At 45.2% G+C, this 567,899-nt stretch overlaps 31 protein-coding genes and 2 long non-coding RNA genes across 84 annotated transcripts in view; 17 read left to right on the top strand and 16 right to left on the bottom strand.

Moving 5' to 3' along the window:
• LOC114870515 (neurexin-1a-like) overlaps positions 1-144,022 on the top strand; it is a 180,176-nt gene extending 36,154 nt beyond the window's left edge. For 7 of the 31 annotated variants that reach the window (XM_055502307.1, XM_029175258.3, XM_029175248.3 and 4 more), the window contains 18 exons: positions 20,754-21,055; positions 23,205-23,228; positions 24,316-24,477; positions 27,034-27,475; positions 32,316-32,699; positions 38,223-38,426; positions 40,334-40,360; positions 44,817-44,939; positions 45,176-45,557; positions 46,767-46,957; positions 47,822-47,995; positions 50,949-51,068; positions 79,831-80,012; positions 109,116-109,287; positions 114,559-114,648; positions 116,028-116,347; positions 133,091-133,178; positions 142,381-144,022. In XM_055502307.1, the coding sequence (XP_055358282.1) occupies positions 20,754-21,055; positions 23,205-23,228; positions 24,316-24,477; positions 27,034-27,475; positions 32,316-32,699; positions 38,223-38,426; positions 40,334-40,360; positions 44,817-44,939; positions 45,176-45,557; positions 46,767-46,957; positions 47,822-47,995; positions 50,949-51,068; positions 79,831-80,012; positions 109,116-109,287; positions 114,559-114,648; positions 116,028-116,347; positions 133,091-133,178; positions 142,381-142,685 (3,692 nt within the window). In that variant the 3' untranslated portion in view covers positions 142,686-144,022. Of the gene's footprint in view, positions 1-14,296; positions 14,435-20,753; positions 21,056-23,204; positions 23,229-24,315; positions 24,478-27,033; positions 27,476-32,315; positions 32,700-38,222; positions 38,427-40,333; positions 40,361-44,816; positions 44,940-45,175; positions 45,558-46,766; positions 46,958-47,821; positions 47,996-50,948; positions 51,069-64,077; positions 65,152-79,830; positions 80,013-109,115; positions 109,288-114,558; positions 114,649-116,027; positions 116,348-133,090; positions 133,179-142,380 lie in introns of those variants that run through there. The other 24 variants (XM_029175255.3, XM_055502301.1, XM_029175252.3 and 21 more) reach the window with 15 other exon arrangements.
• On the bottom strand, positions 6,867-14,891 carry LOC129603005 (uncharacterized). The gene is made up of 3 exons (XR_008692529.1): positions 14,750-14,891; positions 13,898-13,984; positions 6,867-7,412 (listed from the first exon to the last, which is right to left on the bottom strand). It is a non-coding gene; the product is annotated as an uncharacterized LOC129603005 (long non-coding RNA).
• Positions 144,023-209,627: 65,605 nt separating the features above from the next.
• Positions 209,628-216,733, top strand: LOC114870537 (lutropin-choriogonadotropic hormone receptor-like). Its single transcript, XM_029175338.3, has 11 exons — positions 209,628-210,213; positions 210,434-210,505; positions 211,981-212,055; positions 212,247-212,321; positions 212,565-212,639; positions 212,756-212,833; positions 212,969-213,037; positions 213,417-213,491; positions 214,374-214,562; positions 214,665-214,718; positions 214,863-216,733. The coding sequence occupies exons 1-11, from the start codon at positions 210,041-210,043 to the stop codon at positions 216,010-216,012; spliced, it is 2,085 nt and encodes a 694-aa protein (XP_029031171.1). The 5' UTR covers positions 209,628-210,040; the 3' UTR covers positions 216,013-216,733.
• Positions 216,644-219,982, bottom strand: gtf2a1l (general transcription factor IIA, 1-like). The gene is made up of 9 exons (XM_029175372.3): positions 219,741-219,982; positions 219,468-219,569; positions 219,202-219,322; positions 219,023-219,072; positions 218,857-218,950; positions 218,242-218,780; positions 217,753-217,989; positions 217,517-217,606; positions 216,644-217,439 (listed from the first exon to the last, which is right to left on the bottom strand). Exons 1-9 carry the CDS (start codon positions 219,762-219,764, stop codon positions 217,332-217,334), a joined length of 1,365 nt encoding a protein of 454 aa, XP_029031205.1. The 5' UTR covers positions 219,765-219,982; the 3' UTR covers positions 216,644-217,331.
• Positions 219,983-220,643: 661 nt separating this feature from the next.
• LOC114870536 (stonin-1) lies at positions 220,644-227,290 on the bottom strand. The gene is made up of 4 exons (XM_029175337.3): positions 227,097-227,290; positions 222,011-223,912; positions 221,725-221,927; positions 220,644-221,637 (listed from the first exon to the last, which is right to left on the bottom strand). Exons 2-4 carry the CDS (start codon positions 223,845-223,847, stop codon positions 221,572-221,574), a joined length of 2,106 nt encoding a protein of 701 aa, XP_029031170.1. The 5' UTR covers positions 223,848-223,912; positions 227,097-227,290; the 3' UTR covers positions 220,644-221,571.
• Positions 227,291-228,057: 767 nt separating this feature from the next.
• ppp1r21 (protein phosphatase 1, regulatory subunit 21) lies at positions 228,058-237,755 on the bottom strand. Its single transcript, XM_029175333.3, has 22 exons — positions 237,058-237,755; positions 236,295-236,363; positions 235,997-236,143; positions 235,702-235,803; positions 235,458-235,622; positions 235,283-235,341; positions 234,938-235,032; positions 234,623-234,675; positions 234,382-234,531; positions 234,161-234,262; positions 233,996-234,084; positions 233,783-233,919; positions 233,600-233,692; positions 233,356-233,483; positions 232,622-232,771; positions 232,370-232,462; positions 231,573-231,827; positions 231,221-231,256; positions 230,991-231,107; positions 230,242-230,340; positions 230,033-230,161; positions 228,058-229,510 (listed from the first exon to the last, which is right to left on the bottom strand). The coding sequence occupies exons 1-22, from the start codon at positions 237,115-237,117 to the stop codon at positions 229,481-229,483; spliced, it is 2,358 nt and encodes a 785-aa protein (XP_029031166.1). The 5' UTR covers positions 237,118-237,755; the 3' UTR covers positions 228,058-229,480.
• Positions 237,756-239,433: 1,678 nt separating this feature from the next.
• Positions 239,434-255,037, bottom strand: foxn2a (forkhead box N2a). 4 transcript variants are annotated; one of them, XM_029175370.3, is made up of 6 exons: positions 254,837-255,037; positions 246,094-246,671; positions 244,368-244,492; positions 244,198-244,247; positions 243,486-243,554; positions 239,434-243,013 (listed from the first exon to the last, which is right to left on the bottom strand). In XM_029175370.3, the coding sequence occupies exons 2-6, from the start codon at positions 246,655-246,657 to the stop codon at positions 242,589-242,591; spliced, it is 1,233 nt and encodes a 410-aa protein (XP_029031203.1). In that variant the 5' UTR covers positions 246,658-246,671; positions 254,837-255,037; the 3' UTR covers positions 239,434-242,588. The 4 variants fall into 4 exon arrangements, with proteins under 4 accessions (XP_029031203.1, XP_029031204.1, XP_029031201.1 ...); XM_029175371.3 differs by lacking the exon at positions 254,837-255,037 and adding an exon at positions 254,453-254,778; XM_029175368.3 differs by lacking the exon at positions 254,837-255,037 and adding an exon at positions 246,782-249,708.
• Positions 255,038-263,374: 8,337 nt separating this feature from the next.
• On the top strand, positions 263,375-272,649 carry fbxo11a (F-box protein 11a). 2 transcript variants are annotated; one of them, XM_029175314.3, is made up of 22 exons: positions 263,375-263,758; positions 265,355-265,479; positions 265,606-265,687; positions 266,208-266,349; positions 266,605-266,734; positions 267,113-267,196; positions 267,281-267,413; positions 267,499-267,605; positions 267,731-267,842; positions 267,942-268,048; positions 268,247-268,384; positions 268,538-268,755; positions 268,854-269,034; positions 269,137-269,259; positions 269,371-269,456; positions 269,622-269,698; positions 269,786-269,929; positions 270,039-270,149; positions 270,273-270,380; positions 270,472-270,580; positions 270,665-270,763; positions 271,046-272,649. In XM_029175314.3, the coding sequence occupies exons 1-22, from the start codon at positions 263,665-263,667 to the stop codon at positions 271,173-271,175; spliced, it is 2,640 nt and encodes an 879-aa protein (XP_029031147.1). In that variant the 5' UTR covers positions 263,375-263,664; the 3' UTR covers positions 271,176-272,649. The 2 variants fall into 2 exon arrangements, with proteins under 2 accessions (XP_029031147.1, XP_029031146.1); XM_029175313.3 differs by having other exon boundaries at positions 263,376-263,758; positions 266,205-266,349.
• Positions 271,389-278,653, bottom strand: msh6 (mutS homolog 6 (E. coli)). The gene is made up of 10 exons (XM_029175276.3): positions 278,264-278,653; positions 277,865-278,067; positions 277,602-277,774; positions 274,843-277,411; positions 274,112-274,395; positions 273,883-274,000; positions 273,696-273,785; positions 273,433-273,587; positions 272,912-273,111; positions 271,389-272,803 (listed from the first exon to the last, which is right to left on the bottom strand). The coding sequence occupies exons 1-10, from the start codon at positions 278,524-278,526 to the stop codon at positions 272,722-272,724; spliced, it is 4,137 nt and encodes a 1,378-aa protein (XP_029031109.1). The 5' UTR covers positions 278,527-278,653; the 3' UTR covers positions 271,389-272,721.
• Positions 278,654-285,463: 6,810 nt separating this feature from the next.
• On the bottom strand, positions 285,464-301,314 carry kcnk12 (potassium channel, subfamily K, member 12). The gene is made up of 2 exons (XM_029175392.3): positions 300,186-301,314; positions 285,464-289,957 (listed from the first exon to the last, which is right to left on the bottom strand). Exons 1-2 carry the CDS (start codon positions 300,523-300,525, stop codon positions 289,065-289,067), a joined length of 1,233 nt encoding a protein of 410 aa, XP_029031225.1. The 5' UTR covers positions 300,526-301,314; the 3' UTR covers positions 285,464-289,064.
• Positions 301,315-310,648: 9,334 nt separating this feature from the next.
• Positions 310,649-328,612, top strand: golga4 (golgin A4). 3 transcript variants are annotated; one of them, XM_029175215.3, is made up of 25 exons: positions 310,649-310,863; positions 311,419-311,496; positions 312,444-312,545; positions 314,198-314,266; positions 314,368-314,697; positions 314,843-314,890; positions 315,020-315,076; positions 315,162-315,260; positions 315,490-315,640; positions 315,735-315,925; positions 317,090-317,173; positions 317,535-317,682; positions 317,770-317,948; positions 318,368-318,463; positions 318,556-318,711; positions 318,984-322,735; positions 322,847-322,968; positions 323,291-323,421; positions 324,206-324,292; positions 325,276-325,302; positions 325,406-325,474; positions 325,816-325,891; positions 327,010-327,107; positions 327,840-327,926; positions 328,000-328,612. In XM_029175215.3, the coding sequence occupies exons 1-25, from the start codon at positions 310,789-310,791 to the stop codon at positions 328,012-328,014; spliced, it is 6,327 nt and encodes a 2,108-aa protein (XP_029031048.1). In that variant the 5' UTR covers positions 310,649-310,788; the 3' UTR covers positions 328,015-328,612. The 3 variants fall into 3 exon arrangements, with proteins under 3 accessions (XP_029031048.1, XP_029031045.1, XP_029031049.1); XM_029175212.3 differs by having other exon boundaries at positions 318,365-318,463; XM_029175216.3 differs by lacking the exon at positions 312,444-312,545 and having other exon boundaries at positions 310,650-310,863; positions 318,365-318,463.
• A 759-nt stretch (positions 328,613-329,371) lies between these two features.
• itga9 (integrin, alpha 9) lies at positions 329,372-361,922 on the top strand. Its single transcript, XM_029175304.3, has 28 exons — positions 329,372-329,802; positions 330,078-330,205; positions 330,900-331,006; positions 332,122-332,245; positions 332,825-332,892; positions 334,163-334,292; positions 334,365-334,450; positions 334,534-334,596; positions 334,803-334,940; positions 335,266-335,371; positions 335,889-335,983; positions 336,150-336,240; positions 336,438-336,483; positions 336,566-336,720; positions 337,920-338,080; positions 348,895-349,047; positions 349,492-349,568; positions 349,913-350,060; positions 352,723-352,809; positions 352,981-353,060; positions 353,184-353,267; positions 353,602-353,710; positions 353,815-353,922; positions 355,096-355,221; positions 355,312-355,431; positions 355,502-355,597; positions 357,832-357,951; positions 359,874-361,922. Exons 1-28 carry the CDS (start codon positions 329,615-329,617, stop codon positions 359,970-359,972), a joined length of 3,093 nt encoding a protein of 1,030 aa, XP_029031137.1. The 5' UTR covers positions 329,372-329,614; the 3' UTR covers positions 359,973-361,922.
• Positions 361,923-361,994: 72 nt separating this feature from the next.
• On the top strand, positions 361,995-367,772 carry LOC114870559 (uncharacterized). The gene is made up of 6 exons (XM_029175377.3): positions 361,995-362,584; positions 362,672-366,591; positions 366,674-366,853; positions 366,954-367,126; positions 367,211-367,328; positions 367,432-367,772. The coding sequence occupies exons 2-6, from the start codon at positions 363,343-363,345 to the stop codon at positions 367,627-367,629; spliced, it is 3,918 nt and encodes a 1,305-aa protein (XP_029031210.2). The 5' UTR covers positions 361,995-362,584; positions 362,672-363,342; the 3' UTR covers positions 367,630-367,772.
• Positions 367,773-367,778: 6 nt separating this feature from the next.
• On the bottom strand, positions 367,779-375,299 carry LOC114870522 (zinc finger CCCH domain-containing protein 6). Of its 2 annotated transcripts, none has more exons than XM_029175303.3 (12): positions 375,010-375,299; positions 372,991-373,222; positions 372,764-372,886; positions 372,443-372,683; positions 372,174-372,310; positions 371,930-372,055; positions 371,723-371,837; positions 371,489-371,598; positions 371,168-371,391; positions 370,694-371,088; positions 370,416-370,604; positions 367,779-370,329 (listed from the first exon to the last, which is right to left on the bottom strand). In XM_029175303.3, the coding sequence occupies exons 1-12, from the start codon at positions 375,057-375,059 to the stop codon at positions 368,876-368,878; spliced, it is 3,396 nt and encodes a 1,131-aa protein (XP_029031136.1). In that variant the 5' UTR covers positions 375,060-375,299; the 3' UTR covers positions 367,779-368,875. The 2 variants fall into 2 exon arrangements, with proteins under 2 accessions (XP_029031136.1, XP_029031134.1); XM_029175301.3 differs by having other exon boundaries at positions 374,808-375,298.
• Positions 375,300-375,450: 151 nt separating this feature from the next.
• LOC114870558 (fibulin-7) lies at positions 375,451-383,417 on the top strand. The gene is made up of 8 exons (XM_029175376.3): positions 375,451-376,302; positions 377,278-377,440; positions 378,657-378,833; positions 379,884-380,009; positions 380,081-380,218; positions 380,751-380,888; positions 381,303-381,441; positions 382,388-383,417. Exons 1-8 carry the CDS (start codon positions 376,225-376,227, stop codon positions 382,758-382,760), a joined length of 1,332 nt encoding a protein of 443 aa, XP_029031209.1. The 5' UTR covers positions 375,451-376,224; the 3' UTR covers positions 382,761-383,417.
• A 1,261-nt stretch (positions 383,418-384,678) lies between these two features.
• tmem87b (transmembrane protein 87B) lies at positions 384,679-391,808 on the bottom strand. The gene is made up of 19 exons (XM_029175343.3): positions 391,588-391,808; positions 390,851-390,911; positions 390,658-390,749; positions 390,433-390,567; positions 390,306-390,359; positions 390,060-390,222; positions 389,908-389,969; positions 389,537-389,720; positions 389,345-389,444; positions 389,161-389,254; positions 388,547-388,618; positions 387,813-387,921; positions 387,613-387,671; positions 387,433-387,536; positions 387,282-387,355; positions 387,128-387,198; positions 386,860-386,912; positions 386,728-386,758; positions 384,679-386,433 (listed from the first exon to the last, which is right to left on the bottom strand). The coding sequence occupies exons 1-19, from the start codon at positions 391,750-391,752 to the stop codon at positions 386,392-386,394; spliced, it is 1,725 nt and encodes a 574-aa protein (XP_029031176.1). The 5' UTR covers positions 391,753-391,808; the 3' UTR covers positions 384,679-386,391.
• Positions 391,809-391,988: 180 nt separating this feature from the next.
• Positions 391,989-401,248, bottom strand: mertka (c-mer proto-oncogene tyrosine kinase a). Its single transcript, XM_029175309.3, has 19 exons — positions 400,940-401,248; positions 399,860-400,166; positions 399,686-399,786; positions 399,443-399,613; positions 397,481-397,567; positions 397,281-397,396; positions 397,015-397,204; positions 396,539-396,684; positions 395,334-395,469; positions 394,919-395,069; positions 394,431-394,516; positions 394,246-394,341; positions 394,054-394,134; positions 393,887-393,979; positions 393,684-393,802; positions 393,481-393,590; positions 393,241-393,400; positions 393,034-393,170; positions 391,989-392,939 (listed from the first exon to the last, which is right to left on the bottom strand). Exons 1-19 carry the CDS (start codon positions 401,016-401,018, stop codon positions 392,477-392,479), a joined length of 2,829 nt encoding a protein of 942 aa, XP_029031142.1. The 5' UTR covers positions 401,019-401,248; the 3' UTR covers positions 391,989-392,476.
• Positions 401,249-401,448: 200 nt separating this feature from the next.
• lhcgr (luteinizing hormone/choriogonadotropin receptor) lies at positions 401,449-407,581 on the bottom strand. Its single transcript, XM_029175335.3, has 11 exons — positions 405,943-407,581; positions 405,140-405,211; positions 404,775-404,849; positions 404,627-404,701; positions 404,417-404,491; positions 404,261-404,338; positions 404,113-404,181; positions 403,945-404,019; positions 403,663-403,848; positions 403,509-403,577; positions 401,449-403,412 (listed from the first exon to the last, which is right to left on the bottom strand). Exons 1-11 carry the CDS (start codon positions 406,209-406,211, stop codon positions 402,212-402,214), a joined length of 2,244 nt encoding a protein of 747 aa, XP_029031168.1. The 5' UTR covers positions 406,212-407,581; the 3' UTR covers positions 401,449-402,211.
• A 164-nt stretch (positions 407,582-407,745) lies between these two features.
• sft2d1 (SFT2 domain containing 1) lies at positions 407,746-415,917 on the top strand. The gene is made up of 8 exons (XM_029175420.3): positions 407,746-407,961; positions 408,695-408,781; positions 409,526-409,608; positions 411,406-411,487; positions 411,730-411,765; positions 411,846-411,904; positions 413,443-413,472; positions 415,510-415,917. Exons 1-8 carry the CDS (start codon positions 407,896-407,898, stop codon positions 415,547-415,549), a joined length of 483 nt encoding a protein of 160 aa, XP_029031253.1. The 5' UTR covers positions 407,746-407,895; the 3' UTR covers positions 415,550-415,917.
• A 1,235-nt stretch (positions 415,918-417,152) lies between these two features.
• Positions 417,153-419,133, top strand: prr18 (proline rich 18). Its single transcript, XM_029175416.3, has one exon. It carries the CDS (start codon positions 417,710-417,712, stop codon positions 418,466-418,468), a length of 759 nt encoding a protein of 252 aa, XP_029031249.1. The 5' UTR covers positions 417,153-417,709; the 3' UTR covers positions 418,469-419,133.
• Positions 419,134-419,251: 118 nt separating this feature from the next.
• Positions 419,252-426,734, top strand: si:ch211-130h14.4 (uncharacterized). Of its 2 annotated transcripts, XM_055502340.1 has the most exons (14): positions 419,252-419,867; positions 421,229-421,299; positions 421,499-421,606; positions 421,813-421,968; positions 422,861-422,941; positions 423,023-423,161; positions 423,265-423,343; positions 424,664-424,751; positions 425,486-425,557; positions 425,635-425,738; positions 425,864-426,017; positions 426,163-426,302; positions 426,394-426,496; positions 426,578-426,734. In XM_055502340.1, the coding sequence occupies exons 3-14, from the start codon at positions 421,532-421,534 to the stop codon at positions 426,617-426,619; spliced, it is 1,233 nt and encodes a 410-aa protein (XP_055358315.1). In that variant the 5' UTR covers positions 419,252-419,867; positions 421,229-421,299; positions 421,499-421,531; the 3' UTR covers positions 426,620-426,734. The 2 variants fall into 2 exon arrangements, with proteins under 2 accessions (XP_055358315.1, XP_029031217.1); XM_029175384.3 differs by having other exon boundaries at positions 426,394-426,734.
• A 153-nt stretch (positions 426,735-426,887) lies between these two features.
• tbxtb (T-box transcription factor Tb) lies at positions 426,888-430,109 on the top strand. Its single transcript, XM_029175382.3, has 8 exons — positions 426,888-427,485; positions 427,576-427,840; positions 427,916-428,050; positions 428,242-428,303; positions 428,409-428,470; positions 428,570-428,746; positions 429,057-429,189; positions 429,509-430,109. The coding sequence occupies exons 1-8, from the start codon at positions 427,286-427,288 to the stop codon at positions 429,774-429,776; spliced, it is 1,302 nt and encodes a 433-aa protein (XP_029031215.1). The 5' UTR covers positions 426,888-427,285; the 3' UTR covers positions 429,777-430,109.
• On the bottom strand, positions 428,301-430,241 carry LOC121202758 (uncharacterized). The gene is made up of 2 exons (XR_005898649.2): positions 430,105-430,241; positions 428,301-429,852 (listed from the first exon to the last, which is right to left on the bottom strand). It is a non-coding gene; the product is annotated as an uncharacterized LOC121202758 (long non-coding RNA).
• Positions 430,242-432,309: 2,068 nt separating this feature from the next.
• On the top strand, positions 432,310-467,811 carry pde10a (phosphodiesterase 10A). Of its 5 annotated transcripts, none has more exons than XM_029175319.3 (23): positions 432,310-432,451; positions 432,571-432,747; positions 451,205-451,336; positions 456,089-456,117; positions 457,191-457,311; positions 457,799-457,848; positions 457,958-458,098; positions 458,203-458,352; positions 458,644-458,694; positions 459,108-459,166; positions 459,383-459,434; positions 459,989-460,131; positions 460,445-460,537; positions 460,662-460,848; positions 461,570-461,712; positions 461,939-462,022; positions 462,098-462,248; positions 462,337-462,492; positions 462,790-462,962; positions 463,053-463,164; positions 463,371-463,451; positions 463,663-463,751; positions 465,156-467,811. In XM_029175319.3, the coding sequence occupies exons 2-23, from the start codon at positions 432,675-432,677 to the stop codon at positions 465,253-465,255; spliced, it is 2,370 nt and encodes a 789-aa protein (XP_029031152.1). In that variant the 5' UTR covers positions 432,310-432,451; positions 432,571-432,674; the 3' UTR covers positions 465,256-467,811. The 5 variants fall into 5 exon arrangements, with proteins under 5 accessions (XP_029031152.1, XP_029031151.1, XP_029031149.1 ...); XM_029175318.2 differs by having other exon boundaries at positions 432,326-432,473; XM_029175316.3 differs by having other exon boundaries at positions 432,355-432,747.
• Positions 467,812-468,109: 298 nt separating this feature from the next.
• On the top strand, positions 468,110-471,263 carry LOC114870561 (uncharacterized protein C6orf118-like). 4 transcript variants are annotated; one of them, XM_055502338.1, is made up of 10 exons: positions 468,114-468,292; positions 468,567-469,183; positions 469,370-469,492; positions 469,851-469,910; positions 470,012-470,136; positions 470,239-470,300; positions 470,432-470,634; positions 470,746-470,799; positions 470,894-470,955; positions 471,041-471,180. In XM_055502338.1, exons 2-10 carry the CDS (start codon positions 468,569-468,571, stop codon positions 471,069-471,071), a joined length of 1,335 nt encoding a protein of 444 aa, XP_055358313.1. In that variant the 5' UTR covers positions 468,114-468,292; positions 468,567-468,568; the 3' UTR covers positions 471,072-471,180. The 4 variants fall into 4 exon arrangements, with proteins under 4 accessions (XP_055358314.1, XP_055358313.1, XP_029031214.1 ...); XM_029175381.3 differs by having other exon boundaries at positions 468,115-468,292; positions 470,459-470,634; XM_029175379.3 differs by having other exon boundaries at positions 468,120-468,292; positions 470,456-470,634; positions 471,041-471,263.
• Positions 471,264-472,149: 886 nt separating this feature from the next.
• On the top strand, positions 472,150-477,119 carry pla2g12b (phospholipase A2, group XIIB). 3 transcript variants are annotated; one of them, XM_029175414.3, is made up of 4 exons: positions 472,150-472,597; positions 472,894-472,970; positions 476,213-476,378; positions 476,466-477,119. In XM_029175414.3, exons 1-4 carry the CDS (start codon positions 472,159-472,161, stop codon positions 476,582-476,584), a joined length of 801 nt encoding a protein of 266 aa, XP_029031247.1. In that variant the 5' UTR covers positions 472,150-472,158; the 3' UTR covers positions 476,585-477,119. The 3 variants fall into 3 exon arrangements, with proteins under 3 accessions (XP_029031247.1, XP_055358322.1, XP_055358323.1); XM_055502347.1 differs by having other exon boundaries at positions 472,894-472,982; XM_055502348.1 differs by having other exon boundaries at positions 472,154-472,597; positions 472,894-472,982; positions 476,213-476,371.
• Positions 477,120-477,266: 147 nt separating this feature from the next.
• oit3 (oncoprotein induced transcript 3) lies at positions 477,267-481,901 on the bottom strand. Its single transcript, XM_029175351.3, has 9 exons — positions 481,792-481,901; positions 480,397-480,771; positions 480,216-480,326; positions 479,446-479,568; positions 479,218-479,340; positions 478,899-479,059; positions 478,413-478,825; positions 477,921-478,020; positions 477,267-477,778 (listed from the first exon to the last, which is right to left on the bottom strand). The coding sequence occupies exons 1-9, from the start codon at positions 481,847-481,849 to the stop codon at positions 477,632-477,634; spliced, it is 1,611 nt and encodes a 536-aa protein (XP_029031184.1). The 5' UTR covers positions 481,850-481,901; the 3' UTR covers positions 477,267-477,631.
• Positions 481,902-484,875: 2,974 nt separating this feature from the next.
• On the bottom strand, positions 484,876-522,268 carry mcu (mitochondrial calcium uniporter). 3 transcript variants are annotated; one of them, XM_029175401.3, is made up of 9 exons: positions 522,082-522,268; positions 503,823-503,933; positions 489,082-489,145; positions 487,651-487,821; positions 487,216-487,320; positions 486,963-487,123; positions 486,567-486,770; positions 486,104-486,220; positions 484,876-485,941 (listed from the first exon to the last, which is right to left on the bottom strand). In XM_029175401.3, exons 1-9 carry the CDS (start codon positions 522,196-522,198, stop codon positions 485,861-485,863), a joined length of 1,131 nt encoding a protein of 376 aa, XP_029031234.1. In that variant the 5' UTR covers positions 522,199-522,268; the 3' UTR covers positions 484,876-485,860. The 3 variants fall into 3 exon arrangements, with proteins under 3 accessions (XP_029031234.1, XP_029031233.1, XP_029031231.1); XM_029175400.3 differs by having other exon boundaries at positions 503,823-503,936; positions 522,082-522,267; XM_029175398.3 differs by lacking the exon at positions 522,082-522,268 and adding an exon at positions 506,244-506,694.
• A 3,756-nt stretch (positions 522,269-526,024) lies between these two features.
• On the top strand, positions 526,025-544,302 carry micu1 (mitochondrial calcium uptake 1). The gene is made up of 12 exons (XM_029175361.3): positions 526,025-526,184; positions 528,238-528,402; positions 529,290-529,485; positions 530,764-530,926; positions 531,746-531,789; positions 539,114-539,228; positions 539,903-539,985; positions 540,170-540,370; positions 540,557-540,694; positions 541,889-541,997; positions 543,231-543,320; positions 543,511-544,302. The coding sequence occupies exons 2-12, from the start codon at positions 528,239-528,241 to the stop codon at positions 543,672-543,674; spliced, it is 1,467 nt and encodes a 488-aa protein (XP_029031194.1). The 5' UTR covers positions 526,025-526,184; position 528,238; the 3' UTR covers positions 543,675-544,302.
• Positions 544,303-546,385: 2,083 nt separating this feature from the next.
• nolc1 (nucleolar and coiled-body phosphoprotein 1) lies at positions 546,386-552,473 on the bottom strand. Of its 2 annotated transcripts, none has more exons than XM_029175297.3 (13): positions 552,222-552,473; positions 551,864-551,919; positions 551,366-551,517; positions 551,193-551,287; positions 550,996-551,104; positions 550,778-550,911; positions 550,537-550,651; positions 550,319-550,387; positions 550,168-550,242; positions 547,898-550,081; positions 547,594-547,721; positions 547,429-547,512; positions 546,386-547,327 (listed from the first exon to the last, which is right to left on the bottom strand). In XM_029175297.3, exons 1-13 carry the CDS (start codon positions 552,330-552,332, stop codon positions 547,169-547,171), a joined length of 3,471 nt encoding a protein of 1,156 aa, XP_029031130.1. In that variant the 5' UTR covers positions 552,333-552,473; the 3' UTR covers positions 546,386-547,168. The 2 variants fall into 2 exon arrangements, with proteins under 2 accessions (XP_029031130.1, XP_029031131.1); XM_029175298.3 differs by having other exon boundaries at positions 550,787-550,911; positions 552,222-552,429.
• A 227-nt stretch (positions 552,474-552,700) lies between these two features.
• Positions 552,701-553,973, top strand: mrps6 (mitochondrial ribosomal protein S6). The gene is made up of 2 exons (XM_029175423.3): positions 552,701-553,048; positions 553,858-553,973. The coding sequence occupies exon 1, from the start codon at positions 552,701-552,703 to the stop codon at positions 553,040-553,042; it is 342 nt and encodes a 113-aa protein (XP_029031256.1). The 3' UTR covers positions 553,043-553,048; positions 553,858-553,973.
• An 824-nt stretch (positions 553,974-554,797) lies between these two features.
• psap (prosaposin) lies at positions 554,798-562,328 on the top strand. Its single transcript, XM_029175350.3, has 14 exons — positions 554,798-554,958; positions 557,433-557,566; positions 557,694-557,768; positions 557,883-558,008; positions 558,452-558,652; positions 558,745-558,888; positions 558,987-559,043; positions 560,226-560,399; positions 560,508-560,600; positions 560,686-560,869; positions 560,962-561,125; positions 561,209-561,289; positions 561,427-561,534; positions 561,635-562,328. Exons 1-14 carry the CDS (start codon positions 554,925-554,927, stop codon positions 561,668-561,670), a joined length of 1,611 nt encoding a protein of 536 aa, XP_029031183.1. The 5' UTR covers positions 554,798-554,924; the 3' UTR covers positions 561,671-562,328.
• A 320-nt stretch (positions 562,329-562,648) lies between these two features.
• On the bottom strand, positions 562,649-566,623 carry slc29a3 (solute carrier family 29 member 3). 2 transcript variants are annotated; one of them, XM_029175365.3, is made up of 7 exons: positions 566,496-566,623; positions 565,777-565,839; positions 565,284-565,695; positions 564,732-564,814; positions 564,328-564,554; positions 563,883-564,045; positions 562,649-563,621 (listed from the first exon to the last, which is right to left on the bottom strand). In XM_029175365.3, the coding sequence occupies exons 3-7, from the start codon at positions 565,596-565,598 to the stop codon at positions 563,003-563,005; spliced, it is 1,407 nt and encodes a 468-aa protein (XP_029031198.1). In that variant the 5' UTR covers positions 565,599-565,695; positions 565,777-565,839; positions 566,496-566,623; the 3' UTR covers positions 562,649-563,002. The 2 variants fall into 2 exon arrangements, with proteins under 2 accessions (XP_029031198.1, XP_029031199.1); XM_029175366.3 differs by having other exon boundaries at positions 566,438-566,525.
• Between the last annotated feature and the right edge of the window lie 1,276 nt (positions 566,624-567,899).

Genomic DNA, 567,899 nt, shown 5'->3' with positions numbered 1-567,899 from the left:
CTGTATCAGACCTCCACAGTTACTGTAGAATCATCCCAAGGCATGCAGGCTGGGTAGTGAGTCGATGATACTAAACACTGTATGGAGGCAGGAAACCCCATGTTGCGTTTTAGGCCCCACAAACTCGCCTTGCAAGTAAATACACTGGTGACTGAACTCTGGTGGAGAGCAAAGCCAAGGGGCTGCACAAGATCCGAGGCCGAGGCAGCGCAATGGAGACGTGGTGGAGTGGCAGCAGGAGCGGGAGAAAATGAAGCACTCAACAGAAAAACAACAGGCAGGCTGACTCACAGGAGGCTAAAAAGGATGGATTTAGAGGCTTCAGGACAACTAAGTGAACAATAGATTCCCTTACAGTGTGCGGTGCTCGTGTTCATAGACAGCATCGTGCCCAAACCGCAGAAACACAAAAGCACTGCAGCAAAAACCCTCGCCTGCTGCTGATGTAACCGTGGCCAAGGCCGGAGCCTGCACGGGAGGACACCGTGGGGCACGGACAGCCTGCGAATGGCTTCACTCATACATCCATGGACGTTTGCCTAACACTAATTCAACGGGGACACGCAGGGTCACAACGCCCTGGAAATGCTTGACGCAATTTGGCAGGTTTACATTTCATGCTAAAATGTTAGGACCTGAGATTTGCTGCACGGAGGATCCTGGCTGGAAGCAGCTTTCCGTGGCGCCGGACAACCCGAACGGGTGCAGGAAAAGAGTTGAGTTGAGTTGAGAGAATCGCCCGCCCCAAACAAACAGGGCCAAAGTGATAGCTGGGTCAGCGGATGCTGATTGACATGGTGAGACTGTCAAGGTAGATTCCATTCAATCATCACTGAAGTCATATGTCGTGAGCTTTCAGTGTGATGCAGGGTAATAAAGCACATACAGTACTTACATTTTAATGAAAGATGTGAAGCGTTATTAATCATAAGATTAATAACACGGAGAAAGCTAGATTAAAAGTTACATCTACAAAAAATGTTTTATTATAAAATAAGAGCACAACTTCAAATTAAAAGCGACAAAATCATAACAGGAAAATAATATATAGGTAAAATTGTTTAATTTAATACTCCAAATCATCAGGTTAGCTCTGAGTGCAGGAGTAATGTTTGGAGCTATGCTGTTAATCAGGTGGTGACCCTCTCAATGCTGTATTTTAAAACTACGCAGGCATCCTAACCATTTGAATCACCTTGTCATCGATCCATGATGACCACCCACGACCGTGTAGCACGTGAAGGTGACACGCGCCGCGGAGGAGAGCAGCAGGTGTGTGCAGGCACAATATCCTCAGGAGACGGATGTGAGAGACGGCAACTCCCAAATCTCTGCATTATTCATGTTTAACGTATTCAATAATTTAATTAGCACGCGCCACAAAAAATACAGTTTTGTTAAAACACTGTTTAAGTTGCGATTTGTTTTCATACACTTGTCAGAGAATAGTACATAGTGGAACGGATCAAATGCAGGCGCTGAGAATGACTCCACTCACGTAGGTGTGTGTTTTATTTTTATCACAGCACAACTTAGCTCCTCTTGTAGCGCACTTGTAGTGCCACTCTCTCATCTTGACAGACAGACGGCGGCGGCGGCGGCATGTGATGTGATCATGAGCCGTTCCCTCCAGAGTCTGTTTGCTCCGCTCTGGAAACGGAGTCACGCTGAGCAAACAGCGCCGCGCGGCCTGACGGAGACAAAGCGCAGGCGTCGTCGCGAGGCGGCTGAATAAGTAATGCGCTGACCAGGGAGGACGTCAGACGCCTGATGTCTGGAGACTGAGCTCCCTCTGAGTCCTAGAGCGCTTTCACATTCTGTTGGACTTTCCGATTGATTTGCTCTGAAAGATTCTCGAAACAGAGACAAAAACATATTTGAAGTAAACTCAAACTAATGGGACTTTATTATATTGCTGGATTGAATCATATCACACTGCTTGGCTCATAGATTTTATACTGTACTAGAGGCTCTAAATAATTGAGTCCATAGTGAAATCTGTCATATGAGAGAGGAATTTTCCTCACTCTCATCCTGGCTTCAAGTCATCTCCGATGAAGATCAACTTCGTTTCCAGCAGCACTTTGACTGTAGATGTGTTTTAAGTGAAAGGTCCAGTTCATAAATCCAGAGAGTGTCAAATTTCCACCTGACTTATCCTGAAAATTATTATAAAGATGACTTTACTTGTAAGTCTTCCCAAACGTGGGAAAGGTGCGTTTAAATACTGTAAATTTACAAACAGAATCTCTTTGGATTAGAATTGTATTTAATGATTTATGATAGAATTTAAATAATTCAGCCACAAAGGATCAAACCACAGCAAACTCTCAGAATAAGACGCTCAGCGGTCGCATGCACGTCTTTGTAAAGGAGCGATCTGAGCTGCGTGGCTCCAGTCGTCAGACTCGTCTGAGCTTCTGGCCACGTGCCAGCCGGCTCTTCACGCGCTCTGCTCCATCAACACCATGGCAACGTGGCGTTCGCCGACAAAGCCGACCTTGACGGACACAACGGCAATAACCGTTCCGTTACAAAGGGACGAACCCGCGGGACCTCCGCGCGTTCTCCTCTTCAGGTGTCACTTTAGCGGCGCGCCTCCCTCCGCCCGCCGGCGTAATGAGTCACGTGGTACGGCACTAGTCGGCGGGGCCCTGTCTCCGCTCAGCTGCCCGAGGAGCCCCGTCAGATTGATGTACCGGCCACCTAGAGACTGCTTCACGGTGTGATTAGAGCAGCCAAGCATCCAGCCCGGCCTCGGCACAGGATGGATGCGCTCTCTCTCTCTCTCTCTCTCTCTCTCTTTCACTCTCTCTCTCTCTCTCGCTCTCTCTTTCACTCTCTCTCTCGCTCTCTCTCTCTCTCTCTCTCTTTCACTCTCGCTCTCGCTCTCTCTCTCTCTCTCTCTCTTTCTCTCGCTCTCTCTCTCTCTCTCTCTCTCTCTCTCTCTCTCTCTCTCTCTCTCTCTCTCTCTCTCTCTCTCTCTCTCTACTTCGCTCGCACGCGAATGGGCGCGAGCCTAAATAGCAAAGGTGATGCAGCAGTCACACGAGCTTTGTCACAGGGCGCCATCATGTTGGTGCCTCCAGCTACGTCTCCTGATGTTAAGCCCCTCATTAAACTCAAGCCCATTCCCCTTGAACGCAGCACGCTTCCAGACATATATATTTTTTAATTAGTTTGTTTAGCCTTCATTGTGACTCAAAGATGGAACTGCCCTCCTCTAGCACTTGGCTATCGCTGGTGTTTTACTTAACTCTGCAGGGGCCGGGACTCTGGCGGGATTTCAAGTGACAGGCGTAATTACAAAGGTGACTCAGAGATGCGGGCAGTCGGAAACAGATCCAAAATGGAGTCCGGGAAAGTCCAAACAGGAAGTGGGCAAAATATTAACGATTTGACCATTTAATCATGTTTGGAGCCAGAAAACAAGGCTTGAGATCTCAACGGCTTTGCCAGTGCATTAGCTTAATTATACACTTAATTAATAAGGATGCGCAGCACTTGCTCCCTGGTATTTGTCTCTGCCTCCTGAAGCCGCTTCTCTTCAGTGTGATGACACACGTATTTGTGGGCTTTGTCTGCTTCTGGCTAACTTTCCCTGACAGCGCCCCATCAGTCAGCCGTGTCAGCGGGGGGTGGGGGTGGGGGGGTACAGTACGTGTGTTTAGGGTCATCAAGTCAAAAGCTGGATGTGAATGCCATCAGTTGTACTGATGGATGCTGATGTTTAATACAAAGCGCTGATCAACAGACCAGATATCGTTAACGTTCCTCACGAAGCATTTTGTGAAAATGTTTTATTGCATGTTACGACTGTGGAACTGGCGAGTTGCACCAAATGCAGAGCAGTCGTCGTAGATGTAGAATCTGAAATATTAGACGCTTGTCAACAAGTTGCATCAGAGAAAAAACTCCGCCGGGCGCACTTTAGGCTGATATTGCAGAGAGAGAGAGAGAGAGAAGTTGCATATTCTGCAATGCTGATTCACAGACATCCTAGAGGCAAAAACAACCCCCCTCAAACTGCAAAGTCACACTGACCGGCCGTGTCCTGCCAAGACTTCCTGCTCCATTAGCAGTTCCCATAAAAAGCATGGCGTCTAAACATCTGGCGTTACTCGTTCTTCTCCCTCGGATGTAACAGAAGACTGACTTCACAACAATAACTCAGTGAGTAAGTGTTGTTTTAATCACTGGGTCCATTAATTAGACTCCAGCGGCAGAAGACTGCACGCGCGTGGGCTCACGCGCAGCGACGCCAGTGGACAGCGCGTCCTCGGCGTCGATCACAGCCGGTGAGTTATTGTTGCCGATCAGCTGTTTGCAATCGAAGCGACAGCGTGAACGCACCGCGTTGGAGGGTGCTGCGGGTGAGCGGGCGCCCCGCCCCCTCCTCCTCCCCCCTCCCGTCTCCTCCTGCCAGCGGCGCGCTGAGACGGCACATTCTCCCCGCAGACCGAGGGATTGAAAGGATACAAAGTGCAAATCAGCTCCCTATCTCAGCTGGCGAGGGTTCATCTGTCTGTCCATCACGCTCGTCTACAAGCGATATCCATAAGCCCCCGACCGCTCTTTTATTCATTGCAGCCATTTTGTCTCACAAGGTCTCTGCTGAGGCTCAGCCAGTGTGCTGACACACGCACACACACAGGCGCGCGCCTCCTAAGCTCCGGTGTGAGATTGCATCTCAGCCGTGGCGTTTTATGAAATTATTGAACGTGCCGAGGAAGTGATGCGATGCAGACTGATGATATGAGGGAAAACTGGGAAATAAATGCCAAAAAGGAATCTCCCGGAGCCTCGCCAGTGTTAAGGCGCTCCCCATCATTATTCAGCGCCGAGGAAAAACAGCGTGCCAATTTAAAAGCTGTGTTTATGGACTTCTATCAAATTTATGGCTTCATTTACTATCTGCTATTGAGGTCTGTGACAAGCTATGAGGGAATATGAGCAGATGCTGGGCTCTGAGGGAGCTGCTCTCCCTCCGCATCAGCAAACGGGCTATAAAACCCAACACCAACATACAACAAAATAAATTAAATTCTAGACATTGGATCGACTACAGTACATATTTATCTTTTCTCAGTGTTTTTTTTAGCAGACCTGCCCTCATAAATTATGGAGGCGTTGCAGTTTTCGGCCGCATTTACTGTATAAACGCGCCGGTTGTATTTCACTCTGATGAGGTGTCACCATGTGTGATGTAGTGCGATGAGATAGCCACTGGTCGCAAGGTGTGGCACATTGTTTTACAGTTCAATTTCACCCCGTCAGCAGCCCTCCGGTGGCGCGGCTGTTTGTTTGAGCCGCCAGAAGGATCCTCAGGCCCTCGTCTAGAAATCCCCGGCTTCGTCTGATGATGTCAGCACGTGCCGCGGTGGCGTGGCGGCCGTTTGCCGCCACGCTTGCCTTCGCCGGTGCTGTTCTGTATTTCAGCTGTAGGTCAGCCCCGCTCTGTTTCAGCCCTCTGCTGACAATGAGCTGTGTTCTGCAGGGCTGCCGCACCGGTCTGCATGCAAAGCTGGGCAGGGATGAATGGATGGATGGATGGATGGAGCTGAGGCCATGGCTGACACTGGTGACCTTGGGGCTTCTGGCAAAGCATGGATGGAGGGATATAGATATCCATCATACTTTCACTAGCCCCTGTGGAGCATTTCCATTTATATTACACTGACTAATAAGTGCTGACTTTTAAGCACTTTTGTCATGAGACGGAGCTGGGCCTCATTTTCACTATTTGGAATTATTCTCTTCTTCCTTTTGCCTTCACAATAGTCATAGAGCCTCTGCTGTGATGAAGTTTCTCCCCCCGGCTCGAAACCACAGCGCTTTTTAAAATTTTTTTTTTTTTTATTGAGAAGAGTTTGGGCACCCACTACCTTGTACGATTGCAATTCTCCGTCAACAACATTAATCTGCGGCGTAATTGGCCACCACTGCCACAGCAGCCTGTGTTTTATGAGCAGCCGCGCACAATGGCAAGATTGACTCGCTAAAGCTGCACTTTCAGTGGTGTAATCTAATGACACGGCTGTGTAAATAAGCAGTGGGGGAGATTCACAGATAGCTACACGCAGCAAAGGCCATTACTACACAGCACTGTCGCTCTTATGTAAACCAGTGGCGTTGCTATTATGGAACCAGTCCAATTTCTAATTTTGTATTACAGCCCTTTTAAACGGGTTGTTCCATTTTTAGGTGGGATGCAAGACGAGGCCGCGCCGAGCAGTCAGCGAAGGCCTGCTTTGATTCAGACGTCTGAATGTTTCATGTTTTCACCTGGCAGCGCACGGTTGGAGCATTTTTAAAAGAGTAACAAACCTTGTTTCTGCGGATCGTAATTGTCGGGTTGCGCGCCTGATCTCCACAAGTGTGTGCTGAAATATGGCACAAATGTGTTAGATGTGCATCCGGGGGTGGGGGGGGGGGGGTGGGGGGGGGGGGGGGGGGGGGGGTAAAATATTTATGTCCCTCGCGTCGCTTGTTTGCTGTCGGCGAAGGCATTTCCATTCTTGCAGGAGATGAGCGGCTGAACTGGCCGAGGCTTGAACCACGTATTTCAATTAACCACGGCTGGAAATGCTTACAAAGCTCAGGGAAGGCAGGGCAGTTCATGTACAGTACAGCAAGCAAGGCTCTGTGGATCAATTATCGCTATTGTAATCCTCCCTCTCCTTCATCGTCTATCTGAGGCCATTAGCAGGGGCTCTGTGTCGGCCGAGCGCTCAAGCGGACCTGCAGCCGTTAATTGGACGGGCATGGACTTCAGCCGGTGGCCGATTCACGGGGGCACGTCAGTAGATGCCTCCGAAACCTCCCCTCAAGTTGGCAACAATATGTTGCAGAGTCACTCCGTTTGTGGTGGAATGAATCAAGATAATGGGGAAGTGTAGATCCAGGCTGTCAGCTCTGTGGCCATATTTATGGCTTAAGAGCCATTAGACATTGGTTTGGTGTCAGTCCGTTCTGACAGACTGCCACCCTGGGGTCGCGGGAGAGGGACAGCCTCAGCTTCCAAACCGGGAAAAAAAAAAGCCCTGCAAGGAGACGGCAATGAGAGCAGAGCTCCTACAAATGACTCCCAGCCTCCAGCTGCGTATTATTTTAATCTCGGTAAGCGTTGCGGTAGATGAGGGCGGCGGTCCGCGGGCCCGGTGGCTGCGGGTGCGGGTCGCTGGGATGTGAAGCCTCGGCGCCGGCCCATCGTGCCCCTCTGTGATTACTGCTGTTTGCCTCCGGTTCCTGGAGAGAGACAGTCAACACTTTCACTGTTTGTCATTGTCTGTAAAAAAAAAAAAAAAAAAAAAATAGCTACCTCCTTTCCAGCGTGCACTCATCCACACTGTTGAATTGGCTCAAGTTCAATTTCAGTGCAGAAAGTTTCCTTCCAGCATCCGGTCTAAACACTGGAAATTGCAAAGAGGAGAAGTTCAGTTTGGAGGGTTATAATACACCACAACCAGACGAGACGTGACACGTTCAAACACCCTGGCATCCATCGGCTCCGGCACAGCCGATATATATGAAACGCCGCTCGCAAATGTGATTATGTACAGTTTGTGCTTTATTCTGGAGCCTCCTGTGGTGGGAACGCGGCGCGGCTAATGCGCCTTCGGATGCACAGCTTTATTGACAGCTCCAGCCAGTAAATAACTAACTGCATCGATCGCTCACCGTTGTATCTCATCCATCTCTGACACGGGTTTATTGAGAAGGGATCAATGCGCTTTTCAACATGCATCGCTCACGCGCTTTTAACTATTAAACCGTTCAGTCACTCCAACAAAACAACACATTTATCTCCACGCCGAGTGGAGCCTCCTATTTCTCCTATACGTGAGTGCGCTGTGTAAATTCTCCCAGCGTGACGCGACCCCGGCCTCTCCTCCCTCGGCCCGGCTTGAGGTCCGCAGACCCGCCGGACTGGAAGTGGGCCGAGCGGGGCTAAACTCCGCTCCTCCGCCGGGCCACAGATCGGGCTTCTCGCATGACAACGCGAAGGAGAGCGCTCCTGTGAGTAAACAATGCAGACGACGGGCGGCGGAGATAAGAATCACCTCCGTCTTCGAGTACAGCGAGCGGTGAAGTGTCAGGGGGGCGCTAGGTATTAGCTGGCAGGAATCCTCCAGCAGCAGAACCCTCCGTTTGATCCCCGTGGCTCAGCTCCATCTGGCTTCATGCTGACCGTGTTAGTGGACAACTGCCACTGCCTCCTGGCAACAGAACACTGGCGCCTGTGTGATGGTGGAGGATGTCTTGTGTTTTGGTGAATAACCTGTCTTATTAAACTGTGTGTGTGTGTGTGTGTGTGTGTGTGTGTGTGTGTGTGTGTGTGTGTGTGTGTGTGTGTGTGTGTGTGTGTGTGTGTGTGTGTGTGTAGCCAGATCAGTGTGCCAGCAGTGAATTAGCTGCATGTACTGTACAGTCACACGGCAGATTAGGACTATTATTCAACAGCCAAAGCGGCGCGTGCATTCGAGTCAGTGTGTTATACAGATCCACCCGGCGCTTAACAGGCTGATCAGACGTAACCCTTTAAATGAATTCACACAGTTCCTCGACTGCGAGCGTTATTATCCTGCAGGGTAGCGATGAGCAGCATGAGCTTGCTGTACTGTATGAAGGGGACGTTTTAGAAACTGATTATCATTCAGTCAGTCACACAGGAATAAGCCTGCTAACGCTCCCCTACTCTGGCCGTTTGACACACAGCAACTGCTGTACAACACTTTCAAAACTGGCTTTAATAAGCAGTCTGGGCCGAAGACTAAACTCTTCATCTGATCCTTGTTAAGGAAGAAGTATCTTTCCCCGTCGCCTTGAATCCCCAGCATCCTCTGTTTGTCTTTGCGAGCCTCATCTCGCCGAAACATCAGCATAACTCGCACAGCTGCCATTTGTGTGAAGTTGTTAAACGGTCTCCTCGTCCGGCGGCACATTACGAATGGTGACGTGCCGCGCTGATGGCCTTAATGAGCAGCGCAGAGCGCTCCCAGACATCCCATAATGACATTTGCCCAAGGCGGAACAGAGCGGCGAGGCTTGGCTGAACATGGAGACATATGGCGGAAGCAGCCGTGATTTCCATGGCAGGTGGCTGGATGCTGCGGATCCTGCAGGTAAAAGGCGCCGTCGCCCCGGGAGACGGCGCCGTGCACAGAACCCGCCTTCACCCAGGACGTTCATCAGCGTGTGGTGTGGGTCAATGACGTGGCGTCACGGTGCCGCATGAACCCGACGGGGAACCCACACCGGACACTCGTGGGCTCGAGTCGCCTCAGTTATAAAACGGAGCTAACGTGATTAACAGACTCGGCCCAATGTCCCTTTTTGTCTCCTATGCAGTTCTTAAATAAGCATAGCGCAGCACGCAGCGCTGGGACCCTTGTTAGGTCTGTTCCACTGGTCTCTGGAGGACATCAGAGGAACAGAAAAGTCAACCCCGCTCCTTTAATTAAATCCTACATTTCTAGGCTTTCATTGTGGCAAACTGTAGACACTGCTTTCCTTCCACACACACACACACACACACACGCACGCACACACACACACACAAACACACACACACGCACTCACACGCACGTGTACATGTTACAGGATGTGTATTTTGCAGGCAGTACACATGTCAGCTGTTGCACATTTATTTGTTTCTGCAGAAAGAAGTGGAATCGGGCCGCGTACGTACTGAGTCTCTGCTGTTTTTAACTGCTGCAATGAGGAAATCCCATTATGTCCAGAGTTTCTTCCAAGATAACGCTGCAGACGAGCAAACAGAAACTACAAATTCAGAGTGGAAACAGTAACCAAAGATTAATAAAAAAACAGTTCATGATGATTGTTTTTGCAAAAGAGGAAGAGACACAGTACATTGTACATGTGGACAAATATGTTAAAAGCAGAGATCCTTAGAAACAAACAGACTGGATGCTAGAGTTCCATCCGCTTGAGCCCAGGGGACAGAACAGATCGGCCTCCACAACATCATATCAGTGTTGGATGAGTCACTCTGACGGATGCGAACCCCCACTGATCAATGCCTGAGACTGACAGCATTGACAACGGCCACAGAAAAGAGCGGCACCACAGTCGATGCCCCTCGCGGCGCCGCCGAGCAGCGCCGGCGGCTCCTGCTGATCATATGCGTTTATTCCTGCGGCGCGGCCGACGCCGGCCACGATGCCGTTCTACTTGTCACCGCCTTGAAAGCGTCGCGGGCAAAATGCGGGATCATCCTTTTTTTTTCTGTCCGTCGCTCTCTGCTCGTTTTTTTTTTCCTGCTCCCGATAGAGGCCGATCTTTATCAAGCTCCCGTAGCCTTGACTCCTGTCACCATCACCGGCCGCGCTCCCCTTCATCACTCAGGCCCGCTGACAGCGGAGTGGCAGCTGGACAGCCCATTATGAAATGACCTTGGTCTGGTGTCAGCCAAGGCCGCGCTGCTGCTGCTGCTGAAACAGTAGCAACACAAAGTGAGTAATTTTCACTCTGTGGGTCAGCATCTCTGTCGCGGGACAATCCACCCCCGTGGATGGAGGCGGGGAGTCACACCCGGTCGCCACGGTGACGGAGAGGGAAGCAGGGCCACGGGAGACGGGCCTCGGCGAGGACAGCGCCATCGATGTGATTAGAGCGATGGACTGCTCTGATTAAACACACTGCAAAACTGAGGAATGGATTAACAATAGCGCGAGCGCCCCGTGCTTCACATTCCCTTGCAGGGCCATTTAATGAGTCTATATATTTATTCTTCCTTTACCCGGCTGGATTTAATTAGAGCCTCCAGAGCGCTGTTTGTTTTCGAAGCGGAGCCGTAAAGCGGTGAGTCCCCGTCACCTGTTAGGAGCGAGCGCCGCCGCCTCGCCGGTGTTCTTATGGAGGAACGCGTGGCCCCTCCATGCGAGGAAGGGTCTGCAGGGCCCCCCCCCCAAAAAAAAGTGAGACACAAGCAAGCTGCGCTCACCAAACACCCAACTGCAGGGCTCTTTGTTCCAGTTTCATGGTCTGAGTAGGTTCGGATTCAGACTCAGGGTACATTTATCTCAACTTCACCTCACTGCACCCGAAAGCAGCGGTCCTGACAGACCACCCACTTCACCAGTGTCGCAGCATGAAAGGCATGAACGAGCAATCTGATGTCATCGTGTTGACTTTGGAACTCCAAGAACAAGCGTGTACACGTGTGCCACGAGAAGACCCTGGGAAGTCGCTGCCACCGAGACGTCGAAGGAACCCGCTTTTCAAGTCCCGTCAGTGATGTTTGTTTCAGATTCCGGGTTCAGAACTCAAAAAATTCCTTTCTCCCGAACAAAGTTAAAGACAACTTTGGCTGAAAGCGGCATTTCTTCGGCGCCGGCGTCGTGACAGCTGTAATTCGGTCCAAACGGGATCTGCGCCGGGGCCGATCACGCTCTCGTCCCGTGGGATACGAAGGTTACGACAAGGATGGCGACGGCTCTCCCAATGAGACGCTGTATTTATTCTCGGGCAGGTCATAAAACGCAGCAGTAAGTGTATCTGCCACAGCTGATTAAGTAGTTGCACTTTTATGGCGGTCTGAGTGCAGCTGACACACAATGTAGCACAAAACCTCTGGCAGAACAAAGTCCTTTGACATTTTCTCCTCTGTGTCGATGGCGCAGAACGGCAGATACAGAAATGAGTATTTACATTCTGGCCCTCGCTTAAAATTAAATTCTTTCAAGTCACATAAAATACTAAATAAATGTACACATGCGCACACCTTTTATGGGTTTATTAGCATAAATGCCCACTCAAGTCTTTAACTGAGAGATTAATTAAACGAGTAGTTAGTCGGAATATGCAAATGTGAGATAATAGCGGTCTAATTCCGCACTTGTGCCGTAAACAGTCGGTCCAAGGACGCGCTGAACCCGTGTAGCTTAATTCTTAAGCTGATGTGTGCGTCGTCTGGGCAGAGGGGGGTAAACACGAGGGAGGGGGTCTCTCTCATGAAGGATTCATGCTGCGCCGGACGGGGAGCCGGTCCCGGCGCCGAGAGCCGCGAGGACGACTGCGGCCCCGGCGCAGGCGTCGCGCGCCGGAGCGCCATAATTAGCGCATGAATTATTTCCGCGCAGCGACACGCCTCGGTGCCTCCCGGCTCCGCTCTCGTCTCGTCTGAGGCATGTCTCCCGGTGTATGGCCCAAATTAGACATGCGCCGAATGCCCCGTCCCGCTTACAGGCGGTCAGTCCGTCAGACAGACAGACACCGCTGCCCGTGCACCGGTAATCACACGTGGACGGTAACCCCTGGCGCGCGCTCGCAGCGTGAAGCTCGGGTCGGCGCTGTCAACCTTGACAGCGGCACATCCGAAGCGAGCAGCCTGTTAACATGCATAGCAGAGATTTATTAGCACTAGACGGGAAGACTAAGCAAATATTACCATTGGTGCATCTGATAAATTAGCGCTAATGGGCTTATTCCATTTCCTACAGTTATTAAATACGTTAATAGTCTTCTTTAGCCGCGTGCGCGGCATTGTTATACGCTGATTTCAGCGCCCACGCTCATTTGATGAGGATATTGATCCCCACACCTCTGGAAGCCTTACGTTATTATCCTCTGGATTTAGTCTGTAGGAATGGATCGGGCTTTGCAGATTAGTATTCAGAACGTTCCACTCCCTCTTCACTGTAATGCTGTTGTGATTCTGTAATGGGCCGAGCGCAGCCGAGAGCCTTGCAGCTGGAAGTGTGCTGTTAACTAGGTCTACTCGCCCGCTGTTTATTTGCCTGTGTCCCTGGCTGCTCACGCGCATCTACCGCTCGGTTTGGAGTTGGGCTTTTATTTGGATGTTGAGCTACTCTTGTGCAGTGTGGGTACACGAGTTCTAGCCTCTCCTCGCCCTGCGCATCGCATCCTATTGAGAGTTTCAGTGTCTTGTCTCTTTTCATCCACCCTCAAGGTTTTTCTGTGGACTTTTCTTGTTGGAGTGGACCAAAACATCTTGTTTAACGGCCTATAGCTGCCAACTACAAATGAAACTATAAATGCCTGTCTTTTTTTATCCCACATACATACTGGCTGTTGGGTTTCTCTCTGTATGTGAGAGGACCTCTTCCATTTTCCTCGCAATCACCATGCGGACGCTCTGTAACGCTCACCTTCCAGCGTTTGTGTGTGTTTTCGTCTTCCAGCTGTGGATGAGGTGGTTTTGTGTTGCCGTGGGAGCTGATCCCACAGGAGGTTCGCCCGCACGTCTGATTGAGACCCTGCCAATTAGAGGGAGTGATCCGGCAGACGCACGCTGAAATGACTCCTCCAGTCGTTTTTAGCGCCTTTATGTTTTATTGCATTTTTATTAGCTGCTTTGCTCCAGCTGCAATAACCGTCTAACCCCGAATCATTATTTGGATTTTTGATAATTATAATTACAATCATGTTTCCTTTTGAAAGCATCACATCATCACAGGAGAGAGGTTGATAGGGTTTCAATAGCTGTTTTTTCCTCTGACCTTCATTTTAAATTCATTGCCATCATTCGCTGTAAACATCTCTGTTTCCTGAAACAGTCGACAAAACTAGACTAATATTTATGAGCAACTATTCAATAATATTTCTAAATGACACATTTGTGTTCCTTCACAGAGCAGAGAGGGAAGAAGGCGCTGCATTTAGGACATGAAAACATTTATCTGTATTACCTCCTACCTACCATAACTGCCTACACTATAGGTCATGCAGATAAATGTCACTGTTATAGAAACATAAACATCATCATTGCTATCCTGTTAACTTCCTGTACAGTTATATTGTCGTATTATTGAACGATATATTTTTATGTTGTCCAAAGCTAATGCAGAACATATTGACAGAGAGAACTGAGGCCCACTGAGCAATAAGAAAATCATTTAACGAGCCATCTTACTGTGGTATTACTGCATCTGGCCGGGAGACGTCTTTGCCTTCTTGCACTCGCTGTGGTGATCCTGTCCCTGTGATGCTTTGGGCTTGACTGAGCAATGGGAGATGACATGTATAACAAGAGATAAGCTGACAAGACCAAACATAGGCTATTATGAAATGACACTGTCAAAATACACTGATTTGAGATGTAGGAACTTTGATAAGTATAGAATGTAATACTAATATAGCTCCCTATAACACAAGAAAAACATGCCTATTTATTTTTTTATGTATTTATTACATGAAATAAAAGTAAAACAAAGAAACTAAATAATTTAGAACAACAATACATTTTTTATTCATGGTTTAAAGCCAATGTAGTTTTCAAGGTGGAACCAAGTGGCGGTTCTCCACCACCAGGGGGAGACACTTTCCGGTTGCAAAAGCGACTGTTAGTTGCAGTTTGTTGCAGGACGGCAAAACTTCTCGTTAACCTTGTTAGTTGTATTTTTTATCCTCCGCCGGTGACTGCGAACTTGTCAGGTATCTCTTAATCTCTGTAAGTCCGAAACCATGTTTCTCTCCGTGTTTATCTACAGTACCAGTGCATGTCTGCAATTAGCTAACGTTGCTACATTTACTTCTTTGCGTATTGACACATTGCTAGTTGGTTTGGAGGATATGTAATAATAGAAATGAACGGTTTAAGACCTGTATTGAATTTTCTAAATACCAAAAGCTGTGTTTCTAATGTGTGACAGCTGAATATTTGTCGTTTTAAACTGTCGAGTAAAGCTAGCAGGTGTAGTGGCCTGTTAACTGCAATGCTAACTGTCAAGCCAACGAACTAAAGCTATTAGCCGAACACACCCACCTCCGATGACTTGAGTGCCTCCAACCCTAACGACAAGCTGAATGATGAAGCCAATTATGAGTACATTTACTACGAACTAAGTGTTTCTGCAGACTGACGGGGGGGGGGTTCTTCTCTCAGAGCTCAGCGAGGCTCCTTTCACACTGTGAATCTAAATGACACTGTACGTTACGCCGGCGCAGCGTGTAGCCTGACGGAGCTCACAGGCATCCACACGCATCGAACCCCTCCGCCTCCTGATGCCCGCGTGCGCTCAGCTGAGCATCGTTTACGCGGCCCTGTCAGAACAACGGCGGTCCGCTCCGAGGGCTTTATTTCCTATCGCACGTGTTCAAAACCTGCAAAAAGCGGGTTGCGAGCAAAGGCAATCAGTGAGACGAGAGCCCAGCTCACAATCAGAGTGCGGAGACGCTCTCCTCTCACTCCTACACTTTGCCCCGAGGCGTTCTAATGGTTTGATGATCACGTAATAAAATATGTTCTCAAAGAATGCAGTACTTCACACACACACACACGCACGCACGCACGCACGCGCACGCACGCACACACACACACACGTCTCTCTGTCATAACATAAGAGGCTTAGCGGGTTTCATGACGCCAACTTTCTATCACTTTAATTGGCTGCCAGACACTAACTTCTGTATCATGTTAATAGGCTGCCAGTCAAACAAGGCACCAGCGAGTGAATGGGAGGAGGGTGAAATCCACTGTCAGTCACCGAGCGGCGCCACAGATGATTAAGCGACTTTGGTTTCCATTTATTTATGGTCCGGAGTTATTTATGGAGCACCTGGTCTTAAAAGAGATCCACAGGTGCTACTTTGAAAGTGCATCTCGCTTTTTCTGCCCGTCGAGCGCCGTAAACTCCCTCTGAACCAAGGAGAAGTGAGCCCAGCACAACGCGGCCTCTTTGCCGCAGCTTGTTATGGGTATTTCTAGTGGCGCTTGGAAGGTGGGCGTGCGTGAGCCGCGTGACAGGGGAACGGCGATGTCGAGCCGGGCGCCGCGGTCGCGGTTCACGCCGGGGGCTGTCACGGAGAAGACAACGCCGCTGAAGACGAGCAACGTAATTACAGTCTGTTTTAGCAATGCCTGCGAGGCGCCCCAGTCCAGCCTCTTAAAATAGCCACAGGTTCTGCTTCTTGTGCGTCATCGACGCCTGGGCCTGCGCCGACACCCGACTACAGTATGTTTATATGTGAGCTGATAAATATTGATGCATCCCTGTCATTTTTCATCGTGACTTTTCTTTTTTTCCGGCTCGCCCTGACCTTTTGTTACAGTCGTTACGTTCGTCGGGTCAAATAAATCCCAGTTGGAACATCGGCGGGCAAAAATCGAAGCCCCTCCAGGTTCTTAAAGGTGATTTTCCTCGCGAACTGCCGAGTCCGTCGCGTTCCGGCTTGATGCTGACAGGCGCATGCTAATTCATGGAGAAGCTGCGGCGTAGCAGAAGCCAGATTAGTGTCAGGGCGTCTTCATGACGAGGACGAGGAGCCTCCTGGACGCCCGGTCACACGCTGCTGTTGCTGCTGCTGCTGTTCTACGTGCGACGGGCTTCTGCCGGAACCCGCTCAGTTCTCCGTCGTACAGGAAACGAGGCTCTACCTGCTCGGCTCCTGTTAAGTGACACTAAAAGGCTCCTTTTAGACTGTTATGCTGCGTCTCCTGTTTTTGTGGCGAGGTAGGCAGAGCCCACATGCAGCCTCATACTACTTTGATTCTTTGTGACACTAATTTAATTTGAGTGGCGAATAATTGTATTACCTCCATCAATATGGGCAGTTTGTTCTGCACCACAGCCGTGAATACAGTGTGACTATAGAGAATACTCCTCACTGGCACTAACCCATGCTATTGATTAACGCTTGTTTATGTGACGGAGAGGACGTCCCCATATTCACAAGCTCAGATATGCTTCATATACAGTAGTGCTCATTGATCACAAGCTGTTTAAAAGACATTCTTCTACCAGTACCAGTAAAAGTTAAACCAGGTTTAAACTGGTTGGTTGTAAAGAAGCAGATATCCTGTTTTCGTTTGAAAATGGAGTTTGAATGAGTCAGAACAACAGACTGTGACAAGTTTTTTACCTGTGTCTATTTCTGGCCTTTCCCTCAGAGCTACACCTTCACTCACTCCGTGTCTTTTTCTGTCCTTTGAAAAAAAAGGAGGTGGCTCTTCTCCATGTTCTCATTCAGTGTCATGACTCAAGGGCATTGAGGTGCTGGTAGCTCGCTGTAGTTTGATTTACTCCACACACTAGGATCGCCTGTAGAGACGAGTGGAACACGTCTAAATACCTAGTAGAACACAATGACAACTAGTCGTCTTATTTAAGATCAAGCAGCTTTTTTTTTCCAGAGAAAATGACACATTTGACACTTTGGTGGCTAAATATGACGTCTGCAGGTTTACTGTCTGAAATAAGTGTACACAGACTTATACTGCTCAGGACTTGTTGCTATGGCCATCCGTTTAAGGCTTACGCAATGGATCCACAAAATACTCAGGACTCTTTGCATATATATATATATATATATATATATATATATATATATATATATATATATATATATATATATATATAGTTGTCTGTCCAATGATGGGAATTCAGGTGGAAAATATTATCCCTTTAAGCAAATGTAAAGGGGATAATCGTCAAAAATGTCTGGCTTTGCTTTAAGAACGTGTTCAGTTCTTCGTGGGTGGGCTGTGGCCGCGTTGGGAGTCAGCTTTAATATAAGGTGTGCGCTGGTAGAGGGGGCTGCCAGTCACTGTCACATGTAATTTGAGTAAAAAAAAAATAAATATGTCATAGTGTCATTTTAGCAACGGCAACATTTCATGTGACATTAAAGCCGAGGCATTAGGATGCAGGTTTTAGCAGTTATATATTAATTTTCTTATACAGTATATATTTCGTGCTTACATCCTCACTTTCTGCCACTGCCTCACAAGTAACAAGCTTATGCTGAATATACACCACAGATTAAATACAGAACACCTTGGGTTTAGAGTATTCACACGCTTCTACACCCTGCATGCACTCATAGGCAGTAGACTGTCCTACAAGGCTACTGCAGTTAATTTATCTTTAGAATTTAAGCTCGGTATTATTAGGCCTATTAGCCACTGACTGATCCACTGTGTTTCTTTGCTACAGCAGCTACTTCCTAACTCTGTTTCTGGAGATGGCTGCATGTGACGTGTCCTCGTGAAGGGAAAATAGTGAGAGGAGAAGGGTGAAGAAACCACCACTGCTCTTGCTGTCACTTGTCTGTCTATAGGCTATTTACTGATGTAGAGTAGCATACTACGCCCCCCCTACACACACACCCCTGCTGGGGCCCGGAGGTTATAGGCATTATTAGCAGTTCGATGCACAGTCACACACACAGGTATATTCTCCATCGCCTTTTTGTACTGCCCTCGTTGCCTTACTGGCTGGAGTGACTCAACAGTGGCCACTCCCAGAACAGAATTCCGCTGATAAAAAATACATGAGCTGAAAATAAGGTACAGTAGTAGAGAGTAAAAGCCAGGAGGTTTTTCCAAATGAAATACTTGCCTGTCTACGGTTGATGCATAACTTTTAGCCGTCACATTCGGACTTCACACCTGCTGCATCTGGAAGTAGTCGTAGGCTGGTATTAAGACTGAACTGCTGTAGATTATTAAAGTAGGCACGTAAAGCATGCATACTGTACAGTACCATCTTCTTCTATTGTTCATATAAGATCTTGGTTTAGAAAAAGTCAGGGTTACAGATTTGTAAATACTGCTTAAAAATGTTACGAGCGTTGCATGTTTGGTGGCCGAGAGCACTCTAATTAGAGCTATGCTTTCAAAAACAATGGTAGAGACTATGCAAACTAATGAGCTACGCCGGGTGTGTGCTTCCACAGCATCGCCGTAGAGGGAAGTTTTCGTACAGGGTGTTATTATCCAGATATGGAAAGGCTGCTGAAAGGAGCCAGCTGTGTGCTTGTGAGGTGGCCAGATGGAGGCTTCAGTGTTTGCCTGGTCTGGCACTTGACTAGGTTGAGAGCTTCGTGGTAAATATCTTAAGGCTCGACAAGATGCGTTTGCAGAGTTGGCATCAGGGTAGAAATGCATCTTGTGTCTTTATCATGGTAGCGGGACGCATAGTTACTTTTCTATTCGTATAATGAATAGGTAAAACTCTAATCCATGTTTTAAATGACAGATGCTTGGTTGAACTTGTGTACCGCAGCAGAGCGCTGCAGATGCTTCAATTGTTCTGGTTCATTTAAACCTACATATGTTTACACAGGGAGAACCACACTGCCAGTGTTCGAATATAAAATATTCTCAAAGGAGAAACTGCCTCTGGGCTGAGCCCCAAGTGTTGTAAATTCTGAACAATGCCCCTGCTATACACACACAATTCATTCTCCATTGGTTAGGGGAATTAACTGTACAGGGATATGGGTGTGAGGAGAGAGAGAGATGAGAATGACCTCAGACTATTGGCTCTATTTGTTATGTGGTCATGAAGCTTGTGAGGCAGGGATGGGTGGCTTTAGTGCAGAGGGTAGAGGTCTCTCATTTTCACAGATAGGGGGCTCAGACATGGTGGGAATGACCAAAGAGTGGTAAGATCCAGTCAACTTCAATTATGGCCCCATGTCCTTTTCTCAGAGGTGTACTATAGTGCCTTTAAGGGGAAATCAATGAGGTGACAAACTGTTGTGGACAGCAGCCCCGTCTATTTGTTACATCGTCGTAGCCAGAGCTTGATGTTATTCGCAGTGGGCGTGTGTCTGGCACATATATATGAATGTTCATGTCTCTCTATTTATAATATTTGAATGCTGTGGTCTGTTTATCTTTTATGTTTTGCCCGTGGCTTTAATGGCTATGTTATAGGGAAAGGTGTCTCAGTCAGTGTTTAGCCTGGTGTGGGGCTTCAGGTTTCAGCACAGGTTTCTTCCTCGTCCCTCCATTGCCTGCCATAATCCATAGTCACACACTTTAGAGTAATTGCAGTCTAAACTGCCTGCAAATAAAGGTATGTCAGCCCTGTGATACACTGACGACCTGTTCAGTGTCCCCATGTCTTTCCCAGTGACATCAGCTACAGCCTACAGGAAAGCTGTTCAGATAATAAATGAACGCTAACTGTGTGTAGTCTTTCTTAGTTTGTAGGTTTTGTGTTGTTTGCTGTTGCTCAATGGTCACGTTGTTGGGCTGTGATTGTAGTTTGTTGAGAATTTTAAATTACCTGCTGACAGGAATTTGTGTCACAATAGGCACAAAGTGTTTTCTTCATGTACAATAGTAATAATCGTGTGCTTTCATATCCTATTAAATTTATAGTCTTCCTATTTAAAATGATTGTGTGTGAATATGGTGCTGGATCAAATGAAGTTATTCTATTACCAGTCACACCATGTTCGGTTAGCTTCAATGTTTGATTATAAAAGAAATAGGACTGAAATGAAATATGAGAGTGTGTGTGTGTGTGCGCGTGCATGCGTGCGTGCGTGTGTTTTTGTGTGTCTGTGGTCTCCCTGTCTGGAAGACAGATATGCAACAACTTGAGATAAGAGAAAGAATATGAAGTAAGTAGAAGTAGAAAATTAAACAAAGGAAATGCACAGTACTAATTCATGTCAAGATTTGGTACATGTTCAACATATACAAGGTGGAACTTTACCTGACGTGAGGTAAATGAGGTGAAGTCCAAAAATAGTCTACTAGTTTGTGTAATTGTTCATCTGATGTATCAGAAATGAATGCAGCTCTCAACACCTGTGTTCTCCAGTTGAAGCAGGTAATAACTGGTCATCGGAAGCACCTACATTATTGTAAACTTCCGTCCGTTACTGTAGGTTCATATCTGCACTTTCAGTGTGTTTAGTCTCAATCCAGCATTTTTGAGACAATCTTTCTCATTTTTCCTGACAGCTTCCCAGCAGGCACCCGAGAGGCTGTGATATTAATGCAACACATTTCTCTTTCTTTGTCTCCTCAGGAAAAGAAGAGTATGTCGCAACCTTCAAAGGATCTGAGTTCTTCTGCTACGACTTGTCCTTGAACCCAATTCAAAGCAGCAGTGATGAAATCACATTGTCATTCAAAACCCTTCAGAGGAATGGACTGATGCTGCACACGGGCAAATCAGCTGATTACGTCAACCTGGCGCTGAAAAACGGGGCTGTCTCACTCGTCATTAATTTGGGGTCTGGAGCCTTTGAAGCTCTTGTGGAGCCAGTCAATGGGAAATTTAATGACAATGATTGGCATGATGTCAAAGTAACAAGGAATCTACGTCAGGTAACAGTACAGTGGGTGAAGCAGAGCCTTAGTAAATTAATCAAAACAAATGCACTTAAATCATTTCCATCATACAATATATTCCTTTGTTTCCAGACATCATAATTGGATTGCTAAATTTAATCATGGCGGCTTATGGTGGAGATAAAACATTACCACAAGTGAACAGGGACATCTAGACATGAATCAAAATTATTAAGGAGGAAAGAAAACAACATTCAAATGATTCATGCTCCAACAACAACTTAATTTTAGTTGAATGTCTGCTTATTAGCATGTGTGGACATTGTAAATATATTATTTACAAACCCTAAAGAGCAACTACACTTTTTTACTAGGTGAAATTAGTCTTAAAGCCCCCTGAGCACAGTCCAGAGGCTTTAACTGCACATTCAGGTTGTGAAAGCCTCTCACTCTGCTCAGAGGATTTCAGCACAAACAGCTGGCTGTTCATGGCAATTCATCCCCATTCCTGCTAAAAGCTACTGTATGTGCATAGCAGGGTCCTGACATCTGCTTACTGTACATTTACAGTACGCAAAGTGTTATGGCTCACACATCCCAGGGAGTTCTTTACACCAAGAGGGATTTACTCCAAGGCCTGAGTGGTCACAGGTTCAGGACTGTGCTAATGATATGGCATCTGGGATCTCACTCTCTATAGGTTTCAAAATGAAGAAAACCCCATCTGTCAAATATTTCTTGTATTATACAGTAACACCGTGGAAACAGGCCATCAAATTGGGTTACAGATGATTGATTGTGGTAAAGGGTCTAAATGGTCATTTTGTGAACACAGAAAAAATTCAAAAAATAAATAAATAAAAATCAATTTACAGAAACACATATAAATAAAGTAAAAGTATTTAAAACTACATAATACATCATTTCAAATACTTCGACATTTAGACAGAAATAGTGAAATCTACTGTAGATTTACTGTAAAACCAAGCCCAGGGAGAGGACTGAGGGGGAGATTTTGCTCACTTTGTTCTAGTTCCAAGAGTCTCTTAAGTAACAGCTCTCTCGACTTCTTGCAGTCTTAGAGCAACCCCTGTACTGGTTGCCATAAGTGGTACCGACACGCTGATCTTTGGCATCATTCTAAGAAATTCTACTGCTGTGGCAAATGCAATCATTCCTAAATCAAGACAGCTGGTGCCCTCCTCAATGTTGCTGACGGCAGCAGTTGGTCTAGAGGCTGCTTTCCAGCCAGTAAAGCAGGGGCTTTTGGACCCGAGGACCTGTAGTTTATAAACCGACACAAGATACAAGGCAGCGCCATACAAACATCTCTAGATTTGTTCTGACTCACTTGATGGAAACTGTTTGTCTTCACCTCAGCACTAAAGCCACTCTTGTGCCATAAGATAAATTAATTATTGGCCCATGGATTTAAAGAGCCTGAACGTTCACGGCTTCCAAATTTCCAAGGTTACCAAGCATACTGAGTGCATGCTCTGTGGGGGAATCCAAGTTGCCATCCTCCTCATTTTGTGTCAGGGTCTCCTTTGCTTTGTCTCATTGCAGTAAAGTGATCCTAAAGTTCATCAATAAGACCAAACGGAGGTACAGTATACAGTGTATGGGCGCCGGAAAGTGTGATACACTGGATTGGTCTCAAGCCTAAAACCAACAACACAAATGGCAACTCCAATAGGAGAAACAAAGCTCTTTAGAATGGCCTTGAACTAGGGACTTTGTGAAACAGGGTCAACTGATGTGCTTTAGGCATTCCTTCTAATAAACCATCAAATGTCTATCAACCATAATCTTTTGTCAGGACTTGGGAAAGGGAGTTTTTGTTGCTGCTCAGCGGTCTGGTCACATACAGTAGATTACATGGTGCAAAAATGCCATGAGGAACTTAGGAAGTCGCTGGTTGAGCTCTGACACCTCTCGGGGCACATTCTTGTTATTTCCTTGGTCTGCTTTTTTCTTGTTAAACTTATTTTGCCCTTTTTCCTCCGTTACTAACATGCTTTGGAAACTAACTAACATCATTCATGGAATGTGTCATTCTACTAACCAGTATGGTTTTTGCCGTTTAACGATGTACTAACAGTATTGACCATCATATATTATTTGAGTAACAATCGTTATTCTGTTCACAGTTTTTAATTTCCTTTCTCCCCCCTTTTCCACAAAGCACTCAGGCATTGGACACGCTATGGTAAACAAACTACATTGTTCGGTAGATATCATTCTAATTGTTTCTTAGTTTGGGTTTGCCGTGTGTTTCTTTTCTTTCTTTTTTACTGTAGACGTCATTTACAAAAAAAGGGAAATTGCGGTTGGTACTCTTCTGCTTACTTTTCGAGTCCTTTTTTAATTTCTCGGTTTATTCATTGGTTTCACCCTCTTTATTTCACTTGTTTCCTGTCCAATTCTGTTTGATTCACCTTTTTCAGGAGCATCATTTCCAGCCTTTTGCATCAAGCTGTGGTTAAAAACGAGGACCCGCTCCTGTCTGGCTGGCCTGATGCTCTTTGGCTCAGCCAGTTGTATCCCCATTCACTTTGCATGGCATGCACTTTGCCTATGTGTTGCAAATGTCCAACTCTCCATTCGTCTACTTAAGTGACAGTTGAGTTGTGTTTGTCATCGGTGCTTCTCTGGTGCTTTCTTATTTCCCTGTGTGGTTTTGCAGTGTCCATGAGCTTTTGCATGCATCCAACACTATGGCAGGTGTCACAGTACAGATTCTGTGTCCCGGTCAACAATATGGGCATTGTCCTCTTTTTGTAAGCTTGTAAGCAAAAAGACAAGACAAATGCGTGCACGCTTTTCCTCAGTCATTGTCCTATACTAAAAAGGTGATTGTGTTTTTCCTAGCATGTGCTCCCTCTCTAACCTAGTGGCACGTTCTGATTTCTTCTTTAGAACTGCTGGACTTACTAATATGGAATTACGAGTTAAACTAACCTAGATAACATTTTACTAACACCATTTTTGTGTCTGCTGAAGTACTTTTAAGTTGCAGTAGGGGCAATACTAACACTAACAGTATGGGCACTTTACTAACTCTCAAACTAGAATAGCATTCCTTTGAAGGTTTGCAGTCTTCCTACTAATCAAACTGGACAAAATAATACCAAAAACAAGAAAAAAGACAATGGAAACAGACATGAAAATGGGTTGCAGAAAAAAGCCATATGGAAGTCTGTTATTGAAGACGAGAAGGAAAGGCAATAACACGATGCTATGTACTGTAGGCTGTTTGAGTAGAGCATCTCCTTTCCCTGTGCTTTGTTGTCTAGGTAACAATATCAGTGGATGGGATTCTGACCACCACAGGATATACACAAGAAGACTACACCATGCTAGGTTCTGATGACTTTTTCTATGTTGGAGGGAGTCCTAGCACAGCTGACCTGCCTGGCTCTCCAGTTAGTAACAACTTCATGGGCTGCCTTAAGGAGGTAAACACCATTTCTGCGTGCAGGCCCTGCTTCCCACACGCTCACCCTACTGTATTTTTTCTTTACACTTTGCCGATGACTGTTTTTCCTCACATGTCATGCAAACATGCTTTTTCTACTGTATCCCCTTCAGTGCACCTGCATACAAGACACACTGTATACTGTACATATATCACACACACAGTAAGCACATTGTCTGATATACTGTACTATTCATCCACATATGTATAGCTTTGTCTTGCAGCACAGTTACTGTAAGTGATTTGCAAGAGCTGTCAGTCGACTGATACATTTAAAGCACTGTTTGCGGCTGTTGTGTTAGGCCATTGTCAACGGTAGAGCATCTGTTTAAATACAGCATCTTTAGCCAGCTTGTTGCAGTATCTTGTGTAGATTTCAGTCTTAGCCTGCCTGTTGGTTCTGATGGCAAAAACAAACGGTGGTGCAGTAATGGCTCAGTTGTCACAGCCCTAGCTTGATGACAAATTAGTGCAGTACTACTAGTGCAGCACAAGTCGTAGCTCAGACCAAAGCTCCTTTGACTGTGAAAGGTGCCCTTTGTCTTGACTGTAAAGAATTGATTTGGGTTTCTTGGTTGTACCGTTACACCTGCTCAGGTCTTTCTGATAGTCTGGTAGTCTGATAGTACTGTTATTTCTATAAAGCCTTTAAAGCAACTTTGAAAATGTACTGCATGTTTACTAAGGAAAAGATGGAAATGTGACAATTAAAGCCTGTCATTGCCTTTTTTCCAATTTTTATTTCAGACAAATGCAGCCTGTCACAGTTGGTCAGAAAGCATTTGCAAGATACAGTACTTCGCATGAGCTAGAGATCGTAGATCGTACTCAGTGATAAACATAATGCTCCATGAAAATGCAATCCCATTGGAAGTGTCCTCGTTTTTTAGGTGAACACTTAGCGAGACAGACAATAGGAGGGATGTGCTGGATTTTGTGATATTTTTCACTTATATACAGATTCACCATCAAGACACTGCTATGTACACTGATATGCATGTTGCAACCTTAATAAGGCTATCCGTCACTTAATAAGCATAATAATAATAATCTTCCAATCAGCAGTGCTGGAGCAGTGTGGAGACATTATTGAAACTGCTTGTGCCCCTGGAGCTTGCCCTTGTGTTACTTTCTCTTTTATCTGTCTGCCTGGCACCATATTGACTGATTGATTCAACTCTGTGCTGAAGATTTTTTTCATAACTTTCATTAATGACTTAATTGAGCACATTATTTTACACTTTATGTATACACACTGTTTAAACTGACATTCTGACTTTGACCAACATGTTAATTATTTTGTTATATGGGAATTATATGGGCACTAGACTGAGGGCTCCCTGCTATACCAGCTGCACTTACACTACATATTCTTCCATTATGGAGATTGGATAATGACGAGGTTATGGCCGTCTCTGATTTTCACAGGAGTGTTGCCAATTACAGTAGCACTCCTGCTTGACTACAGTTACATGCATTGCTGCCAACAACAGTTCAGGCTTTTGTGGTGTTTTTCTATAGTGTATAAAACTGATTTAAAAACACATTAAGCATTTAGAAAAAAAGCATAGCCATGCTGTTAGCTAGTAAGACAGACAAATGAATGTTAAAATGTCCATGACCATCTGGTCATATTAATCACTGGATGGTAGCACAGCACATATTCTAATGAATTTAAACCATGGCTAATATGTAAGATGATGTTACTGTCTGTCACTTACTGTAGCACCTTACTGTAGCTCTGCAGCACTTGGCACCTCAAAGGTCACATCACTAATGCACCTATTTAGTTATGCCAAGTGCCTCCTGCTGTACAGAGTGAGAGTATTCACTAGAATTAAAACGGTTTTCTGCATACACACATGTACTGTAGTAAAGAATGTGGATTCGAAACTCCTTTTTATGCATATAAGGTGGCAATTGAATTTATTACTCGCCAGATAATTTCACATACAGTGTGTTCTCAAGGAGCTGTCTGATAACATCCTTCAATGCAGCCTTTATCAGTATTACCTTTTATATTCAGACAATGGAGCTAAAGGTCAGAGACGTCTCAGCTATTTATCCCTCACGCAGGCAGAGTGCACTGTGCATGTGTTGTGAAGGCTTCAAATGGGGAGCAACGAAAGCAGCGTGATGTGAGTGACATTTGGCGTCATGTAAACACATTTCCTCACGCATAGGTGCAGCGTGACAAAGATGTCCGAGGGCTGAGCTGTGTGAACTCTGCGTATGACGCACTGTCCTGAGGGGGGACATTTCACATGTACAACTGCTGTTTTTCATATTCAGCTCATTAATTTTTGAGAGCAGGAACGCATGAAAACAAGACTTGCAGGCACGCATAGCTGGGTGTGAGCACGCTGGCATAGTTAAAACCTAAAACCTAACCTATTTGAGAAGACTCCCCATATTACCTATACAACTTTATCCACTGGTTTATTAACATATATAATATGAAATAGATAAATATAATGGATTAAAATGCTCGATATACAAGTGTTGAATTGACTTCCTTTCTCTACTCTCAATTTAGGTTGTGTACAAAAACAACGATGTAAGACTTGAGCTGTCCAGGTTGGCAAGAGAAGGCGATCCCAAGATGAAAATCCATGGCACCGTGGCCTTTAAGTGCGAGAATGTGGCCACACTGGACCCCATCACATTTGAAACGCCAGAGTCTTTTATCATCCTCAACAAGTGGAATGCTAAGAAGACCGGCTCCATCTCCTTTGACTTCCGCACCACAGAGCCCAACGGCCTTCTCCTCTTCAGCCACGGCAAGCCCAAGCAGCTGCCGAAGGATTCCAAAAGCCCGCAGACTTTTAAGGTGGATTTCTTTGCCATCGAGATGCTGGATGGACACCTCTACCTGCTGCTGGATATGGGCTCGGGAACGACAAAGACAAAGGCAGTTAATAAGAAGGTCAATGACGGGGATTGGTACCATGTGGACTTCCAACGAGACGGCAGATCAGGTAACTGTAAACATCTTGTACTGTTTGACAGCACATACTGTACTTCACATATCATGTTGCCTCAACCTCTACATACCTAAAGTCAATATTTGTTGTATGTGCTGCAGAAGGGTGAAGTAGTCTGTTGATACAGCATAGCCTTCAGTATATACTGTACCTGGACTAGAAGCTTTACTGTGCACCATATACAGTATATGAATTATTAACGTCAATAAAAAACTACTACAATAAAATTTTCAGTAAAGGGAGGAATCTGTTATGATACTAAATCAAAGTGACCTTTAAAATGCCTGATCTAATCATTTCTAACCATTTACAATATTCTAAAATGCTTTGATGGTAGTAACCTATCTTCTGATGGTGCTACAGTGCCCCAGTGTCATACATTGTGATTCCAGACATATATTTGCTACAAAATAACTGCGACCCCTCACCCCTGGTGTCCTGTACGCCTGGAGCTGCTCTGCCCTGGTCCCTGTTGATTTGCTTATCTAAGCAGCAATTTGTTAGTGTGTGCTCAGAGCCAAGGCCTTGCAATGTCATGCTGCAAATTAGATATACTCCTTGACCATGTTTTCCACTCTACCTCAAGAGGTGGAAATTAGATTAAATGTTTCATTACCCCCAAAGCACCCAAGACTTTTAGTCTAAATTGGGATATGTGCATGGTCAAAATAAGGGTAGAGCCAGTTTACATGTTGTTATTTCTCTTTTTTATACTCTGGTTCATATTGATGAATGCTGTTATATTAGAAATATTCAGCACTGAGTGGATTCATAATGTAATCATACAAAAACTCTTGTGTCTCATAACTTCCCATCATTCACTTGTAAAGTAGACACACACTAAGACATACTTACTGAACATCTTTTTTGTTAGTCGAGCTCTCTCCACTCGCTGTTCTCTCTGTCTACCCTGCCTAAGTTTCCATGGAAACAGGAGGTGGTCTCTCCCTAGACTGAGACAGTTGCTGCACAGCGCTGTCCTGAGCTCTGCACTAATGACATTTCAGAATAACTTTTCTTCGTCTCTTCAAGTCTGTTCCATCAACACCAACAGACTGAAGTGTAAAAGGGACATAAATTGTATGCAACACTAGGTAACAACAACAAAAGCGCTAGACAGAGTGTACTCCGAAGCAGTGTTTAAAGTTTTTAAGTTTTTCTCAGTTTCAGTAAATTCTACAAATCTTTCCACATTTAAACTCTTGCGTGTCAGGATTTCCATTAATGTAAACAGGCACTATTGTTTGTGTGCTTGTGTGATGTGTGCACTGCACCTTAATCTAAATGAAAGCTTTAGAATATTTGCAGTTCTTTTGTACTTAGCAGTCCTCATGTGATTTTTATTCCCAGAGCATAAATATATTTTTAGTGGTGCACTAAACTGGAGATTTTCACACGGGTATTTCAAAACTGTTTAAATTAGCTTTTCTAAATGTGCAGTTTCAAATGCATTTTTACATGAATTACATAATTTCTGAAAGCTACTAAAACAATTTGAAATCATATTTAAGTACAAATGTTTTTCGTAAAGGGGCTGATAACATTAGGTCAGATCATTATAATTGTTTAAATGACCACACATAACATTTGTTACACACTGCTATCATAAACCATATATGCAAATGTGTTCAAATTAGGGGATTTTTAAGCACAAGACAAACTCGGTAGTTTCTTTTTCTGAGAGCGTGGCTCATGAAACATATGGTGCGGTTGCTTTTCTGCCTGTGTGGCAGATGTTTTATTAATACACACCACCAAGCACATCACTCAGAACAAAAGTATAACGCAACAGCCAGACATAATTATCTGCAGCCGGGTTCTTCAACACTTCCTGCAGCCACGACAATGGCGGGTAATGATTTTTGCCCTATTTAGTTTAGCCAGCGCTTCCTGCAGGAAGCGAGCCTGTAAATGGACTCTTACTCTAAGACGGCGTCTTTCAACCTCAATGCATTAGAGACGCTGAGAGACGCTGCTTTTAAGTGAGGGATCTGGGCTGGAAGTGCCATCGGCCTCTGGTTGGAGTCAGACGCGCGCTGTGCACCGTCGCGCCTCCACTTCACATCTGGGAACACACAGCACCACTTTGACTTTCAGACATGCATATTGTGCACATACTGTGTGTATGTGTGGAAGTTGATGCAAGCAGAGGTCTCAACATACACACACATATGGGCACATATACAACCCACTTCCTCACAGCCCACTCACAAGCTTCTCTCTCTACAGAGAATCCAATCACATAGAGAGATTTGGCTATATCGCCATAACTGGATTGTAGTAATCCCCTGTCTAACATGTTTTGGGGATGTGTGAGTGGGGTTAGGGGGACATCTTGCCAAGCTGAGCCTGGCTGCTGATGCAGAAAGTGTGTGAGAGATCTGAGCTGTCATTTGGACCCCTGCCTTCAGGTTTGATGATGGAGTACCACTTATGGGCTTCAGAGAAAGTGAGAGAGACAGAAATATGGTCAGATTGTGTTGAGTGTCCTGGAGTGTTGACCTTCATTTATTGCTTCATTTCATCATTTTGATCAACTCTCCTATACTGCACTTTCTGTACTTGCTTCTTAGGATGCAATTCGCTGCTGTGTTCTCTCATCTGTTTTCTTATCAGTCATCATATATCCCTCCCTCATCTCCTTTCCAGACATCTTTATCTCCATGTTCCAATCTTGTTCTGTATCCATCTCCTCCTCTTTTATGCTCTGTAGCATTTGCACAGACACGTCCCCTTCCCCTTTTGGCTGTGAATAATGTTCCAAACATAGTCAGTCCTGCACTGTGTGTTATGTTTCGCGTGCTGCAAGTCTGGTGATGGCACATGTCCCCATGGGATTGTATAGTGCCTTCTGACTTAACATAGCTTGACTGTGTTTACACACTTTTTTACAGGACTGTGACAAGTGAGCAGAACACTCTCAGCAGATGCCTGAGAGATGCTGACATTCTTCTGTTGTCTCCCACTTACATCAATTTAGACAGACATGCTTACTGTATACTTAAAGGCATCCTTGTTTGCTGTTTATGACTTTAATAAGACTGAAGCATTGATTCCACTAGATGTGGTGGAGCCTTAAGGCTCCTTACAGAATTTAATATTATTTTGCTCTACAGTTCCTGCCTTGGTGAATTTCTGTGCATTTGCACATAACCGGACTGTAGATGTATCACGCTGATCATTCGTCAGCCAGGCACCTGCTCTACTCAGAGAAAAGTTTCCTCGCTAATGAGTTTGATGTAGTGAGCTCGTTAGCTATAACCTGAAGGGAGCTGTTCTGGCTGCGTGACGGGTGGCCCTTGCCAAGTGTGCAAAGCTTGGAAGTCACAGCAGCTGGGGCTGGATAGAGCCGGGGCAGTGGGTGGCGGTAGGAAAGTGCTGGAACAGATGCCTGGGGCCAAGACCCTGAGAAAAGAGCTGGAACATGTTAGTGGGACCAGGTTAATCATTGTGCACAAGGTCCTTAGCTGTCTTTTTCAAGTGCTTTTTCCAAGAAGGCTGATTCACCTTGGTAATAAAGAACATGTACTATATAAATACGATTATTACTACAGTATGCACATAATTTATTTCAATATTTTGCTAGTGTGGCAATGTCCATAGGTTTAGTACAAAACAATTGTATTTTTTAATTGTGTTTCTTAAACAGGTACTGTATTTATTACATGGCGTAATTAATTGTGATATGTACATTGGTGCATGCTAATGGTAGCTGTAATGAGATGTGAAAGGCCCCATTTAATGTCTAATGTGTCTCTAAAATGTACCAGGCAGCTCTGTTGAAAATTCATGTGTGGCTTAAGGCTTGTTTCCCAACATAAACACTTTGACTGAAAAAGAGGCTTCAAAGCTGTGCTCTCTCTCCACATGCAACTTACAACTCTGCCATTTAGCTCAGTCAATCAGCTAATAGGTCCTTCATATCTGCCATGGCATGCATCTGCCACTCAATATGCAAATGATGACTTTATGGCAGTTTTTTTTTTGAACAGCCCTAGCCCACTATTTTCCTGCAGATTCGGAGCAGCATGGTGTATAGATTACTGGACGGGCATGTGGGCATTGGAGGCAGCCGCCATTAATTAAAGATCTACAATGACTCCTGCACTGAGAGTAACAGATCCATATACAAATTAATCACCCGGTCTGAGTCCTGCAGTGAGGCCTTCGTTTTCCTCAGCTTTACAGTCCAGTCATGTCTGCTGTTGTTTACCGTGCTCTAGATCCAGAATTAAACCTGAATGAGAGTGATAAATCATGGTGGGGAAACACACAAACTCTCATTGCAGGTTTATGTGTTGGAGAGGCAAAAAGAAGGCGAGACAGCCTGAAAAAAACAGCCTGCAGTCCGTTAATCAAGTTCAGAAGGATGGCTTCAATGTTTGTTTTTTTTCTGTGGTTGGCTCAAATGATAGAGGGGGCAATGACTTCCCTTTTCTTTTCTTTCCTTTTTTATGACCACTATTATATAGCTAAAGAAGATTTATTATGGGAAATACAAGGAAAGTGGAGAAGATACTCTCAGGATTCCTAGATTAGGCTACTAATAGACTAGCTGTCCTGTGATTAATGTGTCTTATCAACACTAATCAGTCATTCCAAATGAAGAAAATCCTGACCCTGTCCAGATGGAAAACACTAATTAAGCTAATTTCTTCATCAAACCATCTCTAAGTGGTTCATCCCTGCATGTTTGTGTTTCTGCAGGGCAGATTGTCTCTTTTGGCATTTACAGTTATTATGAATAGGTGTTATAATCTCTCCATCTGGTGACTCACCTCATAGTAGTTCAGAAGAGAAAAGATAAACTTTTCCTACTGTGTCTTATTTTTAGGTACCATTTCTATCAACACGTTCCGCACTGCCTACACAGCCCCTGGCGAAAGTGAGATTCTGGACTTGGATGACAATCTGTACCTCGGGGGTCTGCCAGAGAACAAAATGGGTCTGGTGTTCCCCGCTGAGGTGTGGACAGCACTGCTCAACTACGGCTATGTCGGCTGCATCCGGGACCTCTTCATTGACGGGCAGAGCAAGGATGTCCGGCGCCTCGCAGAGGTCCAGAAGGCTGCTGGGGTCAAGCCATCTTGCTCGAAGGAACCTCCAAAGCAGTGTTTGAGCAACCCCTGCCAAAACAGTGGCATCTGTAGAGAGGGCTGGAACCGCTACGTGTGCGACTGCTCCGGGACTGGATACCTGGGACGCTCCTGTGAACGTGGTAGGATTTCAGGCTACAGTGATTTTGTCAACTCCAGGCTGTTTGGCGGCACGTTTTCTGTATGGCCTGGATTCAGATGTGTCTCTGTGAAGTGTTGATGGCGCTGCACAGTGACACTCATTATGTATTGTCTGTTGAGCTTGACATAAAATCATAGGACCGTAGGCGGGCAGCAGTTCATATCAAAGAAACCCCAAAAACAGCACGATGTAGTTCTCTAATCACAACCTCTCACTAAAACAGCTACATTATTATGTATCTCCACTGATGGCTCCTGCCTCACTAGACTAAAAGTGCTTCAGGTAATGAAGCCCGTGTGCGTGTGAGGATGGAGAGTCAGAAAGATGCAGACAGAATGAGCCAGGGTGTTGACTGGCAGGCTGTGCTGAGTGGCAGGTTAGTGATGCACCACTGAGACGCTGCTGGTCACGTTCTCCTTGCACACAAGTCTGTAAATTGGCTGTCTTCTGCTAAGCATTTGGCTCATCAAACCACTCGCCCATGAACAGACCTGGTACAGAATACTTATTGCTCTCACCTCCAGATAAGAGAAATAGGACAAGTATAGTATAGTTCAGTTAAGACATTCGTAGTATTACCTTGCGAAGCAACAGCATAGTGTGAGTTTATAATGGAAATGAACCCAAAATAGGTCTTGACAATTGCATACATTATTTACAGTATATCTTTATACTGTATATTTTATGGGCTTTTGAGACGTATTGCAAGCTTTGGGCTTTAATGTTGCTGCAATATGGCTGCGGTTTCATCATGAAACCTTAACTGGGGTATATCAGCAAATGAGCAAAAGAATTTGTTAGCATATGCATAATCAAGGCAAATGTCAAAAAGAGCTCGGGCATGTGACACTGTTATCACAGCATGATGCATCTGCACAAGAGCGACTGCCTGAACAGGTTCTTTCACTGGGGAAAGAAACTAAAGGGAATGGAATGTAACACATCCCACACAGTTACATGTGTCAGCTCAGCGTGTGGTTCTGCTTCTCCTCTGCGCTAAAGTCATCCACCTCATGAAATAGTCTTGCCTAAACACTGAATCGTGTTGATTGGGGCGTGGAGTACAGTATGTCTGGCTGGAGTCTTAATGTCATGCATGCTGCTTAAAACCAGGTGATGCCTGAGAGCACCTGGATGCCGTGGAACTGTGTTCCCTGTCAGTGTTCAGATACAGAAATTTAGGTGAAGCTAATACAAAAAGTTGCTTTAATAATAAGCCAACAAAAGGTGCCTCTTCTGATCGGGGCTTGATTCTGCAACGCTCTGATTCACCACACGTGCACTTTCATTCCAGCTAATCAGTTGACAGGAATTAGGGCATAGTACATGAGGGAGGAGGAACGGGCATGGGCTGCAGATTGTTTCACCTCAGGAAGATAATTACTTATCCAGAGAGCGTTCTCAAATCCAAAAATCCGAACGGCGGCTCCAATCAGCCTCACTGTAAAGTACTGGATGCTGCAAATGTCTCCATCTCCATGATCCCCGCACTCTCAGTGTTTTCGCATCTCAGCTACCCCTGTCCGGCTCGTGCCCTTGTGTATGAGACTGGCACCACCAAGAGTGCGAGTGGGAGCAGTGGCGTGGAGGATGGGCCCTGGCGCGCTGCCAGCTGTTTTGATGGCTCCAGATTGCTTGTGCGCTGGTAGGATGAAGCAGGCACCAGCAGGCCGAGAAGCTGTCAAAAGAATTAGCCCGGCTCTCACTTATCCATGCATGGTGTACCACCCGGTGGCAAAATACAGCTACTGCATATGGCGGAGGAGGAGGAGGAGGACGACAATGAGTGCAAGGAACAGGAGGTGGAGCTTCGGGAGAGAACCGTAGAGATATTCGGCCTATTTTGAGAGATTTTAATTAAGCAGACAAAGCAATTTTCCCCCCTCGCATCCCAAATGTCTTCCCCTTATTGTTCCTCCAGTTGCTAATTAGCCCAAATATTAGTCTTGCGGCGTGAGGCTAAGGCAGCGTCCCAGATGGTGAAGTAGGTGTGCTGCAACACGGGCACGTAATCCCTAATGAGATCTGACATGCTGTATCCCCACACTGACAGCACCTGCATTATTTCACTTGGACAGTGGCTGCTCTGGATGGTGGATGTTTACCTGCACATACCTGCGATGAATACAAATGGCTCCTGAACGTCCATAAAAAATCATAGATACATCCACCACAGGCTCCACCACGTGCTGGACACATTTACAGCTTGTTGACGTGTGCTTAGGAGGGATTTTATGAACTTACAGTCTTTATTTGTAAGCCTATACTGTAGTTCTCCCTACATCATGAACATCATGAAGGCATATACATATATAATCCAGTATCCACAGTACTTAGGTGGACGATAATCCATAGACCACAGCAATGGAATATATAAATTCATTATGTAAATTGACCACATTTATTGCTTTTCAGAGCATAAAGCCATTTGCCATTGGGCCGAAGCAAAAGCCAAGAGGTGCATAATGTTATTGCATAATTGTAAAATGCCCTTAAAGGAGAATATGTCTGTGTTTAAGCATTAAAACATGTTTTAGCCATGCCCTTTAACAGCGCACTGTGTTAGTCACCATTCACACACACTTGAATATACTGTAGTTATGAATTAGAGAGAGCTGGTTGTCTCATGCCCTTAAGCCATGTGCAGAAAATTGTTTCTAAGCATGTGAATACAGCCGATAGAAGCAAATGTTAAATGTGTATTTGGACGGGAGGGAAATCATCCCATTTGCTTACAAAATCCAGAGGAAACCACAGAGTAAATCTTTCACTCTTTGTCGAAGATGTTTAAGCTGCGCAGGACGTCTGATGACTGGCTTCCACAGCTTCTGATAATAGTTTTCTAAAGGCCTGACTGAAGACTGAAGATTAACTTGTAAATCATTAAACTAAGTGGTAATTCTGCTTTAATAGCCTCAATGGGCTGAAAAACGTAATTTGCGCCTACTAAATCCTTTACCACCTTGGCTGTCGCTCGTGTCCCTGACAGCACCAGCTGAAGTTGCACATTCCGCCGCTCTAAATGGACTAACTGATCCAGTTTTCGTCTTTGCTCTCATTTTGAATTCCCCACTGGAGCTGCCGTGTGGTCACAGAGCAGCAGATGTGAAGTTGGCGCAAACAGAGAAAACTGTCTTTGCATCTGCTTAGGGAGGACATTGTTTTCATATCATGAGGTCTGGTGTATTTAGAAAATCCCAGACTCATGTTTTCTGTTCATTTACATTGAAGATATATTTTTTTAAACTCGCATGGGATTGTACCTGGCACCCTGATGCTGTGGGACATGGCAATCTGGTGAGACGCAGCTGACAGCTCCCCCTTCCCCCTGAGCGCCTCCTCCTTGACGGGGAACACAGGAAGACTGTGTTCCTGCCTGCAACCGCTGCTAGTCCCTCTTGTTAGTAGCACAGGCTGATTTGTTTCGTCTGTGATGGCGGCCCCTCCCCGTTCAACAATCACTCCTTGTTTTGGCGTGAAAATCCGAAAACAACGTTGTTTTGTGCTTTACAAGACAGTAAATGAATGCTTGGTTTAGTTCGGTATGCTCCATCTCCCCCCTGACAGCGTCCTGTTGGGTTGGCGCAGACAGATGCTCCAGCTTCAGTCCTCTCAATTTATTTTGATATTAAACACAGAAGTGCCATTAAACTGACTTGGCTTCCAGGATTGGATTTTTGACAGGTGTTCACTTTGCATTAGGTAATGATTCCCTCACTTGTCATTCACCATTTTTTATATCTATATGGACCTTTTGGGTATGGCATCTCAGAAGGCTTCATTTTTTTAAATTCCAGCAGAGGTGACATCTTGGATGAAACGCAGTATTTACTGCAGTTGTGATTACATTTGTCCAGCTATTTGCAAACGTCAATTCTGTTTATGTGACAAAATGTACTTTTAAAAGGTGTTTCAAAGTGCATGTAATGCAAATGCTTTTTTTTATATTCACATTCAAAGCACCTCACCAGTACAGTTAGATCTTTAATTTCCTTTAAACGGTGCTGTATCACAATGATTTCTTCACAGCTCAACTTTCCGGAAATACAATAACCCAATGCAACTCTCTGTTCATTCACATACACTATAAAATATACTGTAGTAATGATGCATGCTCCAAGTAAGCCAAATGTTTTCTGCGCCTACAGTAAAACAATTCTCTCATTGGGTCTAATTACAAGCGCATCTAACAGTGAAACACATTTTCAAGTTTTAGGAGCTGGAACATTCGTTGTATTTTTCCTGGGATCTGCAGCTCTTTGCTTTAGCTGCCTGGCAGGAAGCAGACAGTTTAGCAGTGAGAACTCGTTTGTCACATGCCCCTGTCATCTGCAGCATACCCCAGGAGGGCGTGGAGAAATTGGATTTGGGTGAGGAATGTGACGGAGTCATCCCAGGGGATGGATGTGACATTGGCTCTGTGTCACGAGGAAGTGGTGATGAGGTGGCGCGTGTACATTGGTACCCTATCACCCCCCACCCCTCTCCATCTTCCATCCATCCAGCTTGTCTTCTATCTGTATCAGCACTGCAGCTGCAGTAATGGCTTTGTTATTAGGTTAGGGTTTAGTTACACTACCGGAAACGCTGTTACAACCTGCCAGGGTTAAACAATCTCCCCAGCATTTCTCCAGGCAGCTGCCTAATGCTTTGAGTAAATGCAGTCACCCTGAGCAGGAGCTCAATATTCAAGGTCCACAGACTGTTACAATTTTGTCGCAGATTGTGTTTTTTCCTCAGTCAATACCAATTTGTCTTTTTCTAGTTTGCCGCTATTACATAGCAAATATAAAAGGCGTTTTGTGGGTTGTTCTATGTTAGTTGACAGACTTACCTCTATTTCCTTTTCAGTAGCACTTTGGCAGTCTGCCAGGATTTATTCAAGACTCCCAACATGTACATAGCCCTTGTTTTCTGTGATGGGGTCCACTTTTCCGCCTTAATTGGCACATAGAACACAGGACCCAGACTTTAGGGAACTGTCAGCTCCAGTACATGGGGCTGCATGATCACAGTGCTTTGACAGTGCCAGTGTGCTCTGTGAGGTGATTGCGTATTGTATTGTACAGTAATTGTTGCATTCATCGACAGACAGAATGAGTTTGGTTGTCAGTGAGCTGTCGTCCCTAACGATCCTGCAAACTACTGTACATGTAGTATCTGAGCGGCACTGCGACGCTCCTGGAGGACTGTGGTTATACCTGTGTTTGTCAGCTTCATGGTTAGTCATGCCTGTGTGAATGGGCTGGGTAATGGATGACAAATCAGTGCTACAGTAGTACTACAGCAGTAGGATGAGAATGCACATAATTGGCTCTCTTACCACAGTGACCTCCACCTCACTGCAATTTAAACCTTTTCATTGTCATGTTAGTTGTCTCTTCATTGGAAAAGTCAACACTGCAACTACAACACTGGACTGGATGTTATTTTTGCACAGCTGACAGGCCAAGCCATCGGTTGACTTCAAAACTCATTGTTTCTTTCCTCCGTGTCTCTGCAGAGGCGACCATCCTCAGCTACGATGGCAGCAAGTTTATGAAGGTCCAGCTGCCGGTGGTGATGCACACGGAGGCCGAGGACGTGTCCCTGCGCTTCCGCTCGCAGCGAGCCTATGGCATCCTAATAGCCACCACATCCCGGGACTCTGCTGACTCCCTGCGTCTGGAGCTGGAGAGCGGGCGCGTCCGCCTGACTGTCAACTTAGGTAATGCCTCAGTCATACGCTGACTGCAGGTGCAAAGACACGTGATGATGAAACTAAAAGAAGCTTGATGACACTTTGTCACATTGTCACACATACAGTACCCGTCTGTCTGTCTCTCTCCTCCTCTCTCGCTTTCCTTTAAACACCCACACACATACAAACACACTACGTTTTCTTGCTTTTATAGTACATATTGCGAATAGAAAGAGATGGTGTGAAAACTTTCAATGACAAGAGTCTGCGGCTCTCCGCTCACTGCCAGTAGAGCACACAGTTGCTGTTGCCCAGTAGGAAATGCTCGCTGCCCACTTCATTAACAGCCATACGTGAGTCTGCTGTCACATACTGTAGACAAGGATTAGTGTACAAGACTTCTTGTTTTAGAATGAGGTGTTACTAAACATAATGCACCCTTAGTTGCTCATGCACACGTGTCTCGGTTCACCTGCGCACCTTGATTTTTCTCGGAGGAGTGCATGTTTAGAGATGAATCAGTAGATCTGTCACAAATTAGCACAGACACAGACATCTGCCCTCTGCAGCCTGCCTACAGTGAAAACAGAATGAATGGCTCTGTATGTGAGGAAGAGTGTGCCCATGTGCTTATTTGCTCAGGAAAGAATCCAATGATGCCTGTGAAAAGTTTGATAGCTCTCAAACAGAGCAGTGCTGCACAAATGATAGCCATCTATTTCTCCTTTCCACTGGCTAAACAGAAATGGGCTCCCTAAGCGGGGCGGCTTAGTCGTGCATACAAAGCAGACAGTCTGTGTTTGTCGACGGCCGCAAGAAAGCATGCATCCCGCCACGGAAGACAACAGCGCCACACGTTGATCGGGCTGACAAGTCAAATCCAACGTCCTTCTGTGAAAAGAACAGGCCATGTTTTGTTTCCTTTGGAATTATCTTTTACCGCGTTTTAGCCTTTGAGTTCGCCATCAGTCCTGAGAGCCTGTCTTGCTTGTCTCCCCTACAAAAAGCAGAGCATTTCCTGTAAGGGCAGGCTAGTGCTGGTCTCTGGCTGTTTGCGACCACTTTTCTGCTGTGGTTGACAACACATGACAGGCAGGGCCAAATAGGAAGGAGAAGAGGGGGTGTTGAACTGGGTCACCTTTCTCAGACGAGGCATGAGCTCAGCCTTAGTACACGGAGAGGTTAAAAAAGGAATAGTGGCTGTGGATAAGGCAGAGCTGTGCACTTATTGGTAGGATCAAGACAAGCATTGTAACTCTAATACCACTTTTTAATAAGTAAATATACATATACAGCATATTTAATATGCATTATTCAAAACCACTCATGGAAGTCTCACAGCTCAGTTTAAATAATGTGAAACAACTACAGTATTTACTACAAAAGCACATACAGTAAGGTGCATATAATTGAACATGGACAGTACATACTGTAAGTAAATGCAATTAAAAAGTTGTAATCACTGCTACTCTTGCTTCCTACACTAGCATAGTACAAAGATATAGTAAGTTTTTGTGCTGCACATGTGTTGCACTTTAGAAAAGTTGAAATATGAAAACACACAAATGTAGTGAATAAAGTGACAGACCGATGAGATAAAGAGAAACAGAGGTGGAGACCTTCCGTCTGGCCCTGTCTGACCCTGACCAGGATCTGATGCGCTCATAATGTACAGAAACAAGTAAGCCTGCAGCTACTGTGGTAATATCTAGATTTTAGTTTCGCTGTATAGAAAATTGAAAAAAACACAAATAGTGTCATACCACTAAATATTCGTTTTGATCATTTTCTATATAAACATATGGGTGAGCGCATCAGAGGATGGACAGTGTCCGTGTGTGTGTCCCCAGAGAGGTGGACTGTATGTTTTAATGGTGTCTGCAGCTGTAACGTTGAAAGATGAATTTATCTCTCATCTATTCTTCCCCATCTAGATTGTATCAAGATTAACTGTTCATCCAGTAAGTTACTGTTCACCTTTCTTCTTCTTCTTCTCTGATTCTTATTGTTTCTGGAGAAATCATGTGTTGCTACTTAGCCATGTTTGCAATTTCTTTCTTTGCAGCCTTGACATTCAAATATCCTTAAGCTAGAGCAACGAGAATTCAATCAGTGCACTGAAATAATGATATTGAGATGATATTCAAGTATAATTCTTGTTGAGTATATTGTCTGGCCAGAGGAATGAGTAGCGCAGAGGAAATGGAGGGAGGCTCTTTTTAACAACTGACGTTTGTGATTCTACATTGAGTTGTTTCTAATTAACGAACCTTTTTACTCTTCATATTAAGCGCATGCTCTGGAAGTGCAGCGGGCGATATTTTAGACATGCTTGGTTTGCCTGTCTCCACCTCACATTTTTTGTTTCCTTTCTACTTCAGTATTTCACACCAGCACTAAATTGATGAGGCCATTGAAGACACAGAGGAAATACAGAGTGTGATTTTATTATTCTCATTAACCTGCCTCGTAGAGCAGAAAGAAAGGGATGAAGAGGGAGGGAAAGAGAATAGATCTTGTTGTGGTATCTGCTGTGTATGTGTGTGTGTGTGTTTCAACAAAGAGGTTACATTGCAACATTTTGGGAGGTAAATATCCCCAACATTTTTTATTCTGCCACAGCGATGAATTAATAATTACTTTTCTGGAGTCATCTTCCTGACAGGCACCGTCTCAGTGTCTGTAAATACCAGCCGAAATGAGACAGTTTAAGCTCCACAATAAAGGGCCAGTGTCACACACACTGGCTTTAAGGAACAGACTGTTCTCTCTGTAAACCCAGGCGTTGGATCTCCTTGTGTGTGAAGTGTTACTGTATTGAAGGTCACAGCATGATGAGAAAAGCGGAGACTTGTACAAGAAAACGCCTCCACACAGAATCACACGATGTGACCTCCAGACATGCTTCTGTGAGCCAGCCCCTCTTTACACCTTTCTAAATGCTAAATAGCATTGTTCATGCATCTTGGATTGCATCCCTTGTTTGTCTATGCAAATAGAGAGCTCTATGCTCTAATTCCCCCTTTCAATTCCTAAAAAAGGTCATTTTTGGTTTATGAGCAAACTGTGAAAGCTTGAACTGTTAAGAAATGGACAGCTTATAAGCAAGCAACTACTGCTGTGGGAATAAAGCAGCATTAGGTTATTTGGATTTAAGTCACTGCTTGCATGGTAAACATATAATAAACACTACAAATAGGAAATTAATATTCACCTGTGCAGAATAAATAGTTTTATAGTGATAAAGAATATGTCTTTCTCTAATAAATCCAGACCTAATTAGGTCATAACAAAATGTTTAATTGAAGTTCTTTAATTGAAGCCAGTGCGTTTCAGTTCTAGCGTTTAATACTTCTTTTTTAGGTTATAATTTTTCTCCTTGTTATTTTTGTCCCCTTTTTTTTCCTGTGTTAATTAATGTGTTTTGTCAGGCGCCGCGGCTCCGGTCAGCGCAGTGGATGAAGAATTTCAGCACTGACTCAAAGAACACATCACTGTCAATTAAGGACCTAGGCTCCCTGGGGCTGCCCGGAGCTGTCTGAAGAAAACACTGCCACTTCGACTTAAACACTGTTAACAGGCTCTGAGTGACAACAACACTAAAAATAATAACTAAAAATATCTTGTGACAGATTGGCTCTTTTTGTCTGCCGCGATTATTCTCTATTCATTCATTAGCGTGAGCTGCATTATAATCTCAGTTTGGATGCAGTGATGAGAGGCTTCATGAATATCCTACCTCTGACCTTCTTGGGCCGTTTTTCTGCCATAATTGATCTTTTCCACACATTAATCGCTCATTTTTGACTTATTTAGTGTGAAAGAGCTGCAGGAGCTCCTTGACATGGCTATTACACCTGCCTCGAAATGGGAGGATGATTGAAGGGGACGGCACTGTGATTTATTCTGTGATTCTGAGCTAGATGTTTATCAGTCATATTCAAGTATACATTTATGTAGTAGTGTTACCGAGGAATCTGGCCTTTGTACTTTAGTTTTAGACATTTTTTAACAAAAACATTTTGTAGTTTTAAACAAATGTTTTGTGGAGGGATTAATTGATTGATTAACTACGATATATGTTTGTGTATATACATAAATGAAAGAGGCTATATGGTAGTAATACTGAAGTATTGTCATTGTTTATGGATACAATTATTAATTCTTTCGCATACAAGCTGCTGTGCTCAGTTGCCTGTGTAGCAGTCATTCAATTAAAAGAAGGATATAAACATTGAACATCTCCTAGTCTTACAACATCGCTGATTGACTTTCTTGTAAAGCCAGCGAGTAGTAGTAGTTAGTAGTAGTAGTAGTTAAACCAATGCGATTATGCAGTTTTTGCTAATAAATAAATGTTCGGTATTGACCAGTATGTTAGTTTGGCAAAAAAATGATCATGGAACAATGCAGCTGATTAGTGTTGATTGTCATTGTTTTAGCACGATTTAACCTGTGCTTGCTAAAACAATATTCACAGCAGCTTTCACTTAGCAAGGCAGTGATTGGACATGCGGGTGGCTTGGTGTGGTAGCGCTCCCTGGCATGTGCGCCCGTCTCGATGTCTGTGTTGACTGAGATCCAGCTGTCGTGGCCTGCTGCTTGGTCAGCGACTGTCTCATTTTTCCTCCACCTGGGTGAGTCACAGCGTCAGGATAGGCAGCACCAGTATCTGGCCTGTCATCTAGCCAGCCAGAGCTGATTGACTGGATAATCACATCTTCTCTTGGTGCCCTGTGCCACACTTCTCTACTGTTCCCTTGGGCCCAAAGTCAACGAGGCAGGGCGAGATCACTCTAGATCCATCACTGCAGATAGATCACCGCCAGTGAGGGCACTAAAGATGGCTGGACGCAGCAGACAGTGGACTGGGGGATTTTAATATGTGGCCAGCAGCTGTCAGTTTGGACCAAAGACTGCATTAGTGGCATAAAACCAGGCTCTATGGCAGTGGATGTTTTGCAGGGATGTGCTGTTTAATACAATTGACCTCTTTCCCCCCCCTCTTTCCTTTCTTTCCTCCTTGGAGAATAACAAGGACAGGATGATGGAAGGCAAAGATCAAGCATGCTTTCAAGTCCAGCTCCATCCCATTATTTCATATCTCACCTCTTTAATCCCTCTCCAGTCGTCTGGTTTCAATCCTGCCCTGGTGTTTAGTGCTTACAAAGCAGAACTGTGCTTCTGAGATTGAGTGTGTCCCAGTACTTTGCCACCCTAAGATTTGCATACACACTGCATGGGTACTCTAGATTGTAGAGAAAGAGGTAATGCGCAGCCATAAATGGGCTCCCACCCCAATACTCCCCACTGTGGGGAAGGTATCCGGAGCCTGGGGATTTTAATACCGTCACAGTGGTGAATCCTCATTGGCCTGTTTGGTTATATGTGCGCAGCAGGAGAACGTCAGAGCTGTGTAGCAATTCAAAGAGGCTCGAAGACAGAGGCTGCATGAAAAAATAATGTGTTGCCCCAATTGGACCAGTGTTGGAATTTTAAATGCAAATTTGCATCGTGGAAATTATCTTTTCTGATACCTTCTGCTACAGATCTGCACATGTTTGATTACTCCTACTTAAGGTTCTTAGCACAGTGAGCTACCTGCTCTTCGTGCAATATTAATATTGTGGTTACAGGAGTTGATAAAGGGAAGATTAAGAGGTTTGATATCATTTTAGTTTTTTTCACTCCCACATTTTAAAAGCTGCTGATTAAAATCACATTCTGTATTTCCTGTCTGCTGTTTGACTCTATGTCTGGGGACAGGAGACTAAGCATGGCCCTGGGCTGTGGCTCTCGGTTCCCCCAAGCTCGCCGCTTCCCTTTATATTGCTTTTCCATTTTATTTCGTGAGGTGGACATGAGAGAAATCAAATGCTGGCTTGCACTGTCTTAGGTAAACAAGATGGAGAGTGATGCTGAGTTAAGTGCCTTGTCCTTGGCTGTTGCTAGTTATCTGCTGCCACCATGTGGTGTGATGGCAGTGGGAGCATTCTCAGCAGACACCAGTAGCTACTGGAGCTACTGTATGAGGATGGATGTAACTGTGCCTTGTTAGCTTGCCTAACAAACGCCTCTCAGACACTACACATTTAAAACCAAGCATGTATTGATAGTAATAATGGAACTGGTGATTACTGCCTCCCTCCTCTTGGCTGGACATAAATGGTGCTTTATAATATTTCATATATCTAATGGTGCGATCGGTACATCGAGTGCAAGTCAAAATGATGTGTTCTCATGGTCCATTAACTATGTTTACCTTAATGTCTTCTGCCTCTGTCAAACTACTTAACTTGTTCACTCTGCCGTCCCTTCGATCCTCCCCCTCTTTGATTCTGTCCCTTAGCCTCTCTGTTATGTGTGTGTGTTTGGAAGTGTGCGTGTGTGTTAACCGTTGTTTGGACTGTCCTGCAGGCAAAGGCCCAGAGACTATTTTTGCGGGTCAGAATCTGAACGATAATGAGTGGCACACAGTACGTGTATACAGGAGGGGCAAGAGTTTGAAACTGACTGTGGACGATCTGACGCCTGTGGAAGGTACGTCTCATCCTCTGCTGCTCTTTAGAAAATGTGATTTAATTATGCGTCATAATTTATTTAAAAGGTTTGTTATTTTAATATTTGTCATTATAGTACTTACTTAAAAAAAAACTAAATATTTAAATTGAATGATTTTACTAGTGTTATATTTGGTGTAGACCACTTCATCTCATGTACAATAACAAAGTAGAGATTTGTTGCGTAACCTATCGTCCTCTTTCTCCGGGTCAAAGGTCAAATGGCAGGTGACCACACCCAGCTGGAGTTCAATAACATCGAGACAGGCATCGTGACGGAGAAGCGCTTCCTGTCCATGGTGCCGTCCAACTTCATTGGCCACCTCCAGAGCCTCTCCTTCAACGGCCTGCCCTACATCGACCTCTGTAAAAACGGCGACATCGACTACTGCGAGCTCAACGCCATGATTGGCTTCAAGAACATCATCGCCGACCCAATCACCTTCAAGTCGCGCACTAGCTACGTGACGCTCACCACTCTGCAGGCCTACTACTTCATGCACCTTTTCTTTCAGTTCAAGACCACCTCCCCCGACGGCCTCATCCTCTTTAACAGCGGGGATGGAAATGACTTCATTGTGGTGGAACTGGTCAAAGGGTAAGCGAACCCTGTCTTGTGTCACTTGTGGATCCACAGATCTGCCCACACGGACCTCACATGCATTTTTGACGTGTTTCTTGGTAGATCTGTCTCTGTATTTGCTGCAGCAGTCATTGCTGTGCACGCTCAAGTGTACAACTCCACTCCTTGTTGTGAGAAGTCTGACACACATGTTTGTTACTGTTTCCCAGAGTGTAGATGAAGTTTGATTTGGTGTAGGCAGCACTTGTGTTGTTGTTTGGCCGTTGCAGCTGTCAGTGCTCATGCTGCACATACTACTCAGCTCTTGACAAGTGGATCTGGCCGCCACTAGATGATACGACCACCAAATATAGAAAGCAGAGAAGCTTTAAACTGTGTTGAATCAGTTTTAAACTGCTGTAGCAAGGTGTTTATTTTTGTGAAAGTGTCCGTATAAATGGATTATGAATTCAATAATGCTGCTCTTCACATGCTGCTACTCCACATGACAGCCTCCAAACACAATATAATGCTTTTGACTTTTTTATGCCGCTACTGTGGGAACTTAAATTCTTTTCTTATCACCCCTCTGCCAAAATATTTACTGAAAGAGCTGTCGGCTATTGCTGTTCTTTTTAATCTTTGTGAAGGCACAACTCAATGAAAGGGAATGTGGCGCAGGGGACATTACTTAGTGCTGAAATGAAGCTATAGAATGACCTTCTTTTAACTAATGCCTGGAGTTAAGTCATTATTCAGTGCGCTAAACATTAAAGGCATACATTTTAATTCAAAGGAGCATAGAAATCACAAATTGCCTTTAAACCAAAGAATTTAGGGCCAATTTGTTCAGCACAGCCCACAACCTTTTGTTCACTGCGCAACCTGCCAATTATTTAGCTCCTTTTTCGCACAGCTGCATTTTGAGATACACTCGTATCTGCACATTTGAAGACGCAGCCAGGAAACATGCGCGTTCTTGCTCTAGTTTCCAAAGGTTAATTATACTTTTCTACTTAATTGGTTATTAATCGTGGTGGTTGTTTTTCGGGTTTGTTTGGCACTTTGTGGTGTATTCAAGGTTTGTAACAAGATCTGTCGATAAATATGTAATTACTCCATAAATATACAAGTATAGGTGTCTATTTTTGGATTATAGCAAATCTTGTGTCTTTTATAAGTCTTTCATCTTTTTCTGCCCAACGCTTCATGTTTTCATGCTGTTTGTGCAATATCTGTTTCCAGCTACCTGCACTATGTGTCTGACCTGGGGAATGGAGCCCATTTGATCAAAGGCAACTCCAACAGACCCCTGAACGACAACCATTGGCACAGTGTCATAATCTCCCGGGACACCAACAACCTCCACACTGTCAAGATTGATACCAAAATCACCACGCAGACAACCACCGGAGCCAAGAACCTGGACCTTAAGGGTACGTGGGCGAGAATTTATATATACAGCCTATCTCTTTCCGATTTCATTAAATTGGGTCATCGGTGGCCTAAAGGTGAGAGAGGCAGGTTTGTGACTGAAACCCTGTGGGGGTGTACTGTATGGAGGAAGCAGTGCTTGGCGCTTACTCATTACCACCGCTGACGTACCCCTGAGCAAGAGCTCAACTCCCATCTGTTCCTTAGCCAACACTAATGGTGTGCATGTGGAGAGGAGAGTTCTCAGAGAAGACCGTTGGTGATTCGCAGACCAGCCCTGAATAAAAAGGAATTTAGAGAACTCTCAGTTAACAGGATATAAACCTTTGTAAACACAAGGACGTTGGCATAATTAATACTTTGTTGTAACTGTAATTACTGTGATAGTACATTTTAATGCCAGGACAAAGTGGCACAGAAATGTCTTGCACATAAAAGGCAGTTTATTGACACACTGCCATTAGAGAAGACTGTAATTCAATACTATTTCACATTTGTTGAGTGAGACTAACCTCCTGCACTCTTTCATGTTCTTGTTCAGCATTTTTTTTCAAACAGGTGTTCAGTAATTAGGTCAAACAAAAGCATTCTGTTCTTAGTTTTAATGCCTGTGATGAGATGAGCTCAGTGCCGTGTTTGATTTTCACCAGGGGTTCGAAAGCTTCTTCTCTGTCTCAACTGGACTTAGTTCTTAAAGATCTTCCACCTTTCGGAACAACTGCATCTGTTCAACCTCAAGGACAAAAAGCCATTGCAAACCCAGTTGCCACAGAGAAGCACCTTCGAGATGAACATAACCTGGACGAGTGAGAATCTGAACAGGCGACCACTAGGGGGCAGTGTTGTCATTTCTTATTTCTTCCCAGGTAACCTTTACATTGGCGGGGTGACGAAGGAGATGTTCAAGGAGCTGCCCAAACTTGTGCACGCCAGGGAGGGGTTTCAAGGTTGTCTGGCATCAGTGGACCTGAATGGGCGGCTCCCAGACTTGATGTCAGAGGCTCTGGACTGTGTGGGTCAGATAGAGAGAGGGTGTGAAGGTGAGTTGTCTTTCAGTCCACTGGGAAAAGATGAACTAGTCGCCTGCAAAAGTTCTTCATTCCTCCTGCAGCTTTGCTTGGTTGGAATCAGAGTTTTTACTTTAGACGTGATGGCCGTATTGTTTCTGGTTTCCCTTCATGCTTATGAAACACATGCGGGTACTGCAGCTCCCTGCAGTGGTCAGAGCTCGGTCTGCCTGTTCTCACACATCCAGTACGAAGCACCCGCGGCCCCACGCTGCCAACCTGTGGCGTATCATTTAACATCCATAAAGTGTGTTAGTATTCTGTTTGAATGCATCAAGCTCTGACATTCCTCCACAGGCAATCATTTCTATTTCACTTGGCTATAATCTGATTATGCTCTGTGCCATATTTGTACTGCCAGTGTTATTTCCCATTTTATCCCCATTCTGTTCTGCTCCATGCATGCTTGCTGGATCTGAGAGTTTGCCAGAAGCAATCCTTTTGAATTATTTATGAAGTCTTTGTTGCATGCATGAATATCATTTGCCCAGTCTAATGTGTGCGCCACATCCAGAGACAATATTTGATTTATTTTACAACGTCACTCACTTAGTTTAATTTCACAATTCATCCACTCTTTTTCTATTGAGTACGCAACTTCTGATCTTTCCATGAGTCTACATTACAAATGTAATCAAATCGAGCGTCCTGTGCGAGTCTGTCAGACTTGCTGCTTTCGTTTTGCGCCACACAGAATCAATGGCCTCTCACAAAGCTAAATTGCCTCCGTAATAACGTATTTATTGGATTGCAGTGATAGAGTCAGAAGGTAGCGCACACTTTAGTTGAACAAAGCAGGCACCAAATTTACAATATGCATGAGAGAATATATGCTGTTTTCAATCGGACAAAGCGTCACCACTTCTCATAATAACTTAATAAACGCATAAACGCACTCCCATTCACTTGGAATTTTGAGAGTAGTTGCTGTTACAGCGTGGCTCAACACGGTTTTCCCTTCTGGCTCTTTCTGAGGACAAACATCCTCCTCTATCCTTGTTCTGTCAGTCCTGCTTCAACAGTCTGTGTTTCTCTTACACCGTCTCTGACGTCTTGGTGCTTTACTAACGGCTGGTATACTTTGCCTTTTCCTTTTTTATTATTTTGCTGACAAAAGTTGCATTGATGAAAGCTGACTTGCAAGGTAGATTGCTCTGTCTGTTTAATACAGAGTCTGATGTCCCTTCCCTCTTTGCGTCTGCGGTGTCTCTGACCCCCCCCTTCTAAACCTCCACACTCTCCACATCTCCCTGAACAAGACCTACTTCCACTCCCTTCCCATTCAAAATGTGCTTTAATCCCATAGGAATACAAGCACTATTTCCATCTTGTATCAAAGTCTATGGGGCTCACAGTTTAGTTTGCGTTCACTTTTTGTATAGGACATAACTTTGGTTTTTCCTGAGGTTATGTTTATTTATACAGTAGATGTAATAGGTCATTTTTGCATGATTTAAAGTATCTCAATACATTAGTGTGCTCCTGCATGAATATCTTAACAATTGTTTAGGGGGGGTAACAGGTCCCTTTTGTTGTAGGTCTAATATTTATTGCCATTTTCTGGTATAGCCTCTGGCATTATGGCCTTGTTGGCATTATTGTCTTTGTGAATTTATTTAGGAGTTGTATTTAATAGCAGGATCAGCTCTATGCTTTAAAATACAGTAGTTAGTATCATTGAATACATGATTACATGATTACATCATATTTTTTCAGTTTGAAATACATACACTAAAAGACGACTAATATTAACCAGACATATTTATTTTCATAACGCTACATATTAGTTGTCGTAGTTGAGTCATAAAGCATGTCAAGCTAAATTACACCCCATTATGTATGTGACACGTTAATCCCCTTTAACGTGAAGATTTTGAGAATGATGGGATCATCAGTACTCATCAGTCATGCACTTAGATGCAAATAAAATATTTTTATTTATTTGTAATTATGGTGTAAAACGTCTCTTTTCCTTGTGGCGAATTGTGCTGTGTGTTCACAGCTCTTTGCTTTGTCCATTTTCAGCTTTGAGTGGGCTACAGCAGATGCTTAAACTACTAACCAGTTACCATAGTTACACTGAGGCTGAGCAGCAGCTACTCTGACGACATTTTCTTCAGAAAATAACCATTCTGTTTATGATTAAGGTTAAGGTTGTAGAAAAATTTGTTTATGTGTGTTTCTATTTTCCAACACCAAAAACATTTAAATGTACAGTATATCATAGCCAGAGGCTAATGGAACACCCAGCTGACATCATGGTTAATTGATGGGAGTGATAGATGTACAAGCGTAATGAATAAACACACAGACTGTAAACACACCTGTGCTGTAAATGCTGTTACCTTGCTATTTAAAGCACATGCATGGCTCAAGCAGCTATTGATTAGGAACTGAGCATCACTGTCCTCTGACCCCATTTAGAGCTGGTAATAACATGGCTGGTCTAAGTGCAAGATAAGCTAAAGACACAAACCATTTCCACACAAGTCTGGGACAGTTTAAAGAACTGGACTACACTGTAGACAAAGTTTTAAAAATATAAGCTACAGCAAAAAAATCTAAATACACACTACTGTAAAGGACTAGGTTTAAATGTTTAGTTTAGTGTTAGGTTTAGTGTCAGACTTTCTTTTTTTGTGAATGTCAAATTATTGTCTGAGGTTTAAAAATATATATATTTCACTTTCTCTAAATACCTCAGATGCTCTTTGTGTTGATGTATGGATTGTTGTGTCTTAAAAATAAAATGCAATTTAATCCTATTTTCAGAAAGACAATTAGATGAATTACTATATGTTTAATAGAAATGTTTGTTCTGTGTGTCCATCTGTTCGCAGAGGCCTATTGTCTATATGTTGTGCGTGACATGCACGTTGTCTTACATAACTCTGCTCACCACGTTGCTGCTTCTGTCTGCATGCAGGCCCCAGCACTACTTGCCAGGAGGACTCTTGTGCCAACCAGGGTGTGTGTCTCCAGCAGTGGGAGGGCTTTAGCTGTGACTGCAGCATGACGACGTTCGGGGGACCACTCTGTAATGACGGTAGGATTCCAATTCCAAATCATTTTGTAGACCATCACATACAGCAGTAAGCACACATTTGGTTTGTGTCCTTTATTTCAAATTTCGGCAGATGGCACAAAATGGCACCCCTCACCTCCTCTCACTGCATTAGAGACTCAACAGCATTTCTTTTCCAGATTGTTACTGTTTCCTGTATGTTTTGTAAACTAACGAGCATCCGCTACAGTATTTCTAGTACTGTATGTTATAACCTTTGTGTGGTAAAGCAACCTGTGTCGAGATTAAGTTCAGTTTTCCGGCCTTTATTTTAGTAGCTCTTCTTTAAATGTTTCTTATGACTAAGGACGACTCAGTTGTCGCAGCTTTGCGGTATGGAGCCCTTTGCACTGGTGACATCTGGCTGGCAGTTCGGTCAACGCTCATTAAATATTTGACAGTTGTGCCACTAGAGGGGGCAACAAACATTGTGTTCTGCTAAATAAAACATCCATAGAAGGAAAAAATATATATGCACTTAATGCATTTTGGCCTTAATGTGTCCTTTATTCAGGACTGCGTTGCGTGACGTCATTACAGTTTTGAAATTTAAAATTCCTATAAAGCGACAAGATGCAGTTTAAAAGTTAGTGTGGTATTAATCCCAACCAATTAGCAGTTTGGTATGAAGGACTGTGTGGTCATTTACAGGGTGTTTGGCTTTGCAGAGAGCCAGGGTAATGTCTGCTGTACCTTTCAGAAAATGGCCTCCTGTTTTATGCAAAACGTGCACAAGGGATTTTGTTTGGTCATTATTTTCTTCTGCAGCAGTTCACACAGTAAGGGGTGAATGGGCAAAGTGCTGAACTGCATTAAGGAGAAGGCTGTTCCCTTCGGGCAGTCTGGAGATGACACAAAAGCATGGGGTAGAGAGCAACATAAATGTTAATGCATTCCCTGTCACTCCTACCACACCGATAAGACCCTATCTTTTGTTATTAACTGTAAGAGTTAATAGATTCCCATGCAACCGTCTCCCCTGAACGTGTCTGCAGCCTATGATAACACTAAAAGGATTCTTGTGTCCATGCGATGTAAACCTGAGAGCAGCTGGTCCCGATCCGAACCCTCCCCTGCTCCTTTTCACTCCACGCCTGCATTGCGAGAGGAGTAGGGCTCCTGCCAGAGGTGTCGAGGGAGATCTTCGAGGACAAACTTCTCGTGAACCTTCCTCGGGTATTGAACAGAGAGGAAATGCACTTAGGGACTTATTTTTTCTTTCGTCCTGTCATACATATTCAAACCGAGCAGGCACAAAGTGTTCATTTACGGCAGTGGGAGCAGAACATCTCAAAGGACATGTATGCATATATTAGATGGGAGCCCAAGTGCTCTACCTGCTGAGTCTAGTTATTGTAGCTAGTCTCATTATTTCTGCTGACCTGACAAAACAATGGGACAGATCAATATGCCGTCCTGTGGGATGTAATATATAACCACAAAAGCAAACCTTCCAAGAAATCCCTTTCATTACGGATGAACTGCACTAGTCCTTAGAATACTGATGCAAGAAAGACTCACTTCGCCAAGGAAAATCTATGAGCAGGAAAAATGAGGCTGGAGATGGTTGGGTTTTATCTGTGTTGATGGATTGTCATGGGGATAGAGGAGGAGGGAGCGCCAAAAGGAGGCGAGAAGCGTCTTTGAGAAAAATATCACTTTTTACCAGATATATTTACATAAACTGAAATGCAGGCAATTTACGGCGGAGCGATCGGTCTCTGGGAAAGCACCTTACACAGGGAGCCAGCTGCATTTCCACAGATTTCTCTGGTGGGAAGTCTCCGCACTTCTCACAAGGACAAAAACTCCACAAACCATAAGGGTGCTAATAATTTAAACTGATTGAACAATGACAGGATCCATTTGAACTCAGCCTGTAAAGTAGTTTTAAACAAATACTTCTCAATATGGTCAATAACATGAATTATTATTTAATAGTTAGTAATTATGTTATAGCATTAAAGCAATCAGATATAGATTTTGTCAAATATTTAAGTTCATTTATGCACAAATGCATAAGGACATGTTGTATTATTATTACTACACCATCCTGAATGCTAAGAGAAGCTGCAATGCTTATGGCCAAACACATGCATTTGCTGCCACAGTCAGTAGTCAGTGAATGGTACAGTACGTATGTGTATGTACACGATGCGTTTGTCCACATCTGCTGTGCACCGACTTTTCTTTTCAAGATCAATCCGTTATTCCTTGGCTCTGTGCTATGCTACAAGTATTTCAACTTTTCAGAACAGCGCTGCACCTTTCACTTCAGAAAGCCTGGCAAGATGATGACACATATATATATAAAACCAATCTTCAGATCTTCTCTTCATCTTTAGATGCTGTGCTGTATCTACAAGACCAACTGTCCTCACTGGCCACCTGCAGTCAGTGTAATTAGGGAGACGTGTAAGCTGTGTTGGCCAGGATGGGAACTTCACTTTCATCTTAGAATACGATGCATTTCACTTCTCCATTAGTGTCTTTCATTCAGTCCCCGGCTTTGTGTGTGTGAGTGGGTTAAACTCCAGTCTTGACCTCCTGGGGGAGTTTCCCTGCAGTGGTCAAGAGTCTGAGGGTAATGTACAGAGACAACCAGAATAGTGTTTGCTGTTGAGATAAAGTGGGCTGTGTGGCCACAGCGAGGTGTGTGCATGGCCTTCACGCAATCTCTGCCTCGCCTGGTTGCTCCTTCACCCAGTCTTATAGCGAAAGCTATTAGTGCCATGTCAATATTGTACCAGCGGTGGAGGCTGCGGATGCGTCTGAGCTCTATTGTCTCTGCCCAGAGGGGCAAAGACAAGCCCCTCTCACTTGATTGCTGATGTGTTTGAGTCAGTGCTCATCCTTGTCCTCCTACACCTTGACATCCAAAGGCCCCGACCTCTGTAATCTGTAGTAGACGCGGCTCAGGTTTCTCCTCCACGCAGAAAACCTCATCTTCATGTCTATAGACAGATGCATAACATAGATGGACCCTCATACTCAGACTTCTGTTGCATCACACAAAAAGTAAGAGTCCAAATAAATATTTGAAAAGCGACTAGAAGCTCAGAATGTAAGAATGTAAGACATTTCATGAAATGAAAGCACACAGTCCTCTGACTGGTGGATTTCACAAGTTCTGTATTGTAAGTAGTGATGTTTTATCTCCAGTTTAACTACATGTTTGCAGTCCAATTACTCAAGAATAGCACACATTCATACCAACAGTGCCTGCCCCAGTTTAGGTTGTTGTAAATCTTCTAGCATGTTCCTGGAATCTTTCTTTAAAAATGGGGCACCGGTGTTTTAATGTGGTAGTGACTTCAGATTTACTACTGAACCCACCCACACACACACACACACACACACACACACACACACACACACACACACACACACACACACATACACAAAGGCCGGCAGGAATTAGCTCAGACAATTTTGTCCTATTCGTCTGCTGTGGCATGCAAGGGTTAGCCCACTTAGTTTGGTTTGGATCAATACAAAAGGACACCCGGTCCAGTAGTGAGGTCAGGGGGATATGCACCACTGGAGTAAACAGCCTGCTGTCACATGGAAGTAATGTTCTCTTTGCTCTGGATGTAGCCCTGCTTTAATGCAGTTCAGCGAAACAAATCCATGGCTCTGAAAATGTTTGGGCTTCAGTGTGTATTGAACGCTTGGCCTAGCTTTGAACAGCCATTGGGCCCCAAGATATGGGCGAAGCAGTCTTAAGTGCTGCTGTGTATTCAGTTCAGTAGCCTTTCCACTGGATGTGGACACATACTTACAGGATTTATAGCACGTTTAATGTAAGGTGTAATTTATCTGTCTGGAGTAACATGACAGTTTTCCTCCCAGTGCGTCCCATACTGGTACCACTACAGTATTCCCCAACTGCTGCACACTTTATTTTTAGTGGGCTGCACTCAAATAATTACATCCACAGAGGCAAGTCATGGGCTTGGAGCTGAAAACCAGGAGGAACTGAGAGGAGGTTTCAGTCATGTTACCGGGTTTTACCCTGATATGAAGAACCCAACCAGCCTCCGTTTTCATCTATATGCATCACAATCTCTTGTACCACTAAGCAAAAGAAACGTTGGAAAACAGCCATTTATTTGAAGTTATGCTATGGCTAGATCCACTTTCACGCTTCTCGGTATTTGTCGGTGCCTGAAGCTGTACAGGACCATGTGGATATGCCCTTATTTCTGCACAGACCCCTCACTCTGTAGTTTGCTCAGTCTGTTTCTTAGGATTTCACTACAGAGCGACTTAGGGGAGCTCCATTGCTTTAGTCTCGTTTTGCTCCACTTTAGTTTCTTATTCTTTATCTTTTCTTCACCTTCCCCTTTATCTTAATATAACTGGCTACTCTCTGACCTAATTATTTTCAATAGTTTCATCCAGTGGTGATTGAGTGTCTAGTTTTAAATGGGTTTCTGTGCCAGGATAAAGTAGCCATATGTGGATAAAGACTGTTGGCATGGAAACCAGGTCTCCGGTTTTCTCTGCCATGGATGCTGTAGCATGTATAGCTTTACTGAGGCAGTGCGATCTCTGAGGAAGTGGTGTAGCATTACTAACGTTCATTAGCTGGGCTGTAACATACTGAATCCCAAAGGATGTGACATATGCACACATAAAAGGCATTTATCATACTGTAGCAGGTTATGTGCTGTGACACCAGGGATCTGGTGTATTCTCAGCAACACACATCCAGTTTGTGTGTTCTCATATAGTATATGAATATTGTAAATTTTATATATATTGTGTGTGTTTTTTAAACAATATTTTTGCCATTGAACACCGTGTAGTCGGATCAGAGCGTGGCGTGAGCACTGTACCCGCTGTCATTTCTGCACACAAAAACTCATTGTGTTGCATTGCAGGACTTAATCTTTGAGGTGTTTTTTATTAATTGTTAGCCCAGAGGGGCGTGTTGACTGAAAACAAGAAGCTGTTGTTTCTCCACAACACGATACTAATTAAAGTGTTGACTCCAAGACAGAGTATCTGTTCAACTACCCCGCTGGGCGATACACTGACACCGTAAATATTCCCCTCTCTCATAAACTTAGGCTTTTCAACATGACACCCAGGAGAAGTGTGGCGAGAATATAAAACACTTTTTTTTCAGGGATGTTAGCTTGTACATAACTATTACAAACTTTTAATTTCTTTTGCTGTCATATTGCGAAGGATTCTGCAGAAATACAGAATATTAGTTCACTGATGTTCAAATTAAACTGCGGCTGGAAACAGTAATCAAAAAGTAGGATAGGGTATTTCCAAATGACAGGAACACAGTGATCATGGGTTATTGTGTTGTTATTGAAAATACCCTTTACTCAGCGCAACTGTGCATGTGCTGTTTGTGGCGACCCCTTTATGGAGGAATGACAGTAATGAAGTCATTAATGGAAGTAATCTAAGATTCAAGATGGCACCGGTGTCGCATTGCTTTGTGGTGGTGCAATTTGCACTTATTATTTTCCGTTCTGCGCTTGCACCCGACACCAAGACCAATTCTAATACCTTCAAAATACCAACATATGTAAATGCAGACACAAGGATTCAGCACAGATTGGTTCAGGAATGCACTGTAACAAATTTAAATGTATTACTACGAATGCAAAGAGTTGTACCTTATGATACACAGACACTAAGTACGAGTACAGTTTCACAATTGAGAACCAAATAACATGTATAACGTATAGAGAAATAAAAAGTGCTACAGTGTTTTTATATTATTCTGTAGAGTGAGCTTCTGTGGGGTGGGGGGGGGGGGGTGCACCATGAAGCTACTGTAAGTAATAAGGCAGTGTTACTGGTGTGAGGTGTTCCCATGATTCCTGTGGTTTTGTCATCACTGTGTCAGGAATGACTATAAAACAATTATACGTACACATACAAATATACTACAATTATACTATAAAAAACACTTGGAAAATCTAGGAAATGCACACTGTAGTGGTCTCCTACCACATGCTGCTCCTGGAAGCCTCTGTTTGTCCATGTAAGCATATATTCTTTCAGTCTGGGTGTACTTAAACACCTGAGGCTGATCTTTTTGGCAGGACAGCCTCTATGGTGCTAATTTGTTTTAAACCTCGCCAGCACTAGAGAAACTGGAAAAAAAACGCCCTCACATATAAACAATTTGGCCCAAAGCAGCCTAAGGACACAAGCAATGTCATGGTGTCTAGGTCTTTGATAAGCCTTCTACAGCATGTGGACTTGGTATGTTAGTGTGTATCTCATTACTTTAATTACAGCCTTTAGCAAGACAGCAATTTTCCGTCGCGCGTTTCCAGTAGCTGTACCACTGGCTCCAATAACCTCTTAGTTCAAAATTAAACGTTTCTGTCGCTAAATGTTTTTTCATCTGTTTTCATCTATTAACTATGGGCAATATGCTCTTACGCGTATGCTGTGTGTGTGTGCTCTACAGCCACACAAGCATCTACCTCATAGTAGAATGCCATCTCAAAGCAAATACACAAGCCTCTGTTTCAAGAGGACAGGCTCCATGGCAAACAAACAGCTGCTTAGTATGTCTGAGTGTAGCTCTCAGCTCCAAGTAATATTAATAACACGCACAGAGGGTTTAAGCAATGCAAACACTCGCTTCCTCCATCGTGTGGAGGTCAGCAAAGCTTACAGTATCTGTCTGAATTGCCCTTGAACTCAACCAACTTCTAAAGTAGTTATGCACAAAACACTGCCTATATGTGTGGCACTACCTAAATCCTCTCTTATCTGCAGGCAGCCGGGGTGGAGAGCACACGCACATCACTCACTGCCTGTGCCAAAGTCAGTCCCAGCAACAGAGCTGTCCCCACTGAGCCATTCATACGCTGCTCTGCAGGTGTGGCATTGTAGACGAGGCGTTTGACGCCATACCGGCAACTTCTAACCACATCACTCAATGCTAACTCACTGTATTCAAGAGATGTCTTAGCAAAGTGTTACACAATATGGGCTTATTGTGCAGTATATAGTTCATAATTGTACAAAAATATTATGATTTTAATATTTGCATTATACCTTGATTCCAAATCAGGAGACAAGGAACTAGTTTGTTCTTTGCAGATGTTCCATTTGGCAGCACACATGCTACAGTGGTGGGCTCCAGATGCCACACATCTGCCTGGTGCTGTAGCTACTGTACCTGTGCTTTCCCCACAGAGCTCTCCACCCTGTGACTTAATGAAACAGTCACACTAGTTCCGTGCTCTCCATATCCTAGATGCTGGTGGCAACCGATTTTCTTCAGTTTTCTTCGAGAGACCTTTTGAACTAGTGTTCAAAGAGACAATCCTAAGCTCAGCTGAAGCGGGCTTTCATTGTGCCTTTATTTGGTTTAACCAGGCAGCTTCAATTGATGAAAAAACTAGCCCTGAAGTGCAGGAGACTGACCCTACTCAGATTAGGTGTTAGCAGCAGATTGTCCATGTCTGTCAGACATGCTCTGTATTGTTTAAAACCCAAGTTGAAAAAAACTTCTGTGTGTTCCGTCCTATTGAAAGCATGTCTCAGGTTATTGGCTACGGTACTGAGCAGCCTCACCTCTTTACCTTACTCCTGCTCTGCTATATTCTTTCATGATAGTACAAGGGTTTTAACCTAGGTGCAAGGGTGGTTCCCCCTCTCCAATGACACCCATCTTTAACTGCCTATTACACTACTACAGTTAATGCATTGTGTGCCATTTCGATATGAAGGTGCATTTCATTCATATGATTTCTTAAGTATTACGTATAAAAAGCAGTGATGTTGAGAAAAGATAACATATAACTTCACTGTAGTTAAACAGGGTTTAAGATTCACAGAGTGGCCTCCTTTAATATGAAAGGAATGTTTCATAACATTGTAGCTGCAGGTTGAATGATCCAAGATAGTAGAATTTCACTTCCTTTGTTTTCTAGCTATATTCCAACAGGAATGAACATTCAGATAAGGGACAAGGCTTGTGAATACTTTCATATATAGACAAAAAAAAACAACAACTTTTTTTGGTCGTCCCAGTTTGCGGAAGTGAGACACTGTCCGCCCTTGACTAGTTCAGGATGACATGCTTAGAGAAGAGAACTGATCTACTCAGGACGGATTTCAGGAGAGACAGACAGACAGACACAGTGCCCCGGTGGCCCACTGCATCTTGGGAACTGTCAGAGGAGATAGAGAGAAAGCCTCCGGAAAGCTGCCGACCTGTGACCCCTATCTCTCTCACTGACAGTTAGGATTTGGTTTATGCATTTGCAGACCCATCATCTTTACACATATACACACTTACCCACTGATACACATGTAAATCTGGATGCTCACGCACACCCTTTATCTACACTTACAGTACGTACAATGGTTTTCTTTGGGCGCAGTATTACTGAACTTGTGCTTTTGATCGTAGCATGCCTTTAAACGGTTTTATAGAAATGAAAAGCACGTTTGTGGCATCATTTATGCATTAGGAGGAAAAAGAAATGTCACTTCATCACATCAGCCAAATTGCAAGGCATCCCTTGCCAACAGAATGCAGTGAGTGAAAGGAGTGAAAGCTGTCTGTTGGCTATACAAGCGTCTCAGCCTGTAATGGGAAAACATGCTGCATATTTCCCATATAGTGCATGTAATTAAGAGCTCTGATTATGTGCGAGGTGGTATCTGCTCTGTGCATAGGTGGTATACTTCATACTCTATGTGTTTATGCTAAAGAAGAGCAAGCTGTATCATTATTTGACTATACAGTAGCTGTGTCACCGGGCTTTTATTGTGATAAATTGTGATGCAGAGAAATTCCAGCATTATGATGAATATCTTACATCCACCTATGTGCGGCGCCGTATTGTGCCTCTGCCCAAAACCAGCGTAGCGAACGGAAAGTGCTGCAATATGTAAATACGAAAAAAACCTAAGCAAACAACTTTGGAGATTAGCGGTATCAAAGGACTGTTTTTAAATGAGCTCTTTTTAAAACTTCATTCAGCAGCTCCATTAAATTAATTATAATGTCCAGGTCATTTGAGACAAAATTAGAGTAAGGATGAATGAGAATTAATGTGGAGGGTTTGTTTCTTTGTTTTTCTCCAAGTGAAAAGCTGTTCCATTACAGCACCATGCAGCACCATTTGCTGATTTGATTTTACAACACTAAATGTGCATTATTTCCTATTAGTGGGTTGTTTTATCAGCTTCACTGGTGTTATTTATGTGCTTTTCACAGCTTGCATAATGAACAGTCTCTGCAGAGCGGATCGCTATACGGCGCGTGAGGGTGGCTGCGTTTGATGGAAACCATGATTTGATGTTGGTGGGGCTTACATGCATGCATGCTCTATTTATTTCATGTAATAATCGTTGACTGTGTGAAGCGGCGTAGTCATGAACGACAGGCTAATCATTTAATGATGAGCATTGCTGCGGTGGCCATTTAAATGTTTTAGCTACATTGCTCTGCAGCTGGAGAACCAGCCAGAAGTACTAAGGTGGGGGTGAATTAGAAACAGGCACTTAGAGGCTGTTTGATCTGTGGAGGTCGGACCTAACTTAGTAATCAGTCAGACGTATCGACTCTCTGGCCTCCCCTGCGTTTAGAGACTGTACTGCTTGTGTGTTTGTATTGAGTGTTAACTCCCTGCATCTGTCGGTTCTTATCATGTCATTGCTCCGGATGACTAAGACAGGGCTGCGTTTCTATTTCTGTACACTTGCACACATTAGCATCAGTGCATTTTGTGCTCCTCTATCTTACGCTGTATTGTTTGCAAAGCATGTTTGGGTGAGTAATAACGGATTTGATATTCGCAGTATTTTCTCAGTTGCATGGAGCGCCCGGGTTGTATACTTCACGTCAGTGGGTGGGGTGAACATTAGAGCACACGGGACGGATACTGCTTGTTCCTTTGACTGCTTCAGACTGGGACTCTAAGCAAGTACACTATTATATTTGATAAACACTTTCTCTTGTTTAGCAGCTAATATTGTTTCATGCGAACAAGTGAATCTCTCCATCGTGGGATCAACAGGTCTAGTCCCTCACATATTTAACAATTTTCCTAAATTATTTCCTAAATATTAGGTGACACCTAAGCGTCTGCCATTGATCAAGTCAACAGCTTCATCTAAAACCATAAATGACACCTGCTTACAGGACTACATGTATGTGCAGGAGCCCATTTGTGCACCCTTCATGATGCTTCTGATTGTGTAAAATAAACACATCATTGTAGCAGCTATAGTGCAATAAAGTCCATCCTGGCCTTTGAGGAGGAGAGACATTGCTGTCAAATTGATTTTAAGTGCCTGCCCCTCTCCAAGGGTCTCTCCCTGTGTGATGAAGTGCTGCCTGATGGTGCTTTAACTGATTTGAAGGCATTACTACAGTCGGGTCAGGTACTCTTAGATCACCCATCTGCTGCTCTCCATCACTTTTCCTCCAGTCCTCCAAAAATCATCTAATCAGTTCAATGCACTGTGGTCTTAAGTGAGTAACCAAGACTATTTGAGTCCTTTTTTACTCTCTCACTCTCCAAGGGACTATTACACCCAAGACCAGTTTCTCCTTCTGTTGCTGATCACTTGGAGGGAAAGTGTTCCCCACTATCCAGCAGAGTTCTTGTCTTTTTTCCCTTTTGCTTTTCACTTCTTGGTCCGTGGTTGTGCCTTGTGGGTATTTACCTTAAAAGGAAACAATGAAACACAGAGAAATGTAGATCCAAAAGGGAAAATGTGCTCAAAGCGTTGCGTGCATCAGAGAATGAGACACAGTCCTTTGGGCTATAAATGGAAACAAAGACAAGCTGTTTTTGGCTCTCTGTCAAGGAGACGTCTCACTAACGGGGAAAAGATCCAGAGCACAATAGAATATTGAAGGAAAAAAAAACTCTTTAATGGTATAAGTTTAGCTGTGGAAGAGGATTTTCTCATTTTGTAGCCGACGCGCTACAATCATCTGATAAAAGTGAAATGAGATCTGTAACAGCTCAAATGAGTTTATGCTGTGGTCCCAGGTGTGTTGTGTAGAAGGAATTCAGTCGTGGATGCTCTGCCTACAGCCTGCCCCCCTCTTGTACATCACTTAGCCAAGAAAAATGTGGGTACACAAGGAAACGGTCATCGTCATCAATAAGAACAATAAGATGTTGACAATATTCTGTTGTTTAACGTTTATGTGTTTTGAGGAAAATATTAGAGACCTCGAAGGTCCGACATCTTCTGTGCATTTCACAGTTCTGCCACTTGGGGGCACAAATGAACAAGCAACTAATGATAGGGCTGATAAAGGTATCTCCTCACTGCTGATGTCATTAAGTTCAGGTGCTGCATACCAACACGGCGTTTCCTCCACGCGCTCGGCACAAACGTCGCACCTTGCTTCACCCCGCCAATAAACTTTTCCAGGATCTCATTTTGTTTCTTTGCAAATGTTGCCGCTGAGGACATAGTAAGTCAGGTTGTCCTTGGCTAACAGCCCTGATAGATTGCCTTATTAGGTGTAATTATGCAGATTGCACTGCTGATAATTATAAAAGTGTAAACACATTCAGCAGGAACATTCCTTTTCACCATTGCAAATGAGAACGGAGAGGTGGTTTCGTGCTGCTGACTCCGTAGCACCAGGTGGCTGCACTGACTTATGCTGTAGAGGGAGGGAACGGTACAGTTACTATACCTGCGCAACATCTGTTTGTATGTGTCAGTCACGTTTTACTACCACAGAGGGTTGGATGCCACGTGCAGTACAGTATCTGCCGCACTTCAGACAGTAGATGGCTTTGCTGTTTGTTTTACCCACATTTATATTCACATTAACAGTAAAATGTGCTTTAATGAGTTTGTCCTTGGTCGGGGGATTTGGTGAAATGTCCATCATTAATGTTTGCATAATTGGTTCTTGCTTTCCTCAAGGCTCCTCACAGTATTTATGTGAAAACTCAAGTGAAACAGAAAATGGAGGAGGATGCATTATCTTCTGTGTCACGCCGGCTAAGTTGGCTTTCTTTGACCATGAAATGCCTGTGTATTCCCTGTAAACCGTAAAGATCAGCTCAGCGGCGCTTAGAGGGTTTTTTTTTTTCCTCCTCCGGCTTAGAACGCCGCGTTCGGGAGGGGAGGATGGTGAGCGGCCAGTGTGCAAACAGAAACGGGCGCGCTGCAGCTGAGCCCCGCGCTCTGCAGCCCTGAACTCTCAGCACCGAGCACACTTCCCAGCTGCACTGGACTGTGTTTATCAGCAGGGCTTTCATGTCCACATGTCCCCCGCATTCCCCTAACCCCGGCTGCACACCGCGTCTGCCATCGGCGCTCCCGCCCCTGTGAGAAACGGTCTTTTATTGGCAGGCGAGGCGGACTTGCCCGCATCCCGCACCCTCTCTCCGCGGACAGCGCTCCACTGTCGGCGCCGGCACCGCGCTGGCTCTGTTTACGCGCGCGAGGGCGCAGTGATGTGTGTGCGTTCGTACGCGCAGGCGAGGGAGGGAAAGAGTTGCCCCGGAGTATGTGAACTGCAGCATCAGTCTTCTGAAATCGTTCTAGCCACAGACTGAGTCCAGAAGGTTGGGATCCTATAGAATGGTTTCCCTGGGGGGACGGGGAGGCTCGGACCGGGGTGGAGCGCCGCTCATTTAACAGAGAGAGAAAAATACGAGGAACCTGAGGAGATGAGGTGATAAAAGTAGAAACAGACGCGACTCCAGCCTGTCCTCCTTTTTTTTTTTGCTCATGATCACACAGGAGAGCGGGAAGAAAAGGGCTGAACGGGGAGAGTGAGAGGGGGATTGTGAAATGAATAACGGCTGTGGGACATAGCTTCAGTTCCTGCTATTCTGCCTAAATAGGCTCTTCCTCTGCATTGCACTCAGGCTCCAGTGATTCGCTCTGTGAATGCTGGCCATTTGCATAGCCACTCTCCCTCCCGCTTCCTGGCTGGCTGCTGAGGCTCCCCCCTCCCTCCCTCCCTCCGCCTCCCTCTCCTCCTCCTCTCCCCTCTTCCTCTTGCGCACATCTTCTGGAACGGCGCTGCCGACGCTGCTCGTGTGCGAGCGTGTGTTCCCGCGACGGGCTGCTCTCCCTGGTGCCGCCGCCGCCGCCGCCGCTGCTCGCTCTCACCGAGGGCGCCGATCTCTGGATGGGGAAGGGGCGCGCTACTTGGCACAACTTGCAGGTGCGCCCGCGCCGCCCCCCGCGCGCTGCCGCAGCCGTCCGACAGACGCGCGAGAGACGGGGATTTCACTATGGTCTCGTTCCCCTGGACGTCCTCTGAGACCACTCGCGGAGCAAAAGGAGCGAAAGTCCGAACGTCGGAGCCGCTTTTCTGAAAGAATCACTTTGCATAAGTGCTCTCACCTTCCTTCCTAACTTGGCTGGCGTTTGCGGGCGATTAATTGATTTTTTTTTCTTCTTTGTTATTTGGAATATTAACATTCTCTGTTGAGAAGATGCTTTTAATTTTGTGAGGGCTTAAGAGAAGAACAAAGAGAAAAGGGGAACTGGAGCAAGCTGGGAATTCTTCATCGCCATCTGAGGTCACCCTAATGTTCTGAGTGAATGTTTGATTGTTTTTGTAGGATGATTTATGATACGTCATTACCTCCTTGGGTGCTACGGATTTCCTAACTCAGTGAAGAACAGCAGAGTTTTTTTTTCTTCTTCCCAACGACATTTTGTGTGGTGTCCCTCTTGATTTTTTTTTCTTTCCTGCCTCTGTGGATCTCTTCCTCTATTCCTGGGTATAGAGCGGTCTGTCAAGGTGAAAAGCATGGGGCTGTAGAGCTCACTGAAGTTACGCCTTGATCTGAAGCCTCATCTGGCCACTCAGGGAAAATGTTTGGAGGCTGGAGGACACGGTTTGCTCCCCTGCGGCCTGTGGTGGAGCCCTTAAACCAGAATCCAGCTTCACTCACCCACCTGGCCTTGTGGATCACTGCCCTGGCCCTGGGCTTTGTGGCAGGGTCAGAACCAGGTGCTGTGGAGGGTCTCCACCACATTCACCTCTCCCACGGAAACAAGCGTCACCATATTGTGCCTATTGCTATCCACAGATCACCCGCATCCCTAAGAGCAGGGCACAGTAAGTATTTTCTTATCGCCCCAGAGGTAGATTGTGTGCGTCCACTGGTTTTTGGAGCGGTTGGTTTTAGATTACGTCATAGGTGCGAACTTTTGTTTTCTCCGTTCTTAAATTGGTTTGTTTTCTGCAGATTCCACATTGAAAATAGTTCATGATAATGTTCCCATTGTAATAAAAATCTGCTTCCCAGGACACACGGTTAAACTCAGCAAGTGTAGCTTAGCTTCATCCCCTTTTTTTCAGCCTCAGCAAAGTGCCCTCTGTCTCCATGTCTGAGATTAGTCATATCCCATATCTGCAGATGTTCCACTGTGTCCAGATTAGACAGGATTAGAACGGCGTGACGCTCCGTGTTGCTCCTGGGTGTTTGGAGGAGACAAAGATGTGTTGCCTCCAGCTCCGCAGGGCGTCGAGCTGCTCCTGGCCCCTGCCCAGCATGGAGGGTAGAGGAGGCCTTTTTATCCCGTGTAGCAAGGAGGTTCATGACACAGGCATTAGGAGCAAGGGAAGAAGAGAAAGGAGGGAAAACCTCAAAAAAGGATCACTTATCTAGCTTTTAATTGTTTAATGGGGGGGGATTTTACCTGAAGTTTTGAATTATGTTGATGCTTATGAGTCCGTTTGATGCTTCATTGGACCAAAAGTATAGATTTTCTTACTAGTCGTCCCATTGCCCAGCCTTTTTGGAGTGACGTAATCTCTACTGGTGAAACAGTAGAGATTACGAGAAACAAACCCACCACTGTATGGAGAAATATTCGTGGATGCTTAATACGGATATGCTGATTAATAATTATATGAAGCTGTGATGAAACCAGGGCTGGGCCTTAACACAGAGCTGGACACAGAAGCAGCACAAACATGGCTGGAACATGGATCACTGAGCATGAGTTAGAGCTGCGCAAACATAGATTCCTCAGCTCCTCGGTGATGATGAGGAAGATGGGAGGTCCGGCAGCCGACCGAGACAACAAGAGAGGCAATTAGGCCACTCTGCTGCGACCTGTCTGGAGTGGGCAACACTCAGCTGCCTCCTGCTCTCCCCGAGGACCCAGAGGGCATGTGATGCTTTCAGGCGCATTCCATGACTTTATATCACACGGTTATTATAACAGCTGCTCCGTGCTCGTATTATGAGGAAGACGGAAGAAAGAGAGCGAGAGCCGGGAGAAAAAGCTGTCTCAGTAACGTGATTAAATTTTTGGTTGATCAGCACACTGAGGGTGCATAAATGCAAAATGGGAGACATGCTGTTCAACATGGTACCTGGCTCCGGGACAAAGACTGCTGTGGTAAAGCCCCACTGCCGTTGTCTTAGCTGTACAGCGATCGGTTTAATTTTCACGGGACTTGTTCCTTACATTGGGCATCTGTTCACAGCAGCAATTAAACGTGAACAGCTTAATTCTTTGGCCCTATTTTTGAATGCATGTGCCAAAATACTGCAGGCTTAACTAAGTATTTTTTAAAATTCTACTATTACTTGTACAATCATATTGGCCATACTTACGTAACTGTGCCTACTTTTTACTACCGCTGCCACAGTGCATTTAACATTGTCCCAAGTCATTAAAGCAAACACAAATAATACATACAGTAGTTGACAGTTATTCCTGTGTGTGAATTGTCTTCACTTCAGTTTCATGCACTCATTCATTTAGAATGTAGCTCAATAAAGTCACTCTGGCTGCTCTGCCCTGTTATCAAATGTTCAGATATTCAAAATTCATGTAGGTCGTTTCACAGGAAAATGCCTTATTCTCTTACACACAGTATATATACAGTATATATACTGTGTGTATGTATATATATATATATATATATATATATATATATATATATATGTGTGTGTGTGTGTGTGTGTGTGTGTGTCTATATATGTACATACAGTATATCTGCATACTGTAAGGGAGAACATCCTGTGGTGAACTTGTAGATGTCATTGATTTATGTGGAAAGAAGAAGAAAATTACCATGGTCAAGATGTATGAAATTGAGTTGGAGTGTGATGCATTGTTTGTTTAGGGCTAGCAGTAATGAGGTTCAGACAGTATCAACTCTGACTTGCAGACATACCATTCATCATGAACACACTCCCAGAGGTGATTCCTATTCCTTGAGATGGATACAATGCTCAATAGTGTATGCTAGGTAACAAGGTTATCATGTTTCCTTCTCTACCTGCTGTTCCTGTTTATGATGACAAGATCTAAGCAGTAGTGACGCTGCTTTCAATGATTATTACCTTCAGTTATTCATGGCTAAGTGGATTCTCTGCAGATCATCTTCTACATTCTACTGGCAGGAAATTGTGATGTATAATGATTCGAGCCAAATGTTCCCTACCTTCCACGTTCTCACTTGCTCTCATCTACAGTGCTATGTGTGTGGTGTGCTACCCTCTTAATATCATGGCACATATGTTCAGCGGAGGGGACGGCAACCTACAGATCCACGGTGATGATATACTTAACACGTCTGAGGGAAGACGTCCCCCAACACCTGCTCCATCAACCGCACAGTCAAACGGCTTTTGGATTTCAAAGCTCTGCGCTTTGATCAAAGTCAGTGGAGCAATTTAAGTGATTATAATCAATTTTAAGGCTCTCCACCTTCAAAACTAATGGTTGAATGAATTACAGGCAGCGCTCGCCTGTGCTGGCACCGGTGCAGTGGGCAGAGGAACGCGAGGGGTGAAAAGACAGGGATGAAATCAAAAGATAGAAACGGAATGAAAAAGCAGTGGAGACGGAGAAAGCTCAGGAAAAAAAAGCAAATGACAGAGAGAGAGAGAGCGAAAGCGGATGAGCTGTGATGTTCCCTTGCTGCCAGTGTGTTGTGGGCTTGTATAATATAATTACTCCCATGTTTCTGAGCTGATGTCATTCTGCGATAGTGTGAGGGTGACAGTATCGCTGCCTCCGTGAGGCAGCGGAGATGATAGCTGGCCCGATAAGCATCTGAGTACATGTTCCTCTGCTCTAGAGGGAGCACAGGCAGTTATTGACCCACGGATGAGAGAGTGAAGACTGCGGTCGTTTCATTCTCTCCTCTATTGGACGTGTGAGAACATAAGCGCCCTCTTTTTGTGTGTCCTTAACCTTCTTGCATCTCATGCTTACTCTCCCCTCGTCGTCCCTCCACGCCTGTGCGGGTGCTGCATTTCTTCCAAGCCACTCGTCCTATAGCCCCACCATCCACCCCCCACCCCGCTTTCATGTTTTTCTACTGAGCCCATCCAAGCAGACAGAGTGGGCAGCCTTTTTGCGCCGGCAGTGGTCTGTGTGGTTACGGTGGTGACCAGGCAATGGTTGACATGAAGGGAAATGAGACCTGACTGTGCGTGCGGTGGGCAGTAAGAGGTCAGCTGAGTAATGTGTCCGGTTTCGGATTAGAGACTTGGAAGACAGAGAGGGAGAGAAAGAAAAAGAACCCCCTCCTTTGACTCTAGGGGATTTCTGTGGCCCTCACATGCATAGGTCCTGGATGAGTTTGAGTCAGGGAGCTCTTTACCCATAAGGCATTCAGTGAATCATCATCAACAACATTGTCTTTCCTCCCATGTCTAACTATATTTTTCAACCTGTCTGTGTACAAACATGTCTGTCTTTCTTTTATAAAGGTATTTAATGCATATGCTTCAAAAACATTTATTCACTAAATTGAAAATACACATAGAGTTATAGTCATTGTTACGGTGTTTGAGCCACTGCAAAGTTTTTACATGACAGAAGTGGCTACACAGAAGGCAGGGAACACGAAGTAATGCAGCGCAGACTGCAGGTGGAGTCGTTACAGATACTGTATTAATGAAAGAGCTTGATAGTTCTCTGCAGTCCATTCTCATTGACTCTATAAACGTCTCTCCATTTCTCATAGGAGCGGCACCGAAAAAGGGAAATAAATAAATAAATTCATATAAATAAAGTGAAGATCAAAAATGCAAAAGCCCACATTTTATCTAATCTGAATTGAGTTCAGTCACCCTGGAGAAGCCTCATTCTCTGTCATCATAATGAGGCAGCAGCAGCTATCTGTGAGCCAGCCAAGCCTGTACACACACGCACACACACACACACACGCACACACAATGAACAACACACTCCGAAATCATCCTTCATCTCTTTGATCACTTTAAGCCACAAATACACCTTAGGAGTGTGAATATACTGTAGGTAGCTGACATGCAGCTGACATATGGGGAAGACTGCACAGTGGAGTATAGTGTTGGCTATCATTTAAAATATCTGCTTTTAAGACACAAACATGTAATCTACACTTCAGATCTGTAGTAGTTTCACCAGAACAGTAGCATGTCCCCTAGTGAGGCACTAATTGGTTCTAGGAAAGGTCAAAGGAGAAAAAATAGAAGACGGAGACGGTGAAATCTTTGGGCCTTTGCAGTCAGATAACCCCGACCACAGGGGAGGCCAGGCAGAATGGGTTTCTGTGGCAGTTCACTTGCACAAGATGAAAATGTATGATTGCCATTGATCATCCAATCGATTATGAGTCTCTGCTTAAATTTCACACAGTTGTTTTGGGAGATAAAAAAAAGTGCTCCGTTCTCCAAGTATTGTACTGTATGTGGGCGGTTTGACTGACAGCAGCATAATTGTTCTGGGCCCAAATCGTTACCTCGCTACCTTAATATCATGTATGTTGACTTGGTGATAGCCTCAAATAAATAATCGAATGTTTAAAAAATGAAAAGGCACCCTGTGTTACAATAGACAGCCTCAATAAGAACCGACCATGTCATAACTATTCTTTTTGCGCAATTTACAATTGTTCACCTGCAGCAGAGTGGCAACAGAAAGAAAGCTGCCCCCTAATCCACTGTAATAGGATTGTGTGGGATTTCACCTTCCTCATTGCTCCTTCCATGCCTGCTGGCAAGGGCTGATAAAAACACGCCCGCCTAACACCTAAGTGCAAGCTAATATTAGCATATATTTTGCAACATAGAGTAGAAATTACAACGGAAAAAAAAAAAACAAAACCACAAAAAAAAAAAGAAAAAAAAAATAAAAAAAAAAAAAACAAAAAAAAAAAAAAACACAAAAAAAAAAAAAAAAAAAAAAAACCCCCCCCCCACCCCCACCCCCCCCCCCCCCCCCCCCCCCCCCCCCCCCCCCCCCCCCCCCCCCCCCCCCCCCCCCCCCGTTATATATTTATTTTGTTGGTAGATTCGTGGCATCGGGATGCGATAGAGGACGGCATTGCTCTCCTCTGGTGCTCCTACATAGCCCGTTGATAAGGGGGAGGCAGAGCCGTATATAAATCACAAAGGCTGCGGTTCTGCTCCACGACAGAAAAACCCAATCCCTGCAGCTTATCACATGCAGAGTTTATTTCTGGCGATGCTATTTTTCTCTCGATATTGTATCACTTCCATAAGATATGCAGCTAATTAAATAATATCTCACCACTTAGCAGAGGCTTACTTACAAAGTGAGGCTACTCGGCATTAGGCAGAGCAGATGTTTAATCCTGCTATTAAAGCACAGGCGCGCTCGTCTTCCACTGGTTACAGCTTATAAACAGTGACAACTAAACAGTGTCATGAAGGGAAATCATCTAACATGAACACTGTGTGTGCGTGTGTGTGTCTGTGTGTGTGTACATATATGTACCGTATGCATATATAGTACCAGATTTTGAGATTTTGGAGTGTTGTTGATGCTCCACTTTCAGAACTGCCTGCTACAGAAACGTGTTGACTTGAGCTAAACAGAGGGACAGTACAGAGATGGTTTAACATGATATTTCCTCATACTCTCAGTATGAAGACGTGAATTCATTATACAGTTCAGTGAGAGGCCTCCTCCCACAAGCCCAGTGCAACTATGTCAAAGTAGCACAGACTTCTATACTACTTGCTTTTATGAATATGGATAATGCTCCCCTTTCCGACCCCAAAGCCACTTCTTTGCGAAAGCTGCATTTGTGGTGATGGCGGTTGGACTGGTGACGGGCAGACGGGCAGAGTTGTCTCTGGTTTTAGATCAGAGCTTTGGCTCTGGTCTGTTTTTTGCCTCACTTCCACTGTGTAATTATCCCCCACACTTGTCTTTTTCAGTAATTAGAACTGCAGTCATACTCCACATCTGTTGGCTCCCTAATAGAGAAGACAGCCGCTTCTAGAGACCATTTGGAGTCTGTTCGGTACATGCTACCACACAAACACACTGAAACTAAATAATGAACTAATGTCTGATGGCGCATAATCAGTCAAACAAGCTTTTAACTGGGAATAAAAAAGCCCAGAATTGACTGATGCTTGATTTTCTTTAAGTCTAACTTGGATTTGTGTGTTTCCTGGCACAGAAATTAAACACTGGATGCAGAAAAATCTAATCAACAAATTGCCGGCCAACAAAATGGCTGACCTGAGCTAAGAGAAAGCGAGCATTGTGTCTCAGGAGCAAATGAGGCAAGTGATGATGAGAGAGTGAATTAGAAGCTGTCAATACTGTGAGACACCTCTATCAGAGCCAAGGCTGTTGGCTGGGGAGGCAGATATGCAGCTGGTCGGGGTAACAAAGGGCCCGTTTGGTGTATTGCGCCATCAAGACACTGGGTCTTGTCAGCTCTGCCTAGATGGGCCATTCTGCTCCACAAGACAGGGGCTCATGTATCACTTAGGGCTTAGGGGAAGTGAGCATCGAATGGGAGGGGGGCAGAAAGCTCTGAGTGACACTGGTCCACTGAGCTTTCATGGTATAATGTTACCAGCCCAGGGGACTTTACTTCGGCCATGAATTGATGGCCCCCTGCTGTGAGGAGTAGGGATGGTTGATATGGCTGCACCGGAGTCCCCATCGTGATGACGCTGAAGCTTTGTGTGTCGATAAAATATGGGGCACGTCAACAGAACGGTGCAGAATTAGACGTGTCTATTTACAGATTTGGCTGAACTCAAAGCTTCTAAGTACAGTAACAATATGATGTAGGCAGTTCATCACTAAACTGCCTTGAAGGCTTTCATCCTCGCTGAACGCTTAGAGGAAGTGGAATCTGATCCAACGGTTCCTTGAGGCCTCTGCGTCATAAATTATGACGAACTGTAGTTGGATTGGTGGCTAAATCTGTATGATGTTGGAGTCACGGAATATGACACCAGTCTGCAACCAATTCAATTCTTTGACAGCAGTTTATTAACAAAAGGAGCTAATTGTTTTGACAGGATATTGTTTGTTGAGGATTTAAGACCTCAGTTTAATTCACGCTGCTTTATTTTTAGCGTTGGCATTGGCCACATACTCCACTGTACAGTACGACATTTGGGTTTTATATGAAAGAAAACATCTTTTAAATATAAACTTTGATGCATTTTGCCGCGGTCTGGTCTCTGTCTTATCTAAATGAAAGCCTTCTCTAATCAGATCTTTTTCTATTGCAAATCTTTATCTGTTTCTCTCCTCCACCCTTTTTCCTCTTTGATGTGGTCATTTTGTACATTTTGTACTTTGCCTTGAGGTCTGACTTAAGTGCTCAGTGTTTTTCTCCCTCTCCCTGAGTTTATTAGGTTTTGTTGCTTCTATGATTTGGAGCTGGCATCCAATACCCTCTAAAAAAGGATGACCAATCATGGGGGCAAGCAGCAATGCCCCACTTTTAGTCTCCACTTAATTTAATTACATCAAATTAGCAAAGCAGGAAGAGAGGGGAAGTGGGAGAGGATTAATCCTCTGCAGCTTACGAAGGCAGGTTGGACACTGTTAGCTGCACTATGCAGAAACGCTGCTTTGGGATTGTCTTCATTAGAAGGAGCTTAGGGCTCATAGGTCACTGGATATTGTTAAAACAATCCTGTGGAAATGGGCTAATTAGAATTTTTGCTTAGTCTAGCTTAAAGACTAAGAGTGATGGTAAAGAACTTCAACAGTCAGGCATTTTTCTAGTAACTTTGTTTTGCAATTTACGTTTGTTGTAATAAAAATTCTAATTTCTAAAAAATATATATTTTATTAAATTCAGTATAATAAATACAAAATACTACTTTACTGTATCATTTGAAACTTAGAGAATTAAAGAAGCGCTTGCTGTATAACTGCACATTACAGTATATTGCAACCCTGAACTGCAGATAGAAGTGAATACTCTATCTGGCAGCTGGTGAAGATTAAGTTTCCGGGCAATGAACTGTAAAAGTTTATATTGACTGTGCTATATATATGCCAATATTCCCAGACTTATTAAGCCAACACAAAGTTAGCAGGTAGTCTGCGTTGATGTAGCACCTCTGTCCACTCTGCTTTCTGCTGACTGCGAGGAGAATAGCTCAGCTTCAGTCCACTGATAAAGACTGAAGGGGGGATTTATCACTTAAAAAGGAGAGGACTGTGGAAGAAAGCAAAGCAGAATGTGGCAGAGTGTGCACTATACAGTATTTTATGCTGGGAGCTGCTTCCATGCAGCAGTTCGATGCTGGCTGGTGAAGCAGCTCTGTTTCCCCTCCAGACTTATACAATAAACGCCGCGGGTTCACGCTGTAGCAATATCGAAATTATGTGTAAAATGGATAAGACGCTCACACAGCAATTCTATATGTTTATCCTTTTGAGGGAATTCTTTCTGAATAGTTGCAATAAAAGTTTGATTTGTTGCCGTTTCAGTTGTGTGTTTATCAGGATTGTTCCAGCTTTTCTTCGCGTGGATTCTTTCTGGTGCCTGCAGGTCCTATTTGAACTGTCTGTCCCATTATAAGGGAGGCAGTTGTTGCTGAGAGAGGATTAAGACAAGTCAACAATCCATAGTCTTTTTCAGTCTCTCAAAGGGCTGCTCACACACCACTGAAGCTGGAGAATGGCTTTTTCCAGGAGCAAAGCTTGAGAGTGAGGTTTAAATTGTTGAAAGGACCTTACTATACCGCAATGGAACAATGGACAGATATAGAAACAGAGATTGGATGGGAGCGAGCAGTGGCCACAGGGATCTGGCTACATCCACTATACCTCGCTTTCCAGCCTTTGTTGTCCGGCTGATTTTCTTCATCTGTACCCACGGGACAGGCGACCGGAGGCGGTGCTTAGATTTGCAGACTCCAAACAACTGGAGGAACAACTGCAGTCAACTAATTTCTTTAGAGCAGCTGTTGTGCGCTGTACTTAATTATTGTAGTATACAGCAACCGTCAAGCAAAGGAAAAAGGAAATTATCATCATGTCACCTTCAAAAATGACACCCGGCAGGAGTCCTTGGATTTTAGCATTAAAATTGCCATGGTTCATTTTTAATGTCAGAAAATTTGCAGTTAATTCCAGCATTATGCTTATTCATACCAGTGTTTTAGATGCTACATAACCTGATATTTGTAGAATATTTTCACAATGTGAAGCCCTCTAAAACATTAAAAGACCCACCATAAAAATGAAAATGGCAACTTGACACAGATTTATGCTAAAAGTGTATTTTATTGTTGCACACAAAGGTTAAACAAATGCTATAGTACTCCGTCATGACTGGAATTAAGCACAAGTTACATCTAGCATTTCTGCCTTTGGGCAAAAGCACCGTGATTAACTCACTTAGAAATAACAATCTGTGACATTTCTATTTAAATAATTTACATAATTTCCATCTTCAGTTGACTTCTGCTGAATCTAGAAGTCTTTTACTTGCTTTTCTAAACGCTGAGCTCTATTTTTGCAAACGAGTGGACCCAGCACAAAAACCCACGGCACAAGGTGTGTTCACCGCCGGCAATAAGGACGGACACATCCTCAGTATATGTGTTTTTTATCCCCAGTCGAAGCTGTGCAACGTGACAGCTCCAATATACAGTGGAAAGGCAGCACAGCACCCCAGAGCAAATCGCCCTTGTGCAAAAGGTGCAGAATTGCCACAAGGAAGTATATAGCACTTTAAATTTAATTAGCTCGCCGTAGATAACATATTAGGCTACTGTGCAGCCCTAATGCCGCTGGCTTCATTGCCAAATTAAAGAACAGTTCAGTGACATTATGTGAAGAGTCGTACAGAACAAGCAGCCAAATAAAAGCTGCGGTGGGAAAGGTACTTTTACCGGCCTGCGTCTCAATTATTGTGCTGCCACATGTGGATGTGCAGTACTAGAGTAAAAAATAAGCCTTTTTTCTTCCTCAGGAAATTGCATCAAGTCTAATTGGCCCATATATCCTCAATAGACCTTAAGTGAGTTAATAAGCAGGGCGCATACATGCACACAGGAGGCGCTTCACCACCCTTGACATGTACTTACAAGGTGGACGTGACACGTAAGAATCTAGTGATGCTTTTACCATATCTCCTCCACTACTGAAGTTCACAGCATGCCACTAAAAGGCCAAACGTGCACAGACAGGTAAATCCCTGACAGGAACAGCAGCTCTGCCAACACATTCACACATCCACATAAGAATAATAGTAGGAATGAACCTATGGCTTTAGGGTTAGACAAGAAATAGATACCGCTATGAGAAACAAACATCAATGTGGGAGGAACTGGACATCTACTGTATGTGTTCTCCTTCAATTCTTGTTTCTTATTTTGAATTAAAGAGTGTGATGTACCATTTAATTATTCAGTGGTTCCGTGAACTGTTCCCCCTTCTCAACCTTCGCTGCAATTCACAGCTTTGTAATCGGTGCCAAGTTCAAACATGCAGCTGCAAAGGCATTTAATTAGCTCGGAGTTTGAGCCGTTTGCTCATAACCTCACATTTTATTTACCACCTCATCTCCTCCACTACTAGACCATTTAATTGTCCCAAAACGTAAAATATAGCAGGAGGAAACGTAGGTCCAGGTGGAAGAGAGAATTGATCACAACACTCAATTTTCCCTCATGGCACAAAATCTTCAGGAGCATTGATCGGGGAGATAGCTCCTTCACCAGATACCGATAGTGTTTGCTTGTATAGTGGTGTCCACATAAATTGTGGTAGTGATTTCTCTGGAAACTGCAACGCTAATCCAATAGACATCATTAAGCAGCTTTTAAATGCTCCCCTATCCACAGATCAAAGATGAACCCACATGGCGTAAACAGAAATATAGTTTTAGTCTTTTTGAAATATTTGGAAAAGTAGCATTTTATTAAAATGGCATAAAGTTGTTAACTGTTGTCACAGTGTATATATATACAGTATATAAACATAGATTAGAGAAACATTTTCTTTCATTGACTTTCCACTCAAGTGTTTAATGGAAATGATCCAAATTCTAAACCAAGCTATTGTCTATTTTTGCACACGAGTCTTTACAGGAATCCTTGGCAGCAAATAGAGAAGGAAAAAAAACGCAAGTGCTGCTGCTGACAGAAATCAGATCCATAATGTCATCTCTCCTTTTCATATTTCCATCACAACTATGTAATTATGATTGGATTCCTCCCCAGTTTCTCGGCAGAGGTGGTAATATGAGGCTCGTAATGATGGCCGTGTTGGAGGTCAGAGGAAAGACAGTCTGGGGGCCTGACCTTAGCCGAGCAGCATAGTCAAACATAGTGCCTGCTTGGAAATTTTAATGACCTCACAATCACAAAAAGCCAATACATTGTCCCTCGCCTGTTGATGTGACCCTGTACAGTCTATTAACATACACGCCAATGCACTCAACACAACACAATCGGACGGCGACATTAGGAAGTCGGCGCTGAGCTGCCTCTCGCGCGCGGGATACGGTTGCTATCCCACTGTCTCCTATCCCACACACCTCTTTGGCCAAATGCAGGCAAACTCCTGGCGCTACAATTTTAATGAAAGCAGACTGTTTGATCTGCCTATGTTTATCTTCTTTGATGTTAACTGACACAGCCGAAAGCGGCCAGCTCTCGGTGTAGTCCAACACGAGTACAGATTCATTTATCATTCCTTAACAGGGGCAGCTCGTGGTTGGGAAGTTCATGCGGTGGGTCTGATGAGGTGGGACATGTAAAAACCCTACGCTAAACTTGTTGGCTTTTTGGTTTGACCTCTCACAGTAAATGTACAGTAGCAGATCAAAATGCAAGAGAGTCTGATTTGCATGTGTTCTCGGGGTTGTCTCGTGTAGTGCTACATATGTAAAACACCTCGTATCCCACACTCCCGTCCTCGTACCTGCTGTAGATCTTGTCCCTTCGTATGGTTTTTATTAGACACTGGGTGAACGGGGAATAAACTGAAACTCTTGTCAAATTAAAGAGACAACAAACAGCCAAGTATTTCCAGGACACTACTGTATCTAATGACTACAACAGATCCATATCAGGGCCCAGTGTCCCAGGAGAGCGCACAGATAACAAATATGGAGCCAGCACTTAATTACTCCCACCACTGGAGTTACACAGGCACGTGTGCGCTGATTTCATGCCACTGCACAACTGTGTAGGTGTGCATTAGCCATGTTCCTCAATGCATCTTAATCCTCAACGGTCCCTCAAGGACTTCCTTCCACTTCCAGTACATTTCAAACAAACGGCGCACACAAGGACAAACTTACAGTACTTTCTTTACACTCTCTGAATCTGTATTGGAATATGTATTTGTTTTGCATTTCACATACAGTAGTAGTGACCTTTGATGCCTTGACATGATAGTCTTGCTTTTTTCATCCATTTAGTTCAAGGGTGTCACCAGACAGATCTTTTTTTCCTGAAGGTCACCAACAGTAAATAAGCTGTCATCAGGATAAAGTAGGTTTCAAATCATATGAATAGACAGAAAGGGGGGGAAATGGACGCTCAGGGGCCCAGCGAGTTCCAACGCTGACATGGTTTAAAAGGGCTTAATTATAATAAGCCGGAGCATGGAGCAAGTGTTTGGTGGCTTGAGGCGAAACTCTGAGACAGTGACAACAGTCCAGAGCGAGCAGCATGAATTGGAGATCGCTCTGTGCAGGGGCGAACATCAGATATGCATTAGGGGAACAAGACTGGTTTTCAGCAGTAGCCGGCAGACCTCATGAAAAAGAAATGATGCCTGCCCCGCCAAAATATTACGCGTAATGTCTTTTCCTTTGTAGAAGCCATCAAGCTTCATAAGGCTTTATCCATTAGGAGAACTAGAAGGCTTACAGTGTTATTTCATTATGTTTTACAAATGCAAGTTATGCTTTATGAAAACAATAAATCCCATTGATCTGTATGCCGTGACACCATTTGTTAATCACATTATTGTTAATTAATGAAGCAATTCTTTTCAGCTAATGGGTGACGCTGCGTATTGACTCAAATGAGGGAGTGAAATTGGAAAAAGGAACTTGAGAGTTGAATGATGCACTTTAATCACTGCATCGAGAAGGAAAAAGCCAGAGAGAAGAAGCCAGAAATGTATAAACAACCGTACATTTTATCGATAGTTTTGTATCCTCGTGAACTGGTTTACAAGAAAATATTGAAATTACAGTCAAAATGATTTATAATCTATTGTTCAGACGGAGGCTGCAATTCCCTGCCCGCATGCATATTAATACTCTGTCTTTCTTTCTGTCCTCTGCACACGCTCCATTTCCCTCTCTCACTCGCACACACAACCATGTAAATCCATAACACACCAGCGCAGCTTCTTGTCTAATTTTTCACGAAGATAGCTGTTTTTATGCTAATCTGACAGCTGCATTCATTTCCGAGCTTCCTCACTGGCATTTATTTCCCAATCACATACTTATCCAATCACAATTACACATACATGTGCGCACGCACACACACACACACACACACACACACACACACACACACACACACACGCACACACACACAAACACACACACACACGGACACACTTTCTTTTGCAATCACACGTTTCTGTCTTGAACCAAAAATGAATTGAAACACTACCTTAATTAAGGTTTCTAATTGGTAAGAAATAGGCACTTGTTTGACTGAGACAAGTCTGGCAGCTCTGACAAAGCGGAGGGCTGCAGAGTTGACGAGCGTCAAAACCTGAGGCTTCACAAATAAACATACTTCACCTGCCAAGAGGCTTCATTAGCCGAGTAGGACTTATATGCAGCCGTCAGCTTGAGTGGGTCACTGACCCAGCGCTGCGTAGTTCATTCTCACTGAATAGCTAGGTAATTAGACCCAATCTTCCATCCACCAGGTCACGTCCAAACCTTTCATACAGCTGCTAAAGGCAACGTGTTAATGTAGTAGACAGTAAATAGCTGGTTTGGAGGTCAGAGGAAGGGCATAATTGGACCAGTCAGTCAATAAGACTCGTAGTTACTGTATGGCTGCCTTTGAGGCTGCTAATGAAGCCAGAGAGAGTTGGGGAGGTAGCCGTAAGCCCTGCTGGTTACCTGGACACCAGGGGCATGGACACATTCTTCCTAGTGTTTAGTTGCATCGCTTGCCTCTGGAGGTGAAGTAGGCAGCAGCAGTAAAGCTGAGTGACTGTGGGCCATGATGAGGACAGCGGCGCTGGTACCTGCCTCCCTCGTCCTCCGCTAAATTTTTCTCTACTCACTTGACACGATTGCGTTTAAACCCTTAACTGGGGCTGAGAACTGCTCGAGAGTGATATGTTGCTCGGAGCTCCTCAAAGGCGTTACTCAGCACAATAAAACACTCCAGCCTGAGAGTGCTCTCCGCACAAATGACATCAGCTGGCTTTGCTGTGTTAATAACGTTTGTGTTGACAGTCAGCAGTTCGCACCTGATACATGGCCTTGAGGGGCAAGGCGCTGTTAACATCGACCGTTTGTTCTTCTCTCCGCTTTATTTCTCTCTAGCGGGAACTACGTACATATTTGGGCGCGACGGTGGACTGATCACATACACGTGGCCGCCCAACGACCGTCCAAGCACGCGGGCGGACCGGCTGGCCATCGGCTTCAGCACACACCTAAAGGATGCTGTCTTGGTGAGGGTGGACAGCACCATTGGTCTTGGAGACTTCTTGAAGCTCCACATCGTAAGTCACCTGATTTTCTCTTTACTTTCAACTGCAGTCGACAGCCTGCATGTTCAGGGCTAAAACATTTGCTTCTTACTGATGTGATGTAAGTGAGGGAAATTTATATTCTATTGGTCCCATTTATATTTGTATGATTACTTTCTGTCAGAGAAGGACGGCGTCATGGTTTGGTTTATTTTATTGCCATGTCCATGTTAATGAGGTGTGTGGGAAGAAGAAGCCCATGTCGCCCGGCTCCTCTGTCTGTGCGCTACAGCCGCTGTGTGTGTAGCAGGAAGTGAGGGAAATGGTGCGGTAATAAAGGTTGGTTCCATACAGTGCATCTCTGACCTGGACATAATTCTCCTGGCTAGCACATGACCTTCCCCTCGCCTACTGAGAACACTGATGCTGGCCAGCAGCATACAGGCACATTACACACACACACACACACACACACACACACACACACACACACACACACACACACACACACACACACACACACACACACACACTCAACCTCAGCTGCCCACTCACCAAGATTCACACAGACGGTAAGCATGCAGCAACATATTAGGTGTGTCCTGAGGACGTACAGCAGCTACAGTATGATTTTGGTTACATGAGATATTGCTGTATTTGCTCTGCATGGAGCAGCTTTCTCATCAAGCCTCAGGGCCATATGATTTTTAGCCCCTAGTTTTATGCCAGATTGCTAAATGCCTGTACACACAAGATGCTGAAAAGAACATAAGAAGGAACTAGGAAATAAAAAGTGCAAAAGGACAGGTGTGCTCACTCAGATGTGCAAATGCATCACCTCGTGTTGTGCAGCGCTCTGGGCCCGATTCCACCTGCAGAAAACACCTGAGCAGGGATGAGACGGTAAACGCTCCTCTACGTGCTTGTTTCATGGGATGAGTGATGAAAAATGTCTTTCCCCGCAATTTGCATAGACAGGGCTCCTTTTTAAATTAAATGGCACAACAGGGCTTTGCTAGGTAGCTCATCCCAGCGCTGCGCTGAATTAATATACATACAAATTTGCTCACTTGCTTGTATATCACGCACACTTGTTACCTTGTTTCTGAACAATTCAAACCCTTTTGCAATTCATTTAAATTCAGGCCCTTGTGGCAGGAGGTGATTTCCTCTCCTGCACTCCAGCTGTAGCATTTGAACGTTGACATGTGGACTACATATTACATCATTTATTTTCTTTATTATGAAAAATGTGAAGGAGAACAGGTCATGTGGAGAACCATCTCAGCCTATAGTATGTGCTGGGTGTTATGTTCACCATGTGCAAGATATGTAGGATATAGACTGTAAGATATTAGAGCCTAGATGGAGAAATTAGTCTTGCATGGTCTAACCAGGTGGCCAGATCATGCAGCTTACAGCGGATGCATGAGCAACCTTGTTGATGAAATGTGTAACCTTCCACTGGCAATTTCCAGGGAGAAAATGTTGACAAGGTGCGTTCTTACAGCGGGGCAGCGGGTTGTGAGAACCCCCTCTCCCCTCACACCAGCAGTCACTCTAAATGCTCATTCCTACTCATTACTTCTGCACATTAATCTGCAAGCGTTTGTCAGTTCATGAATTTTATAAGAAAACAGGAACAAATTAAAATTATTTGGACACAAAGTGTCATTTATTGTTACAGTTTATCATCACAAGAGGCTTTTTAGACTTGGATATATACAATAGAAGCCCTTTAGATATTTCAGGCCTTTGTATTCTCAAAAATTACAAGAGACATGTTTTTACACACCTACAGTACACAGTGAAAACTAATGCAAGAATAGCAATGTTCAACTATTCAGCACCGGTAAAAACCCCATCAGGTTGAATTAGAGCCTGAGTTATTCGCACTGTAATTTGACAATATCAACTCTCACACACACTGTAACTGGCTTTCCTAAAACATTTTATTGGGGACAAGTTAGTTTCTCTCACTTTGACTAGTTTTTCTTTTTTTGATCGAATAATTATATTTAATATATTTGCCCGAATGCTGATTTCCATTACTGAGAGTATAAAAAACTTTCTGCAGCTGTGCTTTACTAACAGTTGTGTATTTAAACGATGAGGCCCAGTGGTGTTCCCCTTATTCGTCTCAGCTACCTCTTCTATTGGAGGAAATGTCTTAGAAGGAGTGTATCTTCAGCTGTATGAGATGGGATTAGACCAGATTTCAGTATTTACCCCCCCTCCTTCTCCATCCTCTACATCCCTCAACCCCCTAATCTCCTGCTCCCATTTCATGATGACAGGAAACCCAGCGGGGCTTGAAGGACGCCATCTCAGCTCACACTCTCAAGAGGGAATTTTCGGAGTAATATGTGGAGACTATGATTTAAATGCACCTCAAAGGAATTGCGATCCTTCGCCCGCCTTCTCTTTCTATTGCAGATAAAGACAATGACTGTGAAGCCAGCAAACCGTCAAATGTATGACAATCACTTTCCCCAGGCTCATTAGTGTAGTGCACATTAACTGGGGCTAGACTCAGAGTAATGTTCCTGCTATTTCTCCAATTAATAGGATTCTCAGCAAGACTTCTAACATATTCTAAGGTGAGGCATAGTTAGCAAGTGTTTGAGCAAGTATCCCTGTACTTCTGTGCATTATACTGTGGTTTCTATCTGCTGTAACTACAGTATGAGTTGAGTTTTAGAGCAATGTATGATGAGAAAACATAGAACAACACAGATTACTTTGTAGAGTTCAATTTTATTTTTATCCTGTTAAAGTACTTCATCCCCTGCAAAGAGAGTGTCAGTCATTCTTGTGCACAAACTGGAGTGGATGTCTGTTATTGGAAATCCATCTGTACATTTTTAGGAAGCCATTTACTCAGTGTAATGGAAGGTTGCAGTTGTTGTCTTCTCTTTTTGTCGCCAATGAGCAGCAGTGACAGTGACTATCAGAGGCCCTTCTCAGTCTCAGGCAGGACCCTCCAGGGGCCCACTGAGCTTGTTTTGTGCTCTCACTCAATCTCTTTGTGGGGGTTGGGGACCATTGCAGGCACTTTCTTCTTTTGCTTCTTCTAATTGTATGTGTCTCTTTATAAAAACAAGCAGCAAAGGCACTAGGACAGTGACAGAAGTTAATGTATTCCACAGAGCAGAGAGGATGGTGAAATAACGACTTTGGTGGAACAGTGCTCCCCTCGGTGCTCCGTAGCTGACTACCAGAAAGAAGGTTCCTCTACTAATAGAGCACACCTTTAATTGCAGTTTCACCTTATTCTTTCTGATTCTAGAGGCCTCACTTTCTGAATGGCCCTTTCCAGGTAATGGCACATTTTCCGTGTTTGTGTAGGTCGGCCTTCTTCTGGAGTGCTGTTTATGCAGAGCTGCGTGCTTCATTAGGTGAATACTGTACAAACCGCTTTATGCTGCAGGTGAGATTGTTACCTTGGAGAGATGCTGCAGGTCTCATGAGAGCAGCATTGTCACGCTATCCCCAACACTCCTATTAAAACACCTGTCTGGGGAAGAGATCTTATTCTCATCCACTACTTTTGTTAAGGTCTCACACCCAGTAATTACCTCCTATACCGGCTCTGCGCGCACACACACACATCGCGTCTGAATGCGATACCCACAGGGATCACAGGTACACAGCTTTGCTGCGTTGCAGCCTCGTCAAGGCACGTCAATCAGTTATTAGCCCCTGAAGCAATTGTCAGATTCTATGTTATACTTTTAAAACAGTGTGTTCCTGTCTAATATAAATAGAAAGGTAATGCAACAAAACAACTGCGCTGATGCTAACCTGTGTGTGGGCGCAGGTTAAGTGCTCGAGTCCATTTCCAGTGAAACATTTAGAAATGATTTTTATTTGTTGGGTTTTACGGCTGCGTTTGCACATTTGTCACCTCACAGTTTGGAAAGCCGTTTCTCTCCGTTACTTTATCAGCTGTTGCTATGGTGACAATCCCAGTATAGGACTGGGATGGTGTTGTTTGAGCTAAGGTGATACTGTATGTATCTTAAAGAGGGAGGGAACTAAAGAAAACATTTTAATGCTAATTTTAAACTGCAATATCACACCTCTGCTGAAATGGCTCAAAACCCAGCTTGTGTATCTGAAACGCTAACAGACCAGGGTAGCTTTAAATTCAGCTATTCACTTTAAATACCGCATGTACTGTAAGTCCAGACACAAAAAGTCGGGCCAAACTATTTCGATATTAAAGGAGTGTGTCCAAACACAGATTTGTTCCCTGCGACATTATTCATCATTCAACTGTCACGCTCGGCTGAACAAAGGCTCAGAGTAAACACATCCATCTCACAAGTGATTTGACTTTGCTTGGTTTCCGCTGACACGAGTCACTCTTACTCCTGCACTCTCCCCAGCTGCCTGGGACAATATCTAAAAACAACAGGAGCTGCTGAACCCTCTCCACTTTCATCAAAGCGGTCTTAGAGCGACGGAGCGTGTCATTTGAGGATCATCAGTAAAATGCTGGCATGGGAAGTTGAAGTGTATTTTTGTTGTTTGGATACGTTGCGTTTCCTATTTTCCATCGTTCTCGCCGCTCTCTGCTCTTTGTTAAGGAATCAGTTCTTCTGAAAAAGAAAGGAGGCTCATAACCACATTTGTGTAGGCGGTGTATATCACCAAAGCTCCCCACTCTGGCCATCGCCGCCACATTGAAATTTACAACCAGATGCCGTTCTGCTCCTCTCCTGCTTCCTCCCCATTTCACTGAGTGTCAGTAAAACCAGAACTGCCATTCACCAGTCAGTATGTTTGGCAGTTTGCGGTGCAGTGTGTGGCAAAGCTAGGCTAATGGTGCCGTAATGCTGCGTTAATGGCTGTCCATGATGAGGAGACAGCAGTGGAAGGAATGGATGGGGGGGTTTCATTGACCTCATTTAGTCCCTCAGTGTTGTTCCAGTCACACAAACATGAACAGGCGGAACACAGCAATGAGACTAGGTAACACTCTAATACTATAACATATATTCCCATGCTTCTTGTATGGTTAAGATCCCCAATTTGAGCTGTAATTGTTTAAGTGCTGATGAGCAGTGGGAATAGTATGGTAATGGCACCGGTAAATTTAGCATTGATTTTATGTCAGCTGTGACTGATTGCAGCAAAAGCATGTATGCGAGTGCGAATGGCCCCCTATCTCTTTTAGTGGCAGACGGGGCAGCCACTCGGCTCAGATGATGCACCTGACCTCAAAGAATCAAATCTCATCATCTCCATATTGAGAAGGGACAGCGCTAGAATCACCATTACTCATCTTTCAATTCCAATCATTTCTCAATTTGTTCAAGCTCTTTGCCACTGCGAAGCCAAGTGGTCCATGAAGAGGAATGAGTGTGTCCTCGTGTTGCTGTGTGTGTGTGTGTGTGTGTGTGTGTGTGTGTGTGTGTGTGTGTGTGTGTGTGTGTGTGTGTGTGTGTGTGTGTGTGTGTGTGTGTGTGTGTGGACGAGTGCAAGCAAGCGAGAGAGGACAGGGAGATATGTGTGTGCGTGTATTTGAGGGGACAGGACAATAATGTGTCTCCACTTTTATTAGTGTAACAAATCACAGTGAGTACAGCTTGTCATTCCCAAAGCTGTACATCAATAAGTTATAGGCTTACCTCATACAAAGCAATATTGCCGTGGCTAACATGAGCTAAATTGGATTTCATCATCAATGTAACACTGTCAAGCGTGTTTGCTTTTTTCTTCCCGGTTACGAGGTTAAGAACAGCGACATCCTATTTGTTATTATAGTTCAAAGGATGCATTCAGTCTGAGCCCAGCTCCCTGACATGTCCCTGCAAAGCGTTCAGCCCAGTTTAATCAATCTGCCATTCTCATCTTGGTCGTGTTTGCTCAGGGACTGTCACATTGTGACATGTACTGTATGCAGACGAGTCTCAGACTGCAGCGCACTGCAGAGTCACTCTAGTTGTTGACTTTTGACACAGCTGCCCCCGGCCGCAGGGCGGGTTAAAAATAGGCTGTCTTCACATGACTGTGAAGCACAGCGTCTGCCCACTCACACATATGGCCCACATTTTTACCATCTCCCAAACATCAGCGCTACCCTATACTTTGTGTTCTAATATGACTCCTGTGAACCCACGGTAGAGTTGACAACTAATGGAGGGATTTTAAAATGTGTTTTGTCTTGCTTTTATGTTTGCGGCTTAATTATCTACCAGAGTGGGCAGCAAAAATAGTCACATTAGCAAATCAGTTCCAATGGCAGCATGGATTGGCTTCAAGAAATTTTGAAGAGGGGAACATTGTACGACTTAGCCCCATCTGTGCCTGTTTCTGTGTTTCTCAGTTAATCTGCCAGGACTCTGGATCTCAGTTACTGTAACAAGGTCCAAAAATGGGTTTCTTTATTAAGGCAGGGAGAATTAAACGCATTAGCCGGACGACACTGTGCTAGCACTTAGCACAGCCTCCTCATGTATGACACCTGTCTGTCACTGTTTACCAAGGTCAATTTGGACCAGGCCAAGTCTGAAATGACAAACATATACCATAGACACAGACGTGTTTTCCAGGGTGCTTCACAGCTAATTATTCATAATTGTTGTTGGTGCCCTGTTGTTTGTTTGGGGCTGCATGAAATATTAAACAGACGGCCTCGCCTTGTTCTGGTCAACTTAATTACCTTTTTCACTGCTGCACCGCTCTCATCTGCAGCCCCTTGTGTTTCCCATCCAAGCCTGTTTAAACATAATACACATGCAGGCATGCTGTTTTTAATTATGCGCTACTGCGGCTACATCCTGACGCATGGCGCGGTGGGCGGAGCGGTGCGCGCCGCCGGTGGTTCAGTCCAGTTAACTTTAGCGAGGGCGTGTGCCGGGAACAAGAACGTCATGCTATATTGTTACAGTTTGCTTTCACCAGTAAACCGCACAACCTCATGAAACATTAAGAGTAAATGAGGAGCAGGAAGCTACAGATTGGGAGGAAAGACATATCGGATAGGCGCACGGAAATCAACCCAACTGAAACCAATCTTGACGCGGGTTTAGGTCGAGGGGAACTGTATCCGCTTTTAAGATGTCTCGGGCTTCTGAGAGAGTAACCACATTGTCAGCAGAAACACTTATCCTCCTCTTGTCCCCTGTTTATGAATAATGGATGTGTGACCCTGCATATATCCTCTATAACTAGCCATAACTGCTCAGGTCTGACACAGTGACTTGAACTATACTTACACACTCAGTAAAAGCAGATGATGCTGAAGTTAAATGCTGCAGGACGTGTGGGGCCCCTTCATTTCTAGGGCAGACTGCTTGACCACTGTCTTTTCTGTCAGCTACAGTATAGAGATAGAGAGTTGCATTGCAGCCAAGCACTCGAACGCAGCCTCTAGTCATTGATAGCTTATTCCACATAGTCATCAAAGGAAGGAAAAATATGTGTGCTGTCCGTGTGCGAGGGTGAAAACACTCCTCTCTGCTACAGTGCGAGCTGTTCAGTGAAGGCCAGCAGCCCTGCTTGTGCAAAGGTGAAGCAGTGCATGTGGACTCGTACAGGGACGGACAGACACATGCTGCTCCTTTGTCCTCCTCCGTCCCTCAGGTAAACACGGGAGGTGAAAGCAGCACCCCTGGCTCCGTGGCCTTATTCTGCTTGGTTTATTAGCCATGCACCCGCCTTCATCTCAGGAGAGAAGAAAGATGTTTCAGGCAGAAGGTTGGGTTTTGTTTATGTTGCAGTAAATGTTCCACCATGGAAGCGGTATTAAACTTTATGGCTTGTTCTGTGGGTCTTCTAAGTAGTTGGTATGAGTGATGGGTTGGTTTGCTTTTCCCAGAAGGGCGACGCAAACACCTTGACAACAGTAATTAAAAGTGCATGTGAGGCCTAATTTATTTTCTTGTCTTTGTCTCCTCCCTTCACTTGACCTAATAAATCAGTTATGCTTGAAGTATCTGCTGCTTCTTAACTCTTTAATACACCAGTGCATTTTGCAAAATAGCCTTGCGTCTGACAAGGAGCCGCTATAAAAGATGGAGAAAATTGTTGTGGGAATTCTGTGTCTCTGCTGGATCCAGGCTGAGTTTAACACTCGTAGTCAAAGTTTCAATCTGCCTTCAAGACCGAAGCATTATAACGTCTGATAAGCAATAGAGTTGAACCATCCACAGTGCAAACCTTATTGAAAAAAAGGTAATTGTATAATAATAAAAGCCACAATAAAACATACAGTAAGTCCTTAATATAGTTAGAAGCACAAAGTCCACTAAACATTGTCAGGCTGATTCACAGAACCAGCTTCGTATTTTCACTTTCTCTCTTTCTTTCCATGCCGTTTCTGAAGCAATTACAGGACAGAGAGCTGCTGTTATTTATATGAAAATGTAACAGCTATTGAGCGCCGCTGCCCCCCACCGCTCTTCTTTGGTCAATAGCGGCACAAATCAATGGGCAGTCAGTCAGGCAGTCTCTCTATGCATGTGTTTGTTTTTTAATCCATAAACTCACAAACTTTGGTCGTCAGAGCCATTATTATGGTATTTCCAAGCTGGAAGTAATTGTATAATCATTACCACTTCATGAAATCTTAATAGGTGCTGTAGATCAGAGACAAAGCAAATAGCAGGGGCCAGACAGTTGTGACTTCATCAGTGGTGAAACAAATGACAGAATAAAAGTTTCAGTGTCTGTGCAAAACTAACTTCCTATTGCATTCGATTTTACATGTTTAGTTTTATTAAATAGTGCAAACTGTTTGTTACAGAATGCAGCATACGTAAATATTGTAAAATTCAATAAAAACTCAACAAACAAAAGACAGACCATAAGTCACACAAACACACAGGTAAACATAAACATGTAGTTGCAGTGGAGGTGCAATGTGACAGAATCTAGCTATTTCTTAGTCCCACTAGAGACTCCCTACTCGCCCTGGGGGAGAGGCAAGGGCGGAGGTGGGAGGAGAGGAGCAGGAGTGAGCAAGACGCCCACAAGCCCTTGTATTGTTTGACCACAAAGAGCCACGGAGGCCATATCTCACGGCCATCTCCCCGATAAGGTCTGCTGCCACAAACAAAACTACGTGGCAAAAAGGGGGGCGTAAGCGAGCAACACGACAAAGAGCAGCAAGGCTACAACGGACAATGTTTTGGCCTTTTATTACCTTTCTCTCTACAAGATGACTGATAAAGCCCAAAGACAATGAAGGAGGGAAAGGCAGGAGATAAGTTTTAGGAAGGTGAAAGGAAAAACTGAACAGATAAAGAGCAAGGGCTTTGTACGGGCCGAAAAATTTGATTAAAAGAGAAGCCTGATGGTGGCACGGGGGGAATGAGGGGGATAAGATGAAATGAGGGAGGTGGCAGGATTATGTGTAGGACACAGACACACACACACGAGCAGACGTTCACCTCCATCTTACTCGCATAGCCTGATGTTATGTTTTCTGTGTGTTGGGGAAAGGAGCTGACATGATGTCAGGTACAGACTTGTGTTCGCCGCCTCTGTGACCTTTGGTGGTGTCTGCAGGGTCCACATTCAGATTTACACCAGCGCGCCTGCATAAGTTAGTGCCCTGCATCCTGTACTGTATGTATGTATGTATGTGAGGTGTTGGGCAGGAATAGATGCAGGTCTCTGGAGAGATTAGGCTTCAGTTTCTCACCACCTTAAATTAGTATTTGGTTCAGATCTCCAGAAGAGCGCTGAGTCAGGAACAGACTGAGATCAGATCAGAACTCAACATACGTACGACCAGAAGCGCATTGGCCCAACGCCTATGACACATTGTTGGGCCCTTGTGAGTACACACAAGCGATACGGGAGGACTTCACTTTACTAGACTTTACAGTTCGTTTTCTACACTGATAATGGGTTCTTTTCAGGTTTTAGACAGACCCAGACTGGTTCTAGGACAGTGAAGTGATGTGCAGGACTGCCTGCATGCACAGGGTTATGGCTTGAGCTATATTTGGCCGTGAAGGACAGATCCCACGACGTTGTGCACATGCATGTGCGGTGTGTAGGTGTGGCCTCGTGTGCGTGTCCTTGAGTGTGAATTCAAGTTCGATAAACTCATCACCTTATAAAGTCCTTATAAAGAAAGCTGACATTTACGGCAAAGGTCAAGGAGTTGGGCCTGATGAGATCAGGGTGGAGGAAGGGTGGAGGAATGAGAAGAGAAAAGGGTGATGAATTTACAGCAAGAAATGTAGGTAGGAAAAGTAACAGGATAAAAACATTAAGAGTTAATGTGCGATATTAGACTTTACATGCAGTACAGGTGGAATGCAGATCACTTAAAGCCGTGATTTATGATGCATACAAACAGGGGCTGATTGGGCCAATGTGGGCAGACATTCTGATAATGTAGATCTAATTAAAACTCCCCGAGTGGGACTGGAGCGTATGTCTCCGCCGACCCACACACCACGGTCGCAGCCGTGTCCTCATTAGCACCAACAATGTCACCGGGCCTGGCTAACACAGTCTTAAAATGTAATAGAGAGCAAACAGTCCTTGCTCTGCATGCACGCTGCTACTGAAACTAGTCTGGTTCCCAAAATTACAACCCCACTGCTAATACGTGCTGCATCTAGTGATGAAGTTAATGAAGACTGTGACGCGGAGGGGGGAGGCATCAGGCGTTCTTGTTTGAAGGAACCCCAGCTCTGTGCATTGGGACTGAATGTGTTGCCAGATTGGCAGCAGAACCTTATGGGCCTCTCATACCTTTGATGAAGCACTGAAACTGGTGAGGACGAGTTGACAGGCAAACTCCCTTTGGCTACGTTCTGTCTTTCTCTTCTGTGTCTGTGTTGTCTGACTTTGTCAGATCTATGAATCCTTGTGTTTGTGTGTGTGAATGAGGGAGAGACACTAAAAGAGGAGCGCGCGTGTGTGTGTGTGTGTGTGTGTGTGTGTGTGTGTGTGTGTGTGTGTGTGTGTGTGTGTGTGTGTGTGTGTGTGTGTGTGTGTGTGTGTGTGTGTGTTCTGGGTGAGCAGTCATCTGATGAACTGCCTCGCCACGACTGAGGCTTGTGCGCATCTCAGCCAGTGGGAGCCCAGTGTTGTTGTTGTGTTGGTTAACAATGCGCTCCCCCCCAGCACCACAACTCACAGCGCAGCCGTAAGAGGTTGGCAGACCCTAATGGAAACGTCATCTTCCAGATAAAAGATGGCCCCGCTTTGATGAGAGAGCGAGTTATGGGAGGCGTATAATAAAAGAACCATTTCCAATCGGTTTCGAGGCCAATTTAAGAGCCCTCGATGAAGACGGACGCTGTCATAGACGAACTGAGGAGCTGACGGTTACTCATGGCGGGTCTCTGTTTGTTAGGCAGAGGGACCCTCCACACAGCTGCTCTGAATGGGACAGGCTGTACAGTAAGTCACACCCAAAGCCTGATGCTGGGAATCAAATGCCCGGCTATGTGATGCTGTGAATGTTTTCCCAGTGAAGCTGTGCTCGCAGGAGATGATGCACCAAATACTGTAAACTGTGAATTAGTCACCGACTTAACCATCATAACATCACAAGGATACATTGATAACAACCAAAGTGCCTTTTGATGACTCAACAAACAGGATATTATTGGTGTAGCTGCTTTTGGAAAGTTGTTGGGAAGATTTTACGATGAGCTACAGTAAATGAGCTACTGTAAAATCAATCGCTCTACCACAGATCAGGATAATGAGTTTCTGTGATCTACTGTAGTTCTGAAAAGCTGGTGAAATCTAGTAAAACCAATAACTGACCTTGTGCATGTGGTGACCCACTCAATAATTTAGTTTACTGTAAATGCAGTACACATAGTTACAGTCCTCACATTAAAACAAACACAACATTAGGAAAAAACCTTGCTCTACAAGACAAATACAGAAAACAGACCCCAATTCAGACTGCAGGCAATAGGAAAGCAAGTCAAAATATTGTGTCACGTTTCCATTGTGTAACAAGGGTGACATGAGTATGGGCTGTACAGCCAAGCATAATGCCTACTTACCATGTGCCCAATATAATCATATATATTAATATCAGCAATAAAGCGGCAACAGGGGAGCGATCTGTGTAATACGCAAGCTTGTTTCTAAATCTATTTTTTATATTGCGCTGCTCACATACAGTGCTGTCCCTCTGCCTGCACTCAGTGAAGGTGTGCATGTCTATGTATTTGCATATTTATTGCTTGAGGCCTTTGCATAAGTGATAGTCCCTCAAGTGTGCAAGATGGGCAGGAAGTGCTTGCAGACGCGCTGCATTCAGCAGCGGCTGTGAACTGAGTTTGAAACTTTTTTTTTTTTTCCCCACCACCAAAACAGCTGCACGCGCTGTCAGAGCCGCCGTGTTAATCTGACAGGATTAAAATACGTTCCCTCGGTGGCTCGTTGGCACGTCCTTTGTGGAAACGTAAAATGTGTATCATGTTTTGCTTCACTCAGGTAAATTCAAAGGGTTTAACACTCATCCATTGTGTTCGGCAGGAGCTGCACTCAGGTGGTGGCTCAGTCTTGCAGTGAATTGTGAAATTGTCAGTCGCTGCATGCACTCCCATTCTTTCAATTTGTCTGGATTCTCCAAACGTCCCAGAGACGACGTTCGCCGCCGCAGCGTTGAAAACAGAATTGGCAGTAGCTTCCTTTTCATCTTGTTTTCCCGGCGTTATTCCGCACATTCGTGGGATCCGTTTGATAGTCACATTACCTGTCAAGCAGAATGAGGAGTTTGTCAGAGTGAGAGAGGCAGAACACGGGGGCAAGACTTGACGCTGTTAACAGGCGCAGCGACGCCGTCGTCAGTGCTCGTCTTGTGGTTCACTGTCGGAGCAGACGACACAGCGCTGCAACAAAGCAGCCGCTTCCTCCATCTCTGCATCCGCTGCAGCCGCTCATCTCTCTTTAGGACGATTAGCAGATTAATCCGGCCGCCTTGTCTGTTCTTAGATGCACTCCGCTGATGGTGCTTTTCCACAGGAGAGGCTGGTGGGTGGGGGGGGTGGCAGCCATTAGAACATGGTGCCACTTTGATCCGCCGGGTGGATTTACAAAATTGCACTTCTAGCGCCTCGTCGAAGGGTAAAGGAGTGGAAAAGTGAGAGCAAACGGAGGAAGCCGTTTGGTGATGTCTTTTTTTTTTTTACTGTCAGTTTTAATGTAAAACGTGACTTCAGTGGTTCTTGTGTTGTGAGCGTTTGATGTCACGGCTGGTGGGAAAAGTCTGTTTTTCTGTACTTCCTGCCGTCGTTGTTCGTGTGTGTCCTTCATCTTTTTTATGAATTTTTAAGCAGCTCCCTCTGTCAGGCACAAATAAGATAACTGACTCCTACCTGCCCTCCAGATTGTCAGCGTAATGGCTGCAACGCAATATATCTCCTCTAACTGCCACCCCATCGCACACACCTTGCTCTGTCAGCTCAGCTTAATTAGCTATAGCGATAACGACCTGTAGTGAATTATTGTTTTTAATTATACCATTTTACCGCCTCTACAAATAAGATCTGTGTTTATGAGCTGAATAAGGGGCAGACAGCTAGGAATCACTTACCATCACTTCTCCCCTTCAAGCCGAAGCCAGGGTGACTCAACGTACAGCAAATGAAGTGAGAAAGCGATTACATCACATTAGAGAGTGTCCTGGTAGGAAAATCTGAGCATGTGCAGGTTTTCACAAGTGGGGCATAATTCCTTATCAGCCCCCAGTTAACCCTAATTCTAACCTTAGCTCCCAATCAAAGGCCTCCGTTTAACAAGGCCTTTAAAGGGATGCAGTTCAGTGCTGCCATTACATCATGATGATGTCACATTACATATTTAGGTTGTATAGTGTCAAAGTGTCAAATCAGTGACGGAATGAAAGGTACGATGAGGAATCTGTTACTACTATCAAACATCAGGGTGCAAAAGAAGCCTCGTATGTGCCTCGTTCCCAACCCTGTAAGTGCCTCGGCTTAAACACAGTACTCAACAATTTTCAATGCGCCAAATGAAGGTAATTGTGCCTCATTCCCACTCAGAAGATGAGCCTTGTCTCAGTACAATGCAGCGAATTGGAAATCTTTCACATGTACTTTGCGATTTGAATCGGCATCCTTGAAGCCCACATTTCCACGGTGAAAACACATCATTCCCTAATAGCTTCTGGCAAAACAGCCCATTGCTTTGACTAGCATTGAAAAACAATTCCTAGCTGCATGGCAAATATTGTGGGAGTCATTCAACCAAATGCAATATCACAGAGGAAGGCAGCGCTGGAAGTATTTACAGTTTTTGAAGAATTGATGTAGTAGGATATTGGAACACAAACAGTTTTGGCTGCGCGTGTGGTGTCTGAGTGTGTTGGCACCAGTATCTAGGTGGGTGGGAGGGGCCGGATCGGGCCCACCACAAATTATCGCAAATGAGAGTGTAGCAGCTGAAAGCCAGTGTGTTTAGCCCACGGAGGCAAACCCTCGCCCCCTTGGTGAGCTCGCAGTGCGCTTTGTGTTTCCCCGCGTCCGCAACAGCTGGATGAAATGTCTGATGCTCCATTGCCAAATGTCACAAGTGGTCGATCCTTCTGGGGAAATAAATTGGCTCTCTGTTAAGCAGCAAGTAGTCGACAGGAGCCGCGGCATATGGTGAGAATCGGACAACTGAAGACGACACTTTCTCCTCTACTTTAGCTTTTCTCATTATGATCTGGACAGCTCCTTGATGATGAATGTGCCTTTGTGTAGAATTCTTTTTGGGAATAAGACAGCTGTGGGCAACTCATGAATCTGTAATGAGAAGCAGAGCTTAATCCTTTGTATACTTTGCTCTCCTCAGGTACTCCTTAATGTCTTTCCCCCGATACTTGATAGGAGGCGAAATGTTTGTTTTAATGGAGCTTTTTTTTTTGGGCCATTATATCTGTGCTTGACCATGTTAAGTAATGCTTCCAATACACATGAACATATAGTAAATATTCTTATTTGTATTATTGACACTTTCCCGCACACTAATAGAGTTGGGCTTGTTTTTTAATTGCCTGTATATCATCATTACGCCCGCCTGCGTTTATAATTTATTCGCGATAAGGCTGCATCGCAATTTGGCCAAACGAATACGCACAAACATGCAATAATGCATAAAACCATTTTCATGCAAAACCATAAACCTCCCAGCATGAATAATTCACTAACAGCGTTGGGCATGTTTTGTGTACGGGCCAGTGCCAGATTGTACACATTTGTTAGTCAGGCTGAACACGCCAGATAACGCACTAACATGCTCCTGATGAATATATATATATATATTTTTTTTTTTGCTGTTCTATATCTTTGGTCTCTTGGTATCTTTTGGTACAGCTGAACACTGCCTAGACCTCATTCGCTCATTTGACAGTCACACTGTGCCATCCATGGCACTACACCAATCCCAAGCGTGGCAGATGCATCACGCATTTAACAACACATCTCCCTTTTCCCCATATCACCTCTTCTGTCACATACCGAGGGTTTCCAATTGTCCTATTATAGGGTCGCAATGCCGAATAATTCAGCCATAGCTAAAAACAGTATAAACATCGCCAGTGCACTCATTCAATGCAGTAAACATTACGCAGCTGGTGTGTCTGTTTTCTTCTCCAGACATCAAAGGAAAACCCTCTCTGGGTTTTTTTTTTCCACTGCAATTTCCCTGAAGTTCTGTCTTTTCATGATACAATATAGGTAAAGCTTTTCCATCAAAGCTTTTCACGCCGAGATGACTCTTGTGCCGCCACCTTCCTCGTGAGACTGTGGTTGGATCTTTTCCACTTCTGCTTTTCTCTTAGCCGATGGTTCGGTCACAGTTAGTAAGCTCTACTAAAGTCATCACAGCAGTTCACAGGGGTCCTGCCACACTACCTCCCTGTTGGGTTCAAGGGCGTGTGTCTCTTTCTTGCAGTGTGGAAGGACAAGGCTGTGAAAGTCTGGGATAGACGTAACCTAGGGAAAGGCTAAGGACAATACACTGCGCACACATGGGCACCTAATACTATAAAACAGCACATCTACGGTCTAGTTTAGACCTATAAAGGGGTACCTCTACATTCACAGTGTGCTGATTCTTTCCAGTTTGCATGAAATAAAGTTTAGTGTCCCTGTAGCTGTTTCCCGTGCTCTGCATATTTTGTGCCGGAGGCCAGCTGGGACTGAGACAGTGCTGAGGCTGAGGCAAGGCACAGCTGGGGAACAACATCTACCCCATAGACCTGCCTTGATAAAAAACAAAATCAGTTTACGCAGCCCAGCCTAGTGTTAAATATGTATACATGTTTACAACAGCAGTATGCGCATGTATACGTGCTCACCAGCATCAACTGGCAAAGTGGGGTGCTGTAGGGATGGAAAAGGAGAGAAAAAGACTGATGGCGCGGGCAGAGACGTATGCTTGGCTGGAGAAGTTAATAAAATTGAAGCTGTGTTATGATGAATAAGGAAAGGGCCATAAAACAGAATGTATGTAGTGAATCTCCCTGGCGAGCGCTGCTGAGCAGCCTGGTGAGCGCACCCGGGGGAAGGCTTTTTAATCTGCAGCCCTACTCAACACTGCACTGCACAGGGAAATGGGCCCACATTCTGTTTGAGCCTCAGTAAGACAGAGATATGGAAACCGTGAGCTGGACGTAGACAGACAGGAAAGAGCAAAGCCACGGTAAAGTAATAAAAAAAAACACAGAGGTTCAAAAAACAAAAAAAGTAGCTTCACTGAGAGGAGTTTTCTGCTGTGTAAAGTCATCATTCAACTATTATCTTACCTGAGGTTGACTGGATGAGTCTCAACACAGGACTGATTAAAAGGACATACACAGTGGGGCTGTCTTTGAACTGCATCCAGGAGCCGTCACTGCAGGGGGTCCCAGTGTGTATTAAACAATACTCTACAAGCAGCTCTTGTCATAATGAAAGTCTCCGCTAAACTTGAAGATTACGGGACACTTAGGTGAAGAAGTGACTTCTTGTGCACAGTCACATCAAATCAGTGGCTGGTTCCAAACAAAGAATTGTCTGTAAAACTCTTTCCAAGTGTTTATGTATGTCTTGCACATACATCATTGTTCAGTGTCTTATTTCTCGTCAGACAGATATATTTCTCAGTAAGTCCGAGTAGTTTCCTGTTCCTGGCTTGGCCGCGGTGGCTGTTAATTTTTTGCCTCGGCTCCTTTCAGAGGAGCCTGTTACTTTGCCTCTGACCTCTGACCTCCGGCCTCCAACCTCTGGCCGTCCTTCAGCGCCGCACATCAACGACAGCCTATTCTGGCTCAACCACTGGTGCCTACGCAAAAAGGCCCGCTTCCTGTAGGAGGGAACGCCTGTGACAGGTGAGGCCTCCGTGACAGTGTGATGTTCATCACTAAAACAACACGTGTAGCCGGGGACCAGATGTCTGTGTGGTTTGTGCTGGGGGAGGTGTGGGGATGATTGCGATCGCTATCTATGTCTAAAGGCGGCGTAATCTGTCCAGCCATTGCACGATCTGTGGCCGGTTCGCTTTGGACCAGCTCCTTCTCTATACCTTGAATTTCTTTCCTCTTTAGCTCCCATTTAAGCCCACCGACTCTATTCTTTACCTTCTCCCTCCTCTGCGATCGAGTTTTCATCTTCCTAGCGTGCCTTTGATCCTTTTACTCTTTTACTCTCTAATACACTCCCCCCGTTCGCTCCAGCCTCTCTTTTCAGCTCTATCGTCCGCTTCTCCTCCTTTCCATCAGCAGCCACTACCTGTGAGCCAGGCGCTGGGACTGGAGATTAATGATGGTCGAGAAGCTTTGGCAGTGTCTGACTTTCTATTATAAAAACTAAACCGGGCTAAGGCTGTATTTTCTGTTTTTGTTTGTCGGTTTTTTCTATGGCGGCTGAAATTGCTCGCCTATCATTGTGCAGGACTGTGTGTATCGTACAAACACAAAAAGAAATGCCCCCTATTATAAACCTAATAAAAACTAGCAAAATGTTATCCAATGAATCCTGCTCCTGCCACATAAACTATGGAATTAACACGCTTTCAGGTTGGTAATAGGCATGCAGTCAGAGGGTCCTGGGATGCTTGTAATATTACAGTATAATGGTCTCATAAAATATTCTGTTGACTTGCAATATGTTAAATAAAAGATCCAGCGTTTCTGACCTTGAACCACGCTAGAAATTCACGGCAAGCGTCTCTCAACTGTTGCTGATTCAATTTTGGCCATTATTTGTGGAGCGCAATTCCCCCAGTTTAATGAAAGTGTAATAATAAATGGCACAAAAGGTTTTCTAAATGTCCACAGTGCAGAACTTTGTAGTGCAGATATAATAGGACAGAAAATAATTTAGAAATGCATTATTCTTTTTTTAAAGGGCACAGAAAATAAATGTTGTTTTTCTGTCTTGCGTCAAAAAATAATTATTGTGACTGTAAGGTTTCATACAGTGTCTGAATGGAGAGACTGGACGTGGAAGAAAATGTATTAATATTAATAATTAGAACTTGTTTGTGTGCATAGTTATCAAAGACCACAGCCATTCCCACACTCTTGCTCCAAAGTTGCACAGGTCACAGGAATTATAAATTATGGAAGAGAGAGCAGAAGGGTGACATCAAGAGGATGTAAGAGAAGCAAATTTCCCACTACATGAGTATGTGCATGTTACACCTATTAATGTTAAAAGTCTGTCTTCATTACAGAGGCGTCTCTGTCCCATAAGAGACAACCACCACTTGCAAAGTTGGTGTAGGTGGTTGTTTCGGCATCCGAAGTGTGCATCACATGTCTTTCCCTCTCTGTTTTTGAAGTCCCTGATACCTTCAAGGTAAAGGGGACTGACAGGGAAAGGATAAGAGACACGGAAAATGAGATTGAAAATGGGAGAGGGAAATTGAGTAGGAGTCAAAAGCAGGAGAAAGCAAAGCGAGGAGTGGAAAAAATAGGACACAGTAAAAATCGAAACAAAGTGATAAAGCAAAGCATGGGGAGAAGAGTAAGAGCCTCGGGCAGAGAGGCACCAGCCCAAGTATCATAGTCAATTAACATCCAAGCCCAGCACTAATTTTCAGTCTATTTCAGACCATTAATTATGTGCACCATCAGTTCCAGCTCACTTGGCCTGACACAAGTCTTCATCACATTGCCGTGGCCCCTACGGATCATGTTGTACCAGAGAAATAGCTGCAGTTTACATATTCATGATGAAATGGAGATGAAAATTGTATGGATCAAGGTTTTCCTCTCATGACTCTGACTCGAAACAAGAAGCAATGATTTTGCATGCTCCGAGGGAACTCCTGAGCTTAAAACGTTTCATTTAGCAAGTGTTTATATTTAGAGTAAAGCTCAGCATACAGTACGTAGACCCTCATTACTATCAACCTCGCTGTCTGTTATTCTGAAGGTGAAAGAGGCCTGGCTGCTAGTCATTAGCTACATGTCTGGGTGGTGCAGAGTGTTTCTGCCGATGCAGTATGTTCCTTATCTCTGACCTGGGAAGAGGGCTAGCCGCTGGAGTCTAACTGTGAGGAGAGGGAACAAAAAGCAAACAAAATGAGCAGCGCTCGCCCAAGCGTGCTGGCCCGCTAAGACGGAGCTGGGAATCTGGGTCACAATTTCAGCAAATCAATTACAGCATGAAAAAAATATATATTTAGCCCAACAAAGCCACAGGCGAGGTGACTTTGTCTCATTAGAAGGTGCTAAAGAAGCTCTAAAACAAACAACTGCTCCCAGATGATACTTTTGTCTCATCAGGTTCCTGTTGATGCCACCCAGGAGCCCACCCTAGTCAAACTGCCCTATTATAGTCAACATACAGTAATTGTTTATCACATATGAGAACAATTAATACATGAATACCTGCTTTTAGACGGCTGTTCTGTTGGTAGATGTCAGGTGACCAGCAGGTGAAATGAGCAGCAGCATCTCAGGGGAGCGAGGAGGAGCCGCATCATAGTTCATCTTGGCCCCGACTAAACTTACACGCGCTACATTCTGTAGCACCTGGATGTATAGTGGGAGGCCTGCGTCAAGTCCCAGTGAACCTGGATGAAAGTGGCTGGTCAGCTCCTCAGAGATGACAAACATCCAAGTATGTGTCACCCGGTGTGTTCTTGTCATCGCCATCCAGAGGGGCTGTCAGCACTGTCAGCGTGTCCATTGGCAGACTGTCGCCCCACACCATTTATCCCAGAGCAGGTGTTCGTACCGCAGTAAATGACAAGTGAGTATAATTGGACGAAATCTTTGAGTTGAGTGGGCCGGATGAGGCCGCGTTTGATTCTTGAATTAACATACAGTTGTGGTGTCCTCATCGTTGATTCAGATGATTGAGATCAATTGAAATCAAAGCTGATGATTGCGACGGCGCCGTGTTAATTCGGGGGGGAGGGAAAGCGCGGCTGCTGCCATTTGATGACAATACATGTGGGCTCAGGAATGGCTGGGTCGGCTGTAATGACAGCTCGTGGCTCGACTTGTCACCCTGCTCTGTGGCCCTAACAGGCATTTTCCTCAGCAGCGTAATGTCAGCCTGCCATGGGACACATGAGAGCGGTGAATTTTAAGTCCTCGCCGTGTTCGCAGGGGAAGCTGCCATGCGCTGATGGCCGCTCGTTCGGCTTGTGAAAGGCGAGCAGGAAGCGTCCCAACCCCAGCCTGCTTTCAGTCTCGAGGCGCTGTGTTGCGTTTCATTCCCTACAGTAGCTTTACCGCACAGTTAGGATTCTGTGTTGCAGCCGCGTGATTACAGTCTAGCCCAGCAGATAAATTAGTGGCTATAACTGCTTCTTAAAAAGTATTGAGCTAAAATCTGGTGGTGATTGGCCCAACTGCAGCAGGTGATTAACTTACGGTGGAGCAGCTTTGCAGGCACTTAGCAGTGAGGCCCTTGCTGTCTTTACTAATCAGGCGGCAGTATACGCTGCAGCCCCGCTAAAAAAAATGGACGCCATTACAGAAAGACAACAAAATAACACACCTCCCAATGCGTTCCCTAATCCTCCGGGTTACAGCGGGGCTAACGATCGTCTATACTATATATCAAGGCATCCATCAGCGCACAGATACTCAGCTCCGCTCAGAAATAGCTGCTGGACCCAGGGATAAAGAGAATGATCCTCCATCTCTTCAGGGTGTTCTGTGTAAGCACCGGGCTCCCTTGTGTTTTGAAAAGATATGGCTGGGAGCAGACAGGACTGTCTGAGGCGAACAAGGCACAAACAGCAATTCAGTAAGCGTCCCATTTGCTGCACAAATCACAAATTTTCACAGTTATCCATCATGGTGATTTTAATGGGTTTTTTTTCCCAGATTATGGGAAAAGAAAGTGTTTTTTTTTCCCAGTGTGAAGTGGGACGACGCTACCCTGTGCATTTGGCATCTGCTGCCTAATGATTTTTGTTGTATTACAATCCATGGGTTTCTCCCTCGGTTGCTGTTATTTTTCCATTAAAGATACACTACATGTTTCTTCTTTTGCTAGGAATTTGTTTGACATCTATTGACAATGTCACCTTCAGCCGCGTGCTGCGAGGGATAATCAGCTACAGGAAGGCGGAGAAGCTCGATTCTCTGTCACAAATAAAGCATTTTGCTGTCGACTGCCCAACATCCTCTAAAGCCCTCCATCTTCCTGGCGTGGTGGAAAATGGGGCTCGCTACAATAAAGAGGGGAATTACTTTTTTTTTTTTTAATATTGTGAGTGTAACCATGGTTTCCCGTTATCTGTGAAATCTAGGACGAGGTTCATTCTTCTGAGATTTAAATAAAGCACGGTCCTTGTCATAGCTTAACACCCCTTGTTCCCAGAATTTGAATGTATTCCTCTTCTGAGAACTTGCTTCAGTGTGGGAACAGGAAAATCAGCCAGAGCTATGTTAACATTAAAAGACCCAGAAGTCAGCGGACATGAATAAGTGAGAGGGCGCTGAGAGACTTTTTTTTTTGTCTGTGGAGCTGGAATCAAAGAGAAACGTGGGTGGGTGAGAGGAAAGAAATGGCCTGATATTGCATGGGGCTGATGGGGACTAATGCTGAAAAAAAGTCATCCATGAAATTGCGTGTTGCATCCCTTAAAACCTCTTGATTGATGGTGGCAATTTTAAAGCTTGGCAGTTTCTCAGATACGTAGTTGCTCGAAGTATTAGAAACAAGTACTGTGGCGTTCTCTTAAAGTAAAAATACTCCCTGAAACAAAAGCTAACGGCCATTGGCATTATAAGTTAACAGGGCCGTTTTACTGTCACAGTGGGTTGGCTCAGTTTAACGACGCCGAGGCAGACGATTTAAGCAAACGCTAATCTGATGCTGCTGCCCTTTAAGTTTGACTTTGGAAATTCCATATTGGGTACGAAGCTATTAGCAGTTATTCTTCATCCTCAGCCGACATCAGTTTGCTGGGACAGATTAACTGCGTGTTGTTTTGTGACTGCGTGGCTGTTTGACAATTGCTCTAACTCAGACTCTTTCTTCATCTTATCACTATGGCAACAAGCTCAGAAACCTCTAACCTCCAGTTTAATCATCTGGCTTGTAGTGGATTATGGTTTACAGACAGCTTGCCCGATGAAGAGCAAATTATTGTGCATATTTGTGCAGCAAAGCAAACAGACCCTTTTCAAGTCCAGCAAACCAATATTGAACGACAGTGTAGAAAAGCAGATTTAATTCCTTATAAAATATAAATGGAAAACATGATTAGTGTTTGAATAATAGAGGAATCTATAAACACAATGTAAAGGCTCCTGTTTCTATAAATTATTTTTTATATTCTCTACTTTTAAATTCAGTCCATAAGTTGTCAGCCCTGTTACAAATGTATTCTTCCCAGAGCAGGAGGCTGTAGCATCATTTTACAGTGTAGAGGTAAAGGCAGGAGTGTCTCGTTACAGAGTTAATGTATCGGGTAATGCTGGTGTTGGGCGACACACGCTGCTCTAAATTCAGCAGGCCAGTCGTGTTATTTTGAAGAGCCTATAGCGGAGGATGGAGCCACAGCACAGTATGGAAGCAGCAGTGTGGCTTCACGGGTCACAGTGCTTTTAGCACTTTATGGTGTTTTTATTCAGCAGAACTGTGATTTACAAACTATTTATATTAGAGTGAGGTGTTTTTTATTAGACTCTGTGTCTGAGTAAAACATTTCATCTGTGATAACTGAAAGCTGTGATGTGATGCATTTTATTATTTTAAGTGTTTCTTCCTACAGTATGAAGCTTTTCACACTAAACACAGTGTGAGCCACACTGTGCTTCCTGCTCACTACTACTGTATGCATTGTTGAAGCTGTGATTTAGACAATTTCCTCTGTACTATTTTAAATAGTTTAAATTGTATTAAGCATTAGGCTTGCATATAAAGCAGCGTATGTAATGGGCCTGAAATTGCTTTATAGTGAAAGCCCTGCAGCTACAAAAGGTCTGATCAAAGTAAAGTGCAAAGAAAGGAAGAAAGCTGTTGTTGTACAGTCGTAGACAAACAGCACATGGAGGCGTTTGATTAGCTTGGAATCCATAAAGCTTTAAACCCATAGTTGTACATTTTTTCTGCATTTGACGGCCGTCACATCACCTGCAGATCCACACCAAGCAAAGAGTGTGTTCTGTCTGCGGCAGCTGTAAACACTAATGGACTAATGGAGCATAGTGTAGTTAACCCCCAGTCTAATGTAAACTTTATCAGCTACAGCCACAGATTCAGTGGCTCCATTTTTCTCCTTTATGCCACGAATATATTTAAATGTTTAAATGGCTCAGTAAATAAAACAATAGTCATTTGCTGAACATTATATGATCTTCATGCACATATATTGCATAAATCTATTGTGACATCCGGGATGATCCATGCGCCGGGTTATTAATTTATTTCTTTATCACTCACTAAAATAATTGCGCAATTGAAAACACACTGCAGCCATGTAATGGGAATGTGATGTAATTTAGCTGAACTGCGGTGAATTTGCATTTCTGTGTTACCGAGGGGAAATGTGTGTGACACCTTTTACAAGATTAGCAAAGCAACCTGTCACATAATTACACGAAGGGTTCGTATGGTGAGAAATCATAGTGGAACGTATCTCAGTAGAACAAGAAGGGATTGCATATTTATGAGGGAGGATCTCATTATTACAAGAAATGTGGCTCAGTGAAAATAGACTAAACAATAACAGCTTGTGTAATGCTGAATACAACTTATATAGAGTAACACGTGATGGTGATTCTGCTGAACACCAGCAGGTTGGCACATTTATTAGAGTCAATATTTCTGTTTGCTTCTGATCTTCTCTGTCCTGCAGCATGTGCTTCCTGCCTTCAGGCATATGCCCCCAGCTCTTACTGAGCTGACCACTGTTTGTTTCCACTGTAGTGCTACTAAGGTGATTGCACTGTTCCCATTCTCCCCCAAATGCACGCTGGATTTTATTTGATCCTATTTATCCAGAAAGTCATGCTCCGCAAAGTGCACAGAGGCATGGAGCCGGGCTGTGAGTGCGCTTCAGGGGGGACTCGGGGAGTCCTGGCCGGGGGAGGACGGAGACGAAGGTCGCCTCACCCCCACTGCGCCCCGGCCGTCACCAGTGGAAAGACAGAAGAATCACCCGAAACGCCAATTGATTTCTCTGAGCGAGAGAACGAAGTTTTAGATGTCATTTGACCTACACTGATGGAATGTGTCACCGACGGGCCAAAGACGGAGCAGGAGACAGAGGCACACAGCGAGTGTCATTTCAGAGAAGACACGCAGTGCCTTTTTGAAAAGAGCCATCTAACTCCCATTAGGCAGACGTTTGTAACGAAGACAGTGCACTTTTATTGTGTAAAATCAGTGTATTCTTAATGCATCACAGGAAGATGATGCCTACTGTACACGTCTTCATGTCTCTGGTTCCTGCGTCATCCTCTCCCTCGCGCCTTCTGACTGCTCCGGCTGGCTTGATGATTTATTAACTTGAGGTATTTGATGAAGCTCTGCCACAGAAAACCACTTGATAGAGTCTCCTAGCAATAGAAACAATTTCGAGCCAACTTCACAGATAATTAGGCACTTTAGCTGGTGGACTTGATTTCGAAATACGCTGAGCTCTCAGCAAACCCACTTATACAGTACCTCAGCGCGTGGAAGAGCTCCAAGGCGTTGGTGAAATTAGTGGGAAAGGAAACCTTTGTTGAACCAATGTGTTTCATGTTTTTGGACATATTTTCAAAGTGGAGTAATAGGCAGCTTCGAATTCTTGGATATTTAAACGAAGACGCTCTTAGGTAGCGCAAAGATGCGACCACCATTTTCGAAGGTATAGAATTCTGCAAACAAGCTTGTGTGGTCTAAGAGGGCGATCGCTTCATGATATGCTGAGTAAGACATTGACACCAAACCTTGTATAGACTCACTGCATCGCAAGACATTGATTTATCACTGTTATTAAACCTGCTATAAACACACAGTATGTGTACAGTACTGTAAGGCTCTACTACATGTTCATACAGTACTTCATTCTGTATGTACTGTATAAAAATATAGTTAATGAAGTTTGCACTACTGTGTCTGGAATGAAATTGAATACACAGGCTTCGCTGGCTTCAGACCCACAGAGACAATATTCTGTAAGTTTGTCACACTCCATAACATCATTAAATCGTTTTGAATATTAGGGAGTTAATGTATCATGTGGTGCTTCTATCAGGCTGAAATTTCATTTTCCGCAGCACCATATTTGTGCGTTCATAATGCCCCCAGGTTCGTCATAAATTGACTGCACTCTAAATGTGTGAGGCAGTTCATTTACACGTGCCCATGTCTGTGCACACGGAGCCCGCGCGCGTATAATCGTGCAGGTATAGATGATTTGCAACGTAACGCAGCGCGGTGTACAGGCACCAGTACGGAGGAGAAATCCATTTTCTGTCTCCTAATTATTCCATTACGTCTGTAATTTCATTAACCAAGCTTTGCTAAAAAAAGGGCAGAAGCAAGAAGACTGTCGGAGGTAATTAAAAGATAAGGTGAGCAGTGCAGCCTGCTTTGCCCCAGCTACATTAAGACGTTTAGCTTTTACAGCCAAGGAATATTATCTGCTAAACACGCTCCCATAGAGAAACAGGCCACAGACGCCGAAGGGATGACGAAGGTGCTGTCCCACCTGCCAGCCGACCCCTCACTGTCATGTGCACTGGAGGGAGATGTGTGGCAGTCCCGTGGCGTCGGACCGCTGAGATATGAAATGTGACGGGTGCACAATGGTTGTCGACACGAATGAGTCATAAACAGGCGAAACATTAGGACAGCGCAGGCCGGGGTGTTCATTTCATTCCGAGGCTGGATGGGAGGCCCCGCGCCGTCTCAGATAGCGCTTCCCACACCGTGCGTCTGCGGGACGAGGGAATCGGCTCGCTCCAGCAACGCGTGGATCATTACGGGTGGATTGAGCTCGTTTTGACCCTCTGGCAGATTATGAACAACACGTCACGTTTTCACATTTATTTAGAAGCTGGTTCTTGGGAACATTGAGCTTTATCCTCAACCTAAGCCGCTGAGAGAATTCTACTCAATGACTTGAAGCATTTAACACATATTCGTTTAGACGTGCTTTTGTTGATGTCATTGCAAGAAAAAGAACTGCTCCTCAGTTCCACCCATAATTTCAGGTCTGCAGAGGCTGTTTCAGCTTTATAGCCAGTAAAACAAGAACCTCTGTGGCTCTGTAATGAGTGCAGATGGGGGAGTTTTAACGAGAAAGTGACACCCAGAGCGCTGCTGCAGCGGCTCCACCCTGCAGCTGCAAGGATGAGAGAACATAAAAAAAAGAGCAGGTTTTAGGGAGAATGGTGGATCAACTTCATCAGTTAATTAAACTCTATTGCAGCTTGATGAGCAATTAATCAAGGCAGCGTGCAAAGTGTCAGTCGAGGCTGAGCGTACAGTATGTTCCCAGGGGGGGCAGCCCCAGCGGGGAGCACAACTTATCAAGTGAGCAGCCTCTAAAACTGTACGCGGTGTAAATGGCCGGGTTTATGCAAGCAGCTATCAATCACTCGCCGGCATAAGCCCCCCACCCTATTAGAGCTCCAGGATTAGGCCCCTCTCAGGGCTGAGCCAAGCGAGGAAGCGCCAGTTAGAATATTAGGACGCGCTGGGATGTATTGGAATATTATTGGAATTAGAATAGCATTGGCGTTTGAAGCAGACACAAGCAATAACGCTAATCGCTTCAATTTATGGAACATGATGTCAAAATAAGAGTTTCAGCTACCTTCAAGATTTAGAATGTTGTTGTTTTGCCTGTTTTTGTCTGGTTCCTCAGCCCTGTGAAGTTGGCTGTTTTATGCTATGGAAAGTCAAGTTGGCAGTTTGTGACTAAATGCTGTAAATTTATTAACGAGACCATAGGGAACATTAAAAGTCAATTGAAGGAGGCTATTAAAAGCAGGATTTTAATTGGGTTGGTCCCTCCACTCAACCTTTTTTTTTTTTTTCCTGGTTTCTTTTTTCTTCCAAGAGCAATGGTACTAAAAAGTTCAATTAATGTGCGCTGCAGTCCTTGAACCAAACTTCCCTTTTGGATTAGCAAATTTCAGTCGCTTGTAAAATTTTTGACTTTATATTCAAGCACTTTCAACGTAGGAAGCGTGCGAGGAAGCGGCATTGGCGTGGGGGTGGGGGGTGGTTTGGGGCCCTGACGACGGCAGATGCTCGCGCCGCCTTTGGCTGCGCTCAGTGAGAAGCTGCTGCCTCTGTGACTCCTGCTGAAGGGCTTCAAGAGGGGCAAATCTCTCAAAGTGACACAGCTTACAACTAAGACAAGGTCTTACCACAACAGCAGCATCTACAGATCATCCCCTCATCCCGAAACCCGACGTGAGCTGCGTGTGCCGCGGCCGCGTGCCTTCTCGCTTTTTGTTGATTGGAGCCTCGGCCCACAAGCGTTGAGTAAATTGTATTAGTACTGTAGCTTTAATGCATCAGATTGCATAATGTGTTTAAATTATATTACAAAGCATACGGTTGTCCTAGTTTTAGTAATGTGGTGTGACACATTACAAATGGTTTTAATTGCTCTTTAGCTTCTGGCTCTTGAGACGTGCTCAACTCATTCTACACTTTAAGGGCACGGGGCTCCGTGCGCGCGTTTGGTTGGAGGCTGGAAAAAGAAGGGCTTTGTGCACATGCTGGAGTTGGAGCAGCGGAGAAAGAGATGGCGGTGCAGCGTGCTATTGGCTGTGCTGACTGGATAATGACATGCAGGCTGCGGCGCCGCCGCCATAGATTGAGCCTTCAAAAAGCAGATGCTCCTTTCACCGCAGCTCATAAGCAAAGAAACATACGCGCCGGTCTTAGCTGGATTAAGCAGCGGGACGCGGGAACTTCGATCGCCTTGTGTAAGCGAAGCTTATTAGCGTAGGTGCCCATCGCTCGTGGGCTCAGCTGGGCTCACGCTTCCTTTGAGACGCTGACCGCGTCTTTATCTAATGATGGCAGCGTTCATCGAGAGCGCTCTGAATCAGTGGCATCTTCTTAACAAGCTTTGAAGCTACAGTTCATACCCAGGGTGTGTCTGCAGTGATTTTGTTGGAGAGGCAAACAAAAACTCTTTGCACTTGAAGGCACTTCTTGCTTTGCATATACCTAAAACCATCAGTGATCAGAAGTGTTCCTCAAGGAGAACATATGCTTCCCTATATGTCACTCCAGGGGGTGACAGATGTAAACACCATATGACCGCAGCGCATGAAGGAATAAGCTCATGCTTTCTTGTTTGTCGCTTGATTGCACAGAGTGGAGAAATGCACAATGCAGTGGTTGTTTAGACCCAAATCACATTAGACTTGGCAGCGCTTTGTTTTTTTCCGTAATAGCAAGTGAGATTGTCACTGTGCTCTGTTGAGAGTCAGGTGGATGTCACTGCTAACCTTGGCCACGAGGGTTGCATGTCTTCAATGGGCTCCAGGCCAAAAGCTACGGCCATATGGTACTTTTCATTCAGATGGCATGCTGCTAAAAAGCCTCATCCAGCTAATGCAGAGTAAAAGCTGTCTACAAATTGAATGTGTAATTCAATTATTATATTGTGGCAATGCCATGAAGCCGCTAATTAACTTACAGTATATACTGTAGCAATTAGTAAATATTCACTTATCGTGACTAAAACATTTCTTTGTGTGTGTTCTTCTCTTTTCAGGAAAAGGGAAATGTTGCTGTGGTGTTTAATGTGGGCACAGACGACATTAACATTGAGGAGACCTCAAAATTTGTAAATGACGGGAAGTACCATATAGTGAAGTTTACGAGGAGTGGGGGTAATGCCACTCTGCAGGTGGATGACCTGCCAGTCATTGAGCGCTACCCCACAGGTGAGTCGCCCACTCTGTCTTCAAGCACAGCTTCTACAGCTCAAAGGAGAGAAAATGAGCCCGAACTGAAAAAGCTACTGTTTGTTAGGATGGTTTTACGTTGACCTGGCATGTGCTTAATTACTTTTCATTTAATCACGGTTTCTTTTTCCAGCAGCTGTTAAGAATAATACCAGCGTTGTTGAGCTTTTTTCTCATCTCTGATGTTTATCACTTTACATTAATCAATGCTGTTTAACAACCAGGGTGCATATATAGTGTATATGTAAATAAGTTGCACCTCAGAGCTCCCGGAGTCTAAAATACAAACTTAATAAAGAGCAGCCACCCACACTGTTGACACGTCTGCATTGAATTCCACATACACATAAATAATCCACCTACAGTTTATGTTCACAGTGCATGAAATCAATAGACTACTAATAAATGACCATTTTTATTGTGGCAAGTAATTCTGTGCCAGTTCAATATTTATTTCTCTGTCAATGTAGTTGATTGATTGAATTAAGGCGACAGGGAGGACACACCTGTAAGAGCACAATCAACTTAAATAAGAAGCTGGATTCATTTGTTGTTCACAGAGTTAAATAGCAGGTGATCTGCTATGTGGCTAACCTCAACTGTGTTAATCATGTTTACAGTAAACACCACTGTCACTGATGACAATTAAGCTGTTCTAATTTTCTGTCATTTAGAAACATGGCAGCAGAAGATTAATTTAACATAATCAGTGGTTAATAAAGTATAAGGTAGGCAACAAATAATAACATGATATACAGTATATACAGTACACTTATTCACCACTTTACTGGGTACCTATGCAGACTGTAACTCAATACATTTCTACTTTTCCAAAGTTATGACTCAGCTTTTTAACTTGAAGCTGTCAGACAGGTGATAATTCCACTGCATGTTTATTACTGAGGTGACGTTGGGTGCTGGAGTCTGGAGACAAAATATAAAGTCGCCCGCTTTTGGAAATGGAAAAGAGCTCAGCAACGCTGATACCCGTCTGTAGGATGTCGAGATGTTCAAAGTACGATGGCCTTAAAAACAAGTTGTAATTGCTGAGACTGTTAACACCCTTACGTCCTTAACGGCTTTGACAAAAGCTCCAGGGCATTAGAGGAATATGACAAACACCACATTCGCTGCAGGAGCAACGCTTGCATTCTCCCACCAAGTAAATTGGTATTACTTCTAAGTGTTTGTTAGACTGTGAGCTGGGGACGGAGGCAAACAGGAGGCTAATTCAACCTGTCTGTCTCCTTTTGCATAATGTTTGGTGACCTTTTTAGCAGTGACCAGCGTATTCGTCCAAATGAAAGAGGGCTTTAGTGACTGGGACTCAGTCCTCACTGCCTGCCTCAGGTGGAGGGGGAAGGCTAATGGCTTTTGACATGTTGTGGACATGGCAGAATGCACAGCAGGGTTAAATGCCTGGATACTACCGTCTAAATCTTCAAACAGCAAACACCCTCAGTCCACAAAACACTTATTCAACATGCAGCTGCTCACAAACCGGATGACGTTGGTGAAATGCAGCTCACGTCATGCACCATTATACTGCAGGTGCAAAGTCCAGATGAAAATAAGAAAATAATTAATTAATAAAACACCTCGTGATGAAACCATAATTTTAATATTGGTTGTTAACTATTTGTAAGTGGGGGCAAAATGTGCATATTTGAATATTTCATGGTCCACATCTTGAGAAACCTGTAATAAATAAATAATACAGGACTGATTTTCTGGATTGATCAAGTGCCGCGTTGTAAATGCTGCAGGGTAAAAGTCACCAATCTTGCTGCTACCAATCATGCGTCAGTGACAATGCCAAGTCCATCTACCTTATTAGGCTCGTTGCAGACTAATTACATCTAATCACAATTACGGCGCAGTTCCTCCCCTCACCCTCAGCACACAAAACCATTATTCTCCCAGCTCGCCTGTGGTTTGATTAGTATCCATGTATGCCTCTAACACACTCCTAATAGCAGCCCTCAGCCACTGTTAGGCCACTCACAGATCAACAGTGATTATAATAAGAGTAGACAGCACAGATAAAAATGATGGCTGCAGAGTGAGAAGGACAGAGGAGGAGGAGATTAAAAGGGAGGGAGCGATCGTTCTCAAAGCAAGAAAATAATTGCTTCACCAGGGCCTATATTGCTGCCCTCGTAATCTCATTAAAAAGTCTTGTACAGCATACTTACGGGCCATTAAAAGTCTTTAGCACAATTATTAGAATCTAAAATGCAAAACACACACGCGGACACATAACTACCCTTCTATTTGTTATCATTCCTTTTGCTTTCATTTATTCCCGCCCGGCTTTTATTCCACGCCTCACACAAAAGGCTCAGCAGCAACACTATATATATGTATATAAATATATAAAAAAAGGAAAATCCAGCCCTTCTCCAGAGTCTTGGCCATGGAAGTAATACCATCACAATGGCACTGCCAGGCCCGCGGGGTGCAGTGCAGTATCCTATCGGAGCACCCAATGAACACGCACTGCACACAAAGATAATGGAGAAGTACCCGGCCTTATTCTCGCTGCTATCAGAGCGCTGCACTTAAGGAGCTCTCTGCCTCGGCCCTGCTTCTCTTGTCCTTTTTACCTATACGTGTCCAGCCCTGCTCCCCGCAACGACCTCTCTCACCCCCTGTCCTGTTGTTTCCACCTTGTGGTGTGAGGGCTGATTTGTGGGATACAAAAGGAGGGATGGTTGGCTTTATCCATCAAAGCGCCATTTTCACTGCCCCGGTTTGTGCTGTGCTCTAACTATGAGCCCATTCATCCTATTGTGCAGGCAGTCATCACGGGGCATCCCAGATGGAGCAAAAGACAGAGACCAATAATAAAAATAATAGCAATATTTGTGTAGGTTCCTCTTTTGTTCTTTCTCCCCGGCCCCGTGAGCATTTGCATATTTGTTTTTTTAATGTGGCGATTGTCCCAGGGCTTGTAATGAGATAAAGCTCCCAACTTATCTGACCACTTTATTAACCAAAAAGGAAAAGGAGTGAGCGAGGGCAGAGCGGGTCGGGTGGGACGGCGCAGCTGAATAGCTGCTGTCTGGCGGAGGAGATAAGCCGGGCTGTCCCATACCGAACCAAATCACCACTCAGCAGCAGTAACAGGCTCTGCTCGCGGGCAGGATGAATGGGCTCTGCTGCTGCATTGAAGCCCAGGGGATAGCATTGTTTAACACTCCAGTGTCCCACAGTGGGGATCAATACACGATCAGGCCTTGATTATATCCACACTTAATTAACCTGGGTCTGAGGATAGACTGAGGGTGCCACCGGGTGCAGAGCCAAACTGATGAAATGTTACTGTCTTCAAATAAGGAGCACGTTTTTGCACCAAAGCAGAAGATTTTGGCACGGAATGATGTGTGTGTGTGTTACTTTATAGAATTATAACAAGCTATAAATGCAATCTATAGGACATATAAACATTTACAGTACAACAGTTGGCAATCATTAATGGCATTACTACAGTTCATGAACAAGAAGCAACTGTAGTAAGTTTGCTTTAGTCTGAACTGAAGTGTCCTCAACGTCCTCCCAGCAGCTGTGGTCTAACTGTTCTCCAGAGCCCGGTTTGATGCTGACCTCTCCTCAGATGAAGTGCCACAGTAGCTGGAAACAGAGAGGTGACATAGCTAACACCCCATGACTGACAAATGGAGGTGGCAGGTATTAACAGAGCCTATGAATGCTGCATGACAGCAGAATTAATGGATTATTCATTGGTTTAACACGTACAGAAAAGACGAAAACCTGTGTTAGGAATGCGTAGCATTCAAATGTAGCACTGAGCAAGTGCTAGTATCAGTTTTAGGTACAGTTGGAAAACTTGTAATTAAAAATGGAGGTACACTAAAATCCCTAATATCTACAGTAAGTGCCACGTCAGCTGATGGCACTGCCCACTAAATAATGCCCGAACATTCAGAGGAAATAATGAACTCTCCTTATCTGTTTGGCTTTGTAGCGCTTCAGAATGTAATTTAGCGTCAATGTTGGAGAGAAGTTCCTCCGTAAAAACTCCTTCTGAGGCCAAATTCCATCAGCCATAGACGAGCTGCAAACCCTTTTCTGTTTAGCTCATCCCCTGCAGCCATTCAAGCCGATGCGATTAAACATTGTCTTTTTATGCGTCTCCCTACCTCTAAGACCTTTCATCAAACCAAGTGTGCATCTTTTACAAGGTTACCTCGCTTCCCTCATGTCTCTGCAATCTTTCAGAAGCCATTTTCTACCAAATCATTGTTAGCTACCGGATCTTTTATCTGCCAGAACTGAATTAATATAGTTGATGGGACAAACATTGTCAATCTGCCAGAAGAATAGAGCTGACTGAATTCAATCTCAGCAGACAATACCAGGGGAAAAGCACTCGGAGACAGTGCCACTTTGCTGAAAGTCTTCTGTTCTGAAGAGGTTATTGGCCCTGACAAAAGGGTGATGCAGAGTTTGCCCTCATTAATGCCAAAGTACCCCTCCAATCTCAGAGTGGAATTTCTCCAGAGTTGCTCTTTTTACTTTGTGCCATGTATTTGGCTTATTTTTCAATACTGTTGGAAAACTCCTCCTTCTATTCAGTACAACTTGTGGTATTTCCTTCTTTTTGGCCCGCAGCTTTTGTCAAAGCCATTGGTTCAAGACCCAACACTGTTTGTGCCTTCTCTGACGCTGTGTCTCTCCTAGGTGCTCTGAATGTATACTGTGTTAATTGTTGTACTGCAATTAGCATACTGTTTCTTGTCAATTAGGTTGTTTATAAATGGGGTGGGCTTTTGTAATATGTTAAAGTCAAATTGTTTTATCATTTAAACCATAAAAGGTGGATTCAACAATAAATATAAATGGTGTTCTTTTTTGATAATGTATATAACTAGATTAAAAGACAGGTAAAAAGATGCAGTGGGTAAAGACTAATGGGATGAAGCACAGTATTTGGGTAAAGGTGTTGTAATGGCTAAACTTGTGATTTGGGTTGTTTATAACATAGCGCTATTAACCTAGATGAAATATGTCAGTGATGGCTGAGTTAGTAATTAATATAGGTCTAATTTGTTGGCTAAAATAAAATAAAATGAGTGACGTTGGTTCAAATAACTGTTTTTTTAAATCTATAAATCGTTTTAAATATAAAAACCTTGTTCAGTTGTATAGCTCCAGCCATTAAGTATGAACATTTAACCTTTGACCCTACAGATTGTAACCAATGAAATGTCTCTTTAAACTTTAAAGGCAACAATGATAACGAACGCCTGGCGATTGCTAGACAGCGAATCCCATACCGACTTGGTCGAGTAGTTGACGAATGGCTACTCGACAAAGGTAAAATCATTGATTAAAATTTTAAATAAAATAATTTGATCATAACCAAGTTGTAGCAATATTTTTGTAAACAATAAACCTAAAAATAAATGTTCAGTAAACCTTTAAAAACAAAATGATTTGAATGGTTAAATTTAGTTTGTAGTATTTTATACTTTTCACAATAATGCATTTATTTTATAGATGTTTTAATACCTGTTTATTGTCAACTTAAGGTTAAAGGGACTGTAAATATGATTTTAAATCCACTTACTGTCATAATATCATTATTGTAAAAATGTCTATAAATTACTTTAGTATTTGTTTGTAAACATTAAAATGATAAATTTAAACGTTCTAGTTTAGTCAGTCATTAGTTGCTAAGTGTGATTGAAGACACTTAAGTTCAGTACCTAGTGCCATTTGATCTATTTTGAATAAACTGCTAGCGATGATAAATAGAAAGAAACATGAATTGGCATCAGAATTTTAAGTCCCTTTAACAGACATTGTAAATATTTATAGGGCAGTAGATAAAGAAGCTGTAATATAAAATCAACTGAGTGCATGCTTTGTTTTCTTTGTATAGATTAATTAATTAACTAATTCATCTTTGACGTATTTGACACATAAGCTCTATCATTTGTTTTTTGTTCCTTGTTTTTTTTTTGTGCATTATAAGAGTGCTTTCATGAAATGTCTTTCGTTTTGTTTTTCATGTGCCTAACCATGTTCGTTCTGTGGTTGCTTTTGCTAAAAGGATGAATAGTTTGAAATATTCTAGTCTGTCCTGCTTCCTGTGAGATTGCCCACAAGTAAAGACGTCACAGCCTTTAATGATTTAAGTCATTTTTTTATGCTTGCTGTGTTTCAGATTTTAAGGACAAATGTCACATAACTTAAGCAAAGCATAATTAAATGCACCTCTTAACTTATTAATGCTAAAAATCTTTGATGCACTTTCATACTGTATACTTTTTATTTTCTCAGACAATTCAATGCGAGCAGACTATAATTTTTTTGTTGTTTTAGGGTCACATCATCTTTAAAGTGTACTTTAACCTAATACAGCCTCACAGCACTGCTGCTTCTGATCTACTGTAGGAACTTTTTCTGTCATGTTAGATTTTACTGCCCTTTTAGCAAAGCTACATTGATTTTCTTGAATCCTGTATTTTTTAATTTTCTTTTGTTTAGATTCGTTTTACTTTTCATAGGCATCTCATCTTTATAACCACAATAAATTACCAGGGTTTACCTCTGCAACCCGTAATTTATTGGTCTCATTAGCCACTGGGCAAATAATCTGTCTTTCTGTCTTTATTTTTTTCCTGTTCTATACAAACAGCTGAGTCCACAGTTCAACGTTCTTCTATATATTTAACATTGTTTTCCCACAGGGCGACAGCTTACAATCTTCAACAGCCAGACCACCATACAGATTGGGGGCTGGGAGCGGGACCGGAGCCGATCCTTTCAGGGGCAGCTTTCGGGCCTCTACTATAATGGCTTGAAGGTGTTCAACATGGCTGCCGAGGGCGACCCCAACATAAGAATCCAGGGCAGCGTGCGGCTTGTGGGGGAGTCGCCCTCCTCCATCACGCCGCAGTCCAGCACCACCGCCAACCGCTCCGAGACGTCCACCTCTATCCTGGAAATTACCACCACCACGGCGTCCAGCAGGCGAGTCAAGCAGACGACGCCGCGCGAGCCTCAGCAGGTAAAATGCTTTCTGGGTCATTCTTTTGTTAGTGGCCTGGAGTCTTGTCTCTCCTCGAGTCGTGAAGTGAATCCTGGCATTGGGCGATATTAAGCTAAGCACATCTTATCACAATATAATTTATCATGTGAGGTGGAATCTGTCGCTCGCTTTGTCCCGTCTCGTCATCCATCTCCACGTCATTGGTCTCACCTGACGGGGCGTCGGTGCAGCGCTGCGCCGTGACGGGCGGCGCTGCAGGTGCACCGGCAAGCGTTTCCCTCGCGCTATCAGATGTGGCACCATGTGGTGCGTGTGATAACCATCGTGGAGGTCCTCCATCAGCTTTATCTTTCCTGCATGAGCGCTGCTGCATCTGGAGGAGCATATTACTTCTCAAATGTCACAATGTGTGACTATACAATGCAACACAAAACGTGCGTCGCGTCCAATAAAATGGTGAGAGGACGGTTCTTCGCACAGGCTCTGCTGAGAATGGAAAACACTTCCTGTTCAAAATGTGACAATGCAGCAGCAGCTAAATATTTGAATTAATATTTAATTACAAGTCTTTGTGTCTTAGTATGACTGACGTTTGTTTATTTCAGACTTCATTCATGTGTGTTGGTTCTCTTACGTGTAGCTCACTAAAACTAGTTTCAGAACAGATAAAATGACATTATGTGTCAAATGCTTTCTTACAGTAGAGCTTCTTGGCCTATAGGACATGTTTAACCTGGATAAAGTACTGTAAGTGAGTCAGACACTCCAATGAAATTGAGTAAGACTGAGCTCATTTTCGTAATAAGCACTTGACATTATGAAGCTCCTAATTCAAGTGAGCTACTGTATCACGATGCTGTTGACTGGATGCAGAAACTAGAAAGATACTGAGAACTATGCAGAAAGAACACGTGCAAAAGTTTATTCTCCATCAGATTTTGAACCATTTTTCATGAATGAAGTCATTAATGCAAACACAGGATCTTAAATTAAGCAGAGACACAGACCAAAATGACCCTTTAATCAGAGCTTAATCAGCTTCAACAAATATAGTTTAAAATCATTCTGGATTTAACTCATTTTCAGTTAATTGGATTGGGATAAAGGAAGATTGTACCATCTCCATGACGGTGTTGCTATAATTACACATTGTAATAATGTATAGTATACACACAATAAGAATAAATTTGACAAAATGTATAGAGAACAGCGGAATCTGAGCATGTTCTAATTTTATTCCAGTGACATTAGGATGAAAACATTTTCTTGCCTTCTTGTGATTTGTGTGGTTTTCATTGAAGTTGAAAGCGAAACACCTTCAGTGTTGATTCTACAACGCAACATCAGTTCTTAAAATGCTCAATGCATTTACATTTGCTAAAGAAATGACTGTAAACTAACTTTCATCCCAAAACACTGGCCGTGCCTTTCTTTCCTCCTCCCCCTGCTGTACGGAGGCCTCCAGAACGGTTGCTATACGAGTCTGCAGGTGCTGACAAATAATACAATAAAAAAATATTGATCCAGTGGAATGGTTTTCTCTCAGACTCAGCATGGTTCTTGAACCGTTGCAGAAGCATGTAATGCAAGCGAGACATCAGACAATAGACTATAATTATATCGCAACTCCATGCAGTGTTATAAATTGCCAATAAGGAACCAAGAGATTGGCAGAAAGGAACAAGCTTGATACGATTGATGGCCAACTTCTTCAGGGCTTTTCATCTGTGGAGCAATAAAGTGATATAAATGTCCCTGACAGTTTAGCAACGCACTGTATTACCAAGAGATGCTACACCCTGGACACCAATATCCACTGATTGATTTGTTTAGTCTTTTTTATTGCTAGTGGGATTTCTTTGATTTTTGACATTAAGCCGTCATGCTTATCAGATTCTGCTTGAATACTTTAATCAATGTCCATTTACCTTGTAGCGATAGCACGCTCAGCTATTATTCAAGCAGCTACAGTAAGATGAAAATTGGGAGTCCAACGTCCACATGTATCAGGTAGATGCCATGAAAGTTAGTGGTGAAATGAATTCAGAACTTTTTACTTCACCTTGTAAATTGAAGTAGGGAAAAGGCTGAATAGTGAAAGCAAACTGTGCCGGTTAAGGTGATGCTGTAGCTGCTGCAGTCGCACAGAACAGATGTAATCGGGTTAAAGAGTTGCTTTGCACCGTAGTGGGAGAGATGAATGAGGTGTGCATAAAATGTGTGCCGTGGGAAATGTCAGCGCGTTGGGCTGATTCGACGCGACGACCTTCTCGCGGACGGCTCCTGTGCCGGGTTGGTCTTGTTTCAGGACACTACACTTAGAAAGACATTGTGTCCAGGCTCTGTGAAAAAAGACGGTGCGTTCACTGTCCTTCCCCGTGACACGTCAGCATTTTAATCATTCTCCAGCTGTTCCAGCGACCCTCTGGTGGTGAATGCAATCCGCTGAATGCTTTTATGTCCTGCCCACCTTACATTACGGTGACACACACACTTTAGGTACCGATGGCCTCAGTGGAAATGGTTAGAGCAGTATCAGGCTCCCACTTTTAAAAGCTCTGTGAAGGTGGCAAAGCGTAGATCATAGGAATTTGGATTTCAAATAAAAAATATTAAATGTCTGAGGCCTTATAATAACTATCTTACAATGACGGATGATGACTAAAGTATTTCTGTGTTTAAACCAAACACATGCATTTGATTTAGCCGCTTAAGATGTTGTATTTTCAAATGAAGATATGTGGAGAGAAATAAACACAGCCGTGTCGCACACATGGTCAGAATGAAAATAAAGCATAATGAGACTTTCAGTGACACTAGCTGTGTGGCTCACTGGTCTGCTTGTCTGCCACAGGGTATTGTCAGTGCTAATCATCATTAGTGTAACAAGTGTGAAGGGTCTGAGGGGACTTCCCAGGTATCCAACACAAAAGCCAATAAATGCCCCAATGAGCTTTTATTTGTGTTGAACAGTAGAGGCAGCTCCGATGCTCCTTTTATTTTCATCATTTATTGAGTTTCTCCACTTGGCTCTTACATGTTCTTTGTTCTGTGCCTCCCATCCTAAGCAGAGGGACTGGCTTACTGTATGCTGTATACTGGCCTGTCATCTCCAAATGAAGTGTCTGAATGCATAAACACTAGACTAGCTAATGTCCACAGATGCCAAGCGCTGCTCAGCCCCATTTATTTATAGTATAGAGGAAATAGTGCTACCCCCTGTGCACACAGAGGATTTAATGGCTGCCCAACGTGCCCGTGGCAAGGCACTTGAGGGTTGTAGCGACCTTGTTCTTGTTTATCTGTTTCTTTGTTTTTCAGTGAAACATTGTACTGTAATCAGCTAAATTGTGGGATAATTGCATTTTTGAAGAGATCAAGCTACGGAAGCGCCGCTTACATCGTCGACTTTTACTGGTGTTTGACAGCAACAGCTGCCTGCGTGCAGGTGGGAGATATCATCATAATGTTTGCATTAACAACTGAATACATCACACAATAACATCTTTTTCGCAAAGCCCAGAGAAAACGCAGCAAAATTGTCAAGCTCTAGAAAGATTGTGTTTACACAAGACCAGATGATGCTTAATCAAAACCGCCGAAGGATAAGAGATATTACCCCGCATGCCTGTGAACCTGCAAACCAAAAAGAGGAAAGGCAGCTTCCCAGAGGAGCCCCTGGAGCTCTTGACAGTGATGGATACTCACCTGCACCGCTCTGCATTATCAAGCCTGGCCAGCACACGCGCACTGTATAAATCTCGTGAACGGTCAGAGCGGGACGTCCGCCGCCGGTCGGCACGAGCATCCTTTAAAGCTGCTCGTGCCTCCAGCGTGAGGAGGAAACGCAACGGGACCAGGGGGCGGGAGCGCTGCTGATGGAGCAGTCGCGTGTGAACTCCAGGGTCAGCGGTTGGACTCCTGGGCTCCTCTGGCCTCACGTCCATGTGTCCCTGGACGCTGAAATATTATAGTAGCGCTGTCATGTGCTGTCAGGCAGCTGTCCAGCCACAATTTCCCCAAGGGGATCAATAAAGTATGTCATTATTGTTGTTATAATTATGTTGTGCAGGAAGGTGAGCCCAGGTTTGAAATCTGATACTTTAAGCTTCATGCTACTATCTTATCGTAAATGTATCTGAGTCATGTATTATATGTTTCAGCTAATTTCTACTTGCCCTGTTTTTTCCACTTCATTTCACCATTTTTTTAATCAATATTTTATGGTTTGTTTATCGTGGAAATTCAAGGCATGTAAATTACAGCTCGGACCCAGGGAGAGTGAATGACCCCCTGTGTCACATCCTCGCTGCCAAACAGCCAACTGCCCTCACTATTCCAGAATTAGCCCTGGGTGCGGTGGGCGTAATGGGCGTTCAGGGGAAGTGGGGGACATTCAAAACACATTGTGTGAGCCACTTTACCTGCTCTCGCATCACGCGGGTCAGTTCCAGCTGAACTGGTTGGTGGTGGCTCCGTTTGGCTTGCTCTTTGTGACTAAGGGCCAGGAGGCGACTTATATACATGCGATTCCCAGGAATAATCACAGATTTGACGCGCTGCTGTACGCTGAGTGCATTGTTTGTGTCCCTCCTAACCTCCGTGGTGAAAACCTTCTGCAACTGCAGTACAGTAAGTACCCAGTAACTGCTCTATCTGCATCTTCTCTCCTTTTACAAGCATCCATGGGCTTATTGCATCTTTACTACTGTACCTTGAGGCATTGTTGTGATTGTCTTAATACTGGTAGGGATTATTGTTTTACAAGCGAAGTAAGTCTGCACATCCCGGCTTTAATACTAATCTGGCCTTGCATCGATATTCAAGCCTAAAATTCTATTGGAAAGTGTACACATGTGAGTGAAGATGCTTTTAATTGTACTACATGATCTGATGCTTAGCCATAAACGTACAGTAAGGGTGATTTATTAATCATTTACTTTGACATACATCCATTATTTTAAAAATTAATGAATGCAACTATTTCAATTATTTCTATAGACCATTTCTTCAGTACAGTACAGATGCCTCGTCGGAGATGAATGAAAAAAATCATATGCACAGTATGACATCATTACAGATGTGCTGTAATGCTGCAGAACCAGACCAATAGGACTAATCTTACTCTCAAAGTAGACAGACCCTAACTGGTCAGTGTTACTTTATTTTAATTGTCTCCATTTTCATCGGTCTAATAATGGTCAGTTGTCTCACATTATCCACTTTACTAAGTAGCAGATTGCTCACAGTGCAGAGTGGTGTTTTTGATTGACAGACATATACTCAGTTACGTTAAAGACCCTTTTTTTTAAATAATTGAAAAAAAACTGTTAATATTAATGTTACAGTGCATTTCCCATTAGTGTAATTTGTTTTTGCACTTACACAATGATGCTCACTGGCCACAGGTGAACTCACTTGACAAATCCTTTGGAACTTGCTAATATCAGTTCATTTTGTATCTTTCTTGTCTTTTCCTAAAACTACTTCTTTCACATCCTCCTTTGTGGATTCTACAGATCAAGGAGGAATATTTGAGTTGGGTTTTGTTTGATTGGTGATGCAACTTTTCCAGTCTATTTTAGAGTGCTGCTTTTGAGTTGGAGACTTTTGGGAGCACCTGGCTTTGGTTTCGTCACGCAGTCCGATGAAGCTGACTCTGCTTAAACAGGCACAGCGTGACAGTCTGCCGCGGACAACATGCTTTGTGAGTTTCAGCAACAGATTGATGAACGGAAGAAGTCCCACTTATTCTTTTTAAGCTTTCAGCTTTTACTCTGGGGCTCGTTTTTGCCTCATTGAGCATTCAGTCTTAGCTCGGCACCCACTTCTAGGGAAAGTAGCCACAGCACTAAATCATCTCCGTTTATAGACAGTAGGTCTGAGGAGTGATGAATATTTAAACTCTGTTAGATTACTCTGTAACCCTTGTCTGCTTTATGTAAATCAGCTATTCTTGATCATAGGGCTGGGAGAGTTTCTCACCAAAACACGGTTCACATCCACAGACACTTCTCCAGACCTCATATTTACTGTAGGTGCCAAAGCAGCTTTAATCAAACCCCCCGGTCTTGTTTTATTGATTGTACTCTAGCTTGGCTTCAAACGTGGGTCTCTTTGCTACTGAACATAGCTGAATGAGCCCAGACTGTGCATCAAGGTTAAACACAGTCATAGAATGCATTTTGCACGCAGTCATCTTTAATCTCTATGTAATATGTTTACATTTTTGTTTTGCTTTTGCAGAATCTAATTATTAGAGCTAATGTTGTCTAAGTGGAGCCGCAGTCCATGTAGAAAGGGAATTGCTTGTGTGAAGAAATTATGTTATTTTTTCTGTCTAGTCTCCTTTTTCTATTAGTGTTAACCAAAGTACAGCTGTTTTATCCATTTTTTTCTAAATCACATCCTATTGTAAGATGAAACCCTGACACTGATTCTTTTCACACCATCTAAAAACAGCAACGTGACACATGTGAAACGCGCAATGTTCCACATTAACAGGGACACAGATTAATCAGCAAGTGTTCAGTCATGTTGAGTGAGTCCTGTTTGATGCAGGATATTGAACCCAGGCCCCGCATGGACTCCTGCAGTATTTAGTATGAGTGTCTGTGCCCTGTGAGGTTGTGATGCTTTCAATTATTCACTGAAAGAAAACATCCCCGGGATAAGATTTCCCCTGCAATGCAGATGTGTGGGGTTGACCATCATTTGCTACCGAGACAGAAAAAAGGAGCGATTGCTATCAAACGTCTCGCTTCACTGAGACTATTGATTTTTTTGTTTGTTTTTCATATTCATTGTCCGTATTTCCGGACGCGTCTCTGTTTCTACTGACGCCAGAGAAACAGAAGCGACAGCAGACGATGCTACGGCCTCGCGTGCTCCACGCTGCTCGGAGTCAGGACACGTGGATGTGCGCCTTCGCTGTGCACCTGCTGACTCTCCAACCTTGCCCTTAAAGCGAGGCGGGCTGTTGGTAGTGGTCCCGGGCCGCGCTCCCCCAGGCCCGATCATGTGCGTGCGTCCGCCCCCTGCATACAGATGGCAGAGGGAGGTGCTGCTGGAAACCTGCGGTGGCCCCAGGCCCACGACATTCACTCCCAGCAACAGAACATATCCATCATTTCAGCCTCACTAGGGGCCATTATGGAAACTGCCCTTCAACGCCGTTAAAGGCCTGTTCTTAATGTGACCTGCTGCTACCTTCCAGCACGGCAGAGGTGTGGACAGACTGACTGTGGGTCAGTGGCTGTCCGTGTGGTTTGCATATTTTTACATTTGACAGCGGAGACGGGCTCCTCTGCGGCTGGGGGACGATGAGCCAGCGGAGGCTTGCGACGTTCTGCTTTTACAGCTCCTCGACGCTCATCAACGCCGCTGCCATTATTAAGGCGACAAAGCAGCTTTGTCTTTGCAGGTTTCACGCTGCTGGCAGCGTTACAGAGGGGTACAGATTGTCCCGCTAAGTCTGTTTGGATGACGAGAATGAAACCTACGCAGTGTGAATGTTGTCTCTGTTCTTTTATAAAGTGTTGGTTCGTGCGCGGAGGTGAAACTGACACCGACAGCTTTACAGCATGTTTTATAGACCATATTGTTGTCTCTCAGGACATTTGCTGTTGTGATTTGTAGAAACAGAAAATAGTCCCGGGCCAACTGTTGAGCATGAGATAGAGTTTCTCCTGCAGGGCAGCGCTCCCACCTGCAGCCTTCAGCGATCAGCTGCTCTACGCAGTGCGTGGCATTAATGAATGGCTGCTTTTCCACCGTCATGTTGAGCAATTCCTATTTTAAAGCTACCTTCCTCAAACACAAGCAGAAACCCCAACGCACAGCGCATACTGTTTGCAGTGCCGGGTGCTGTGTCTTGTTTTGGTAACTATACTGTAGTGAGACAAATTATAGTTCCCAAGACGGAATATTTATCCAGATAAAACCCATAATGCTTTTCTTCAGTTGTAGAAAGACTAAGGAGAGCTTTAGATTAGGATCCTAATGTAGCTCAAAATGGCTGATTCTGTTCAGAGGGCAGCCATCTTGACCTGATGAAAGCTGGAACTATAGAGTTTACTGTATGTTAGCAGGAGAGCAAGATGTACAGTAATGTAATCAGCAGGTATATTGAATTAGAATAAAACTAATTTATGTATAGAAATGAAATAATGGCGTTCACATTCCAGCAAACAAAACCTGTTAGCAGACACGAGAGGGGGTAATGGAGAAATGGTCTTAGGAAGAAGACATAACTCAATTTTCAAGCCAGAAATTCTTAATAAATTGAATAAATTATTCAACAAATAGTTGATATTTTGGGAAACATAATTCTTTGTCAATATACAAACAAAATTAAAACAATTACTTGTTTTTTTTAACTTGATGACTTGCGTGATGACTGGAAGGGAGAGGGAATAAGAGGTCATTGGTAACGTCTCTGTCTGGGCTGTAGGTTGTTGTTGCTGCTGTTGGTTTAGGTTTAAATATATGATAAAGGGAGCTATGATCCCTTTTCTACCCGGTTGTTGCCTTTTTAATTTCTAAACTGTTCCACAAGTACGACACCATTAGCAGCCAGATGTAAATTGCTACAGTACCAATAACTTAAAGAGAGGTTAAGTACAACAGTGGTCTGGCACTACAGCGCTGCCTCGGGGGCAGATTAGCGATCAAAAATCAATGTTTTGCCTCAGTGACTTCATAAACTCAGCCCAATTACTTCTTAGGCTTATTTTTCACGTTTTCTCCTCTGAACGTGATGTCTGTTTCCTCCACCGCGCCGAGCTGCGTTGCTCATTAGTTTGTAGCGGTGACACTCAGCCCTTTGTGAATGACACCTGCAAACCTGGAGGACAGGAATCTGATTATGGCGGCGCTCTGTGGGAGCTACAGGCGACCTGGTCTCCTGTTGTAGGGCAAAGCCGCTGTTCCTCTCTCCTCATGTCATGTTTTTTGCAAACGTTACACACGGGAATTAGGTCTGAGTGCATTCATCTCAGTAGTGATGGCATCTATATTAGGATGACAAATGTGTTCCTGTCACCTGATGAGGGACTGGGACAGCATGTCAAAACGCCGGCATAGTCAGAAAGACAGTGATTTGTGGCCATGCTGCATATCTCTTCCTCTCGTGTGCTCTCGTTCCTCAAAAAACACAAAGTCACATGCTTTGTCATCTATTTTTAGATTATAGGGAGAGAAGAACAGCGAACTGAAGAATTACACCTTGGATTGATCCAGACTATTTCCCCCAAATAACAAAAAAGTGTTTGTTAGCATTTAGATAGAAAGCGCCGCGATTACGAGCCGTTCTCTGGTAATTGTTATTCCTCCCTCACTGCCTGGCTTATCCTTAGTGTATGATATTCCTCCTGGGCAGTTCCCTGCTCTCAGGCCAGATTACTACCAGAGCGCGATACAGGCACGCACAGAGCTCCAGATTCGATTTCAGATAACCAAAATATCGGGGCATACAGAGGGGAAAATGCTTCAGTGTCGACAGATTTCATTTATCTGAGCGGTGTGAAAGCCAGGAGGAGGGGGAGGGACATGGTCGACCATGTAATATACTGTCTGTGAAGCTGTGTTTATGCACAGGCGAGAGAGGGGGAGAAATGAGAGAACAAGAGAGGGGGAGCGTAGGAGGTAGACGGAGGCAGATAGCGTCTTATGAATATCATATTAAGATTTTATCATTTGGAGCATGTAGCTAACAGAAGGCATCCAGCCTTCCACTGTGTACTCGCTGGAAGCTGTATGCTCTGTGCCAAGCGCACTGTGAGGTGACTACAGGCACTTGTCCATATTGTGTACGCATTATTTATGTGTCCTCAGTAATAAATACCAGGCCTAAATCGGGAATCGAAACAGCGAATGACCGTGCTGTACGCAGTGCAGAGCGTCCCGGGTTGCGCTCGTGTGAGGACGCATTAGGCAGCAGTCGTACATGGCGCTCGCTCCGAGTCGGGGGCCGACGCAGCGCCGGCGTGACGCAGGCGTGACGCAGGCGCCCACCGGGACTTCGCGACCACTTCCCTGATTCCTCTGGTGTCTGAGCCGCGTCGCGCGCCGGCGCCGGGCGTTGAATTTGCATTAAGGCCACGCGGATGCCTGTTCCTGGAAAATGAGTTGAACGCGGTCCTGAGGGGGACGTGAGGAACATGTACAAAGTAAGTTCAGCGGTGCCTTGAAGCAGCCACATTAAAGGGGGTTGGTGCACGGCGGTGTTGTCGGGGCCCCGAGAGGGAGCGTGTCTAACGAGGGCGCCGGCGTGTGTACTCTCGGAAGCAGCTTTGTAATTACCTCATATTCACTTCTTCTTGTACACTTCACCTTTTAACACTCCCACATTAGAACGCACCTGTCTCTTTTCGAGTCGCACGCCTGAGAGCGGCCTTTTGTTCTACGCCGCTGAGGCCTTTCGTGGCCCGTGCACTGAGCCAGCGATTGACCTGCCGCCGCTCGCTCGCCTCCCGGTCGTGGCATTTTTGTCAACTGTGAGGCTGCCGCTTCCACCGTGTGTTTATGTCCTTCGCTCTGCTTTCACGGTGACAGAGTCATCAACGTGCTCTCACGTTACCAGCAACCTTTACACACATCAGTAATAATGGAAGCCACTGCTTCCTTTGCAGACAACTGATGCTGTTCAGATTTAATCAAAGCGACTACTGATGCGTGACTGAGAACCGTCAAAGTAGTTTCTGTATTTCCAGCTAATAAGTGTATTTTAGTCGTGATGTTAATTGAAATACATGGTTTGGGGTATAGTACATTTGTGGGTGTACCAGGTGGGTAAGGCTGCCTCCCAGCGCCTTGTTAGATGATTCAGGGTGCAATAACCTAAGCCTCGAGGAAGATGTATGGCGAGATAGGAACATGTGAGGTCCAGAGGAGAAGATGAAGAGCCTCGAACCATTCTTTTTTTAATGACACTCTGATACTGAGCCTGAGGTCCAGTTGCAGCAACAGCTGCCTCATTTTAAATAAAGCAGAGTCTTTCCCCCCAAAGAGATGGTGCGTTGTAACTCCACCATCCACAGCATGCACAAGCAGTCAAGACAGACTTGACCACAAGCACTGGGAGCTAATAACCTTTGAAAAACGTCTTTTTGCATCAATTATCTCGTGTTTCTTGTTTTTCTTTTCCAAATTCTATGTTCGTATCCTGCTGCTTAATAGGATTAAGCTTTAAACTGGCCTGAGTGCTTTCTGTCCTGCAGCTGCTAATTACAGGCATGTACTGTATTTTAGATGCAACCCTTATTGCATATATTCAGAACATTTCGGGCCCAGCTACATTGTACGCTCAGTTCATTTCAAAGTTGACAACAAACGGTCTTTTCCTGAGAAACATAACAAAGCACCAGGTGGTGTTTGCTGCTAACGTGCATATATTCTTGGTTTGTTTGTTGACTGACGTTTTTGGCAGCGCCCGTTTTGTTGCTTCGTTGATCCAATCGCTGCGATCGGCAAAATCTGATGTAAATCCTCTTCCGTCACAATGACAGCCGAGGATTCCTCCATTTTCCTCCCCGGCCGGTCGATCTCCATTGTTCATCACTTGTCGCTGCAGTCACAGTGGCAATCTAACAAATGACTATGCCGCCGTATGACAGAGCTTCTCTTTAATTGTTAAAAAGCCCAGCTAATCGAGACGTTGTGATATGTATTTTGAAAATGATAAGCGCGTTACGCGTTCAGCGAATCCATCAGCGTTCGCTGCGCAGCCGAGGCGCGATAGTGATAATGCCATTCTATTGTCTTTCAGCCTTGAAGTCTGTATCTGTGTGAGTCTGCGATGTTGACAGCTCGGCAGACCGGCAGTAGGAAGAGTGTGGGCGAAGGCCAGGCAATACACTGAGCTAAACTCACAGTCTTACAGGCCCACACGCCTTCATTATTCAGTTGGACTCTATTGAGCATCTGGGACTAAATTATTCATCAACATCGACCTAGTTCCAGGGTGCTAAGTTAGATACTTGGATGGCATCCGGCGTTCTGATAAGAGCTGCTGCTGCAGTGCGATAGCCACCGAGGGTGAGTATGCTCGGATCACAGAGCGGACCAGCCACCACTTCATTGTTACGGGCTCTAGTTTTGTATCTCAGATCTTCTAGGTGCGGAGCTTAGTGTAGGAGTCAGGAGGCATTCTTCATCCTGTGTCTAACCACCAGCCATTTCCGTCCCGGGCGCCACCACCTCCCTCCCATCTCACTCACTGACACACTAATGATGTATTGCTGGAAGAGTGAGACTTAGGACAACAAACTTCTTCCAATTAGTCTGTGCAGACTGCAACTCTGGTCAGATCTGGACAGTAGCAGACCACTATCAGTGTAAATCAGTGCCAGCATGAGAAATAATGGCACATGGGCTGAGCAGCAACATATATAGGATAGTGATCCCTCTGCTTTTAGGAGCGTTTGGAGCTTTGGCTTAAAGAGCTGGTGCCAATTACAGACAAGGCATAAATACCATTTTTAGCAATCAGACTGACATAAAATGGTTTCTTTTCAGTGATCTGTTGCTATATTGCATGTAGTTCTATTCTGAGACAATGTGGATACAAAGATGGAAAGTGGCATTGGATGAAAAACCCTGTTGAAGATTTGATCATTCTGATTGTATTCTATGTTTCCTGGATGTGGCTATCTGGACTTTCTAAGGGATACTTATATATTAAAAATTAGAAAACATGGGAATAATAGATTATCTTTCATATATGTCCATCTATCCAATTTAAACAAATTGAATGTGTAAATGATGAAAACACGGCCCTTTCTGTTCCAGATACTGTATTGAGTCACTAAAAGATGGTCTTTGGTTGTAATGAAGATAATCATGTGTATAAACTGGAGCTTTTTCAAATAGTCTCAGGTGGACACAGTTTCACACCTGCCATCTGGTCATTCTTTGTCTGGTCTGAAAATAGAGAGACTCGGTGGGGAGCAGTTATTCAGCAGGGTGTGGGCAACAAATGAACTGTGTGCCTGTATTCAAATCGGCAGTGGACATGAAGAATGGCATGCAGTGCAGCATCTGCAGGTTTGCCTGCGGTTGAGCGAAGTGGAAGCTGTTTTATATGTGTAAACCATTCTGTCTTTGATTTTTCAATCAGCCCAGAATTCACTGGTTGATAATAGCGAGGCAGTTTTGGCATTCGGGAAAAAGCGGTGGGATTTATACAAGATCGTAATGAGCAGCAGATTACGGACGCTGAATAAAAATATCAGTTTGTATTATTGTCACAGATCTGCAGTCTAAAAAAAGAGCTTTGCAAAACAAGAGCTTATATTAAACAAAATACTGGGCTTACTAGAGAAGGAGAAAACAGCAGTGTCCTCGGTGGAATACATTACCAGGACAGCAGAGGCATGCTTCAGATAAACCCTTCAGATGCCTTCAGTGTCCTCCTGACTTTCAGCTCGTCTCCAAAGAGACGCGTTGTGTGCCAGAGAGCATTCATCAAATTAGACCGGCGAGAAAACAATGTGAGAGCCCGCGGTTCTCCGTGGAGACATGCCGACAGGTTATCACAGTGGAGGTGTCGCCTGCTCTCAAGCACTGGGGCAGCGGCGCACAGCATGCTTCCCGGTGGAGCAGCTCCTCGTGAACCCTCGCTCCCTCCTGCCTGCACAGGCCAGGATTTAGTGAGCAACATATGCAAGGTGGGGGTGTGTACATGTAGTCCATGATGGAAAACTCACCCGGTGTACGCTGTACTAGAAGACACAGTGGACACTCTGCGTCAGCCCTTTGTGTTTGAAGGTTTGAGGCGGCCTGGATTTCAGTGAGCGTGTGCAGGCGATGGCTGGGGTTGAATAGGAACAACTGATTAAGAACCAGTATTAATCCTCTGACACATGTCAAGTTAAGCAACAGGGTGTCTTTGGCTGAGTCAGGCTGGAACGTCCTGGATCCCGTCCTCCTCAATGGTTCCATCAGTGTAAAAGTGAAAGTCAGTCAATAGCTCCACTTTCACATTCAGTCGGCACAATGCGTATTTGAAGACACCGTGCTTAGAAACTATGCACATTTTTACCATTTTCCTATTTCTCTCTCCGCAGCGTATATTATTTTGTGTTTCGTACTCGTATGTAACTGTCTCGGCGGGTTTCTCTGTACATCTCCTAAGAGTGAGCAGTCTGCTGCTCTGAGCCAAGGCAGATAAATGAGCTGCGCTGTAGGTTCACCATGGCTTCAGCGTTTTACCGCTAGATTAATGATGCTTTGCAAGCCTGCAGCCTTTGCTCTTAGCATTTAAGGAGTACCTTCATAAAATGAACTACAGGTACATCTTGTTTATACGCTATCTATTGGAGCGTCTTTCCTGTGGGCATGATGTTCTCCGCATCGGTAAATCAAGCTCTGCGGAGCTAATGAGCCGCCCTAAAACATACAGTGCTTCTGGAAAACTTTGGAAAAACGGGCCGTTTTGATGAGGAAACTTAATTTTTAGTCTTAAAATCACTATTATTATAATTATTTAGGACATCCCCTGTATTACAGGTCTTACAGATCTAAATGTTCTTTTCTGGCCTCCCGACCAAGCTACCTGTCAGTTTTCATCACAGGGGCTAAATTGCATTATAAGCCCGTCACATCGCCCACATTGAATTGTCACGGCTGAAAAAGAAGCCCAGCGTCGGACGAGGACACCATGAATTCGTAATGTTATTGAATTTCAACCAGGTCATGACCACATCAAAACGTTGACCTACACCGTAATCCTGGATGGCAGGCAGATGCCCAGGAACATGCGAATTGATTTTAGTGTTGATTCAGAGGCTTACGCCCACCACAAACACAGGATTCATTTAAATGTATAACATAGGGTTGATATTTTGATAGGATCAATGAAGGATTGGATTTATCAGCCAGACCAAGCTACAGTTACACACATCTACAAACAGCCTTTGTCCTTTGAGTGTAAAATGAGAGTGATATTATTTTATGTTGTTTTGAAAGTGCGTATTATGGTCACTTAAAGGAGGGACAATCACAGTCAGGTCAGTTCCTTACAAGGCATGTACTAATATGATAACTTTTTAACTTTGACGTAATAAGGTTGAAATATTTCCTCCTAACAAAACAAAAACAGATGAGCTTAATAGTAATGACATTTGGTTTGTTTTCTTTTATTCATATTAATTATGAGATTCCACTAGAGCTGAAGGCCCGACCTGAATGAGACAGAAGCATAAATATGAACGGGCATACACCTCCACTCAGGTTATTCCATGGGGAGTTAACCTACATCTGCTACACCCACAGCACATTGCTTCCTCCTCTCTGCTTGCAAATAAATCTGAAGGACAGAGTTGAAGGGAGAGCTGAGATGTGAGGGAGAGAGAGAGAGAGAGTGAGAGCGCTGGGGTGGAGGCAGGGAGAGCGAGTATTGATTCCTTGATTCCCGTACCTCTGCCAGTGAGTGCAGAGTGTCAAGATCTCCCGCCAGGAAAAACAAATCACAAGGTTGAAGTGATGGATGTGGCACTCCAGGATCCGGCGGTTTTGCCATCTGGATGGCCGACACTGTATATCAGCCTCATGCGCAGCAAATTAAATTTACATTTGGACGGCTTCCCCCGGCCTCACCCAGCACAGATGCACCAAAAACAGCCCTCCACCACAACTTCCTTAATGGCTTTGATCTATCATTTCCAGGTCTATTATGTAAAGATGATGTCGGCCCATTTTCAGAATGCTGAAATGATGTTACAGTCGCAATAAAATCGCATTATATGCAGCCAAATGGATGTCGTGTAAAATGACATCACCTTTAATTTCTTTAAGAAAGAGTCAATACTAATTCAACCTTCAGAAAAAAATGTTTGTGCAGCCAAACATCATTGAAATAACACAAATTGAATAAAAGCTAAAGTCCATCTAATCCAACTTAATGCATTTCTAACCCGTTTTACTTTTTAAATTATGTTCATTTTGTGCCTGAAATGCAGGGAGATGAAATCTATAAGGTCAATAAGTATTGTATAAGCATCAGAGAATTTAAAAATATTAGCACAAAGAGGACAAGTGGAGGTTCAAGGCCAAATGTGGAGTCGCAGGTTATTCTGCTTAGCAGCGCTCCATAACTGGAAACGCAAGACGTCGCCATGCTTAAATGAAACGACCTTTAACGCAGAGATGATCAAATGGCCTGAAGCCGAGGCAGAAAAGAACACCGCAATATAATGTTTTACAGTGTACTTTTTTTTTTGTCTTTTGTTTGCCCTTTCCCATTTTCCGAGAGGAGAAAATGTAACGCACGTGGCGGGTGAGGAAGTGCGCCGCATACTGTGCAAAATGGATTTGTGTGTGAGTGGATGCGGCAGCGGAATAATGAAGCATCTCTTCATACAGTTGTGTTTACTCTGGATTCTCATTTTGTAAATCACATGAAGGAACGTTCATTATCCGCCCTGCCCTTTGTTTTCCTCTTCCATGGGCCGTTTTCCCCTAAATGTCAGAGGTGCCTCGCGACGGTTTCCTAACCGTCCCTTGAAGGTCTCCGCAGAGCCACACATTGCCGCGCAAATCGAGCATGCGAGTTGACAATCGCGCTGTGAACTTCAGCCCGAGCGGCTCCTCGGCTCTGACGCCGTTGCCTGGAAAGCAGCGCGTTGACAGATGAATCCAGCAGCCGACAGCGTAGCTGTCTGCTCCTCAACACGGGCCCCTGGAGGCGCCATCAGGGCGTTTCTGGGGGCGTTTGACTCCACGTGGCCGAGTATTTCACGCCACTCTCTTCCTTCTTTCTAGACGACCGACGACTTCCAGGTGGCGTCGGCCGAGTGCCCGAGCGACGACGAGGACATCGATTCCTGTGAGCCGAGCTCAGGTGGGTTAGGTTAGTCATCTCTTTTTATTCTACTTCTCTCTGGGTGTGTCCGTGTGTCTCTGTGTGCCACAGTCCCCCACTCGCCATGCAGCGCTAGATTCAGCCGAGCAGCCAGGAGTTTTAGTTACGGAGCCGCTCCTCTTCTACCACCGAGTGGAAGCTGTCTATTACAGTACATCTGTCTGGGAAGCTTCTATTTTGCCTCAGAGCACTAGTCCTAAGATTTCATGTGCAGGAATACAAGAATAATGCATGCAGTAAAACCAAAAAAGCCATTTTGTATATATAACGATATATAGTTCAGCTATAGCTATAATATAAAGTTTCCAGGCTGTGTGTACAGTAGTTACTCCCAAAGCTCTCTGAGGATTGTGTGCATGATAAATTCTCCTTTAGTTGTTTCATTTTGTTTGTGTCAAAGCAGATGCTTCTGTTTTCTCATTGTGCATCCACTCGTCTTCATCAGCTTCATCGTGGCATGTGTTAATGCGCAAACAGGGGAGTTCTTGGGAAGACGCGAAATGCTCAGTTGCAATTATCAGACCCGCACACAACGTGGGGGGGGGGGGGTCCCAGAGAGGTGGGTGTGAAGGCTGGGGCTGACACACCTGTGTTGTTAATTACGTTCTGCAGCGGGCGGCGGGAGCTGCTCGTCTGGTGGTGGCTCCTCAGGCACTGTTGTTCTTTTGAGATGCATTTAACATCCCTCCGGGTTCAAAGATTCCAGAGCGCATCCGGTGTCTCTCTTAGCTATAATAGCTACTCATTGAAGAGCCCTGATTATTAAAAGGCAGATGTTTATTTTCATCTCAAACAGTTGAAAATTAGTCTCCGTCTCCAGATCCTTTGTTTCCTGCGATGCAACCAAACCTTTCACCCCCCCCACATAGAAAGCAATTAAGTCTAACCCCAGCGCTGGACTATGAATAGAAGGATTTCTAAATGCACTGTGAAGTGATGAGAAGCGCAGAGAACAATTAAGTCCAGACCCAGGGCCCCCACTCCATCCAGACGTGCTATTGATCAGTATGTGGTCATAAAGCCTAAATGAATGTCTGCCCCTCAGCAAAGACCATCAACTTCCTAGTCTGTCTCCCTTCCTGTCCGTCTGGCCTCCCACCCCCATCATTAGCTTCTGCCACGCTTACTACTGTACCTTCCTATAATTCACATGCTGCACATCAGAGCCATATTCCCAACAGGCAGTAGGTTCTCTCAATACACACCTGCCACCTCTGTCTAATATCCCATAGCAGAGATTGACCTGCATACTGATTCGTACTAGCAGCTTGCATTATGATAGTTCTTCACAAGGACGCCTGCCAAAACATCCATCGTGAACTGTGTGATGCTCACAGATGCGCAATCCCCGAGCGGAGTATCCCTCTCCTTGTGCGAGCGCTGACGGGGATTTGACACCGGAGCTCCGGGCTCCCGGGTTGGCAGCTGTCTAACACCATATCCTGATTAATATCTACATTCACACCAATTCACACGCCCCGCCAAGCATTGAACACATCTCATAAAGCACTGGATCCACCGTCGCTGATACGCGGCCACTTTCTCATATTGCAGCTCAGCCCCGTCCTTTCACTGACACCAATAATGCATCATTCTTTATGCAACACCTTGACAGTCTGCTCTGTCTGCCAACTCGAAAGCAGAGGCCAGACGAACACCCATTCAACAGCTCGCTCTATCTTGGAGCCTTGCGGTTCCTTCGCAGCACTTGTAAACAGTGGGATAATGTTGGTGCATAAGTGATCCCAAGAGGTAAGCTTTGAATCAGACTATTATGGGAACTATCTATGGCCCAAGGTCAGCTCTAGATCATCCTGTGTGCAGTATCACCGGAGTCTGCTCCCACGGCAGCCGCTATCAGCTGTTGAGTCGCATCAATCGGGTAAACTTACTTATTGCCATTCTTCATTTCTCTCACCTCCGGAAACCATGGAAAGCCGCGGTACCAGCGGAGCTTATCGCCCGGCAGGGCTCAGATTAGATCACACTGCAGCAAATTGAATCCTCCCCCTGGTTGAGGAAATCACGGAGGAATACACAGGCCCATGATGCTGCAACACATCTGATCTGTAATATGAAGCTGGCCCAAGGAGCGCACGCGCGGTGAGCAGAGCTCTGACAGCCCATGATTGCAAGCGCACATTAATGCCTATTGTGAAAATTGTCGTACGCTGCACAATGCGCAAAGCAGTTGAGCCTCCGTGTGTTCCCAGCTTTTATGCAGAAAAGCAGCAAAAGTTGAGCTCAGGTCTTTGGTAATGACCCAACGCGCCTTTAAGGGCAATTCTCACAGAAATACTATATAATTTGTTGACATTTAGCTCAAAAGTGGCTGCATTCGCCGTAGAAAAACACAAAATATGATTGTTCATTTAAAGGCCAGTATGAAGTGTTGGCCAATCACCTGAGGAAAATATAGACGTGGCCTCAGCAGTGTGGAAATAGCCCGGTGAACAGCACATCAGTGCAGATTGTCAAGTGCCACGCTTGGTTTTTATGGCAAAAAAGTTAATAGAACACGTCGCTGCCGAGCTGCATGAGGTCAGAAGAAACGGGAAGCCGACTGTACCTGCCTGATTGTTTTCATTGTCCACATGCACTTGACGGTGGCCCATGGTCATACAGTAGGCTGCATTGGCTGAGGTCCTCTGTGTGTTATGGATTCCTATTCAAAGTCATTCTTATATAAATAAATGTGAAACCTTCCTAATCTAAAACATTATTTACTACTTAGATTTTGACAGTTGATGTTTTTAGATCTTTTTTCTTCATTTATAGATCTAAATAATTAATCGGGCTCTGTGCTGCGCCATCAAATGTGTAGATCAGACTCATTCTGCCTCTGTTTGATGAATACAGGGCTTTTTTATCCCAAAGCCTCCAAAGATTTGGCTCAACGGTCACATTGTCATCAGACTTCTCTCTGTTACCTCCTTTTATGAATCATTAGGGTTTTATATTCATTTGCAAGTGTAAAGTACAGAATGAGGACCCACACTGTGCCGTTTCATTTATTTTTTTCAGATTTCCCCATCATTAACTGACTAGAGTACAGTATCTGTAAACTTGTTGAGATTTTTGGTAAAACCTCCTTCTACAATTCATAATTCATCCCTTAGTGCCTTTATTCTGAGTTCCAGCAGACATTTACTGTAGACTCATAGGCAGGTTAAGGTTAATCATCCTCTTGCCTGTAGTCCCTCATCCTATTCCACCCCCCAGCATTCAGCAGTGATATTAGCAAACATTAATATGTTTGACATTTGTTTTAATAGACTTAATTTGTGGGTGGGGATTCAATACATAAAGTAAACCAATAAATCAAAAGGCAAATGAATATCCTCCTCAACGCAGTGGCCATGGCTGGAACTCACCCGGCCAGGAGGAGACGAACGGCAGGAAATGATCGCTTTAAAAGTAGCTGTGGGATTAATGAAACATTAATAGCACTGTGTTGGCTTAAGAGGTCACTGCCCACAGTTAATAGGTTATTCAATCATACCCAGCTGGAAGCCTGCGTGTCCGCCATTTACTGAACACAGTGGCATGTAGCACTTGCAGAGATGACTAAACAAATGGATGTCCACTGAAAGTACTTAAATGCACCACATCAAACAAGAGCGTTCACCAATCACATATTGCTCTATTTGCAAAAACAATATTTATTATTGTACACTTTGCCAATTTATGCAGACAGACTGAGGGAATTTTGCCATTTTTGTTTCTCTGCAGCCTTTGAGTGAGGATTATGCCGTCCAAGTCTTCTTTCTACAGCCTATTTTAAATGAAGTGTACTCTGAGTGAAAACAGGATTTCACACTCACTGTCAGTCTTTCTTTTTACTGATCCCACCATATTTATATTTTCAATTATTTTTATTTTTCTGCCACACATCTTTTGGGAGTTCTGACATTGATGCTAACACAATGTGTCTGTTCCTAAGTCTAAGTAGGGCATGAAGGACTTTTCTTTACCCAAGAGACAGGAGAAGCTCAGCCAATGGTCAGTTATGACAGTGGTGACAATGAGTTTTGGATTTGGAATCGTAGCTTCCAATTTACAATAAGGTTAAAAATTAACACTTCAAACTAGAAACAGTGTCAATATATGTTCCTGTGTATATGTCACATTTCACAATGTGTAGATCTGAAGAACATGTGACACGACTCCTTTTAAGACCTTAACTCTACAGGTGAAACCCGGACGTGTGACGTCATAGCAGCATCAGCTCAACCCTCCTCTTTCATCCCGCCTTTTTGAGCACAACCTCTCTGGTCAAAGCCTTTTACAGCTCCACTGCTTCACCGGACGAACGTCCTTTAATAATTTTCAGTTGGACCTCGTTTCATGCTCGCCCAGCTCTCTCTTCATCATCCACCATCAGCATGGGCAGAGCCACCTCCGACTCTCACACACATGCTGTCATTTGGCCCACTGCCACCATGTCACAAGTACAGGACGGCTTGCATCACTTCTCGAGGACACTCAGATAATTAAAGAGGGAAGAGGGATTTAATAAGTGTTGTGGCTCTGCTGCGGTTGATACAGTGACCTGTCTGCAGACTGATCCCCGGCTATATGACGCCTGTGACAGCTTGTGATTATAGCTGGATATGTGAAGTAAGACCGCGATATAACACTAATCTGGCTGCATAACAGCAGTGTGTCAGCGAGCCTGCTGCTCTGAAGTCATTCTCCAGCCACACCTACATGAGTTCACGAGGCCTGTCAATACCTCACATTATACCAAAAACAATCCATATCTCTGCCCGATACACACATTCAGCATTTATTTTCAAAAAACATTGTCAGAGTGCTCTACACAACTCTTTCGACCCATTATCGCCCCGAGTTAATGAAAGGTCACCTCGGTCTGTCCATTCAATATATTCTAAGTAGTCCTGGTTGCTTCATTACCGCTCAACGAGCCTCGTGCACCTGCAGTAACCCCCCCGGCTGCACTCTGGGTGCTTTGCTTCATCCGTGGCCCCTGCGCCGCCCGCTCACCCTGTTACAAATTACCAAACAAATGAACCTTCACGCCACCGACAAATGAGGAAAAATAGGCTTTGAAGAGGACCATTTATTCAAATCCCGCCCGACAGTGTGGACGCTCTGATCCCATTCCTCTCCTTGAGAGCACGTGGCAAAGAGGAAGTCAGGCAAAGAGAAGGGGAATCAAATCGGGCACTTCACAGGCTTTTAAATGACGAGTTGCATTGCATTAATATCTCCAAAAGGCGAGCACATGTAGCGGTACTGATGAATCCAGGTGGAAATATGGGGAGAGATGCTATCAAATAAACCCTGCAGAAACCAGAACATTGCAGGCAAAATGATGCCGACGTTGATGTCATTGCACTCTTCAGTGCCTCTCTCTGTGGTGAATGAACCTTCCCTGCCAGGCTTCATTTTCATCAGGAAGATTTATAGATCGCGGTCACATGAAAGATCATTTGCTCTCCTTTGCTTACAGTTTTCCTCGTGCATCTCGTCACCGGGAATCTCAGCACTGTGGCTAAACGCCTGAAACCTTAAATGTTGTCCTTGTGAATAAAACAGCCAGGACTTTATGATGGTCTGGATGTGATATTGTAATTTAAGTCTCGCTCTGGGATGAAACCAGAGGGTAAAGTTATTCTGGCAGCTTTTACACAAGTGCGATCTTTCAAAAGTTAACCCCCCTGAGTTTACCGCTATCCTTTCCTAAGTGCACCCCTGCTATGCTGCCATGACGCTAGGTGCTACTTTAAGGTCATTTTCCCTATGTCTAATTTTACCCTTGGGTACGCTCGAGTAGAGCGTATAAGAGCAGCCATCGCGTTAAACACTTGTTTCAGCCACCATTTCTTTTACAGTTCATGTGCCTTCATTCTGAGATGATGGAGTGCTAATGAACAGACAGGCAAATGCCTTTTGACTGAGTTCGTATCGGCCTCGTGTCTGCCACATTACCTGGCTTGAGCCCTACTGTACGTGTGGGGCCCTCGGCCTGATGGGTAACAAATAACAAATAAAGTCCATCAAGGGTTGCAGAAAATCTCGTGGAACTGCAAAAGCTCCTCACCTCCCCCCAGGTGGCTGTTCAATAGACACGTCTGAGGTTAAACCAACGTAGGAGCGTCAATCAACATCAGGCCTCTTGCTCTGTGTCAGCACTGTGCTAAATGCACTGTTAAATTATGAAGCGCTGGTCACTACTCAGCTTTCTTTAAGACATCAAATTGGATCTGGTGGTCGATTTAGGGCTCCCACTGACAAAGTCTCAGTGTGAACACTGTCTGTGGGGAGCCAATCAACAGATCCAGGCAAGAGGAAATAACAAAGCCCAGAGCAGGAGGTGTTGGATCACAGAAGGAAGAGCAGTGTGTTATCACATGACTCACCCCTGATGGAAGAGCGAGGCCGCCTGTCTCCCGAGCGCCTCCGACTCTGTCACCTCTCTGCAGGAACCAGCCCGGGTCTCGTACACAACCCTCAAGTGCCACATCGAGGGCTCTCCCCTCCATCAACCTGCTATGTTATCTACACTTTCGACTTTTTGACCCTGAACAAAGGATAGATAACAAATATGAAAGTAACTCAGCGCTAATGCCCGCGCGCCGGCTCGTGGTGGGAAGAGCCGTGTCAACCAGTGGTTCTTGCCCGGAAGGCGAGAGCATTCTTCACACCTGTCTGCAAGGATAAGTGGGCTTGTCACAAGCAGAGCTAATCTGTTGCAACGCTCAGTCACACTCAATCCCCCAGTGGTGCTCTCCGCTTGTCCTTGAATGTCTGCTGGCATTGGAAGCAAACTTGGGCCACTGATCAGTCCGACCGCGGCGGGAAACACGTCAATGAACGGCTGCTGCATCTCCTCTCCCGGCAGACAGCGACAGCCAGCTTCCGCCCTTTACAGTTTACACGTTTGCGTGCCCTTTAGTCCGGCATGAGCGAGATCCACCTAAAACACTCGCACGCGCCATCTGTGTGGGTCATTAGCTAACATTACGCCATTCAAAGTGATGTTTATCCGAACATCAAGCTGTCACTCCAAAAGAGAAATGAATGCAATCATAAAAAAAGTGCTTTATCCTCAAAGCCATCAACACCGAAAGGGACGCAGGAGAGTGAAACAGTGAGGAGAGCCATCAGAGACATAAGGAGCGCTGTATTAAATTGGACGCCATTCAAAAATGAAGTGGGCATGTCGATGTGCAATCACACCCTTATTCAGGGGTAGAAATGATCCCCAAAGGTGTAGCTCGCTGTCAGCGGTACCGCTTACACACTGGCTCGCCTCGGACTGGTAACAGCTTTTACTGTGAAGCAGATGTGAAATATAGACCAAGAGCAGTTTATTGTGCATCATACTCATCATGGTGGACAATTTTAAATGATGAATTTAAAAAGAAATCTCACACAACTGTCTTTTGTGGCTATTCAACATTGAAATATAAGATAAGATGCAACCTTTATATACAGTGAAGAAGAACCATCTCTGCACTGAAGCTTCCTTCTTGTTCTATATTAGAGCAATGTTTTCACGTAACGCTGCTTTAATCAAGGCTGAAGAACATGATGATGTTCTAACACCTAAAGATCATGACTAAGATAAAGAATTGAGAAAGGTGGGGCAGTAAAATGGGACATTTGTGTGCGAAGCATTGAATTCAAATATAACAATATAATGAAATATAGTGTTGACAGGTATCATTGTACAAACCAATCGCTACGATAACCTGCTTCTAAATATTTGTGTTCTCCAAACACTGCTGTACTGTACATTCTGATGCTAAAAGTCGTTCCTTTCATGTAGGAATGAACAACCACAAGAGCAAACTGCAATTCGTTGGAAATAAAGGCGGAAAAAGCTCAAACCTCAGAGGGTGCGAGGCCGTACAGTAGCGGAGGTCATTCACAGGCGGCAGAAGTAGTTCACACTCTTCATACAGTCACACACAGGCCAGTGTGCGAATTGCTTGTGTAGCGTCGCTCCAGCATTGTGTGTCCGATCTGCAGCCAGAGATCACTGAAACCCTTTAACCGACTGTACTGTAACTGTCCAGTGGCAGCGTTCACCTCCACAGCTGTTTTCAGTCAGTCTGTCCAGAGCAAATGCAAAATCAAAGCGCAGCGTCTTCACATCAACACAACCGAATCATCTGAACGCAGCCGCAAATGCCTCAAAAAAACCCCGAAAAATTATATATATATTTTTTTCTACCCCAAACTAGAGCAACTGAAGTGCTTTCATTTCCAGTGTTAGTGTTGAGTATTTGGATTTCACAAATGCAACAAAGAGGGCTTATCCAGAAATGATGACGGCTACAAAAACACAGAGATGTGCCAGGAGGACTGAATAATATCAGGGGGTTGACGTGTTTTCAGAGGAGGCTCCATTGAATGGCAGCGTTTCAGAACAGAAGTGGGGACAAGCCTTTGGCAGAATCTGCTGAGTCAATTGAAGAATTGTTTCTTAGTGAAAGATTTAGTTTCAAAGAGAATCCGCGATACAGGCACGTTGCCGGGAAATGGAACGAATCGAGGAGAATCCTGCGTCCGTTCGTGGCTGTGGCGTAAAACTGAGAGCGTTTAACTGTATGAATCATTAATAGCGTCAAATCTCAGGCCGCATCTGAGGCCCTCGCGCGCCAACAATGACAGTTCAGTTAATGCCTTCAGAATAATGTTCCGCAAGAATTAGAGATCTGACTAGACAGTAGCAGCGCACGGGAAAGTGACGCACGCTCGAGGCACCGTCTGCAAACAGACCCAGCTGTTTTTAAAGGACTAATACAGCAGATATTTCATTTCTTCCGGGTGATGCTCGGATGTATCATTTATTACATTTCTACAATAACTGTGTGTCTTCTGACCATGAAAGCGTGAGAAATAGTTTCCAGTCATGGTGTATTTGTGTTCCGTTTAAGTGTGACAGCTGTTTTTGAAGTTGTAAAAGCTTTAAGCCATAGAGTCAACTCCTGCCTGAATGCATTAGTTTTAGGCAGGACGCCGCTTCATCCCTACACCGTTTATTGTGTTGTGTGAATGTTGTCCAGTCATTGAAAGTGCATGCAACGTAACTACTCCCCAGCCAGTGTGATGACTCAGCAGCCCTGAGGCATCAGGCCCATATTATCACCAACTACCATGGGTCTGAAGACGCAGAGGCGCATTTGTAGTGAATCTGTCTCTGTTTCCTCCACAGCCAATCCCACCGGAGCCGGGCCCAAGGGCTACCCGGGCCCGTCGGAGGTGTTCCGGGAGTCCAGCAGCACGACGGGGATGGTGGTCGGCATCGTGGCGGCGGCGGCGCTGTGCATCCTCATCCTGCTCTACGCCATGTACAAGTACCGCAACCGGGACGAGGGCTCGTATCACGTGGACGAGAGCCGCAACTACATCAGCAACACGGCGCAGTCCAACGGCACCGTGGTCAAAGAGAAGCCCGTGAACACGGCGAAGACCTCCGGCAAGAACAAGAAGAACAAGGACAAGGAGTACTACGTGTGATTGTCAAAGCTCGGTCTGACCCAGACCTGCGTGAACATTTACCAGAAAGACAAATCAGGACCTCAACATGTACAGTATAAATACAAAAACGAACATTAGTCATTTTTTCCTATAAGACAATGAATATGAAAATGAAAAAAATAACTTTCTTAAGCACTGGAGACATATGGAAATATACAGTCCAGGGAGGAACTGATGGGAAAATGGCAACCTGATAAAAAAATGAACCCAATACATATCTAACATGTCAACCAAACAACATTAACCTTTCTGTGACGTGTTTCCTCGGCTGACGCTGTGATCCGACGTTTCTGGTAAACAGAAGAGCACAGGTGCACTTTGCAAAGGGGAGATTCGGCAACAGACCTGATGTTTTTCATTTACATTGCCTGTGTTTGTGTTGTCGAGACTTCTTTTTTTTTCTAGAGAAAAATGACACAGCGAAATAAATAATTACAAATACGCCAAACGTTTAATGGAAAGTGAGGAGAGCAGGCGATGGTGAGGACCCAATCAGAGAAAAACTGTGGACTCGGCCAAAGTACGTGCTGGTGGTGGACACAGACTAACACCTGGCCTCGATGCAAAGACCAGACTGAAATCAGAGGAGAAGTGCGTCGGATGTGCCGGTCCAGACGTGGAGGCCTTCACGCTCACACAGCGTGGGCTGAAGGGGAGGGGGCGCCCCCACCGAGCTGGGGAGCGACTGGGAGCCATGCACGAAACTATCTTAATACAGTACATATGTTTATATACAGTACAACCACATCTATATGTGCTTTCTGGACTGTGACAAAGTGGTGTTTTATAGCCTGTTGTATAGATGATGCAAACTATAACTGCTCCTCAGCCATTTTGGAATAAAACTCGGAAAAAAAAAGGACAAAAAGAAAACATAAGTGTTAATAAGTGTTGCTAGACATAGAAGATTTTATGAAGAAACCTGCTTTCTTTTCAGTTGGATAATAATTTGACTCCCTCCCTGTTTTTACATGTGTTCATATATAGTTTTTATACAAGCGTCAACCTAACATTGCTGATCGGTGGCGAGTAGCAGCTCTCTGCAGGATACTGGTAGAATCACTGCCTTCCTCCTCCACCCTGACGTGCACGAGAGCGCGGTCGAGTCCAGCGACAGAGTGACGGTTGAGACTGATGGACTCGGTCGTCCAGTGCGTTTGGGCCGATGCAACATCTGGGGGGAAATAGCTGGAATAAGTCTCCATTACAACTGTTGTGTGTTTGTTCTGTCATTCTGTCGGTCAGTTCTGCTTTCCAGAGACCTGTACTTGGAATGAGTATGAGGAAAATGAACTATAAATGATGATTATAAATTCTCTTGGTTTGCTCCTCTTTTGTTTTTTCTGGACTGTTTTATTTTCAACTGCATCTCTTTATGCATAAAAAAATCTATTAAAAAAACTAGTTTTGAAAAATCTAATGAATAAAATATTACCTAAGTGAACTTAAACCAGTCTATGGACAAAATGTATTAGCGACCGACGTGTAGGAGACCTTCTTGGTGGTTCTACATCACCTGGATGCTCCTCACCTGTTGATGATGCGATGTAGTCACCGTCTATGACCTGGACGCGACTCGTTCCTCAGCTGGAGTTCTGGGCGTGTGCTAGCGGCTGCTAATGTTGTCTTAATGCTCAACAGTTGAGTCTGCCTCAAATATTCATCTTCTGCCGTATCGCATTAATTCACACCCATGTCTTCATGTCTCCCAACATAATTCAAATCACTATATTTACCGACTACAGTACAGAATTAACATAATGTGTTGTCTGAGTATGAATTAAAGTCACAGTCTATCGACCCCGGCATGAATAGTGTGACTGAAGATCAGACGCTGCACAGTACTTAACACTGAAGCATCACTCGACTCACGTCTCTGAATGAGAAAGTGACTGTAGCAGAACATTAGCAGAGTGCTACTTGTTAAATCTGTAGCTCCACTGAAGCTGTACTGTCCAGTCCCACGGATGAGGTTGTTCAGTGACGCCTGAACGCCACGGCAGCAACAGATGGTTCCTCGGGCGTAATGCGTTGCTTCGTTCGGCTGAATCCCGCTCAAGGACGCTTCCTGTAAGAAGGTCGCTTGTCTCTAATGCAATATCACTAATTAGACGGCCAGAGTGAAACGGTGCGGAGGTGTGGGCGTGATGTTATAAGTGCAGAGCTGAGAGCCCGGTTTGAAGTCCCTGAATGGTGCATGTTACCACCTGGATGTGCATTAATCGCATTTGATTTCGAGGAACTCAGTCAAATGTTGCGAAATCCTGATTAGCGCGTGAGGATATGAAAGAATATCACCGTAAAAACACCCAGATACACGCAACAGATACCTTCCATGCAAAATAATCAGATTGTGTGATATGACACAATCCAGACATTATTATTCTCTCTCTTTCTCTCTCTCTCTCTCTCTCTCTCTCTCTCTCTCTCTCTCTCTCTCTCTCTCTCTCTCTCTCTCTCATGTAGTCTCTCTTGTTTCCAGGTCTTTGTGTGGATCTTTGGCACCTGCAGGCAGGTTATTGTGCATCTTGACTCCCTGTTGTGAAGCTCCATGAGGCAAACCTGTAAAGGAATCCGTGTAGGAGGACTTTTTTTACCAGCACGCCCGTTGCTGAAGGAGCCTGACGGGGAAGTAAACGGACACGTCCTGCAGACTGAGCGAGCGCATTTAACCCGCTGCAAGTCATTCGCACCTTCCTGTCACATGAGCTCGCGCTCAGTTGAAGTGAATAAAGTGTGAATTGTTGATCCCACTTGGGAGAAGGAGGCCGGACAGCGGGCTAAGTAGCTGATAAGTGATGCTGCAGAGAGAGCACCGTCTCCTCCCCTGCATCCAGACACGTCCAGGTTTCACATCTACTGTACATATACTGTGTCATCCATCTGTTCTGCTGGCTGCAGACACTATGGCTGTGTCTTCATGCACTTCCTGGATTTTTGCAGGATGTTGACCTCCACATGCACACGCAGCCTCTCTCCCCAGGGAGCATTCAGGGGTCTCCTTTCTCCTTGCTCCATGAAGTGCTGGTGTGCAGGACGACCCACGGTGCAGCTGTTGTTCTGTGTGAGGTGTTCAGGCAAGGTTGGTGAGGGCAAACACCCCATCCATCCTGCTTTCTCACCACCATACGTTATAATGTTTGTAACTGTGACGACACCTCCCTCTGATCTATGTTAACACTTGATTATCTCTGTGCGCTGTGGTAGTCCTCGCTATTGTTTGGCTTAAAGGTGACAGCGCACATAGCTGGAGCGTCTTCCTTTAGCCAACATGAGGATGGTGATACGCTCTGCTGAACGCTTGTCTTGCCAGGAGGTGATTTAGCAGTGGAAGAGGCTGCTGAGACTTTTGACAGCCCCTCTCCTTCCTCATCCTCTGTTTTGTTGTACCTTCTCCATGTAGCCGTGTTAAGATCCCCTGGTGCACTTTCCCCATGGGTCCAGTGGGAATTGTTGAACTATCCTAGTGTAGTGGTCAGTCCTCGACTTTAGGGGGTCCGTGATATTCTGCATTTTACAGCAGCTTTCTGCTGCTAAATTAATAATTCCCAGGCAATGGCTGGGTTGAATCCAGGATTTCAGCCTCTCACATTGTTTAGGTAACCAGAGGCCTGGTCATGGCAGTGTTCCATCTATTTGTTCCTGATTGAAATATCAACAATGTAGGATTATTGTGACATTTGGCAGAGACCAAGTAACCAAGTGTCAATCACAGGTCAGTTCTATTTTTGTTTTGGATTAATCACCACACATGAAATATTAACCACCTGTTAAACATCATTATGTTAATCTGGATTAAAATGCTGATAGCTACGTTTTCATAGAGAGAATCACAAAATCCTGAGAGCTTTCAGCACCACGGACAGCGCCAGCAAGCACGAAGCAGCATATAATGGAGTAAACAGTTTCTCCCTTAAATTGAATAAAAGTGGCGACTGCAGGCGAGAAAGAATATTATGTTCTGTGTGCGGGTGCTGAACCACCTGTAAACATTGTCAGCAGATTGAATTTATACCCGTTTCAGAGCAAACAGGCCGAGCCGCTCAGTGCAGCCAGGTTGCCTTCGTGCTGACCGGTAGCTTCCTCTGTGATTTAAGGCAGAGGGGATGCCTAATGTATGTGCTATGGGTTTGATGCACCCCCAGCCGTCAGTGGGTAGAAATGAAAGGAGCTGGATTTGTGGCAGTCGTCAGGCTGACGGATGGTGCAAACTGAAAATGAAGGGAAATCTGACAATGAAAACATTGTTGTACTTTAAATACTTTTTAAACCTCACAGCCAAAATGAACGCGAGCGACGCACTACTGTCATAGCATATTTCACGATGTGATGCATTTTCACCCCCATGTGTTTTGGTAACATCATTGCCGGTGTGGTTTCAGTATTAGATAATGCACCCAGCCCGTCGTCGCGTTGGATCGGATTATAAATCCTTAATGATACGATTTTAATGCTGCTTTCCGTAATTTGCTCTCAGTGGGTCGATTTTGCACTTTTGTTCTTTTCCAGTAGCCAGCAACTCAGCGAAGCCTTCGCTCTCCTGGGCTGCGTTGCATATGCTGTGCGGAAAAAACTCATGGAAGGGAATAATGAAATAACAATAACAAGCTCACAGCTTTATTTCAGCGTCGCGTCGTCGATGCCAATAGACCAAAAACTCACAGGGTGGGGAGGTATTTTTAGCATCATGCTTATCCTTCCCTCTCATCCTTCCTCCCCTGCATCTCTCACTCTCACACACAATGTCTTTGTGCCCGTCTTTTGCATTCATCTTGTGCCGTAACCCCTCTCTCACTCCAGCCTTTTGCTTCTATCTCAGCTGGATATACCAGACGTCCCTTTAATTTGACACACTAGTGTAATTCGCCTTCTCTATAATCATCTATTTTCCTATTTTCATGCCCTTTCTCCGAACTTGAGACGCCGTCTTGTGGATTCTGTCTCGCAGCGGTCCACCCGGCTGCATCAGCTTCCATTTCATTTATTCAGTGTTTGTTTAGACGCCCCATGCTGCTCCGCCATGAATCAACGTCACCTAATAGGAGCTAACTCCCAGTGACCAGGTTAAAAGGAGCCGAAGCTGCGATTCGATATTAATGTTCTGAATCAAATGAGGATGAGTCGCAGTTCATGCAGCAAAAGTGTTTAGCTTTGGAGCGAGCATTCGTCTTACAGTCTAAAAACTGTGTGCATCTGTACAATCCATTTACTGAGACTGTCAAATCACCAAACAGCTTCTAGATGCCTGTAATGCTTAGACTGAAACTGTGTTGCACCTAATTAGTAAATCTTTTTAGTTATGAAACATGGGAGGAGGCTTTTAACCCTTTTCTTTCATGGCGTGGTGCGTTTGTTGCAGCTTAAAACCTGTATTGTCAAGAAGATGGAGGTGATTTGCTGTTGTGCCTCAGCCTCAGCATCCGCCAATAAAAGCCATGTAATTTATAAAAGTCATGTCCGTGAGTGACCTCGGGGAAATTCGCTTGGATGTCTGATCTGAAGGAAAGCACGGTGTAAGCCACAAAACTGGGCTCCCACGGGCAAACGCTGATATAAAACGCAACACAACAGCGTCAGGAGCGTTAACAGCAGATTGAACGCTGACTATGACTTATCTGCCATTGTTTATCACACGTCATGAGCCGCCTGAGATGATTACAGCTGTGGCCACGCAGCTCCTCCAATTTGTATATCAGAGTCAGGTTTTCCATAGAACATAGCGCCTCTGACACATTTAACCGCGGTGCAAATGAACAAGTGGAGCTCCGTGAGTCAGAGCTCTGGCAGCTCCGGCGCCGCCTCCGTGCTGTCAGCAGGGAACCCCAAAGTGGACGGGTTGAGGTTGGAGCTCCGGGCCAAAGGCAGCAGTTGAGAGCCCGCCCTCAGGAGAGGGAGTCAACATGGCAAGGGCACCAAACCCATTCAGGATGCATGGGTGCCATTTGTCATGGTTGACAGCTGCACCTCTCAGTGCCATTTGGGTTTATTACCGGTACATTTCTCCACACATAATGATGTTTTCCTTAGCGCCCGTCCTGCGAGACCGGCTTCAGTGAAAAACTGCAGTAGAAACATCAAGGTGACAGTTTTTCCCTCTTTCCTCTTTTATATGAAGTTGGCCTCATATGACTTCGAAGGGCGCGGGCTAGAAACAAAACAGAGGAAGTCGAGTTCCTCGCCTCGGCTGCAACTTTGACAAAATACACTAGCTGCGGATTTAGGCCGTATCAGCGTCCTTGCAGCAGGGACTTAATACCTGCATTCAGGCCTCCCGCTTATTTAGGGGATCAAATCCTTTTAGGAAGCTGTGCAACAGCACCTGGGCTTCCCCAAGTAGATACGCTCAGAAAGCAAGCGTTTGATTTAGCCTCACTGTGAATAAATGATTTGAAAAACAAAAGCCTCTTAAACCTCAATTTATATCATCAAACACCACAATCAAGTGTTGTAATGGCTGTGGTCACATACCGATACCTGCGCTCTGTACATCGTTCAGCTGCAGGCTGTGTGTCTGGACTATCCTTAGTTTTAACAGCATCTAATATGACACATATAATAAACTTTTTGCAGGGGGAGCGAGAGCCACAGCAGCCACAGACGAGGCCATTACCTACAGAGGAGCGAGCTTGGTTCCAGGGGAGAACAGGTCATCAGTAACAGCGGCACAAAACCCGAGCTACACGACAGTTTTACAGTTTTAATATACTTGAGTGGCATTTTCCCATGAAACCCGTTTTTCATTACACTCTTATTTCTCCGCGTTCTGTCGTGTTTGTTTCCCCGTGGCTCAATGAAAATCATTTAAAAGCACAGTCGCCCCATTAATTTTAACTTCCCTTCGAAATACGCTTAAGCACCACGTGCTATCATCGACACGGCTAAATATACAACGCACCTTTCATAAGAGGCAGAAAATCCGGGCCAGCATCAATCATTAATAGCCGCCTGAAGCTATTCTAATGGGCGGCTGCCAAAAGCAGTGAGCGGGCGTGAAGATGATGCTGAAGGCAAACAGACATATTGTAAAGCCAGACTGAAGTCCTCCTGTGGTCACTGGCTTTAAAAACCTGCGTAGATAAATATTCTGGTAGTAATTTAGTATTTTGAATTATGTATAGACATGTCTGCATGAAAAATAACTCTGCTGGACCCATGCATTTAATTGTATCATGCTAGAGTAACCGTTTTTTAATTGAGCAGTCATGAGTGTTTTTCAGACTTTTAATGTGTCAGGATGAAATAAGTTGAAGAGATTAAAGCGTTATCTTGAATGAGTTACTATAAATAAAGCACAAAGCTCAGTCAAAAGTCAAAAGTTCCCACAGACACCAGTTAGGTCTTCCTTCCCTTCTAAATAGGGGCTGATTTAAAAAATATTTCTGATAATTTTGAAATTTTTAGAGCGGCTGAAAGATAAAGAGGATCACAGGTCACAATGCAAATAGACTCATTCTGCATATCTGTTGTTTTATCTGAAGCGCATATGCACTTTATCTGTGTCAGCCAACTCTTAATCATAGCCTCAGAGGAAAGCTCTCGTTAGTGCAAGTCACATTCTCTTTGCCTGTGAGCCGGAGACGATCATTATCTTTGTTGTTGTGACGGTGACGACGATGATGATGATGATGAAGATGACTGATTGACTCGTGCCAGCGGGCACAATCTTTTGTTCTCCGAATTAAACATGCTCTTTCAAATGAAATTTATTTTCTGCTCGTGGGATGATCGTAATGCTGAAATCAATATTTAATATCCCGGGATCAATGCCGCGTTTGTGTTTTTGCATGGGTCCTGTCAGTTTACCGGAGAAGTAACGCGCAGCAGCCAAAGATTAAATAACGCTTGAAAGTGAAAGCGTTGCACCTGTGTCTCCTTTCATTGTCTCGACTTCTTCGTAGCCTTTGATTCGCCTTTATAAACGGTCTTTGCGGAGTGAAATAACACTAGACCTGTTCTCCTTTTAATGCACCCACTTGATGAGTTGATTAGTTGACCACTGACTAAGCCCATAGCTTAGCAACCGTAACCAGGCACAGCAGGCCTTCCTGCACATTCCCTCCATAAAGTAGGCCTCCGATAAGAGAGACTTCTGCCTCCAGACGCTGGATGCTCGATATCTTTTTTTTTTTATTCTCAACTTTATAAAACCACAAACACAAGCCTAAAGTGTGACTGATTAAACTGTGCGCTTATCTGCTTTATTGTAAGTCTCTGGGAAGGCTGCGATTATGCTCCCTATGCTATAGGCGAGTTTAGAGGAGTTGTTAGAATATGGATGAGATTAGATATGAATCCATACTCAGACGCAAATAAAGACATCCACCGACACACACACACACACACACACACACACACACACACACACACACACACACACACACACAAACACACACACACACACACACACACACACACACACACACACACACACACACACACACACACACACACACACACACACACACACATTAATGAACCTGCACTGAAGTAATAGTCTGTGCCTGTATCTAGAGTGGACTTAAACAAAGTAAAAGCTCAGACGATAACCTCAGCATGTGCTTTATATTAAGACATGGTTGTCTCACCGTATTTACGATGGAGGCTGGTGAACGAACCAGGCATTTACATACGTCACACAACATGTTGACTACATGTCACATATCGTACCGTGCAGACGCTCGTGCACCGTGCGCACGCATTCATGCACGCGAAGCCAGGAACAAAGAGACAGCTGCAGCCTGACAGCTAATTATGCCAGAAGACTATATATTTACATAGCAGCATGTAGGAGCAGCGCAGCCTCGTCATCGTGTAATGCTAATGGACTGTTTTATGCTGAAGTTTGCCTGCTAGCTAATTAGCTGGCTCTGTGACTATTTGGCTCTGTTTTTATCTTGACTCATTAGGTACGGTTATGCATACAGTATGCAGAATAGTAATTATGTGGTTGCACCTTGTCACATCCTGCCTGGTGACTGGGCGTCTGCGTCTCACCGGGAGGAGCAGCATCCCTGATTGCAGCGGCTGCAGGGACAGTTTATAGTGTATTTATTTATTATTGCCTCTGCCCGGCGACCTGTTGGACCTAGAGTTGTAGCACTTGTTCCAACTGGCTTCACCTCTGCAGTCTGCATGTTCTCATTAAAAGCCCGGGTTGTTACAATCGCCCATTGTCAGAAGCTTTCTGTATTTTTATTATCTATGTGAAGATGTATTGGTTAATATCATTGTAAATGATAAACTATAGGGGAGGGGACGATCTGTAACACACAAGTTCAAAAGCTAAGCCCTCGCGTCCTGTGACTTTAATTGTCCAAGGACAGGGTCTCAATTTATTATTTATCCAGAAAAAGAAGCGCAATCTGGCAGCGGTTGCCTTCATAATTGAGCCATCGCGGCTCAAAAACACACTGGCGAGGCCTCTTCCTCTCCGCGCATTAATGGGATGCTCGGCTGCGCTCGGCTCTGTTTTTTAAAGTAAGCGGCGACACGCTGTCAACATTGCACTGAGTCACCGTAATTATAGCAAGGTCTACCCTTGTATTTCTGAGCGGGTTGTTCTTGTTCACAAGAGCATCCTCATGTGACTGCAGTCATCTCTGCCTCCGTCAGCCGCGCAACATGTACACAACCACAGCCTGGCATACAAATCAGCCAACGCTACACTCACCTTCAAATCAGTAGTCGAGTGAGAAAAAAACACCAAGATTCCCAGACTATTGATTTCCAGCCCAGATACTGTACCTGCGTTTTTCGGGAGATGTGGCTCGAACAGCAGGGAGAATATGAGTAATTTGAAACAAAATTTGATTTGTTCCAAGAGTGCCAGACAAAATGATGATAATATCAGCCAAATTGGGCGCATAATTATTTTCATCACAATCACATCAAATGGAACCTACTTGAAGCACACGGGAGTAAACGCCGTGATCAAATTATTTTTTTTTCGTGAGTGCAAATTAGTTGAGAAGTGTGAAGGATGCGCTGACAGTTGTTTATTGGACTCTGAACCGAGCAGTGGCTCGGGGTTCAACGCAGACGGCGTGTGGGACGAGCGGCCGTCCCCGGTGATGTTTCCCACAACAGGCATCGGTTCAGCGGCGTGAGGCTCCGCGGGGGCCGAACCTGACGCTCCATATGGCGCTGCAGAGGAAAAGTGGCTGACTCAGGCTTGTGCACATCCTCTGCACGTGAATGCGACCAACCTGACATCACACACATCAACCCGCACATTCCCCTTTTTTTTGTCTCTTTCGTCCATTTTTCTCAATTCATCAAAGCAACGCGAATCCTACAACTGTGTGAGACAGGAAGAAGCTGCGTTCGGCAGCGTTAGTCACTATGTTCACCTTCTGTGTGCAGTAGAGCTCATTCTAAATACTCTCAGCTTGATCGGGCTGCAGACGGTGTCGGTCGTGGAGTCTCTTATTGGAGGTCCGTCTGGAGCAACGTGAAGAATTCCTACAGCGGGAATGTTTTCAGACTATAAAGAACATCTGGAGACACGTGCTCCACAGCCGCGCTGCTCGCTGACATTAGCATCCTTTTCAAGGTGTGCATAGACCTCGGCAGGGAGCGGAGTTGTAACATCAAGCACAGGTAAGTAGTAGCAACAACGCCGCTCCGAAGGCGTCTAAGAGGAAACGGGGGGAGCGGAGAAGCTAAACATATGGCAGACAGCTGGTTCAAAACACAGTCGAGCCGGGAAGGCGGATTTTTTTTGTTCTGGATTTCCAGCGTCTGCACCTGCGGTGGCTTTATGGATGCCGGCTACATTAGCCTCAGGCTAGAAGCTGTTTCATTGTCGACAGCTCATCAGGATGAGTGACAAGTGTGGGGGTGGGAACTTGACCAGCGGAGGAGGAGGAGGGCAAAACTAACAATACATTTTCTACCTCAAAGTGAAAACTTGCATATTGTGGCTATAACTTGGAACCGGCTGTCACTGGAAAAAAAAAAAAACAAAAAACCTCTCCTGCCTGATGGAGCTTCAAAATAGGTGACAGGCCGCAGCCAGTACTCGGCTTCTGCTCCGGTGTTCTCATGCACAGACACTGGTTTTAGAGACACTAACAGACGCATTTGCTTCCGTCAATAGCTTTTATTACTATTTTTAACAATCAGCCTCAGTGTGAGTCTGTCTGTTTTCTGAGCAGATGGAGCCTAAAGATCATCAGCGACCTCGCCTTCATCAACGCACACGTTTAAAGAACGCTCTTTCTGCTCTGGAACGCGTTCTGCTCCATTAAAAGTCAAAAGCAGGGTCTGGACATCACTATGATGTCACTATGAGTGAGTTTTTCTGTGCAGCTCACTGTTGTGCGTCGCTGCCGAGGGCCCTTTTTTTAGAGTCACACGGCGAAGGGAAACCCCGGCTTTTCCCCCTTCGCAACACGACGCGACGCGACTGAAAGCGGAGCCTCGCCCTCGGACGTTCCTGGATCAACGAGGTGCCTCCGATCTCGACCCTCAGATGTGGATAAGTGCGAAGGAGCGGCGGCAAATTGCCTCCCGTGTGCAGCACTAACTTGTTTATAGCTGCTGGGCCTTTTGGAGGCCGCGTGGGGACGCGACAGCAATATTCGCGCGCCGGTGTGTGCGTGCATTTATTTGCCGCGAGGGCGGGGCATCGGGGTCACTGTGCAATTTAGTGAGATACCAAGTGGAGCCGGCGGTAAAAAAAAAAAAACAGCAGGGAGAAAACAATATGAAGGCAGGGAGTGCCGCCTCAGCGCTTTTCCGTTGTTGTTTTATTTTTGTCCAAACAGGAACGCAGAGGATTTCAACAATGCTGACAACTGTTTGGTTGACGGAGTCACTGGAGAAAACTGTAAAAGAAGAGGAAGCGGCGCCACATCTTATCACGGCAGCCCTGACACTTTTACAATATGGAGGAGTCCAGATTGTAATGGAGTGCTGTGTTTGCAGAGAGGACACCGGCTTATTGCTTCTCATCATGGTGGCGCATTGCTGAGCAATTAAAAAGCCATCAACTGACTCCCAACTAATTACCTACAGTGTCATCTAACCTTGTTGCTGATATTAAATAAAGTACTTGTCTGTAAAACGAGGTGAACAGAGCAAAAGCTCACTCGTAATACGCGTTCTGCCCCGAATCGCACGCCGATACAAATGAACGCTCAGGCGACGCCGCGGGAGCAGCGGGTTCCTCTCCCCCCCATTCCTCACTGTAACGAAAGGTAATAAAACTCACCGGGTCCGACCGGATGAACGTCACGGGATTAAAGTTGAGTTTGCGCCAGTTGTGTACAGTAGCATGTCGGCATAGAAGCAATCATCTCTGGAAATAATGTGGCGCAATTAGGCGAGAAAGCACCTTTTTTAATTGTTAACATTATTATTATTATCCAAACCTAATGTATACACCAGCCTCATCCCTGGAGTCCTGAAACTCATAATCAGCCATTTTCCTCTGGATGATTTTGATGTTTTAACTGAGAAAAGGCTGTAAAATCTCCCCTGGGTGGAACTGTGTTCAGCAAGTGAGTGAAAGGAAGAAGACACTATATACGATGAGCAGAGAGGAGCACTGGCTGGAGGTGAGGTAGGAAGGTTCATCCGTTCACCCGGCTTCTGAAACAAAGCTGAGCTTCGCCACCACTGAGCGCCGGACGCACGGCATCCTCGCCGTCCGTTTCCCCGTGAGCGCGACTTCAAAGATGGCCGGCGGCACGCCGCGTTTGCTGCACATGCCTCCGCATCGCAGGTGTCTGTCACCGGTCCAATTTTTATGTTAAACTACACCTGCTGCCGTGTGGGAGGCAGGGAGCTTGGTGTCCTATTTTTTTTCTTTCTTTTCACTTTTAAAGGCCAAAGACAGAAAAAAACATCAAAATACCCTGCGTGAGGAAGTGATTAATCAGAGTTTAGGCCCATTTTTAACCCGAGGAATCCTTTATCAAGGATGTGAACTACTGTACGCTAATGTCGCACCATATTAGCCTAAATGCCTTTGATAGGGATAATTATCTCCTGGGTCAATGTGGATGAGCCCAGTTACAGTATACACAATGCCCAGCCTTGTTCTCACGCCAGTATGACTGTGTTTCATCGGGTCCTGTACCACCTACTAACATCAGCGCCTTTCAAAGGCCCTGTGCTCTTATCTGTGGCACAGTGCTGACGGAGCAGCCCGGCTCCTCGCTGCTGTTGGGCAGTAGAATCAGTTCCACTGAATAATGAAGTAGACTGTGTACCCAGTGTTCTAATTAAAACCCACGGTCATTCATCTGTCTAATTGATACAGTGCCTCGCAGTGTAATTCTGTCCCAAATGGACCATTTTAGTCCGTGTTCTCTGCGTTACGAGCCTCCGCTGAGCGGAACGGCTCCACGCCAAACACGCCTCATCTGGAGCATCACGTCCCCTCATGCACGCTCACTTATGCACCTTCTCTCATGAAAACAAACACCACGGCCCACGCGGAAGCGGGTCAGTATGGAAAACGGTCAAGTACTGGTCCCAAATGCAAGCGTGACCATAGAAGTAGGAGGCAAACAATGATTTGATCATTGGATTTGATGGTATGTTACTGTATCTATCTGATATTAGAATGAACAGTGTGTCTAAGTGTCCTCCCATCATTCTGGTAGAGTGCCCAGTCCCGGTCCTCCAGAGCTACTGCCCTGCTGGTTTTCCAACTCTCTCCTAATTACCTTGATCAGGTGTGTCAATTAGCTGGTGATGGACTGAACACACCTGAGCTACTGTAGGTACAAATAATCAGTATCAGCTCTCGAGGACTCTGCACCCCTGTGGCAGAGTACTACACTTCTTTCATCACATACTGTACTATGACACTTTTCAGGTACAATAATGTTAATGTAGTTTGACTCGATGCAATAGATCAGTCATGTCACAAGAGTTGGTCAGAACTGTCTAAGTAACTAACTGGTCCTGTAGCTCAAAGGTTAGAGTGTTGAGTTCTGCATTTAGAATTGGAGGTTTGATTTCCACTTTTGGCTGCTAATCATAACCTAATCAAATCTGAAGTAGTTATATTAACATGGATGACATCATACACTCTACTTTATACTGTATTAGTCTTTCTTTGCTTAGTTCCCAGTGATGAAGTTGGTTCATTGGCAACGGACAACAAACACAAAGTACCATAAAGTAAAGTCGTGGGTTCGAGTCCCACTGAATGTATGTCTGAAATGTGTGTGTGTGTTTGGGAAGTAAAACAAAACAAAGCTCAAAATTCAATAAGCAAACAAAACACAAAAACACAAAACTAAACTAAATTGTGTAATTTCCACAAACTTGCGTCATTGTGGATTCTCCCGATCATCAGCTTAAAGGTAAGAATCAAGTAAATGAAGCTAGCTTACATGTAGCTTGAAAAAGCTGTTATTAACAAATGCTAAAATATATATTTATTGCAGACTTCATACTATGCTTTGACAGTTTTTTCATCACATACTACAATATGTCATGTTTTTGTCGTATACATTGACAATTTTTTTAACCACATACTACAACATAATAAAGAGATGTTCTGGTCGGTTTATTACTCCACTGTCTGTTCTTGCGTGTTACTAGTGGTTTGATTCATGATACTGCACCAGGTTTAACGAGTTATTTTTATAGAAATTACTGTGATCATAAACATTAGTCTTACATAAACCCGGGTTACAGTGGTAAGTAGCTGCTAGACAGAAATACAGATTTGTATTCCTCACGCACAGAAGCAGGCCTTTTGTACACAGCATGCTTTACAGGAAGAAATGCTGTTCAGCCCAGAGAAAGGAGAGTAGTGACACATTTTCAGCACCGGTGACAAGCCTGGTGCTTCCCCGGAGGAGGCATATACCTAAAATATCCCCCAAATATATTACAACGCATTAAGTAGAAATGCTTGGTGAATACAGACAAACAGTATACGCAGAAAGTATAGGCATTAGTTTAATAATGCAGAACCTGGAGATAAGGGGATTATGTAGAAGGCGCTGACACCTTAACGGCTGTTTCATATCTATGCTGCAATCAATGACTGAGGATTATTGGGATGATATGTTTGTCATGCTCAGGTTTGGCTTTTTACGTTTAACAAGGAATTTTTCAAATGGAAAGTAAGACGTCTTTGCTCTTGCTGTAAGTAAAGTCAGAGGAAAAAGCTCAAATAATAAAGCTCATATGTCTTTGCTCTAATAAGAGAACACAGTGAACAACTTAAAATAACTTTGTATTCCTCTGGGGGAAGCTGAAATGTGTGATAATGTACTAATGATGAATAATTGTGTCACAGTAGGGTGTTTTTTTTCTGTTGTCTGAAAAATGGCGTTCAAACAATAATCGGAAATAAAATAGGCCGACGCAGCTGAAGGACTGAAGGCGGTGGGTGAAGGCATCACTGCAGATGACCTTCTCTACGAGGCCAACGCCGTGGATCACTGCCTTGATTTGCAGCAAACAAACGTCTGCTTTTGAGGCTTGAGGTCTGTCGCTTGTTCATTTGAGGCAACAATAAGAAATGCCAGACTTTATGCAGAATACTAAAGTCAAGCAGTGGCACCTGTTAGCCATTAAGTACCTGTTCATGGCAAACCTTACGGCCCCTGAAGGACTTACTTACAGCTATTCGTTCACCAGATTAAAATCTGCCGTGCACTTATAGCGGAGGGTCGGCAGTAAATAAGAGGTAACAGCTAAATAAGCGCGCGACTTTCTTAACCTGCCTGCGTTGTGTCACGGCACACAGCACTTGTTCCACATTTAAAATGATATAATTAGATACAAGAAGTGCAAGAAAGCCATTACCTGTCTGAGGCGGCGCTGCCTCTTAAGGCTGGGAAACCATTGCAGTCGTCTGAAATGGCATCAGAGAGATTTAACTTGCGTCCCTAAAGGGCCCCGTGCGTCTGTTTAATCTGAGCCGTGGAAAAAAAAACAATGGCCGTGGTTCCTGTGCTATTACACTAGTAAGATTCAACTTTAAAGCAAAGGATAAATCCCGACCTTAGTATCTGAGCCTAGATGTCATACAGTGTGTAATTCAAATGTTTAATCTCCTAACATCTCAGCAGTGAAGTAATACTCCTCCGGTCCACAAACACTCATATAACCACAGAAGCTTTTCTCATACAGAACATATAATACACATTAAAACAAGCAAGGGGTGAGTTGTAATGCCACATTGTTTTTCCCTCTATATCTTTAAACATGGCTTTAAAATAACAACTATTACTCATTTTATAAAACTGATTAAAAAGCTAAAACGTGTCTTGAAACGCGCGTCGCCTGAATGCACCGCCGCGGTTGGCTTGTTTACAGCCTATGCGGGTTCTCTCCTGCACTGTAATCCCGCTGGAATGCAAGACACCGCTCATTGTGCTGTAAATCTGAAAAAGTGCTGACGCGTCCTGTCGCCCGCATTAACGGAGAGCAGCGCGTGGTCATGGTCAGTTTACTCAGCAGCCGTGTTCAATCAATGAATTGACTCTGTGGGAATAGAGTTAAAATAATCATAGAAATAGCGAATGCATCAAGCTTATAATGATAAAGATTAAGCCATAATACGTCTAATCAGAGTTGGCATTCACTGTATGTTGATCTATTGTTCAGGTGTTGGGAAAGATCTCCTGAGATCCTCATATACAGTAGTAAAACATTAACATGCAAACACGTGAAGAAGCACATTCAGCGTGTTAAAAAACACATCTGTCAGTCATCTCAGGCTCTGAGGCATGACATCTCCCAGTGAGCGGCCTATGTTAAATTCCACTGTACAAATACTCGGATGTGTTCAATTACCCATGATGCACATCTCATCTCTTTCATTTTTTAAATGTCACTTTATTATAAGCAATGCTCATGTTGATCTGTGCTCATAAATCACTTGTAGCCAGAGGTGGCCTGGAAGCTAACACGCTGCTTTGGGGTTAGGTAGGAGCTCATCCATAATATCCCAGGATGCAGAGTGGGGAGTTGTGGGCACGGGATGTTGCTTCTGTTAAAATGGCCCGCGCTGCAGGGGGCACGTGTTTACTGACAGCCCCACAGAGGCTGCGAACAATCACCTGCTACCGCGCGTTCCTTTAGGGGCTGTGCTGATACATTAATGCATGGAGCTTCAGCTCATTATTCACTGACTCAGGGGAAAAACGGTTGGGATGGGGGCCACTGCATGGGCAAACGGGGACCGGATCACCTTTGAGCATAGCAGGTGATATGAAGCCAAAGGGAACCGGGCCCATGGAGACGGTGCTGGGTCTTTGTGTCGAGCAAAGCAGATAACGTGTATAAATTTAGCTTAAAATGTTCCGATTGGTTTATAATGAAAGTTTAATGAGCGGACTTTGTTCACCAGTGAGGGAGAATAAAGAAAACGGCCTTCTATGAATTCACAGCAAATACGATGCCAATAAATAAATGATTATAAATCTAAAAAGACATGAATCAAATGCAGTTCAGCACCTTGGAGACATTTGGAGACGATCCTTGGAACGTGTCAATAGTTAGTCTCTCTTGAAATGGAAAAAATGTTATTGACCGATGCTCAGACGTGTCGATCCATACTAATCAAAGAGTAATTAAATATTGTAAATACACTAAAACTCACCTCAGGCTGATTATTAGTTATCCACGTTCATCAAGCTGTTCCTGCTCAGTCGCTTCTACATTTCCAGCTCTCTGCTTGTTTGCAGCCCCTCTGCATACAGCGTGTTGACACGTCTGAAGCTCCTCTCACAAACTCAGAGACATCATCGCTGTCAGAAACTCCTGATATCTCTGACTTGGAAGTGCAAGTTCGAGGCTGACATGAACCGAATCTAATGATTTTTCTACTCGGCTGCTTGAAATTATAGTTTTAGAGATATGATCTGATGCGATGTGACATGAATGCAGCCTTATGGTGAAACCTATGTGTTGTTAGTGGTACCAGGGGAGCGCTGGTCACCGGCCAGCGTTCCCATCACTGCACATGCCTCTGCACTCAGGCTTACTAAACTAATATCTTTAATTTTCTCCATAATTCTTAAGAAATTGCTTGAAGTGCTCACGGTGCTGAGCATTTGAAACCCCCCTCCTGAGTCGACTGAGCGGTGGAGCGATTGAGCGCCGCATCCCCTTGTGTGTCCTGGAAAAATGTCTTTGTTTGCAACATCAAAGTGAAAACTATGTAAAATAAGATTAAAGAGTGAGGGAGACGAAGCAGAAGGAAACACAGGCTGGATGAATATAACATCCATATCCTCTGACTTCAGCTTCATTGACATTATATGAGCGGAGCGAGGACTTCAAAGGGAGGCGATCGATGGGACAGAATCCAGGGTATTATGTTGACTCTTGCAGCTGGCATCAACAAATTAAAGGAAGAGGCGATCGATGGGACAGAATCCAGGGTATTATGTTGACTCTTGCAGCTGGCATCAACAAATTAAAGGAAGAGGTGAATGATGCTTTCATCCCTTCTCCTCGTACCTACAGAATACACAGCGTTTCATATAGTTCATATATAGCATCACTCTTGCATACTTTTATCCTGCATCTAAGGGGTCGTGTAATGTTGGCATCTAATGAGTCACTAGAACTGTAGACTGTTCTTGTTTTTCACCAAGGTGAACTGAACCCTGAGCGCGATGTGCAAACGGTGGATTTCACTCCTTGTGGTAGAGCTTAAAATATTCATAACTCATACACAGCGCTTTCAGCTCCGCGAGGGGAGCGCACGGTAGCGGCGACGCGCCTCCTGAAAAAGGCCCGCGTGCGAAGCGGGAAAGCGGCGCCACGTTCCGAAATGATGTTTATAAATCACAGCGGCAGGTTGGCAGAGAATTCCATGAATGGATTGAGCATCAGTCCACGAGCAAACACGGCCTTCGCACACGAAGAAGCTCATGTTTGATCAAGTCATGAGAAGAGTTCAGTGGGATAAAATGTTTCTGTGGTTTGGAAATGTTGTGTTTGCACTAATATTAAGGATGTTGCAAATAAAAGTTGTCCTGCTTCACGCAACGTTTGGGACCACACGTCTGCTGGCCACGAACACGTACAAACTCTTCAGCTTCAAGTGGAAAAGCCAGAAGAGTCAGAAACGGGATCGTGTTGCAAAGGTGAATATTTTAAGGCATCGCATGAAGATAATTCCTTTTATCTGTCTCGCCGTTTCACGCATGAAACGACGTGAGCTACGAGTCAAAGTCGTCGCGACGGCATCAAAGTCTGGGCTAATGGTTAAACTCGGCACAGAGTGCATTTCCCTGCTGAGCTATTCTGCACTTTCATCTTTGTTTTGTGTGGCTGTTCCTGTCTTTAATAGTCTGAGTCCTCTGGAATCATAAGTGCCTTTAAGGGCTCTTTGAGTCTCCTGCATGAATACCATAGGCCAGGTGTGCTGTTTAAGGTACTTAAGCAATTAGATTTGCGAAGAGAGCACATATTTGACTTTAAAAATACGTATAATTAGCCCTTTGCAAGGCTGGCTGTTTAGATATGCGATGGTTTTACTAATGAATGTCACCACTAGAGAACCACTGAGCGAGTATAACTAAAAGCCTCCAGCAGTCTGTTCACCCGCTTATTAATAACCATGATCAGGGTTTTGGGCTCAATGTGGTCGTCCTTTGTTCTGCAAAAACCACGGTATCCTAAAAAGTGCATTGAACACGTCTCTGGGCTCATGATTACAAGGTTCGTTCTGAAGTCGAAGCGTTTGTTCCTGAGCTGTTTTTTATTTTTTGTATTTATCATTTCATAGTTTGTGAGACATGTCAAAGCATCACTGAGAAACGACAGAATAAGGATGTGGAAAACACAAAAATACTATTCTGTCTATTGATATTTTTCAAAAAATGTTGCTGGTGTAAAGCTGGTTACATTACAAAAGCTTAGTGCTATCAGTCAGTCAACCATGTTTTCAGTATATGCTGCAGAAAATAAGACAATGTAGCTGATCAATACTACCCCCCACCTCCACCCCAGCAATTAAATGCATTTGCCCCGAGGGTTCCAGTGGGTTGTCCTGATCCAGCACCGGTGCTTTGTCTCTGAGTGAACATGGACACACACGCTGCCCACAGATCTGCCCTCTACAGCACTGGCATCATGCTTCTCAATGCACGGACAGTGTGGATGAAAACCAAGGGAGGAAGACTTTTAATGCCTCTCCAACAAGAACGCTGCATGTGCACTTATTGTGCTGTGCTCTAATCCACTTCCACAGCTCATTGTTGAAAGGCTCATAAGCAGACGGGCTTTGGATCAGTGCGGAGAAAACGGTGCAATGTTTAAAAATGTAAACTCGCCTGCAAAGAAAAAAAACACACATCAGGTCCAAGCAATCAGCTTAGTCTATTTTTGAAGCACTATCATAAAAGGTAGAAGGTTAAATGTGACTGTGTATTGAAGTTAGGAGACTCATTTGAAAATGGACCCAAAGAACATGACGCATCAAAGCTGTTTCAGATGTGAGTCTGAACCAGGAAGCAGCTGAAATCACATCTTTAATCTACATCTACACGTTCGGTATCACACTTGCTAAACGGGTCACGTCGTTTTTTCTCCCCTGCTCAATCGGTTCCAAAAGAAATGTGATCCAATATGAGAAAATGCTATTTAATGAAGCGTCTCCGTGCGCGGCCCACAAGACCGGGATGCAGATGACTGTAATGAAAAAGCTGCTCAGAGACGAACGTCACCAAAATGCAGATGATGGCTTAAAAGCTGTTAAAAGTGAGTTTAATTCATCACGCTCTATTACAGCGTGTACAAGCTTTCATGATCAAGGCAATGACCCGTTTTCCCAAACAACCACACAGCATGTGGTTGGAGCACGCTGCGGGAGTGGGAATGTATTGGTCTTGATTCACGGAGCAGTGCAGAAGCGTCTGCAGCCTGCTCTGCTGTAATAACACCTAATCTCCAACCTGATCCGTCTCTGAGTAATTGAAGATTTCGCTCACTTCTCACATTTACAATTCTTTGGGTATTAAATCTAAATGGGATGCGCATGGTTTTGACTGATGGGACAGTTTAAGGGCCTGATCGCTACACCCCCCCCGTCTCCCCTGTTCTTTGTTTTCACGCTGCTCCTAGCGGAGGTTTCCCCTTTTCGAGTGTCGTGTCAAGCGCAGCCCTTTGAAAACTCCGTGGCTTCTGTTAAAGAGCCGAGTTTCAACGTTCTGCCTCGCGGCTTTTAAACTGGTGGGTTTTAGTCAGATCCAAACCTTGTGTGCCGTCGCGTCTTGGCGGAGACTCTTCAAAGGCATTTCCTCGTGCCATTGTCTCCAGGTTCATTTCTCTGCTCCTTTTAGATAATGACTCCATGTCTTCTTCCGCCACAGACTCTTTTACACAGACTCCGTGAATTCAGACGCCGGATCAACATCCGCTCTGTGTCCAGGATGACAAGTAACTTTAGACGCCACAGGCGGAACACAAAGCGCCTGTGCCAAGATCCTCGTCCTTTAAATGATTCAGTTTGCCAGTCGCTTAGATTCACCTGCCACATATTGAATTCATATCGAGCTGGGGAAAAAAAACAAGAATATACTGAGCACGTGTGGAATGTGGGGCTGCTTTTTTATGTATCGTATACTGTCAAAGAGGAGAGTGGGAAATGGATTATAAAGTGATGAAAGCGCTTGGAAAAACAAGCCAGGCTCCGTCTGGATGGGCAGGAATACAGTATATTAACACGGATCGCACCACCAGTGTCCTTTAAAGCCGCCCATTGAAGTCGGCGCATCATAATGCGCCTGACACGTGGCTCAGATCGCTCTTCTTTCATGTTTGGTGGAGTTAATATTGATGCCGTACTCTGGGAGGGTCTTTTCCCACCGGCCGGTCGTTTGTGTTTGCAACGCTGTCATCATCCGCCCGCGTCTAAAAAGGCAACTCGTACAGTAGAGGCATTAAAAACCCACAACAGCGCTGGTGCTTTATGGAGCCTGTCACTTCTGATGTTCTGCCCTTTTGTCATTACGCACTCTGAAAGTCAACGCTTCCACTTCGCATGCGGCTTTAGGACTCCTCAGAGTGACATCGCAGCAGACGTGCGCCTCCACGTTGATGGCAGAATCTGATTCAAATCCCCCTTATTGAGGCGCTTAGGATGTGTTATAGCGCTCGTCTCGCGGCGGGTCGAATCACCGCAAAACGGTTGCCAGAACTTCTGGCTTCGCTCGTCTGACGAGGTTCTTGAACGAAGCACGGCGCGCGTCCGGGCAGCGGTCCAGGTCTAGAAGGAGGCTGAGCCATCGGCGGCGGAGGTGCTCCAGGTGGCTGCGCAATAAGGTTCCTGCACAATTGATTTGCCGTTTTCACCAGGAGCCTCGTCAGAATCGCTGGTGTATTGGTAAAATGACTCAGGTCGCTGGCAGCAGGGCAGGGTATTAGAGCCCAGCAGTACCCACAAGTACACGGAGTCAAGGTGGTGTAAGGGTGTAAGTCATTTCCAGGAGACAAGCCAGAGCCGTGTATGTGTATTTATGTCATATGAGTCATTCTGATTGGTTCAGGATCATTTGCATAATACAAAGCCCACAGGTTTATTTAATGGAGAAGGAAAGCAATATATAACGAAGCTGAATGAGTCACACGGAAAAATGTAAGATTACCGCTTAAATAAATACAGTATGTACTTTTATTCTGATCTCGAGTAGGTGCCTTAGAGTTCACACGGACACGAGTCTGTTTGAGAAAAGCCAGCATTCAGAAACAAAGACACTTCGATCCTAAAATGTCTGTGTGCCACACGTCTGGGTTGAACAGCTGCTGAACTGCACTCGTGTCAAAGCGGTGCTGGTGTTTAGCAGCGGAGGGTGTGAGGACGACAAGCTCGCCTCCAGACATAGACAGAGCAGCCTCTTCCACTCCTTCACACTCCTACTTTATCAGGATTATAACCAAATACTCTCTTGCTGTAATGAATTTTTCTTCTTTTCTTTTTTTTAACCGTGGGAGACAGATGGCCTGGAATCACAGCCCCCCCCTTGAATGGCCTTGTGAGATTAAGAAGATTTTTTTTTTACTCTGCATTAAGAAAGCCTTGCATGTCTGTAATGGGTGAATTCAATTTCCTTGAATCAAAGTCACAGGCACAGCTTTACTGTATTTTCTTTGATGAGCGTAAAATAAAGGACAATCTGTTTTCCCGTTGCCATAGCAACTGATTGACGTATTGAAGCCAATGATTTGCCATGAATTTTTTCCATTGGATTCCGTGCTTGTTTTACACCTTTGACCTGCAGCGTCTTGATCGTCACACGAGGCCAAGGTGGATCAGTCCATGAACGTCAGTCTTTATCCAGCTATTGATCACGCTATAGATCAGTGCCAACGACCAAAAATAAAATATATAGAGCCAAGGACTGCTAAAGCATATCTGTGGACACCAGAGGGACTAGATCACTCCCTGCACCTAAGGACTTTATGATATGGAACAAATTGAATTGTCTGGAACGCTGTAAAACAAAGTGGATTGTTCGTAAATATTCAGCATCGAGCCTCTGCGACTGGAATGCGCTCAATCCAGCAGCACATGCTCAGTATTACTGAATGAAGTGAATATGTGTGAGCGCAGGGACAGGGAGAGAACAGGGATGAAGTCGTGTCACAAAATGAAATTGCTACGTTCAGGAACTTGTTCCCCGACCAACCGGGACTCGGCGTTGCCTGGTTACCCAGATGCTGCATAAAAAGTTTGGAGGGAGCAGGCGCTGTTGTAAATTGCCTCACAGTCTTTGGTGACTCGACAGCTGATCTCTCTTCCTTTGACAGCTTCCAAGTGCTGGGCATCACTTTTTCTTCTTTTGTTATTTCACTTTGGAGCCGAGACTGTTTGACTGCATCGAGTGTCTGTACATCTGTTTCACTGTGACTTTGCTATTTAACGTTATGAGATGCTATTTAATCTTTTGTATTCGTTATACATTCAGCAGCGTGGGCTCCTACATTTCATATCAAATCGTATCAAACTATGAAGTAATCAGCTGGTATTGGAACGTGTGGTGTTTACTTCCCTCTGATGACATGCCGGTGGGGTGAGAGTCACTGCTGCTCGTCATCCGTCAGACCTCGTCACTCAGACACTCAGACGTGAGCTCTGTGCCGTGTGCAGACTCTCTGTGGATGAAGTTTCTGTAGGTGTTACTCATCAGACATATTGATGCTCCTGTTTACTCATTACAAACAAGCAGCTGCTTCGCCTGTGCAATATGTTATTTCAAGTGCTCCTTAGGAATTTCTTTGTGTTTTATTTTTTTACCCCGAGGAAGCTGTTTAATCAAGTAAAAGCTTTCATTAATATCTGAATGCTTTATCAGTCTGTATAAAAGAATACATGGTGTTGGATGCTGAAAATCACGACTTAGCATTTAGAGAGCTTATGGGACTTCATAGTGCTAAACATGCTGCGTTGGTTCAAGGATTACTGCTCTGACTATATAGACTTTATATTAGAGCATCATGTTGAAATGTGAAAACATGAGCTCTTAGCACTTTGTGTCAAAAACAGTTCTTTGGTTCAGATTCGAATAATTGAATCCATGGCGAAGGTTTTACCTCGTCTCTTGAAAAGTTCTTCTTGACTGTCATTGTAAAAAAAAACATCATGGCAGCGGCAGCGCAATATACTTATTATTGGATGTCACTGTATATAAGAAAATCACGTTGTTTTTTTTTGGGCAACTGGTTTCTTTGATGCAGCTGTTCAAGACAGGAAGTCAAGTACGAAGATGAGCATTTTTCATCATCAGATTACCAAGCAAAAACAAGGCAAGCGGCTGCTGCCTATATGTGGATTCAAAGGAAAATGTTGTGTTGACAGTGACTTTAAAGAAGAATCACAAACCACGTATTTGAACGGTTTCATCAGTACCCTTAAAAGTGTCTCATGCATAAACTGGCTGACATTCAAAGTAATCCTGTTAACCCCCTTTTAAAGGAATCAGACGTTTAGATAAATCACACGGCAGTTTAACACTTAGATGTGACCCGTTCTACCGCTGTAGCTAGCTTGTCGCGGAATAAAGCCGAGTGTGCATATTTATACTTAAAAAGGCTTCGATTCATGTTTTTGTGTTTGTATTTTGTGAACAGTTTAGAACTATTACTGCTGATGAAACATAAAAATGTTACACAACAAAATTAGCCCCTGCAGCTACGACTACACAAACAATCAATACACACTGATACTCGGCCGAAACTATACTTTATTCATTTCCAATCTTATTTATTGAGCAGTTGAGGAGAGGCCCCTCCCTCGGAGTGCAGCTTCTTCTCACAGGCGTCGTCTGCATGTGGAGGATCAACTGCAAACTTCTCTGGCCTTGTCGCCGCTCTTACAGACCGGCAGCGAGTTAAGCCTTTCAGTGTCACAGATGAGTTGCTGCCTAAGAGTGGGAGGAAGCTGACACCGTCCAGACTGTGAGGAGATGATGCGTCGTCGCTGTCAGATCTAGCTTAAATGATTCCGTCGGTGATCTTTCGCTTGCGGAACACATTGTTGTCATTTTCTGCAGCCCTGTGTTTCTCATTCATCTAATTGACCGACTTCCACTCATCATCGAAACGGCCAAGTTTTTAAAATAGCTAAAGAAAAGAGGAAAAGTATAAATAGACTCGACAAAGCTCTTGAAAACTATCCCATAAAGAAACAGCTAATTTAATTGGCAACTAAATCCTCTGAAGGTCACTTTAGACTTGAGACTAATTACATTTTCTGGTGATTGGGGACATTACAGAGCGCAGACGTTTCTTGAGGAGCTGCAAATTTGAATTCTTCTGGTCATTTATGGCAAAATATGACAAAAAACACACACCTGCAAAGTGTGTTTCAGTTTCTCCACTACCGCCTCTGTCACGGTTCTCCATGTTAATGACAATGGAACTGTTCTAAATGAATACAATGCTATAACACCTGTATAATTATATAGAATGCAAGTCACCAGAGTGGCGATAAGTGCAGCCTCTGTGAAGTTTATAATGGTCAGTTTGTGTTGGCTGTCAAATGGGGGGAGCTACACAGGTGTTCATGTCACCGTCCACCCACAGAAAATGGAAACGTCTTCATTATGTCGCCAGGATGATGAGACGTATGCATAACATCACTACAGACAGGAAATGGATTCTTAATAGAAGTAAACTTGGGATTTATGTTATTAGCTTCAGCAGCTCAGTGGGGGTTTTCATTAACCACATGATGATACTGTTTTGCCTCCTCATGCTGGAAACGGTGGATGCAGCTAGCTTATTGTCTCATGGTGTTTATATCGAGGTGGCATTTATGAGTCAAATTAATATTGCCACTTAGTGCTCATCATTTATAATAAGCAATACAATCAAGCAATTACAATCATAATAGTTTGTGCTGATTTCCAATTTGCCCAGAGAGAAATTCTTTTTGAGCTTTTATAAACCTCAATTCTGATTAATTGATTACTGTAGGTAACAAAAATATATGAGCCCAAGTCTGGTGTTTAGTTTGTTTTTTTGAATATTCTATCTTATCGTGTCAAACAGTAGAAAAAACTGACTATGTTGTACTGTAAGCCCCCCCACTTCAAACACTGTGTTCCCCATCTGGTAACATCCCTGTGAGGAGCGCAGGGGAATAACTATAACCAAGGAATGTATTTTTGTAAACACGCCGCTTTATCTGGCTGTCATCACGTTAGGTGCGTCTCCGCCGCGTCTTATCATAAATAGATTCAAACATCTCTCCTCATTCTAGAGTTGCTCATCAGCTGATGTTTATCACCAGAGTGTTTTCGCCAAAGGCAGCGTTCCACACATAACACGATTACTTAACTTCCCGTTTCCTTATTCTCCTATTCCAATAATATTTGTTTGTGAAGAACTGTAACAAAAAGTCTGCGTGATGTCAGGAAAAGGCAGCGGCTGAAAAGAAATAATTTGATTATTGGTGCTCCATAATGTTTGACATTACGTTATGATGACACATATTAAATGTGTGAGTAATATATAAATGTGACTGTAAATCCCAAAAGATGCTGTTTTTTGCTCAAAAGCTTACACAATAATTTGTGCCCTCACTAAAGATGGTTTTACATCCTACAAGGAAAAAATATGTCTGGCAATTTCATTTTTGCAAAACACCTACACCCACATTTTCCCAACTCAGGAAGTGTTACATCATTTTTGCTGCACATGCTGTATGTCATCGCAAGAGACACTCAGACTGCAATGAGGCTACTAAAATACGTGGACCAGCATGTCACATAACCAGGCACACGTGGTGAAACAATGAGCCCTGGGGGCAAAGGGACGTAAAAAAAATCCCACAACCTCCATCCAGATGCTCATATAGCAGCATAAAATGCAGCTGATGAGCCGGAAGGTGCGGCAGACTGATAGCGCCTGGACCGGAGAACATGAGCCGGCCTCTGGCTGAAGTAGTAATGATAAAGGATGGATGAGAAAAGTGACACATCGAGACGCACAAAGCCACAAAGCAGGCAGGGGTTGGTACAAAGACCTACAACATGAAACGCTTATGACTATAATCACATCCACATTTGTCTTGTGTCTGAACTTACTAAGGCTCTTTGTGTTGACTGTGGCTATGACAGCAGTTGTACTGTCGGGAAAACAACATTGTCTCGTTTTAGTCTATGTGGTTCCTTTTTTTACCCCATTTGTGGGAGATTGAGAGCATTTTGCACCTTTTTGCCTATTACATTTAAGCTCAGATTGTTTTGGGTTGAAACGGGCATCTGGTCGCCTGGGTCTGTGTCCTGTAAACACCATTAAGGGTTTAGAAAATACACATTTAATATGTGTAAAATAGGAAAGAGTCATGATCATGGCAGGAAAGAACGCTCCCGTCTTCCAAAAGAGACTGGAGAATTCACTTCTGCTGAAAGACAGCAGCCTCCCTGGGAGCAGAGACACTGGGACTGATGGAACAGTGAGGGGCGGTGTCAGGCCCACAGAGACCTAAAAAAACACTATACACTGCAACAAATAACACTCTGTGTGGTTTTTCTCCAATTCCTGCTTGGCTCCAAACAACACGCATCACAGAGTGTATTTGTGTGAGGGTGCTGCTTGATTCTCCTTTTAGACCTTGCCGCGTTGCCGAACCCTTTGTTTGTTGGCCGGTTTCATGATTCAGAGAAGGTCCAAGAGGGGAAGCGAGACGCGGAGCTCCACTCGGCTCGGCTGCAGATGCAGAAAACTTTCCCGGCCTCATTTGCATTTCAAGCTGCCAACCGACAGATATCTTGACCGCGGAATCAGTAGCTTAAGCAAACACATACACAAATATACGAGCAGCTCTATGACCTCGTGTCAGAGAGTAAAGTCCCCCTTCAAGTGGTGAAATGTTTTATTGGACAGACACAAGTAGCACAAGGAGGAGTATCAATATTTCATTAAATGTGCCCAGGAGTTTAACAAATAAGTGGAGTGCGCTTGTTACTGATGCTGTACAGTGTGAACGAGCATCTTCATGATTATCCTTTGGAGGAGCCGTGTTGCAGTGTGTGTCCATCTGTGGAGAAACAGGCAGGAAACGAATAGACTCAAGTGTTCCTTCGCTCGTCGGCTGTAAATGGTTCTCCGGACCATTAGGGGAGGTTTCATTTTTACCGCCGTGGGGTTTTGCACAAGACCTAGATACGCTTAATGATATACCCACACTGCACTCACGCTGTGAGTTTTAAAGCCGTCTCCGGCGAGAAAATTGGGGTTTTAGTTATTACTCATGTCCTCCCTCGCTCACATCCTCCCCGGCCAGAGCGGCGGGCGCCGCCATGCAATGGAGCATGACTCCTGACAGGGCAACGGGGGGGGGGGGGTGAGGGGCGGCCTCCGGGTCGAAGGAGGGCGCCGGTGGAGGAGAGCCACTATTTAATCCGCTGGAATTGGGTTAATGTTCTAGGAGGTGTCTCCTGCACAACGCGTGTGCACTGATATGCTAAATGGGCACAGAGCCTCTTTTTTGGTAGCCGGGAATGGAGGCGACGGACACAGCGACAGCCGTGAGACTGACTTTGGTTCAGGAGAGATCATATAACGGCATCAAAACCACTTGACATCCCGGCTAATGCTGGAAACACGGGCTCTTTGGTCGGCAACAACTGATTTCCCCATCAAATATCGCCGTTTTGGCCAATTTAGCCGCTCTACAGTAGCTCGCTGTGGCTTAGGCCCCGCTGACTGGTTGGAGCTTCCTGCAGACCTGTTCTAATAATCTAATTACAAGCCGCATACGCATGAGATCGGCTGCACTTGGATGAAACGACGCCCGCAGAGGCGAGCGGAAGCCGTTCAGTATGTTCTGGCAGAGCGTGAGGCCCATGCCTGGTACACGGGTGAGTGTTTGTGATGTCAGTGGACACGTTCTGCTGGTAGAGGTGAAGAGAAAAGCAAACATATGCAGCTGCTACAGCAATTGTTTAATATTAAGAGCTATAAAACACTGTTACCATGATGTTACAGTCAACATGTCACTGGATTTTATTCTGAAATTAAATGTTCTTCTTAATCATTTGAAAGTAAAATTAGGCAAATTAGGATGCACATAATAACCCTCACAGCAGAGAAGTCAAGTTTGTATCCCAACGTTTTCTAATTGAGCAAACATTTAGGTTAATGTATGAATAATAATGAAGCTATTCTGTGCAGCTCGGCTTTTTAAGATTTAAAAAGTTTTGACGGGGGTTAATATTCAGCAGCAGAAAACTCCAACTTTTAAAACACTTGTTCTGCCATTACTCTGTAATTTCTCCTGATTGATAGTTTGGAAGCGTGTCATTGACTGGTCATTGGAGGGTTGACAATTGCGGGCGACGCGGACCGCGGTGGGTCATGCTGGGGGGACTGTAATCAAATTCTCTCAACGAGCCAAATGGAAGCGTGATTAGAGAAAACGGTCAGACGGAATAAAAATATACTGGAGAACGGGCATTTTGTCTGCTTACATATGTATGTGTAAATATGTATTATGCATTCAACAGGGTCCCTACAGCGCAGCTCAGAGTAACTCCACATACTGTACTAGACGTGCTACGCTCTGCGCATATGAATGTTTGATTGTTGACAGAGGAACGACTCATCTTTCCACGACTTCATTAACTCTCAGCACAAAGAGGCGCAGATAAAGTGTTTTTTCTGATAAATCTATTTGTGAAAAGCGCCCTTGATGTGAATTACAGTAGATAACGCTAACGCTGTAAATAAGATAAGCTGCTGTAATTCAGGGTTTAGTTTATAACTGTTGTCTCTTTCCCCGAGCAAAACAAATGCGACTCATGTAGAATGTGAGCAGCCACTCACCAATCACAGCAAATGATGAGTTTCTATCTGAAAAGCAAAGGAAATCACATTGTCTTTAACTCTTTTGCCCCACATCTTGTCTGTCTCTGGGTCAGTTTCATTGTTGTTTAGTCAAACATAACTTCTTTTTTGAATAATTCAGCAGCATCCATGTGAGCTCTTCTTGCACCAAGCCTTGGTCCTGCTCAGTCGGTTCAGTGTCGGCGAGTCCAAGGCACCACTGTAAAAGGCTATTGCCTTTATGAGTGCTCTCTGAACCCCTACGATACAAAGAAGCCCCTTCACTGAGTGTCACCGTGGGAAACATGGAAAGTACAAAAAAAAGGCAAACTGTACGAGGAGAAGAGGTTCACACAAAACTACAGCACTCGTCATAATAATGTAGAGGAACACAGTGCACAGCAGCAAATGGGGATTGAACTCAGCAGTGTTCAGATTAAATGAAGGAAAAATGTAATTAGATGGTTGACCTTGGTGGAAAACAAGTTTGTGTTTACACAACTTTAAACTTTCAAGCACAGAAAAGCACTGTAGCATCAACCCACTATAGGTTATAAAGCGGCGCATGCGACTTAAAGCGATGAACATTCGCCACGCAGAACTTCACGTGTGATAAACATTCGCCAGTGAACTGTGAAAATCTGAGGAAGAAAGTGTATAAGCTGTTCTAAAAATGACTTGGCAGTGAACCGACTGTATGACTGAAGAATAAAAAATAGATGAAGCTTAAACCTTCAGCAAACTGTAACAAGCGCACATGAACTGCATTGAGCCGCTACATTTATTCCCTTCGCTAATTTATTTCCTAATTTATTCTCTTTGTCTTCTTTACTGAGCGAACACGTCTTTGATGCACCGTTGTGGATTAATGTCCAGTCTAAGAGTTGTAAATTTCTAATTTCTCCTAGTGGTGAAATCTGAAACAGCATCTAATCCGCTGTACTGAACGACCTGTCAATCATAATCAGTAACTGCATTAAAAAATTGTCATCTAAACTTCAAAATCCGGATTCATGGGGCTTCGAAGGAAGCAGCGTGTGCAGCTCTGCAGACGATCCCTGACTTTATAATCGCGCGTTCCTCAAATAACAAAGCATTTGATTTCAAGGAGCAGATAAATGAAGAACACATTTTTTTATTTCGATCTCTCTGTATCGTACCTTTGTCTCTTTGTGCTCTTGTCTGTTTGCTCTGTCTTTCTGCTCTCACAATATCTCCCCGACCCCCCGCTGTGATGATAACAACCTCCACAAAATACCCTGTAGAAAACACACCGTCCTTGATCCAAGATTGCAGCACCTCTCTGTTCAAAGCCGTCGCTTCCTTTCTGGGAGACTTGGACACTAAACAAGAGCGAGAGATTACAGGCCGCTTTATTGATTCATTGACACAGCTTAGTCGCTCCAACCTTGGATTTGTCTGAACCTGAAAGCGGAGCCTTGCAACACATGAAGCCACAGTATGGGACGAGTGTGCCCGATGCTAAAATCTCTGCTTCACAGAGTCATATTCACATTCAGGCACTCGGGAAAACGCACTCAGCTCATCATGAGTAGCTTAACTTGTTTTCATGCAAATCAACCTTTCGCTGAATATTTAATTATTTAAACAAAAATGAGTTTTTTGAAAGAAATTCTCTACAACCAGGGTTTTTCATCCGTAATCAGCTACAGAAGGCGCTGGAAGCTAAACATACTGCTCCTGTGCATCAGACTGTATATGGCGGTTGCTGGCACTTTTGTTGCAGTGACAGAGATCAAATTTAAATAAGTTGATAATAATGTGCGTCTCTGTCATCCTCACTGTCACGAATGCACAGCGGGGGCTCCACCGACTCTATTTTGACTTTGGCAGCGGCGCTTAGTTTAATCTCTCTCTCCGAGTTTTCCCATTTCCATTTTTTCCTGCGCACGCTGTGCCTTTTTTTTATCCATTTGATATCGCTGCTGTTTGTTTTCACAGGGTGGGGTGGGTTGTAGGTGCACAGCGACGGCGGCGCGTCCCCCGCTGCCCTCTTCACCCCGCGGAGCATGCAGCACATTCCTTGTGTGTAAATGATCAGGAAGCGCGAAGTCAGTGTTTCGCAGCGAGGTTCGTCATTACTGTCACTAGAGAAGGAGCAAACCACACCTGTCTGACCGACCGAGTCAAACCCGCTAGCTGTCAGCCACCACCGCTAACCACCAGGCCTCCACATATTGTGTAGATGTTGCCTGTAAACTTTCTGACAAACCTGACACATCTCACCCAGGTAAGAGGCTTTGACAACTTAAAGACTCAGCACACGGGAGAGACCGTCGAACCTTCTCATCCTTGACAGATGGAAAACGTGTTGATTTGTTTTTCCTCCTTGAAGAGCGCCAGGATGAGAGCGACGCTGGGGCTCCGTGGATGCATCAAGCATTTTTTTGGGAAAAGAGGAAAAAGAATGACGTCACACACTGTTTTTATTTTCGCCAGCCTCCAGACGCTTCCGCCTCCTTGACGTTACCACTCTTATTAACAGGTGTTTTCTTGGATTACTCGGTGGATTATTTCATGTAAAGAACAGGCTGCATGTAAACATCCTCTGTTGTGTCTTTTATCTCTCTGAGGCCCGATGCATTAAAAGAGCCCAGGTTGAAGTTTGGAGGAGGCGAAAGCGTAATGACGCGTGAACGCTTCATGCTCGCGTAACGCTGTACAGTGTTATTTATCCACTGTCACTCCCGGTGGAGCAAGATATCAGCGGGGACAATAATAGCGACGCAATTCCACTGTGTCAATTCCGTTTGACAGTAAATAAATGACTAGTCGGCTCTTCTCCCGTTTCAAGCAGACATCAGTCATTCTCCATCGCTGAATAGAAGCTAAGCTGTCGGTGCAGTGATCATCAACCAGGTTTCCAAACAAAGCAGTGTTGAACGTGTGTGCATGTGTTTCTAGGTGGTGCATTGTAATAGGATGGATATTTCAGGGATTTGTATCATTTAGCATTCCTGCCCAAATTGGAGAAACTTAAGACGACAGTGACGTGACTGTCAGGCGCCGTCAAGCAGAAAATATCCCGGCTCCATCCCTCAGGAGACTGAAACTCATCCTCGCTTGATGTAAAATAATGTCTTGCAAATTACCACAACTTTCAAGCCGAAACCTGATTAAGAGGCATTTTCCAGTGATGAACGATTAAATGACTGAAATCATGTGAAAATATCAACAGATCAAAGGGAAAGCTTTAGTTTGATGAAAGCTAAAACTGTCAGTTGTGGATGAGCCAATGGAGAAGGAAGAGAGTGAAACTCTTGCCCCCCGAAACATGGGAGAAAATAAAAAAACTCCAGCTAAAAAAATATTTCTGCAAGGGCAAGTATCAGATATTTTTAGAAGTCAGAAGCTTCTGAACGACATCATTAAAGAGAAAAAACGACTGATTGTAAAATTAGATTAAAACCAATAATACGGACGTATTTTGATTCCCATCACCAACAATGGCTTTTTTTACAACTAATGTGTAACAGTCCAGCCAGTTCACGCAGCAGAGGGAACCAAAGTTAAAGCAATACAGTATTTCATTATCAGTTTAAATATTAATCAAACAAGTGAAAAAATCAGTCACTAAAATGCACTTGTATTATGTTTCTTTGTTTAGGATTGAATCCAGGTATTTGGTCAAGAACGGGACAAACAAGAGTTTCCAGTTCACCCTAAAAACAAATGTAAGTGAGCTCAATCTATTCAGTAGTTGATGTGCATCATTACAATCAGTCAGTCTAATAAAAGCATAATGTTTGCGTGTCAGAAATGTATTTTCTCTTCCCAGACGCTACAGATTCATCTCAAAACCCCACCGGGCGTCGTCCTCCAGCGATCCTGAGGTGAAACTTCCCTTTTTAGTCAACAGATAAAATCACGAAATAGAATAATTACTAAACAGCAGGCTTTATATAGAGAGCCATATTGATACACAGTGAGAGGTACTGTAATAAATATCTGTCCTGTAGACGGCTGCCTCCATCGTCATAGAAACAAAGCTGTTGCAGAGGCCCAGAGGAGACATTAGCCTGTAGAAGGAGGAACATCTGTATCTGTTATGAAGCCTATGCGCTGATTCAACCATTTTACTAATCTGCTTACAGAAGCACAAAAAACCCCTAACTGTGGAGTCCTGCCGGACATTAACAAGAGAGCACGCTGTGTCATTTGATCATCCCAGCGCTCTCAGACAGTGAAGCCGCTGCCCCTCGGGACGGCGGCATTCATTTAGACGCCGTACCTTGTGAGAGCTCGCTAATGAAATCCCGTTATGCTTGTGTTTGCTCATCACAAGCCTCCGGCCGTAACTGTGGTCGAACAGGAAGGAGAGCGAGGGCCGCTGGTAATTGCGGCCGGAGATCAACTCAGCCGGAACAGCTGGAGCCCGCTTCCAACAGGCGGCGCCGAGGTCGAGCTCTGAAGGACGCACCACAAAAACGGGCCACTTGAGGAAAACAGCGGAGATTCCGGGGGTTTTTTCGTCCGATGTTCCCCGTCCTTCCTCACTCCGTACACGTGTCCCTTAACATCTCTGTTGCTGGAGCTGTGTTGTAACAGGTTTATGTAGCTCCAGGTGAACAACTGTAATCAGTTTTATGCCAGCGCCTGTGATGGAAGATATGTGGCTCAGGACTGAGTCGGAGCGTGCTTTACAGTGCTGGGCCGGGCAGTGCTTAGACCTGGGAGCCATAAGTCTGCCTCCAGCTGACAGATAAAGTGAGCGGGTGGTAAATAATAAGGGGCAGTGGAGGACCTTGGAGGCGGCCCCTGAACTCATTTAATGTCCCCTCTTCTGAATCTGAATTGGACTGTAATCCACAGCTGCTTTTTCAGATCACGAAAATGTGTGGCCGAGCGCTGTGCCGCCGTGCCGCTGTGCCAGGCACCAGTGGCAAAGCGAGAAACCAGATACTCCATCACAGATTCTGATTCACTGCAAAGACTCTCTGCGCCATCAAATATTTATGGAATGTGGCTTTTTTTTTTCAATAACTACAAAAACGTCTCTGTCATCAATCTTTGTCATTTATTAGGCCAGTGTTCACTTTCACTTAGGAGAAATGATGAGCCGGGGCGTATAGATTTCTATCTAAAAATCAGTAGGTAAGTAGAAATCAATATGTTTCCGACTGCGTCGAGCAGGAGGAGTGAGTGGCACCAGCCAGACGTTCAGACGAGACGGAAACATTGTGCAGAAATAATCTGTCTCCTTCTGTTTATGTGCAGCCGGTCCCTTCGCTTCAGCAAAGTCACTCATTTCAGTTCCCTCCACTGGGCTCATGTTGGACAAGGCTATTCATTTAGTTTGCTGGAAATATTATAAAAGTGGAATCGCTGCAGACTCTGTACTCTCCTATCGTCCCAGCTGCTGCTTAAATACTAGAACTAATAATTAAATCTGCGCATAATTTCAGTAACCGGTAGTTTTCTGCTCCGTCCTCCTGAGTCAGTCCCTGTGTTCCCATACGAGCATCACTTCATGCACTAAGCAAAAAGTTAAGCCTAGAGCTCAACTGACTCCATTCATCAGCAGCATGAAACAGCTGAGATTAATAAATCACACGTTGACTTCAAAAATGCATTTATTAAATGTTTGTGGACTGACACAAATCTAATTTCGGAGGTTTGGCCCAGGAAGCAGAGTGAAAGTCCACTAATGTGAGGCATCAGTTCAGTAACATGAGGCTGACTCCCCATGCACTTGGAAAAAAAGTCCTCAGGGCTGACGTCACTAAACTCTATGTAACGTGCACTAGTTCAGTCAGTAGCGAACACTTAGTTGAGACGTGCACATTTATGACCAAATCATTTACAAGTAAAGTAATTATTTAATTCCACTATAAGGACCACGACTACCTTAAGCAGAGCATAAGAACAATGAGTGATTTCAGATATTAAGGCTTAAAGTCGCTCTGTTTTTAATCATCAACCGTCTTTTTACCAGGTTGGGAGTCAATTAAAAAATGTGTTCAATATAATGGATTTACTCAGGATTCACCTTGTAACTGAACAAGGCGAACAGATGTTGGGAATATTTTGTATTCACCTCACCTCTGAATTCAAATGAGGGTAAATGGCCAAGGAACAAGCTAACTTATGCAACAGCCGCCGCTGCAAAGTAATGACATGGATTCATGCGCACATTTAACCCCGCCGATATGAAAACCCGCTGGCACAAATCACACACAGGTAGCGCGTCCTCCCGTCGACGGCTGGAGAAAAAGAGCAGGACTCTGCTTGATGTGTTTTTTATATGTCTCAGCCTTGAAGGGGCAGGAAGCGAGGGCCGCTGCCACGTGCAGCGCTGGCCTTTGATGTCCGATGATACGACGACGCAGAGGACGCCGGCGCGTGATGGGGTTGCAGCTGTGTTATTATGCAAAACAGCTGGGTCAGCGCGGGGTGAGCGCAGCGGGGGGCGGCGTCTCCCCCGCGCGCTCGGATTCCTGCGAGGCCGGTTCAGCTGTTGTTATCCCCCAGCTACCCGCCGCCCGCCGAGCGGCGACGGGTCCAGCCGCCGCCGCTTTCAATGGAGTTTGACGCGCTGGAGATGACGGGCGCCGTGACAGCGGAAAGAGGGGGGGGGGGGGGGGGGGGGTTCTAGTGAAAGCGCCGCACCTGTGCACCCCTCGTCCGCCGCTCCAAGGTGAGGGGGGGGGGGGGGGGGGGTGATTTCCGAGTCGACAGGTGATACATCATTCAGCCGTGCGCTCTCAGCAGAATAATGACAGGCGCGGTGACAGTCGCGCATCTGAATAATCGCGCGACTGTTGAATGGACCTTGACCTGATGGAGTTTATAAGTCGTAGATTGAGGTTAGACCCCCCCCCCCCTCCTCGCCACACACGCACGCCGCACCTGCGTGCGCCCCCCCGAGCCGAGCCTCCGTTTTTAATGATGTTTCTGTTTTTACACGCTTTCAGTCGCGTCGTCAAGTCTACCCTAATTAATTCACAGTCGGAGTCGTTTATCTGCGCTCGCGTTTAACTCGCAGATGTACACACCTCCGTCGCTGTCTTGAAAACTCCCCCATTCGCTTTGCTGCCTGTCTCTCTAACGTTTCTTGCGATCGCCCTGTAATTACAATCAGCTCCATATAAATTCATTCAGAAACTAAACTTTTTGAAGTAGACACTTCAGACTTTTCCCTTTTTTGTGAACCGTCCCATATGTCCAGGTTTGCAGGAGCGCCGCAGCCATTAAAACAGGCCACCAGCTGTTGAGCAGGCGCTGTGACCAAAGATGATCACTAGTAGTCGTCCACGGTGCCAAACCCCAGCGAGCAGCGCTGCATTGTCTACCGGCGAGAGACGCCCGAAAGCTGTTTTATCATTTGCAGTGAATGGGAACCTTAATTGGAATGAATGTTTCTAGTTCTCATAATATATCCATGAGCCGCACAGCTGCTCTGCTCCCGCTGCAGCGCCAGACTAACAGCTCTGGGATCTCAACAACAACAAGCACACTTTCCACACGCCATTATCTAAATTGTGCCCGTGCATTGGCAGAGTGGGCTGTGAAGCAAACCGCCTTCTGTGACGCGGAGTCGCGGCGCCCGCTGCCAAGTCGGGGAGATTATCCCGACTTGAATGCCGCCGGCTTCCTCGCACCGCGACCCCTTTCATGACGTAAGTGGGACGAGCTGTGGACAAGTCAAGCTGCAAGTGGAAAAAAAGGCAGGTAGGCAAAGATCAAGACATGTTCAACGGCAGTGACAGAAACACACATCGCAGGTCCTGGACATAAATCATCATATAATGTCATTATTATATGACACTGGTATTTAAATGTGACACTACATGTTGCCTGCCTTTGAACAAACCAACCTGCAGGAGGCCGGATGCCACTTGTTATCAGCAGCTTCACTGTTTCTGCATCTCCATCTGCCCACAGCTCGTTAAGTACGAGGCGTCCGCACCTCTGACGCATCAAAGATTTAGGGAAGAGGAACGAGATCACCTCCAACTTCCTTGAGCATCTTTTTTTTTTTTTTCTTTTCAGAGGGAGCGTCGACGAGGAGGCCCGGCTACCCCGTAACCATGGTTACGCGACAACGTCAGAACCGCAGTCAATCTCGGCGCGTTTTCAGTTCTCCCGTGCAAAATGAAGCATGATCCGCTGCCAGGGCCCTGACGCACACGCGCACGCATGAAGTAATGCATGCAATTAGTTTGTTTAGTAACACATAATAGTACAATAATCATCAATTTGCACTGGTGTTCCAATAAATACGTCACGTTTAATAGCGCGCTCTCATGGTGTGATTAGTAACATTTTGGCAAGTTCATTTGTGAATCTAGAGAGTGAAAAAGATCAATGGTGCGTTCGCTTACTCTGTCCTTCCGTGGCAGCGAAACGATCCTTCTACATGTTGAAGAAGTTTTCATTGCAGCCACAGAAATGGCCTCATACGTAAAACATCAACCATTACTTATTTATTCATTACAGCTGTTACCTTCATCACAGATACACGCTTTTTACTTCCCACTTCCTTTACTTTTTGCAACATATCTGCTTGAACATTGCTTTGTTCCTTTTTTTTCTCCCCCTTTCCCGTTTCAATTCAGACGTCAGGTTTTGCGTGTGGTGAATGATGCATAGCATGTTCTCCTGCCCGTAAGAGAGTAACCAGCCTGTTCACATCACCTTTATACAGCACAGGGTGAGGAAACAGTAGAATGAGGTGACGTGTGTTAATCACTGAGATCAAGTGGCCTCAGAGCTTCCATCATGGCTGTTTCTGTTCAGGAGGAGGAAGCGTTTCCATAGAAACGTGGATGTTTCTGAGATTTACTTCCACAGATCAGAAACTTTTTAAAGGTGATGACTGCGATGGTTAAATGCTAAGCGTGGCGCTGTGTTATTTCTTCTAGCTGTCAATTTGGGTTCATTATAGTGAATGGCAGAAGCTATTTATGCAGCATATGCTTTGCAGTAGTTGCTGTAAAATATATGTCAGAGGCACCCTGCTGAGTGAGGGCATGAAACAAACGCTGTATATAAGATTTTGTTATTGTTATCTTTTTGATGTACTGTAGGACAAAGATGCATGGACTGTTTCTCTGCGCACCTCAGATACTCGTCATTATGCCATGAAACCTGTTAAGCTCATCCTGTGCTGCTCAGATCTTAGTACTGTTTGTTTGTTTGTTTTTACATGAATGTACTTGTGGTCCAAAACATCCCATTTCTAATGAGTAAACAAATCACGGTGTGGAAAGCAAAACAACCCAAACATCCTGAGGTTTCGGACTTTCGCCCGCTTCTTCAAAGTGAACCTCTCCGTGCTTTAATCATCTCCCGCCTGGACGCCTGCGGCTCGTCCCTCACCAGGCCCCGCATTGTCTCTGCAGCCCTTTTGTCATCACTCGTCCCAAATTACTGAGAGTCTCGACTTTCAGAAGCCCCCGTGTCATGAAAAGCTGCTAAGGGTCTTGTTTCCATGATGCTGTCTGAACCTTTTACCAGTGGATTCAAACTGCTCCCTCGCTCTGGGTGATGCTGCATATGTGTGTTCATTGTATTACTGAAGGCGACCTCTAGATTTACTATTCTTGATTTTGGTTATTAGTCCTTCTTACTGTGGTTGTTTGAAGGTGATTCCTCATGAGCTCAAACCCTCTGCCTTTCCACAGACTGAATCCAAATCTCTGTGTTTGTATTTACCCCTTTGACTGCCAGACTGCAGAGCAAATATTTTATTTCGACAATTTCCTAATTCTCCTCTCCACAATAGCAAGCTGTTACTGCAGCAAAAGTTTGCTGCTACAAGCAATTATGGCTAAAGGGCTCCACAAGCTGGGCTTAGTGAACTATTGTTAGAAGCAGCAATCCCTTCAAGAATATGAGATTTAACGCACGAGAGGTGAGACTTCTCATTCCTCCATGCAGCAACGAAGCTACTGCACGTTCTGTGCATTTGTTTAGGTGGAAGCTCATTCCTAGCCAGCTCCTTTTTAACTCAACCACAGCATGCTGTACTACCCGCATGCATCCTCCTCCTCCTGCAACAGCAGCACATGTGCATTTGGGAGAAACTGTTCTTGACTGGCGGCTTCTATTGCTTCGCTTCCACACATGCGCTGTGTGGGTCAACGCAGCTGGACGGTCCTCTCTGCACCTGATGCAGGGTAAAATCTGCACCGCGGTTTCAAAAGCACAGCAGATCCTACTTTCCTCACGTCAGCATCCTTGCCGGAGTGGAGGCAATTACTTTGGCCATATACTACGGCACTGCCCTCCATTAGGACACTCTTCAGACAAATATGGCTGTATATATAATATCATATTGGAAATTGTGAGCCCCAGTAAAGAATGTTTGCATTGAGGTTAAGATGAATTCCAGGTGAACAATGCTCTCTTTAAATTATAATCCAACACTCTTTTCTAAATTAGTCGTTATTCAGGACCACACCCTTAAGAGCTGGACGTGTGGGAGACCACTCACTTTAAAGGCGGGAGCGAAAGCAAACAATGCTGCTTCAAACATCCATGAGCGTTCGAATGTTGGAAAATCGCTGTTTTACAGTAGCTACGCACTTAATCCTGATGTTGATACAATGGTGTTTAAACTGAGATGACAAGCGTGGACTCACAGCGGTAATATTGCTTTGGGGCAACTGTTCATAACTGGACTTGTATTAACTTTGTACAGTATAAGGTGTTGATTTTATCAGCCACAGTTAAATAACACTGAAATTGGTTCAGTCCACGAAGGGAAAGGGAAATATTTTAGTGTTCACTGTAAATTCTACTTTTATTAAATGTGGGATTTTGTGATTAGCGAGTAGCGGCTTAGCGACAGTATGCTAAGCATGCGTTGACATCCCAACGTTCTAAGACCAGCTTTTATTTTACAAAAGGAACTTTCATAAAATCAGTCGTGTGTATTGTATTAACGATGTCATGTTAAATAAAACTATGGAGAGTTTTGAGTAAGTGCCTCAGTGGCTGAATATGTATGTGAAGAGGCTTTGTCAGCTCAGTGTGGTGCTTCCTGTTCTGCCAAGGTAAATACAGTGGCACTCTGATTAAAGTAGTAATCATCTTCTGCAGCACAGCGCTTCAAACTATGTCACAACATTTGAAAACATCTTCCTTGATGTGCGACTTGATGAGCTTTTCTTTTTACACACTGCTCTGTGACTGCGGAAAACTGCACGTCCTCAAAAAATCCAAATGCAAACAGACACCGAGCGTGTTTGCGGTTTGCAGAGTATTTAAGGGCATGTTGTTGAAGCCTCAATGAGTTGACATTAGGCAGCGCCATCAGACGGATTTCTGGCTATAGCTTCTATAACTGCCTGATTTCTATTTATTGCCATTGTGCCACACACCACCACACAAACCAAGGAGAACTAAGAAAACAAAACACACACAAAACCTTTTTTACCTTTGTCAATGTCTGTTTTTCTTTTGCTTCTGAATCTATATAAATAGTTAGATATAAATAGAGGTTTGCTGTAATTATCTGCTTAATTTCATTTCAACGCGTGTTAACGCTCACTCAATGACTGAGTGCTTCGATTTTAAAGGAGGTGCACCTCTTTATTGTTTGCCTTCCAGACTGTCAAGGGGCCAGTTTCCCCCTCTTCTTCAAGTGATTGATCAAGGAACCTCTTTGACAGGTTGATGGGAGCTAGAGTGATGGGCATCCCTGACTGTATCCCACCTGTCAGGCTGGAATGAATTGTCCATCCCATCAAAGATCATCATTGATCATGTTAGTGGAGCCAGTGGTTAAGGCGCAAGCAGAGGACGGGGGTGAAGGAGCAGGTAGTGTTACCAAAAAACGAGGAGAGGGGCTCCAGTCAATCTCATCCTGTGGATTTGCTCACTCTTCTGCGCGGCTTCACATGTGGAGTTTATGTGATATGGCTTATAGGTATTTCATGAGGTTCTCACATGACATGCTTATAATTGGACATGTTGACAGGATACTCGTGTGACTGACTCAAGCTATAATCAAACCCTTTTCGCTATCAACAAGTAAACAAGGCTTTGTGCAGATGTGTCAAATTTGAAATCAATCGAGTGCGAGCGTGACCTCTTCAACCTTCGAGCGCTAATGTGCAAATATGTAAGCAAACAGATTTAGAAGTGTAATCTGTCATGGGAATTTGTAGTGTTTAAGTTGCCAGGTTTGACTTAAACGTGATTATCCCAAAGACAAGTGTTTCTTGCTGTTGCACAACCCCTCTCGCCCTCAGCGCGTGCTATCAGAAAGCACGGAGTGGGGCGAGCGAGCCCGGCCGTCATAGCTCTCTCTACAGACCTACAGACCAGCGCGGCTCCAAGGGGGGAGGCCGTTTGTGGGTGAAACAATGGCTCCATCCATCAGAGCCTAGCGTCGGGTGAGCTCTCACTCCTACTGGGTGCCTTCACTCTCCCAGGGAGAGCCTGTGTTGCGGCCGCTCAGGCTAACGCACGCTGCTAACGCAGGCGTCACAGGGGTACGAAATGAACACGGCGGCTGCATGAAAGGAAGGATTATTATGAACGTCTTCAAACTGGAGCCAGGCTCCTTTTAATCTACGCTGGAGAGGAACACATGGCCATCGCATGCAGAAGGAATTAGGTTTTATGGGATAAAGGCAATTTCTATTGTGCATTCTTAACCCTGATACGTAACTTAATTCACAATCACAGTATTAATAATTGAGATGCGTACGTTTTACTGATGTGCTGCTTCCATATTTGTTTGTCTTCTGGTTTAAGCAGGCATTCTTGTTTCTCTTTTCTAAACAGAACTGGAGCTGCTGGCGTGAGTCTAAGAGACACTATTTTTATAGAGAACATAACTTTACACACCCTGTCATAGAATCAGTATATACCCTCACAGCTCCATAAAAAATAATCTAAATATTATATATAGCACATAAATATACTCATGGCTGTTCCACAGTTACTGTATGGAGCGACTGCCTGTTCCTTTTGATTCATTGGCCTCAATATAAGACCATCCAGTAATTTTAAGGGCAAATTAAATTCCTCTGGTAATTTGCAAAGGTACTGTAGGTTTTATTATTGGATTTCACTGCTACCATTATTTCATTTGTGTCCCATCATTATTCCTGGATCAATTGTACAGTCAGACTTCAGGTCATGAGCTGTAATAACAGGCGTAGGTATAACATTGACCTCAGCTCAGCGGGTCTAAAACATATAAACCTGAGGTCTAATGTAGGGATGCTATTAAAGTATTAAAGCAATGTAGACTAGACCCATATCTAGCACAGCTGTCACCGTCGGCCATGTTGTGTCGGCCATGTTGAGCTTGGCGGCCAAGCACACAGCTCTGTCTCCGGGCCCCAGCGAGGCCTCGACCTCCCGGCCTCCTCAGCCTCCGTTTGTCCTTTTCAGTCAGGTGCGTCGGTCGAGCAGGAAGGTGAAGTCTTGCGCTAACGAGTTGCCTCTACATTGATAGATCCCCCCCTCGCCTTCGTTTGCACACGCTGGATTACCTGGATCCCTCTGTGTGTCGCCCGCTCCGTGTTTGGCCAGTCTGCTCGTCGGTAATGGAGGAACACAACCGTCTCTGGCTGTGATTCCAGAGATTAGCGCTTTGTTTTTACAATATACGTAGAAAACAAAACTCTCACGTAGTCGCATTCTTCACTAGACGTTACATTTCTTCTTTTCACATACAGCTGTGTCTTTTGTCTGTGGAGGCTGCTGAGTTTCCTTATTCTCCACTCTGACAGTTTAGAGGGCGGCTGGGTTTTATTTTACACCATAGCAGCTTGTGTCTTCATATTTGTCTCACTAAGTCCTTTTAAGTACCTGCTGTTATGTGTTGTTTTCCTCCTCGTTATAGGCAAATTACTGCTTCCTCTTTGTTTGGTGTGAAATAGTGAACCCAGTTTAGATCTGCAAACACCCCGAGGCTTCTACCCACTTGAGCCTGAGTGTCGTCCTGTCAATCACTTATAATTGGATCAACAAAAAGGTGATTTATGAATGATTTCAGGGAAAAGTGTAAAAATCAAATAGACACACACACACACACACACATCATGTGCAGATTCCTACACAATATACTGTACTCAACACACACCTACTGCAGTTCTGTGTGTCAGGGAGAAAACAGCTTTACTACCAATTTCACACATCATCCACACATAAACGTCTCACAACCAGAATAAATATTGGTTCAGCAATCAATAATAACATGGGCCTTTTATGCACTTTTCTCCCGTTAAATTCATTCCTCTTGTATTTTTTTTTATTTCATCATTTTATTAAATATCAGGATGCTGAGTAAAGACCTGCTCCATGTTTACACAAACAGGGCAGCCTTTGTGCGTCGCTCTGTGAATCAGCCCATTGAAACCAATTCAGGGCTGCGAACTGAATGGATGTCTGGCGAGTGCAAATCTCATTTTGCAACGGCGTCGAGGTGCGTTTGGTTTCTTCCGTGGTGCAGTATGTCATGTAAAGCTACACATTGCTGGTATGTTTATTTAAAAAGCAAATTAAAGTTAGGCAGTGGTATGACGACGCAGCACACGCCAGATTTAAAATCACCCCCGTTGTTTCAGACGCACAAAGGAGGATAACGTCCCACCGGCAGCTTGTCAGGCGTCTTCACACGTATGTAAATCCTGCAAGTGAAGCAGCGTCTGTCACGCCTGTCAAGACATTATTCTGAGAGCACCTCATCCAGCTCGGGGGAAATGAACGGCGCACCTTGTTCCGACACTCTGTACTTGTTACAGACGTGAAGAGCACATGTCCGGTGGAACCGGCGCCGGCTCGTGTCCGTCAGCGGCCTTGAACGAGGCCCGTTCATTGTCGTGTGTTGTGGTATGTTCAACTAGAAGGACACAACAGACCCACACGTGTTTTTAGGGAGGCCTAGAACACATATGTTCCCCATCCACATCAAGGAGGCTTGCTTCCATTCCTCTACTGTACTGTAGGTCTATTTTTAAGTGGAGAGTTGCCATGGTAACCCGAGGTGCAGGTATTGCTTGTTGAAAGTGTTTTTGAGGTCTAGCCACAGAGTTGGAATTAAATAAAATAGAAAAGAACCAGAAACAACAACCTTACTGAGAGTCTTCCTTTTTTAGAGGACATAAAAGAGAAGTGTCTGAAGCGGTGATGTGTGGGAGACAGGTACTGAGGGAGGGTGAGAATAGCAAACTGTTGCTTGATAGATTCAAGCTGAGATTTTGGAAGTGTGTGAGCTGAAAAGCGTTGTCTCTGTTCCATTGTTTACCTTAAGGGCATTTTTTTTTCAGATGTTCGTTATAGCGCACAAACAGAACCCCGCGCTCTTAATTTGAAGGGCATCGCAAACGGGCAAGAGACAATCAGACGTTTATTGTGTTTAAGGTAAAAATGGGAAAATGAAAGACTGATATTCAGGTGCAGGAGTGCAGATCGGACAGTGTTTCTCCTCCAGAGCCTTCAGGATGAAATAAGTGATGTGCTGCCTGTCAACAAAGCACTGCAAGAGGATTGTGGCCAAATGAATGACATAAACAAGTGAATTGATTATATTGACAGACAACAACAACGTCAAACAGGAATGTGGGACTTCAATAACCAAATGATAAGTCACTATGTCACATGACCTCACGTGATCATCTCATACTGTCTCTTTACATGGGAACATGCTCACTGAAGGAAAGCTCTGCCCACATGTTTTTTGTTACTCCGTTTGATTTACTGTTATATGTAAAAGGCATTTCATCATCCATCGCATACTGTAGGAGATGGTCTCAGTTCTATGAATCCTTAAAATAAACAGGTAGCATTGCGTCTGCAAAGTCTTTGCCAGTCAATATTTCCCATTGTTCCCAGTGAACCTCTAGTGTGGAATGAGTAATTGTTCCTGCAGAAGGGGACAAAGATGAACAAACGCTTAACCTCGCTGAAAGCACACAAGCACCTACTGCACATTCCCATTGTCCTCGAAGCCTAGAGAGCAGCGCGGTCCTTCTCCATCTGCAGCAGTAGCTTAAACGGGTCTTTAGAGACCTCTGGTTTATTGGACACTTTCACATGTGGATCAGAGGAGGCTGGGGTTCAACCATGTTTAGGGAATGACCCACTCACCAGCTGGCATTCTATGCATTTCATGACTGGATGAAGACCGAGCTAAAAGTCAACCCACTCAGAAATTCACATTTTGTAAAGGTCAATTATTATTGTCTTTCCTCTAATTCCTCTATTGGCCAACTCTAGAGAAATTTTCTAACCTCTGATAACCTTTATGAGCTTTCTCAGCCTGATGAGATTAATTTGACTTTAATTTGCTTAGACGTCATTGGGGAAAGAAAAAAGAAAGAGCAGAACACAACAATATGAACAGCAGTGGGTCCTATAGAAACGTATTCGTCCTTGGAACCGTGACACAAAGATGTGGAATTAGAAGTGACCAGTGTTTCCAGACCATCAGCACAAAAGCAAAGGAAAAGCTTCTATCAGTAATAAGAAACAAAAGGCTGAGTTTCGCACACAGACGCTGGCATTTCCAAATCTTATTTTTAGAACTGACAGGAGGCAGGAAGTCAAAGAAATCTAGTTATGCACTAAGAAACAAAACACGCCACGAAGTCTGTCAGGTTGTATGTGTTTCTCATTATTAAAAGTATTTGCAGGACGGACAAAAATCTCGTATTATGTCATTTTCTCTTCCACTCTGGTCAATAAGGAAGACAGACGGAGGAAAAGGCGTCTCCTGCCTCGCGTTTGAACCTGAACAGAGGAGCACACAGAGGGACTCTAGCTTCCCACAGCTCCAGTGGGCTGTGTAGTGGCTTGACTGTAATGCAGGGCGACGCAGATGAGGCATAAGGAGTTCATCTCTTCAGGTTGGAGGTTGCACCGATCCCGAAATAGAAACAAACGTTGTTAGTTGTACCTCTTACGAATATGAAAGCCAGTCGGGGCCCCTTCACGCTTCGTACAGTACGTTGACGCTCTGTAACTATCATGCGCTCACCATTCGTGGCTTTGCACTGACTTAAAGTGAATGCGCTCAACGTGAACAGCAGCGCTTGTGTGCTGCCAATGTCCTGCATCTTGGGGTGGTTTCCTGTTTCTGCAGAAATCCACTGTAGTGCGGCTCAGCTTTCCTCCATGTTGTATTTATAGTCATGAGATTAGGCGTCAGACGCATTGTTTAGCTTCTCAGGCCTCGCTTTGCTAATCTGCGCTTTTGCTAAATCTCCCTGATTGTCCTCCTGCAGCGTTCTAGTCGACATCCAGGTGTAGATTTATAACCTTTTGTTTCCCTCAATCTTATCTTCCCTTCTTCTTCTTCTCTTTCCTGTCTCCTCCGCTCCCCACCAGCCCCCACAAAGGCTGGAGTATTAATCAAAAGGACTGTGTCTCCCCATTCCCTCCTAATAAGTAGAGAGTGAATGCATGGCTGCCTCCATCACAAATAGCAATGAGACCTTAGACTCTATTACCACGGGTTTGTTAATTCATGAAGTGGGTTTCTTGCCCCCCTCTTCTCAGAGGTCTGTGCTTTCACATGCTCTCATTCTTTATTCTCCTTGATTCTTGATATATTTTGTACCCTCGCACTTTCACTCCCGCATTTCATTGTCATATTTCAGGCAAAAGAACATGGTTTCATTTGGGAGTGCTTCCAGCCCAGACCATGTCCTGCTTCATAATTCAGCAGCGTACAAGGTACGAGTTATTTCTGGACATGCAGGAATAAGAGAGAAGCAATCAAGACACGCTGAGAGCGTCCTACATGCTAATGGACTTACCCAAATGGCATGAGGAGGCGCATCATTGAGCAACATTTCAGCTTCGCTTTTTTCTATTTCCATTATTAATCCCATTAATCTAAAAAAACAGGCTTATCAAAAGTCAGTTTAAAATGCTCCAGTATTTATTTATTCTTTTTTATCTGGTTATTAGCTTCAAATATTATGAATATTATATGAATATTTAAATCTTATACTGTGCATTTTGACCTGGTATTACTGTACTTACTGATTTCAACATTATTATAGGAAGATTAAAAAGCTCTGACGCGCGATGAGGGTGCAGACATGGATTTACTTCATGACATCAAATTACTTTAGTTCACATTAAGTAAAACCTTGCTTAAAAAAATATTCTCTTGCTTTTCTTTTCTACATTCAACCCATAAAAACAACAATGTGACTTCTCAGCAAAAGCACCCATTCATTTTTTATGAGACTTGACACTATTCACCATCCATTCTTGTGGGTGTTTGCTTAAAGGTGAAGTGAGCAAGAATCCTCAGGGATTTATCAGTAAAGGGACATGATATTCAGAATTATGTTTTCAATGGGATCTTGGCACCAGACAATAGGATTATTGAGGGTTTTTTTTTAGCTTGGAACGAACGTTTTTCAGAATTTTGGTCCATGATAACACAAACAGCATGCACACATACAATGAGCTCAATGAGAAGCCACTTGCTACTGTATATTATGAAATTGCTGTAACAATGATGTTGTACAGAATGTTGAAGTTAGTGTTCAGTGATTAATAAATGCTGATAACTGTATTTTCTGTGGAACATTTTATCCTGATATTTTTCCCTGCACTGTGTTGAAAGGCACAATTAAACACTAACCAGGCTTTTTGTTTTCAAGTATTATTGCGGAGCTGAAACAATAACCTCTAATTTTGCTCCGTCAGTGATCTACCCAGGTAATACAGGTGCAGGTTGTTTAATTTCTACCGCTTTGTTGAAACGGCTACTCTTAATACAATTATATGTGCTACCTGCAGCCCGTGGCCATTGTGCCTGAGCCTTCCTGCTGTCACTGACAAAGATTGAGGGCCCCAGTACTATTTGCAGATCTCATTTGCACTCTGTGTGGCACATGAAATTGCCATTGACTGCAATCTTGCAAGCTCTCAATGGCCTCACATCGACAGTGCTTGTTAAAACCGACCATGAATAAGTCCTGGGATAGGGACACGCGCCTCAAGGGAGTCCAAGATGGCTAACAAGCACATTAGGTATGGCAACTATGTAGTGCTCATTGTTTACACCCACACCCACGGCACGCACACATGGACAGACACGCACACACACACACACACACTCACACGGCCTAACACTAATACGCTAAACTGTAGCGCAGAGTGAGCACGGACAGGATGGAGTAATATTAACGTATTAGGCAAAACACTTGACGCTGGCTGCGGGTCTGAAAGTTAAGAACCGTGCGCAGAACAAGTGCCAACAAAGGATCAGGTTGTCAAGATAATGATTGTAAAGTGGTTTTGAGGTAGCAATTAGCTGCCAGCTGTTGCAATAAGAGCTGTTTTTTGTCTATAGCAGAAGAAAATCTTGCAAGAAAATCATACAGTTGCCCTTTTCTGCAGCTGTCAGTCAGCCTGGATGGGACAGTTAGTCTGATCATCGTGCCCATGTCCCGTTCAGAGTGGCAGCAGAGATGCTGAGCAGAGGTCGCAGTCTGTGTGGGTTGAATGCGGGGCTGCTTTTCGGTGTGAATCCCCTGTTCCTGTGCAAACTCAGCATGTTGTGAGGCACTTATAAGAGAGACCCATAGATTGGTAGTGTGCACAGCATGGGGCATCTTTATGATGTTGAACAAACACAATCATAGAGATATTACATGTAAGTATGTCGACTTGCACAAGAGCTCATAAGAAAACAGTATAAGGTGGAAGAGTTTCAATGAAATAACAAATAAAACTATTTAATTACATGTGTTCTCATTTTTCTATATGCTGGTTGTCTTTAAATATTCTTTTCTCAGATATTAGAACGTTTAACTACCAGCTCAGTAAGCCTATTTGGTCGGCAGTCTGTAGTATTTCCATTAATGTCCGTTGAAATTTTGGCAGGTGAGAATAATTCGGTGCAGTCAGAGTCAGAGCTGTAATAAGAAGGAGACGAAAGTATTGTCAAAGCATCGCTTTGGGTCTCAGCGGTGGAATCGCCCCGCTTGAACGACACGTTCGTTTTTCCATTATGTTACATGCATAGCAAGCCTCCGAGGAGTCATATTCACCATCACGTGGTCAGCTCCTGTAAAACAAAACAGAAACAGTAGGTGCAGCCGTAATGCGGTGATTAAATCCACTACTGCAGCAGCAGGAATTTGATGGAGATTTGTTACTGTAACAAATAAACCAGAGGAAATTCCACCTTAACACCGAACAGGGAATCAAACAGGCTGAGTATTGACTCATAATGTTAAGATCAGTTTTCACCAGGATTATGGACAACTTTTAAAGACGGAAGAGTATATTTTAACAGATATTGATTGGTAATATGCATCATTAGTGACTATTCAAACCCCTTGCATTAGCTTTATGAAGCTCATAAATCGGTTGCTACTGTGTGAAAAGCACACAAAGTTGTTTATGTGACAGCGTTATTAAACCTAGCTGTGTTGATTAGTACTGTAACTATGTTTTTTCAAGAGATGCGGTTGAGAGTAATATAATTTGTAGATAACTGCTTCCAATGTGCGAGAGCAGGAGGAGCAGCCAGACCACCTGGCAGAACAGGCCATTAGTAACTCATCCTCTGATCAAACCCACATCCCATTATCCCAACCAGCCTCTTCATTTCTCTGCCACGTGGACTGTCACTCACGTCGCCCATCTTTAACCACTTCATTCCTGTTCCGCTGATCTGATTACAGTTTGCATTTTCAATTAATGCCTCAACCCAGAGAGAGAGAAACAGAGAGAGAGAGAGAGATAGGGCGGGTGGAAGACAAGCTGATTTTAGGATTGAGTTTGAAATGTGGACTGATTGTGAATGAAGAGAACAAGGGGCTGGACGCGTGGAGCAACGCCAGAGATGTGGTCCGCGGCGCTGAAGGGACACATCTGGACCCCTCCAAGTGCCTGGAGGGCGTTGCTGAGAGGAGCTCCACTCCGCGGCGCCATCAGAGGCGGCGCGGGGCGAGCGAGCGTTTAAGGAAGCCGGAATGAAAGCGAGCGAGTTGGCAGGAGGGGTCTTATTTGTGCTGCGAGCAGCTGTTCCTCGCAGAGCGGCCTGTTTCCACAGAGATACTGTGTCATATAGCCACAGTAGCTCAGAGACCTTGCGCCGCTCGGCTGCGAAAATCTTAAATCCGTCCAGTTGTCCGGTTGAAATGCAAGTGACACATAACACACAAAAAAAAAAAAATCCAAGCACTTGTTGGGTCAAACTTCTTGTTTTACATCTCTTTGTAAAATGTTCAAAGGGAGCGGTCGAGCGCCTGCAAGGGCGGCGGGAGCCGGGTTAGAGGCAGGATGCAGTGTGTGTGTGTGTGTGTGTGTGTGTGTGTGTGTGTGTGTGTGCGTGCGTGCGTGCGTGTGCGTGCGTGTGCGTGCGTATGTGTGCGTGCGTGTGTGTGCGTGCGTGTGTGTGTGTGTGTGTGTGTGTGTGTGTGTGTGTGTGTGTGTGTGTGTGTGTGTGCATGTGCCGGAGACAATGCCTCATTTGGATGCAGTTAATTAGAAAGGCTGATTGATTTGATGGCGCTGGCAGGCCGGGAAGGCAAAGTGCAGCGGCCTGTGAAGGAGTCCACGCTCAGGTCGATATTTACACCATCCAGGGAAGCTAATAACCACATTAAAGGCTCCATGAAGAAGACTGTGTTTGGGTTTGTCTTTCAGGCCGCGCGCGCTACATAATTACCCCCTTTTCCACATGAATTTTCAGTTTGCCTGCTCCGTGACTCCAAACATCTGGCGGAGACGTCTCCTTTTCCCCCTCGTATCAAACAGAACCGACTTTTATTCGAGGCGGATTTTAATAAGATTCTGTTTAATGACACGTGATTGTTGCAGAGGATATGAAGTTCTTCAGATGATGATACGCTTCATACCGCGTCTATTTATCACTGCGGGACTATGACGCGTATCTAAGCCAGACTCCCATTGAGCAGCCAGGCTGTGGGTTTATACATTATTTTCTTTACTCTGTTTCTATTTATCTGCATTAACCCGTCTTGTTTGCCTAGAGCCATCTGCTAATAGAAACCTTTTTATATTAAATCTCCCATATGTCGAGATCAGACAGGAAGACGTTTTCCTCACAGGCCTGGAGCCTCTTTAGGTGCTCCACCTGTACGCTGCGTTTGCTGTGGAGGTCCTGGTGAGCATCAGTCTGCACTTCCTCTGTCCGCCCTGCTCGCCCTCAACAGGAGGTGCCCCTCCTCACCTGCTGCCTGTCGTCTCCAAGATCCGCCCGCTGAGAAGTGAAGCTTCTGACACGTGCCGACTCCGAATGTGCACCTGAAAACACAGACGGACAGGTATGGATGTGCCGTTCGCCAGCTCCCTCACTCTCACTCTCTCGCTCACACACACACATGCACACAATAAAATTCAATCATTTTCTTTTGACATCCAAATTAAAACTAAGCTTCCCCCAGAGGACTGTATTACCAGAGCACTATATGCTTATGACAGCTTCATCACAGCAGTATGAAATGCAGACCAGGCCAGAGGGACTCCAGTGTTTACCCCAGAACCATTACTAAATATTCCCTCTTATAAATCACTCCTCGCATTCTCTCAGCATGTTTTTTTTTTCTCTATCTCTCTCTCTTTGCGTCTGGAGGTTTATTAATACTTGCACCCTTCATGCTCGGCTGAACGAGTTGAGCCCCAGACTTCTGGCATCATCCATGCACCTCGTCATGTGGAATTGATTTTGCTTTGTTGCTTTTGGGCATCCACTGTCTGACGATGTCCAGAAATATTGGCAGATGTCTCGTATGTATGTACAGTAGAGCGCCGCTTATGTAACAGATCCCTTTGATCATCTTACATAGGTGAAAAACACATTTCAGCATTTTACACTTATACACAAAGTATATTGAACATTTTTGACCATTGCAACCTTAAATATGAAGTTTATCTTTTATTTAATTTTGAAAAGGCTTTAATGAAGTTAAGCTTTAACTGTATTAAAATAAAATATAAAGATATAGAGACTTCCTGAATAAATATGAATTAAAAAATGGCAGCATTTTGTTTATCTTTTATTTTACATTGGTGGCACAAACTATCTAAACATCCTGACGACTATCAGATAGCGCTTCATGTGCCATATGCAGTCATAAAAAGATTCAGAATCTCTATGAAACCGAGATAAGAGCCACTTTTGTTAATGAGCTCCTGTTTGATGAAGAGTTGCAGTTTACTCCATATGGATTTCTGCGCCACCTAAGGATCACCTGATCAATGGGTTCCAGCCTCAGTGTCAGCTGCTGTGCTTGGGAAGAACCGTGACCAGTGCAGAAACACAAAGAAAACGCAGGATTCCCATGATATTCAGGCAGGCTGATAAATATATCCCACTCGTAGACACTTGTAGTTTATTTACTATAATTAGTTGCTGGCCCCAAAATAGCTCTGGGTTGACTGTTTGTGAGTTTGTCTTTGGTGAGTTTTCTCTGCAGAAATCTGTGTTTTTATTCCGGTTAGTGGAGAAGGTGAGCGCTAATGTCAGCTAGAGGAGCTGATGAGATATTGGCATCCTTTAAAGGCATGCATGTTGATTGGCTGCTTATTCCAGATGCCGCATGTGACCTTTCAAGTCAATCACTGGAGAATATAGGGAGGCCCTACATGATGCTTTGGGATGTATTGACTGCCTTCAACAGATGGTAAGAGCCATTTTAGATCCCGATGGGGACTGAGGGACTTAACACTGCACTTTGTTCCCCCACACACTCACACATGCACGCTACAGGGCTGACGCCATGAAATCAATCTTGTTGTGAGAAACCGAGGGGGTCTAAATCTACTGGTCTAAATTAGGATCTGACCCGACACCTTCTCCTCAGAGAGGACAGGAAGTGGTACAAATTGGAAAGAAAACACCGGACAGCGATGTGAGGTAGATGAGGAAACGTTATTAAACTCTCATTAAACCTGAAGGTGATCAACAAATAGTAATTTAAAGTAGTAAGTTCGGAAATACCTGTTAACATTCTGTTGCTGTTTTTCACGTAAACCATTTTAGTGCAGTAAATTAATTCAGTGCCTGTTAAATAAAATCAATTCATAATAAGATTTTTGTAAGGAAAGAAAAGTTGAGCTCATCCGACAGCTGTGTAAGAGTTTATAATCTGCGTCTGATCTACTGTACATGACTTTAAGTTTCCATATCACAGTGGATTTGTGTGAAACACATGACCTTTTTGTTTTGCTCATTATTCTACAGTATTCGTTTCCGCACACGAGCTCAAGCAGAAAACTTTTAATGAAAGTGCTTAGTAGGGTGCGTTTCTTAAAATCCCCCCATTTGTTTACTGTTATCAATATGCTCAATGAGCTGGAAAATAACCTGCATTCTAATAGCAGCAGTTGGTGTCCGGCTCCTCCATTGTGGTGATGAAAAGTGATTCGCGATTGCTCAATTCAAAGCGAGTGCTGCAATCAGAGCAAAACTAACCTCCTTATTACAAACTCCGAGCTGTCATCTCCATCAAAGGAGCTTCAGAAGCGATTTGCCGTCTTTCGCGCAGTGTCTAGTTAGGGCAGAGCTCGCGTGGAGGTATCCTGGATCAAAGATGTGCTGAGTTCCAAATAAAACATTTTGATGTTTTTTTCAAGGACTAGGTATGAGCAGCAGCGCTACCATGGCATTATGTGCCGCTCGTGGAGGAGATCAGTAACTCTACTGCTGCTGTTACACGATGACGTCATTTATTAGATTTCATTTTGAGTTGTAACCACTGGACTCTTCCATCAAAGGTAATTTAGACAGGACTTTACAGTCTTGCATCATTCGATTTCCCCTTCTCCACCGCAGTCTTCCCTGTACGGCTAATTTGTGGAAGGTCAGAATTACGTGTCAAATACAGAGGAGCTTCAACATCCTGTTCAAAGACACGGTGACAAAAACACAATGAATTCAGATGATTTTTTTTTTTAGGCTACAAGGATTCACGTTCCTGCCGGAGGTGCCCTTGTCCGCTTCCACCTCCTCTCGTTTTGCTTTGCAGCGTCTAATCCATTTTGATCTAAATAGAATCTGAAGTCCAAATTATAGTTAAGCGGTATCAGTTATAGTCCTGCAGTTCTGTCTCTGGCAGGTTTTCCAGTACAGATGACACATTAATGTCTGTGCATGTGCATGTATTCATATTTAAAAATAATGTTGGGAAATAATAATCATTATTGTCAGACCTAACCCATATGAAAACACCTCAGTTAGCTTAAGGTCCAAGTCCAACATGGGTCAGCATTCAAATGCTCCATTTATTCTGACACTGAGTCACTGATGCTTCATTGATTCCACAAAATGAATAACAACGTTCTCCAGTGACCTCCTCATGCAGATGCCTGGAAGTCTGCGAACCCGAGCAGCAGATGTCCATCTGAAAGTAGGGTTTTCGACTTCGTATATGCTTCACTGGCCTCCTCACACCTGCGCATTAGCATCATCGCCTTCGCAGGATCATTCAATCTGCCCTCCCTCAAGGTCTCATTAGGCCGATAATTCCAGAGCCCATGCGCGCGTTCTCCTTCGGCCCTGGTGTCGTCTGCAGCCTGGCTGGAGTTGATCCTCGGCAGCACCCGTATGTGAGAAGTGGAGTAAAGAGGCAGAGATGGAGAAAATGTTGCTATATAACAAAGACGGGGGGAAAAAAGCCTGATGGCCATGTGATAGATGGCCTCAGACATTTGTTATGATAAATGATATGAGCCCCACCCCTGCAGCAGCTCAGCAGGGTGCTGGGTGAAGGTGAACCCTGCCTCTCCACCAGACACCGCTCCTCTGATCCACAGAGGAAAAGCCCACCAGGAGTGGCATCCGATTCTCTGCTCTACCTCAGTGCCACTGCCCTTCATGTCCAAAACGCGTATTAGCAAAAAATATGTATCAGCACTTATTGGTAAGACAATCACCCGGCCTCTCCCTCTTCGATTTCTTAGTTTTCTTTTTCAGGAAATATTGACGGATCTTCAGATCACTTCACATTGACATTTCAAGGGGAGGAGAAGTATCAGGGCTTTGGTATGGGTGTAATAGTATGAATGGTATCCAGCCCTAACAGCATCTAAAGCTGGATCTCAGTCCATCAGGCCATGAAATATTCATGCATAATTCCAAAATGTATGTTATAAATACAATGCAACACGGTCTGAATGCTGCATGACGACAGCGGCAGCAGCAGCAGCACAGGAGACAATGTCTTCATTAAAAAGCCTTTGTTCAGGATCAGAAAGTTTCACACTCACACACACGCACACACGCTGTCCAGCAACATGCTTCTGTTCAATTCAAGTCAAATTCACCAAATACCTGCCGTCGGACACGGAGCAGTTCCCAGCGACCACAGACACCCGCCTCCTCAGCACCCATTAGTAAGCGGCGGAGGATTTATCACTAATGTCAGGCGGGCATTAGCAGACCTAATGAAATTTCACGTTGTTCTTCAAGCAATATTATCCTCACGACCCCACTCTTTTCACTTTAGCGAGGTTTAACGGCTGAATGTCAAACAGCTGGATGAGCCTGTGGCATTGCTTTTTTTTTTTTTTTTTTTTTTTTTTTTCAAACCCGTGCTCATTTGGATTTGTGTTCCTCTCAGAATAATAGAAAATAATGACAGCCCCCCAGCCCCTTTCAGGCTGCGGTGGGCTGCATGTTAATGACACGGGGCCGTGTTGCACTTGGCTGCGTCCCCACACATAATTATAGTCTGATTGTCACAAAAATCGCTTGCACTTGCCACTATGGCTGCCGTAACCCCCTGAACCTCAAGATTAACGCAAAAGCAAATTATCTTTAGTGAGCCGGGGCTCCAACCATCACTGCCCTGAAATGAGTAATTAAAATTTAGCTTCATAATGATAGGTACAGCCTGGAAATTAATTGCCGGGCCTAAAATACAAAGTTTCATTGAGCACGAGACGTTTTGCCACCGAGCGGCTGTACAGTAATTAGTAAAAGTGCATCTACTGTATGTGTTTGTGTCATATCGCTCCGGCTGCAGGAATGACACAGAGTCCTGGTAACATGGTCACTGAGTGCACGGTCTATTAACGCTAGACATCTTTTACTTGTTTGTTTGGTTGTTGCATCCGATGCAACACAATTTATCACCCGTTTCTAAACTTAATTACTTAATGTTGTTGTTTAAAAAGCTTAAAAGGCACATTTTCCATCACAGACACCACAGAGTTCTGTGCATAGTCTTCCCCACCAAATAAAGAGTAGACAGTGGCACAAAAACATGTCAAAGCCAAATTGTTTTTTTCTGGCTCAGGATGTGGGGATTTGTGCTGGACCCCCCCTCGTCCCACAGCACGAGGTGCAGGTGCCAGTGCGTTCAGGATGGGTACAGAACCTGAGAACAACCTGAGTCCAACTACCCAGGGAGGGTCCATTATACTGGAGCGACTGGGCTGCTAGTTGATGATGGTGGGAGAGCACAACAAGGCCGATGTGATAAATGGTTCATTTACCATTAACCGTCTCTCAGGTTGCGGTTTCCAGCGTCTGACCCTTAAATGAATGCTGAGGCGTGATTGCACAACGCGGGGACGACAACCAGGACGCACATTCCTCTCCTGTCCCACCTCTCCCTCCTGCAGACCCCTCCTGGGACTTACCTCCAAGTTCAGGTGGATGGTCGTCATGGTAACTGCAGCGAGTGAGGGCCATTTGCATTGTTTCTGCTTTCATCTCTAAAACCATGTCATTATCTATACAGTACATGCAGCCGTGTGTGTTTGTGCGCTCCATCCTGCCTAATTGTCACTTTATTTGTCTGATCACCTGCCTGTCTTTCTGTGTCTGTCACAATCTCCTCTTCCCCTTGACTGCGCTCTTGTTTTTTCTGTCCATCCTAACCCAGCACTGTGATTATCTGGCATGCAGCTGGGCTACTGCCTGTACCTACACTCATGCACATCCACATTAGTTACCAAATTACTACCACACATATGCAAAGAGTGGCCGCCTCATTTAAATTAGCATCCACGGGGAGGAAAAAAAGTCTGTCCTTGTGTTGTGTTCCTGCATTGTGTGACTGAGCATTCGTATTATACAGAAAATGTGCAAGGAAACGAGCTTGATGGCACTAATGTGATATCATGCTTTGAGGAACACCCAGGTTTTGAGGAACACTTCTGACATCTGCTGGTCACGATGCGAATGAATCAAAGCCGAAGACGGAATGAAACACGATGAAATAACTGAAGCAGAGTTCAATAGAGGCGGGTTGAAGGAGAAGCAGCAGACGTGGTCAATGAAATGACTAATTACTGCTCTAACACCAGCAGGCAAATATTCAAGCATGTTTTCATATATTTTGTTGTTTACAGAGGGATTTTCTAATTCAATAATGCAATAATGCCTTAGGTCAACTCACATCTGCATCCAGCTGTAATGTAGCACCACACACACACACACACACACACACACACACACACGTATGTCAGAATCTGCAATCCACTCATAATTTCTGCTTGAACAAGCCTGGCAATTATGGCAGAACTTACAATACTAAGACTGTTTCCTGTGAGATATCTTCCCCTTAAGAAGGAAAGCAGGCTGCTCCACAGGCTTGCTGCGCTGATTGGAGGCTTTCTAAGCTATCAAATACCCAGCTTTTTCCTGCCCGCTTCTATTTCACGCTGTCACGTCGGCGGTACATGTAAAGAAAACAGGGCGAAAAAGCTCCACCTGCAGCAGGAAACTCTCCCTGGACTTGTGTCATATCTCAGACATGACAGATTAATACCTCAGATACTTGTGTTGTAATTTGTCCATGTATTGTATATATATTACATGAGCAAGGTGAAAGCAGGAGAACACAGATGACTTGTAGCAAAAAGCCCTTGGGGTCTGCAGTGGTTTATTGTAAGTCTGGACAAGTGCCAGAATTTCATACAGACATATCACAACTAAGAACATGAACTCCAAATATATATTTAATTTGGTGAGAGGTCAGTTAAAGGAAGCAGGACAGGTTACAGCTGCTTCTGGTTGCTGTTCGCCGTCTTCTGCCTGCAGACGGAGCAACCAATGCGTTCCTTTTAAGTTGTCCGTCCGTCCGTCTGCTCTGGGAACAACAACGCCACCGCTCCTTCTCTTTTTAGCTCGGCTTCTGCTCCCGAGGGAAATATCTGGCCCTTTGGCCCCTAAACGCTCCGCTGGGCTCCCCCGTCGCTAATTTCGGTCTGCTGCCGCATCCTCTGCTACTGAAAACAACATTTTGGGTAGAGAAACATCGCTGATGGGAGCATCGAGACTGAATGTGTTCTCCAGCATTAGATTAACTGACTGATGTATTTCAGTTTTGGACCATTTAGACAAACTTAAGTCATCGTCTTTGCACTTACAACAGTCTTAAAACACAGAGGAAAGTTTGCATGCATAACCTTTTTTTCTGTATATAAGTGCGAGTACAGTCCATCCTCCAAGTCACGCTATATAGTCACTTCCCTCAGTGGGCAGCTCAGGCCACAGAAGCAGCGATCCCACAGAGAAAGCTCACGGGAAACTGAGTCATAGAGCGGCCGCTGCAGACAGGATGCAGGCCGTGATGGAGAAACGCTGAGCTTAATCCGTCTTAGCCGTGACAGGTGAGCGTCTCGGTGGAAGCCGGCGATCGATGGCACTTGACCCCTTTAAATATCAGGCGCGCAAACATTACTCTCGTCTCCGCGTCCCGGCCAATCGGGATTGATTGCAGCACTTCCACACTCCACGGACGAGTGACTGCTGTTAGTTCCTCATCTTTAGGAATGATGATGCTGCACATTAATCCCGTAACAGCTGTCTGTGGCGCTGAGGAGCTGCTAAAAATATACCCGGTTTTACGTGGTACTTGATTACACAATGAACTCTGACAGTTTATGGATAGACACGACGCCAGTCAGAAAAAAACACGGCGAGACAAAATGCCACGACAGCGACATTAAGGCAAGCAGAGGTTTGAGCGTCTTCATTAGCAAGTAAATGTGCCAGGTCTGCACTGACTGATACGCTCCAGTCACATCAAGCAAATACAGAGTCTATTTAAGTGATCGCCCCGAAAGAAATAAAAGGCTCGTACACGAGAGCACGTGTCAAATAATCGTCACATGAAGGGGTGATTATTCATGCCATCAATTATAAAGCACAGTCACTGCGTTGTGGCTGCAGAACAGATGTTTACTGTGGTGTGAGGCAAATGCAGCTGCAGCCGCATTTCCAAGTCAGGAACGACTCATCTGCTCCGTGTTCTACTGGAAACGCAGCGACGCCAGTCCTCAAATCTGAAACAATCACGTTACACACAACGCTGTTACAATTTCAAAACCTGGGCGACTCGGCCACACCTCTGGTTACCATGGTAACGGTTTACCTTCACCTCACACGCAGCTCTCTCACCTTCCACAGTTGGTGCTAATTCTGACAGCAATCACATGTTCATAATAAACGACTGATTCACACGGGCACTGATTGTTTCCAAACTTTAAAAAACAGTTTAAATGATGATTTTGTCCTTCGTAATTGTAAATAAATATGCATGATGATCATCTGCAGCTTTGACGTGTTGGAGTTTATATCTGTAGTGTGAACGTGCGTGTTGGGTGTCTTCACGGATCCTCCTAACGACCTCATTGACCTTTCCTCTGACGCCCACTGTATTTCAGCGTGCGGGACCTGAGCTGCAGCCCGGCCAGGAGGCGCGGGTTATGTGCCATGATTAACACTCCTCTCTCCCAATCTCTGACAAGCACAAGGGCCACTCTGCCCGCGTGATACACTTCTTCCCAAATTGAATCCTCTCGTCTCCTTCTCCATTTGTGATGTAATCGCAGGCGCCTCGCAGGACACCTATTCTCTTTACATTTCCAGCAGCAGCGTGTCATGTGTGAGCCGGCGGCGGCTCAGCAAATGCGTTCGGGGCTTTTGAGGTCAACGCACGTATTAATCAGCGCTGTTCCCTACTGAGGGTGTAATGATCAAAGTTTGTGTGGCTCAGTTTACAGCACCCCCCAAGTGCCCTCGCCCATCACTCTGCACGGAGCTCAGCTTATCACTGCTCATACCAATTATATGACCCAGTGTGAAAAATACAATTGTTGTTCTGTACCAGAGGCTTGCCAAATAAATAAGTGCTTAATGACCCTCTCACTCCCCCTTTTCCAGCTTAATTAGAGGGGGAGCAGATTTGCTGGATGGATGGTTCTGCAGCAGCGCACTGGGAATGGGAGGCCGACGACTGCCAGGCGACGCTCGCTGTCCGCATCCGTTTGTTTTGCAGCTGTTTGATTGCGGGTGCGGGACCGCTTAGCAACAGGCGACCACCGGCGGGCCGGGCCGGGCCAGGCCGGGCCGGGCCGGGCGGCTGCAGCCCTGCCGGTAACACGCGCATGAGGAGTTGCTGCAGGACGGCAAGTCGCACCTGGCTTTCGCATGGTGTGATGCCCTTCAATTAAAACAACATGATGGGGGGAAAAAAGGCTGCTTATATTTAATCAAATCTGATGCCAAGTGTGTCTATTCACACTGGTACCACAGCCTTAAGGCAAGTACTGGTCCAAAAACCCACTAATACACATATCCAGTGAATATATCGGGTGTCTACAATGATAATAATAAAGATTAGAGGAGCTCAGTCATCACCAAGGAAAAAGCACGTAGCCTCAGACGACCACATTTTATCACAGCTACAAGTGTAAATGGCCTTAAAATGTATTTACAAGCACAAGAGTTCATCAAACCAGGAAAGCTGTTTGAACTGAGACATGAAAATGAGTGTGTGTGTGTGTGTGTGTGTGTGTGTGGGGGGGGGGGGGGGGGGGGTAATTAACCTTTAGGCAAAAAAACTACTGGTCCCATCCCTCTAACACGGGATCTGCCTAAGTTGTGATCTGGTGGCGTAACGTTTTCCCGGGGATAATTAAGCGTTGCCTAATGAGTCATGTCCTCACACAATTGTAGCCGTTCACATTTTTAGGTTTTCATTAGCATATCTGGTTGCCACTCGGAGTCCCAGCTGTTTTTTTATGCTGATGGGCGACACCAGCTGGCCTCTGAATACTCAGCATGCCCTTCTTACCGTTTTAACAGGACAGATGCAGGTTGGTGCTTATTGCTCTCGTTACCTTTTGGCTCACTGTGTGTTGACCAGTACAAACTGGCTGGTCATCACTGGCTGGTAGGTCGAAGGTGCTAAGACGTCCGTTAGAAAATGAGCAGTCAGGAGTGTTTTAGAGGCTCGGGTGGATCTGCCCATGAAGCAGCAGACATTTCTGTCCTTCAGTGAAAACGGCCCACACCTCTTCTTCTTCTGGAAAACGCACCCATAGAGAAAGGTGTGTTAAGATGTGTTTATCAACACAAATATGCCAGGAGCTGGGAACTGGTCCAAGTCTCCCACACACACACACACACACACACACACACACACAACCAATTTCTCCACTGGTGCTGTCGTCCAGCTGGCAGTGAAAATGATGCTTTGATGTTGGTGGAGGCCAAAAAAATCCGCTGGAATTGCATGAAAGGTAGAAGTTGTGAGTGGCTCTTTCTGCTGCGGCATATTTCAGCCGGAGATAATGTTGAGACAAAAACATTTAAATGTTTGTTTGTTTCTCCGTGGCATTGAGCGACGTGTGCAGCGTTGCAGTCACTGACGAATCAGGATTAAAAGGTGCCCAGCGACGTTATATTCATAAATGTGGCAAAAGAAAAGAGGCTAAAATAATCAGCAAACTTTAGGCTGAAGTATCCAGATATTTTGTGACACCCTCATACATATTAAAACCGATGGCTGGATAGTTGGAGCTCATTGAACCAGGCTGAACCAGGCCTCCTGTCCCATTTTCACAACGCTTATTATTCTTTAGCACCTGATCAGAATGAATCAGTGATCAAAGACCAGCCGTCTGTTCACAGTTGGATTCCCGAGCTCAACCCCAGACTCTGACACCTGTTGATCAAGTACAGCCGCGCGCGTCTGATCAAACGCGGTGCGAGAAAAGCCTCGGCTCGCGCCGACGAAGGTGCCCGCTCTCCTCGCGCGGTGTTAAGCGAGCGAGCTGCAGCCTGGACGTGCGAGGGTTAACCCTCTTAATGCGATATCTCTGTGAAGCATTTCAGATGCCCAAGGACCCATGAATTCCTGCCCTGATAAGCTGTCAGGAGCACTGCCCTGTCTACAAATTGTGTGTATGTGTGCATGTGTATGCATGTGTAATAGGGAATGGAGAGAGTGGACAGCCTCAAGGTTATATGCCATTAAAAACAAGACTGCATAAATTCCGCCTAATAATTCATAATAATGACTCCCCTGTTTGTTGGCTGCTTGTTTATCCTGCGTTCATTATCATGCCAGCCTCATGGTGCTCATACTGCAAAATGTCTTGTGAGTGGGAGTGAAGGAGAGTGATTAAAGGGCATATGGAAATGATTATAACCCGCCGAAGTGGAAGTATATCCCAGAACCACAGCACTCACATGCAAAGCCCTAGAAACAGGAGGAAGAAAGCAGGTAGATTAGCGGAGTATACGGCTCAGTGTGTGTGTGTGTGTGTGTGTGTGTGTGTGTGTGTGTGTGTGTGTGTGTGTGTGTGTGTGTGTCTGTGTGTGTGCGTGTGTTCGTCACGTTGACCCGTCCTGTGCCCCCCCCCTCTCCTTGGCCCCCACTTCCTCGTTCATGATATGAGGTTCTCGCAGAGACCTTGAGTGCAGGGCCTTGATTTACCCACTCTTCGAAGCCAAAAGGAAAAACTCCGTCCTTCCTACTTCGTCAAATCATTCATTTGTCATATTATTCATGGTGATAAATACTTATGTCGTTGTATTTTTTAAAGACCAAATGAGAGCTGAGGTGTGGAGGTGCAGCCTGTCCCGATCGCTGGGCTGTGCACAGCTTTTTTACATCTTACACACAGAGGCAGAGGCTGATTAGGCGGCGGCGTTTCCTTAGCGACCACCGCAGCGCATCTGGAGAAGGTCGACGCCGGACTGGACTTGAAAAAGCTCCAGTGCATTTTTTATAACTTTTAAATAAAACAGACATATGAGTTCATTATGAAAATAATTATGAATATAGCATCACAGCACCTGATGGTTTTGGGGCATTTCAAGTGAGGCACTGCTGAGAGCAGGAATCTCAGCACACAGCAGTGAGCCACAGTAAATGATTATAAAGGGTCCCCAGCAATTTCCATTCAGTAATGAACTCATTCACTTGACTTTAGCTGGGATTTAGCCCAAATCCAGTCGTGATGCTATATTATACATACAGTCCAGAGCAGAGACACGCGAGCACAGGAATATTAACGCAACGCAATCGATTTGGAAACGAGCAACAGAAATTAAACAGGTCGCACACGTTTGCTGGAGGTCTTGAAACGAGGCGATGTGCGGCGAGAAGACTGGAGGTTGTTCCCGCGTTGGCTTCTGAAGAGGTAACCGCCGAGTTTGACAGTGATTGAAAGAAATTGCCCTTCGCCGCTGAGCCGCAGCCACACGGCGCACAGAGAAACAAAGGGACTCTGTGAACGCTCCCTGTGCCCATGCTGCCAATTACCTCAAATGCCACACGGATGTGTGTTCACTCCTGAACTCGCTCCCTGAAAATGTCACTTTATGTGGAAGTAAGTAAGTAAACAGCATTTGACACCGATTGCTGCTTCTACCATTTTCAGTAATGACTGCAGGCCTGCTCTGACTCAGTCCCCGTGTGCTTCAGTAACCTTTGTGTTCTCCTCTGTGCACTTCCGACGTTGTGCTGTTTTTATGATGTCCGCTATCGTCGGCGTGCGCGATTGTGTTGCGCCGTGTTGCGTTGCTGGTGTTCCACTGCATCATGTAACTCGGGGCTGTGATGTCTTCTTCACACTCCCTTTGTGTGCTCCGGTAACAAGCAGAAGGCTGACAGGTCAACAGCGCCCACCCAGAGGTAAGAAGGAGCCCGTCCCTAAAAAAGGAACCTCTAACTACATTCTGCAGACGAAGGTGACAGCGGGGGGCCAAATCTCACAGTCTGATTTGCCACATCTACACCAGTCTGAATGAGCTGGGTCTCATCTGACTCCCTGAAAAGGAGGAATCAGCCCATCATACGCTAATTACTTTATATTTTCACCAGACCTTAGCAGCATTTACAGCCGGTTACTGCTGCATCTGAGTAAAGGTCCGTCCGGCTGTGAACGTGACCTCAGCTCGCTGGGAACATCAGTGACATCAAAGGGGAGGGATGCTGTTCTCACCTGCCTCCGCCGATAATTGAATTAGAAAGATCAGGCAGAGACACACGCAAAGACCAAGACCTGATGCAAAAATAACCTCAAAGAGACACAAAAAGGGAGTAAAGTGACGGGAATCAGACGCTGACCTCAAAGACAAAGAGAAAATCTGATACGAGCAGATACAAAGTAACAGAGAATGACTGTTATTATTGTTATTGTTATTGCAAGGCTACAAGTTTGCACCTACAAGTGTCCTACTTTCATATGAGAGCATGTAATGTTGCTCAGTTATCATTCATTTATGATAATATGATAGTCTAATTTTTTAATTGCATGCTTCCTCCTGCTGTGTGTGTGATGCACAGCGTGGTGGTTAACATGTAGATGTGGGAGAGCGCCCGTTAATCACCTGTCTCTCCTGGTCAGTGTGTAGCGTGTGCTTTCCCTCTTCCACCGACTGGACCCCGACGCTGCACAGCTGAGAAGCTGGTAAACAGAACCGGGCAGCAACCTCTCCAGGGAGGTGTGTGTGTGTGTGTGTGTGTGTGTGTGTGTGTGTGTGTGTGTGTGTGTGTGTGTGTGTGTGTGTGTGTGTGTGTGTGTGTGTGTGTGTGTTCCAGTCAAAAAAAGACGCTGCTGCTCGGCTGACATGGGTCACGGTGGCAGGAGGGTGGAGGAGCCGAATGTGAAAACAGCAAATGGGGTCAGGGTCACTGACAGACAGGGAAGCTGGTGACACAAACCTTTTCGCCTCATTGTGGCGTTGGTCTCCGGTGACGTCGGGTGATGTAAACGCGAGTTTGGCTTCGCAAGAAGGAGGCTGCGATCAGTTTGTTCTGTCACGGCACAGAGACACCTCGAACCGTAAGCATCCGTCCATTAAAAGCGTCGTTTTATAGCTGGTTCGACTCATAACGATCATAAAAGTGGCTCGTACCGGTTTATTTCTGGGGCCCAGTTTCTGTGCTGCTCCCTGTGCGTATTAATATTTAGATTTGTATGAGTCGACATAAAAACGCATTGTGCTGCATGTACAGTAACTGAGGCCACAAATAAAAATACAGCTGCAGCTTCAGCAGCACCCTAAAACCTGCTGAGGAGCATTTGCATCTGTTTATTACACTTTCCAGGGAGCATCATTATGAGTGTAAAAGGATTAACCTGCTTATGTTCTGTGTTGTTTAATGGGCAACAGGAGGTTGTTTAGCGGTAACGCCGTGCACGTTTTTATCACATGAATATGAAAGGTGAACCTTAAAGCTTCAGCTTCAGGAATGCTCACTAAAGTGCCCGGCATGAGCCTAAAGATGTTTGTCTGCAGCAAAGTTTTATTGAGTCTAAGGCGAAGAACAAGCTTCAGGCGCAGTTGTGATTTTCAATCTGCATTGGGAAAAAAGGCCAGGAAAAATATGAATAAACTAAACTTGTAACTTATACGATTTTTTTGATTAATCGTTAACAAACATTACAGTTTCAACACGCTCACCAGTGGCCCCACCTCAATTTTAAATGCATGAAGCTACCAAATGACAAACGGCTATTAGGCCGCAAATAAAAGTGAGTGGCAGCGGGACTGCACCACACCACTTTTTACACCGCTGTTTGACAGCGCCTTCATGATCTCCACCCACTTAACGTCACATGTCTGCAGCTTAGCTGTCAAAGAAAATCCCCCCCTGCGTTTCACTTCGGTGGGTTTCAGACGCGGAGCAAACTCGCAATTACGGCAGCCCGTGAAGGCAGCATTGGAGCCTGCAACTCAGTGAGGTGGAAAACATACCATAACATTATTTAGCCTCTATTCCTTTAGGGCGGCGTGTCGGATTTCCCTCGCTAGTTCGAGAAGATAGTTTTTATTTTTATTTTTTTTTTTTTACACATGCATTTTTAACCCGGCTGTGGCAGACCCAGTGTCACGCATGGCTCCACGGGCGGTCCGCGTCCTGCTCGCGCTGTCCGTCGTCCTGCTCGCGCGCTCCTGCTGCGCCTATACCTGTCCGGCCATCTGCCGCTGCAGCGCCGACACCTTCGAGTGCAGCAGAGACACCCAGCTGGCCCCGGGAGCAGCAGCAGCACCCTCCGTGCCTCGACTGTAAGTGACTCGGCTTCCAGGCGACGGTAGCGCAGCCTCAAAGCGCTGTAATCTCCCACTGAGGATTCGAACCAAACTCAACTCCTGCAGCCCTCGAGGCACTGCTTCCTTTTACCCCGTCGTAACTTTAACGGGCCGTTTTTGAACCCCTCACTCCCCATAAGTTGAGCATATGTGAGTGTGAATGTGGAGGTGACCTCTGTGCTTGTGGCTCCCGCAGAAGACTCGCTCATCTGCCGCTGAAGGAAGTCCCCACTCACGCCTTCAAGGAGCTGATGAACGTCACGGTCATGTAAGTTACCGACTCTCTACGCGTTTTGTCTGGTGAGCAAAAGTGTTTTGTAGTGGGGATTAAATCTGAATAAAAATAATATTATCACCAGTTTGAAGCATAGACGTGTTTTTAGGCTTCTTCTAGACTTGATGTGACGTCATCGCACATACTGTAACGTAGGTTGTAATGCAAAGATATTAGATCATGTTTGAACATATTTACAGCCCATCAACCAATAATCATAGATTTGCGCATGCATTAATGCACAAGCTAAATAAAGTGTTGCTGTTTGAAGGACTCATACATGAAGCAGAAAAGGCCACATCACAAGCAAAATAATGACCACAGCACAGCAATATGCAGCCTGCCATTATAATCTGAAAGAGTCCATTGGTAGAAAAAGACATTGGAGTGAAATTAGCTGCTTCTTGGCTCAACCTGGATGTTCAGCTAAATCCAATTAACTGAATGGGATCTCACTAAAATCCAACCCCCTGCTCACTAATTAATTGGATCTCCTGGTCATGTTTACACAAGCGGAATCATTTGTCCGGAAGCCAAAACATTATCCTGAGCGATCGCTGAATGGGTTTTAGTGTTAATTAATACATCACCAACAGTGTGATGAGCAGATATGAACTGTTTGTTAGCCTCTGGTGAAATCAATTGCTAATGTAGCAGAGTGTGTTCCCTCCGCTCCTGCGGGACCAGTTCCCTCTGCCGCCCACTCTCGTTTATGAGTGTAAAACCTTTATAATGTTCAAATTTCATCAGCCTCGCAAAAAGTATAAAAATACTAATAAAGTCACAGCTCTGCAACACCTGTGTCAGAGTAGCACGCGGGAGCAGCGTGCGGTTTGATGACGCATTCAAATGAGAACGGAAAAAAAAGTTTTCCCTGAGCCCTGAGTGTTAATTATGACACGGTACTGTACGTGAAGCAATCAGAGGCAAAAGTAAAAGCAGTACAGATGGAGCCATTTAATTGTGTCCTCGCCTGAAATGACGTGTTGCTTGATTACAGCGGAGTGGGAGTTTAAAAACGGTGATTACAACATAAAGATGGGGAGCGGATCAGAAAGCAAAGGTCAGCCATCAGAAAACAAATTGTTCAAGGACGAATCAAGAGGCCGTGTTGACTTTGTTTGTCTCTGAACGTCTTTGTTTAGTCCTCCTTTTTTTTTAAAGATCTCCACTCAGTCTTCTTGGCCCAGATGCATCTGTGATGTATGTTCTGCGTGGTTCCCAACGTGCCCCAGAACTCCGGACTGTCGTTCTTGGTATTTTAATGTTTCCCTCGTGGTTTGCATCGGAGCATCAATCACCTCTGTCCTATTTGTGCAAAAAAAAAAAAAACGTTCGAAAAGCGAGCGAGGGCGGGCGAGGACGTCCGCGACACGCTCTTAACGTCGGATTCTCATTTTCCAGAGTAATTCATTGACGCTCTCCTGTTAATCTGTTGATTGATGTGGGGCCATTTCGTTGCGGCACAGTGAGGTCTCCCAGAGCGACTGCATCGCCCGGATCCGCAGGCACGCCTTCCTGTCGCTGCCCGGCCTGGCTGAAGTGTAAGTGACGCACGCCGCACGCGACGCCATCACGCGTTCCAGCAGCTGGCGCGCGTTTTTTGCGGGATTAGTCTGTCAATTACAGAGCGGCGCGTTTAATTCCCGGCGTCGGGAGCGTTTGTTTGTTTGCTGACGGCCTCTGACAACCGCATTGTAATTACGGATATCTTTCCCGGTTCGTGTTCCTGTAGTTCAGTGCAGAACATCAACAGTTTGAGGATTATTGAGAAAGGCGCCTTCACGGACCTGCCCAGACTCCGATATCTGTAAGTCGTCCTGCTTTGCATTAATATTGATTGTTCATACGCTGCTGTTTTTGCAAGATGCATTCATTGTTTACATGTTGTGGCAACTATGAAGTCCTCTAATTTCTACCAGGCAAAATGAAGCCTGACAACGTGTCACGTTTCACATCCAAGTGTAACTGTAAAAGCCTGTCCGACAAAGACCAGCTCACTGATTCTGATAGGGACATGAACTCATATCTGTCTGTGTTGCTCGTCTCCAAGGAGCATTTCCAACACAGGGATCACTCACTTCCCAGACTTCACCACCGTCTCCTCCCTGGCACCGAACATTATCCTGTAAGTATCCTCCATGTTTGATCGCCCCTTTCTCACTATCTTCACGCATCTCGCGCGACCCTGCAATGTCTGTGTTGGACCCGTCGCCGCGTGACTGTTCTGGCCTCCGTTTACAGGGAAATGGCCGACAACACCAGGATCGGCTGCATCCCAGCCAACTGCTTTCCGGGGATGACCAGGGAGTACGTGGACATGTGAGCAACCGGGTCATTATTTCAAAAATATTTTTCATCCGCTTTAATATGCTGATGCATGAACGTTCACCCCGGCCTTGACGATGGCTGCTTTTTGACGGTCGGCCGAGATTTATAGCGCTGTGTCCTTGGCAGGAACCTGGTCAGAAACGGCTTCAAGGAAATTCAATCGCACGCGTTCAATGGCACCAAGCTCAACACAGTGTAAGTGTCAGCACTTTGATAATCACGGCCAAACTCAGTACAGTAGAGGTTTCCGTTAGATGCGCAGTTTGGGTTTAAGGCCTTTTCTTGTTCTAATCGCAGCAACACAGTGTTCTGGTAAACAAACATTATGTAAGACTAAACAAAGATTGGACGCCCTGTTGTTTCGTTGCTCTGCCCCGTCCTGCTGGATGTTGATGGGGACGAGATACGTGCAGACACCCCGCAGTCTAAAAATAATACTCATCATCCTCAGTGTCGCGGCGAGAAGCAAAATCCACACGGGAAATCGTTAACCGTCGCCTTAAATCTCCCTCCATGACGTGCAATCACCTCCCAGTCGCTTCGCTCGTCTCACGGATGCGTTGTGTTTTTCCAGAATTCTGAGGGACAACGCGTATCTGAGCCACATTCAGGAAAAAGCCTTTGAAGGAGCCACGGGTCCAAGTTCTCTGTAAGTGACACTAATTCGGGTTAATGGCAGTGAGAAGCTGCTGGGTGTTAACAGCGGATGGGACCGGTCCTGCTTCCTGCGTGTGAAACGAGCCGGCCTCCGACTTCGACTTTAAATACCTTTACATCACGTTAGCATAAACTCTCTCTCTCTCGCCGTCGTGTCCATAAATGTGCAGATGGGAAAATTTAGGCTCCGTTTCAAATGTGCAACAGAAATTCACATTACGAGGGGGAAATTCATATATTCTCTATCTGCTCTTGTGTAAATCAACAGAATTAACGTGACCATATTTGAACTGGCCCGGCGAGGCGCGATTAATATTCATAACAATGTTTATCATTTTATTGTCCAAACATTAGGGTGGTGACAGTCTGTCTGTGTAAACAACCAACAAGGCGGGTGGACTGCTGAATTCTGATTAGTGAGCAAATAGCCCAGTCTGTGGAGCACAGCCTGCAAGGTCTCTGATTGGGAGCAATCCTGTCTTGGAGATATGAAATTCCCTCTTATCTTGGTGGTGAATTAGTGTTTGTGGGACTCACCGAAATGCCAAATGTCTCCTCTTTGCGTGCGCCGGCTCCATTGAACCACTTTTCTTTATGAATGTCAGGTTTTGAATAATCCAATCAATGGAAGATGAAGACGATCCTTGATGCGACGTTAGTGATTATAGGTTTATCTAGTGCTCGCTAAATGGCACTAATTGCAACTTCAATTATGGGATGAAGTGTTTTTGTTGTGTTCGAGTGTCCCTGGAAAATAGTGTGATTAAGCATTTGCTTGATGAATATGAACAAAATGTCAATTAGGGCCTTGGCCCCGCAATAAACAGCATCAGCAGAACTTGGAAGAGACCAAGGTGTCACTGCATTTTGCCAGGGACGTCTCGTCCACGCCCCTGAGCTCGCTTCCTCCCACGGGCCTGAGGCAGCTGAGGTTCCTAAAGGCCAGCGGCGCCTTCGCCCTGAAGAGGCTCCCGCCGCTGGACGGGCTGCCCGAGCTGCTGGAGGCCGAGCTCACGTACCCCAGCCACTGCTGCGCCTTCCACTCGTGGCGTCGGAGGCAGAGGTAATGAGTTCGTTGGTCTCGTGAGGACCCCAGGCTTTGGTAATTAGTTCCCCTCATTGACGTTTGGCGCCGTCTGACCTTTCCCTGTTTTCTGTTTTTTAGAGAGAGTGCCTTAAAAAACTTCACAAAGTTTTGTGACCTCAGCCAAACAGAAATGTAAGTTAGTGAAATACAATTTTGTCTCCTAATTTAAATAAGCTCATTGAATCAATGCCAATTCATCCCCACAAAGAAACGCATTCCAAGATTCACAAATCGTTTTGTTCTTTAATGCTAACGTTAAATGTTTTCATTCTTCAGAGAACCCACCGCAGATGACGTGAACCTTCTGAACGACATCAACTTTCAGTATCCGGACCTGGAGTTTGACTGTCTGAACAGCCCTTTCGTGAAGTGCAGCCCGAAGCCGGACGCCTTCAACCCGTGCGAGGACCTGCTGGGCTTCCCCGTCCTGCGCGCTCTCACCTGGATCATCACGGTCTTCGCCGTGGCCGGCAACCTGGCGGTGCTCGCCGTCCTGTTCATTAGCCACCACAAGCTCACCGTCTCCAGGTTCCTCATGTGCAACCTGGCCTTCGCCGACCTGTGCATGGGCGTCTACCTGATGCTCATCGCCCTCCGGGACTTCCTCTCCCGCCAGGAGTACTACAACCACGCCACCGACTGGCAGACGGGGCCCGGCTGCGGCGCCGCCGGCTTCCTGACCGTCTTCGCCAGCGAGCTGTCCGTCTACACGCTGACCGTCATCAGCCTGGAGCGGTGGCACACCATCACCAACGCCATGCACGTCAACAAGCGCCTGCGGATGCACCACGTGGCGGCCATGATGGCCGCCGGCTGGGGCTTCTCCCTGCTGGTGGCGCTGCTCCCCCTGGTGGGCGTCAGCAGCTACAGCAAGGTGAGCATCTGCCTGCCCATGGACATCGACGCGCCGCCGGCCCAGGTGTACGTGGTGGCGGTGCTGGTCGCCAACGTGGCCGCTTTCCTCGTGGTCTGCTACTGCTACGTCTGCATATACCTGAGCGTCCACAACCCGGAGAACTCGGCGCACCGCGGCGACACCACGCTCGCCAAGCGCATGGCCGTGCTCATCTTCACCGACTTCCTGTGCATGGCGCCCATCTCCTTCTTCGCCATCTCCGCGGCGCTGCGCATGCCCCTCATCACCGTGTCCCACTCCAAGATCCTGCTCATCCTCTTCTACCCCATCAACTCGCTCTGCAACCCCTTCCTCTACACCATCTTCACCCGGGCCTTCCGCAAGGACGTGTGCCGGCTGCTGAGCCGCGGCGGCTGCTGCCACCGCGCCAACGCCGACTTCTGCAGGTCGCAGACGCTGGCCTCGCACCTGGCGTGCTCCCAGAAGCCGCCCAGCAGGAAGCCGCACTCGCTCAGCTTCTACGCCTATCACATCAAGAAGGGCTGCTTCCTGAACAAGGGAACCACATGACGAGCCGCACGCAGAGTCACGGCACGGACCTAAAGGCGGCGGCTCGTTGACGGGTGGGTACGTTTCAGGCCAGCAGGAAGACATTTTCAATCTTGTATGTGGCGGGCGGGCGTCCGTCGGGGCCGAGAGAGCTCAAATTGAGGAGGATTGGTGATGGAGCCCTTCTTTCTGCACAGAGATGCAGTTAAACGCAGCAACAATAAGAGAAGCCCAACAACGGCCACTTGGATTGCTGGAAAACCACGTGTGCCACTCAGACACATTTTTTCAGTAGTGGAAACTATTACTGTCAGTAAGTAGAAGGAAGGACTGTAAATGTGAAATGGACGTTCTTTTAGCCCACCAGACCTCAAAGAGCTTGAGCATTAGTGCCATCTATTGGTTTGTTGTGCTCAGGAAACTAGCAGACAGCCTGTGGATTGTTTGCCCAGTGGAGCTGTTGCAAATACTCTGGATTTATGCTACAAGACATTAGACGTGAATGTGTAGACAAACACTTGTACCGCCTTTGTATCACAGCAGATTGTTGTGAGAGAAACCTGCACATGGCGGTGGTCGTGTGCTTGGGAGTTTTCACATTATAGGTATTTGATTTTACACAGCTACACTGTTTATTAATAATTTGAGCCAGTTGTTTCAAACCTCATTTACTTGTGACCATTTGTTTTTCAGAGCAACATTACAAAAGGTCATTACTGCAACCATAAAAGAAATAAACATTTGTGTTGTGTGTGCTTTTATATCCTGTTAATAACCAGCGGGTAAATGAGAACTTCATAATAAAAGCTGAAATATTTTGTGAAGATTTGTCCCTTGCATTTTCACACTATCCTCCACATTCGTTTCAAGCTGGTCAAACATGTGTTTCAGTTTAGAAAGTGATGCAGCCTTCTCTGCTACATGGTTTCCAGTAGCCTCGTGGGGTTTGTTTGGTTTTACTAGTGAAATAATTAATTTTTCAAAGTATGATAAGACAGCAAACATCAACTGTACTGGGTTGTAAAGAAAAGAGAATTAACTGAACACAGCCCAGCTCAGAATGTTTGATGGGATTAAAGACACAATGCAATGTTTGCTCGTCAAAGTGTGTATTAGATGCCCTCACAGCAACATAATGACTTTTTTTCCTAATAAAGGCAAAATAATTTCATACAAATGAATCTGACTCAAAGCCAAAAGAAGTAATTTCTTGCTTGAAAATACTCATTACATAACGAAAACAAAGTTTGCACAGTGGTGTTTTAACTTGCTGCTCCATGAGCTAATTACACCAGTAAGTGGTTGAGGTTCAAGATTATCTGATGTGTTGAAGAGACTCATTACCACTCGGCTTCTCCCACAGCTTTAGAGAACACGTAATCCCTGCCTCCGTGGCACATCACTCCATCTTTCAAATGGAACTTCCAGCGGTTCTTGCTGCGGTGGATCTGCGGCGCAAAGAAGAGTGTGTCGCGCTCCCAGTGGAAGAAGAAGCTCGAGACGATGAGCAGAGAGCTGTTCTCACCTTGTCGTACTGGCAAACGATCACGTTCTCCGTGTCGAAGAGATCCGGGATGTCCTGCTCAATGACGTCGTCGCCCGAGTTCAAAGGATCCTGATCAATTAAAAAAAAAAAAAAAAAAAAAGTGTCACGCAAAACACACACTGTTAAAACGCTGCCATCTGCAAATGTGTCGAGAAAAAGGCAGACCTGGTGTCGGAAACTGCACCGGTTCATGAAAATGTAAATCCAAGACTCACCTCTTCCTCCACATTAGCGAGTTCACCTGCTCCCTCGCCGTCGCTGCTGGAGGACATGCTGTTGCCGTCGCTGCTTCCATCTCCTTCCTGCAGGGCCTTTATGGCCTCCGCATTTAAAATGCCCAGAAAGTTGTTCTCGTCCAGGGGAGCTCCCTCCTCCTCAACGTCGGAGCTGTCGGCGGCGCCGTCCAGCTGAACGATGTCTGAAATCTGGCTGTAGCCGTAGTCCAGGTCCAGCTTAGCGGGGGTTGCAAAGAGCAGCAGCAGTCGGGTTGCAAAGAAGCGAGAATATGGTCAAAAAGCAACGCAGCGAGATCCTCACTTTTCCTCACAACACAAATGAATACATTAGAAATCTCTATCTGGTAAATAAGAACATTTCATTTAAATTGCATGTTAATGTAAAGCTACATACAACCAGATGCTGCATTTGGTGGATATGATATGGTTCAGATATAAACTAAAGAGTGAGCGTCCTCTTATATTTACCCCAAGTGCGGCCTCGGCCCGATCGCCGGCCTTCGCAGACGCCAGATTCCGCGCCCTTTCCACTTTCTCCGTCTCCACCTCGATCACCTCTTTCAGGATCTCATCGATGTCTCTGGCCTTCGGGCGTCCCGTCTGGGTCAAGGCCTCCTCTGCACGGATCTGGAAGTCTAATAAGTGGCTGCAGGGCGACGCCGCTTCACACCGCGGCCTCGGCTCGGGTTCCTCCCCCGCGACCTCGGGCTGCGGAGCCTCGGCCCCCGGCGGCGGCGAGGCCTCGGCGGCAGGAAGCGGCGGCGGGGGGGGGGCCGGGCCCTGCTGGCCGGAGGGCACGCCGGCAGTCGGCGGCGGCTGAGTGACAGCAGCAGTCGGCTCCTGAGGACGAACGGCCGCTGCTGGGACGGCGGCGGATGATGATGATGATGACGAGGGACGGGTCAGGGCTTCCCTCCAGTCGATGACCTTCGTGGTTTGGGACAGCGCTCGCTGACCTGCCGGGGCCTGAGTCACCACAACGGGAACGTTGACCTTGTAGAGTTGACCTTAGCGAGAGAGCGCATGCTGCGAGTCAGTCCCCGTCACAAAGCCCAGGGTGCCCAGGAGGAGGCGGCTGCCTACCGGAGGCCGTCTGCAGGGTGACCCCCGCTGGGATCTGCACGGGGTAAGCCAAGCCGGCGGGGAGCGAGAACGTAGCCAGGGCCTCGGAGTTGTTCTGAGGGGAAAAAAGGACCGGCCGCGTTAAATCAAATGGAAGTGAACGGGAAGCTGCACAGATCCCACTCGCCTTGACTGGAAAGCTGTGGACGCTCCGATTCGCTGGGATCACGACGGAGGCTGAGAGCAGAAACAAAGCAGGTCAACGGCGCACGGGTCTCCTGGCTTCACTTTCACACATGCACCGCGCGCGTTAAGATCAACGCGGCTTCGGCGACGTCGCTACTTTTACAGCCGCTCCCTCAGTACCTGTGAGCTCCTGATCCGCCTGACTGTAGCTGGCAGGGAGCTGGAGCACGAAGTTGGAGGAGTTGAGACTTTTTCTGAAGTCTTCCATTGCCTTTGACTGCATCATCTTCGACTCCCAGAGCTGCACAGCAGAAGACACAGCAGTCTGCCTTCCTGGCACGGGGCTCACTTCACAACATGACTTAACTGTGCCACCGCAGCTGCACTCAGGACGCGCATTATATTCATATATTTAATTAATCAAGGATGTGAAGAGTAGAACCCACATGTTTTAAATCATCCAGGACACGGTCTTCAAGCCCTTCATCCAGGAAGAGCTCCCTCATACCCTCAATGACGTCATCAATTATGGACAAGTAGAGTTTGCCCTGAATTCATTCACAAACATTGTAAGTCAGACATTTATTCACGGTGGTAAATGCCTCCGTTACATCCTGCCCTAAAATCTTCATATTAGTCGCTTTAAAGCTGCATTGTGCAGTTTTATCTAAGAGGCGTCACATATAAGTTAAATATAGCAGAACGGCAGACGCGCTCACCACCGGACCGGTGTTGCTCAGCATGCTTCAAAGCGGCGACAGTGAACTTCCCATCAAACCCCAATCACCACACGGGGATCGCGTGGCGATGCGATGAAAAGCAACGCGACGCAGGTGACGCTGATCAGGCGCCACAGGTGCGTTCGGAGCGGAAGCTTCCGTTGAGATGAAGCCACGTTCCTATTTGTCGCGGTGCAGCAGAAGGTGAAGCTGTTGCCAGACTTCTTCCCTTGATAAATTAACAACTGAACCCTGCATAATAATAATAATAATAGCAGATCAGAACGTTCTGTATTTGCATGTCTCCACCACACACACCTGTTGTCAGAGGGAAACGCTTCCCTTAAATAATACTGTTTACCTCACCACTAACTGCTCCGGGTATTACTCTAATAAGCACAATGTGCCCAATTCAATTGAGCAGATGTTTTTGTGTGTTTAAACCCAATTTGTACCTGATGTGACTTCCTTCCCTTCTTCCAACACACCTGTGAGCGGCCTGGAGTCACAAATGAACCTGACGGCGGGTCTTTGCAGGGTGGGAGGAAACCAGGCACAGTGGGAGCTCCCACGCTCCACAGACAGGCCTCAGCACAGGTGGGCCCGAGGCGTCAGTGCCAACCACCATAAGATCCTGGTTTCATACACAGATATTTACCTCATGGCACTGAGCCATTCATTTAATTTCCACAAACCGTGTATTACACAGCAGCATTTCACTTGTCACTTCACTTGACGCATGGTATAATTAAATTATTCAAACGTTTTTCAGCGTTTGTTTCCTTCTATGTTAGAATATTATTATATAGTTTCAGCAGGAGTAGTGCAGGAAACCTCACCACGGCTCTGCATCGTAACCACACGCAGTTTGGAGACAAAAAGCACTCGCACGTCAAACACATGTGGAAGGTGGTACCATGAGCCCTTAGCTTTATTGTAGTTTTTGCTCTTAATGTGCAGCTTAAGCCGGTACCTCACACGTGAAGTCACCATTCGTCCCAACCTCTTCACGAGTCAGAAAGTTTATTATTATAAAGATTTGATTTACTTAAATAAAATAGTCCAGAATACAACCTTTAGTATGAAGTGAAAAGTTAACTTGAGGTAAACAACAAGAATAATGAGTTGTATTCATGTGATCAAAGAGAAGATTAATTTTTCATTACATATGTTAAGATTATTGACATGCTGTTGAAACCTGAGTTGATTCAACCAAATTGTCTGGCTAACATTGATTAAGTCACTTCAAACCAATGTGGCTCAGCGGGACTCAGCGTGATGAGACCAACCTCTGAACCAACAACGAGACGTTTGAGAGCAATAATCAAACACTTTCATGCCACATAACGCTTTCATGTGTTCATACCAAATTAAATGTGGAGTTATGTGCTGATCCCGGGGGGGGGGGGGGGGGGGGGGGGGGGGCGCTGGGGCCTAATCGTAAATATCTGTTTTTAATTAGCTTATCTCAACCCCAGTGAATACTGCTCATTATTTAAGCCGTTTATCTCAGAGCCCTTTTGGCACACATTTATCAGGGCTCCCGATCATTCTGGAGGGCAGTGCAGATGATGCAAATGCAAGCTTATGTACAGTATTCATATAAACTGTAATCGTACAAAAAATACATCTAGTAAATGTAAAGTGCTAGGCACAAGGACCAGGGTATCCTGTGGATTAGTCTACACTAATACACCTCCGTTATAAATACTACCAGGCTATGTGGAATTAGTTTAAATGACACCAGATATAGGCAGAAAGTCCCTCATCACCCTTGTTTGTGTGTTATTATATAAATATTAAGACAATAGTAGTAGAACGTCTTCAGCTGTCACTGTGCCATACAGCCAGACTGCCTCTGTGACTCAGTTTCAATCCATTTCTTCTCCACTTCCACCTAGAGGAACAAATTCAGATTAGCTACACTGATAATAAAAGCAGTTTGGAGGCTCTTTCATGCTGTTGGAGGGATGACGCTGCTCACCTGACAGTGATAGCGTGTCCAACTTGTCACATGTTTCTGCGGCTGGATGTCGTTCTCGGTGCCCAGTGACTTCACCCTGGTCTGGGACACCACTGCGCCCATAATTTCACATTCCATGGTGACAAATGGGTACCAGTCATCTGGGATGTCCTGGTCTGATCCCAGCTCTAGCTTGCAGGAAAATGAATGGGGATGATTCACGGCTGCAAAAGGAGGAAACAAAGATCACTTGTAGTCACGCCAGGAAGGTAATGCTCCAAAATGCTCAACCTTAGAAACGCCTTACCCATATTCTTTGCAGGCAGTCTATCGATTCTCCACAAAATGGCCGAATACACGTTCTCATACTTGACAGTGCCGATAGACACCTGCATGACGGGCTGTGAATCTGCAGCAGCGACGGAGCCCAGACAGGCGTTTCTGTTCATCCGTGCCTTGAGGGACCTCTGCCGGAGAAGGGCCACCGTCTGCGTCACCTTGACCCAGTCGCCCGGTACCGGCACGCGAATCACTATATTCTCACAGACCCCCACGGAGGAAATGAATGTAGCCGACATGTTTAGGAAGGCCTGGAGCTCCAAATAGGCGCCTTGAACTGTAACCACAGCTTTCACAGAGAAGGGCATTTCTGTGCAACCCAACACTGTCGTCTTGTACCGCATCAGCTCCACCCGGCAGGCGTCGGGGGGTGTGAACTTAATGAGCCGGGACCTGTGGAACTCCAACTCGTTCACACATTTGTGAAAATGGCAGTCAGCTATCTCCATCCACAGTTCAGCGCCCTCCTCGGATGCGTAGCTGGAGTCGCAGCGCAGCAGCCCGAGGTCATTAAGGGCGAGAAAACAATCCTCTAGGCCGTTCAGAAAAGCCAGACAGTGAATCTGAGTGAAGGCTGTCCTCTCTATGACTTCTCCAGACTTATCCAGCTGTACCCAGATGTGATCAGTGATCTGCAATGAAAGCTCCTGCTCCTCGTAGTGCCGCCTCTGCTGATGGGGCACACACAGTTTAAAGATTTCCTCCTCCATGGAGACAACCAGATCCTCCATGTCTTCGTGCACCGTGGAGCCAAATTTGAGCAGCTGCTCCACCTCTGCCTCGTGACTAACCTCCAGCTTAGGGTGGTAGCGTTTCTTTTCTGTGTAGGAGAAATGTTCCACTTTGACCGTGAGGACTTTGCGGGGTTCACTGTAGCTTTCCAGTTTCAGATCCGACAGCCTGCATTGGGGAAGAAGCTGGAACTCCTTGTATGGCTTCTCCAGCCCTTTCTCATAGTACATCTGCAGCACACCCCCCGGCAATAAGCGGAGATAGATCGGCCCCCACTGTCGGGAGGACATGCGGTTCTTTTTTTCAGGAATCCTGAGCATGATGGGCCAACCGTCTCTTTTCTGGCTACGGAACAGACCGCGGGGAACAAACGGAGATGAACCCTCGCTTAATACCTCATTCCTACAACCTAGCTGCCTCGGGTCATCATTTTCCGTCTCGGTTTCACACCCAGTTTCTGATCGCAGGTCTTGCAGTTTGTGGCAAACAAAGGAGAAGGAGCTCTGCAGGTCAGCGCGTGGAGGTTCGCTGCCGTCTTTGGTCCGAATGAAGAAACGTGGCAGGCTGTTGTCACATTCGGAGTCTGAGGAGGAGCTGTCAACATCTGCGCTGTGTCCAGATCCATCCCAGAAGGGGTTATAGTGTCCTGAGTTCCCCTGGAATGAAGGAAAAGGGCTTGGTCCATCTGAGGTTTCATTAAAAGCCTGTGGGGCAGGTGAGGGAGTGGAGGAGGTTGATGTGCTGGACAAACTCTGGAAGAAGGTGATTTTGTCCCATGTGTTCGAGTGAAATGGGGACACACTGCCAGGACCCCCACTCACAGGAGTGCAAATAGACGAGTTACATGGCGCACAGGAACCTCCGCTAAAACTCAAGGTGCTTTGAGGCGATTCCAAGGAGCGACTGAAGCTCCAGGAAGTGTCTTTAATGGGAGGAAGCACTAATTTCAGGCCATTTGGACGCGGTACTGATGCCTTGATAATCTCTGATGACTGTAAGGGCTTCTGAGGTGGCGACAGTGGCGTGTTGTCATCTTCAAACGTGACCCAGTTCGAATGGTTGGTGGAACACATGGCTGCAGAGGTCTGATAACAGATTAAAAACAACAGTTCCTCCCTGGCTGGTTTGGCTTTCCCATCTGTAAAAGAGCACATTTGAAAAATAAGAAAATAATATAATAAGTACAGCTTTAAGACACTCCACAAGTAGCACAGCATGAGCAAATCAGTTTTCACTTAAAAGTATTACTAAGAAGAGCAAGGAGAGCTCAGGGGAACAGGAAAAAAAACACATTTCCTGAAGCTAATCCATAAAAGTTCATTGACTGACCTTGAGAACTTTATATCAGTTAACACCAACTTTGTATTTGAAACAAAAGCTGAAGTAAGCAGGCTTTGAATTGGTGACAGCAAAGTTTAAGGTTTCAAGTTAATGCATTAGGTCAAACTAACATTTACACATCCACAACAGGAAAACGTTTTTTTAAGACTATTGTGTTTGGGTTTTAAATAATTTAAATGATGGAGGGATCCAGAAAAAATTGATTCATATGTTTTGAAAGTCCGACTTTTCCTAACGTAAATCTTTTAGGTAAATGTAGTACTGTGGAAATGGGCACCTCCAAATGAGCTTATTTAATAGCAGGCAAGCTTTAAAATGCATGGGGGAGAAGTTATTACATTGCAAGTCTGCTTTAAAATGTGTCTGAGATAAGTTGGCCGGGACAGAAAAGGTCCTGCCTCATTAACCAGTGTTAAGTCAACTGTGAAAAGCACATAAAATGTGGCAGAGCAGCAGGTATCACTGGATGAATTCAAACATCACCTCTGAAAAATGACAATTTCTTCAGCCCCTGATTATCTGGAGAATATATTTCAGTGTTGGTGTTTTAAAACGATGGGGAAACCGCTGAACATACAATAAACGTATTCAGGCTAATTAGCCTGAGGTCTGAGAGTAAATATGTTGTGTTTACACAGTTCCACAGCTATTTTCCAGCTACTCTACACAATCTGTCCTTTGATGAACTGGCTGCTCGGCTCTGAATAACGTCGGGTTCAAAAGCCACTTTCAAAAGGCTGAAGCGTCACGTCCTCATAAAAAAGCAGTACGCTTCAATTACAGTCTCCGATTACAGCCAAGTCAAGGAGGGGACGTTCAGTGGCAAGTTCCTCTAAGCTATAAATAAACAGCGACGTGGGGACCCTGGGTGGTGGATGGACGGGGATTGAGTCAAATGATGGAGAACGTCTTTCTAATCAGAGGACGCTTGCAACGGCATGCGCACATTTCCACCAGTTTAACCCTCCTCTCACACTTATATAGCAGAAATGCGCCGCGCTGGTTCACAGAGAAGCAGACTTCTCAGTGGGGGAGGCAGACGGTCTCTCGGGCTCGTTTTCACTCTGCCATCGCTTCCTGGGCTCTCTCGCAGGCAGCACAGAAATGAGACACGGCTAAATCTACAGAGGACAAAAGAATACATTCCACACATTCCTCTGGGACAAGCCGCTTTGCACACAGGAAATACCGGCCTGGTATATTTGTGTGAACTAACAACAAATATTATCTTAATGTCATTATACCAAAATTTAAAATGCACCAGATTCACTGGTTCTTTATCCCTGTCAAACTTAATAAAACAGTGACAATGAAGGAGCTGGGAGATTAGCATAGGCCTATTACAGTAATTAGGTACTTTGTATGCATAGACGCTCACCCTGAGGAGTCAAATCATATTTTCACTGCCATGACCAAAATATGTAAAGTTATAGAAACAGAAAAACCCTAAAGTAATCAAGATTCTGTTATAAGTTACTATAAAGTGTGAGTCAAGTAAACCTGTAAACACTGCAACTAAGAAAGAGGCATGATCCCCAGCAGCGTGTGAGGGTCATCATTACTGATTATTACACTGTCATTACTACACTGGTTAAACCTCAACTCGGCAAAATAACATACACAACTCATAGATTATAATTCTGAAGTTGCCTTAACGTAATTATTGTGTCAGGCTCAGTCACAGCGCAGTGCTGAAAAGCATTTGTCAGCTTTGAAAGAGGCCTGTCAGCACTTCATGAGCCCAGACTCAATCATAGGGATATGAAAAACAAAAGCAAAACACAAGACCTGGATCAGTTCTTCTTTATGGTCACGACAGAAACGGTGACAAACTAAAATGGATTGAGCAGAAAACTGCTGATTTCAGAAATACACACTGAAAATTTATGTTTCCAGACAGATGCTTCCTGATGAAACAGGACAAGTTCCTGTTGGATTCTCTGCGTTCTTCCTCCACAAGCACAATTTGCACCGTAGACGTTTATAGATAACTTGCACATAAACAAATCATTTCCTGTTTAAATTATTGGGGCAGCGCTACTGTTAGGACCACAATGACTGTGTAATCTAGCGCAGAGCTGGACATGCGATGACCCATTTCCACCGGCCTCGTCTGCACAGAATGAGCTGCACCGCCTCATTAGCAGCGGCAGAAAAGGAAGTTTGGATTTAACTGCTTCCACCTCCTCACACCTCACATTAAAATGTGTTATCTTAGTTATGCCCAGGGATGAATGGGGGCTATTTGGCATTTACCTCCTCACTGGTGCGTTTGAGGTGAAGTAGTGAGTTATGTGAGGCATTTAAGGACACCGGTAAACTGGCTATTGTTGCTCGTGCCTACTTTATTAGCTTGTGGCTGCTAAACATTAGCCAACTTTAGCTTTGTGAACTACTTTGCTAACTCCGTGACTGTTTTCCACTCCTGCCGTTCTTTCACCTTTTCCCCGAACTGTTACCAGTGGCAACCACGTCACTGTGTACAAAACACACGCTGTCCCACGCTTTAAGCCACGTTAGAACGCTAGCAGCAAACCCCCGAGGACGTCCAGCAAACGTACTACGCGTAATGGCCGTGTTGTTGGCGCATTCCTCCGGCGTGGGCTCAGCGTGGGCCCGGTGCCAGGCGGGCACGCGAGCCCGTGGCGGGACACGCTGCGGGGAGTGAACGCGGCCAGCGTGCTGTCACCCACCGCAGCCGCGCCAGGCCCGCGTCCCGGACCCGGAGGCCCACGGCCGGGTCCGGTTCTGCGCCATTGTTTTGGAAGTTGTCACCGCGCGTCACCGGCGCCCCGCTCCACTTTGCGCTCGTTACGGGGGGGGGCGCAACGTGCGCCACTGACCCGCGGCCCGACTTCGCACCGAGGGCAACGTCTGCCAGAGGAGCTGCGGGTCTTTTAGCGACGCCGCGCTAAAGCTGCTGTCGGAACCGCCACCCTCCATGCAGAACGCGCGTGCACGCAAAACAGAGGGATACTCACACGCGCGCGGGCGAAGTTCGCCAACTCAGGCCATGGTCGCTGCTGTGTGATGGACGCGTCCGAACCCCCGGTGGCGGCAGGTTTCGCCTCAAAATGGCAGAGTGTAAATCCTGGGAGTTTGGAGAGAGCAGCGCTTCCTCTCCCGAGTTCACGCAGACTGTCCTCCAACGGGACGCTGCAGGAATGAACAGAGCGGCGCTGCGTTCACGACGGTGGGGAATTATCGTATCAGGCAGCAGGCGCGCACCCCCCAAAGTACAAAGGAGAAACAAACACACAGCTCTGCGCCCATTGGGTCCATAACAGTGGTATAAATAGGTACAGTTCGTATGACTTAATATAATAAGTCCGTATTTTGATATATTACTACTACTATGCTGCATTAATTATTCACTTATGAGAGTGGTAGAAAATCTGGACTAACTATTAAACATAGCATGTAACTGAAGTATAAAATGTAACCTTATATATGAAGTATCTTGTTTTCATCACTTACTCACACATTTCCAAACAGGGTGGAATATCACCTGTGTTTTTGTTTTTGTAAGAAATATGCTACAATGTATTTCCCAGCTCATATTAAATTTAAAAAAGATCTCAAAGTTTAGTTTCAATGTATAGTTTCATTATGATCAGCCAATACAAAAACTACTACTACTACTTTTAGTCGTTTCTTAATTATGTACGGAGAGTACCGTGAAAGCACCATGAATTCAACGAAAATGATCCAACATGTTTTTCCTTCCAAAACAAAGTGACGGCATCAAACATTAATCCTCCCGCTTTCGTCGTTTTAGTCTGATTTCCCAGTGGTCAGGGTGTGTTACAGGCAGTTTTTTTTTTTTAATTATAGGCAATTCGGAAAAAAACAAACCAAATCTGCAGCATAGAATCGTCATAGCCAGGCAGAGTTTAGAGGTCATTATTAACCAGGGGAATTGAAGCACGTGAAGCATTTGAATGTTGAGCAAGCTCTTTATTTTGATTCACATACTTATATGTGCTTGAACTAGTTACACTGTGAGAAAACAAGAATTTTCTGTATCAGTACACAGGGTTTTTGCAAACCTTTGTGAACAAAGGTTTACTGGCAGGTTTGAATAAACTGCTCATCGCTGCCGCTGGCCTTCACTTTCATTTACCTCATGCCACAACAAGCTACAACAGCTCTAACTACACTCACTGCCGTGATTCATGAATCGGTTTGTCTAAGCACCAGTTCCTGTAGGAGCCAACCCCCTCTGACAGTTGCCGGTAATCCGGCTGTTTAGGAGACAAAGAAAAACACACTAGCTGCAGATTCAGTTCTCCAGATTTCGTGAAAAATAAAATGTTGCAACCTTTGAATAAATGCTGTTTTGTATACATTATTTTAGAAATTATACAGTACAATTATAGCATGATTCAAATGAGGTTATATTCACATTAACCCTTTTTATCCATACATATGCAATATGAAATTATTCACACTTTTGTCATACCAGGCTTCTGAGTGCAGATCCACACTTACTTTGGTGATAACAATGACTGAAGTAACTTCACAAGGACGGACTTGGACTATTGTACGAGCTCTGACTTGTCCATCTACCCTTTTTATCCAGGTAAACACAGTTAATCCGCTTTAGGGCAGATGTCATTTATTTTTTCTACTCCCAGAAGACTGAACATTTTTCCAAGCTGAAGAATGAATTCAAGCGAATCTTTGTTAGTTGTCCAATCAGGTTTTAAAGCTCTTCCTTACAAATGCTTGAGATAAATGCATGTATTTGAAGGGTTTGTCCTTTGGAACAACTTGCACAAGTACTCCTGAATTTGATTTTAAAATATCTACGTGTAAAACCATTCTCACATAACGTAAAGTATGACAGCAGTCACACAATGAGACACCACAGCATGCGCACACACACACACGCAATCACGCCAACATTTACACTGTTCACATATTCACACAGGTAAGTAAGAATGCACAGTTTCATCAGCACTCACACTGTTCAACAGGGCTTGGTCTTTAAGTCACATCTTTATCGAGCATAAACAACTGCATCTGTTTATGGTCTGTCTCTGCTTGGGAAAAGATTTCCACTCCCACCCTGCTTTGACACCAAGGTCAGGCAAGAGCCTCTCATACAGTCAGGTTTTTTCTTTTAAACAAATGTTGGAACATGTTAGAACTGGTGCTCTGTCAAGGAAAAGTGTGAAGCTGGTTCTTCAGTGAAATATGTTCAAACCCTCATTCACCCTTATTCATCTGTGACCCCCGCTTGACAGTGGAGGCTTCAGTGGCTCGTGGCCATCCTGAGGTTTGTGCCGAGAGGCTCCATGATCTCAATCTTCTCAAGGTGCACTTTGTGATGCCAATCGGAGCCAGAGTTTCGAGGGCAACTCTAGCGACCTTTATTCTTTTTGGCATTTCCCTAAAGGAAACAAAAGACATCAGCTCCAAGTTAATCAAACTTGGGTCATGTTCATGTTTGCTAAGGCATACTGTCACAAATAGACTGCTCAGATCGCATACTGGAAAGAAAAAAAAAACATGCTGAGGCCAGTTTCTGGCTTTCAAGAGTAAATCACCAGCTTTAGAAAACCAAACGTGTTCTGTCCTGCAGCTTTCTAGCGTGCAGCCATCTGTGTGCACACACGCAGGAACACGCACAAGTCTTTATTCTTAACGACTTTCTCAGATGGTTCCAGCAGGTGCTTTTCCCATCAGATCTGCCAGCATTATAGCTGGGCTCCCAGTTCACCTTATAACTGGTAGAACCTTTAAATTCACTTCAACACCTGACATAATCCTTCATGCTTGTGGTTTTGTTACAGTTGGTGATCGTTTGAAACAGATGTGAAAGCAGGAGCTTCATTTTGTGTGTGTGTGTGTGTGTGTGTGTGTGTGTGTGTGTGTGTGTGTGTGTGTGTGTGTGTGTGTGTGTGTGTGTTACCTTAGTTCCCAGTTTGAGCGTGTCAATTTCCTCTCTCTGCTTGGTCAAAGTCTCATTCATACTGCAGAGGTGATCACTCATCATGCTGAGCTGGTCTTCGTAGCTCCTCTTAATCGTAGCTAATTCATCCTATTTCAGAGAAAACCCTGTTCAATGTGATTTGAGGGGTAATAAATGACTGTTTAGGTAGCGAACCTTCTTGAAATTACCTGCAAGTTGCTGAACTTCTGATTAGCTTCTTTGATCTCGTCACTAAGAGCCTCTCGTGATTTTTCTGCAAAAGCTAATCTCTTGGCCAAAGCTCGACACTAGAATGGGGAAAACGAAAGTGCCACGATAGGGTTAATACATGACTAGTACAATTTACATATCCGTTTTAAAAGCTGCAGTAGAGGCAGGGAAGTGTTTGAGTAACGAGTACATTTGAGGACAACGTCAAAAGGTAAATGCACAATTTGAAAAAGTGACAGCTTAATACCTGAAATGCTGACTCAAGATCAGATGTATTCCTGTTGCCACGTTACAAAATGAGGATGACTGACACGACAGTTACTCACAATACGACAGCATGTCATTTAAAAAAGTATCTGCCTTCAGATCTAACATCACCATAAGACTAAAAATAATAGGTGTCAGTTTCTTCCCACTCGGGTATAATGGAACTCAAGAAGCAAAAGGACAAAAAGAAAAGAACAGAGAAACAAGGTTAAGTTCTGGTTCAGTTCCTGTGCTCTCTGTTCTCAAGCAAATTAAAGAAGAAGACAAAAATAGTGGTGAAATGATTATAGGAAGGAACATGTGGGAACAGGGCAAATGACTATTCTGCTCAACTGTGTTTGGAGGTTTAGTGGAGGTAGTGAGATTTTTCCATAGGGTCCCTGACAACTAATGTAAGAGGTTGTGCTCTATTAAAAGGTCAGAACGTTGCTGTAAGTAGCAGTTACTGAAAAACCCTCACCTCAGAGTAGAAGTGAACAGCTTTGCTGTCTGAAATCTGGAGCTGGGTGGTGAGTTCTCCTACTCTTGCCATGTAATGTGTCTTTATCAGCTGCTCCCGGGACTCCTCATCTCCCACCTGAAAGCACAGACAAAACATTCAGCTTACATCAGTTGGAATGTATTACTTTCGACACACACAGAGCAGGTCCTCATTTACATGTAGGAATTGCTTAAGCAATTATTACTCACATGTTCAACTGTTGGCGTTGTACAAAGCATACCAACCTAGACACAACAAGGCAAAACAACATGTCAGGAATTGGTGTGATGATCAAATAGCTTTATAAATCCACCTCAAGCACAGACACTCAAACACGCCCTGGACAACTAGCCATGAAGAGACATAAACTCCAGGTTGTGACTTGTACTTGCTAGTCTTCTATTCTGCCACATCGGCAGAAGTCTGAGATTTATTAAGCATAAGTCTTTTAAGTAAGGTAAGTACAAGAAATGAATGATAATACTCCCTTTGTTGAAACAAATCAGACACCAGTGCTTGAGGCAGAAAATTTCCTTTACAGGTGAAAATGAGTGAAGTTACCAGGCTTGTGCACAACGTAGTCTCTTTCCCTGCAGCTTTCTGCTCAGTCTCTGCTTCTTCAAGGGTCTGAGCAGATATACCAGTTATGATGGCCTGAGTGCTCGGACTCCCTGCTAGTGTTGCTGCAAGCTGTGCTTCCAGGTCTGCAATGCGCTGGTTCTCCTTTTCCAGCCGCACCTTCCCAAGCTGGGCCTCCAGGAGCCAGTGTTCCTTCTCCTGCTCCAACCGAGCGATCTTCTCCTGGCTCTGCTGCACCTGCAGGTGCCAATTGGAAGAAGGGCAATTATAGTGATCTTATATGAAGGTGGCTCAGCAAAGGTTGAGAAAAGTGAAAACGCAACATTGTTTAGAAAGAAACAGTGAAGCAATACAACTAAGCAGGTTGTAATAATTCTTCAAAACATGACAGTGCAGTTTAAAAATGGGGAGTCCTAAATCACAACCATGTTTATTCTAATACGTTTATTAATGATTACATAATACAGTGACAAGACAGTGAACCATTTGAGCATTTTGACCCAAGTAACATTTCCAAAAAATGCCTGTCCCTAAGCAGAGACTGTGTTGCATCATGTTGAACCACACATTTCTCCAGTACTCTGTACTTTCATGTCCAAACTTCCTCAACATTTCTATTTTATTAGCAGCCATTGCTGTTCTCCCACTTTCCAGGACAAACAAAAACAGAACAAGGGATTTTACCATTATTATGCTGTCCACAAAACTAGAGGCTGAGTTCCTTCTTTAAATTAATGAATAAACATCAACTAAACTCGTTGATAAAAAGTGTTTTATACCTGTTGAGTCAGACCCTCTCTGCTTTCAGTAGAGCTGGTAAGTATTCGACGATTTGACAAGGCTTCCGTGTATGGAACAGACTGTGGTCTGGGCTTAAAAAAAACAAGTAAAAAGACATTTATAAAGATTTATAAAAACATAGTACATTAAGTAAATGTGTTCTTTGTAATATAATGTAAAATAATGAGAGAAGTGGTGTAATGTCATTCACACTGTCATAAGGGAACAGACAGCACATTTAGGCTACCAACCTTTTTGATAGCTTGGATATAGGCAGCTGCTTTCTTTTTGTTGGCGAGCATATTCTCTGCTTGCAGTGGGTTGATGGTTAATGTGCTGCCTCTTGGACTGTAGCCTGATGAGGTAAAGAAGTCCAAGTTGTTGCTGAAGAAAGTGGCAATCTGCAACAAACCAGTGACACCATTAAACAAAAGAAGAACAAAGGACTAATTAATGGCTACATTTTCCAATGAAGATACTAAGCATTCCATTTAACCTCAAACCAATCAGTGTTTATGGTCCAGAGATGATTCCACCACAAAGTGTCAAAGATGATAAATGTTTGAGTAATTAAGCTTTTGCCTACAGAGATGATCACTCTAAAAATACAGCTCACACCAATATGTTTTTCCACACTACAACCCACCGTAATGTGCCTGACATGGGCACACACATCTCAGCCAACGGTTCACTTAATTCAAAAAGAGCAATCATTCATCGCTTTAGTCTGGCAGGGGAGCAGCTGTACAAACTGTGAGTTGGACAGCATCTTTGAACATTTAACTGCTGCCCACCTGTGTCCTGACAATCTATGTTATAACATGAGTGGCAAATTACCAACATGATGGCTTTGCAATGAAAACCCAAAGCTTCTTAGGATTGCTAGTTTAAGCACTGCATCTAACAAGCAGCACCCACAGCTTCAACATCTGATATGTAGGCAGAAATATAAACCTGGCTTGTGCCTGCCCCCTATTGGCCTTACCTTGCCAGTGCTACTTGTCAGCGAGCCCAGAGATCCCAGCAGGCAGTCAGTAGTAGTACAGAGCTTCTGGGTGACAGTGGGGAGCTCCTGCTCTAAACTAGCCTTCTGGTTGTAATGCTTTGACATCTCTGAGCACACAGGGATGAAACACACAGTTTAACAATATAATAATATGTAAACAAACACAATTTTTGGGAGACTTGATAGAAAACCTTGAGGTTAAAGGGTTCATAATGTTGCTTGCCTTTTGTAGCATCGTGAAGACTGTGTAGGTACGCAGCCAGCTGGGTGAAGACAGCTGAGGTGCTGCTATGTGGCATGGCATCCTGCCGCACACCTGAGACACGTAAAAGAAAAGCACATTGTATCAACAGATGATGCTGTCCAGTGTTATCTGCACTAGATTTTGAGCCAAAAAGGAACCTACTGGGTAAGGCTAAAAGGTTAATGTAACTTTGCAGTTTCTCAAACACAGAGGTCATTCTCTTCATGTCCTTCTGCAGCTCCCGGTTTTTTGCACTGAGGGCAACAGTACAGAGAGGTGCCTCACACTCCTCTTCAAAGCTGGAAGTAAAAGAGGAAATACAAGTAAGTACAGCATTCTCTACTTCCTTTCTCTATCCTACACACACACACTGACCTTTTCAGCTGGTAGGGAAGAATCTTTTGCAGAAAATGAGTATATGAGGAAAAATTGTCAGCAAAACTCTTCAGTTTAGGTGTAGTTTCCTTCAATTCAAAAGCAAAAAATAGAATAAGTGACTAATTAGAATCAAAGTGCTATTTCTGCTCAAAGACTACTGACCAGTATTGTAACTGTGTCTTCTGTGATGCTTTGGTGCAACTGCAGAAAGCTTTCCTCCAGGGGGCGCACATAAGCTGCATTCTCATGAAGATACTGTGAGAACTTGGGTGGGAAGAAGTTATGCTTTTTAGATTCTACAAGAAATACCTCACAAGTTCCTAAATGCTATAGGACCACATCTTTTGTAGGCTGTATGTATTTGTTGTGTACAGTTTGCTGACCTTCTGATTAAGAGGAGAAATGAGCTCAATAGAGGAGTCCAGTGGGTAAATATGTACTCTCTGCTCTGTGTAGGAGTGGAAATTTAAGAGAGCAGCCACAAGGTCCTGAAGGAAGCTCAGAGCCTGTCCTGACACATCCCGGGCTTTGACCTACATCCAAAGTAAGAACATTATACATTTAGTCATAGAAAAACAACACGTTATACATTCACTAACACAGGAGGTCTGTTATTCTGCTTACCTGATGCCTTCGATTGTGGGCTGGTACATTTAAACTGTTGTAATCAATTATTTCTGCAGGAAGACATAGCAGGGCAGTTAAACCAGAGCACAACCCCTTTCTCTGTACTGATCTGTATTGCCCCAACAAGCATGGCTTAAATGCTTTAGCCTTCCACCTCCCTGCGTGCAATATTACAGTTTGGTGTAGCATTACAGTATTTACTCCTGGGCAGAATGCTGTTATGGTATCAGTGACACAGACATAAATGTTCTCAGAGATCGCTTCTCTGTGGCCCATCCTTGTTGCCCATGTGGCTTAGTGCCAGATACTCACTGGTGTCATTGAATGGAACTTTCTCCTGGATAACACTGCTGCTTTGTTTCACCTGTCTGTTCAGCTCTGCCTGACACCGCTTCAGTTGCTGCTGACTGTTAAGAGCACACAAAAACTAAATGTAAATGTAATATCTGTGATGTTATAATGTTATGAAGCAACAGATACTTGTCAAACTTATTTTAATACAGGAAACACACAAATGGTTTAGATAAAATGTATGTTTCTTAGTTGAACACCAAAAAAACACCACAAATATTAATTAAGTGTGGAACATATGCAAAAAGGTTAGAGTATAAGCAAATAAATCCAGCTTTAATGTAAAATTAATGAAAAAAGATCTACCACTCTTCTGTTCGCAGTCTGCACTCTTTTGCTTCCCTGTCCAGACTCTGTGTTTTTACCTATGAGGAAAAACCACAATTTTTTCAACTTCATTAAAACATAGGGTTAGGGTTAACCGTAACCCTAACCCTAAGACACATCATGTACGTGGCCCTCCAAACCTATTTGAACTCACCTCCAAACGAGCCTTATCATTCTGAAGCCGTTCAATGGTTTCCATGTATTTTGTGGTGAGCCCATCCACTACAGCCTGATGCTGCTCAGAGTCCCTCTGCAGCTCCTCTAGCCGCAACCTTAGCTCGGACTCTCGCTTCTTGTGCTGCTCATCAGCTTCATAGAACTAATGAGCATACAGTGAAAAACTTTGTATGAGATAATCTTTAAATCAGAAAAAGGTGCAAAACAACACGGCAGCTTACCTGAATGTGAAGTCGTTCATTTTCTTCTATCTTTTTTCGCAAGTCTTCATTAAAAACACTTTGGGTCTGTAGGCCATGTTGTGAGGGGGAATCACCTTTATTCTGTGAAAATAAAAATAAAAATCAGAGAGAATGTTACTCATAAGCTTCATTCTTTCTAAGTATTAGTATAAATTATAATCATTATTGGAGGTAGGTAAATTCATAGTCATACATCTTTGCTATCCTTACTTTTATGAGCACAATTATTTGGCATTCGAGCAAACATTGTGACAAGTCCCCTGCATTTCCCTACCTTCCCCTTTTTGCCCTTGGCTTCACTTGCAGCTAGTTCCTCTTGCAGCAACTCGACCCGCTTGGCAAGCTGTTGGTTTCGAAAGGTGAGGCTGTCCATCTCCTGTTCCTGCTTCCTAAGGCTCTGGTCCCTCTGCTTCAGCTGATCCTGATTAGGAAGAAATTGGTATAATGGCACAAAGCACATGACAGGCACAAGTTAAAAACTAGGTGTTGAACTATCATGAAAATCAACCCGTATAAAACATTTTCCATAGCTCTCTTCATGACTAGTTAGTTTAAATTTCATATGTCAGTACCTTAAGCGAGGCAGAGTTGGCCTGTTCATCCACAACTCCCTTCTTCAGTACCTGATTTTGGGCACGGAGCTACGAACACAAAAATATTGGTACAAAGAACAAATTCAATTTCTCAAATAAGAATAACAGTGTGCATGTAACCACATTTGCTTTTATTTAGATCATCTCTGGCACACAGTATGCATGCGTATAGTTGCTGTTTTAGAAAATGTAAAACTGAAGGCATAGCGTAAACTTGTGATTTAACTACAACATTTATGAGGCACAATGTGAGCACACATGACAGTTACATAGTCAGCAGTTCCTGAGTGTTGCTCTGGAAACAAGGCACACTCCCTGTGCGGTCAGCTGACATAAATGTAGGCTATAGTATCACTGGGTGTCTACTGGCAAAGTAAAATGTTAAAATACAGCTGGCCACACTTCGACATCAATGCGTCACCAGAGGCTGATCTGAATCATATACATACAAATTTGATATGCTCTTATTTTCAAGTAAGAAATCTAGAAGCTCATTACAGTAAACCATCACAACATCCCAGGACTAAAAACAAAATCCGTGACTTGAGCATGCCTAAATACGAATTATAAACGACTATTATCATCAAGAAAATATGAAAGCCTATTAGCAAAGTTAGATATCAAAGCAAAGTGAACAACCCACTGACAACTTTCTCAAATCTCCCCCATGCGTCAGATAATCCGTTATTAACTTCAGACTGTCCGTAATTAACAAGCATAGCGCTGGTGGAGTTCGTTTTACCTTGGAGTACTCCTGTGCTAGTTTGGTGTATTTGGTTTGCAGGTCTGTAACGTTAGCCATCGTCGTAGGAAACGTCCCTTCAACGCGCTGATGCTAAATAACGTTATCCTAGCTAGCTTCGCCGCTAACCAGCTGGTGGTTGTCGGGCGCAGAACACGCTCTTCACAGTTGAACGGTGGCCGTTGCCGCGACGGACACGGTGAGCTTTAACCTGGCTCAACTCGGGTCGCTTAGCTCACCGTAAGCAACGCTACTTCAGGACGGTTTGTTCCGTTACTCGGTAAAACTAACCGCTGAAACATTTTTAAAGAGTGACGGTCATAAGAACCACTGATAGAACTTGGTGATGGTCATCTGATCTACGCTGCACTGTAAAGGCGGATGTAATTCCAACTTTACAGCATTTTAAAAATTACGTTAGAAATACGATTAGAGATAAAGTCTATTAACCAGCTAACAGCTAACTAGCTAATGTAGCAAAACAAATCCGACACGGAAGAGCACATATAGGTCAGCGTCTTCTGACAGCGGCCGGGTATCCACCAGCGTCTGAAAATCGTATGAAAGAGAGACTGTAGTCACTACTTGGCTAGTAAAAGAGCCCGACAGTCCATTCATAGGCAATAACTGTCATTTTCCAACGCGTAAATTCTTCCTCGCTTGACAGCCGAACAGACAGAAGCGGGGTCAAAGTTCACAAGGAGACGAGCAGCAAGCCGGTGTGAGTAGGGCGCCCCCTGGCGTCTGACGGACCCCTAAAAACATCACTTCACCTGAGAGCAAATACTGCAGTTACTTAGTAATTGGTATAGTTTTTGAATGTGTGCTTATATGCATTCATATTCATTGTATTTTCAAGTAGTGAATTACTTTGTAATTTAATGACAGTGATGATTTAATAACATAACAATTAATAATATTATTAAAAAAGGAAAGTTGCTAGCATCACATATACCTATAATGTTTATACATTACATTATTTTCTATTCATGCTTGTAAACTTTTTATACTTAAAACAATGGCTTATACACTTGTATATTACAGAAATTGTAACATTAGTATAATTTGATATTAGTACAACGCCAAATAATGTATACAATATATAATGCAAAAAAACATCTTTCCCAATTACTCTTAATGCAATTTATGATTGCCTTTATGCTGCAAAAGATTATTATTATTATTATTATTATTATTATTATTATTATTATTATTATTATTATTATTATTATTATTATTATTATTATTATTATCTCTGAGCTTGAGTGTCATTAGGGTTGCATTAACAAATGAGGTCAGAAATTGCAAGAAGGTAGCACCATAAAGGATATTCTGTGTGAGTCTGAGACTCTAACACGCACATGACCTCATTTGGACTAGAAGTGAAATGCCACATTGCTAATGCAACCATCACTGCGCAAATCCTACATGATTATTTTCACCTAATCCATAATAATCTCTTTATTTCCACCAGAGTATTACTTTTACTTTAAAGAAGTCTGAATGTGTATTTTGGGTTGTATCAGCTGTTACATTTTTAATATTCACAGAAAGGCTTTGCTTCAGTGTTTTGTACCAAAGAAGAACAGTTCTGCTAGTGCTGTCTCACTGTCGCTGATCTTTAATGCATACAGGCAAAAAACGCAAACTCTCTCACACGCACACCACAGCCAGTGGCTCCAGCATTGTCTGGTTGCCTGGCAACTGTCGGCGTGGCGTGGTTGCTAGGGCCGTGTGGGAGGGGGGGAGGTGATGCTGCTCTGATTTCCAGCTGAATTGAGGCAGTCAGTAGGGAGAAGCCCCCCTCTTCCAGTCGACACACAGGACTCTATTGAACAATAGAGCTGCGCCAATGGCCCTGAGGCTACTCAGACAAGCCCTTGTTCAGGGTCACACTGTGTTCATCCCACAGTCCTCCATGACTAATTAACTTACAGCAAAGAGTGTCGTTAGAACATCTGATGATACATCCATCACTGGCACAGCCCTGGAATTTACATTAATGCGAGGTGCATTTCTGGCAGTCGGCCATGTTGGTGCTTTTAAAAGACAAGCAGAAGAAAAGAGAAAGTGTGGTGGAGCCGACACAGTGCTGAGCTCAGTGTGTGCAGTCAAAACAGCAGTGAACTGCTGGACTTGTAGGGAAATATTTGCCAGCTGTAAAAAAGGTTGTATGAAAACTGAGAAAGCAGCCACATGGAGATGAAGCCACACTAATGAACAGACTATAATTAGCTGAAATGTTGATCTTATTGCCTTCACAGCAGGTGGCAATGTGGATCTAAGTGTAGGTTCCAAATGTAAAGATGACAAGTCTTAATTTGGTGATAAAATGCTGAGGTGGAGCTCAGACTAGAATCAAAACATACACAGTGGTAACAAGAACAGGTTTTTATTAATATTTTGTAATACCATATATAATGCAATTGCATATCTTTGGCGAAAATAAATCTTATAAACATTTTATCAACAGAGGTTAGCATACAAAAACCAAAAGGTGTGTCGGTTCAATAGACATGGCAGACAACTGACACAAACTGATACTGGGTTGGCAGCTTTGTCAAATGCAACTAAATGATCATTATACCCACAGGAACTGCAACAGAATTTGGAGAATCACATAATCAATATTCAATAACAGCTGTTGAGCAATAAAGCAACTGGGTGCTGAGATGGGTAACGTTCAGGTCACTCACTCACGCGCCATCTCACTGACCCGGTGTCACTTTGACACCGACATAATGTCTCTTTTGCAAGTGCTACAGAAAGAATGACATAATAATAATGATGATGAGATTCCTCTTCGTCTGTGCATTCATGCCTAAATTTAAATGTATGTCTGCAACTACGCAGCAGCAGCTTGGGGACCGAGTTAGTCGCTTCCAGTCTTCAGTGGCATTCAGAACAATTTAAACATCCCGTAATACCTGGAAGCATGAGTTATGAGTGCGAGTCCTTTGAAAAAATATTATTACACTGTGATCAGACCAAGAACTAGTCTTCAATTTGGACTACATATGTAATTATCTCCAAACATAAAAAATAAAAGAGTCAATCAGCTTCTACAGCACGTGGGTAACGTGTTACCCTGCCGTTCATCAGTTTTGGCAACAAAAGGCTTCAGGATCAATGTCAATTAACTGTCTTCTATCCAACCTGACAAAGAGCAAAACAAAACATCAAGAAAACCTGGCAGTAATGGTTAATTTAAAAACAAAACACCCGCTCTAGAGATGATAGATATTGGCAAAATACTTAATCACTATAACATAGTGAAACAGAGAATGGTGTATTGCTGGAAAATAAACAAAGGGGAAAAACAAAATACTTAAGATGCGTTCACAGAGGGAAAGAAATAAATGTGCCTGGTCATTTGTTTGAAATGACCAGTGTTTGATAGAGTATGCATTCAATAATCCCATAAATTAATGTCATAAATAAGTTGATGATTCATGAACAATACCTTGTTCTTTTTTTCACAGCTAAACAAAACCAGTGTATGCAAGTATTACTTCTGAGAACTGCAGCTTACTCTGCTGAGACCAGTTCCCACTGTAAAGTGACAAAAACAAGTCACTGCACTGACCAGAGCACTCTCCCATTTCCTGTTAGGATGATTCAGAAAAGTAGGGCGTAGTTACTCTAAATCACATGTACATCGTGGCAGCAGGGGGATAGAACGACTATGGTCCTTTTATATCAGTGGCACAAAAACATGTTTGGCACTGACCATACATGCTAAACTAACAGTCAGTGTGACACAAAGTGATCTAGTATGTGGGAAGAAATCGTCTCGTTTTCGGTGCGTGACCCTTGTGCGTCTCCGTGCTACCTTTTTATTGTACGCTGTGCGACTGTGCAGCCTTTGCTGGAGCTTAAATGAGAATTGTGGCCTTTTCGAAAAGCGGTTCACAACTTCCCCTCAGCGAGCTGCGTGCAATCGACTGACAATAAACACTCCATTTCACAGCTTGAGAAGAGAGCGTGCACTTCCTTATTTTGTTCTAGGAGGAAGAGCGAGGATAAAAACACTGGTGGCCAGCCAGAACCGAGGGCTCGGGGTGAGAGCAGCAACAGGTCTCCAACGTCTCGCCAGCGAGCGGCCGCTCAAATCAAGTCCTGTTCTCTCCGACCAGGAATATATTCTGATCAACTACCTTTTATTTAAATGAAACCAAAACAGACAAAGTCTTCTTCGAGCTGCGAGTTAATTTGGCCACATTAACAGCAAGCAGAGGATTTGCTGTATCATTTTATGAAGTACATATATCAAAAAAACCAGGAGACCACATGTAATAAAACTGCTGCAACCCCACATGTGGGCTAATTTACTGTCCACACCCGTTGTCACTGTTAACCAGCTCTACAATACAGCTGTAGCAAGGAGACCTGTCAGGACACCAGTCACATTCATTGGAGCAGTACGACTACTTTAAACAGGCTGACCAGTTCAGTGTCTTCTCTATCATGAAGGTTTGGCTGAAGTCGACATGCACTATGATACACACGCACTTAAAAGGAACTGGGGAGGTTAAACCTATGAACACACAGTGAACATCTGGCAATACATGGCAGATGCTCACTTTGCATAGGCAGTTACACACGTGAATATATAACCTGTGTCTGCACATTAAATGTCATCACACACACAAACTCACTGATGGATGAAAGAGATCGACAGGATGAGCAGAAACAATATCAAAGCGCGGTAATGGCTGCACAGAACTGAGCCAAGTAGCGTAGCTAACTTTGCAACTAAATTTGGCAGTGGCAGAGTAATACTATTTCCATATCTTGCTAATCCTGAAACAGAGCCGGAGCTCCTGTGTAATAAGTTTATCGAACAAGATCATAATACTACTCCAGTCATTCTCTTAATTGTAAAGTTTAACTAGCGTACTCAACTCTGAAGAATGCCACCATGAAGTAATGTCACAAAACGTTATGGTTGTGTATTAATTATTGCAGCTCTCTTAGGAGAGGACTCATAGAGCAAGAATTCCTTTCAAAACAGTGGAGTTGTTTTCTTCAGCACAAAAAGGAGGAACTGATAACACCAGGAGGAGGTTAGATCTTGTTTGTTACAAACATGCACTCATTCGCTTCATAAATAGATTCACTTGGAAGAGGATACAGGTTTGAGGAGGAAGCATGCAATGCTTTGAGTTATAGAAACCTTCAGCGTTTGCCATTTTGTCTGTCAGAGAAAAACGTCTTCGATCACAATCTTCTAACCCAACTCAAGCAGGCAGGTCGTTTTGGATAGGTATCTTGATGGTTCTCCATAGCCCACACACCCATCCCCAGCAGTTACCCCCAAGGTACAAAAGTCTCTTTATGGCTTTGTTCTCCTGTTTGAACGATACTATTGCCATTTGTTTTGTTGGACAGTGATATCTTCAAACAAAAAGGCTCAAAATGGCCAATGAACGATCAGATAAGGAGAAGGAGGCACACTGGGACACACGATCAGGGGTAAGAGGTTAGGGTTCAAAGGGTCCGGAGTCTGTTGAGGGCAAAAAAAAGAATCTTCATTTCCTGTTCAGTTTTGTGCTCTTGACAGTGCGTTTGGAAGTCTCCGTGCAGCTGCGTATACCAGCGAGGTGCAGCAAGGAGCCCGCCGCTTCCTTCAGCTCCTCGTCCAGCTCTGGCTTGATCTCGCGCCGTGCCCTCTTGCCGGCGGGCCACTTGATGGCGGGCGGACGTCGGGCGGTCGGGTGGACGCCCCTCTCGTCCCAGAGGTCGGAGTCCTCGTCACTGTGGAAGCCCTCGCTGCCGGCGCGGCGGGACTGTCTGCGATCGCAGCCTCCCTCGTCCAGGGAGGAGAGAGACGAGGAGGAGGAGCGGGAGGAGCAGCGCTGTAGGGCCACGCTGCTGTAGTTGTGGTCCTGTTTTGGATCGCTGCTCACCAGAACCGAGTCAGGTCTGGAGAGGTCCAGCGGGCTGTCAGAGTTGCCTGAGGAGAGCAGAAGATGGAAACGGTCATGAGTTCATGATTTAAAGGAATTTTTACAGGGAAATGCTTTAAATGCTGCAGTTGTAGTTATGTGAGTTTATATAAATCCTATTATAACTTTGCACTCAATGACCTTTTGTTATTTTTCTGCAGATGTAAGAGGAACATTTTGGTTTAAAAATATCTTTTTAATGCAACAATGTATAATATAATTATGTATAATAATCCCAGACACATGGAATGATCTTTGTAGGTGTCTATATGTCAACATTGTTTATATAACCTTATAACAACTACTACCTATAATTATGCACATTGAATATGGTAATGTTCTCAAAACATTTCCACTGCAAAATGTTTCTAAGAACAAGATGTACACATCACAAAAGCAAAATAAAAAGACTTAAGCAATGAGAGGGTGGTATGTCGGGGGCAAACAGGCGAAGGTAAGGCTGCCTGTAGATTATCTTACATGGGTCAACGTGGTGCCCAGGGGCAGAGTTTAAGAGCATCATGGCAGTGGCAGCATCAATGTCAGACTCTGGAAGAGGAGAGAACATGCATGATGGTCAGTCCTAAAGAGTGAATGGTAGCATGGCATCTCTGAAATGACTGGGAGGACTGGGCTCTTTTCAGCAATTTAAACAGGAAACACATAATGATCCTGTCATGTTTACTGGGCAGACGATATATGCAAAAGATTCACCTAAACAAACCAGTGGATACATTTTTTACACTGATATTCAAAGTGCATCTAATCTTTTTTCAGAAATGACAAAGTGTGTAAAAGCCTCATAGCTCACTTCTGGGGCACTAAATTATTAATGATTACAGTGAGACTGAGTGCTCAACACTCTGCACCAGCAGAACCTCTGCCTGTCGTCAAGGTTACAAATCCAAGAGGCAGGAGGGGGCGAAGAGGAGGCTGAGACGTCAACTGGGAGCTCTCAAACATACGGTCTACATGAAGCATCAATGACTTGAAAGCAACAAATCAAACCAAGAATTGAAGGTAAAGGCACGGTGATGCAGAATGTTCTGGGAGCAAACGTGTGCAAAGGCAACATAATCAAAATACTGCACAAACACAAGCCGTAAAATGGCACTGGATCTGTATATACTGCATATGTAGATTCTTGCTGGGCAGGTAGGTTTCACTGCTGTTAGCTTTACTTGGGTCTCACCTTTGAATGAGCAGCCCTGTAGAAAAAGGTGGCGAGGGGGTGAAGAGGCACTGCAGAAGGAAAACAAAAGACATGAAGGCCAAGGCGCTCAAATAATAATCAATAATGTGAAATGTAACTAATAGAACTAACTGGAGTTAAGGAAAGCTATAATAGTGAGTTTAATTTACCTGGGTGGGGAGGCGGGTGGTGTGCAGAAGGCATGTGCGGCAGGGAAGTGCTGCTTCTTAAGGGCTTGGATCAGGTTGGGGCGGTATTCTGGGTCAACACACCACAGAGAACCTTTTCCATTGGCCTATAACAAAGAGCAGGTACAGTCAAACCTCCATAGGCCTGGTAGAGTAAGGAATGTGCTGCAGCAAAGGGTCTATATGCTCTTAAAGCGGAAATGTTCAGACGTTTATAAAGTCTCGAGCTCGAGTCGGGAACTGTCGATCTGCACAGCAATTAAGCAAGCATTTTATTCATTTATCTATTTCCTTCTTTTAAAAATGCTGAACAAATCATTTACGTCTAGATTATTCCAAAATTCCAAAGCGAACAAAGAGGACTAGACATTGGCAGACAGCAGGAAACAATTGCCCCACAGCAATTGTGTAAAGAATGAATTTGTGTGCTGATGTGTGCAGGAGTGTGCTAACTGTCACTTTATCTGATGGCGGCGTGTTCTTGCCCAGTCTGGGAGGAGAATAGAGTGAGTGAGGGAGGGAGGGAGGGAGGGTGGAGAATAACCTTGACTCAGATTACCAGCCAGCCCTGATGCAGGAAGAAGGAAATGTTTCCATGGCAACGGAAACCACCAGCCAGTGTGTCATGTGAAACTGGTGCTGCTTCACACTGTGCACCTGCATGCTGAGCGGCCTGCACCGCACCATGTTGCTGCTCGCCGAGCGCCCGCCGCCGTCCCCTCCCATGTTGGGAAGCTCCGGGGTCCTAGCCAGCCACAGCCTGGGCGCAGCACGCCACCGCGCCCGCACCGACGCGCAATATGGCTACCGCGGCGACCGTCACCCCACGGAGCAGTTTTAGGCAAATTGGGCAACGCATGCAAACAGTTTAGAAAGAAGAGAAAGCGGCTGCTTTCAAGGCTCAACATGAAGCATCTTATAGTAAATGAATAAAAGCATCATTTCATTGTTCCTACCCGGAAACAAACTTCCATATAACAATCAGGACTTTGCTCTGATGTGAAAACATCTGTGGGAGTGTTTGTTTAAAGACACCTTTAGAAAACAAATCACAGCGCCGATAAAGCAACTAGCTCAAAATAACGTTGACCAAAAAAAACAGGGAAGTTGTTTTATAATTTCCAAAGGCCAAAGACCTAAATGGAAATTTTAACTTTGGAGACAAGAAATTAACAATTTCATGTTTCTTTCATATCCCATTCAGTTTACAGGCAGGACGCGTCATGTGTCTTTCTTTACAGGACACGTGCCCTTCACAAAAACCATTCCCACAAACTCCCATCTGGCTTTTAGGTCACGTTTCTTTCTTCCTTCTGTCGTTTTTAGACTTTTAAATGCAAGATTCTTTTCCATTTGATTAAAACTGTTTCACTACCTTGCACTGTTTCAGGAGATAAAGTCCTATCTTGGTGTGCTGTGTTAGCGTTTCCTCTGAAGGAGTATGTGTGACCTTGACTTGATTCCTTCCTTATCGCTGCAAAGTCAGGAGGTCCCTACAGCTGCCTTACTGTCCTGGACACGGACAAATGAGCCGCGCTGCAATGGAGGACTCCAAAGCAGCACTTTGCTAAATGACACATTCTGGCCTATGAAAACTTTAACACACAACCAACAAAGATAGAGTAGTGAGAGCTATTTCAGTAGAAGCCACAGACTGAAAAAAAGAATGAATCTGTACAAAGTGTATCATAGTTGAGTGTGAACCTACCTTTCCCAAACTCCTATCAACCTTACGGAAGCATTTGTTCAAGGACAAGTTGTGACGGACTGAGTTCTTCCAGCCAGTGGGGGCATTTGAGAAATAAGGGAAGTGCTCGAGAATCCAGCCATAGATTTCTTTAACAGGCAAAGACTTGCTGGGAGACTGCTCGATGGCCATGTAGATGAGAAGAGAGAACGAGAAAGGGGGCTTGGACTTCAGTGAGTCCCGCTCCCTGCTTCTGCCGTGCGATGACGATGAGGAAGATGACGATGGGCCCTGGTTGGACTTGTAGTCGCCCTCGATGTCAAAGAGGGGGCTGCCGCTGGTTGGAGCTTCGGGGCCCCCGAGGGTGAAGTTCTGGAGCAAATTCTCGTGGAGCCAGTTGAGGTTAGTGAGCTCCTCATCTTCGGTACCTCCGGTGCGATCCACGCTGGTCGCCAGTGGGCTGGACGCACACTCCGCCTCAGGCAGCGTTCCCACACCACAAACACCTCTGAGCCCCGTTCGCTCCTCTTGCATACCCGGAATTTCCGTTTTCTTATCTGGTGACATCCCAATAATTGGACCCATTAAATCAAAGAGGTCTATGGAGAGAGAGAGAGAGAGAGAGAGAGAATAAGTTTATCATTTAAACAGGTTATACATACACACCCACAGCTTTGCTGATGGTGTGGAATAACTGGATCCAACATACTGAAATGATGTGCTCTTCCAAGCGTTGACCCTGTTTTCTTAAGTTTCCCCTGGGGGCACACCCCCTGTAGCTGTGCCTGTCGGCCTCTTTCACGCCTTCTGGCCCTCTCTCTGTCAGAGAGGCCTTTGACTCTCATCACTCCCGACTCCGACCAAGAACCTTCGAGGAGACCCTCTCAAGGAACTAAACCAACTTAAGGCCCCACTTCTTGACGCCCACCTCGTTTCAGACGAGACTCAGCTGCTCGTTATGAGTAAATGAGCATGAAACCATTCAATGACTGCTAGAAGGAGTGGAAGTCCTCCATCTTACAGAGTGGATGGCTCTTAAAGGCTGATCTAGATGAAGCCAGAATCAAGTCTCAATTTGTTACCAGCCTGATTAAGGAGAGTAAAGTGGCTATAAAGTTGTCAGTCATTTAACAGCACTAAGGAATTACAAACTGCCACGAGCTCTGTATGATTAACCAATTCCATCCAAAACTGCTATTATTAAGAAGACCTGTACAAAATTGATGCTGTCAATGATGTAACTGAACCTGATCTAGTGAGGTCTGCACAAAAAGAAATATTGTAAATGTACAATATACAATCCTATGATCCTGCAAGCATGAAGACATAACTATTGCTCAGCTAACAACGAGCTTTCTGGCCTAGGTGTCTCCATGACAACCATGTCATCATGTCAATTAGGAAATCCCACAAACAAGAGTCAGTACAAATGTCAGTAATCCATAGTGACTGCCCCTGACACAGACACATACTGAGCACACACCCTGCCCTGGATCTGGGATGGTCCAGGGATGCTCTGCATAAGGACTGAGATGGAAGCGCGGTTGAAAGGTTGAGGAGAAAAATGCAGTAGACTGACATACATTTTCATTACAGCGATAAGAACTGGGTCAAACTCAAGAGTGTTTGCACAGTGGGTGAGACATGAGAGGGAGCGTACGCGCACACACAAATCAGTTTGTCAGACTCAGTCAGCAAGGGAAGGAGGGGGAAGAAGGACACATTAGTGCATTTACCAAATGAACACTCAACTATCAATGAGGGCATAAGCACGCAGCACCGGCATGGAGTGGTATCTAAATCAAGGCTCATCATTTATTCAGCCTTAAAAGCATACTTATATACAGGTTTGTTTCAGTGTCTGTCATAAGAGTCCATCTTGTATACTAGCCTCTGCATATGTTCCATGTGGCGCATATATATATGGAAATCAAAGAGCTATTTAAGCCTAAAGCAAAAGAGCAGAACAGCTGAAGGCAAAAGGGGAAATAGCAATAGGGGAATAATGGATGACCAGAGTAACACAGAAAGAGTGATAGAGACCAGACGCCAAGATGGGGAAGCAGATGAGACTCGGTGCTACTGAGGTAGGCTGTGTACTGTAAGTTATCCCGAGTCTAGGATGAATCACAGCTCTCACCAAAAGTAGAACAAACAGATGTCAGGCATTACGAGAACTGTCCATTTGTGTTAAAAGATAATCTCTGCTCAAGAGACCGAAATTCCATACCCCTTGACATGACGTGTGCCCACGATGAAAGAATTATGAATTCACAAAGAGAAAAGGGAAAAAATATTATTTATTTCTCTGGAAATCTTTTGTGTGTGTTTGTGTATGTGCTGATACTTCTGAACAAGAAAGTTTGGATAGGCAAACCATGGTGGGAAGTCTACACAACAAATGCCTATGGCAAAAAATGAGCTCAGGGCAAACCAGAAGCGAACACGGGTGTGGCAAAAAGTAAAGGCCATACCTGAACCTGAATCGGGTGTCAGGTTCAGGTTCGATTAGAAAGTGCGGCGAAAGCGTTGACTGGAGCACCAGTCAACTGAAAGCACAGCCCATGCTCTCCATACTGGGCCATGAGTAACCAGCTGACTGGGACATGAGATGACGTCACGGCCTGGTGAAGTGTCAGACCGCTGATTAACCTTAAAGCAAAGGGAGCTTCACCTCAGTCAATTTTCAGGTCCCTGAGCTCTCGGCCGAGCCCTTGGGTGGCAGAGTGCTTATCCTCTTCGGAGCTGCTCATCCAGAAGGCCATCATTTGAATATCAACAGAGGCGGAGTGGATGGAGGGGAGAGCTGTATTGCTTCCAAGCAAACACAGGAAGTGTTTCTCCATTAATGCAGCTGGTCAATTACCGCCGCTGCCGCCGCAATGATCGCGGCTATCACCGCTCTTGTGAAGGCATCAAAGAGCCAGCGGCGTCTGGGAATGCAACGAGGGGACAAGAGTGGCGGCTAATAAGCGGGACCGGCCTGTTGACTGCAGCTCATCCTTGAAAACGCACCAAAGCTGCAACGGTGCTGACCTGATGGCTCATCTGCAAGTTAAAACAGCCCCGCGCACCGCCAGCCTCATCATATTCATGTGCAAACAGGCAGGCACGAACAGCAGGTGCCAAGGCACATTTTCACCCCTTTCAAACTGCTCTTTTATCCTGTTAAGCACTTAGCCTATTCAAAAATACACAAAGACATATGGAGATAGCTTAAAGTGGCAAATCAAGCCGTTGATGTGTCAAATATGGACGAGGGAATGTAAGGGAGATGATGGCAGCATCAAAATGAAGAGGTGCTGCTTTGAGATGTTTCCTGGGAGGAAATCTCTCGATGAGGACTCAGTTGCCACGGCAGCCGATGTTGTAAGGGAAGCAATTGTGCTAATGTCTGTGCATGAAGAGAGAGCTAATGTGGAGGGATCAATACGCGCGGAAAACGCTGAAGCCAGCAGTCTTCCGCTGCTCTCCACCAACAGAAAGGCCACCGGCGACCTGGGCGTCGCACCGGCACAGCGCTCCTTCCGCCGGTCGAGCTTCGACGCCGAACAAAACTTCCCGCACGCCGCTCTCATGGGACGAATCGACGTGTCCCAACACAGGCTCGGGCGCAACTGCCGCGAAAACCGGTCGACACCCTCCTCGCGAGGAACAAACCGGTTGACTCAAACCAGTTACACCTCTGCAACAGATAAACAAAGGTGTGCCGCAGGGCCCCCGCGGGGGGGGGGGGGGGGGGGGGGGGGGGGGGGGCGTCATCCGACACCCTAACTGATGTTTAGGTGACGACCCAGTCTGGCTGCAGCTGTAAAACTGGGAATGAGACAAAGGGGCGTGAGCTGGAACGGGAGGAACGGGGAGCGAGAGGCTGCTCCAGAGCCAGGCGGCCAAGTGGCAGCGCTTTATTTTACAGGAGGGTCCAATCATGTCATTATAAATAAAGCCTCCATTAATGTGAAGGCTAATCAGGCCACTGCTAAAGCGCCGCTAAATGATACATTTTTTTAAATGAAACTACTGGGTGGATTAAAATAATCCACGCGACGCCCGCGGTGGAAGCAGAAGAAAGCGAGCTCGCACAAAGATTTAGGAACGGCCCCACACTCCGCTCGTACAAAGGAGCAGTTGTTTTTGCTCTAGTCATGTTTCAGAAGCGCTCAGTATTCACCTCACAGTGTTAAACAGAGGGCCGGGAGGGAAGGAAACACCGCCTGCCTGTTGAGGAAGTTCATTTTCAGCAAACAAATTCAGCCTCCGCGCACAGACGTGTCTGCGCGGCCCGCTCCAGCAGCGCTGGACTCGAGCAGCGGTCTACGGGTTCCAGCGCGGGGCTCGCAGGCTGCTGGCAAACACCCGAGCAGAACCTGTAGCGGCCGACGAGAGGGTTTAACAGCCGGGGGGGGGACTATCAAACAATTAAGTTCACGCAGTGATTCTAAACCCAAACACATAAGGCTGCGCTTGGACTGTCAACAGACGGGAAGAACATGGCCGCCCCCGGCCAAGAGTGAAACCTTATCTCTGGGGTCAGGTGCCTGTAAGTTCAGTGTACAAACGCTCAGCGCCAACTGGCTTTGACCAGCTGGCCCGCATCTTTAATGGTAGAGTCTTTGAAATTCCCTTTACTTTTGGAGGTTTGCTGAACGCACCCCTGGACGACGCCTGGCGTCAGAGCAGGCTGTAATGCAGTTCTTCATATGTATCTATGCCAGATCCAGTGGGAACAGCACAAGGACGGCTAGAAGTACCCTGCTTTAGAATAATTTAAATATTTACTGAAGCTTCTAAAATGAGCAAAGCGGCAGAAGGGCAAACATGAAGCAGCAATAATATGACAGACACTTGAACGCTCCTTCAGAATCACAGGATATTTTGGTGCAACTCAAGTACAAGGCCTCGAGGATTCTTTGCTAAAGTTAATATTATTTCCCTCCAAATCCTTTTTGCAATAAATCGCCATGGTGATGTGATCTCAAAGCTAGACTTTTAAAAATAGCAAGGCTTTAGACACGCTCTAGTAAACTGGGCTTCGTACTTCATCAGTTGAGCTGTTTTAAAGTTCTGGGCTCAGTATAAAATACTGTTGTTTTCGTTGTCTATGACAGCTTCATGTTGACATTGCTTTTCAACCTAATGGCCACATTGTAACCTCGTGGGTGACTTTACATGTCTGGTAAACCGACACCATCACCGTTCAAGCCAAACCCAAACATCCATCCAGATTCAGCATCACTCGCACACGCTATGACCAGCCTGTGCTGAAGTACACAGAGCTGTGATGGAAATTCATGGAGACTTTCCACAACACCAGCCATTAAATAAATCCCGGTAATTCAGCCAGGGGTGAAAAGACAAAGGCCCATTATGATAACCGACAGTTGTGCTCCCCTCTTCCTTTCTCTCAATCAACCAAAGTGTGACATAAGTGTTTCCTTTAATGAGGTGGGCCCTAATGGGCTGCTGTTTAAGTACAGACCAGCAGAAACACACAGGAAGAGGGACAGTCGGGGGGTTGGACAGGGGCAGAAGAGAGGAGGGGGCAGAGCACAACCTCTGTAACAAATCAAGAGATGCAAAACAATAACTGAAGTAGAGACAGACACCAGGAACAAGAATATACATAGTGTATCTTTTGCTTTTGTAAATGTATGTACATTTACATTCATGCCATGTATTAGTAAATAGCTGAACCAAACCTCAACATGTTCCGCATTCTTGTTGGTGTCATGACATTAACAACAATAGGTTTACACTAGTCTGGAAAATTGTGACAGCTGTTAAATGCAAAGCTTGTGGGATAAAAATAGATGGCATTTGGCTGCACTCTGATCTCTCAGGAGACGTTAAATGATGTAAAACCTCCTAAAAAAAAGCAATTTCATCATCTGAACAGGGGAGGAAAACAAAATCATGCCCAGAGACGTGAAGAAGGGCCGTCACAGACCCAACATCTGCGGGCCAAATTTAGAGCTAGCACCTATGTTTGATCAACAGAAAGTCTCAGATATAAGACAACAAAAGACTACACACCCCTGGGGATGTCCCCTTCAAACAGACACGGAGGCCGAACAAAGGTGATGGAACACACATGCAGCAGGATGAAGGGTTACTTAAAGCAGACGACTTCACAACCCTGACAGACATCAACAGTCAGCGCTGGAGCCCACTGATTAGTGGCTGGTCCCAGACACGTGTGTGACTGCATTGTCAACAGCACAGTCAACCTAGGCCCTCACCGTGATTCCATTAAAACGCCTTTCACTTGGTTACAACGCACATTGTTCATTTATTTTACGCATTATAACATTAAAATCAAACAACCACTCTATGTAATTAAGACCATCAAGTTCCCTATTCTGCTAATCACTGAATTATTCAACCTCTTTCGCTGCTCCAGCAATCCACTCAGCAAAATCAAAGTCATCAATGACTCAATGGTGGAACGGTTTTCACACAACAGCAGGTTATAAAGCTTTGTTCCTTCAGTTCCGCCAATGTATAAGAAACTGGGTTTGGACCTTGTGAAGCCTTGTGAGGTTCCTTCCACATGACTTCACCGTCGCATGTTTCGTGTGCTTCCATGATCCAGATCCAGATCACGGTGGATTTTAGAGGACCCAACCTTTGGTTTTACTCTGGGTCAGAGTACACAGCGCTGTGATAAGACTGATTACACAGTAACGCCACCATTTTGAAGTACAGATTCTGTGCCACTCTTGCTCAGAAAGAGGGCAGCGGCAATTGCTGGTCTCTTTGGTCAAATTTATTCTTCATTAAAGGCCTTAAGAAACATCTTCCTGTTCAGAACAAAGACGCAGCTTTGCAGAAAGGTGTGTGTATTTACCAAAAGACGAGAACATTTGAGAACACTGTGTGTACAGATTAATTTCATTGTGGTCCGAATCATACTGCGTCAATGGCCCAGGTTTTAATGCCATGATTAAATGACAAAAACACCAAACGTCACTATGACTCATGTCACCCAGTGAACATAAACAAGTTGTGAACTTCAGTTTCAAGTTCTATCAGTGCGGCGTCTTACTTTCGTCTTTGTTAACACTGTATCGTCTACACAGACATAAAATAGAGACCAAAGTATGCACTAAGAATGGTCTTCCTCATATTTCACGTGTACTTCATTTTATATTGAAATAGAAAGGAAGGTTGAAATGCTACTTATGGTAACTATAATAGCTCAGCAGGCTAATGGTGGGAATAAATGAGCTTATACACAACAAACAATAATTCAATTGTACTAACTTCAGACCACAGCACCTATTAAAAGGTGTTCCACATCAGCAATAACATCACTAGGTTACAACAGGTCTTATTTATAGTGTTGAACGTTCGTCAAGTTAGCGGACCCTCATCTATTCTGGGAGCCTGTCCCTTAAGAGGCTCCTGTACATAGGAACACGTACAGGAGTGGATGCACCCCACAACTCCAAACAACAGCACACACAACAGATGGTTTGACCCACAACATGACCGCAGAGATCCTGGCAATAAAATAATGGCACACTGGCAACATCTGTTTCTTTATTGTTTAGTTTGTGTCCATTCAGCCCCCGTTGCCTTTGTCTTCTATTTATCACAGGGGCTTTCATAACTGTCAGGCCACGGAAAGGGAAGAACGTCGGTCTGCGTTAATGTCATAACCTCGCGAAGAAATACATCATTTCCTACTACTTTTTCCTGAGTATAAGCGGAAACCTTAGAGCACGATGAACTTTAGATGACAGTGATCCACTCCAACGGCAGGTGAATAAACTAGGAGTGAACTCATTTCACAGCAGCATGTAAAGCGTATCTGGATTACACAGATATTTCCCCTACATGCTGACATTGTTTGTGGAGCACTCTGAAACTGGGACAATCTTATGATAATCCATTACATCATGTGCTCCACTAGACAGCGAAACCTCCCAAACCTCAGCTACAGCCGATATACAGCAGGAAACGTTCAACTACTTATAGAGATGAGGAATTCAGAGCAACTACTGGAAGTGACAATCAAACACCAGCCGAAAAACACGCGTCGACGCACCAGTATGGAAATATTTAATTGAACGCCCGCTCTGGTGGCGATAGAACGGGATCAAGTCAAGGTCCTGACGAATATTATTTATTATACTAATGTTCAATATGCTGAGACATTAGTCACCACCAACTCGAAACCACACTCAGGAGCAGCCACGACCCGAGACACAATGAGCAATGCAAAGTTACACACACTGACGTGGACTGTTGCACAACGCGACCCGTCACTCGGGACTTTTTACGAGGCAGCGTATCTGCGTTTAGTTCGTAACATTCGCTTCAGCTTTAGTTAAAGTGCGTTGCGGGAGTTGCTACATGACCAACGTTAGCTCCTTACCCAGCACAAACCGGGAGGCAAAGTGGAGTTAGCCGTCGCTCGGTGGGTCAGTGAAGTAGACGCACTGCTAGCGTTAGCATAACACGGTAAACGTGTAAAATGACACATTATTGTTGTTCCCCCTGAGTGGAAACGACCACCGCGTTGTGGTGCTTTAAATATCGCCGTCCACTAATAAAGCTTCGACCCCGAGGAGAGGGAGAAGTAACGTTAACATTAGCTAGCTGGCCACATGCTGCCGCCTGATCTGCCATGCTGGCTGCTCTAAGCAAAGTCACTTGACCACATTTACTTTTAGCTTGTTCGAAACGCACACCGTTGCGCCGGCGAACGCGAGTCGGCCACGGCGAAACCGGGGGAGAAACCCCCCGCGCGGGTACTTACAATCATCCACGGCGCGTCCCGGTGCGGTGCGTTTAAAGACACGTCCGTGCGCAGTTTATTCAGATGTCTGTCTCGCACAATGTCAGAGATCAGATCAGCAGCTGCTTCCTCCATGCACGCAGCGCGCAGATCGCACAGCGCACGGCAACGCTACCAAACCCCTTGCCGTCGCCATGGCAACAGGCCTACTTCAGCCAATGGGAACCCCTCCCCTCCTATCTCCCCTGGCAACTGCCGCAGCGCAGGAGCTCCGCGCACGAGCACGCCATCCTATTTTGCATCGTGCAATGTGCTTTCACTTCTCCTGCCAGCTGCTCGCAATAATAAAATACGCGAGAGAAATATGTTGCGTGATTAATTTGTGAATTATAAAGTACTGTTGGCAGTTAAGTAATAGCGAGATTATTTATAAATTCATAAAAAAGCTCGTTTGTGATCAAGCATGGTCCCCCCCACCACACACGCACACACACGCACAGGTCCCACGCACACACGCACACTAACGCGTTATTTAGGCTACACAGACACGTTGGGGCGGAGAGAAAGGATGTTTCACCACACCCAGCTATGTGACGATAGTGGACCTCCAATGGGGCCCCTCCTACAGTAAACGATACAAGGAGCCCAGTATGCGTGATCCATAGTTACACAACAAACATGTGTGGAGACTGAGCGTTTAAACAAAGCAAAGAAAAGAGAAGTGGGGGAAATAGAGTCATGATGTTTTCTGTACTCGTCGCAAGTCTTATTAAACATTGTCTGTGCTGGTGAAATGTCAAAAACACAACTTTATGGAGGTGTTTCTACAGCCGGTTTTGTAGGCGATGATGGTTTTGTGTCCTTTCCCAGCTTTCTGTGGAGTGCAGCTTAACTGGCCAACAGACTTCTCACCACACTGAAACTTTCACATAATGGTGATACCTTACTCATCCCAGCCACTCCATTTCAAAAGCGTTCACGAGTAGCTCTCTGCGGACCGATCCGGCCGTCCGTCCGTTTGCCTGAACGGACGGCGTGTGTGTGTGAGGCAGTTGTGGAAATGCAGAATGCACCGGTGCTGCTGCACGCCCTTGTGTTTACCTTCCTTGAAACTGGATGAACAGGCTTGCAGTGGTGTGATGGCAGTTTTGTGTCAATGCAAATGCCTGACTGGTGACTTTATTTATCATTTACAGAAAGCTATTTCAGTAACTTCCTTCTTGATTCTATGTTGAAAACAGAGTATTCTTCTATTAATTGAATTTAGTTTTTGCAGCTTTTCTCGGATCCCTGTGGTTTCACTGTGTTGCGCACTGAGCTATTCTTAGGGCCAGCAGGCAGCGTAGACTCTGCCCCATTTTTTCCTTGCAGTATCACTCGTAGGGATGATGAAGTTGCAAAGCCAGCAAATGAGCGAGAGGAAAACAAGATGCATTAATCACCAGGGAAACAGTTGATTGAGGATGCCTTGAAAAGACAGACCCATTAGCCTGTGTGCCTGCATTGCTACTAATCTGATTGTAAAACTGTTAGGCTAAAACAACGTGCCCCACTGGCCACCACCACACATGCTCATAACAGTATTTGAGCCTTTCCTGATCCTGATTCCTGAGGAGTGACACGTTTTTATTTGTGTGGCACATGTAAATAATTAAATGCAATTAAAAAGTCTGCTTATGCTGTTTAAGAAAGGTTAAATAATTACAAGAAGCAGCTCACTGTGTATAAAGGGGAGTGACGTGAAGAATAGAGGTCGTGCCGGCGCTCGTATAGGAGGAGTATGTGTGGTGCTGATGAAGGGATGAACAATGAGGAAGCCAGTGTGATGGAGGGTAGTGACCAAATGTGAATGAGGGTGCAGCGTGTGTGAGCAGCCAGCCTATGGTGGCACGGCGGTCAGGAGGCCTGCTGCTTTAATGGTCCATAAATCTGGGTGGACTGGCTGGTCTGATGCCGCCCCAGTGAGACCCTCTCATGCGGAAAATGAATCAGACCATTTTTACAGAGCGCAAGTGTGGAAGCTCTCACCCTCCCCTATTGCCAGCGAGCCGATAAGAGCTGATGCACGCGCGCCGCGCTCCATTTCAGCAGGTCTGGAGCTCATAAAACTCTCTATTAGCGACAACCTTTGTTTGCATGCAGCTCCCCGTCCGGGCCGTCTCCTTGGCCCCGTTGTTCAGGCTTCACTGTCTTTTTTCCTGTTCCGCTTTTGTGCCGGGAACGGGAGCACAGATGTTGACACATCGGTGCACATCCAGGAAAGTGGAGAAAACTATAAAGGAAACCCACAGTCTAGCAAACATTTACCGATATTTGACGTGGAAGCTGTCGCCAGTTGGCTGCAGACAGTCGGCACCATGGGCTAATTAGTGTGAACCACCTTTGTAGAAGTCATCGGGAGAATTGGGATGTAGATTAAAGACAGATGAATCTCTATAGCATTTGATTTTAGTATCCAGATCCTAGATAAGTGTGATCAGAGTGGTTGTTGGTTTAACGGATAGCGTTTGCATTTTCCCCAGGACAAGAAGGCAGCTATCTGTGAAGCTGCCAGAGGCCACCTGCTGTGCAAACACATGCACAAGAAGTCCAGACTTAATTGCTCTACAAGGATCACACCACTTTTATTTAAAGGAGAGCACCACTGACTGATTCCTCTCAAGTATTTCTTGTAGTAGTTCCGGCCTTAAAGCGGGTTCATTTGTGTCTTTGTGGTCAAATTAGTGTAAATGTTACGCATACACGCCCTGTAACTGCCAGCGGAGCAACCAGGCGTGGTCAACTTGTTCCAAATGCAACACTTTCTTTGTTCTTCAGGTTTGTTTTCCCTAGAGGTCCTCGCAGCTTTTGGCTGCAGTTATCCTGCAGCTGAAGTGTGTGTTTGCCTACAGAAGCCTTTGTTTGACAATCCTTTCTGCTAACCAGGCCTTATGAATTGTGTCAGCGGTGTGCCCATTGTGTGTTATCTGTCAGCTGATAAGTGCCTCCTTTAATGCACAGGCAATAAAATGCTCAACATGTAGGGCCGAGGAATGATCTTTTCAGCAGCCAAGCAAATATCCTGTAATTCTGTATTGATTCAGTCTATTTGTTCGGGTTAGATTGGGCAAACACATATATAAACATGCCCAAATGTCAGCTCATTCCAGCGAAGGGTTATGAAAGGAGTGTGGACTCAAGATGCTTAATTCAATTTTACGGCGGCTTAATGAAAAAGAGCTCATCTGTTTAATGAAACAGGACTGTGTAACCAGATGCTGAGTAAAATGATTCTCCCAGAGTTTGTTTACAGAACACAAAGAAGTCAACTATTTACTTAAAACATGAAGAAACGTGAATGTTGAGTGTGAGTATTGCACATTGCAAAGATTCTTGATCCCATTGTAAGATGTGACACTAGCATAGTGTAACAACATCTAACTGCATAATTAGTACAACACACACACACACACACACACACACACACACACACACACACACACACACACACACACACACACACACACACTACAAAATACAAACTCCACACTGCACTAAGTGGGAGTGAGAGATTACCTACAGTGTAGTGGCAGTAAAAAAACATTATGACCACATATATAGTTATAGTCCCAATAAACGTCTCTGTACTGTATAACAGCCTGCATAATATAAAGTGTTAAGAATCACACTGCAGATCACCACATTTTATCTTTAGTCGTCACGGGTTTTCCAGCAATAAATGATGAATGGGAGTGATTCTGCCGCTTCCATTTGCAGCCGGTTTGGAGTTTTAATTCTTATGTATGTCATCTACACGTGTTTAAAAGTGAGCAGTTTACAATCACTAATGATGGATCTATTTGTGTAAATGTAAAAAAAAAAAGTTAAAACACTCAAATAACAAAACACAAATGAAACATTCTTCTATTTGCTGAACTGACTTAACTATTTAATCGCCACCAAACACTAAACTTTCCTGTGTTTTATTTAACACCATGAGTGCTGTTCCCACTTTATTGACCAATATCTGTATCTCTTTGCATTTGTAAGTACACTAAAACTGCTTGACTCCCTTTATGAAAGCCTTCAAATTGCCCTGCTATACAAAGGCCCACAGGCAGGGGCAAATGAATTAACCCATCGATGCCTGGCTGTTCTATTGCCAATCTAAATGTTGTAATTCACTCCTAATGACTCCTCCTTGCAGGCAAATAAACACTGGGAGTCAATGAACTGTGAACCCCCCCAGCTCTGAAGCGAACCTGCAACTCAAAATCCTCCATCAGCGACTCGAAGCCGCCTCGTCCGCTGCGGGTGAATTTACTGCAAACAACAACACGGCACCAACGGCTTTGTTTCTTGACACTGCCTTATCTCTTCGCGGCATCTGGCCCTCCCCGCCGCGTCGTGGTCACAAGAGCACTTTATCTCGTGGGACAATAGTGGACTTGTGCCGTAGTGTTGCTGTCTGGCACTACCAGCTCTGCAGTGAGACGGGCCACTTACGAGGCAACGTTGCAGGAAATACGTGGCTGTTTTGTGCGTTTACTGTCAACTTAAGCTAAAAAATAATCTGCTAATATTGTATTGCATGTCATGACACTACATCTGTCCTCGTGGGCACTTGGGTTCGTCTGATAGGACGGTGGTGAGGGGGGGGCGGACGCCTGAGGGGCGCAGACGCCCGTCCCGGGTCCACGCGGAGCCCGGCTGTGAAGCTGAGAGCGGGCACGCGGCCGTAGCGCGGGGAAAGTGGCGCAGTGCCTCTCCGTGCCTGGCTGAGCACTGGGTAATGAAGCGTGGCAGAGCAGAGAGGAAGGGAGTGTGTCTGCAGGGCAGGCACGGCCCTCGTGTTCCTATGCAACCGGGGCGGAGGGCTAGGTGATGCTGCGTACTTGTCATGCTGCTGCCACGCTTCCTTCCCCTCGCTCCGGTTAGTCGTCCTTTTCAACAACTCTCTCTCGTGCCGCATCACGTAAATGTGGCGCTGTCAAAGACATCCCGGCGCCCCAGTTTGCTCGGTGTTCGTCTGCCCGAGGACAATATGCAAAAGGTCTCCAACCCAATCAAGCAATGATTATAACAGCCCATGACAGGACATTAACATAAACAAGCATCTGAGTGTAGCTTCAAATAACTACCACACTTGAGTATTTATAGCTGGTGTTATACATTTATTGAAATTAGACTCTTGTTTTCTCCATTGACTTCTCCTCCTTCCTGTCTGTGAAACAGTTGGCTGCACTTGCCCTTTCAACCTGAGGTCTGGTGAGAGCAGATGAGCTATTGTTACAGAGGTGGGGTCTTGACTGAGATACTTTCCATAGGGCAAGGCCGCTCACCTCTCCCCACCTTCCGCTGTTTTGCACATGAATGGATACATGCAACAAACCAGGCCAGTGACTCAAATGGGAACACTCAGCTTAATGGTCAAATGAGTGAGATTAAAGATAACAGAGGTGTGTCCTCATTTACATCAGGGTCTGGTCGAGGTTTCATTTTCGAGTTTCCCTATACTACCCATATACAACTAAGTAGCAACAACAGGGAAGCAGAGAAAACCTGTGATTATCTTCAGTGTGTGATTTTCATCGTACTCCTACAGAGACAAGCACTTAATATTACCTATGATACAGTCACACATTTCCTGTGGGCAACAAGTGTGCGTCTATTCTTAGGTGAAGGACTGAGCCTCGGCGCTCACTGCTCCTGCTTCCCATACGTTGGACGGGAAGAGGTGTGATTTAGTCCTGCCAGGTCCGACTGTGTCCGTGTACCCTGCGTCCAGCTGTAGAGACGGTGAGGCCCATCGACCATCTGTCCTCAACCAGAAGATTCAAAGCTCAGCTCCCAGAGCACGGAACAAGGGGGGGGGGGTGAGGTTGGATGGGGGAATCAGCTTTGTGTTGCCATAAAGCTGTCTTTCCTCTCTCCTAGCAACGGCCTCCCATTTCCTTGGATTTTGGGCTGCGTGGTCCCGTTGGTCTGTGTGCACGGCCCCCTCACTCTCTCTCTCTCTCTCTGTCCTATTTATGGTAATGAGCCATCTGCCCTCTCTGTAATAGCCACCCAAATAGAGTAGAGGCTGGGAAAGGAGGGGGGCTCTTTGACAGACAGGAGTTTGAGACAAACACACTTATCCTGTTGTGTCTGCCTCTGCACCAATGGATGCCTTTAGATATGAATTGGGCCCAGGAAGAAATTCTAAACCAAACAACCTTGAAACACTTGAAACACAATCAGCACCAAACAAATGTGTGTAATGTGTTTAATGTAAAGGAGGAAGGTGGTTTAAAGTAATTTACATCGAGACTGTGTGTGTGTGTGTGTGTGTGTGTGTGTGTGTGTGTGTGTGTGTGTGTGTGTGTGTGTGTGTGTGTGTGTGTGTGTGTGTGTGTGTGTGTGCGCGTGAGACAGAGTGCTGCCACCTACAGGTTAGTACATTAACCTGTTAAACACAAAGAGCATTTGTAGCATCACTGCAATGATGACCCCTCCCCAGTAACACACAATCACACACACACACACGGTATTGACTCCGTAGCTGAATATTACACAAGCCTGCCCTTATTGCCTGCTGCATGGATGTGACTCGGTGTCACAGCAGACTGATGGGCACACCAGCTAATACAGAGCCACCCAGCATTCAATAGACCTCTGTTGCCACTGGATACTAGATTGGTTTCCAAGCCAACACATGTTCCTCACTATTATATCCGCAACACATTTGTGTAATACAACAAATGTTTTGACGATTAAGCTTTTTTTGTAACAGATTAGATAAACTACTGTAGCTTGGTTCATTATAAGTGGTGATTCTGTAGGAAACATTAACACAAAAGGACAAACCTAAAAGGAAATTATGTAAGATGGAGCTTCTGGCCATGGCAACACAGGGTCCAACCATTTTATCATCAAAGAACAACTAGTGCATCATGAATACAGGAGAAAATGGGATGTCATTTAAATCATGGCTGACAAAACAACCATTCATAAAAAGTGACGATTAATTTGATAAATAGCCGCAAATACTGATTTAACAACAATAATTCTTTCTCCTCACAGCACATGAGTTATTAATATGGCCAAAAGATTTTCCACAATATACTGTCTCACACAAGACTTTGGCCTGTTACTGGCAGGAGGTCAGTCACCATTAACCTCATCAGAAAGACACACAAACCACAGATGGGTCAAAAATCACAGATGGTCCAGCTGATGGGCAGGAGGTCAGTTACACACCTAAGCCAAGGTTTACGAAAGAAAACAGATAATATAAATATACGGGAAATATATACATGTATGTAAACTGAAAATACGTGTTCACTAGTGAAGTCACTGCCACCTAAAGGTGGTTGCAGGGTAGTTTTAATGGTCAGTGTGACTCATTGACCAAATGCAGTTAATTATTCAGTGAGACAATATTCATTTAGCTCAACTAAAAATGATATTGAATTTGATTTCAAGACAGGACCTTCCTAGAAAGCAACATAGTGCAGAGTGTTCAGCAAATGAAAAAGTCTAAAGTCTATCACAAACAAGATTGTGTCTTAGTGAATATTTAATCTTTTTTACAATTTCAGCTTAAACAACACCGGAGCATTGATGAATAAAATTCTAACCATGGTAATAAAGCAAATGCACAATAAAGACAAAAATACCACAGAGGTAAAGTATCATGTGATGCTCATCATACAAACAACATGTAGTAAACACTCAGTCGTAGAGATGTGAAGACATCTAGTGGACGAAAACAGAACATAAAATCTAGTTTGTGAGACTGTTAAAAAATACTAAATCACTAAATTTTCTAAAAAATCTTTACAGATAAGTTTTGAGATGGAAATACTGTAAACAATTTAAAAAATGGTTGACTTCACCAAATTTGTCAGATGCTTAATGCAATTGCGCCGGACTCAGAAATCGTGGCCACAAAACGTCCTCTGCAGAAGATTTTAAAATTGGACTCAGGTGATCTTGAATGACTTTTAAAGCTTTTAACCCCTTCTCAACTTCTACACATGTGCAGTTCTCTTGGCCATATTATCAGCCTTTACATTTGCTCAGCCACACCAACTTGTTAGTCATAATGTATATAAGTTTATAGTAAACGATGATAAATCCTCAATTTCCTATCTATTTCTAGTTGAGATGTTCAGACTGGTGTGCCTTAGAGTCAGTATGATTTAAACTGTTCAATATTTCAATATTGAGTCTTTTGATGTCACATAAATAAATCAAAGGAAGAAACAGCAAATAATTGCGGAAGAGTCTAACTATATTCTCTGCCTACATCTACAGCTCCCGGATCTAAACTGGGTGCAGGCAAAAGTGCATGATGTACATAAAATCTGAAGTTCTAAAAAATGCAAAACTGATCCATAAAAAAATATCACTTTAATTCTATGCTGAACTTGAAGCAGGGCTTTTGTATTGAACGAATGTAGCTGGTGCATGCATAAGTGAATATCTCTGTTTGAAATTTATTATAAAAAAAAACCCGTAACCTATTGATGCGATATAACATGAAGCACACGAGCAAGGCGTGAACGCGAGATCCCCGTTAAATAGACCGCCGTGCACGGAGAGGGCGACGTGACGGAGCAGGTTCTCCCATGTGATACGGCTGCCTGACGGACTGTGCCCGTGTGTTATGGCTCCTCCTGCTCCAGCGGAACGGGGCTAGACGCAACACCAGTGCAGGGGAACGGGAATAACACACGGCGCTGCGTCTCCTTCCCCCTCCACGGGCCACGGCGAAACATGGCAAATCGCGCAACGCTGAAGAAAAAGACATAGATGATGCACGTGGCGTCGCCTCTGCTGCTGTGAAGGCTTCGACGTTTCGTCAGAGATTAACAACACCCCAAATGAACTCCGTCAGAGCCAGCAACGTTAGCAGAAGACCTAGGCGAGTATCGAGGCCGCGCCCGGTGCAGCCGGAGAGGAACCACCAGGAAAGAGGTACCGCTAGCCATGCTAACGTTAGCATTGGGGAACGGCTGGTCGGGCAGCTAGCTTCAGGCTCGAACTGGGTGCTGTGTGGCTGAACGGCGCGGTGTGTACGTGGGCAGGGGACGTTTTGTGGCAGCGTCCGTTGTTTTGCTTGAATGCCGGGGAACGACCCGATATCCGTAACGATCGCGGTGCAGCCAGGAAACACCGAGGCTTTTGTGTTTGCACGTAGCATTAGGGCCGCGCTTTGTTTTGCTTGATTTTTTTTTTCTGTGCCCCGAGTCGGCCTCCCTGCCGCTTGGCTGAAGTCATGTCGCCGTTTGAGTCCGTTTTTCGCCAAATGGCGTTAAATCACCAGTGAGCGCTACAAGGGACAGACAATGGTTTGCTCGGCTCGTAAGTGATAAACGCAGTCGGAGAGACGCGCACGCACAAAGTGCTTTCGCCAGTTGTCGTAGCATGCTAACTGGGACTTGCTGTTATTATTAGCATGTTTGGCTAGCCGCCTGCGTCCTGGGGTTTTGGAAAAAATGTTCTTGCAACGTTTTTTTTTTTTTTTTTAAATCTGGTTATAATGCGTGCAACCCCAGTGATGGCATCACCGTTTCAATTCAGTTCCATTGTTGTGGTTGACTGTTGTGCAGTAACGCAGTGTGACAGCGCACGGTGTAACTAATGTAAACGAGTACTGGCTGCAGCGTTTTAAAGTAAATATTAGCCGGATGCTATTTAAGCCCATTGCTATGGATGGAAATCAGCTCGAGAGATTCAGTTGAACGTGGATGATATCATTAGCAACAGCAACACTTGGTTTCTGAATATGATTTAACGTGATTTGACTTGTGACATATCGTGATGTTGGATGTCACGGCACCGACCGAATTTTTAACCCTTAGGTGATCAAATTTAACAACAGGGACAGTTATCATAGAAAACTGAAATCTAAATCACATTTGTCTTTTATTAAAACCTGGTCTAACTTGCATGTCCCTCAGTGTTTTTAGAGATCAATTTCACAGTAAATGGAATAAATTGTTTGGCCTCTGACAGATCAGCATCAGTGTCATCGACTACTGCACGTCCCAGAAAATTATTTTTCACACCTGCAAAATAATCCAAAAATACAAGCAGCCTAATCTATACTTCTATGTGATTTTATGACTGTGGAATCTACCTTTATGTCACCCAGTTTGTTACACATGATGTTTGTAGTGGTTACTGGCCTAGTAGCCGGGGAGAGTCATCCTTGCAACCAGAGCAACACAGAGTTTGCCTCTCCCCTCTGAGGTAGCTATCCACTCATCATGCCATGGTGAATAGCCTAATAAAGGTGTCTGTTTATTTCAGGCTTAATGCCCTAGTTGTGTGGTGCGTCTGTTGATCCAGTCCCTATTGATAGGATCTGTATTCAGTTTGTAGGAAAGATACCAGGTAATGAACAAAGCCTGTTTCTTTTTGCCTTTTGGTCTTCTTTAGGCAGTTGCCTGTGCTAGTTTCAGTGTACAGATACAAAAGAGTCTATTTTTACTCACAGTGCCTAGTATAATGCCAGTACAATTATATTGGTTGACCTAATAAATAAAAAAGTCTTCTACACCTTTCCAGATGAGGACGTTCATGCAGATATGGTTGCAGAAGAATCCGGTCCAGGAGCTCAGAATAGTCCCTACCAACTTAGAAGAAAGTCTCTGCCTAAGAGAACAGTGTGTCCGACAAAGACAAACATGGAGGTACCTTTTTCACAAAGATGGTGTAGAAAAAAAAATTGATTTTAATGAAGCACAAATATCAGTCAAGTCAGTTTTTTGCATTTTTATACAATGTAACATTTCTTCTTTATTAATGTTAATCGCCAGGGTGCTTCCACTTCAACCACTGAGAACTTTGGACATCGACCTAAGCGCCCCAGAGTTTCCGGAAAGTGTCAAGATTTAGCAGGTAATTGGAAATGTTCCATTTTATACATTTGTTGTGATCATGTAATGTTTTTTGCAACTGTACTGTGTTAACAACCTAAAAGTTCACTGCTCATTGCAAGCGTCTAAATTAAAGCTATGAAGCAAAAATACCTATCAAGCCTGTCAGCTATTTGTGGGGTTTATCCCGTGTACTTCTAATCAACTAATCCAAAATAGGTAATTGCCCCACTAGATGGGACAATATTCATAACCATCATATGGTTTATCAGAAAGATATACTCAATTATTTTGCATGACTTGATGTGTAACTATCTCCCTCAGCCAAACAACTCAGCTGTTGTAGACAGAAATAATTCTACTGCGCTGTTGGTGCTTTCTCTGTAATAAGTAGCCACATACCAATGCATTTATTGCAAACTGTTTTGGGGCTTCATGTGATCTAGCTGTAGATATGTTCAAATAACTACTGCTTTCTTGTCATCTGCCCTGTCAATTCAAAATATTTATTTCTAATTGCATGGTCTTTGTCCTCCCAGCAGCTCCAGCAGAGCAGTATCTGCAGGAAAAACTCCCAGATGAGGTGGTCCTGAAGATCTTCTCGTACCTGTTGGAGCAGGACTTGTGCCGTGCAGCATGTGTATGCAAGCGCTTCAGTGAGCTGGCCAATGACCCCATTCTTTGGTAAGAGGAAGAGGAGGAGTTGTTTTGTTATTGTGGGGATGATGATTCCTATTGTACTGTGTGTTAATGTTAAGCAGCTTAAATCTTTGTATCATATATAGATATCTATCAAAGTAGAGATGAAATGTCACAGTAACTTTGATGCAATAGATTGACACACTGTCAAATCACATCTTTTTTTAATTTTTTTTAAATTCTTCACATTTAGCCTAAGTGTTTTTTGTCATTGTTGTGCCTTCTTTTTGCCTACTTTAGGAAGAGGCTGTACATGGAAGTTTTTGAATACACTCGACCAATGATGCATCCAGAGGCTGGAAAGTTCTACCAGATTAACCCAGAAGAATATGAACAGCCAAACCCGTGGAAGGAAAGTTTTCAGCAGCTGGTATGGAGACACCTTGGGGCTTAGTAATAGGCTTCTCAACTTATAAGCGGAGAAAGCGTGGGCATTTGATAATGTTTCGATGAACAAGAAAGTTTGCCTTCTGTCCTGTATAGTAGATATATACAGTAGCATTCACATTAAAGCAGGCAATGCAGTTATGATGCAATGCATTTTGTAATCTTCACATAAATGTTTGTTGACAGGTGGCTTTGTAGTCAAATTCACCGTACAATGCTTTGTAATACATGAACATTTAATACTGTTTTCTCTCGACCAAAATGTCCCAAGCATTTTTCTAGTGAAAAGACTTGTCTTGTGCAAAATGCAAGTCTCGTCAATGTTCTTTTAGTGTTTGAATAATTATGTCTGTCTTTACAGTATAAAGGAGCTCATGTTAAACCCGGCTTTGCAGAACATTTCTACAGTAATCCTGCCAGATACAAAGGGAGAGATAACATGTTTGTAAGTGAATTGCTCCATTTTCCTTTGTTTTAGTCTTTTCACCAGTTTGGTCTAGATGTTTACCTGACGTGTTGTTTTCTCCAGTACTATGACACCATTGAGGATGCTCTCGGAGGGGGGCAGGAGCCTCACTTTGACGGTTTGATATTCGTCCATTCTGGTATTTACACAGATGAATGGATCTACATCGAGTCACCCATCACGATGATTGGAGCTGGTATGTGCATCTGACATTTATAGTTACAGTTTCATGGTGGATCTATTAATTCTTGTCTTGTTTGAAACTTTCTCATTTATTGTAGCTCCAGGAAAAGTAGCGGAGAAAGTCATCATTGAAAATACCAGAGACTCGACCTTTGTATTTATGGAAGGTTCAGAGGATGCTTACGTTGGATATATGACAATAAGGGTGAAATGATCTTTTTTTCTTTTTTTTTTTTTTTTTTTTACATTATTAATTATAGACATTATTATAATAATCTGTGTAGGCTTTATGCACGTGTCACTCATGATCAGTATTTGTGTCCACTGCAGTTCAATCCCGATGATAAATCTGCCCAGCACCACAATGCACACCACTGCTTAGAGATTACAGTCAACTGCAGCCCCATTATTGACCACTGCATCATACGCAGCACATGCACAGGTAATACGCCCTTGATCTGAATCTGATTTTTTGTTGTTTTTGTCATTTGTGCTGCATAGAGATATGTGTATGAATATGCCTCTATTCTACCTGTTTCAGTGGGATCAGCTGTCTGTGTCAGTGGACAGGGTGCTTGTCCCACAATCAAGCACTGCAATATTAGCGACTGTGAAAACGTTGGTCTGTACATCACTGACCATGCACAGGTGAACTCACACACCTTTTTAGGTACAGGAGGTTTCCCAACTTTAGCATTACCAGCTGATAGAAACTGCAGCAAAGCGTGGGCAATCTACCCACGCTTTAGAAACCAGCCTTTTAAAGTTTGTATTTTAAATAGAAGAATGACAGCAAACAGCAAAAAGGCAGGCTTGAAAATACTCAACTTATTTTTCATTGTTTAGGGAATATATGAAGACAATGAGATCTCGAACAATGCTCTCGCTGGAATCTGGGTGAAAAACCATGGAAACCCAATAATAAGACGGAATCACATCCACCATGGCAGAGATGTGGGTGTTTTTACATTTGACCATGGCATGGTAAGATAATAATAATAATTTTGTTATCCTTGAATTCTGATTAAAACTTCATAAGGAAACATTTCTTCAACAGTGCTTTTGTGTGCAACTATAAGGTGTGTATGTGTATACAATCAATGATTAATGAAACGGCATTTCTCTGTTCATTTGCAGGGTTACTTTGAGAGCTGTAACATCCACAGGAACCGTATAGCGGGCTTTGAGGTAAAGGCGTACGCCAATCCAACAGTGGTGCGATGTGAGATCCATCATGGGCAGACTGGGGGCATCTACGTGCATGAAAAGGGACGCGGTCAGTTCATTGAAAACAAGATCTATGCAAACAACTTTGCTGGTGTATGGATCACTTCAAACAGTGACCCCACTATAAGGTCAGTGTGTTCTAAATATTCAAAATCTAAAGTTTGATCCTTGTGTGAATTTGGGATTTTCCTGATTGTAAGTATTTAATTTTTTTGTTCAAATACAGGGGCAATGCCATTTTTAATGGGAACCAAGGTGGAGTTTACATTTTTGGTGACGGTCGAGGCCTCATTGAAGGAAATGACATCTACGGAAACGCCCTGGCAGGAATCCAGATAAGGACAAACAGCTGCCCTATTGTCAGGCATAACAAGATCCATGACGGCCAGCATGGAGGCATATACGTGGTAAGTATTTTCCAAACCTACCCATTCCTTAACATATTCTGTCTCTTTTATGCTGTCATTTAGAAACAAAGCAGTGATGGATATATTTTCAAAACTCCACAGCATGAAAAAGGACAAGGTGTCATAGAGGAGAATGAGGTGTACAGCAACACTCTGGCAGGAGTATGGGTTACAACAGGAAGTACTCCAGTCCTGAGGAGGAACAGGATACACAGCGGAAAGCAGGTAAAATTATGAAAAGATGGAAAATGAAAACCACCTCCCATAACTATTTAGAAGTAGTTTTCATTTAATTAGTTAAAAGGAGGTAATGTGTTCATACTGACATTTTAACAGGTTGGGGTCTACTTCTATGACAATGGCCACGGTGTGTTGGAAGATAACGACATCTACAATCACATGTACTCTGGAGTTCAAATTAGGTTTGTGGGAAAGTACATTACACAGTAACAGTATTCACTAAATCTGAATGAAACTGTGTTTTGAGAAGGTTTAGCCAAATTGAATGTATTTCTAGGTTAAATCACGTGTCCTGATTTAAAGCTATGCATTTGTTTGAGCTGTATCAATTGTTCCTTTTGTGGCAGGACGGGCAGCAATCCCAAGATCAGACGCAACAAAATCTGGGGAGGCCAAAATGGAGGCATTTTGGTGTACAACTCCGGTGAGAAGCAAATAAATGTCTTGTCCATTTCATCCCTTGAGCCTATGACGGGGGTTCCCTAACATGGTTGTTTTTTTTTAAAATCAGGCTTGGGTTTTATTGAGGACAATGAAATCTTTGACAATGCCATGGCAGGCGTGTGGATCAAGACCGACAGCAACCCCACTCTACGGAGGAATAAGATCCATGATGGAAGAGATGGTGGGATCTGTATATTCAATGGGGGAAGAGGTAAATAAGGAATTTCTGTATAATGTGAGCATTCTCCTGTAGCCTTTAGTGCTATTCGTGTTTACCTTTTACATGCTTGGTGTAATTAAAATGGGTTTATTGTACTCAGGTTTGTTAGAGGAAAATGATATCTTCAGAAACGCCCAAGCAGGAGTCCTCATCAGCACCAACAGCCACCCTGTTCTTCGGAAAAACAGGATATTTGATGGTTTTGCTGCAGGTAGGCTAACAAATCCAAGGCATTAGTGTAATTATAGTAACCTTTCTTAGGATTATGCTTGTATAAGCTGTCTGTTCACTACTGGCAACTAGTGAATATGAACTGATAATCCGTTAATTGTAGGTATCGAGATCACCAATCATGCCACAGCGACACTAGAGGGCAATCAGATCTTCAACAACCGCTTTGGTGGATTGTTTCTTGCATCTGGTGTCAATGTTACAATGAAAGGTATCAATACTGGACATCGAGACTTTCATGTTTTCCCACCACCCCTTTACCATGTAATAATATCAGTTTTTCAATTTCATTTTCTTTCCAGATAATAAAATAATGAACAATCAAGATGCCATTGAAAAAGCTGTGAGCAGAGGTCAGTGCCTGTACAAGATTTCAAGTTACACCAGCTACCCAATGCACGATTTTTACAGGTAACTTATTTACTTAGTTGAGGTGAATAAAGCATCTCGTATGGTCACTGTTTGGAATGACAAATACAATTTGGGTTCTTGCAGGTGTCACACCTGTAATACAACAGACCGCAACGCCATCTGTGTGAACTGCATTAAGAAGTGTCACCAAGGACATGATGTGGAGTTCATCAGACATGATAGGTCAGTGTTATCACTTTGAGTACCAGTCACCACCAAGTGGCCAGTGTGTCCTGCCCTGCCTGTTTCTCAATTATCATGCTCTACTGACTTATAAATGAAAATGTGTGATCTAATCATTCAGCAAAGTAGATGCTATCAATTCCTCGTCCACACACTTCATACTTGTGAGATGGCATCTCAGGGACTGGGTTTGGGAATCACTTATTTCATTAAAATCTATATTCAATGACCATTAACTGAATGTTTTTTTTTTTTTTTTTTTTTTTACATGTCTGTCTGCAGGTTCTTCTGTGACTGTGGCGCAGGGACGCTGTCAAATCCTTGCACGTTAGCTGGAGAGCCGACTCACGACACAGACACCCTGTACGACTCAGCTCCTCCTATAGAATCCAATACACTGCAGCACAACTGAGCCCACAGTCCTCTTTTTGTCAGCAGTAATGGACATAAGACACTTTAAAGTTGTGCAATGGAGGAGGAAATCCTAAAATATGGATTTTATTTTGGCAGAGCATATAAAGTGACGTTTCAAAAAGACTTGGATACAAATAGGCTAAAATGAGACATTTTAGAAAAAAAAGTCTGACTACGGATGCCTCCTTTTTTCATTTTCTTCTGTTTGATAAAAAAAAAAAAAAAGTGACCTCAGTGGGACAGAGCAGAAGAGCAGCTGACTCAGGGTTTGTGGGTGTGTTAGTTTGGTCAAATAAATGAGACGGACAAAAGCTGCCAAGGCTCATCTGCTTTGAAGAAGTGGAGGAACCAGATACTGCAGTCCTTCCTGTACAGCCACATTGCAACCAGAAGCTCAGCCAGAAGAGGCACAACTTTTTTTTTTCCTTGTGGAGGCAAAGGCCCCAAATACAACATGCTTCCATCACTGGGCAACCGACGTCGTCTTATGACACGTATGGGGAAAATTGACCTAGCACTTCAGCTTTTTTGTCCTCCCCTCAAGACAACTGAGATTTGATTTTAATGCTTTGTGTAGTTTTGTATTTTCATGCAAAATCTTACTGTACTTGAATGTCTTTATTTTATTAAATGTGTTAAATTTTTTTTTGGTTATTATACCCTAGAATTGCTGTATTATACTCATGTCGCAGTATCTAACTTCTTTCTGTGAAAGAGATCAGAGGAAAACACTAAACATTTTCTCCAGCAATGTTGACTCGTCTACATTTGCAATACAGAAAACTGATGCTCAAGTGAGCTCTCACAAGACTTGCTGACTTCTTTAGAATTGTGTCAAATGTTTCTTTAATCTATGCATATTTCCTGTTTGTTATGCCAAGACCATTACTCCTGCAGGAAGTCTAATTAGCATGGTTATGGGACAAAACTGCTGTGATGTATTTTTTTTTTTTTTAAATAAAGACACAGCCCCATCTTTGCTCACTTCTAAATTGAACACATGGTTGGGGTCCAAGTTTTTTATGCTATGAAATCATAATTTGATTTGTAGTAGCTTTATACAAACATTTAGCCCTGTATTAGAATAAATGAATTATTAATTAATTCTTTAGACATTAAATTTCTCTTACTAGTCCGGGCCAAGAACAAGTCCTGTGAAAGTGCACACAATTCTAATCTGTTTCTTCTCTTATTTGCCAATGTTGCTGGAGAATTTAGGCTTTTACTCTACCTAAGTTGAGACAAGTATCTACATACAGCACTATATGGTTTCATTGCCCTCCCCCTCATTCATGTGTATTGGTGATTGTGGGTTCTCATACAGACTGAAATGTATGCATGTATCATAACATCTAGACTTAATATATTGTGAAGTATTCAATAACCGTTGTGTAGGCGCTAGCGTGAATTAAAAGGGTTTAATTTCCTAGATGAAACATTGTCATTTTTTAAAAATAAACTTTATTAGATCATTTCAGTAGTGTTTTTTTCAAATGCTGACAAAAGGGAAAAAAAACTTTAGCAAAGCCAAACTGTTGCTCAAACTACAGGGTGTTGACCATCTGAACAAGTGTAGAGAAGTGTGACTTGTCCAGAGTGGTATCATCTGCAAACTGGCAGATCTTCCTGTTAAAGGGAGAGGGGATAAAACATGTTTAGTAGTTTCACTGGATTATAGATGTTACTGCAGTACAACAGGGTCCAACAAAATGTTTCTTGAATAAAAACACATACTTGAAGAGCCTGAGGCTCATTGTGATCTTCTCAAACTCTCTGGCCTTCTTGTGGCCTAACTGGATGACCTCCTCTGGCAGGCTGGCGAGTCGAGCAGCATTAAAGCCATAACTCTTTGGACAAGCACCAGTGATGAACTTGTAGAGGAATGTAATGGTCTCTTGACTTGGATCCTCACATTCATTCTCCACCATACATGCCTGAACAGGGAAAAACAGGGCGAGTTAAACTTAATAGCCAGGAACTGGATTTAAAATACAAGTCACAAGGTTGTGCAGAAGCTTGGCAGCTTTTGCACAATTTATAGGCAAACATTATTATAGTATACACAAATATTTAACATGCAATTTGATTATACAAAAATTAGTCATAACTAATTTATGTGCAACAAAACACAAGAAAGCAATAACTAAATACTGTGCAGAAGATACTTCCGTAGATAATGATTATATTCATGTCTACCTACACTGCTTGGTCCCCTGCAGTATAGTGTATAGCGTGTTTTGCATTTCTGTACCAACCATGTGGCCCAACCGCACAGCAGGGTTGTTAGCGTAGTCCTCGACCAGGGAGTGGTAATGTGTCGAGAAGAGGGTGCGACAGCAGATCTTCTCAGCGAGCTCCTTCACAACAGCACTGGCAATGGCTGTGCCGTCATATGTGGCTGTGCCCCTTCCTGCAAATAGATCACAGATAAATAGTTACAACTAGGAAACACAGAGCAGCCTATGCAGTGACTCCACAGAGATGTTAAACAAGCCTTATATATGCTTCCACAGTTTACCTAATTCATCCAGGAGAACGAGTGAGTGTTTAGTGGCATGGTGAAGAATGCTGGCAGTCTCACTCAGCTCCACAAAGAAGGTACTCTCACCTATTGAAAATGAGAGATAATCCAACTTTATCCCAGACGATAGAAGCTTAAAATGCTGCCATGTACTGTTTGCATTGCAGGAATGAGTGTTTTTTACCAGCCATAATACGATCTGAGGCTCCCAGCCGAGTAAAGACCCTGTCAGCTGGCGTGAAGCACAGGCTCTCAGCAGGAACATAACAACCCAGCTGAGCTAGAATGATCACAAGTCCACACTGTACGAAAAGAGCACCACCATGTCCCAGTATTAGAAATAATCACTTCAGGCCATCATCATCTATATAATGCTAGTTTCACAAGGAGAAATCTATATAAGATATACTCACCTGCCTCATGAGAGTAGACTTTCCACCCATGTTGGGTCCTGTGACGAGGACACAGGAGGCCTGATTTTTCTCCTCATCACTTTCACCACTACCAGGGCAGCTGATGTAGATGTCGTTAGGAATAAAATCATCCCCAAAAAAGGTCTTGGTAATACAGGGGTGACGGGAGCCAGTGAGCTCAATGAAGGGCGCTAGCTGGTCATGCCCCTCGGGGAGGTTGACCTGTGGGCGGGTCATTGGGCCGTCCCCACCCTGGCTGTAGCATGACAAGGCCAGCAGCACATCTAGAACGCCAACAAAAGATGAATAAAGAGGCTTTAACGTATCCGTTAGTTATCATTTCTATTTTACGGGTCTTTTTTTAGCTCAGCTCAAAAAGAAAATGAAGTCAAACCATAGCATTTGTGCTGGCAGTATATACACAAGTGATTAGCATTAGATGAGATGGGGAAAGCTGCAAACAGATTTTAGCTTTTGTTTTAAATTAAGCTGTTTTTAGTGGCAGAAGCCTTTAGTCACTCACTGCGCCAACATGTTACTGATGCATATCAGCAACGGCTGCAGGAAATGTATTGGGAGCAAACTGTACACCTGCAAGTCAGTGCTTGAGTTCCTCCTCAGTTGCCTACTAGCAATATTTAAAAAAACAAACAAAAAAAAACACCAGACATATTTGACGAATACTTTAAGAGGATGAATAAAAATGAGTTAGCATAGAGGTTTATTATTACCCAGCACTGCCATGCACTCCACACCAGTTTTCCAGTCGCTGTAGTTTTTGTCAAAGTTGTAGAAAAGCCTCCGCATGCAGTCTTTCAGCGCAGCATCTCTCTTCTCTTCAAACCCCTGCAGCTCTGAGAACAGCCGCTCCGTCTCGTTCGTCACATAGCGTTTCCATCCTTTCTTTGTGGACTTCACCTCATACTCCTCGGGTATATTTCTCTCCGACACGCTGTCGGGCACCTCCATCTGGTAGCGATTTCGCCCCGTTCCCCAGTAGGCCATGCTTTTGCAGCCCAGTCGCTTCTTCTGTCTGTCCAGGTAATCTTGCAGGTCTCTCTCACAGTTCTTGATTCCAGTCAGAGCCTGGTCATACTCTGGGTCAAAGCCAGCTTTGGGGGTTATGACACCAGTGCTGCGGGCTTTTTGGTGGTCGAAGGCTGTGTCCCAGCGCTTCAGCTCAACAGAGAGGTCTGGAAATAGGCCATCCTTTTCACCTTTCAGACTGATGATCTGAACCAGCAACGTGGACCGAAATTCACCTACAACTGGAGCAAAGACAGAAATGATCTCCTGCATAGTTTTGAAACCTTCCAGCGCTGAGAGGAAGTCTGCTATCTTGCGCTTGCTGTAAGTGACCTCCTCATAGAGAACAGCTCTGCTGTCAGGGTGATCCTGGCCTTTCAGAGGAGTGCCGATGCTGTGGATTTTACTTAAAAGACGCTCCAAGTCTGGAAGCTTCTTCAGCAGGTCGGTGACCTCTGCAGTCTGGGATTGAGCACCCATCAGGTCCTCCACTGCATCTAGCCTGTCTCTGATGGATGTGGGATTACACAGAGGAGCACACAGCCACTGCTTCAGGAGCCTTTTGCCAAATGGAGTTGAGCAAGTGTCCAAACGCTGCAGCAGCGTGCCTTCAGTCCCTCCTGATCCATTCTGGAAGATTTCCAAGTTTGCCAAAGTCACTCCATCCAGAACCATACGCTGTCGAGTCTGAGAAAAGAAACTGGCTGGTCCAGCAGCTTTCTCCATCTCTACATCAACAGGAACATACTCTTCAAAGTTGGCCATGGAGAGAAGCTCTTGGTCTACCAGACATTTCTTTAAGTAGAAAATGCATCCGCCCATTGCTGACAGTGCCAGTTCATAGCCTTCCTTAGGAGTAAGGCACAATGAATCGCTTTCAGAGGTCATCTTTTTTAAAAGAGCTGGAAGAAAACCGCTTCCTGTACCTTGTTCAGTCTCTTTAAAATAATCCTCCTCTGAGAGGGTTTTGAGGGTCTTCTGAGCATCCCAGAACTGTGTTCCTGCGTTCAGGCCTTCCTGCAGCGCCGAGGACAGAGAGGCTTTGAGTATTTTGCGTGTCTCAACAGATGGGTTCCCCTTTTCAAAGAGCACCTCTGCAGGGGCAAAGTGTGCTATGAGGGTGCGCAGGCGTGAGCAGTGACGGTCATCCATGAACTGGCCTATGTGGAAACAACCCACTGACGTGTCCACAAAGCAGACGCCATAGGTGCGGCAACAACCAGAGTTCTCCTCTTCAGCCTTTTCTTTTAAACTCAGCAAAAACTTGCTCTGACACTCTGAGGGAGCTCCATCCAACACACTGTAGGTCTGAGTGCCACGCGTGATAATCCTGCACACCTCTCGCTTCACCACGCGGTCGAACTTGGTGGGCTTGGTCATGGTTTTGCAGCGCGCCTCCATCATCTCTGGGGTCTCTGTCTGTTCCACACGGGCCACCTTGTAGCCTTTCTGGACGAGCACATCGGAGAAACGGGCAAAGCCAATTTCTGGAAAGCCCGAGTGCGCCCAGGTTCCCTTCATGAAAGTTAGACCCAGTTCATTGACTCCTACGACAGCATCCATGTGGTAGAGCTCATAAAACTTGCCCACCTTGTAGAAAATAACAGTGTCAAACATCTCAGATTTGAGCTGCCACCACCGACGCATCCCAGGAGTGACTCTGTTGAGGAAATCTTCAGGCACATACAGGGTGGTGGGATCGTAGTCATCCTCCGCCTGCCGCCGTCTCCGTCTATCTTTTCTCCTGCCGTCATGCAGCCACTCCAGTTTCTCGTGGTCCCAAACTGTTGCGCCTCCACTGTTGCCGGAACCATTTGTCTGACTCTCAAAGCTGTCGGGAGCAGTAAAGGCGGACAGGCGCGACTTGGTGTCTGCTGCAACACCCACCGGAGCCCGCTTGGGTGCAGCAGACGGGGGGGTGGATACCTTGGCTTTTGCGTTAGCAGGCTTCTCTGCGGGTCGTTTGCGCTTTGCAGGCTTGATGGGGCTTTCTGCCTCTGACTCTTGAGTGCTCTCCTCTTCCTCCGCCTCACTGCTCACTGTTCCTTCCTCCTCCTCATCCTCACTGCTGGAAGCAGCCTGCTCTGGTTTGAATTCATCATCCGAGCCATCGCTATCTGACGCCACAACTATGCGACGCCGTTTGGCTTTATTTCCTTTACTTTGAGTTGTAGTGCGGGATGATCGCCGACTGACTTTGGACTGGTTCAAGTCTCCATTTTTATGTTCCTCTTCATCACAGACATCTTCGTCAGTTAATGTTGACTTTTCAAGCTGAGAAAAACAATTTTTTATCATTTTAGTAGCAAAAAAGAAAGCAGTGACTGTTTTAATTCATAGTAGACAATATGACTGTACTACACAGTGTTGTATACTTATGCTTAACAGAACATGCTATATGACACACTAGGCTGTAAATAGCAATGTTGAGCACAGTCATTAAATACTAATTGACATATGTCACCTCCATTTCTTCGTCCTCCTCTTCGTCATCAGATGGATCAGCGCAGAGAGGCATCTTCAGTCTTTTTTCTGGGCTGTCAAACATCACTTTGTCAGCCAGCTCCATTGCATGGCGGATGACGGGCTTCCCGCTGAAGAACACTCCTCCAGTTTGAGCATCACTACTGTCAGAGCCTACACACACACACCAGTGGACAAGTTATCTCTTAAAAACGAGCCAGTTTAAGAAAAATAACTGGGCTGGTTATGGGCATAACGGCCAACCTTGGTACTCTCGGATGTATTTGGTGCTGACCCATCCCCTGGTAGGAGGTTCATCAAAGAAATGGACATGTATGCGCTGCGCTCGACCACGACCTCGCATCTGTTGTCCAGTCAGAGGTTGCGGGACCACCATGCATGGCCACCAGGGGTGTCCCTCTAGTTTTGCCCAAACAAGAGCACCAGCACTGAACGGAGACGAAGAGCTGATAAAAAAAAGCAGAGTTCTATTTTAATATTGAAGCCGTGTCAGAGCTACACGTGTAGATACAGATCCCTTTTCGGTCCATCTGATTAGCTAGCTAGGCTCTACTGCTACTGTGAGGACAACTTCCCCCTGGTATTAAACACATACACGATTTAGCTTAACAAATCTGCAGGTTTTGTACATTTTCAGAATACCTTTCTTTGGCAGTTGGAGCCTTGTCGCCGAATAGTTTCTTAAATCCTCCTTTTACAGACTTGGGCTCAGTTTTCGCCTTGCTTTTGCTGCTCTTGCTCGCCTGTTGTTGTGCTGTCTGTTTAGCCTGCTCCGTCGGAGAGGAGTTGGACTTGTCCACCGAGGAAGGCAGGTCCGCCTCCGTTGGAGAGGGACTCGGCTTCGGCTTCGAGACCGGCGGCGGAGACTTGGTGAAAAAATTGAAAAGAGAGCTTTGCTTCGCCATGGTAACGCGTGAATTCTTCAGACAACGCTAACACCAGTGTCATAAGCCTCCACGCGCCTCCTAGCTCTCGGCGAGACGGCGTCAACGCGCGAGCGCTAGCCGTTCGCGGGAAAGGGACGCACAGGACGTCGTGGGCGTGGTTACGAGTTTCTTCCAATAACAAGTAAGAATATTTACATCACAAAGTCACGTGGTGTCAACATGTCTGTTTTTGGCGCCCAGACACTTTTTCTGCCACGATTTCAAATTAAACTTTATTTCTTATGAACATGAAAAATATAGTCTGTACTGTTGTCACGAGCGTTTATATGTATTATTTATATGAATTATATAATATAGTGCTAAGGTATAATTATTTCATACCTGGCTTATTATTTGTTCTTCTAAAATAATTAAAGTAATTGCATTATCTGTTGATGGGAAACGTGCAGCTTTGGTATTGGTTCCCGAAAGACTAAATGCAAAGTATAGTTTATGGCTTGGATTTATATTTTATGGCTAAATGCTTGGCTGAAATATATTGTTCAATGGATTAACCCATTTTCGCTGTGACTATAGTAAAGTACAATAAAGATTGTCATATGCATGATAAGAATGTAACGGTGATCATAGGTTTAAATTGTGTGTATGTGCAAACAGGTTATTGTTGTTAGTCATTAACAACCAGCAGGGTGCAGCAGAAGACTGGAAAATAAATGTGTAACAACCTTTATTCCTACAGTGGGACATCAGTGCAGCAGGTAACTCCTGAACACACAATTGAGATAAATTCTGGTAACCGGGATTAGAAAAGGATTTCATGTTAATTTGCCAGTATTGTGATTGATATGATCAACTTTGCACACTTTAATTAAAAGGAAGCATCTGAAGCATTACTTAGATGTACTTTATCCTTCGTTTCAAAATATTAATAAATTACTAACTATTGTGAAGTATTAATGTTCTTAGCAGTTGTGATACTCAAAAAGGTGCTGCTGCATGTATTTATGTTACTATTAGTTACCAAACATCCACCCACTAGTGACTTTTTGGCATGCTGTGTGTGGGTGATAGAAAGCATAGATCTAATTAGGACAGAATTACAAAACCTTACACAGCAGTTGTTATGAAGAGCTGTTTCCGTTCAGTGATACATTGTTACCACTGCCATGAGTAAACAGGGCTATTGTAAAGGTTTTGTCTGAGAGGAGCTGAATGAATAAATTCACAGTAATAATCTGAATCAAATCAAAAGGCAGAAGTGTAAATGTCTTTTAGAGACAATATGAAATGTGTTTTTAGTGACAGTCTTATGAAAAGCAAGGCGCTAAATTAAGATTTAAATTTCAATTGCCTTTTATTGTGGACACCATGACTTGTTGTAAAAAACTGTGGTGTTATCAGTAACATTGGCTCAGTTCAGTCAGATGCTCACCTGGCAGTACGCCAGCCTGCACAAACCTTAGTCAAACGCCGAAGCAGCTGAAACGACTTAATGAATTTTATTGATTAAATCAGTGTTCCTGCTATTGTAAAGTGTCTCTTTGGGTTTTTGCTTGCTACTCAGGGTGCATTCTTGTTATAAAGTGGTTGTCGTTCCCAGGCTGTGCAGGCAGCACTGGTAGAACATCACAGCTGACACAAGTAGTAGTGGTAAGTGTCAAAGAGCATCAATGAGGCGAGAGCTGTGGTACCCTGACTTTTAAAGGCCTCGCTATTACTGAGAATAACATGTTTGGGATTACGTGCCCTGCAGGACTTTGTTTCAAATATTAAAATATATTCAACACCTTCGCTTTCCTGCCCCAAAACATGTAGTTTAATTTATTTCTGACTTTTAAGTGCATTAAATAAGCAGCCTTTTGCCCATCGGAGCTGAGTTTGGCAGACACATGTGGATGGATGGAGCATCAATCTATGACAAGACACTGGGGCTAAAAAATATTCTCAGTAAATAATGCCAGGAAAAATCCCTTTATATTATTTACGAAAATAAAATGACACTTTCTCATTTTTAGTATTGCTGACAAACATTACTGCACCGAGACGAGAACCCATTTTCTATCAGAATTCCTTCTTCGAGCACTCTCCTCATTTTGTCCCTGTAGCCTCTTCATGCTGCATTTTTCTTTTCCTGCTTTGCACATAAATCCCCTTTCCTGTAGCACCAGTGCTCCGCGGTGCTGGTTTGCCTCACAGGCACAGCAGCAGAGCTGATGCTGTGTAGAGCAGCTACATCGGACATAGTGAGTGTTAAGCTGTGTGTAATAATGTCAGGTGTTTCCTCACCTTCACTCCCGTTTTTTACTTCACTAAACCGAGAGCAGCGAGCCAGACTGAACGGAGTTTAAACTAGACTGATAAAATATTTATATTCCAGGCATATAAATCCTTATAAAATACTCCCTGAGTTGAAAATGGGCACTTTGACAAGCAAATGCTTGAGCTGTGTCAAAGTACTTTATGTACTGTAGTAAAGTAGGCAACAAAGTGTGGGAAATGCCATGGAAGGTGCGGCCTTAGATAAGGTTATAAATTGTACATTTTGCCGTGCCTTCCTCTGATGTGGTCAAGATTTGTGTGCACAACTCATCTGTTTAAATCTTGAGCTGGAGCTACAAAAGTCAGCAGCCGTCCACTGCACCTGAGAGCTGGAGATTAAAAGTCGAGCACTGGAAACGGTCACTTTTTTTATAGAAAGAAAATTGAACCTTGTCAGTGGCAAAATGTTTTCTCCCAAACAGCAGCATGCTATGATGGTGCAATGCAAAATGAATGGAGGCCACTCAAGGAAATTCTGTTTATCATTTCTGCCGAGAACGTTTATTTTCTATTGAAACTGTTTTGTTTTCTGTTTTGAACTGACTTAATAAAAAAACAAACTAAATATTAAAACTACGGGTTGTGAAACGCTGCCTTGATTTCGTAGGTTTACAAAACAAGCAGTGAGCCGACTGCAACTTATTAAGGTGACATTATATATTGTGACATTAATACAGACACTGCCAGGGACTCTGCTTTATTATGCATTTGGTGTAGGTCAAGATGAAGATACTTGTCACAAATCAAACAGTCCCTGACAGTGTTCAGATCCTGTCAGCCAGTGAATTATACTTCCTCAGGTCTGTGAGCATATTAAAGGTTGGGAGGAAGTGATATGAAAAAAGCCAACGCCCCAAAACAACAGAATGAATGTAAAAAAGTAGCAAAAAGGCCAATTAGAGATTAGAGACTCTCATTCATTGCTCCCAATGTGCCTTGCGTTTAGATGGGAACCTCCATGTCTTACCAACAGTAGTGATCAGGATGCGATTGACCAAGACCCTGTATGTGTATAATGTAAAGACATGCTAAAGGCTAAATGGAGACCATAAATTAATCTTCAAGTGGGGATGTGAGTAGCAGTGGTCTGCTTCTATACGGGCCCTGTGATAGAGACCCGTCCAGGGTGTACCCGCCTCCCACCCACTGGCTGCTGGGAGACGCTCCATCACAAGCAGTTAGCACATAAATATATATCCTGACTGCTTATATATGTTTTTGTCCCTCCTGGGTATTTTTCTCTCTCTCCAGAGACTATTTTCAGTTTAGCTTAATGAGGAGCAGAGAAAACATGAAGAGATCAGCTCTTCTTGTCCTTCTTCCTTCCTTCCGTCCTTCCTCCCCTCTTTTCTTCTTCCTTTGCTCTGCTGCTTAATAGGGTGACCAGATAGACACAGGTCCTTCTTTTGTTGTTGCCTTCACTTCACACCCAGACAGATGTAATGATCACAGGGCTTTGCCTTTACTTTTATTTCTTCATAGACAAACACAGAGACCAATTAAAAGTCCTAATGCAGATGACTAATGCCTCTTGCCTCTGCGCCTCCTTGCAGCCATCCATCAGCCGTGTCCCTTCACAGCTCCATTCTGCCACTGTACCCTATTGAAGCGCCGTAAATGTGTAAGGTTCAGTCCTGTATTAATTCAGCTGCCTCTGGGGGAGCTGATGCAGGAGCAGGCACTGATAGTGGAGCGATAGTGCAGTCAGCACATTTAACACCAACCCCACTATCGCTCCCTCTCCAGACAGAAGCAAAGGAGTATTTGTATAGATGAAAATGGAAAAATAAGAGCTAGAAAAGACACAATTGTCCTTCCCTGAACAATTTTATCTATATATAGACGTGTTTAGTCACAGAGTCTGAGCTAACGAGGTTAAATCAAGCACCCACACAAAAACAAACAGGCAATATTGGATTATAAATAATCACCAGAAAACACCTGATGTTATTTCGTTTTCCATCACTGCTGGAAATTCTGCTGTCTTTGAGATGCACCAACGCTGTCCACAAGACGCACATTTGCAATTCAAAAGCTGCTTAACCGAGCCCCATTTAATAACCCAGTTTTGTTTTTTCTCAGGGGAATCTAACTTTCTGAATTAAGCCAAGGGACTTTTTCTTTGCCTCACAAAAAAGCAAAGACCACACAGGACAATGAGAGAAACATTGTTCTAAACCTTCATTTACCATGGGTTGAGTTAAAGCAGAAGAAAACAGTAATTCCTTTAATACTGAACCACTGTGTGTGTATTTGTGCAACAGTAAACACACCTGAGGACGAGCTCGTATTAAACTCAATTAGCTGAAATGGTGAGTTTCCCTTATCTTTAACCTCCCGTTCTCTATCTCCTGGACCCGTGCTAATAGAAAGTGTGGAGGTTTGTGGGGTATAATTACCTCATCACTCAGGCTTCCCACTCTCTTCATATGTAAATGTCTTGTTTCCACAATGGCTCTTGATTTCCACACTCTTCCTTTAATTCCGACACAGTCTCTGTAGTTGCCATTAGAGCGCTGCAAGCTATTTCTACAGATCGTACCATGTGGATCATGAATAGATTAATAAAATAGGATCCAGTTTCACGGATCGCGTGAAAGGCAATTGTGAGAGTAAGGTTGTTGGGCTGAAAGTGATCCTCACTATGACTAAAGATATCATTGCCTTAGCTTGAGACATGAATATAATGAGTGGATACCCTAAGGATATTGAGGTCAACCGAAGCTGTTAACCCCATTTTCACAGGACTCACTTCAGCGTCTAAATTTATACACTTGACTGTTTTATCCTTGGGAGTCGTAGGTCAGTGCTTTGTCCTTATAAATGTTTCAAGAGTCCTTCTTGTATCCTTTCTTTCAGTTAAAAGAGTCAATCAACTGACGGAGTCATGTAAGGCAACATTTCCACATTTCTGGTCATTACGCGTCTGTTTTTCACTCAAAGCAAGTTAATTAATTCACAGAACATCTAACGCAGCCACAGCTTAATATTTCATTTCATCTCCTAAGATCTGAATCCAGATGTAAATTTGGAGAAGACATGTGAGTTAATTTAGCCAAGCACCAACCTAATTCACGAGATTAAAGAACAAGTCATAGGAGAAGACGCTGACTCTTCCAGCTTGTCTCTAGTCCTCAGCCTCAGGACCACTTCTTCCACATATATGTTCTTTTAATTAAAAGGAAATGACTAAGTGATGTTGCCAAGAGGGCTCAAACAGGAGGCAAATTCACTTCAATGCACCTTTGGACTATTTGTAACAGCTGACAAATGTACAGGTAAGGTAAGAACAACATCCCGACCTCACTGTAGGTCACCGTAATGAGGGAACACGTCAGTCTGTCACACTGTGCCTGTTGGAGACGCACGTGGGTAAAGAAACGCTTCGGATCCAGTCAGCGTTGGCTTTGGTGTACAGTATTTATGGGATTTGACAACAGTGAGAACAGACTCGTCCTTTCAAGTAGAACTAAGACTCCACAATCTTCAGTGATCCTTTCAGACAGGGCTTTACTGCCACTGCGTTTTATATCGGACCTTGTATTTCATTTCACTGGATTTTTAGGGGATTTGTCATCCGGATCACTTGGGACAATCTTGGATAATGAGGATAGATGACAGTGTGCTGAGAGGCGGTGGAGTCCAGTAAAACTCTGCAGTACATTCAAATATCCGCCCATATGAGCAGATAGAAGCCATCATTTATCTGATAGCTGGAGTTTGCATTTTAACTAAAGGAAAAGGGGGGAAAGGAAGGAGCAGCACACACGCTTCATGATGAATTGCAGGGAAAAGGGCTCTGCTGCAGTACAGAAATTGAGGCACATGACACCTAGTGAAACCCAGAGGAAACACTCCAGCCTGCTGCTGCTGGAGGTTTAACCGCAGCCCTGTCTCCTGGGGAATCTCAGAAAACACTGCACCGGTTTTACACAGGTCTGTTTGCATGAAGGAGCAAAATTTCAGAAACATGGATTTGGTATTTATTCCCTTGTAACTGTTCAGAGCTGGAAGCACTTTTTATTTATTTATTGGAGGCAGTAACAATTCATCTTGTTTTAGTTCTTGTAGGACATTTCACCACCAGAAAAACGATGGTGGTCTAATGAGGGGCGGCTTCAGTTCATTCTAGGTGGGTGTTAATTCTATCTACAGTGACCCTGGACTGTTTCCTCTGCACAGACTCCTCCTAACCCCTGTGCAGTGAGATAATGTATGTTGTTTTTCAGCATAATTTGCAGGGATCAGACTCATTTGAATAATAAATGCAATTACAGGGCCCCCCCCTTTATGACTAACATCCTGATCGAGCCATTACCGCAGAGCCACGCTGTCTCACGGAGCGTTCGGCCAGCTGTGTGTGGTCTGGAGGTAATGCAGGGGACAGACGAGCCCATTTGCTGAGAAAATATACTGAGAATCGCTGTCAACCAACATTAGGTCAGTGTTTATGGGCACATACTGTACAGTAGTACTGTAATATAATACAGTTAGATATTTGAGTTGTTGATTCAATTAAATGAATTAAAGCAAGTCTGTGCTTTAGTCCAATTAACTCCATAAACATCATTCATCCATAAGCATTGAAGTGAAAAGAGCCATGAATAAACCGAATACACATAAGTAAATACCAGCGTTTAATGGAATCCCTTCTTTTTCGTATAGGTTTTACTTTTAATTACATAAATATAAAAGTACAATCATTGGTATAAATGTGCAACTTGCAAACACAATTCATTTGCATACATTAACTGGATGTTACATCACAATGCAAGCAACGTGAGACACACACTAAGGTGTAGAGTTGTGTCGGTGATGGTAGAGCCAGACGTGAACATAGCAGTGGATCACAGACACCTGTGGCATCTGAACGCGGGTTGCAGAGTGGGCGCATCCTGTGGATCTGGAAACGAAGCTTCTGATAAAATATAAAAAAAAAACACTGAAGTGTAAAAGCTTTGCTGAATAAAGGATAACGCCATTAGCACCATCAACAGCTTTCAAGATAAACACTAACTACATCTCTGCTTTATGGAGAATAGTTTCATTACGGGTGTGTAAAGGCTCCGGAGCAAAACATTTTAATGGGGCAATTTTACAGCCGACGTGCTTTTCGCTGCAATGCACTACTGTAACGCATTGATGAAAGATCATTTGTGTGTTTAATTCAAACTGATAGTTGTAGTTGTAACCGTGCAGCGCTGTGATCCACGTCTGCTATGTTCACCATATTTTATATGTACAAATAGAGAATCTTGCGTCGCGTTCATCTAATTACGTGGCTGATGAGAACATGAGGGGAATTAATTACAATGAAATGGAGAGTCGGCGATGTCACATTTCAGAGGCATTTTTCCTTATGACAAAAACAAACATACTGTAAATACTAAGACCACCTGTCTCCTCTGACACACAGAGGACAGCGGGGCACTTGAAACCATTGCAATCAATGGAGATCAATTTTGCAAAATGCAAAAAGATTGTATAGTACAACACCACAAGCTCTACACACTAATCTTTTCAAAGAGGAACCTTTGTGTTATATGCAAGGACTAATGTAAGGCGCTTGAATCAAGCCATGCATGCAATTTAGGTGAGCAAACATTACTCTAGAATACTATTATGACGGTCTTAAACCTGATGTGTTGCAGGCTTATGGAAAATGCACTTTATTCATGTAAAGTCCAATAGTATGTGAGACGTGTGTTTAGGGAAGCATTTAAAATACATATCAGTCCTTTTATTCTCATTTTCAGGCCATTACACACTAGTTTGGACACAGAAATGTACACATGCATGCTTGTTGTTGGAAGGAAGGATCGATGTGATGAAGTTGATGCTGTCGCTGAGGCCCCAGCGTTTCTGATGCCTCCGCCGTGGTGACGCTAACCTCGGGTCCCAGAGGAAAACAAACAAAAGTCCAGCCGCGCCATCGCTCGCTTGCGACGCCGTATTCAAAACGGCGGCGTGCTCCCGCGGCTCCGAGGCCGGCGGCGTGGCAGCGCGTGACCCACCGCATCACCAACACTGCGCCGCTATTGAGTCACCGCTCTGGAAATCCACAGAGGAGCGCGCTGACATCTTGGGAAATCTATGCATCCATGTTCAGCCGCAGGACCAAAATAAAAAAGTAGTCGAACTGTGATTTACATGTCAACGGTGTAAAATGTGTTAATTAGTGAGCTTGAGTGCTGGTAGGCAGAGTCAAATATCCTGGGACACAGCCAGTACAGTAGAATAGTGGTATAAAGGCTGGGAAAAGAGAGAAACGGCAAGCTGCCTAATGAACACGCCGCATCCTGACCTGTACCACACACATTCTTGGCTAGCACCTGTAATGAAATCCAGGAACGTTAAGGTTTCGCCTCCGACCCGACGTAGCAAAGCTAAGCTAAAGTGTAAAAAGAACAACTGTGGCTTTATTAGTCTCTCGGTAGCGTCTCATCCATCTTCCTGCAAGAAGGCTTAAACACGCGCGTCTCCCAAAATACCAAACATATCGAAACCTCTGTCTACTTCATAAACCCCAGTGTGCGTTTTCATTTTAGGGCGCATCATTCCCAAATGCTGCATCTCATCAATCATCCGACGGTGAGACATCAACTCGATCATCCGTGTGTATATATTTAAGAGCTACATGTAGAAAAATATACTTCATAGAGTACTCTGTTTTATATACAGCTATGTTTTATGGCTTTACCATAACGGCATGCAGAAAAAAACGAACAAGCCTGAAGATTTAACTACCTGAGTCATTTGCTCTATTCCTCTTAGTGAGACTGGGGAGTAATTTATTCAGATCTATGCACTAAAGAATAAAAACCAACAAAGAATAGATCCATATCCAATCTTTGCCTTATTGTTGAGGACATTCCGATGAATATACACATACATGAACAGTACGTTTGTGGCGTGTCTCGTATTCACAGTGTCAGGGCAATAAGAGAGCGCTGAGATCTGCGAGAAAGAAGGAGCAGGTTGAGGTGTTGGTGACGTGAAGAGACAGACGCTGTGAGAGGAACGCAGGCTCTGAGTGGAGAGTGGACATGAAAACCGCTGTTTCTCAGTTTCCTCCGCTGTTTGTGAACATCCAGATGTTGACATCAGGAGACGTCGATGGTGCAGCCGCGTCCACCACAAACACCCTCCGTCCGTTAAACTTTGGCTGCGCTGCACTGAAATCAAGAGGCTTTTACACCATGGCTTGTGTGAGGGAGCAACGTGCTGGACTGTATGTGGAGAAATGCCTCCCGTGATCAGAGGAGAAAACACATCGGAGCCCGCATCATTTAGCTGTGACTGACCTCCTTCTCCATCGCTCTCCGCCCCCTCAACCTCCAACAACTATAAACACACTTGGGATTAATTTCGCCTTACAAATGCATAAGTCTACATTCAGTCTGCATACGAAGAGTAATTAGTCGGCCTTTATCCCTTTGTTTCCCCCCGCAAAATAGCTGTGAGCTCCAAAAGGAAGAGAGAGAAACAGCTGGGAGGCGCCCTCCTGCTTTTCACCCTTTAAGTCGAAGTGTTCGGCCGCTGGAGCATGTTTGCCGCTGATAAGAAGACCGGTTTGTCTCTCACGAGGACCGGATTTTCATTCTCCGCCGCTGCTTTCTCCGCCTGGCAAAGTAGCAAAGGACGACTCGTAGCCTGTTAGCGTGGCGCGCTGTGAAAAAACAGCCCTCTCCGCGGCCTTTGTGGGAATGGGCTCGGCTACATCGCGGCCACGTTCGCTCTCAGACAATAAATCTATTGGCTGAGAATGGGGGGGTTCACAATCAATACAAGGTGTAGAAATGGTGCAAAAATGCATGGGAAGTATAATGCATAGATCAATATGTGCTATATCATTCTGTGGTTACACTTTACTTGTTACTATCAGCATTCAGTATGTACATTCAAACAAACTGGCATAAGCCCAAAACAATAAGGATTGCTGTGCATGCTTCCCTTGGCTCCTTTACGAGAATCAGACGCTTCCCTGTGCACGCTAACACTGCAGGCGGAACGAGTTAAACTGCTTTGTTCTGGGTTCGAGGTGTATGGATTGGTCGATGGGTGACGCCCGCGCTTCCGGATCAGCGGACGCTCCGCGGATGTTTTCGAGGATCCGAGGACCTTGTATCATCGCCTCAGGCTCACAGCTACATCCCAAAAAGTCACAAGTATCATGCATAAGGAGTTACTGGTCGCCAAACCGTGCCCGCGCGCTTGCATTTTCCTCCCGGCGATCTCTACCTGGAGTTGCTGGTCTCTGCCAGCCTGTTGTTCATGATGCCGAGGGCGCCCACCCCCCCGGAGAAGCCGTTGTGGCGCGAGCTGCCGCACACCGTCCTGGGGAACCCGTTGGCCGACTCGGACAGCTGCTTTTGCATGATGGCCAGCGACACCTTGTTGGAGGCCGCCAGGTCTTTCATGGAGATCATCTCCCCCGACAGCCGGCGGCCCTCGGCGTCGCTGTCGCCGGGCCCGTCCGCCTCGGGGGGCTGGCCGCAGCGGCCCTGGCGGCCCTTGGAGCCCGGGCGAATGGCGTTGCGTCTGCCGAGGAAGGCGCTCGCCTTGTTGCACCGCTGGCAAAACAGGCAGCTCATTTTCTCCAGCAACCAGTTGAGCACCTGCTTGATGACAATGGAGATGACGTTGAACAGCGAGTAGATGCAGCACACGCCCGTCAGCATGAAGAGGAAGTTGGCGACCCTGTAGAGGCTTTGGTGTTCGTAAGCGGCGCTCTGGCTGCTGACGAAGTCCCCGAAGCCGATGGTGCTGAAGGTGACGAAGCAGAAGTAGAGGGAGTCCAAGTAAGTCCAGCCCTCCACGGGGGTGTACATGGCGGAGGCGCAGCAGGATATGGTGATGGCCGACAGGCCCAGAATCAGCATCACGTGGTACACGGAGGGCTTCCAGCCTGGGAGGGAGTAGGCGGAGAAGTCGTGGCGGATGCCGGGCGGCAGCAGGCCGCTGTTCCTGATGCGGCGCTCCCGCACGGCCTTCATGGCCACCGCCAGCAGCGTGATGATGCGCTCCAGGAACAGGTTGAAGAAGAGGATGGTGGCGGCGCAGCCAAGGAGCCCGTAGAAGATCAGGAAGACCTTCCCCGCGACGGTCACCGGCGTCGTCATCCCGAAACCTGCGCACGTGCAAATCAGACGGGAACAAACGCCGACGGAGGTGTGAGCGAAATAAAAAGTGCATAAAATGCATAAGATACTGCATAACAACTGGACAAACCTTGTATGAAAGAAGTCATACCAATAATAATCATACTGTACCTGCAGCAAACACTGTAAATACAGGGCTTAACATTCACTGCTGTTGTTGGGGCTGCAAATATCAAGGGCAGGGGGGTTATATTGGAAGGAGGACGCATGCACAATGAATATGCTTAGCTAAGCCCTCGGATTCTCTCTCACTGTGTGTTTTGGCTTCCTGCTATTTTCTGATTTCTAAGTCAATTACGCTGAGTGTTCAAGCTGAGCCTGAGTGGAGAGCGGAGGGCGTTTATGGATTCGGCTGCACGTTGAAGTAGCGCTCCTCGCTCTCAAGGAGAGTCACCAGTGAAGGTGCGGCGTGGCTCTGGTGTTGGCATTTGCTGATGAGGACGCCGTTGTTGCTTAAGAGGTCGATTAATGCTATAAATCCTCTGGGCACTGGCGGAAAGCACCAGGGAAGCTGCCGCCGCCGGCCGTTTGTGGTGAACTGTCCTTAAGATGAATAAAATCCAAAGATAAATCAACTCTAAGGCACTGATCATTATTGTGATTAATGTGAACTCAAGGGGATGAGAGAAAGTTTGAGAAGTCCAATTGTTTCTTGTAGTGGCCCTCAAAATATTATAGCAATTAAAAAACTCAGTCATTTACTAAGTGGCTGAATTGTTAGTTCACGTGTGAACTGTCTACACGTGTCCGTGTGGTTATTTGTATTCATGCTTCTTTCCCAGGCCCCGTGTGAGCACACACACACACACACACACACACACACACACACACACACACACACACACACACACACACACACACACACACACACACACACACACACAGGCCTGTACAACAGATGGCATATTTGTCAACAAATAAAATCGTGCTGAAAGATCAAGCCGTTCACTTCCAGCTCAAGGTTAATTGATTTTTCCATCACGGCTATCGTCCCTTTCAGTCTCGTCTGAGCATTAGCCCCCCCCCCCCCCCCCCCCCCCCCCCCACCATGAGCATGGCGGTAGGGTAATAAATGACATCAATATCCAGACGGCGCTTCCTTTATGATACCTAAAAGGGCTTTTTTGAGCCCATCTCCTGCTCTGAGAACCACTCTCACACGCGTTGGCTGTTGACACGCCGGCTCATTTAGATCAACGCTGACTGATACGGCGCGTTTTATAGGCACCAGAGGGAACCACCACATGGCCGCGCACGCTGTGGCCTTCATGCAGACAGACAGGCTGCTTCCAATAACCTGCTACGGTTGAACACGGGGGCCAAGTTCAGGCGTGGACAGCGAGGCGTCGTTCGGGTGACGGGAAGGTGAGGGGCAGCGATTACCCAAATTAGGCCCTTCAGTGAAATCCTGTTTGAGCGTTTTAATGAATTAATTAGCAGCCTGAGTCGCTCTCACCCAACTAAATCACAGGGAAAGCAGATTACATCTCCTCAGTGCACGCAGAGAGAGTCTTCCGCACCGTCTCTCATTACCAGTAAATTACCTAAGAGCGGAAAAGGCACCAGGCTTGAACTAAGGGCCGGGTTCCAGAGGCATTACTCCACACTATACTGTGTCAATACGCATGAAGACCGCAGAAAAACAGTAGAAGAAGAAGGTCAGGTGATGAAAAAACCTCTAGGTGACCTCATTTGGAAGGACATGTTTATTCACACTGTACATTCAGTCTTAATTAAAGGTGAAGTCACCAGTGCAGAACAATGATCCGCTGCTGATGCCGGACAACACTTAAATGTTTCCGCTCGCTTCAAACCCACATTTAAATTCAACAGAACTTCATAAGGCAGAAAATCACATGCATGCTAATGCAATTCAGTCAGAGCCATGGGAGAATATCTGTTCATTAACCTTAAATAAAGCCTTGTAACACAACATAAAAATGATGTCATGCTCCAATGCTGCTCACACATATAATTATACATTACGGATTCAACTGGAGGGAAAGTGATGGAAATGATGCCATTAGTATTCATTAATTATCGTTTGACAGCTTTAACAGAAAAAAGTAGCATTAATAATTATCGGACCAAGGAGGAATGAAACGGCCGGAAAGATCAAAAATAAATTACCACAGGGATTTGAGTGTAGAGGTCAGCTTTATTAACAGTGGTCACGTTTAAATCACAGCAGCTGGAGACTTGCTACAGTGATGAGCTGCTCAAATTGCAGTGTAATAGCAAATGACTCCCTCTCATTACAAGTCTACTTCTAGTTAAAAGGGGTTTATTATTATTATTATTGTTATTTATGGGTGTCATGGTTTATCACTCCTCTAAACAGTGACCAGTCATCAACACTCGACTGTTATTGAGAGAAACCTATTAAATAAATAAAGCCACACCCCTCGGCCTCGACTCCCTGCTTTAAATGCAGCCTCATTCCCAGCAGCGGGTTGAAGCCGTCCCTGAAACGCAGGGTCTCATCCCAGACAGGACGGTAAAGCTGCTGACCCCGGCGGTGGCGTCTGCTTTACTAAGCAGCATCTGTACTGAGTCGGCTCCTTCAGGAGTTGGCCTCCATTCTGAATGAGACGCCAGACGGATGGTGCTCCTGTGCAACATCAGCTGCTGATATGATTGGATGGACCGATTGATCCGAACCACGTACATGTAGGCCCAACCACATATAGGTTGCCCCCAAGTGTGAAAAATGGTGTTTGCTTAGTATACAATCCATCCATCCATCCATCCATCCATCCATCCATCCATCCATCCATCCATCCATCATTCTTCCTATACCCTCATAAGGGGGCAGTGGTCTAGAGGCAGGTCACACTCTGGACAAATGCGTATTAATCAAACAGTCACGTTTTAATAGTCCTAAACTAATTTTACGCACTAATGGCTTACATATATGTCCGACAAAGGCAGATGGCCGCCCACCAAACCTGCTTCTGCTTGAGGGTCTCTTCTGTTGAAGGGATTCTTTCCTCTAAACTGCTGCCTGATGCTGTCCAAGGGGCTTTTCTTGGCTTTTATACATAACTCTATATAATTGTATTTTTATGTAAGGTCTTAAATTTTGAGATGACGCTTGATATTTGAGTTGTGAATTGGTGATATGTGCCGGTAAATTAAAAATATGAATACAAAATTTAAACTGAACTGAACTGTGATTGGTTTTCTTTAAAAAATCCCGGTTTAAGTATATGACTTCTAATGAATTGGACATTCTATTTAATTTTTTTTCGCAATGATGAAACATATAATTTAAAAGTTATAGTAGAGATATTGCACTTTATGGTAGTTCACAGAAGAGCTTGTGGTGTATTTGGTCAAAGCTCACTATAATACACTATAATCCATCACAATGTATTCTGAAAACAGCACATTGATTTCTCTTACTGGAAAACGGCCTCACAAGGCCAACGGTCAGACAGCCAAGCGCACCTCCGTCTAGAGAAAGTCCATGCTTAGCGTGAGCGAGTTCAGCGGATTATTGAGGGAACGTCAGTTAGGAGTTCGAAATTGATTGGGAAAACGTATCACAGCGAAGAAGGAAAATACAATTTAGCCAATTACAGCGGACCAGAGCTCCTCTTGGAGGCCCACGTGAGAATAAAGGGTAACTAAAAGCACACATAAGCACCTCCTCCTGTTAAATGAAGGATATGTACAGACACTTTCTCTCTCAGCGAGTCACAAGGCCGACACCCAGTCAGCCGAGAAATTGTCCCAAAGATTCATTATCTGACAATTTTCAAGCCAAAAATCAAATCTCTGCCACTTAATTCTTCCTCCATGTCACCGAATTAATGAGCTTAAAAACAAGCTCCCGGTCCAACACCTGCATCCAACCGGTGGGAATAGCCTCAAATTGGCCTGATAGGAACGGCAGGAGGAGACGCGTGCACGCCCGCTTCCTGTGACGAGCGGGAAATCATTAGTCACGGGACGCGTGCTGGGGGTCTGATGGCGGCGAGCGCAGAGGGCTGAGTTAGCAGCAGGGCGGCCATCTGCTGAAGAGCCGCCCGGGTCACCGGCGGACACGATAAGAATAGCAACGGTCTCACAGTCCTCCAGCTCCAGAGCTGAGTGCATGTTTACACGCCATCGCATCATAGCCTCCTACAGGACGTCGCATCATAGTGTGTTTATTTGGAAGCGGGACATTGTCACTGATTCTCACATCCAGCTGCACACAGGCAACAGGTTACTGATAATTGTTGGTCAGATCACATAGTAGAGGAGATAGAGGAAGGCACGATAGCTCCTCTTATCAGATTTGATCATTTGTTTGGCGGCTCCATTACTGGATTGAGTCCGGGGTCCTAAATTATATCTCAGCGTTTGATTCACTGGCGAGGAGAGCACAGAACGATTGATGACTCTGCTGTTGTACGTATTGATTTATTGTCAGGGAAAATGCTGCACTGACTTTGGGTCTGGACCAACATTTATTGTTCTTTGGTTGCTTTCTGATCAGTTCGCTTCGCCAAATTTAACATGAGATGAAAAAATAAAGTCGGTTTCGTCACATAAGATAGGGCTTAAATGAAAAAAATAAATAAAGATGCCTGTTTCTTCACATCTTCTTCACAAACAATGACACAGATTTAGCTCATTCATGTCAGTTAGGAGTCGTCCTCTCATCAGATTAATAGAATCTCTCTGAGTGATTTAGACACTCTGTCCTTGTGCTTCCTATCGTCTATTCAACTCTGTGCTCAGTCAGTGTTTGAATAAACGCTCAGCCACATAAGGCCCTCTTCTATTAGCCGCCAGAGCAAACACACCTGTTCAGGTAGAGCTTTTGAAAAGCCATCAGCCTCGGGCCGGCGCGATAAGCCTCCGTGTTCCCAGTAATAGATGATACAGTGCGATGGTAACAATACATTAAATATACTCTGCCTTTCAGAGCAGCTTCAGATTTGCAGGCGCCGCACAGAAAGAGTCGAATCAGGAGATGAATGCTTGCACCCTGCCAGTCTTTTGCTGTAATGGATTTTTAGTGCTGCTAATGTGAAAGCGTGGGTCCCTGGAATTTGAGGCCGTGCACAAAACTTTGGTTCCTGTCAGGGACTGATAAGTCTCTGACAGCTGCAATAATGATCCCAGATCATACATAGAGAAAGCTGCCTCAAGAGGAATGATGAGGCAATGCTCTGCTGCTCAAAATTAAATGATCTTTTGCTTTCTAATAACAATATTCCCACTATGAGCCCGAGATGCTGAGAGGCTGCCAGCCTGGAGCTACAGTCGCTGAATAATTTGTGAATGCTGGCGTTAGGACAAAATGCATGCAACACATTCAACTACAGTATGTTTGAGATTTCCAGGATAATAATTTTTTCATAATGAAAATTAGTGCCAAAATGAATGGTCCAAGTGGCACTAGGCCAAAATGGTGAGAAGTCTGTGTGTTGCATGAATGATTTAATTGCGTGCGCTGACTGAAATGTACAATCATCAGCTCAGAGTTTATAAGGGTCAGGCTACGGTTACTGTAGATGGACTGCTTTCATGAATGAGGGGTTACCTATATGTTCAGCTCTGCAAACATTTCTTATCGACCAACCATCTTATTTAATCAAGTTCAAGTTAAAAGAGATGCGTTTGTGCGAAGTTTAAGATGATCTGACGTTCCACCGGGTGTTTGTTTGTGTTGAGCCGTCTGAAGGACTCTCCTCCTGTCTGTCTCCTTCCTCACAGGCAGCATCTGCTTCACAGAGCTGCGACGGCATAAAGATGGACAACGGCCAAATCACGCTGGAGCCATTAACGTACACGATGCCAAGACGCCGACAACTGTTATGAGTTAAGGCATTTTGTTGGTGCCATCCAAAAGTTAAACCCTCATAGCTGCAGGTCAGCATTGACACAAAGAGACTGATAATGATCAAAAAATTAACAGTAGAATGAACTCTGTAATGACTGTTCAGCCGACTAGAGTTCAGGGAGCTGAAGGGTGCGAAGAGCACATGGAGTTCATCCTGCGTTTGTCTTGGCGGCACAAAGAGCAGAATCAGTGAAATGCTAATAAGCTGGAGGCTGAGGAAGCCCAGCAAATCTGCTGCGTCCTCCAAAACGATCTTATCGCAGAGCCGCGATGATTTGAGTCTGTGAGTTACTGGACGCCGTCAAGTACAGTCCTCAGCGCGTCGGGGCAGAGTTATGAGTCACCGTGACACAGCGGAGCGGCGTGTACAGCTCTCCTCACAAAGGCAGGATTTACACACACACACACACACACACACACACACACACACACACACACACACACACACACACACACACACACACACACACACACACACACACACACACACACACACACACACACAAAGTCATCACTACACTACCCATTAAAGGCTCCACTATGTTCAGCACATATTAAATATCATATAATAACATTTGTCAGCTGCAGGTAGGGAACAATGCATTAATGGGGGCTTTTATTTTGACATCCCGTGCCTGCGGCCACTAAAAGAGAGGGAACATACACAGCAAAGCTGTGAGCCTCAAACCCAAACAATTAGTTCAAAGACACAAACAGTTCGAATCAGTGAGAGCAGCTTAAAGGCAGCAAATTGCTGCAAGTCAATCGTGTGGAGCGTCAGTGCAGCAGCGCTGCCATTTGGCTGCGTTCCCTCCTCGGCAGCCAGTGTTTGTGTCGAGCGCCACGGCTGCACACAATCTAAAGAGACCTCCGGCGCCTTTCATGTGACCGGAGGCCCTCCGTTTTCCATTTTTAACGGTGACATTTCCTCTGAGTCTGCGATTTCACAGAGCAGCCGGGGAGATCAGACGAGAGGAGAGGCTCGGAAAGACGGCGGCGGAAGGTCCCGACCCGCCTCAAAAGCTCCTGTAAAGTGATCTTCATTTTATTATGTAACAGTGCCTGTGGAATATCAGCATCGACTGCAATGTTGTTCAACAGAAATACACTGTGGAATATTTTGAATACAAATGTATTGATATAAATGAAGAGAAGAGACAGAAGGCAGGGACGTCTGAAATAACACGAATCTGCTTCCACAGATTGCAAACTTTTTTTTCCCACCCACCTCCCGAAATGCGCGTTCACGACGCGCACCGGCGGCCGCGGCCCCGCAGATGGTTTCGTCCCCGCGAGACGGCGCGAGCGGTTCATCCCGACGCGAGCGCGCCATCAAAGCTGCCGCGCAGCCCGCCCTCGGGACTTGCACGCAGTCGACCGTGGAGCATTTCCCGCCGCTCGAACGCCAGAACGCACGCGCCGCCAGGAAGAGGCGACGCTGACCCGGAACCCCGCGCGCGAGTGAACTACAAGGTGCAGAACAGAGGAGCAATTTGGTGTGAAGTCAGACAAACCTCAGCAGAGAGAGACTCACTAAAGAAGTCGATCACCATCTTTCTTCATTTTCTTTGTATTATGAGCTAATGAGCTTGTATTTGCTATGAATAACAATAATGTAAAATACGTTTGTGTGATCCCAGAGCGCAATAATTCCTTCTCACAACATTATAAGGCTGAAAGCTCATCACTTCGTAATAGCAGGAGAAGCTGGTAAATAATATACGTTTCCCGTCTGGATGTTTTTAGTTGCAGCCCCGTTGCTTATTAGCTGCAGCCTCTGCTGAACGCAGCATCTGTTTCTCAGACACTATGTAGTGTTGACTCTCATTTTATTTGGCAGACTGACACATCCTCACATGCTCAACAGGGCAATCTGCCTGTAGGGGCTGTAGGACGAACACACGGCTCAGATCGACGGCTGAAACTACTTTATTGTATGTACATGTTGCGGTTCACGCAGTTTAGCGGGGTTTTCTCCTCATTTAACAAGTTATGAAGCGACGCGGTGGAAGGAGAGGTCTGTTTGGTGCCGTTTTGCTAACCTATCCTGTCTGCCTCATCCATCCTTGTGACTCCTCTGAGTGGGCGGATGCGAGGAGCTGCAGTCTCTGCCGGAGGAAAGAAACGACAGGACAGAGTTTATACCCATGCAGCAACAAATTGCCCGGAACACAATCCAAACCTGCGGCCGAATGCAATGTGGAAGTGCCAGCAAACGGGCCCGTCCCACTTAATCCTAACAGGTTAAAAGCCGCCTCTACCTACAAGCGGGGGGGGCTGTGAGAACCTCAGCTTCTTCTTCTCCAAAATGTCACTCACACCGGGGGAAACTGTCCTAATTGGCAGCCGGCAGCCGTCCGTCAGCTCTGAGGATTATAAATAGGCTTGGATATTAACAGAACTTCAGTTTACAGAGCGCACTGTTATGGCCTCTTTAACCAGCGTGAGCGCCATGAATATGTGGGACGGGGCCACATCCCGCGAAGGACATGAGTGGAGGACGTGGACGTGTTGTATCACATGGTGGTGATGAATAATGACATCACAGGCCATTTTATCCCAATCCAGTCGCAACATCTTATTAGAAAACTTCAACCCGCTGCAGGCACTGAATGAAATGCCACCTGTCAGGAGGATTTATCCCCGTGGGCAGTATTTGCGGATATCCATAACAAATGTCACGGCCATACGTCCAATAACGTGGTAACGACCAGCTGGAAGCCCCTGCAGCCAGCGCGGCTAGAAAGAGACAGGAAGCCTGCTCCAGACCTGGGAAGCTGTAATTACTGTATAGAGAAGCACAGCGCTGAAGTAAAAGCCCAGAACGGCATCAGTGTGAATGATTTCCCATAGAATGCTGAGGATGATTATGTGATCAGGCAGCGCCTGGCTGGACCCTGTTCTCAGAGTATTAGGCATACCGTATAGGTTTTAATATGAGTATCGATAATGCAGTAAGTGCTGTAATGTGTTGTGTTATGGAAAACTGGCCCAAGTGCAAAGTGACCACGGCTCTGCTTTCATTCTTCAAAGCAACACGGTGGAGGCGCATCAAGGAGAGCAGAGAGTCACTACTGATTTGAAGCCTCAGAGTCAGAGGTGGGAAGCGTTTGGGGGGTGGGGGTGGGGGGGAACACACAGGGGGGGATGCCGCTCTGAATTGTGCGGGGAGGCCCCCGAATCCCTTTTATATTGCCCTCTCACAAGTAGAAGAAGAAGTAGCACACGAGCCGGAGGGGCGGGAGGCGCGGAGATCAAAGCAAAACAGAGATCCAGACAGAAATCCATGCAAGCGCATGAACAGACAAAAACTAGAGAAGCGCGACGCTGCCTTTTTTTTTTTTTTTTTTTACTTTATTTCCCCAAGCAGCTGAGTCAGTTCATATGATGTGCTTGTCGGGGGAAGACTGCACGACAACTGGCGCACAAAGGATTTCAACCTGCTGCAGACATGTACACAAACACAGCTGCACGGACTCCCCAGGAGCTCCGCCTTTGTGTGTTTAAATATGAGAGCAGACGGTGGAGGGCTGTAAAGCTCTCCTGTCGGGCCCACGGTAAATAAAGTTCTGGCGGGTCCTCTGCTCACAGGGACCCGGCTCCTTCCTGTCCAGTCACACAGAGCCAGCACTTTCCCCACTCTGGGTTTCAATTAATCGGCGAGATATGTCGACGTGTTTGTTCAGGGTTGAGGGCAAGGTCAGCTGCTCCGGGCCCAGATTATTACCTGGAGTGTGTTCATTTGCTTGTTCAGCCGTTCATAACGGGCTGTGTCTTTGCCTCTGGCTTCCACCGAGGGAGGGGCCGGGACTAAAGTGGGCTTCAGAGCTGCATCAGGCATGCAGCACGCCGCTCCGCCGGCCCCCGGGCAGCCCTACGAGGGACACTTGCTCTTTTCTGACCTATTGCACAAGCAAATGTTAAATGAGGGGGGGGGGGGGCTTCTCATTGACATTCCTGATGGTTTGAATGGAAATGTGGCAAAAACGGCTGCACCCATGGGTGCTGTCCTATAGCCAGGGATGAGTGTGCCGTTCCAAATGGCAGGCGAGTCAGACGTCGCCGCCACTGCCAAAATCGCTCGCAGCCAACGCGGAGCGCACGACTGGAAAAAAGAAAAATGTTAATCGGATATTCTGACGGCGAGCCAGTGGGAAAGGAAGCTATCAGTTCTGTTCGCTGACAGTGTGATTATTAAACAAACTTAAGTTGCATTCAAACGTATCACTCTCCAAGTCATTTGTCAAGTTAGGAGGTGCCACACGTGATTATTCAAGTGCTCTGGGGTCGATGTGAAGTCTACAACATGCAGCGTGGATGCAAAGGTCAGAGGAATCAGTGGATGATGCGCCACTCACCTATAGTTGACACCACTGTTCCAACAAAATAAAAAGCCCCTGTAAAATCCCATCTGGGCCTCAAAGCATCAGCCCGAATCCCGGCGGCGATAGCCGCCTCGTACTCCCGCAGGAAAGAGTTGAGCTCCTGCAGGCTGATGTTGAAGGTCTCGCTGAAGTTGAGGAGCGTCCCGTTCCAGCGGCCGTGAGCCCGCAGCTCCGACGGCCTCTCGATGGCCGAGAAGACCGCAGCGCCGCACAGCAGGTACAGTATGATGAGGATGGCGAGCAGCACGAAGCGGCCGTTGTCCTCGTTGAGGTGCAGGGAGCGGCAGCCTTGCAGACGCAGGCCAGGCATCATCCAAATTTCAGCACCACTCGCGCGTCGGACAGCGACAAGCTCCACATCGGAGGCGGCATTCACTCGTCCGCAGGTGCCCTCTGGAAGTCACTGTCCTGCGCTCCCGCGGCACTTCTACGGGCACCGCTTCCTCCTGTTAACCCGCCGGGTCGTCTCATTGTTGCGATGGAGTGACTTCATATGTGGCTGAGAGACAGTCAAAACGCACTACTTGAGGATATATGTCTGCAAATTCACCAAAGAGTGGACGAGAAACGCACACCGGCGCATAGTTTCATAACAGATCTCTCTCTCTCTCTCTCTCTCTCTCTCGCTCCCTCGCTCTCTCGCGCGCGCGCTCTCCCTCACACTTGTGGCAATGCAGTTGGCGTGAAGTGGACTGCAGCGTAAATCCAGCCGGACGCGCTTCTTTGTGCAAACGCAAGCAGTAGTAGTAGTATCCTGTGGGTCCTCTGCACCAAAACGCGTTCGGACCGAGCGGTCGCCCCGGTGCCCGCTCGAAATCCCACAAGTTACGGCGCGTCCCTCGGGAAACCAATTAAAGTCGCCTCCAATCGGCGCTCGCCGGGTCCGGAGGAGCGTGCAGCCGCAGCTCCTCGCGCACGTCGGAGCGGCACGTCGCGTCCTGTCACCGCATGCGGTGAGATCACTACTACAGCGAGAGGAGGAGCAGCACCCCGCGCGTCCTTAGTCGAGGTAGTCCTGAGATAACGGGATTTACATTTTGACTCGAGTGCAGCCGCGTTGCCTCGCGTCATGCGCACTGAGGCAGCTCTCGCCGGACGCCGTTACTTTCTGCAACGTAGGCACAAACGCAGAAATGAAGGTGCACGCCTGAAATAAGCCCTTGGAAAAAAAAGAAGTTTGGAAAAGCTATAACACTGGAATAATAATAATAAGTAAAAGCAACCATGTAGTAAAATACTGCAAATTGACGCAAACGAGGGTTAATAAAGGGCTCGTTGTACAGCATTAATTAGTTCAGTTAATCACATTAAAAGAACTGTTTTGTTCACAGACTAGGCAAATTGGAATATTTCCAACAATGTTGTGAATTTACACTAACGAATCACACTGCAATAATTTACTTTCTCATTATTCTCAATTAATGAGAACAATATTTGCAAAATGCGCTAAAAAAGGCTGTCACAAAACTAAAGCTACTCTAAACTGGACAAGACACGATCTACTTGTGTGACAGACATGATGTCACCCTGCTGTCACTGTTTAAATGAAAAATGAAAGGAGGGGGAAGAAGGATGTGCATTGTTTCATGCACCGGTGGGTTTCGGGGGAAGTGCCGAGAAGACGTCAGAGGCAGGTGATGTGGTAATGACAGCTTTCAAAACAACAGGACACGGTTGGATTTATACAAGGTACACAATGAGGCTCGGATGAAAAAATGAGCAATATCCTCTCAGGACTGTGTCCTCGCACTAGAGAGGCTAATGAAATCAATGATGACCTGGAGCTACTGGTCTATATAAATATCCGTGAAATCGACTGGTGCTTTAAAAAGACATGTTATCCACTTCGAGTGTTAGCAGCGATTCTTTCCGTGATAGAGTTCAGAGGAGACATTTAATTAATATAAAATTAGCAATTAAAGTCATTGTCTTAAAGAAAAGATGGTGTCAGATCCCAACAGTACAACCAAGGCTATAGCTTTTCTACTGGGAAGACAGCTCGCATTTACAGTGGTTGTATTGATTATGTTTTCTAATCTGGCTAATTGTCTTACAAATATCAAGGCAGACTCCTGAACAAGGGCATCCTCAGCACAGTTATCTCAGCACATTCTGTCCTTGTCCGCTCCAATTTTTACCCGGAGCTGTACAGAAGCGCAGGAGAGCGATGCGATGGAGGATGACATCAGTGAAAGCTTGTCTCTGAGCCACTGACGGCAGGTCTGCCTGTTTAATAAAATTGTAGCCGGCGTTCGCTGCTGTAGGAACACTTCTCATACGCGGTACCTGAATTTATAAGACTAACAGAACATGATGAGCGCAATCTACAGCAACACATCAGCCATCAACCTGGTCCCTGTCACTTATATTTCCCACCCACTCATTTCTTTCCAGGATCATAGGGTGCTGCAGATTATCCCAGCATGCACTGGTTGGAGGCCAGGGGAGTCATTACAGCCTTTTACTGTAGACGTACCATACATCAAGTCTCAAGGCCTGACAGATACATAGTTGCGCGGCCTGTCCTTAAATCTGTTCAAATGGAATACAAATACATGCATGTTAAGCTTCTTTTTAAATGTTAAATTCCAGTTCAGCAGCTTTTTGCACTAGTGCGAGCTAAGTGTGAAATGCTAAATGGACTCCAGCCATAGCTCGGCACACACCTCTACTGGCCGGTTGCAGACATGTGGGAGAGACAGCGGAGAGGCAAATCTTCCCATAGCAGCGACACCAACTCGTGCGGTGAACAAATGCGAGGAGACGCGGGCCACGCGTCGCTTACTGTACAGTCAGAAAGCAAAATGTGGTGGGGAGCGAGGATTTCTCCCTGAGCCTGCTCAGCAAGAGCAGCTCCTGATGATCCAGAACACATGGCGAAATCAATCATTTTGTCATTTTCAAAACACTCCGCATGGGATCCTTTAATGGCTAAATGTGATCTAATGTGTTCCACTGGCTGTGACACCTAAGGGTAGTACAGAGGTAAAAGGCACCAACAGCAGAGTGAGAAGATTCTGATCTGAGCTCTGGGACAAAAGCATATTTTTCATCAGTGGAAAAAATCACATCAAAGCAAAGAATACAAGCCAAGAAGGTTCCGCCCTCTGTTCCGTCTTCATGCATGTGGTACTGACTCTGTCCGTGGTGCTGATCTCACCACACCTGCTGAAACGCAGCTTTTAGAGCACAGTTATGTCTTCCAAGGAGACACACGAACTCATTCATATGCTAACAACATGCACAATTTAAGCTGCATGTAGCTTATGAATCACAGTTTATTCCTTATAATGAGCTCCAGTAATAATCTCTGGCGTGAGCACTGACAGAAGTGCGAGTCAATTAATGCGTCAGTCCTACAACTTTAATCCACCCCTTTTGTGCTCGTGTCATTTTATGTTGGGGCTGTGTTTGCTCAACATGAGAACCCGTTTCCCCTCTTCTCCTGACAAGGAGGATTTGCCATCAAGAATCCAATTAGGTTTACAGCCCTACAACAATGGTTCTGCTAGAGAATCCTACAAAGTAAATGACTGGTAGGGATTCAGGCATAAGGTGATTCATTCAGTCTGCTCTACATTTTGTTAAGGAAGGTGAGTTAAGCCTCATCTCAATGTGATTTTCCTCTCACCCGTGTGAAGCTGCTCTGGGTCCGATTCGATCATACACGTTTTTTAACATCATGGCAAAATGCTACAAAAGAGTGTTTGTAACTGTTTGTCTGGTCTTTTTCTGCTTCACGCCCACGTGCATCCCTCGTCTCTTCACGGGCGTCTGTGTCGTTCTTCAAAACGCTTAATGCGTTTATGCAACACAGTGGAGCCATTCAGTAGAACGGAGCAAAGAAGGCAGGAGACGAGAAGAGGCCTTTTGAGAGGATCCTCTTGTGTCGAGCATATTTCTCTTGGCGAAACACTCCAGTTCAGTCCAGGAATAACCTGGAGGTGGTCCACACTACAAAGCTCTAGATGACTGGAGTTTGCTGCAGCTCTCCTGCGATATCGCACCTTTTAAATTCTCTTGGCTTCCTCCACAACTCGCAGCTCTCGAGGACAGCCAGAGGAAAGGAATTAGAAACCAACATATCACAAGTTTCCGACAAGTGAAATGGCACAGGCATCTCGGGTGTATGTGAGCCAACATATTGCCATTTTTTTACTGTCATAATCGTTTTTATCCAACACCACTTCAGGATGGAGAGACGGTGGAGCGACTGATGGTGGATAAGCCTGCTTTGGATGCTTATCTCCCTGAAACATGCTTGTCTGGGTAGAAGCACTGGCAGCTGCAGCCCGCTGCAAGACTTGACCTTTTGAATTCAACATGCATATTGTCTTGTTTACTTTTGCATTATGTGCTGATGAATGAAGTAAATCTAATTATATAAAGGGATGCTTGACGGAGCACCATGAGACGCTGCAGCGCTTTTCTTTTTTTTTTTAGTTGTCCTTATTCCTCAAAGACCAACAAATACGGCAGCTAAACGTATAAGGAAGCGCGTTAGCGAGGGTTTGTTAATTACTGGTGAGATGATTGGACTTCCTTACATCCCATGGGCGACATCTCGAGGTGCCGTGAATCCCCTGAAGCGGCGTTTGTCACGCTCCAGTAGTTTAACGCTAAACCCAGAGCTGTACATCAACACTGAGAAGTTTCATTTCACAACCTTATATTTGTTTTATATTCGTCCACAGCAGTTCGCAACAAGTTGGGCCTTCGTCAATGAAACCTAAACAAGCTGATGATGATTCAGTGAATCTAAATATAATATGAATTCTTGTTCATTCTCTCTCTGGCTGCCGTATTACAGATGAGAATATGTTTCTCTTTTGTAATGGGAAATTACTGTTTAATTTCCAGAAAGAATTTAATGGCAGAAAGAAGTGGTTGAAATGGGTTTTATCTACACCACGGCTGGCTTCTCCCTCAGGAAGAGAGATTTGGATGGAGCTCAGAATGGTGCCACTGCTCCTTTACATGGAAATGGGCTGCTTTAAGGTGATTGGAGCATCTAATCAGGATGGTTCCTGAGCAAGCTTTCATTTGGATGGGTTTATTACAATCGCAAGAGTAATATGCACAAAATTCACTCTTTTATTACCACACTATCAGTAAATCAATAATTCTGTCTGTAATATTTAATCCTCATTTATTTTTAATCTCTAATATAAAAGTACAGCAATCTATTTGTCTTGGTTCCAGCCACTTTCATGGCATTCGATTGGCCTCAAAGGGAATAAAGATTGTCTTTACTCCTAAATAAAACAAATGAATAAAAGCAGTGCTGGTGCCTTTATGACAAATGAAAGCAGCTTGGAAGAACACAATTTCAGTTACTCCTGACTGCATTCAGCAACATTCCCTACCATTCGTCTTCATCTGTATTTAATATTTTAACACAAGCCCGATGTTCGCCAGATGTTGTGTGGTGTCTGAGGAATTATACATCATGTTATGTTGTTGTTAAACGAAGATAACAAGTAAAAACCCCTACATATATTTTGGTGTATTCATAAAGGTGTAGTCAGCAGATTGTGCAGCCCCACAGTGGTTACAAACCTGCATTCAGACAGTGGGAGGATTTTTTTAAACATGTTGATGTTTTTCTTACATGGATGTTGTGGATCCAACCTCCTATAGGACCGACTGTATGTCAACAATACATGTTTGCACCACAGGTGGCCATGAAACAGGAACATGAGGTTACTATGGCTAAAATGTATTGTAATGGTTCAACTGTAAATAAAACTCATCATTCTACTAGTTTATATAATTTATATTAAAAGGGCTAGTTTTAGACTTTGGCACATGCCCATAATTTCAACCATTTTATATTCAATCACATACACATTAAAGTAAACAAAAATCTATTTTTTTCTTTAGTGTAGTTATTGAAATTCATCATTGTAATGATTTTGTTAAATGTTCACCTTCATAATCAGTATTAATCAATGTCAATGTCAAACATGAGCTCGGGTTTCAGAGCAGCACTGGCACCAGCTTAGATCAGCTGAACCGCAGCCTGCTTCGCTCATAGCCACTCTGTCGCCACTGGCTCCCGTCCAGCCCACATATCAAAAACATGTGCTGTCCTGCGTTCAGGTGAGCGCGGCGCTTATCGTGACGACACGGTCACCGGTGGAATACGAGCAGCAACGCGCAGATGTCATCTGATGGAAAAATAGAACAAATGGCAAATGTATGTTTGCTCTGAGGCAAAAGGTTAGTAATGTGGCACTGGTGACTGATGTCACATTCACCCCATAGGACATGATCAGATTAGTGTTCCTTTCTTCTGTAATAGCTTCTCTGCCTCTGCTCCGCCTCCAGGAGCTCCAAGGGGGAGGAATCACAGTTACCAGCAGGACTGCTTTTATCCTCTGCCACAAAGCAGTATTTTATTACCGCTGGCATGGTGATGAGAGGACAGAGAGATAACCCCTGACGCTGAAAGGAAACTTTCCCTGTCTGCATTGTGGGGTCAGACACGCAGCTGTTCTCTCCGCTGGGCTTCATCAATCCCTCTTCCTGGTTTGACCGTGACAATGGTGGCAGCACTGGGGACAAACTGGAGACAATTCGTTCGGCAAGTGTGATGTTTGTCTAATCGCATTGTCAGCTACTATCTGCGGTGGCAGACGCGTGTAGTGGTAGGAAACATCAAAGTGAGTCTAATCAGACACAGGTTCAAGTCTGCGGGGAGGTTAATTGGAACTCACTGCATGGAGATAAGTGACAAGCTTAATTTCAGCCAGTATGTAGAAAACCAAACCCAGTGATTTAGTGTAGTTTCTGCACAATAAAGTTAAAGGTGCTCCAGTAATGGTTGAGTTCTGAGTGCACATCACCCTGAATACAATAAATGTCTCCTGTGTCTGCTTCACCGCCCCAAACTTTGCCAGTTGCTTTTAATAGTGAGCTTGTTTTTACAGGCGTGTGGATTAACAGTGTGCAAACTGCAGGCAGGTGACGACAGCACAGCGGTCCTCTATAGATAAAGAGGAAGTACCAAAGAATATAATATTAGGTGTGACGGCTGAAAATGCTGATCATATATAACATTGTATGATGATAGAAATACATATCTCATATATTGTGACTCCTCTATATAACAATGTATAAATAAAAATATTTTATATTGGTTCGGGAAATGCTAAATCCTTTTTCCAGCCTTTGTCATCCGGGAGGTCCTGGAATCAGCCTATAAAACATTTCTTACACTATGATAATAATGTTCTTACCAGAATTTATTGCCCTGCTGTAGCTTGAGCTAAGAATGGATGAATATGTTGAATTATGCACCGCTGTGTCCTTGTCTATTGGAACAGGATGAATATCCAGCCGCTAAAGACAAGATAATGCTGGAACCAGTGCATCCTTCTGGAAAGATTATCCCTGCTACATAAAACATGTTCATCCAGGTGTGCCCTCACTTCGCGATGCTGAATTTCTAACAGCTGGAATTTAATGGTCTAATGCACATCATTATTCTCATCAGATCAACACAAATGCAGCCACTCCCCTGTTGAAATCACACACGCCTCTAAAGAATGTCCCGGACACATCATTGTTTAATTGTTTAAATTTCAACATGTGTCATGAGTAGAATGTGATTGTGTATGAGCCAAAACCTACAAAGTGAAATTTTTATTAATTCTTTACTCCTGCAGGAGAAGGAAAAAATAGGAAACAGGAACACCCAAGTTTGTCCTCAGGAGGATTGTGTGTGAAAATGTAATTCGATTTGTGGCACTGAAGCCGTTTGCTCCATTATGTGACGACGTTTCTAGTAATGCACTGGCTGCCAATTCCTTGCTGATGTGTTCAGAGGCTCGTGTATCTTCTGTAGTTATTGTGACGTTACTGTGTTGACTGACTCTGTGACGATATTAGAGTCAGTCAACACTATTTGCAGCGTAATCCACCATAAGCTATTGGTCAGACCATGCAACTAAATCAAGCATTTAACACAGCATAAAAATGTTATTTTGTAAACTGAAAGAAGCACTGTGATTTAAATTCCCTGTTATTCCTTATCTTGAAGTCATTATTCCCAAGCGTGCTCCAGCCTTTCCTGACCTTATCTCACCTGCAGGCCTTCATCCAAATCCCTAATTAGATCCATGGTATGCAGCAGACTGTTAGCAGACCTGCAGGACCTCTGCTCTGATCATCCCTGTTGTATTCCACTTTAGGTCTTATTTTTGAGTCTTAATTACTATTTGCTACTGTTTTGTATTCACCAATGGTGGGGACGTCCAGTATATTAGGTTGGGAACAAGGCAGCAGGTTTTGTGCAACAATTACGTTTGTTTGTGATTAAAAGATTTTATCCCATCCTATTAATCCATTAGTGGGTGAAACAGAGGATGTAATCTGACTGTTGTGTTCAGGTACAGGTGGTTCCTGGGCTCAAGTATCACTCTTTTTTACTGAAGGCATTTTATCAAGTCACAGCAGCGAAACACGGCTGTGAATAATTAATTGATAACAACTAAACTCTTTTAGTTGCTCCTGTTCCAGTTTCCCTGTGCATGTTGACTCCCTGTCAGACTGTGGTGACAAGGCCATTAAAAAGAACAACACAGTCATTGTTCATGTTTTCAGTGACTCAATTAATTCCTGCTGTGAACATCTGTCTTCTATTGGCTCATTTAATAATTGTGTATTTATATAATAGTTGAAAGTGGGCACACTAGTACAGTATGCAGATATGCACACTCACAACTAAAATGCATCACACATCCACCACAGGCCTCTGAACCTGCAGTTACTGCTGTTTGGAAATGCCACATCTTCAGGCTTGACAATTATTACTGCCTCTTTCAGATAACACCTGTGCATTAAGGCAGCAGAGCTCCAACTGCTTTTCAACACAAAGCCTGCTTAACGCTATGGAAGGTGGTTGAGATGTAATGTATGTGTGGCTCCATCTAGTGGTTGTACTCTACAAAAAACAGAACATGAAACCAGAAAAGGGTCACAGTTGGGACAATAAAGGTATTCTATCTTTCTATCTATCCATTTATCTAAACAGCAGCAATATTATACATTCATTTACATAGAGGGGGTACAGTAATGCTTAGTGGGAATGGTGGGAATGTTTTCTATTGGTTCCCAGGCCAATGTAGGAGACACTGATAAAGTGTAAAAGGATGGGATGTCCTCGACCACTGCAAAGCCATAAAAACACCAGCTTTACATGTCGAGTAAGCTTCAACAGTCCAAGTCTATTTGATTTTTTTCCTTCGAGTGTGTGTACATACTGTACATAGCATCACCATCAGTAATGGTGTATTATTATGCAGCAGATGATATACAGTAGGGTAGCTTCCATCTCTCTGACATTAACCACCCGTTGCTCATGCATGTATTTCTATAGCCTAGATCTCCAGCGCTGCTGAAATCTAAGCATTAATGGTAAATAATGCAAATGGCAGCATAGTTTCAGGCTCTATGCAAATGTGTTTGGGACCCAAAATAGGCGCATGTCTCGTATTCTTTCTTCCCTGGACAGCAAAGTCTGAGTCAGAGTGTGCACTTGGCCAGATCCCAACAGAGGGAAAATACCTCATATTGAAGCCATGCCTCACGCCCACAATGTGATCTTTTCTGTCAGCGTGTCTGTTACAGTTTTCACTCCATTACCCAAGGACATTGTGACTCAGATGAACGCAAGCATACAGACCTACTATTTCCAGGCATGCACTGATCAAACAGAGACCTCCATCACTTTGTTATGCAAGTAGCTTGTTTTTACCGTAAAAAGCAATTCACATTTACAACATTTAAATGTTATGACTGATTGTTGTGATTGTGTGTAAAACAATATTCCAGGAGTAAAACAATGACACCACTATAAATATAATGTGAATAGCAGATAAATCTACCAAGTCTCTATGCAATTACTGAACCTGAACCTACAAATAAATGTGTCTTTGACGTGTGTTGTCTTGAATAACACTGTTTTAGCTTGCCAGATAAGATGCTGACTAGACTTAAAGATAATCTCTATCCATAGGGAACACCAGTCTTGCTCCTGTACATGTTCCAACCCCATAGAACCTCCCAAGTTCCACATAACCCCTCAGCATCAGGTCCCTGCCAATCATGGGCACCAGATCCACCACACCAAAGGAAAGGTCACCAACACATCCCAGCATCACACCACCCACTGACTCCAAGTTTACTGCACAGCATCAGATCCCAGCACACCTCTAGCGAATCACTGCTTTTCTCTCTTCCGATGGATTTGTCTTTTGTATGCATGTAATGTAGGCAATGTAAGAAAAAAAAACCCACTAATAAACGCATAAAAACTAAAACGTTCAAACAGGAATGTGGCGTCTGCCTCCCTACACAGGTGGCGCTGTTGCCAAAGCTCACGGTTTGGCCCTTTAACTGTGACGTTTCACTTTTCTTCCACGTTGGCCGCACATGCGCAGAGGCCCATCACCTGCTGGGAATCAGAAACGAACAAGGAAGTCTGGGACACTAAGGGCTTGAATGTTAGGCTGAAACAAAATACATTTATCCGGCTCCTGTTTATCAGAAGTTAGCTACATCGTTTTAAAATATGTTTAAAAAACTTAAGCAGAAGATAAACGAGGAGTCTCCGCAGAGGAATGCGCAGTCACCTCAGCAGGCCCAGGTTTGTTGTGCTGCTAAGCTAAACTATTTACACTGGTGACGTGCTAGCGAAGGAACAGTTGAGACTTTTCGCTGGAAATAACACTTCATGCTTTATGCTTATTGACACAAGTTAATAACAAGTTCCTCTCTCCACTTGTTTGTTGTCCTTTTTGCTGTCTTATATGCGTTAACACTATGTCAGTGGTTAGCACTTAGCAGGCAGCAGCTAGTGAGGTGCGTTCAGGACAACTTGTAACTGGTAAATCTCGTTGTCCCGCGTAGGATAAACAACCTGCAGCCAATTGAAATGCGTCGGTACCGAGACGCTATTCGGAGGTGTAATAGTCCACGCGAATACACTGAGGGCGTGACAGTTTATGCTGCATGCTTGGGCTCCGAGTGATTGTCAGCTGGAACCTTGGCTTTGACTCATACGTAGCCTGTCAATGCCAAACGCTGACACGAGCTTGATGCTGTTTATTAGAATTAGAAAAGAAAACCTTACAGCACTTTGACAAGATGCGTTTTAAACAAATGTGTTTATATATTGACTTTAGTGTACTTCTATTAACAGATGGGCCTCGGTGAACGGCGCAGTAGCCAAACCCCTCAGTTTTCTCACGATGTCACACCCACTCCCAGTGACAGAGAGGTGAGCATGTTGTAACACGATGGTGGTCGGAATGTTTGAGCTTACAGCCTGCTGAGATGTCATGTCTTCTCCCCAGCTTGTGTTCTATGTTTTTTTAACTAAAGCTGTCCTCTTTCTATTACTTTAATTTTATTACTTTAAGCCTAAGTAGTGCTTTAATGGTCTGAGAGTAGGTTATTGGCTGTTTGCAGTACAACTCTACTACACCTGTCGCCGACTAAACACCAAAGTATTGACCTAAAGGACGGTTCAGTTTAGAATAATTGATGAATTGTCCTCACTGTTTTTTTTTCATCTGGTTATTGCAAAATTTTCCAACAGCAAAAGTGGGCAGAGGCACAGGTAGAACAACAGTACGTCACATACAGTGCAAAGGTCTGGCTGTTTGGGGAAAAAATACTGATTGACTGACTTAATTACTCATTCATAACAGGATTTGACTTTTGAGCACTCTGGGTCCCAGGAACAGTGACAGTTCCTCTTTTGCGCAGGTTCCTATACTTTACATGTTATTTTATTGCGGGCTTATACCATCACACTTTTTTTTACCCCATGAACTTTGAACACTTTGACATCTCTGGTAACACAGGGCTAAATAAAGAAGTAAATGTAGATTTTTGATAATTCAAGACTGTGCAGAGATGTGAAACTGTTACTCAGGAAATGGTTTTGATTACATGCCTCACTTTCCCACTTTATGTTTCTATGTCACGTAGTGTGTTTCCTTTGTCATTCTGCTTTCTCTCTCTCTCTCTCTCTCTCTCTCTCTCTCTCTGTTTCTTCACCTCTCTCCACATAACTGTTTCTCTTGGTCAAACTCTTCTGGACAACCTGGTTACACACTCCCTTCAACACTGTTCCACAATCATGGTGTTGTTTTTCTCATTGCTTTCTGTGTTCCTCTCCTTTCCCCACCTTTCGTCCCGTTACTGCACTGACGGGGTCAGGTGCTGGCCGGGATGATAGCAGAGCCCGCTTTTCTCTCTGAGTATACTATCTTTGCTCTGGACCATTCAAAACAACCCAAAACGGCCCAGGTAGCCAGTGTGGTGAGTTTGTCCTCACTTCCTGCCTCTTCCTCCTCATCTTCCTCCTCCTACTCCTCCTCTTGCCCCGTTCCTTCCTTCCGTCACCGCGCCTTTAAGGTATCGGTAGAGGACTGTGGCCCATGAAGGGACAGCTTGTTCCCTGCTCTCTCTCCTATTTCCTTTTGGATTTAGCAACAAGAAGGCATCTTATATCTGCATCTAACTGGGTTTACATTGTGGGATAGAAGCTTGTGTGCTCTCTGCCGTCTGTTGGTTTATTGTCCCATCGTATCCTAAGTTATTGTGATTTGTTGCAGTATAAAAGAATATTGCCTCTTGTCATTAGGTATTCTTGCTTGCCTAGATCCTTAATACCCTGTTATGTTGCCTGAAGGCATTTGTCCCTTACCCCCGTCTGTTTATTTGGAGAGTTGTTGGATTGCTCCCCCCTTTTTTAGGGAAAATGTAAAGGCTTTTAAGGCTGCTCCTGTAAAATTGGTCATAACTCTTCCAAGTAAACAAACACACCAGAACACCTTTATGCCGTTGTGAAGCTTAAAAATTAATGTGTTCTAATGTAAAGGCAACAAGAAGACTGAAGAAAAGATAATTATCAATATTTATGATAAATTCAGTTTACTTTACCTTATTCATCTCATATGTTCTACAATTAAGCAGTTAAAGCAGACTTTGATTGTTTAAACATGATTATTGTAAATAACTTGTAATTTCATACTCTTGATTAGGTTTAAAGCCTAATTTGTTTTTTTCTATTGTTTTATGTAATTAAATGTGGGCTGTCTATTGGTAATGTATTATGTGACAATGTTTTTAATGTAGATTTTTAATCACAAAAAAAGATAGTACTGGTTTATCACATTCTGTTGTGCCCTTTGATACCTGATTTGTGACATGATAGTGACAGAAAACATTCTAAACACACTCAAATTGAACACTTGATATTTGAGCAAGTAGTACAGAAATGGGGATACTCAGAGCTTTACTGTACGCGTCCTTCAAATTGTTCTCCTTAAGTAACTGTCACAACATGTGTAGCAGTGGCGCAGTGTCTTCATGGACTCTGTAGTGGTCGTGTTAATTCTTTACTTTTTCAGAAAATTGAAAACTTAAGTGATTACCCTCTGACTTAGCAAATTTCCACAAGAAACAGATAAATGTCTTTGCAGAGTTACTCTGATGGAGTAGTAGCACAGAGCTGGATAAGAGAGGAGAACGTGTGCTTACTCTGACCCTGCTTCTAACAAATCAGCTAAACCAGCTGAGCTGCTGTATGTCCACTTACATGAGTAATGTCCTTGTGCTCTTGTAATACAGCGAAAAACGGCACCGCCAAGCATCATTAATTCAAATACCAGCTCTCTGACTTAACTTTAACTGTCTATTTGTTCTGACCTCATGACTGTTCTGTGTAGTCTAGTTTTAACCCTTTTTCATTTCTTGTATAGTAGCGATGCCTTCCTTTATGTCTATAACCCCTCTGTTCTTTCCAATTTGCATGAGGGTACCCGTTGCCCCTGCATTGCTCCCAGCAATACTAATATTGCTCCCTCCAGAGTAATCAGGGAGAGCCATGCTGGGTGTGGATGACTAACTGGTCCAGGACAAGTGGCATTGGCACCAATCTTCTTTCTCATAATGTCTTTTTTCTCTAGAGTGCATCTAAAGCTCCAGCAAGGTCTCCCAGAGGTAGCATTAATGGTGATGAAGGCGCTTCTCCTTATGTAAGTTTATTACCCAACCTGTGTGATGTTATTTTGCACATAAGAATATTGTTGTTGTGTGATTATATATTTTGTTCATGCTTTTTTTCTGAACATATTAGCAGCGAGAGGAGACACAGTCATTTGCCCAGAAACTGCAATTAAAGGTTCCCTCAATGGAGTCATTGATTCGCAGTGGTGCCAGTCGGGCAGAAAACCTTTTCCGCTCTCCCTCCAAAGAAAACCTTGTCAGAAGCTCATCCCGCGACTCTCTAACAACTTTAGGAGAAAATGAGTCCCCAGGGGCCCCAACATACGATCCCCCGTCAGATATTGAAAGCGAGGCTGAGGAGCAGCCGGGAAGTGCCGAATCTCTCTCAAAAGAACAGCTGTTGCACCGTCTGCTTAAAGTGGAGACGAGCCTTGGGAAGTACAGAGGAAAGTACTCAGAGGTGAGACTTACAAGAGGAAAGAGGCATAGAAGGTTAAATAGTTATATTTGTCAACATAAATAGAGTATTGCACCTATTAGTACAAATGTATAAGTATAGCAAGTTACTCTTGATTCTGTTGTAATCTCACGTTTTTGTCATGCAGCTGGTTACTGCCTACCGAACAGTGCATCGAGATAAAGAAAAAACACAGGTAATTCTTTTTTAGTGTTTTATGATATGACAGAATTCCCCAAAGGCCTTTCACATAAAAGCAAAGCCTAGAGGACAATGCAGACATACTATTCTGAATTCATGGAATTGTCATTTCTGTTCCCTGCAGGCCATTCTCAGTCAGAGTCAAGATAAAGCTCTCCGCAGGATAGGGGAGCTGCGGGAGGTACAGCCATATGGGTTGAATGTTGTTGTTTCTCTAGGACAGTTGCTTTGTTTTTTTCTAAGTAAACATATTGAATGATCTATAGGAGCTTCAAATGGACCAGCAGGCCAAGAAACACCTTCAGGATGAGTTTGATGCTGCATTAGAGGAGAAAGACCAAATGATCACTGTTCTCCAAACACAAGTGAGTGTAATGACACAGTATAAGACTGATTTACTAGGTAACTTCATTACAGACAAGGTAGTAAGCTTCTCTGTATAATCTATTGTCTTTATTAAAATCATATAAATAGTCTTCAATATCCTCTTTGATCTCTTCATCTGCATAATTTCACATATGTCCAATTTACTATAGAATTAATCTCAAAACAGTTTATTTCACTAATGGGTTTTTTTGTTTTCTTTTTCCCCAGGTTGCTTTGTTGAAGAAACGAGTTAAGGGAGTAACTGACGGTGCACTTCTTTCTGAAGGTGAGGCTCCTCAGTCTGACGATGCTGTAGATTCTGCTTCTCTTCCACAAAGTCCTTCTAAAGAACAAAGAGCGGAGCCTGAAAGTGCTGAGGGTAAGCATCCTTTTTTATGTCCAAATAAAATAGAGCTATTTCACCTGTGTTCGATTTTTCTTTTTTTAACCGGTGCATTTTATCTTCTGGGCAGGAGAGGGCAACAGTGACCCAACCAAAGTTATGGAGGCTCTGCAGAAGAGAGTGAAGAGACAGGAAAATCTGCTGCAGAAGTGCAAAGACGTGATGCGTACACACAAGGAGCGGAGCGCCCAGCTGGGCAGCGAGAATGAAACTCTGCAGGAGCAGCTGCAGGAGAGACTGCAGGAGCTGGAGAAGATGAAGGTGCTGCTATCAGAGTAGGCTGTATCATATTAGGTTCTGTCATGTAACTCATGATGTATATAAATCATCATTTTACTAGTAGGGTCGATCCAGATCATGTCTAGGTGACATTCATGTACAAGAAATTGATCTGGTTGTAAAGTGTAATTATGAATCGTGGTTGTTAAAATGGAGCGGAGCTGACATGCTGTACATGACTGTGCAGCTTGTTTAGGGTAATTAATGTCCTGCTAGATGTCAGCCAGAGTTTTTTATGCTCCAGTGATAGTGTGACTGTATTATCTCAAAACAGAATTGCTGTGGCTTTCCAAGTCTGAACATCCAAATTCTCTGGCTCAGCTCCCAGACTAGGGTTCACGTCGTGTCAGCGTGACACTGACTGTACAGTTTTCCTTTTTCACTGATTTCAAAATATTTTGCTTTAGTGGTATGATCGGCTTGTTTTGCTTGCCCATAGCTGCTCTGAAGTTGTGCAGCGTCTGATAACAAAAGGTTTGTTGCTACACACAGCTTCTCTGATTCAATGTTAACTGACTGGCCTCCCTATAATGAATACCATCATTTTTGTGTTGAATCTGCATTCTCTTTGGGAAAAGGGCCTTTCCCGTGTCAGGAAAGGCAGAGGTTAACAAGTGTTTGCCCTCTTGAGCAGCGTGAAAGCATCCTGGAATGGCCGGGCTAAGCTGTGCTCATCCTCTGCTGCATATAAATCTCTCTCAAATCACCACTGCCCCATTTGCCTGCAATTTCAGGACATCAGCAGGGGTTTTTTGGATTTTACTGTTTACTGTCTGGGTGATTTTATGGCGTACATAGTTTTTTCTTTATTCACTGTCAAATCATCCATTTTAAGTTTTGAACACCCTGATACATTTGGCACAGATGTAGATTAAAACAATAAAAATTATCAATCCAGAGAAACATAGCTACTACATAGTTCTGCTGATAAACTGGGCTCTTCCTTGGGTCCACTTGTGGGTTTAGCTGGGTTTGTGTACTCCGTCAGGTTATTTGTCTTGTGGGCGAGACATTTGTGATCTTGTGTGGTGAAGAAAAGATCTCGTTTTGAAGTTGACAAACCAAAGCATATACAGGATATGAGTGCAGGACATAGTTATACAAACTTTCTAATCTGTAATTTTGTCAAATGCTCTATGATTATAGGAGCTGCATACAACAGAAAAGACCAAGTTAATCACTCAGCTCCGTGATGCCAAGAATCTCATTGAACAACTGGAGCAGGACAAGGTGGGTGATCACGTCTTTATGCTTTAGTCACATCTTGCTCTAACTTCCTGCAAATTCAGTTGTCTGTGAAGACCAGACATGTTTTTTCACTCTTTCACAAAGTAAAAACGTCAGTCACCTTGAAGCCCGTATTGGTTCTGTTAAACTTTGACCTCAACTCTGCAGGATGAGCACCAGCTCATGAGAGCTGTGGTAGGAATGCTGAAAGCATTTAAACAGTTACAAACGTGGAGTTTCAGCTGGGGTGAAAGGGGTGGCCTAGTGTTAGTCGTGGTACAACTTCCCATGGAGATCCATAACATATGGTAAATAGGAAAAATGGAAAAGGTTGATTTTCTTTCTTTGGGTTGCCCACTTTCAGGGAATGGTTATTGCAGAGACAAAGCGCCAGATGCATGAAACACTGGAAATAAAAGAAGAAGAGATTGCACAGCTACGCTCCAGGCTCCAACAGGCCACTGCCCAGAAGGAAGAATTACAAGAACAGAAAGAAAAGGGTGAAAAATCAGGTAAGTGGAATTCACCCCTGTATCTTTTAAATGAAAATATTATTTCTTTGAACAGGATGATAAGATGACATTTCTTTCTTTTCAAAGCATTTGAAGAACTTGAAAAAGCATTGGGTGTTGCCCAGAGGGCAGAGGAGGCCAGAAAGCAGATGCAGGTTCAGCTGGAGGAGCAAGTAAAAGATGTTGAAAGGGCCAGTGAGGAAGAGAGGAAGACTCTGCAGCAAGAACTAACAAGAGTCAAACAGGAGGTTGTCACGATCATGAAGGTCAGAAAGTGACATCTGCAGAATAATTTGAGCTACTCACATTTTAGAGTTACTGGTATTTCCTAGGAAGTGTCTTTGTGCTGTTGCTTGTTTTAATTTTTACTAGTTGCAAAGTAGTGAAATTGCCAGGGCTACCCACAAAAAAAAAAAACAAAACAAAAAAAAAAAAATAAATATATATATATATATATATATATATATGAACTTTATATATATATATATATATATATATATATATATATATATATATATATATATATATATATATATATATATATATATATTATATATATATATATATATATATATATATATATATGAACTGAATTGAATTCAATTTCTTTGAATTGAAAAATGTCTTAGAAGTACAACTTATGCAATTATTTATGTTTTTTACTTATTTCAATTTCTGTTAGAAGTCGTCAGAGGAAACGGTGGCCAATTTGGAAAAACTCCACAGTGAAACTTTAGCTGCTAAAGAGGCAGAAATAACTGACAGAATCAACAAAGCTGTTGTAAGGTTTCAGTCTTGTTACTCTTTATTTCTTTTAAAGGCAGAAATAATGTCACAACAAAAACTAAAACGAATCAATTTTCTGCTGCCTAGGAGCAATGCAGAGAGGAGTTTGCTCAGTTAACCAAGGACCAAGAACAGCAGTCCTCTCTGGCTCTGGAGGATGCTGAATTACAGAAGACTGCTCTGAGGACAGAAGCTGATAACCAGGTTAAAGAGATGCGAGTGGACCTGGAAACTGCAAGAACTGTGAGTTTGTTTGGTTCATGTTGAACCACTAATTAAAAATGAGACATGCATCTTACTTCATTTCAAAGTAAACTAAATAAAAATACAGTTCAGGTCTACTGTTCATGTGTTTGACAAACTCTAGTTTACCTGTAAACATAAGCACAAAGAGGTCTGTTGAATGTGTTATTATGAAGCGGAATAAGAGAAAATGAGAAAAAAGTCAGGTATCGCAACTGTGAATAAACTGTCTCATAAAACAAACTAAAAAACCTGAATGCCTATGATTCCAGAGAATATTGGAACTGGAGAGCTCTCTGGAGAAGATCTCACAAGACGGATCAAGTCTGTCCAGTGAACTTTCCAGTCAGCTGAATGAACTGAAGGACAAACACAAGGAGCAAATGTCTGCATTGGCGGAAAGACACCAGGAGGAGCTGGAAAAGCACAAGAGCAGTCTTACTCAGCAACATGTTACTGTTGTTGAGGAACTCAAGGAAAAACACAGGGTTGAATTGGAAAGTGTTCTGAAAGATAAAGAGCTGCAGCTGCAAACACATGTTGCTGAAATGAACCAGAAAACAATGGAGAAACTAGATGCAAAGCAGGCAGAGCTGGAGGCAGCTTCCTCTGAACTAGTTGAAGCTTTGAAAAGTAAAGAGCTTTTAGAGGATAGGTTGGTGGCAGCTGAAGATGCTCTTGGTTCATTTCAACAGGAACATGAGAAGAGGTTCCAAGATCACTTGGCAAAGCACAAAGCAGAGCTTGAAAGTATCAAACAAAAGAATAAGCAGTCATTTGGAGGTATGGAGAAAATGCTTAAGGAGGAGCTTAATGCACTTAACATTGTGCTGAAGGAAAAGCAAAAGGAAATTGAACAGTACATCCTTAGAGAAAAAACGTTAGATGAGGAATCGCATGTCAAGGTCAGAGAACTGGAGGCGCTGCAGCAGAATTTATCACAATACCAGCTAGAAAACAGCAGGTTAAAGGAGTCTAATGCACAGTTAACTCGGCTCTCTGAGGATCTTAATCAGTCCAAGAAAGATGTATCGAATTTGACGGGTCAGTTGGAAGTAGCAAATCATGATTGTCAACAAAAAGAGAAACTGCTTCAAGAACTGGACAACCGGTTACAAGAAACCATACAGAAACTCTCAGAGCAGGAGAAAGCATTTGCTGCAGAACTGAACACAAAGCAGGAAGAAGAAACACGCCTTAAGAAACAGCTGGATGATGAAAAAGCTGCCCGTGAGAAGAAGATAAAAAGCCTAACTGAGATGGAAGCTAAGCTGAAAACACAAGAAACAAAAATGGAAAAGTTCAAACAGAAAGCCAAAGAAATGCAGGAGAATTTCAAGAAAAAGCTTCAGCAGAATGAGGAGACCATGAAGAAAGAGCTTGCAAAGAAGGAGGCTGAGCTACAGCAGAAAGAGCAACAAGTCCAAGAGAAGATTCTTGAGATGGCCCAAAAGAGTTCCCAAGGCCTAAGCAGCGCAATGGCAGAGCTGCAGGTCAACCATAAGGAGGAAGTAGAGAAGCTGCATGAAAGCCATAAACGTGAAATAGATGGGATGGAGTGTCGTTGGAAAGAGAAGTTTGGGCAACAGGAGGAGGAGTTACTGGAGAAACAGTCCCAAGTATTACAGGAGAAGGCCCAGGAACTAGAGGAAATATCTCAGCAACTCAGCCGTAGCAGAGAGGAGAATGAGCAAGTGCTGTCTGAAATGAAGTCTTTAAAGGAGGACCTTGCAATTCGAGAGACCACAGTACAGAAGCTACAAGAAGAGCTTAATGAAGCAGCAGTGAAGCTGGAAACTTTGTCTCAGGGTGAAGCGTTGCTCAAAGAGCAGCTGGATTCAGTGGAGAGGAACCTTAGCCAGGCTCTGAATGAGAGAAACAGCCTCCAAGACAAGCTTAATACGGCAGAGGAAGAGAGTAGAGAGATGCTGAAGACTTTGTCACTGCAGTTGGAAGAAAGGGAGAAGCAGCTTAAAGCCCTGGAAAGTTCCAGTTGTAAGGAAAGTGAAGACCTGCAGAGTAAATTTGAGGAAACTGCCCTTCAGTTACAAGCCAAGGACACAGAGTTTGAGCAGAAATTGATAGTGATCATCAGCCAAATGGAGAATTACTGTAAGGAGGTTCAGTCTAAAGTGGAGTGTGAATCCGGGGAACTCTGTCAAAGAGTTGAATGTAGAGTGAAAGAACTGAGGGACAAACTTTCCTACAGTGAGAAAAAGGTAGAACAGCTCAAAGATATTTTTCTTTCTAAAGCAGACCATATTTGCACTTTAGAGAACAATCTCCACCTGCAAAAGGAGGAGAACAACCATCTATGCATTTCACTAGAACAGATGAAAGCTCAGGTAAATGCTCATGTGGAGCATATCAAAGCCTTAACACATGAGGAGAAGGATCATTCTCAGTCCATCAGAGACAAAGTTCAACGAATTCAGGAGCTGAGTGATGCAAACAGAGTCATATCAGAAAGTATAAAAGCAAATGAGTCACATATCAGCCACCTGGAAAGCACCGTCAGTGACTTGAAAAATCAGCTAGCAAGTAGCATAAAAGAGAAGGAGGAAGCCATAAATCAGCTGAAGCAGCACTATGAGGAGGAGACACAGGCTCGTGCTGAAATGGAGGAGCGAGTTAGGACATTAGAGCGGGAGAGGATGTCTACATCAGAGCAGGCAGATGCTCTCAGGAGCAGCCTGTCCGAGTATGAAGCACAGGTCGCACAGAATGACAACACGATCACGTCTCTCCAGACCAGGCTCGAGGAGCTGGAGCGAGAGATCTCAGAAAAGAATGAAGCTCTGCAGAGGCTGGCGACTAGTATTGACAATCAATCCATCAGCAAGTCTGAGATGGACCAAGTGTTGAGTGAGAAAGAGCAGAAGGTCAGTGGACTCACCTCAGAGCTGGAGAGTTGCGGCCTTCGACTTAGTGAGCTTCAGGAGCAGTTGGCCTTAAAGACAAACGAGTGTGAGCAGCTCACAGCTGATCTCAAGCAGCAGCATATCATCAAGGAGATTGAGAAGAAAGAGCTCGTCGAGCAGCTGCAGCAGAGCCAGGTGCACTGCACACAGAGCGCTAACGTGGAGCGAGACATGGTGGAAAAACTGCGCTCCCTCGAGCAAGACCACCAGAAGTGTAAGCATGAGCTCGAAACTCAAAGGGAGGATTTCGAAAGAATGAAAGATGAGCTTATCAAGAGCAAGGAGGAGAGTCTGAAGGCGAGTGAGGAGAGGTTTTCTGCGGAGAGCGCTCGGAAAGTGTCGGAGCTGAAGAAGAAAGCTGAGCAGAAAATCAGCCAGATTAAAAAACAGCTAACATCACAGCTTGAGGAAAGAGAGGTGACCATCAAGGCTCTTCAGACAAGCTTGGAGGAAACACAGAGCAATGAAACATCAGGCAAAAAGCACATAGAAACATTAGAAGAAAAAGCAAAAACACTTGAAGAAACTCTGGTCAAGCTCAAAGAAGAGCAGGAGAAACAACTTGAGCAGATACTGAGCAACGAGAAGCTGGACAAAGAGAAGTCTTTGGAGGAACTGAAAAACATGTACGAAGAGAAGCAGTTATGTTTTCAGAGAGAGGCAGCGCAGCAGTCAGAGCTCAAAGAAGCCGAGTCACTAGCAAATAAAATAAAGGAGAGTCTAAGAGAAGCAGAACAGGAGAAAGAGAAGCTTCTTGCAGAAATAAGTTGTCTAAAGGAAGAAATAAAAGAAAAGGACGCCCAGCTCAGTCAACATGTGGCGGTTCTGGAGCAGGTCCAAAATCAGACTGAGGTGATGGTGGAACGTAGCAGCGTGCAGGAAAGTAAAAACATGATGGAAAACCATGCGCCAGTGCAAGAGCTGGACGACGATCCTCTGGAGTCGCTCAAGAGCAAACTGAGTCAAACGAAGAACGAGAAGGAGAAGATCCAGAAAGACTTCACGCGGCTACAGAAGGACATGCGCTCCCTGAGGAAGGAGCACGAACAGGACCTGGACTACACCAAGAAGCAGTTGCTAGAGGAGTATGAGCAAAAGCTGAAGTAAGTTCATGGCAAAACAAGCCTGCGTTATTCTATGTCCAGTCCTTTGGCTGTGAATCTAAACACATTTTGCAATGTCCTAAAATCGTTTTACATTTTATCGTCTGATAGATTGGAGTTGGAAGATGTGGAAATGAAGCACAATTCTGCAATCAAACAGTTAATGAGGGAGGTCAACACACAAATGGCCCTGAAAGAGAAGGAGCTTGACACTGCAGTGAAGGAGACCATTGGTGAGAATCCCCACTGACAAATTAAAGTGACATTTGCAGTTGTCTCAAAGGGTGAGAAGACAAGATTCTAATACTTCTAGACTGAAGTTTCAAAATATCACTATTTATGTTTAAGGCAAAAATCAAAGTAACTATGACTGACTGTAATAAACAATACAGCATCTGGGTGTAATATCTCCATGGAAACATTAAGCATGTTTTAAACTGGACACCGAGTGGAATCATGTAATGACTATTACACAGTGCATCTTGTTCCCCCCATTATTAAAGCATGTTACATAGAGTACGTGAACGCTTTGCATCTTTCTTCTTCTCAATGCAGCAAAAGCCCAGTGTGTTGAAGAGGAGCTCATCAGCAGCCATCGTGATGAGACCAGTGAGCTGAAGAAGGCGATTGCCCAGAAGGAGGAAGACCTGCAAAGGACCGTTCAGAAATATGAACAGGTTATAGAGGTAAGATAAAAAAAAAAGTTTATTGGTTTAAGATGTAAAAGAGATGAATTCCACCTAACATTTGGAAGTAATCACTCCACTAGTTGGCAGAAACGTTCCTCTAGAGTGAAGCTGCGGTTCCCCACATTTTTAGAAACATGCCCCACAGGCCCCGTAGATGAACTCAAGGACCCTTCATGAGACTGGGAAACGAGTCAATAAATAAAGGTCCCGGAATTGTATTTATTCAATGATATTTGTATTTAAACCATTCATCTATCCTTTAGCTCGTTTAAACATGTAATTGAACTGCTCTACGATGACCAAGTTACCAGTTTATCTGTCAACTCATCATCTGTCCTTTGCCTCTTGCTGCCTTTTTCAGTTTCAGCCTACCGTCTCCCCTTTTATCTGGATTTAACGCATACTTTTTAAAGAACTGGTGTCAATGATCGGAGCCCTTTTAGTGGAATAATGGATGGATGAATAATAATTCAATAATAGTCTCACGTTCTGCATAATCAAGGGTACGAGGTCTGACCAGGCAGTGATCAGACTGTCCAACATATTTGAATTATGATGCAGAGATCAGCCACAGGAAATTATTCAAGATTCAAAGAACTGCATAAATTCCAAAAGGAAATTACCTGGCCCCTTTCCCTGAAACCTACCAACACATTACAGAAAGCTTTAACTGATGATGATGATGATGATGATGATGATGATGATGATGATGATGATGATGATGATGATGATGATGACGACGATGACTTAGCCGCTGTCTTGCTCATTCCTTTTCCCCCAGAGTCGAGAGGAGGAGATGGGAGACAGAGTGTGGCAGGTTCAGAAGGAACTGGAGGAGCTTCAAGCGAGGACCCACGGCGTGTCTGAGGTACAAATGTGTGGCCTTCTCCTCCTAATGACCAGGTCATCCAGCACCTGTGAGAGACGTCACAGCTGGTTGGTTTGTCGGACGCGTCTGCACATGAACAGTCAGCTAAATTTTTGGATTAAATTGTATCCATTCTCCAAAAGCCGTAGCTCACTCAATCAATCATGGCTCCATGGACTAACAATAGCAGCCTCCTTTCAGCTCCTCAGTGTCCTTCTGGGGGAAGGTTGTACTCTAATGGAAGCATTACTAGTTGAAGGACGGCCTAATCCAGGCACATTTTTGTGTCAGTGCCACGAGGCCACGTCAATAAAACCTTTTAAAGGACTTCCAGCAGCAGCTATTGGTTATATTTCCTTTTCTCCTGCCTCACGATTGAATGAGTCTAGAATCTCAGGGACATTGCTCGTCTCGTACTGGTCAGTCTAACGCTGCACTGACGAGGCTGCTCTCCGAAGCGCTGCGCTTGCTGCTTTCGATCCCAGAAGAAAGTTCTCAGGGAACTACAGCAAGCGGTGCAGCCAGCTAAAGTCTCTGTTCTCAATTATCATCACACGAGGTGATTTTAGGTCCAACATTTATATTACAGCAATACTTGCGTGTGTGATGTACACAATGGCACAGGGCCACATTGGACATAAAGTAGTCTGGGGAGACGCTTTACCCAGGTGCTGAGTTACAATGCGGACCCACATAGTGAGTCTTCTACTTTTACACACAAACACCCATGAATAAGCTTCTCATTCTGCTGCATTTTTCCCTGGTGAGGTAATAACTTTATGGGTGGATTGTATGGGTTTATACTTGTTGAAGGCTTTCCTTATTACAGACCTCTTGATCCATTATTCATTTGGACAGTGTACTGTAGCTGTCTGTAAAGACAGGTTAAATCCATTTATATATTATTTTACCATTATTACATATACTTTGCATCTTCTAAAATATACACAATACACTTACTTGCTTATTTCTTATTTATACAGGCACAGATGAGTACAGAAGAACTACAGGTAGGATCGCTGGTTCATTTAATTTAATCATTTTATCCATGTAATAAAACTGTTACACATACTTCACTAATGCCTTTCATATTCCCTGCGTCTTCCAACGTAGGCTCAACTTGCTGAGAAGACGACCTTGCTAAGCTCTGCTCGGCTCAAGGAGCAGGAGTTTGTGGAGCGGGTGAGTTCCTGGCCCTGAATGTGCTCTTTGCAGGGACAAGTGAACACTCATGGTCCCATGCAGTGTATTCCCAGGACTGTGTGGCCTCCAGCGTGTGCAGCTACCTCTCTCCTGCTGAATCAACTTTATCACACAGCACATCTGCTTACATTTGGTTTAACCCTATAAACCAGTTCAGACCAGTGCCTCCCACTGTTCTTCTCACTCATAGCGTCATCCTCACAAGCTTCCTCTGGGAAGAGAGTGTTTGACTCCCATACAACAATTAAGCTAATTTATAGAATTAACCTTTGGTGGTCGGAAGCTAATCTGTGCCTGCTTGTGTGTTTTCCCCACTTTAGATTCACTCACTTGAGGACAAGATTAAATTTTTTCAGCGGGGCACTGTTGTAACTCATCTTGGGAGCACTTTTAAAGGTAATGTTAACATCCTTAATCACCTTTTTGGAGAATTTAAGTTAAAAACACGCCAACAGTAAAGAATACTGCACCAGTAATGAGGAGAGAGATTCTCAATGTGAAGCCTAAAACATTATGGGACACAGTATTACAACTATGTAGAGTCATATGGAAAACCCCATTTGAGCAATCACTAGGCAACTGTGGAGAGGAAAAACTTTAACGGAAGACAGAACCAGCAGAACCAGACTCAGTGGTTGGTTGTGATGTTAAAAGAAAACAGGACATAGAGATACAGACATGCAATTCAGTTTCAGTTCAGTTCATCAATATAGAGAAACACTCAAGTTTCTTCCTTTTGGAAGGAAGCTCTGCTGCGCTTTTCAGAGAAGCGTGGTGAACCTGTGTAGGCGGACACAGAAAAGTGACGCACACACACACACACACACACACACACACACACACACACACACACACACACACACACACACACACACACACACACACACACACACACACACACACACACACACACACACACACCTTCCCTGCTGGTGTCTGTCAGGAGGGAGCCGGTGAAGAAGCCATTCTTGGATTTAATGTGTTTTGCAGATTGTGGTCGTAATGTTTCCCACACAGGACTCTCAAGTGCACACATACCTCAAATCCACCACCTCTAGTACACGCAGTAGAGCTCACGCAATACTTGCACTTCGGACTATAGCACTCACAATATTATTGATTATATCTTCTGTTCATTATGAATGTTTGTGGAGTGATAATGAGCCGAATTAGGACAACACGACCTAGGATCAAAGAGATGTTTCCTTTTACAAGCCCGTCTGGGCAGCAGCATTTGGTGCCCTCTGAATGATTATTCCAGATCTGCACAAAGCAAGTGGATGCGACCTGATGACCTGATGGGCATATTTCACTTGCACAAACAGTCATAAAGGCTTTACTACCCCTATGCAAGATGTAATAGTTTCCCATTCATAGGTTGTCATGGGGTAATGGTGTAGCTTTGGGCACAGAATAACATGTTCATTCTTAAACTCCTGCTATTAAAGTGTCCATGCTGAGCCTTTAAGATTTTAGTTGCTGCTTACATGTGTTTGTCTTTATGGTCCTTACAGATTCTGGATTCAACAGCAGCGATGCTCTCTCAGAAGCTACGGAGACGGAGTACCTGAGGAAGGTGCTATTTGAATACATGATGGGACGGGAAACAAAAGTATGTTCTTTGTTCTTAAATGATTAAATTTCTGCTGCTTTTTGCATAAATCTACAATTTTGATCCATACTTAACAAAAATATATCATGTTTTACAATGAGTATGTACAATTCCAAACTAACACTGCATTGATTCCAGGTTTCTGTGAGTCATTACATCACCACTCAAACTAAGGGAGTCACATAAAATTCATGTTGTGTCCAGTCTTGTTAAGCAAAATTGACAGAGATCTCCCTAATTAAAAGTGTGGTTGACATGGTCCTAAACTCAGCGGGATTTTCCCAGCTCCTCAGCAAACAGTCGGTCTTTATGGCAACATGGCAGACCTCCCCTGCGTGGAGGATGTCCCCCAGCCGGCCCACTGGCACATACGCCTTGCATGATGTAAAATTGCCATTTAAAGACTTTCAGGCTCTGTTTAGTGTTGGTCGAGCAGTTAGGTTGCCTCCACAGCAGCCCTGTTTCTGATTATCCCCTGTGTTTATGGGGAGACGCATGCACCCTGGCAGATAGGCCTGGAATTGATTATGCTGATAATGATCTTTTTTTTTTTTTTTTTTTTTTTTAGTGTTGAAGTTTAATTGTTTCAGAATAAGCTTCATCATAGCATTCAACGATAAGAGATATGAGAGTGAATCTGTTGTTTTGAACAATGAAAAGAAAAAATATTTTTGAGGTTAAAATGTTCAATTTTTTTAATTGATCTATTTGTTGTATGCTCTACGTGAACAGACAATGGCCAAAGTGATTACTTCCATGCTCAAGTTTCCTCCAGACCAAGTTCAGAAGGTTTTGGACAAAGAGGATTCAAAAGCAATTGTAAGTGTCTGAGCGAACTCCGTTTTGTTTGTAACTGCAGCATCATCGTACTTAACATGTATTCTCTCTTCAGACTTGGTTACGATGAGAATCTGAATACAGTTGGAAAACCCGGATGGAAATCTGCTGCTGAAGGAGAAGACATGTATTTTATCAAGTCCTTCTCTCTGCGTTTTGTGTCATTTTAAGTGTATAAATGCGTGCGTGTGTTTATGGATGTGTGCACACACTTGGGGCATAAGAGTGGTGTGTGCGGTGCCGAATGTGTGCTATATAAACACAAATCTTCCATAAATACAGTTTTAATTTGAAATTCCTTTTGTTTTATATCTTTTAGTTTTATTTTTAGGTTGTGTTTATACAGATTGGCTTGTGCAATAAATGATATCATTATCACATACTGACTTAAACGGTCACTTGATTTAGGTTTAGGTGTTATGTTGTTGTTGTTGTTGTCTGAATCACTTCCTATGTAAAACTGTTAATGACCCTTTAACTGTGCAGTCACACCACATTAAGGTAATGGCCTCTGCGCCTTGTTTAACACTGCTTTTCTATGCTTTATATTTTGTTACTGACATAGAAAACCCCAAAACACAAGACTGTAAATTGTACTATTCTAATTAAAACTCTACCATAAGGGAATATATGACTTTTCAGATTAAAATTAAATCATATTTGCAGAACAGCTTTTGTCACTCGTTTGTTAGACGGCGTCTTGCGTGGTAAATGCGTTGTCTTATCACAGAGCCGTGCATTGTTTGGGCTGTCACACAGAGGATACAGTGGGATAACGTCCTGTTTACAGAGATGTGGAATGTAGACTGTCAAAACAAATCTGGCTTTTAAAGATCCTATAGGTGGCAGCCATCTATCACAAGTAACCTTTGCTTGACCTCTACTTATTTCTTCTGTAATTAAATCTATATTGTTGTTCATCACATGAGGAGCATCCAAAATTCCTCTGAGGACACAAAGACAAAACCACAAAAAATATTGCACATTCAACAAATTAAATATATAAAAGACAATTACTAAACTGTCCAATTTTAAAAAAGGAATATATTTTCTAATTTCTCCTTTTATTTTTATAGTTTTGCGTTAATAAACTGTCCAATCGTTTTTGTGTTCCTGTTTATTGTGGCTTATAACGTTAGGTGGCAGCAGTGCGCCCCCGTTCTCCGTTTTGGTGAATTAACCCCCCAGAGCCCCTGCGTGAAATGTGACGCTTTGCTCCTCAAAACCTTTCTCGTCCCTCCGCGGCCGCGTTAGCAGAGTCAGTGGGTCTGAATGATCCCCGGCTTCCGGTATGGCTTTTCAAATTAAAACCTCCCCTGAGCTTCTGAAGCCTTCATGCTTTTACTTTGAGTGAAGCGTCTCATACGTTCGATGCTGTTGTGTCCGCACGTCGCTAACTTGACAGCGCTGTTCGCCTGTACTAGGAGTCTGCGAGCAACAACGGCCACAGACTGACACAGAATGGAGAGAAGCTGACGCACAGTTATTTACCGGACCGTTAAGTTCCCTCCTCACGCCTTTCCTCATGCCATCACAGCCTGTTTGCCGTGCTGGACCAGGACAAAGCACCAGAAGAATAGTTTTCTAAAAGTTTTGCAACTTTGACTACTGAAGAGCTAACTTTTTCTTTTTTTTGCTTTTTGGACATTTTAACCGCGTAATTACGCGTGATGCGCAAAGGGATGGCTCCTCTTCGTAGACGAAACATGGGAGTACACAATATTTTTTACGCCTGTCTCTCTATTTCAGTGGCATATTCTTACAACATAGACTTAGAACACCCGTTGGTGTTCCGCGGACCAAACTCTAGTTTTTTCGGCTATTCTGTGCTGGAGCATTATCATGACAACACACGCTGGTGAGTCCCGTGTTGTACTGTTCCTAGAAATGATGTTAATAATGTAACTGATGCCGTGGCGCAATGATTTTGGACTTATGAATCAAAACCCGTGATACAGTCAGACCCAGTAATAAACACACAGCATTCCTCATGAAAAGACAGTTCTGTTTCTACTATACTGTAAGTCGCTCTTGGCGATAGATTGTTCTCATTTATTCAAAGGCTGCTGGGAAACAGATGCCGCGCGCACATGCACGCGCACACTCTGTACACCTCTCTCCTCGTGTCTGCAGGGTAATAGTCGGCGCCCCGAGGGCCAACTCGACCTACAGCAGCTCCGTCCACTCCCCCGGAGCCGTGTACAAGTGTCGCGTGCACAGCAACCCGGAGCGCCGCTGCACGGAGATGGACCTGGGAAGAGGTCAGTCACGCGGGTCATTGGAGCGGCACGCGCGCCCGCTGCGCCCTGAACGCGGTGCGGTCCGCGCGAGCCGCCCGTTCCCGCAGCTTTCCGCGTCCGCTCTCCGCACGAGCTCCCCTCCAGCATCTGGTTCGTTTTATCAGAATAATGCGGCCTTATTCTGCTTTAAACAGTGCCACAGTTGTTCCTTTTGGTTCCGAACCTGCCACACGGAGACGCGCAGGAGACAAGAGGGTTCTGTGTGCGGAGAGCCATAAATGTTTTTGATAAATATGATTTACGCTTGGTCTAATATTTTCCGAGCAACCTCTCGAGTCTGGTTCTGTTCTTGTGGTCAAGTTGTGCCGGGCAGAAGCCTGAGTCAGTGTCTCACCCACCAAAATAAAGCCTCACAATCACTGATCATATCTTGCTTGGTGCCAAGTGGAGCAGCAAACAGCTGCAACAACTGCTTAATAGATGTCAAATAATGGATTTGATTCTTCAGGGTTGTGTAAAGGCAAAAACTAGTATGAAACAATGAATATTACAGTAATGTGTGTACCGTTCGCCTTTTGCACATTCAGCAGAAAGAAAACAATCAGTCCTGGCGCTCACAATGCTGACGGTGGCTAACGATTAACCGGCTACTCGCCCCAAGACATCCTCCGTCCTCATGAGTCACCGTCCGCAAACTGCTCTCATTGTCTGTCAGGAAACAAGCCTCGAGAGTCGTGTGGGAAGACGTGCCAGGGCGACCGGGATGACGAGTGGATGGGGGTGAGCCTGGCCCGCCAGAACAGCGCCGACGGCAGAGTGCTGGTGAGTCCGAAGGTCCCGCGGCAAATCATTACGTGTCCGTACACAGGTGAACAACCCTGAGGGCGCGCATGTCACATGAGCAGCTTTTAGTGGCGCCGGGGGTGTTTTGGGCCCCCGCTGAGTTCTCGGGCGCCGCTCATTGGGGCCCGTGCGTGGTTCCAACCCGCTCCGTTCAGGCGGCTCTGGGGACCACGCGTCCCCGTTCGATCCTCTCTCTCTGAGCGAGCGACCTCGCCGCCCCGCGCGGCGGCTGCCCGGCAGATGTGCGATTTCACCCGCGCTTTGAGCTCCGCGGAGGCCTCGTTTGGGACCAGTGGGCCTTTTTAACATGACAACGGCACACGCTCCGCAGAGCTCGTCGGCTGCTGCCCGAAGGCGCTTTCCTTCCTCGGCGTCGGCCCATTGATCTGTCTTTTTTCACAGCATATGGTTCTACTCTAAGCTAATGCTGATATTGCTACTATTGCCTTTCAAAGCGCCGGCGTAGCATCTCATGCTCTGCGTGGCCTCTCGTATTAACTCACTGCAGCCTGGTGGAGCGAGTGGAGCTGTGCGAGGCGACATTAAGTGGACTCTGTCTGCGCGGAGGCTTCCAGAACTGTCCCCAGAGCCACAGGAGCCCCCACACACACACACACACCCCCCCCCACACACACACACACACACACACCCCCAGGGGGGGAAATCATTACCACATTTAAGCGGTGCAGCGCTGCTAATCAAGTCTCTATCGCCCCGTTCGCCTGCCCATCTGCAGAAGGGGTTTAATATGGAAAAACACTACAGCCAAATATTGTTTTGCGAATCGCTCCCAGCCACTTTAAGGAATGCGCTCAATTTGTCAGCGGCAGCACGATCGATCAACCAGAGTTTGATCCCCTTTTCTGTTGTTCGGATCCAGGTCTTTAACGTCTGAACGTTTGGCTTCTCCCCGTTGCCTGTGAAGCCCAGAGTCGCTGTTATTTGAAATTAGAACTGTTAAAACCTTTGAAATGTCGCTGTGCTGGAGAGCACCAATTTCACACCACAGACCGTGGCGTTTATGGTCGGGGGCTGTAATTCCCCGCCTGACGGCCGCAGAGGCGGGGCCTGAGTGACTTCCTCTCGTCCCGCAGGCCTGCGCTCACCGCTGGAAGAACGTCTACTACAACTCGGAGCACATCCTTCCGCACGGCTACTGCTCCATCATCCCGCCGACGCTCCAAGGCCGGACCAAGCCCCTCATTCCCTGTTACGAAGGTACGGCAGCCACTCGCATCACACCCACAGCAGTCAAACGCTGCTTTGCTGCTTTAACTCAGACACAATCCGACAGGGGGAAACTCTCTCATACTGGCTGCAGGAGGACGATTACTGACAATTAGCCCGATCTTGGGTCGGAACGCTATATGAATGAGATGTGTGGGAGAGATCCTGATTAGATGATTGGCCGTTAAACTGTGTCCACGAGGAAAGTCCCGTACAGTAAATCTGATGGGTTTCTCGCTCAGAACTGTCCATCAGCGACCGTTCTACACCTCATTGGCGTTCCCAGCACCACTGCCAGTCTTTGCATCAGTCCACATTTACTGGGCATTTTACACACATCCAAACTCAATATTTTTGTAACCTAAGAGCACCGTGCACCCCCCCCCCCCCCCCCCCCCCCCCCCAACCCACCCGGGGGGGGGGGGGGTACAGGCGAATCTCAGACTGCTTTCTGCCCCCGGATTCCTCTTGGAGGACTTTGACTAACTCCATATGGAATGCAGGAAAAACTCCAGTAAACGCTGGCTCAAGCGCACAGTGAAATAATTTGTGGTTTGTTTTTTCTTGCAGACTATAAGCAGAAGTATGGGGAAGAGCACGGCTCGTGCCAAGCCGGGATAGCGGGAGTTTTCACGGAGGTCAGTACCCGTTGTGTCCGTCCCAGCATCTCGTCGGTGCGCCGTCATCCGCTCCCACTGCTTTTCACAGGCTTTTGTTTTTTTGCACTTGATCCATGTTTGATATCTTGGAAACAGTCACTCACCATAATTTCTGTCTGTTGGCGTTGAGCCTCCGCATTGGATGGATAGTTACCAGAGATGCTGTACATGGACTGATGGGGATTTGTTTCTCCCGAGTTGTTTTAAATGTCTAATGATGTGGAAAATCTGCATTCTATAACCAGATGACCAGATTTCTGTTTTTATACGTTCGCCGTTTAATTCTTAACGTATGCTCAGAAAAGGTCCTTTTCATTGCTCAGATACGCTCAGTTTGGGACGTACAGTAAAGTACAGTAGAGTGATAGAGTCCATGGAGCTCAGCTGAGCCTGGAGGGTTGAAACCCAAGTCATCAGATTTCAGTAGATTTGCTTAATTCTTCCTGTGCTAATAACATCAGAGACTCCCAGTGAACATGACTATACTGATCATTTTTGGGTCATTAATAAAAAAAGTCACATTTAACAATCACAATAAAAAGCTTTTAAAAGCTTCTATTAATTTATCTTTACAAAGTCACAGATGGGAGAGATTCGCGCTGCCTCTGTCTGTGCTCAGTTTATCAGTGTTGTATTTCCTGCCTGCTAAGTTTCACCGTACATGAAACCACAGTGTCAAAACACAACAGGAACTCATCCGGCTCTTCGCAGATGATCGTTGTCAGCGCTTATCTGTCAAAGCGCTCGAGCAGCCCCCTCTCCCCAAAGAATGCGAGGAATCTGACTAAAAGATGCCCGAGCGTTAAACCCTATCCCGGTCTGAACCAGGGCTCCTGCGCCTCATGGTGCCCAGATGCTCGGCAGCGCGCGGGGGATGAAAACTGCTGAGTCAGCAGCTCGCCGCGTCGGCTTTGCTAGCTCGCGGCGGGACTAACGCTGGTGAACACGCTTTGCCCGCCTGTCCAAACAGAGCGTCTACACTACGTTGTGCTGCTCTGGTTCCTTTCACGGCTCTGGACCATCACGAACTCACTTTACAGCAGTCACTCAGGTCCTGGATTCCTCACGGCTTCAAACGGGGGGGGGCACCACGTTTGGACCTGTGGTTCAGAGCAGAGAGCACCAAGCGCCCGTGGCCTTCGGTTAACCAGACGTCCACCCAGCATCTCTCTCTCTCTCTCTCGCCCCCTCCTCTCTCGCTCTACCATAGGACACTGAGCTGTAACTACTGTGCGCTTGCTGGTTTCAGGAGCTGGTGGTGATGGGGGCGCCGGGTTCGTACTACTGGACCGGGATGATCAAGGTGTACAACCTGTCGTCGGACTCCTTCTACGAGCCCAACAGAGACGACGTGGACTCCCACAGATACAGCTACCTGGGTGCGTGAGGGCCCGTGGAGGGGGTGGCGGTGGGCGTGGCGGCGCCGCTGACTCACTGTGCTTTGTGTCCAGGCTACGCGGTGACGGCCGGACGCTTCTCCTCCCCCGGCGCGGTGGACGTGGCTGCAGGAGCGCCTCGGCACGGCGGCACGGGAAAAGTAGGGGCCTCGCCTTCTGACCCGTTTTCCGGCCGCCGAGTCGTTTTCGCTGCAGTGACCTGTGTTTTCTTTCTCCCGCGCAGGTTTACGTTTTCAAAATCGACGGCGTGTCTTTGGTGAAGAGCTTTCAAGCCTCAGGGAAAATGGTATGAGATTGAATGTGGTCGTATGCACTCATCCACAGTCAAACAGCCTTAGTGCAAGGAAGTCGCAGTAGCTAGACTTTTGTAAATATTCCTTTAACATTTGTGCAGATATAAAAGGAGAATTAAATCATTCACAGCTCATGTCAATCAAACTGAAGAAGTGTCTGTGATCTGACTGGTTGCTCTGTGGCTCGACTTGGTTCCAGATGGGCTCTTACTTTGGCTCCTCATTGTGTGCAGTTGATCTGAACCAGGACGGCCTCTCGGACCTGCTGGTGGGGGCACCCATGCACAGCCTGCTCCGGGACGAGGGCCAGGTCTCTGTGTACCTTAGCAAGGGCCATGTGAGTGGGCTGCTCTGCTCTGTGTGGGTCAGGGGGGACGCCATAGCGCGCTTTTTTTTTGAAACTTTGCTCATGTTTGAATCACTCCTGACCACACGTGTTATTAGGTTACAAGAAAGAAGTCGAGTGAGATTATTTAACCATAAATTGAAGGCACTCGCTGGATTTACAGTAAAAGGCCCGAGGTTTTCCAAGAAAGTTGACAACCTGTTTGGATGAAATGCATCTTAGTCTCCGTTCATATCCAAGGAACTCTCTATGATGAATGTGTTCGTGCTCCATCTTGGCGGCGGTGTTTATAACCCCCTTTACTGCTCCTCTGCAGGGTGCGATGGAGGAGCTTCCACCTCTGACCGGTGACAGCGCTTTCAACGCACACTTTGGTGAATGCATGACCGCGATCGGAGACATAGACGACGACGGCTATCAAGGTAATAGTGTAAAACGAAGGAATTCATCTATTTCCTGGCATTTCATAATCATGGAATGATCCCTGGAGTTTGCATAGAGGACGGCTGGTGTAACTCGCCCCGCGGCCCGACGCTCTGCGGCGCCGAAAGAGCCCGAGTGACGTTATTTACAGCTCAGCCGCTACCATTTAATCTGAACGTGCTACTGCAGAAGTCTGAACCCGTCTACATAATATGTTAATTATTGTGTCATTCTTTCGTGTTTTCGCTTCGACACGTGTGTTCGTTTATAAAAAGAGCCTTTATTTATGACCTTTGAGTGGAAATAGGAGACGCTTCAGTGCCGTTGAAGCACTTTATGGCCTTGTTTCCACTCTCTCAGAGGTCGCACACGTTTTTACGGCCACTAACAACACTTAATTGTCTATTAAGTGTGTTACTATAACAGCTTGTTTCCCAGGAACCAGGAAGTGTTTCTCTTCATTCACAAACACTCATGCACCTCTGTACACGCCTTGCTCTGTCTCTGTCTGTGCAGACGTGGCCATCGGAGCCCCCAAAGAGGACGACTATGGGGGCGCTGTTTACATCTACCACGGGGACGCCACCGGAATCATCCGCAAGTACTCCATGGTGGGATAGTGTTTTCTGAACCCGGTTTATAAAAGCCTGTCATTCAAAATTTAAATTTAAACTGCTTTAATTAGAGCCAAACAAAGGCAGCTTTTCTGTGCGTGTCATATGTTTACACGTCTTCGTCAATTCCGTTTGATCAAAGTGACGAACCCGTGTGTTACAGAAACTGTCTGGGCGCAGTGTAAGTCCTGGGCTGCAGATGTTCGGCCAGTCCATCTCTGGCAGCGTGGACATGGACGGCAATGGATACCCAGGTAGAGTCACAGCCGCCTGGATGAGAGCGTGAAGAAGAGCAGGCGCCTGCAGCAGCAGCGCTGCAGACTCGTGATGAAGGCATTTTGTTTACGACATTCCACAGCTGTCATTCACACTTCGCCAGTCGCCCGCTCTGTGGATTCTGTGTATTGTGTGAGACGCGCAGGTGCATCATTGCGCCATCTTTGTGTTGCAGACGTCACCGTAGGCGCTTTCATGACAGACAGCGCGGTGCTGCTGAGGTGAGGAACCGCATCATTGCAGCGTTTGGCTTTTCTAAGTGCAGACCGGCGCTCACCGTGCGCCCGTGTGGACCGATTTCAGGTCGCGGCCTGTTATTACGTTGGACGTCTCCATCTTCCTGCCCGCCTCCATCAACATATCCGTGCCACAGTGCCACGAGGGCCACCGGGACCAGAACTGCTTCAACGTCACCGTCTGCATGAGCTTCAGAGGGAGACGGATTCCAGGGCAGATAGGTGAGGACGGATGGACCCCCCCCCCTCTGTGTTAAAGCAGAATTTCTCCCTTCAGTGAAGTGTTTATACAGTAAAGATTGATGAGAATATTGATTTCAGCACTTCTAGCGCTGTTCGGAGGAGCTCTGGGTCCATTGCTGACTGAGTGTCTGTCAGCGTTTGGCCCACGCTTCACCCTTTGGCTTCGGCCCGTGGGTGCGGTGCCTGTCGAACACTGAGGTCCAGTCTTGCTCCAGTGTTAGGGTGTTGTCATTCGCAGCCCCCCGGGGAGGCAGGAGCCCTGTCGTTTCGTAATGACCGCGTCCTGGCTCCAAGGAATAATGCCTCTCTGTTTAGGCCGTCTGGCGAGCGCCGTGGAAAGCGCAGCGCCGCGCGTTCGGCGACTCCCTTCATGGAACCTGCTTTCGCTTCCTCCGCAGTGAGCTCATGGTGCTCCCCGCGGGCTCTGCTGGACGGACCAAACAGTGGGCTTTGGTCCGGCCGGGCCGTGTTTACCGCCACTCCCGCCGTTTTACCAGTACGACACCCTCTTGAAGCAATTACTACAGGCTGAGGCCGATTCATTCATATTAGGGCTTCGCGGAAACGTCTGTAACGGTTGACTACATGTTTTGGATTTCTCAATTCAGAATGCAATTAAAGGTCTCGGTGTCACTGAAGCCAGGGGTGGATCCAGCAGAAGTGTTGTCGGTGGAATGTTTTCTTACACAACAATTATACTCGTGTCCCAGTAGCTGGAAAACTCATTTTCCTTTTTTTGTTAATACTTGTTTGCTCGTATTAAAGTAAATACCAGCACAGTTTCTTTTATGGATAAAAGCTGACTTTGCCAGTTACAGCACGGAAACAGCTCATATTGTATAATTGCGCCTTATGTTTTTGCTTGTAATGTGCTTTTTTTTATTTCTTGTAAATTCTGTCTGGACTGTGGATGAAACTGAAACGCATGTGCTCTGTTTCTGCTACTAAGTCTGTGTTTTCCCCCGGAGCAAAACCTATTTGGCAAATGATTTACACTATTATAATTAGTGTCATCAGACAACAGGCTCTTGTTAAGATAAGTTATATCAGATGATTTGACCAAGAAATGTCAGAGAGTTTTAGTTCCCATGAAACCGAAGCCCACATAGTTCACGTGCTTCTCCCTCAATGAGCCGTCGCTGTCGCTCCGCATTAACGCTGCTCCTCTCTCCCGTCAGAGGTGCTGTACAACTTGACGGCCGACGTGGAGAAGCGACAGGGGAGTCAACCGTCGCGGGCCTTCTTCAGCCAGGGCGGATCTCAGGTCAGCCAGACGAGCCAGCGGCTGGGCCTGGTGAGCGGCGAGGAGGCGTGCCAGCGCTTCACGGCCCACGTCAAGGTGAGCGCCGGATCGGCCGGGTCTGTGCTAGGTGGTTCTGGAGCTGCGCGGGTTCTGTGTGGTCCCGTGACCTCCAGCTCTCTCACCCCGCAGTCACGGAGTCATTGCCTGAGGAGTCTGTTTTTCCTCTTTATTTGTCTTTTTTAGCCCGCTTGTTTCCATGTATAATGTTTAGACAGAGAAAAATGAGTGAAGCTATGAAGATCACTCCACAAGCTTTTTATTTTTTTCCTGTGATTCCGCTCTGAATCCTTACATGTCAGAATTCAGCAGCGCCTCTCAATCCAGGTGTCTTTGTGGTATTTGACTTCACAGGCCCCCCTTGTTTTTGAACCCTCACGTAGTTTCACACAGCAGATACTGTTCTCCCGATGCCATAAATAGCGATAACTGTTTACGACTGTTGGTGGCTGCTGTGAAGCAGTAATTAAAAAGGATCAGCATTTGATTTAGTTGATTTGTGCTGATTAGTTAATTGATAATGATTATAGAAAATAAAAATAATTACGGTGGGTATTGGCTTTTTATGGTTTGGGAAGCTGCCTGTGTCGCCCTGCTGGGCTAGTTTAAGGGTAACAGTCAGCCTCTTGATGGTCCATAAAAACTCAAGGGCAGAAAGTGACAGAAAGAGGAAACAGAGCCCCCTTTGTCACCACAGAGTCGCTCTATTGTGCTGCTGTGGGAGTTAGTCATAAGCTCCTGAGGGTCCTCGTCCTGAGGGCACCATCCACGTTTCACCTACCGTAACGCAGCGGGCCTGTAAATCTGGCCGGCATGTTCTCCGGGCGCTTTCACGGTGGGAGGCTGAGCCGCCGACGGGGGGGGGGGGGGGGGGGGGGGGGGGGGGGGGGGGGCTGTCATTACCTCGTCTACTCTGAGCGTCCACTGTAATGAGCGGTGCACATGCAGTAAGTGCAGGCATGCGCTCACGCAGGCGCTTCACTGAAGCCGGGGCGGCTTTTTGAATTGCACATTTCGAGCGTAATGCTCATGTCTGTGAGCTGCGACACCCAGCATTCATGTTAAGTAGTGTTTCTGCTTGAAAGTAAGTCTGACAGCAGCTTCAACCACACATCTTTGGGTTTGTGGGTGGGCGGGAAGAGGAATTATTGCTCAGCGGTGGCTGGTGCCGGAGCCACGACATGGATGAGTAGGTTCCTGACATCAAGTCCGATGGATGGAGCCGTTTCTTTAATCGGACAGTTCTTTTGTTGCTTTAATGATTAAAACCATCTGTCTGATAAAGAATTTCAACAAAGAATTTGCTAAAATGCCGATAAATAATTGCTGTATCGCAGTTAAGCTGTCATTGTTTGGCTTTGGAGTCAGACTGTCCAGCTGTGTGAAGACAGACTCACTGTACAGAAAGCTGTGTTTGCTGGAGCTTAAGAAGCAACTCCTGTTTAGTCTAAGACTAAAGTGAGAGGTATTTTACTACCAACTAAACCCTGAACCCTCGTCTCCCAAAGATTGATGCTTCTTTAAAAGTACTGCGTAAATACTTGTGTGTGCACACGAAGCGTGTCCTGCGATGGACGCTTTATAAAGTTACCGTTGTGCCTTTCGCCCGTAGGACTTTTTGAAGTGAGCGGAGGTGTGAAGTGTCGCTGAAGCTGTGTGAATTCTTATTCTCCCAGCGTGCGGCCAGAAATTCCACCTGCTCAGCGGCAAAAAGTAAAATTCACAGAGTTTCCGAAGAGCTGAAAACGAAACAGCGTGATGAAGGTGTGGTGCATAATTACAACCTCCTTAAACTGCTTACAGGCCAAATGACGTTAGACTGGATGAAGATCACAACCCGTTTTTTTTTTTTTTACGAGAGGAGGTGAAGGATCACGGTAATCTACTGTGATCTGGGCTCGCATCGTTCGTCTTCCTCATGCGTTTTGCCCACATTCCCTAGAAGAGTTATGGTGATGGAAACCAGCTGTTTGCCCCACTGCGTCCTCAGGGGCGGGGGGAGCGGGTAACACCCCCCCCCCCCCCCCCCCCCCCCCAGCCTCCCGTCAGCTGCAGTCAAACACAGGGAAAACACGGGAGCGCGGGACCCTGTTGTGTCAACGGCGCGCTGGCGGCGCTGACGGAAAACCCTCGGCGTCAGGGTCCATCGCTGCGGCTCCGAAGCGTGAGGGCCGGTGGACGCGGGCCACCAGCTATTCTGGGCCCTCGCGTTCACAGCGGCGCTGACCATCTGTCGACCTCCTCCGTTGACTTAATGAATGGAACGCTTTTAAAGGGCCCGGGTCGACGGCTAAATTTAATAATGCGCCGGTAAAGTGGCATTTGTTTTACGTAACTTGACATTACACGCAACAACAGCGCTGGAACAGACACGCTCAATTTTCACCATCTGAATCCAAGTAGAGCAGGAGTGGAGACACCAGCGCTCACCAGGAGCACACGCCACAGAAGCTTGAGCCTCGGTCCCAACTCTCGGCTCCTTCTGGAGTAATTCCCTAAGAAATGGTGCAGGTCTTTCATGTTGATCGTATTAAACATGTTTGCATTGGCACGTTCCGACCGCATACCAGCCCTGCAGATGGTCTTTGTTTGGTTATTTTTAGCTGAGTAAACTCCACGCGGGCTTTACTTCGGCTGAACTTCGCGTTCAGGGAGGGAAAACGCCGACGGCTGATGAATGATTGGGGTTCGGATGGCCAGAGTTGCTGTGTGTGAGATGGAAATGAGTCATTTAACCAGACAGCCATCCACTTTGAGGTAGAATTCCTCAGTTTGATGTGTTGTATTAAGGAATTTAGTACAGTTGGCCCGTTGGACTGTTGAGGCATAGTGTGTCATCAAACTGTGCAAAAGGCCAAAGCACGTGAGGACTTTCACTATTATTCTTGTGCAAGTGGACACCTCAGCAATTAAACTTTATTATGTTGGCGCCAAGGGCCGTAAAATGGGCAGCGCGGATTCTTATGAGACAGGTAACGCTTTTCCCCTAAATAAACACGTGTTTATTACTGGTGTGGGCTAGATATGATAATGACCGTCTACCTGGAGTGATGGAGCTGTGCTCTGTGGGCAGGAAGTACAGGAGTTACTGCATGTGAGCGAAGACAACTGTGTTCGGGGAAGAGACCCTGTCTGACCCTTGTCTTTGCACTGAACCATTTCTCATCTTTCACAGTAATTCTACACATTTAAACTTTTCTACTACTTCATGTTCTTTTAACGTCTAACAGTTGAACACAGCTACTTGCAGTGAAGGATATCTTTGAATGTTTATGTTACTTTATAGATCTTGATATTTGAAAATAACCAGTATAGTAGTAAATAATACAGTAGCAGTATGTTATAGTAGTATTTGACGTAAAACATGTCAATGGTCACACAAGTCAAACAAAGTTACTGTAAGTTGAGGTTTTATTTACTTTATTAGTGTACTTGTGTGCTATTTATGGATTATTATGATTCAATGATGTGCTTGACTCGGATTTATTGCTTGTTGTAGCGAACGTGTTTTAATTACCTCTTTGTTGGGTTCGGGACTTGAACTCGTAGCGTGTTTACATCTTTGGCAGTGTGTCATTTACTCCAGCAGTGTGCGTGATCCTTGAAGTCGTGCCAACAGCTACTTCCATTTGTGGTCATAGTAGCGTTGTGTAGCGCTGCGGAGGCATCACTCTCTCCAGGGAGGAGTTAAAATAGACGCTTAAAGCCCGGCCTGTGACAGTTGTCTGTTTAATTTAGCCCGTGAACTATCCTGCTCACTTTCCCCTGGCCCACATTGCAGTCTGTGCCCTATAACTGGTGTCCCTGTAACATTTGCTTGGCACCGGTGGAATATTTAAAGTGTTGTCGAGCTGTTTTCCGGTCGCCTTTTGCGGTTGAAGGGCATGTGCAGGATAAACATCTGTCTGTCAAACGTAATACGCTGAGGTAATCGCTGGGCTGGAGGGAAAAACTAGCCCATGCAGATATATTCGATTTGAGCAATGACATGCATGGATTTAAAGATCCTGCAGTTGAGCTAATGATGTTGCAGAGGGAGCCATGTTACATGTCAGTACCACTGCAGAGTTCTGTTGAAATGAGGTTAAGTTTTAATTGTGCGCCAGCTGGTCAGCATCAAAGCTCATTCATAACATTTGGCTTAGTGTGTAGACAGATCAAGGACGTACATGTTATATTTCAGTATTAAGCCAGGTTTGTGTTCTAATTTAAAATATAGTGATGTCCACAGAGGATTAGAGAGAGTTGAAACTGCTTTGGACAAGCTGAAGACGCAGTTGGACACAAAATGGGAATCAACAGGTGGAAAGAGCTGCATAGTATCAAATCTGAAAAGCAAAAGCCTCAGTAGTCAAATCCCTGCAGCAGGAAATCATTTTGGGGGAGGTTTAAAGGTTTCAAATATTGGATAACTCCCAAGCCTAATGCAGAAACTGATTTACGCTCATTGTGTGACCCAAGTCTGCTCCCGTCCCACAAACAGGAAGCCCGGGTGAGTTAAAGCCCAGCGAAAGCTCCCGCCGCTGCATCCCACGGGGAGAACAGACCCCCCGAGACCCCAGAGCCGGCCGCTGCCACACTGACGCCTTTGTTTGCCTCTTTGCAGCTCAACACAAATATGTAGTTCTCCACCGCTTTTATTTACCTCAGGCCAAAAGAGCTGATTCAATGAAAGTGAATCAAAGCCAGCTGCTTTTTGTTACAAGCAGCCAATCACCTATTTATGGAGAGCATTAAATGCATTAACGATTGAGTGTATAGATGCGTATACTGCATGTTGAGCTGATTGCTTTGTTTGCAGTACAGTTTTACCGGATCATAAGAAGGAGCTGTTCAGATTAATTTTAGTCAGGGTGATGTCCTGCTCAGGATTTCCCTACATGGTTGGAGCCGACCGGTTCTTCTCTTGTTCTCTTGTTGTTCCTCCCGTGCTGCATGTTCTCTAGATCCGCAGCACATGCGCCCCCCGTGCAGCAACTTGTGTCTCAGCTCTGATGATTTGTTGATCTTGGCCCGTGAAGCACGCTGGGCAGAACCTTCCCGCAGTCCTCTGGCTGCGCCGCCGCCACACAATGCCACCACAAGCCGGCGTAATGGGCGGCCGGGTCCGACCGCGGGGAAAGCGGCTGCCTCCACACGCTTCCCACATCCACTGCAGACGGGACGTGGATGTTTACAGATGTTCAGCGCGAACGTGCGTGGATGTGGATGTGGAGTCGGCCCTTGATAAGCGCTGCCTGCGATAAGCAGGAAGAGGCAGAAGGCTGCGGTTGCGTCATCGCTGGGCCTCCTTCCTTAACGGGTCGATGGGGAAATTATTTACCACAACTTGAACTTCGTGGCGTCAGATTGTGTGTGGATCAGGATCCATCACTGCCAGCCAGCAAGTAAAAGTGCTGCAGATGTTAACAAAGCGATGACACCAACAGAACAGAGCGTTTATAAACCTCACAAATCACAAATATGTAAAAATCTGAACTAATTCTCATCTAATTCTTTTTCATGCAGTTATAGTTTATTGTTGTTAAAACCAGCGTCATGCAAAAATCTGAGGAATCCTCACTCATTTGTTCGTTTTCTATTAATTGCATGAGAGTGCAGATAACAAGCTTCCTGTTTATGCACAAAGATGTTGCATCCGGTCGTTAAAGGACGCTAATCTCTCAAACACAGGAAGTCTTCAGATGCTTTGTCTTTGTAAATGCAAATACAGATGTGATGCTTTTAGCTCAGTGGGTCTGACTGACGGGTCAAGTGAGCGGCGCCCAGCGTCCCCTTGTCTACGTTTGAGTCCCAGTCCTGGAGAAGCGTGAGCACTGCTTCCCTAAAAGGATCCCTTCTGGTTCCTTCTTTCAACACTAGCCCTGCACGTGCACGTGCGCGTGCGCGCGTCACGAGTCCACGCTCATCAGTCGGGTAACAAAAGAAATCAGCGAGGAGTTAAATGTACATACATCAGACACAGTGATGACAGGTGACCTGGGTTAAAAATCTGAGGAATGAGAGTTCAGTAACATACAGCAACAGTTAAAGTCATTTGCATTCGCTTCTGCTTTGGCTTCTGAATCTCTGGAGGTGGACTTTTAATATCACAGTGCTGCTCAGGAGGAGGAAGTGGGACACGAGGGGGCACGTCTGCGTATTTATAGGCGACCGGCTGGATGTCACATCCTGATGTTACACTAATACAGCTATTGTTAGCATTGGCAGTAAATCCAGCCATTGTTGGTAGATTGCAGAGAAAGTGACGCAGCTATGGGTCTGGTGTGTTTGAGCAGCAAACCTTTTCCATCTGCCCGAGTCCACCCGGGAAGCGAGACACAGTCCTCTCCTCCTTTATAAATCCCAGCTGTGGGTTTAACTGTCCGAGGGTCAGACGTTGAATGCCTTTGTCATGATGCACGCGAGGCCATAAAAGCGGCCTGTAATTTGTGTTTACATGAGCGCTGTTTTAAAAAGCAATAAACCTAATACACTTGTTTTGTGAAGGTGATGTTAATCTTCTTATCTCCTCTCTGAGATCTGAACTGAGGAGGGTCATTTTACTGAAAGCAACGAGGATTTTGAACAGCAGAAACAAACTTTTTCATTCAAATGCATCACAGCTCAGGAGCAGCATGCTGTTTGTTACTGTTTAGCTGCTTATGTGACTCAGGGCAGGGACTCGGTGTAGATGGTTGAGGTGTCCTGTCTGTCAGATGACGGTACTTCTGTTTCACCCAGTAGGAAATGTGTGTTTGAACAGCTGTACGAATGTAGCAACATTCCCTGAATTGCACACAACATTTGCACCATCTCTGTGTCAACGTGACACCGAGCTGCACAAACACAACACAATTTATTTATTCTTTTATGCAGGATTTCAAAAAGGAGTGAAAAAATCACAGCGATATTTATCTAATGTACACAATCCGCTTTATTTTTCCTGATAGTTGTTTCGTTCTTTTACTTATTGCAAGTGTGTGTTTGTTGACTTGTGACTTTTTCCCAGACTATTAATTGTCTAAACAGACTCACATCATGGTTTGAGTGCTTCTAATCTATCGCTGGCCCTGTCATAGTGTCATTAGCAGTTTGGAGCTGCACTTTATTTGATTGTTCTGTTAACCACTGAGCTTATATTTATGTTCAGTGAACAATCGTTGCTAACTTTGATCAACACAGAGGAAATGAGGACGCAGCTCTGCGATCCTTCAGCTCATTGTTTTGAATTTACAGCCCACAGCTTTACTGTTTTTGGCTCGCTTCTCACCGGTGAATATACTGTTTTGTAGCTAAAGAACCAGATGTTTTCTACAAATTTTAGAAAGCTGTTACCCCTGAACAAGTGGAGGCCAAAATCCAGCTTATAGGAAAAGGAGTGGTACAGTTACACTTACCATTGACCCAAAAAATGCAAATGTTGCATTTGTAAATGTGTAAATGCACACTAATAGTACAACAGTTTTAAAAAGTACAGTACAACAGACTAGAAAACCAAACCACTTTAGGTGAATGACTTGTCCAAGAACCACCATTGCAGGAACTGCTGCTGTGGCTCGTCTTCCCACAACAGAGTGGATGGAGGAGCCAAACAGCCAAGACAAGTCAAACAACAGCAGGAAACTCCCATAAGGGACCAAATTATAAATAATAAACAGATTTAGAAGAAGCTGTATTTATTTTCACTAAGACGTCCTTGAAAATGCCCTCGAAGGAAGGTACAGAATGAGGAATTTTAAACAATAACCCAGCACTGGCAACTGCAGCAGGAAGCTACTGGTGGATGTTAGTAGGCGTTAATATTAAATATAAAACCAAATACACTGTTAAATATAAGTATGAGCGATGGGATTTGTGTAGTATCTATTTTGCTACTTGTTGCGTGAGCAGAGATTTTGGATCATGAGGATGACTGCCGTGGACAGGATGAAGACGCTCGTCCTGTAGCTGACTCCTCCGAAAGGTTTCCAGCTTTAACAGTTGGATGACACTCTTTCCGACTCCTACACAGCTTGTCGTTCCAGGCCTCTAAACATCTGCTCAGTCATTCTGAGCTGCTGAAGTTCAACCCTGCAGCCCATCAGACGCAGGGCTGCACATGAAGGTAATAAGAGTTTCACCTCTGGACTTAGATAAGCAGCCTGAATGCACATCTGCCATATGGTGCAGATGTAGCTATGAATGGGTTAAATGTGAAGTTGTCTCCATTTTCCTCATTATGCACTAGTATCCCTAAACTTTAGGCCGGCTGCATTCATTCATCGCTTAGCTAAAAAGCTTTTTCCATTTAACCTAAGATTCCCTGGCATGTGGCCCTTCAATGAAATGGCCTCAACCTGCGAGCCGTCCAAACTCCCATTGTCCTAAAAAGGAGCGATGTGTGCGCATTTCCCTCTCGACTCAATAAAGACTTCCCATGACGAGGCTCCGGCTCTGCGCTTTGGAGGGAATGGTTTGGCTGAGAGACGAGCCCTTGTGCCTCTCAGCCAAGCATGAGGCGTTTAAAGTAGAGATCAGAGCCTCCACCCCCCTGAACCCACCACGCTGGAGTGGAGCATGAGCGGGTAGTTTGGTTCGCTGCCATCCCTGCGATCAAATTAACATGTGAGACTCGGAGCCTGCTCTTATTGCATGGAGAGTGAAAACTATGATGCATGTTGAACAGTAGCAAGCTTTACGATATAATGCGAGTGTGATGGGTGTGTAGGAAGGGGACGTACTGTAGATAGTAGATTGGCAGAAACTTAGTCCCTCGCGCAGGATGTGATGTAGGCAAGGTTTGGCCTCCAGCTGTTTTCTTTCAAAATGTGCATTACAAGAGGTTCCGACTTCAACGCGCAGCGTATTCATCCTACAGTTTCCACAGTATGGTGGGAACTGCTGGAAAACAGCTGCTTCCCGCTGAGGTAGCTGGCATCGCTACAGTACGCGTGGAGCCTCTAATATGTAGAGTAAGACGGGCCGCGGGTTGACGAGAGCGCCTGAAACCAATCACATCAGCCCCAGAGTTTATGTTGAACTATATTCTATGTGCCCGCGATCGAGCTGCCGTCTGCAGACGCACCTGTCGTCGGGTGGGCTTTCAAACGGCACAGATTCCACTCGCAGCAGCGCTCCCTGTGACGTGAGATCGGGGACACGCCCGCGGCTGCGCTCGATGGACGCCTTTGAGCGGGGGCCATCTGTCGCCACCTTGCTGTGATGCAAGGAGCATTTGTTGGGTTTTTTTTTTCCATGAAACTCTATGTAGCGAGCCGCTAACGCCGGTCGCTGTCTTCGGCTCGTGCTCAGGAGCTCGTAAATGGCTTTGGGGAGAGGCAACTGGTGGCATTGATAGAGGGATAGTAAAACTTAAGACCCAGTGTTGCTGAATGGCCTCCAGCACCTCTAATGCGAGCGCTGGATGTTAATGTGTTTCCTAGCGGCCTATTTTAGGAAAACGATCCTGTATGTTCAATAAACAATAGATACCCTGTTGAAAATCCCACCACAAATAGAAGAAAATCAAAGATTAGACTCATTTACCTTAGAGTCACTGTTTTTTTTTTTAATTTCATGAGAACTCTGTGGCTTGTGGACATGAGCGATAAGCGGGGGGGGGGGGGGCAGCGGTGGCTGGCCATTCGAGCATTGACCCGCCGGGGGGTCAGTTCACTCAGAGGACAGTTCAAACACTGACCTTTACTGGCTCCTGAGGCCTCGGGCTTCGTCAGTGTCCCACTGTGTCCCACCAGCAGCCGCCACTAACTCTAACTACCACACTGAGTGTGGCTGATTATCTGATCTGTCCTTTTGTAAATGGGCTAAAATCTCGTGTTAAACCGCTTGTTGACGACCTTTAGCCTGGTCATTATGGGCTGTTCAGCCCATCCAGCACTGCCGCTGCCTCTGGTCCTACTACAGCACCTTGTTTGCTCTAAGTGGGATATTCTAAACTGAACTGAAGAATAACCAGAATGACTATTGTGATTATCTACGTGGCTGCTCCTTTATCTGTGTGCAGCACCATTTCCTGTACGAACTCCCGTTTTTTGCTCTTTCCTGCTGTGACTTTCTCACTGGGGATGGGTTCGTCGGCGTCGTTCAAAGCCCAGATTGGCTTCGTGCCCGAACCCAGGAAAGAGGATGGGCGTGTGGACGCTGGAAAACGCCACGATAACGGCCAAATGAGAGGAGACACAAAAAGAGCAGGTGGCCCGCGTGACCCCCGGCGAGCACAGGAAAGCCCTCTGTGTTTGCCTAGTGGGTTTGGCCCGGCGGCGGCCGACTCCTGGGCAGTGGAACACAGGTTGCCCCTGGAGCCGGTGCGCGGTTGCGATGCTGAGACCGGAGCCAGACGCGGCCAGCGGCTTTTTAAAGAGCAGCGCTGCCGTAATAGAGCGAGGAGATGAAAAGTCAACATCAGATCTGTTTTTCCCATGTACAACGTTCAGCACTCGGCAAATAAGGACACGGGATCTGGTCACATTTAGGCCTGTTTTCATTCGGTCTACACTGTTTCCAAGCACGATGCCAAATCAAACACTTCGTGGCCTCTGACACGCAAAGATGGCTTTCAGTGACAAAAAGGGGGCTATTGACTCTGTGGTTGCTTTATTATTACTGTACTAGACGTGCTAATTAATGACATTATTGTCACCCATTCATTAAAACCAATTAAGAGGGTTTGGTGGTTTATCGGCATGCTTCCATCTCCCTGGATCTTTGGCTCAGTAACAGTGCATCCATGGGATAATCTGCATCATCATCGGCGTCCGCACCAAGCGTAAATAGGAGAAAGATGTTCGGTCGCCGTAACCATGGCGACGCTCTTTGCTGCGAGGTTGAGGCCTGAGGTGAGAGAGACGCCGTGTGGTTTGTGCTCTCTGCAGAAGGACGTGAAGGACGTGTTCACAGCCATCGCGTTCGAGGCCGCCTACAGCCTCGGGAGGCACGCGGTGGCGGGACACCAGGAGCGGGACCTGCCGGCGCTCACCCCAGTGCTCCGCTGGAGGAAAGGAGGCAAGATCGCCGTCAGGAACGAGGTAGGATAAAGATTCACGCTACAATCAGCTTGTTCTTGTGTGTGTTCCGTGTTCGCTTTTTCTTGAGTGGGATCCAAAAAGTCTGATTGATTTATTTTCTTTACCGTCACCCTTGACCTGCCCCACATGTGTTTCCCCACTGTCTGCCCTTCGTGATTTGCATCCTTCAGCACCTACAGAACCCGTTTATCTGACGCCCGTCAGCGTAACGTGCAGCCTCACCGCTTGACTGGAGTTTCCTTTCGTGATTTACACCAAACAATAAGTCCTGGCTGATTAAAAGGGGAGATCAGACGCAGTTTAAGTCTGAGCCGGGGCCTCGTCTGTTGAATGGCGTCAGCAACAACACAACACTGCCCCCTAGTCTGAACGTGGAGCCGGTGTGTTCAGTGCCTGCACAGGATGAGCTCATGTCAACTGTGTACTTCTCTGTTTCCTCCTCAGACCTGGTTTGAGAAGAACTGCCTGTCGGACGACTGCGCCGCAGACCTGAGGCTCCACGGGAAACTGCTGCTCTCTGGGTAAAAGCCTTTGACCGGCCATTTTAGCCATGCGCGGCACTTGTGAGGGCGAGCAGGCGGAGGCCGGCTGACGTCATAGCCGTGTGGGTGTGGGCGGTGAAGCCATGACGCATGCTTGGAGGGCGTCCATATGTTTTTCCATGCTCAGGGAGTTCCCTGTCTCCTGCTCCGTTCGCCGTAGTGACAGCTCGTGTTTGTCCTGGTTACCAGCGCGTCTCATTGTTTGCCTGGGTTTTAAAGTAAAAGCTTCCAAATCAACGTTTAGTTGCTTCGCCTTCTGTTCTGCAGATGCCACACGAAGTTTGTTTGTGTCTGACATCCGTTGTTAACGTTGTCCCTGATAGGCTGCACGTGAAGCCCCATTTGGCCCTTGGCGGCGTGAGAAACGTGTCTTTGAATCTGACCATCTCCAACGCCGGAGACGACGCCTACGACACCAACATCTACTTCAACTTCTCCAGAGACGTCTTTTACATCAACTTCTGGCAGAAGGTCGGTTGTAGCTCTTGAATTTTCTGCTGCTTGTTTAGTTATTTCACACGTGTTTATTTCTTTCCTGTCGCTGTGAAGCAGAAGCTGAAATGCTACACAGCCACATTGGATGCAGACAGTATGTATTTACTATTTCAGACCGATTACATGTCAGGAGAACTGAGCAGTGACGCTTAGAAAAAGGCAGATGATCAGATTTGATCACTCAGTGTTCTGTTAAATGGATCTCCACCCGCGGCCGACCCACGTTCATCCTCAGAGAGTTTCCTCAGCACCGCTGCACGCATGGATTTAACATAGGTCACCTCTGCCTCCGCTCGTGTCCTCCATCAGAGACATCATGCTCATACTGCATTTGCATCTATGCAACGCACCAAAGCTGTGACACGATTTCAAACCTCACCGCGGCTGAAATCCCATTTAAGCAGCGTGCGCGCCGCAGGAGCGTGACCTCCACGGCTAATCTAATAACGCAGGCTGATATGAGCTGATATCGGCTGACCGGCAGCCGCGGAGCCGCGTTGGGCTCAGGAACCCGATGGAGTCGCGGCGGAGCAGGAAGTGGGCGGCGTGAGGGAGGACAGAGAGTCAGGTCCTGAGCCTCCCCAGCCTGCTCCGAGCGTGAACCCTACTCCCTGCGCGTTTGGGAGGGGGGAGGGGGGGGTCTCCGTTGGTGTTCTCTGCAGCGCTCTGTTGTTCTTGCAACACAAGCTGTCAGAACGCAGCCGTTTCAGGAGCGCCGCCTCCGCTCCCATGCGACTCAGAGGCTGCTGGACCGGCTTCTGTGTTTTCGTTGGTTATCTCTCGAATGCTTGAGCAGTCGATTAGGGCTCTTTTTTCCTTCAAGGTCCTGTTGTGGTATTGTGCGCAGTAAAGTTCTCTTGGATAATAAGAATTTAGACATGACACAGTCCAGCCTTGAAATAAGATTTGTCCGAAAAAAACAACGTAACCATTTATAAAGATCTCCAAACTCAACAAAACACCCCCGAAAGAAAAATGGCGGCTCGTTTAAAAACACTTCACACTCAACAAGAACGAATCCTTTAACATGAGCAAACATATTTTCTCTCATTATTCAAAGACATTTTTGCTAATCATACACTTTTTGTATCGACACTCCCACATTGAGAGCACGTTCCATATCACTCCTGGATGCCATCCATGTGTGAAGCTGTGAGTTTCCTTGGGCCTTTGCTGCCACAGTAAGAACAAATGACCCACTGGTGTTCTTGGCTGTCAGATGCCGCTTTGCACACCAAGAAAATCGAAGGGAACACCTCAATATTCATACTTGTTCAGAGAATAGAACGCAGCTGATGACATCTATTTGGAGAAGACAGAACAAGATGGAGCCAAACTCACACGCACCAGAGGGAGCGGAGACGTCGATGTATGGAGCAGGTAGAAAATGGGCCTCCTGTGTATTGTCATCCACTGATCTACCGCTCTATTAGACGCTTCCATTGACACTAAAGCCGGGTAAACTATCCCAGCGGTGTTTATTTCACAAACGGCAGAGCCGCCTCAGTGTGTATTTGCTCCTGCCAGAGAAAGACCAGCGAAAAGAAAGTGAAGAGGTGCTGAGCAAACAGACGCCGTCGCTCCTCTGTTCTGCTCTCTGTCAAGCGCTGGCAGGCGGCTGAGGGGTAAACAGGCCGACTTCCCCGATCCTGCCCAGCCCCGAGGGACGAGCGCTGTTTGCACAGCGGCACCGAGGGATACAGGAAGCAGAGGAAATTCCATCATTGCCAGTGGCCCGGGGTCCCCACCCCCTCTTCAAAGCCAGCAGGGCACAGCTGCTTGTCTAATGAAGATGCACCGACGATCTGCTGAGTAAGGGGGATTGGAGGGCGGATCAGACGGGGTTGGACGTCTACGTTTAAATATGTCAGCGCAGACGACCTCCACACCTAATTTGTGTATCACATTTGGAAGCATATTACAAAAACAGGCTCAGGCTGAGTTGATGTTGAATGCGGACCATTTATCCTCAGCCCAGTGCTAAAAGTTCCAGGAGCAGCCGTCCAACTCCTCTTCTCTTCATCACAGGTATCTCTGCCTGCTCTTGAGGCTCAGATGACAGCCCTGCGATGAACTCTCACTAAAAGAATTCCTGCTCCGCTCAGGGTCGAGGCCCGAGTGTTTACACAGCGCAGCCGGTGAAGCTCCGTATTGTTTAGACAAGCTTCCAAACATGCAGCCTGGAGGTTGTCCCATTACCCACCCGCTGTGTGTGTGTGTGTGTGTGTGTGTGTGTGTGTGTGTGTGTGTGTGTGTGTGTGTGTGTGTGTGTGTGTGTGTGTGTGTGTGTGTGTGTGTGTGTGTGTGTGTGTGTGCGTGCGTGTGGTGTGTGCGCGTGTGCCATCACCGCTCTGTGCATTCTTCATTTAACCTAGTTTGGAACTTCAATAAGATTTGAAAGCCTATTATTTTACACACAGGAGTCCAACAGGGAGCTTTCATCTCATCTGGGACTAACTGTTGTCAGGTGTGTGTCTGTTTTGGGGGAGGGTCCTGTACCTGCTGCCGTTCCCTGTGACATCCGCCATCTTGTCTAGCGTGTCTTCCTCCCGGGGTCGTCTGTCTCCATGAGTGTCACCCACGCCGCCTCCAGTCTGTCCGTCTGTCTTCATCAGCCCCTCTCATCCTCTCCCTGCAGGAAGAGAAGGGGATCTCGTGTGGACTCGTTGAGTTGGACTTCCTCAGATGCAGCGTGGGATTTCCCTTCATGCGAGCACAGACTAAGGTAGCTGGAAGCGAGGGGGGAACACATACAGCACAGTACAAGTCAAATCTCAGTAAAGCAAAGCTCATCTGTGCACAAACTGCATTTTTCCATGAAAAAAGGGTTGAGATCACACAGAATAATAGCTGAACTTTGAGTAACTCCTTGGCTTGTTCTCTTTTTTTCCTCCAGTATCATTTTGCAGTGATTTTTGACACCAGCCAGCTGTCTGGCGAAAATGACACCCTGCAGTTTTTAGTTCAAGCTAAAAGGTACGTTTTTAGGAGTCACACTTTAATACATGTGCGACTAACACCACTATGTATATTTATTGATTTTGGAAGTAACTTTTGTGTTATTTTTAACTGCATAACATGTTCCTTGGCTTTTGGTAGCGCCAATCCTGAGCACAAGCTGTCGGACAACAGTCTGGATCTGTCCGTCCCTCTGGTTCATGAGACTGACACAGTCATTACAGGGTAAGACACACACCCGTAACAGTGGAGTCATTACTAACGGAGCCTCAAAGGGAGCCGTGACCGCTCATCCGTCGGATGGGGGGGGCGATCGGGTGCTTTGTCTGAGCCTTATCTCTGCTGACAGACAGGGGAGCGAGACGTGAAACGGCTCAAATCTGCCCCGACTCTGCCATGTGATAAGAGGCCTGTGTGACTGTAACTGTGAGGGAGGTTCCAGCAGAAACCGGGCACATCTGACTCATGTGTGACCTGCTAGAGAACAAACTCCGCTGCCCGACTGGAGCCACAGCTGTGGGTGAAGCTGGTTTTAACTCATTGTGGCTGCTGTCTGCAGGGTGGTGACCCCGACCTCCTTCGTGTACGGGAACTCCATCGACCCCTCGCGCTTCGTCCAGCTGGAGGACATGGAGTGCAGCTTCCAGCCGCTCAACCTCACCTTCCAGGTGCCGTGAGCACAAAGAGCTCTCGGGCTCTCGCTGTTTTCACGCTGCGCCGTGTGTTCAGGGCCTTTTCTCCATCTCCGTCTGTCTGTGTGATGTGCTTCCAGGCCATAAACAAGGGGCCCAGCAGGCTGCCTGGCTCCACCGTGGACATCAGAATACCCAACCGGCTGGCTGGCAGCGGCGCCGACATGTTCCACGCCGTCGAATCTCAGGTGAATTCCAGCGGCGCTCTGTCCACATCATTCATCCACTCCGAATCCTAATTTATTAGTTTATTCACCTGCGTGCGGCCGCGCTTAGAGTCCGCGGGTCATGGCTGCTTCTTGTTTCCACCTCGTGGCGTCGGAGCTGGTGGGCTTCCTGTCGTGGCCCCGGCAGCACGGAAGCAAAAGTGTTGACGTTGCTACTGAAACTATTCAACCATTTTGTCTCACAACATCTCCCATTTAGGCAAAGAAAAGCAATCCCCCCGCTGGGTTAAAATGTTTTCTTAACCCTTGCGTTGCCCCCCTCATATAGGTAGCTGTTAACTGTATTTACTGTGAATGGTGGGTGGGGTCCACTACGTGTATCCCACCCTTCACCACCATCTGGAATCACTTTCAGGGGATCAGGCGGCTTGCACGAAAATGGGAATGGGACACCTGCGGAGCGGGCTACCGCCTCGTACCATCCCCAGCGTGGAGCACGTCATAAACACTGCACCACTGTGTGCTGCCGGTGGCACTGGACACTCGCGCTTATGTTTTATAGCCAGATATTCTTACATTACACACAGACCTGCAATTGTTTGGACGTGATATAGAAGTTCCAGACGGCTGCGCCATATGTTCTGGTTTTTCTGGCCAAAATCCCTCAATTCTCATTATTTATTGTGACAATTCCGAATTTCGCCGGCTTAAAGCTTGTGCTGACTATTAATCTTCACGCCAGCCATGGCGGCAGAAGCACGGGACGTGAGAAAGTACAGTCGTAAAGGCAGACAATGAGGGAGGCTGGGGGAGATTTTCACCTTGAGAGCTTCAGGTTGGACTGAGCGGAGGGGAAAGGGGAAGTGTTCCCTGGGGGCCGGGCACTAAATCACTCCATATGGGAAATCTGCCTGGGAGGGGGGCCGGCTCCTTGTTGGGGAGAGCTTCCTGTGGGCCTTGAAAACGCCTGAACAATAACGTGATCGGGCTCGTTAAGGCGACGAGTGCTTGTTCCCACATTTTTAAAGTCAGACAAACAGACGTGTGTGTGCCACATAAAACATGTCAAGCCTCCCGCTCTCCTCCACATCCTGGCAAACACGCATCCGCCCCCGTGTTGTATATGTTGACCTTGTGTTCGTTAGATACGATTTTATACGCAGTCAGAGTCAAAACATTCGTTCTCCTCCGCAGGTGGCCGACGGTCGGGGGAACTGCACCCCTCACAGGAACCCGAGCCCGTGCACCGTCCCCCAGGACCGAGAGAGCATCTTCCACTCCATATTTGCCTTCTTCACCAAATCCGGGCGCAAAGTCTTGGTAAATATGCAGCCCTCACATGTCTGAGTTCACTCATTCCCTGTGAGAATACTTATGTTTTGAACATCTCTCCCACCTCCTTTTTAAAAGGACTGTGACCGTCCTGGAAGAGCGTGTATGACAATCTCCTGCACCCTGGGTCCGCAGTTGAAAGAGGAAGCCCTGAGCATAGACATAAAACTTCTACTTAACACTGAAATTCTCAAGAAGGTAGGAAACACGTCAGACATTTGCTGATTTAGGTGCAAAGTAAAATAATCCAACCCTCGTCCTCCCACAGGATAGTTCCTCTGTGATCCAGTTTGTGGCAAGGGGCAGCGTGCAAGTGAGCGACAGGGCTGTGGAGGTTCCCAAGGGCCTGCCGGAGGACATTTCTGTGAGTACAGCACACACAGTGAACGCATCGGCCGCCCAGACTGATGTTAAGCCTTGCTCTGTGGCACCGCGGCAGATCGCATGCTCGTCGGCTCAGCTGAAGTCATATAAATAATCCTTATGTTTATACTGTTTATATTTAGCTCTCGATGCGTAGTCGATGATGTCGTGGTGAGACGCTCCCCGCTCTGTATTGTTTAGAGCGCATATGAGGGAACAGCTGGGGCCTGTAGGTTTACAGCCCGGTGGCACTCCTGTGGGCTGATGTCAGGGTCCTCAGCTGCGCTCAAGGACGGGCCCTTCCCCCCGCCGCCCTTCGCTGAGTGATTAAATGGGCCCACAGATCAGATGTGATGATTAAATGGAGCGTCCAGCGCCCTCGCAGTGGCCTCGCTGAAACGATTACAGTCGGGGCCGGTCTGCAGACCCGCCGACCCGGGGCCCAATATAAACGTGTCTGGAGCACTCCACTCCTTCTGCACTTAGCGAGTGTGCTCTTTCCAGCGACTAATACCACTCTGAGTTTTAGTAAACAGAGTTGCCTTTTCCCTCGGGATCATTGCTTCCTAGAGTACACACTGCAGTGTAATTTGTGGCCCCGGGACTGTATGTACAACAAACCCAGCTAAATATGGTTAGTTACAAACTTGGCATCACAGGAGCTGAAGTGAATGAATTTCCCACCATGAACCAATTGCACGAGTTGAATTAGGAGAGTCGACGTCGGCGAGCTTTCATCTTTTTTGCCCGGCATGCGAAGCAACAGTCGGATTCCAGAGTTGGAGCCAGGGGGAGGTGTTAATGTGGGAAAGTATTCGACAGGCAGATCGGTCTTCAAGAAAATCAAACACAAGCTCCACTTGTGCACTTGGTTTTGTCTGGGCTCACATTTTGGCGTCTCGTGGCACGTTCGCGTTGAAAGCCTGAGGGAGAAGCAGTGCCGTGAGCAGAGGTGTGGCTCAGTCTGGTTACAGATGGTCCCATGCAGGATAGTCTGCAGGAACACATTACACATGTAATAAAAAAAACTATTATCTGATGTTACTGAATGTATTGTTTCTGTGCTACAATTAAAGCAGGCTGAGCTGTGGTTATGGAATGTTTTATTTCTTTTTAACTGGGTAAAGTTTAAAGTTCAAATCCATTCAAGTGATCAAAGTAACTGTAGGAAATTGCATGCACAGAAGTTCAAAGAGCATCAAAGCAGCTTCTTACAGTAGTAAGACAGAATTTTATTATGTCTGAGCTGATATAACATCATAATGTCATAATGTCAAATAAAAGCACTTCTTTTGTTTGTTAACTTGATTAGAATCACAAACTTCTATTTCTGCTGCAGTCTAGTGAACTGACAGATTATGTAGCAGTGTAGCTTTTTCCTATGTCATGCTCAGCATCCTAAATAGCTTGTTATTTACTGTGGAGCCAAACTCCAAGCTTCCCAGAAAAGATAAATCTCAGCATTAGGCTCAGTCTGGACTTCAAGTGGTCGTTAAGGCATGAGGCTCAAACTGACGGAGGGAGTGGATGATGTATTACTTTGAATTGCACTGATCTAATACGATGAATATTTGTTGGCATTAAAACAAAGACATTTAATGAACAGTACAATATGACAAACAATATGAAACTCTTGCATTGTGCAAAAACAACGTCTTGTGTTGAATACCAAGACTGAGTCCGAGTCCAGATTCAGAGTCTGCGGCTGTGAAGCTGTTTTCTGAGGCTGTTGCCTTCACTGTGCTGCTACCGTATGTTCACAGCACGCTGATGGTTAGCAGAGAGAATGTTCACTGCATTAGTTTAGCTTGTCAGCAAGTTAACGAGGAGTAAATCACCAAAGCTGTAAGTTGTTCGCCGTCGCACAGACTGACGTTGCTGCTGGTGCTGAACAGCTGTGCTGCTGCGGCCGGGGCCAAAAATGTTCACTATGTGAGCGAAAAGAGTTTCTTCAGCACAAAATGTCCAGTTTGTGCTGCACCGGTCACTGCTCAAATCATTTGCCATTGTGTTTCTATCAGTGTTATATCTAGACTTGGCCGATTTCTTATGTTCATTGATCTGTATTATTTGTGCATGTTGAGTGATGGATAGAACGTGGAGTTGTCCGCTGCGTGATGGTCATTGTGGTCCCTCTGACAGCGGCTGTGTCTGGTTGTTATTGTTGCTCCAGATTGCATCAGCAGCGGTGCATGACTTAATGCAGTGTGTGACTGAAGTGTTGCTGTGTTTCAGCTGATGTTCGAGGCTCTCCACAGTCAGGAGCCCAGGGGTTACGTAGTGGGCTGGATCATTGCCATCAGTCTGCTGGTGGGAATCCTCATCTTTCTGCTGTTAGCTGTGCTGCTCTGGAAGGTAATCCACACACAGAATCCATCTTTGCTCAGACTGACATAGCGGTTCTCCCTCCGATGCTTCTCTATAAAGACAACAGCGAACAGGGCTGTGATAACAAACTCCAGTGTTCACAACCAGAAGCCCTGCGTTCAACAGTGATTAGGTATCAACAGAGTTTCCAGTTGTGCAGAGACAGCTGGAGGCAGAGGAGGAGGTGGGGGTGAGGGCTTGCTCGTGAGAGGGACAAATCACAGAGTGGACAATAATTCGCACCGTACCACTAACATGAAAGACAAATCTAAAGAGGCCGTGTTAGCACAAAACTCCTTTTCTTGTGCGTTGCTTCATTATCCGCCGGGAACGCCACATCGGAACCTTGGAATGTTGGTGCTGGGATAGATTTCCCCCCCCTCCCCAGGTCTTCAGCTCTTGCCAAAATAAACCCCACTTACAAGAGCAGCACATGTCCTGTATTGCTCTTTTCAGGAAATGCCTGAGGAGAGTGCAGGTTTGTATCAATAAACCTCAGTAGCCAAACGCACATAAATGAATGGAGTCGTAGTGAGTCCGGCAGCATCCCAGCATTGCTGCTTTGTTTACACACACCGCACGGTTCCACAGCTTCTGCCAACCTTTCACATGACCTTATATACGTAACACCTGATAGGTTCCTATTATAGGTCAATTATTTTTAAACAATAATACAGAGTTACGTTCCTAAAGGCACAACAGACGTTTGCCAGGGAAAATCCTCAAAGTTCTTTTATCCACGTCGGTGATTTTATGAGGTTCAACTTTTTATTTTCTATACATTTACGTACACGTCTTTAAAGCAGTACTTTGCCATGATGTCTTAAATTGATTTCCTACATGACCTCACAGTCATGCTTTTTTTTTAACTTGTATACGTGTATATTTTTAAGTAAAATCCATAATCCATCAAAGTGGCGTCAATGGCTGGATTTTTACTTGGTAAAATAATGTTATTTTTGCAGTAATGCACATGAAAGAAGGGTGTGTTTCAAATAAATTAAGTTAATGGTGGTACATTCAAAGTCACTCCTGACATTCATCTGCTCTATTTACGAGCCGTGTAAAACAAATGCAGATTTGTTGCTTTAAAAACATTCCCTGCAACTTAATGTTGTCATCAAGCCTCATGAATATGAAGTAATGTAATGTACTGTACTCATAATGGCCCTCACTCGGTTTTCTGCACTTCCAACCCATAAGCCTTATGTGCCAGACTGCCCCTAAAGGCAGCATTAGCACAATGATTAGTGTGCATTGTTCTTCTTTAGATAAGTCCAAAAAATACAACAGCTTCCAACAGAGCTTTTTTTAGTATTACTGTATAAGAATTTATAACACATTAATCACATTAAAGGAATCATTGTGCAGGCAAACAATATTAGGAATCTTTGGCATACACATGACAACATAAACAAAAGGATCTCTGAATTATCCAATAAATGGAGGGTTGGAGTTATATTGTACTAACTAACTAATTAACTAACTAACTGGCTAACTGATGTCATCCACATTATTTAAATTGGTGTCATTGTTTTGTTTAATTATGACCAACATATGTTTTAAATTTCCCACCACATTAGGATTAGATTCTGTCTGCTTGTTTGTTTTCTCACCAAGAGTTAGATGAGAAGAAGGAAAGCACATCTGTACAGAAATGTGACCCCCGCAGCCAACAGCTAGTTAATTTAGCTAAGCAAACCTAATTCAACAAACAATGCAACATGAGGATGTGATGATAATCTAATTGGAAGCTCACTAATGCCAATATAGCTGTGGAATTTAAAGAAGAGTGATAAAACAAACAAGAGGAAACATCTGTGCATTACCTTCAGTAAACTGTGACAGACCTGAGATAATAACTTGACCGTCTTACTATGAGCATTTGTGTTTGCCCTGCTTGTTCACAGATGGGTTTCTTCCGTCGCCGCTACCGAGAGATCATCGAGGCTGAAAAGAACAGAAAGGACAGCGATGAAAGCTGGGACTGGATGGAAAAGAATCACTGATACAGGACTCACACCGGGGGCCCCAGAGGAGCCAATGAGATTAGGGATTGGATCGGGAGGGATCCAATAGCAAGGGGTCTTGCAGGCCCGGCCACCCCAGTGGCACCAGGCCCTTCAGTCTTCCATATGTGGAAGAGAAGAATATTCTCCATATTTTTTGGAGACTTGATATTTTTTGTGGGTGGGGGTCCAGGAAACAGGCTTCTGAGGTGACAGCGTGGTATGCCAGAGGACACTTGCTGTGGAATTCAGCTAATCTCAAAGGAGGCAACTCCGAGGCATCGGGGAAGGGACACTGATGGAGACCCACGTCCGTGCTGGGATGTGGAGACGGCATAAATACTGGTGGACAACAAAACCCTCAGGGCTATGTTACATAGCAAATTTATTTTTATACCTACACTTTAAGCCATATTGTATAAAACTGGGCATCGAGAAGAGATGAGGTTTTGAAGGCCATTATAAACATACTGTATCTGAAGTATGTTTTTCTAAAAGCACTGATGTTTGATAAAAATGAGTACTTTGGCTTCATAACTTTCATTTCTATGCCAAAGATATGACCTGTATAGTATTTGATTGGAGTTGTGTGTATATTCAGTTCTTCCTGGGGGTGAAAGATTGTATTTCTTTTGCTATTTCCAACCTATGAATATCTGTTTTACACATCTGACTTTTCCTCCCTCGCAAAGAAAATCATCTAAAGGCTAATTCAGTTTTGCTCCCACGCACACAATGATTAAAATGCTGTGTCCTAATGTCATCCACTGCTATTTCTGAGTTGACTCTGAAAGTCCCGCAATGTTGTTCTAGTTGATCAAGTTGTGCTGATCAGTGGCAAGGGTTCTGCATTGCTCCTTATTTGCAATGCTTCTTTAGTTATCCTCACTTAATATGGAGAAGATGTGCTTTAAATTATACCATAAAACTCATGGTTAACAGTAGCATTCCATTCATTCTGCTCATATGTACAGCGGGTGATATAAGTGGATGTAACGTATGATTTGATGCTGTTTAGTAGGAAACTCACTGTACGTGACAAGACCTGGTCGTGATCCATTTCCAAGACCAAGAAGACTGTATTTCATGTTACCGTTATGTTAATAGGCATTAGGTTTTATTGTGAAATATGAGATTTACTAGTGTCCATGACGGGAGTCCACCTACAGTCATTTACAGCGCCCCACAGCATGAGTAATGCCTAAGAATAGGTGGGAATGTGCTGCACTCCATCACTACACATAAACAAGCTCTGTGGGGCTCATGGGAAAAGCTCAGGCCAACATGGAGGAATGTCAGCACCCTGAAAACCTGCCACTATTCAAGTCAAATATTTACTCAAAAGGTTTCAAATGCTGGCCTCGATTGAACATTTGCAGAACACATTGAATAAAGTTTCATATTAAATACAGTATACCCATCAAAAAAGGCTTTGAAGAATGTATTGGACCATTTTAATGAACTATAGCAAAACAAATCAAGAGTATTTAAAGATGAAACCCTTTTCATCGTGACTTGTGGGTCACGTTGAAACGTGCAATGCCAAAGAACAGAAACTAGACTTTAAGACACTTTATGGTTCACATGATTGCTTGGCTCGTTATCGTTCTGTTTGGATATGTTTTTTATCTGAAACACTTTATGTTACCATTAGATTCCACTGGCACGAAGGCGCTTGCTGCACACATTCACATCCTCCCTCTGCTTCTGTTGAGCTGATGTCATACATGTATGCAGAGGAAGCCACACTTGATGTTTTTAATTTTTTCTGGTAAATTATAACTGTGATGGTTATATTTTTCTTTCCTTGTTATTTTGGCACCGGTAATCATCCTATGTGGAGCATACTACTGTCACTGAATATTATTTCCATTATAGTGTGCTGTGTCTTTGATGTTTAAAGTCATGTTGGAGCTGTGTATTTATCTGTTGATAAATCTTAGGGTGAAATCTCATGGCTCCGTATGCTTCTTTCTGTCCAGTGAATCTGCTGAAGTCATGTTCTCCCTCACGTTTTGGTGGAGTGTGGTGCTCTCTGCTGGCTGTTTGGTTCTAAAACTGGAAAAAACACATTCAAAGTTCCTGAAAATATCTGGTATCTTAGACAGGCTTTTAAAAGGGAGTTTTATTAATTCATTAATTCTCATGGTCTCAGGTTTTTCTGAGAAGGTGCTTTTACTGCTTCATCATTGTGAATTAAATATAAATGAGTTTTGCTCCGTTGGTCAGACAATGCTCCAATAGGCATCTAATTACTCTCTACGTGATGAGGTTGTGCGTTCCTGGCCACGTGATATCAGTTGCTATGAAACACTCACTAAGCAGACGCTTCTCTGTAGCGTCCAATTAATTATACATACAGTTTCTCCAAAAGCAAAGGGAACACTCCAGTAAGACTTGAGCTGCAGGTTGCTAACCATGTCCTCCCTGTTTGATTATGGACTGATCAGGACTGCTTCGGTGGAGCAGGTGGTTGCACCCATCGCTAGTCATTTGTGCCTCCTGGTGCTCCTCTGTGACAGCGTGGAGGAACCGGAGCAGTTCAGCCAGCTGGAGGAGGCAGCTCAGGCCGTGGCTGTGGCTACCGCAGACATGGCAGACGTGGCCTCTAGGTATGTAGTTACTGACTGAAAAAATATGAAATGCAAACAAATATATGTTAAAAACGTTAAAGACTGACATTTGTAATGATGTGTCAGGCTCTTTCCGTCCAGGCAAATCAATGACACAGAGGATGAACCCTTACACGCGGAGACGTCGTCACTGCTGGAGTCGCTCACTGTTTCTGGAAAACACGTGCTGCTGGCGGCCCAGAAACTCAGCATCCAGTCCAACGTAGCTGAACACAGAGAGGAACTCGTCACTGCTACACAGAGCGTCTTCCTGGCAGTAGTCAAAGTAAAACAGGAGTTTTTTTCTCCTGGTTAAAGATGTCTGCAAGGGTATTAGGGAGGGGAAAGCACAAATGATAAAATATTACCCTTTTTAAAAATACATAAGGAGAAAGGAATGATCGCTTTGTCTGAAGCCAGACGGTGAGTGATGAAAAGCACTTGAAGCTTCCAAGAGATTCATCTTTAAAAGCTGCAGATGCTTCTTGTGCAGCTGAAGTTACCCTAAATGGAAATACTACAAGAGACGGATGATGGTTGCTTTGAATTCTACACCTGGACTAGATCAGATGTTTGCACATGGTCTTTCAGCCTTCGGGGTTCAACAACTTCCAGTGTTGTTGCAGATAACAATTTAAATTATCCTGACGTGCTTGTTTGACCCAATGAAGCCCATTCAACCAATAGGTGTAAAGGAAAACTATGAACTGCTCAAAGGTAGCAACTAACTATCTTGCCTCTGCTTCCAGGCTCTGCTAATGGACGATGATGCTGTTGTCAGGAGAGTTGTATCTGCGGCTGATCGGGTGTTGGAGAGCCTCTCTGAACTCGGATCCTCCTCGGACGTCAAGGCTCTCCTCAGATCGTTCCAGGTGTTTTCCGAGGCTTTGCTTCTCCTCAACAGTCTGACGGTGGACAGGGCCCATTCTTTACAGGATTCCAGACAAGCAGAGCGGCTTCTCGACTCGCTAGACACCCTGAGGAAGTGCATCTCCATGTTGCACACTGCCATGTGCACGACCATCACACACCCGGCCAATGAGCAGGGGCAGGCAGCCAAGCGGTACATTCTGGACAAAGTACAGAGCACGGTGGGTGAAATTGTCAAAACCTTGCAAGGTCAGTGTCCCTTTGGGTCACTGGGTCCTTGTGGGTATTACACGGGGAAGAGGAACAGTTTGTTGCAGAAACTTCTTTGTTTCACCACTTCCTCAGTCCAAGACGGCACCTTCGATAGCACGGTGAGAGATCTCGTGTTCCATTGCATGGTTGTGGCAAACTCCTCTCGTAGAGAGTTTCAACAAAGCATGGTGGGTCATTGTCGGTACATCCTACAATTCTGGTCAGAACTGAAAGGGATTTTCAGGTCCTCAGATGATCCTGATCATAGCCTTGAGAAAACGTGCTCATCGCTGAGGCAGCAGATCCAAATGCTTGACGACACCTTGGCGACCGCTGTTCTTTACCAAGTGCTGGACACATTTATTACAGCATCGTCAACATTTGACGAACTCTTAAATGCAGTGAAACCGATCCTGGGTGCAGATTCCTCTACAACAGTAGATCTGATCTTTATCCAGCCACTAGTTGAGGATGTCATATCATCTGCTGACAGAATAATCCAACTTGCAAAGTTTGTCTCAGCTGTGACCGTTGATGCAAAGAGTTTGGAGAGCGTTGAAAACTCACGAGCGAGTCTGAAGAGACTCAGAGGTCAAATGGCAGCTCTCTCGCTGGAACTGTCAGACAATTCGGTGCAAACCGTCCAAGCGCTCCGTGAGGCCTGTCAGAAATGGGAGGAGGAGAGCGGCCAACTTCAGGAAGCTGCCAGTGACGTGCTGGACGTGAGGGAGTTCACCAGCGTTGCGATCAACGAGCTCATCAACGACCGTCGAGGATGCGACGCAGCGTACAGAGAGCAGAGCTACGAGCTGTTCCTCCGACACGGCACAAACCTGATTTGCCACATGAAGCTGGTGGTCCAGTCTGTGAGGGGACACCTGGACAGAAGCGACAACCCCATCTACAGGAACGGCCTCTTGGTCCTGCTCAGACAGGTCCAGTCATCTCAGGCCAGGGCGATTGAGTCAGTTAGACACATGCTTTCAGGGTCCACTCTGAACGTGGAGGTATATTCCGCCTTTTCGGACACTGTTTCTGCCGCCATTCAGGATTTCAAAGTACTAAGAGAAGGACTGGACGGCCGGCAGCATCCGCATCTTCTGAGCCCGCTGCGACAAAGGGCACGTCAGCCTGAAACCTCACGGCCCGGTTCGCCGGCCAAAGACACCTGTGAAAGGAGGAAGGCGTGTACCGTAAAAGGCTCTGATGCTTCTGTTTTGGATGTTATGGAGAGAGATTCTCATACTGAACATGAGAAGATACCTCTAGATGAGGAAATCATAGAAGCGGAACTGGCTCGTAAATATGACGGCGGTGATTTAGCGCTCCCACCTGTCTCCCCGGTGCCCGAGCTGCTCCACAGGCCTCTTGAATTTAACCTTTTGCCCCTGCTGTATGAAGTTGTGAGTGTGACTAAAGGGAAAGATGTGACGGCGCTCAACCGGGCCTGCACTGGCGTTCTGGAGCTGTCCAACTGTTACGCTCAAGCCGCAAAGGACGCCTCGGCCATTGTGGACGCGGTTGACCGTCAAACGCTGGAAGGCTTTCGAGCAGAGCTGGTGTCAGTGACTCCGCTGCTCGTTCAGGCAGCTCAGGAGACAGCGATGGGCTCCGCCAAGACTACGGAGGCCATCTACAAATATAGCACGAAGCTCACTGACCTGATTAAGAACATCCGGAAGGTTTTACTGCCGGTAGCTGGAAACTGGTATCATGCTATTTACAGTGAGCTGCAAGGAAGCACACCAACGAAGGCAGACACGGTCACGCAACATCTAAATGAAGTAACAAGGTTATGTACGGACGTGGTCCAGCTCTTGACATCATCTGATATACCTTTACAAAGCGCCGTTCAGGAAACATTCAGTGTTTTACATAGCAAACTCAACAAAGCCCAGAACAACACAAAGTATCTGGTTGAGTTCTTCACCTCGCAGGGACAGGTAGATCAACTAGAGGGCCTCTGCATCCTCTGGGGTCTCTCCATTGAGACTCTGCTGAATTCTCTGGATAAGATTTTGGGGACCTCAATGGCAATTAATCATTTGACTCCTCAGAAGCAGCTGTCAGTTTTGGCGGAGAACTCGCTTCGAATCCAGGAGGCAGCGAGGCTCACGAGCCTGAATTGCAGAAGTGCTTACAAATCCAAACTGTTGACGCGGTACCAGGATGAGTTGAAAACGCTCACTGACGCCTGCCTTAAAGCCTCAGAAGAGCTGGACAAAATGCCAGATGTGACAGAGCTGGCAAAGGCCGAGTTCCTTCAGCGACACCTGTTCATTAACATTAGAGTTCTTTCTGCTCACTTAAGCAAAGCAAACCAGGATTATGACACATCGCTTGAAGAATTGGTCAGTCTGGCTCATTTGGCTGCTCAACACTCAGACAGCAACTTTGAAGATTTGGAGCAGAAATTCAAAAATGCAGCTGAAAGGCTTCTTGAAAATGTCAAATCGTCGACCCAGAAAGTCGAGGACTGCCTGAACTACGTCCGCGACCCACGTGCCCGTTCTAACCTGAGGTCTATCAACGATCACCTGACCTTTCAGATCTCAGATGTCATCAGCAGGGCCAGGCTCGTGGTGGAGACTCATTACGTTTGCGACACACTCAGCCTGGATGTGCGCATTCAGTGCTGGTCGGCCAAAGCGCACTACGTGGTGGAGGAGATCGGGAAGCAGGACGGGATTCACCCGGAGGCTAAAGAGCACATCAAGGCCGGGCTTCAAGGGAGAACGCCTGACAACAGCACAGAGATGGCTGCAGCGCCTTCTATAAACAGAGAGGCAGGATGTCCTTCTGACACAATAATCATACCGTGGCAGAAAGCTGAAGCTGAGAGCAAACATGCTGCAGAAGCAAACGTGTGCACAGAAAGAGCTCAGGTCAGTATCTCATGATTCAAAATATGCTACAGATCAATCACAATAAGAGTCATATTAAGTCATGCGCTCATTTGTCTTTCAGGGTGTTTTGGGCTCCAGTGCATACAGGGAAGCGTCTTCGCTAACCTACACCTCACTTTTCCTAAAGCAAGAAAGTGACAGCTGGGATCCCAAAGACAACAGAATTGTCCAGGTGACCAGGAAGATGGCCGACACCATATGTTCCATGACCCAGTACTTAAGGAAGAAAGGCCCGATACTGGTGGGGACCACCTACCGGGTTTACTTGTCTCGGGTTCGCTCCATATTTCCAGCCACAAATATGCACAATCATTATTATTGTTATTAATACTGTTTTTCAGAATAAAGACGCATTTGTCACGGCAGCCAAAGACGTGATGTTAAAGTCCCAGTCAGTGACTCAGTTCATCAGAGTGATTGCCAACCACTGCCTGGATAAACAGTGTGCGGTTGAACTGTCCCTCGTTGTTGATCAGATACTCACGATCACCAACCAGCTCAACATTATCTCCAGGTCACTCATCAGCCTGGTATAAATTCATATTCATGCTTACATTGAGAATTGGAACCTAAAGCAAGGTTCGTTTGCTGTTTTTAGCGTCAATGCTGTAACACCTGGGTGTAAATCATCTGATGAGATCCTCGTGAAAAACGCACAGAATCTGCTCCAGACAGTCTTGCGAGGGGTTCATGCAGCAGAGACAGCCTGTATAACAGTAAAGACAGCGCCATAAATATGTGTATCTCATAATGTAGTGGAAAACCCTTCATTTTATGTATGATATAGCTCAAACTGTTTTACACCTTGCTGTATTTTAGGGTTTGAAGCAGCCTGAGCCAAACTCCGACGGTGCAGAGGCCACAGCTCTGTGTTTCCAGTGGAAGAGAAAGCTGGAGATCCATCGAGCCCAGCAGACGTCCAACCCTGAGACGGACGAGCTGGGCTTGAGAAAAACGTCCCTGCACCCTGTTGCACCCAGTCTTGCCCCACCAATTGTGCACGACAGCTACAAGTAACCAGACCGACCTACCTGAAGTCCTTTCACCAATGTGAACGACCAGAAAAGCTAATAGCAGAACTATTAGCTTTTCCTGAAGCTAATAGTTCATATGAAAGCACAGCAAACGATAACTGTAGGGAGACAACTTATTGGTTGATTCCAAAGTAAAATTGTTGATATTTTTCATCTTTATTTCACATATTCATAATAAAATCACAGAAATATGATGGAAATATGTGTTATTAAAATGTTATACAGTATTATTACAACCAATAACCACCGACTGTCAAAAACAAAACATTATTCATTATAACACTCAAAAACACACTGTACGTGATATAAAAGAATTTACAATGAATTACAAAAATCAATAAAAATCCAAAACAGCTTAATTTCAGCCAAAAGGAGTAACTTAGTTTAAAGACACAGAAAAGTCCAATAAGAATGAACTTCCTAGTAAAAGTGGTAACACACATGTAATCTACCAGCAGTTTCATATTTAATATTTGTTTTGAAAATAGACAAATGAAATGTTGCTTATGAGCGATTTAGAGGGTGAGTGTTCTTACCGCACCATTACAACGTAACATTCTTCTTTTCGTATTTAAGCCACTTAAAGTGAAAACAGTCCAACAGTGTACAAAAACATGGGATCTGATACAAGCAGGAGGTGTTCTGTTCTGATGCTCGTTGCACGGTACAGAGCTTTATTTTGAAACATGTCAAATGGAACAGCTGTCGATAAAGAACGGATGAACAGACACCTGCCATCTGAACTCCAGCACACGGACATGTGAGCCACATGTCACAAACTCCAGTCTGGGTGTAGTAGAAATGTGTACGAAAACGTCTGCTGACTCCATATGAAAAAAATCCCTTAATATAAAAGTGAGTACAAACATAAAGGTTTCTTACATGTAGACATAAAACCCTAGCCAAGGGGATTTGTATAACAGTGGCTGAGTTAAAGGAACAATACATGAGTCAGTCCGTAAGTAACATTGCTTCTGGTCACTCAGAACACAATGATAAAAGATCTTACTACAACACTGCATGAATATATGTGCACATGTATCATATGTGTGACCTATCTGTCCATTCAACCTCTTCTTCTATCCCCACAATGAAATGTGTGTAGCTATAATATTTTATACAGGATAATTTATTTACAGAAATAAATAGACTCATGTAAAGCTGAATAAACATTAACAAACACTACTTTGCTAACTACTTTACTACTTTGCTAATGCAACGTTTCATGTCTACTGACAAAAAGGGGAAGCAGTGGGATCAAATGTTTTGAACACATCTTTAAGTGTTCTGTCATCTTCCTCCTCCTCAGACTCTTGTTTTGGTTCCTCCTCCTGCTCCTTCTTCTCCTCTGCCTCCTCCTGTGCTCCAGCAGAGCCCTGGCCTCCCGTTTTGGCCTGCCTGGGGTCACTGTACTGTGGTCGGATTAACCCAGCTAGTGCCTGGATGGGGAGGTTGTGAACGGCAGGTGGTTTAACAGGTGAGATTGGAGGTTTTGTGGGGGAACCGGGAGGTGGGACCTCATCTGAGGCAATGTCTGTGCTTTTGGGTTCTTCAGAAGACTGTGTTGGTGAAAGTGTTGGCGACCGTGTAGTGTCTTTCTTAGCAGGGTGTTTCAGAATCCCACCCTTCTTAGGAGGCTCTTCATGCGCTTTCTGAGCCTGCTCTGTTTGAGAACGTGGATCGTACAGACTGATGCCCCCAAGTATTGTAGTGGGACTTTCCAACCCGCCACCTGAAGATGCCAGACGAGGGGCATATGGTGGCAGTCTCTCAGGCTCTGGCTTTGCTCGAGCAGAATGGGAAGCTGAACTGGACTTGTGTAGTCTGGGGTCAACAACTCCACCCCCAGAGGGGGCCTCTTTTTGCCCAAGAAGCCTAGAGTCCAGGCTTCCTGTACGCTTAAGTCTGGGATCCAGAGTCTTTTGCTGGCGGGGATCGACTGGTCTGTCAGAGGAGGATCGAGATTCTAGACACCCAGAGGTCACTCGACTCATACGTTCCTTCAAACGTGCAGCTGCCAGTCTGGGGTCAGATAGTGGGGGACTAGAGACGGGGGGGTGGTCGGGCTGGTTTGCTCGGTTCATTTGCGCATCAGCAATTAGTGGCGGAAGGGGCAGATTGATGGAGTGTTCTTGTTTGGGCACCAGGGAGGGAATGAGGTCCTCAGGGGCCCACACAACAGTCTGAGCAAAGGCAGGCCGTTGGAGCAGGATGTCCACACGAATGTGGCTGAACTGCTTTAACTGGCAACGAGGGTCTCGCAGCACCGCACCGGGGCTGGCGTCAAGCGGTATGGGAACGGCTCTGTCTCTGAGCTCCCTTTCCCCTTCGTCCTCCTCCTCCGCTGCAGAAGGCCTCTGAGGAGCAGGGTGGGCTTGCTGACGAGAGGAACTCGGCTCCACTGGCCTCATCTTCCTGGGGTCCCTGGAGAGCCGGGGATCTGCAGCTGCCTCGCTTTTCACCTCGCAGGGTCTGTGTGGAGCGTCTGGCTTCACACGCGGGTCGCTGGCTGGGGCCCTGTCCTTCACTAGTCTTGGGTCCCCCAGTGGTAGAGCCATGGTGGAAGCCTGTTGGGTGCTGGAGTGAGATTGGTGCGTCTCTCTGTGCTGTTTTAGAGATTTAAGGAGGGAAGCAACACAGCTTCCATCTTCCTCATCACTGGAGTACCAGCTTGTAGTTTCATCTGTAAAATATAACATTTATTGATTCTTATTTTTATTTGTATCTATTAAACTTGAACTTATCTGCTTCGCCTGTCTGAGCATTTACCTCTGCTGGCTTTGTTATCATCCTGAATCTCTGCCCTCTGTGGCTCAGTCCCCGGTGCCTGTGACTCTTGTTGTTGCTGTGTCAAGTGTAATAAGATGGCTTTCTGCACTGCTGGTGGTAAGGACTGCAACTGTGCCTCTGCACCCATGTGCTGCTGGAAGTTCTGCATAAAACCCGCACCAGAATCTCCTACATCGGAAGTAAAATAAAATAGGCGTAATGTAGCAATTTCAGAAATGTTTATAAGGTCACAATCCTACTGTGTAAACAATACACACCTCCTTGCTGGCCTGTGAGTTGGTTCCGAAGGAAGCTGCTGAAGAGCTCTGCTGAATTCTGACCAGACGATGAAAAAGGAATAATATTTTGCAGCATCTGTAGATCTGGCCCAGGAGGGGGTGGCCTCTGCATATTCATATTAGGTCTACTTCCATTGAAGGGCTGACCAGAAGAAACTGGTGGCTGCATTGGAAATCCGTGTGGTGTGTTCTGTCCAGAGGGGCTCTGAGGCATAGGTGGGCCGCTCAGATGCCCCATGGAACCAGGCGATCCAGGAGGAGGAACAGAAGCACCGGAAGGGCCTGAATGCAGCATGGCTCCACTCTGCATCTCCTCTGAGCCACCACTAAACTGACTGGTGCCCTCACCTTGATTCTGTGAGTAGTTGGAGCCACTGAAGAAAAAAGCGTAAAGTTAAGTATGTATAAGCTTCAACAGCTTAGTTTACTTTTATTAAAGATTATTTTGCTCACCCCAAAGCAATTTTGTGCGCCAAGTCCACCGTAGGTTTAACCTTGATTTCAAAGAGCGAGGGGATCTTCTTTCCCCCATGGCCATCGGAGGGGCTGCTCTGACCAGGAGTGGGCAGCAGGCCCACCCCTGGTGGAGGCTTAGGTAGTGGGGCGATACCCTGCTTCCTCAAATCCTCCAGCTCCAACTCGTCTTCACGGGCGATCTCCTCCTCCGTATTAATTATCTGACATATTAATCAGAGAGAAGCAGTAAGATAAATGCTGGTCATTAATGCTGCTGAGAAACTCTGGTAAAGGCATGTTAAAAATCAAGGCCTCCACCTTATCAAGCAGCTCTTTGGTCACATCAGTCAAAGCCTCATGGGAGAACTTGCAGTTGTCCCCTTGATAACACTTGGCTCCAGTATGAAAGAACTTACACGGATATTCATGTGCAACAAGAGGTTAAAGAACATGGCGGATTAATGGGATTTTAGCTTTTAATGGCATCTCGGTTAATTACGTGACAAGATTACACAAACGTAATGAATCACATTTGTCATTAATGAAGGATATTGTGCATGTAAATGCAGTTATCTCCTTTGCTGCAGTATCCCTGGAGGTAAAATTTACAAAGCTCCTTTTTCTTATCTGGTATAACAAGCTCGTGTTCAAACTTGCACTGTTCCCCCTGCATGGAAACCAAACCATAAAAACTTTCAGTTTACAAATAAATCAGCTTAAATAGTGAAAATAAATAAAAGGACACGGTGGTAACTGTACCTTGATGCATCGACCTTCCAAAAAATACTTGCAGATGTATCGACCATTGTGCTCAACTGTGTGCTGATTAATAAACTCTTTGCTCATAATTGGTCGCTTCTTCTGATAGCCAGAATGTTTTCCCTCCTGTGAAACAACATAAACAAGCTTTTATTACAGTACAATGCAAAATTTTATTTTACTAAATTATTGTGAGTCTCATCAAGAACTAACAGTCAAAGCCTCTCCATTTCAGGGGTCATACCATGTCTTCCATGCCCTGGTCTCCTGCCCGACCTCGTCCACGTCCTCCCCATGGTTTGCCCTTCATCTTCTTGTTCATCTTCTGCATCCCACGTCCCCTTCCCGGTCCACTGCCTCTGCCTCTTCCCCTCTGCCCAACTAAAAAATGAATTTTGAAAGAAGTGATCAAGTTGCATGCATAACAAAACTTTGCCTTAGATTGGCTCTTTGGTCATCATTCACTGTATTATTCTACATGAAATGTGTCTGAATTTGAAGGCTTATCCATACACTGTTGTTGCTTCATCCCTCTCATGCTTCCTCTCTTCATGTGGTCTTTAACATGGCGCCCCCTTCCTTGACTTGGGGAGGCTGAGCCTTTTGACTGATACTCATCAACTTCGTAATCATCCTCCTCTTCATCATAGTCAAACTTGTCCTCACTGTAGTCACTGTATTTTTCAAAGTCACCGCTCTTTTGAGGCGGAGACTTGCGTGTGTTGCTATGGCTTCCCTTTGAATCCCACCCATGCTGAAAGGTCAAAGAGAAAGATGTCACACAGTAATATTAATATGAATACTAGCCACCAGCAGGAGGTGTGAGGTACTCACCTGAGAGGACTGGCCGTCGTTGTCGCGCCCAGATCCTTGGCTCTTCCTGTGTTTGGGTCTTTCTAGTCGGTCATAGTCTGAGTCGTAACTGTCAGAACTGGAGCTGCTAGAAGGCGAGTGGTGCTGAAGAGAAGAACACATCATTAAAGTGAATAAAAGATGAAACTGGCTTACATGAATGTCCTAAGTTCAGAAGCAGTACAAGATAATAACAAATATAGTAGTACCTTCTGTCTATCACGCCTCCTCCTTTTAGACCTCCTCTTCTCTCTGGTCTTCTTAGATCTTTTCCTGGAGTGCCTGTGAGTCTTTTCTTCTTTCTCTTTTGTTTTCTCCTTTTCTTTCTCCTTTTCCTTCCCGTTCTCTTTGTCTTCAATTACCTCTGCAACTTCTTTGTTTTCCTCCTCAATTCCAATGCCTTCATCATCTATTTCTCCATCTTCCAATTCGCCGTCCTCTCTAATAAATAGAAAACAGCATTTTAACTATAACTATAAAGGTTTAATCACAGTAGTTCATAATAATTCAAGGTTAGGTTTTCATTTCTTGTCAAACATTTTGTCATACAAATGTCTACAAATCATTTTAAAACCACCCCATTTTAAGATGCCAAATGAAAAGCATTTATTACTTTCAATGTTTTAAACATTTCATTAAAGATACCAATTGGTTAATGCAGTGAAGGTAACGTTAAAAAATAATAATGTGCATTTACTGTTTCAAATAAGGCTGGGATGAATTTGTGTATTTCTATTGTTTGCAACACTCAGGACAATAAATATATTTTTGATATACTACTAAAGCTTTTCAGAACATGCCTGACCAGCGACTATAATTCATATATATTTAAATTTTTGTGTGCCTGTGCAAAGAAAACATTTCCCTATTAAAGTATAACAATAATATCTATCACAATTTCATCCTTGTTATTCTCTACAATGTTATGGCAGCAGCTTTAAAAGAAGAGATCAGATAAAATCACAGGAAAGAAAAACACCAGGAAATGGGAAAGTAGGGCCCCCAACTAACACCTTTTCCCTTAACATACAAGGCTTCAACCTGACACCCTCCACAAACGTCCGATACTCTACTTAAACTTCACGTCTAGTCCAGTTAAAACAGCAGCGACCTCAAGATTCAAAGTAACAAGTTTTGCCAAATGAAATATTTTGAATGTAATTATGGAAAAATGGATAACTATCTGTTTCCATTTTCATATTTCTGTTGGAATACCTGACTGCAGATTGGTAACACGTGTAAGCCTAGTGTGCAGAATGGTGCACAGGCATCAAAACTGTCTACATGTATGCATTTATTAAACTAGACATTCCAAGTGAGATCTTAAATAGTGCAATCGCACCAATCCTTCCTGGTGTCCCTGTCAGGATGCTCCATGATTAATCTGACCTAACTTAAAGTAGTGGTCTAGATCTGTAAGAATAAACTCATAACAGCAAGGAAGGTAAAGTAAGCAAGCCAAGTTTCTTTCCAAACATTCAAACAGATGGCTGTTGCTCTTTTGGTTGACATAATCACCAGAGGAAGTAATTGATGGAAATATCAAACCCTTTGTTTGCGCTATCTACCCACTCACATGGACACAGGCCTAACTTAACCTATGGATAGCACACCCTGAGTGAACTGACTGCAGTACTACCCGCTGACCGACAGGGGGAGCACAAACGAATGGGCGTGCCATGTACGTCACAGTAATTTGCATAGTCTCCTGCAGATGGCAACAATGACACCATAAATCCATCTCAGTACCACAACAACACAAACGATGAGGTCCGCTATTTAGCACGTAAATGACCATGAATGAGTCCTGTCGACGCGGTGATGGGAAATAAGACAGTTTGGACAGCGTGAATCAACTGCACTGAAGAGGCATGCAAATATTTTTGAGGGGGGAAAACCGTGGCAAGATTTCTATATCCCGCAAATCATGGTTAAAAAAGAAAACATTTAACACAAGCATGTAGACCCACAGCACTGCAACTGCACAGATGAGCGTATTAAGAATTGCATAAGAATGTTACTCGACCTTTCATCCCCTGCAAGCTCAGAGTCTGTCATGTTTTTGTCAAGAACGGGGGCTGGGGGACTGGAAACAAGGCTCACAGAAGCCATTGGAAAACGGATCTGCCTCCCTTCTCTCTCCGGCACAAGAGTGAATTAATCAGTCACTCAAAGGAGACGTTGGGTTGTGAGAGATGCTGGAAGATTTGAGACTGGAAAAAACTCACGGTGTTACATGTCTCGACAGAGACAGTGAACAGACACCCTCCTCTTTCATATCAATGACGTTTTAACTCTGTGAGCACAGCTTGATACCCCGCTTTGCTAATGTCCCGTCGGTTGACAGCTGCCATGGTGAAAGAGAGGAGACGGAGGGAGGAACAGACAGAAATGTAACCATGTTCGTTGATTTCAGCATCTTCATAGGATTTCTCAACAGGGACATCATCCCAAAATGGCTTCTGAGTTCTGCAGCACATTCTCCGACTATGTAGCCCTCCACGTATTTATAGTGCTGTCTGGATCAATCTAACTTGAACGTAGCGAGTTCTCATTAGTTATTGGTCTTACGTCGCGCGCACAAAAGGAAGCGAGATTCTGATTGGTTCCAAGCCATGTCAATAATTTTCAAAATGTGCAACAATGAAGGGTGTATGACGTTCAGTTTTGCCCTTTGTCGGTGTTGTAACTCATGACTACGCGCATTACGCAGTTATAACGACCCGAGTTTATGGAGATTTAAAGACATACGCGGTAAACACAACAGTTTCACGACTTTACTGGAAACTCGGTATTTTTGCATTTTCGCATTTAAACACACGGTCTGTGTCGCGCGCACGCACACCCGCGCACGAGCAAAGAGTGCGCACGGTTTGACGGGGCCGTGCTGTCCCGTCACTGACCACCAGATGTAGCCCCGACCAAACAAAACGAAGTAGAAAGTAACATCTAAATTTGTTTGTACTGTAGCAACGCAATACAATACATAATAGTGTGAGATAAAAGTAAAAGTACTCTAAGTAGCATGTAGTTATTTTTGCTTCTAGCGTACAAGACAGTAGCCTTAAGAGTGAGCTAAGATGCTACTTGCTAATTATAAAGATAACAGATGATTAGCATGTACGTACATTAGTGTGTGTTTCCGAATATACACCGAGTTAATTTCGCCTTGTTAGTAACAGACAATCGAGCGAGTATGGCTCGTTTGGGAGTTAAGGTATCCCAGTGGGAGGGATTCACTTTAGAGGCGTGCGGAGCTCAGAGGCTGAACTCTCCCCGAGTGCAGACTCAGAGACGGGACCGCATCCCTGTCTCACGCACCTGATGAGCATCCTCCAAACGTGTCGACCGAGGGCCGTGTTTTGCCAGAGAGAACCTTTTATCGAAGCCATATAGAAGGAAACTCTTGGACATATTGGATCTGGGACACTGGACAGTCAGAGATGATGCTGCTCTTTGGACGCAGATGTTTGCTCCTGCTTTGTTTGACAGTTGTCCAGAGTGGCCATGCCGCCGTTCAGGTAACTTTCCTTCACGCCTGTCAATCTCTGTGCCCCCTAATCTCAGAACCTGTTCACATTGCTTCCTCATTTATGAATGAAGCAATGTCTCATCCTAAAAACTGCTTTGTTTTTAAAACAATTTTAGGCTTAACCTCTTCTGATTACTTTTTTTAAATTTGTGAATGTCTGTCTACTAGATAATTTAACAAGACCCTTTTTGAAATAAACCCCTTTCAGCATCTGGATGTAAGTCCTCTTATGTCTTGTCAGCCAAAGGCATTTCCTTTTTTGCCTGGCGCACACATAAAAGAGCAGAACACTGGTTACATCCTGTGTTTGTGAGTATTTGTAATGTGTTTTAAGTTACTATACAAAGTCCTCCAAAACGGCGCTGCAGGAATTTGAAGTATGCTGCTCAGAGAAATTGTTCCAATGAGCATGTGATTAATAAACTTTCCTGAAAGGATTAGAGACACATTGTCCAAAGAACTCTGCAGTGGCTTGACAGGCCTTCTCACTCAAGTAACCGTTAGTGGCACCCATGTTGAGTCTGTCCATTCAGGGTTATCCACTGAGCATGTGCTTTCCTACCACTGTGCAAAATATACAGAGGAACAGCATTCTGGACTTAGGTCCCACTGACGCCTGCCAGACAGCTTTTGTCCAGCTGTGTCTGCTACTGGGGTGTTGGTAGACAGAAAAGGAGAGGATAATGGGACTAGAATATCCCATTGCGTACATCAAATAAAGTACAGTGAATTCCAAAGAAAAGATGGCGGGTTGCTGTATTATGTGTTGTTAAACCTGTTTAACTGTTATTGATAACTCTTGTACATCAACCACCAATAAGATGAAATTGATTTTAGTTACAGTACACACCTATTATGCTGATGTAATAGTTACTATTGTTGCAAAGTCATTGGCTTTTAAAGTGCTCTGCTCTGCTCTTTTTAACATTTAATTGTGCTCATAGTGCTGCTGCTTTGTTTGCAGACATGCATGGATAAGCACCAGGTGGTCAGCGTGCTTCGTCAAATGGAGAAGTTTCTGAAAGGCCAAGAGATGCGATTCACAGAGGGCCTCAGGATCATGAAGTCCAAACTGGCAACGCTTCAGAACTCTGTGTCAAAGTTACCTCAGGCAGACCAGTCAGATGGTGAGTAATGAACTGGGAGCAGCACACCCTACCACCCAACTTGTCATGAAAATAATCATCATCAGAGTGACCATTTTGGCAGCAGACACCCTGACTTAATGAAACGACGTGATCCACTGGATCACAGTTCATATTTATCAAATGATATGATGGGTTTAGCAAGTCAATCATTTAACACTGTCTCACTGTATCTGGTAAAGAGCAACGTTAAACCCGATTTTAGTGGCTCAGTTTAATATATGAAAATGAAATGCATAAATCCTTAGGAAGACCCAGTTGAAGCTGATCTTCTAACTGTTCTTTCATCGTCCTGTGACAATAGCCAGCCGGAAAGGGCTTCGTGTTGTATGGAATTATAGATTCATCCAGCAGCACAGGGCCATCTCAGTTACAGAGCTGGGTACTTGACAGAGGAAGCGGATTTCTGGAATTGTGTTGTTTGGCAGCAGACACCGAGGCCAATTTGTTAGTGATGGACCAGTGCAGTCCATAACTCTGTGGAGAACACTTGGCAGGGCAGGAAGAAGCTGATATTTTACATATACATTAGCAGCAATAAGACTCATGGAAATGAAGACACAGACTGCACCACTGCCTTTATATGCTCAGGCCTTTGCATATTAAAATGTCATTTTTTTGCTACATTTTCTTATAATATGTATATCATTTATTGTGCACACTTTACCTGACGTTTATTATGAAACTCATGTTGGTCTAAAAAACATCTGGCAACAGAGAGTAGTCAGAAAAGAACACAATGGCACAAAACCCCTCAAATATTAGTTGGATGTGATTGAGGTCTGGCTAAGTAAGAAAGTAAGTTTCACTGTACAGTTTTCATTGGAGCTTGGAAGCATAGGAACTAATTTTGCAATTGTTAAAGGACATATAAACGTCTCATAAAAGCAGAGAGATGCAATGCATGCAATCCCTGCACAGTGCTATGTAGTTATATATTAAACAGTACAAGTATTCAGCTTCATAGAGCATGTAACATATTGCATTTGGCTCCAGGTACAATGCTGTCTCATAAAAAATGGCCCGAACCTCTGCCCTTTGGCTGTAAATGAGGCGTTTGAAGCGTCTTTTCCCATGAAGGCTTTCAGCCGCCCAATGACACGTGTATCTCCCCAGGCAGAAAATGCCAGAGGATGTTGGGAAGCTTATTCCACATGTGGCCAGCCTTCCTCTCATACTCTCTGTCTATCCCCCACAGCTCCAACCACCTGCCCCGCCCTGGAAGCCCCCGCTCACGGAACCAAGTTTGGCTCAAAATATTTTGTTGGACATGAGGTCCATTTCACTTGCTCCCTGGGCCACCAGCTAGTTGGCTCTGCCTCGCGTGTTTGCCAGGACAATGGCACCTGGACTGGTGTCAGTGCCACCTGTAAAGGTGAGTCTCCTTGGGAATGTACAGATTCTTGACTTGGAAGTAACAAAATCCAATAGAGAAGAACTTCACAACCGCCTATGCATAATTTGGAGGAATGTTGTTGGGCAAAAATCCCCATCTAACCCCTTTCAGGATGACCTTGACTCAGCAATGTGGTAAAGAAAGGAGTCTTTCTTTCAAGTAGTTGCAGTAGCTCCTCAGCATTCTGAATAAAGCTCTCGTTAAAACTGCATTAAAAGTCTCTGAACCCACAAAAACACCTGTACTGCATTCCACTGTGGGGTGCCTTCCCTCCGAGGTATTTATACAGCAGTGCCTGGGTCACTGTTAGATAAATCCCCTCTACTCCAATTCCCCTGGTTCTTTGAGTGCGGTCCCGCTGGACGAGGTTAGGTCCATGGTCTGATAGCACAGAACTATGCTGAGCATGCTATTGAGAGCACCTTCAGTTGAACACTCAGTTGGACATTCGTGGCTAAAACAACAGGAGAAGGTCTGGCTGTGCACAGTATTACCTTTGTACATTTTCAGCCCAGTATAAGAGGTCTAAATTTAATCATGCTGACAGAGTGTGAATCTGTTAAAGTTAGGAAGAGTTTAAAAACAGAGTATAAAGCCGAGTGAAGTGGGACTTTTCATGTTATGGTCCTGTGGTGGCCCCTGGAGAAGCAAAATAAACATTAAAGGGATTGGTTATCGTCCAGTTTTCTGTGGCCTCAAAGAACCAGCACTACTTAATAATTTGAACATCTGCACCGCTATAAACGCTGACTGCATAAATACAAATCACAGGACGGAAATTCTGACGTAACACACAACGCAATAATTAGGAGTTTTTATGCCAGTACACATAACATTGATGGATAAATGAAAGGGACACGGATGTTAGAGAAGGAAGAATTCATTTGACGCAAATTATTTTATGTAGAAGAGGAAAATATGGAACTCTAAGTTTTAGTAGATGAAAAGCAGAATAAAAGCTGCTCCATCAGAGAAGCCAAACTAAAATGACAAGTTGACCCTAGTGGAACGTCTGCTTTACACCCACAGATATAAGCGAGTGTGCAAGTAATCCCTGCCAGAACGGAGGCACGTGTACGGAAGGTGTCAACCAGTACAAGTGCACCTGCCCTCAGAACTGGAGTGGCTCTCACTGCCAGCACCAAACCCAGACAGGTTGGCACCCCCAAGGTCAGTTCCCAGCTTAACGCTTGCACAGCTCTACTGATTTCATCTCCCTAACACAGCACCACCCGAGTGGAGCGTGATGAACGACCCAGCGTTCAGTCGGACACCTCGCTGTGCCCAAGTGAACCAGGCCCAGCACTGCAGCTGTGACGCAGGCTTCCACATGAGTGGCACTTCTGACAACAGCATCTGTCAGGGTGAGCTGTAATTGCGTGTTACTTAATTTATCCCTGTGGGGAAATTTGCCCTTTTTTCCTTTTTCCTCCTCACAGGGAAGCAGGTCCGGCTGCAGAGCAGTTTGTCAAGCTGGGGCATCTGCTCAGGCTTCTCTCTGGAGAGCAGACAGCAGATGTTTTAAGGACTTTGCTGCTAAAAGATTTGTGAATATCTGACATTTTTACTTGCTTTTTATTATGATGGTAACAAATCAGCGTAATCTGCGGAGCCAGTCTGTGACAAACAAAATAATCCTCTCAAGAGGTCACAAGCTCATTAGCATCCATTTGGGTCACAGTTCAGTAGCTTTTAAGATGTATTGGTTAAGTGACATTTTTAAAATGCGATTTTTCTTGCAGTTTCTCTAAATTTGCAAAACTGAGGTTCTAAATACTGACGACAAGCTGAGAGAAGCAACCTTGGTTTCAGGGACGCTTTCGTGAACTGAGAAGTATATCATTTCATATACATCACAACCAACTTTTATTTTCCCCACATCTCTGTTTTTGACAGATGTGAACGAGTGTGAAGTGTACCGCCTGGACCAGGGAGGGAAGCTGTGCGTCCACGAGTGTGTGAACGTCCCCGGCTCGTACCACTGCTCCTGCCCCAGCGGGTACAAGCTGCTGCATGATGGGCGGAGCTGCGAGGGTGAGTGACAAGAATGAACAGAGGACAAAGGCTCATTCACCAGGCTCTGGCTGCCAGCGTGGCTCGGTATGTAGGTCCAGAGAGGAATACCTGCGATTTAGTAGAAAATCCCATGTAGAGCTTTTACCTTGTGTACAGATGAACGTCAACCCCTAACCTCACGACCACATCCGTGTGTACCCACGAATCTTTAAAGCGCATGCCAGTGGAACAAATGACCTCACCCTTTCCCATCAGAAGGGACCTTTGGGACATGAGGCGTTTATTGGAGACTAAACTGAAAAAACCAAATAAACAATCACAGCACAGAACCCCCTGCTCGGACTGTGGTAACCAGGCAGCAGGGAGTCGGTCTGGCAAGTCTCTCCCTCGCCGCTCTCAATTCTTACATGCCTTTGCTGTTTTGTCTTCCAGATGTGGACGAGTGTCTAAGCCAACAGCACAACTGCAGTCAAGGGACAACTTGTATCAACACAGGGGGAGCTTTTCATTGTGTCAACCCAGAGTGTCCGCGCTCTCATGGCAACGTCAGTTATGTGAAGACGTCGCCTTTGTAAGTGGATACTCCCTAAACATGTTCCATATTTGAAACCGATCAGGGCGATTAGATGTGGCAAATCAAAGGAAGGATTTTAAAATGAAATCAAAGGCTGCTGATAAAACCAGCAGCTGTCCTTCACGGTCTTCAGGTTTGTCTCTGTTGCCACTTGCAGCAGTCGTGCCTTCCAGCTTTTACTGTGCAGAGGTATTTCAAGTACCCACTGCTGTTTAGATAACCTGTGCCATCATTACAGTGATGGCCCCAGGTTTGCAGATCCTATTTCAATAAAAATATAAAGTCACTGCCACATCACAGTGACACAAATAGTTCCTGACATACTTCACCAAACAATGTTAAGTAGTTCCTGAAAACCATGTTGAATGTCTTTTGTGCTGACTAAATATCTGGAGACTTTAACTTACCTCACCCTGTTTGCCATGGATTAGCAAGCTGCCTCATTTCAGAACATGAAACAAAACTCTGTCTGCTCCTACTGAACCATCAATGTGGTGAAACCCTGCTCAGCTGCCAGCAGAAGAGTTTGGCGAAAACAGCTAATGGACTTAGCTGTGTCCCACTTCTAGCCTATATGCTAATACTAAGCAGGTGTTGACTTTATGATATAGGGACTGAATCAGGCATATCTGCTGATGTCAGTGTGCATATTGAATCCATCTGATTTTTGGTATCGCCAACAATCAGAGCTTAAAGGAAATAGCTACTCACAGCTGCAACGAATTAAGACAAATTGCAGATGGTGAGACAGAGCTCAGGAAGCAAAATGAGCGTTGTTTTTTATAATTGGAAAATGTTCTTTTTCTGATTGGCAATTACATTGTTGTTGCTTTATAACGAAAGAAAAATAATACTGTGTGGAATTTAGTGCAGACTGGATTCCATTATTATCTACTGTTCTAGTGAATTAAAGCCGGAAATGTCCTGTGCTTGTGTTTTTCAGTCAGTGTGAGAGAAACCCCTGCCCCATGAACAGCCGATCCTGCCACCTGGCCCCTAAGACCATGTCCTTCCACTACCTGTCGCTGCCCTCCAACCTGAAGACCCCCGCCACACTCTTCCGCATGGCGACCGCCACGGCCCCCGGGCGCACCGGGCCGGACAGCCTGCGCTTCGGCATCGTGGGCGGAAACTCGCGCGGCATCTTCGTCATGCAGCGCTCGGACAGGCAGACCGGGGAGCTGATACTGGTCCAGCAGCTACGCGGGCCACAGGAGACCAGCGTTGACGTGGACATGTCTGAGTACAGCGACCGCACCTTTCAGGCCAAGCATGTGGCGCGGGTCCATGTCATGGTATCACCTTACAACTTCTGAGAGCGGACTTGCGAAGAGGGACAAGGTGGAAAGAACATCCCCAGTCAGAAATGTATGTATCTGAGTAGCCAATAACAGGCCAGAGATTGTTCATTTGACCAAACACTTACATTAAGCAGTTAGAATATAATTAGGACTCTATATGACAGAAGTTTATCATACATGCCTCTTATGTAGTGTTGGAATGTGCTATGACTGAGTCTAAATGCATGACACTACGTAATAAACAGGCTGGGAGGGGTAAACAGGAGTTTTTTAATATCCCTGTTGCTTTTCATGTTTAACATACAGAAGTAGAAGAGTGTATGAAGTTCAGGTTGTCGTCCTGAGACTGGTACACTGTCATTGCTTTACTATAGGACATCAGTGCTCCCATGGCTCTAATTTATTGGAAATACCTGGTTGTTACCATGTTTATCTCCCATCATATACTGTATATTTGCTTGTTGTTACTAGTTACAAGGTCCTGTCCATTATACCGAAGGAGTTTTATTTAAAAGGAGATGCGGCACAGTACTTAGGCATATTTTTACTTGTATTCTGCACGTTGCCCAGATATATCTCATTATGCTCTAAATCAAAGATTGCAGTGCACTAAACATTCATCTGGAGGCTTAATTGTCTACATGACTGAAATAAAGTCAGTTCAACATTTCAGTATTTGTTTGAACAACCTGACTTGATGCTGAACAGTCTGCTTTGAACTGTCCTGTTTGTTTTTTCTCTACATCCGTTACGAGTGAAATGCACACCAGCCTGCGGTTAATAGATGAACACCGGATGAACGGACAAAAGGTCAGAGAGGATGAAAGTGTCTTTCATAATATTGTATTGTATTGCCTGTAGTAGGAGCTCACAGGCAACGCAAGTTAACTTTAAAAAACGTTTCTCAATGTGTCCATTTGTAACTGAATGAACAGAATAATGTTCCCCACATGTGTCCTCTTAACTGCATGTCCCCATGCAGGGGTTTACGCTGCAATAAAAGCAGCCAGAGCCGTGTGTGTCCAGGAGAGAGAAACACATACGCTGAAAATGACAGCCTGTTTTAGTGGCTGCCTAGTTTTGATTTAGTCGCTATGCCAGTCCTCACAGCACAGAGGGAAGTTTAGACACATTGCACAAAATTTATAGCAGAGCTGGACAAACTAATGGAAACATGCATACAGCAGGTTGTCAGAGAGGCGCTGACCAGCTGTAAACTGTGCCTATGTGGTTTTTTTCTTACTTGTGGCAAGCTTTGATTTCATGATATTAAATTCTGCGTCATTTGTCTTTCTACTTTATCTATTGTTGCGGTTCCCCTTTATTAGAGCAATGAAGGAGGAAACAATCTGCAGATCACAAATTCTTGAAATTCCAGGGGTTGTAAAATCCTAAGCTACACAATATACGATATCCTGCAACAACATCTTAACTTTACCTTATTCAAGAACAAAGGCATTGGTCACTGGAAGAGAAATTGAAAGTGTTTCTCCTGGGGTTAAATTACATTTGCTTATTCTGTTGCCCACATATAAAACAAATGTGGTCCTGTTCTTCTGTCTGGTGACAGGGATCGTTTATAGTCCGTAGACAGACTCTAAAAGTTAGGTATTAAAAAAACAAATGTTTTAGTCCAACATAATATTAAAGTACTGCGCATGTTGAGGAAATATGTTTAAATTTTCAATTTTAGTTTCAAATGTTCATAAAATGTGTGTTTAAATGATAAATTGTTTGTGTTTATTTATACAGAATATGCAGCTGGACTTCATTCAAACAGATCTTTCTGCATTTCATTATTATTCATCATAATCATCCCCTCCCTTCACTGTGCATCTGCTATTTGTAGTTGTAAAATCACCACGCTTATAAAGTGTGTATTTTAATTCTCACATGATTACAAACCATGATACACCAGAAAACAAACGTCCTCTGTATTCAATTCATCTTTAATCAGTGTCAGTCAGCACAGGGAGAAGAAAACTGCTGGTATTAACAGTCTGAGGCAATTCTTCATGACACCCATAAAAATAATAAGTCGAGTCACATTATCCAGCCAGTCTTCCTATGAAAAAAGCCAAAGCCAAAACCCATCTGCACAAATATTCAAGGTCCACTGCAGGTGTCTGCAGTTTTATATAACACAGACAGGTTGCCATTAAAAGCACAATTATTCCATATGCTCCTATAAAGAAAAGAAAAAGCGATATTATAGTGATTCAGGTGATTAGCTTGTGCTTGTGCTAACCGCTTAAATTATCGGGTGTGTCATAATATAGGAGGCGTGGACAGAAATAAATACATGCACTGCTTTTACATTTCTCAAGACCAAACACATGAAGAAATAAAAACAGTCAACATAAAAAAAGACACATATGAAGACTTTTTAAAAGAACAATTATTTAGGTGTCTGTGAACCCAACATATTGATGCCATCATCAGATACAGCAAACACTGCAAAGAAACAAGCTGCAGTTTGTTGTGTTAATGTTGATGCTAATAAATACAGTAGTAATGTCGTTTATGGTCAAACATAAACAAAAAAACCATAAAAAATTAGAGCACACATTGTAAACACACGAGTATAAGTACACTTAAAACACAAAGAATGAAATTATTAAACTCTCTATTAACATATTGTATATTGCTCCTTTTTTCAGAAGACAAAATCTGCCCACACATACTGTACAACAAACCCACAAACACTCACGTCACCGGTTTGTCCTTCAGCCTTCTCACATACGTCCATGCACCTCAACCCAGAGCGTGTTGGGCACTTTCACATATATGTATCTCAGTTACCTGTAATGCATATTTGGGTTCATACAGGAAGTGCATGCAGGCACAGCTTTGATCTCCAAAGTGCATTAGAGCAAATAATCCACTAAAAGTTGCTAGTATTACAAATTTCTAAATGTCCTTGCTTCCTTCAGATTGTAATGCTAAAACCAGAAAACAAAATACATAGCATAGACTAAATTCCAACACAAAACGTAATACACTTAACAAAAGTTTTTTTAAAAATTACTTACTTCATACTTACTAATGATTTTAGTGTTGCCAAATACAAAGACACTCAAAAGAAATTAAATGAAACCTGGTACATGACTGATCTCTGATCTTTATTTTAGAATTATTCTCTTTGAAACAAATGAGTTCTAAACTAAGTGTATTTTGGTTGCTGACATTTTTCCCCCATCATAAATTTAAAAAATCTAATTTTAATCGAGCAACCAACAACATCTAAACACCCTAAAAAAGACACTTAAAGTATATCTGAAAGGTGGCTTCCACAAGTCCATCACTCTCATATTTGATGAACTCAACCTTCATAAACATAACAGAAATAAATACAGCACTTATTAGAATATTAAACACTCTCTTTGGAAGAAAACTGATCATATCAGGGAAATAATAACCCGCTTGCTGGGTGAAGTCTTGCCTCCTCTGGCAGAGTCCTTTGTACTTAAAAGTCGAGTAAATTATAGCCTGCGCCATTCTACGGAGTAGCAGCCATTAGGAAGGATACCCTGAAAAATAAAATGGCACTCCACCCCTCGAAGTCCTGGAGGAAGCCCTGCTTCAGAGTCAGGGGGAGCTGCTGTGTTTTCCCTCCGCGCCTGCTCAGTGCTGGGAATGTTTTGCCTCACTCCAACTTTGACATCTCATACTTGGTCGTCATGATTTCCTAGAAAATAATATGAAATGATGGACTATACAGTGCATTTTTGTCCAGATTAGTCACTCACACTCATTACAGCTGGGCGGGGTCACGTGTGGGCTTTTGTACATTTGACCAAACCCAGCACTGTTCTATTGTGGTACTACAGTATCACTGCTGTCTGACATCAGTCCTCAAGTCTTCATCAACATAATTCATAAATTTGCCCCTAACATGATATAAAAAGGCAAGAAAGACACATTTCACGTCAGTGTATCTAGACTTAGGAAATGATGTGTGTGGCTTTTTTGTAATTCGTACCTCATCTGAGTCGAGAAGAACTGGTAAAGCTCTGCAGTAAAAATCCAAACATTGGAGAAACATTGTTAAAGTCACACATCACATAAAAATACTTTACTGATATACTGCATAACTATTCATCATAACACTTACACATCTGCAAGAGAGCTGGGAATATTATCCTCTACCCACTTCAGGTCTTCATCCTGGTCAAGCAAAACAAAGAAATACTGCCATCTACTGAAACATGGGACACTTTGGGAAAGTTACCTTTAATTTTTTCACTTAATATTTAATAAATAAATGATATTCAGTTTAAATCATGTAATAATAATAATAATAATAATAATAATAATAATAATAATAATAATAATAATAATAATAATAATAATAATAATAATAAATGTGGCTGTGTACTTACAGGGTTTGTTTCTACAGGCTTTGCTGTGCCATTCGTGTCACCTTTAGTTGCCCTCAACTTTATCCCGTCCCCTGAGCAAAACGCAGAAAAAAACATTTAAAAACAAAACGATTACTATTTCACAGACTGTCATTCTTCCACAATGTAACCGTACCAAGGTTCTCAGAGGCGATGAACTCCTCAATCTCCTCATCGTCAGAGTCGTCCATGAGAGGTGTAAAAGCATACCTGAAATTTAGTGTTCAGTCATGAAAGTGTCCAGATTTTGTGGATAATGACGACGATGATGATGATGTCATACTTGCCTTTGGTTGTTTGCAGATGGTCTCCACAGAAACATTATGACAAGCAGAATGACGGTGAACAAGAACCTCCAGAAAGCGTCTTCCACCCACAGCTCAATCCAGTCCTTAACACAAAAACAGGCTTCATTTATCAGTTTTCAACGCAAACCTCTGTACATGAATCAGTCAAACGATACTCACAGACTGGCAGTTTGCTAGTCGAAAGTTCTTGGCTGTCCAACCCATGAAAATAATGGAAGCTGAGAGGAAAGGGCAACATTTGACACACACTAATGTTAATATAAATGCAACTGACTAAACTTTATACGGGGAACAGAAACGGCTAGAATGATTACTGGCATTAAGAGCAGCTTAGTCTCTTACTGGACTGTATCACTTACCAATAACTGCAAATATTAGTGTGTTTGTAAAGTGCCTGTAGAGCGATAACTTGACGGGGTTCCTCCTCAGCTTTAGAGTCTTTATGGTTTGTGCCAGACTGACAAAGATGTTAATACCAGTTAAGGTAAATGTGACAGACCACATGCAAAGAGCATTAGGATATTAACAGCATAAATATAATGCTACCAATTTATTTTACACAATTAACAAAATATATTTGCCATTGAGATAACTGAGGGACATTTGTTTTGTAGGCAAAGATTTGGACAAATGCAAGTGTCAGATGCAAGTAGTGTATTCATTTAAATGAATATTTTTTTCATAATGCATTATCTACAACCTGGACCACCTTTGAAGGACAGTAGAGGGGCATGCTCAGTAGTTTTGCAAGAAAAGAACCTGAGGATGGAGGATTTAACAAGCAGTTAAATCAACAGGAACACTTTTTTTAAATGATTGAAGTTTAGTCAGAAGAAAGGGTGATTTGTCTGCAATTTTTCTCAATTTCTGCTTAAATTGGTCATGAATTATGGCAAGCTGAAGATTTGTGAAACAATACACTATGCAGAAAACCAGGATGTTGCAAACAGTGTGGTTACATCTCTTTTCACTGCATGTTCCTGTGGCAGCAGGCAACTGCTCCTTCACTGCTTATCATTTGGGAAGTTTGGGTTTATGTGAAGGATCAGAAGGGAACGACACAGGGAGAGGTTTTATGTGAACCAAAGGATATCCACCAGCACAAAGAGGAGTCAAGCAGAGCCAGGGGAATGTCGGCCAGCAGGGCCAAGTCAGAGCCTTTCACCTGGAGGGGGGGTTGGAGAGGAACCAGGGAACAGAGGAAAGAGGGGAAAATGTGGAAGAATCACAGATGGGAGTGACACCACAGAAGCATTAAAGCTGAAAAGAATAACAAATCACCCAGCTTAACCTGAATCCCTTGGCATCAGCTATTTAACACATACAGTTGTTTGTAGTTAGATATTTGCATAATGATTTGGTATTGATGCACTGAAAGGATATGAACCAGATGGCGGAGGAGTCAAATACAGCCAGAATAATTGCTGTAATGAGAGAAGGGCCATTGTCTCGACCCTTGATTTTTGTCCCCCAATGAACCATGAAAACACACAAATTGGCAGTTTGACTTGAAAACATACATAAGGGAACCAAATTTAGATTTCATCATTGACTGGTCATACGCGCTGTGTCAACTAACACTAACTGTTTAACTAATAAAATGGGACTTTACTCTGAATCAAAATATTTCATTTTCTTGTCAGGTTGTCTTTTTTTCTGATGGGTACATACATACACATTGATCTCAGAACGAAGGTTTCAGCTCACCCCTGTGATCCTCAGAACACCTTCAATGCTAGCGAAAGCAAAGTACAGGATTCCAAGACCCACAACTCTGTGCATCACTGTTCCCAGACGAGGCCTTAAACACAGTAAAGAAAAAGGCTGATTGCTTGATTATGCTCGTGTAATAATTTGAGGTACTTCTCCACAACTTGACGTGTTTACATACTTCACAATACCATAACCCAGGCTGACAATGATGACGAGCAGTCTAGCCAAAGTCCTTTTGAGGGCAGAGACCAGCTCAGCAAAGACCAACAATCCTTGCGCTAAAAGCAACACTAAAAGTTAGTATCCAGAAATCAAACATATCATATGAAAAAGGGATGAAAATACTTTGAGATAATTTGCTGATACTTACAGGCAGATCCAACTGCATTTGTGTTTTCATATTCAGCACAGAAGACAGCCATCTCCACCATCCCCAGAAATATGACTCCTCCTATCCAGAACTGGATCCTCAACAGATCCTTCCAATAGCACGCTGCCCAGAGAAACCACAGCAGGGCGTACAGGATGTACACTATACACATCACCATGTAGAACTGCAAACACACAGTTAAGGGGTCGTGAGTAAACACACAAGCTAGCTAGTGACTAGTTCCAAATGTATACACTCAGCTGATGCCTCTGTTCAAATCCTACCACAAAGAATGCCACTCACAAATTAATGTATATGTAACAACCTAACCTGAATCAGCATGTTCCTGGGAGGAACACTGGTTTACTTACAATCATTAGAGGCCATTCTGTGATGGAAATGTAGCCATGGTTGCCCTTCATCACCACATTAACTGGAAAGTGCGGACATGAAAGCATGACGACGTTGCTTAACTAATATGTCGTAGTGACAAACTGTGGCACTCATTCAAATAAAAGCTCACCTGTTAAACTCCAGTTAGCAACCAGTGGTTTACTGGACTCAATCTTAACAACCAGAAGGTAAGGACCATCCCTCCATGTGGTGGCTATGACGTTGTCCTTGATCTCTAGGTTGCTGTTCTTTGTGCTATTGTTGTCGCACTCTTCAGTGATCCTCTTTTCATCCTGCAGTATAACAGAAAATAATAAAGCATGTATGACACGGCACGTTAAATGTGTCTAATATGTTTCTGTTAATCTTTACTCACAACGTGCTCTTCACTCTGGACTGGTAGACTAACTGGAGGGTCTGCCTTCGCTTTCTGTCAAACAGTGGATGTTACAATGTACTCAGACAACAGATAATATATATTGTGTGCACGCTAGTGGACCTACTTTGAGCATTTGAAGCGAGCGTAGTTTATTGCTACATTTGAAGGGGCAGTGTTTGTGTTCGATGTACTCTCCTTGTCCAAGAGGATTTGGATCCATGCTTGTCCCACGACTCAGAGGCGTTACCTCATACATTTCCTACAGATGACAGTCGACACCGTTCCGACACTCTCAGAAACCAATCACAGACAGATATCTGATAATATTACATCAAGCCTCTTCACTCACTTCAATATTGTTGAAGTCATTGTGACAGGGGGAATACTTTAAATACCAGTGAACTGTAAAGTTCACCTCCTCAGGACAGTTGAAAGACACAACTATAAAGAAAATGAAGAAGAAAATGAAGAAAACAGTGACGATAAACACAACAGAGAAAAAAGAACCACCAATTGTTTTTGTTATCAGTGATGCAGCTTACCTTTGAACTGAATGTCAGTGTCTTTATACATGGATTTCTTTAACAGTAGTGGTCTTGAAGACTGCAGGCAAGTGCATAAGGTTTATCATTAACAGTGATAATCACAATATCATTTATCTGTGACAGACCAGTCAGTGTGTACCTGCCTCACAGCACTCAACACAAAACTAAATACTTGTAACTAAACCCAGAGGCAAGGGAGCAACTCAGTCCCAATATTTTAATTATTGATCACGGTTTTCTAGTTCTCCTTGGGTCAGTCTGGGAACTGGACATTCAAACCAATGAACAAGAGGGGAACTCTACTGTAAGAGCATCTGACTGTAGATCAGCTTTCACGTGTCTTCGTGTATATTACACAGACGTGTTGCAGGCTGCAACGACCAAGTTCAGACTGGGACACTGACCTTAAAACTTTAACAAAGAGATGGTGTTGGGTGGAGACACATACATGTGTGTTACTCTGGGTAATCTGCCTTAATATCTAATTTGACCATTTGAACAGCTGTTTTAAGTTGGAGGAGCAAGTTAGCCGGATGCTAAGCAATGTCAACATCAGCCTTCGTGTCGCGATTAGCTCCTAATTAACTCACATTACACTACATTAAAGAGAACAATTAGAAATCAAACGCGACTAAAGGACAACAGTCCCAGCAGGTAGCGAGCTACCATAACAATGCTAACGCAGCTAACGTTAGCTAATTGGTGCTATGAATTACAGCCAGTGAAGTACTCACATTTACAACCGTACTTTCGAAGAGACCCGTCTCCGGAGCAGCAACAACCGCGCTTATGTCACTGAGTATAAAAAAGGTGAGCAGCCACTGAAAGGGAGCTCCTCTGCTCGGACAGCTCCACGTCCTCATCCTGCCTTCAGCAGCCATGATTGACGAACGCTTCATCGTTTTCCTGCAGGAGGCGCCGTGAACGCACCATGACAAACGGTAGGCGGAAACGAAAAAGCGACTCAAAACATGCGCCATACTTCCGTATGCTTCCAGGATGTGTCACGTGGTTTGGGTCTTTTTATGAAACCTGTATTCCCGCAGTTTCCCACAGGGGGGCGCTGAATCATTTAACTTACCACTGGTGGCATCTGTTTAAGGTCGATTTAAAAAGAAAAATACAATACTGGTAATTGGATGCATGAATTGTGCGTTTTATAACGATGATGATAATTCTGTCGATGAAAAACAAAACTTTTTTGAAAAACAATTTTACATTCCTAATTATGTTTAAACGATGACCAAAACACAAATGTTTCCACTCTCATTCCACATGACAGTGAGGCTGATAGTTAATGTTGGTGAACAACATATTATTTATTTATGACAATTCATGCATTAAGGGGCAGCCCATGTCTGATTTGCTTATATGCCAAAATATACATACACAACATAATTAATGTAGTTACTGGCAAACAGTTAATCTTACTGGCAACCGATAAAAGCAATATTTATCAAAATCTCAAATGAGGCCAAAATAATTTCTTTGTAAAGGTCATTATAATCATCATAAATGTACACGTCTATATTTACACGTCAACATAAATTTGAGCACAGAGGAAAAAAAAAATCACAGTTCAGTGTCTAATGAGCTTATTTGCACATGTAATTGTTTTAATCACTACAGCAGGCGTGAAGTGTCACTGGAGCTGTGGTCCATCCCTGCTGCCTCCATAACAATGTCTCCATTATCCTCCCTGAAAGCAACACTTGGCAAAAGAGGAGTGTCCACTGCTGGAGCTCTCGCTGCGGGGTTGGAGACGACGACCACATAGCGGCCGTCGTTCTCGTCCTCCTCGTCCTCCAGGCTCCCGTGAATGTCCACAGTGACCACTGAACGTTCTGCCGCCTGACGGCTGCAAGAGGGCGAGGAGCTGAATACAGGAAGTTCTACAGGAAGCTCAGCAGAAAGCGTTTCCCCGTCGGGGTCCCCTTCAGGAAAGCTGGTGTTAATATAGATGATATCGTCCCTGCTGAAAGACTCCGGAAGCTTTTCCGTCAGCTTTTCCAGCCTCTCGCAGAGCTGGGCGAAGGAAGGTCGGTCCAGTGGGTCGGCCCTCCAGCAGCTGTACATGATCTCATACCTAGACATACAAAACATTTATACATCTCCAGCCATGATCTTTTTTTAAACAAAACTATAGATAAATGTCTGTAAATGTAAAAATCTTAACTCACAACTCATCCAAACAGTCTGGAGGCTGCTTCAGTCTGTTTCCCTCAACAAGGTGGTCATAGATCTCATGGTTGGGGATGCCGGGGTAGGGCGTCATGCCTCGCGTCGCTATCTCCCACATGGTGACACCGAATGCCCACTGCAGAGACAGATTTCACCACTGAAACCTCGGTACCTCACTTATCAGAGTTGCAGCTAGAAGTACTTACCACATCGCTCTTTATGGTGAAGACTCTGTCGGCCAGACTCTCCACCGCGATCCATTTCACGGGCATTTTGGCTATTCTGCCCTGCCTGTAATAATCTCCGCTGTAGATCTTCTTGGACAGCCCGAAGTCGGCTACGCACACCGTCATATCGTCGCGCAGCCTGTGGGAGACGAGTGGCATTCACACATTGGACCCCGGTCCAAAGCGGGCTTCACCTGTCTGTTTCGCTAGCGTACGTACATGCAGTTGCGTGCCGCCAGGTCGCGATGCAGGAAGTTGCGGCCGCTGAGATACTCCATCCCCGAAGCGATGTCGCCCATGAACTTCAGAAGTGTCTGAGTGGGCAAGAACTGCGCAGAACAATGGAACGTTAATACAACTAGCTGAGCATGATAATATTGTGTATATGATGCACATGTTTCAGTCTTTATGTGTTCCGCTACCATCGGACTTTCTCCTAGGCGTGAGCGCAGCAGGAAACTATGCAGATCTCCATACTTCATGAATGGGAGGATGACCATGGGCTTGGGAAAGTGTCCCACGCCCACTTCTAAGCACACGCCTGGAGGAGACAAGTCAGCACACAGATAATGAAGCGCGTGCAGATGGAAGCGAGACGCGCTCCACGTTCCTGCCTCGGTCCTACCCAGCAGCCGGATGACGTTGGGGTGGTTGAAGTCTTTCATGCAGGCGGCCTCGTTCAGGAACTCCTCAATTTCTTTCTGAGAGAAGCTGTCCACTGTTTGGAGGAAGAAAAATGAAGGTAGCTGTATTGTTCCGCTTCTTTTAGAGAACCAGTAAGGCAAGACTTACATTTCATTGTTTTTACAGCAACTTTTTCTGATGTTTCATCCGGTTGTTTTAAATGTCCTTCCACGACGGAGCCAAATTCCCCTGGAGAAAAGCACAAACCCAGTAGCAAATACCTTCACTAGTCCAGGATAAGCAGCACCACATAAAAATGTAGCAAAGAACTCATTATTTACTTTTATTACTGTTTCTTACCCTCTCCAAGAACCTTCCCTATGGTGAGCAAGCTCCTCATAACCATCACATCCTGAAGTTTGGCCTGTAGCTCCTCACTGACGCCAAGGTTTCCAACTGCAGACAGGAGACACTAAGGTCACTGCTGAATGTAACAGCAAACCATGAATGCCTACATAGATATTACTTTATATCTGGACACGTACGTGTAATTTGTATGGCTGAACGATTGTAGGACTTTTGAGGCGTGTACTGAATGACAGGCAGCTTTTCTCCACCTCCAAACAGCCTCCTGCAGAGGGCGATAGAGAGAGGGTTAGAACAGGACAAAGTGCCAAAATTACAGGAAAGTCTCAGTAGAAGTACACACACACGCACACACACGCACACAAACACGCACACATAACGTCATAATGAGAAAGGTTCCTGTCCTGTTTCTTGAAGACTGAGTCACAAACATCATAATAGTAACATTTGGGGGAATGAACTGCTTGTTTTTTGTTTTCTGTTTCAGCAGCTGCAAAGTTATTATTGGTGATTAAGAGGAAGCAAAGGAAGCAAAGAAAACTAAATCAACCCCCCACAGCTAATACCTAATTACTTACAATAGCTTAAATCAAAAGAGACAGACAATATAATCAAACAATGAGCAGGGTTGGTGATTATATCAGAGGTAATTATATCATTGTCATACTCAAGCCAGTAGGTAGAGGTCCTGTTGCGTACACAGATAACCCCCCAGATGATAAGCATCACAACACAGAAGCCAATCACGACGCCCAGCACGATGTAGACGGAGCCTGGAACCTCAGTTTCTGGGCTGGACGATGGGGCCACAGTGGATTCTGAGAGACACGACAATGTGTAGAATGAGGTCAGGTCACTGCAGAAAGTCACATGTTAATAATCGGTTTCCTTTATCACGTGTTTAGTTTTTTTAAATTGTGCTACATGTTTTGGGAACTTTGTGGCTGAACAGCGAGCAATATCTTGTGCAACGTCTCAAATTTAGTTCAACCTCTGTGTCATTTAGGTCGCGTGAAGTATATTTGTTGTTGGTGAAGTGGACAGAGCAGCGATGAAGGAGCTGAAACAAAGGAGCCGCTTACTGTCCCCCGGCACAAAGAGCCAGACCCATGGGCTGGCCATGCCGCTGCCCGCCCCCGTGCACGCCGCCACCGCCACGCCGTACGTGGTGTTGAATTCCTGCACGGCTTCAAAGACCGTGCTGGTGTAACTGTGGATCTGACAACACACAGTCACAAGTGAGGTTAATGATCTGTGATCTAAGCCACTTCCTTGTAATATAGGTCACAGTTGGATGAGCCTTATTTATGTAAAATATGACACTCAGCAACATCACAGCTCCTCCTTTTTCTTCTTTCCACTTAACACACATTTTTAGAAAGTACCTGTTAACTGGCACTCGGTGCAAATAATGAAACCGTCAAGAAAAGAGAAGGACTTTCCGGATGAGCTCGTGCTGCAGTGCGAGGGAGCATGTGACAGACGCACTCTGTGTTTCACAACAGACTTCATCTTCCTCTGCTTCAACGATTTGCTGACACTTTGAAGGCAGCACGTGGCTGGATGTTCTCAGCGAAGCAGAGCCATCACCTCAACCCTCGACCTCAGATTTAAAACAGGCCGTCACACGGGGCGGCACCGCTGCAGCAGGTGCTGCTGAGTCGGGGGGGTTAAACACGTTGCCTATGGGCACATTTCCCGTCAACGGCGCTGTGACGAATCCCCCCCGCGCGATGACATCACAGCACATCGAGGTGCAAAACCCGTTGTGTTCGCATTCCAGGTGTTCCAGTGACTCAAGGCCACGTGTGTAACCAGGAAAAACAGTCCCGTTCCAGCTTTCACATTGTCAGCTTCCTTCCACTACGACACAGACAGGAAGAACGGGAAACGGACTATTGTAGTGGAGACCACTCACACAAGCGTGACTACACACAGACAGCATCATGGAATACGCACACATGTACACACACACGCAGCCAGTACTGAATCAAATGGCTCTGCTTTTGAAAGACTGCACCTTAAAACACGCACATCTGCTAATTGACCCTGTGGTTGAGTGGAAACTCTGTTACACACAGATAATAGGGAAGTTGACCTCGGGTCCGGTTGACAGGACACAGGGAGGATCAAATATTACCAAAACACAACACACATTCCTATAATATTTGTCATACATTTGTCAGGCTTATCAGAAATTTTGCAGAAATGATGTGAGCTTAACAGCTGAATATTGACCACCTACACGAGCCCTGAAGAAAAAAAAACAGTCTGGAGCGGCGCCCACCTTCTTCATCTCTTTCCCGTGCCTAATAGTAACTTCATAACCGCGCAGGATGCCATTTATCTTATCGTCCGGTGGAGGCTTCCACGTGATCACCAGCCACGACTCGTTCAGCTGAACGCTGACGTTTCGAGGATAAACCGAGGGCACTGGCGGAAGGACAAGAAGTGGAGAAGAGCGGGATTAGGTTCATCACACGGTAACGAAGACTTTCACCGCTGTATGAAACAAAATGAAAAGGAGAAGATTAAATTTAGAACTAATTGGTATGTGGCCCCTTCCTGGCACAGCTTATCAGATGCTTGGAAAAATACCCAGCAGTGGCTTCAGGAGGAAATTGAAAACTACTCCACCCAATAGGAACTTTGTGACAGAGGCCACGCCTATTTCCTATGTTTGAGGAAAACAGATTTTGTGGATAGGACTTTCATCTGAGAGGCTGTGTCATTTCAGCATGCAGACTGCATGAAGTGAAGCACCTCCTTCCGTGGTGTTGCTCTGCGTCCACGCGGAGCCCGGAGAAGCTCCCAGCTCGTTGCTGCAGGAGACGCTCAGGTTGTAGCACGTCACGGCCTGCAGCCCCGGCACCTCGCACTGGAACGGAGGCACGGTGACGTTGACGAGCCGGGTGGTGGTCACCTCCCCCTTCCTCCGACTCACCTCCTTGACCTGGGGCCGAACAGAAAGCGCGTCAGGATGCGAGTGAAGACGTTGAAGCCCGGAGGTGAGCGGCTGTGGGATTTACCCTGATGAGGCAGCTGCTAAGAGGCGAGAAGCCGTCATGCCCGGGCGTCCAGCTCAAGATGAACTTATTGGACTGCTTCTCCACCACGGTGACATCAGAGACGCTGCTGGGAAGCACTGCACAACGCAAAAGGACTCTCACGCACTTCCTCGTGCAACATAAGGCAGACGTCAAACAGCCCAACGAGGAGCCGGTCCTACCTTTAATGTTGATGCTCGCTTCCCGGGACGTGGAGACGCCCTTCGTGTTGTGGGCCTCGCAGCTGAAGCGACTGTATCTGTTCACACCTGAACGAGAACAACGTGACAGCTCAGCGGCGGACAATCGGTTCTCAGGGTGAAATGTGGTGAAGCACAAACCACGGGAAAAGAGTCACGTCAGCCTCGGCGGAGAAGTGAGACTGGAATTAGCACAAAAACTCGTTTGGGGACGACTCGCTTCTTTTTTATGTCCCAGGCAGGTTCATGCCGCTCAGAGCGGTGAAGTCATGACCTTTTGCTGGACACAGTACTTATCTGTCAACACACATCTGCCCAGTTGAACCACAACTGGAGCAGCTGCTGAAGAATGGCGCTTTTGTGCTCTGTTTTCCAGTGTCCGTATCTGGGAAACAGCCTGTGAGTGACTACTGGAAGCCGGCTTTCCAGGATGTTTTGTTGACAATCTGCAGAACATCACATCCCCATTATTTTTGCCTTCCTATAAAGCTGGAGAAAGGCTGAACTTTTGAGCCGTTTTACTAAAAAAAAAAAAAAAAAAAGCTATTTAATATCAAAACCCAAGAGTTTTTGGCTAAACCGCGGGTGTTTCCACAGTACAGCGCTAACACGTGCCAGCAGCAAAAGCACAGAGTGTTCCTCCACCCAACACCTACGGACGAGGGTCAGCTTAAGATCAGAGAATACTTGGCCTCATAACGGGAAACATGCAAAAAAAAAAAAAAAAAAAAAACAGACATGCACAGCGGCACAAATAACACATAGTGTATGCAGCCAGCTTCATGTTGTGGACGTCCTGCAGCGTGGATGCTGCAGCATGTAATTAGGGGGTTTAGGAGAGTTCCAGCTCGCCAGATGTCGAGGGTATTTTTTCGCTTTTACACTGCGGCACGACGAACAACCGACATGCAATCCTATCAATTCTCTCCTCCTGCTCGATGCCACACCTCATTATCGTGTATTCTGATGCACCTTTATCTTTTAGGCTTTGCATAATCCAAGTTTAGGCACACATTCTGTACAATAGCGCCGTTCCTGTAAAACAAATGCAAATGTTTGTCTCTACTTTGTTGTGGGGCCTCACGCCTGAGGTGAGCCTGCAGAACAGTGGCTCCGTGCTGTTTTGTTGGTCTACTGCTAGCCTGCACCCCGCCAGCCTCTGTGTCCAGCTCCTCCCTGCTGGGTAGTGGGCCGTCCCGTCAATGAGGCCTTTGTCCCCGAAGCCAACCCCCGAACAGTCCCTCCATGCAGTCCCCCCACTCCTTTTACCGCCCAGGCCCTTGCGCACGCCGGGCCAGAGCACAGCGCTGAACCTTTAACCCCCTCAGCGTTGGTCGGTTTCACCGCGGACTGAGTGCAGACGAAGCGCGTAGCCTGAGGCAGGCTCACAATGAAGGGCTGGAGAATTCAAAGCGGAGCTGCAATGGCTCTAATGAGAAATGTTTACTTTAAAGAGGAAGCCAGGTCGAGGTCAAAGAGAGAGTTCAGTCTGAAATACGCTGGCGGCTGGTTGTATTTCTGTATGAACACGGGGAAGAATCTCGTCTGCTGCAAGACGCTGAGACAGCAGAGATGTGGCAGGATAGAAACTCGCAGCAAATGGATGCTGTGGCCATTATCAAGGCTCAAATGCCCCTTTATCTCTGCTGATGAACGTGTCCGTATTCACACGGGTGTGAGTCCATCAAAAAGAACCCAGTTAATTGGATTAAAAGGGATCGTGGACACGTTAAACGACGTAAACAGGCCAGAGGTTCAAAAAGAAAAGCTCACGTAAAGCAGTTTAATGTGAAAGTCTCCGGCCCCCAGGTTTTATTACAGAGAAAATGACTTCTTCACTTCCTCAAGCAGATATAGGAACCGGTATAAATCAGGCAGCAAGAAGCGCTGAGATCATTTACTGGAGCGCTGGAGAGGAGGAGGGCTTCTTGGCTGGTGTCTTACCTGTAATGGTGTAGGTGCTGGGAGACCTAATGAAACCAGTAAAAGGTGATCCGTCCTTCAGCCAGCGGATCTCAACAGGCTCTGGGGGTCCCACGGCCTCACACGACAGAGTAAAGTTTGCGTCTCTGGTTATGTTCCTGTCCTCTGGTTCCCGGATGAACGTTGGGAGTCCTACACCAGATATAAGATGTATCAGAGCCTTTAAACACACCAAAACATGGCTGACGTCACGCTGCAGCTCACCTTCCAGCTCCAGGACGATGGGCTGCGACTCCACCCTCATGGAGCCGATGTGGAGCCTGCAGCGGTACTCGCCGGCGTCCGCCCTCTGCGCGGGGTTGATGCTGAAACCGGAGCGCACGGAGTCACGGCGCCGCGCGCGTCTTCACGCGCTCGCATTCCGACCTCCATACGTACCTGACGGTGGAGAGCAGCGTCGCGACCCTGTCGCTGGCGACCGTCTGGAGCTCGTTGATCACCACGTGCACGTTGGCGGCCAGGTCCTGGCCGTTCTTCAGCCACGTGATGGAGGGCTCCAGCCTGTCGTCGGGGATGTTGATGGAGCAGTTGAACTTGGCCTCGTGGCCGTCCGACAGCCGGAGGAAGCCCGCGGTCGGCTTGAAGTGGAGCCGTCGGAGCTGATCGGGGCTGAGATACATCCTCTGCCCCGAAAGGGGCCCCGAGTTCCTGGCCGGTCGGTAAAGACGGTCCCGAGAATGCTGGGCTGTTTACAGGGAGACATAGTGCCTTCAACAGCTGCTTCTGCTTTTTATTAGTCACGTTGTGCTTTAAACCGCAGATTTGACATCCAAGGGTCACAAACTTACTTTCAAAATCCTCGCAAAGCCATAAAGTAATATTCAGTGTTTGATTAATCACAATATGGATTTGAAAAATGTACTGAAAACACTCCATTATAATAACTGGTTCAAATTGCTTAAGTGCTTTTAAGTAAAAGCTCAATATAATATGAATAAGTCTAAAGGAGTTTATCATTTTAAATACATAAGCATCAAGCTTTTTGCTTAAGTAGTCTGAGAATAAGATTTTATTATTATTATTATAGACCTTGGGATTATTATTATTAAATAAAATGGCATCAAATCGATGTTTGTTGCATTGTCTCATAAATATTTAAAAGCTGACTAATATAACGTCAATAATATGATGACATCTAGAATATTTCAGCACATATGAGTTGGACTTTAAGAAGTCCTTAGCATCAATAATATATGATCAGCAAATTTACGGTACACAACCAAAGCTTCTTTTCACCGAGGCTGTTTTCTTTACGTCTTTACTGCAGTTCGCCACCACCAAGTCTCAGTTTAACTGTTACTAGAAATAAGTTATAGGAGTCGTTCAGAGCTTTGTGGAGAATCCCTCCACCAGAAAGTTTTCCAACTCAATCACAGACTAAGGTCTGACACTGATACTAATACTGACGTCCCTGAATTCCATCAGTACAAAACAGGCAGCAAAGCATCAACAACTCACCGCTCACACCAATCCCCGCAAGAATGGCCATTGCTGCAAAGAGAAGGCGTCCAGAGGCGCCCGGAGCCTTGTTTGCCATGACGAGGTCCACGTCTCTACTCTGAGCGGCTCCTGCGGCTCGGCACCAGCATTACCCGCCACGGTGAACCCAGCGCAGCTTGTGCAAATAGTTGTTGATCGAGTTTGTTGTAGGAAAAAAAAAAGGTTTGCTTTCCCCCACGTCGGAGGCGGGATCTGATGGTGGGAGGACTGGGTGTAGAAATCCTGCGGTGAAGCGCTCGTTCGTGTGTGCGTGGTTTGAACGCCGCCACAGAAACAACTGGGGTTTACGGTAATGGGAACAAACAGTTGAGAGACGCCGCGCACCGTGTTGTGGTAGATTACGGTAAATTGCTCGCGGTTACGCAGCCGACAACTACGTACCTTTGTACATCCGGATTTCAAAATAAGAGCTTCAGCGGTGCCACGTCAAAAGGAAGCGTTTCTGGATTCCACTCTAGTAATGTAAGTGCCGTAATTTAGAAATAGTAGCAATAAAAATAAGTTTTATTTTAATACGTGTACAATACACAGAACATAGTTCGGCACACACAACCTCTTTCAGCCCCAAATATTTATCTCATTCATTTTATCTCATTTATATTCATCTTGACTTCATGACAATGACCTGGATGCTGAAATAATAATCAAAAATTAATCATGGACCCACAGCAGGGTTTCATGTCATTGTCTTTCCTGCCACAAGAAACCTAAGCCCATTTGTTTGTTAGATGCTATTTGCAACATCCACAGGAACCTAGTATTGAGATGTATCTGTTGAAACCTACTCCTTCAGTGTCTCATCTCTTTATCTTAGTAAAACAAAGGCAGCAGTTTCAAGACTGGAAAGACAGAAACTGTCGCCTTGTTGAACAGGACTGAAAGCCCATAAAAAGTTATCATTATAGTAAAGTCTTACTGATGTACTCATGGAGAAAATAGATATGGAAAATGATTCAATAAAGTGTTCTTGAGCTGACAAACTAATACGTCTAATTGAAAATATATTTTTTTGTACTTTTGTATTTTCTTTCCAACTTGTTTACGAGTTATGTGATTATCCACCACGTTTTGGCTAAAGTAGAAGACTTTCAAATATATATTTTTTATTTTGAAATGTATTTTGTTGCCAGATAAACTTGAACGGCCGTTGGCTTGATCAAAAATTGAATAATTGAAAATGTGAACAAAAATTAATTTTCAGTGCATACCATGACTAATCATTGTAGACAGTCAGATTGTTCCTGTGTTTGTGATCTCAGGTGAGCTCTCTGTCGCCACAGCAGCCAGCCTCACCTCTGCGGGGCATTCTTTGTTGCCGGATGCCAAGTGGCTCCTCATCGCGTTCTCTGAGCCGTAGGCCTTCGTGCGATACACACCGGCCTTTTTACAGCAGCCCGCGGCACTCATGAGCTGGCGTGCGTCCTTTCTGAACGCCTTGGTGAAGATCGCGTACAGGAAAGGATTGGCACAAGAGTTGATGGGGAAGAAGAGCACCAGCAGAATCTTGGAGTTAGTGACTGTGATGAGGGGGAACCCGAAGGCAGCGGAGATGGCAAAAAAGGAGATGGGCGCCATGCAAAGGAAGTCTGTGAAGATGAGCACGGCCATGCGTTTGGCGATCTTAGTGTCGGCGCTTCTTCCCGGAAACTCTGGGTTCCTTACAGCCAGATAGATCAGCACGTAGCACACACACACAACAGTGAAGGCGCCCACGTTGAAAAGCAGGATGATGATGATGAAGGCCTGAGCCGGAGGCGAGTCGATGTCCATGGGCAGGCACATGCTGACTTTGGTGTAGCTGCTGACGCCAACCAGCGGCATCGCACCCATTCCCAGACAGAGGAGCCAACCCGCCGTCATGATGCCCACGGCCCGCGGGAGCCCCATGCGGCGCTCCAGCTGCAGCGCGTTGGTGATGGTGTGCCAGCGCTCCAGGGTGACGGTGCAAAGCGTGTAGACCGACAGCTCGCCGCCGAACACGGACAGGAAGCCGGCGGCGCCGCAGCCCGGCCCCGTCTGCCACTCGATGGCGTGCTGGCTGTAGGAGCCGCGGGTGCGCAGGTCCACGGTGGCGATCATCAGCAGGTAGATGCCGATGCAGAGGTCGGCGAAGGCCAGGTGGCACATGAGGAAGCGGGGAACGCTCAGCTTGTTGCGGCTGGTGAAGAGCACCAGGAGCACGGTCAGGTTTCCCGCGATGGCCAGCACGTTGATGAACCAGATGGCCACCCTGAGGAACCCGAAGCCCGCCATGTCCTCGCAGGGGTTGAAGGCGTCGGCTTCAGGGGTGCAGACCAGGGCTGGCTGATGTCGACAGAGGTCCAGTTCTGGATAGTGGAAATTCACGTCTTCGAAGGGGTCGGCGTCCGTGAAGAAGGGCGGGTCCACAACGTGAGGCGTATCACCTGAGGAGCCAGCGACACGCTGGCCACTGCACTCAGAAGAGGAGAAACAGGAAACGAGAGTCTTCTCTTAAATTGAATTATTTCAACATCTTAGACTTCAAGTAATAAAAGGATTTCTTTACTCTGTTGATGGATCACTGTCATCACAGTAAGCGGAGACGTTATTCCACGCCGGACCTGCTGAGAAGTCCCTGAAATCATGTAAAGACTCGTTCACACATGGATTCGGAAGGATTCTGCGCTTGATTAATCTGCAGTATTCACAGGGCAGGGCACCTGTGGGCGTCCCAGCTCAGAAGGGCACAGCAGTGACTGTTGTAGGTGAGACGGGCCTCGCGCAGGCTCCACAGCCCCTGAAGGGGAGGCAGGCTTTTCAGGGCGTAGGCAGACTGAGCCACCAGCACCAGGACGGACTCCAGGCCCTGGGATGGTAACTTCGTCAGAGCGGTGGCAGAGACGTCCCTGAAGATCAACAGAATGCGATAATAATGACTCCACAAGCCCGACATACTTAGAATTACTCTATTTTTTTATGCTAAACAAGTAACAGTCACTTACAAGACCCCGGGGCCCGTAGCTCCTTTGAAGGTGTCTCTGTGAATCACCCTGAGGTCTCGATTATTCTTTAACACGCTGCACATAAGACTCATGATAAGACTATTAGCAGAAAGCTACTGTAATTGGAATCAATAAATCAGAACAAAAGAAATAAATGTGAGAAAATACAGCTTATCTATCTTTGTCCCATTGAAGGCATGGCCATGTATTTCTCTGATCCCATTGTTGTAAAGGTTCCTGGAATTAATAAAAAGAATAATACATCATGAGGAAATCAGTTTCAACTTGTGTTCTGAGAGGCACGGGTGTCACTCACATTGTGACGTATTCTTTTGTCATTCCAATGAAAGCGTTTGGAGGTATCTCCCGTAGATACAGGTTGTCACAGATGTCTCTGCAAAAGCACCAAAGTTCACGTAAATTAATGTCACTTTGTCGATTTCGTTGTGGCTCTTGCAACAGATGCACTTACAAGATAAACTCAGATTCAAGAGAGTTGATAGAGGTGATGTCAGGGAAGACTCTTATCCCAGTGTTTGATATGCTCCTGTCAACACAAAGAAGGATTTTATGGTTTCTGTTAAGTTATTAGTGTCTGTGAGTGCATGTTATTACTTCTTTACATCTTAAAGTACAAAAATAAGTTCATGAAGTAAAAGCTGTGGATCTGTCATTGTCTCACAGGTAACGGAGCTTTGGAAGGTTGTTGAACGCTCCTCGGCCGATGAGCACCAGGCTCCTCGTGTTCTGGATCGAGCTGCAACGCAAAATAAGGCAGCTGTCGCAACGAGCATCCTATTCCCCACATGTGCTCCAAACACAAGACTTACATTTCAGAGAGTTCAGGAAGGTTGTTAAATGCTAAGGAGTCAATGGTTTCCAGGGTGACACTCTGGGCAATCCCACTACGCAGAAGAAAAGGAAAAGGGTTTCATTCTTTACTGTCATAATATAATAAACACCACTCTGAGACATAATCTGCTACAAATGGTCAATATTTGGCCAAATGTAATAATATTTAATTAACAGTGTTGTTATAACAAACTTGGAAAACAAACATGTATTTTAAGTTATTAATAACAAATGTAACAAACAAAATATTGTGGCAGTTCTTTAATCAGTTGCAATAAAGATCAAGAACGGTACAAAGTGGACTGTACATCTCAGTGTTGGCAGGGTGCAAACAGATACGTACATCCTCTGCACTCTTTTCAATTCCTCAAACGAATGACTGGAAATGGAGTAAAATGGCAAGCGATAGAGAAACCTGGGGAAAAACAGACAAGTTATTACACATGATCAAGATCCTCTAATAAGTGTTGGACGTGCAGCAGTTCCATACGTGCATGAGGCGATAGCCTTGACGTTCACGGACGGCGTGAACAAGGTGTAATTCACTAGAAGAGAGTTCAAGCTTTCCTCCTTCAAGGTTTGTGACAGTGCGATGAACACGGCTGTCTAATATACACTTTGAGGAAACACTATTTACATGTTAGAGAGCATCAGCATCACCAAGAAGGTTTTCAAGGTGTTAAATTAAATACACCCAGACTACAGATAGTCGGTGAGTGCTAGAAAGTGGCACCATCTGTTGGGTGACAGTGTTTTTCGTCATCATTATTACATAGCATCAAAGTGACAGAGCCGACATCCCACAGCTTAGACTTGGGTTTAATAGGCCACTGGATGGGCCGTTTGCTCTCACGTGAACGCACCACGGCCGATTGTTTTGCGCGTGACTCAAACAGAAACGTTGAAAGGGTGACATCTGTAAACCCTCGTTAACGTCAACATTAATCAACCCGTTAAACGAGCGAGCGCCCGAGTGAATCCTTGGGTCCGTGCGTAAAAACGCCGCGTAAAGAGTGAGCTGCGTAATTTCTTTGCCATATACGCTAAAACAGGCAAATGCGTCCGATCACACAGGTATTAGATCCACCTCCAATGCGCGTTTCAGTCAGAGTAAATAACTAAATAACTGGTCAGGTGTGAACTTACAGTCTTCTATCCCTGTGGCCCATCATCACAGCTGACCCCTCTGTCACATTGTTACACCTGATCGTGCTGGACAAACAGCGGCAGATCCTCGGGCACACGAAGCACGTCGCGCACTTGCATCCGTAGAAGGAAAAAAGCGAGAGAAACGAGAGCAGAGGCAGCGACGTCCACATTGCCGCCGCTGTGTGGAAAACGCCCAAACGCACAGGATCCGGGACGTCCACTGAAGGCTGCGCGTCCAGACACTGAGCCTTCCCCAGATGTGACATGTGATGATGAGTTTTATCCTTCAGCGTAGAACCTCAGCCAGCTGATGCTCAACTTGTGATCAAGTTCTTCCCTTCGGTTCAAATTACAGCGAAATGAAACACGGTGACATTTTGGGATTTTTTATCGACAGAATCATTCACCGTGAAACGTTCGTCGACTTTAAAAGTCGATTGTTTCTTTCAGAGTGGAGGAACTAAATTAATATAAGAAACAGTTGCTAAAAACTGATAATGGGGTTTAGTTAAGGGGGGCAAACGTCTAATATTCATTTATTATCCATTCATTTAATATGGCTCTATATCAAAACCTAACTTAAAGTAATAAAGGTGCGCAAACAAATGACCAGATATGTTCCAGATATACTGATGTGTGATTTGAAGTACATCATATATACGTTTTTTGTAAATCTCATAGTTGTGTCTTACAATAAATGGGGTTCAACTACTGTGAATGTAATGGCTGAATATTATAGTTAATTTATCTTAAGGATATCATCTCATATAATGAGGTATTCATGGCCCCTGGTTTATTTTAAATGTTTTTGTTAACTCTTGTATCTGTAATTGTTGCTTATTTGAAACTAATTAAAATAAATGTTTGTACTGACATTTACACAAAAAGCCAAGTCACAGACTGTCTCTTTAGCAGGACAGTGTGACCCCAAGTACAAAACCTCCCTCCCATAACACTATCTGATTTGGCTCCATGTTGTGTAGCTGATAAAGACAAGGCAACTTTACATAGCCTTGATAGACTAAACGTTAAGACTCAGTCTTAAGCTTAAAGAAAGTCTTACCTTCTATGACACACGTAACATGGAAAACATGGCAGAGGAGCGATGAAGGACTTGAGCTGAAAAAAATGTCAGCACAAGCTACTGTAATGTGTATACCCTTCATAGTCAGTACTTGGTAAGTCCTTCAAACCCCAAAGGAACTAATCTGAGGCCTCAGAGGCGCCTAATTGAGTCCCCGTGGGGTTTAATTAGCAATTACCTAAAAATTAGAACTGCAATAAAGTCAAAGTAAATAAGTTAAGAACCAGTACCTTCAAAAATGTGACACTTCTTTTAGGAAATGCTGGTATTTAGCTAAGCGTCCACTGGGTGGCGACAAAACAACAGTAATAAAACACAGGACGCCAAGAATTACACATTACACATAAAAAGGGAATATAACTTAATAACAATAAAAAATACATAGTAAAACTGATTTGTGACAAAAATTCAAGCCCGTGAATATTAATAAAATTATTAATTGAAATATGAATTAGACATAATTGAAATGTTTTCATTATTTCAATTAATATTTTTCATGAATGTTTGTCACAAATCGGTTTAACTATTTATTTTTATCTCGTGGCGTCCGCATTATCGATACCAGTTTCACACACTAGTTTATGAAATAGCCCTGTCATTTCCCACAGCCCGGAAAGGCAACACGAGCTCAGTCGAAGTGAGTTGCGTAAAGTTACCAACTGATCTGCGGTCTGTTTTCTTTTCGGCCGTCTTTAGAGCTTTTGCCTAAGTGGATGCGAACGAACTGCGTGCGGATCAGCAGTGACAGGAAGTTTGGTTCAGGAAGTCAAAGTGGCTGCAGCGGCGATAACAACTAGCAGTTGGTCGAGCAGCAGCCAGAGACGCAGGAACATTCAGCCGTAAAACCATCCACGTCGCCCGGAACGATGGAAAAGCTTCGCCGTGTGTTAAGCGGCCGAGAGGACAACGAAGAGCTGGGTCTGACCGCGCAGGTAAGCTAGCACTTAGCGCGGGCTGCTAAAGCTAACGTCGCGTCGGTGGCTCTGACTGAGTGACAGCAGCGAGTTCGGCTCCGCGTCGCTTTTCACGGTGTCGCGGTGAAAACAGCGTCGTGTTGTTGATTATTGCATGATGTCGTTTGTTACTAGTTTGTTACAAGCTGTGCTCTCGTTCTGTAGCTTTGCTAACACTGTTAGGTAACATGAACTTCAGCCACAGAATGATTATAGACGATAGTTGCTCCTTTAAAATGATCTATCATGTGGTTTCATTTTTAACATAGCATTTTTTACATTTGATTTGTTTGTTTATTTACACTGACATGAACTTTAGCCAAATAATGATTATAGTCAATAGTCGCCCCTTTAAAATGATCTCAACTATCATGTGGTTTCATTTTTAATGTAGCATTTGTTACATTTGATTTGTTTGTTTATTTACACTTTTTCACGCGTTCGCCATAAGGAGGAAATGAGGTAAGGGCTGTTGCTGCTTTTGAACGTCTTGCACATGTAAAGTTTAACTCATGTCCACTTGTGCTCTGATGCATTCGGTTCAATTTAAAGGGAATGCTGTTACATAGCCTGTTTGTTGTGTGTCTATGCGTGTTTGTGTTGATCATAATACAGCGGAATACAGCCACCCTAGATCATCACCAGGGTTCTTGTGGGTCTTTCCAGGGGTCATAAAGTTTGTTCTGTGACGTCCTCCCATTGTTCCCACCAGGTCCTCGATGCCAGCACTCTCAGCTACAGCACCAGGGTGAAATGGTTCGTCATATGCTTCGGCGCAGGCATCGCGTGCTCGATACTCGTGAGTGTCGCTGTCTTTAATCAAAGACCGTCTTTCTCTCCATCAGGAATGCATAGCGTTAGTGAACGCCTTATAGCGTTTTGCATGCGCTAAATTCCCGTTCTGATGTGATCTGCTTCATTACACACACCATCTTGCACTTGCAGATTGAAGTTAACATTAACGTTTGCCACTTTAATAAGTAGAAGTGGATTAGTTGATATCTTCGAACGGTTCAATTTCTACTGTTAAAGTGAAATGACAGGAAGTCCTGACACAGACACAGGGAAAAATCCGTTGACGAAGCTCCAAACAGCCTCTGCTCCCGAGCTGGTGATGAAATTCATATAGAGAATACTGACTCTGTCAACTGCACAGCCTCTTCATGTTTCATTCTTTCATACATTATTAAGTGAACGTATTTGTCCTTGCAGTAAACGGCAGCACTCAAGTAAAATGTAAAAGCACCTTCTTAAATGAAGTCATAGCTGTGATCCTCTCTGTTGTAAACCACACCAATGTGTGTCACCAGTCTTCTGTGAAATAGACCCAGATGATGAACATGGTGTGGATTTGAATATTGAAGGCAGCAATTCTGGACTAATGCAGCAGAGGGAGCCTGTTTTTAGCATTAAAACTTAATTCCTCTGTCTTAAATCTTACCGACAGGATGTTTGCCTACCTTTTCTTTTTTGTATCAGTTTATGTGCGGTGACATTATTTTACTGTATGTGGCTGATAGAGACTGTATTCCTGTTTTCCCAGGGTACAGCTCTGCTGTTCCTTCCAAATGGATTGAAGCTGTTTGCTGTCTTTTACACAATAGGGAATATCTCAGCTCTCGCCAGGTAACTGTCATCCCACGTTTGAAGGTTCCGACATGTTCTTCACAAAGTCTTTATTACATGTAACACCTACATACACAGCACACTTCCCAGAATAGAACAAAAAGTATGATTGACACACCCTATTGCAGTCATCCTTGGCATAGCTACACTTACACATAGCTACACTTATTTTACTTTATTATTTATATATATATGTATATGTATATATAAATATATACATACTTACATCCATATTGTAATAATTGTTTTAAAGAAGAATTGTAAATTTACAAGTAATTGTATAATTTCTGATTGTCAAGGGGTAAATATTGCTAGATCTCCTATCATGTGACTACTCATGCAGTCCCTTAGTCTAATTATATGCTTCCTTAAGGCACTTGTTAATGATAGAGGCAGTGATGAGTGTGAACACACTGGCTAAGTCTCTAAGTCTCTACGATTTTGTTTTGCTTTCTGTTTTTTTGTGCTTCCTCTTTATTGTTAATTTTTGTGAGAGCATACTGTATTGAGAAAGAAATTTGTCTTTTGTGTTGAAACAACAGCAGGTTACTACCACAGTGACAAGTTTGTCATTACTGTGCCCTCACAGAGTAGTAAAACATAATGTGATAATTTGAGTCTCTGTTTTCAGATATTGAATGTTTAGGACATTTAGATGTGATTGAAACTGTGCCAACCTCTGCTTTCATGACCTTGGTTATCAATACAGAGACTTTTTTTTATTTTAAGGTTGCATTAGCTATATTTCACAAGCTTTGGTTCCATCATTTTAGCCCTAGTAACAGAGGATTTGTCAAAAATAGCTGTCAAGATTTAAATAATGATAACAACAAAATTATATCTAATAATAAGACATATTTTGAAAGTGTTTTTAATTTTTGTATGCATCTTTAATGAGCAGTGTCTGGATTTAGCCAAGCACTTTACTTTATTACACCTACAGTAATTAGGTTTGTAGTTCTACTGCAGCGTGACAGACAGGTCATGTTTTGCCGGGTTTGTTCTTTTGTTAATTACAGGGTTTGTTAGAGACTCTGTACTGCAGTACAATATTAATTTCATATCGTAATAGGATTATCTTTGGTGTCCACCATCAGATGTTATTTTAATCTTTTGTCAAATTAAATTCAATTCCTCGTCCGGTAAACCAATAAAACCCTGCACGGAATGCGATTAAACCACACTAGCTTTGAATAATTGAGTTTGGCTGGGATAAAAACCGAACACTCATGCAACAGCGGGCGACATACCTGCCTCTGACTAATCTGCAGTACAAGTGATGGTGTCTCAAAAAAAAAAGCATCTCTCTCACTCATCATCTCACAGCAAAGCTGCAGCAGGAGCCTGCGTCAGCCGACTACTTTTGTCTGGTTTAGCACATCTGACGCTCCACAGACTCCCTGTGCCCACGTAGCTCCGCTGAGCCCAGAGCTGCGTGCCTCGTCAGAGGGGAAAGCCTTTGTCTCGTTACATTCACTGACGTCACACGTGAATCATGTAGGAGGTTGTAAATGTGTGACTGGCGCTGGGCATGAAACACTCAGCTCTATATTTGCCGCGTGTACTTTTCATTTGACTATGGCGTCACTATTCAGGTCCGCTACTGAAATCAGATAGTGATTCCTAAACCCAGTAGACCATAGCAGTAGGAGGATACTACACTGATTGTGTATAGATTATAGAGTGGGCTGAGGCGCTTTTCTTAGTAGTTGCCATTGGCACAATAATTGTGTTCTGTAATAATGGCTCAGTGTAGCCGCTGATGTAAGTTGTTTCTTTCTTTTGTTCTTCCCAAAGCACCTGCTTCTTGATGGGACCGCTAAAACAGTTGAAGCGCATGTTCGAACCAACAAGGCTGATCGCCACCATTGTGATGCTGGTAATGAAACGATGCTCTAATGAATCCTCCTCAGCACCTATCCTGCTTTTGTTTTCACAAATATAGATAGATATAATAGAGTTTATAAGATGGACCTTATGATGTTTCAAGAGACGAAGCCACTGATTTGTGTGAACAGTCTTTCTTAGTGTTAGAATTGTCCGATAGCAAACATCACTGTGACATCCAGGAAGTCACCGTTAACATAAACTCATGCTAACAGTTCTTTGCTTCTCCATCAGCTCTGCCTTGTCTTAACACTTTGTGCAGTATTTTGGGTAAGTCGTAGTTTTAGTAGTTTCAAAGTCTGATACTGTACATTGTTACATTCAGTAACACTTTGCATTTTGTTTTGCAGTGGCATAAAAGGGGACTGGCCATCCTCTTCTGTATAATGCAGTTTTTGGCAATGACATGGTAGGTGTGACCGGGCGGCCTTAGCCATCTCAGCCTGTGTCTGTTCATTTACGCATCAGCCACTTACACCTACTCAGATGAATCCATCGTTCCACTACAGAGAACCTTATTCCAGCTGGTCTGAATAATTCAAAGCTTTTTTTTATTTGTCGTTCATGAGAGAATTCTGAATTATAAATCAAATCAATCTACATAAAGCATGTGCTGCTAAGAGCTTATGCTGTGCAAATCACTATACATAAATCCATAAAATCCATACTCATGTGCACATATCCCTACACATTCATGTGCTGCTGAGCAGTCAGCAACACGTCCTTGATGGGTTAAATCGTCTACTAGTAGGTACCAGTGCCACTGTGGTGGGTCATGGTGGTTCACAGCAGTCACAGTGCAGACAACCTTTTGTCTTGTATAGTGTTTTGGGAGGTAACTCTGCTCGTGTTCTGCTTGTGCACTATTGTATAGAATGTTAGGTTACGACTTGGCAGTGAATGATGTATTAACGTGTGATGAGGATCAGCATGTCGGCGCATGTTTCTTCATTAAGCGGAACGTATTTCCACTGAAGCATCAGAGACGTCTGCTGTGCTAATGTGCTTGGAAACGTAAACGGCCCGGAGCTCGAGGGACGGCGCAGGCGATTGCAGCGCATCACTGAGCAGGACTGTGTCTGCGGCCGGTCTTCACTGCTTTTTGCACCTACATATAGTACATTCGCAGAGACGTCTCCATGGCAACAAGTCACACATTCCACGTTCCTTCCTAACAGACTGGGGGCATAGTGCACTCCCACGCGGGCGCTCGGACATCTGCGTCAAGGTGATTCTGGGAACGAGGCGCTTCCACTGACCCACACACTGAGGTCCAGTCCTCAGGCTGAAATCTGTACAATCATCATATGACATCAGTTCAAAATAGAACAGATGAAGCCAGACAGTCAAGGAAAATTATTTATTCTTAACTTGGTTATTTATAATATTAACTGAAAGAATTTGATCAGTAATCTGTTTAGGGGTTTCCTGTTAACTGCTGTAATAGGATGACAGTCATGCTCAGGCTTAGACTCTGGTTAATGATTGAACTGTTACCAGATTCCATCCATATTTTAAAGGGTGTCTTCAGCTTCAATCATTTCCAGTATTCCAGTAAGAGTTGATGTTTAGCTTTAGCGTAGCAGAATGCTATAATCCGTATAGATTAATTAGTGCACAGATTAGAGTCTATCTGGTCCGTTCTCAATCATGTTTAATCTGTTTGCCGTGTGTCATCAGAAACTACGCTCCAATGGTTGTTATCGGATGGATGCTTTTAAGATGTTTTGCATTTCAGTGTGTTGCTTGTTAATTCCCTTGATTGGTTGGTATGCTTTTATTTCAGGATTATCACAAGGTAACAAAGGCATAATGTCCATTAATGATCAAGGAGGGTTTCTAGGGTTTGTTAAGATCCCTCTTATGACTTGTTGCTTAAACAGAGGAACACGTCTTCCAAATAAACAGCCACAGTCTCCTGATTGTTGTTGTTTTTTTCTCTTCCAGGTATAGCATCTCTTACATTCCATTTGCCAGGTAAGATGCTCTTTTTGTTGTGCTGTTGAGTTTTGTGTTTTTTGCAGTGACTCCTATTTAAAGTGTAAAAGCTGTCTTTAACCAGGGCCGTTATCTCTCAGTAAAAAGGAAACTGCTGCCACACACACCGAGCTGAAGGGAACACTTTGAGTGTCCCTCCATGGAAAAACATGTTTTTATTTATCTCCCCGCGCTGTTTGCCTCCACCATATGGCTGTAATCCCCCCTACTACTCATGCAGGCTCTGTGTCGAGCAAATGGCAGCTTGTTGTTTCACACTTCTCTGTGCTCGAGCCCTGTGACGTTATTCGCCACATCCGTAATGTCCAAATCAAATCAGCGCTTACAGAATAAAGCCCTTGCAGACAGATTTACCAGAGTATTTTCCTCAATGTAGCTTTTACATTATTTGTGATGAGCTTATGTTAAGCTCTGTAGGGATAGAAAACAATGCAAATGTTTGATTAGATGCAGACCTAAATAAACTGTCCAGCATCGAAGAGATAGTCTGTCTCATGGGTACGGTTCTTGTCTTTGTTGTATATAACCCAACAATTATACCTATCTACAGACAGACCTGTAATTTCACCCCCAGTGCCATATTTTACATGATCCACTCCACTCAGGTCTTCACCGTTTGGTCCTCTACCTCTTGCTTTTCTTGAAGCCGGACGCGAGGTGTGATGTTGTTTTGTCAGTCCAGCTGTAACAGGGCTCTGTCTCCTAGGGACCTACCCCGAGCCTAATGCACCCCCCCCCCACCCCCACTAAGTGCCTCGTGTATTTGGGCAACCTTATAATCCGTCCTGACAGCTGAGAGACATCCCACAACCACCCCAGGCTCCCCCTCCCCCCACCGATGCTAGCAACAATACTAAGCTGAGACAAAAACCTGTTCTAGTGCCACTGCTCCCAAAATAAATTCCTCCAGAGAAATTCAAATGTAGGTGCTACTTCTTGAGCTGGTTTAACATCCTAGTGATTACTGATATGACTGTTTAATATTATTTTTCCTTAATGTCCCCTCGTTAAGCTTCTTACTTTAATCCGTTTTTCCATTTAATTTAGTCTTGATCATTTAGCTCTCTATTGTTTGGCACGTTGTTTCTGAGCAGCTGCATGTTTGACCTCCGACCTTCTATCCGTGACACATTAAACAGCATTAGACTGCAGCCTCTGCCTATACCTGAGTGTGCCCAGTGTCCTGAGTAGTCACAACACCACATGCCCATGGCCGTGATCCTTTAATGTATTTTACCTGGTTGCCTATTAATAGCCACTCACACCTACTGAGCCAGATACCAAAACCTGCAGCATGCGTACTTGCCACAGCGCCCAAAGGCTACTGTATAATTGTAATATAATCTATGTTTAATGTTGTAATATCTAATTGGGTGGGAAGTGCCTCTAGGGCAGGTAAAAATAGCAGCAAGCCTTAAGTCATCGTTCAGAAACACTGATTGTATGAGAGCAAGAATATGGGGATCCATTTCTGTTTATTCACTGGAGGGTTGAGCAGATCATTTGTCGTCCGCTGTCCTTTTCTCCTCCATCGTACCACTCTTCGCACCGCTTATGACCCCCCCCCCTCTCCTCCTTTTAACCTTGACGGGTTTCACACCTCCTCCACTGAAATTCCACTGTGGCGGCAGAAGAAGTCTGCATAGCAACACACCGATGGTGAGAGAGCAAACGGTATGAAATGGGAAATGGTGTAGGCAACGGTCTGTGGTTGTCATGGAGACCGCTCGGGTTGCATCATCCCTCAACACAGGGCACCTGAAGAAAGGAAGCCCCCATCGCTCTTAATGTGTGGTGCTTCCCTGCCAAAACACACTTAGTAATTCATGACGAGCCCCACCCAAATCGTCACAACAAAGGATGGAACTGCTTTTTTTGTCACGTTTAATTCTGTATGCTCGACCAAACTGCTCCTGCTGGATTTTATTTATTTTTTAGTGTGCTGTTTTACTCAGCAGTCATATTTTTCCTTGCATTTGTTTGTCACTATTACTTAGACTCCTCTGTTTTTCACAGGGATGCGGTGATGAAATGCTTCACGACTTGTATCAGTTAGACACATTTGTGTGAAGATTGGGCCCAATCAGTCTATTGCAAGAACAGCAAAACTGTAAATTTTACAGTTGCCTTGTTTTTACACTATATCTTTTATCTTTTTGCTGTGAATTCTTGCTCAGCTACTTTAACTGATCTCTTACTATAATCAGATTTTATTTTTTATTGCTTTTTAAATAAGGTAAATTGGTGCCTTAATATATTTAAATATGACTCTGTATTATGAAGGTAAATGATTTAAGTTGACAGAAACAGGCCTTGTTTTATTGACCGAACCCACATCTTTACATTTTTAACAGTGTATGATTCTTTGTTGTTCTGTTTTTTTTTAATTTTACACAAAGCTTATTAAATGAATTCTTACACATGTGTTTGTTTGTGATACACATCTTTTCCTGGTTCTCAAATGATCGTATATATGCAGCCAAAGTAAAAAGTTTTTTTGTTAGTCATTACTGTGTATTTGAATGCATCTGCTCCCCTTTAGTTTAACAAATTAGACTTAAAGAGCATCTTGTTTGATTTCCTGCCAGATGCAGCAATGACCCTGTTAATTATGCTTTTTTGAGCATTGTGAGTCTAACGTGACCTAATAACCCACTATAGCTTGCACGGGCTCCCTATATTACTTCAGCCTCATAGCCTTTGAGGATGGAGTTGTCATGACAACCTCCTCCAGGAGATTCATAACCTCTGCCTACCCCCCATCTGTGCTGCAGATGTTCACATTATCCTGATGAGAAGGTGTCTTTCATTGTACACCTTGCCCTGGCAGTCAGTCATGAATATATAATGTTGAAGAAATGTAAGACACTTTTAGCTGTCAGACTCTGCATTTAAGGCTTTTATAGGGTGATTTAAGATATTCAAATATCCTCACGTCATCCTTTGCCAGCTGCACAATGTGCTCAAGAACTTGCTTTAAGGCTTTCTCTGTGCTGGATGTTATTAAATAATTGTGTTGAGGTTTCGTAGTGCAGCCCCCACATACTTTCATTAGATGCTTGTGTAACATGCTTGTGGATTAGCTTTGACAATCTCCCTCCAGTACTTGTTCAGCTAACTTCGCAGAAACAAATCCCTTCGAGCGTAATCTTAGGGATAAAATAATTCTGATGAATGAAAGCAGTGTGCTTGTTTTTGCCATCAGTTTTCATCACCCGCTACTTTCGGATTAAGATAAAGTTTGGAGCTGAAGAGGAAGTGGGCTGTTTATTAAGCGTGGCCCAACTGTTTCCTCCTTTTCTTGCTAATCCATTGTCATCATATCGTGAAGCTGGATCCCATTCCTATACTCACTGAAATTAAGAAATGCGTCCTTTTCCTCTTTGTGATCCACCCGATGTTGGATCAGCTGTGTGATGACTATTTGAGTCACTTCAGATGTGCTGTTGTTAAGTTTTGTTTACTTGTGCGTTACAGTTGAAATAACAATTCAAATGTATAATAAAATCTCACATATAGATAATAAATTAGAGAAGAAAGATGACGTCAAGCTGTCCAACAAATCCATTAACACCAGCAAAAACTAGAAAGTACTGATTTGCTCAATTCTATAGAGGGAAACAAAACCACACTGGATCAGTTCTAAACCTGTCTGGGTACAAGTGCAGCTGGCGGCAGGAGACTTTAACAAGCGTGGCGCTTTGTTGTAAAATTAGGGCTGTCAGATTAAACTCAAGGTAAACCATATCTCCTATTTCACAAAGGCAGAGAAGCCCACACCTGTAGCCACTATCCTTAACTAAGACGGGCAGTGGACCGCAGACTTTCCATGTCGATTATCCATTTATCATTTGCGTGTTTGAGAATTGGTTCAGTGACTAGAAAGCAGCAGAGAGGCATGAGGGAACACGGAACGTCTTAAGGAAGTTATTGGAAATGAGGGAATGACATCACCGCAGCGTTTGCGTGGCTTTGTTTGGTGCGTGCGCTGGCCACGCCTTCCTGCCGGCGCGGCCATAAAACGAGCCGCACGGAGCGCGTGCACCAGTTGAACTCCAGCAGCGGGCGACAACAGGTGCGCGTCAGGCTCCTCCCCCCCCGTCGCTGCCGGATAATGCCCGCAGAGCACCGCTCGTCTGTTCGCGCACGGCCTCCTCGTCCGCACTTTGAGCGTTTGCACGTTTTTATATCCTGATCACTTCCCGCTCACGCGAACATGCCTTTCCCGCCCATCAGCCTCCACGCGCGGATCTCCTCTCCCGGCAGGGATTTATTCGGGAAGAAGAAACCCGGCGGAGTGCCTGAGTTCACCAGCAAATCCGGCGGAGACAAGGGGGGCTCCGACAAGGAGAAGCCGTCCGCTCCCTGGACGCCGTCTAATTTGAGGAATCTGGGGCGAAAAGCCCACCAAGACAAGGCTAAAAGCCCGGCTCAGCGGCCGGGGGGCGAACCGGAGACTCAGGGAAGATGCTCCTGGCTGGCGGTGCCCAAACCTCAGGACGCCTCGGAAGCGGTGAGGCGCTCCAGCTCCATGGACTCCTCCAGGCAGCTCCACGGCAAAGAGGACGGGAAGAAGGACCTCCAGTTCACGCTCAGCCTGACCCCCGAAGCCATTCTCGTCATCCAAAAGCGCAACCTGGAGAAGCAGATGATGGCGAAGCAGCAGAAGTGCTGCGCCTCCGCGGACTTTCGCCACCGGCGCGTTTTCCCGTCCAAAAAGGCGCACGGCGCATCCAAGGGCTGCGCTGGCGTCGGCAAAGCGGACAGCCCCGAGCAGGACATCACCGCCATCGTCAAAATATCTCTACTGAATGACCAGTACAAGTACGACGATGTGGAGTACGAGGAGGAGGATGGGGATGTGGATGAGACTGTTGTGAGGAAATGCAAAGAGTGGCTGAAGGGGGTCGAAAATGCCGCAGCTCTGGGAAAAGTTGACAAAGTTTCTGCACTTCCGCACCTTAAAGGCTGCTGACATCGTTCGTTTATCAACTTTGGTGGTTGGGAAATAACGATGGACTGGTGAAATGGCCCACGCGGGCCTCCATACTTGAGTCTTGTACATGAAACGTTTGTAAATGAGGGGAGAACACGCGTCTCCGAACGAATGTCACTTTGTGTGGGGATGTTTTTCTAAAGTCGATGTCACTGCCTTAAAATTATAATAAGAGGAGTCGGCTGCATTGGAAGAACAGTATATGTGGCGTTCACGTGTCCGGTGGAAAAAATAGATTTTTCAGCCTTTGCAGTCTGGCTCATCCTCCAGCGTATCTTATGCTTCACAGGGACATTCCTTCTCCAGTCAGATGCCTAGTTGATGTTTTTGTTAAAGTTTGGATTTAATACCTTAACATTCTCGTCATTTGCACATGTTTTTTTGTTTTCAGCGGGGCGCCAGTGGGTTGGTAAAGGACGCAATACGGTTCCTTTGTGCTGGGGAACAATAAGCTGTCAACACAGGGCGTCATGTGCCCCTGCTGCTGAAACCAAACTGTACTGTCCATTTTACCTCTAAGGGAGGGTTGTATCCTTGCAGGGCTTATTGCTGATGTACAGTATTTAATATTGACTAAATATTTGTACTGTCAAATGTTTTCTCAGCTGACATGATGTCATTCGAAGTAAAATGATGTTTTTTAATCACGTGTCACTGACTCTTAAATCGTTTGATTTGTGTTAAACATTCATTTCACACGATGCTGATCTGCAGCGTGTCCACATGTATGTGTAATAGTTCTGCTCAGTTCCCAGGCATTGCTTTAAAGGCTCTTTGTTGCCACTGTAGCTACCTGAGGCCGTTTGGGCATTAGTGTAGTAAGCTTCTTAGGTTTCTTGTTAAGCAGGGTTGGCCAGTGAACCGCAGGGCAGGTGCATGATCCCTTTAGGAAATTAGTCTTCTTTAATGATGTCATAATAAACATGGCAGCTGTCAGAATTCAATCAATTTGTCATAAAAAGTCTTAGGATTTGCAGCAACGAGCGTATTCCTGATGCTTGCATACACTGCCCAAAGCACCCCAAACATATCATATTATGATCATCTAAGTGCTGTCACTGTCCTGTGCTGCTCAGGGAGAAAGAGCTGGTCACAAGCAAAAGGGCTTAGAAACATTTGACTGTTTTAAATGTTGCCACAAGACCTGTTTGGTGATTTTGTATTTAATGGAAATCACCTACAAGCCTCCTACACAAATGAGATCTTGGTGCTGTGTAGTGTTGTGTGTAGTGTAGCTGGAGTGTGTGTGGAGGTTCCCCACAATAAGCCTTAAGCCCATTGTAATCTCTGTCACTTGGTAACCAGAGGTTCAGTCAGTGTTGTTCAGAGGAAGGTAAACATTTAGGACTGGTTTTGAAGCCTCTCACACACAGCGCTGGTAAGCTGTCTTTAAAGATTGCATCTAATGATTGCGTCAGTTAATGAATGTTGGTGCTTGGTTTTACTTTGGCCTCATTTCCAGGTCATTTGATGAATTTTACTATAGTATGTGTCAGCTACTGTGGAATATGAGTGTAATCAAGCAAAAGTCTCTCTCTCTCAAAATCCAACATGTTGATGCCATAGATATTCTCGTCCCACTATTATCCTCTTTAATTGCATTTTATTCAGGTATTGTCCAACATATTGTGTCCAAACATACAACAGTGCAGCTTAGTAAACTTTGTAGTATATTACAATTACTCCTTCTCTCGTTGATCCTATGTGAGTAAACTGCTGGAAGAAGACAGCTTGTTCTGACTGGACGGTCACTAAGTGGTTTTCTTGTCACACGGCTCTGGCTGAGCCCACAACCGAGCCCGGACAGTTTGTACCAAGACCCGTTCGCTTCTCCATGGCTCCTGTGATGATATTATCTGCTGGCTCAGTGGCTGAATGTTGTGTAAGCCTTCCCCTATTGTGTCATTTCAACTGTGCCCTTGTTTGTGTGCCTCCCTCTGGTATTCATGGCTGTCTGTTGTAGGCCTGCAGCTATTCATCGCTGTCCTGGGGGTGAGGGCTGCATTATTACGTCTCAAGTAGCTCAAACGCTGGCATTCAGCGGGACTTTAGAAGTTAAAAACTGCAGGAGCTGGCGGCGGCTGAGACAAGCGGCTTAGTTAGAAACATTTCCTCCAAACCACCCAGGCTGCTGAGTCCACACCATGCTCAGCTTTGTCTTTCATTCCTTAGTCACTGATTGTTTCTGTTTACGCCCCCGGCCGTGTTTTCTGCTCACTGTTTGTCACTGATGAGTCAGTCTTATCACCTTTTCACTCTCTGAGTCAGGAGCAAAGAAAAGAAATGGCCGCCGGCCCCTGTTCCCCTCACTGCGCTGAGTGACGTGCTCCCGATGCCCCCGATTTATAGCAGCAGGGAAACCAGACGGATGCTGCCTGCAGCCGCCGCCGACGCTCGGCACGCGGCGCCGGGGGCAAAGACCCGCGGGCCCGCGTTCTGCCCCGACACCATTACTGTGGCAACGGGACTGATAACAACGGCGTCTCCAGCAGCTTTTGTGAGGAAGGAACAAAACGGGCACTTCCTGAACAAGCTCGGCTTGTGGAGTTTAGTAACGCTCCGATTTAGAGAATCACGAATCAGGCATTTCCCTGGACAGAGTGAGACTTACTCCTTTCATGAAGTTAGGCTCTTTGAGGCTTATAAAAGCAAACACATGGTATTACTACAGGGTTGGATTCATTAACCTTGTGTTTCGTTTTGTATTTGTTGTTTTTTTATTATTTTGGATGTTCACAGGACAACTGTGTAACATCCAGAGAGTCTTTTGAATCTCCTCTCTAGAGACACGCATAGGATCACAAAACAAGGTGAGCAGTTTGCGGGCGGGTGTATTCTCGCTGCACATCTCTCCAGTTTGCTTCAAGAAAACAGTGTCAGGATGTTGTGTGGGAGGATGCTCCTCGGCGGATGAGAGGGATTACCAAAAATGCATTCTTATTATAATCTTCAGGCTCAGTGACGGATCCACTCCCACAGTAGCTAAAACGGGCTTCTTGCTGTTTACAGGCAGCGGCTGAAGGGAAAGCTGAGCCCTGGAGGATGAAGCCGGTGCGTGATGCTGGTGCAGATGCAGAGGAAGAGGCCAGGGCCCGGCGTCAGACTCAGCTGGAGCAGGTGGATAAAACCTGGATTCATCCTTCAAAACATTAAAGAGACTTGATGATATTCAAAACTGTGCAGCTGAACCAGACAAACAGAAGCACATTGACCTCTGATCAGTGAATCATAGTTCTCAGTAGCTTCCACGCATATTAGTCCGTCCTGAAACGCTGTTCTCTCCTTTTAGTTTGAGGCCTTTCTGTCCTTTGTTTATCCTCCAGCGCCATCTAGAGGCGTACAGGAACCTGCACCGGCTCAGAGACGCGCTCTATCGGCGCTACGCTGCCTTGCTCAAAGACAAGGTGCAGTCACAGAGGTTACGGCTACAGCAGAGGCACGAGGCAGCAGTAAGGAAAACAGAAGGAGACGCTAAGCAGGTAATTGCCAATGTTTACCTGATGGAGGGTTTAAAGGTTTCTGAGCATCGCAGTCATATTGTTTGTTTTAGGATTTTATCCCAGAGCAAATTCATTTTTTGAGATTATAGGATTTGCAATGTGCTGTACACACACCTCATTTTTTATCCACAGTAAGAAGGTTTTTTTTTAAATGTAAATCACACTTGGTGCTTGAGCCTTCAGCCTGCTGCTAAAGGCCTAGATTTGTCCCCTCAGGCCCCAATCAGCACTTTGGTTCAGTCAAATCAAGCCCCTCGTGATTATAACACCTCCAGTTTCTCCATCACTGCTGAGGTGACACGTGCAATTAATATGATTCGACTTTATTCAAGTAGCTACTTAAGTCATGTCAGAATTTGTATATCTGCTGTGACTGACCTTGCCTTTGCTTTGTCTCTTCTTACTGGGCGTGAAAAGAGCCATAAGCTATAAAGAGCGGCTGCTCAGAGGGGGGTCCACCATGAGAGAGCTGCTGGCCTGTCCTCCCCTCCTGTAAAAGCTCACTGTCTTTCAGAGGATGTAATTGTTCTCCCCAGTGACTCACACTTAGGGAAAACACAATAAAGCTCTTTTAGAGGCCCTCCAGTCGAGGCCCTTTGCCTCAAACTGCTAAACAAATGAAACTGCCTGTTGTTTTCTCAGCTCAAATTGAGAAGCTCTGTCGCAGACATGGAGGTGAGGCAACTCCAAGAACACCTGCTGGGCTCTAATTGGTGCCTGCTGCAGTTAATGGCTTCCTGTGGCCGCGTGTTTACTTCTCATTTGTCCCGTGCGCCCTGGTTCTCAGCCCCTGAAACAAGGGAAAGTCACTTAAATGTCTATTCCCACAGCTCGGCCTCTGACCTCCAATGACTGACCGTCTGCCTTTCAGAAACCAAAGAAGTTGTCCTTCTCCAAGCTGCAGCACAATGACTCATACCTGAAGTCCCTCCCCCAGACCCGCTATCACCTGGTATGTCTCTCCCTTGTACAGCTCGATTTAAGTGACACATTTGCATCGTTCTTTATAAATACGTCACGTTTCTTCTCTGAGGTCCTCGACCTTCAGACCCAGTTGGCAGAGCAAGGTCATCTGAAAACCCACCACGACTTGGAGGAATTTTACAGATGCATCAAGTATAACGACCACCCGTCAGAGCTGCAGAGGAGCCTGCAGGACGTCAGGACAAGCAGTTACGTCACACCTGTAGATATGTGCATTGATTTATTCCTTATGAGATCAGGATCAGCACTGTCAAAACGGTGCACGTGACTATGTTGATATATTGTTGTCAGTGCTGGGAACGAAGACACCGGAAAAAGCTCCCTGCACCGGTGAAGAGAGAGGACACACGGGGGACGTCTCCCAGAGCAGGTGGTTGTTTCACGAGCTCCACTAAGTTCAATAAATGTCCATCCAGCGCTAATCTGCGCATCTACACACTCTGCTCCAGTCCCTGCAACGTCTCAGCTAGAGCCAGTGTCTCCCTCTGGAAGCCTGTTTGCTCAGGCTCAAGAACAAACCCCCTCCGGAGGCTCGTTTAGCGGAGACCTTCCTGGAGGACAGCGCTGATTACTCACACAGAAGTGAGACGCGCGAACACAACGCGAGGCTCTGTTGTGGAGATGCACCTCCTCAGACAGGCACCACGTGGACATGCTCCCAGTGCCGGCATGAATGAAATGTTGAATTGTGATATCAGCTGACAATTTAAAGGCTCCTTTAGCTCGACTTTTGAACAAATCACCACCTGGCAGAATCTCGGTTTCATTACATTTGCCCACATAACAGTTTCTTCACCTGCTCAGCGTTGGGCTTGTTGTTAACTGTCTGTTCAGGAGCGTACGATGTTAGCGTGACAGGACAAGGGGACGTCTCGGAACGCATCAGGCGCTCGGCAAGAAGCTCGAGCTCACAGGCGTCCCACCGGTGTGAAAAAGCCCCACTCCACAGACAAACATGGCGAGACAGCGCCACAGGCACATTCCCCACATCCACGAGAAATACTCAGAATAAAAACAATTAGAGCTGAAGCCAAAATACACAGTCAGCAAAGGGCCTGGTTATGTTTTAAAGTAATGAGGCCATTTATCCACTCTGTCCCACTCTGTTGCTATTTATGTGCTTGTTATTAGCTGCTCTGATTTACTGGACAGCTGAAGCTGTGGTTTTCTATCTTTGTGGCCATCTGGTCATGATCTCCTCAACATGTTGAATTTCACAGGAGCCCAGTACAGTTCTGAAAAGCTAGATTGGCCGGAACATAGCGTTTCTATTACTATGAGCTGACCTCAGTGACTCCAGAGCCTGTCTGGGTGTTGGATGCTAATAAGCCGTCTGACGCTCGGACTGTGTCGCCCGCCTGCACCCCGTGCAGCTCGTGGGGTTTGGACAGATGTGCAATCCGCTGCACCGGCCTGGGAGCAAACGCTGCCGCGCTCCTGAGACCTCCCTGCTGCTTTGCACCCAGCAGACAACATGTGCTGTCACCCCCGTGCGTAGTGTTATCGGGCGTGAGCTGCACAAGAGTACAGTGTGCAGGCGACGCTTGAGAAGTCGCACACAGCGAAGAACACGCACTAACCACCTGACATTTTGTGTGTAGATGGTAGATCAGAGAAGCTGGAAAATTATCTTGACGTGTTAAAATCAGTTGATTTTAGGTCTCTCAGTTGTACATGTGACTCTCTGTAGGTTATTGGAGCAAAGGACTGGTTCTGGAGAGCAGCCAGCAGCCAATGGCAGGCAGCAGATCAATGAATTTGAACAAATATTTCCCAAGGTGAGTGCGAGAACCCATGGATGGATCACGGAGCTCAGATGTGTGAAAATACATAAAAAGGGAAAGTACAGGTTTACATGTTACAGGTCAGAGCAGAGACAGCGGCCGGTAGAGAGAGACGGTGAGAGGAGTGCATAGGAAGAAACGCACAGGACCCGGTTTTCTCTCACCGCCGTGTCAAACTGGGCCCGAGCAAACACAGGAAGAGTTGGGTCGGAGGGAGAGCAGGGGAAGGCAAACAGTGGTCAGACGGGCCGGGCCGGGAGCATTACTCACGCTTCACCCTCGCTCACATCCACACTTTGACTGTCCGCGGGGCACCTGCATATGTGTGGGAACAGCGGTGAAGATGGAGGGAGGGAAGGGTGAGGGTGGGGGGGGTCAATTGATTGAATGTGCAATTTAAATTTCACCTGCACTTCATCCTTTGAGGTTGGGGGAAGTGGGTTATTATCATACAGAGCATTCCTCCAATTCACAGACTGCAGACCCACATCAGGAAGTGACCGAGGGAGCCAGTCGGTGCTGGGTGGGGGGTATGGGGGGGGGGGGGGTGTCGGAGGAGGAGAGACAGGCGCCAAATGGGACACCACGTCTGTGGGAGATGACACCACACACACGCGCCACACTCACCTCGGCTCGTTCACGCGACCCGGAACGCGTCCCCACGTAAATCACCAAGCGATTACTGGAGGCAGGAAGTGATGCATAAATGCAGTATGTGCCGTCCACAGGTGAAAGCCCCCACCTTCGCCACCCTGCGGCCGAACTTCATGGAGAACTTCCGGAGCAGGATGCCCGATTTGGTGGGTCCGTCGCCCGCGTCCCCCTCGAAAGCACGTGGCCGAGCATGAAGCGAAGCGTGATTTCTGTGTGAAACCAGGTCCCTCCTGAACTTCCTGAGAGGAGCAGGAGAGCGGAGGTTTACGTGGGGCGGCTGAGGCAAATGCACCATCTCAGCTTAATCAACATGGGCTTCTCCCAAAGGTTGGTCGAAGCGGAGGAAACGGTGACAGCGTGCGACCCCCGGGTCCAAACTGCGTTCACGCTCGCAGTCGGACAGCTCTGAAGCTCAGTTTGCCTTTCTCTTCTGCCCGTGAACTCGGCTGCAGACTCCTGGAGCAGGACTCAGACGCGCCGCCGTGCCGGGAGGACGGAGGCGGCGCCCGGGGGCCGGTCAGCAACACGAGGCAGCCACAACACGACACAACAGTGCGGCGCTCTGCAGAAGCGTGCTGCGAGGGCTTTTTTACACCATGGCAACAGGTAACACTGAATACACCCGCCCTGCTGGTTATTTGTGAGCATGGCACTTCTGCGCTACATGTCTGGGTATAAATCAGCTCATATGTTTCATTAGTGAGAGTTACGTGAGAGGGCTTTTTTTTTCACGTTCCTGTTTTTTCCAAAGGTGCTTCCACACATTGACTCCAAACAAAAACAGGGGGGGGGGATCGTCCATTCACGCGTAAGTCCTCCCAAACAGCCAAGAAGCGTCCGAAGCCACAGAGGTTCACGTCCCGATCAGCCGAACGGAGGGACCTCCTCCAGGTACACGAGATCCACGAGCAAACACTTTATTTTGAAAGTCAACTCGTGTAGTAGGCGCCTGTAATGTGCTTGTGTGTGTTGTCTCTCGCAGCCAGCGTCATTTCGAGGCTGTAGCTTTGGCTCCAGCAGCTTGTGGCTGTAAAACACCTGATCCTCTGTGCATGGAGGACGTGTGCCAACAAAAGCATGCGGTGGTAGGATTAGAGCAGGCTCAGTCTTTGGCAAAGCTGCATGTTGCTCTCTTAATAGTCTCTCTTTTGACATTCTCGTTTTAGGTAATTGACTGTGGGGTTAAACTATGGAGAAACTACACATAAAACACATGCCTGAAGTCACCGACGCATCTGTTTGCAGCCAATACTGTTCGTTCTAGTTCTTTTGAGTGACACTGAATGAATGTGTTTTAAAACATTACAGCAAACTTAAATTGTGTATCAGTCTTTCTGGTCTCTGTTTAAAGCACCTTTGACAAAACTATAACAGGTGGTTGCTCTAAATTACACGATTGACGCCGCATTAGCCACAACAATTTATCAACATACCAACATCTTTTATATTATTAAAGTCAGTTGCTGGTAGACTGGGGACTATACAGATCAGCACAGGCCCGTTTTACACCGGTTGGTTTGTGCGGGAGTGGCTTTGATCTAAGTGTCAATATTTACAGGTTGATGTCACAAAGTAGCTTAAACTGCTTCATTCAAAACGCCATCCTGTGGACCTCAATGATATGGTCCCTCTCAGCCAATCACAGACAAGCCCGCAGAGATCAAAGGGCAGAAGAGCCAACCGTATCTGCTCCGGACACCCATCCGGAGATGCAACTTCTCTTCAGAGTATATATTTGAGAGCCGCTCATGACGTCCAGCGAGCCGCCGATCAAAAACGCGCCTTCGTGGAGACGCGAGAAGAGGAAACGACCCGTGGATGTTATTCAAGGGGCCCGGTGATTAGAACTATTAACCCCGGGGCCGCCGTTCGGGATGGCAACGGGCACCAGCGAGTGCAAGAGCGGCCAGCACCGCGTGGATCACCTCCTCAGCGCCGTGGAGAGTGAGCTGCAGGCCGGCAGCGAGAAGGGCGACCCCACGGAGAGAGAGCTGACCGTCTCCCTGGACGACGGCGAGCTTTGGCGGAGGTTCAAGGAGCTGACGAATGAGATGATAGTTACAAAGAACGGCAGGTGAGCACGGCGGTGAGGAAATAACGCGACGTGAACGCGGAGCGGTCTTTGACGCTAATCTGTGCGTTTGGAAATGTTCTTGTCGTCAAGGCGCATGTTTCCTGTGATGAAAATCAACGTGTCGGGACTGGACCCGAACGCCATGTATTCTTTTTTGCTGGACTTCGCCTCGGCGGACAACCACAGGTGGAAATACGTGAACGGGGAGTGGGTTCCCGGGGGCAAGCCCGAACCCCAGACCCCCAGCTGCGTGTACATCCATCCGGACTCTCCGAACTTCGGCGCGCACTGGATGAAGGCTCCCGTGTCCTTCAGCAAAGTCAAGCTCACGAATAAACTGAACGGAGGAGGTCAGGTAAGGAAGAGCACGGGGATAAATATTCACAAAACAAAATATAATTTATTAATGAATAATGTTTATTTTTGTCAGATAATGCTCAATTCCTTACATAAGTATGAGCCACGCATCCACATCGTTCGCGTTGGAGGCCCGAGGCGGATGATCACCAGCCACTCGTTCCCAGAGACACAGTTCATCGCAGTCACCGCATATCAAAACGAAGAGGTTGGCAATTCAATTTTCTGTCTATAAGAACTCACTGATAACAAAAATTGAAGTTACAGTGGCGCTTTTCCTGTGCGTAAAACGTGCGCGTAATTGACGCGCAACGTTTTGCTCAAGGTTTAGTTTATTTTCCGCCATTCTCACCGATGCCAAGACACAACCCTGATATTATATTTATGATATGACTACAGATAACTGCTCTTAAGATCAAGTACAACCCGTTTGCCAAAGCCTTCCTGGACGCAAAGGAGAGGTACGAATGCACGTGCCACTTTATTTCACAATAATTAAAGCAATGTCTTAAGATGAGAACTTTAATTCACCAATGTATTTCGCACCAATTTATGTATTTTTGCAGAAGTGACACCAAAGACCTGAGAGAGGACGTCAGTGAAAACCAACACTCACCCTACTCTCAGTGTAATTATACATTGCCCAGTATCTTTTCATATGCTTGTGCATATTTTATATGCATGCTTATATTGTCCTGCTGACGTCTTTGCTCCTCCGTGGCTCCAGTAGGGGGCTGGTTTATTCCCAGCACAGGTTCCCTCTGCTCCGCTGCCAGTCCTCACAGCCAGTTTGGCAGTCCCATCTCCACGTCCCAGTCCCACGGCTGCGAGCGCTACTCCACCCTGAGGAACCAGCGCTCCTCTCCCTACACCAGTCCGTACCCCCATCGAACCAGCTCCCCCTGTGAGTGCGCTCCTCCGCTGTCTGCATGCAAGGATTACACCACTTCCTCCTCAGCCATTAACAAGAAACTCAAACAAATGTTGCTGAGCGCAGAATGCTTTACATTCCACTGGCTTTTGTGTGAACGGAGCCACAAAGCTGTAAATGTTTGGGCTTCGGACAAGGAATGTATGGACACAAGATTCAAGCCTTTAACAGTCTCATAGTGAAGTGAAAATTGGGAGAACAGCCCATTTGGCAACGCAGAATTCAGGTTTTAGTCCCGTGTCCTGTGCGACCTTTAACCTCAGCGCTTCTGTTTGTGTTGTAGCCAGCTACTCTGATAACTCTTCAACGTGTCTGTCAATGATCTCAACCCACGATAACTGGTCCGGTCTGCAGATGCCAACGCACTCCAGCACAATGGCAGTGTCTCACAACTCCACCGCTGGTGCCACCTCCAGGTGTGTAAATTAAAGCAACAACACACATGTCCATGTCCTACAGAGAAGTCAGCATTGGGAGAGAGGAGACGGTAACGTAGAACATGGCTCCAGCAGTTCTTTAAGTCACAGAGTATTTCTGTACTAATTTTGTGTGTGATGCAGTGATTCAAAATAAAACATTTAACTGCAGTTTGCCTGGAAAAATGATTAAGCCTGATTCATCAACCTCTGCTGAACAATGTGTATCTAATCTTCTTTCATTCATTTTCTCACTTTGTCTGAAAAACATCCTATCCAGAAGCTGAGTAAGCTGTTTCCTGTTTATGTCTGTGTGCAGTCAGTATCCAGGCCTGTGGTCTGTGACTAACTCGCCCCTGACTCCCGTGCCCCAGAATGGAGATTTGAATAACGGCCTGAGTTTCCAGTTCCTCCGGGGGTCCGGCAGCCACTACCACAGCCTGTCCCACTCAGCCACGGGGCCCCCTGCTGGCTCTCCCCTGTACGACAGCGGCGCAGCCTCGGAAGTGCATGATGCGGCCCAGTATGACGCCTCCCCACACGGACGTCTATCAGCCTGGACCCCGGTTACGCCTCCACCCCTCTGATGGAAGCGTGAGCTGGCAGGGAGAAAGCCATGGGATGCTGCTGCGGGAGGTCAAACCCGGCGTGCGAGGTCTGATTCTGCAAACACATCAAAAATATATTTAATATGCAAGAATATTAGTTTGTCCCTCATCCAGATGTGTCTGTTAGTGTATCAGGAAGTAAATGTAAATATACAATATTTATAATGTAAATAAAGCTTTTAAGGTTTCATTAAATGAATAAGACTTTTATCTCACATTGATATTGTAATAAAAGTGAAGGGAGCAAAGTGGTTTCAGTAAATGTCAGTATTCTGCTGCATAGATGATACAAAAGAAACACACTTACCTGCTTTTAAGGTAACATGACAAAAAAATTATATATGTACATTTAAATTTGTACATTGAAGTGCTCCAAACCTACACATACAGCAGCCATGTCCTCTGTTGTGAGACAGTTTATGAAGCAATGGTCCATCCATCACACTTGAAATCCTCCCAGTATTTGCTCATACATTATTCGTGACGCACAGTAAACGGCTGTGTTGTCTCTGGCGCCTCATGGGGAAGATTTGGCAGAAGACCCCGTCTCGTTTGTCATATGAAGTAAAGTTCAACTGTCTTTGAACGTGTTTTTTCACAGGACATTCGTCTCATCTTTCTTTATTTTGTTTGTATATTTGCTACTTGCAAATATGTGATCCTGTCAACAAAACATCTACTGTTTTAAAAGAAAACTCAACAGTTAAATGCAGAAAAGGTGTAAAAAATAAATAATATAAATAAATGTGAAGCGAGGCCAGTCAACAGCACAAGAGCCCACTCAGCCCAGAAGATCAAGGTCAGTGTATAAGGACATCATGACATCCTCCCCCTTATACGAGACGCAGCCACGGACCGGCAGGAAGCTACTGACATCTAATCGGCTAAATCAAATACACAACTGACTGATTCACTCTGAGCATCGCAGCGTTAACCCAGTCTGACAATGAGACGGTCTCTGTACAGTTAATGTGTCACTGTTTGTCTGTGTGCAGAGACATTCACGCTACAAAACACATTGCACATGTCCATTATAGAAATAATGATGAAAAATATCATCTGTTATAGTTACACAATTCACAATAACGCTCTGTTAGTGCTGTAAGAACCAATGAAATGCCCTTTTTATTATGAGGAATAATATTTAAATCAACAATATTGAAAACAGAATAAATAATGGGACATTTATGAAAGAAATCTAAAAAGCCATGAAGGCAGGGTATTTCTCTAAGCCTAATAATCCTATTATGATCCCAGTGAAAAAAAGCTCTCTGTCAAAGCAGGGAGCATTGACGCAAGCATGTCTTGACGTCAGTAGCTGCAGTGAATGAGGGATGGGAGGGGGCAGAGAGAGAGAGAGAGAGAGGGGGGGGGGGTGTTTGCCTTCAGAAAATACCACAAAATACCAGCGTCATTGGCATGAAAGCAACTCCAAGTCCTCGCCGTAAAACCGCCGCGGACGTGCGCGTAAAACGTCCAAAGCCCTCGCTGTTCTAATTGCACGCGCATTGGACGTGAACGTGTCGAATTGACACGTTGTGGAGAAGCGGTTTAGGAGCCGCACTGGAAATCTAAAGCAGATGTAGTAAACGGAACATGATCCCCTGACCCGGACTGTTCATAAATAAATCAGCATATGAGAGAATGGTGGTGGGGAGGGAGAAAGAAAAAAAAAGGGGGGGGGGCACTGGTGTCGGTCACCCGTTTGTGACCGTGTTGTGAAAGTGGCTGTTTGCCCACGCGCCTGCACGAAAATGCAAACTTCTCGAGCGTGCCACGACACACGCGTTGGGAAGAACGGCGCCGTTGTTGTGGTTTTACACAGAGATGTGTTCACCAGACAGAAAAAAAACTACCGTCGAGCAACGTGTGAGAGCCAGACCGGTGGCGTCATCGCCTCCTCCGTGGTTCGCGCAACACCGCGACTCGCCTCCTGCATTTATTCAACACTTATTCTCAAGTTCCAACTTGTCCACGGCCGTTCGTCACAACACGATGAGCGTTTGCTCGACGCGTGGATTAGAAGTGCTGCAGACGAATCCGCGTTTTTCTTCTCGCCGCTGGACGCACGCACGGGCTCGTGAGAGCGAAGGCTCCGCTTTTACGCCGGGGAGGAATCCTCCGCTCCACACATGCGGTCGGGGAGCGTTTTCTGCCCGCAGCTCAAACGACGCCGACGGGACGCGTGCTTTGCCGCACTTTTGCGGCTGCGCCACGTCTAGAGAGGCTCCGTTTACATTGGCCTATACTCTTTAAGATATCCAAGAGTTCCCGTTGTGTGGGTTGTGCGTCATCCGAGCCTGATTACACTTGTAGTGTGACGTCGTCGGGCACCGCTGAAGCAAAACACCTTATTCAACGTTAACGTGAAAAGCCTAAAAAAATGCTTTTGAAACCATCCGGAGTGACGGCGCATCACTTTCTTCCATAAAAGACGCGGATCAACAAGTTGCCCTCGGTGCGTAACAACCGACGGAGCGTGGTCGAAGCGTAATCCGTGACACACGTGATCGGCAAATCACTACGGCTGCAGGTATTTCTCGTTCGAGAAATAAGCCGCGGGCCGTCCGTGGAGACGCACTTCGTCCTGTTGCGGCGCAAAACCCGCGGCTGAGCGGCTCCGGCTCCGGCTCCATGCCTCGCTGCATCTCCAGGTGCGCGACTGGCCGCCACATGGTAACTTCTCGCACACACCACGCTGGACAGAGGACGCGAGAGGCGTGAATGAATGGGACTGAGGCTTGCGTGCGTTTCTCCCCTCGCCTTCCCGCAGACTCTTGCGTGCGCCGTGTATCCCGCTGGTTGAAGGCGCCTCACGTTGTCAGCAGATATCGACTCGGCAGAGGACGCATCCATCACTCGACCAGAGCGCAGCAAATGTCGAAGAAACGAAAAAGTCCTGACGACCAGGGCTTTGAGGGACCCCCGTCTGCAGGTTGCAGCCACCAAGGTAGGAGAAACAATGGTGTGGAAGTTAAAGAGTACGTGACGTCCCTGCGGCCTGTAGAAAGGATTTCTACAGTGTCTGATGTACGGTGACTTTAGGAGCAGGACGGAAGATCGCGTTATTGCAACGTCAGATGCACTGCTATACTTTCTGAATTGAGTCACGTGCTCGTATAAAATGACCTCTCCGCTAAAATAAGTGCTCGTGTGCTGCCGCAGATTACTTTGTATAATCTCCCTCCAGTCCTCGATGCAGTCACTTTTGTGTTGGCTGCACAATAAAGTCAAGTCAGCTTGTGGGAGGACGTTGTGCGGGACAAATGCAAAACTGTGTCAAATTAAAGTGTGTGAATGCATAGAGTGCGTTGAGACTGACTGTCACCCTTGAGGAGGATCAGTCACATCATTCTCATCCCCGAGTCCAAACAAAAGCCCAACAGAAGACGGAGCCCAAGCACCTGTCAGTCGTACAGTGATGGAGAGCAGCCGAGCGGCGCCGAGGTCGTCACGGTGACGTCATCACCGCGCACGCCGTCTCTCACACAACCTCACAGTTAATCATTTGCATATTGACGTTCCACCCAACCTGACTAAGGCTTTAGGCTCCCACCGCCTCCCGGCTGGAGGTGGTTCAGCTCGAGCTCACGCTTCAGTTTGAGATCCCTCCACGCCGCCTCATCACGCTACGCAAGTTTGGAAGTGATCAGGCAGTAATCATACGGCGTTTACATGCAGGTGTTACAACACAATGTTACTTCCATAACTTTGACATTTTAATGGAAGCTCACGCACCATAAATAATCTCTCCTGGATGTGACCTATTTGCATGGCAGACTTTAGTTCTGTGTCTTTTTGGGCCCTCGCCCGCATGAGAGTTCCCCTTGGCCGAGGTGGAAGGAGGATCGGGCGCTTCCTCCCCTGACTGTGCCTGGCATCTGTGTCTGCTCAGGGGGTACTCACCCACCGACACCCCAACGCAACATTCAGGTACACAAGTCAGACGGGATTTTCATCTCTCCAAGCTGCCGACTTGTGATGAAATGAGGGGATACAGTGTGAAACCTCTGTATGTGTATATATATATATATATATATATATATATATATATATATATATATATATATATATATATATATATATATATATATATATATATATATATATATATATATATAATCGCTTGTTGGTCAACAGAGCATCTGTTGCTTATCACACGAGGAATATAACAAGCTGCTTGCTCGTTTAATAGATTTGACTCTCCAATGCTATTCATGACGGATGTCAGTCAGTTAGGGCCATAATGGAAAGGCTTTCCTGACAGTCTGCTCAAAAGATGCTTTGTGAATATACTGTAAAACAAAGGCTTCACAATAAAACATGCGAAACCCGATGTTGGAGAACAGAATGACCAGGTCATTCCAGGTTCCACTCAGGTTCCACTCAGGTTCCACCCAGTCTCATGGAGGTCATTCCATTCAGAGGCCAGGAGAGCACTCGCTCAGATACAGAGACCATGAGTTTCATATCAGGGCCACAAAGCATCTGCTGTTTGGCCTCTTGGTGTTGGGGCTTCAGGGCTTCTCGTTGACTTCAGCGCTGGGTGCCTGTGGAACAGACTCTAATTCAGCTGTTGTAAACTCTTTTACATTACCATGCTTTGAATAGTAAGTTATTCATTCAGTCTCCAGCTTTAATATATATTATGTATTACATTAGTATGATAATGCATACTGTCTATTTGCTCTTTCCGTCTCTAAGCGTTTAGAGCAAATCCACCCTAACTGTCCCGTCCACTGTAACAATAAGTGAAGAACAAAATGGCTGCTACTCCTACAGTAGGAACAAAAAGCCCGTGTTACTGGGAGACAGGAGACCAGTGTGGACAGGGCCCGTTCACAGATCTTATGGACTGGTTTGTCTTCGTAGATCAAACTTCATCCACTGGTGCGGTCTCTCTCGGCGGTGCACCGTGTGTGTCTTTATCTTGGCCGTGTGCCCACGGTGCTGAAGGAATAAAAAAGAGCAGCAGAGTCTCAGGGCCGGTTGCCAGTCTGCAGACGCCTCGCACGCGTCCACGCATCTGTATGCGCCGACTGCGCAGACGGCCGTGTTCTACAGCGGCGACAGGTCCGTGTTTCAGGGCCGGAGCTGCACGCTGACTGGGACCGGCTCAGCTTGGACCACAATACCACTCAGTGGTCTGAATGTGTATTACACGTCACAGTGCACACAAATGGAAAACCCCATAATGTCCTCATTCGATCACGGTTGTTTCAATCTTTATTAATTAAGTTTTTTCTTTTTATTTGAGAACCGTAAGACGTTTCGTAAGTGCCCTGAGACAAACAGACACTAGGTGGCGCTAAAGTATAAAATGAAACGCAGGGAGCTGTCCAGAAATTAAACAGGGCAAGCAGCCTGCACTCAGATACGTTTGACCGTGTTTTTAGTTTTGTGATTTGCAATGTTGAAAATACCTGCTGCAAGCTTTCACAAAATGATAGATGAATGTGAGAATAAATGGCACAAAGCAGGCGAGAGCGTTTCGGGAAAGGCAGTATTTGCAACACATTGAGGTTAGTCCCCTAATTTTAACAATTTAACTGGACTGCAGGGTGTCAAGCAAGAATTTTTAGGTTCAAGCTAAGTCCTGTAAGAAACAAGGCCAGTGTGTGTGTGTGTGAGAGAGAGAGAGAGAGAGAGTGTGTTTAGTTGCTAAATGGATTAGATCCATGTGTTATCAGTAAACAGGCAGACCTGACGTCTGGCTTCTCAGCAGCCTCGGCTTCTTCTGATGTCTGCCGTGCACAGAGATTGACAGGCCTGTACGTCAGCGCCCGTATTTCTCACCCGTGATTCATCTGGACTCTGTTTGGCTTCTGGCGAAGGCTGCGAGCAGCCAGCGAGCCCTCGTCCCCCCCGGCCACTCCTCAAATGTTCCAGCTCCGAATGAAGTTCTCTCACTTTTCCCCATCAAATCATTTCAACAATATACAAATGTAGATTAACTCACACTAGAAATAATTGACTTAAAAATAAAAGCTTAATAAAAGCTTAGCATTATTTTTTTAACTTTAGAAATAATTTTTACATTTTATAATAAATAAATTATAAAACTATAATTTTATAATAACATTTTAAAATAATGTCTGTGTCTGAATATACAGAAATGTGTCTTCTGTGGACAGGGAGCAGGTTAACATGTCACACAGTCGCTATACACACACTGACAGGCTGTAAGTAATGATGCGTCTTCGGAGGTTAAAGGGCCTCTGTTGTTAACTTGTCAGCACAGAGATCAGCACATGCGGGTTCAACAAGCAGAGTGGTATCGTGGAGTGTGTTTGTCTTTAAAGAGTAGTAAGTCAGAGTGTGTGTGTTTGTGTGTATGTGTGTGGGGGGTGACTTAAAGACCTGATGAGGTCATGGCTGCCTGCGTCATCGCCCAACATATGTGACTCCTGCCAGTGGAGCTGCAGCTCATTGCGACAAAACCCAGCAGCTGCACAGCATTTACTGATACGTGTGTGTGTGTGTGTGTGTGTGTGTGTGTGTGCGTGTGCGTATGCGTGTGTGTGTGTGTGTGCGTGCGTGTGCGTGTGCGTGTGTGTTCAACACATGCTGGTGTTTGAGGCGAGTCACACGCCAATGTATAAACGAAGCCGCACCGTCTACTTCCTGTTTTGCCTGCAGTTTCACCAGATTGCACAGTGAAGCGTTTTTTCGTTTTTTACACGGCTGGATGACGTCGGCTGTGGGACGAGTGTGGTTTGCTTTGTTTTGTTTTTTACGCTTCATTATAATTGTCCTCCAGAATCGAGAGAATGATGATCTAGGTCAGAAAGTGATGCCAGCAGTAACAACACAAACACAAACACCGAACAACCAGGGTTTGCATAAGAAGACAAAATATCAACATGGATTTAGAAAATCCAGACACATACTAATTTATAAATATGATGAGAATTGTGTCTTGCATTTGTTTTTTAGTATTTTACCACTAATTTCTATTGCTCCTTCTAAATAGATAATATAATTATAGACTAGTTACTTATTAGCAACTAGCTATTTTTCTATATTAAATCAACAATACAATTTCAGTTATCCATGCTGAATTGGGTCTTGGAAGACATCATGTTACATAATGTATATATTAAAATCTTCTGCTTTATATATAAAGCATGACTCCAGCTCTGTGCTTTGTCTTAGGCTTTCGAGTCTTTACTCTTTGAAGGAACGAGCACATAAACATTGCCTGCAATGCACCTATACGACATCCTTTCCTCGCGTTGGTGGGTGTGTGCATGTGTTTGACAAGCGTTCAGGCATAATTCGTGCCAGCTCTGTGACGTAGAGCACATATGAGGCCCAGGCGGGCGCTGTGAGTGGCAGTAACAGCATCTCCTGCTTGAGCCTGCCCCATCTCTGACTTCATTGGCTCCAGCTCTGACGCAGATGCACCCACCACACTTCTTTCATCACTTTTTTTTCCACCCATTTGAGTGTGTGCGTGTGTGTGTGTGCGTGCGTGCGCGCGTGTGCGTGCGTGCGTCCCTGTGTGTGTGTGTGTGTGTGTGTGTGTGTGTGTGTGTGTGTGTGTGTGTGTGTGTGTGCGTGTGCGCGTGCGTGCGTGTGCGTGTGCGCGTGTGTGTGTGCACTTCTCTTCCACTGCAGTGCTCCACTCAGCTCCACGTCTACACCACCTGCCACCGGACACTCAGTGAACGCGCTTCCTCTCATGCATCGATAGGAACCTTATCAACATTTCTTTCATTTATTTCTTGACATATTATCGGTGTTAATCCTCTTTTCCTTTTGAATTTGATTGTGCAGTTCGAGGTCTGAATCACAGCGAGCTGCTAAGAGCATTAGAGGTGTCACACGGTCACATTAAATTTATCAGCGTGTGGCACAAAAGGAGAAGTCGGCTTCCACTGTTTTAGTCAACGGCTGCATTAAATCAGCTGAAATCTACAATGAAATTAGTTGAGTTCAATTAGATCACATCTTCACAGTTTGCTGCACACTGACTCACACGCACAGTGTCATTTTGTTAATGAGTAAGCTTGGATTAAACCAAATAGAAAATACAAAAAAACAGAAACATCCTCTAATAACAAATTATTTACAAAATAACTTTTTGCATGCAGTTTAACTATAACTAATATTTAGCAAATGTCAAATGTTTACTTCACTTCACTGAGCAGTCACAGTACACCTCGCTGCTCAGTGGTCACCTTCACAAGTCTGAGGTTTGGATGTGTTCTTCCTGCAGACTCACGTTTACCCTGACCTCTGACCTCGTTTGACTACGGGGAAGAAATAATCATTCCAAATGTCATTTTGTTCCAAATGAAACCTGATTTCTGTTCTATTACACAGCAGCTTGTTTACTTTCTTACAGTACAATGACTTCAGTCATTGTTTGGTTGATACTAGAAATCATAGTGGTGATGTCAGCTTCCGGATGTTTTTAATGTCCTGCTTCTAATTTAAGATGTTGTTTAATACAGTTTATTTTGCTAAACATAAACAATATTGTTTACACTACAATTTGTGATAAAATGATTCTGTGTACACAATTTTTTTCTAATAATGTTGCATGGATGTCTTATCCTGTCATTAGTGGAAGCCTAAACCAAGCTTGATTGAGTTGTCAGTCCAACAGTTCGAGTCAACGTTCATCCCTCTTGAATCCAAACACTGTAGCTCTACTGGCCCATGGGCCGTATGCTTTGTAGAGGCTGAGGGGCCAGGTTTGCCGGCCTGACAGCCACATTTCATGGCTCCATGGGTGGATGCTCTTGGGTTCGTCCTGCTGTAGGACCTAGATGTGCAGCGGTGTAGTTCGAGAGAATGTGCAAAGCGGAAGCAGCGCAGACAGTGGAATCCTGCATCACCTACTACATTGTGAGGGGAAGAATACTAGGACTCGATTTCATTTAATCAGCTCCACCCCAACTGAAGGTTAGGGCCATAATCCTTCTCGGGTTACTTGAGCATATTACAGTCAGCGAGTCCATAAAAGGCAGCTTTCAGCAGAACGCACGTTTCCTGTTGACAGACCAGTACAGTACCTCTGTACGCAGGCGGACGAGCCAAGTTATATTAGTGGACACTTACCCTGGGGGACACAACATGTAACCTTTGCTGCCTAAGTGTCACAGGGCTTTCACTGTCACGAGGAAGAACTTGTCCCGCTGCATTGGACTCTTAGTTTCCTGTCAGCGCATTCACCATATGGGAGAAGCACACGTGCAGGCGAGTTGGACAGGATCCGATCAATAGGACGCAGCTAAGTCTCATGTTGCTCATGGGGCACAGCTTAGTCTGCTTTATGTACAGCTGGCTACATCAGCTACTACAGGATGAGTTATTTCGGCCTGTTTCTCATCAGAATTGGCCGCGGCACTGAAACGAGGAGGGCTATCGGTTATAAATGAGCATTTAGCGTGTCCATTTGGTTTTCATTGAGCGCTTGGATGCAGATCGAGCTGTATTTCAGCAACAGGAAAACCATTAAAGCTTCTGTTAAGCAATCAAAAAAATCTGGTCGAACAGTAAATCATCTTAGAGAAGTACTGGAAACAGAGAGACCAGCTCATCCTAACTCTATAGAGGGATCCAAGTTGATGTTTACTGGGTTAAGCTACTAAAAGTAAAGCAAAATGTAGGATTAAACAAGTTTTCAAACCAAGTTGTAAACCCGTCCTCATCCTCACTATCAGCTGTAAAATATAGTTAAACTACTAGTAGTTCACAGCTCCCAACATCTGACTTCTCATCAATTTCAACAGCTGTATTCAAAAGCCAGGACTCTGATTCATTGCGGTGACATCACACATATTCATATGCAACCACGATACTCTCAGGAGACATGTCATGCCAAGAAAAACATTCCCACCACTGCATTTACACTGCCTTGTTTTCCAGTTTGATCCGGGCTGTCATTTACTGTGAGAAGCAGCAATGAAGAGGAACTGACTTATCTAAGTACAGTACAGCCTAATGTTGGAACTGACAACATGACAATAGAGACAACCACGTGTTAATTAAAGTAAAATGTTTTTTTAAGGATAAAAAAAAAAGATCAAACTAGACGCAAACGCTGTGTTTGATAAATTTTTGTCATTTTAAATGTTGGATGTAACTTTACCTCTCAGACCACAGCAACACTCAGTAACAGGGTTACATAATTTGCCATAGACGACGTCAGATAAGGTGAGAGGAAGCGCGAGCGAGGGAGAGAACAATGAGATTAATGGATCTGATGCTCTAATGATGTCTTGAAAGGAGCAAAAAAAAACCCCAGGAGAGGCTCAGAACACTGAGTGATAAACAAAGATGTCATTGTTTCTCCTGGGACCGTGGGGACGTCTGTGAGCAGCGAACCTTTGCTCCGCGTATGTTTAATGCGCCGCGGCCGTCATTCAGACGGCGATGCGCCGTGATTTGTATTCCCATTAACCTAAATAATGCACCTATCTCACATTCGTCTTAATGGATCGCAGCGCGATGACGTCCATTGACGTCACGTCTGAGATGATCCGCATTGCAGTCGCATGCAAATCTGTGCACGTCGGGGCTGTCGCGCGAGGGCGAAACTCCGGCTTTTGTTGTTTTTGGTTGCGCTCTCGGACAAATGCGGGCGAGCAGAGGCGGTAATGCGCTCGCTGGCTGCTGGACTAGTTGCGAGCAAAGCTGTGAAGATGTGCATAACTCCCTCAGCCCCCCAGGGACCCTGTATTTTCATGGGCCTGCCTCTGACGTCAATGCTCCGGCTGTCCTGTGGATTGTCAGAACAGACTATTCAGTCGAGGGAGGGAGGGGGGAGGGGGACTGAGAGTCTCTGTGGTGTGCATCTGCCACATGTTTGGCGTGCGGCTGCGCGAGTGTCTGCGCGCAGACGGGCCCGCGTCTGCTCGCGTGTGATCTGCAGCCGTTTCAACCGGCTGCGCTTAAGCGAATGAGTTCTGGAGCGCGGGGGGGGTGGGGGGTGGTGTTATGGGGCTGCGTGTGAACGAGTGCACGGGCGTCTGGAGACGAGGCCGCGATCTCCTGAACCTCCCCTCACGCGACGCGCGCGTCCCAAATGGGCATTTCAGCGCCTTTCATCACCACCTTGAGTGCCTTAAGTACAATGCTGTGGCGCTTTGCTGGAGTGTGTTTATTGCCAGGATTCACTCACTCACTTTGCAGGATTATGCTGCTTTTCCTTATGTTTTTCTGAATAATAGAAAGGTTTGCGATTCTGGTTGCACTTGTTTTAAAATGCTGCTGTGATGTTTCAGTCATGATGCTACTTGGATTTCAGTAGAAATGCTCCCAAATGTTTTCTGTACAGTGTGTTGTTGCTAAGCTGACCAAAATAAATGATGCAAACAGAGCAATCAAATTTTTAATATCAGGAACTGGGCAGTGACTCAACTCATTATATTAGTGTGGCTGCAATTTGACCTCAAACGTTAAGAAACACGCCTTTAAAATGTCAACGGCCGGGAAGCGATTTGGTAAACTGGCGTTTTACTCGGCTGCCAAAGATGCCAGGCAGCTCCCTGAAAAATGTGGCTGCCTTTGTGCTCCTAAAATAGTACAGAAAACATCTGACAGCTCAAGATCATTTGCTGGGATCATTCAGTTGCTTTTGTGCCTTTATGCAAACCTTTATTTCACGCTGAGATGCTTGTGTTGTGTATAGTTAATACTGAAGCACACAGCAACAGAAATAAAGTGCAATTCAAGCTTGCCTTTAATTGAATGCAATCATTTATTTTAATGTAATTGTTTAGTGTTACAATAGTAGTAATGGATTAGTAACAATACAAATCCTGAGCAGTTGGAGTATTATTAACAAGAAACATATTTTTTTTAACTGACAGTTGGAGCTGACTTTTATTTTAACTTCACTCTGCGCTGCTGCTCCGGAGGAGGGTTCACGCGCGGGTCACAGACACTTGCAGCATCGTTTGTGATTTACCGCATTTCACTTTAAGCACTTCATCTATGACCATTTCAAATAAGCGCATAAATTTCCAGCCTCCAACTTTGCAGGGAAGGCGTTTTCCAACACATATCTGAGCATAAACCAGTGACGTGTTGGGGGGGGGGGGGGGTCAGAGATGACCTGTGAGCTCTGAGAGAGCACTTCTTAAAGTGCGCTGTTTTTGCCAGACCCACGTGGACGTGCACGTTTTGCTGCAGCACTATTATACTCACATAGAACTTTTCGTCGGAAATTAACCATTAGTGCCGAATCGCGCGTCATTGCCCGCTTGCAGGGATTTTCTAAACGGGAGAAGAAAGCAACAGAATGCGTCAGAGAGAATCCATTATGTTTTCAATGACCTCTGAATGGACCAGCTGCTCCAGAGTGCAGGAATGACACGCTGACGTATCCCACAGCACCCACACCTCGCTCTCCCTCTCTCTCTCGATATGATCACTATGTATTGCTGTGGCCAAGGGGGAATCTGGCGCACTTTATGCTGTATCATGTTGCCGGCTCTGAGCTGTTTAGGTGCTCTGTGAGTGCTGATAACACGAGCTCACGTCTACAAAGGTTGTGAAGAGAAGCAGCTCACTTCATTTGGGACTTGATGTGGGATCATCACCTAACCCTTTCACACAGCTGCTATTTAAGCCGTCATCATTCACTGTACATGTTCGCTGACAGTTTTGGCATTTTATGCATTCCACGTGAACGTTCTACCCTGTTTAAATTTACGGGGCAAAGTTGATTCCACGTCTGTATTGTTCTGCTGTTCCACTGTCTCATAAGTGAAATATGTGTCCCGGTTCTGCATGAATATTCTTAGTGGAAATTCAGCCTCTGAGGAAAAACAACAGTTAAGGAACTAAGTGAGCCTAAGATGTCGGTGAAAGCTCAAAGTGATACAGGAAATTGTTTGACATTTTACCAATTGAATGTACAAGAGAGACAAAGGAAAAGAGAAGTTTGTGCTTTATGATACTAACTTTGCCATTTTCTAGTAACCTTTGCTCCAAAATGCGTTTCCTACAGACTCTTAGTGTAGAAGTCACGTGTCCTTCATGCTGAGCTAAATTCAAGGTTAATTTGTTTTTCTTTATTACTATCACTGGGTATATTGTCATCAGGATTATAACCCTCGTCCAGGATTCTAGTGAGATGTCTAAATAGTGTAGTTGCACTGCAGCTGTGCAGTCTTTGTGGTGATTTGCAGTGTTTGGCCTTTGTGAAAGGAATGTACTACATTGATTTACTTTATCCTGACAATTCAAGACGATATTTACAATTATAATTTATGTAAATGTACAACTGAGTTAGTCTGGTGAAGTAAATCAATTGAATGCATTCCTTCTGTAAATGCAACTCCCTGTAGACATTTGAAATAAGCAACAGTGATCCAGAAAAGGCCAACAGACAGTTCACTTCAGATCAAAGAGCCTCGTGTAAAATTTCCAGCTGGAGACACGAGATTGGGACCATCCTCACGTCCACACATTGTTGCTGTGTCAACATAATAATAAAATTTTACCATTATTATGAATCATAATATCATCATACTATATAGTTGAAGGTGGTGAAAAGTTGGCTTTTGGTTCCGATTTAGTGTGCTCACTGTTGGGTATAAGTCAAGAGTTAGAATTTAATGCCTTGCTCTAAGGAACGTTGGCAGGCTTTGTTCTGTCCTGCTGTAAAGCTGGAGATTATAGCAATCTCATCATCGACCACTGTGTCGAGGACCAGGAAACGGCAGCGTGTCTCCGGAGACCGCTGGGCACGAGGCTCGGCCCTTTTTACGCAGACAGATTGAGGAACAGAAACAGCAGCCTAACAGCGTCAAGACTGAGTGTCCCAGCACCAAGCGGAAACACAGGCATCCATCCCTTCAAAATAAAACAAACATCTGCGCTGAAAACGTCTTGACTTTGTGAATGTAGCAAAATTTAAGGTTTAATTAATTTATTTTAGCATATACCATAGATGTATACACCTATCTGTACTTGCAGTTATCGCACACCATCAAGTCCGACGCACCAGAAACGGTTTAATCGACTTCTCTTATTTATTGTCGTTTTCGTGGATTCGCGTTTAGCGTTCGGCTGGTTTTATTTTGAAAAACGTCGCGGCATCGCTTTGTTGTTGTGGCTGACTTGACGACGGCGCGCTCCCGTCTCCTGTACCCTTGTATGCGCGCGCGTGTGCGCGCGCGCGCGCGCTTACTCCCATTTCTCTCTGACTATGCGTCGTCGCCTCCGCTGCCCCAGTCTGCTGCTGCGGCGCATCCACAGCGGAGCCACCGAGCCGGGGAGGAGGACCGACCGTAGCTACACCTCGGCCAGCGGTGCTGGGTTCTAGTGCCGGTGGAGGGGGGCGGGTGGGGGCAGCGCACTGCTCTTCTTGCCCTCGCTAAACGCAGCGCAGCCCGGAGCGGTGAAGACCCCACCGTCTCGGCTCGTCCTGGAATAGTTTTTTTTTTTTTTTTTTTTTTTTTCTGCCAGACGCAAGTTGCAGCTGCAGAGGCGCACTACTCTCCGCTGGCTCCCTTTGCGCTCACAATCCGACATGGAAGATGGTCCGTCTTCAACAAGCTGTTTCAGAAGGTTAACGGACTGTTTCCTGGGTTCAAGTACGTATGTTTGGCTCCTGCTAATCAAGCGTAAAGGAAACATGACAAGTTTAATTGTTAGATTTTGTGGCAATGCATGCACCTATTTTGGAGGATTAGGCTGCGAGCGGACGCGTCTGTCTGTTCAACTTTATGAATGACAGATTGATCGCTGATCTGGACGGGCCGGTTCTTCGCCGGAGGAGACCTAGAAATAATAAACGTCACTTTACAGCGGTTTCAAACGGAACCCGGAGCGGCTCTGATCCATGTTTTGACGTGGTCTGTTCAGCGGTGCTGCAGGAACGGGGCATCAAAAAGCGAAGCGAGTGTGAACAGCATGAGTCAGACTCAAGACAGAAAGTAAATACGGTTTAACCCTTAAAGAAGAACGAATATCCAGAAATGCGACTTCCTACAAAAATACGTTTATCAATTATACAATTGTTTTTATATTTATTTAAATTACCAGAAACGTCCCAATAGCTGCATAAAGTGTCTATAAAAAGTCTTTATAGCTTTTATGTTTGGAAGTTATATTATTGCAAAATATAGGAAGATATCCTCTATGTACAAAACAATATTAGATTATTGAAATATACTAAAAGAAATAATTAGATATCTGCCTGCAAAGTGAGTTAATGCATTGGTAATGTTTGTACCACTAAAATAATATCCACCATATTCACCTATGTTTCACGAGCTACTTTAGGATATTATGCAGTCCTTGTTTAATATGTTGGCAGATTATTTAGGGTTGTATTTATTTTAAATATTTTAACAGGAACTTCTAGTTGTGATTTACTGCCCGTGCAGCACAATGAATAATTCTGTCAGTGGCTTCGCTTGTGTCCGTGGCACCTCGAGTGACCTTTAGTGGCAACCCTGTAATAACAAGTTAGCAGTGCGGGGCCTGGGATACTGAGTGATGCCAAAGTACACGCATAGCAGTAAACTGCAGTCATGGAATGTATTATTGAGGTACTGTATGTAGGTAGCCGCCCTCATACTGACCAAAAAAGGACAAGAAATTCAGATTTGACAGAGCTTCCACACTTTTTGGATTCACAGAACAATAGTAGAAGTAGGTGGTTTGAGTCAACTACTCCAAAGCACCACATAGTGTAGTTTGACCTGGAATATTTACATGTCTAATACTATTTTCATGTACTATAACAAGTAATTCTCAGATGTGTTCACTGTAAAACAACCTCTCCACTCAAGTGAGTTCAATGTAGGAATATTTTGATGCGCTGATTGTCAGAAGAGGTTTGTTTAAGGTTCTTAAATATGTGCAAGAATATACATTTCTGAAGCAATCAGATGTTGTAATGTACTAATGTTAGAATTGTAATAAGATGACTGTGTGTCTCCCACACAGTAGACAGTAGCTTTACGGTGTGAAAGGTGTTTTGTTTTCTGTCCTCTCATCCTCATCTGTCCCACAAATCCACAGTTTCCCATAAAGATAGATTCCGTTTCTGACAGGTTATTCGCTCCTTGTTTCATAGCATTGGTGAACTTGACCTGGAAGGAGTTGGTGCTGTTCTGGAGTTATGCGTACGTCCGTGCGTAGGGTTTGTGGAGAGTTCTGGTCCGTGTCAGAGGTCATCCTGGGCCGGTCCTAGTGTGATCTTTCAGGCATTTTTTAAAGCCAGTCGGTGGTTCTGATCCGTTTGCTTGGCTCAGTGAAGAAGGCTGCGTTGTCACGCACGCTGGACATTTCCTGCCTCCTCTGTCACACAGAACTTCTCTCAGTGCTAATATGTAAATACACAGAGCACTTGATGTGACTGTAAGAAGAATTAAAGCTTGAATGAAATATGAATGGTTAATTGATTCCAGATTGCCAGGCTCCTATTGTGATTTGTCTTTATTTGACCTCTCAGGAACTTCAAACCAATCAAAAGTAGCTTGTCGTGTACTTCGAGCCATTTTTTATACCAAGGTCCGTTCGGGCCTGGACCGGTGCCGGAGCACAGCGTGCCATGTGAGCGGCGAAACAGATGCCATTCTTGTCGAGGCGCGCGCTGACCCCTCGCGAGCTCGCTGCGGGGATGGGAAAAGGCCGCATGCATGTAGAGAGCGCTTCTCGACTTGTCCTCGCGTCAAAGCCCATAAAAGAGCACAGCGCCGGAGAAGACGCACGGATCTGTGGTTCTCATTACCGGGTCCCCACCGGCCCCTCTGCCGAGCGGCTGCGGGGATCAGCTTCGGTCCAGATGTGGAGTGGGGAACATGACCCCTGATTACTGATGTGGCTCAGGGGAAGTGGGGGGGGGGGGGGGGGGGGGGGGGGGGGGCGCTACGTCGGATCGCTAGCTCAGTGCAAGGTGTCGCCTCGGAGAAAGCGGCTCGTGTTTTACTGCAGGCGGAAGCCTTGAGGTGGAGGATGGAGGCTGAAGCGCTGCGTGTGTGTAACTGCGCTTTAAGTGTTGGTGCTTGTGTGTGACATCTGTTAGCCTGACGATCAAGGGACCTGCCTTATCTACAGCTCAGTCGGCCATTTATAGCCATTACCCTTAACGTCTAATGACCTGGACCATGCAAGTGGAAATAATGCAAATTACATTTCCATGGAAATCTCCCTCTGTGTGTGTGTGTGTGTGTGTGTGTGTGTGTGTGTGTGTGTGTGTGTGTGTGTGTGTGAGCTCACATGTTTGAATTCACCGTGTGGGGGTGTGTCTCCTGAAGCGATGGGGCTGCAGGTTTTGCTTTTCCGGACCCGTCCACTTGTGCTCGGTTTATGCAGGAGGTGTGTAAGTGTTCACCTGCATGTTCACACACACACACACACGCGCGTGCTCACAGCACAGGCTTGGCGAATACTCGAGTTGAGCAGTGGGAGACCAGTAGGAGAGTTTTTATTTTTTTTTCGCTGACCGCCAGCGTCGGATGCTGAGCTCCAGCCTTCCCATAGATAAGATAAGAACCACATGCTCTCCCCACCTCCTGGCAAGGGAGTCCCAGGCGGACCTGCTGACGCACGCACCCTGCACCCCCCCCCCCCCTCCTCCCCCTCCCCTCCCCCTCCTCCCTCCCCCTTTCCTGGATCAGCCTCATGTCAGGAAAGTGAAAAGTACTACCTTGGCAGCTTGCCCTTGACTCTCTGCCAGAAGGAGTGCGCTGCAAGAGAAGTGGTCTTTTCCCATTTTCTCTGGTGTGTGTTTTTCATCTGTGTGTTGCGGAGGGAGAACGTCTCGCTCACCAAACGCTGGCAGTGCCAGCGCCGGCCCCAGCTGTTGGCTTTGTCATCTGACAAGGCTAGAGACACAGGTGCAACAGGGGCGTTCAGGCTCCTCCGCACCTCCACTTGTTTTATGGCGTCATTGTTTGAATTAAAACTGTGTAGCAGCGTGAGAGTTTACCGTCAGCAAAACTGCATCAGCTGAACCCATCTTCAATTTTGAAAAACAGCCCTTCTGGTGTGAAGAGTGAGGAAATCACTAAATCCTGGCTGAAAATAAAACAGGAGCAAATAGCTGGAAAAAGTTGTGTAATGTAAAAAAGAAAACACCTCAAAGAGACAACGGTGACGATGCTTCATTTCTAACGTCCTTTTTCAAGGATGAAATTTAATTTCTGTAGGCTTAATTAAAACAGCCTGGACTTCTACAGCATAAACTGTAACAGTAAATGGTTTCTCGTATACATTTTAACAGGCGAAACAAAGAGTGAATAAAAAAGGTAGTTATACAGAATGTCCTAATGGGATTGATCCGGTAACTTAAGATACTCACACTAAAATATCTGTTTTCACAAGAGATGAAAAGAAAGTTGCTCAGTTGCGGCGATGGCGTGTCAATAATTCATAAGATATGGATGAATTATGGACAAACGCGAAAGAAGGAGCTCTTGTGTTGGAGGGATTCGTTCTTCTGTCCGCTGCTTCGTTAACGTCACTCAGACTCCAGGCCTCTCTCTGAAAGTCTGACCTGCAAAGTTTCCTATTAGGCCTCGTGACTTGATGTCACCACAGTCCAAGCAGATCACTGAATGCGTCAGCTCACAATACACATCCCACTTCCTATACTTGGAAATGGTCTTACTATACAAAAGTACCGAAAGCACATTTGATCAATGGAGTGAACTACTTAAAGTTTACAGCATCTCTACAAACCATTTACTTTTCCATATAAAATAACACCGTGCCTAATTGCTTTCCTTAATAAAAAAGCCCATAAACTTTAATAAAGGGATTTACTACTTTTAGGCCCTTTTAGGATGTTGTGATACCTGAAATGCCATATTAATAACAACCCCCCCCCCACCGTCTGTTGGTGCCGTCCCCAGAGCCCGTTCACATGGAGGCCCGTATCTGTGCGAGCAGACCCAGACAGACTATAACTGCTGTGGCCTTCCCTTCCCAGTCCCAGGGTGTGGCGTGCTGTAGTCAAGATAAGTGTTATGCAACAATACCTAACTTCATGCACTTGGCTACGCGTTTTACACAGGAAGCCCAAGTCTGAGTCAGGCCCCCAAATCTCTGCCAACTGGGCTGCAGCGGCTCACAAACGCGCTGCGCAACGCGCTGCTTCCTCCTCGCGTTCGTGTGAATGGGCAGCGGAACGTCGCCCGACGCGGCCCACGTGCAGATGTGGCGAGCGACAGTGCGTTTGTACTCGGCTCATTGCATTGAGCGCATTGAGCTTGCGGCCGTGTCCGTTGTGACCCGCGTGTCTGGAGGTTTCCCTCGCACGTGGTTTCATTTAAACAACTGTTCGAGGAACAATAGTCCGTGAAAAGGGTAGAGGAGAATCCACGTCACCGCCTGGAGGAGCCTGACCTGTAATATGATATAGACTAAAACATCATTAGCACCAACAGGGAAGTGATCAAGTCCATATGAGTAATAACAACAATGAGCAGCTTTATCACCTTTCTATGAACTTCACTGGGGTCTGACCAGCCCACTGATCGGATCCGTCCCACCGCACCTCTGATCAGCCGCCGTAGCAGTGGCCCGGCACTGACGCACATCGCGCAGCTCTGGCTGTCGCCGCGGTCGCGTTAGGCGACGCTGCGGCTCAGATGAAACCGGAGGGAGGGTCGGCCTCCGAGGAGGAGGAGGCGGAGGAATGCTGTGAAGAAAGCGCCGCAAATCACCGTCTTGTGCTTTTTCCAGGCATTAATGATATTTACATTTTTGTGCCTGTTTCCAGTAACCAGCGACTTCCACACGGGTCCAGATTAATGCATGCGTGACGTGCAGACAACCCCCCCCCCCCCACACTTGTTAATATCTGTGCTCACAGAAAGCAAACGTTGCATTACTACAACGAAATGTTTGAATGATGTCGTTCTGATTTCTTTGCTCTGAAATTTAGAGGAAGTCAGCCCTCGAAGGCTTTCCTGTCATGTGCCCTGCCTTCCCATAAAGCACTGTAACGTTAGATTGCACTTCTACAGCATGCGTCTTCCTTATGAGTGAGCTATGAGTGATCGTGTTATAAAACCAGCGTTCCTCAGAATCTATATATTTTTTTAACTTCTTAAGGAAACCAAACCCAAACAAATTGATCTTATTAGTTGAAGACGTGTTCCAATCTGGTTTCAGCTTGTTTTTTCTCAATCCAAGAGAGTTATCGCGACGCAAGTACGAGCACAAGTTTCTGCATTTTACATAATACTTTGCATAAATAAATGTGTAACCTGGATTTTTCTCTCCACTTCAACAATTTTAAAACATTTTGTTCATATTTGTATTTCTCATATTTGTGCTTTTCAACTGTGGACACATTGGTCCATCAAAGCATAACAAATTAGTTGTTCTTGTTTATAGCTTTTTTATATCTCAACCAACCAATATGTGTCCACTGCAAAATTCTTATCTTATCTTATTTGCCCCAGTATAAACAGAATGTTTCACTTTTTGTCCATGTGAATACATACGGGAGTGAAATCATCTTGAGAGCCCTCCGCACAAAACATGTATTCATCAATTCATGGCGTATTTTCTGTCCCGCCACTAATCACAGTGGCGCCTTTGTGTTGCGAGGGCCTTCAGCCGGGCTCTCGCTTTCCTCCTCGCTGTGTGTCCTTCTCTCCCCTGCAGCTCCTTCGCACAGCCCTTAACTTTCTCTGATTTATTAAGCCGCGCTCGGCCGAAGTGCGTCACAGATGGCCAGGAGTCTCGTGAGCCGTTTTTTTTTTTTTTTTTTCGCGAGCGCTCCTCAAGAGCGGTGTCTCGTGTCTGGACAGCGTCAGGCTGCAGACCAAACCCCAACCCCCCCCCCCCCCCAACACTGCCAGCACCTCCTGCTGCCACAGGCGCTGCAATCGACTCGCGTTCAGATAAGTTAAAGGACACGGCGGTCTTAAAATTCAGCATGTCCGCGGGTGACGCGTGCGTGGATGGAGGAGCACGTCCTCCCGTGGATCATGAGCTGCACTCCCCTCCACACGCACCCCCCGCGGCCGATAGCTGCAGGTTTTCGTGAGAGGGCGGCATAAAGGCGACCGCGACCATGAAGCAGCTCCGCGCCGCCGTGGGATTTGTTTTATTTTCCCTGAGTAATGACTTCAGGTTGCACGTCATAACACAGTCCCAGTGGCTGATACACACTCCGCCGCACGAGTGCCCCGCGCACGGCGGCCTCTCGCACACCTGCGGCTGCGCTAACGTTCCTCCGGCAGGGCTCCGGCAAATGGCTGTTCTCCCTGACGACGGAGACGGTAAACAGCAGCACTTAGCCAGCTCTCAAGGACCTAATTGCCTATTAAGCACAATCGAGTCCTCCTTTATCGCGCCGCCTCTGTTGGGGGCTCCCGTCTCTGGGGACGCGGCTGCACAGTAACCACAGCTGAGCTAGCGTCAACCTCCCCAACGCTCCCATCACGCTGAAATAACCCCGTTTCCGTGCTTTTCAGGCTTGACGGATGACAAAGTGAAGGCCTACCTCTCGCTGCACCCGCAGATGCTGGACGACTTTGTTTCGGAGAGCGTGAGTGCCGAGACGTTGGATCGATGGCTGAAGAGGAAGACCGGCGGCAAGGCTGCAGGTAGGCGCGGTTGCAGCATCTGTGGGACTTTGCTCTGATTCATATAACGCCACGAGCGTCGGCCACAAATCCCCCGCGGCCCCGAGTATCTGCTGCACGTTGGAAATGAGCCCTCCTCAGTCCACCTCTGTTTATCATCCCCACCATTCGCAGGACAAATCACTCATCCTCGCCTTCAATCGCCAGCGTGTGCGATAGACAGAAGGAAGGGACGGGGCCTGTCGGGTGTTTACGGGTCATTAGATGTGTTTGAGCGAGCCGAGCCGAGTCTGTGCCGTGCGCTGCACACACAGTGGACTGTTTCTCAGACCAACCGCATCCATCAAGGGCCCACAGGGTTGGCACTCGGCCCAGTCGAGCTGCTGACGTCAGAGGCGACCTCCAGAGACATGCAGCCGGCTGAAGGGGGGCCCAGGGGAGGGGCGGGGTGGTGTAGCTGTGGTGGTGGTGGTGGGGGGTGCGTTAGCTCGCTCGGGGTGTGGGTGTGTTCAAGCGAAGGGGGGGGAAACGAGGGGATGGGTTTGTCGCATTTCCACGCGAAGTGTCTGCAAACAGATCTGTGGCGCGCAGGGTTTAAAGCAGACTCCTGTGCAAAGACTGACAGGTGGATGGGGCGCGGGCTCTAATCAGTCTCACTAATTTCCCCATCGAGGCTCAGGTTAATTGACGGCGACACAGAAAGTCCACGGAACAGTTTGTCATTGTCGTTTCACTCCTGAAACTGAATTCCCTCAATGCAGGGAAGGAAACAATGCTTTCAAAGACGTTTTGGTTCGCTCCATTCAGCCGCTCGGTTCAGTTTTTTTCAGGAGGGCAGCTTGAATAACTTTCCTGGAAACGCCATCATTGTACAGCTTCTGTGTAATGCAGTGACTGCAATAAGCAGCCACAAGAAAAGTCCTACAGTAAACGCGGAAGCCGTCTCGATGCACATTATGATGGAGCACAAAGTGGAGGGGAGGGTCAAATTTCAAAGTTGATGCTCATATTGTGCAGAATAAAGCGTCAGGTGTTAGTAGGGAGTCTCCAGGTACACCTCCAGGTCTCAGTGAAGCCAACCTCCAACCTCACTGAGCAAACATACTGTTGAAAACAACCTACTGAATGACATTAAATACAGCATCCAAAACCCAAAGCAGCATGTCTCATAGTTTTTTTTTTGTTTTTTTTAATAAAAATCTTTCTATAATAATTCATCATTAGAAAAACGCGGTCGCCATCTTGATGCAGTTGGACTTTTGATCCGGGCTCAAAATAAAAGCATCAGTAAAGGGGCTCTCTCATCACAACACGTGTCTCTATCAGAGCTGATCCGCAGCATCTCTGTAAGTCTGTTAGACCAGCGGCAGCAGACGCTCAGGCACCACCTCCCTCTCTGACCGTATCCACTCAAACAACAGGCGCCTCCGGTCGGTCACGCAGCCTCCGTGTCGGGAGGAGGAGGAGTCTGACCTACACACTCTGATACGTTTCTTTGTTCTGTGTTAAAAAAGGCGAGGCTTCTGATAAAATAGCAGACTTGCCCTAAAAGCATCTATTTTTAATTTGCCTGCTCCGCCTTCCTCAGGTAATAGTGTTTCTGCGTGAAACAGCAGGACCTGTCATCATGTGACTGTCACTGCGATAGGCGCTGCTTCCTGGAAGCGGTCCCTGCAGCCAGTACCGTTCTCACTTATCATGTGATGGCCAACATTGGATTACATAAATCACTTTGTCTGCACAAATACATGCGGGGGTGTGTTTGCTGCAGCCTGTACTTCCAGAAAGGCCTTCATTTTTATTATCTCACTATGACCTTCCTTTAATATTTCATATCTGTTGTATGATACATTATAATAATTACTGTAGACTTACAGTAGTGTTAAGCTCAGTCTTACAGCTTTGATGGCAGATGCTGGTGTCTCAGTCACAGTCATAGCTTATAGCAACCTGTTACTCAACACAATGAAGCTGAGCACGGTTTCCCAGAATCCCTGCTGATGTCATTTGACCATCATTGGTCTCTTGACCGCTGTCCCACTGGCAATGTTTACTTCACACTACACACTGTCAAGGGCTAATTAATAGATCCCAAACCCTTGGCTGCCTGCATCCAGAGGCTCATCTGTGCATTTTGCATACACACACACACACACACACACACACACACACACACACACACACACACACACACACAGACACACACACACACAGGTGTAAGACTTTGTTCCTCTGAATGTTCAGTTCTTACTAATAATTCTTGAGACGGAGGCGGAACAGAGTCTTCAGTGATGTTTGCAGTTTATAGTATAATTTTAACACAGCTGAATGCTTCAATAATAAACAGGCTGATTAAAAATTAAAAACACTTGTGGAAGACGTCTGACTGAGTGTCCGGCCCTCCGGCCTGGAACCAGAGGGCGAGGGAGGGCCGTGAAGCAGCTGATACTGTTTCTGGGATGCCTTTGGCCAGCAGTCACAGGCGGACAAAGCTGCGCTTGTGTAGGAGGAGCTGTGGTAAAAGAGCTGCCTCACCTGCAGGGCTTCCCATCAGGAGAGGGGAGGAAGTCCTCTTCAGCCTAAAATACCTCACGAATGCCTGAAAATATCCTCAGAGCTGCTGATCATCACCCTACTGTACTGTACTGTGCCAAACTAAACCCCTGATTGTTGCTTAACACTTACCAAACAGGAAAACAGAGCCCTACTAAGGGATGAGCAGAATAAAGGCAAGTAGGTGAGGAGAGAAAAAGACGCCTGCTACTTCTGGCAGCTGCGCGTCCTCTGTGCTGCAGGTCGATGCAGGGCGACCACTGGCCTGACATATATTGACCGCCGAGTCACTGCCAGCTGACCGTCCTTTGACAGAGTGTGTGTCCGCGGCGGCAGATCAATAAGGCGCCCATCAAGTGCCGTGCGCATTAGGCCGAGTTGAGTGAGAGATTTTTCCTGGGTGAAAGGCCGTACCCCGGGGCTGCTGCCCCGGTCCGGCTGCTTCCTCGCCGTGTTTACCCCCGCGTCTCCTCCAACAGCTCCACCGTGACCTTAGCGTCTCTGCAAATTACACAGGTGTAGGTGTCATCAGAAACCACACAAAGTGCACAAATCCAGATTAGCCATTATTTTAGTGGAATTTTAAGTTGAGTGATTGAGGTCATTATTCCATTAGGTGCTAGTGGTGTAGTGATGCACAGTGGTATATTTAATACTTTACCCATTTGAATTGTATATATTGTGCACAGCCTGAAATCATTATATGAATATACATGAACAGATATTTCTTTGGAGTGTGAAAAGGCTTTGACCGTCTTGCTGTTTTTGTGGTAAAGGAGTCAGAATCAAATTTTCTATCCAGACTCAAGAGAGGGGTTTCTCCCGTCTGAAGTCACGCTGATCCGTTTATTTTAACTGTACTGGGATTTTTTTCTGTCTTTACAAACGTGGTCGGCGAGCGGGTTTTCTCCTTCCAGCCTGAGCCCCATTCTATTAAGTTGTGCGCTCCGAGAACAGCTAATCTACCACCACAGGCCTCGAATCATAACAAACAGCTTAATCTTAAAACAATATGCTAATAGCGAGCGCGAAAACATTGTGATTAATGGTTAGCTACAATAACCGAGCAGTCGTCCCATTCTGTAAACAAACTATGTGAAATGAATTATTTCCAAGACTTTCTCTAGGCAATAAACTGTGGTACTTTTGACCTTTTGGGCCGAGTGTTCACATGAGTCTTGAACCCTGTGTCACATAGAGGAGTCACACACAGTTCATTTCGAAGGAATACCTGCAACATGGTATGGACTGAGGCTGTTCAGGTGCAGCAAAGCTTGCAGCTTGTTTAAGTGGTTGCGTTTGGTTTGCATTTATCTACATCTTCAGAAGTGAGCCCTTCTCACTGCAATACGGCGTTTCCAAATATCCTCCTCAGGGAGGTCAAAGTCCAAACATTATTTTTCCATTTAAAAACTCTTGAATTGTTCCTCTTTTTTTTCAAGCTTTTTCCAAGTACAGCGCTCTGTCCCCCGATTGACGTCACGCCCGGCCAGGGGTTCACCCTAAAATAGCTCTCACGGCTAAGTTAGGAAACTCATAGCATACCGGAGGAATGTTTAAAACAACAAACACTGTAGCCGGCTCTAATTCGCGGGCGTGTGAAGAGGAGCAGCTTCGCTCAGCGCTTCGGTGAGACGCTCCTCAAATATGCCCGGCTTTTTTCACATGGCCGCATCACATGAAGCGCTATCGCGGAGATCTGAGCCGCTACTGTTCTCATGTGCTGTTGACCCGTGTGTAACGAAGAACAGCCCGAGCTGTGTGCGTGGCATTAGCTTTAGTCAGTAGTAGCCTCACAGAGCTCTTTATTATCATCACATAGTTCAGCATCTGCTGTCCACAGACAACAGTCACGCTGGAATTTACACTTGGGGCCACAAAACGCTGCACTTGTTGGGTTAAATTTAATTCTCTCTTAATTCTGCTTAAAAGGAAAATAATGTGTCTCTGCATCATAAGTAGATTAAATATTTATCTGTTATGTTTACACAGTGCATTTACTGGGAATCATGTGGTTTTGCTTCTTCGCTGCCCCAGACGACCTTGGCAGATTTCTCTGTTGCTCATTCTGTTGCAATGATATAGTTAATGTTGGCTAATATTATATGACATTAACCACTAGAAGTGACAGAAGAAAGTATTTAACATCTTTTATCTTAGGTTTTGACTTAGTTGAAGTTAAAAATGCGAGCTACTGTAAATACTTGTTTCTCTTTGCAGATGACACGTCGCCTAAAGAAGTCAGTCGGGTAGGTGTTGCTTCAGTTATGTGCTTGGGCATTTGCATGTGGCAGAACAGTTGAAGTTTCACTTTACACACACTGTAGATATTGTTTCACTTTGCTGCCTAAATCCCATGGCTAACCTCGCTCACTAATTGAGTTCATAGCCGGAACGGACAATATGCCCGATCTAATTGAAGGACGGCACAGAGTGCTTTAATAGCTGCACCGGCGTATTCAGATGTCGAAGCTAAACACTTTGACACCAGTTATGACACAGAGTTACTCATTTGAAAAATACAGAATTGTTTTTATTTTTCTTTGAATTAATGCCAGTGGAGCCTTGGATCAGATGCAGCCGTGTGATTTTAACACTGCAGTGGTCCAGTAAAGGCTGGTGTAAAAAGGCAGCAGTTAAAAGAGGATTAAAAGAAATAATAAGAAACAAAGTGAAGTAAAGTTCCATCTTCATTTGAAAGATCGCTGGCAGGAAAATGGGCAGAACAAGTACGCCATCATTTCCCCTGGAAGTAAGGTGTCGGGACTGTGAGAAGAACTCCACACACACAAAATGAAATGAGGTCCACTTAACCCCTCAGTGCGTCATCCATACGTCTGTGCAAACAGGATGTGGGTGGATTGAAGGCGTCCCGTGGGGGGGGCTTTGTAGTGCGCCACTCTCCCTGCCGTCCTGTCCTCACCCTCTCTGCAGGCGCAGAAATAGACGACTCTCTGGCCCCGCACAAGGCGGGAGGTCCGCCTGTTACGTAATCACACTTTTAAGCCGGAGCTGAGTGCCGGAGCTTGCCAGGGCTCTAATCAGAGCGGTGGGGCTCCGGCGGCCTTCCCCGCAGGACTGAGGATGGATCCCTGCTCTAGAAGGCAGCAGTGAAAAGCATGGGTGGGGTACGGGCCCGCGCTGTCTTTGTGAATGGCAGGAACATAATCCTCCTTTCATTGAAAAAAGCCTTGCAAATTGAGTTAGTAGCTGCTGCGCCACAGTAGCGGCTCGCGGTGCAGGTGTTGCCGCTTCTTTGTCGGTGGCTCTCGCTGTTTATGCAGCTGTAGTCACGAATTTCTGTGTGTCCTGTGTCCGTCAGTACCAGGACACAAATATGCAGGGCGTGGTGTACGAACTGAACAGCTACATGGAGCAGCGCCTGGACACTGGAGGAGACAACAAGCTCCTGCTCTACGAGCTGTGCAACATCGTCAAAACAGGTAAACGGTGGAATTGTCCAGAAAGGAGGGAAAAGTCGTGTTCAGTCACGATAGACAGTTTTAAAAGGCCCGGAGCATCTTTCAGGAGGAGGAGTCGAGTCGTGACAGTCAGTCAATCTCCATGTGAATTAAATGAAGAATAAGAACTATGCTAACATTGTCAGCGTGTTATCACGTTAGCCATTACACAAAATGTGAGTTGTACTGTACGTCTATTAAAAACCATTTCTGGATCATTTGTGTCTGTTGCCACGATGTATGACAGCCTGACCCATATACCAGTATGAAACAGGACTGGGAATGAGATGAACTGGATGCAAGTCAAAAGCCTGGGTCAGAGCGTCCTTGTTCCTGCATGTGGGACGTGGCTAAAAGAGTGCTATTAGCTCGTAACCGGACTTTTGTCAGACATACAGTAGCCTGTGATGTGAACGTACATTCAGATGTTACTCTGGACATATGTGACGCGCGTCTCTTCTTTTTACAGCAACAAAAGCTGATGGATTTGCACTTTACTTCCTGGGAGAATGCAACAATGTAAGCTGATACGTTCCCAAAGCGCTTTCCGCGCTAACGCCGCCGCGTGCACGCAGCTCACCCCCTCTCTTCTGCTTCATTCTCTGGTCTTGTCTGTGCTTCTCAATAGAGTCTATGTTTGTTCACTCCAACGGGGGCCAAGGATGGCCCTCCAAGCCTCATCCCCTCTGGCCCCATAGCATTTGGGACAACCATCGCCGCTCACGTTGCCAAGACTCGCAAAACACTGCTAGTAGAGGACATCATGGGGGTAGGTCTGCTCTCTGACTGCTTAGCTGGGAAACCAACTGCCCTTGAAATATACAACTACGCCGACGTCCGTCGTTAAGCTGCCGTGACTCTGTCGACTTCTAGGACGAGCGCTTCCCCGACGGCACAGGGCAGGACTCAGGGATCCACTCTGTCCTGTGCCTCCCCATCGTCACTGCCATCGGGGACCTCATCGCCATCCTGGAGCTGCATCGGCGCTGGGGCCGGGAGCCCTTCAACCTCAGCCACCAGGAGGTCAGTCTGACCCAGACAAAAGAGTTGGAGGCTGAAGCAAGGCTGACAGAACTACAGTTAGCCTGGTATTCATCTTAATCTGGATCTGTTTAAGACCTCTGTTAGGATTGTGGGGTTCAGTTGATTGTGGAAAAATGGTCAAAGCTGCTGAACCTTAAAGTTGTAGCTTAAAAGCGCTCCATAGGTCACCTGATCATGAGACTTCCCAATGTGCGTAACCACAAGGAGAGCGTGTATAGTAACGTATGTTAGTTATGTGTAACTGGAACTAAACTTCTCTTTTTCTTCCAGGTTGCTACAGCTAATTTAGCGTGGGCATCGGTTGCCATTCATCAAGTACAGGTGAGCCAACGCATCCACACAAGACCGCTCCATTGAAGGTGTCGCCTGCCCATCCCGTTTATTATGATCCTGGGTGGCTTTGTTTGTTCTGGTTCTGCGCTGGTGTTTATTACCAGGGAACTCCACTGTGTACAGGAACTAGGTTGTCACAGAGTCCAAACCAATCAGCTGAGGCAGAGGTTCAGCAAACAGCTCCTCGAGGACGTCACCTCGTCCCACTGCTGTCTTTGTACGAGCAGACAGCAGGAGCGGCATGAATACCTAGGAGAGGCCGGGTCCCACTGCGGCACTGGCCACAGTGGACTCCTGAGTCTCAGCGAGGCAGTGCAACTCGCTGCAAAACAGGCCGCGTTTATGCAGGGAGCTGTTTCATACACCTGTGTGCAGGATCCTGACCTTTTCTTCGTCTCTAGGTGTGCAGAGGCCTTGCCAAACAGACTGAGCTCAATGACTTCCTACTCGATGTGTCAAAGTAAGAGCCTCCTGTGGGACAGTTAACAAATATGATGCAAACCTTTATCAAATGTTATCATTTTATGTGGGTATAAAAATGTTAGGTTCAAAGTTAAATAGAACATTAAATAAAAAACTAAAGTAGCCGAAGTTGCTTTCATGTCTTGAATGTGAACGTCATCAGAGCTTCCCATTTGTCAAACATCTCAATGCGCCATCTCTTCTTTTCGCACAGAACATACTTTGATAACATTGTGGCAATAGATTCTCTACTTGAACATATTATGGTGAGTGTGACTTCTGCAAGTACGTCCTCATTGATACCTGGGAGTGTGTGTTAACAAGTAGGGATGCCGCTCATCTCAGTACCTGAGGGGCATCAATAATATTAATAGTCCTAGAGGACAACACATGCTGGTTGGCATTAATAATATAGAGAATAATAAAATTAAACAAAACCGCTCATAATAATTATGATCATTTATAATTAGGTCTATTATAGGTTTATAGACTTGTTAAATAAAGTCAGACTTTACTGATATTTTTAGTAACTTAGGCACAGTTTCTTTTACTAAAACCCACTTCTCTGTCTGTGTGTGTGGTATTTTGCTGCCTCGTGACTATGATATCATCTCAGGTCATTCAGGCCAACGTAAACAAAACAAACAGGAACGATGAGTAATTGTTTTAATGTATTCATATTTCCCTATATTTATATGTTCCATCTAAAAGAAGCAACTAAACCTGCAGCGTTACATACGAATTAATTGAGACGCCAGTGTTCTTGTTTTGAACTTCTGTGTTGCTAATTGGTCTCTGCCCCTGATGTTGTTTTTTGCAGATATATGCAAAAAACCTGGTGAACGCAGACAGGTGCGCCCTCTTCCAGGTAGATCACAGCAACAAAGAACTGTACTCTGACCTGTTCGATATCGGGGAGGTCAAAGAAGGCAAACCTGTCTTTAGGAAAACCAAAGAAATACGGTGAGTGAGACTTCTCTGCAGTATTGTTTTTGTGACAGGAACAGGCAAACATCAAAGTATCTGCTCATTTGTTTCAATGTGTCCTCTTGAGGAACACAATCATTTCATCCCCGAATGTACAATTTCAAAGGAACAATTTCTGCTATAAATCCAATTTCTAATAACAGAATTGCACATTGATTTTCTTTTGTGGAGCTAATATGGATTCCTAATTTTGTGAAGCAGATTTTTACCAGTTCATTGATCGATGGCCAGTTACTGTACAAATCAAATGGACTCCTCTGCTCTGCTCTCTTCCCGTCTCCTCCGTTAGGTTTTCTATAGACAAGGGAATAGCTGGCCAAGTGGCTCAGACAGGGGAAGTCTTAAATATCCCAGATGCCTATGCAGACCCACGGTTCAACCGGTGAACTCCTTATTACTGACTCATCGTGTATCATGAACAATAATATTAGCAGGTCGTCTGTTGACCCCAGCGACCTTGTTATGATAAATGTCCACCTAACGCTCTGGCATGTCTCCCTCCACAGAGAGGTGGACCTCAAAACCGGATACACCACGCGGAACATCCTGTGCATGCCCATTGTGAGCAGGGGGACCGTCATAGGTGTGGTGCAGATGGTGAACAAGCTGAGCGGAAGTGCCTTCACTAAAACAGACGAGAACAACTTTAAGATGTTTGCTGTCTTTTGTGCTCTGGCCTTACACTGTGCAAACGTGAGTGCACTAGATTTATCCTCTACTGTTTAAATGTGACCCATCTTTATTCTCTGCACAAGCCTGCTCTTTATGCTATGATTCAATATCACCTATTGGCTTTGAATGCACAATCCAACTTCCTAGGATGGGATTCTGTCAGTGTAGTAGTGCTGTATTTCAAAGATCTAGAAACTTGTCTTTGACCCAGATTTCTGTCTTGTTGGTGACGATCAGCATCCCTTTCGTGGAACACATGCTAACAGTCAAAGCCTGCATTGTGTGGTCTGTCTGTCAAAGCCTCTCCTCTGTGGGCCCTGACTCACCGTCATCTCGTGCGACAAACTTACGCAGGAGCAGCGTCACAAAGTTAGTTTTAAAATTAATGAGGCGCGTTAATATTTTAAGACGAGCGGTCTGTGTCCGTCCGCTGACAGGATTTATGTGGAGCTGTCATTAAGGCCTCGCGTCTCTAGGAAACTCGCTTAGGCCACTTCCTGATTTATGGCGACTCGCGCTGGAAGGTGGGCTTGGCATCGTTCTCCTGCCCCTCTGGGAAGGGGACAGGGATACAAACCAGATGTGGAGACAGTTCTTGGAGCAACACAAATGAAATATGACACTGGGCTGTTGTGGAAAACTTGACTGTCTGACCCTCGTGTTGTAAAAAGGTTATGCTGCACGATCCCAGAGCGATTACCTATACATTACAGTACCTGATCCTGATGTGTGACTCCCACAGATGTACCACAGGATCCGGCAGTCCGAATGCATTTACAGAGTAACCATGGAGAAACTGTCGTATCACAGCATCTGCACGTCGGAAGAGTGGAAGACCCTCACCCAGCTCAACCTCCCCACGCCCATTTATAAAGAGATTGAAATGTGAGTCTTTCCAAAAGGTTTGCATGAAAGCGCGTGGCCCTGAGCGTAGACAGCCTGAGGCTGTAGGTCTGTGAAAGAGTCCAGGCCGGGATATTGGGTCAGTGCAGGAAGGGGCCGGGTGTGTAGACGTCAGCCCGATCGCTCCTCGCTCACAGAAACTCCTCTCATCTGCCTCCCGTGGTCTTTTCAAAATAAACTCTGCCCCCCTCTCTCCCGCTCTGCTCAGGTTCCACTTTGACATCAGCCCCTTCGAGGAGATCTGGCCGGCCGTCTTCATCTACATGGTTCACAACTCCTGCGGAAAGACCAGGTAAAGACGCGGAGACGTCAGCGCCGCCGCTTGATCCAAGCGCTCGTTCACCAGCTCCGTTCCCCCCGTGTGCAGCTTCGAGCTGGAGAAGCTGTGCCGCTTCACCATGTCGGTGCGGAAGAACTACCGGCGCGTGCCCTACCACAACTGGAAGCACGCCGTGACGGTGGCACACTGTATGTACGCCATCCTTCAGAAAACCTCTGGGATGTTCACAGAGCTAGAGGTTCGCTTCTTGTCTGGCTGCTGGTTTATTGAAGCGACCAGGAAATGAATCAGGTTGTGAATCTTCCTTGGTTTGTCTCCTCTTGCAGAAGAAGGGTCTGTTGATAGCCTGCCTGTGCCACGATCTGGACCACCGGGGCTACACCAACTCCTACCTGCAGAAGTTTGACCATCCGCTCGCTGCTCTGTACTCTACCTCCACCATGGAGCAACACCACTTCTCTCAGACCGTCTCCATCCTGCAGGTAGAGCTCCACTATGCAGAACATACATGAGAAAAAACTCTACAGACGATTTTAAGACTTATGAAAATACTGTTTGTACTGTTAATGCTTGTGTTTTTATGTGTAAGAGAGCAGGTATTCCCTAGAAATTCAAATCAGTGCTTGGATGGTTTGGATGTGGGTGCCCTCTTCTGTAACATCCAGGATGTGCTGGATGGGACCTGAGCCTGAGATCGCGACCTGTCGTAGTCCGTAGTTGAGCTGAACGCCTCCTAAGTGGAGCTTTTGCTTTTTTATTGATCTCTTTGTTTCCCATAGCTGGAAGGGCACAATATTTTCTCCAACCTGAATTCCAGCGAATACGAGCAGGTGCTGGAGATCATCAGGAAGGCCATCATCGCCACGGACCTGGCGCTCTACTTCAACAACCACCAGCAGCTGACGGAGCTGCTGTCCTCGCGCGCGCTGGACTTGAACAACCACTCGCACAGGTGGAGCTCGGCGCTGGCGTGCGGGGGAAGAAAAAGCACAGCGGCTTCATTGCATGGGTTCATCTATAACAAGGCTTTGCTCCCCTGCAGGGACCGTGTGATCGGTCTGATGATGACAGCATGTGACCTGTGTTCCGTTACCAAGCAATGGCAAATCACACGACTCACCGCCAACGATATCTATGCCGAGTTTTGGGCCGAGGTACAGTGGGATACTGTTCAAGCAGTTTGAAGTGTCATGATGGTCCTTGTAGACAGATCCTGTTTGTTCTTAAGAAACCGCTCCTAGCTACACCTAGCGATCCCACAGTTCGTAAGACCTAAAATAGTCTTGTCAGGTGGTTGGGACATTTGCCACATTATGTAAAAATAAAAGGGAACGTCTCTCTTTGGTTTGTTCTTTCACAGGGAGATGAGATGAAGAAGATTGGGATGCAGCCGATCCCTATGATGGACCGAGACAAGAAGGATGAGGTTCCCCAGGGCCAAGTGAGACTTATACTGATGTTCCTCAAACTATCGTTCCTCTCTACTTCACACAGCTGTGAAGTAAATAAGAGGAGACCAGAAGCTTTATTCAGCATTACAATTACAATTTACAGCAATACTAGTTTTTACACAAGGACAATGTGAGCTTTATTCCAACTAGTGTACAGTAGATACTAATTTTTTCCTTCTGTTGCATTCGTGTGTGCTGAAGGTGGGATTTTACAACGCTGTGGCTGTTCCATGTTACACGACACTAGCAGAGCTTCTCCCACCATCCAGTCCTCTTCTAAGAGCCTGCAAGTGAGTACGGTATCGAAAGGGGGGGGGGCAGGTAGGAACTGAACTGTTCATGACAAAAGCTGCAACCAGTTTTTTATTTACTATGACCAAAAAGGCTTGATTCTAAACTGAGGTGATGCTGCATGCGCTGACTTTTCTGACCAGCAGCATTCAGACAGACAAACAAGATTATAGGTGATAAGTACAGTTTGTATAATTGCACATTCCAGTCGCCCCACTGCATTATAACACACGTTTCTGACACATTTAGATGCTGTAGCCTTTCATATTTAGATGAAAAAATGATAAAGTGCGCATAATGTTTCTGCATGATGTTGTGTCAGACAGAGTGTGGGTCTTTTGACGTGACCTTTTGACCCTCGTTCTTAAATCCCACGCGTACGTCTCTAACGTCACTCATCAGAGTGTGTTGAACGTCAGGCTGCGGTGCCTGGCTCAAAGTGAAGACTTCAGAGATGTTCCTTTGTAATTGAGTCAAGGCCGTGGCAGAACATCAGCAGACGTCTGGCGACTCCGCTCATGTGTGCGTGTGAGCCAGTTGGAGCCGGTCGAGCCAGACAGCAACCAAGGTTTTCCCTTCTCCAGATACAGATAGCAGCACAGACGCATTGTTTGTGTGAAGGATGTGCTTGCGGCTTTCGACCTGTGTCTGTTGCTCCTGCTGGGTACGAAACGCACGGCGCGTGTGCACGTGTGCGTCGCAAGGCGCACGCCGCCGGCCCTCCTGGGATAACCTGCTGCTTTTTATAATGTCGTGACCTTGATCTGTGGGGAATGCAAACAAAGCGAGCGGCGTAATGTTTGAGCCCCGGTAGTACGTCAGCGCCGGGCTCTGGGTGGGCAGCGGGCCGAGACCTCACGGAGCCCAGCTGCTTGTTGTGGGATCCGCCACACACAGTGTAAACTGCATCAGGCTGCTTAATTGGCTGGAATGGCAGCTAAGGGCAGCGTGTTCTGCACTCAAATGTCAGGCTTGTTGTAGCCTGTAGTTACGTTTATGGTGAGTCCTTCTGGGACGGCTCGTTTGGATCAGAAATATATTAGTAAATAGTTAGTTAGATTCACTTTGGTTTTGTCCAATGCATTTTTTCACTGTAATTTGTATGAATTAAATTACCTTTTCTTCAAGGTTATACAATTATATTTTGATTATGTTGTGGTTTTTGTTTCTGGATTTTTGTTTTAAAGTTCTGACGGGCTAAGACTTGAAAAGCTCATGCGCACCCTAGTGGCAGCACGCTCTCACAGCACCGGGTGCCGGCGGCTTCGCGGCATCAGCAGTTCCAGTAGAGCCACAATTAAGCTTGTGTGTCGAACTTACAAAGAAAGACATTCACTGCGGGCTTCGTTTTTAAAATAACTGTCCTGAAGTTTGAATCTAACTGGGGTGTCTTCCTCTTTCAGAGACAACCTGAGCCAGTGGGAGAAGATAGCGCGGGGGGAGGTGGAGGATGTCGTGCCCAGCCGACCCTGTGATTCAGGCCCCGTCAAGGTGGACAACTGACTACCAAAGGGGGCTGCCGGCCCACCAAAGCAACACGACCCGAATCCTGCCACGGACCTGCAGCGCTTACGGTGGAAGAACCCGCATCCCGGGCTGGATCAGCAGAGGGAGATTCCATTTTCACACACACAGTTACCTCATGGGGTGACGGAGGTGTCGACACTGACGGTTTCGCCGGTCCCAGAGACTGACAGGCAGTGGAGGGGGAGGGACTTCAACCCATCGCCCTGCGACCACTCAGCGTGGGATTCGATTCAGTAGAACGGACTCATGCCTTTTTGGTTGTGATAGTTTGGCTCTTTTCTGTTATTTTATGATTTTTTTTTAAATTGAGCTGATTATTTTACGGCCTTGTATTTGCAGAGGCCTTACTCTGAACCTTTCAAAGGCTAGGATATATGAAATCTTGTCGCTGGTTCAGGCTCGTATGAAACGGTACTGTTTGCCTTCTGTGGTAGATTCAGCGAGGCGTCCGCAGGGACAGGAGGAATGTGTAGAGCAGGTTCACGGCAATGGCGCCTCCTCGAGAAGGTGGACGTTAGAATGTTTTTTATTACTTTGTAAGCAAAAATCCTTTGCAGTACTTGAATAAAGACAAGCAGCCTACTCTACGTGGAGCGCGCAGAGACGCCCCGCGGCGTTGTCTGCAGGACACGGGACGAACTGTGACAAACCCAGTTAGATAACGCCGACTGTTGAGAACACGAGACGGTCACATTGTTTCCCCCTGTACTGGAGCCCACAGCACTGCCCTCGTCCACACCCTGACATTTGGGAGCCCGCTGCGACGTAAATCCGCCTCCTTCTGACTAACGAGCGCCGACCGCGGGCCGTCACACGAGCAGTGGCTCCGATCGTTCGCTGCGAGTCCACGTGCTATTAAGCTTCCACTGTCACAGAGCCTTTCATGCCACTGTCATAAATTATTTTACACAACAATCTGGTTGCTCTCATTAATCAGTAATCACTTCTGCAACTATAAATAAAACAGTAAAATGAGGATAGCACAGAGATTGCATTATGAACACAATCCCTCGTACCAACTCCCTGATTAATAACACGTGCTTCAAACACATAAGCCTTTATGGACTCATCCCCTTTTAAAATAGCTGGCTGTGCTATCCTGTATCACTATGTTCAGCCATACTGTGACTCATCACTAGCACTCAACAATTATCAGCTGTTTTCTCGTAATGTCAAGCCCGTCGCGCTAGCGTGCATCAGACGTCCATCTCTGGCATCGCGGCTCCAGAGTGTTGGTTGACTTCTTGCAGGCGCCTAAAAGAAGCTCCCCTCGTATCCGCGACGTGCCCGAGGAACTCGCCCGCTCTCCAGCATCATGCAAAGGGGGTGGGGGGTGGGGGGGTCGCTTGGACGCGAAATCAAATGAGTTTCCAAGATCTTCCAGCGGACAAATATTTGTCTGAACCTGTCATTCCAGTCGTCCCTCCAAGACTAGAGTCATAGCCCGAAAGATTTGTTTTTCTAACTGGTACTGCGCTCCTGCTCCCAACGGTGTGAATGAACATTGTGACGAATGTTTTGTTGATTGCAGGTCCTCAGTGGTAGCATGTGGTTTAGCGCACCGTCAGTTTCCATGATGAGCTCTGTCTTATGTTTCAAAATCGCTTCCAGTAAGCTTCAACCAAGAGCAACAATAAGCATGCACCTAAACTGAAGTTTCTATATACGTTTGCATATGTTCGGTGTATACTGTGTGCAATCTAGGAGTTTGTGCAGACTGACATGTGTGCTCTGATGGTGCTAAACTGAATGGGAGTTGTGCACTTTGACTGACACTGTGTGTATGTGTGAGACAGAGCGCGGGCGTGTGTGTGTGTGTGTGTGTGTGCGTGTGTGTGTGCGTGCGTGCGTGCGTGCGTGAGGGAGAGGAAGCTTTTGACTTTCACCACTCCAGCCCCACCTGAGTACGTGGTTAAGTCCATAGCACTGTCCTTTCTACTTTTCAGCACCAGTTATATCCCTGTGTCTGCACTATGATTAGCTTATGATCTTCGTCATCAGTACTATTATTGATGATGATGATTATTATTATTATTGCTATTGTTATTTTCTTAGATTTAAATTTAAATTAACTTATATTTTTTATACAAAGAAATAATGTTGGCCTTTTTGTTTTGTACAAAGTAAACATTAAGATGAAGCAGTCTAGACATATTACTGTTACCCAGAATAATGGAGGAATGTCTCTGTAAATATAAAAGAAGTAGCCCAAATTACTTTTATTAAATACCTGAGAAAATACACCTGTGTAGTTCTGATTTCATGCTTGAATGTATTCTTATTTTTTATTGTGCTGTCTACTGCACATGCAGATTCTACACCGTCCATTTAAATCTTAAAATGACCACAAAGACAATCTCCAAACTTAATATTAATGTTTATGTAACATTATTGTTAGGAATCCATCCATCAAGTCAATTTGTATCTTCAACACATTATTTTAATTGCATTTTATCTAATTTGTTTAGTGTGTGTCCAATCTGACTTTACTGTATATGTTGAAGCAGACTTCTATTACAAACTACTTCAGTGTTTCTCTTTATTCTTTAAGGATAAAGATAATGCTTTGGCTATTACAGCCGTAAAGTTGAGTTTCACATTCTCTATTCAGAGTAAAGACACGAGTAAAGACTCGTGGCTGCGTTTTTATTGCTGTATATTTTATTACTGAGAATAACCAGGTTAAGATAATTTAAGTTTACAAAACACAATTTAGGTGATTTATCTGGTAATCAGGTTACTGTGTGATATGGTTCAAAGCCGCCTGCAGCAAACATTTGAATATCACCATATATTGAAATATATATTATATTCATTTAGTCGCGTGTTAAACATGTTAACAGATGTTTTGGCATTTTTAGCCTTAGACATGACGGCATATATCACTGGGGTCAATGGTGACTAAATGAGAAGGATTATTTGCAGAGACAGTGAACGCAACGCGTCGGTCTCCTTGGCAACTACGTGCAGGAAGTTTGCTTTGTGCCGTGATTCGCACTAAAACAAGTCCCAGGTAATTATTCCGTGTTTCTTTGCTACTTGTTCACGGGTTTTGGCTCATTGTTAGCGATTATTAGCCTTAAAAACGCGTAAGGTTCGTTTACTCGAACTTTGAAGCTTCATCTTGCTGTTTGCTTACACTGCTAACAGAGAAACTTATTTTAATATTACGCGTAATTGCTTGTAATGTACATGTCCATGTTATTTAATAGTACTCTAGTTTGTTTTTTGAGAAAGTCAAAATGTTCGTGTTATCACCTTTTAACTAACCCGTGGTGCCTTCACAGTCATGTCCAGAGGTTGTAAACCCGAGCGTCGGTGCTTTGGAAGTGACGTCCACAGGCTGCTTGCGGCTGCTGAAGCCGGCCAGAAGGCCGATATTCTGGCCTACTACGCAGGTCATCTGGGGCCCAGTGGCCTGAACCAGAATCAGCCCCATCAGGACAAAAAGCAGGTCATGTGGAAGTTGTCTCGTGGCCAAGAAGAAGACGCAAACCCAGTGAAACTCCCGTCCGGGCAGACAAAGGCACAGGCCTATGAGAGGGAGAAAGGACTGAAAGAGTCTCACACTGAGCTCACAGCTGGCACCGCTTCACTGGAGTCACAACATCAGGATACGGATTACTCATCACATGCAAGCAGAGATTTAAGCCTGCCTAAGATAATTCATAGGTCTTCAAACTCTTTGCGTGGAAAAGGGCTGCCGGACGGACCGGCAAAATCCAAGTTACCGCCTATTTTAAAGCACAAAAATCTGTTGGGCTCTGATCACGCTCGCCACAGAGGCGTGAATAATGAAGACCAGCCAAAAGCAGAGCAGCGATGCGGCAGGTCGTTCACAGCCACGCAGAACCCCTGGACCGGACGAAGCCTCGCCGAAACGCACGAGAGGAAACTGCAAGAGGTGAGAACCGTCCTAAAAGCACCTTTTCACGATTTCAGGCCTTTTAATAAGTTCACATGTCTTGGAAATAAGCTTTCAACACTCTCTCCGAAGCTGCGTCAATTGAGGACTCTTACGCACATGTCGACTGGCTAACGCGATGCGCGCGCGCGCGCGCCCGCGCGCGTGTGTTCCTGTCACATCCAGGCGCTGCAGAAGCTGCCGGCGCAGAGCTGGCCCCACAGAGACCGCCTTGCGGTGTTCAGTGACGTCTTTGATGATGTATGTGAGACCTCGCCAGTATTTGGACGCATCCTGAGGGAAATTAAGGTTTTTCCATTTCCTCTGTACCCACTAGCACATTTTTAGCGCGCGCTGTCAGACGCGGCCGAGAGAGAGAGCGAGTCCCAGGTGTGGCGTCCAGAAGTAGAGCGAGCACTGGAACCCACTCGTGATACGTCAGGGAGCAAGTCACCAGAGGGCAATGGTTCCATCCACCACAAGAGTGAAGATACTTAATCCTTTAGCCACACTCACTGGCTGTAATGCAAATAAATGAACAGTATGAGCATAAACATTTTGGAAATAACTGTGAAAAAAGACAAAATATAGAAGCAGTACATTTAGCAGTAGTTATTTATTGTATCTGTCCTACTCAGGGTGCAGTAACATTTTCTTTTTCTTCCAGACTGATTATGATTTGTACGTCAACTACATGATGGCCTCCAGCTCGCCTCCACACAACCCGGTAAAGTCCGATGCAGTGTAGTTGTAACTAAGAACTAAGAACAACGCGTGTCGCTTCTTTACCAGTTTACATACTGTATGTTGAATATGATTGTGCTACAGTTGTCGCAGACCCCATGTGACCACCTTGGCAGCGGCAGACTGAGGGAAATGCAGCTGGAAGAGGCCGAAGCAGAGGTTTCCAGGCTGGAGGAAGAAGCCAGAGAAGCTCTAGAGGAGCATAAACGGTGCTGCAGCGATTCCTAACCAGAAAAGTACACGTTAAAGTGCACTCGACTCTGCATCTTGTGTTTGCTGAGCTGAGCGTGGTTGTTCTTTTACAACCGTAGAATTCAAAATGAATTACGGAATGTTCCAGCTGTAGCAGAGCCACAGGACAGTGATATGATGAGTGAGTCTCCACATTAATCATTGGTAAAATACATGTGAGCTTTTGCTGTATTTGTTTTATTACTGTCTAAGTCAATCACAAATGGGCTGATGTGTATGACAGATTTTGAGGTTAAAAGCGGTGACTTTCAGCTCGGTCCCTCTGTGTTGGGACAGAAGCGTCTCTGTCGGAGCTGCTGGACAAGGAGGCTGTGGACACAGACGGAGTCCACACTAAGAGGCTGCAGGTGCTGAACACGTGGAGGGAGATCCAGCAGCTGGAGGAGGAGATCGAGGAGAAGCTGGTGTGCGACGTCACAACCGCTGCCACAGAAGAATCCATCAAAGTCCTACAGGTGCCTGGAGACAAAGCTTTGACTCCTTTGTCTTTTTATTAAGGTTTAAATTACGTTTACCATTTAGTTTGGCTTGTTGTCGTTTTGCTAATTGTTTTCTTTTGCCCTCAGACGGAGATAGTGAGACTCATAGCCTCAAATGAATGTCTGAAGACAGCCAACAGGGTAGGAGAGTGTTCTCACGGATCTGAACGTACTGTAGGTGCTTTTGTACGTGAGCGTAAGTCATTTCCCCTCTGCTTTTTAATATTCCCTCAAGGATCTGAAAAACAAAATCAACGCGGTGCTGAACAGAGAGAAATTAAACAAGACCCAAAGACGGCATGTGTGATATTGAATTTATCTGAACTGACTGGACGACTGTGAAACTTACACTTACTGCTGCTCTCACTGGTTTTACCACTAGGCTGCTGTGGGATGAAATACTGGCGGAATAGCTTCATCAACAAGAAGAAATAATAACCCCTGGATGAATGTCTCACAATATATGTACATGTACATGTAGATCCTAACAAAACATTGTAGCAGGATTCTATGTTGGTTGGATATTCTTTTAATTTTCACCCTTTTAAAAATATTTACATCATTCTTTGTAAAATCTTAACAGACATTATTATTATTATTATTATTATTGGAATTTTGAAGAAAATAATGATTCTTAAACTATTATTTCTCAAGAAAACTTCAAACACAAGAGGGCAGAAGACACAAATGAATTGAGTGACCAGTGTCGCTCGCTCAAACAGCAGCTCTCTCTCTCTCATCCACACATGCCAGCGAAGCTTCACATGACACTTCTCCGTTCCTCTCTGTACCTACTTTGCATTTCGTGCCAAAGCGTCAGCCTGTGACCTTTATGAAAACACACAGAAATCTAAGAAATCTGTGAGGCTTTGATAAAGGTCACAGGCTGAAATGCCAGTGTTTGATGTGCCAAGTGTCAGAGTAAACATCAAGAGGCTCTTCCTTTGTGCGGGTAATGTTAGACGCGATGAGAGGACGCCTCGAGGCGTCTCGCGTGTTTCTGGCCCGACAGAGAGCACGCAGGACGCCATCAGAGACCTCAGCACCTCTGTCTGAGGTGAAACAGGAAGCTGATGTTCAGCCCCGTGGAGGCTGCAGCCAACATCTTTCTACTGAACACAAGCATGTGGTCATTTGAGACGACAAGATGAGTAAAAGCGTATATTCTCCATTACGCCATTCGCGTGACTTTTGTAAGGATCCAATTAGCTTTCTGGTTAAAGTGAGATGAAATAATGTGATTTAATCAGCTTCCTTTTTAAAGCAAATGAGGAGATTAGAGATATTACAGAATCTGTTTTGGATTGATTGTGTGGTGACTTTTGCCCCTGACACGAGTGAGTGCCTTGCTGTCTGCTGCAACCTAATCACAGGTCAAAGTCTGCTGGGCGGTCGTCAGAGCCAGTGGGAGCAGAGCCTGTGTCTGTTACCACCTCTGCCCGGCGACATCTCGCCTCTCGGAGACCTCTCTCTGTTGGAATTTGCCGCCAGGTCACCACCATGGGGTTTCGGGGCGCGGTTTTGCTCCTTCTCTGTGTTTCTTTGGGCACGTGTGCCACCATCGGCCACTACCAGACACAGTCTGACCAAGAGGAGGCTGCTGCTGCTGTTGCTGCTGCTGCTGGGACTGAAGCCCTTGCAGACGCGGCTAAAGAAGATGCAGCTGCTGCACATGATTTCCCTGCAGCCGACGCTGGGTTCGGTGAGCGAGCGGAGGAAGCGCGGCCGGAAGCTCCCAGACGGGGACGAAGGTCCTCTGAGGAGCAGTGGAACGAGATCGCGCCAGTCGAGGTGAACCGGTCGCTGGACGGGCCGCTGGTCGGCGGGTGGGGCCTCGACTCCATCAGAAGTGGCTTCCAGAGCGTGCACGGATACTTCGACTCGCTGGTGGAGCTGGTGGGAGGACGCAACGGCGTGTGCCAGTACCGCTGCAAATACGGTACGTTCAGATCTCACCTTTTGTCAACGCTCTTCAAATCCAAGCCTGATTATGAGCTGAACACACTGTAACTTTCACATAAATCAGTTCCTCTTCTGTCAGTTTGTTATTTATCTGCTTTTTGACCCAAGATAAAGTTTTGGCCCCTAAAGCTGCAGATACTGAAGCTGGTGTGCTGCACGTTGTGTTTATGAGTCGGGTCTGCACGTCTTCCGTATCTGCAGTTACACAATCAATACACATGTTCTTGAAGAGAGAACATCTTATCACCTGATACCTTTATTGTGTTTTTTCAGGAGACCCCCCTGAGCCTCGCTCCGGCTACCAGACCCCAGAGCCCAACGGCTGCAGCTCCTCTCTGGTGGGATTCCAGGTGAATGCCGTTGTAGGTGGCTTGTCGATAGCAGACCCAGCAGACCTGTACGGTGCACATGCAACAGAGCTCGAGTCAGCCACAACCCTTTAATACGCGGAGAGACGAAGACAACAAAGCACAACAAGTTACAACTTTGATTTGCATTAGCATAAGCATAGGAGTATACTGTATCATCATTAACTGTTGAACCCTAAGACTGCTGACCTTTCTCTGACCTTTCGTTTAACCCAGCAAAAGTCGGCAGCCCAACCACTTCCTGTTTCTACTGTACGTCTGTCTGCAGGATGCAGCTTTAGCAAAGTATGCTGTAACATGTTCCTGTTTCTGACAGGATTAAAACGTTGAACACATATATCCTTCATATTGACAATAAGTAAGAAACAATAAATCAGCCTTGTGAGTGACGTAACATCATAATAGGAAAAGCATAATTCACTCAGTAAATAATATTTACTCTCACATTTCCCCCTGTTTGTCATTATAGGGATTTACTGTGATGCATCAACTTCAATACATCAAAACATCAATACATCACTTAGGATCCTATTTTCAATGTACTGTATGCATCATTACACAGCAGTTAGACTTATTATAGGATTTGGCTAAAACTTTAACATAACGATACCAGATATTGGTCTCAAATGGGTGTAAGTGCTCAGCTTCCAGGTCTCTCCAGACCCAGTCCTTACCTGGTGTCGTCGACCATCTTCTGGTCCGGTTCCGGTGCCGTCCATCATGACGTTCCTCTGTCAGGATTCCTTTCTCATAAAGGACAAAGAAGATAAACACGATAAGATCACTGCCATAAGTTTACCCCTGGTGCCATAGCCGGGAGAGGGGATCGGCTGGTTTCTTCGGTGACTAAAGGTTTTGATACCGGTCGACTTCCACCTATACTCAGTGCCAGCCAGGGGAATCACTCTTTTGCAGTGACTCTGGTAGATCTACAGTGCGTGGCAGCTACAGGTGTCTTCACTGGTGAGTGAGTAGGGCAGTGTAGAGGCCTCCCCACCGTGGATGGGACCAGTTCTTTCTTTTGATGACCAGTATCAGGATCTGGTCACTTGGCTTAATGGCTGCAAAACACCGTCTGGCAGATTATTGGCATTTACAACTTCTTTTCCTTTCCAATCTGCTAGGGTGTGAGTTAGTTAAGATGGGGAGTACAAAAGGGTCTCCTATAGATGATCTCAAACGGGGTTAGCCCGTCTCCTGTAGTAGTTATTCTCACATATGTTTTTACTAAGTCTAAGCATTCAGGCCTGTCTGCTCCATAGATTTCTTCAGTCTTTATTTGATCTGGGGGTGATATGAACAATAAGTTTTCAAAGTGATTCCCAAGTGTGTAGCCATTTGTTTTATGACGTCATTTGCAAAATGTAGTCCATTATTGCTACAAATGACTCAGCTTAGCTTTAGCTACTGTTAATGCTTTGGCATGTTTACGATCTCTACCCACCTACAAAAGGGGCAGATCAGTGCACGGCAGTATTTATAGTTGTTGCATCTGTTTAGTTCAATAATGTCCATGTGTAGGACCTGGAATGGATGCTTTGCCTCTGGGAATTGCCCTCTTTTCGGTCGCACATTCCCCTGCACATTATGTTTGCAACACATCAAACAAGCCCTACAAAAAATTTTTGAATAGGTATTAAATCCATGAGCATAGAAATGCTGTTCCACCACTTTTACCATTCCTCCCGTTGAGACATGGCTCGGCCCATGACTCAAAACTGCAGCGGTGCGGAACAAGCTTTTTGGAAGACATGGTTTATTTTGTATTCTGTAGATTTCATCTACTTTAACTGCTCTGTTTTTACCCATAAAGTTTGCTCTGGTGTGGGTGCATTCTGCTGTTTTTAAGGATTTTTAAATCAAATAGTGTCGCTGTTTGTGTGTCCTGCACTATGAGTACTAAAATCCCATGCGTGCCTTCAGCTTAAGTATTTCCTCTAGAAATTAGGTTTTTACTCTTTGTATGTGCTGCGCAGTTGCAGACTGCTTAGGTTCGTGGTAGCGAAGTGTATTTTTTCCACTAATAGTTGAAACCAAACCATCCCTGTAATTCTTCGGTTACTGTGATGGAGAAAAGAACATTACTAAGAGCAACTACTGTAAACCATTGTTTATCTGGTTATAACTGGTTTAACAGAGCGTGTGGGTCAGGAACACAAGGTGCTCGACTCTCCACTGTCTGATTAACTGCTCTTAAATCTTGGACCATCCTCCATATTCCTTATTGGCCTTTTTTAACTGGAAAGATGGGAATATTTCATTGGGAGTCGGGCGTTTCCACTATGATTTCTGCTTTTATTTCGTTGATTACTGGCTTTATACCTTCTGTATCTGTCTTTAAGGGGTACTGTCTTACTCTGGGCCTGTAGTCTGTCTTGGGTTTTATCACTTCCCTTTGCTACCATGCCCTTGGAAGTGGGCACGATGGAGATTTTTTAAATTTGTCATTAGGTCACGCCCTAGAAGATTTACAGGGCACTCAGGACATAAAACCACTGAGAAGAAGGCCACTGGTACTGCTTGTACCAGAAGCTCTCTTGTTGGAACTTGGCTTAATTTTGATGAGCTATAATGTGTTTCAAGTGGGATGGTTAATTTAATAGTTCTGATGTGATCTCTTCTGGTGGGCCTAGTCAATTATCATATCAGGATTCTGTGGGGGTGGCCTGTCATATTATGTCGGATTTTTGTGATAGGGATTCTTTCCCGTCTTAGGATTTTTGGGACATTCTCTAACAAAATGTCCTGGCTGGTCACAAAGGAAACATCTGTCCTGGTTTGGTTCTACTCGTCCGCTTCCTTCCGCCATCTAAGCTTGTTTTAATTGTTGAGAGTACCTTCTCCAGGCTCTCTCTGGAGACCACTATGGTCTTTACATGTCTCTCGCCCTGAACTCAAACACATCCTTGTTTTCCTTCTGTCTACATTGCGAAATCTTCCTGTAATCAGGTGTTCTCTTCCGTGTCCTTTTGCTGATCTAGTGTGTTGTGCTACAGGGGAGAAATTTGCACCATTCCAGAACTCCTACTTTCATCCTTCCCTTTGTCTCACCCCAGGATTAAAACATTGAACACATATATCCTTCATAATGACAATTTGTGAGAAACAATAAATCAGCCTTGTGAGTGATGTAACATCATAATAAGAAAATCATAAATCAGTCAGTAAATCATATTTTCTCCAGCAACCACTGTCAGTAAAATGATGCGTGTTTCTCCTCACAGCTCGACCTGGGGATCCCCGCCATGACGCACTGCTGCAACCAGCTGGACGTCTGCTACGACACCTGCGGCTCAGACAAATACAGCTGCGACGCCGCCTTTCGCTCGTGTCTGCACAGCATCTGCTCCAACCTTAAGAGGAGCTTGGGCTTCGTCTCGAAGGTACAAGGTAGGAAACGTGCTGACTGTTACTCCTTCTGTGTACTGTAGAAGAATCCATGCAGGCAGGCATGAGATCCCCCTCTCTGTGTCTCAGCCTGTGAGTCGATGGCCGACGCCCTCTACAACACGGTGTGGACTCTGGGCTGCAGGCCGTACATGAACGGGCAGCGGGCGGCGTGCGTCTGCAGGGGGGAGGAGCGAGACGAGCTGTGACCCACGCCGGGGGACAACCCACGGACCGCACCTCGATACTGCGTTTGAAAGGGAGATACTTCAAAAATGCCTTCAGAGCCTGGGATTTAAAATAATTAAAAAAACCAATGAGAATCACAAAGGAGCGATTTCAAAGGGTTTATTGATTGGCAGTACTAACAAATATGCATCTGAGTATGACTTTCAGAATCTCAATTGCTCATGCATATTACACTCTCCATACTCCATTTAATTTGGGCCATTCTAAGGCCTCGATGACTCCATTAGCATAAATTACTCTGATGACTCCAAACAAAGTGCCTGATGGGAAGGATATTGTAGTTTTAGGATTAATTTCCTCCAGATAGAAAGGCACAGGATAATTACTGTGGCGCACATGGATTGCTGTTGATGCAGAATAACATTTATCAAGCTTGTCTGCTCAAACCCTAAGTTATGTAAATGTAATGCCGGTTACAACCACTATGCTAATGTTTTGTCTAAGTTATTTTGTAGTTATTGGATATTGTTATGAATAAATGTATGACTAATTTCAGTTTAGCGGTCTAATTAATTATAGACTAATTGTCAGAGTGATGAAGCACATGAATAATCTCTAGGCACAGACGACTGATATCGTTCTCCGCCACACTAGAATGTGTGGTTTGGTCTGTTTTTGGACAAATGAACATATTGCACATTTCTAGTCAGTGATAGTGTGAAAAATAAACCACTTTTATAAATCCCTTAAATCTTTAAGCTGTAATCAAGCCTGAGAAACGCCTGATAGCGTGACCCAGAAAACAGCCTTCCTGCCGAAGCTGCTACGAATGAACTGTGGCCTCTCTGGATGATTTCTAATAGAAATGTCATTCATTTCAATGTCACTACGTTGTGTTTAGGAAAGCAGCAAATGCAGACGTGACTGTATAAACCAGAGCTGCACTGGTCTGAGGAAACAAGAGGTGGACATGTGTCTGTACAGTATGTGTGCGGGAGTGTTCCTGCATTTGTTCAGCTTTATACAAAACTGTCTTCCCCCAGTGTTGCTGTATGTCAGAAACGAGACTAAGGCAGGATGAAGATGGGGCCTCCGCTCAGCACAAGCCCCCCCTGAGGTTCCCCAGCCTCCCGTCGGACACGTCTTCGACAGTTCTGGGTGCAGCGGGAGTCTCGCGTCCCACATACCAACACCTGGCAGTGGAGGAACACTTGCTGGAAACACAAGAACCAAGATGATGCTTAGATGTAGAGGAAAACACCGACTGAGTGTGGATGTTGTTGTACAGTGAAGCGGTGCACACAGTGAACCCACACACGCTCGCCAGCTGGCTCCCAGCGTGTTTGTTTTACTCACCTGGTTGTCCTTGCCAATGAACTTGAAGACAGGGACCTGGTAATGTTTAGACAGCTGGTCCTTTGACGAGTACTGTGTCACTGTTTCATCAGAAATGCACCTACAGCATAAAGGAAGAGCACAGCGAGGACATTAGGATTGTCTGTGCAGGTCCTGAAACCACCAGACAAACCTACTCATTTATGACAGCGTTCCCATCGTGACAACTCTGCTCAGTGTTTCAGTTGTTCTGCTGAAAACATTCTCACTTTCTTTCCACCTCAATCGGAAAACATTTTCCATTTGACATTCCCTTGCAGGAGCATAGATTTGCTGTCTCATAGCTGTCAGCAGCCGATGCTAAGGCCTGAAAACGTATCGTAGAGTCTGGGTCCGATACAGGTTGTATCATACGTTGTGTGCAAAAGCATCCAATCTACATGTCTAGTTCTAATAGAAAGCAGCCATTCAGAAACCTGAAAAGCGATAAAACGAGTTCAAAGCTGTACTCACCCATCTTTGATGAGGTAGTACTTGAGGGCCTGGTCAGACCTGGGCCCGGGTGTAGCGAAGCAGCTCTCCACCAGGGCCGAGAGGCCCTCCACCCTCTCCTTCGGCTCCACCCCGAAGAACAGCGAGTCGTGCAGGCGCAGCTGGGGCGGCGTGCGGTACGGCTCGGAGAAGGCGGCGCTCTTGAAGAGCTCCAGGGAGAAGGGGAAGACGCCCTCGCTGTGGCCCGCCAGCTGCAGGGCCGCGCTGCGCACGCTCGCCTGGTACCCGTCCGACACGTGGTACTCCCTCGGGAAGTCGCAGGTGACCGGCAGCAGTAGCTTGCTGGTGCGCACGATCAGGTCCCTGCTGCTGTCGGGGCTGCTCCTGGGGAGCCCCGTCACCAGGTTGGTGCCTATAATTTTGTCGTGTGTCACCTGGGGGGGGGGTCGGGAGAAGGGTCAAATCCACCCCCGAGCCCCAACTACAGACACTAAACCTTCGTCTCACCTCCACAACGGTCCCGCAGGTCTTGAGGCTGAAGCTGAGGTTGATGTGGGTGCCGTTGGAGACGCCTCGACAGGACGAGTTGGACAGGAAGAGCTCCAGTCCTCCCACGAGGTCCTTCGGAACCGACACCGTGATGGAGCTGGGATCGCACTGCACCGGCACTGAAGGAGGAAGCCGAGAAAATCACATGCTACGGCGGTTCCCGTCCACCAGCCTGAAACCTCCCTAATTACTGCCATGCAGTGAGACCGGCCTATTTGTTCCTACTCCTCAGCCTCTGCCAGCTGCAGTACAGTATCTACCTGGCTCACATACGCACCCTGACATGTGTGTTTATCCTCTCCCAGCTCCAGCCCCCGGGGGCAGTGGCACCGATAGGACTCCAGCAGCGACGAGCAGCCGTGGCTGCAGCCCCCGTTGTTAGCGTGACAGCCCGCTATCTCTGCATGAGGCCACAGGGAGGAGAGGAAACATCAAGTGCACTGTGCGGCGACGACCTCCCTAGAGCGCCGGCCGGCGTGTCATGTGCTGTGAGTGCAGTCGGAACCTCTGCAGTTGAGCCCGTCCTGGTCCAGCACGCGGCCCGGCCCACACTCGCAGCGCCTGGAGCCTTTGGTGTTGACGCACACCTCTGCACAGCCGCCGTTGGCCCGCTCGCACTCATTCACATCTGGACACACGACGGGAAGCAGATATTAGCCTCGCACCCTAGCTCGTCGTCTCACGTCCACGGAGGGAGACACGGGAGAAACACACAGCGCGACAAATGGAGCAAAGACAGAGACTCGGGAGACGAACGAAGGAGTCGTCTCTGAGGCGAGAGGCTGATTTGTTTGATGGCTCTGTAGCCAGATAATGGCAGATTTCAGGCTGGCTGGGTTCCCAATGCATGTCACCTATCATTAGGCACACACACACACGCACGCACACACGCACGCACGCACGCACGCGCACGCGCACGCACACGCACACGCACGCACAGGTGAAAAGAAAACATCACTGTGTCAGTCTCTCTGTCTCCATCACTGCTTCCTTCATCAACATTCGAACTCATCCCATTCTACCAGTGCTACATGACTGTATTTTATGATCTACCTTATCAAAAGACTATTCTGAAGAGAGCACACATGGATATCTGACTAACAGCAGCGGAGCAGCTTATCCAGCAACATGAATTCACTTGTCAAGACAACAGCTAGATGTTATTTCTCCTGCTATTGTTTCCCAGAATCAATTTCCAGCTGCCTCTTATCTGTGCGCGCTGCGCAGCCCATCGGGCCCCTCTCGGCTTCCTGCCTCCGTCTCCGGCTGCCTCACCCAGGCACGTTTGTCCGTCCGGTCCCAGGACGGTTCCAGGCGCGCAGCGGCAGTCGGACTGCGGGCATCTGCGACCCGCGCAGTCCTCCTCGTCGCAGATGTCGTAGAAGTCTGCGCAGACGCAGACGTGTTAGCAAAGCAGGCGACCGGGGCACATTTCCTGACAAGCATGGAGACTCACGGCCACAGTAAACGTGGAAGCACACCGAGGGCCTGGGCAGGCGGTAGACGAAGTACCCCCCCGCGCAGGCCTTCACGTCCACACTGGCGTTCCAGTGGCAGCAGTTGTCGCTGAAGCTGGCGCACACGGACAGGGCGACGATGCCGTCGCGGGGCTGAGGGTGGCTGCCGTTGAGCCAGATGGGAGCGTGGGTGCCGCAGTGGTTCTCGGGGATGCAGAAGGTGGGCATGGCGTCGCCGGCCATGCCGGTGAAGCGGTACCACTCCCCGGACACGTGGCTGTCGCACAGGGGCACGCCGGACGACATGTTGACGTGGTAGTCCGTGTTCCTCCACGGCTCGTTGAGGCTGATGTAGGCGGAGCACGGGTCCAGGGCTGAGGAAGGCAAAGACGGGCACAGGGTCCAAATGAGCCATTTTTTCATTGAAGCTTTTTAATTTGCTGTAAATGCTGTAATGCGTTTGAGCGACCATGTTAACAGTGGCCAAACCCACAGACGCTAGAGGGAAAACGGTGGATTTATCCCGTTTTAATCTCTCTAAACAGGCAGCAGGGCGTCCACTAAAAGGCTCTGGACCAGTTGTTTCCGATGAGCAGAGCGACTGCGGTGCAGCGCGGCAATCAATAGCTGTCGTTCATGCCTTCTCAACAGTGTAATTACGAACTAGACATAAAACAAACAAAACAATAAGAGGCCAGGAGAACCGACAGTAGGTGCAGTGGGAGGGAGAGCGGTCCTCACACACAGTGATGAAGAGACGACAGGATGCTGATGAGCATCTGCGGTGAAACCTGAGCATTTAGCATTTTATTGGAGCTGTAACCAGCTCTATAACCCGCTGTCACCTTCACATTTAGTTAGAGCGGCTAACATAAAACAAACAAGCAGAGTGTTTGTCTGTGTCTGTGTGTGATGGACAGGGGCTGGGTATTAATTTATTAAGACTGTAATTTGCAGTAACCGATGTCATTACACGCGTCGTTGTGGCCCTCCGTCCTCCTAATAGCAGTCAATCAGTGTCACCGCCCACTGCGCCAACGAAAGCAGAAGGATCAATCCATGGCTTCAGTCCAGTGACAGCGCAAACGACCAGTTGTGGAGCCGCGCGACTGACCGACTGTGCTCCGGCACGGGCGGCACAGAAGGGGACATCGCTGACTCTCGTGGGCGTATGCTAATGGGAGCGTTAAATCTTCCAGATGGGGCTGGCGTTAAAATTAATAGAAACCAAAGGGACGTGGAGCCACGTCTGACCTGAGTGAAACTCCTGCATCTGTACAGGAGAAGATGAAACCCTGCAAGAAACCGCGTCCAGCTGTGATGCTTTTCAAAATAAAGGCACAAAGCTGAGGAAGCTTGGAAGCATTATGTCAAACATCAGGAATCGGACTCACCTACGCATGAAACAGCAGCAACCTCCAGCAGAAAACAAGCAACATGCAAAGTAATCATTGTGGCTGCTGTTATAGAAGAGAGGCCCACGTGTGTCACTGAGCACCGTTAGGGGGAAGGCCCTTTAAAAGGCATGGCTTATCTGTGTGGCTTCTTCCTCACCTTGACCTCTTCACCTCCTGCTCTTCAGATCCGCTGACAGAACCATCCTCCCATTGTCTTCAGCCTCACACCACGCCAAGCACGTGTGATGCTGGGACCGGCGTCAATGTCGACTCTTGTACTTTTCTTACTTTTACATGCCGATCAGTACTTTCTGAGCCTTTACTGCATTAACAGGAGCTGTAGTTTCATTTTCAGCAGCAGAAAGCCAGCCTGTTAAATCTCAAGTTGACGCTGAAGCTTCTTTTGCTTCTCTACCACAGACTGACACTCTCACTGAGGACGCGCTGTCCATTGAACACTCTCACGTACAGCATTAGCCGACGACTACGCATCTATAGCTTCCCCTGCTCGGTTTCCTTTGGAAGCCTCCCAGACGATCCTGACAAACACTCGCAGTTTTTGCTTCTCACGTGTAATTAAATCAGCAGAGACATGAATCTGAGAGGCTGTTAGGAGAAATGAGGTGGAACGTGCTGTTTCTGTTCCAGATCACTTGTGGAGATAGGACTGCGTTTGCCCCCTGGCTGCAGGTCTCTGTAGCACAGAAATAGCACCACTAGTAAAGTACCACTATACACTATGGAATAATAATGATGCACTTCAGTGCGACATGTGGAGTTATAAGAAAGTGAACGGGACCTACTGTAACATACAAACATACAGCAGGTCTATCTCATAGGATGTCCTGCACAGGAAGCTCAAGCAGAGGCCAGAGGAGACGGCCGAGACCCCGAAGAGCTGCTTCTCGTAAATACCTCGTCCATTAATCATCAAGTCTGTGAAAAGGACAAACACCTCCACTGGACCCACTGGCTCCAAAACTGGATAAGGATTTTATTGATAATTGAATTACATTTCTCTTTTATACATATTTCATAAATGATACAGGATTTTACATTTTATTTTTTGCCAACATTACAGCATCATATGTCAACAGAGGAAAATAAAGACAGAACTAAATAAGAGGTCAGAATGGAGTACATGGTCATTTCAATCCTATATTCTGCTTCACTCTTCAGGCATTTTAAACATATCTTATAACCAAAACGTGTAAATTATAATGCACATGACTCTGGAGAAACAAACAGGCTGTGGGCGGTTCATAACAGAAGGAGAAGGGGACTAGACGGAGACACGTCCCCCACTGAGCTAGCAGAGTGCGCCTGACACGGTTCCTTCGGATGCAGATCCAGGACGTTGGTAGCTGAAGTCAAGGAGCCTTTAAGCCTCTTTATAGGTGCACAGAGTGGAGGCGTTTTCCATTTCTTGGGAAGAATAAGTGGATGCTAGGGAAGGAGTTTTGGAGATCGAGAGTAAATAAGGTGAAAATTGGTTGGTTGGCTGCGATTAAATCAGATTTGGCAGGGTAGATTCTAAAGATGCAGCCCTGTTCACTGCCCTTTACTGTATATCTAGAAATCTCTACAAACAGCGTTTGTAAATTACCTTTAGAGGTTTTTTTTTCTGATAAATCAGCTTTTTTATTTTTACATAATTTCCCATGTAAACATACATTCATGCAACACCCTCTTTATAATAAAGTTTCCCTATATTTGTTATATTTAGTTTTTAAAAAATTAACAACACCAAAAAAAAAAAAAAACATATCCAAAGGCAATAAATGGTGGATGCTATAATAAAAAGGAGGAGGTGATGATGGAGCAGGTGTGTAAAAACAGCAGAGGGGGGACTGGACTGCAGCTTCAACTCTCTTACCTCCCACGGTACGTCTCCAAGGAAACACCGTCGTCACTTTGTGTATATATTGTATGAGCGTGTGTGAGCGAGTGAGGAAAAAGGGAGTGTGTTCATATTTTACTGCCACTTCTTTAAAATACTGTTGTCTGATCTTTGTCCCCAGTGAAGTGACACGTCTACGTGCGTTCAAACACGCCAGCGCTCACGCAGCACAGCTTCTGAGCATTAAAATTAATTTTAGCAAATTGATGCATCATCCGTGTATCGTTTTATTCTTTAAAGGATCCAGAAGTCGTGTTGTGCTCTGTCAGTCACAAACACACAGGAGATTAGTTCCAATCCTGCCCTTGGATGTGCCTGGAACGCTCACTGCTGCCTCGCTCGCAGTGAAAATGAAGTGTGGTGTTCATGCCGAGAGACGTGTCACTGTGCTTCCCCTCTGCAGAGATGATCTAATAAACTCAAAGTGAACGAGACGACGGCCACCAGCAGTCACCTTTAACTGGACAGTAAATGCAGAGGCTGATTCAGTGGCCATCTCATGAAGGGAAAAACACACACGTGTGGCTTCAACCACTGGCAACGCAAAAGTGTCCAATTAAATAGGAAATTGCAATAATGATCCTACACATTCACAAATTTCTACTGAGGGCATACCACAGCATGCAGTCTACCCTGCCTGGCCATGGCGGGAGGCGGGGAGCATTACAGCAACAGTGGGAGGAGAACAGCTCTGTCAGTCAATGCCATGACACTTCTTTAATGGCGCCTGTTATATGGCTGTCAAGAAATCGGAATATTTGAACGCACATTAGAGACTGACGACGATCCGAGCAGCTCACTGAAATGTGGTAAAAGGAAATAAAGTAATATCTAATATATTAGAAAAAAGAAGCAGACAGTTGTGCTCCTCATGCACAGTGCAGCTACTTTTATAAAGCCATTCCATGTTCAATGAAGACCAATCAATTATGTAGGTAATTGTAATGCAGGATCTCATTAAATAGGAATTATAGTTTGGATTCACTATTTAGTTTACGTCCAACCCCACATACGTATATGGTGTAAGTTATGAGATTTAAAGCTCTTAAATAAAGTTAGTAAATGCATAATGCTCTCTGCGTGTGCGTATGTGACAGAGTGTGTGGGGGTGAACGTGGCATCTTGCGTGTCAGACGAATTTTGTCACGAGACATCCTCCCCCCACTGAAGAAAAACCTAGCCTCTGCTCATCTGTTTATTTGATTGTATACATATATTTATATATATATATATTTATATTCTTTTCATAACAAATATACTATGGCTTTCAAAATAAAAAGTGCCAAAATATTTTTTTTTTTGGAATAAAAGAACACACAGTGATGTTGTTGTCGGTACTGTCAAACCTGCGCAGACAGGCCCGTTACAGGACATCGACAGGAAGAGGAAACGAGCGTCCGGCATGTTGCCACCAGCTCCTGTCGCGCTGGGAGGGACAGCTGTCCGTCACCTGGAGGGGGCGTGGCCACGGGGGAGTCAGGCAGCAGGGTTCCGCCGCAGAAAGATGCAGGTCTCCCTGTTGGTGTGACTGCGGTCGGGACTTCCTTGTAAACTTTAATAGGTGGGATGGAGAGTCTGACCCCCAGCCAGGAGCAGGCGTGCGTCTGCTGAAAGTTTGATTGCTAGAGGCAGCAGGGCAACTCTGCTCGGCGGATGTCCCACTCACACGCGAGCACACACGAACACTCAGCAATGTCCCCCTGCGCGTCCCATGTCCTGGAGCGTCTTTTCTTCCTCCTTTGTCCCTGAAAGCTTTCCTCTCGGAGACTTGAGGCATGTGCACAGTGTCCAGCTTTATTCCATTTACCATCGACGCCTTTTTCATGCTCCTCACCCCCAATCGGCTGTGGGAGGTGATTTCCCCCCCCCCCCCAGTACTTCACCGTCCTACTTCATATTTTAGCAGTTTTCACTTGCAATTCCAACTGAAGATTTCAGTCAGCAAAGTAAATGGGAAAAGAGAAAAAAGTATAAAGAAAGGAGAAAAAACTAACTCCCACAGCCAAGAAAGGGATGGGATTGTTGGGCGTGGGAGGGGCGAGGGGAGGGGGTGAGGGAGGGAGGGAGGGAGGGAGGGAGGGGAGGAGGGGCTTGAGGCAGGGTGCGGGGGTAGCGGGTGGGAAGAGGCTTGCAGGAGCTCAGAGAGGAGGGAGGTTGCTGTTCCCATCAATTTTTACTGTCGGTGAGCTGCTGAATGGGGAGCTGGAGCTGGAGAGGATCCCGCAGACGCTTCAGGTCCAACTCCACCTGGAGGGAGGGAGCGAGAGCAGGGAGAAAGGGACGGAGGGGGGGGGGGCAGTGGTGTGAAACTAGGATGCTGCACAGCTGCTACAAATCTACGGTACGTGTTGAGCTGTGGCCACGGCGCTCGCTTTACATCACAAACCACGGCGCTTTGAGCGACTGTACCTCAGCGATGTCGTCCTTCAGCTTGTTGTACTTCTCAATGTCGAAGCGTGTCCTCTTCACCCCCTTGTGGAAGAACAGCAGATACTGCCGGTCCCTGGCGTCGGGGTAAATGTACTCCTGCAGGGTAGAGAGGCAGACAAAGCAGCGGTTTATCAGAAGTCCTCCGCCTTCTGCATACTCCTTCAGCTCCACCTCCTCGACATTAAAACCATATCACAATTCAGTGCATCAGTGTTCGGCTCATTTTTTTCAAATATGCACACGGCTAAAAATATATGAGAGGATAACCATTAAATTCCATTACTGCATTGTTTTCTGCTCAGGTTACTGAGGCTGCTCATAACATCGTGCAAGTAAAGGAGGACGCTTCCCCTAAAGCAATCAATGATGTGTCGCTAGAAGGGGACACGAACAACTAGACAGAAACGTGATAAGAAAACGATCGCATCCTCAGGCCTCTTACCTGGCGCGTGAGCACGAAGTAGGCGTACATGGCCATGGCCGTGCCGTACGTGATGAAGTAGGTGACCGGCTCCATGATATCCCAGGAGTACTCCCACCAGGTTAGCCGGGCCAGGATGCCGAACTGGGTGGCCATGTAAGCCATGCCGCCCCACAGCACCCAGGTGGTGCGGCGCTCCGCCTTCTTACTCAGCTCCTCCTTCACCTGCGCGCAGGTCAAGTGTGAGTGAGGCTTAACAACTCGGCCGTACAGCTGAACGACACAATGCACGGAGCCTTGGGGCTAATTATACTCGTAATTATTGCTTGAGCTGTTTCTGATCCTTTGCTCGCGCCTGTGTGTGGGTCCATCTACCTCGCATCGGGCTATGAGCAGTGTCTGTAACCGTGTTCAGACCTTCTCTAGGGGGCGGATTTGTGAGTTGAGGTCCTCCAGTCGTCCGATCAGCTCGCGCTCCTTGCTCAGCTGATGGTCCTCGATGCGCAGGGTCGTGTAGAGCTGCTGCACCAGGAACTTGACATCGTTCAGCCTCTCGACATCCTCATGGGGCAGCAGCTCTAAAGCATGGAAGCACATAAAAATATATAAGAAGGTGTGATGTAATGCACTAACTCCCCCCCTCCGTGTCGTATGGAGGCTCTTCGCTCACCTCTCCTCGGCGGCCGCACGAGGTGCGTGGTGTCATTAATGACCAGCTTGAAATCGTCCAGCAGCAGGATGTCGATCCCTGTGGAGGAGGCGACCCTCACTCCATCTGCGCACGGAGCCAAATGGGGAAGGCAGCGACAGAAACAACCTTTCACCTCATTTCATAACACTCCGGTTCTGATTGTCAAGAGAGGTAGGAGCAGATGCACTCACGCTCTAAGAGCGAGATTTCAACTTTTAGCTGCTGCATAATGAGACCTCTGAGCAGAGTGGGGGCAGGAAAAACCATTTCATGGTGCATGCAGTGGTATTAAATTCAGACGCAAAGGCACAGCTACTTAACAGCTTCAAACGCATAGAAGGACATGGCTGTGCATAAGCTGCTTGGGTAAATGACACAGTGCATGTAGTGGATGGGGCCCGTGCGCCTTCCTACCCGTGGAGTAGATGGCCACGCGGTCGATGCCCCGGTCCTCCGCCTGGAGCTGTTGCAGGAAGACGCCCACGCAGTCGGTGAGAGGCTTGAGGGTGAACTGGCAGCGCTCTCGCCGGGACGGCAGGCTGACGGAGATCACCGGCAGCCCGTTCTGGTACGCCACCGTCACCTCTGTGAAGGACACAGGCACAGAGTGGGAGCGGCACCGGGCCTCAGCGGCGCGGCCGCGGACCCAGAGGCGGGTTCGTGTGCTCACAGTACAGAACACGTGGATCTCGTGAGCAGTAGAAACACAAACAGGCCTGCTATCAATACGACATAATACTGCTAACCTTTGCTGTTGCTCTGTTTGTTGATGCCCGCTATCGGTATTCAGAGACACTAGAGACGTCAGAGTGATTCACTGACAGTCAACAAGTGCTAGAGCAGCAGCTAAACTCCTCCGTCTATTCCTTCCTTGAATGTATTTGGAGATCAAGAACAAGGAAGGTGAAATGAATCAGTGCACATGCTCCCAGCGCCGTGCTTCTTAATAGTGATTTTCTGTTCTGGGTTTTCATCTATGCTGACGTGTCATGTTCGCAACAGAGCCTCCACTCTGCCAGAATACCAATAATGCGGCGTAATACAGCTGTGTTGGTTCACAGAACCCATTCACAATGAGCCTGTGCAGCTGATGCCATCATGATGCCGATGCCGTGCACCGATGCAGGCGGCCGCCGGCCCACTTGAAGGGGAGGATCCGAGCCGCCTCGTCGCCGCTGCACCCCAGCAGTCTCCGCCTTCTGCTCGCCGCCACTGCAGTGAATCAGCAGATCTCGCCTGGGGCCCGCACCAGGAGGCGCAGGGATCGCTGGCAGCGGCGGCGGCGGCTGGGCTCGGGTTCAGGAGAGTCTGCGGCGCGTTCGGGGGGCCGGTTTCAATTCACACCCGCCACTCCATTCGTTCCTCGGCTAATATGTGTCTGCGCTGTTCTCCACCCGCACCTGTTCCGCGTCTCGGCCCTCTCACCATCCACACACTGCTAAAAGGTGTTGGGATTATATAACCACATCTACTCTGATCTTACAGTCCCTTTAAAATCACATCAGCACGTTCGGCGATGCTGCTGCCGTCTCCTCTCAGCCCCCGCCCCCTCTTCCCCCCCCTTGCGTTCACGCTCTCAAACCCTCATTTAAACGAGCAGATGCTACCCCGAGACAGATTCCATATTAATGACTACTGGCTGTTAACTCCAAACAAGCCTCTGCTGTCTGATCAATGCAGAAAGCTTCTCTGGTGCATTCCTCATTAGTCTTGGATGGGGACAGATGCTGGATTTGGGGTCTTTTTTCTATTAAGGGAAACCCCTGACACAGCTCTTTGGTCTAGAAACACACTGCTATAGCAACAGTGGCTGGATGGGAGCGGACAATGAAGCCGAGGGCTTACCTTCAGGGGAAGCGGAGGAACACAACAGTCTCTGGCCGTGCCATGAGGGGGCGCCTCTCCAGACCTGCACACAGGAAGAGAGAGAGAGAGAGAGAGAGGGCAGCAGCCTGCTTATTCCACACGTACTGTACAACGCATCATTACGCTGTCTGCTCAGCGGCACAACACCACCCTAATCTCTGCCATTTACTCTAATTCCTGATTCGTGAGTAAGTATTATGTTACAAAATGGATTCCTTTGTTGTGGGGACTAAAAACGTTGCAGTACGCCGAGCGGGACCACACCCAGGAGACGCAGCCTCCCAATCATGGAAAGACAAACAAACAGTGACACACATACATATCTATATACCAGCTTCAGTCCCATTCAAACACCGGCATCCTGATATAAAAATCCCCCTCTGACTAAACAGTAGATAAATAAATAAATCACACACACACCACAGGGGGAGACACAGATAGAAGGCAGCCAAATGCAGCTCCAATAACAACGCCGGCGTTCGGTCTGAATTCTCCACTCCTCGTGTCACAGGCTGGAGGGGGAGGAGGGGAGGGGGAGGGGGAGGAGCTCAGAGGCAGAGTTTGGGGGAAACCCTGTTTTCTGTGTTGCTGCTGCGGCTGCATCCCGTCGCCACGGCGACGCAGGAGTGCCCATATGTGCCGCATACGTCTCAGATTACAGCGCTCCGCTCCGGGGGACGAGCCCGTCGGGCCGGCTCGCGAGGCTGAGGCGAAGGAAATCAGTCTGGAACGCGCGCCAGTGGGCGAAAGCAGAACTTCTCCCTGATTAAAGTTTCAGCTGCATGTGCACACACATAAACAAAATGTGTCTCTACTGCGGCAGGAAAAAAAACGGCTCTATTTCTCTCATGACTGAGCTCAGTATTTAATAACTGATGCCCTGGAGCCGCACATATAACGCACGCTGCCCTACAAGGGCCTGAATCATGCACATTGAGTTGGCTTTCCAACACCACCGACTGCTTGCAGGATCCAGCGGCCCAGAACAGGATCGGACCCGACCGAGCCCAACCGCATCAGCGGAGATTCAGATCCCACGGCTTCTAATTTATGACTCCACACTGACGGTCATGGGCTGAAAGGACGCATCAGAGGAGATAAGCGAGTGTGTGTGTGTGTGTGTGTGTGTGTGTGTGTGTGTGTGTGTGTGTGTGTGTGTGTGTGTGTGTGTGTGTACACATGCATTCACTCAAGCGCTTTGCGACTGTGAGGCACCGAGGTGAAAGACCAATCACAGCGTCCCCGCGCTCAAACATGGTCAACCAGAGGGAAGCTCGATCAAAGCCAGGCCGCCAGCGCTAAGTCTGCACGTCGAAGCCGGATTCCATCATTACCGGGCTGTGATACACGCAAACAAAGGGAGCTTCAGTTCTCAAAAGGCAATCATTTTTTCCACCGCCTGGAGAGGGCCCAGTGACGCAGCGAGGGGGAGGAGGGGGCGCAGAGGTGGCTCGAGTTTCACAGGTCTGGGTCAAAATGCGCCACCACGGCCAGAAATTAATGTGCTGCCTGAGCTGAGGTTGGACGCGGGCATTCGTCATTAAAACTGTACAGGTCGGGTTGGGTTGAGGTTTTCATGGTAACCGACGGCGTCTGAACCCAAAGGCCGCGGATGCTGTCCAAACCGACGCTGCCAATCAACAGCTGCTAATTAGCCGTCCGCTAGCAGCTATCAATCGGGAAGAGCGGCTTCCTGTCACATCCCCGCAGCTGCGTGGTCCAGACAGTTCAAACAGAGTCTGGGGGGATAAGTGGTCGCAGCAACACCCGCAGTGCAACACAGACTGCGGTTCATATCTCTATATACAAAGTATGAAAACATTCATGAAAAGTATTTTGAATGTAAACAGATGCAGGACTTTAGGGCCCAGGGGACGAGCATGTGACACCACCAGGCCCAGTATGACTGAAGGCTGTGGGAACTCCACAGCCCAGTGTTTGTGTGAAACCCGATTACCGTCTAATGGCACCGAGAGCGATTAGGCTGCCGAGGGAAGCGGTCCGGGCCTGTTACAGTCCGCCCGTTCATCAGGTCCAGCGCCCGCAACCCACAGCCGACGCGGGCCGGTGTCACAGACATATGCAAACACTGTATGTGTGAACGTCCACCTGCGGAGCGACACGTCTGCGGGAGCGTGTTTGCTCTCGTCCGTCAGTCAGCGGTCGTCGCACACACACACACACACACACACACACACACACACACACACACACACACACACACACACACACACACACACACACACACACACACACACACACACACACACACACACACACACACACACACACACACACACCACACCCCCCCCCGCATCCTTCCCTCGGCACACAGCCACTGAAACGCTGCCTGAAATATTTAGCGGCGCAGCAGCAGTCAATAGCACAGCCCAACCTTGGAATCAATGTCACGCGGCGATGAGACGGGACAGAAAGAAAGAGGCCGGCGTCGGTGGCGGCTGAGGAGAGGTGGACGGAGGAGGGAAAGCGAGGTGCGGAGGGATGGGGGGGGCGGAGAGGATGTGAGGATAGATGGAGGAGCAGCAGGGGAGCAATAGTGATTAATGAAGGCTGGAGTAAAATGTGCGTGAGTCACAAATACTGTACGAAGCAGCAGACAGCGCTGTCGCGTGTAGCAGACACGGAGGCAGGAACAAGAGGAAGGAGGCGAGAGGGAGTGAAAGATGGAGAATAAGATGAGAAAGATGAAGCGCGTGTGTGTGTGTGCATGAGAGAGAGAGAGAGAGGGAGAGAGAGGGGAAGCAGAAAGAGGAAAGGAGCAGCAGACGCGCTGGAAGGGGAGGAGGCGAAGGTGGAGAGAGGGAGAGAGAGAGAGAGAGAGAGAGAGAGAGAGAGAGAGAGAATGCTGATCACTGCAGTAAAGGAATCCCTCGTCTAGAAAGGGGGGTTGCCCCTCGACTTCACCCCCCCCCTTCCCCCCTCCGTCGTACTCGCTCTGAATCCTGATGTTCTGCTTCTGATCTCCCTCTCTGTTCTCAATCGCACTGCGCCTCAACTTCCGCTGCAATTCATTTCATCACACCCTCTGCGTGTGTGTGCGTGTGTGTGCACATTTTCCTTCGATTCCAAATCAAAACACACTCAATGCTCAATGGAAAACCTCGCTGGCTGTGAAGTGGGAGGACGGCAGGCAGCTTTAGCAGGTGAGACAGTGTAAACTAATGCATGCGTGGAACATGCGTAGTGTCTCTGATGTAACGTAGTAACACAGAACACCGCTCTCCAGTGAAAGATCCTCGTCCTTACACAGTGTGACTGTAACAAGCTCAGAAAGATGAGCAGCGCTTTTAGGGAAATTACCCACGAGACAATTACACCGTATAAACTGGATGGGCGGGAATCAACACACACCCTTTGAGACTGAAGCCCGCTGCAGCTCCGCCAGCTATAAATATCCCCCGTCTATGGTGGAATTCTAGCAACATAACGACATCCTTGCTTCAGTCCAAATTATGTTTGCAGAGAATTTTGCAAGATTTATTAGCCTCCTCCTCTGGCACAGTCACACAGATTTGGAGGCCTGCGCGTATTAAACCCAGAGCTGGTGCTGATGACGGTGGGTCACGAGTGACAAAATGCATTATGTTCATTATTGGTGCCCATCCGCTTATTTCAGCAGAGCATTCTGTGCTACTCGCAGCCCTGGGTGCTGGTTGGGATCCGAGGATGTGAACACGAAGTGACGCGGCGGTTTAAAAATATCTTGGTTTTAGGAACTCGTCCTTTTATCTGCAGACAGACCTCAGGGGAATTCTGGGTGCCGAGCGTGGCATGAAGTGTGTTGCAGACACCGCTGCAGGAGAGTAATGTCACTGACATAACACCCGTTTGCTGAAGTCCCTCCGGGGAGTTGAGAAGCGCCGTCGTTTATCAGCACGACGACTGCAGCCGTCAATGAGGGCAGAACAGACAGCAGTGACAGAGCGGGCGCGTGTCATGCATGTCTGCAAAGCCCAGGTTCAATAGGGAGCTGTGGCATGATAGAGGTTCAGGTCAAGGAGAGGTCACTGTAGGACGACGACATTAGGAAGCTGCAGACCACATCCTGCTTTGATAGAAGACGTGAACCAATACTTGATTTGGAAACCAAGAGTATCTAAAAAGGTGCCACGGTTACAGTACGTCAGCAACAGTCAGCTGCAACACCTGCTGACTCAACCACCAGGGCCGTTTCCATGCGGACCGTCAGCGGAGGCGAATGACGTTTACGGGCTATTGAGCTGGAAATACACCGCGTCCCCGAGCCATCAGCTGCCAGTGTGTGTGTGTGTGTGTGTGTGTGTGTGTGTGTAAACGGCGCTCCCATTGATTAACCCAGCGGGACGCCAGAATTCTCTTCAATTCTTCCGTTTTAGCTTTATGACTTCTTTTTTATAGCACATTAGGAGAACGCTGACTGTGACAGTTTAAAAAGTCTCCTTTGCTCTCATTTCCCCTACATTTTTTTATTTTCTCGGAGAAATAATTAAATTTAAGTTATAAATTATACCAAAGCACTGTGTTTTTATTTTTATTTTATTACTTTAGACGCAAGCATAATTTTTATTACCTTACAGGCAAAATAAGCCTGTCTTGACAATTATGGTTAATTGTTTTGCGCTGACAAATCAAAATGAAAAACAAATCATCTTAATAGCCTTAGTTGGCTAGAAGGGACATAATTCGATCATACTTCATGACCAAATAATAGATGTATTATTATAATATAATATATATATGTATTATACAGTATAAATATAACATTAAAATGTTCATTAAAATGATTCAATTACAGAAAGATAACATACTATAAAATACTATACAACATGTGACCTCCATGTCCTCATGCAGAGGAAAAAAAAATTTAATAGGACAAAACCTGCTGGCTCATGTCTTCTAAACATTCCAGCTGCTGTGTAAAGGGCACACTGGAGCTGATGTGTCCCGTTTCCCACCCCACCGCCGTGCTGCGTGTCACCCCCCCCCCCCGTCCTGCTCTGGGGGCCCAGGTCCTGTCCACTCAGCTTCCTTCTGCCCACACCTCCCCAAAGAGGGGCTAACAAGCTAAAAAGCACAGCTGGGCCGCTTCCACCTGCACTCGCTGCGCCGCAGCGTCCCCTCGGAGGCACAGACAGAAGCACACGTACGGGCAGATAAGGTGAACACTCAGCAATTGCTACAGAAGAAAGAGGATTCCGGTTCGGTGTGACAATAATCACTCTGTCACTTTTTCCGCCTCGGCGCCAACGAGCTTATGTAACGAGGGGAAACGCTGCCTTTTCTCCGGGCCGCGCTCCTCGCCTGGCAAAAGCCATTAACCGATATGAAATCTGCAGTCGCATCCTTGAACGCCGCCGCATTAAGTAATCGCCGCTCGCACGTCGAGGGGGGGACAAAGCGCGGCGCCGACCCGCGAACGCCCCAAACCCATCTGATCGCTCCACTGCAATGCAGAGTTGATAGTGAGAGCGAGCCTCCCCTGATTAGGCTGCTTCCAACGTCAAACACCAGCGAGATATAAATAATTCCAGCTTAAACTTTCATTCCGTTTCAATAAACTGCTCTTCAAGACCCCAGACATGCTTTGATTAATTAATGCTAGCTCACGGCCCGCTTAATCCGCGGGATACGATCTCTGCTGTGAATTAATCCGTCTCTGTTACACACGGGCTCCTTCTTGACGACCAGTTGGACCCTTATACTCACACCAGCCGCCCCCGACCCCTCCCTGCGACTATCAACGCTGGAATCCAATGCATTATTAAACAGCAGTGCGGGGCTTTCGCGCCTGGGCTCAGCAGCGTTTGGCCGTCGTGCCTCGTGCCCGTTGCTCCCTCCGAGAATTTAATCCATCGCAGAAGCAAATTGGGGGGGGGGGGGGTTCCAACTTCCTCGGGTCACGTTGAGGATCAGAGCGGTGCAGAAATTGAAAACGGTGTATCCATTCATAATCTATGCTACTGTATACACACCAACCACACAATCTGTGTGTGTGTGTGTGTGTGTGTGTGTGTGTGTGTGTGTGTGTGTGTGTGTGTGTGTGTGTGGACCCTCTCTTTGATTGTTCACGCAGCAGATGGCACTAGCTGCTCGCGTCGGTGTTAATTTCAGTGCGGGTCACGCGACGCTCACCCCGTCACCAGCTGTAGATGACTGGATGAAGGAACCTCCCTCCGTGGTCACGTGGAGGCTGCAGACGCTCACAAACATATATATGTTTGGAGTGGGGAGTGGCCGTACAGTGATTAACCCTCAGGAGCTGGGAAAGGTAGCGGGATCACACCCTGATCAATACTGCTGAATCAGCAGCCTGTTTCCTTCCCTAGCACACACACAACCTTGCTCAGGATATGTATAAGCCTGAAATTCTACTATGATCGGTGGTTTTGCAGGGTTTTTGACCATCTCTGCCATCTAAAAAGTGGGGCGGGCGTGTTCAGTCAGCGACAAGCTGTACGTGCAGGACTTTGGCCCTGCGGGCGCAGGGTTGGCGGCCTAACAAGTCACCTTACAGTGACTCATACAGTACCTGCGCTGCACCACGGGCCCCGTTCACTTCCGTGCAGCGTGTTGTAGATTTCACACACATTACTGTAGTACATCCCGTTTAAGGTCCGCGTGAGATGAGCTGCTCGGGCCAGCGTAGACGAGCCGCTTCCATTCATTAGGCTCCGGCCGCGTCGCGAGAGTGATTTTATCGGAGCCCTTTATTCCCAGCCAGTGCAAACTGTCTTCGCCCGTCCGACATGGTTCAAGGGGAAATTGGGAGTCTCCCGTTTTAGCGGTTTGAGCCTATTACCCCGCTATTCTAACCTCACTGGAGCCGGCGCCTCAGCTGCCAACGCAGGAAATCTGCTCTGAGCCGGAAAAATAGAAAAGTGTCAGAATTATTTACCGAGTAGATGCAAAGTTCATTTGGAGATTTAGTTATTTCTGTAACGCTTCGTGTTTTTTCCAGGTCTGTAGAACCGCTCAGACGATGTGTGAAAGCGTTTTTCTTTGGAAGCACACCTCTGAGAGCAGAGCGACATTTCCCACTGTTTTGAATGAATTAATTATAGTGAAAGATAAAACACCTCTTTTGAATTAAAAAATAAAGTGCCTCCTCTTAATTTTCTCGAACACGGGTCCTTTGTGAGCGCTACAACTGTTGCTAAGCCGTTTTGGGCGACAGAAACAGCGATAATCAACCAAGGCTTGGCCACAGGTTCTGTATCAGATCACAGCGACTTCCACAGTGTGGGTGGCGGTGAATTAAAAAAGGCAAACCTTTAAAGGGTTCCTGCTGCAAAAAAACAGTCCCCGTAGGATTCAGAGTTTACGGTCACCTTTATTAAAACCCACACTGAATCAAATATGGTGTTCAGAGCGCACACGGTACTGGGTCAACACCAATTTATCGCTGATCTGCGGCGCTGAAGGCTGAAAGATGTTCCACTTTCTCCCTCTGCTGCTTCTTTCCTTGCTTTAATAATCTGACCCTGAAGTTATGTCTTGGCAAAGAGCCAAATACCTCAGGGTAAACATACTGTATACTTCTACTTGTATTAAGTAGTAGCATCTGCACTTGAGGTTAGAATGCTATGGAATTATCAATGACATCAGATTAGTGTTTAGGCAACTTTCTAGCACAATTCAAACATTGTTCCCAATGATAATGAAGCCAATTTGATCCATATTCATTATTTTTTGTCTCATGATTGTCCCATTACACGACTGCTGGTAGTTTTCCCCCCAGTTGACACCATTCCCACTCTAAGTGGCAATCAAGGCTCTTCACCTCCCAGTTAATCTGAAGTCTTGAGCATTCGAAAAGGTACAAAGCATTTCACTGGGGCTGTTACGTTGAGGGACCCGCTAATTAAATGTCAGCCGAGACAAAACACACACTAAAGTGTGTAAATGTCAAATTTGAACCCACAGCAGCCAGGTGCCTCCTCCTCTCATGGCTCGGGGCCCTTTTTAGGGGCCTTTCGGTGAGCAGAGAGGTGAATTACCGTTCGCATCACCGTGGATCTCATTCTGAGCAGTGATGCCCAGCTGAGGGTGGATCCCTGCTCTGCGAGGGCACGTGAGGTGACATTCAGGGCAGAGTACCGTATCTCACACTCACGCTATGATCTCCTGAAGCAGCAAGTGTTATTCATGGCGCGGCGCTGGGGGAACGCTCCTTTTGAGGAGCCTGTCAGTGCTGCCTCTCACCTGGCCGCGTCTTTGAACGCGTCAGTCCATCAGGAGGTTGTAAAATTATTCAGGACATCAAAGCTCCATGACAGCGAGCGCTGGCCTTGAACTGCGCCGTGACTCTGGGCTGCGTCAGAGCCTCTGTCTGAGCTTTACTTTGCTGAGGTCCACAAGGACGGGCAGCGTGCACACACGCCAGAGCTGGAATTGGGCTAATGAGTGCCACACAGACGCTGGCAGACTGGACCGGACGTGGCCGAGGGGCACGAGAAGGCGGCCGCAGCACAGCTGAGCAGAACGAACAGCAAGTCTGAAAAAGTGGAGCGCATGCAACTGTCACTGGAGTTGTACAGTATCATCGCCACTCGTTAGCTTGTGCCAAAATCAGCCTCGCCACCAGAGCCTCGGCGAGGCCCGCGGGGGGTGTGGACCACCATATGCCTCCTCTGCTCCATCACCTGCGACGCCTCGGAGGTGACAGTTTGAGTCGCGCGGAGGCTTCACGCGATCTGCTCGGCCGTCTGTGCCAAAGGCATCGCTGCTCACAGCGAACGCCAGGCTGCCGCAGCGACACGCTGGCATTGAACATCGCAGCCACTCTGCTCCATGAAGGATGGAAGAAGTGGAATGTGAAAAAAAAAAATGATTCACAAGAGCGAAGGAGTATAAATGTTCTTCCATGGCAACATTTAAGGAGTATTTACAGTTCTGTGTCACACGCAGGATAAAATATATTTATGGTGCAGTGTAGAGTAAATTGACTTAAGACTGCACCTTCAAGTACAAACACACCACAATAGGAAACTACACAAAGCCTGCTGTAACTAAAGCATGATTTAGTTTGTAATCTGAATTCCCTCATGACACCTGCAGAAAAGAACAGAAAAAAACAACTTCTAACGTCAAATCAGCACGGAAGTGAATTAAATCAATAAATATGTGCAAACTTTTACAATAATATGAACTTGGGTAAACAGTAAATACCGGGAGCTTCTAGGAGCTGTATAGCTTTCAGTCTTAAATTAAAAAACGCTGACAGTTGACAGGAGCTCCTGTATTCTTAGAAGGAAAATCGGTCGAAAGTTATTTTCTGTTGGGTCCTATTTGTCAGATTGTTCATAACAACAAAGGCGTGACTCCAGGCCATTCACAACAAGCATCAAATATTCACAGGTTCTGGGCCGCGGGGCCGCGTGGGGAGCGGATCGCGCTCACGCGGGCTCCGGACGCTCTGCAGAAAGTGGGGCAGAGCCTGTGAACCATCCATCACGTTGCCCACCTACATGTTCAGAGCTGGAGGAATGGAAGCACGCAGACGGCCGGCGTTTGCGTCCCAAACGGCTGCGGGGGCCATTTTCTACCGTTCCGTTGGGATGTGATGTGACCGTCTCCCGGTTCTGGGAGTCCTGACAAACACTCTGACTCACGGGGCTGACATTAGCGAACAGCTTCCAATAACGTCGGCTTGTGGTAATGGCGGCTGAGGCTCCGCGGCCGATGACAAGTTTCCTAACGATTGTCCCCGTCTCGCCTCGTCTCATCTCGCCCTCGGCGCTTCCTCTCATCCCTGCCCTTTTCATCCCCCCCTAAATGACATCATGACCTAAAATTGAAGTCGAGCTTGTCAACCTCCCTAAAAAAAAAAAAAAAAAAAAAAATGCTGTCTCATATCTCTGTATCCTCACTAGAGCTTAATCCCCACCATCAGTATGCCGCTCGACGTGCCGCCTCTCCGCCTCAATTTCTTCCAGCTCACATGCGATTTGATTCCCCGTCTTTTTCTCCGAGGCCTCCTGCGCCGCTCGACCCCCCACCGCCATTGTTTCTGCTCGTTTTCCTCTCTCCCTCACCGCAGGGTCTGGCCGAGCGAGGAGCCTCCCCGTCGTATCGCTGCCCACCTGCTGCAGCTCTGCCTGAGTCCCATATGCTTCCAAGGTGACTGGAGTTACACTGTATGCGGCTGCTCTGCAGATAAAAGCATCTCCCTTTGAAACAGACGCTAATAACATCTAATTGTTAGACAGCATTGCTGTAATCGCTGCTGTTCTGCAGCACACGCTTTATTAAGTTATATACAGTAAATCTCTTTTTCCTCAAGCTCATACAGTAGTAACTCAATTGATTGAGTTATGCTAAACAATTTGTTGGTTTATTATTCAAGGCTTTACTTCAGTCTCCTCTAAATTAAAGAGTAAAGGTTTCAGATTGCAAGATATTAACAAAACCTAAATGTGTGTTTATATAAATATAAAAACCATTATTGCATTGCACTTGATAATACACATGAGGCCATTTTATCCCTATCTGGCAGGTGCAGGTACATTTACATTGTAATGATTACCTGCCTTTTGTAACTGTGTGGTTTGATAATTGGGAAGAAGCTGAACATATCCGCACCTCAAATTAGAGCCGATAAATAATAAAATCAGCTGTTAATGAAGTGGACCTTTCATTTTCATTTGTGCTCAGGATATTTGTCTACTTTAAGGTTAGTTCTAAGTAGTTGTTAGCTGCTGTTCCACAACACGGACTCCAGAGGTTACTAAATGTAGGTCACCGGTGTTGTGTGGCATTCAGGGACATGCACACAGCTTTAGTCACAGAACGTCTGTTCATCTTTTTATGCTGAATAAAACAATATACAGCTTCATGTGAATATGATGGCGGAAGGGAAACTGCTTCTCTTTCCTTCAGACAGATTGGTGTAACTGATGACAAATCAGAAGTCTGGGAGGAAAAGAAATGGCGTCCAGTTTGTTGGTGCAAAATCCTCTCCTTAAAATTGCATGTTTGTCAGGTCATAAAATTCCATCCCCCTATGGACAATGTACACGCAGATAAAAATGTCATCGTAAACCAAGTGGCAGTTGTGTGTGAAAGGTCCTGACAAACAGACACACACACACAAATAAAAATCAATAAAGTAATTAGACACAGTGATGGTATCTCAGTCTGGCAAGTAGTTTTAAATTATGCTAAGCCGACCCATAGCTATGCATCAATAATCAATTTAATTTCAAGGCAACAAACACACGATTTTAGCAGCGCACCTCCGTGGCTCAGCGTTGCCTCGCTGGCATCACATCTGCTGATCAACAACACTGGAAATCTGATAAAAGCGGCGTCTGTGCTTTGTCTGGCCACTCAATTTTGACTGACAGGAAATTAAACCCGGATTAGTACTTTCACAACGTCGAGGCAGAATTAGATGAAAATATTTATGCCCAGCGTTTGTGAACTTTAGGAAATCCATTTGTTTACAGCGGCGCAGCAGGCCGGGCGCCGATAAACGCTGTGCAGAACCCAGGAGCGGGAGTGTGACAGCTGCATTTTTCCTTATTTGTTTTTCGCGGCCCTTTCCCCGTCGTTCCCCGTCGACCATGAAAGATAAAGAAAATAAAACGATTCGAAGCTACAGATTCAGTTCACCACACCCACGTCTGCAGGGAGAGCCGGGACCTGCACAGGAAGGAGGCCTCATCAATCAGCTGTCACTTTGCCAGCTTTGATGGTTAACCCTTGAGGGGAGGGTTCGTGGACACACCTTGGGGTTCGGTGCCAGTAAAGAGCGGGTCGGACGGAGGCTGGAACAAGGTTTAAAACAAATAAGGTCTGAGCTACTTTGTTTATAAATGCTGATGCTGGTGACTCATGAAGGTGTGTTCGTCTGCTCTTACAGCTTTAAGCCTCCTCCAGCGGGTGCAGCCGGATTTCTGCTGAGTGAAGGCTGGAAGTACTACAACCTGAGCTTATTATTTACTGTGTTATTAATGAGAATCTAGCGATTCTCAGGCAAGTACTAAAGAGCATGCTTGATTTTCTTATGGACTGACTGGAGATTATATACGAGCCATTAGTGTCTACAGGTGGAACCGAGGACGTCCCTGTCTGACTCCTACTTGGTTGATGGGCTCCGGGTTTAGAGCAGCCACTGCACACGGTTTACAGTTAATCAGTGCTAATGGACGGCGTGTCGCACACTCTCTCGCTGACTTCATGCCATAAAAGGAGAGGAAGCGGTGGAAAACGCGCAGACAGTAAAGCATTAAAGCAGCAACTCCCACTTGTCAGAGACTGAACGTGCGATTGCTCAAGTCGCCCTGGGAGCAAGAAGCAGGCATGTTACGAGGCGGCTCAGAAATGAGCACAGGAGGGAGGGTTGTGGTGGAGAGAAACAGACATGCAGGTTCTCTGACGTGTTAACCGTGCCTTGCTCAAGAGCTCTACAGGCTGTAGTTGAAGCGTCATGTTCCCCCAGTTCTCCTTTCTGCTACACCTGAAAGTTCCTCCCTATTCCATCAATCGCTGTCCTGCTTAGCTTCCATCCACCATGGGGTGTGTTCTAGCACGCAGCCGAATGCGGAGCGCCATCAGTTACACCAATTGGCAAGTGCCTCGCGAAACAACATTTGTCCTCCTCATTTAGATCTCCCTCGTCATGTGTCTGTGTGACATGTGACAACTTTTCCAAACCGCCGCGGCTCCCATCTGTACGAGCCGAGCCGCAGATGGGCCGAGGAGCCTGTGCATAAATAGAGCGGCTGACGCGGCCCTGCGTGTGTGTGTGTGTGTGTGTGTGTGTGTGTGTGTGTGTGTGTGTGCGCGTTGCAGTAACCCATCAGACGTTGTGGGAAGCTGCAGCTAAACTGACGGATGCCAAGGAGCGGCAGAGGGAGGAGAAAAGGGGGAGGGAAGGAGCGAGGGCTGGGCCAAGACTGGAGCCAGGCCCCCACACTGCAGCAATGCAGGAGCAGGAAAGAGGGATGTCACGGACGCGGTGGAAGGGGAAAAAAAGAAAAACTGTTGCACAGAAATGTTTATGTAGCTGGATTTTCATTCTAGACTTTCTCTAGTGTCACACTTTTGCTGATGCTTCATTCTCCCTCTGCAGTTATGACAGCATCACCCCCCCACTTAGCAGAGACAACAAGCCTGGCAAAGCAAGCGCTCCCGGGCCTCGGAGCCCACAGCTCTCCCTCTGGAGGCTCCGTGGCAGCGACGGGGGGCACCTGGGACTATGTGCTGGCTCTCTATGCTCACCCCGTCACCAACAAAATTCACATTCACTCGCACGCTCACAGCGGACTAAAGACGAGCTAATGCACCGCTACGGACGGCACGAGACCTGCAGGCACTCAAGCAGCAGATTTCCTGTTCTCGTCATAAAAATTTCATTCGGCTCGCCGGTGGGCCGGGCGCATTTCCTGCTGAAAATATACGTGCTCCACCTTAAGCCAATCTTTTTGACATAATGCGATTGCTTGGTTCCATTCCAGATGTTGCTCACAGGAGCTGTGGTCGGAGCGAGTCACGACAGAGACGCAGCAAAGGGCAAAGCGGCAGCGCTGAGGGGTCCTCAGGCCAGATCCTGATGGATTCTGATGCACGGACATGATGCTGCAGACGATACCACCGCATTTACACGCTTGTAAATGAATGCAGGTGTTTGTAGGTTTATCCTTAATTGTTATAATAATATTCTAAACCCTTCAAGATGCACAATGTGCAACAGAATTTAGTATTCAGTGAAATTTACAGGAAGGAGTGAGTGTGAAATTTATCAGGCTGTGATGTGGTGCAGCTGGGTCCAGCAACACACACACACACACACACGCACGCACGCACACACGCACACACACACGCACGCACGCGCGCACACTTTGTTCCATTGTGTGGTTTCCAAACAATCTGTAAAATGTATCAAGTCCCTGTAAGTCAATTAAGTTTCTTATCAATAAATTGGGTGACTCTAACTGCGTGGATGGAAAAATCCTCCCACATTAAAATTCTCAGGTTTCTTTTTGTCGCGCTGTGGTGAAATAGTTTTCATATCGTAACAACATGCCATTGAGACACTTTGTTCTTCATCGGTACACAGCGGATTATTATGGAGACGGTTGGTACGGCAGAAAATATCAATCCCACTGAGCAAACCCTTAGAGGAGCTGTGGCTTTGAACCGTGGGCTCTGTGAATACATTTGAATAGATTACAGCAGGTAATGGTTTCACCGCGAGGCTGCCATCCGGTGACCTCCTAGATCTTCAAAGGGTCCTCTGCTAAATAGACCCGGTGTTAATGACATAAAATAAGAAAAACAGCAATCACAACACAAAGTCTGTTGTATTGCAGTAGTAACGTTATAGATTTCAGAGCCAGTGTTCCCAGGGCGGCTGGCAGCTCCTTGCCAAGATACGATCTAGTATTGATCAGTTATCGAAAGCGTTCAGTAATTTTGGCTTCTTAATTATTCAACAATTTCCTGATTCACCTTTTCGGATAACTTGAAAAGTGCTGACGATAATTATGCTATAGCAGCTGTCAATATATTAAGAAGTGCTGCATGGGGATCGATGAGACACACACACACACACACACACACACACACACACACACACACACACACACACACACACACACACACACACACACACACACACACACACACTCAGCTGACCTTATAAATATGGATATGCTCCTGAGGTCATACAGAAAATAACACTAGCCAAGAATGTAGACACACGTGCGGAAACAAACCTGTGGAGACAGGGCAGTGGGAGGCTGGGTGAACAGGGAGGGGGGGGCTGCCGACCGTAGGCCATGCGCTCTCCTGACAGTCTGACGGGTGAAAGAAGCAGACAGTACCTCCTGCTGGAAAAGAGACACAAACAGACACAAAGATCACACTGGGGAACATCATGGTTTGTTCAAAGAGGAAACTAGGTGGATTATTGTTTTGATGGCTTCCTCCCCAGCAGCTTCTTCCCCACTGCAGTCAGTCTGTTAAACTGTACCCCAACCCAAGGACAGTCACTGCCACTTTACAGGTCACAGCACCTCAGACCACATGCACACTCACTTCATCTCACTGTACATAGTCAGTATATATCTATATTTTACTTTAATCTATCCCTCATGTGCACTACTACAGTATGTCGTTTTTGTTATGTCATGTTTGTATGTACAGTATGTTGTGATGCACCACCAGCCAACACCGCTCTGTAAAGTCCTCTCTAGAGGACCTGGCAATAAAGCTTTTCTGATTCTGATTCTGATACAAATGGAAAATACATCATGACTTCGAATGGGTCGCCATCAGGATGCAGAGCCTGAGCGGTGCCTCGTCCTCTGGTCCCACGACAAACATCTTTCTCTGCAGCCATTCGTATTCACTGCGCGGTCTGAGCCGTGCGTCCGGGACAGTGGAAGCATCATGTGAAAGCAGCGCCGACGGTGGGGAGAGAGAGAGACGGAGGCAGATCCTGCCGCTCCGACTGTCAATCAGAGATGAAAGCGCTGGCCGGCCTGCAGCTGCTCCACACTTAAAACCCACGATTAGCAGAGAATCCTTTTTTAAGATGTGGATGTTTACAAGCTGGCTGTTATCACACATGAGGAAGGTGAAGTGAATATGTGCAGGCTTTAATGCGCTTAGATGTGCGCTGATGTTTGTGTGTGTGTGTGTGTGTGTGTGTGTGTGTGTGTGTGTGTGTGTGTGTGTACGCTGCTGCCTCTTAGCACCAGACAGAGTGGGACACTCACTACTCAAACACTGATAGCACAACTACTGCACCCCATTAACTACCGTATCCCCTGCCTGTGTAGCCTCTGGGAGCAAACAACACGCTAACAATACAAGCCGCTCGGTACTTTAACGCACCACAAACCTGCTCTCAGCGCTGTATGATAATCGACAGCCACCAGAGAGGTCAGGCCTTCCAGCTGCAAGGCTGGAAACACACGAAGTGTAGCACGAGGAGCGCTCGGGCTGGAAAACGAAGCCGGCCTTGGGCCATTGAGGAAAAGTCCCGGAGCTTCACATGCAACATGAAGGAGGAAGCCACGGGACAACAACGCGTCCAAACGCAACAACATCTTCATGAATAACTTATTAGCTTGTTTCTTCCTCAGACGTAGAAGCATGTTTGTGCTCATACAAACGTTTTTAGACTGCCGAAGGATGGCTCAATATAGAGCGAAACACATGTGAAGCACGAGGCCCCACGTGGCAGGTAGACGTCTGTTATGTGACAGTGATGAATACTGAGCTCTGCCCGTAAACGTGAGCTTTATTAATCCATCAATAGCAATCACTGACACGGGCCAGAATACAAAGCCTCAGCACGTCTGTTATAACCTGTACAGTAGATATTCTGTCCTTTCCACTGTAGCAGCTCCAATCTATGAACCAATGTCCGCTTAATACCTTTCTGTGCATGTCATTACACACACAATTACTCTGTCTTTAACAGTTCCAGCCTCATTATATCTGACAAAACAGATCATGGGCTTGAATTGTGCCCAGGAGTAACACTTAGGACTAAAGGAGGCCTGTTGTCTCCCCCTGATAAATATCTGCTGTTCAAAACCAAGGGCCTTTTTCGCTCCAGTTCTCCAATCAGCTCCAAAGGAGAACAAAGCCCCCACGTGTGAGCAAGGTGTGATATCTGCACACGTTCATGCCGTGTCTCCTATATTAACAAGGTAATGGACCTTGGTACCTAGATAGCATGTTGGAGCTGGATTATGGCTGCATGCTTATCTGTGACAAGTCAGGCTGCAGCATCGACTACTACGGCATCGACTTCCAGGAGGGTTCAAAGCTGCAACCACTATAAAAAGTGTTCAAGAGCTGCCAAGCGAGTCTCCATCCTATGGTCTGTTACTATGGAGAAGGAGCGACATTTGGCTAATTATTGATACTGTGGTGCGTTCACTGAAGCTACGCTTCTGCCAAGGAGCCCGAGTGACTCATTTTCGTGCTGGCAGTGGTTTTCAGTCACAGCAACACAGTCATAGAATAATAGATCTGTATGTGTTAATAATCTCTGGTTCAAAAAAAAGAAGAAACAAACATATTGCACAATAACGATAAACTTTAAGTGTAGAAAATAAGCAGAACATTAATAAGAGATGATATGTTAATACTGTGCTTCCTCTAAACACATATTACTGTACCGCGCGGTATGGGATGTTTCTGAGAGGTTGCTGTGAGCGTCTGCACAAGGGAGGCTCCTCGTATTTCTGTTGATTAGACGGCCACGGAGGACAGCAGCTGTTCTCTCTAGATACCAACTGCAACGAACCTAGCAGGATCATACGCAATGTGTACGCGCTCAAAACACAACTCTTCACTCTCCCGACGCAAAAAAAGCCCAGCGGCATCGATTCAAATCACACGTTTGTCATTTAAAACAAAAAAAAACAAAAACAATGAAGATTCTAATGAGGACAATTATACCTGTCACAGCCCACTGTGAGTCTCCGGCCCTCCTGACCATTTTTTAAACCAACGTGAGTCATACGTTGTGTAGCTCCAGATTGAAGCAGAGCCGGTAGCGGTAACGAGCACTACGAGCTTTGAAGTACAAATCCATCAGCGCTATTTAGTGTCTGCAGAGACCAGGGGAAAACACTGCCAGAGAGGGGGGTGAAGGTAAATTCAGTCAGACCGAGTGTCAATTGCACTCAACCTGGAACCAGGTCGAAACTGAGTTGGGTAAAAAAAAAAAAAAGAAAGATGAGATAAAACTTGATTTCATTTTTTTCATTTCAAATATGTAGATTTCCTCAATGTCTTTGTAATTAAGAAAAAAGCGACTGCTGGTTGATTTTACTGATGGACTTCCAGCTCAGTGTGTTGCTGCTGCTGCTGCAGAGATCGATCTGTTCCCATCACTGACAGGTCAATGCTTGCAGACTTTATCTGTCATGCTTCCCGTGTTGTCAGTCTGCTGCGTTTGACACCGGAGCCCTGCCTAATGCACAGCAACACGTCCCGGAGATGTCACGCGAACTCCGAGCCACAACCGGAGGCACCGGCATTTTGTCTCCGTCTGCACATTCCCCGTGCCCGAACAGAAGCTCCAGCCAGCAGCTTCAGTTACTGGAAACAGCTCATCAGTAAGCAGCCAGGAGGCCCACATGTCTCCTTATGCAAGCTCGCTCGCAGCTGAGATTGGCTAATGATGAAGCTTAGATGCTGCAGATGCTAAGTGTGAGACGGTGCAGCTCCACAGACCTGTGGGCGGCATTGGATTCTGTGTTTTCTGCTCAATCACCACTTCAGCTGTTGTTCTCGGGAGCCTTTTACGTTTCCCCTGATCTATGGGTGCAGCCTGAAACGTAATGTTTTAATGGTATGGTTGTTTATGGGAATCTGGTTTCATATAGTTTGGTATATGTTCCCTAAAACCATATACTTATAAGACTTAAATATGAGTTTACTTCAGATATTTCTAGAAAAACTAAACTAGCAGACTTTGAGATCATTTGAGTTAAAAAGCTCCAGAGGCTCCACTTTTTACTGTTGTCTGAAGAAAATAGGATGTTAAAATTAAAAAGACACAGTTGATTATTTTAGTCGAGAAGTTGAGAAATGTAAAAAGAAACTAAACATATCTGTAATGACTCAGTGACCAAACAGACGGGTGAACGTTCTCTGTTTAATGAGCTTGTTTTTAAAAGTTCGTTTAATTTAGTTAGTATTTTTCAAATTCAGGCATGCTTAGACTTCACAGTTTTAAATCTCTCTCTTCACATTTGACCTAAACCTGACAATTAAGTCGTTCAGTCATCATAAAAAGACCTCAGTGGAGTCGGAAACGCTGGCTCATCAGCAAAACGGCTTGGGTACAGAAATAGAATGACAGAGTGTGTTTTTATATGAGTCCAGTGGATGGGGAAGCTCCTTAGACATAATTGTGGACAAATTAATGGAAACGCTGTTTGTTCCCATACAAGTGAGCACGGCAGCTGGTAAACAGAAATGCATCGTTTGGAGAAAGGTTCCCTGACATTTGTCGTTCGTGTTCCTACCTGCACCGCGTGTTGATGCAGACATGTATTGGCGCTTTATCTTTACATTGAAGAGTTTTATTGTGTGCCTGCTGGAAACATACAGTCACTCCGCCACCGACTGACCATCATTTGATCCCATTCACACTGTTGCCATCTCTCCCCTTCACTTCATTCCCTTATCTCCCTCCTTCAGTTCGTCTCTCTGCCTCGCTCATTCACCCCCCCCCCCTGCATTTCCCTGACTTGCAGCAGAAAGACGGAGATGGAGGGGGAAGAAGGAGGTGTAGGAGGAAAGTGGAAGGGGGGGGGGGGGGGGGGGCAAAGGCAATCACCGGACTCAGAGAGATGAAGAGAGCGAGATGGTAGAGGCAAAGAGGAGAATGATATTTCATATTGAGTAGACCTAGTGTCTGTGGGGTGAGGGGCTTCTCGGTGACCACTGGCCCGTGGATTTTATAGCCGAGGAGATAAATACAGTTACAGGGGGTCCCTGGATGCTCCCAGATGACCGGCACACGGATAAAGACGGGAGTTTAGGAAAGATCGAAAAATAATCTTTCCCCGTAACCTGAGGGAGTTCGAAGCACTTAAAGTAAGACCATTTGACACACTGTCACTTTCCCAGTTAACCCAACAGCCGTCCTCTCCCCTCAAGGACGTGGACAAAGAAAAACCAGTACAAAGCAAAGCGGAGGGAGGACGAGCAGAAGGCGAGAGGGCTGCATGGTCACTCTCTCACTTCACCGTTTATCGCCTGGGAAACGTGGACACACACACACACAAACACACACGCACGCACACACACGCACACACACGCACACACACACGACTCTAACACATATACCACCCATTTACTGTACGTAAACAGGGTGGTGAAGGTGGGGTGTGTGACAGCTCAGCGTCTTCTGTTGGAGCAAAGATAAATGGGCGAGCTTAGGTGCCTTTATTTATTATAGAGAACGGCAACAAAGCTGCTTCATCCCCAGGTGTCTCAGGGACTGAACAGACAAAGGAGGGAGAGCATGAGGAGACTACACAACTGGCATGTGTGGGCAGCGCACAGGCCGAAACATGCTGGAGGAAAAGTCCTACACCTCCTATGAAATATTTCTATGATTTATTGCCCCAGGTGTTACCTAAATAAAGCTCAGAAGGGCAGAGAGAGCAAGACCATAACACAGCCGGTATTGTTGGAAAGTTGGAATGGCCTGGAAATGTCAGAACAAACACTGCTGAGTTGATCACATTTTTAAAGCCCTCGCTGCTCCATCTCGCTTCTGAAGAGAGGGCTTAAGGTCCCGTAAACAAGAACTGAATATGAGAAGTCGAGGGAGAACACAGGGGATTAGGAGACAGGCTGCAGTGACAAGGGTATGGTCACATAGAGGATAGAGGGGACACCACAACGTTGTATAGAGTGTGTGAAGTCTCCTTCATGTCGAGACATCCTTCGAGCCTAGAATATAAAGCTGATGATGGGTAGTACAGAGTTGTGTGGGCACGAGGGGGTGAAAGCATTAGAGAGAGAGAGAGAGAGAGAGAGAGAGAGAGCTTGTGTGTAATCATTACAAAGCACTCATTCTTAGCATCAGTGGAATCCACAAATAGCCCGAACCGCCTACTGTCACAATGTTATATGAATAGCCGTGTGGAACTACTTGTGTAACACTGGAACAAACAATGGCAATAAAACGTGCACACGTTCAGCAGAAAGCAGAGCAATCGGGCTCGTTGCCGGTGTTTAAACAGCGTGGCTCTCGCTGCTGCTGCTGTTGGTGCTGCTGCTGGTGCTGTTGCCGGGGACATAAGGAAACGGCCCAATCCCCATGAGCTGCGTCTCAGCAGGCTGAGCCTCACAGGCTACACAGCCATCAGCACAGATTGCTGTGGGGAGCCTTATCAGAAAACGGTAGATCGACCGCGGCGTCCTATCACCAGCATAGAGTAACAGCTCCATCCGTTAGGTACTGTGGGATGTGGTCAGCCGGATTTCACGCACACGGCAGAGCTTGAGATGGTCAGCAGTGATATTTTGTGTTTTACCTACTATGTGAGGCCTCGTACGCTTCATGCAAACAGGCTGGAAGATAACCCGTCGCATTCAAATGGCGCCGTGATTACCGGTCCGCACCGCCTGCGCAGACGGCTGCGGCCTCCACCGCCCCCGGCAGCGCCGCCTGCGCAGACGGCTGCGGCCTCCACCGCCCCCGGCAGCGCCGCCTGCGCAGACGGCTGCGGCCTCCACCGCCCCCGGCAGCGCCGCCTGCGCAGACGGCTGCGGCCTCCACCGCCCCCGGCAGCGCCGCTGACTCGGCCTTCCGTGAAATGCATCGCACCGGCTGTGAAATTCAAACCGCGGACGCAAATATAACGCGGAGGCCGACATTCCTGTTAGCGTTGGCGTTGCTCGGACTGCCAGCGCCACGTGTTGCGGTGCTTGCCCCGTCTGCCCGCCGTTTCGTAACAGCGCGGCGTTGACATTTTAAAAGACTAACTGATTTCTTTGGGTTAAAGGGCTAAAAACTACCCACCGCTACCTCCCACATCACTTGAGTGAAGGACCTGTCCTCTCACCTTAGCTTAGCGTTACAGCGCACGCTTGGAATTAGGAGCTATATGACTTCCACTGCGCCCCCATATCAATAAATAACAAGTCATCTCTTTATGTAATATAAAATGCCCCCACTCTAGAGCTCCAGTCTTCTAGACACCGTCAACTCAAACATCACTGAACGGCTTTTATTGTGAAGCAACTAAATTTAAGCTGCAGCGTCTGTGTTACAGCAGAGGCTGTGGTCGACATTTGCATGCGGGCAACAGGTGCTTTTAATAGCTGGCTGTCACTGGGCCTCAGCACCAGTGCAGCGATCAGCAGGTACCACATGACCGACGCGCCTCTTGAATGTGGAGAGCACAGTTACGAGGCTATGTGAGGAACAGACCGCCGAACTTGACCTACTATTACACTCCCACTGCCTTAGATGTGCAGAATATATATTGCGTGGGAGGTGATGGTACAGCAGCTCTACACAGCGATTAGTCTGTGTCATGAACCACAAGAGACCTGCAAAAATGGGAGCTCATCCATTTCCCCCGATGTGACAAATTCAAAAAAGGCAAAATGAAAGAGGACAAAAACAATAAACAGCTGCAGATCTGTTGAAAAGGACCAAAAACATAATTCATATTGAATCCTGCATCTAATGAAGCATACAACTGAAGGAAAGCCTGGTAGGCAATTCAATAATTCAGGATTGCAATGAAAACTGCCGCTGCCTGTGCATCGTAGTGTTACATTTATTTGCGGGAGCCGGCTGGATGGAGGGAAGCGAGGAGCGCGGCAGCCGGGCCCGGGTTCTGTCGCGAGTGCGTGTCCGCGCAGAAACGTGCCGCGCTCCGTCCCGCTACGGGAGACGGAGTCAGGAGGAGAGGAGGAGGCGGAGAACGGGAGACAGTGAGTTCCATAACCTTCAGATCTCTGTTGGGAAAAGGACGTTTTCAGTGTGCAAAGTGTTACCCGGGCAACCGCAGCACCGCCGACTCCTTTTGTACGAATCGCCACGACTTCGCTTCCTGCCTCAAACCGAGCCTCTATCAGACGCATGCACTTTGTGGCCTCGAGGAGAAATTTGGACGTTTCGCTAATGCAGGACTCAACCGCCTGAAATGTACAAGACAGCTCAATATATATAGAGCTACAATAACACTACTAACCTCCCTCTCCACCCCCACGGCTCCTGCTCACCTCTTCCTCCGTCCCTTTGGCTTCCCCTTCAGTTCATGCACAGGTTGGGCTTTCCCCAGGGTTCGCCTCAGGACCTGGGTCGGCAAAAGCTCAGCTGGAGGTACTGTACAGCGCATCACTGATCCATGCTGAACACCTGATAATTATCTGGCTGAATGACAAGCGTTTGATCTCAACACTGTGTCTGTTTGCAGAAATGGCTGAATAACCTTTCTCCGACAAGCAGATAATTGTCTTGTCTCAGCATATTGGAGTTGGGGGGGGGGGGGGGGGGTGTTCAGCTGCCAAAGCAGAGCAGCCGTAATGCCACAGAAATACACAAAAAAAAAACAAGGTCAGACACACAGACATCAGCTGAGTTTTGCCAGATGTAAAGTGAATATTTACTGTACGACAGTCGCGGATCCAATTGCGATCAACACCCCACAGACAGCAGCTACGCTCCGGAGAAGCCAAAATGAGCCGCAGTAGTAACACGGACACAATTAAAAATAGCTCCCACATGCCGGACATGTGGCCGTTTTCAAATACCTTAAGAGCCACATAATGGAGCCAATTATACGGCGTTCACATGCTTCACACAGGCTGCCAGCGCAGTCAGGAGATACTGGTGCGATTCATGATTCACGCTCCTCCTCCTCTTCCTCCTCCTCTTCCTCCTCCTCCAGGTCGCAAAGAGAATTTGAATCCGTGTTTGTTTGTCTGTCCGCACAAGATGGTTTTGGTGCGTGAGGGGGGACTGAGCAGCGCTGTGTTTGCTTTGCATACTGCCTGTGTGAAACAAGCCTGAGTGATGAAAAGTTTCCAGAGCACAGGGTGCGTTTCCCTTGCAAAACAGGGCCGCCGCCGCGTTTTGAACTCGGACGTCCGCGTTCAGCAGACGGGAGCGGCTTCATTTTAATGCGGCCCTGGAAACGCCGGCGACCACGTGACAAGTGGAAAGCCAGCCTTTTATCTAAAAGGAGCCCAGCATCCTGTCCCGCACAGTGACCATCTCCGTGGAGCTGCTCTCCCCCTCCACCATCTTCTCCGTCCTATTTATAGCCGGGGCGAAGCACTCGCTGGCTGGCAGAGGATGAGTAACCGCGCAGCGAGGACGGCAGCGCGTCGCGTTCTCACCGCTGCACGCGGTCCGCGACCTCTTGACCTCTCGTGCGCGGAACGAGGATGTGAAAAACCGCAGGAGTTCCTGAGACCGGCGGCTCCTTCCTGAATCTGAATCGGCTCGCGCGCGGCAGCGGGTGAATAAAAGGCGGAGGTTTCACCTTTGCGATGAGCAGGACTGGGCCCCCGTCACTGCACAAAGCCTCAGCCTATTAAGAGCAAACAAAGAGAGCTCCACCTCAGTGCGTTTAAAGTGGCAGCCGAATGAATCCGCCGTCGGAGCTCAGGGGAAATATCCTCCCCAATCACGCTGATCAGACTAATTAGCATTATCCTACATGAATGCCATGCTTATTAATGCCACGCTGCAGATGACCCCCCCCCACACACACACAAACAGCGTGGGTTTAACACGGTGGCTAGAAACAGCTCTTATAGCTGTCTGCTTTCATTAACCTAAACACTTGTTATCAACGACTATAAAGGGAGCGCGAGTCACTACGGGTCTGTCCCCTTCTTAAACCCACGACCCTCAACGTGCTCCTTTAATCCACGCAACAAAAGACATTTGAAATGCTCCGCGCCGGGCCATCATATCACACACCACATAAACAATGGATTATAGTGGCAGAGCTATTTACATTAGTAATTTACCTACTGCTCTGCTTCCTGGAGGTGCCTTTGAGCAGAGGCGAGACTCTTCAAGTCTTTCCTGACTTTCTCACACAAAGAGACAGAGCAGGCATCGTGTTTTTAGACCAGGCTGCGAGTTTGGTCAGAGGAAGACTTTTTTTTTATTATGTATTATTAATGAATATACCTCCACTTGGTGACAGATGACATCCTAGACTTGGTCTTGCAATATATGTAAATGGAGGCGCTGGAGCGAGTGGTGACTCAACAGCGGCGCCACATTATTCTGCTCCCTGTCCATCAAAACTGTGAGATGTTAATTTGGCCACATTTTATATTTCTTCCAACAGGATTATCTGGTCACCTGTGTTGCCCCCAGCAGTGTATAATACTGTTAAAATGGATGGAAGGCTCCAAAGTGCTGAGGCTGCAAAGACAAGCTCTCATTCGCCACCCCCACCCCACATTTCTCCCCCACTGCTCCTCCCCACGCCACGCATACAACAACCTGGGCCCGGCTCGCACACTACGTGCTTATTCCACGCGTCTCTAGCCATTGATCCACTTGCACTGATACACGAAGTTAATTAAAAGAAACAAGGCACAACGCTCGAGTGGCTGATTCGTTCAAAAGCAGCGGGTTAAGCAGTCGGACGAGACAGCTTTTCTATACTGCAACACGGCAAAAGTATTTGGATCAAAGGCAGCACGCCTACTGTAGAAATGTGGACCTGGGTTCCGCTGAGCCTGTCGTGACCTGTCGAAGACACGTTTGGCTCGTCTCTCTGGTGCAGCTAATGGTGGGCCCGGAGTCAGCTGTTGGACAGGGGTGTGCGTCTTTGTTTGTTTTCTCCGTGGCAAATCCCCTTGTGTTCGCTTGTGTGTACCATGGCACGGCTACAATCCGGGTAATTACAGTGCAAACACAGAGCCTTGCCTCTGGGGTTCATTGGCTCTCTCTAGATGTGCTCGGAGTCTGATTAATCTCACTTAAGGCTCGGTTCTCGTCTTCTTGCGGTATAAAGGGGGTTGTGGGAAGCATCATTCAGGAGATACACGGAGCCGACTCCATGCTCGGATCCGTCTGGGGTTGGTAAAGTGAGGAACGAGGGCAGCCTTGGAACGGCTCTCCTTCTTTTCTGTCATGACGTTTCTGACATCATGTTTTGTATGAGCAGCTGCCAGGCAACCACTTGTTGCAGTGCGCCTGATGAAACACCCACTGATTTCACATTTAAAAGGGACCTAAAGAACTAAACCCTCTTCATACTTACCTATTTGTGTCTCGGCTGGAGAGGAACATCATTTCTAAATCCATTACAACATCTTTATTTTGTCATCTCTTTTGAGTTTGACGAGAGTATGATGAGATTGTGACACAAGTTTCCTATCCATGTAAATAAGCTTTTAAAGACACACCCCAAAGCTGCACACTAATATATTCACGCTAGTCTGAACAAGTTCCAGTGTTTGCCAACCACCTCAGGTTAAGTGATGCCACACACTAACACATAGGTTCCTGCTTGCCTCACAAATAACAGCTCATTGGGCAAGTTCAACACAACGCAACACTGATGCTACACTACTCCCTCCCCCTCCTCCAGGTAACGCAACGCAAGAGCGTTGCCTATAAAAAGCATGCAGCAGAGTGGCTTCATCAGTCCTCTGCATCTCAGACATCAACCAGCTTTATCAGAGGCGACACTGGTCCACGTTCTCAAATCACCGGGACAAAAAAGGCTTAACGAACTCGAAAATGTCAAGCCCCCTCGTCATTAACCCGGTGCATCGATCCAGCAGAAACAAGGAGACTACTTATGAGCCTGTGTGTGTGTGGGGAGGTGGGGGGTGGGAGGGGGGTGATTCAAGTGATTAGACTGCCATTAGCCTCAGTTTTATTTTAAGGGATCCCCCATTGAAAGTGAACCATCGTTTGTGCATCTTAGCTGTTTGTCTGCAGGACGTTGGTCTTATTTTTAGCAGAAGAAATGTGTACTCAGCAATGTGATACTTCATTCCTCCAACAGTATTCCTTGGTGGCGTGCATCCATGGATAAATAATTCACACAGTGATTATACTCACATCAGTTGCCATGGATCTTAAATGCTTCCATACAACATCACGCTGCAGACGAGTTCTTAGTTCTCATTAGATTCTGAATGCTGGTTTTACCAGTATCACCTAATTTCTTCAGAAGTGAGGCAGCGTTCATTTCACTACTGGACTGGAGTTGAACGGGTGCACTATCCTTTTCAGCTGCACAGCAGCGTAATGGGAAGGCTGTAATGAGAAGCAGTCAGTCTTCCTCTGGTAAAAGAAGTGAGCCAGAGGCCGAGGGAATCCTCACATCACAGGATCCCAACATTCCTCTTAACTTAACTTTCCAGCCATTAATCCATCAGTAAAACACAGTAGGACTCATACATAATGCATCTGCATTACAATTCCAGTTACTGTAGCAGCGTTGTCACTCTCAGCTGAGTCAGTATCTTCTCTTCTGCTGCTGGTTTTATTGGACGACACTCTGCTTTTGTTGCCCTCGCTGTCCGACATGATTGTCTTCCGAGTTTTACTGCACATTTGCAACTTAAAGATCTTTAAGATTCAATAGAAATCGCTGTTCGCCATCCAATAAAGCAGAGCAGTACAGATAAGAGGAAGCGTGGCAGAGTGCATTCAGCAACTATATCTCTGCCATGAGAGGCTCCACACAAAGTAATCTGATAATAGTTCTTACATTCATCTTTTTTACATCCACCTCTGGGGCAGCGAGACCTAATAACACACAATTTGATATTGTAGCAAGCATCACAGGCCATAATGTGGGAATGTAATGATACCACTAATTATTAAAACGGCTCCCATCTTCGTGACCCCGCATCCATCCCAGACTGCTGCTAGGGTAAACAAGGGTACAAACAATCAATAGTCCTGAAGGAGAGGTCACCCTCACTCTCCCCCTGCTTGCTAATTAGCCAGTCTTCCACAGGGGTAACGTTTTCTTCAAACTAAATGAAACCGCAAACGGGGTCAGATCCATTTGCGCCAGGAAGCAAACGCATGTGTGTCAGGAAGGAGGGTGGTGAGTCTTGGTGACACCAGTAGACGCACACTCCAACCACGCAGCAGGAGCATCCGCCCACATATTCCACCGGTGGCCGTTCAAAGGTCTTGGCAGCATTTAAAAACAGATGGGAGCAGAGGTGAAACATCTTTAAAGATCTTCTGACAAACTCGTATCGCCACAAAAGTTGAATTTTCAAACTTGACATGAAATCAATAAATATGATATTCAAATAACTCAAACAGCACAGTCTACACAATACACAGGACAGGAGTCTCACTTCTAGAAAACCTAACTGTCACAGTCTCTTAGACAGATGTGGCACAGCCGACCTTGATACAAGACAAATTGCCCAGTCTGATTTACAGCGCTCGTTTTGGACGCAGCACCGCCACAGATCCGTTTTTCTGTCACAATAATGAGCCCAGAGCCATACGTGCTACCACCGAAGTCTGGTGCTGCCGATGACCTTCAGGTTCCAGCAGCAGCCTCGCCTGCCCTCCTGGCAGAGGACATCACCAGAGCGGCGTCCCAGAGAGGCGGACGTGGGGGGGGCGACCATGCACCGCCGTCATCCATCACCACATTACACGCGTTGGCCTAGTTTAATGTCCTTTTCAGACTTGAATGGAGGCACGCTGGGCCACGCGGAAACATGGGAAGCAGCTAATTAGTCTACGCCAACAGCAGAGGTTCACCAGGCATTTTCCACTTGGAGGGCGAATTCCTTCCAGGAAGCTAATGAGGACTTTGTCCATCACAATAGTCTCGGCTATTACAGTCCTGCTGCATCTCCATAATGCACAGCAGATTAGAGAAGCATGTGGCCCCACACTCCAGGAGAGGAATCATTAAAATGTAACTGTGCGCTAACAACGTGACAGACGGAGAGGGGGAACATCAGCCCCACATAAATGCGGACGTTTGTTTCTCCGTTACTGAAGCGTTCGACTTTCTAGGACAGTTGGTTTGACCAGTGGGCGAACAGCTGGCGAACGCCAGCAAGGTTACGAGTGCCCTGAACGTGCTCGCATACGTCTGCAGCTGCAGAGGGAGAAGGAAGCTGGAGAATCAGCTGATCGGCCCTCGTTTGGAGACAGAGTTAGCTGCATTAACATATTCCCGGCTGTTTCAGAGGCTCTGAACCACAGCGGAGAGGTGAGAGCTCTGTCGGAGACACAGTCGCTGAAGCCATCAGCATTTCATCGCTGCACTGATGACAGCGCGCACTTGTTATTGTGTTTGATGGCCAGACTTCCCTTGACATTTTTACTTCACAGCCATAAGACGCCGAAGCCGCGCGGCCTCTTTAAAAATCACTCTAAAATGCGCAGTTCCACAGTGGAAAATAAGATACAATAACTCGCTCAGGTTTTAATTTCAGCCCTAGTTGGACTGAATACCGTCCAAATGAGGTGACCAATTAAACATCTGCTGTGCTTGTACAAGGGATAAATGCATATGTAATACTACAGAGGATGACTTTTAGACGAAAATAGAAGCAACAAAGTTTTGTTTCAATTAGATATAAAATGGCAACACAAGTCTTTGTGTTTTTAAGGGGGATGAGAGATGATCCGTAAATAAACGGCGTCGTATAATGTGCTAAATGCGTCATTAGCTCGCCCTGGAGTGAGCGAGCTGTTTTGATGTCAGGACTGCAAATGTGAGACGTCCCAACAAAATGAAACGCTGAAGTGGGAGCTTTGCTGAGGCTGAACTAGGTTCTGAAGGGCTAATTATACTGAATAAACTTGTCCTGAGGTAGACAGCATACACTTGTAGACAATTTAAAGCGGGCTACGACAACTGTTCTGCATAAAGTCAACGGTTATTATGGCTCTAATGCTCACTTTGACGGCTCCCACTGAGGACATAGTTAGTGACGATGCTATAATGAGACTGAACCAAATGCTTCTAAGATCATTTGCTACTGCCCAAGTTTCTAGTGTCCTTATTAATTCAGAAATATGCACTAAACAGTGAAATTAGAACATTGTTAAAGATGCTAAACAGCCTTTTTACTGTGAGAAAACTCAAAAGTGGAAATAGCAAAATTGGCGAATTAGCATTATATTGCGTAACAGAGCCATTCAACATTTTATCTTGGGTTGTTTATGTGATGAGCAAATGACAATGTATGTTTGCTTTAAGTCCACGTGTAACTTTACCTTTCGCACTGATCTCATGCTCTCCCACAAACAAACAAGGGCAAAGACCCGCTCTAAATGGACACACACTGTTCTACTGGCCTCAGCGATGGAAAATAATCCCTGGACCAAATGTCGAACCAGTCCTAACGTCAGTGAAGATCTCCAGCAGAGCAAGTTCAGTCATGGTGCATCAGCTGCTGGGGGGGTGTTACCATAGTGACAATATCATGGGTTAGATTTAGATCTGAGGGTGATTAGTATTACAGCACTGATTTCTTTTGTTATTTTGCCAAACTGATAACAACCCTCAGAGACAGGTGCATTATGGGTAAACAATGCTCCATACAGCAGCCTGTTCCTCTAGCTAGTGTGGTCTCATTCCGCCAGCTGACACTGTACACTAATGTGGAAAATGTAAGCCTGCACACAAGGAGCAGGGACATGGGACTGAGTGCAATCTCCAGTCAGTCATTTCTGTAACTGTACCTGTCGGACGCGCTACGCTATCGCCGCGTCTCCGATAGCCCAGCAAGAGTGTATGAAACCCCACAGGAAAACGCAGATCAATTTTCTCACCCGCTAAAGAAAACCCTTTAAACTGCACTTCGTGCCCATTAAAACTGTCTCTGTGTACAGATAGTAATCTAATATCCATGAAAAACTGGAGCAGCCCAGCTGTGCTGACCAGAGATCATTAAGATTAAGGCTCCTCTTGCAGAGGTACCACACGTGATGCGATCAAATGGGAAAGACAGCCATGCGAGTCGTCACAAACCTCAAGACAATTTGGCTCTGACGCACAAAGCCCATTAATTATCTTCCACAGAGGAGAAGGCCACACATCTGTCAATCATTACACTCCAAAATGAAGATCTATATCGTCAATTATCCCACACCACATTAATAACAGCGAGTGTGATGCTCCATCTAGCATTTCCAAACACCCATGTTCCCTCTGAGTCACACGCGTACCTGTGAAATCTCTGGCGATCCCCCATAAGGGGATGGATTACATTAATGAAACTGCCACTGTGGACAGGTTTATCCATCACTCAACCTTCTCGTCACCTTTAGCAGACAGCAGCCACTCGCTTATCGCGCTAATCTGGAGAACTTGGGCAGTGAGCTCAACGAAGGCACCGGGGTAAATTAGTTTACTCCTACGCTGATTGGATTAAAAGGAGAGAGAGGCCCGCGACCCCGCGCCCCAAAGACCAACAGCTCAGCTTTAATGGACACGCTGGCATCAATGGAAGTAAACACCAAACAAAAGGTGGCTGTATTTTCCATTTTCACAAGTTCCCAACAGAAATGTGTATTTAAGACACCAAACATGGAAAATACTGAGTCAACATGCTTCAGTTAAAGATTTACAACACTTCTGTGAAGGACAGTTTATTCGCTGTGACTCAACTCTCTCGATACACTTTAAGCTGCATTCGAGCTGACTCGGTAAATGGGTGCAGGTTAAACATAAGTCACTGAAACCCACAGGCTGCTTCGCATCCCTGGAGAGCAGAGCGCGCTCCACCGCTGCGTGCGGGGCTCCAGACAACACATCTGTAGCATCTGGGCCACGCGTCCCGCTAACGGGCGCCGTCTGTTTAACGGCCACTCCACTGCAGCTCCATGGGCGAGCGGGGGGAGCGTAACACACTGCGGTGAGGCGCTCACAAATGAACACAAAGGCCCGGCTGTCACACGGTGACAGGCACACGTTAGGAGGCGCAGCGGCCAAAGCCGAGACGGATGGAGCGAATATGACAGGCAGGAAAAATAACAAACTACAAGCCGGTGGGACATAACTCAACCTGCCAAATCACTTAGGACCTAAATGGCCCTGCTTATTTTAGAGGAGCGCACATTACTCCTCCGCGGAGGTGAACGGGTTCAGCCGTAGCAGCTCTGGGGCCGACGCCGGCGGTTTGGGCCGAGCGTCACCGCGCTGACCGCTGTCCAACCTCCAGACCGGCCCGTTCGACGGCGAGCGGAGCCTGATTCAGCGACGCGAGAAAGGAAATTACGAGGCGAACTGACAGAGGGAGACGTATGAAATGCAACAGCGGCGGCGGCTCTGGTGTCTCCGGCTGCGTTCACTTCCTCATTCTTCCGCATTCAGGTCCATCCTGTCCACCTCCCTCCTCTGGGAGCTGCTGCTGTACAGGCTGGGGGGTTTTCAGGCCACGGGAGTGTGGGGGGGGGGGGGGGGGGGGGGGGTTGCCCTATAGCAACAGTTCTGTAAACACAATCACCTTCCTGCCACCGTGCACATTTTTCAAGGTTGGGCCGTTTGCCGTAGAGTGAAGGATCTGAATCAGCTCGGCAGGAAAACCCAGGATCTCCCAGCTTGAATGGGGAAACACCCGCGGGGAGGGGACAAACAGCAGGCTGCTGGAGAGTCTGACATCATCTAAGTGTGGGCTTCCATGTTTCTGGGAAGTCTCATGTGTGTGAGAGAGAGAGTGAATAAATAGTGGCCGTATCGCTCTTACTCTCCCTCACACACACAAGCGCGCGCGCGCACACACACACACACACACACACACACACACACACACACACACACACACACACACACACACACACACACACACACAGTAGTTTTCCTCTCCAGCTCTGGTCAGACATTCATTATTCTCAGTTTCTGCTGCTGCACCAACACTCTCGCACGCTGCAGTTCGTGCACACATGTAAAAGGAAACCAAGCACCGCGAGCTGCGAGATAAACCTCCTCGGTCACCAAACACCCTCGGCGTTACAGCCTTGAAACGCCGTCGGTTATAAAAACCCAATCTCAACATCTACTGCGGGATCCATCCGACACCTCCGCCCGGATACCATCTGAATTCACGCACGATCGGCGCGGGCTCCGAACATCCTCTGCAAAGTTACAGCACAGGACGGGGGGGGGGGAGCGGCGTCTGAGCGCTGGTTACGGTAAGCGGCGGGGCAGCGCCGGAGGGTGTGATGGGCTCCGGCGAGCGCTGCATTGGCCCCCGCCAGAGCTCCAGCGTCCCACCGCGGATTTAAACACCCACGCGGCACCAGGACGCCACTTATGTCGCGACTGCGCGCGGCCGCCGCCTTCCCGCGGCGCGCAAATCTGAAGAAACGACACGAGCGGAACACCTTGAAGCTAGTTAGCTTTACTTCCTTAGCCAGACCAGCAGCCGCCGCTCGCTTTTACTGGTCCAGCCCGCCCGCCCGGTCCTACACCTCCTCTCCCTCTCTCTCTCTCTCCCTCGCTCTCTCTCTCCGCGTGAGTGAGCGCGCGCGCGAGACGTCCTGGGACTCACCGGTCGTATGCGCTGATGATGTCGCTGTGAGCAGACAACAAGTGCGGGGAGGCTGCCGGCCGCCGCTCCGCTGCTCCGGGGCAACAGGAGGACCGATCTGCACACTTTCGCAGCCATCTCCGTAGTGAAACCTCGCTGGGAAGGAGACTGCTGCGGGCGGACCGAGACGCACCGAAAGGGTAGAGGGAGGGTGGTGGGCGGGTTTGCGGGGCTGGACTACGGCGTCGCACACATGCCCAGTGTTGCGCCAGTGTGAAAAAATGAAACGCGGAAAGTCATGGCAATTTGAAACAGACATATTCACAGACTAATGCATTTCTGTGACTGTGTAAATCGGTTGTGCGCGTGTGAGCATAATTATACATCGCTAGAAACAAACGTGCACAATATATAAAAAAACACCACTTCCTTTCTGTAATATTATCTGCTGAGATTATCTAAGAAGGACATTACAGCATAACAAACAGACCACTGCGGGCTGCGGGCACGTGTAACATTGCAGGTGTGATAGTGGAACAAAAGCAGATCAGGCTGGTCTTCCCTCGACACTGGTGCCATACATGCGGCTGTCATGCTAAATAGTAAAGGTTCGACTCAAGTTACAATTGAATTGCTGTGCGTGATTATGTGTGAATTTAAACACAACCCTCATTTTCGTTTTATTATTTTTAAGAGTAAAATGTAGTGTCACTGTCTGCAGCAGGCGTGGGCAGTTCCAGGCTGCAAGGGCCACTGTCCTGCTGGTTTCCCTGCCCTCGCTGCCGCAGATCACCTTCACCAGGTGTGTTCGTTCCACTGACACACCTGGTCAAGGTAATCAGCAGGCAGAGTGGGAAAAGCAGCGGGACCGTGGATCTCGAGGGCTGGACTTGCACACCCCTCAGCTGGTATATCACTCCATGATGACCACTGGAAAATGTTGGCACGGAGCTGATTTACACTTTAAAGATCTCCACCACGTCCTGAAGGGAAGAGACGACACGATTTGCCTGAGTGTCCCCGTTAGGCTGCATCTTGATAGACCTCAATGTCATTGGCCACATCATCTTCTCTATAACTGTGTCTAATATTAGCCTGTCCTTCAGTCCCTCTTGTGACGTCCCAGTCCAGAAACCTACAAAATAGAATCTAATTGAACTGATCTTCAGTGGCTTTTAAACTGGCTACTACCAGCATCTTATTGCATTTCCGGCCTCGTGTCACTAAATGGCAAAACATAAGGGCAACGGTCAGTTATTGTGTGTTTTGTTATCCACAATAGCTGCTGCAAATGCAGGTATTAGACGCGATAATCAATCTGTTTGTTAATAAATGTCAAGGAGACTCCCTCAGCGCAATGTGACCTGCTCTTTTTTATTGTTGGCCAAGCCTGTCATACAATACCATCTGCCACACCTGTGCTGGTCAAGGTTGAATGTCGATAACATATTTTTCCTCTTGCATTATTCATGTGCAAGTCTGAACACAGATTTACCTTTTATTGGAGTAATTTATGTTGTTAAATCTCTTCATGTCACAAGTCAAACCTTATAGAGTATAAAAAATGCATAGGGAAAAGAAAATAGAGATTTCTGTTGTTTTATTGTTGGGGGTGTTGGTTTTCTGCTTGTTTGTGAAATACAGTAGTACTATGAAATAGCTGCTAAACTCAACCCAGTTCCCTCAGTACTTCTTCAGGTGCAGTGCATCAGTCTGTGTGGGCGATGCAATTTAAATGCAAATTCCAGGCCACGGACAAGGATCTGCTCAAGGCCTCAAGGCTGCATCGATTCAGAAGGCGAGCCTTTGTGTGTTACCTAATTGTACCCAGTAATGGCTCACGTAAACGTCTACAGTACTGCTGTAATTGTACCATGACACAGTGCAATTGCAGATAGTACAATTTTTATCTGAAATCAGAAAGTTACCAGCATAACATCAGATGCTACTTTAAGCACTGGTGGTACCACTGTTGCTAAATGGTTAGAATCTTAAAATATGTTTTTAATATCTCCCTTAAAACAGTAGTTAATTTTTATCACACATTTATTTAAATTTTCAGTTTGTCTCTTTACTCCAACTTCAAAATCATCATTTTCATTTTCTAAATTAAGAGATTCAATTTTTCCTTGACATACTCAGAAGCCTTGTATGAGTAAAATCTGTGTAGACACTGATTTTTACACAGTTGTTAGCAAAGAAACACACAGAATAGAAATGGTAGTAGCTTTTGCTCAGCAAATTTCCCAAGGTCATGAGATGAATGAATTGTGCAGTACAAAAAGAGGTGTGTAGGCATGTCCACAGACGTATGTGTGTCTGTGTACCTGCATGTCTGTGCATGACTGATATGTCTCCTGGCAGTTGAAAGAACAGTTGTATTAAAAGGGCTGTGCCCCAAACAAGCATGCATGGGTGTGTGAACATGTATTTAGTAGAAGTAGAAGACCAGATTCTTTCTCACCTTTGCATGTAACGACACCACACAACAATATGACAGTGGACTCTAATCCACTGTAATCGTTCATGTTACAGTGGTACAGTTTGTGCATACAGTTTCAACATGGTTTTGGTTCTAACTCCTGGAACTTGTCTTGGTGGTTAAAAAAAGACGTCAGTGTTGTTTAAGGTCAACACTCCCAAATGGATTTGCACGTGTGTTTCTCGCGTCACACTCAGGAGGGAGAACCCCTCTTTAAGCAAACACAAGGCGCAGGGAGATCAGCATGATTTTTAAAGACTGAACCCATTGGAGCTGAGCAGGCTCCTCCGTGTGTCTTACATCCTGCTCAATGCTTAAACAACCAGGGCACCGTTAAGTGTTCCAGGCTGTGCATGTATTTCTTATTGCATTTGAATCTGTCATGCCTTTGATTCCAGTGTGTTATGCATGTTGATGTTAATAAAAATCACTAAGTGTGTTTGTGAATGAAATAAATGACTTTGAATTGGAGAAATCTACGGGGCTATTGTGGATAAACAGGCCATTCTGATGTTATTACTGCCCTGATGATCCCTCAGAGTCAATAGGAAATTTCAATAGCTGACACATATTGTGTTGCTCTTGGAATTTATTGCTCACACTAATGAACTCTGTAATGAGGGGCAGTAGGCAGAAGCCTGTTTATTAAAAAGGAAGCAAAACAGAAGAAAATAGAAAGAGTAGAAGAAGGAAATGAGAATTAATTTAACAAAGGATGATGGAAAATACAAAGACTAGATAAGCATTGCTACAGAGAGACATTAATAATGAACGCACAATGAGCAAATAAGGTGTGGGACTTGAAACAGGCAAACAACATACCTCATCCTGTGCTCAGGACTATAGAAATGTGCCATGACTGGTCTGCTTGCATTTTTATTTTTACTTAATGAGATGTCTTTGTGTACCCAGTGTCCAGTCATATCATTTAGATACGAGCTCAAAGGGAGATTACACGGTTGGGTCGAGTTAAGTTGGACATACAGCAGCACTGTGCAACTTTTCACATGTGAAGTTCCATCATCTGCGATCCATCCCCAGTCAGATCAGCAGCTCACCAGCGTTTCCTGTCACATTATGCATTCAGTCCAGCGCGTAGGATTCAAAGCAACAGCTCTGTCTGGTACACTTGGTATTTAGCTCTGATAAATATTTATGCTGGTGCTTTGTTAAGGCAAGGCATGACTGGCAGATTCCCAGGCTCCCAGTTCAATTCAGTCATGTTATTAAAATTCGTGTTTATAATAGTGAATAATTTCCCAAAGCTGTGTTGAAAAGTAGATGAGAGTTATTTTGAGTTTTGGGGAGTGCAATTTTTTTAATCAACGTTTTAATTATAAATATAATATATAAATAAATATATAAATATATATACAAAAGTTTTAAGAGCGATTTAGTGATGAATATAAACATAGAGTCAACATAACTTTAAAAGCGCGGCTGTTTGATTTTCTGTGCGGGGAGGCCGTCTGAGCAGCGCGGGGCGGGGTGCGGAGACGTCGCCCCACCCCGGTGTCAGCACGGTTCTTACCGAACACGGAACTGCTCCGGTGCACTGCCCCATCTCTGCAGACGTAAGAAGGGGAAGCGGACTGAGAGCGTGTCGTTTTGGAGGCACTGCTGTCTGTGAATTGTCACTAAAGTGAGTAGCTGTACCTTTTGCTTGCTGCTCTCTGATGAGCGGAGCTCCCGAGCTAACAGAATACCTTCATCCTAATGGTAACTGCTAGCTGCTAGCAGCTAATCAGCTAGCTAGCGTTAGCCGTCCTACTGAGCAATTATCTGTGTCGATAGCTGTGTTGTTACATTATCAATATCAAGTGACAAACATATACGTTATATCTATTAACGGGTAGCTAACGCATAATAAGTGTACGTTGCTAAAAACTAGATTTACGTCATTAAAGGCTAAAAGCAAAACCCTGGGGTCCGTTGGCATCACAGGACTAAGTTTGGGCTTCACGTTGTTTTGCTTATCTTAGCAAACATCGCATTAGCTTCTAACACTGTAAGATTACTGTACTTACTGTACTGTACATTTTCAGGTCACTTTCGACAGTTTTCCGTGTCCGGTGTCTAATGTTAAACTCCCCACAATTGTTTTATGGGACCCTGACAGCAAATGTGTATAACTTAGTATTGCTTACATTTTAAAGATATAATTTAGATGTTTATTCAACGAATCAGGAAATTAAAATTGTTCCGATACTGATTTGATCTTCTGACAATAGCGGTCACTAACAGCTCAGGGAGGTTCAGCCAAGTTCACTACTGTTTCCTTTTCAGGATGGGATGAGCCAGGTGTCATAGAATATAAAGCCACATGTCATACATTGTTTTGGTGCTGGGGGATTTGAAGTCAGAACTTAACAAGGTTCCGGAGGGTTGCATTGAATTTAAAGTATTTCATGACTGCTCTTCTGCTGTAGGAGTGAGTATATACAGTGTCCCTGAAAGCTCGAAGCATTGCTAAGAAGAATCTTTGACAAATGTATGAATGCTTGTACCAACTTTCTGTCATGTCAAATGAGAGATGTGCTGCTCTAGTTAAACGTTCACTGTTTAAAGTGTCCCCTTCAGTACGAAACAGTTCTGTAAGTTTAATGAGAAGAAAGAATTGTCATCTCATTAAATAGTTTTAAAGGGATGAGCTGGTCATTATATAGATGATGGCCTTACTTTACAGGTTTGAAGTTTGGGAGCTCAATTCAATTCCAAATACCCAACGAAGTATTTACACAGTCACTGCATGGAAAGTCCTAAGTTGGGTTAAAGAGACCAAACAACCGTTAGTGAGGGTCAGGGTTTTATTCAAGCTGCCCTATATGCTTATATATTTATATGTCCTTGTAAATCATGACAAAGTGTGATTAAATTTGGCCTTCATTTTTTCTTTTGATTTGTGGGACAGAGTGCGGTTTGATCAGTTGTACGGATGTTGGTATCAGTGCCATTCAGGTTGTGGTGTTACTCAAGGATTTAGTTTCTGTTACATGCATCATTCCTTCTTTTTCCCTTCCGTGTTCATGGTTGTGACCAGATCAGTGCCCTAATTTACATATTGCACTGTCCTTCTTTCTTTCTGCTGAGTCAGTTTCACAAGTGGTGTTTGCATTGTTAATAGGATATTGACAGGTGGCAGCTTCGGGCCTTAGTTGGGTGAACTCCTCCATTCTGTAGTTTGGAAAAGTGCACACACTTTAGCTACAGATAGACACAAATCGCCCCGTGCTTAGTCATCTTTCCACAACATTGATAAATGAACTGTCTGGTTGAGAAGGAAGTTCTGGAGCTTAACTTCACGGGTGGCAATTCATTCATTCAAGCTTTATGTTTATTAATGTGAGGCATGAGGACATATACTGACTGCTGAAGGTACAGTATTGCCTCCAGCACATGGTGAAGATCCCAAGAGTGAGCTGCTGTCATTCTAAGCTTAGCTTCTTAAGATAAGTGTTAATTAGTTAGTTACTTAATTTTTTTTGTTGGGTGGAATTCCACAGCTTACTGTATGAGTTGGGAAGGAATGTTTTCATCACTGTTAATTTTGTGCCTTTACTACTGAATATGTGTAGGCACTGAAATGTACTTATATTATGACAAATATTTGAGACAGAAAAATTGTATGTTGGACAAAATGGCATGCAATGTTCATCTTTGATTTCAGCATCTTTGTTTTCCTCTTTTCCAACCAGGATGTTCCGCTTGCGGGCATTGTCCGCCCTTTCGGTGGGACTAGCTCAGTTGTCCCGACGCTACCACAGTGGGGCAGTCCGAGGGAATGGCCAGAGGAGAGTCATGATGGCAGCCCTGGCTGGTGTGACTGGAGTGTCTGTTAGTGCTGGGCTTCTCTGGAAAAGGTAGGTGAAGGCTGTCTGAACTGCCTGAGAAAAATAAATATGAGTATGATAGGTTCAATTAAAAATGTCTTGTTTACCATATTTTGATTGAGCTGTTTTGCAAATCTATATATACACACACAAAAGAAGTCTTTTTAACCCCAAATCAACCTCAAAATAGTGGTGATATTATGGCATTTTCAGATTAGTTTTGGCAGATGTGTCCTTTGTGCTTCCTTTTATTGAGTTTCTTACTACATTGACGTGTCCCTCACAATAAGACACAGGATTTCAGTTCGTTATTTCACATTACTGCATTGGAAATCTCTGTGTACTTAAAGGTGTCACCATATTTTACCTGCTATTCATGACTGGTAATACACTGGTGTTCAGTTAAGGCGAGGAGGAGTGTGTGGGGGGGGGTGTCACGTGAAAGCTGTGGGGATCGAATGCAGCAGGCAGAGTGATGGATGGTGCCTCAGGGCATTTGAGACTGATGGGACGAGACTGTTCCAGGCCTTCACCCCAGGCTTCATTCTCCGGGTGTCTCATTAAACTGAATTATTCAGCCTGCCCTGACAGACCCTGCTATTTATTATTATTATTATTATTATTATTATTCTTGCAATTTTCAATTTAGTCCCAAAAATTGTCAGCTGGGAATTTGCCATCAACCACTTTCCTGAATTGCTCAGGCAAGCAAAACAAGGAGTAACATCCAGTCTTTCTCATACCCTCCTTGTTGTTTAATCTGCCGTAATAGCTCCAGTGCATTTATATCTGTGACACATAATCAGCCACGGTCTTCAATTTGGTCCTAGAGCATGAGAAATGGCTCAACTTGTCAGACAACATTTTTGCACAGGTTTGCTGGTATTATCTATTGTGCTGTTTTGTTTGAAAACTAGAGCCTATGCAGAGGCCGGGCCTTCTGTTCAACACCCTGAGCAGCATGCCAAAGAGGAAGCTGGGTTTGTGAAGGATGTAGACTCAGACACAGACTCAGAGAGATCGGTGGAAGCCAGCAGTGGAGATGAAGAAGGAAAAGATGAGGGTGGAGAGGGGAAAAAGAAGAAGCCACGTTCTGGATTCCGTGACCGCAAGGTAATCAATAAACAATAAACATTCAGTCAATCTCTTATTTAATTGTCTTCGAGTGAATCAATGTCCAATATTCAAACAACAATTTACTTTGATTAAGTAGTTTATGGAGACCTACATACTGTATCTAACCAGCATGTATTTCAGCTTACATAAACATAATCCAAAACATTTCCTTGCCGTTAATTAGGCAACAGAAGAACTGTCTTTTATGCAGAAATAAACAGTTAGTCGCTCTGCATGTTGTTGCTGCATCAGGGAGAAGGAAAGAAGCACAAGCACAAATTATTTTAATTAGTCACAGTGACACAGAATGTCCTGGTGTTTTAGTGACAAGAGATCACCCACCATGTCAAACACAGCCTAGATTCGATATAATTACTTATAAATTAATTCTTTTTGTTTTAGACCAATACTTGAGTTCTTGTTTTCTTGGAAATTTTCCCAAAGACCTGAGTTCTGCTGAAGCGAACCAACTAACAATGAACTTGTACAAACAACACATCAGACACACGACACAAAATCTCAAGAACAGAGTGTAGTTTGATCAAAAGCTGTATCGCTCCCTCTTTCCTTCACTCTGAGACTTATCTGTCATCAGATTGAACCAAATAAATTCCTCAAATAAGTCAAGGCTATAAAATGTGTCTTAGTTTTTCCACAGCGAGTTATGTAGTGTACACAATCTTTCACTGTCACTTAAAATATCCTCCTGTGTAGATTATAGCTGAGCCCAGCTCCTAAACAGACACCGCTCTGTCGGTTTCTCACGGATGCTGCATCTGTTCAGATTTTTATGCTGCAAAGACTCTGCAAGTGACTGTACTAGCATCTATGTGGCTTTTGTTTTTGACAAACCCTAATAGATGTGTTTCCTAAAAAGTTGGACTTTGTTTGTTATTGATTCCAATCTAATAAACTTGTGTATCATGGCTACAGTTTTGCTGTGGTTGTTCTGCAGTCTCACTTCATATTAACCTGTCAGTCAGGCTGATCCCGAAAACACTTTATTTCCTGTCTTGATCATGTGGCGGTTGAGTCAAGAGGTTAATATACCTCCCTATCAGGACTGAAAACTTGTTTTCCTGACACTTTCTGCTTTTTATTCGTAGCACTCCTTCGTCTGTCTGACCTCTTTTAGCTCTGCTCAGAATATTTACCTGCCTACAAACAGGGTTGAAGTGTTGCTGGTTTCTTGTCCATGCTGTTGTAAATTACAGTGACAGTCATGTTTAATGTTTGAAATGTTGTCATTAATAATTCTCCCTATCTGGGTGACAGGTGATGGAGTATGAGAACCGCATAAGAGCTTATTCGACTCCAGATAAGATTTTTCGCTACTTTGCCACACTGAAAGTCATTGGTGAGCACGGAGATGCTGAGGTTTACATGACGCCCCAGGACTTCATACGCTCCATCACGCCTAATGAAAAGCAGCCTGAAAGTGAGTCTCCTCTCGGTCTTTTTCCTACTTTGATTAGTCTGGATCTTATTACACCTTTGGCCATAATTCTTTTAATTTACATCTCTTTTAATAAATTAATTTTTATGGCTACCTGTACTAGCAGAACAGAACATTTTTATCCTCAAAAACACTAACTGACCTTGCCTGCACGCACACAGGCAGTTTATGGCCATCGCTATCTAGTGAGAGATGGTTCCAGCTGGCTGCTGAGATCATATCACTGAGCATTACCCCTCACCCCCAAACTTCCCAGTCATGAAATAACGATCGCCCTCACTGTGTTCACAAGTGTGAAGGGAGGCAGGGTAGGGCGCGAGTGACAAATCTGTCTGATCAAGCTGAGTTGAAGGAATCACGACACAGCAGTTGGTGTATCAATTAACAGGTTCCAGCCAGAGCAGATCGCAGGCGTCACACGTGGAGCCAGTGAGGGACATTTGATCTTTAGCCGTGAGAAGCATGATTAGGGGGGGGTAAGGGGCTTAACTTGGCATATACTGATCTCAGCACCTTGTTTTTTTTTTGGCCCAGTTAATTAAGAATAAAATTTAGTCAAAGCTATATTGGAGAAAAACTTTGCTGAATTGGAGAATAATTAACTCTATTATCACACACATGGTTGAATGCAAGTAACGCTTAATAGGGACTTAGCTGGGTCCTCAGTGTGTTTACTGCCTGTCCTGCTTCCATCTGTTAAACAAAAAGTAAATCTATTTGCTCTGTTGCATGTGTCGCCATAAATCTTGATGGCCTTCTGTGTAACTATCTGCTTGTCTCTATTTATTCTGTTTATTTCAGGTCTAGGATTGGATCAGTTCATTGTGAAGCGCTATGATGGAAAGGTAAGATGTGGGGTGAGCCTAGCTGTTCGGAGGTCAGCGGCTGGAATTTGTTATCGCTGGTTAAGAGATTCTATTCTGGCATATTGTCACCATACTGTGAACTAGGATAAACAATCTTACTATAGACTTATAGAATAGGTTCATTCAAATTCCCCAAAAAACACAATAAATTACCCTTAGTGTGGTCTGGATATACAAATTGTATTATGGAGATAACTGCCTAGCAGATAACTGTCTTAGCTGATTTCTCTTTGTCAAAAAATATAATATTAAATAAATGCCAATTAAATCATTCTATGGAAAGCAATTTATAAATTAATACAGCCTAATCTTTTTGGGCAGAATTAATTTTGTTCTGTTATTACATTAATTTTAATATTGTAACAATATTTTGCTGTCATAGTATGAACAATAGCTAGTGAAGTTATGACATCATAAAACATAGAAAATTAGAAACACTTGTACTTGTCACAAAGGAACTTATATGAAGCTAGCCAACTGATAATAATTATCTGGTTTAAGAACCAGCAAAGTCTCTGCGACTAAAATCAAAACCATCAGTGCAAATCATGACTCATCATTATGTTAAGTTCTTTTTTTCATTGCCTGTTTCTTTGTCTCAGTTGCCTTTTACTTCCTTTTCTGCTACTTCTGCAATTCAGGTAGACCAATCTTTAGCCATTGTGAAAGCTTGTGCAGAACTCAGACTGACCCCTGTTTAAAAATTGTATTTACCAAAGAGGGTGGGCAGTGCAGTAAATGTTGACTTCTCTCTGTCCTAATATGGAAACGAAACACTCCCTTTTTTATAGCTATGGTTGGGTATACTATCTCTGGTTCTCACAGTCTCACCACATAGTTTTCTCTGAAACTGTGTTTAGCTTTGGTTGTCCCCTGAGAGCCTCCTACAAAGAGGGTAGCAATAAGGCCACTCTTACCAAAGACCTGCATTTCATGGGCTTGATGGGCACCTTTAGCCAGCTAGAATTTATCTTTTTTTTTTAAACGTAACACATTATATTATATGTTTTATATTTATATGAAAGTAACCAAGAATGAATCGCCACTGCACATGCTCTAATTCAGTCACTAAATAGAGCATGTGCTGAGGTTCAAAGGGAGTGTTTCTGCTGGGATTTGGGAGGTAAACTATGGTCAGTCAGGGAGAGGAATACAATATTGCGTGAGACCCACATGGCGGTTCTCTTTAAATGGTTTCATTTAAAAATAGCCAGGCTGGAGAGTTATCACAAACATGCTTGGATACAGTGTATTAAAAGAATGCACAGTAGTGTCAATATTAAAAACCTCTCTCTACTTATTTATGTAAAACAAACATTTCAGGCTCTGTATGGTTTTTAAAAACTAATCTTACTGATTTTGACCATTTTTTCTTTTTACTTTTACCACTAATGTATGTTTTTTTTATTCTATTGTTTGTGTTTGCCCAACCTGTTTGACAGCGTCTCTAATCTGCTGTTAATTCACTCCATCTATGGGATTTCTTCCTGTTCGAATCACGTGGGCATGCTTCCAAGCTGCCGTAATCTTATGTTGATTTGAGCGGGTGTTGCCGTTTTTAACTGCTGATTAATCTCTTGCTGTTATCAGCCATCTTCTTTCATTCACATAACAAGTAATCCCTCCATTTTTCTCTTCTCCCCCCTTGTGAATAACCATCGTCCTCAATTCCCCATCTACCAAACTCCCCTACCCTTTTCTCTGTCTCCAAATCATTCTGTTTACTGATCCCCTTTCTTCATCCACATTCTCCCCGTCCCTCCTGACTCTGTCACCCTCCCTTCTCATCTACTTACCGTTCTGCCCCTCCCTCTCTGCAGGACTTCTGGCAGGTATGGGGTGTGTGCCGAGCCGCATGTGTGCACCTGAATGAAATAATGCACTTTGTAGTCACTTCCTACTCCTTCCCTCTCCTTTACACTTTCCCACTTCTTTCTCTTGCGTCTCGCCGTTTTTTTTTTTTGTTTTTATTACTCAATTTGTCTCACTCCTCTCTAGTAATATGAAGAGCATATATATTCACTGTTGTTGTACAGGGGAGCAGCTACTACCTAGTTTTCCCCATCTCAGCTTCAGCAAGTGTGAGTCATGGCAAACTAGCCAGATGCCTTTATGGCAGCTTGTGTAGAAAATGAGTCTTGAAGTGTAAATGTTTATCTGCCTCACAATTTGGCCTTTTACGCTGGTCTGAATGCCTCTGTCAGTCAGAATGTCTAGCCGAGAGCAGTGAAGGGCAGGTTACAGCCTGTCCATTGGAGTGGCAGACAATGAAGCAGCCATTGTGTGTGCACTTGTATGAAATGTGATATTAGTCTCCCTGTATTGTTTTTAGGCCTTTTGTTGGAGACCTCCCCGGTGCTCTTTGTGTAGCCCATATGAGTCTTGTCTTGTCGGCTAAATTATTAAAGTTAAGCCCTATAGTTTGCTGCTACAGGGATTATTAAAGTCTGCGGCACTGCTGCATAATTTACACACTGGTCAATTCTACAAAGTTAGGTTCGGGTACATTTAAAGTAGAACTTGAAGAAGATAAGTCCTGCAAGGCTGAGATGCAGAGAGCAGTTAGCATGAGTCATTTCTACGTAACCTGTACTGGTCAGTGCCAGTTCCTAGCAGTGCTGTTCCCCTGCACTCCCTTTTTTCCCATCCTTCCATATCTTCCAAGAAATTTCAGTCTAGCTTTCCACATGCTTTGGCACTCTAGCCTTTTTCCCAGCATGCACTGCTCTATTGCCTGTGTTTGACAGAGAAAGCTGGTGGTGGCGCCCTCTCTCAGCGCATGGTGGCATCACAGGGTGGTTTTGGACTGAGGAAATGGCTCGATTATTAACACTGAGGCTGTATTGATGTGCTTGATAGTCTTCACAAATCCATCCTTTGGATTGTTCAAATGTCAGTGCTGCATGATTTCTGTAGAGCATGGTTCAGACTTCAAGAAGGCAGGACTTGTTCATCTAAAGTGTGTGAACCTGATTCTATTTGCTGTGCTCCCCTCTGTATGACATGCTACAACTGACAGTCGATGCCTGTCACTCAGAGGAAGTGTGAAGTCATCTGCTCCAAAGGAATTTGCCTGTTGTCATAACTCGTCATGTTGACTGTTTTAGATTTCACAGGAATCTCCCAGAGGGGCTGCTCTTTGGACTGCTGTACCACGACATTAGCTCTCGTTTTCACACACGCACAGTGATTATTTTTCATACCTGTTTGTTTATTCGTTTGGTGTCCAGAAGTATAGAAGCTTTCCTTTTGCTTTTCATCTTTAATCTTTCACCTTCCCCCTCTCTCTGTTTAATCTAGAAGAGGTCAGGCTGTCTGGTCAGATCATCTGGTCAGATAATTTGATTGCTCTGATGAGACAGCTGCCATTCCTCTGTGACTGAAATTTGTTTATTGAGGGTCCCATTATTCTGACTGTCCTCCCAGAATAATTATGAGTTATTAATTGTACACCTGCTCTGCAGTTGCCCCTGAGACTAGAACTAGACAGCTAATGCATTAATGCTCCTACCACCCACACACATGCCTACCTACAAAATGTTGCGTGTAGAAGTATATTCGAAGCAGAATGCATTCTATTGAGCCATATTGTGTGTATGTGGTTTTCTCTGGGGCTTTGATGTAGCCTGACTTGCATGTATAGCTGGACAGGACCAGTGCTCTTGCACGCTGAGGGCTTTGTGCACTTTTCAAAAATGTCAGCCTCAGACCCTGTTTGACTTTACCCTCAAGGAGGTCATTCAGAATTCCCTTTGCCCTGAAACTTTCATTGTACCACATCACACAAAGCGACACAAAGGACATAAAGGTACAGACCTCCCCTCACACCCCTGTCCCCACACTTTTTATCACCTTGTGCTGTACATCTGTCACGCCGCTTTTTGGGTTTTCTTTTTTGTTTTATCAGTACCTTTCTATTGAGGCTCACCTGTGAACAAAAGAGAGGTCATTTGGGAATGGGCATCTCTCAAAGGGACAAGTACTCGCTGCACACATGAACGAAAAGGCAAAGATAGTGGGAGCAGATTTCCCCTCTTTGCACCCACAGCATTTTATTTTGTGTCTTCTTCTATCTTTTGTTGTGGTCTGTACATATGAAACTATCTTACAATTATGCATTATAAAGCTTAAACACAAAGTGTATGACTCAAACTTCATTGTTGACCTCCCCCTCATCTATTATTGGGGTGTCTGCAGCTGCAGTATTGGACATGTTCATGGATTGCATCACCAGCAAAGCACTGCAGCATGCACAGTGGTTCCAGAGAAGGCAGCTCCTAAGTGCCCAGTCTCACAGGGCTGCAAATAACAAGGGTGAAGCTTGACTGATCACACATCACATAATTCTAGATCTCAGTGTCCTTGTAAGACAGTTCATTACTTTTCATCACAATCAAACTCACTAACAGCTGGCTGCTTCCTTCTAGTTTCACATAAGGATGCAGGACATCAGAAACTGTGTCTCTTTAATGAGCACAGTTGTGTTATAATGTACATCATGAAAGTAACTGTGCCATATGGTCATTTTGCTCGTGTAATAGCATATTTGCTTAAGAAATCTAAGAAAGCTAATAATACAATATAATATAACAAACAAGAGCAGTGACATTAGATGATGAATATACCCATAGTTGATGAACAGACTGCTTGCATGTATGCCTCAGGCTGTACTTGATATGGCTCAAGTAAGATTCTCAGTTGTCGGGCTAGTTGCTGCGTAGCCCAGTGCACTGGAGAGATTAGCTTCTGTTCAGCCCCTCGACCCCGTCTGTGTGTATGTGACAGTGCATTTGAGTGCCCTGCTGCCTGCCAGCAGCTCTGTGTGCACTGGGTTTCTGCCTCAGCTCACAGGCTAGTTGGGTTGTTTGGTCAGTCATCTGGACACGACCCACGCACTTGGTCATAACATAGCTGACACATACGGATGAACATGAACATATAAATTGGTGCATTTTTTTTAGGCTGCTCAGACTGACAGCTCTGTAGTGTGCTCAACAGGCAACACAATTACAGACACGGCGTTCTCGCTTAATCAGCTTGAGTGCTTCTGTAATTGAAGTTAGTCATTTAAAGATCAGTGCGTTGGAAAAATTCTACAATATTATTTTCAGTCTAGCTGGGGTATTTGTAGTGATTTCAACAGCTTGTTTTATAAGCGTAATGTCTCTGGCTAGATGTTTCAAAACAAACAAACCTGATGAGATACAGCCTAGGTTTCTCTGGGGAGTTACGGAATCCTATAGTTTTCCTTGTATACAAAGGCGTTGACTGTGGAAATGTATTATATGCAAACAGTACTGTACTGTCAAGTGGCTTGTTACTGTTGTTCTTATAGTCGAAAGCTGAGGCTTGGAGCACTGAAAGATGGAGGATGATGACAGACGTGTATCTTAGGCCTAAACCTCAGTGAGGAGCCCGTAGGTAGTTTAATAAAAAACGCATCTCTGTTTGCCTGTGAGTGTGCATTACAGCACTACACACAGAAATGTGCTGGTGATGTTGAGTATAAATGTTGAGTCTTATTTTTGGGGGAGTTCAGTGTATTTGTCTTTCATTGAATGTCATTTTGACTATTCATCAGAACAGTTTTCTGCCCAGATACCAAACTGAGTTAATGTCCTCTGTGCCTCAGTTCTGATCATTTTAATGAGGCCCAGTCACTGGTGGATGTGTTTGTGTAGCTGCCTTTGTGGGCATGAGAGGTGGCTGCATCTCTCATTTGTGTGGTTGTGCTTTGGGCTGGCATTAGGACTCTGGCTCACCACGGATGCACATCGGTGGGCTTTTCTTCTTTCTAATATCACTTTTTGCATCATCCTGGTCCCTTCATCAAACCTGAAAGCTTTTACCTCTTATGGCACCAGTAGTTTTTGACATCTATTGACGTTTATTCATCTCCTTTCTCACCCAAGAAGCACTGTTCTACAAATGCCTTTTTTGTTCACATACCTGTCTCTCTTTCTTTCATGTGTTTCTCTCCTTGTATGCTCATCAATATAATAACAGATAGCATTATTCTCTATATTTGCATTATCCATGTTTAACAGAACTGACTGGTCAAGTGATAACTGTTTTAGGTGTGTGTGTGTGTTTTTTTTTTTGCAGCTTCTATAAAGTCTGTCTCACAAGGAGAGATGTGAATGTTGTCCTTTTGAGGGGATGCCACCAACATTTAGTATTGAGGTTTGAGGGGTTTTAGAAAATGTATTTGTTCCTTTCAAGCAAGAATATGCAAATATTTTTTTATCTGCCATATGCACTTAGCAAATGTCTGCAATGGCAATTATTTGTTTATTCTTAAAGTTGGAAAAATCAGACAGACAGTAGATAGAAAAGGTGATAAATGTTATAACAGCCTTTTTAGTGTGCCATTGCTGCAACATTACAACAAAGTTTCATCAGGCATTAATGTTATTGCAAACTTTAACTGGAAGACTTTAAGTGGTATCCCCGTTATCTTATTTTTCACAGGATGCTCTGCTTTTGTGTATGCGTATGTGATGCACGTTTGTCTTTGTCTTCAAGGCCTCTTTAAAGAGAGCAGAGGCTGTGCTGTTCTCTAAATGTTGTTTCTCCTTCTTCCTCCTCCCTGAAATGGATCTCTAGCAGACGGAGGTAACTCCACAAGGGCTGAGTGTAGCCCAGACTCCGCTCCTTAGGCATGCTCTGTCCGTCTGTCCACTCTGTTTGGTGGAGAGTCCTTCTAGTGGAGCACTGAATGTTTAGGGTGCATGTGGTTAAGTGACACTTTCATCCAGTGCTGTGTATATACACACACATGCTCACGGAAAAATGGTGGTTGTGTATAAATGAACAAAAGTCACTGTTTAACTGTTAACATGTCTGGGTTGCGTTACAGCTACTGTGTAGTTTGTGTGTTTGTGCTCCAGTTTCTTGTGGTGTTTTCTCTCTCTCTATCTCTCGCTCTCTGTCAATTTCACACTGAGTACAGCCTCTGGTGGGTAATGTCTTTTGTACTTTGTACTGTTCCACAGACTAATAACTCATCACTACCATGGTCACGTGCCTGTACGGCTTCATGTGTGTGCAGCACTTGCATGACTGTCTTTAAAGTACTAGAGGGGTCACACTTCTTCACATGAACAGTGTTTATTGTGTGCGTGTAGAATGACTGTGTGTGTGTGTGTTTCTGTTGACCGTAGCCTTTGATCTATGCACTGAGAGACACACACACAGAGCCACTGGGGCAGCTGGAGAAGCCATGAGGCTTGTGCTAAATGGTGTGAAATGGTTTTAATGGAGGTTTTTGAATTTTGTTTTTCATTGTGGCCTGGATGAGCAGAAGATTGCCCAGGAGAGGGAGAAGTTTGCAGATGAGGACAGCATATTTTACACACTGGGAGAATGTGGCCTCATCTCCTTCTCTGACTACATCTTTCTCACCACTGTGTTGTCCAGTATGTACAATGTTGAACTGTTTTTTACAGCATATCTATTAGTTTGTGTCTCTCAGTCTAAGATCATTTTAGTCCTCCACACTGATCAGAAACTTTCTGCTGCCTCAATTAAAACTGTCAGTGAAAAGAAATAAATCATTAGCTGAGTCAAGCCTCGGCTGCTTTAGCTGCATCTGTCATTCGTGTTGGCTATAGGGGGTAAATTTCTCATTAATTTGTCCTTTCTGGCTATGTCAAAGAGCTCATGGTAATGAAAATGAGCCACTGACTCCTTCCTCTTCTGAGGCTAGTAAACTTTTATCCCCAGCTTATTTCTTATAATCCGTTCATATGGAGAAAGTCTCTGGGGAACTTTTCAAGGGCAGCACATTTTAAGCAGACAGGGCAGGAAGCCTTATAATTTCTTTCAATCCATTGAACATGGTCACAAATGTAGTACAAAGAAGGAGGTTTCCTAGCAGATGGTTCAAGCCTCATGATGTTACATGTTTACTATTTTCATGCTGGTTAAAAATTTTCTAAGGAAACATAAGATGAATATTTAATAAAAGTTAGTATTGTCCTCTTCGGCTGTTGTTCCCATTAAGCCAGTGTTTGTGTGTTTGTGTTGTTTTTTTCATTGTATTGCATTGATTTGACAATGTGTCTGTATGTTTGTATCCCGTGGTGTCCAGCTCCCCAAAGGAACTTTGAGATTGCCTTCAAGATGTTTGATCTGAATGGCGATGGAGAGGTGGACCTGGAGGAGTTTGAACAGGTTAGACCATGATCAGCAGCACATCTGGGAAACACATCACAAAATCAACTTGGAGAAGGCAATAAGCCAAAACAATAAACAATAAATAAATATAATAACAATAAACAATAAATATCATCAACAAGGGCCTGTGGTATCTTTAATTAAAGCCAAAAAAAGCCCTACTCTACACCTTCATCCACAGGTCCAGAGCATCATCCGTTCCCAGACCAGTATGGGCATGCGACACCGCGACCGCTCCACCACAGGAAACACCTTGAAGACAGCTGGCTGCAGCTCTGCTCTCACCACCTACTTCTTTGGAGAAGACCTGAAGGGAAAACTCACCATTGGCACTTTTCTTGAGTTTCAGAGGAAACTGCAGCACGACGTGCTCAAACTAGAGGTAATGAAAATGAAGGAGCCAAGTGTCATCTAAATCACTACTAATACCGCTGGAAAACACAAAGACGGCCCAGTGCCCTAATGTTACCACTGTCTGCTCGAGGCGTGATTCACAATGACTCCTCGTCTCGTTTGTCTCCCTGCGTAGCACTCATTTGTTGTGCGTCTCTTTCTTTCCTCCCTCCAGTTTGAGAGGAACGATCCTGTGGACGGCCGAATCACTGAGAGACAGTTTGGGGGTATGCTGCTGGCCTACAGTGGCGTCCAGTCTCGTAAACTCAAACATATGCAAAAGGGCTTAAAGAAGATGTTCAAGGATGCACAGGTAGATAAGCTGTGTGTAGTTTTGCCTTGTGTGTGCTGCTCTGCGGTTGAACGGTTCATGTAAACTAATTACATGACTGGAAAGAAAAGGACATTATTCTAGAGCACCGGGAGAGTGTGAATAGGGCAAAATAAGCGTTAATGCACCACTGTGAGAGGATAGTCTGTTCAGCCTGATGTTTTCCAACTTACTCACACTCTGTCTTTTTCGCATCCTTAGTTTTCCACTATTTCTGTGCATATAAAGCAGCCAGTGCTCCGCAGGCTGAAGTTAGTCCTTAGTCTTTTTTTTGTCTCCATAGTCTCGTACTCTCTGTACCACACTATCTCACACTATTTTATCAGGCAACACTTCGTTATTCAGTTTAGTTTTGGATGATTTGCCATTTCTATTTAAAAAAAGTTAGACTTTTCCTTCGCTCAGCTATTCTTTCACAGCCACAGTGCTTTAAGCAGTGTGGCTCCAGTGGGAAAGAATAACCAGGTAAAACAGTCAAAGTGTGCATTTCATTCCATCTTTGGAAAGTAAGTGCCTGTTCGTTTCCCATTTTCAGCATCTTGTTAGTCAAGTCACTCATGTTACCTGTGTTAAGTCCATCCACGTTACACCAGAGATAGGGTTTTTCTTATGAGCAAGCATTACAAACTAGGTTGTTCATATCTGTTAGAACACTTCAGATGCCAGACTGAGCTATGATCAGAGGTGTTTGATGGTGAAATGGAGCAATTAGCAGAGGAAAGAAAACAGAAAGCAGGGAAGCTGTCGTTTCTCCAGGCATCAGAAAAAGATGAGGCTGCCAGTTGCGACTCCCTGAGGAAATAAATTTAAGCATTTCTCTCTCTCTCTCTCTCTCTTTCTCTGCCTTGTTTACTCTTCCACTCTTTCTATCCTGCTGTTTGTCGTTTAGCATTGGCCTCACCTGTAATGTAAATGAGAAGTGTCATTTACTGCTTAAGACCAGCTGCTCACTTTCCTTAGCAAATGAGCTCATCAGCAGCGTGACAGCTGTGTGACTGTTTGTATGTGTACATGTGTGTCTTGCACCGTCTGTTCCTCTTTCCATCTGTGGTTCTCTGTTCATTCATGTGAGTCAACTGCCTCTGTCCAGTTCCTCTTGTGACGTGTGTCACGCTGCTGAGCGTTTAACTGCTTTCAAACAAACACTATGATTTGTCATTTTCTTGTCCTGTGCAGGGTATCACATTCCAGGAGGTGGAGAATTTCTTCACTTTCCTGAAGAACGTGAATGATGTTGATACAGCTCTGAGTTTCTACCACATGGCTGGAGCCTCCATAGATAAAGGTACCTCCAGGTTCCTGCATTTTCTCTGACATTCTCTTTTACCTCTTGAAAGCTCTGCTTCAGACCCAACTGACACTTCCATCCACTGTGTCAGAGCTGTTAACACTCCAGGCAGCCAGATCAGCTTCACACATCTCTCTTGGCTCGGCTCCTAATCGGAGCTCAGCTATCTGTCATGTGGGGTGCCATCCACCTATTTGTCCACTGCCTCTCCCCCTCTGCTTGCAGGAGAATATTGGCTAAAATGCACAACAAAATCGTTTTGTCCTGATCACCTGAGATCCCATTTTCATGCGGCACACAGCAGCAGTAGTTTCACAGGATTAAAAAAAGGCAGTTTGAATCCAGAGTGCTAATGCCAGACTCTGCAGCTAAGAGTAAAAACCTATGGTTATTAAACAGACACTTGACTGTGGGTCAACCAGCATCTCACCATGACAAATATGTCCAGTGTGTCAGCTCAGGCTTCTCTTCAGTTCAAGAGTTTTTACTGAATTAATTTGTCTGTCAGACACTGACAGTGAAAGTAAATTAGCACAAGCAAGTAAGCACAAGCAATGAAGACCTGTAGCCATTTTTAATATGATTAATGTTTGATGAGTCAATGTTTCCTTCTCTCATTGCAGTGAATTGGCCTCAATATTCTTTATGTCAGTACCTCCATTTATTCAGATTCACTGATGAAGCAGCTGCTGCATTAAGGGAGAGTCTACCCTGAGGTGCTCGTTGCCAGCGTACGCTGCTCGCCTGCGCAGTGTGCACTCATTTTTGGAGTTGTGGAGGGCTATTAAATCATTAGGCTTTTCTAAGCTCTTAACGCTGATAGACATGTCCCTGCAAAACCTTCTTCATCCTCCTGGAGCTTTAAGAGACTCTTCTTATTTCTTTCTCCTTCATTTTTATCTTTTATGTCTTACTCTCAAATTGATGGACATGTTATCTGAAAATGCATTATCTCAATTAAAGGTACAACAGTGAATATTTTTTCATACCTCCCACATGCCATCTTTTTCACATTACTCTCAGCCAGCGTCATTTTCTGGCCTTTACTGCTCCTCCTTTTTTCCTCTCCCTCGTGTTTATCGCATCAGTCTCCCCACCGCTAATTGATTCAAAGCGGTTTGGACGGCACACGATGTCCTCCGCATTTGCCATTTACGATCTGGCTCGCGTGTCTTCTCGTGGCTCCACACGCACGTTCAGTCAGTTTGTCTGCGATTCTGTGTTTCACAGTAACCATGAAGCAGGTGGCTCGCACGGTGGCCAAGGTGGAGCTATCCGATCACGTCTGTGATGTGGTGTTTGCTCTGTTCGACTGTGATGGTAAGAAATTGATAACCACTGTGTGTGTCTCTGCCTCAAAGACTGTATTTATTACATAAACCTGTGGCAATCATAAATCAAAAATCAAAAATACCGAACTTCCTTCTCTTACTTGGCCTCACTGTGATATTTCATCATCTCTTTCCATCACCCCTCTCTCCCTTCTCTTCACCCCGTCTGCCTTCTTCAGGGAATGGGGAGCTTAGTAATAAGGAGTTCATAGCCATTATGAAGCAGCGGCTGATGCGTGGCTTGGAGAAACCCAAGGACATGGGCTTCACTCGCCTGGTGCGTGCCATGTGGAAGTGTTCGCAGGAAACCATCTGGGACTTTGCTGCACCAAAGACACAATAGAGACAGGAGGCAACAAAACAGACGAGCGACAAAAAGAAGTTTATATGTGACAACACCTGTAGCATCAACAAGTCTGAGGGATTCAAAGAGACACGTAATGCAAAGAACTCCTGAGGGCCTCACCTCTGAGGAGCATCATCAGTCATTAGCGCATGTTGCTTTAGTTCAGGCTATCGGTATATTGCCTGTAGCATGCTGACACACTGCAGTATGTCACTGGAGGCTTCTGGAGACAACCTGGGTATTAGTATATTGTAAAATATACAGGAAAAGTTTGTATGTTTATATTTGCCGTATTCAATTGAAGAATGGGGGTGTCAGCTGGCGACTCACTGACCCTTTGTCAAACGCTACAAGTAGCACTTTTACATTTACCATGTTTATTGCAAAATGCAAGAAGCGAAAGGAAATCAATCTTAATTGACCTTCAGTTGTGTAAAAGCTACAATATTTCTCTGTTCTATAGGGATGAGTGAGACCAGAAAAGTGTAATCTCATTGTCTGGTTGCTTTAACGTTTATCGTTCTGTCCCAGCCCCCCACGTTGTATATACTTATTATTGCTCACTGAAATACTTCGTATATGAAATATGTTAAAAGTGTTTTATTAAAGATGATTTATTAATGTATGTTTGACGTATCAAACAACTGTGACTTGTAGGCTTGTTGTCCTGCCATGTTCTCATTTTCACTCTGACTGGTGGAATTCATAGTGGCCTCACAGATCTACTGATGTAAAAGACCTCAAGGATGATATGTCATGTGGTGAAACGTGTGGTTTTATGCAGTGGTGCCACAGGAAGAGAACCATGCAGAAGTGTGTGTATGTGTGTGTGTGTGTGTGTGTGCAAAGACAGTCAGCAGTTTTACCTAATTGAAATGGACGGCAGGGTCAGGCCTCTGTCTGTGCTGCCCATTAAAAGATTGTCCTGCAGCCTCTTCACGCGCACACTGTCCTGCATCGGCCTGAAATGAACTGACTCGCTCTCTTACTCACATTGCAAGTGACAGACAGAAGCTGTAGTCTGGAGTGATGGCAAGTCAAGAGGTTGGACTGCAGGGCTCTCTGTATTCCTCACTCAGATTGCTTTCAGCGATTACCTCTGGCATTACAGTCAATTGGAACATAAAACAACTTTTACCTGAAACAGCCTTGTTTTCGGCTTTGTGGAAGAATAATTTGATACAGAGCACACAGAGACTTCAACGCTTCAGCAATACAAATCAAATGTGTCATATGAATTTATATGACATCTGTTGCGTTGCCATAATTGGGCTTTCAAGTCACTATTGGACAATGTTATTGTTGATCATTTAGCAAGTTAGTAGTCTACACGTAACCATCTGTTTCTACCCCTGGTATCAACAGCACAAACAGCTGCTCTTCTGGCTCACGGTGATTGTGAGTACAGCATGCAGCCAATGAGCGTTCCCTCTGCACTGAAGCCCAGGCAGGCACACGCTCTCAGGTTTCTCTGCTTGGTGAGCACTGATGCTACGCTCCCTGGTTAACTGTTGTCAGACAGAGGATTGGGGCTATATTTGGAGACTGAGTCAACAGTTTTTATGCACAGGCACAGAAATGTACACATTCACTGTGTGTATGTGACCTGTACAGAGCGTGCGTGTGCTGCTCTGCCGACAAGCGAGTGCTTTATTAGGCCACATTATACGCCATTTGTCGAGTTAATATAAAAAAATCATACTTTTTCAAAGTTTAGTTTAGGAACTGTTTCACTTTTACTCACATGAGATGAAGTCAAAGGTTTTCTGCTGATGCTACAATCACTGTCAAGCACCTTATAAGAACTAACAATGACATGAGCTGCTAAGATTATTTGAAATAGATCCCTGCTCTGCCATCAAATATTTTAAGACGTTCACAATTTAATATTTTACAGGCAAAACACATTGGACCGACTGAGAACCAGCCGTACTTTCAATGGGAGTGAAACTGCATGTACGTACAGTTTGACAGACTACGTGAGAACAAAAAGCAGCTAGTCAACTGAGGTATCAGTTTTCAAGCCGAATCCGAGTCACAGGCAATGGCCTCCACAGAGGATGTCTGAGTCTTATTACTGCTTAGATATGGGAGATGTAGCATCAGCGTGTGCTGCAAGTTGTATACTGAATTTGTGAGGACTCTCCACCTGCTGTGACTGAGAAATTCAGCTTTTTCCAGTAATGAGTTAATGTTAACCAAAAGATCATGTACTGTTGCCATCTACAGGCTGATTAGAGTTTTTTTTAATCTCCTGAAGGAGACTTTCCCACAGTGTATTTCTTTATGTACAAAGGATGTATTATGTGCTTAGCATGTGCTCTAAACATACATATGTAGGGATGCAGAGGAAATCCTTTCACAAGGTTATTGGGAAGGTTTCATCATTTAACTACCCAGAGATTAATTACATTATTTCAGCCAGCAGCTAAGTTTTATAGTTTTATAACATTCTCCTTTACTAAAAGTCCACAATGAGCAGCACCTCCACAGCTCAGTGGAGCGGAGCAGAACGATGAGGGACAATTGCCTAGAATTAAGGAGACTGATTTAGACTTTCATTTTAACATCTGCTCCTTTTGCAGACAATGCATATTATAGCTTTTTTTTTGTTTCTGAATATTACTATAGAAAGGACATGCACACATAAATCTGAAAAGAAATGATAAATGTCTAAGAGTCTGAAGAAAGGATATAAAATGAGCAAGTGATTTGTTAAGTCTTTAATTACAGACACAAGAAATGGTAATAAAAAAGTAAGATTTTCATACAGTAAATTCAATCAAACATGGCTCTTAGTTTCTGAATAGGTTCAAGACCACTGACAGGACTAGAGAGGGAATTAAAGGGCATCCCAACTTCAAAAGAAACTTTCTAAGCAAATGGCTCAAGAACACTGAAAAAAAATCTTTCTAGTTCGTACAGGTTGAGGTGTTAAACTTAATAAATAGTATAAAACTCAGTTCTACTTGTGAGACAAGAGGAAAAGCCCGGGCAAACACCCTCTCTACATTCAAATGTGGCCAAAAAAAACAGACAAACTGAACAAGAATCCATGCGATTGATTAAAAACCAGACTCAACCTTTTTTTAACATAATGACGAACTCTGTCGATGGCCGTCATTCATACATATATAAATGGAAAAGAAGGTTACAAAACGTACATTTGCCATTGATAATCAAGTGAAGTCTTTCTTTACACCTACTATTAACAGGTGGCCTGCAGCCACCTAGTGGCTATAAATGGTAATTAGTCACATGAATGCCAACCAGTACACTTTGAACTTACAGGTGGGAACATCTGTCTCCTGCTGCAACCGCTCCACTGACTTTTGCTTTTAAATCATAGATTAAATGACTGCGCTGATTAAAAAGAACCTGTTGCTGCAGTTGGGTGGAGACGGCAGGGGAAATGTATACAGGGAAGAAAATGGCCTGATCTTACAGGTACAGTACAGGTCACGTTGGGAGAGGCCAAAGGGACTAGAACCCTATTCACTGTCAAACTTGATGGAGTTGACTGTAGTGGAGATGGCTCCACCGCAGTAGCCTCCCCTCTTCTTCTTCGTCTTTTCATGGCGGAACGACTTGCCTTTCGTGAACTTGAGCACATTGTTGGCTTTCTGTCCCCAGTCCCCATTGGATCCTTGCTACAATTGAAAGCAGCACACACACACACACACACACACACACTTAAGCCCATCTACTCTGTCACCTATGACATCTTGCTCAAAGTGGTTACTGAACTCACCTTAGCCTCGAAAGAGTTGTCTGCGAGACGGGGGTCCACAGCTACATTTTCCTCTCTGACTCTACGGAATGGTACGTTGGTGGACTGAAAGAACAATGGATTTCATCAAGGCCGTGAACAGGCAATGAAGCACTTCACATTTCCAACCTTTTTGCAATCCATTACCTTCTTGCTGGCTTTAGGGAAAGTCTGAGGAGTAGTTACTGCTTTCTTATTTTTTGGAGTCGTGAATTCCGTTTCTTCCTCTTCGCTTTCTGATGATTCTTCATCTTTTTTCCTCTTTCCATTTGTACCTTAATGAATTGATGAAACTGTTACATGTGGACTTATTGAAGGAACCTTACTGAAAACAGCATTGAACCAGCTGACAATGCAACAATTGCTTCACCCAAATGCATCAAACTACAAATAATACGCTAATAAAGCCTAAAAGTAACAAGCATGGAATCATATCTTATTTAAAACTCACTATTTGTTGCAGGAGTTGTGGGAGCTGTGGCTGCTTTTTGTTCTTCCTCATCTGATGAGCTGTCTGAGGAGCTGCTGCTCTCTTTAGGTTTAGCTGCTGGGGTTGTCTTGGCTTTGGCAGCAGGTGTAGCAGGCTTTACAGTATTTTTACTAGCAACTTCCTCTTCCTCAGAGCTACTGTCGCTGGATGAGGACTCTGCTGGCTTTGCTGGTGCCTTGGCTGCAGGTGTGCCCTTGGGTGTGACTGCTTTACCATTGGTGACTGGAGGCTTAGCAGACTTGGCCTCGGATTCAGAATCTGAGCTATCTGAGGAGTCCGAGCTGCTCTCTTGAGCCTTTTTTGCTGCTGCTGCTGCCGGTTTCTTTGCTGCTGCAGGGGTAGATGGTTTTGAAGCTGGGGTGGCTGGTTTAGGCTTTGCTGTTTTTTTCTCATCTTCAGAAGAGGAGTCTGAATCACTGCTGCTCTCTGCTGCAGGAGGCTTGGAAGCAGGTGTAGCAGGCTTTTTAGTTGAGGCAGCTGGTTTAATTGCTGCAAGTTTTGCCTTTACTGGTTCTTCCTCTTCAGAGGAATCAGAGTCAGAGCTGCTCTCTGCTGCAGGAGCCTTAGCTGCGGGAGTAGCTGGCTTTTTGGCAGGTGTAGCAGTTTTTTTAGCTGGGGCAGCTGGTTTGGCTGCTGCAGGTTTAGCTGCAGCAGGTTTAGCTGCTGCAGGTTCTTCATCTTCAGAAGAAGAATCAGAGCTGGAACTGCTCTCTTCTGCAGGGGCCTTAGCAGCAGGAGTAGCATTTTTTTTAGCTGGGGCAGCTGGTTTAGCTGCTGCAGGTTTAGCTGCTGCAGGTTTAGCTGCTGCAGGTTTAGCTGCTGCAGGTTTAGCTGCTGCAGGTTTAGCTGCTGCAGGTTTAGCTGCTGCAGGTTTAGCTGCTGCAGGTTTAGCCTTGACTGGTTCTTCATCTTCAGAAGAAGAATCAGAGTCAGAGCTGCTCTCTGCTGCAGGAGCCTTAGCTGCAGGAGTAGCAGTTTTTTTAACTGGGGCAGCTGGTTTAGCTGCGGCAGGTTTAGCTGCGGCAGGTTCTTCATCTTCAGAAGAAGAATCAGAGTCAGAGCTGCTCTCTGCTGCAGGGGCCTTAGCTGCAGGAGTAGCAGGCTTAGCAGCAGGAGTAGCACCTTTTTTAGCTGGGGCAGCTGGTTTAGTAGCTGCAGGTTTAGCCTTGACTGGTTCTTCATCTTCAGAAGAAGAATCAGAGTCAGAGCTGCTCTCTGCTGCAGGGGCCTTAGCTGCAGGAGTTGCACTTTTTTTAGCTGGGGCAGCTGATTTAGCTGCTGCAGGTTTAGCAGCTGCAGGTTTTGCCTTAACTGGTTCTTCGTCTTCAGAAGAGGAATCAGAGTCAGAGCTGCTCTCTGCTGCAGGAGCCTTAGCTGCAGGAGTAGCTGGCTTTTTGGCAGGTGTAGTAGTCTTTTTAGCTGGGGCAGCTGATTTAGCTGCTGCAGGTTTCACCTTCACTGGTTCCTCATCTTCAGAAGAGGAATCAGAGTCAGAGCTGCTTTCTGCTGCAGGAGCCTTAGCTACAGGAGCATCACTTTTTTTAGCCGGGGCAGCTGGTTTGGCTGCTGCAGGTTTAGCCTTAACTGGTTCTTCATCTTCAGAAGAGGAATCAGAGTCAGAGCTGCTCTCTGCTGCAGGACCCTTAGCTGCAGGAGTAGCAGCTTTTTTGGCAGGTGTAGCAGTTTTTTTAGCTGGAGCGGCTGGTTTAGTTGCTGCAGGTTTTGCCTTGACTTGTTCTTCATCTTCAGAGGAGGAATCAGAGTCAGAGCTGCTCTCTGCTGCAGGAGGCTTAGCAGCAGGTGTAGCAGGCTTTGAAGCTGGTGCAGCAGACTTAGTTGCTGCTGGTTTAGCTTTTGTTGGTTCGTCATCCTCGTCTGATTCAGAGCTGCTTGAGGACTCGTCTTTCTTGGCTGGCGTTGTCTTGGCAGGAGCAGGTTTGGTTGGGGCTTTAGGTTGGGCCGCTTTAGCGGGAGTCACCTTTACTGCAGGTTTCTTGACCTCTTCCTCCTCTTCAGAACTTGACTCTTCATCTGACTCGTCTGCTTTAGCTGGTGCAGCCTTGGCAGGAGCAGACTTGATTGGGGTTTTTTTTGCTGGGGCTGCTTTGTTTGGGGCCTTCTTTTCCTCTTCATCTGAGCTTGAATCTGAAAACAAAAATGTTTGAGATATTTTTCGCCATCTTGTCATATTAATAAAATTTGACTCAACATAATCTTGAATTTTACATTACCTGAGCTTTCAGAACTGGACTTTGAAGCTTTGGCAGCAGCTTTGGCTGGAGCAGTCTTTACCAAAGTCGGTTTTGCTGTGAGAGTTATAATGCTGTTAGAGAAGACGCTAAAAACAAGCTGTTTAAGATGAGAATGAGGGCAGTCACTTACGAGCTACTTTTTTCTGTTCTGATGGAGCTTTCTGGATCATAGCAGGTGGAGGAACTGCACTGTACATGGCTACAAGACAGGAAATAGATCAGTATCATACAGGTTTGAGAGTTTAATAATTATATTTCTGGCAACACTAATACTAAAATACAATTTAAAAAAAATTGTTGGACAAGTGATTGGATTCACTACTACTATAAAACATACACAAAACACACCATTTTTAGGTTTTTTGTTGGGAGGAGCTTCATCTTCTGACGATTCTTCACTGCTTGATTCAGCAGCAGCAGCAGCAGCAGCAGCAGCCTTGGCAACAGCTGGTTTGACTGGAACCTGTCAGAACACAAGGCAAGCAGAACATTTCTTTACACTGTTATACGCTTACAAACTGAATTTGAAAGATTTTGCTCTGCAATATTTAAAACTTAATAACAAGCCATGCAATAAAAGGTTTCAAACCTTTAGTACCTTGGTAGGTTTGTCATCTTCAGAATCTGAAGAACTATCTTCACTGCTGCTCGCCTGCTTCTTCTGGGCTGCACCCTTAGCAGAAACGGCTGGTTTGGGTGTTGTGGTTTTACCTGCATTAGGTTCTATGAATCAGAGATAAGTAAAGATAATTAAATCAACATGCTTTTTTTACATAGATTTAGGTTGATGTTAGCTTAATTACTGACTTGCTGCAGGAGCTTTTGCAGGCTTCTCATCCTCAGAGTCAGATTCTTCACTGCTTGAGCTGGTGTCTTTCTTTCTTGAGTTTACTGCAGCAGCAGGCTTCACGGGAGCCTATAGGCAGCAATTAATTTTTAAAGCAGATTAGTTTTTCTTAAATCATAACATGGACAATAAATGCAATTTGGACATTTCCTTCTACCTTTGCAGGTGTTTTCTCCTCTTCTGAGTCTTCACTACTGCTTGATGCAGCTTTAGCTGCTGCTTTAGCTGTTTTAACAGGCACCACCTTGGCCACTACATTACACAGATTACAGAGTTATTGGTGTTACAGAGTACAAAGTTTAAAATTATACATTAAGATATTGACAATACCTCCAGATGCTGCCTTGGTAGGCTTTTCATCCTCACTACTGGAGTCTTCACTGCTGGAGCTCTCTTTACCAGTTTTTGCCTTCTTGGCTGATGGACCATTAGAATCTTTAGCTTGGTTAGCAGGTGCTTTGCGTTTCTTGGCATCAGGAGACCTAGGAAAATCCAGTCATTTACAATTGCAATTTAATCTGCTAATGTAAGATTCATATTTTATATTATATATATTTTATTATTATTTATTAAGGCAAACCTACTAATTATCACCTGATGCTCAGTTTAAGAAGTGATGTGAAAGAAGACAACGCTAATGTTTACGGGTTTACAATCTGAAACTGAGTTGAGTCCATTTAAGGCTAGCTTTTGCTTTTGAGAAGCTCTGATTAAGTAAACAATGTAACTGCACGACACGACTCATTATCATCAATTAACTGGAAGCATATTTAACAACCTTAAGCAGTGAAAACATTGCAAAACATTGCAAAAGAACAAACGACTCACTTCACCCAGAAGTTGTAGATGTCTACGAGGCTTTCCTCATTCTGATCCTGTGGATTCTGTAGGGAAACGTGAATGTTCATCTGTTAGTTAACGGCCTCAGGCATCTTAAACGTTATTATCATTGTTACATTGTTATTCCCATCGTATATGGTGTAGGACGTTTTTCTAATGTCAAGCCAGACCCACGAATAACTGTTACGCTGTTAGTTAAACCGAGTAAACACGTGGGAGCTGTTCGTGTGGCCCTGCACGTGCTAGCTTCACCGGTGTGTTCCATAGGAGCTACCCCTCGTGCGGTGCGTCATTCTCTAAGCAGCGCGTTCGCCCGGATGTCAGCCACACCAAAACAGCATCTTACCACTTTAGTCTGTTTCAGGAACTGCTGAGCCGCCTTGGCGAACTTGTTCTCTAGCAGAAATGAATACACGCATTTGTAAAGATCACTCGGCACCGACTTCTCCGCCGCCATCTTCGAAACGCACGTTCAGATAGTGACGAGGGGGCCCGGAAGCGTCACTTGTGAGCATGCGCACCGCGCATAATGTTATAATGTTATAATGCACATCCAAATATTTTAAATAAGTATCGTGTTTTATCCATTATATTGACAATTTTGTTGTTCAGTGTCACATTTTACAGTCGGTGTCTTATTTGTTATATTTTAAGAATCATGTGGTCGAAATACAGGCGCATGCTTTGGACGTCATAAGTAGGACCCTTTCCTGTTCCTCGTGTCATAACATGGTTGCCTTTGAAAAGAACCGACCGATCTGGCAATGACATCCACGCCGCATCAGTCCAATTAAACGCGTTAAAGGATCTTTGTGTCGCTGCGCCATGCCTCGCTACGAGCTGTCACTGATCCTGAAAGCGATGCAGCGGCCGGAGACGGCGGCGGCTCTTCGGCGGACGGTGGAGACCTTGTTGGAGCGGGGAGCAGTGGTGAGGAACCTGGAGAACCTCGGGGAGAGACAGCTGCCCTACAAGATAACCAAACACAACGAGAGACACCGCCGAGGGGCGTACTTTCTTATCGACTTCTACTCAGCGCCCAGTCTACTCACCGGCTTACTGGATCACCTGTACCGAGACGTGGACGTGGTGAGGCCCGCCATCCTGAAGAAGGACGACCAAGTTAAAACCAGTAAAACCAAGAGCTGCTGCGGCACCCAACACTGACTGAATGTAAGGAATGGCTGGGGTGGATTATGTGCGTCTGTTGGAAGAAACACTGTCCTGGTTATAGTTAATATTCTATAAAGTACACAGGAGGCTGCATTTCAGTCCCTGACACCTGTCAATCATTGGCTAGAATGATCCCATGCTAACTCCTAGCTACCAAAACCTAAACCACCATCATCACTTGCCTCGCTCCTCCAATTGTGTTTTTTTTTTTAAATAGCCCTGTGCACCTTGTGAAAATAATACTGGGATTACATCACCTATGGCAGTAGTTTTTACTGATGGACAGTTCTTCAGTATCTGTAGGACTTTTATTTGACTACAATGGTCTATTTCTTGTATGTGTAATCTATGATATGTGTGTGGTCTCTGCCCAGAGACACTTTAGAGCTGTAGTAAATGTAAAACATATTGCTTGTTTGAGCCTTGGCTATATGTGGTGAATAATACTAAATGCAGTATCTTTTTGTAGTTAACGGATGAGTAACTGTTGGTGTAAATGGGAATATCACATAATTTAATAATACACTGTAGGGTAATTGAAAAGAGAATTAAGTACATCAATATGTTGCATTTACACACTTTACCCACTAGAGGTCCCTAACAAATTTTGTTTTGATTTTTTTTGTTTCGTGTTCAGTATATATCGCTGAAATATTATGTGGTTGAGTGTCATCCAACACTCCATTGCTGCCGTAAAAGTGATCGTGTGATCTTAATGTAGTCTGCATCATTTACTTTGTGTTTATACTGACTGTGCTGACTCTGCTGTAATTTAATCCTATGTTTTGTTTTGTTCTTTCGCTTTACAGGTTTTCACCGCTTATATCCAGGAGTTGCCCAGTATGACATCTCCGTCTTAGACCCTTTCATTAGTTGTTGGACTGCCTTTGGAGCTTATGTTGTAATAAACAACTTTTTTCTATCATGTTTGTGTGTTTTCTTGATAAAATGTGTTTTGTCACGAGGTTTGGAAATGTAATGGCAGTGTTGTCATTTTCATTCCAGTCTCTGATATAATCATGCACGTCTCCTCTTCAAATTTTGGATTTTACCTTTTTATATCACTTCATTTCATATCCAGAATTTCAGATATAGAGAGAATAATTACTAGCCTGTTTTAGCGGCTTTCTAATCTTGGCATATTTTAGATTGGTGTTCAAATTTCAAAGTTAAAAAACAATGACATATTTAAACACTGTCACCTGACTAGGTTCTGCAGGTATGTTACAATCACTGAAGTAGCACAATCAGGCCAGCTTTACAAAAAAGGTTTGCAGTCAAAGATTTTTTACGGCACATTAGTACACACGACCCATCGTTGCCCACTTTAACATCTGCTACATTATTTGTTTATTGGTGGTCAGGCTTAGTGTTGTGCTCATCTGTGTTTTGTCAGAAAAAAAAAATCATATTAAAATCATATTAGCCTGCATCTGTGGCCTTGTGTCAGTATAAGCCGTTTAAATAAAATGAGTAGAAACTTGTAATCTCTTGTAAAGTGGATGTAGGGTAAATGAATAACGAAACATGCAAAAACAAACTAGTTTCTAGTGTTGAAACAGCGCTGAGCTGCAGATAATTAATTTTTTCTGGTTAATTAACTGATTTCTTCAAAACCACGAGCTACTGTCTCATTAGTGCGTGTTTGCATTTTAAATCGCTTTCGCGCAGATTTAGAGAAACTCCTGCTCTTTATTCTAAATGATGGCATCAGTCCCACAAAAGGCCGAGTCAGAGTCACATGTGCCGACGAGTCACCTGACTGAGTCACTTTATAGCAACAACAGCCCCGCTCGCCGTCTGCATTGCAGAAGTCGCCATCGACGAGGCCGTTTCACCGACAACACAAACAGAGGAGCCGAAAACCAGCGCCGTCATGCTCCTCCTAACCCTGCTCTTCGTGTCTTCAGGTAAATGGGGATTTGGTTGAATGTTTAGTATGGTGTAACCGCTAAGGCTGTCAGACAAACGTCGGGTTGTGTAATTGAGCCACACGGTAAAGTGCGTTTCGGCAAAGCGGAAATGTTTGAACGGTCGTTTCTGCCGAACAACAAGGCGTCGCCTAGCGCTAAGTTAGCTCGTTAGTAGCTAATAAACAGCAGCGGCATGCTCATTTTATCAAATAAAACATAGAATTTATTAAATTTTTTTTGGGTTATGTCCGGCTAACCTTGGTCAACGGCTGGCTAACGACATGTAGCTACAAGCTAGCTGCGAAGGGAAACATCACGTTTAGCCTCTGATTGGCCGTTAGATCCCGACCTGTCCTTTAAACGGCGTGTACCGGTGCTTCCGTTGCTATTAAAGCAGACCGACTGACCCCCCCCAAAGTGGGGGAATACCTTTATCTGCTGGGGCCGTTTACCCTTTGCCGACCTCTGGTTTGCTTCCTCGGGGAAGTGTGAACTGACCATTCAACCACTTTCACATCAGCTTTTTCAGAAACTTCCAAGTTTTGTTTTCGCTTGTTCCTCTGGGTTTCTTCCAGTCGTACGTGTAACACTGTGTCAAACGGCGTGCACTTTGGCCACTAGCGTCCTAGTCTCCTTATCTTGACGTCCAGAAAAACAGTGTCATAGACATAAACTGATGAGCTGTTGCTCTATGTTCATACGAACAGCTTGGTCTTGTGACATTTAGAATCTAGATCTGAAATTAACGCTGTTCCTCCTTATCGTAAAGCTAGTGGTTTTGTGTCCACTGACAATGTTGGTTCCTTAAAGTCCTGACATTTTTGCTTTGTGGATTTAGTGTTTATCGTCGGTTTGACCCGTTTAGAACGCTGGTTTCACATTCCTGCATGTTGCTGCAGATATTCCTGCGTGTTAGTCAACACCACTGGGCTCAGTCACGTTGTTTATCATGCAACACACACAACTTTCTACTAACGTTTAGATGATGGTTTCATCTGATCTGTTGACTTCTACCCAGGAACTGTTTTCCTTATTTATTTTTGTTGAACGGAAAAAAAATCCAAACTCGATTTAAAAGCATTTCACACTTCGCTGTCATGTGATGTTGCATTACTCAAAATAATCAGCTGCTCTGTATTGAAGTCACTGAAACCCACTGAGTCAAAAGCAGTGCCATAGGTGTGACTGTTGAATATAATCAGCAAGCAACAGATTAAGATACAGATACAAGTGTCCAGCAGTTTTAAGCTGCGTTTTACCTCATGGTTTAGCTCAAACTAGCAAGACATGGGGGCACCCCACTCTCTGCTACATTCTGTTTTGTCATTTAGTCTGACTTGAGACTGGGCATGCCATACCAGCCTCTGGTATGAATACTGTGCAGGTGAGGTGCGCCAGTGCAGGTTTACCTGCTGTGCCAGTTACAGGAATTCTCTCCAAAGGCCCCTGACTCACTCCCATACTGATCAACTAATAGAAAGTTGATCATACGATCCCCAGTGTTTACTGTCAAAGCCTTATTTACTTTCAAATTGCCATTTTATTAATTTTCTATCCTAAACTTATTTTTCATGCCGCAATAAGCAAGTAATGGAGAAAACAGGAAACGCCTCAGACATGTATTAGGTGCTTTCCCACACATTTAACGCTTCAGTAAAACAGAGAACTAAATATCTTTACTGCTTTGACTGTAAATACTTTTGTTATTTGTATAACCACTATTCACACACCTTTGCATTTGTAAGTCCTATACAAATTAATTCCCTTGTGCCACTGAGCACCTTCAGCTAATAGGATTTATTTTGTTTTCCTTACACAACGTTTGGACAAATTATATACCAACAGTTCTGTTTGCATGGGTCTTCGTTTCTCAGACCCAGCTCGTTGTTTTTGTTCACTTAACTGCATTTCACTTTTTCACTGATTTAGCATCAACTGAATACAAACTTCATTAAATGTTTTTTTTTTTTTTTTAATATATATTATTTATTAAGAAGGAACAACACAATGCTCTTTAAGGAAGAATTCTAGTCCTACATCTGTCAAACTTGGCTCCTGAATAGTAATTTTGCATTAAATTAAAAAAGGCTTTCTCACCTGCAAGCCATCAAGATTAGGGCTGACCATCTGTCTGTTTTTCCCCTGTCTGTTTGTTTATTTTAACGTTAAACCTGTTTAGCAGTATCACAGTAAAGGCCCAGTATGTTTTTTTAGCTAAACTAGACTATGATAAAAATGTGCCTGCTTCATGCTTTGATAATCTATGATCTAAGATGAGTTACCTGTTTGACACCAGAATGCACAACTACAACATGAAATGTGCTGTATCACCTAAAAGCAGAAGAATCATCTACATTTTTAATCAGTACTTTTCTGCTTGTACTTCCTTGGTAGTTTCCTCTTTTTAAACGGTACCAACATAAGCAGCAGTGTATTTAAAGTGTAAAGTTTGGCTTTTGTGTGCTTTGCAGCTGTGGCAACTCCTCTGCTGGGCACTGAGCAGTGTGCTCGTGGCCCCATCTACTGGTGCCAGAATGTAAAGGCAGCGTCTCTGTGTGGAGCCGTGGCTCACTGTCAGCAAAACGTGTGGAATAAGCCCCAGATGGTGAGTTTGGTGTTGTTTCTGTGAAAGTCACATTGGTTCGCTCTCTGGTTAATGCTATAAAGTGTAATCTTTCAATTTTCTATGCCATTATAAGAATGATATGTATGGTATAATTGTCTGGTTTTAGAAAACTGTGCCGTGTGACCTGTGTAAAGAAGTGTTGATGGTGGTGGATCAGATTCTGAAGGATAATGCCACTGAGGTGAGTTTGAAAACAGACCTATATGTGTTGCACTATTTTATTTAAGCCAATGACTTCTTGCAGCTACATCTTGTCTGTTGGGGGGCCGTGATATCAGGTTGTCTGTTTTTACAGTCTGAGGTTCTTGGGTACCTGGAGAAGGTCTGCCAGCTCATCCCTGATAAAGAAATGATTGGAGAGTGCAAGGAGCTTGTGGATGAAGGCTACCCCATTCTCCTCGGAATTATTACTGGAGAATTGGTGAGTGCTGTAAACCTTTGAATGAAACTGAAACCCACTTAAAACCAATTGCACTTAGTTGTTATGATGGGACTTTTGGGAGTTTGGGTGGTCAGAAGCTAAAAAAACAGATTTTTATTATTTAATTAGGTTTTTTTTTTTTTTTTTTTTTTTTAGTTTAGCATTTGACATTATCAGATACACACACACAAGCTAATCTCCATCTGCTTTTTGTTCTTGGTCAAAGAGTGTAAAAAAAAAACAGAAGTGACTGTCACAGTTCAGTGAGCAGAATAAGGACTATTGATTGAGGAAGTGAGTCAAAGTCTAAATAGGAACAAAGTAGCCACTGTGTAACGCTTGACTCGTGACTCGCGACTGGGTGAGCAGTTGATGTATTTACACATCCTTGAACTCTCACCTTGCTTATCTGTGCATTTCTTCTTTATATTTGTAACTATCAGGAGGATCCCAGCGTGGTTTGTGGAGCCATGGGACTGTGCAAGTCTCAGCAGGCAGCTCTGGCTGAAGTTCATGCCACGGAGCAGATCACATCAAATGAAATCCCTCAGATTGACCTTTCCCAGCAAGTGGCTCCATTCCTCCTCAATGTGCCAGAGCTCCTCTATCCTCAGGAGGCTCCCAAAGAAGAGACTCCAAAGCCGGTATACGGTTCATACCTGACACAAACAGCAGGGCATTCCCTGCATGTTTTTGTTGAACATTGTCTTCATTGGTTTCTGATTTGTCCTTTCAGGAAAACGACGACGTGTGCAAAGGGTGCGTTACTTTTATTACTGCCTTCCAAAAGGAAGCCAAGGCCAACACCACGTATGTTGATGCGCTCATTGGAAATTATGAGAGCAAGTGTGATGAAATGGGACCAGGCATTTCTGACATGGTGAGAGCCCAGGTCTAGTGCACATGTTTTTATTTTAATGTATTTTTTTCCCAAAATATATATTTCATGTTTTTGTATTTTGTCTCTACTCCTTGCAGTGCAAGCAGTACGTCAGCCAGTATGGCCCCGTTGTTGTACAGCAGCTCATGTCAATGGTGAGTCTTCCAACTTTGTCTTTAGATTTTCGAAAAGGTGTGTCAAACATTTGTAAGTTACATTAACACACAGTCATTATATTCTAATATTGCAATAATGAATTTTCCATCAAAACTAATAGCTTTAATGATTTGTACATGGTGGTCCACCATCTGAACTACTGACTTTAATTTATTACATCTTGAAACTCTACTTTTATTTTTCGCCTGTGTTCCTCCTTTACATTTTTCCCTCCATTCATGTTGTCTTGCTCTGTTTTCTCCTGCTCTGGGTTTTGTGTGCTGCTCTTCAGGAACAGGTAGGTCTGCGTTCTGCCTGTAGCTTCTTAACCCTTTGCTCTTGCTGCTTGTGCTGTTCATTCTACCAGAGCTCACCTGTAGACACTGTAGATCTCGTGTGTGGCTACTGTACCGTTCACTGGGCAAATGACTTGACACTTGACTGACTTCTTTTGGGCTCTACAGCAAATGACTAGATTTTAGCTTAAGTTGTTTCACACCAAATGAGTGTTTAGTTCTAATATAAATAAAGTATGACTGGAGTATGGGTGAATGTTGTAGTGTTTTGTATTGGTAAATTAAAGCTCTCCTCAATGCAACATTAGGGCGGTCCTTATTTGTAATCATCTGAATTTCTGTAGTGAAACCTACGCAAAGTTTTACGCTTTGCCTAAGAGTATAGCTCAAAAGCCCTTAAGAGGCATTGATGTATGGAGATGTTCAGAATCCCTAACTAGGACAATAAATTCTGTCATCAGAGACCACTCAAACTCCGGTCTTCCCATCACGCCTCCTGCAGGTTGTTGCTGAACATCACAGACAGTTCCCTAATGTTCTTGAACAGTCCATGGCAGAACCATATTAAAGTTCTAATAAGGTCTAGTATAGAGTTGGACCTTGTTAGTTGAACACTTGGTCTGAAGCTATGAAGAATTAAATGTATAAAATGAGATGTTCTTGACATTTATCACTACAGTTGGCGCTTATACTTGCATTGGGTTTGTTACCTTAGAGTGTAACATGTATTATATAAGGACCACCCTATGTATGGTATACTGCATGAGTGGTAATGCTTTAGGAACTATATGCAGATCTGAAACGCATGGTTCATGCTAACAGCATGCAGTCTAGTGATTTTTCTAAATGAACAGATGCTCATCCAGTTGTCCATTGTCTCCTCAGAAACCCAAGGACATCTGTGCCCTGGCTGCCTTCTGTGGTGCTGCTGTGAAGAAGTCTACTCCTATGATGACGCTGGAGGCTGCCATGGTTGTACCTGCTGAGGAAGTGGCACCTGCTCTCGAACTTTTCCCTGCCACCAAGGTGGAGCCTGCTATCGTCGTTAAGTCTGTTAAGGTAAGAGTGATGTGCATTTCATTGACTACTATTGACTACTAGAAACTCTTAATTTAGATTTTGTATGAAAATCACTCTTGTAACATTTTGCATTACGTTGCATTCCAGCCAATGGTGCGTGTCCGTGAGTCTCCGACATGTGCCATTTGTGAATTTGTGATGAAACAGCTGGAGAGCATGTTGGAGGATCATGCCACAGAGGTAGAATTTGTGCTTGCTACATATGTCTAAGATCATAAAAAACATCCAGCTCCATGTCAAGCTGAATCATTTGTCTTTGTCTCAGGAGCAAGTGAAGCTTGCTGTGGAGAAGGTGTGCATGTTTCTGCCTTCTAGTCTGTCTGCTCAGTGCAAGGATCTGATTGACACCTACGGCGAGGCCATTATTGAACTTCTGGTGCAGGAGGCTGACCCCAAAACAGTCTGCACAGTGTTGAGCCTCTGCAATGGTGCTGGGCGTGCATATGTTCGTAAGTTCACACCTTCTAATTAAGACTTTCAACCAGAAACCATATTTCCAAATGTGTAAATTGGAATTTTTTTAATTTTTTTTTTTTTTTAGTTGCGCTTGACAAAACCCGCTTCGACGCTGGTGGCTACTGTGAAGTGTGCAAGATGGCTGTCACTTACATCGACAGAATTCTGGAGAAGAATGCGACTGAGGCTCAGATTGAGGACGCCGTGAGAAGAGTATGCAGCTTCCTACCTGACTCCTTCCAATCGGAGGTGAGTTGTTGCAGCTTTGCTTGTGTAACTCTGAATCTTTGTTACGTAGCAGCATTGCTTTAACCCATTATCTGTATAAACAGTGTGACCAGATGATTGAACAATATGAGCCCATGCTCGTCCAACTGCTCATCCAGATGCTCGACCCAGACTTTGTGTGCATGGTAAGCTTTAAATTGATGTTTGTAATTATATGAACTTATTGTAATTGTTGTTTTTTGATGACATAACTTCATCCTAAAGATCTAGTGTTTGTGAATGTAGTAGCCCTGTTGAGTTGGTCTTTGTACATATATAACAGAAAATGGGAGCCTGCCCTGAAGCTGTGCGCAGGCTGCTTGGAACAGAGCAGTGCAGCTGGGGACCTGCATTCTGGTGCAAGAACATGGAGACAGCAACTCGGTGCAATGTAAGTGGGTTATTCATTCATTCATTCATTCATTCATGGGTCATTGTGGAAAGGCTCTTTGTGCATGGAGACCTGGCTAAACACTTTCTCTCTCTTTCAGGCTGTGGCTCACTGCCGGCGCCATGTGTGGGTGTAGAGAAAGATGAATCAAACAAACTGACCTGTAGGGAACTAATGTTGTAGTGCTGCTTCCTACTTTTAATTTTTGTCTTGTTTTTCCTTTTTTTTTTTTAAACAATTTGTTTAAATCGACTTGTTTTAGAACGATGTCTATATGGAAAGGGACTGGACTTTTTTTTTTTTTTTTCTTTCTTGGGAGCAGGGGCAGAGTGAATTTGTAGGGCTTTGCAGCTTAGTCAGTCACTGCTTCACTGAGCAAAAGTCACAACGCTTCAGTCACTTTGCAAATTTGTATAAAATGAATTGTACCTTCTCTGTACAGCTTTCTGGGTGTGGTGAGATTCAGGTTTCACATGTTGTATAATGTGCCACTTACTGTGCTAGTTTCTTACCCTGGAGGAACAGAATGCAAGCAGGAGGTTTGTAAAAGAGAAGAAGGATTTTTAATTTTACTGATCTAGTTGATTCCCAGTCTTCTTTTTTGCAGACAGATGTTTGCTCTTGTTTTAAGCTGGTACCGTGATTAGCCTGTGGGTAAATGTCCCACTCACCTGCCATTGTTTGCACTCTTGTAAAACCTCTAAAATTCTAACTTACGAATATTATTTGCTTCAAAGCCTGAACCAGCTGTTGGTTGATACATTTTTTTAAACAATTAAAATGATCCCAATCCACACAGTTTGAATTTATTTGGCATAAACTGACTTTAGCTCTGTATTAACAGGATTGTCTGTTATCGTTTACTTGGTTCTTCTTTTATTCCACAGACCAGGACATTTATAGTAGGTCTAGATCAATTAGAGCTACCCGATTAACGTTGATTAAATGTGAATATCCCTGACGAAGCACTGAATCCATTAAAAGAAAGTAATGTTAAAGAAAGTAAAAGGTCAAAGAACTTTGAAACTCTGAATTTGGATCATGGCTACAATGATAATTTTAAAAAGGTAATTGTAATAAAAACAAACACTCAATGACTCATTCACTCTGCAGGTAAAGATTTGTGGTGTTTGATTATTTAATAAGGTAAAACGTAGAACTCTAATATTTTTACTTATCAAACTACAAACCTACACAAGTGTCTTTTGCAACACAATTATAAAATTAAAACTTTGTTGCATTGTATGAGGACAATCAGTAAAAGGACAAGTCTTAGAAAACAACCCTAAAGCCACAGCAGAGTAAACATGATGCCTTGCCAGGTATAAAGGAATCAAGGCTTCCTGGAATGACCAATGGTAATGAGAAGCTTATCCGCACAAATATTTCTTCGGTGTACTTGGTTCAACAGCCTTCATCAGTGGGCGTGCACTGAATCGCTGCATGATTAGTTAGTCTGGTGTCCAAATCAGATACAGTGTACAATCACCATAGAGAATAAAGATCCAAAAGCCAGTCCAAGAGCCAGAAAGAACGACATGACGACTCCTGTGGCCTCCGCCAGCTCGCGTGGTACCACCTTAGGGCCGTAGATCATGAGTAAAGTGCCGAGGTAACCATTAGTGAGGCCCAAGACGCAGTTTAAGACCACTGGATACACATCATAGGCAAACGGGACTGTAAGGAGGTGCTCCCTTGGTTGGAAGTTACAGAGCATGAAAAGTGGGACTATGATGGTGCGACACAGCACTAGTGCTGGCAGAATGTGGCTTTTTGGACCTGGGACCTGTATCCAGGCTGTCGCCTGCCTGCCACAGAAATCAGCTGCGTTGTACAGAAGGAAACAAGTGAGCGGCACAAAATAAGTTGTAGTCAAAGGGCTGCCACTGTCTTTGTCAATGGACTGGATCCCTGAAGACACTGCCGGGAACACGGTGATGGAGATGAAGAAGACGTAGAAGACACACAGGCCGAGCAGCCACGTCTTCCTGAGGATGGGCGACAGCGGCGGCACGGACGCTCTGCTCTGGGTGCCTCCAGCCTGGCTCGTCACCGAATGACTGGAGGCTGCTGTCTGCATGTAGTGTCTAGAGAGAAGAAGCACACAACTCAGCATGTTTAACAGTAGTTGCTGCATCTAGTATCTTTGGACTTTGAGTCAGTTCTGGCGTAAATTTAGCTTGGACTTTGGGTGATTCAAATCTTTGTACTGCCATATTTCTCTACTTTAAAACTGAACAAACCCCTGAACAGCATTGTTTTTATTATTAGATTGTCATTTGCACCATCTGGTGGCAGCATCCAAAACAGTAGACAAGAATACTTGTTGTAGAAGAACCAGTTCTGACCTTGAAAAATCCAGCTTGGGCAGCAGCAGATATGTGATGATGCAGAGTATGATGAGGACATCAGCTGTCAGGAAATATGCCAGAGCACTGTCTGTCACATCCTTAGCTGCTGCCATTTCCACGATTGAAAAAACCGCACTCAGGGTGCCTCCCATAGCCTGGCCTGAAACACAGACACACACACACACACACAGCTTTTTGTGAAGATCATTAACAAAACAACTATGACTTTGCATTCAAGCTTTAATTAAACGCTATTAGGTCCATGTCATTCATATATACAGACGTGTGACATGACGTGTGTGTGTGTGTGTGTGTGTGTGTGTGTGTGTGTGTGTGTGTGTGTGTGTGTGTGTGTGTGTGTGTGTGTGTGTGTGTGTGTGTTCCATTATGCACTCTTGTGCCTACACAACTAAACAGTGAGGTGACCAGTAGAAGACAGTACCTGATATGAGGGCCTGAGAGATCCTCATTGGAAAATGCCCACTGATCCCGAAAACACTGCCAGAAAATACGTTGGAGGCTCCACTGACAACAGCCACACTGGCCATTGTAATAGCAAAGAACTCCATCCTGTAATTGGTCGTGTCCACCTTCACCAGCACCGTAGTCACCACAAACACCAACAGGATCAGAACCAGAGAAAAGATGATCCGCACGTCTGCAGAAAACCTGGCAACAGCACACGAAGGGTCGTATTAGAACGAACGAGGCTGAACTCAGATTCTCGTCAAAAATGGGGATTTTTTTAGCTCATTGTTATTACAGATACAAAAGGTAAAGAAACATACAGATGAGAGGAAAGGAACACAAACAGCAAGGTGACAGTGTGTGTGCATGGGACTCAACCTGTTAACTAAGAAGTAGTTGAGGATCAGACACAGCACCGAGGGAACCGTGGAGGCAATGGAGATATAACTTTCAAAATAGTCCTGCAAATAGTTAGAGAAAAGTTAAAACAATCACATTTGCTTCAACACAGTATAAGAGTCAGGCACTAAAGTAGTGTCTCACGCAGTGGAAGAGGAAGTGAAAGGAGATGACAAGAATAAAAGACAAATTCCTTCAGTCCTTTCCACTGTTTGTTGCAGTTTCAGAGTAGAATCAAAGTGAGTATTCATCTCCAAATATCATCTGTAAAGTTAGTTAAAGTCAAGTTAACAGCCGTTTGTCTTGTATTTACAACATGGACTCCAGTTGCTCAGCGTTTACACACACTATATGACAGCAATAAACATTTGTTGTAAAGGTATTTCAAACCCTAACATTTCCTGTCTGTTGTTACATCCTTAAACTTTAAAGCATCTGTCCTCATTTGCCTTTGTGTAACTGTGTGTGTTGCAGTGAGCTCTTGGCTCATGTCAGTCTATCACACAGTTGGTTAATACCCCTTTGACTCACACTGAGCTGTGAATGTTGCTCCTCACCGCCGCCGTCATGAGTGGCGTTACTGAGCTTGTGGAGCCAGTAGCTTTTGGCTGTTACAAAGAAATTCCATGGCAGGAGGGAGCCAATGCCCATGAGAAAGAAGATGATGTACACCAAATTGTAGGAATCATCTGGACTGTAACGCACAGCGACAGGCCCTGAAGGCTGTGAGGGCAGAAGTGGATCATGGTCGTCGCTTTCCTCGCCTTCAGGCACGTCGAGGTCGTCAGGCGCGTTTGGAACATATGAGGAGTTAAGATTATTAGCTGCGGGTTCTGTGCTGCCCATTTTCACAGGCAGAACAAAGGAGACTTCAATAAATGAATGATGAAAAAGCGCTGAGGCTCAGGCAGTTAGGGACCCAGGGACTGGAGTCAATCAGAAGCTGGAACGGCAAAGATGATAATTACAAGTTACAATCATCACCATGGTAATAACGAGTAAGTGGAGTTTGGTTGAGTCTTACTTGTGCTTGTCCTGAAGGGCAGAATAGTCTGTGTTCGCTGTGGAGCCATAGTCTTTGTCTGACCTGCATTGCCAGAAGGTGCATTCAGTCATAAATGTATCACTGAACAATCAGACAACTATTAAGGAAGTAGCTGGGAGCACAGACATAAAAGCACAGTGAAATCTATAATCTATCACGTTTTTGTCCTAAGGCATGAGTTTGTTTGATCCACTGATGCTGACTAAATAATGTGACGTGATAGCGTGCGTAGAAAAAGTCACGAGACAAAAGAGGAGACAGCAGAAAAGGGGAACACAGCTGAACACTTGTCCTGTCGCGCATGGACTTGACGGAATGAAGCTGAGGTCGCACATTAAACCATCATGTGTGGCACTAATGAGGAACCGGGACTCACATGAGACAAGTTACACAGATTCGCTGCAGAATTAGTTTCATTTGTGGAAACACGTCCCAGGTTGTTAAAGCTAATATTGTTCAGTTGTCTAGGATTGTGGACATAATGTCAGACACGCACACACTTATAAAGTTCGGTTAACTGCACCAATCGCCTAATAGCTACCTGACAACATCAGGGACAAGCTAAGTGCTACACCAGCTTTCAAGAAAAAGCCGTTTACGGATCTAATTCTGCGTTTGGAAAAATACAGAATAATCATACCTCGCTGCTGGAGACCCTGTGTTGTGTGCATTTGTCTTTGTAGAAGCGTTAGACTCACCTAAAAGCTCTCTTCACAACAACGTTCTTTCCTGGTCAGCTGATTAACAGTCTCCACCCAGCTGCCGCTACAAGAGTAAAACATCCGGCAAGGTTTCTTCAAAATAAGATTACGCATGCCAATCTCAAAATACAAATTGTGTACAGCTCGGAAAGATTTCAGCCTATAAATAGCTTAAATTTATTGAGGAGATGTGTTGAATTCGTATTTTTGAAATGTAAATAAATAAGCAAACTTAAAAGTAATTTATGCTATTACTTTGACAAGTTGTCCAAACTACAACGTATTCAATTTCCGGTGATTAAAAAAAAAAACAGCTTAGTACAAATTATTAAGCAAAACAGTACAATAACAAATATGCAATAGGATATATTTCTTGACCTAAATGCCACATAATCTGTTCTTATTATATTGTAATATTATTATTGATTATTGTACAGGTTGGTACTGCACAGTAAAACTTATTATAAGTTACCAATTTCAAAGAAAACTATTTTTTAATGAAAATATATATGATGTTTCACTACATATTCAGTAATGTCTATATTTATATTTCAAATATTTATTTGTAAATATTTGTATCTATTCACATAATATTTTATTATGTGAATGGAATTTGGATTTGTGATCTCTAGAACTTTATACAGATCTAGATAGATAGATAGATAGATAGATAGATAGATAGATAGATAGATAGATAGATAGATAGATAGATAGATAGATATCTTGTTACAAACCCAATTATAGCAAATCCAGTCACGTTACTGATTATGGTATTAATTTTACTAAAAATTACCGATCGCGAAGTGCTGGTAGTACCATTATTTACCGTTAGATGACGCCAGAGGACAGCGTTTGACGGTATTTAATGCACCTTTACAAATCATGGGGAGGCAGGAGACTGTCACAAATTAAAACCTATTGACAACATATCAGCAGAGATCAATAAAATATGTAAGTAATGAGTGTCCATATTTGGCGCCCATGGACTATTATCCCAAACTACTGAAATATAATAGATGCCCTATGTCACATGTCAGTGTGCATGTTCTCAAAATAGATTCATGTGTCTTTAAAATATTATATTCACTGATTTATTCATAAAAAAACATTCTGAGTTGAAGCTGCAGTCGTCTTTTATACCACCACTTTATGCATTATAAATGGTTCAATTAACTCATTCACTGAAGGATGGCATATCAGTCCTCAAGCAGCAGTGACTCTAATGAAACAGGTGCAAAGTGTTGCCTTCCATTAAGACTGTATTGCAGCGCGCACACACTCCAGATGACTCACCGGGATATTTGTTCTCAATAGAAGAGCTAATGTGACGATCCCCACACATTCTGCACTTATGAAAACCTGAGGTCGGAGCACTCGATCTGCACACTAGGTGTAAACCCT

Source organism: Betta splendens, chromosome 15 (assembly GCF_900634795.4).
Source record: "Betta splendens chromosome 15, fBetSpl5.4, whole genome shotgun sequence".
Taxonomy (NCBI): domain Eukaryota; kingdom Metazoa; phylum Chordata; class Actinopteri; order Anabantiformes; family Osphronemidae; genus Betta; species Betta splendens.
This window is presented reverse-complemented; position numbering and strand designations above follow the sequence as displayed.

Bases quoted from the DNA above. Each gene is read 5' to 3' on its own strand.
- LOC114870537 (XM_029175338.3), top strand. From the start codon at position 210,041: ATGGCTCCACGGGCGGTCCGCGTCCTGCTCGCGCTGTCCGTCGTCCTG. The intron at 210,506-211,980 runs GTAAGTTACCGA...GTTGCGGCACAG, and splicing joins CTGATGAACGTCACGGTCAT to TGAGGTCTCCCAGAGCGACT. The intron at 212,834-212,968 runs GTGAGCAACCGG...TGTCCTTGGCAG, and splicing joins ACCAGGGAGTACGTGGACAT to GAACCTGGTCAGAAACGGCT.
- gtf2a1l (XM_029175372.3), bottom strand. From the start codon at position 219,764: ATGCTGAGCAACACCGGTCCGGTG. The intron at 219,323-219,467 runs GTGGGTTCTACT...TCTGCTGTGCAG, and splicing joins TCCTGGATGATTTAAAACAT to CTCTGGGAGTCGAAGATGAT. The intron at 218,781-218,856 runs GTAGGCAGCCGC...TCTCTCGCTAAG, and splicing joins CACCCTGCAGACGGCCTCCG to GTCAACTCTACAAGGTCAAC.
- LOC114870536 (XM_029175337.3), bottom strand. From the start codon at position 223,847: ATGTGTTCCACCAACCATTCGAACTGGGTCACGTTTGAAGATGACAAC. The intron at 221,928-222,010 runs GTAAGGCGTTTC...CTCCTTTTGCAG, and splicing joins ACTGCCTGCAAAGAATATGG to CCGTGAATCATCCCCATTCA. The intron at 221,638-221,724 runs GTGAGCAGCGTC...TTGTTCCTCTAG, and splicing joins GGACACGCTATCACTGTCAG to GTGGAAGTGGAGAAGAAATG.
- ppp1r21 (XM_029175333.3), bottom strand. From the start codon at position 237,117: ATGGCTAACGTTACAGACCTGCAAACCAAATACACCAAACTAGCACAG. The intron at 234,532-234,622 runs GTAAGCAGAATA...CTTTGGATGTAG, and splicing joins CCCACAATCGAAGGCATCAG to GTCAAAGCCCGGGATGTGTC. The intron at 233,920-233,995 runs GTCAGTGTGTGT...TTTTACTTCCAG, and splicing joins CTTCCCTACCAGCTGAAAAG to CTTTGAAGAGGAGTGTGAGG.
- foxn2a (XM_029175368.3), bottom strand. From the start codon at position 246,917: ATGAGAGTCAAAGGCCTCTCTGACAGAGAGAGGGCCAGAAGGCGTGAA. The intron at 244,493-246,093 runs GTAGGTTCACAC...TCTTTGTTATAG, and splicing joins TTGATAGGAGTTTGGGAAAG to GCCAATGGAAAAGGTTCTCT. The intron at 243,014-243,485 runs GTAAGATAATCT...TGCTCTCCTCAG, and splicing joins TGGGCACCACGTTGACCCAT to GCAACTCTGACAGCCCGCTG.
- fbxo11a (XM_029175313.3), top strand. From the start codon at position 263,665: ATGAACTCCGTCAGAGCCAGCAACGTTAGCAGAAGACCTAGGCGAGTA. The intron at 267,843-267,941 runs GTAATACGCCCT...TACCTGTTTCAG, and splicing joins CATACGCAGCACATGCACAG to TGGGATCAGCTGTCTGTGTC. The intron at 268,049-268,246 runs GTGAACTCACAC...TTCATTGTTTAG, and splicing joins ACATCACTGACCATGCACAG to GGAATATATGAAGACAATGA.
- msh6 (XM_029175276.3), bottom strand. From the start codon at position 278,526: ATGGCGAAGCAAAGCTCTCTTTTCAATTTTTTCACCAAGTCTCCGCCG. The intron at 277,775-277,864 runs GTTGGCCGTTAT...GTGTGTGTGTAG, and splicing joins ATACATCCGAGAGTACCAAG to GCTCTGACAGTAGTGATGCT. The intron at 274,001-274,111 runs GTGAGTATATCT...CTTTTCGTACAG, and splicing joins AGTCTACTCTCATGAGGCAG to TGTGGACTTGTGATCATTCT.
- kcnk12 (XM_029175392.3), bottom strand. From the start codon at position 300,525: ATGATGCCTGGCCTGCGTCTGCAAGGCTGCCGCTCCCTGCACCTCAAC. The intron at 289,958-300,185 runs GTGAGTGGCGCA...GCACGTGCGCAG, and splicing joins AACAGTGGTGTCAACTATAG to GTTTCGGGATGACGACGCCG.
- golga4 (XM_029175212.3), top strand. From the start codon at position 310,789: ATGTTTAAAAAACTTAAGCAGAAGATAAACGAGGAGTCTCCGCAGAGG. The intron at 314,891-315,019 runs GTAATTCTTTTT...TGTTCCCTGCAG, and splicing joins GAGATAAAGAAAAAACACAG to GCCATTCTCAGTCAGAGTCA. The intron at 315,261-315,489 runs GTGAGTGTAATG...CTTTTTCCCCAG, and splicing joins TCACTGTTCTCCAAACACAA to GTTGCTTTGTTGAAGAAACG.
- itga9 (XM_029175304.3), top strand. From the start codon at position 329,615: ATGCGCAAAGGGATGGCTCCTCTTCGTAGACGAAACATGGGAGTACAC. The intron at 332,246-332,824 runs GTACGGCAGCCA...TTTTTCTTGCAG, and splicing joins CCTCATTCCCTGTTACGAAG to ACTATAAGCAGAAGTATGGG. The intron at 336,241-336,437 runs GTAGAGTCACAG...TTTGTGTTGCAG, and splicing joins GGACGGCAATGGATACCCAG to ACGTCACCGTAGGCGCTTTC.
- LOC114870559 (XM_029175377.3), top strand. From the start codon at position 363,343: ATGGACGATGATGCTGTTGTCAGGAGAGTTGTATCTGCGGCTGATCGG. The intron at 366,854-366,953 runs GTGGGGACCACC...ACTGTTTTTCAG, and splicing joins GGAAGAAAGGCCCGATACTG to AATAAAGACGCATTTGTCAC. The intron at 367,329-367,431 runs GTAAAGACAGCG...GCTGTATTTTAG, and splicing joins CAGAGACAGCCTGTATAACA to GGTTTGAAGCAGCCTGAGCC.
- LOC114870522 (XM_029175301.3), bottom strand. From the start codon at position 374,893: ATGGCTTCTGTGAGCCTTGTTTCCAGTCCCCCAGCCCCCGTTCTTGAC. The intron at 372,311-372,442 runs GTATGGATAAGC...TTCATTTTTTAG, and splicing joins AGGGATGAAGCAACAACAGT to TTGGGCAGAGGGGAAGAGGC. The intron at 370,330-370,415 runs GTAAATGCTCAG...TATATTTTACAG, and splicing joins TGATAACAAAGCCAGCAGAG to ATGAAACTACAAGCTGGTAC.
- LOC114870558 (XM_029175376.3), top strand. From the start codon at position 376,225: ATGATGCTGCTCTTTGGACGCAGATGTTTGCTCCTGCTTTGTTTGACA. The intron at 380,219-380,750 runs GTGAGCTGTAAT...TGTTTTTGACAG, and splicing joins TGACAACAGCATCTGTCAGG to ATGTGAACGAGTGTGAAGTG. The intron at 381,442-382,387 runs GTAAGTGGATAC...TGTGTTTTTCAG, and splicing joins TATGTGAAGACGTCGCCTTT to TCAGTGTGAGAGAAACCCCT.
- tmem87b (XM_029175343.3), bottom strand. From the start codon at position 391,752: ATGAAGCGTTCGTCAATCATGGCTGCTGAAGGCAGGATGAGGACGTGG. The intron at 390,750-390,850 runs GTAAGCTGCATC...TTTTCTTTATAG, and splicing joins CACTGACATTCAGTTCAAAG to TTGTGTCTTTCAACTGTCCT. The intron at 388,619-389,160 runs GTGAGCTGAAAC...CCCCCCCTCCAG, and splicing joins GTGTTCTGAGGATCACAGGG to GTGAAAGGCTCTGACTTGGC.
- mertka (XM_029175309.3), bottom strand. From the start codon at position 401,018: ATGGCAAACAAGGCTCCGGGCGCCTCTGGACGCCTTCTCTTTGCAGCA. The intron at 397,568-399,442 runs GTAAGACACCAG...GTTCTCGTTCAG, and splicing joins CAGCACCTACACCATTACAG to GTGTGAACAGATACAGTCGC. The intron at 396,685-397,014 runs GTGCTTCACTTC...TCCTTCCGCCAG, and splicing joins GAGCAACACCACGGAAGGAG to TGCCCTCGGTTTATCCTCGA.
- lhcgr (XM_029175335.3), bottom strand. From the start codon at position 406,211: ATGTCACATCTGGGGAAGGCTCAGTGTCTGGACGCGCAGCCTTCAGTG. The intron at 405,212-405,942 runs GTAAGTTCACAC...GTTTTTCCCCAG, and splicing joins GGCCACAGGGATAGAAGACT to GTTTCTCTATCGCTTGCCAT. The intron at 404,339-404,416 runs GTAAGTGCATCT...GTGCTTTTGCAG, and splicing joins CTTGAATCTGAGTTTATCTT to AGACATCTGTGACAACCTGT.
- sft2d1 (XM_029175420.3), top strand. From the start codon at position 407,896: ATGGAAAAGCTTCGCCGTGTGTTAAGCGGCCGAGAGGACAACGAAGAG. The intron at 409,609-411,405 runs GTAACTGTCATC...TTCTTCCCAAAG, and splicing joins AATATCTCAGCTCTCGCCAG to CACCTGCTTCTTGATGGGAC. The intron at 411,488-411,729 runs GTAATGAAACGA...CTTCTCCATCAG, and splicing joins TCGCCACCATTGTGATGCTG to CTCTGCCTTGTCTTAACACT.
- prr18 (XM_029175416.3), top strand. From the start codon at position 417,710: ATGCCTTTCCCGCCCATCAGCCTCCACGCGCGGATCTCCTCTCCCGGC.
- si:ch211-130h14.4 (XM_029175384.3), top strand. From the start codon at position 421,532: ATGAAGCCGGTGCGTGATGCTGGTGCAGATGCAGAGGAAGAGGCCAGG. The intron at 422,942-423,022 runs GTATGTCTCTCC...TTCTTCTCTGAG, and splicing joins CCCAGACCCGCTATCACCTG to GTCCTCGACCTTCAGACCCA. The intron at 426,018-426,162 runs GTAACACTGAAT...TTTTTTCCAAAG, and splicing joins TTTTTACACCATGGCAACAG to GTGCTTCCACACATTGACTC.
- tbxtb (XM_029175382.3), top strand. From the start codon at position 427,286: ATGGCAACGGGCACCAGCGAGTGCAAGAGCGGCCAGCACCGCGTGGAT. The intron at 427,841-427,915 runs GTAAGGAAGAGC...TATTTTTGTCAG, and splicing joins AACTGAACGGAGGAGGTCAG to ATAATGCTCAATTCCTTACA. The intron at 428,747-429,056 runs GTGAGTGCGCTC...TTTGTGTTGTAG, and splicing joins CCATCGAACCAGCTCCCCCT to CCAGCTACTCTGATAACTCT.
- pde10a (XM_029175316.3), top strand. From the start codon at position 432,522: ATGAATGGGACTGAGGCTTGCGTGCGTTTCTCCCCTCGCCTTCCCGCA. The intron at 451,337-456,088 runs GTAGGCGCGGTT...TTCTCTTTGCAG, and splicing joins GACCGGCGGCAAGGCTGCAG to ATGACACGTCGCCTAAAGAA. The intron at 461,713-461,938 runs GTGAGTCTTTCC...CGCTCTGCTCAG, and splicing joins ATTTATAAAGAGATTGAAAT to GTTCCACTTTGACATCAGCC.
- LOC114870561 (XM_055502338.1), top strand. From the start codon at position 468,569: ATGTCCAGAGGTTGTAAACCCGAGCGTCGGTGCTTTGGAAGTGACGTC. The intron at 470,137-470,238 runs GTGCTGCAGCGA...TTACAACCGTAG, and splicing joins GCTCTAGAGGAGCATAAACG to AATTCAAAATGAATTACGGA. The intron at 470,301-470,431 runs GTGAGTCTCCAC...GGTGACTTTCAG, and splicing joins ACAGGACAGTGATATGATGA to CTCGGTCCCTCTGTGTTGGG.
- pla2g12b (XM_055502347.1), top strand. From the start codon at position 472,159: ATGGGGTTTCGGGGCGCGGTTTTGCTCCTTCTCTGTGTTTCTTTGGGC. The intron at 472,598-472,893 runs GTACGTTCAGAT...GTGTTTTTTCAG, and splicing joins CCAGTACCGCTGCAAATACG to GAGACCCCCCTGAGCCTCGC. The intron at 472,983-476,212 runs GTAGGTGGCTTG...TTCTCCTCACAG, and splicing joins GATTCCAGGTGAATGCCGTT to CTCGACCTGGGGATCCCCGC.
- oit3 (XM_029175351.3), bottom strand. From the start codon at position 481,849: ATGATTACTTTGCATGTTGCTTGTTTTCTGCTGGAGGTTGCTGCTGTT. The intron at 479,341-479,445 runs GTTCCGACTGCA...GGCCTCATGCAG, and splicing joins GGACGGGCTCAACTGCAGAG to AGATAGCGGGCTGTCACGCT. The intron at 477,779-477,920 runs GTGAGTAAAACA...TTGTGTTTCCAG, and splicing joins TCATTGGCAAGGACAACCAG to CAAGTGTTCCTCCACTGCCA.
- mcu (XM_029175398.3), bottom strand. From the start codon at position 506,450: ATGCCGCTGGGCTTTTTTTGCGTCGGGAGAGTGAAGAGTTGTGTTTTG. The intron at 487,321-487,650 runs GTAGGAAGGCGC...CTCCGTGCGCAG, and splicing joins CGTGGCCATCTACTCCACGG to ATGGAGTGAGGGTCGCCTCC. The intron at 485,942-486,103 runs GTACAGTCGCTC...CCCTCCCTCCAG, and splicing joins TGAAGGACGACATCGCTGAG to GTGGAGTTGGACCTGAAGCG.
- micu1 (XM_029175361.3), top strand. From the start codon at position 528,239: ATGTTCCGCTTGCGGGCATTGTCCGCCCTTTCGGTGGGACTAGCTCAG. The intron at 529,486-530,763 runs GTAATCAATAAA...TCTGGGTGACAG, and splicing joins CTGGATTCCGTGACCGCAAG to GTGATGGAGTATGAGAACCG. The intron at 540,371-540,556 runs GTAATGAAAATG...TCCTCCCTCCAG, and splicing joins ACGACGTGCTCAAACTAGAG to TTTGAGAGGAACGATCCTGT.
- nolc1 (XM_029175297.3), bottom strand. From the start codon at position 552,332: ATGGCGGCGGAGAAGTCGGTGCCGAGTGATCTTTACAAATGCGTGTAT. The intron at 551,920-552,221 runs GTAAGATGCTGT...GTTTCCCTACAG, and splicing joins TCCTGAAACAGACTAAAGTG to AATCCACAGGATCAGAATGA. The intron at 551,518-551,863 runs GTGAGTCGTTTG...GGATTTTCCTAG, and splicing joins ATCTACAACTTCTGGGTGAA to GTCTCCTGATGCCAAGAAAC.
- mrps6 (XM_029175423.3), top strand. From the start codon at position 552,701: ATGCCTCGCTACGAGCTGTCACTGATCCTGAAAGCGATGCAGCGGCCG.
- psap (XM_029175350.3), top strand. From the start codon at position 554,925: ATGCTCCTCCTAACCCTGCTCTTCGTGTCTTCAG. The intron at 560,400-560,507 runs GTAAGAGTGATG...GTTGCATTCCAG, and splicing joins TCGTCGTTAAGTCTGTTAAG to CCAATGGTGCGTGTCCGTGA. The intron at 561,290-561,426 runs GTAAGCTTTAAA...CATATATAACAG, and splicing joins ACCCAGACTTTGTGTGCATG to AAAATGGGAGCCTGCCCTGA.
- slc29a3 (XM_029175365.3), bottom strand. From the start codon at position 565,598: ATGGGCAGCACAGAACCCGCAGCTAATAATCTTAACTCCTCATATGTT. The intron at 564,815-565,283 runs GTGAGTCAAAGG...AACTATTTGCAG, and splicing joins AGCAACATTCACAGCTCAGT to GACTATTTTGAAAGTTATAT. The intron at 564,046-564,327 runs GTACTGTCTTCT...TCTGTGTTTCAG, and splicing joins CTCTCAGGCCCTCATATCAG to GCCAGGCTATGGGAGGCACC.